The sequence below is a fragment of the Coturnix japonica genome, chromosome 14 (assembly GCF_054131305.1).
Source record: "Coturnix japonica strain WE chromosome 14, WE-NBRP24, whole genome shotgun sequence".
NCBI lineage: Eukaryota > Metazoa > Chordata > Aves > Galliformes > Phasianidae > Coturnix > Coturnix japonica.
The window spans coordinates 14770797-15258383 of record NC_140676.1 but is presented as its reverse complement, the minus strand read 5'-3'; the positions used below and the strand labels follow the sequence as shown (position 1 = coordinate 15258383).

The 487587-nt window shown below is 39.5% G+C and overlaps 4 protein-coding genes and 1 long non-coding RNA gene across 27 annotated transcripts in view; 3 read left to right on the top strand and 2 right to left on the bottom strand.

Annotated features, from left to right (window-relative positions):
- Positions 1-503: 503 nt before the first annotated feature.
- On the bottom strand, positions 504-175981 carry TLN2 (talin 2). 11 transcript variants are annotated; one of them, XM_085515765.1, is made up of 59 exons: positions 175836-175981; positions 138323-138405; positions 127911-128084; positions 126941-127038; positions 126595-126724; positions 125048-125200; positions 124163-124305; positions 122841-122968; positions 118117-118180; positions 116298-116402; positions 114840-114995; positions 113928-114029; positions 111551-111627; positions 110030-110210; positions 109193-109306; positions 108443-108551; positions 107566-107774; positions 106775-106873; positions 105380-105547; positions 103968-104262; positions 101851-102017; positions 100788-100916; positions 99557-99670; positions 98456-98569; positions 97178-97312; positions 96473-96601; positions 95871-95973; positions 93915-94123; positions 93161-93280; positions 92264-92461; positions 90106-90245; positions 87981-88074; positions 86119-86208; positions 84978-85100; positions 83458-83601; positions 83113-83274; positions 82036-82176; positions 80753-80934; positions 79679-79811; positions 78615-78716; positions 77419-77589; positions 76812-76958; positions 75821-75922; positions 75032-75151; positions 72627-72773; positions 71099-71265; positions 68834-69017; positions 67356-67481; positions 65957-66073; positions 63481-63666; positions 60685-60792; positions 58884-58989; positions 55617-55741; positions 50451-50576; positions 49687-49749; positions 49389-49571; positions 47381-47506; positions 46381-46504; positions 504-620 (listed from the first exon to the last, which is right to left on the bottom strand). In XM_085515765.1, the coding sequence occupies exons 3-59, from the start codon at positions 128044-128046 to the stop codon at positions 580-582; spliced, it is 7665 nt and encodes a 2554-aa protein (XP_085371891.1). In that variant the 5' UTR covers positions 128047-128084; positions 138323-138405; positions 175836-175981; the 3' UTR covers positions 504-579. The 11 variants fall into 11 exon arrangements, with proteins under 11 accessions (XP_085371891.1, XP_085371892.1, XP_085371896.1 ...); XM_085515766.1 differs by having other exon boundaries at positions 127911-128072; positions 175836-175976; XM_085515770.1 differs by having other exon boundaries at positions 127911-128069; positions 175836-175938.
- Positions 175982-176706: 725 nt separating this feature from the next.
- Positions 176707-300555, top strand: VPS13C (vacuolar protein sorting 13 homolog C). Of its 6 annotated transcripts, XM_015872267.3 has the most exons (85): positions 225620-225804; positions 226484-226527; positions 228554-228596; positions 229298-229393; positions 229944-230045; positions 232926-232988; positions 234450-234515; positions 235280-235389; positions 235925-235984; positions 236581-236640; positions 237276-237356; positions 240139-240196; positions 241295-241422; positions 242194-242300; positions 242968-243139; positions 243556-243618; positions 243985-244120; positions 244692-244786; positions 245426-245568; positions 246406-246598; positions 246732-246846; positions 247171-247307; positions 248011-248137; positions 248830-248944; positions 249305-249434; positions 249795-249873; positions 250739-250875; positions 251485-251638; positions 252028-252104; positions 252271-252330; positions 253311-253473; positions 253860-253976; positions 254445-254548; positions 254840-255007; positions 255596-255900; positions 256711-256858; positions 257504-257606; positions 258011-258144; positions 259229-259385; positions 259712-259791; positions 260352-260411; positions 261501-261666; positions 262560-262676; positions 263148-263251; positions 263621-263788; positions 264238-264542; positions 264915-265059; positions 265743-265899; positions 266747-266859; positions 267811-267980; positions 268455-268693; positions 269425-269654; positions 270131-270223; positions 270791-271156; positions 271638-271727; positions 272156-272311; positions 273183-273447; positions 274002-274162; positions 274612-274733; positions 274974-275268; positions 275613-276002; positions 276962-277066; positions 277212-277376; positions 277684-277812; positions 279226-279359; positions 279764-279890; positions 281066-281301; positions 281632-281782; positions 282344-282484; positions 283573-283654; positions 283736-283805; positions 284577-284688; positions 285506-285619; positions 285749-285885; positions 286189-286270; positions 286414-286527; positions 286780-286855; positions 287553-287716; positions 288176-288221; positions 288915-289038; positions 289710-289824; positions 295369-295460; positions 296761-296884; positions 297191-297274; positions 298895-300555. In XM_015872267.3, exons 1-85 carry the CDS (start codon positions 225705-225707, stop codon positions 298994-298996), a joined length of 11268 nt encoding a protein of 3755 aa, XP_015727753.2. In that variant the 5' UTR covers positions 225620-225704; the 3' UTR covers positions 298997-300555. The 6 variants fall into 6 exon arrangements, with proteins under 6 accessions (XP_085371887.1, XP_085371886.1, XP_015727753.2 ...); XM_085515761.1 differs by lacking the exons at positions 225620-225804; positions 226484-226527 and adding an exon at positions 176707-177469; XM_015872268.3 differs by lacking the exons at positions 232926-232988; positions 234450-234515.
- Positions 196807-198527, top strand: LOC107318460 (C2 calcium-dependent domain-containing protein 4C-like). 2 transcript variants are annotated; one of them, XM_085515808.1, is made up of 3 exons: positions 196807-196835; positions 197111-197726; positions 197828-198527. In XM_085515808.1, the coding sequence occupies exons 2-3, from the start codon at positions 197160-197162 to the stop codon at positions 197927-197929; spliced, it is 669 nt and encodes a 222-aa protein (XP_085371934.1). In that variant the 5' UTR covers positions 196807-196835; positions 197111-197159; the 3' UTR covers positions 197930-198527. The 2 variants fall into 2 exon arrangements, with proteins under 2 accessions (XP_085371934.1, XP_015727764.1); XM_015872278.3 differs by having other exon boundaries at positions 197111-198527.
- On the bottom strand, positions 208128-226097 carry LOC107318461 (uncharacterized). 6 transcript variants are annotated; one of them, XR_001557366.3, is made up of 6 exons: positions 225968-226097; positions 224097-224193; positions 223562-223671; positions 221582-221707; positions 216863-216974; positions 208128-210080 (listed from the first exon to the last, which is right to left on the bottom strand). It is a non-coding gene; the product is annotated as an uncharacterized LOC107318461 (long non-coding RNA). The 6 variants fall into 6 exon arrangements; XR_001557364.3 differs by lacking the exon at positions 225968-226097 and adding an exon at positions 225516-225644; XR_014934426.1 differs by lacking the exons at positions 208128-210080; positions 225968-226097 and adding exons at positions 212854-212991; positions 225516-225644.
- A 147429-nt stretch (positions 300556-447984) lies between the features above and the next one.
- The window catches only part of RORA (RAR related orphan receptor A), a 339131-nt gene continuing 299528 nt past the window's right edge, over positions 447985-487587 (top strand). The window contains exon 1 of one of the 2 annotated variants that reach the window (XM_015872508.2): positions 447985-448345. In XM_015872508.2, coding sequence (XP_015727994.1) covers positions 448177-448345 — 169 coding nt within the window. In that variant the 5' untranslated portion in view covers positions 447985-448176. The remainder of the gene's footprint in view (positions 448346-487587) is intronic. The other variant, XM_085515032.1, reaches the window with a different exon arrangement.

The window sequence follows — 487587 nt, the reverse complement described above, 5'->3', positions numbered from 1 at the left end:
ATGGATTCCGTTTTGTACAGTGTCAGAAAAGAGGGAGAGAATTTAGATAGATTTGTAAGTCCAATTAAAATGCCTCTGAGAGAAGCATCTGTTCAACTTGATTGTCTTGAAACTAAAAAAAGGTTCATCCATTCACTCTTAGGAAAACTATGAAGTATCTGCTTGACTAACTAGTCTCTCATTTCAGTGTCAGCAATATAGAAACATGAACATGGTGGTAAACTACGCATTACTTAATCCCTTTGACACAATTAAGTCAACTTACAAGCAACTCATTTCTTCGAGGATAATTACTTATCTTTTTGCATATTTGTTCTGTTACACTGTCAAGATTCCCTAGCCATAAGTGACATCTTTATCTGAAGAGATAAGTTAGAAAACATGGATCTTTTGGACTGGATATCAAGATTTTGATCTGTGTAAGACAGTGCATAGCATTCGCTGCCTGTGACAAAACTTGGGTAAATGAGCAATAATCAGCATTAAAAAAAAAAAGCTCATACCTGAATGTGGAAGATCCCTCAGTCTTCAGGCTCCATTCTAAAATACAATCTGTAAGTAGCCAGAGGGGCTCAAGGATTACAGCATCATGGAGATGGTCAGAAATGCTGAAGTTAATTCTAAAAAATAAAAGGAACAGAAACCACATTATTGTAAATCTCAGGATCATACCATTTTCTATTGCTTATCATGTTTGTAAAGAAGCACACTTTTATACTAGTGCTGTGATATTCCTTTTCCCAGCAACAGGGTCTCAGTCTGACCAAGGAAATTAAAGCAAATTCACTGTGATGCAAAATAAGACACTGGAAAGTGAGGATCAAGAAAGATTTGTATACTGTTCATGGCTCAGATCTTCAGGTAACATGGAGATAGCGTTGAGCTCATTGCCACATGGTCTGGAGAACACATGTTTGAGGGTTCAAAACTAACTACGCAAACTCATGTGAAAAAATAACCCAATGTTAGTAAACATAAAATCACTGTCTTTGATCTAGATGACATCTAAAACACAGATCAGAGAGAGATGAGGAAATATCAGAATACTCTCTCTACAAATGCACCTTGTTCTTCTGCTTTCTTCCAGGCATCCAGTCATAGGGAAAGAAACTTAGGGTCAAGGTTGGAAGAGAGCACTCACTCTTCACAGAAAACTGCAACTGCTGATCAGAAAATATGAAGAGTATAACATAGATGGAGTCAAGGGGGAAACAAGGGGTGTTAGAATCTTTGTAAAGGATTTTTCTTTCCTGCTTTCACAAAGAATAAGGATAAAGGCAAGCTGCTAGCGGAACAGCAAAACCCTACAAGCCCACAGACTCAAAATCCTGCTGCAACATTCTAGGTCCTTTTCTACCGTAGTTTAGTGTCAGAAGCAATTGAAAGACATGTCAACTAGATTGAGGGTGTCCATTGGCAGAGTAGCAAAGAGCACACTGCCTACCTTCAAAATCAACTTCTGGATCAGCTGACAAAAGTACAAAGGGGAGTTATTGCTTTAGGCACAGGCACTCCTGAGAAATTCTGCAAGGTTCTGCAGATGGCCAGGCCTGCCCACCTGAAGCATTTGAAAGATCCAAATGAGTAAAATAAAGAAAGTTCCAAGTGCAGAATCAAGTAATTAATCACAATTAGCAATCTGACCTTAATCCTGACTGTTAATCACAAGTCTGCTAGAATATAAAGATTTGTTTCCCTTTGCTAACTGAACATATACCAGAATTTGGTGGAAGTCGACGTAAGATCACATTTGCATTACAGCGTTCATCTCCACAGGTTACTTGTTTTCTAAAGAGACAGTTGCCACTACAGAAAAAAGATGCTACTGTCTGCACTTAACATGTTGAATCTCAACAAAGAAGGCAGCTCTTCATCAGTAGCTTCCATGTACCATACCTTTCTGATGCCCATCTATGTATAAAACCAGCTGTTCGTTCAATCACAGGCTGTGTTTTAAATTGCTGAGGGTCTCAGAAATGCTCAGGTCATTTCATGGAATGCCTCGTTTGATGCACTGAAAGCTCACTGCCTCTCTGGCAGGAGAAAGCCTCTGGGCGATGCTACCAACATTCTTATGGCATCCCATCCCACAAACACAACTGAGCTGTCATTGTTAGCACCATTGGCACATCTTGAATTCAGCAAGCTTCTAAACAGACTTTACAGACAGTATTGCCCCAACTTTAACTACTCTCAGTGTCAAAATTGCTTGTTTAAGGAAAGAGGTATTAAATCTGCAGTCAGAGCCTTCCACTCTAATTATAGTTTCTGCTCTCATCTAGACTCTTGAAGGAATGTCTCCAAGAAAGGCATTTTCCAGGCATTTTCTTTTTTAAAATCTAAAGAGCAGAGATGGAGAAGCAGATTCATGCTTAAAACAGCTCGGAAGGAAACGCTTCGGATCCCCAGGGGGGATTGAGAAACATGTGGGTTTGGGATGAAAAGAACCAAGCCAAGAACTAGCTGGCCACTTCCAGCTTTCACACCATAAATCATTACATTCTTTAATAGTCAGCCAGCTTTGACAAACAGAAAGAAAGTGAATACAGTAGGATGTAGCAGACAAGATACAGCTCAGTCGAGGGCACACTGTGTCAGGTATCCTTTCATACTCGTAGTGGCAGTGCAAAGAAACAACTGGCAGGAGGCCCAGCATCTCTGTAAATCAATACAGCTGTTTATTCAAACCAAATGCCTGGCAAAAATATCAAGCTTTGATTGTTGTAGCAATTTCCAAAAGGAAATTAATAACATCTCAGGAGATGACAGCGAACCCATGTGAGAACAAAAGAATACTTTCCAACTAAGTTTTTATTCATTATAGGGCTTGATTTCAGTTCACTGCTTCAAGGTAATAACAGACAGTACCCATTATTATTAGAACTGATTATCATAAAACCCAATAGACAACAAGACAGATATTCCTTCCCAAGTATTCCTGACAGTAGAAAGGTTCAAAAATATATTTGCAGTCACAAAGAGCATGTGTATAAGCTTCTTGGCAATGTGTGGGAATCAAATGCCTAGATTTACGTTTGACTGCAAAGTCTGCTTAAGACTGGCATGGATGTGTGGTGCTCCAGTGCTACATAATCCTCTGGGTGAGAAGTCGCACTTGGCATGACTCTGGCCCAAGGTTCTGCCTACATACAGGAGTATCAGCAGCAGAATTGATTTTCTGCCATTTGATACCTCGCTCTAATCCATTTTTTCCCATTTGTGGCTAAGACAGCAGATGCATAAATCACTGTTACAGTGAAGTAGGAAAAACCAAGAGGGAAGGATAACATGCAACTTTAACTTCCCTTTCCAGACTATCGTGGGTCATACAAATGTTGGTAGTATATTTGCAATAAATAATTTGCTTTTCATTGTACAACTGGTCACTTTCTATTCTCAAGGTTATTGTTTTTTTCTATTTTTTTAAATAACCTCCCAAGAGATGGAACAAGATACTCTCACCACCAACAAAACAACAAACAAAAAACCCACCACGACCTTGGCCATTTTTAAGCTATGTTGCTTCAATTTATTGGAAAGAATTTAAGACAACAGGGCAGAATAAGTTTGACAACTGCAAATGAGCACTGGGAACAAAACTGAAGTCTGTCCTTTTTATGGTGACAAACCATATTGGTTCTCTCTCTTACAAAGAGAGGTGCAAGAGAAATAGAGTTTTCTTTTGCTCTTACTGTAATGTTACTGATATAACTTTTCTTTATTGTTTTAAACTTGATCATAGCCATAATAATCTAAGAGAAAAGGAGCACTGAAGAAGGCAAAGGCACTTCAAATGGCAACCTATAGAATTTCTTCTGATCTATCACTTTCCCTTGCAGAGGCTCCTACATCCAAGTTGAAGAACAGATGTCCTATTGCACCTGTGCAAAACAAAGAATGTTGAAACATCAGCAACTGTCTCACACAGGCTGTAATTGAGATCTAAATTGCATCATTAAATGACTGTTCTGCCCTATATAACGCACAGCCTGCAAACACAGGAACTCTATACCACAAACACAACCTTACATCTAGTCTTCTCCCCTGGCTACTGATCCTGGCCAGGATTAATCTTCACCTGTTTCAGGAAAAGAAGATAAAATGAGAAAATAAGCCTTACATTACTTCAAGCACTACTTGAACCCAGAATCAAAATCTGCAGACAAAATTGTAACAAGGAAAAAGAGATTAGAACATTATTTAATAACAGACATACAGAATCCGATCTATCACAGCATCAACCTGGAAACGAGTGAAATTATTCCTGCATTTGGCCCAAAATTAAAGTAATGTTAGTCAGTCTACTGTAAACTTTGCCATGTTTTGTCATAAAGGACCTAATAGCTTCCCTGCTCCAAACACTAGTGCATTAAGTATTATAGTGCATTATTATTTCTTACGCAATAGGCAGGAGAACAGTCTATTCCTCTTCTAAGGTAGAAGCTCTGTCCTGAACAATCTGACTTTTCCCATACCAGGAAAAATGTACCTGTTTTGGTCTTCAGTAAGTCTGCTGCAATATTCTTAACCATGTAATCAGCAAAGAATTACAATCTTACTGCTGGCCTGAAGACATGGACTCCATGATACTACATATATAACCAAGCACGTGCAAAAAACTTGCCTCTCAGCATCATGAAAAGTACTTACGATCAAAAAGAACAGAAACAATGTATATGCTATTAGGAATAATGGGTGATCTTGGCCACTGAAACACAAAATTGCAGGGGTTGGAAGGGACCATTGCATCCAACCCCCCTGCTACAGTAGGTTCCCTGCAATAAGTCACATGGGTAGGCATTCCGATGGGGGGCCTTGAATATCTCCATAGGAGACTTCATAACCTATCTGGGCAGTGTGTTCCAGTACTCCATCACCCTCACTGTAAAGTTCTTCTGCACGTCTCTGTGGTACTTCCCATGGTTAGGTTTTAGGCCATTGCTCCTTGTCCTGTTGCTACACAGCACTGAGAAGAACCCGGCCTCATCCATTTGCCTCCCACCTCCCTTTAGATATTTATAAACATTAATCAGATACCCCCAGAGTCTTTTTTTCCCCAGGCTGGACAGATCCAAGTTATTCATCTTTCCCTCATACGGGAGATGCTCCAGGCTCTGTATCATCTCTGTGGCCCTGCACTGGACTCCTAGGAGATCCCTGTCTTTATTGAAACAAGGAGCCTAGAACTGAACATAGTATTCTAAACGCAGCCTCACTAGAGTAGAGTAGAGGGGGAGGATCCCCTCCCTTGACCTGTTTGTTAATGCTGTTTTTAATGCAGGATACCTCTGGCCTTCTCGGCCACAAGGGCACACTGCTGTTTAACAGCCAAGCTGTCCTCCAACAGAACACCCAGATCCTTCTCCACAGAGCTCCTCTCTAGCAGGTCATCCCCTCACTGGTACAACACAGAGTACATCCTCAAAATTTATCTATTTCAGCTCCTTCCCTAAGTTTCAGAAAGTAGAGATCACATCTGCTATGGAAAGACAATTCTATTACATTTAATGGCTGGGGGATGATACAACTCAGAAGATCACACCACAGCGGTCACTTCAGTCTCTCAAGTCCAAAACTCAACTCAGTTTTGATCATGCTAAACACACCTTATGACTAGAAAAGAATAACATGAGGGTCATTTGTAGATGAAGGACTTCATATTTCAGAGAATCTCAGGACAGGATTCAGTGTTTAGAAAGTTCAGTGAGACACGGGCAGGAAATGCACAACCCACACATCTCTGCATCAAACCAAGCATGTTGCTGACATTCAAACAGAAAAAAAATAAAAATAAAAATAAAAATAAAAGCATCCTGGAATGTTTTAATATAGTCTTTAACAAAAGGAAATTTTAGCCTGGCTCTTCAGAAATAGAGTTCTAAAAGTAGCCCTTAGTGGGTGAAAGTGTATAAAATCATTGCTACTACTGAGGGAACTAAAAGTTATACTCAGCCTAAAACAGCAGAAATAACTTGGTAGTGTTATATTCTGAAATACCTAGGTAGTAGCAACTCTATTAAAAATTAAAACAAAATGAGTTTGAGAATAGCATCAGTCAAGTAATGAATCGCTTTATAGGGCAGCTGTGACCAGTGCTGTTGCAATATTACTGTTTATGTATTTGCCTATTTGATTGCTGCTGGTACTCTGTTTGCTAGGTAGGTACAAAGGCTTAACGCTTCCTAGACTGTGACACAGAACATTGGATGGTGCCTCCAGATAAATCATTTGTCATTATTGGGTTGATATTCAGGGAATGAGGCTTTTAGAATAGGCCTTCCTTATATAAACAAGAGCCATTCCTCTGGATCTTTCCAGAACATTGATGGGAAGGCTCAGTCTCCTCTGCCATACCACCAGCATCTGATGTCATGGGCCTACGTAACAAAATAGGAGCCAGTACTTTTGAAGCACTCCTCACACATGTATATACACATACACTACATTCCAGGTGTTAGAAATCTGCCTCTACGTAAGTTTGAATAATTTTTTACTGCTGTCCTCTAAATCAAAGTTCAGTAATGCTACTGCAGTCAGTAAGTACTTGACTATCTATCTCAAAGGCTTGATTTTTGTCACCAAAGTATATCTCCTCTGTTTTACGTGTCTAGTTCATGCTAAGCAAGCATATGATAGGATTCTTCTAAGATACCTCATAAGGACTGCTGCAAAAATAAGAGAAGATTCTTAGTTCAATTTAAATGTGTTTTTAATGGAAACAAGCTAATCCCTGCACCCATGGGGAACACGCAGCAAATACCGTAGCAAAGAGCAAGAGGAAAGTTTCAGCTTTTTAAATCTACAAAATGCTGCAAGCTCACTGTTCCCATTTCTGTCACACCTCTACATGCTTTCTCAGGCTTTCATCACTCCAAAGCTGAATGCCAAAGTCAGATGCCAATAAAGATGGGATTTAGAGCCACACAATGCAAATGACTAGTTCTGTAAGAAATATGAAGTAGGGCTTCTGTCTCTTTTGACAGACAAAGAGAGACAGCATTTTCAAAGGCAACAGGTGGAAATTTGTTTCTGACAGTAGAAATGTTTCACCTAATATGGAACATGTGGAACACTTGTAATGGGATATAATATTGCCCTGCCATCAGGAAATTCCACTGGTGCTCTCTGGAGTGCTGCTTTAGGAAAAGAAAAAGGGAAAAAGGAAAGAAAGAACAGAAATTGGCTTAAGCAAAATATTTTTTCTGGATTCTACACTAACAGATGCATTAGAATCATGCTACTTGCAGGGTAGGAGTGCTGGAAATTTGTGCACTTGCACACCCTGTAGCGTGAGAGAAAATATATGGGAAAGGTTGTGCAAAACTCGTAGAGATTAATTTTGAAAAATGAAAAAATAGCTTCTATCACACTCACGTAGTGTAAAAAATAACAGCATCTCACATTACTGCCTATGCAGAAAGTTGTTTAGATTTCCAAAATATTAAAAAGAAGGAACTTCAGTAGAAGAATTGATTCTAAGAGTACGAAAAATGTGTTTCTTTTCTTGTGTAACTTGCATTTCACAACAAGAACATTTTCAAATCTGAAGTCAGCTCTCGTAATGGCAGCTGTGGTTTCTTTTTATATGTTCTGTAGCTGAAAAAAGAAAGCAGACTTTTATAGCCCAGGGCATTTCTCTCAATTGCCATGCGCTGTTCTGCTGGGTCAACACTTCCTGAAAAAGCAGATTTGTTTATTGATTTAAACTAAACAGAATATTTAATTTTCTTCTTTAAAAATCTGATTTTCTTTAAAAATGCAACAATACAAACACATACCAAACCACTTTGTTACAATTCATTATCCCTTAATCTCCTATCTAACCTCTTTCACACTGGGTTATTTGCTAGCTCATTTATTTATCCTTCCCTTCACAAATACATATATCAGAAAGAAAGATGTTTTGCTAATTGACTGATGTAGAGCCATCAAACTCTCTTCTAAAAGCTGATTAGTAGTGAATACAAATGATTGGTTGCATGGTTATTCATTTAGTAATAAGTAACTAAATGGAGTTCAAGATTCTCTCAGAACCAGCCTGCTCCTCATTCTGTTCTACAAGAGAGAAGTGGTTCTCTCATCTCCAGTGCAACACAGCTCATGAAATGCTTGTTTCTCAAAGAAACAACCATGGAAATGTATTGTGACTTGCACTGTCCTTTAGTAGGTGTTGTATCAAGCTCTGAATGGTTACCCTTGGTGCTCTGGAATCTAGGCTTTGTGGGGGCTACTTCAGCTTCTTGTTCCTATAATTATCATATTTATCTTTTCAGATATTTGCTTTCTCATCAATGCACAAAAGTCAATTTTCACACAAAGATAAAGAATACGGCACTCAGAACTGTTTACATTTGTTATCAATACCTTTGTTCAGGCTATGTTACGATCTCTAATATGGACAGACTCAAGAATAAAACCCAGTTCCTTGAAAGCAGAGCTGCAAATTCCAGACCAAGTTGTTCGAATGGAAGGGATATTAGCAGCTTAGTCATATGCATAGTTAGCTTCCTTCTCAAAGGTGATACTGCAGAAAAGCTTTTTAGCTAAACAACCATCTGGTCATCATTAGAGAACAATAAAGCCAGAGACAGCAGTAAATAGCAAGGGGTGTTACAGAATTTGGTAATGTGTGTCAGTGAATTTTATAATCTGTGGACACAGCAGCCAGTGATCAGGTGATGCTGATGAAAGCTTTGTCCTACCACTTCATGATCATTCCAATTACTTCTGGTTATTGCAGGTTTAAATGACAATGTCTGTCTGCTAAGAGAAAAGATCCCTTCTAAGTTATTGTGTTCTGCATCACCTGCTGCTCCAGCTAGATACAGTCCTATCACCTTTCCAGTCTTTGCAAAAATTAATGGCATTTCCATTTGCTACTTGAAGGACGGATAACTTAAGCAACCTCATTTTATATGGCACAGTTAAGTACAGATTACAGGACTCCACTGAGACAAAATGTAGAACTAAATTTGACAGCAGCACTGAGATGAACGACTCAGACACAATCCAGGTTTTACACTGTTTAGTAAAAAAGGCATCTCCTTCTGCCCACAGTGAATAACAGTCTGCAAGTCTTTATCTCCCCTGGTTGAGATATTTAAGCAGGTTTTTAGCTCTAGAGACTGAAACCCCTACAACAGTGCAAACATCCACATATCCACCAACAAGGACATTGGAACTACACATGTATATTTATTTCCAAACTGTCCAGCAAGAGCTTAAAGTTTCAATTCCCACTGTAGACACACATGTACATGGCAAGGAACCAAATATGCCCTAAGAGACCAAGTGTTGCTAAAGAATGATGAAGTATGGGTGGAAGGAGTAGGGAAGTGTCCTTGAGGATGAAAAGGGGAAAGTATCAGCCAACAGATACCTGTTGAGTGACAACCAGAGTGGCTTTCAACTGCAATAAAGCAGGGCATTTTAAGAGCTCAATGCCAAAATTCCTTCCTTTCAAGAAAATCAAAACATTTGTAAAAAATATGGCATATGTCATATGATATTTGTCATTTTACCATGAGGGTGGTAAGGCACTGGAACAGGTTGCTCAGGTACATCCCTCCCAGCTCCAGGGATTCTATGATTCTACATGTCACAATAGGATGAGAGGGACTGGCCTCAAGTCATGCCAGGGTAAGTTCAGGTAGGATATCAAGAAAAACTTCCTCTCTGAACTGTGGTCAGTCACTGGAATGGGCTGCCCAGGGAGGAGTTCAAGAAACACACAGATATGGTAATAAGGAACATGGTTTAGTGGGTAACATTGGTGGCAGGTGGACAGTTGGACTACATGGTCTTAGAGATCTTCCTCAGTCTTAATGATTCAGTGATATCTGAGGCAGCTGAGAGGACTGATTTCTCATTCAAAAATGTCATGTATGCAAAGCTGTACAAATATATATATATATATATATATATATATATATATATACACACACACACACACATATATATATATTTCAGAGCTATTAAATAACTCAGTGTTTGATTATCCTTCTTCTTAAAAAACAGCCAGCCCCTGCAGTGAGCATATATCTATAAATAAGTATTTTCTGTAATCTGACCTGCTGACTTTATCAAATTACTTCCACTCCAGTAGTACCAATTTTTGCAGAAGGTTTACTTAATTTCCTACAGACATGCTGAAATATGATAACAGACATGTCATGAATTGCCAAGGCTCAAGGCAAGCAGAACATGAGCCAGCAATGTGCCCTCACAGCACAGAAAACCAAACATATCCTGGGCTGCATCAAAAGAAGTGTGGTTAGCAGGTTGAGGGAGGTGAACCTGCCCCTCTGCTCTGCACTGGTAAGACCTCACCTGCAGAGCCCATGCAATAGCAGCTGAAATAGGAGTGGGTAATGTACATTATAGTCTGAAAGCCCAGTTAATGTTCTTTTACCCTTCTAGCCCTGTCATACTCCAGGTTTTTTTTTTAAAAAAAACATCTGAGATATACATTTGAAACATTTACTTCCTTCACTCAAAGTCCTTCAGATCAAGGCTTCTCATTTAATGCTGGGGAATTACTTGTACCTTAAAGGTTTGAGCTGTTGAGGCATTACTTATCAAAGACTTGTGACTAGTAAATACACTTATTAATTATAAGAGATACTTGCTCTGCAAATACAGGGAGGGGTCTCAGTTTACCAGCAATTCTGCTTTGCCCAGTTCTACATGCTCAACAGGTCTTTTTTATTACAGCTCCAGGGATTCCACGCATTCAGGCACTGATAATAAGCAGAGGGGTTAGTGATGTGACCAAACAGAAGAGTAAGTCAGTTACAAAATGCTTCTCTGCTTGACGCTAACATTAATTCTAAGACTTCTTGATATCAACTGAATCATGTTTTCAAACAACACAGCCTTCAGCTTGCTAACACACACGTACCAGCATGCCAGTGATTCTAGTCTGGAAAACTCTTCTGCAGTCTGCCTGCTGGCTGCAAGTGCATTGATTGTCAAGAAGCATGTTACTCTTCTCTGAGCTTTTTCCATTTCCACCAATGGAAAAATGCTGGGTCTAAGGAAGGGGATGCTGAATGTGCACCACTGGGAAAGTGGTTGCCCCTAATGGTTTACTACACCTTCAGCTTGGGAAGCTTCTAAACACAACACTAAGCTTGGTTTAAAGCTTTGAATCTATTGATTAGTACTACTTACATGGGCCCTGTCAAAGCGACATGGCAGAGATCCTGCCCTGAAACCAGTCATACGTTTTGCTCTCTGGGAAGATCTCCAGATAAGAGGACTACAGATAACAACAGTAAGGTTTTCAGACAATGATCTTCTCCTTGGTTATAAATCTGCTTTTATAGAGAGCTGGGATTAACCTGAAATAATTTGCTTTGGCAGTTTGACAATGTTTGCACAATGCCTATTTGCATTACACCTTGCTCATACCAACACAATGAGCTACTTGCTTTCATTATCACTAAGTACATTACCAAACCTGAAAGAATGTGGCTGTTTGAAATCCAGGAGGATCCCATAGCAATCCTCTGTTGAATACAATTAATTTTCCTTCTGCAAATTACCTGCACTTTTCAAAAGCTCAAAATCCAGAGTCAGCCTTAAGGAATATGAAAGGAAAAAGGGGACTGAGGTGCAATATGGAACCTCTGTGTTAGCAAACACCATTCACACAGGTCTCTGAACTAACAGCCTGACATTTATTTTACTTGCTTACTCAGCTTCTTAGCTTGCCTCTACATGAACTACACTTATCTGCACAACTCTTCTGTCTTTAAGGGTTATGTCATCTTCATCCCAACAATAGCTACTTACTGTCACTGAACTGAGCTGCTAAAAACAGACTCCTTTCCTTGACTGTCTGTTTGCTAACAGCATCAAGTCAGTTCTTTAGATTTTAAGAAAAAAAAGTTGATTCTACTGGTGTTTGCATATGTTCCTTGAGGCAGACACTCTCTCTTCAGTACTTTACAGCTTTGAAGAATGGATTCTTTCCCCAGATATCACTGAATCCTCTGCAATTGTAAATGAAGCAGATCGTGACCAGTAAAAATTTTAAAAAATAAAACTAAGGCAAGGTGTGTGCAGCACATTTCTTCCTGTTTTTGAAGGACTTTACATACTAGAAAACAGATTCACTGACACACTTACTTATAAAGCTTTCCAGCTACTGAAGGAGCGTCAGGATAGATACTTCAGACTACTTTCCACACAGATAATACAAGTTCTCCACAGAGAGATCTCAGGAACTTTTATAATAAAACTGCTTGAGTCCTTCCACAGTTGCTCAGCAATTCCTTTAAGTAGGTACACCTACTTAAATCTATGCTTAAATGTGATCATCATCTTGCACACAACTTCTGATTCTGTAGGGTTTTTCTTTTTGAAGTGCAGGAGTAAAAATAAATCCCAATACCTGCAGCAGGTCATTGGTTTTTCTTTCTTTTGAAGAGTGACAAAAGGACAGTCTCACACTGAGCTCCTTCAATTCTTTATGGAACTGGCTTCCAAATTCAAAAGTGCATTCCAGATAGACTTATTTTGCCTATTTCTAAAGAAATTAAGGACTGTTTTAACTACGACAGAACCAAAATGACAAATTTCACAGCCCCTGCTCATCTTCTGTTTGGGAAAGGAGTCTCAAAAGAATCTCTACACTTCCAGGATTATCAAATCTGACTGTATTTGGTTCCCACCTTTGACCTCATCAGCCACTCTGAAATCCCTGTCTGAACACTTTCCGGCTGGTTTCCATGCATGCAGATGACTTCATTTCCTATTAAGTACACCACAAAATTCAGCTCCTTATCAGCTCTGATTAGTCAGATAGCTCCACGCACAACCACAAAACAAGCAAAAACCAGCTACAAGTAATACTATAGCTCCTTAGTTGTTAATACTATCCTGCCTCCTACTCCTTATATGTAGGCTCTGCTGGCTGGAGTTATTTACCCATGCTGAAGTTTAAGAATACTTATTTCCTTTGTCATTATTTGTTTAAGAATTGCTGCTATGTGCAATTCATAAATGACAAAAGCTCCATGGCAAAGGTTACTTGTCTTGATTCTAATTTGCCCCCAGGCACTAAAATTGGATCCTGATGCTCTTAAGAGGGAGAAGCTTCCAAAAAAGTGAAGTCACTCCTTGAGTGACCATCTGCTCAAATACAATATTTCTGAAACATCTAGATGGATTCTATATAACGTTTATACACATTAAGACTTTGCAGCCCAATAAAAAAGAAGCTGATATTTTTTTTATCAAATAAAACACCATGGAAGTAAAAAACAACAAAACAACAACAAAAGACACCAAGTCCTTGGCTTTCACAGCAGCATGCAGCAAACAAGCATTGTTATTCCTTACTTGTTATTATTACATTAACATAAAGCATAATACTTCTTCAGTACTTGCTTTTAAATTAGAAAATTTAAATTAGACAAGATCATAGGTGGATTTGGCACAGAGTGCCTTATGGATCCCTTCACCTGTTCCTTGTCTCAGAGGGAATCAGCTATAGAACAGCCCATGTTGGAAGAAAACCCCAACCATCACAGTGTACAACTCCTGGCTCCTTGCAAGACCACCCGAACACCAAACCCAATATCTGAGAGTGGTGTCCAAACGCTTATCAAGCCCCGGTAGCTTGGCTGTGAGCAATGCCCTGGGGATCCCATTCCATGCTCAGCACCTTCTGATGCAGAACCATTTCCTGACACCAGCCCAACCCTCCTCTGACACAACTCCATGCAGTTCCCTTGGGCCCTGTCGCTGTCGCTGTCGCAGAGCCCAGCACTGCCCTCCACTCCCTGTAAGGAGCTGCAGCCACCATGAGGTGGCTCCCCTCATGCTGCTCAGCTCTGGGCTGAACAAATCCAGGAGTCTCAGGCACTCCTCATATGTCTTGCCTCCCTGCACCATCTCCACAGCCCCCCTTTGTACACTCCTCAGTATCTTTATGTCCTTACATTGTGGTACCCAGACCTGCACATGGTGCTTGAGGTGAGGCTATGCCAGTGAAGCACAAGTGGGACATTTCCTTCCCTCACCAGCCTGGCATTGCCAGGCCTGATACACCCCAGGTCATGCTGCTAGCTCACATTCAACTCACCATCAGCCACAACCCCCAGATTCATTTCTGCAGGGCTGGACTTCAGCTTTTCATCCTCTCTTCTGTAGGTACACCCTTCTCAGGTGCAGAATCTGGCACTTACTCATTATACTTCACATGGCTGGTGACTATAGTAAGTGATATGAAGCTAAGCAGTTGCTCAGTACTAGGGCTATGCAAAACACAACAGGTCACAAAAAATTCTTGACCCACATCTGACATCACCAGCCACTTAAATCCCAGTGAGCAAGTAAAATGTAAATGCTTTGATGTCATCGCTGAATATGGCTTCCTCTTTTGATGTGCTTTACCCAAAGTATGTAAAACATGAGACTCACTCTTACCCATCCTCTGTGCTCTTCATTTTTCCTTTCTCCCTTGACAGCTGGCGTACATAACTACTCTAATTTCATCTTATGCTAATGAAGCAAACACTAAAAGAAGGGTTTCATAAGTATAATTAGCAAAAAGCTACTAAAGTCCAGCCCTGATCTTAATGGGGCCCTTCAGGGGGGATACCTTAAGCTTTCCTCACATGTCCCCTATTTCCTCTTTCCATTTAGACCAGCCATGCCTGTGATGGCTCTGCACCTCCTAGTCAGAACTTGGGAGCACAAAGAAATGAAAAGACCTGAGAGATGAAGGCAAACTGAATGTGCTTCATGTGAAGTTTTAGATATGGTTTCTTAGGAATTTTTATTTTATAATCAAACTCCATTGTTTGTTGTAAAGGGACACCTATGTGTAGCTCAAGAATCAAAATCTCCTATTACGGCTGATGCTGCCTCACCACATGTTAATTTCTCCTTTAAATCCTGGCAGGTTTGATTTTAAATGAATCAGTCAGAGGTTTGGTGAAAGAAGCATGCAAACATCAGCATCTGAATGCTGTTCTTCAGTTCATTTTGCTATCAGTACATGCTGAAGCAGAAACAAAGCTAAGAGAGGAAATTGGAAAGGTAAATCATAAGAAAAATAGACACCTGATATACTGCTTCTTCTGAGCAGTTAGAAACAAGTGCACATTATCCCTCTGGTTACATCCTATCCAAACCCATTTAGCTCTGCCAAGGGTTCCTTTCATACTAGTAAAGGAAAAGCAAAACAGCACCTATCATCTTCTGTCTGAACTTACATTTTAGTCATGGAAATCAGATCTTTCATTCTATTCTACACCAGTGATATACAATAGTTTATGTATCTTTTATACCATATTCCCTGCCAGTAGTGTGGCAAAAACTGATAACTTGGTTCCCTCGTGGACTCCTATCTGAGCCCAAAGCAGCATCTCACTTCCACGTTCAGTCGTAACTTGAAAAAGATACACCAAAGAGGCTGTTCGAAATGTTCACTAGGCAGGGCAGGAAAAGCAAAAATATGAACGGCAAACCATTTCCCATTTCTTTTCATGGAGGCTACTTCCAAACCTTATATTCAAGCCTAAAACAAGTCAATTCAGAGGGCAAAATAACAAAACCCCTTGTCTGCCCTTCCTGCCAGGGAAGCTGGAAGGGAAGGGAACACCCTTCTTCTGATAAACACAGACCCAGCTCCCACTCCAGGCTCACACAGCTGAGCCCAGATTTGATAGGGCAACAGGAAGAATGGTAATTCCTCAATTGACAGAACACCTTTAAGTTGGCTGTGATATTACACAGAGCACACATAAGACAGCCACTGACCGTAAAGCCACCGGCTCAAATCCTGAGCAGGAAAACAAATTAATACCTCGGGTTAGCTCAGCTAAGTAAACACAGTATCTGTACAAGCAAATCACTGTGGACAGAGGAGAAATAGAAGAGCCAGTTCTGTTCTTTCCTGAACTCACAACTAGAGATGTTTCCTCCAGAAAAATGAACGATCTCACAGCACTGGATTTTGGAAAGGAATTCACATGATCAAGCTACAGCAATGAAGACAAAAATAATTCACATAAAATAAGGAAATATGAGTTAAACAATCTAAGAACTTCTTGCCAAAGCAAAAGCTGGACCAAAAATAGATCTTTCCAGGTCAGAAAAAAAGCCTGTGTAGAGTCAGTGGTCACACATGGAGCAGCTTAACTCAATTCAGTGTGTACAGATCATAATGCTTTGCACTCACACACACGGATGAAATATCATTTTGACAATTCTGTTATACACTGCATTCTTCTTTTCTTTTTTTTAAATCCACTTTCCCAAAATCTGAAAGGGGCTCAAGCGATCTACCTGTCCAGTCCTTGTTTCATATGGCCAACATAGCACATCAGGTTCAGTTAATCTGAAAATAACACAGGATAACTGAGAGAACTGTGCAATTACAAGATAAGGTGAAAGAGTTCATTTATGCTGTGAAGAAATCCCAGATTCAGTACCATGTTCACTTAAGAACATGTCTCAGAACGTGATCAAAACCAAACTGAATAATCCTAAAGGAGTCCATGCGAAAGGCCTAGAAAATAACTCAAGTTCTATGTGTAAATAATAGAATTTTCTCTAAAATTGTGGGTTCAAACTAGTCTGTGCAGTAATTCATACTGTGAACTTTTGTACTCTCACCTCCTGTAAAGCGGGCACGCTTGTTGCATCCCTATTGATTGGGTTTAGATGTACAGCAGATCGGTGATTGTTCCAAGGTACATGTCACAAACTACGCACCAACAAAAGCAGTTAATCTAACACTGACACACCTTCAGAAAAATCTGTTCTCACCGATTCACAGATGAACTACGATGTAACCCCAGCTGCTCCTCTTCCAACTAATAACAAGTGTAAAGGAATATTGCACAAAAAAGTTTAGCATTGTGTATAATATTTCACTGTGTGGTTTTGCCCAGCAGTGTTCACTTGTCATTCTTTGTCTCTGAAAATCAGAATACACCTTACTTCCTCTACAAGCACCACTAAATAGAGGTAGTGGTGCAGCTGGGTGATTTCTGAAAACCTTGCCACTTACCCTTTACGCCTTGCACCACATAGCACTGTTATGGTCAGAATTGGACCCTCCTGACAAGATTTAGAGTTCTGAGGATGCTGTGCTGCTCGTATTTGAAAATATACAGTGATTTATCTAAGCAGCATAATTATTTTTGTTGTAGTAATCTCAGTAATTACTCTGCTACCATCCTGCCTCCAGTAGGTAACCTCATACCATCCTTCCTTGAGGTAGGTATCTGATAGAGAAAGGCTGCTCAAACACTGGCTGCAAGAAATGAAGTCCAGGCTTTCTAGCACTGCAGACTAGTTTTTTTGGTTCCATCTGTCTCCTGTTAAACAGGTACAGGCTTTTAGTTCTTTGGCTTATACTTAGGGGGCCCCACTCAGTGAGGAAAGTAAAGCAGAGGCTTGATAAGATTTGATTTCAATGCTGTTTCAAAACAAATACTTTGTAAAGAATGATACCCAGCGCACAAAGCTATTTAATACAGAACACAGGAATGGTGTTTTACTCCTTTAGTCACACTCTCAGGTAAGTGAAGGCACCCAAGGCAAGAGGGGCAACGCAAATGTGGGAAGGCTCTCCCCTGTTAGTTTTAAATAACACTAGGTTTATATTCTCAATGTCCAAAGTACCAAAACAGTTTAAACTAGCACATCAGCAGCAGGCAGAGAGCTCTGGAACACTATTATCCAAGAAGGAAGCAAATATACAAAAAATGTTTTCTTTCCATCATTCTGAAATTGCTAGTGCATACATTGAGAAACATGGTACCGGTGTGGGGTCACCACAGTTAATCCCAATAAAACTGTCAGATAATCAGCATGAAACTCACTCCACATAGTTAAACTACCACTTCCTACTTCTTCCTCACAAAAGGCACATTCCAGTGCATGCTGAAATCTGCACGAGTCTTTGCACTGGCTTTAGCGGTTTCTTCAATATGTTGAAGCTTCTCAGGGATTTCTCAACAGAGATGGCAGGTGAGATTAAACTTCAAACCCCAAATTAAATTCTTAGAAAACTTATTGCTGGGAATTGTCAAGAAAAGGGAAACTTGTTTGGAGTCAGCTTGGGTCAGAACACATTTGTCAATACAGAAGAGAGTTAAAGAGAAGGTTGCTTGTGCATGGTTGAGATTTGAGGTTGGTTTAGGTGCACTCCTGCTTTCAGTGCTTTCTGTTCTCTCCTCAAAAATGTAAATTAACATATCAAATTCAGGCTGACATTTCTGATAAAAACCAGTTTAAATATAATACCACAGGTCCTTCAACTGAACAACATAGAATGAAAGCATCATTTTTACCTGCAAAAAGCACCAGTGCAAGCTGCTGCTGAATCCAGATCAGACACTATATGGCACGAAGTCACCAGTGCTTTTCTTTCATTCACAGAAAACTTAATCTTATTTGGAATATGGCAATGTGCTGAACCACACTGTCGCAGTGGTATAATAATGAGAAGGCAGTAGATCAGTACAACTGCTCTCCACGACATACTGAATGCAGAAGGCACATATTTCCAAGCATAGTTAACAACCATTATTAAAATGCTGTAAGGCAAACTATTTTCCTCCAATAAAGCTCTATTTTTCTACATTTTCTATACGAAAGGAAAGTAATAAAAGAATAAAAGGTGTCCTGACCTTTTTTTGTTTTCTCTATCAGGTAATTCCTACCTTTTGCCCTCTGAAAGCCACTCCTTTTCCATTATGAAGCTAATGCATTAATGAATGATACGGCTGTCTCAGTAGGAGTCAGCAAGGTGCATTAAGCTATTCCTTCCTCAACTAGATCAACACCTTCTAGGAGGCTGGAGAACTTCTAATAGCCATAGCCAGACTGGCACAGCTTGCTATATGCTGGTACAGGGACCACAAAGGGCAATCAGTTCCTTTCCATTAGAATTCCTGCTATGGGACAAATCTTGCACTGCTCACTCCCGAGATATGCTTATATACTGGAGGACAACACAGGTCAGTGTCTCTCCAGCTACTGTGCCAAACATGCAAGAAATTGCTACGGCCCAGAAGTAAAAGAAGAAATCACAGCACAGGGGGAGAACAACAAATCCTCCCACTGCAACTCCAAGCAGAGACCAGAATCACTCTACTGCTACACTGGATAGGGATTTCTGGCAGAAAAGGGCACAAGTCTCCCATTTTTGTATGGTAAACCATGCAGTGATGAACAGATTTGAACATCTCAAACAATATCTTGAATCTTCCCTTTCTACTTCCCATATTTTGCTACTTCAAGGCCTGCTGAGTAACTGACATTCAGTGAACTGAAGAGCACAGCCCCACACAGTGAGCTTGCTGAGCTGTGTACTGCTGTTGCCTCATGCTCTTCTGTCAAATTACATTGAAAAACCAAGTCAAACAGCTAACTCCATAATGGCTTCAGTTACCTTGAACCTGGTTCACCAAACAGGCATATGCCTGGATCTGGGCTCAGGGTGGGCTCCAACATGCAGTAACCTTGTAAGACAGCTACGTCTCAGTAGCTCATAAAAGTGCAAACAGCACCTGCCACCACACAGCAAAATCCTAATATAGCAATTAATAAATCAGTAACCTACCCCGATCCTGTCAGCCCCAAACTAGCCCTGCTCCATGGATGCCGTTTTAACTCCACAGCCACTGCCAAGAGCTGGAAAGGCTCTCTCTTTTTTCTCCACCAAATGCCGGAGATGCAGGAGGAGGAGAAGACAGGTGAACCAGCGGGAGGAACCGCTTCGAGGGGCAGAAACTGAAGGAAACTGATGAGGTGGCCATTGGGCCCCGCGCCCCTCATGGCCATGCACGGGAGGCGGGATGGGCACTGAGGCGCGAAAGGGCACGCGCTCACCTCGTGAGGCCCGGCCGCCATATTGGGCCCACCTGATCCTGCAGAGCAGTGAGGAGGAGGGGCAGACACAACGAGGTGTTGAGGTGTGTGCCCACATGCTCAACAGCATCTGGTTGTACTATGTGGTGTTGACCACAAAAATCTTTCTAACGCATATAGATAAAACCAACCGTTGCACTGTTGCTTACAAGAGACAGTGGCAGAGGAAGAATGCAAAGCTCCACAGGCTCTGACTGTGCTCCAGAATGTCACCACACCAGCTTGAAGCATTACTGGTCCCACTCAAGCACCGTGCCTCCATGCAAGGGCTGGCACCCCTCAGCACGGGGAGCAGAGAGATGAGGTGTCCCCCCTCTTCAGCTGCTGCAGTCTGCAATCCACATTGAGACAAAAAGTGGATGTTGGTGGCACAAAGATGCTAACCTGTGCAAGGGAAGGGCTCATGCACAGATGCCATACTGAGGGCAATAAGCTTAGCAGATGGACAGCAGGAGCAATCTTGGCTTCTGTGGCTTTACTGAGCTGGGTCTTTGACTAACTGAACTTGGATGGATCAGTGCTTGTCTGTCAAAGCTTCCAGTCAAGTAACATACACCAAGCCTGGCAGCGAACAGAGCCCAGAACACAGCCTGCCTGAAGCCTCTTCTGGAACACCTACTTGGTGAAAGGACAGCTTAGGTAAGATTCTGAACACTGACACAGACATTCCATTTGTTCTGTATTAACTTGAAACAGTGGCTCTCTCTACTTTCTCTTCTCTGGAGTAATTTACTTGACTATAGCTGTTTTCTTTGAGATAACAGAAGCATCACTTTAACGTTCATGAACATTCAGAGAGTTGTGATCATGTAGTAGCTCAAAAAAGTTGAAATCATTGGCTCATATCAGACCATAATGGTGTCCCATGAGTTTCTGAGGCTGATTCAAGAGAGGAGACACCTGTACTGCCATGCACCATGCTTACCTTTACAGCATGAATAGCCAAAGTGAAGGTAGCATGGGAGCTGTGCCTGATAGCATGCCTCAAAACTACGGAAAAGTTGAAAGCATAATGGATGTAACAATCAGAAAGATTAGTGTGGTGGGATGGCAATACAGGAGGTGTAATAACCAAGGAACTAGGGCAAATGAAAAGGCTTTACAAACAGAAAGGAAAAGTGCTCACCTGTCTCTGAAGAGAGAGACTTACCACAAAATCTCCAACCAAAGATCCTTCCCCAGTGGGAATCAGCCCTTCAATGGGGTCTAAGAGAGGTGCAGCCAGGCTCACCCCTTCCATTCACACAGCTGAATTGCCTTCACCTGTGCTCCCAGGGCTAATCAGGTTCTTTCTCCAGGTGCTCAATAGTGGTTCAGGCCAGACCTCAATGGCTCCCATTCAAAAGTACAGAGAGAGGTAATTTACATTGTAACATTCTTAAGAAGATAAACATAATGCACTTATAAAAATCAATATACCTGCAGAAGAGAAGGTGATTTCTGGTATCTGTAGAATTACAGAATATATATTTTTTCCCCATTATTAAATACAGTGTTTCAGACAGTTGTGTCCCACACGTGATATACCGACTGCAGTAAGACATGGTGTCTTCCAAAAATTGTTCAAGTATCACATGAAAATAGCAATATGCTCACAGGTTTCTTAAGTGAGGCAGGCAAAGAACTATATAAGTGACTGTCAGTCTTACATTTTTTCTCTTTTAATAGTCTCAAAACAGCGCCACAACAGTATGTTCAGACTCATGCTTCATGCAAACCATAGACCAGTGGTATGTGTCTATTTCACTGTCACTATAGCATTGCTGCTTAGAGCCTCTGATCCAAAGTTTGCAAGGGGAGACAGGTCAGCTTCAGTATTTAAAAACTCTTGGACAGCCTTATCTCTTTCAAAATCACTAGTGAAACAATGAACAGCCTCTGAGAGATTAACATGCTTAGGTAGAGAGAAAAGATGAGGTGCCAGCAGATGGCACTCAAGAATGTGAGCAAGCACTCCTGAGCAAGCAGAGACAATGGTTGTGTGGTGCAATGTCAAGTATTTGCATGCAGGCTGTATATGCCCTGTATGCTCCTAGATGGAACTCATGCAGAGTAATTAGTAGTGCTTTCAGTGTTCCACATCTCTAACAGAGAATATAAATCCTGTCTTTGGCTTAGGAAATTTTCATGTATGTGACCAAAGTGCTCTTTGAAGTAGCTTCTTTCTGGATTTGGATTAAAACTGGGTTTTGTTGCATTATGGATAAGCTGAACCATTACTTCTAATTTTTTGCCAAGCTCTAGAAATTGTACTGCCTCTTCCTTAGGTCCTGGCAGTTGGGTTGAGGAAATGAAACTTGGATGCTTTATGTGTTTCGAGCTCTTTCTTAAGGACAGCTTTGGTCTCTAGCCTGCTACTCTCTACTGAGATCACTGCAGAAGGTTATTTCGACTGGTCTTATGAAATAACTAAATGTCCTCCGATCATTTGATTTTAATTAACAACACTGAAGAGATTCTGTCTGCTATAATTTTACTGTTGGAGTCTAGGAAATGTTTGGAAAGAAATCTTCAGGCTCTGTCTGTTTATGGCTGTCTGTCACCGACCTTAAATCACCTCAGATCTACCAGCTAACCTTCCAACTTGCAAGAGGTCAGTTGATGTGGAAGATAAAGTTGCATCTTAGAAGGGTGAAGTTAACTAAGGAAGGGAGTCCTGTTGCTCTAATTAATGAAGCTAGCCCCTCAATTTGCTGACAAGACTTTTTGTCTATGATTTATACCTAGACCCTAGGGAATCTGAAGGGTTTTTTCCTTCTTTTTACACTGTGACTGGCTTGAATGTATCCAGCATTCTTACACTCTGGAGTTTTCAAAGTGCCTGAGTCATACTTTTGCTTGTGTTTCTTTGGTCTAATATGGGCAGGTAAAAAAGAAGTCTGCCAATGCCAAAAGCTTTTTCCAGAACTCTCCCTGTAAGGCTTACAGACTGAATATTAAACTCTGGGCTAAAGTCCAGCATGCTGAATCCACGGAGGTTTCGTAAGTTAAATAAAAGAATTTAAAAACATTTCTGCAGTTTCAAGTTTATCCATAGCACCATGGGACTGAGTGTGGCATGGATCTGAAGCTCTTGAAAGGGTCGAATGCAATTTCCCCTATAAATATAGCTGTACAGTGGTTAAAAACTTAGCACTGAAATTGTACTTGCTGAAAGCTTGGTATGCAAGTTAACATGACAGTATTTTTCTTTTGGTTTGCAATATGGTTTAAATTGGTAATACCGATTCAAAAATATTTTTGTGGTTTATATTCTGGTGGTTTTCATTTATTTGTTTATTTATTTTTGTTGTTGTTTAATAGCCCATGAAAACAGGGCTTAATTAGAAAGCTGACATTTTGTACCAATCTGTTTTTCTCTGAGAAAGGCAAAGAAATGAACCACACATGCACACACAGGCAGCATTTCTGGCTTCCAGCCCACTCTGAGATTAGCCTGCAGAAAAAATTTATTGCCTGTTTCCAGAGAGGTCATCTGCCATTCACAAACGTCTTAATTATTTGAGTTAAATTACCACACCTCTAGTTGCCATGCATTTGTGGATAGCTTTTCCTCCAAACTGTGTAGTCACCCTGATTGAGGGAAGAGTCGATTTACAAGTGGGGCTGAACTAAGTAAAAGAAAATACTTAGTTGAAAATTACACATCTTTGTTTACACCTAGACTGTTATGTGAGATAGTGGCCTGGAAACATGCACAGAGATTCATCTCCGAATCTATTTGTTTCTGTTCTTACTTCAAGCAAGTCTTGCTCTACTGTTTTCCCCATCATTTTTGGCTGGTAGTTCTAGTTAAGCGAAAGAGATTAACTAGGGTTCTTCTCTAAACATTGGTTAGTATAGTCAATCTGATTGCATTATATATTATTGTCCTTGCTGTGTGGCTTGAAGGCACCTTGCAGTGAGACTGAAAGTTAGAACAGTTTCCATTCTGAAGACCTGACCTGTCTTGGAGACATCAGATCCCCGCGGAGCCTATAGGGCCATTGGAAACCTGGCAAGAATTTTGATTCCATGTTGTACAGAGACATTGCTGAAGCTGGTCTGGCACTCTAACTGCTCTCCCTGCACTTAAGACTACATGGGTGCAAAGTATACTGCTAGGGGAAACTTGAACATTATTAGACTACAGAACTCTGGGGGTGGTAGTCAAGGACACGGGGCCCTAGGAGGTGTTCTGCTCAATTTTAGTGTGAGGTGAAGGGATCTGAGAAGGAGGGCACTGACAGGACAATAATTTTTATTTTCCTGTATCTTTCTATAAAGGAAAACTACCAAATGATGGAGACTGATGGAGTCCCAGTCTGGTGCCTGAATACACACAGCCACGGACTGTGAGGTCATTGACCAGGTGGCTGTGATATCAGTGAGAGATGACAGTGATCTCGCTGACTCTTGCTGCAGAAATCTGGGCACTGGCAGAGTCCAAACAAAGCAGACTGGGTGAAATGGTGGAAATTGAAAGCAAGCAAAAGAAAGAGGACCCAGAAGGGTGACCATTGCTCAGCATATGCAACAACCATCAATAAAGGAATTCAGCACAAGCTTGATGAAAATGAGCAAGAGGTTCTGTAAATGATACTGTATGCTGCAGAAGAGAAACAATAAGTAGAAATGTGATGCAAGTTGTATACTGCAGGAAAGATGACCTGCAAGATAACTATGCACATTTTCCCAAATTGCATCGTCCTGTGCACTCTCAATAATCACTTGTAGATGGTGGATTGATCTTTAAGCTATTAGCCAGAATTCCACAGAAGGCAAATAGTATTTGATTGGAACTTGCAGCAGAGAAGAGGGGTCCAACATTTGATTAAGAAGCTGGCTTGCACCAGTCTAAATCTGAAGTAAGCTCCATTTCCCAAGATAAAAGAAAAAATCCAGGACTGGGGATGCCTGCTTGTGGCAGTGTTGTGCTTTTGTTTTACTTCCCTTCAGATCACAGTTAAAATGCCTTAGCGACCAGGAAGTCTTGATTCTGATCTTACAAGGCATTTCATACCAGGATGACTTCACAGACCTTGGCTGATGACTTCCAAATATGCTACCGTAAATGACTCAGAGTTAGACCCAGGGTGCTCATGACTTCACATTTCTTCAGGCTTCTGAATGACACGTTTTTTAAGTGATGTGGGCACATGCAGAAGTTGGAGCATTGATGGAGATCAGTTCTAAACAATTGCTGTTGTGAATAAAGTTTACAAACAGCTGACATTCATCGCACCTGTACATTCTCTCCTCTCTGAGTTCTAAAATGTTGCCTGCCTGCATTGAAGCATACATAATTCAATGTTTATTTTCACACAATTCAAATGGCTACCACAAATGGCAATTTGTACAACCATCAAAGCAAACAAACGGTAGATATACACAAGATAGAAGAATAAAATCATTTGACAGAATTCAGCCTTAGTGAGACAGCCAAGAGTTTCACACTATTCTGCCTCGCCTGTAGGATACCAGCGCAAGGGACAGGTCTTGGCAGACAGTTTCTGAAGAGAGGCAAAAGCATCGCACTGAGCTCACAGCTGCAGTCAGCCTTGGCAGATGCTATTTCATTGCCATACTTGGGATTTCTCACTGGGGACAAGGTTCCAGTTGCTCCCTCAAGCTGAATAAGGAAGTGTGAGTGAACACAGTCTTACGTTACCCTTCTCATCTGGGAGTATTTGAAATCTAATCCTCGACAATGACAGGACAAGACAAAACTGTGCCAAAATAATATGATGGAAATTTTCATTTTCAACCTTCACTTTCTCTTCCTGTCCTTTTTTTTTTTTTTTTTTTTTTTTTTTTTTTTCCCTTTTAATTTTTTTCTTTAAAGTAATTCTTTGTAGTCATCTGAGTGGAAAATCTATAAATATCAAAGCAAGTTTATTTCAGTACTGAAACTAGTTTCCAGCCAAGCTGAGCAGATTATATCTGGAGTTAAACAGATATCTCTGAAGGCTATGGTTGAGGAAAACACTAAGTAAATCAAGATTGTGGTGTCTTGACATTAAATACACTTATAAATTGCAGTTTCATTACTTCCCACATTCCTTTTTTCAATTTTAATTTCCATATTAATGGACAGCAATGGTGCTCTTCGCTTTTGTTCAGGTAACTATGCCCTAATGATAAATATTAATTCACCTATTCCTAACATCCTATTTAATAGGCTTCATTTTTAATGTTTCCTTTAATCTGGGAATTATTTTATTCATTCGGAAGGTTCATCTGGTATTGATTCAACAGGGTATAATCTCGGCATTTGTTTTTGCATGAAGTTAATCCATTTAATAGGCATTTTTCTAAGAGTTTGAAGAAACATATTGAACTACACATTTCAATCCATACAAAAACATTGTCATATAAAAAATCTGCAGGTCATATCAAAGTGAAGGGCAAAGAAGGAATCAGACCACAGATTTGTCTGCTGGCTGCATTCTTTAAATTTAGGGTTCCTCAGCTACAGGAATGGGAATCCTGCTACTTAGAACCACTCCAATTATTTACCCTTAGGCTTGCTGAACTTGTATTTTAAATAACAGGGGGCAGTACCTGGCAAACATAGCTGGCTGGAATACTACAGCGGGATTTAGGATGGTTTATAATAGCTGGTTTCAATGACATTGCATTTGGTTTCATGCTAGCTAGATGTCCAGCCCAATAAATCTAAAAGTGTGACAAACAGGAGCTCTTTATATATTTACATATACATACATATAAATACATGTATGTATGTACTGATAGGCAAACACAACTGTATCCATATTAGCAAATAGAAGTACACAGAAGTAGCAAATTTATAGGGCAAATCTTTTGGTACTAAACAACACAGTTTGTCCTATAGCTACTTTAGAAGGTTTTATTTCAGATTTCTTTCAGACCTGCGTGGACTGATTGTCTGCTGATGGTCTGGCAATATCTTCTGTTTCATCTAAAAGGTACCCAGTCTAGACTCTGTGCCCCAAGACCACCCAACAGTACAAACAAAAGCACAGCAAAAGAGGTTAACAGAAGTTCACATCAAAGCTACAGCGCTGATTTAAAATGCTAATGAACCTTCATGCTTTGTCCTTGCTGCAGTGCATAATTTGAATGGGTGATGCAGTGCAGTATCATTCTCAAAGAGAAATCTTCAGTACCTTTAGATATCAATGATACCTTATCTAAATCAGTAATTTCTCTTATATATATGCACCCTGATTTTTCCCTTGTGTTTAACTGCCATTTCAAGTTTATTACTTCCTAGGATGACTTTAAATCATAATTAGATTTTCTGTGGCACCTGAAGCTTATAATACCACACCATAAACGTACTATGCTGCTTATTCTGTTTACAGCTGAGAAAATGTTTCCTTCCCAGACTTTTTTTTCTTTTTAATGATCAGTCTCTATGTTGTTAGTCAACTCAGTCCATTTTCACTGGCCTGTAAATGAGAAGGGAAAATAAAATATGCTAAGCTGAAACTAAAATACCGAGACATACTTCACTGATTTACTAGGGAATAAACAAAGGACAGTTCTTGCCTTTTATAGATGTGAGCTTCTCTGTGCCAGAGTTGTATAATCTGCCTTTGCCAAAGTTTCATTACACACAACAATGTTTAAAGGCCTTTAGAATCACAATCTGTTAAATTCCATTAAAAAAAAAAAAATAATAAAACAACCCTATGTTTAAATACCTCACCAGAAGAATTTTTCCATCGTGGGTAAGCTGTCACAGAGGAATGAACAGCAATATAATGTATTGCTGATGAATGAAGATGCTCTGCCTCCTCCCAGGAAACTGTATTTGCATGTAGATATTTCTGATCTAACATAGCAAATACATTGCTCCATAAACGTCAAGGACAGTAGGATAAGTTCTGATGCCCAAGACTGGCCTGAGTATTTAGCAAAGAACAATAAAATCCCAGATCTTAAAACAGCCTGCAACAGTTGAGATCCACAGCACTCAGGAGTGCAAAGAGAGGGCCATCAAAGTCACACTGAAAGCTCAGGGAACCACAAACCCAACGGTTTAGTACTGTCAGAGGTCTTACAAAGCATCCTAGTATTGTGTACTCAGGTACACTTCACACACCAGGATCCCCGGTATAAGTCAGAATGTCATAAACCTCATTTTTGTTGTAATAAATTCTGTGAATATTTTTATAAAGTAAAAAAATAAACCATTCAATCACTTTTTGGCTAAATATATGCTTCAAAGACCCAGCTGTACTTGCCACTTGGATTTAATTTTTTCTTTGTTCCATTTGGCAGATTTTTCTCCCTCTTATCGTCAACTCTGCTTCAGTTGTGGACAGAACTGAGGCTGTGGTTTAAATTCAGCTATCCAAGCTTCCCAAGCACAACAGCAGCGCAGCCAAAACCTTCAGCTAGCAGAGTTTTCCAAGATACACAGAGAATTTTGAGGCAAACTGAGGAGTAATTTTCTCACACGCCTCTTTCCCAGCTTCCCATATAGTCATTTAGATGGCTACCACTGCCTAACATTACTTATGTTCAGTTCAAGAGGCAAATGGCAACAATAAGCTGGGTCTGCCAGACAGCATGATGATGATGATGCACATTTTGGAGTATTTGTCACTGGCCACTGGAATGAGCTAAAGGACAGAGCTTTAACCAAATACCCCTAGTCTGGAGCTATTTTAGAGCTGCCTCTAGCAGCTTACCTAGCCTCTGACATATGCAGCCTCTGACATATGCATTATTAGTGCAAAACTTATCCTACTATGCACTGAATGTACCCAAAAAGTTATGGTGATAACTATCACTGTTGGATTTCTGCTGCTAAGACAAGAACACGGCTTGAATGTTTGCTGCAGAAGTATTAATGAGAGACAATCTTTGGGTGTATGTTACTTGAACAATCAAACAAACAAACAAAAAAAAAATACAGACTGGTAGAATTCCAGAATATTCCTGAATCTGATACATTTTGTTTTCTGAACTGTAATTTTAAGACATACAGTAACAATCCTGGCCGCAGTGCTAGGAAAGGTGAATACTGAGCTTTTAATGCTTATTTAAGTTTTTACATCAGTTACGTGATGCCATCCAACCTTGTGCTTACTGGCTGCAGGTATTTTACCCACAGACAAGTTTTCATCTGAACCCTAATAATGACATGAGAGCTTGAACTGACTTCATCCTTATATTTTCCAAAACCTGTTCTACATTCTCCTTTTCCAAGAGCAATAGCATAAATTAGCATGACCTATGTTAAATTGATTTTAATTAAATCATTTTAGTTTACACTGGTTGAGCATCTGGCCAAAAATCCATCCCCAGAACAGCCACTGTTGCACTTAGGCACAATTTCTCTACTGTGCTCCTTCAGAAGGTATGAAAAGTTGGGGAGAGGAAGAAAACACACCTACTTGCATTCAAAACCAGATATACCCAACTTACGTACATTCCCAAATAATCAATTCTTGGGATATAGGGAGAAAAAGACATTTTCTTTGCTTTAGATTCTTGGCCATTTTGTCTGAAAATTGGCAGAAGAAAAGCAAAAAAACCAAACCAAAACAAAAAAACCCACAAACAAACAAAACAACACAAAACTAAACAGCAACAACAAAAAACCAACCAAAAAACAGGGGATCAGGTATGTCACAGCATGTTTGTCCTAAGCAACGTAGAGCCTCCAGTCCTGGCAGGAGGCAGGGTACTTCTACAGAGGAAACAGGCAGACAATCACTGGCCTTTAGTACTCACATCTAGCAGATTATGTAGCTGCTGTCCCAAGTAACACATGTAAAACACTTGACACCAGTGAGTGCCAGACAAGTGTTACTGAGCTGTGGATGATAAGCATATCTCCAACAGCAGTAACTGTTGTAACTTACCCAGCACATTCCCTGACCAATTAACATCTTAACTGCACACGCATTGCCTGAAGGTCACATGGAATTTGACAAGGGATTAGACTAGATAACTTGGCATTATTTTTATCATGATCCTACCAGTGCTGTATCTTGCTTCTATAAAGATATTCTTCACAGCATTCCTGGTAGGAAACAAGCTTCTGTCTGTTACTGTTGCTTCCAGGTTAAGTTTATAAATCTTGGCAAGTGAAAACAGGGACACTCCTGAATGATACCAACACAATAGACTATTCTCTTTTACTTACTGACTTGATATGCATTCTAGGGTGCTACAGAAAATGTTCCCAGCACATTGCCTAGATAATGAGACTGAGTTGGGATGTCCTTTGCAGTCTTATTTACCTGCAACTATTTGTAGAGATAAAAACATAAATACAAATTAGAGGCTGATTCAAGCTCCTTCAGAAAACAGGATGTCTGGGAAGATGAACTGCTGAATAGGTTAACACTACCCTTGCAAGTTGATTTCCCTCATATTCATAAACTCCTTTTAAATATTGGAAGGCCGCAATGAGATCTCCTGTAGCCTTTTCCTTTCCAAACTGAACATGCCCAGTTCCCTCAGCCTATTGTCATAGAAGTGCTCCAGCCCTCTGATCATCTTTGCATCCCTCCTCTGGGTCCTCTCCAAAAGCTCCACATCTTTCATTTACTGGAGGCCCCAGACTTGGATGCAGTAAAGTAAGAGATAGCAGGATAGCATGAATCACCTTTTCTCTGGTGAAACAAGAGTTCCTCTTTCTATGATCAGCTCTTCCCTGCTCCTGAAGAGACCTCTCTGTGTGATATTAGATTTGCTTATAGGAAACCAAGCTGACAAATGAAAACCCCCAACCCTTCAAAATGATTTTTATAGGCCCAGTAATATTTTTAACTCGCTGTTAGGAGTTAGCTTTGAGGAAAGCTATTATGCGGTGTCAGACTACATCAACATCCTGTACTAGAAGCAGGAGGTTTTAAACAATGCTTCTTTCCCTTCTTTAATGAGCACCTCAGCTCCACAATATGATGTTCTATGTTGTAGCATAAAGATTTCTTAAAACCATAAAATATGACATACTGCTATTCCAGGCTTTTCTCTCAGACAAGCTGCTCTTGTTGTATGAATCCCTCTTTTCCTTACAAACCATTTTTCTCTAGGAAGAAAGTCAAAATCAATTATGGAAGAAAATTACAACACTCAAATACAGTTAAGCTGCAAAGTCTCAGACTTGGATCATTCAGAGATTTCTGTGCACTACTATCATTTGGAGTAGCCCCTAAAATCTCACGTATGCAAGAAAATATGATACAAGTTCAAAACTGAAAACAGAGAGAAAATATTACATAAGTGAGGGAGAAATGCACGGGGACTGACTTAAGTTGTACTGAAAGTCATTTTTCTGTTTCGTTTTTAAATCAGTATCTCTTAAAAGTTGCTTGACAGCTTTGGAGATGGAAAGCAGATCTCTCTAATGCATGTTGAGCAGCAACCCAGGAATGCTAGCATGTTCATAAGCCCTCTCTACAGCTAGAGAAGGACTGTGAAGAGAAGTGGCCAAATATGGTATTGCTTCAACATCTCAAAATGCCTCAGGAGTTGCATGTGCCCGAGCAGTGGTATGTGCACCTCATCAGAAAAAAAAAGATTTTAACAGAGAACCTTTACAACCGCAGCTCTTCCCTCTGCATTTTTACCACACAAATCACCAATAGTTGTACCTAACACTGTCTCCTCCCTCCTTTAAAGAAAATAAAAGTGGTAGCTTGGATGGATGCAGTGTGATAGCTAGAAGTGTCTTCAGTACTGAAGCAGCTGAGCTCCTACCAGTGGGGCTGGCACATGCAAAGAAGCAAGTCTGCACAGCTCTGCTTTTGGGAGGCTTTCACAGCTTGTGTAGAGCTATCTGGTGCTGCAAGATAACAATTGCTGGTTTACAAGTTAGCAGCTGAATAGCATTTGTAATGGTCAGTCTTTAAATGTGGACATGGCAGACAATTTAGAATAGGGACAGAGATGTGTGAGACTGACATCCAGATTATTCTTATAATGGAGAAAAGGAATATCAACTTGTGCACAAAATGAATCTCTGCTTTTCTTATCATGGCGATGATTTGTACCTCAAATAAGAGTTGGCTGTGACATGAAGGATAGCATAGACCTAGTGTTAGCTTCCTCCATTTGCATAGCTGGATTTCTCATAGCAGCTGTCTGGAGAGACTCAAGTCCTAAATGGGAGACTGGACACCAGATGGAGTCATATGAAAAACAAAGTGCTTCTGAGGAAGGCCTTCTTATCTTTTTGCCACAGTTAATGTTGTAGGTTACAACAGCTGAGAAACTCCCCTTGTTTGGGTCCTCCTCATGACAAGTGCAGTTGATTCTGAGCTGAACAGCAGAAATAAGAAAAATGGTTTAATTCAAACTTGGGGGAGGGAAGAAGCAATCTGTTGCTTCATTTCCTGGGTTTCACAGGGAGGGAACAGGAGTGGAACACAGCTGTGATGCTGAGCAGCTTGAATAAGCGTTATACTGAACTACTCCAAGGTATGTTAAAATAATGCCATGTTTACTGGTTGGCCTACTTCACCCAAAATATCTTAAGGGGATGTAAATGAGGAGGAAGCGACGTAAGTTAGAAAATAATCAAAGGAGAACAATAGCATTAATATTTATTCAACTTCTCAACTGATTACGTAGTCATTGTTAATTTTTTTTAAGAGCTGTTTAGATGTGAGGCCAAGTTCACTCTTTGCCCTAAGTGTATCATCAACCCTAAATGTCTTGCTCTACTAAGAAAAATGAGTGCCATTGTCTATACTCAGAAAACAGAAAATTACCAAGAACCATTCAGCTCAGTGGTGAAAGAAATTCAGCTCTCAGGCTTGGGGGCTTCAAGTTATTAAGGGAAATTCTGCACAACGATGTAGTCATTTCTGCTTAGCACTAGTGATAACAAGTAGAGGGGCATGTTTGGCATATTAAGGCAGAGGCACAAATTCCACCCAGTTCTTTGTTCTTTTGTTCCCAGCATCAGCCGAATTCTTCCCACTTTCCATGATTTAAGAGCTCTTGCAGATGTTTTAGATTTCTTCTAATCACAGTTAAACACTACTTACATTCTTTTTTAAAAACATGCAATATATAATTTTGTGTTAAGTTCCAGTTTTCCAAGGCCTGTGCTACCCTGTGCTTTTTGTTCTCATGTTACCCATTATAAAAACGGTCTTCTTAGCCAAACATTATTCCACAAATATTTTCAGGCTTTATTAATTTTGCCTGTCTGTAGACATTTCAGCTGTCTACTGTACGCGGGCAGTATGCAGAACTGTGATCGCTACTATACTTGCAGTTTTACACTTTTCCTGAAGAAAAACTGACAGTTCAATATTGCTTGCTAAGAAGAGATGAACAGTAGTTGTGCTCATAGAATCAAGTGAAGTAGCACAAGAAGCTCTTTTAGCTGCTAGGACCAGCTTGCATTGCAAGTCATGAATGGGAAACGTCAGAATTGCTCCATGGAGAAAAGGAATACTCATGCTGTTAAGCACTGCATGCCCCTAGAAGCTGGACAGCACAGATAGCATCTGTGCAGTCTGCCAGCCACTGCTCTCCACACCCAAGATGAAGTTCCTAACTATGTGCTCTGCTGTTGTCCAAACCCTATGCTTAGAAGACCATAGATTTCAGAGCACCTTGCTGCTCACAAAGCAGTGCTAACAAATAAAATCAGCTCTGAGAGGTAGCAGGGAACCCAGAGCAACACTAACAAATCTAACAAAGCTCATGAGGCTGAGTTGGACTGGGAGAAAAATCCTACAGGAATCTACCATACAATTATGAAGTTTTCCTACTTCTTCCTTCCATCCTCCTTCCCTTCAATCTCTTGCAGCTCCTTTCAAGCAATGCCAAGTTAAGTGGTTTCAAGCACCAGTATCCCAGAAACACTGCTTATGTCTGATAGACCTTACATTTGTTTTTCTCCTATGTTCAGTCCAAGGGCAAGCAACAAATAGGAAATGAAACAGGCAATCTTCACCCAAAATGACTTCCTGAAACAATGACTTCCTCAGTAGTTTATCTCCCTCCTGAGGGCAAAGAGAGTGTGAACAGATCAGCACGGACAGGAAACATGTTCAAGGAGAACACTCCCACAGTGAGTGAATGCAAAAGGCAACAGAAGTGGGTCATTCACTCAGGCATACAAGAACTGTCAGCACTAGTAGGCATGGCTGAGAGGAGAGAGGCTCTGTTGAGCTCAGGGTGAGCCTCCAAGTTCACAGTCAAATCATCACCAAGTTAAGTGGAGAGAGAGCCTTAGTAAAACAGGTTTGAGTTTCTACAGTAAGAGCACTTCTAATACCAGTTAGTTGAATCTTATCTGTTACTGCATTTGCCCAGCTGGTGGGATGTTGTCTGTAATCCCAGTCATCCACTCCATGGTAAAATGGTGCATTCCACAATTTGGAGAACAAAGACATTGAATTTTCCTTTAGGGCTGGGTAAACAATCCAGAGAACACAGATACTGCTCTTTCCTTGGAAGAAAGCAGCACATATAGAGAATATACAGCATTTTCAAGGTAAGAGACAGTTGTGTTCTCTGTGACAGTTCAGCCACACCTGCATGCCAGAGTACAGTTTGCATCTAGAGGTGTTGGCTGCATATGAAAAGTTTGCCTGACATATTCTAGAAGCGAATAGGATCAGGAGAGCCTTGACTGGATTCTTCTTCATTTAGCACAGGCTCACATGGTATGTTAGGTTACTGAGCTACAAGCAACGTCATCTAGGCTCTCCCTCAGCTATTTCTCTCCATGGATCTTAGAAGTAGATTTGCTAAAAGATTTTCTGTAGAGCTGTGTACTTCTGAAGACATTTGAGAGCTCTCTGCTTGTAGCAGTCATTTTTCAAACTTTGTTAAATGTTATTCTGGGCACTGTTCTATACCCTTGAGAAATTCCTTACTAAGCAGCCAGTGACCCCATAACCTTCATTTTCATGGGGTGAGGCAATGACCAGTTCATGTTCAGGAAATACAGTGGGCTGAGCAGAACATGAAATGAGCTGCAGAAATTCCCATGTCAGCATTTTATTTCCAATCTATTGAGGGTAAGATTTCAAAGCGCAGAACAGTCCTTTAAGTTCTCTCTTTTATGAGGTCAGGCTAAACGCTTCCCTTTTATATAGGAAGGGAGGGTAATCTTTGCCAGAGTCCACACTCAGTTTGCTCTTGTTTTGATTTATGTTTTGGTTGAGAGCTCTGCGTAGCAGGAAATGCATCTATCAACAATAGTTCAGGCTTTGTTAGAAAGTGCCCCCTGTAAGAAAAACAGTGGACTTAGAAGCACTGAAGCAGAACAGCAGCAGCAGAGAAGCACCCAGTTGCAACCACACTGCCTACAGGCTCTCACTCAAGCAATCTTCCTTCCTGTCTAGTCCTCAGCTTCAAGACCCCATACCTGATTTTGGGAATAACGTAAGTGAAAGAATGAGATGGAAAAAAGTTCATAAGAGCAGGCCAAGCTGTGATAAGAAGTGTAAAGATTTCAACGCCAGCCTAACTGAAGAAGTGAAGGGCAGCTTATAAAATCCAGGACTGCATGAGTAAGATATTCTATACAGTAATTTGCATCTTCTTGGTTTAACCAACTAGACAAGAAAAAACAACTTCCAGCACAGTCTGCAGGGACCTCCAGGAAAGCATTGGAAAGTCCATTAAAACTGGTAGAAAGAATCTGAAACCGTTCAGTGATGGGCAGTACTTGCAGAGCTGAACCAGGTTGCACTAATATAACTGTCTGTAGTTTGGCTTGACTGTAGGCACAAGCAGGGCCCCAAAGTCCACACTGCTTTTAAGATTACAGCAGTCAGCAGAAGTGGCTTTGAACACTAAGTCCAGCCATGTAGAGCACAGTTGTATCTGATCTTACAGAACAGATTGTTTCACATAATATTGAACCCTGTCACCATGAAATACAGTCCCACTCAGTGGAGAAACCACAGCATCGTGCTGGAACACTATTCCCCAAGGGCACAGTTCAGTTTTCACAGCCCCCAGTAATGGGGAAATTGTTTAGATTTCAGTCTGGTTAACCTATAAAACTAGCACTGGCTTACCATCACACATTTCAGTGTCAATTTGTGAGAGACAGACGCAGAAGGGCCCTGTGACTGTCTAAACCTGTTTCTCAGCTGTGATGTCAAAAGAAGGTTGACTGCTACCCGCCTCTAGCCATACTTAAAGACAAGTCCGGTGTTTCCTTGCTCTGATGGCCATGAAAAACCATCTTTTGTAAACTCATTTATGACCAGTATACACTAATTCTTATGCTAACTGTTCTGAATGTAAATAACTCTGTTTCCCAACTCTACTTACCTTCTTGCTGATCGTATGCAACAGATTCATATCCGTTCTCAGACTCTTTAGCAAAAAATCTCCACCTTGCTGCCATGACACTTTCCTCTCCTTTCAATATCAGAATTTACACCCATAGAAAAGCTGTAATTTGCCAGCTCAACATTTCTGATCACACGGATTTCTGCAGGAAAAAATAAACATAAATAATCAGTTCTGGGGAATGAGTTCTGTTGCAGAGCTCACTGGGGCTCTGTGGAAGTGGTTGGGCAGAAGAGCTGCCAACAGAATTCTGAGGAAATAGATGTCTTTTTCTTTGAAAATCCAAATGAAACGACAGAAATTGCTGCTGATGGAAGAGGTCGCACTTGAAACTGGACAAGCACTGCTAAATCATTAGAATTTTCCAGGGGCCACCTAACACTTGTGGAAACAAACCTTCAGCAGGATGCAGGATTACTCCTCAAGAACAGGTTATGTATGTTCTTAGTGTAGAAGGGAACAGAATCAGAGGAATTTGATGCCAAGTAGTGGGGGAAGAAAAAAAAAGAAAAGGAAAAAAAGCCAGACATTTTCTGGATGTCTGTGTTATGAGATGGACCAGCCAGGGATGAGTTATTTGTCTTTGAGCTGTACAGCTGTTAAAGTTCCAAGAAATGAAGTCACAGCTTTCAACATGCTCTGGTTATAGCATGTGTTTCTGTTTGAACTCTGAAGGTGGCCTTGCTTCTCAGAAATATACGGAAGTCTCAAAGGCTACCCTCTATGTATAATCTGCAGGATCAGAAGGGACCAAAGCAACTGAGTATACCTTATTTTAAATGTAATCCTGGAATTCAGTGAGTGAGTCCTACCCCCACTACCAACAGTGTCACTGCAGTCTGACTTATCCCTTCCAACACTTAGGGAAACTTGTTCCCAGAGCAAAGCCATCCCAGCATCACAGATCACCAGTATTCAGTAGGCAGTGGCTTTTGCTGTATGAATTTTCTACTTAATTTTTACTAGCAGGGAATAACTACAGATAATATAGTCCTGGCTTGGAAACAAAAATCTGAAACAAAATTTGAATACTTCGAGATTGTTTCTTAATTTATGTTTTTCCAGAGTTTCTCTAGGAATGTGAAAGTAGCACAGCATTTCCTGACCCCGAGATTTGTGCCAGCATTTACCTTACAGGAAAATCTGAGCACATCTACCATAGCCTTTATTGTTTCCTTTTTGGACCAGTATCTTTCAGAGTCAATAAAAGAATCAGAAATTGTTATCTAATGCTTTGAACCTTGCTCTTGCTCAGTGAGGTTCTTTTCTCTACCACAGGAGTTAGACTTTTCTATCGAGCAATGTCTGGTGTCTTTCCAGCCACATTCCCAGTACACATTCACACTCATCCAAATCTTTGCTGGCACCTTGATAACACTGCAGTGTCTCACCAGACCTGCAGAGAGACCTCTCTGCAAAACCCAGTGCTCCCAGTATCCCTCCCTACACTCAAAAGGCAATTAATAAATTAAACCCCATCCAGCATGTTAAGCATGGAAAAAGGAGAGTGTGAAACAACAGAATACAAGTGAATATTTGTTGTCTTTTATCTACCAACATAACGAATTTACTCATTATAAATGTACCAGAGGACCAAAGAGTGAACTCAGCTGTTAGCAAATACTTTCAAAAAAGGACTATAGGTTGAAGATCCTCTTTTTAGTGGCTGCTACCCTTTGGAAAGGGAAGGAGATCTGAAAAGGCTCTGACCTCTTCTGGTACAAGTGCAGCCTATATTGTCTCACAAATCGTTTAGTCTAGAAGGTGCAGTTATTCTAGTGGAATAGGAAACACCTCAAGAGGAGGTTTTGCATTCAGGCTCTTTTTAGATAACAAGATCTTGGACAAACCAAAATATGACTGGAGTGGTCATGTAATAAGGAGCTACTCACATGACTTTGAAGAGGTCAGAGATGACTCCTGGATAGCCAGGCTTACCAGAAACTTCTCTCTGTGGCTTGAATTGGTGGGTCACAGGATCTGAATGTATCACAGACATGAAAGCAGTGGTTTGGCAAGATAATTACCCTAAGTACCCTTAATATCACCAAATGATAGAGAATGGCAGTGGGACTGTAAGCCAAACACAACAGAATGACTTTGAAGCTGTTCTTCTGTGGTCTTCTGTCTGAAATTGTCTACTTTCCTTCCCCAGAATTTTGGTATCTGAAATGATGACCTCAGTAACACACGGTTCTGGGTCAGAAGAGATCAGCAGCACATAAAAGAGATCAGCAACGTGCTTATACCAAAATTCTCATTCATTTTCATTTTCCTGAGGCAAAAAGAAACACGCTTAAAGTTATGCTGGCCCACAAACATTTAACTGAAATCACTACTGACCTCATGAAGCAAAAGGCTTTTCTTGAAAAACATATTCAGTTTGTTTCCTGATATTTCTCTGTCTTAAGTCATAACAGATATTCCTACAATGTCTGCATTGCTTAAATTCACATAATTTAAATCTATTCATGTGAATACTCACTGACCATACATGGAGGCTCAAATTTTGTTCCTATAATGCAGTTCCATGAATTTAGGGACTGAGTGTCACATCAGTAACTGCAGTTGATAAATACCACTGGAGGTTTTGCTCTAAACTCAGAAGATGCACTGTTCCTCATTTAGTTAATATATCTCCAGGAGCTCCGGTTTCTCTCCAGATAGAAACAACTGTGACTAACATTCCATGCACTGAAACATGCTGACTTTCAAGGAACAGAAGCCAACCATGAGTAGATGAGAGCAGGCAGAACCAATTACAAAGGGAAACAAAACAAAACACAACAATATAAAAGCAAAACAACAGAAAAAAACAAACAAACCAACCCCAAACCAAACAAAACAATGAAACAAAAACCAAAAACACACAGAAGAGAAATAAACATTTATCTGAAATCTCCAATGATTTTACGGGACAAAAGTTCAGTTTAGGCTTGAAGAACACACTCATTGAGTTTCCTAATAAGCCTCTGTCTGAGGTCATAACACAAGTATTCCCGCAGTGACTGGATTACTTCAACTCGAAATTTCAAGTTCATTAATCATTCAATTGTTCGTAATGAGCTTCTCCCCCCCCCCCCCCCCCCAGCAAAAGATACAGAAATATCACAAGTATAAGCATTTAACATGCACTTGAGCTACCAGATGTCTCATATCAACTTTACAATGCATGCCATGTTCTTTTTTTTTAATATAGCCAATAATTTTCATAGAAAAAATAGACATAGACACAATCCACATATTGGATCTAGAAAAACTGCACTAGGCATGTTAGAAATACAGTTTAATCTTATTATTTACTGTTAAAAATGCAAACAAAGGATGGATATTTAGAAGAGACAAGATTCTCATATAGCCAAAGGCAGAAAGTAACTGCAGACAGAAGCCATTACTGTAGTGCTGTTAATGTCTAATTCTCACATTGATGACTAAAGTTATCAGTAAGTGAACTTAAACACTGGTTCTGTTGCTAAAAGTGTCACAGTAGAAGGTTTCAGTGTCTCAATATTTTCATCAAATTTTGAAGGCAGCAAAATAAAACAGAAGGCTGATTTAAATAACCTGCAAGAGCTTTGTCCAAATTATTACAGCTGCCACTTCTCTTGTAAAGAAGTTAAAGCATTAAGTAAAAACCGGAGAAGAACTGAGGCTGGTGCCTTAACAGGAGTAGTTGCATGAGGCAAAGCCAAAGCACTGTGCACAGACTCCTGCAGATTAATTTCAGCTCTGGAAGACAGGATGTTTGTCTAAAGCATTGGCAGTGAAAGACAGAGTTGTTCTTGGCACCAATCACAATCACTGTTAAAGTCCCTCTGCTATATAGTTACAGGAAAAGAATGCCTCTGATTTCTGTGGAGCTAACATGGTACCAAAGCTTTAAGGCAAAAAATAATGTAGACCAGTTAGCAACTAAATGGTATATAAATATTAACCCTTTCCTTGACAAGGCCTCTGCCCTTCTTGGCTCACAGTAAGAAACTTCTTTCATTCAGTGCAACCTGCTCAGTGGACCTGAACAAACCATATCTTCTCCTGCAACATAATTTCACTTTTATGCAAATACAGCAACATTTGCTGGTATAAAAATGAGAGCTGCTCATCTGTAGCACTTTTCAGTCCACAAATAAAAGAAAATATCTCCTCTAAGAGCAGAGCTTTCCTGCCAATACTTGAAAACCACAATGGTAATATTGGGGTAGATATGACGGAGAAGCCTGTTCTGACAAGCAGCAAACAGTAAAGCTTATGGGTCCTCAGTGTCTGAAACACCATAACTTGGGAAATCCCATGAAGATGGGCTTAAATCACATTTAAGTTAAAAATAACCATATAGGAGAAAGAATATGAAGGAGTTTCTTCTTTTTAAACAATGTAAATATGTGCTATAACATTTCCTGAACTGGAACACAAATATATTTTCTGTTTCAGAAACAAAGCATATGAAATTATCATCTGACAGTACATTCGTAACAAACTGCAATTCATTTGCTGTCAAACTGGAAAAGTTACAGCACGGTGCAAACATTTATAGTATATCCACAGCCCCAGAATCTGACCAATCTTTCAAGACTTACACAAGTCACCAATAATCTTTCTTATGTTCAAGTGAACATTTCAATCTATAACTTTAAAATATGAAATATAGTTTCAATTGAAAGATTATCAACTATAATGCTGGAGCAAACAACTGCATTGATCTTTTTACACTACTTGTAATTACTTCAGAACAAAAGGATTATATGAACAGCTTAAACTGAAATACTGACATCATGCTGCACAGAAAATAAGGACAGCAAGTTCCCCAAATGATATTTTTAGTAATTTAAAATATATTTAGTGTTTAGGACTTTAAATAGGTATTTTTAAAGAATTTAGCCTAAAACATGCACTGTGCCTCTGTATCGGCCATTTCATTACTGAACTAACCAGCCATGAAATAAGGGCATCTTCAGTCTTGTTTCCATCATGGAGGCCACAGGGAAGAAAGTCATTGTATCATCAGCAAGAAGATACAGACATCTGATGGATCCAACTGAGGAGCACTCACAGTGCAAAAAAAGATCCCAATGAGTGCAGTAGTGTCAAAAACAGCCACAGCGGCTTCAGACTACCAGTAATGTAACTGTTAACAATTCTGAAATAGATTTCATGTAGCAGATGAAGAAACCTATGTGCACATACTCACAGAGATGCATGTGATGTGGAAAGATGTTGAACCAAACAGAAACAGTAACATGCATAAAAGCAACATCAACCTTCCCTCCACAATAACCAAGGAACGTGGCAACAAAACCAAACATTAGGCACCTTCAAATAACTGGTGTTTGTCTTTATATATATATATATGTGTGTGTGTGTGTGTGTGTGTGTGTGTGTGTGTGTGTAGTTAACATTAAGGATACTGTAGGATTGCTGACGTATAAAGTAAGCATTCATATTTATGTCTGTGCAGAAGAGCTGTACACAGGACTTCTCTGATGGGAATTCTGCCTTTTCCCCACACTGCAGATAGATAATTCTGCCTTATTTCAATTAAGTAGTAAAACAATCCTTTGCATGACAAGTGCAACATAAGTCACAAGTATTTTCATACAAAACCAAAACAACAACAGAAGAGGAATTCCTTCAAGGGCTTATTGTTGGCATAGACAAAAATGCAATATATTATTTATACACTTTTGTTGGTGTAGACAAAATACAGTGTATTATTTATACATTTTTCTCGGTGTAGACAAAAACACAATGCATTATTTCATTTTGTGTCCAGATAAGAACTATACATAGCAGTGTGATGACGTGACTGTAAACTCCTCCAAACCTTTCTTGGGTGTAAAACTTTAATGGAAAAAGATGTTAAAGTGAGACATCACTACTCCTAACCATTCTGGTATATACTTACAAAGACGCCTTGAGCAGGAGGTTCTTCCACTGCAATAAAGGGTACCAATTTGAGATAAAACAGAAGCCTCTGCTGCTTTATTATTTTTAAAAAAGTGTGACAAAACATCAAGTACTTGTAGCTCAATAAATGAAATAATAATCTTCAGGTAAAATGACTAATGCTGTCAGATACGAACTGTTATGTGTTTATCATTCCCACTGTTCAAGACATGGCTGCTTCTGTCTGCTCCTGGAGCTTGGCCACATCTGATCAATCCTGCTATTAAGTTTCTCTGGTGCTGAAACATTGTGGCCCAGAACTCCTCTGCAGTATCTACTTTATGCAGAGGCTCCTCAATACAGCTCAATCCTGTTTGTTGGCTATGAGACTGGTAAGGGCCCTGATTTGACACCCATCAGCTGAATGAGGCCATACTCTGCCAATACTGGAACTACCAGCTACTAAAGAGATGAATGCTGTTATGCCTCAGTACCAGGTCTTCCTGCACAGTACAGAACACAATGGCATGAGTTTGGAAGTCCCCACCATGATGAGAGTAGGGATGTTGTCTCTTGGTCTGAAATATCCCTGTGTGGCTCTTCCCTGTGCTGCAGGCACTTTGTGATGTTTGCTCAAGGATCTCTGTATTGTTCTTCACTCAGTGATGCTCTCTGCCCAAGGACAGAATTTGCACGTTAAATGAAATGTAGCTCATGAGCCAGAAGCAGCCTGGCACACCTGTCACTTCTAAGGCAATTCAGACTTCACTGTGGATACTAAGGTCAGTCAAAACAGCCATCTGCAACACACCAGCATCTCAAGTGACCGAATGCTTCTGCACCAAACATCAACCTTTGTGCCACAGAAATGTGTTGTTCCATAAGCAGGAACAACAATCATTGTGAGTTCTAAAAAGTAGGTTACAGGAGTAGTATCAGGTACAGGCAAATAACTTGGTAATCATTATGCAGTTACAGAAGGACAGAACATTTACAGTATAAATCATAACAATATTTAAAGCTGTAGGTTTAGAAAAAATTAGGGGAGGTAAGTTTAGTGATGGTGTGTGCCATATTTCTGGCATAAACATTTTATCAGTTTGGTCCAATTAAAAGTGAAAATGTGCTCACAAGCTAAATATATTTTGAGTGAGGAGATTTCTAGGACATTTATCCATTCCCTGATTAGGAATTAAATAACGAAGATGCAGAAGGTCAGAGGGGAAGGAACAGATGAAACACGAGTCCAGCCATCAATTTTTGTTTTAAATCTTCTCTTACTTTGAAACTTGTGACGTAGAAAAGGTGAAGCTTAGACATGAAAAAATGTTCCATTTGAATTATTTCCTGGACACGAGGGGAAAACAACACTAGACTGTTTGTACACAAACAACTTTGAGGCATTTTGCTTTTAATTTGCATACAATTTCTTAAAGTGAAATCCACATGAAGAAGGGTGAGATACAACAGAACCCATTTATCGTTTCACAAGTTAACAGCACAAAGTAAACATCTGCCTTCCTTATTAACTAACCTTCATCCCCTACCCCAACTTGTCGCTTCCTGCTGCAAATTTCCATGCCAAACAAGCGCACGGACTAGTTCCAAACTCCACAGATGTGCACATCTGGACTTCAGTGGTACTGCAAATTATAACAGCAAAAATTAATTGAAATAGAAAGCTTTCAGATAAGCTTATGTTCTCTGAATGTTTCCCAGATCAAGACCCAAAGTTCAGAATAAAAAAACACTCACTGAGCTGTTCAAGTTCAACTGCTTAGCTGACTGTGTTTCCTCTGTGGAGCACATAGCTAAGGAGAAAAAAGAATAATACTTCCTTGTCAGATAAGAGGGAGTATTAAATCTGAAACAGATAGGCCTCCAAACAACTGTGCTGAAATGGACTTTCCAAACACCTTTACCTGGTACAGGATTAGAACACGCTCTTCCCATCCACGTTATGATAAAATATCCGAGCTATGCAATTTCCGCACATAGTTGCATTTGACCAGGATTTTGGCTTCTTTCAAACTGGCAAATACCATTCTGACCAAAATATATTACAACATTATTATATATACCTACAGTGAAATACTGTCATGGTACTAAGAACAGCATCATCTTTCTTCTTGCTTTGATGAGACTAAATAGGTCAAACACAGCTTGAAAGAGGAGCGGTAACAAATCTGCCTGGAAGATCTATCCAAAAATAGAGATGGGAATGTGAGGCTACCTGAATTTAAAAAAAAGAAAGAGCCATAAACTGCAAAGAAGCTCGTCCTACCAGCAGCAGCAGAAAAATCCCTGTCACTTGGAGCTGTCTTTATTCAGGCCTTAGAAAAATAAAACTGATTTACCTTTCTGCCTAAGATTGTGACATTACTCACTGAATTCACTGCCTAACAGTAAAAAGAAAATGAATTGGAAATGGCAGAACTCAGAACTGCCTGCATCTGATAGTGAGGGTTTGCGTATAGACACAAGCCTACACTTCACAGCACATCTGTCAATGCCAGCAGTTCTATCTGGGATCTAGCTTTTTTTTCCCCCTCTCAGTGTAGATTCTCCAACAACTCAACTGAATCTGAAATATTTCAGTACCAGAGAAGAGACTCTGACAAAAAAGAAAATCTTTGTACACACTAATACTTATTAATTCTGTAATCATGTTTCCTATATATTTAACACTAGCGTGACAAAATTCTTGGTAATTATATGTCATGCAAGTAACTTAAATGAAGAGTTAGCGCTATCTAAACCCATAAACATATCACTAGGAGTTACTTCTGAGTCTACAAGACAAGTATTTCTGCAATATTGACTAGGTGGTTATGCTCATAACATAATAGGCTCAGTTGGAGGTATGTAACAGGTATCTAAAGACAGCACAGCCTTCAGAAGCACTGTAGCAGCAAGACCTTTGACCTAAATAGACTTGACTTTCTTTTCCTTTTTAAAGAGGGTCTGAACAGAGGTACATTGGAAATTGTTGTTAGGAAAAATGGTGGTTCTGAAGTTACTCAAATAGTTCAGCTCTTGTTACTTAAAGTCGCTGTAGTTTGTGTTCTTTCTCTGACAGGATAAAATGTTTTTACTCACTCTACCCATGTTGCTATTGTTTAGGTCACAACAGAGATACTGAGAACATACAGTACCTTTCTGCAGCTGCTTAGACTGCTGCCATTCCTTCTCTGCAATTCTTTGGTGAGTACATTTTCATCAATTCCAAGTATGAAAATAAACTCCCTAGAGTCCAAACATTTATTTCTATATTACAAGAAAGGTCTACTTGTAAATCACTTATTCTTTTCTCCTATAATTCCCACAGGTTTCAAAACAAAATAATTACAAATGAAATTACTAAAAGAATACCAAGAGTTGTGATAGTCTTCTGTTGTACTGCGTACTTCCCTTTTTTAACTAGCATACATTCTAACAGAAATCCCACAGTACAACCCAGATCATTTAAACTACAGAACAAAACACAAACTACTCATTCCAATGTGAGAGCATGTGTATGTGTGTATAATACTGTAAAAGTAGTCACACATTAGAGGTATATAACTGGAACAGCATTTTCCTTCATGAACCTGCTATTACTGAGGCAGTGACAAGGTTTCCATTTCTTTGTTTTCTGCGCTCTTTAAAGAATGGCCATTGCCACGTTTTGTGAACCATAATACTGTACAAGCAGGAGCTTGTTGTTACCAGGTAAGGAGCAATAATACTAGTGCAAACAGGTGCAGAGAATTCCTCCAGTTTTGGGATGAGCTAGTTACATAACAGACAGGCCAGGCATGTTCTTCAAAACCACACTTGTGCATCTTTCCCACTCAGATATACGTCCATTTCTGTCTTGGTCTTCTTAGTACAAGGGTGGGTGCGGGAGAGCCACCAGCTCATGTGGGTATTTACCACAGACATGATTTCTTGACTGTTTTCCTACTAATATTATGAACGTTTTATATCAAGTCAAGGAACACTAAATGTGTCAGGCTTCAAGAATGTGACAATAATACTGATTTAAAATATTCAGTAAAAAGAGAAAGATTCTCTTCTGAGATGTAAGTCCAGGAAGGAACAGGAATGAACTTAATACTGTACCATTATTTGATCATCACAGAATGCACTTCCAGATGACAAAGAACAAGTGGTTATTGCTCTCTGTTCATCCAAAGCTGTGATAGGCAGTTTATTTAGGTAAGTGCTTGACAGACCAGAATGTTGTCAGACCAGTTCTCACTATACTGTCCCCCCTTAGCTTATTTCTTTAAAAGGAAATATTTTTTAAAAAGGAATAAGGGAAAAAAGGCAAGAAGAAAAGCTCAGCAGGCTAACCCTCGTCTTCTCTCAGCTCTGTGGGGAGAAATTTGTATTGCTGTTGGCGGATCTGAGCAAGCTTTTTCCTTGCCTCTTCCAGCTCTCTTTCCTTCTTCAGCATTTCTTCTTGGGCAGCAATGATCTAGAAAAATTATGACAGAAATGAATGCAGTCTGTAAACCATCTTTTCTATGACACTAATTTCACAATGGCTGTAAGCATTTTCCAGGGGTGTTTCAATGATTTCAGTAGGAATTTCTCAAACGTTTTCCAGGTTCCAACAAGAACAGTACTTTATTCCCACTTGTTTCTTATTGAAGAACTTAAAAAGAAGAATCTTCCAGCACAGTTTTACCATACACCCATGTTGGATTTTACAGTGCTATTCTCTATCCAGCATTGAGTGAGGGGTTAGCAAAAATTGGATGCTTGTTTTTCCAGGTATTCATAGTATTTTTCTGCATCTTAAAATATAAGAAAAGACAGTACCATGGGCGCAAAGAAACAAGTTTCAGTGCATTTCAAATGGTAACCACAGTACACGCTGTTCCAAATTCACAACATCAAATCCAGAAGCCAATATAACCATGGACCCTTGGAATCCATTATTTTCTCATATTTATTAAGGTTAGGATAATGAAATTTAATCAGATCTTATCTCTTACTATCTTTGTCTTTGATGATAACACATATGCAAAACTAGTGTTCCACTAAGATTATGGGATATTTCAAGTGCCTTACAGAGGTTAAAAAAGAACCATTAATTTAATTAGGAAAAAGAAAGATATTACTATTGCAGCTACTATTATGGTAAAAGCTCAATGAAGAGACGCAGTCACACTATATTATTTCACTTTGCTGTTGTGTCAGTGGTTACCTAACAGTGAGGCAACAAGCACCTCACACATTTCTAGGTAGCTTTGTCTAGTCTGCAATACAGCATACAGGCACTGTAACACTACATTGCTTCTCTGTTAGACAGTTTTTCTCTGCTATAGTTTTTAGTGATTGTACCAACCTGAGCAATGCCACCCACAAACTTTGTTTTGACTACAACGTCATCATCTTCTGCCTTTCCAAATGCTGCTTTTTGGGCTGCCCTGACAAGATTGTCTGATGCCCGCTTGACAGCATTCCCTGCAGCCTTGGGAAAAGACAAAAGAAATTTAGTACTAACAAAAATGTGTAACTGTAACATCAGTTCTTCTAAGCACCAAAACTAAAACATCTTCGCTTGACAATGCAAGAAACTGGTTGGTTTTTTTTGTTTCTTTCCATGAAAAGCAAATTAATCTTCAAAAATCAGTGTTCTGGTCAAAATCAAACTTCCTTAATAGAGCTAAAAGATGGAGCTGCACATGGAAGCATAAATGAGACCTTCCACATAGCCCTGGTAGTTCTTTATACTTGTCCCCATAAGACACATTTTATATTTCAAAATTTCATATTTCAAAGATTTGAGCTATTCTACCTCCTTGGTTCTTACTGAAATCCTTCCCACCTTCCTGTCATCAGTAATTGAACAGAGGCAAGAAATCACTGGGCTGATGAGGATTTAGAGCTGAAAGAGATCATGGATTACTTGTTCTGATAGATTGAGTGTCCTACTCAGTTGTACATAGAAATACTAAAAGGTGGATCCCTAAATGTATTTCAAGTGCTTTAGCAAAGAAACTTCACAGAACAGGATAGGCCACCATTCAAAGACAACTCCACCTTCTGATCAAAAGAAATACCTGCAAAGGATTTAGCTGAGATACCAGAAGGAACATGTTACCTAGGCTCCTGTAGTAACAGGCCAAATCAGCATTCACAGGAAATGCAGTTCAAATGTCTGCTCACAAACCTTGCTGTTGTTTGTAGGGGAAAGAAAGGGAAATGTAATAGACTCAAATCTAACCTATTGACTAGACTATATGAAAACATTTGTGCTGAGGGCAAAGCCAGCTGAAAAATCAAAGTAGATATGGCAAATCCACCAGTAAAAAATACCTGATAGATATCAACTAAATGGTTTAGCTATGATAAAGGACCCTGTTTCCAAGCACAAGCTGCTTTTCCTTCATTATTCATTTTGGGACAAACACAACTCTCGGTAAAGTAGTGAAGTTCAATTTCAGTCAGTGCTTAAAGTTCTTTCCACATTCCCTCCCAACTTTCCACATTCCATGTCTATATAATAATATTTGCCTACAGCAACTGACTACCCTGAATTTCCAGGCAGAGCTGAGAAAACATGGTCTCTAGTACATGATTTCGTCCCTCTTTGTATTCTTCATTCTGCACTTAAAATCCATTCAGATTTATCTCAAAGTTTGGATACTAAAATGCAGATTGAATTGCAGTCAGAACCATCTACCAGCTCCTGATACCTCCACCACAGACCCATGACAAAGTCAATCCATATGAATTTGCATTTCAGCACAACAATCATCTCGTCTCCAAGGTTAACATTAACATGCCACCACTTCCTCTGTAAACAAACAGATTTCATATACTTCTATGCTTTTTTTCCCACAACTTAGTGCTGATTAAGTAGAAGTTCATACAAACTCAACATGAAATGGATTTGCGCAACCAACTTAAGCATGCTTAACATTTTTCAGGCTGTCAGCAAGGAGTCCAACTGAATACAGAAAAACTCACTATATTCAGTTGCCATAAAAATACATGCAGTAAACATTCTCAGTTGGTGTATTCCTGACATTGACCGTGAGGATGGACCTATTGATCTAAACCAAGGCAAGGCACAGACTAGTAACTACTTGCAATTCTCAGCATCATTCAAAAATGAAGTATAAAACAAGCAGTGAAGTGAGCTTTAGCTACTGCCGAATAATGACAGATGCACAAACGCCTGATCTTTGATGAACAGTAGCCTCCCCTAGAATCCTACAAAGAAGAAAAATAGGATTGAAATCTGAAAATACAGGACACTTCCTAACATTTTGGATTTGCTCATACAGTATTAAAACAGTGTTTACATTGCGCTACTATGGGATCTTGGTATTAAAGAACACAGGTACCTGTAGCCTCCTCATGGCTTCAGAGTCATGATCAGCCTTCACTTTACAAGCCACAAGCAATTGTGCTGTAGAAGCTGCAACTTGTTTTGCAGATGAGATGAGCTTTTCCTCACTAGCGTGGCCTTGTACTGAAGCATTAGCTGCTTCACAAAGATTGCTGGTTGCAGCTGCCACCATTCGAGCCTAGGAGTCAGTAAAGAAAGTCACTAAGTGTTGTCACAGGATAAAGATCCATCAGACGAGGTGCTAGTTTCACTGACATTTTCAAGTCCAACACAAAAGAGAAGTAGTTACTCACAGCGGAAATAAGTCCCTGAGACCACTGTCCATCATCAGCTGCATTTGCAGGGATTGCTCCAACCTGGAAAAACAGTTCAGAGATGACTTGCAGCAAAACAGAAAACATAACGGTTGTGTCTTAGATTTCAGCATGCAAAAAATAGTGGAAAAAGGAGAACACCTGCAGCTGTGACTGTGCACAGTACACAAAGTCCACCTGAAAGTTACTAGTCAGCAAGCATGCTTTCAGCTTGAATGGTCCCACCCTTGAATCACATTTAGATATCCCAGAGTAGTATCTGTTGCAGTGGAAACTTTGGCATAAGCAACACAGTGGATCACAATTACTTGAACTTTTGTCTCTACCACACATTTACACTATTTCTGGACCTGTTCTGAATCTGGCATTAAGAAAGGTACAAAACAGAAAGCTCCACACGGATGCTCTGTAACTGCCTTCATGCTTAATAATGATATTTGAGGAAAGGATCCTATTTTTCTTAGTATATCCATGGCATCAGCAATACCAGTAACAATCAAGAAACAATTTTCTTTCCACTTCAGGTGAAACAAAAAATTTCTTACCACCAAGTAACATGACTATCAGAATAGGAAATAACACCTTTCCTCTAACAGATAGATTAAAGTGATGTTTGTTTCTGGTTTTAAGCAGTTTCTATTAATCACTCCCAAGCTCCTTTCCTTCTGTATTAACATGGAACAGTTAAGAGACCAAATTCCATTCCGATGCTTTCCCTGTTGCAACTTGACCTTTTTACCCACCTTTCCCTGTGCCACCAGTTCTCTCTGTGCTGCTGAAGCTGACTTCACAAGGGCGCTGGTAGCAGCTGCAATGGATTTAGCTGCTTCCAAGATCTGTTCTTCAAAATCCAGAGTCTCATCTGCCTGCTATAACCAAGAAAAAAAGCTCACATTATCCACAAGACAAAAGTTGCATTTTCAAGATCAAGGACATATGCAAGCGAGGATAAACTTCTGAAACATGGGAATAGATTCAAAAAGAGATACATCATTCTCTGCAAAGGAATTTCACATGGTCTACAGCTAAGAATTAACATGAGTGAACTTAAATACTAAGTTGCAGCCATGGCTGATCCACGTGAAGCTGAATATCACAGAAGATAAATGAAGAATTGTCTTCTTTCTAATCTTTTCTTCTAACTTTCTAATAAATGACACTCCACTGGGCATCCTCAAAACTACATTCAGAAAAGTCTGAAAAGAAATTGTTGCCTTTATATATCAAAGTTATCTTTGTAGTGCTACAGTACTGGCTTCCAGAATCACTAAATTAGATAGAATGTTTTCTAAATACCTAAAGACATAAGGTGTTAAAAAAGAATAGCAGTAGGCATATGTTGTCTTGTACACCTGAACTAAGAAATGTAACAGACAACAAGCATGGGTTCAGCAGCTTTTGGTAAGAGCTGTTATTACACAGAGAGCAGCGCTGTGAACAATCTGGTTCAGTCCTCTTGAAGATACAGTTCCAAAGGTCTGTCTGGAATGCTTAAATCATCCAAACATTTCTTTCCACAAGCAAGTGTAAATGCACTAAATCTTCCTAATGAGGTTTCTAACTTGCTAAAGGCAAATCTGATGCCTCATAAAACAGCTCACTTGACTTTCTAGCCTTTTAGGCACATACGAAAATCGTTGATACATTTAAGCATGCAGACTAGTTTCTCTGTTTGCTACTGTCTGATTAGTATATCAGATAATCATTTATTAAAATAATATAATTATAATTAATTACAAAATAGCATAAAGCAGTGCTCAATCTCACAGCATTTCATATTACTGCTACCATACAAACTAAAACAAATACAGGACATGAAACTGCAGCAGCCATGGACAGCACAAATCTTAACCATCTGAAAATTAGAAACTGACACACAGATGAAATTGTCTGGCACTTCTAATTATTTCTTATAAGGAAGAGCCACCTAGTGCAAAGACAAAGATCCGTCTCGCTGCTGGGCTCATCGCATCAACTGAAATGCACGTCTTTGTAAAATGAACAACCCACATTCCATTGACATTTTTAGCTCTGATTGCAAATGTAACATCACAACCACTACCATATCTAAACAGTAATCACACTGAGCTTCTCAAACCTCCAATTCCTACATTTCCTCATTTTCTGCCATTGCACAACTTCTTTTGCTTACGGAAAAAAGGGAAAAAATCTATTCACATTTGATCCACCATGTAAAGAATTTATTTTTGAACTGTCTTTAACTGTATTCAAACTGTAGCACTTCTTATGAGTTGCCATGTTCTCTAAGAACGCTTTATTTTCTAGCCCTTCCCTCTGGCTATTCCTTCAGCATTTTCAGGTATGACAGCTTTCAAGTATGACATCTAAGGGCTGGACATGCATGTTTGAGATGGAGTAGAGAGAATGCTTAGTCAGCACCATGGGTATGTTCACCTTCCTGTACCTACTACCTAATAACATTCCTCAGCTACGGGGACATGTAAGAAGCGCAAAACTGAGCACACAGTGAAGTGGCCTACAAGAAATGTCATTTTTCTGCTTATTCTGATTAATAAAGACTGTGTCATAGCAGGCTCATGCTCATCAGTAGTGCTGTCACAGCTTGTGTCACTTCACAGCCTTCATGAACATAATCACAAACGATGCAATAGCAGAAAAATTCACACTAAGATTTAGAGTTACTTTAGAAAGCTATTTCAAAATCAGATGTGTGAGACCAGTTGTTAACATTTCCTTCTTCAGTTAGCCAACAAAAGACAGCACTACTTCTTCCCATAACCTTAAACTAACAAGCTATTACTGATGATGTATGGGTCTAAGTGGATTGGAAGATGAGGTCACCAGAACAAACAAGCCAAAACTGCTAGGCTAGATACAAAGTCTGCAGTACAAAAATGTTGATTATGTCATTTAAAAGGATTTAATTTGTTTCTGTACTTTCTTTTGACCAGTCTTCTACTGAATTTACTACTTTATTAGGGGTGGCATAAATAAAGTCAGGGTTAATGGGAGAACAAATAAACCCCAATGTCACTGCTAAACATTAGAAAAAAATTACAGAAGAGAAACCATTTTCTTTTGAAGTAGCTCTCACCTTCTATTCCATGAAGAGGAAACCTATATGGATAAGTTAGTGCACTGAGCCATGAAAACCAGAATAACCATTTCAGAGAAGGTCAGCTCTTGGCATAGCTGCTGCTTGCTACCATAAAAGGCCCTGCACAACTTATAAGCCTCTCAAAGAACAGATCTACTGATTGAGGAGTGCTTTGTGGATGTATTTAAAATCAGATTTGATTATGAGTCTGCAAGAAGTCTTCTAAACCTGCTTGAGAGTGAAGGTACTCCTTCATATTGCCTTCTACTACGTTAAAACCCCCGGAGACAGGGCAGGACACTGTAGGAATATGTTTGATATATAGTTGGATTAAATAACAACCTAATATATCAAACATATCACACAGAGTCCTGCAGAAAAAATCCAGATTTGATTCATCTTGGGGAAAAAAAGGATAAACTGCTGAAAGCGAGCAGCAGGGAACTCTTATTGACTACTAAAGATTCTTGTGTTTGAAGGTATATGCCTACATGGAAGCATGAAGAGCATACCAACAGAACAGTGTACGTACTGCAATGCTCTCTGCTGTTGTATCTCGACTACAGCACCGCTTTCCTCAAAGTGTTCTTTTTTCAGTATTAACAAAGCATGCTGCTTTAGTTACATAAAATTATTTTGTTTTTCTGCAAAACATTAGAAATTTTGGAAGGCTGTTGTTTTACAGCTAGGGTCACATTTACAGAATGAGGGATGATTGGTGGAAAAATACTGGGAGGGAACAAGGAAAAAAAAATGAAAAAATATAAAAGTACCAAAAAATTTAAGGCAGTGGAACAAATTAGAAATAAAAGCCCTACCTTCAACCACTGAAGTTCTCTTTAGAGATAACAGACAAACTGGAAAAAACAAAGATGAAAATTTCAAGTCTAAAAGAAGCTCACCCAAAAAATAGAGAATCAGCCACCAATTAACAATGAAGAAGATGGCGGGTTTCCTGCAGGCAGGTTATTCTACAATAATCTTAAGGCTACTTAATGATGACTGTTACTGACCAAAGGAAGATATGGGACTAGCTGCACCAGCTATCTGTTCCATTGTAGGAGAGAGCTATTACTGCTGCATTTCATATACAAAGTGTAAGTAAAATCTATTCTATCAATCCTATTACCCAGTCCAGGTATTCACACTACAACACCATGTTTGTTGACAAAGACTCAAGCATAAGAAAGACGGAGGCTGTTCAACGCAGGCAATCCTGCTCTCAGAAGACACCAGATAACACTGGTCTTGTCCAAAATTTAACTCTTCAACAGGAAAACTGATATTTGAGCCACTCTGCAATCTCTTATACCTTTGATGTACATTACAATTCATATTGTGAAAGAGATTAAACATCAAAGTACAGACTGGAAGTGCTGTTAAACTTCCAAATTATGCAAAGAGTTGAATATGAATTTTACTCTATGAAAATGACAAATAAGCAGACCAATAAATCACAGAGAGGCTGGATGCTCAAATTAACATGTTAAATGAGGAGCAGGTGTGGGATCCGTATTCACCAGAAAATTACAATGACCCTGGAGTGGCTTAGATGTTGGAAAGAAACTGCTCCATGGTAACCAGGCAACACACATATGCTATTGTGCAGTCAGTGTATAGAAAAGGTGATGGAGGACTCTTCCTCTCCTCCAACTCAGCCTGTGTCCTCTGCTCTGCAGAATCTCATTATAAGGAACCATTTTTCCTTTATAAACAAAATGGATGCATTTGTTAAAAAAAATGCAGGACAAAGAGCACTTCTTTTTCATGAGCTAATTTATTCCTGTCACCAAATGGGAAAAAAAAGGTCCTCAAAGAGCGAAGCTACCAAGAGAGCTATTTCATCTGATGATCCTGAATGGCAGAACACCGCTCTGTGCTGAAAGCAAAAATTCAGAACAATTCTTGAAGGTCTGCTTTTTAGAAAGATTTTTCATTAGCCTTAGAAAAGTGTTTTGTACCTACAAAGCAGTTCAAGCAGGAAAGCAGACACAGTACTTCCTGAATTAAATGACAAAGCTAACGCATAATTTCATTTTAAAGATAGGTTTATATGCAACAGTTATTTCTTCTAATGTCTGTCTCTTATTCCACATAGGCAAAAAGTAGCAATTCTTGGTGATCCAGTCACGTGCACCATGCAAACAGACAGAATTAACAGCTGTGTCATACATTCCCACTGTGTCACTCATGAAGAGATTTGACTTTATTTCATGTAATATATTCAGACAGGTTTGAAATGACCTGGCAAGATGCAACACTACCTGCTTTTATAGAGAACTGTAATTCAATTTCCTTCATGAAAACTGAAGAAAAAGAGTCATACAGCATATCTGATACCAAAGTATTTACTCTTTTAGCATGGAATAAAACATTATGCTTTTAAACAGAAAATCCTGAAGCTCTTGCATTCCACTCAATCCTTTCTATGTTATCGCTGCTTTCTCCTACTATACCACATGTGTTCAGATGAGAACAAAAGCTCCTCACAGGGGCGCAAGTGAGAACGACTTTTCACAACAGTAAAATAAGTTTGGGAACAGAAAGCTAAATAACCAATAGTAATTAAACTGCAACACAAACATTTCTAACCCTTGGCTTTTCTTCCTTTGCTTGCTCATGTCTTGTACTTGCCTTGCTCCCCAAAAAGCATCTTTTCAACCTTTTCCTTCAGAGTAAGTCCTACCTTGAGCAGCATCCTGTGGCACTGAGACAGATGCCAATTGTTTATGCCATTGGCAAAAATGGTAACAAACAGCAAGCCACCATATAGGCTATACGCATCATCTCCCTTATTATCTTCAAAGAAACAATTGGGATAGACACTCACCTTTGGCTTGGCTCTTGGTTTCAGCTGCTCTAACTTCTTTGCCGCAGCTTCAATTGATGCTGCAGCTCCCAGTAGCTCTGTCTCTGCAATGACTGTTGGGTCTTCTGGATCCACCCACTCTGTCCCTGAAATTAATGGAAAGGAAGACAATAACTTCAGTGCCACAGTGAGCTGCCATTCAAACAGGGTGATTTACAATCACATTTCAAGTGTCAAATACAGAACGCATTCTGTAGAAAGCTCCTTTAATAACACAATGGAACAAAATGCTGTAACTTATGCTGAGTGTATTATTGTTTAAAAAAAAGGTATTTAGCAGGAATATTCTGTTATGAAAATAATTTAAGAACCGCATAACCAAAGCAGCTGGGAACAGAACTATCACTCAGCTTCCAGTTATCTGGGCTGTAAGTCCTTGACCAAATCTGTAAGGTACAGTGAGAATTCTAAGAGAGTGGTAAAGATGACATGTTACAGACAGCAGCCAGTCAGGCACAGCACTCTTCAGAGTCTCTTCTTTGGCACTGGATAGAGATGAAGCAAGTAGTGAATGATGAAAATGTGGGTTTTGACACTCTGTTTCTAACGTGTTGTAGAACCGGCCAATAGCAGATTCTGTAACACATTCAAAGGGGTCATCTTTGCTGTTGAGTTTTTGGCATTACACTTAGCTAAGAGAAATTCTGCAGGCCTACGAAATGAATACTTGGCTGGAGATCACCTTAAATATTTGCAAATTCTCAGTTCTTACTTTCAATTTCATAATATTATTCTCCAATGACAAGATATAGAAAGCATCTATGTTCTTCACTGAGGGAAGCAATGAAACAGTCAAAAGTAACATCAGCTTGGGGGAAGAGAAAGAAAGCAGAAAGAAAACTTCTGAGTTCAGAAACAGCAGGAGGAGAAAGTGGCATCAAAGGCCTTCCAGTAGATACTGGCAATTTGCATCAAGAATAACATAACCTGCTTCTGATTCATCAAAAGTTAAACAAATATACAAAAACACTTGAATGCTTATGGGTTCACATTGAGTACAAAATAAGGCAGTTTCTACCTCACTGATCATTGAATCACAGGGGACTACAAAATGACCTGTTGTGATTTATGATGCGCTGGGAGAAGTTTAAAATACATGGCTTTGTAATCCTGGAGAGCTACATCTCATGTTGCTCATACTCTCTCTCTCCCCCACCCCCCTGTATGTACATACACAAATAAATATACACACACATATAAAATATAAAACACCAGAACATTACCTGAGAAAATTTCTCTGTTCAATTGGTGCACAACAAAAAGCAATTATTTATTAAACCCTAACTTTGGCCACAAAAGCAGAGGAGAAATGGGATGTTTTGTTAGAGGCAGCATACAGAAATACAGACAAACCCAAACTCACAAAGCACAGGAATTCCTCTAAAAAAAACCCCAAAACCAACCAACCAAACAAAAAGGTATTTAACAAAGGTGAAAACATTTACAATGAAGTCAGTTAGGAGATAATTCTATCATGCGTCATTAAAAGTTACCTAGGAACGGTCAAAACAGATTTTACTTTAAATGAAAAAAATTCTGAAGTGAAGAAAAAAAAACCCTCCAGGCAATATGTAAAAAAAGGAATTAAAAAAAGAAGAACAGGTTCAGTTTTAATGAACATGAATTAAAGATCCAGAAAATACTGGATAAAGATGTCTCCAAAGATAAGGACAAGATTCCTTAAAACTAGCTGGAGAATGGGAAAAATCTGATATTGGCTTGACTTATTAGTAAATGAAAAAAGGAATCTCCAATCATATGGAAGAGTGCAGAAAAAGGGTGAAGTGTTCAATAAATTTACCTAAAGAGGAAAAAAGCACAACGAAGGGGACTGTTACATGGAACAGAGTATAACAATGAAGACCTAGAGGAATGACAAAACATAAATGTGAATTCATAATCGACTTCTTATGACAAGTATCACATTCCAAGGAACATGTATTCATTCAAGCAACAGTTAACTGAGGAAATCATAGAGTATATACTGCAGAGAATGTGAGATGAACAATTGCAGCGTCCACAGAATCACAGAATGGCCTGGGTTGAAAAGGACCATAATGCTCATCCAGCTCCAACCCCCTGCTGTGTGCAGGGTCACCAACCAGCAGCCCAGGCTGCCCAGAGCCACATCCAGCCTGGCCTTGAATGCCTGCAGGGATGGGGCATCCACAGCCTCCTTGGGCAACCTGTTCCAGTGCATCACTACACTCTATGTGAAAAAATTCCTCCTAAGATCCAATCTAAACCTCCCCTGTCTCAGTTTAAAATAATTCCCTCTTGTCTACCTTCATAAACAGGCATTATCCCCTCCTGCTGAGGTCTCCCCAAGCCTTCTTTTCTCTAAGCTAAACAAGCTCAGTTCCCTCAACCCTTCCTCATAGCAGAGGTACTCCAGCCCTCTGATCATCCTGGTGACCCTAAGATTCTCTGGTGCATCTTAGGAAAGAAAGATTGCATACATTTACCAAAAACCTTTTTGGGAAAGCAGGATGGAAAAAAATGTGATTACACTGTTTCATTCAAAGTATTTTCCTGTAACATTCAACAAACTATGAAATTAGGATGCTTGTATACCTTTTTGATGGCTGTGAATGCTTATTTAAAGTGAAGTTTCCTGTTAATCTTGTATTAGGATTTAGATTGCCAGAACAAATAAGAGTGTAGGGAGAGGAACCAGCCGTTCAATTACAGTCCAACTCCCAGTTCAGTAAAAATTCTATTCAATTTCGTTTTCTGCTACTGTGGCTCTTGAGTGCTACACTTGACGGTTCTACCTTCAAAGGCCGCATGCTTTACAGATGATTTAGTATGAAGTATATGAAGTGGAGCAGGGTCAAACTGCCATTGCAAACACTGTGACTATTTTTGCACAGATTATACGTGTTACAGGAAATGCAAATTAATCATTAAAACTTTACTGGCAGGGTCATGTACATTATTCATACTCTGAGCTTCGATAAGTTTGTTCCTTGCTACATGTGTACAAAAAATCACTGCCCCCTCTAATAGTAAACTAACGTGAAGTGTCATCACTAAGATCATATTAATGATGTTAGTGACATGTACACGTGTGAATACTGGCATAGAAATTAAATGTTACTAAGACACTTAGAACAGATTTAAAAGGGTCTTTGTTAATTTTTTGTTTTGGTTTAAAAAATAAAAAGGAAGATGATCATTTCTGGAGCAAAAAGCACATTGTGCCAGTAACCAGGCTATCCAACTCACCCTTCATAGCTTCTGCTGACTGAATAAGCTCTGTAACAGCACTGGCAACCCGCTTGGAGAAAGCAGCCAACTGATGCTTTAGCTCTGGAGTTGGTTTTTGAAGGATCTAGAGAAAAAGATAAAACATAATAATAGATATTAGTAAGGGCTCCAGGAATATTGGAATGTTCCCAGAACATTAACTACAGGGGAGTTGGACTACACGGCCTTCAGAGGTCCCTTCAAACTCCAAGGATCCTATGATTCTAAAGCATAATCCTCTTTTTTACAGTAAATCACTGTAAATCACCTGGATCACATCCAGACTGCATCTTTGTCACAGCTCCAACAATTAGAACTCAGGGGAAAGAGGGCAAAAGCCCTTAGATCTAAAATCTGGCTATTTACTTGGCTTCTATGAAAAGGGTTGTTTTTTTTTTTGCTTTTCATATACATTACAGCTCCTACTTCATTTATGAAGACAAACACAGATGCATTATATGTGAATATAACTAATTCTAGACAGGCTTATGCAAGCAGTCAAGATGAAGTTACCATTCTACCCATCTTTTTTTCCAAACATGCATTTTTCTCTTCAATTTTGGTTGTAGTTTGGGTCAAGGTCACTTTTCTAAGATTGCAAGAGTTTGGGAGGGGACAACAATCTGAGTTTTACTCTAAAGAAAGTAAAGAGGCTTAAGATAAGCAAGGTCTTGTAGAACAGAACAGAATGTGGAGAAGAACGAGAAATAAAATAAGCAAAAATTGTCAGAAGTCTTTGACCTATTCTTGTATTCAGTTTGAAACATTGCTGTGACCAGCAGAAGACCCAATCTGAAAGATTCCTTAAAGTACTTCAAAACTAAAAATACACCACATATCTAATGTTAAATTACATAGTGCTATGCAGCTCTGGGAGCTACAGTAATAAACTCAGTCTTTCCTGAATGACTTTCATTGCTAGTGGCAAGCATAAACATAACTGTGGCTTCATGTCTGTGCTCCGCATACTTCAACAAGTTGATGTAATTGATTAGACATGACATTCTCAGCAGTAAGCGAGGCTTGTATTTGCTAATCCACAGTTGCAAATTGCAGTTTCATATATTTTAATATGTCTGCTTAAAGTCATTTAAAAGAAATCTTTGCAGTTCATGTGGCAGATTCAAATAACCTCCAGAAACTTCAATATCTCAAAATTCTTTGTTCTAACAGAGATTATTGCTTTCTAGAGTTGTAATAGCAACAGAAGTGCAATATGTTATTTGATAATTACTTATTGCCAAGAAAAAACAAATGAATACAAGATGCATGTGTTTGGATTTAAGTGGCAATCTTTTTTTTCAGAGTTTTGGGTGCGTCACATCTGGTGTGAGTTGGAAAACTCTGTGAGATGGTGCTACATGGTTGGGGTTTTCGGATGACATTGGTAAGTGCCTCTTATTTTCCTGGAATCTGCAAAAGACATGGAAAAGTGCTTTCACAAAGTTTTCATAACATCTTTGGTCTGGAGAACTAGAGATTGTTTAATACATCTAATGCTTAGAGCTTAAAAGAATACTGAAATATCTTATTTTCTTTTCTGGGGACCATTTCTAGATCAGCACCCTTACAACCACCACATCTGCTTCAGAGTTCAACCCCATTTAGTGCTTCCAGACACCCTTCTGTCTCCTGTCTTGAGCTAAAGTGCTGAGTTTGCTCTAGGTTGTTTTTCCCGAATAACAAAACTGTTCATAAAATATGTTACTAACAGCCACTACAGAATGAGAGATTATTCTTTTTGGAAGGATCCAGCACATGCATGCAGGCTCCTGCTTACCAGGAGAACATGTTCCAAGAGTTCCAGGTATCCCAGTGTACATTCTGTTCCAAAGCGCAGGGCTCTCTCTCGGACTTCTTCACTCACCTCCTGGTGATACGATGCTTGCTGAGGAGGCAAAACAACATCAGTACCCCAAAAGTGCCCCAAGCAGAAGATGTCTACACGAGGAGATTAGGGGAAGAGAAGGGAGGAGATTTCTCCTAAAATGCAGAAGACACCTAAACTTGAGAGCCAGACATTTCTATTATAGATGCACAAGCAAACTGGGCTCAAAGAAGTTCTGAGAACAACACTGAGAATACATTTCTTATTAGTAGCACAAATTCATCAGTAATCTTTCTTAGTGTTCTTCCTTAAGGGTTGTCAGCAGTCATTCTACTTCTTTTATCAGTGAAAAACAAATAGAAAATGCTCTGAAGAGCACTCCGAAAACAGGAGAATTTATGATGTGTTCTAATGAAAATATTTATCTTGGAAAATATTTTGGGACTGGAATGAGCTCTCGGGCTGTATGCACTGCAGTGCAAGGTTTGTGCCACTGTGGCTTTTCCTGTCTCCTTGTATCAACAAAAATCAAAACCCCAAGTGTAGTTTTGCAACTCCAAAATGGATATTTACATCTTTCATGTTAGAAATGTGCTAAAACTCTATTTTGAGCTTCCGCAGTCAGTCTTGAAGGAAATAAAATGGAAATGGTCATCTGGTTCAGACTTGAAAGCACTGGGCTGGATATAGAACACTTTGTACCAATCAGAGGTCAAGTACCAGCCTGGGGTTTTCTAAAAGCCTTTTACTTTCTAAAATAAAATTCTATGTCACTAAGAACCCTTGTACTGAAGGTGAGTGCTGACTGTTGACAGGTAAAACTTCCTAAATAAACTAAGAATTAGCATTTCCTCTCACAGAACACCACCACCCACCTGTGCAACCTTCTGTCTTTGATTAGGACTGGACATTATCTCACTGCTTGTGTATTTTGAGTATTCTCTGCAACCCTACACGTTCAGAACAAGTGCTCTTGTGAGCTGGGCCTGCAACTTGTCTATGGGCACCCTCTGCTGGGAAGTTCAAGATCAGCAGAGCACAGCATACAGAACAGATGATCTGTCACCATCAACTTCTCATCTTGTCAATAAACAACAAGAAGGAAAAGGAGTTAACAAGATGGGATTCCCCACGTTCAGCTTAGTTCAAACAGTTCATTTTCAAAATAGAACAGAAGGCTTCCCCAGTGATCCGTATGAAGATACTGTAAATACCTTAAAATGCATCTAGAGCACTTAAATAAACTTTGTTTTGTGCTTTACATACGTAACCAAGTCTGATGTCAGAGTATTACTGGAAGCACTTTCAAGGTTCTCGGAATCTTAAGCCATTTACTTTGCAATTGTCTAAAGATATACCTGGAATCTTGAGACACACTAACAGAAGTCTCACTAGACCAGGCAGGACTTGTAAGAGAAATTGTTACTTCCCCAGACCTGCACACCAGGACTGCCAAAGCATCTTAAACTGAAAAATGTTTCCAAAGATCTAAGAAACATATTTCCTTATGCCAAGGCTTCTCTCTGTTACCAACCCTCCTTTTCTCTATGCTTTCAAAACACTGAGGCAGCACTGCCTCCCATTCAACAGCTCTGAGACCATCAGTTCTTGTGGAGTACAATGTACCAAAACAACCACAGAATCAAAAACTCAGGGCTGCTGGAAGGAATTCTGAGGATACCTTTAGCCCAACCTCCTTCTGCAGGTTCTTTATTAAATCCAGACCAGACTGCTTAGATCTTCTCCAACTGGGTCTTGAAAACCTCCATAGATGGAAATTAAGATAGAAATCAGGTTCTTGTCCCAATGACTAATTGCTCCCCTAGTGATACATAGGTGAAAATTCCCTTAAGTTTCAGGTTTTTACTATTGTGATGAAAGATGTGATGAAATAAAAATCCCACACGTCAGAGCACTATCATTTCCCTTCCAGCTTCCATAAAGGTAAAGGCAAAGTAAACAAACAATTTACAAAGACACTTTTGTTTCTGTAGGCAAAAAGGAATGAGATGCTTCGTAAGGTCTTCATAATCCCAATATTATAAATTTATGTTTAAATCCTTTTCATGATCATAGAAAATATAAGCGACTACTGCATCATTTAGACAACATATACATGGCCTCTCCTTCTCCACATTCTGCAGATCTGCTTCTGAAAGTTGTCTAGTTCAAGTAAGTTTAGAAAACAGGGGATCAATATTTTCGGTGCAAATTCAAAATGTCTTTTTGTAAAGCATGGAAAAAATGGAGCAAACCAATAGATTCAGTTAGAGAGTAAAGGAGTAAAGAGAGTAAAGGAGAAAGAGAGAGAGTAAAGGAGTTTAGTTAGGAGTAAAGAGACCTGAATGGCTCCTTCCACCCGTGGATTCCTAGAAGTATGGGAATCATATTTCTGACCACAGAATTATTCTTATATGCTACCATTTGTATTCACAGCTTGTCTTCCACTAAAATAGAAGACTGAGAACAATGAAAATTCCAGTCATTTCCAACCCTGCCTTCGTAAAAATAAAACAGTGATCATTAGTGTTTTTGGTTTTTCTTAGCACAGAAAAATCCCCTGATAGAGATGTTACCGCATCACCTTACAGTTATTACAACTATCAACTTTCCCACATAGAAAGTAAAACACTAACAAAAAGAAAACAGGACCGAATCTGTAAATTAAAGAGATGTACAAAGGGGGAGAAGAATAAAATAGAGGGGGAAAAAAATATATCAGCCTTAGACATGGAAGCAATTCTTTACCTTACAAGCTGTTAGCATGTCAGCTACTGCTTTGCGGCTCAGATTTGCTGTAGCAATCACATCCTCCTGTCTGCAGGAGTTCCCAGCTGCCACAGCTTTGGCTGTTGCCATGGTGATTCCTTTCGTCATCCGGATCGATTCTTCAGGTGATGATGTCTTTTCTGGAACCTCATTTGACTGAAACACCTTTAAGTGAAAGCAGGAGGAAAGCTCAATACCCACCCATCAAGTCAAATCATAACAACACAAAACGTGAAAAAGAGACAGCAACTGGATGCAGACTTCTATTAGTAGGAAATTAGAAACATATTCAGAGTACTTCAATATCATTTTCATTCGCTGTGAGCCTGATCCTGATAAGCCTGCTTACCTACAGACAACACAGAGAAACAACTACTGAGCCCTTGCTGCCCAAACCAGCACAGTGCAGGATAGCCAAAGGACATGGCTAAAATATTCAAATATCTCTTTAAAAAATGGAGATGGAGAAAAGATAAAAAATTGTATTTTCTCTTACTGTACAATTAGCCTCCATTAGAATCATAAAAGTCCAATTTTTCATAAGGACTTGTATGAAAATAGTTTAAATTATGATGACACACAGCACCTATGAATGGAAGAATACATTCACAGTTTAATGATATAGATAATAAAAGATGGGTAACCTTACTTTGAGCTCATATTTCACAATTCCAAGTTTTACTTCATTTGCTTGCCATTCTTTTACTCTGCAGCAGCAATTCTGATTACACAAGAGATGTTTTCTCTGCTACATGCATTGCAAACAATGCTCTGGGACTACCTCTTCATCTTAAGCATGCTAGAAGTTACAGAACCCAAATGTCCTGACAACCACTTAACTTGGTCTATCCTATGCTCCTGGTTAATCGACTTTTCACTTTCTTTCTCCAGAAATGGAAGTAATGTTAGAACAGTCCAATCAAATATGTGGATGACATCACTCAGTGTTGTTCAGATTCAGTCCCTGGAGTTGCAGGTCAAGTTTGAAACACTTTCCCAAGCACATACGTGCCATTCTTGTTGCCTCTCTATACCCTCCCAGCACTCCGCTTTTCTCCCCACAAAAGAGATGACAACAGCACTACCATAGGCCCATTCCTTAGCAATGCTGACAAAAGGAAAAGGAGGAAGAAGAATATTTCAAAGAGATACCAACTAGATTGACAAAACACACATGATAATGTTTCAAATATAGACCTGAGTGTGTTTCAGAATTTATGCGAAGGAATGGTGTTCTGCTTTAAGTCATCCAGATTTTTGTAAGGATACATGACAGTGGCACATGCTACCAATTACAGAATCACCTTGGTTAGAAAAGCTCCTCGAGATATGATGACATTCAAGATGACTTGCCCCATAAAATGCCCTGGAATCAGCCTGGCATTTCTGTAATCCTGAGTTACCCTTCTTGCCCCTTGTCTAGATTGCAGACACATTCAATAACCTCCAGTCAGAATGAATCTCTCTGGTTAGCCAGGACTGCTGGTTAATTATTGCAATTGTGCATTCCAGATCAGATACTATACCAGGAGCTTTTACAACCTGCTGAAAATATCTGAATTCCCAACAGGTATACAAAAATGTTTAGTTTCTTTTTGTTTTCCTTTCCCCATTTCCCCAGGAAAGACCACTTTCTTGCTTAAAAGAGCACTGTTCTCACCATGAAAAACAGATACTTTCCAGAGAGCCCCTGAGAAGACAATTCTACACCAGGTGCAGTTACACTGTAAGTACTGTTAATGCACACACCATACAATGAAGTATTTCCCAATGAAGACATTGTCCATAGATACTTTTTTACAAATAGATATGTTCATAGATATTTTTAAATGGATTTTAATCAAGGAGAGGGAATGAAGAAGAGCCTTCTTCACAAAGAAACAAGTATTAATTTATAACATTGATCAGTGTACTAGTGGAAGAGTAATTGTAAGATGCAGCTATTGGTTAAACTATCAAATCTTAGAGTAAGGAAACTAACTGTCATGATCTAATGCCTCATTCGGAAGGTACTGTCAATTCCTTGTCATGAGATATGAAATACCAGGCTATTTATCACTAATAATATCATTTCTTAATAAAGGAAAGACTGAAATAAAATTAAACTGCAGGCTTTGATGGTAAAGAGACATTATGAAAGCCAAGACCAATCAAAAGCGAACAACGTTTGACTTAGAAAATAATGCCTGCAGTGAAAGCTTAATGTCTAAACAACAAAGTTGCTTCCAGATTTTTATGTGACAGTAGCATCTCAAATCTCACAGTGGAGACCATTAACATCTCAAAGCAGACAGGCTGAAGAAGCACATAATTGTACTTTCAGAGATGACACACAATGGATGGAGGTAATCAAACTGCATTCAGTTCTCTGCAGGGCTTGAAGACACCTTGTGCACGGGGTGATGTTAAGAGTTTACATTCAAAAGCTGCTATGCATGGTTATTTTATTCTTTACCGTGAGTTCCTGTTTGATGTACTCAATTGTGGCCTCAAGAGCTCTTGTCCCTCGAGTTGCCTCATCTTCTACTGCTTTAACAGTCTTTAAAAGTGATGTGACATTTGTTACCATCACCTGAAAAACAGAGAAGTGAAGAAAAGATGCACGATTTATTCCTCCAATCTTACAGAGATGGCATGGTATGAATCAAGACAAATTAATATAGGTGTCTTATTACTTCTAAAAGGTCCTAAAAAACATCATGAACTGTACTTATTATGGGAATAAATATCGACTCTCCTGTTGGTCAGCTTATGAGAGCTCCCTATAAGTTGCAGAAACGTAGCATGTCTTATTGCAGAATGATACTGCAGTTGCTGCTCTGATGAGAAACTTAATAATCATAATACAGAGAATAACTTTAATAGTCATAATACAGAGAATAACCTAATAGTCATCGTCTTTCCTATACACCAGTACTCTGACATACAAATGGTACCTAACACATCTGAATTCTTGGGAATTAAGACGGAACAGAAAGGCCAGCTTCTTGACAACTGGAATTCAAAACACAGAGAGCTCTTCAGAGAAGGAAGAGCTAAGAAACCACTTTTCTTGACTGGATGGGTCATTTTCAAGTTGTACCTCTATAGTACACTGCTCTCATTCATCATCTCTGAAAGGAACAGAGGCACAGGTCTCACAGGTAAAGAAAAGACGGGAGATTGAAGACTGTGTAGCAAAGCAAAAAGCTCCCAAAACACTACCATAATACAGAAGCAGAAGTATTATCGTCTCAATCTCCACATCTGGAAATAATTTGTATGATAGTTTTAAGATCTTTGAGGCAAATGCCAAAATATATCTCAGGTACAACAAAAACGTAGCACAAAAATCATGGAATCTGAGCACTTTTTGAGCTTTTACATGTATGTACTTCCTGGAAACATCTAGGAGAGAGGGATCATTTGTCCTCATAAGCATAATGTCTCACCATAAGGTTTTTGGTGTTGTGCTACTCAACCCTCAAAGCTGCAAGGCCTAAACAAGGAGGATAACAAACTCACATCTTGAACATGTCATCAGTCAGATTCCAGGACTGGTAACAGTCTTTATTGGATGAATTGTAGTCTGTAATGGTATGAGAACTGGCCCTTTAGGGATTGCAAAAAATGTAAGTTTCTGTTTAGAAAGATTACAGTTCTTCCATCAAAAACACAGAAGACATCTGACAGCCCACAAAGACTGACAGGACTTCGTGGCAACTCAGTAGTATTTTCTTACTTTCATATGCATCCCAGGATGCTACTGAAACACCTCAAGGAACCAGAAATTGCTGAAATCCCAAGTTAAGCTGTCTAGGAAGCATGACTGAACCTGATACTTGCAAATAAAAGGTAAGAACAAGCTTTCATACCTTGGCAGCCCCCTTCAGCTGGTACATGGATGGGTCATCTGCTGGCTTGCTTGCAGCTCCTTTTGTAGCACCAATGAGGTCAGAAAGGGCTTTTGCAACATCCTTGATAGCATTGATCAGGACAACCTAAAGAAATGAGATGCAGACGTAAGGCTCCATAAAGAAATGGATGAAAGTACGATGAAGAACTCCCAGACAATATATAGATACCACAACAACCTTGCCTATTATTTTAGGGTACTATTTCAACAACGCCTACAAATTTGTCCTTTTTGCCAACAGGAAATCAGATGTTCTAAGTATTTTTTGAGATTCCAGAGAAGTTGTTTGTTTTAGGAAAAAATAACACATGAAAGTAAAAAAGCTCAGGGAAAAAAAAAAGTGGAACAAACAGTTCTCAATACCTGCATTTTCTTAGCAGTACATAGAATACGAACACAGCTTCATTTGTGCCTGATTTTGTTCACTGTAATTTGTATACAAATAAAGTCCTTGATACTCCTGAAAAGCTTATTAGCTTTTGGTAGCTCAGATGCTTTACGGCCATGGAAATATAAAGAACCTGTGGCATAAGACATGTCAGTGTGATTTGCTGTTTCCCAGCCAACCACACTGTATGGCAACTAGCACGATAAGGTGACTGAAACTGTCATGTCAGGTAAAGTCAGCTTTGCCTATATAGAAAACTGTAGCACACAATGCCATTACAGCATTTATTAAAAATGCTCCATTTAGGACAATTTCCAGCTGGTAATATAAAATTGCTCCAAAAAATACCTACTTGTAAGTAATAGCAGTTTATTCTAAGTACTGTATCCTCAGCTTTTACACAGAAAAACAATGTGAGATAAAACTTTTATGTCTGTAAATGTTAGTTTAAGGAAATTCTTCTGTTAAAAACAAGCAATTCTGACAGTTTTTCTAGACAGGTGAATCTTAGAAGTTTCCTCCATCATTGAGGTCAAGACTGAACACATGACCCTCTCAGAGCCTTATTTGAGATAAGCCACACTGAGGGCTTAAATTACCGCATTAAATTAAAAACACAGACACAGCTACAGAATGCTGAGAGCTTGTTAGCCCATGCAAGAAACATACATCGCCCATCCCAGCTGTCAGATCAGTATAGAGCCTTGAAGTGAAGCATATACATCTAAAATAAAATGAGGTAAGTCCGGATTCTCATCACAACTTAATACAATTTTGTGAAAAGTATTTGAGCAGGAAGACATCAATGGAATAAAAGCAAAAATGTTATACAGGAGCTTGTCTATTTCTGTTCCATGTTTGTTGTATTGTATTCTAAAACATGTGCAATGACTGATCCGGTAAAGTCCCCAAAGAGATGAACCATTCAGTTCTGATTTAAAGTACTAATCTCACAAGGTCTTACCAAACAAAAACCTTCTCTAGCCTCTTTTTCAGCTCCTGTAAATTCCTCTGGTTTCTTTAAGAGTAAAACCTTAAGATTATCTCACCTGTGTTTCAGGATCATCTGACCCCAAGCTAGCTGCTCCCAATTTTACCACCTCAGCAAGCTGGGTGATGGTGTTAGCTGATGACTGAGCCGCTTGAGCCAGTTTGTCCTGACTTGAAGCAGCACCAGAAACCAACAATTTTGTATCTTCGACTAAGGCTTTGGCTGTCTTCAGGATATTTTCCCTGCAGCAAAAAGGAGGAAGCAGACAAGGGTGTGGAAAAGTAGAAAAGGAAAAAAACATGTTTCTCAATATTATGCTCACCAACAGCTACGTGGATAGCTAATATAAGTCACTGTGCCAGTGCTCACTCATGACAATGTATCAAAAGCCAGATAGCGATTAACAATTAAAAAATGACAAGCCTTAAAATGATAGCATTATATTTTGAGCAAGATGCAAGTCAGTGAAATTCCTCTGTCTCGGTAAGAAGTGAGACAGGGTTAGCAGCTGGATAGAACAGTTTAACTCTGGAAGAAAATCTGGCCACACTGTAAAGAAACTATCAACTGTCAAACCCCCACTTTAAACAGCATATAATAAAGAAATGAAAGTAATGAAGGAGGGAGGGAGGCAGTAGCTAGAATGGCAAAAAGAGGAATGAGTTCAAGTTAGCGCTCCCATTTGCTGCCACCACCATAGAAAACCAAAGCATGTCTGGAGAAAAGCAGAAATCCTTTTGAGAACGTGCTTCATCTACAAGACAAGTTAAACAAGAGCTCTAATTGCACTTAGGTAAAATGTCTGTCTGAATATTAATTGCACAATAAGCCAGTGACAGGTATTTTCAATGTCACCCAGTGTAGCAGAGGGACAGACTGTTGTTGTGGGGTATGCTTCAGCTAAGTATTAAATTCCAGTACTGCCACCTTAAGGAACACACATTAGGAAACTAAAAGATTGGTTTAAGACAACCATTTTAGTCTTCACTCGCTTTCAGTTATCTAAACTAAGAAATGAGCCATTGCCATCCTTCCCCCACTTAAAAACAAATAAATAAAAACATTTCAGGAAGATGGTGGGGGACACTCAGCACTTGAACGTGCAATTTATGCTCAAAGGAATTCAAAAGTAATACTTAAGAACATTATTATTCTTCAGTCTAAATGAGAGTTAAATCATGCTCTTTAGCATGAAAAACTTTGAGTCTAGGAATTTGCTCATCCATCTCCTTTCTAAATAAAGAACCTGCTTAGAGGAAAAAGGGTAGCGTTCACTATACAATATGAGAACATTCTGGAACAAGAAGAATGCCTGATTTATTCTACATAAGCCAAAACTGCACCAAAAGAAAAAGCTTTAAACACTGTTCAAAACCACTGTATTTTTGGTTTTATTATAGGTGAATAAATGCTATGTTTTAAAATAAATGTGCTCACAGACAATTTTAATTCATAAATATTCTTCAAGAGGAAATTGAGGTCAGTCTTCAGCATCTACCCACAAACCAATAAAACAAGCATTAGTCCTCTGAACTTACAACAAAGTGAGCCCTGACTGCCACTCTGTAGAACAGCAGCAACTTGCACACCACTGCCTCTTTCTTGAGCAACTTGCGTAGCAAGGTGGAGAATAAATGCTGACTACGCAACTGCTGCTCTGGTCAGCTGGGCTGCTATACAATTATCCAGTTAATAAATTGTGGCTGTGGAGCCCTAGAGTTTTACTGCAAAGGAAGTCAGTCAGATGGAATAAATCTCTTAATATGCTGAAAAATGCTGCAAGATTATTAAATGCCAGATGCTACTAGAAGAAAAAACTGACTTATCTCCCCCAGAGGAGAAAACGTGGCATAGCTGTGCCCTGTGCATCACTGCTGCTTACAAACATTAACCATATAAAGCAGTTAGCAAGACAAACTAGCAGTCAGAAGCAGCTGTTGGAAAAATGTATAGAGAAGATTCCTCCTCAGTGTCTTGGATCACTGATTCACCCTACTTGAATGACAGTGAATGATTGTTTATACACTGATGCAGCTTAATTAAAAACAAAATGGCCAAAAGAGAGCTACAATTGTGGTTATCTGTTGGAAGTGTTCTTAGTAGATGTCCTCCATCTGTTTAAAATTCTTTCCTCACAGAAGTAATGAAGTTTGCTGTCCTCTACACATATCCTAATTTTCCCATTTCTATTCACATTCCTCTGCTTCATTTGGCTGCATTCCTGGGAATCTAGAAAAGTAAATATTTATCTCCATGTGCCTCTTGCTTCTGCCAGTTCCATTCTTTCCCTCTGCATGCACTCTTGGTTTTCAGTTACACTGACCTGTGGTCTGCAAATGATTCGTTGTTTTCAGCATTAAGGGTTCCAGCAGTAGCAAACATGATAGTTGTGTCTAGATCTGCAATTATCCCAGACACAGCACTGGCTGCAGTAATACAAGCTTGTGTGCCTTTGTTTCCTGCTTGAAGGGCAGATAAAACTAAGGAGACCTGGAAACAACATAAAGGAATAAGGTGATCATTGAAAAAATGCCTCATTATCTGATACTGAGTCAAGCCAGCTCTTTAATACTAGAAGTCCATTACTGGCCTTTGTCATTCATACAAAGACAGGTTTGAGCACTAAATACAATAAATGAGATCACAAAGGCCTTACCAACATCTACTTTGAGTATAAAGAATGACATTTGGCAATCAGTTCTACAACATGCATCTTCTTCCTTACTAGCCGTAAGAAAGGAAAGGTCCCTGCTACAATAAACAAGAATTCAAGTTACCTTGCAAAGCTTTGTACTGTCAACAGGCAGCCTGCTCACATTTACTTCAGGGTCAAAATCACTCTTCCATCATCTCTGGTGCTGCTTGGTAATGTGACCATCTGCAGCTACTCAGAGCCTGGTCCAGTCTGATCTTGAATGTCTACAGGGACGGGGCATCCGCCACCTCTCTGGACAGCCTGTTTCAGTGCCTCACTGCCCTAATCATAAAAAACTTCTTCCTTATATCCAATCTAGATCTCCCCTCCTTTAGTTCGAAACTATTTCCCTTGTCCTATCACAGCAAACCCTGTTAAAGAATGGGACAGACCTCTCTTATACCTTCTCCTATGAATATTTGGAATCCTCATCCAGAGATATTTATACTAACCTCTAATAGTACAGTCATTCCTGAGGTTCTGTCCAGATTCAAACCTTTCCCCTGAACAGGTCCCTGTGATTCACTAATACTGTTGTTTACAGCTGTGACTCCTCTTAAAAGAAAATCTGCCTTTGCCCAAATTTAGAATCACTGATACTCCTGGGGTACAACACAGTGGAGAAGTTGTACAGCTGAGAGCATACAAGCACAGACTAAGCAAGTAATGTTTCATGAAATCTACATGAAGATGATATTTAAATCTCCATTTTAATTTCCCCCTGAAAGCAAGCTACATAGCACACACGTCCAAAGACCAAGAAAACCAAGACAGGGTGAAGGTGCTATTCTAAGTCCATTAGAATGGTCCAGGAAGAAGAAAGGATGCTGATACAGAAAGAACGCATCTTCAAACAGCCTCATTGTGTTATCTGTGGCCATCTACTTGGACTCACGTGTTTCCAGGAGAAGTGTCGCATAAGACAAGTGCCATCTCCTGTCTTAGGATTAGACTCCCTCTAGTATAAATATGAAGTTTTAATAGAGGATTAAGACTAATTTAGTGCATGCAGTATAGTGAATATTTGAAAGAAAAGAAACAAAGTAAGAACTATACTTTAATTCAGCCAATATTCTAGTATAATGGTAAGTTCCATATACAAAATAACATGACTGACTCCCTGGGGAAGTTCAGGTTAATACAGAAGATGCCCTACCTTTTCAGTCACAGCACGTGCACATTCTATCAGTTCCCTTTTGGTGTAACTGTCTGTAGGGCAAATCTGAAGAGCTCCAGCTTTTTGCACGAGAAAGATACAGCCATGACCAAGTTCTTGCACCCGAGTCTTGATCTGGAACCCTATCTAGATGATAAAGAAGGTACAGGATAGAAGGAAGCAAGAGCAAAGTAAGTAAATGTCATACTAGTACATTGTGTCAACACAAATAGAAATATAGACACTCTGGTGATTCTTTATTATGAATATTCTGCACATCAATGTATTTTCTGCACAGACTGATAGACTTAATATTGTCTATTCCCATAGTAGAACCCTGGAAAAGGCCTACTTTTGAAACTGGAGTGCTAGTGAACCGGTCCAGGGGACAAGAACACATCTGTAAGCCTAACATGGTTAGCATAACACATTTATCCAAGTCAAGACTACTTAATTCAAGCACACACAACTTCACCAAAAGGTTGCATGCATTTGAATAAGTTAATTTCCCAGAGTCTCAAAGCAAAAAAGTTACTGTCAGCATAAGATGTCTTAAAGGTACTTATGATGAGTAGAAAGTAAATGCTTGCTCTACACTGCTGAAACCAGGCTGAAGAATACATGACTTCATTTTTTGAGTCAAGTACGGATTCTCAACACCCTAAACTGACAGCACACATACGCAATACTGAAATCTGGAAAATCCTGCCCTCACTGCTTCATTAATAATCTTAAGGCATGATGTATGTAATATCGCTGTTTGGGAATGCACCCTAGTTTTAGTACCTGTGTGTACTGAGGCATGAAATTTTGTATTCAGATTAATAAGTAAGCAGAGCTCACAGTCATCAGTATCACAAAAGAAATTATTTCTACTTCAGGCTGAAAGAAAGTAATGCGCGCCAATGTTCATCAACACGAAGACAAAGGCAAGCTATTGCTTTCTGTTTAGCTACTGAGCGTGGAGCACTGAAGTGGTCCATCAGTGGTAAAATTACAAAGTCAAAATTTCTAAGTAGATCTTTTATCTAGATAATCTGATACACCTGGTGACCGTGGTACCCTCTTACCAGATCTTGGCCAAGTTTATTTATGCTCCATAATCAGATGAATTCAGTGAAAAAAAGAGAGTACAGTGGATTTATTTTTTTCTCACAGAATATGCAGCACCCACTATAGCTGGCCAGGTCATGGAGGCAAACCATAAGCACAAGGAGAACAATACCATGTAAAGAAGCCCCTTCTCCCACATGGTATTTTGATTCTATGGTATAAAAGATGCCCTGGCAGACAAAGACAACTGCATTCCTACTGTTTGCCTATACCCTACTTTCAGAACAGGAAGTTCGACTTGAAAACTCTCACAGAAAAAAACAAACAAACCCCAAACCCACAACACATACATAATTCATTAGATCCTATGAGACTAAGAGCCTTCTTTGTTTGCAAGTTGTTTCTAGGATACCTGGAGGAATCCATCCTAGTCTACACTGCTGTCTATTACTGTGAGCTGTTTATTTTTGAAGCTAAATGGGGGGGCTTTGTCTGGTGATTTTTGTTACTTGCTCAAGTAATTTGCACAGAAAGGCATAAAAGCAAAAAAAAAAAAAACCCACACAAAGTAAAATGCTGCTCTTTTTGCGTAATCCCAAATGATTGTTAAAAATCTCCTGATTCCCAGTAGAAAATTTATTTCATTGACATTTTTTGTGCATCGAAAGGAATTCATAAAACCACCAGCTCAGACAGGTTAAAATTACCAATGATCAATAGAAGTGTCTCACTCCTAATTCTAATTGTTCCGCACTCACACCAAGTAATGTGAAGGCTGAGAAGTGCTGTCAGTAAGGTAGCACTGCAGTAGCACAATGCACAGCTCAGCTGTAGCCTACAAAGCCATAGTGAAAAGAGCCCATATTTTGGCTCAATGTAAGGAATGGTATCAAACACAAATCAGATCTCTTCATAAATTATAATAAAGAAGCAGTACTTATGGCACCTGTCTGTAACTAAAGGTTGATGTTCTAAGATTCCATGTGGTCTTGAAAAGACAAAATCTTGCCATATTCAGGACCTCAGGCCCTGATGCTGTCACAGAGAGCAGAGCTCAGAACTGCCCCTCTGCTCTGTGAGGAGCTGCAGCCACCAGGATGCCTCCCCTCAGCTCCCCTGCTCTGGGCTGAACAAACCCAGGGACCTCAGCTGCTCCTCATAAATCCTACCCTCCAGACCTTCCACCATCATTGTTGCCCTCATCAGACTCAGCTGCTACCACATTACTGCAATTGAGTGCTGTGATTACCCCCTGATATTTTGCTCTATATGTATTTTATTTACTACAGTAAAGGAATACCCATGTTGGTGCCACTGTATGCACAGAATAAAGAGGTCTAAAAGCTGCAGACCTCCTCTGGTTCAGCAGTAGCTGCAGCCATTCGGCCCTGGAGAGCCAAATGCCCATAGTCATTGGTCATTTGTGATGCAAGTCCTCCCAACTCCTCCGGGTTAGTAACCGACTTAGTCATCTGAAAAAAGAACACAGGCAAGAGAAAAATGACAGACATGAGAATAATCTGTTAATACATTCCAGTTTAGAAGCACTCCCATTTATTTGGTCACACTGATGAAGTGAGGAAAAACGCCTGAAGTGTAAGGGAGTTGTTCTCCAGTAAGAACTCTGTGAGGAAACTCAAGCAAGCATGCTTTATTAGAGTCATGATAATCAGGCACTCGCAGAACATCTGGGATAATCAAAGAGCAGCGGTTAGATCTCGCAGTTCACTCTTTGACACAGTAAAGCCATAGGCCAGCTGCACAGTTATTCCTCACTGGACGATGAAGTGGGTTTTATCTTTCAGAGCCACCTTATGTTGTCAAAAGTGAGCCAGCCTGTACCAGCTGCTGTGGCATAGGAGCATAACAACTGAGAAAGTCCCAGGATCAATGCAAAACATTTCTAAAACATGAGCAGAAGGATAAAGTATACCTTGGTATATATGACTGAGCATCTCTCTGGAAAACATCCACGTTTTAGACAAAAATATTTTACAACATCATCATTTATTTAATTATTCCTAAATAGATAAGGCTGTAGGAAACCAGCATGACAAAGAGTTACACATCAGCATGTAAAGCATTCCACAATTCTTATATACACAGAAGAGCTTATAGTCAGGTCTAGCCAAATTTCTTACCATTTCCTGTGCTGTAATGGCAATGGCTTTGGAGTACTTCACCACAGTGGTCTGATAATCAACAAACGTTCCCTTGGGATCTGCAGGTGTACTTTCATCCAGCTGCATAAATGTGGGAAAATTATGGAAAAAATAACTTCATAATAAATGACAGGCTTTCCATATAACACTGAAGTTATGTATTCATTTTAATACTCACTCTTGGACTAAATGCACCAGGAGATATATATATGGAACTCCAAAAAATGCTTTACATCACTTAATGACTATGAAATCTAGAACCTAGATAGAATTTTTAATTCAGAATCCTAGAATGCAAGGCCAACTTGCACGGAAAGCCCATATCAACTATTACTGTTCTCAACAAACATAGGAATGAATGTACAACAGCGTCAGGAAGAACTATCCCTGAGAAAAAATTATGTAAGATTCCCTTATGAGTTAACAGCTATGGTTCTGCATGCCTTTAGAACACAAACCCACACACAATAAACCCCAACAGATAAGAAATATGAAGAGATGAATTGTTTGGTTCAGCTCATTTATATGTTACAACTGTAACATTCTGATATGACACCTTTCAAAAAGCAGAAAAACAGCTTATGCTTTGCTGCTTTCCCCACTAGCACTAATCTGCTTCAAGGCAAACCAGCTGATCCCTTCACACACTAACATAAAAGATGAATAAGTAAAAGGAAAACAATTAGGAATTTAGATGACCTATAACTATGACTTTCTTTCGCTATTAGCATGGTACCAGACTAGAACAGTCCCAAGTCATTCTAACCACCACTTGCTACCCAGCTGAGTATTATGAACACCATCCTATGCTCATGTTGATTTCACAGTTTGTATTTCTTCTGAAACAATCTCTGGATTGCCTGTTTTTCCATGTCAAATGCCACATACTGAAATGAATTAACGTTATCTCCCACACTGCAGATCTACTCCTAGTGCCAAGGAAAACCATGCTCCGTTCTCATCTGCTCACCTTGCTCATTGCCTCTGTAATCGAATCTACCATACCTCCAACCATGCCTACTTCGCTAGCAGCTTCATTTAAGGTAACCATGATATCATCCACAGCTTCTTTCATCAGTTGAGCTGCCTCAGTAATTGCATCATGAGTATGTGATGCCTGAAATACGAAAAATAACAAGGTAAAAAATTAAAAAAAAAAACATTCTGTCAAAAAAAAAAAAATTTAAATCCCCAACTCTTTATAATAAAAAAGGTTGTAAACAACAAAACTTCTTTAAGCAAAGACACTAAAAATTGAAAAACATACACCTGCAAGCAGATTAAAGAGAGTAGGTGCTCCATCACACAGTTGTTCCTCAAGATACTGTGCCTGCTGCATCTGCCCTTGTCCTGCAGGTGCAGGAACACCTCAGGGCACTGAGCACGCCATGCCCACCTCTTGCCGAGCAGGAATGCACATGCCTCCAAGGTGGGCAGATTTGTGCTCTGCCATTTATTCCACCACTGTCCAACTGTTTTCCAAGTCTTTTTTTATCACCCTACCTCAATTTTGGTACTATGTCCACTGAAAGATGCATTTTACCCTCTGACTTCTTATTATTATGCAGTGACTATACCTTGGGATTTCCTCCTCCTTCTTTGGCTGCATACAACATCTGTAAGGCAGACTCCGCTAATGTCTTGCTCTGGTCCAACACTGTCATTTGTTGCTGATGATCCAGAGTTTTGGATGCTACACCAACTGCAGCTAACACCAGGGGTTCAAAGTAACTTGCCAACTGTGTAACCTAGGAAAGCCAAAACAACATATCCAACAGTTTATTAATACTATTTCAGAGCTGAAATGAAGAATGCTACTCTCCAATTCAGATTAGCTAACATGGCACACTGTTGTGATGACTAAGAGCTGTACATTTAGTTTGTAATTCACAGTTGAGAACATGATGGTTTGTATCAGCTGAAATCACTTTCAACATTGACTCAATAATCCTTATGGGTTCTTTCCAACTTGGGATGTTCTGTGATTCAGTGATTGTAAGTTGCAAAGTCCTTAGCAGTGCAAAGAAAACAAGTCAGTACTGAAATAGTGAAAGACACTTCACTATGCAAACAAGTTCTGTTGCAGTAATTGACTCTTCAGAAATGTGTGCACTCAGCATCTTTTTTCCTCTTTTCTGATCCAATTTACAGTGTTCTGAGGAAATATCCACTTTTGGCTAAAGAACAGAACATGATTAATTTAGTATCTGGATGTTACATGCCACTGAAACTTTTCCAGAGGAAAACAACAAAAACACTAAGATCATAAAGTACATATTTCACAAAGATAAGGTCTTCTAAACTGCACCCAGATGAGCAGCAGGAGCCATACCTGCTGCATTCAGCAGGTAAAACTAAACTGCTTAAATGCACTTTGGTAAACATTTATCAAATGAGTGAGAGAAGGAATGTGACTCTGTAGCTACCTGTTATCTTCAGCCATGTCTAGTCAGTGGAAATAGTCAACCTCAGAAAGCTGTAAGCTTTCACACTCGTTAGAAACCAGTCTAAACCCCCATCTTTGCTTTTCCCTCTCCTTTCTTAATTTGTCCTTTCACCACTAATTTTTCCCACACCAAAAACTTCAGTGGATATGCCTTGTTTATGGCTGAAAACATAAACAAGTTTAGTTTGTCTCAGCTCCAAGTATTAAGAAATCACAGATCTTCTTTCCTTCCAAGCACATTCCTCTTTTCTTTCAAATAAAGTGAGAACTGCTTTACTGTAGTCTCCCCTTTCCTTCCAACTGTTCAAGACTTCATTAGGACTGCACCTTGTGCCCAAGCTGTGCTGCCTCTCCCCGAGCTGCAGTTGCTATTGGATCAATAAGATGGCCGATTTCCTGAACGACCGATGTCAGCTGCTCCTGTAGAGCCTAATAAAAAGAGAAGCTGTCAGTTACTGTTACAGCTGTACATTAATCAAGTTATGCCATGCCATAACAATCAGACTTTGACATACTAAAATACTCCAAACAGTTAAACAACCCACTACACCATGATACAAGCATCCATGCTGACCATCTGATTTCCACGATTGTTTCTTCTCCTTTATTTAACTTCAACTACAAGAACATTGAGGTAGGCCCTGCTGCGGTAAACAGCATTGATAAAGCAGGTTTGGGGAGTGAAGGGAAAGGTGGTTCCCTCCAGTTGATAGCAGCAAATATTCAGGAGCAGCTGCAATATGCATATCATTGCAATATGGCAGCCTCCACCCCCCAAACACAAAACAAACAGAAAAACACAACAAACAAGGAAACAAAACAAATATAACACCTGTTCTTGCCCTGCCTAGGGGTCAGTATCACTGCATTTAGAAGAACCAGCTGGAGCTGGTTCACATTATTTAATGTGAAGAGATATTTCTCAAAGCAGACAATACAGCACAAGAGCTCTGCTGTAGACTGAAACCAACAGCAGAAATTCAGCAGTGGAGAAAGACAAAATAATTTATTGCATTAATAAAGAAAGACATTGTAATTTAAATCACTGGTCTTCTAGTAATAAATGCATTTCAGAAACATTCTAACCTTCATGCAGGAAGCTGTCAGGAAAACATTAACTATCAGTCATCCACATCAGCAAAGGAAACCAAAATAAAACAAAGGTGGTCTTTAAAAATAACTACTTCCACCACTGCTTTTGGCCAGTGATTCTGTTATGTTTCCAGCAGCAGTGCACTTTGGCCAGCATGTGATTTTACCCAGAAAGACTCCAGAGACAAATTCTCCCCTCAGGCACAGACTCCAAGCGCTTGGCTTTACATGTTCAAACACAAACGCTGCAGGATGAACAAGGCTGAGCAGAGTTCCTGTTACTACACCACCTCCCTTACCTCAACTGAGATGTCATCTCTGGTGGCCAGACTCTGACTGACGGCTGCAAGTGAGGCCTGCTCAATGTCTCTGATGCATCTATTGATCCCATCTATGGAGTAATCACATTCTCTCTGGCCCGGGGCCTTATCCCTGAAAGACAGCAGTGGTAAATTTGATCATGCTGGGAAGGAGACAGGCCCTATCCTGGCTGCACACTGGTGCTCTTTATTAACTGGTGATGCATAAAGCACGTGGGAGGACAGCAACAATGCTCAAGTTAGCTTTGTTGTATTGAGGCTGTTCAGGGGATTAGCTCAATAAGAAATGTCAACATGAAAAGGCAACAGACAACAGTAAAAAATATTTCAGTGCAACTGACTGTTTCAGGCAACAATTCCTTGGGTATTATCTTTTACACTCAATTCCCTGGTAGCTGTTAATGGAGATTAGCTTCCAGACAGTTTCTCATGACACACAGTTTGCTATTTCGGCAAAATCATTACCAAATGATAAATTCAACTCCTTTGTGCACTATGCTCTGACAGTATTGACACTGAATTGATACCGAAGGGCAAAAGATGGAGCATGCTCCTAATGAGTTTAAAAGTTTCCAATAAGCTGTGGATACACAGGTTTAGTCCCAGCATTAAAAGATGTTCACACTTTCTAACAGCATACTTGCAGCAAAGCCAAGAAGACTACAATATTGAATATGTAACAGAAATCCACTTTATACAAGTACTACCTGACCCACCCACCAAAACTACCCTTTACCACACACTCTATGCTGTTAAGTGGTCTGGATGGAAATCACATTAGCTAAATTTGTTATTCCACAGCCTGTCGTCTTATGTTTATCTTTAACTGGATCAGAGATGGAACAGGTGAAAAACAACAGAACACAAAATTCACCCTATGCTGAGTGCTGCAGTCACCGATTACAATTAAACAGTGCACGTCGCACAAGTTATTCCCACTAATGAAGAATACCACAGCACCACGGGCCATTCAGTATTATTATTATACTTCATTTTTCCTTTATTTGAACAACTTAAATCTTGACATAAAAGCATTTAGTATTGAAGACATACCTGATAGAGGTGATAAGACTCTTAATAGAATCTGAGACAGTATGGGAATGCCCAGCTAGCACTGACCACGTAGGAGGGTCTTTTGGATTGATTGCCAGAGAACGGGCTGTTTTGATCAACAAGGATGAGCTCTCCAACATCGTTTTAGCAGAAACTAGAATTGGCTCCTGTGCTCGTGATCCCTGTGATCAAAAGACAGAAGGTCACAAAGAACATTGATGTCATTATTTGCATTTGTCCACATGTTCTGCTACTAAAAAGGTTAAAAGGTTTAACTGGCAGCAGTGAAGTAACATGGACATCGCTTGATTTGTACTACAATATTTGCTGATAAGCAACATACAAATAGTAGTTGTGAATGTAGTTGAACTGTTTTCTTTGCACCGTACTTCAAAAACTAGTTTTCAAATTTACAAAGACACCACTCATCTGGTAAACAGGACAAAGCAGAAACATGTCACTAATTGTAGACTACAGAGATATCATTTAACCAACTTTCTGTCACAGAACTTGCAAGATCCAAGTAAGCGTGTTCTTTTCACAGGAATTACTTTGCTAGAATACTCTAACTGAATCCTCATTTTCACAACCATGTTATCACCAGTAACCTGGTGAACTCAAGGATTGCAGGCCTGGACAGTCCCACAACATTCAGATTGCAACAATTACTGTATCATCTAATATTTCCAGCTAGTTCTGACGTTTCTGACAGCAGGAAGCAGCAGTTGTAAACTCAGCAACAATACGTGACCTCTACATCTACCAATGCTTTTATAAGCTTGAAGGATTTTTTCCCCTCAAAAAAACATTGACTAGTTAGGATAGATACTAATCTGTTCTAGTTACAGGGCTGAGGACAGAACTCTCAAAAACACAGAAGACCTATAAGAAATTTCTCTTTGCAAAATATCTGTTTTTTTCATAATGTCTTTGCATTGTTATTGGAAGGGAGAAAACACAGTGACATCCATTCAATCCTTTCCTGAACTAATTCTTGAGAGAAAAGAGGAGATTTATTACTTCACTGCATGGAAGCATCCAGCTAACAAGACAAAAACCTGCCTTTCCCATGTTACTTCACTAACAGGAGGCTGCCAGTGCTTACTGGAGCATAACTAGTTTTATCTTACTGGTGTGAAATACCAGGATGGAGGTTAAGCAAAAGACTGCAAAATGTCCAAGGAATGTGGAGATATTTCAGGGCAAAGTCTCTACACTCCCTGTCTCCCAGCAGATAATGAAATCAATGTTTTTACAGGATCAAACTGCCACATTCTGCCTACCTCGGTGCTGATCTGTGCTGGGATGCTGACAAACTCTGGATTTGAAGCAAACGCTGTCAGGTTTTCCACAGCCTCTATCAATGGCGCTGTAGCAATTCTGCACTTGTTGCGGTTCTCTTCAGAGAAATCACCATCCAGGGCCTAGAAGTTAAACCATGATTGAGCTCTGTGTCAATGGGTTTATTTGCAAAATTAAATATCATAGTTTAATTTCTCATGAGCTTAAGCTGTTGTGTGCTAAACAGAAACGACTCTAACGTGAATAATGTGATACTTCAACTCTTTATTTTTACTCAGATGATTATTGAACCTAAGCTTAACACAGCTGCTTTGCTTCACAAGACCGAGTAGATTGAGCTCTGATTTTTCTCAGAAATCATGTCTCAGTACACCTCACGCTCTGATGTGTGGAAATGGCAAACAATTTGGCTCTTTCCTGAACTGTTATTTTTATTAAAGTAAATCTATAGTTGTCATTGTCACACACGACCTAACTGCTTTCAGAATCTCAGAAGTACTTCAGAATGAAGGACCTTCCTGTGCTACCTTCCAGTCTTAAGAGCAAAACTATTTTCACTCAAATTTCAGTCGTGGGTCAGCTAATGGACTCAGATTCATCAGCTCTCTTTACCTTAGCAAGTATTATTTTTTGCTTTTAAGAGGCAAAACTGGCCCCTGCCACAACACAGGCAGGTATCCGGAAAATAAGTGACCATCAACAGAAGATTATTAAACAGCAGCAACATCAACTACTCTGGATATTAAGCAATAGAACACCACTAGAAGCCTTCACATTTGGTTGTTTGCATACCATTGTGATGGTGTCAGCTGTTCTGTACATCAACACACAGCTATTTCATCTCACGATGAACAGGCCAGCTGCCTTTCTGTTAATATTGCCCAGTTCTTTCCATTTTGACTACGACACAGCTATATCACCCTGTCATATTTTTCAGATCAGACCTTCAAAAGTGTAATTAAACTTTTCTTAAAACATATACATCACAGGTTAAATGATACTGATAACTGTTCTGATTCTGAAGAAAATAATACAGCACGATGAAGCAGTACTTGTACCTTGATAGTCTTAACCAGGTTAGCAGTGCTGTTTGCAACTTCCTTGGCAGATTGCACAAAGTGCCTCTTGGCAACAGGATTTGCAGTCTTTGATGAAGCAATGCGACAAGCATTGCACAGAGCAGAAGTATGTTTGGCTACAATTGTGGCAGCTGACAATACCTGTCAAAATAGATAGCACAAAGCAAGCAGGCTGTCAGAACAACACAACAGTTACTATACTCCATCTCCACAAAGTTACAGTTCAAAACCACACAGCAGCTTCAAAGCAAAACTCCTTTGCTTGGTCACAAACAAACCGTATAATCTAACAATGACAGACTCACCAAAATCTTCTGGAATTACCTGTGATGGGCTGCTTGCTGGATCTACCAAATTCTGGCAAGCCATCTGGATTGCTTGATTGGCTCTGGCAAATTGAATTGGGTCAACAAGACCCTGCTGACCTGCCTGACTGTTGGGATCTGAAATGCCAACCAGGTAAGCAGCCTAGAAATCAAGAAAGGAAGAAATTAAGAAATCTATGAAACAATGCTAAATTTATCTTGTCTTTCTGCTAAGCTTGACATGTTGCATATGGTGTTTACTCAAAAATTATACTGAAAAGTACTATGAACACTGTCTTCAGCAATACATCTCTGGAGTCCAATGAAAACAGGACATCTCAGCCACTGCACTCCCAAAATTTGATTAGTGAAAACAAAACCATCCTGTTTGCTTAGGCAGCTGCTCTCCCTAGAAAAGTTATTTTTCACTTGGACAGTCAATGGAAAAGCTATCATAAACTATCATAAACACTATCAAGTTACTTAGTTGATTTGCCACTGCTGCTGGTGGAAAGGGTATCTGCCTGAGCAGAAAGTCAGTTTTACTTTTCTTCATTACTTTTTCATGTATAAAGCCAACAAACACCTCCCCGCATTCTTTCTCACCAGCCAATGTCAGGACACCACAGCAAACATGAGGCTGCTAAGAAGTTGACCATCACATTTGTGGGTGGTTGTCACACTGCAGCTCAAAATGCCTTATGGCCAAATTTATTTTCTTCCTTAATTTGAGACTGTTTCATGCCTCTGGCCTGGCAAAACAGCGCTTGAGGATTGCTTTTAATCAACCTCCGTTATATACTATTCATTATAATATGTTACCTACTACCTTCATACCTAGGTAAAGCAACCTAGGGTTAGATGAAGTCTGTAATGAGATATTCTGTATTTGTGGAAATAGAAAAGCAATTACAGATGCCAAGCACGATTCCCTACAGCCTGATGCTTTACTGAAAAGATTGTATCAGCTTTAATCATAAGGGAGAGGATCTCAAGAGAGCAAGAAAACAATTATAAGATCCAGTCACAGTGACCATTTCTTGACTCTTTTTGGTTATTCAGAAAGCAACTCAAGAACTCGAAGACAGATTGCTTATGACCTAAAAAACAGTCTGGGATTAGGAGTAAGAACTACAACAAAGCCATGTCATCTATTTTAACTGTGACTTATTTATTTGTATGCTTCTCTATGATGTAATTGTTTGTAGCTTGAGCTGCAAATATGAATTCTATATGGTGCAGCGCTGCCATTTGCTTCATCCTAGAGAAAGCTTAATTCTACTGATGTTGTCCCCTTTCCTTACAAAATATGCAAATTATTGCACTCTGATACTTCTATAACACACAGCAGTGTATTATTCACAATTTATGTGACTCCTACACAGAGCACACTATGTAGAACAAGGTCACCATCTGCTTGGCCAAAATGAAGTAAATCTCAGATTTACACGTGCATAACATCAGTTTTCTTAAAAACAAAAAAGTCAAAATCATAAATTTCCTTTATAGACTTGAATTTTGCAAACTTCAACAGCTTACCTGAGCTGCTGCCTCTGTGAGACCACAAAGAGCCTTGGATGCAACTCCAACACATTCTCCAAAGACCAAAAGATCCCCGGTTTTTGCATTCTGGGAAATGCCTGCCATAGATTCTCCAAGAGCCTCAGAAATTAAGAAAACAAAGTAAGCTTCTCAAATTGTCTCCCTACCCGTAAAAGGCAAATGATTTCTGGTTCTGAACCAGCTCTTGCCCCACTCATGTGCTTGACCTAGCTTCTAGAAATGTTCGGACACAGAAATAACCCCCAATAATTTTCTGTCATACAATAATCATTATAGCCAGCCTGGCTCTAGGCAGGTTTCACAGATTACAGAACATGACAACCATACCAGCTACTGCTTTCAACACATTCTGAATCTTCTTTGCCCCTAAGCTCACTGAAACTCCCTGGAGATGGAATTGCATCTAGTCTACTGGGGCCACCTGGACGTCAGAATGCACACTAACTCTTAAAGCATCTCACCAAATTCAGTTCACCTCCTTTTAAAATTCTAAATAAAGTCTGTCCACAATAGAGCAATATAAAAATGACAGACATATCATTAAATATTCTTTTTCTTTTAGAGAACAAAGAATTCGAAATGATCCCAATACATTAAGTAATAAAAGCATCAAAAGCAAAGCTTCTGAGCAAGATGCATGAGATAACATAGCATGCTTAAAAATAACTTAAGAAATTCCATATAGATTTCTGGTGTACTGGAATATCTGGAATGCTCAGACATTTCTCAAAGCTGTTTCACACAGAACAGTACAATGGTATTTCATTGCCAAGGCTCCCATTTACACCCTGGGCATTTCTAATAGCTGCAGTAAAAACATATCATGATGTATGACATGCTGCATAGTGTCAAGCAAACAGAAGAAGAGAGGGGGAAGCTGTACCAGCATTGCATGCCAGTCATATAGTTAAAAATGTTACCAAGGTAAAAAGCCTTTGGAGCAACAAAGAAAATGAAATGACCTCCCTCTCTCATGGCCTGATCTCAGGCTAAGTTTTACCAAGGAAAGCAACATACATTTAAGAATAGACTGTGCTGTGTTTCTGACATGTTTAATATGTGTGGGAAAACATGATAATATACTTTACAGTTGCCAGAGATAGGAAAAGGAAGTTACCTTTGAATTTTCCATTACGCCCTCAATACAGTCAAAATACGAGAGGTCGCTCACAGGCTCATTGGGGTTATCCAGCATTCCCTTCACTGTCTAAAAATGGGAAAAAAACTTTGGCTTAGTGACAGTCTGAAGTAGCAAGTGGAGAAAAACATACACCATCATAACCGTCTTGCTTATGTCAGAGTGGTCACAACTTTGTCTCAGCAAGCAAATAAAACCATAGTCATGGAGAGCTCAAACACAGAAGTACATATGACACCTTAAATGCTATCCCACATCAACTGCACTGTGGTACCAACTCAGTTCTGCACTACAGATCTACTGGAAGTATAACCGTATGTAAATTAGCCTGTACTTGCTATGACTGACCTGCAGCCATTAACACTTGGCTGACATCAGGCAAGTTGGTTTTGTGCCAGTTCTGAACAGTCTAGTACATGTTTTCAGTAATATTTTAACATCTTATAACTGGAATTAAAAGGCTAAGTGATAGGAGAACAAGATATCACTGAAGTGCTGCCGAGCTACAAAAGGGCTATCAAACTAAACTGCAACTAAATCATCTGCCGGCCTCCTCCCACTGTCAGAAGGACACAAAGCAAAGATCCCTCTGTCAAAAAACTGCCAGCCTGAGATTTTTTTTCCCCTGAAATGAATCTGAAGCCAATAAATAAAGAAGTAAAAATTAGTCATATGTTCACTTAAAAGATTTATTTACATAAACTTGTAAAAAGCTGCAAAAACCAGTAGACAATAATTCTCTTATGCTTGAAAAATCTGCAAGGTGCTTTTTTCCAAGTTTGATAGGAAAAAATCCTCACCAAAAACCAAATCCTCACCAAAAAATGACTTAGCAGCCTTTCTGAAGAAAGTGAAGACTGTATGTTCAAAAGATCTGAATACCTGTGCGTTATGATATTCATCTCGCACATGAAGGAAACCTGGGCATAAATTTAAGCCATGAGATCTGTACCAGAACTCAACTCCCAAAATTAAAACATACCTACCATATTTTTAAAGGCTCAGCCATCTTTTTCTTTCTTTTCTTGTTTTTGAAGTCATAGTTTTAGCAGTCTTTAAAGTCTTACAGTGATTAAACTGGGAGAACAAGGAGATGGTCACATGTAGAAAACAATTTCCAGTTCTCACAGCAATTCCTGATTGTTGTGCCTCATCCTTACAGAACAAACTATAAAATAAGCTGCTTCCTGCAATACTTGCACTGCTATGGAAGCAGCAGCCCTCAGAAAATGAAGAAACAACAGCAGAACAAGTCAGCACAACTTCATGCTGACAGGTAACATGTATTAGAGATTGTTGCAGCACCTTGAACCTTTTAGCTGAAATTCTGAACTATGCCATTGCCTCCATGGAGGCCATGAAGTCAAGTCCTCTCAAGACACATTAATGAAGAATCTCCAGGAAAGACTACAGAACATGCTGACAAACTATCAAACCCAATCTGAAATACACTACATGTCTGAGTAGCACTGGAAGAAACAACCCGCTAAAAGCATAAAGTCAAGGAAATGCAGCTCCCCCCTTCAGTGCACTGCTGATTCTGGGAATGTCCAACCTGTTGTGACTCCTTTTTAATTCACAGTAATTATGAATAATCTTGACCAAAAACCGTACTTTCTGGGAAGCAGAGAAGAGGGAGGAGACACGTCAGCAAATTTCACTCTGGCCAAAACCATAAGAGGCTCAGAGAGGCTTTATGCTTACCTTGTATGCAAATTAAAACCTCTACAAAGATATCAAGTGAGAAGACAGTGACAGCAGCCAATCAAAGAAAACAGGGGAAAAGCAAACATTTGGGGCCCCATTGTTCTTCAACAGAACTTTCTGGAATGTAGTAATACCTCCAGTTCTCTGAGTGCATTGTCACATTCCTTCTGCCCGGGAGCCTGCTGGGTGCACAGCGTGATGAGCTGGTTTATGCTCTCAGTCACAGCTCTAAGGAAAGTAGAAGGGAAAAGATATGTTTTCAAGTTGAACTGTTCTTGTTATTGAAGCTTTTGTTTCAAAAACTGCATATGACAATGCTTCCAAGCTTTCAGGTTCTGCTACCATTTTTCTTTCTGCAGTTTGGGGAATAACCCTGTATTAAATTAATTGACCTAAAGACCTCTTCCTTAACAAGCTTTATAGTGCAAAAAAAAATCTTCTTGCTAAGGCATTTGACAGTGACCAACATCTGAGGCAACTGCAAACAACTTAGATGTTAGCGCAGAAGAAACAGAATTGTAATTTCAGCGACATTTACTCTGTGTGTCCATGGCATTGGGGTTCCAGCTCACACCACATGGACACACTGCAGCAAACAGCTGAGCCCAGCAAACCAGCTGCTGGCACCAAACACCTCAAATTTCTTCAACAACATCATGTCAATACTTGGATCCTTTGTGGCTCTCAGCCCCTGCTGCAGACCTAATAGTCTGTCTGAGAAAGTCAAGCGAAATGGCTCCAAAAGGGGACAAAAGCTACTGAAAAGGGTATGATTTATCAAAAATACAAGAAAATTAATCATAGCCCCATAAAAGATGAGAGCAAAAATAATTCAAGTTGGTGGGAAGTAAAGAAGTTGTGCCTTGTTTGTTCATTTTCATACGATTTTCTCAGGGAAGAGAAAGCAGAAATGTTTGACCTGACCACGTCACAACAGCAAAAAAAAGAGCCCAGGCAAACTTGTCACAACTACCACACTTGCAAAAATTTGAGAAGGGAAATACAGTGCCTCCTTAGCAATTTGAATGCAATCCTATTACTTTTTGTTGCTACCTAGTGTCCTTAAGAATGCAGGAATACCTTCACACACAAACCCCATGCCAAAAGAGACCATCTAAATGCTGTACTGCTTTTGTCCCTCCCTTTTTTCTTGAATGCTTCTACAGTGGGAATACCAGTCTGGAAGAAACTACCAGACAGGTGGGCTCCACTGGAGACACATCTACACCTACACTCCAAAGAAACACGAAAACTCCAAGGCTAAAGCAGAAATCCACAGCAGCCTGGTGCTGTGCCATAAACACAGCCTCATACAACGCGTTCATTTTAAGCAATATACTTCTCACTACAGCTTTCCTAGAAGCCTATGTATTTCTGGAGAGCCAAGATGGATGTCAGAACGTTTTTCGTCAAGAACATAACAATAAGACAGCATACCTCACTACTTTAAGTATTAAAAGAGTGGATTAAAAATAAATAAATAAATAAATAAATATATATATATATATATGATATTGAAGAGTGATGATTCCAGGGTCCAGAACAAACATCAGCTAGCTTTTCCTTAAAGAAGCAGCAGTCTTAACTTAATCACTTCCTCTCCACACCAATCTTTGAGGGAGTAAATATTCCAGAAGATAATAATATTAAGAGCGATATCTAAATTTCATTTCAGACATCAACCTGATACAATATTGACACTTCCATGAAAGGGTGCTTCAGCAGCCCTCTTCCAGTTTCATATTTGAAAATTCAATTAAAAGACTTACAAAACAGAGTAAGTTCATTTGATAAAAAAGACAGGAAAAAAAAAATGGGAAAAACAAAAAGTGATTTTCCAGTCAAAAACACTGACAGGCAGCCTTATTTTTCAACTGAGAACAATGACAAGAAATGGGGTCTTAGAGACGGAATTCAAAGCATGGTTAAAAATATTGAAAGTAAGGTTATCTTTGACCAGATAAATCCATTGTATCATCCAGTCCTTTCAGGTCATCTTGATCATATACACTCCAGGTCATAGATAGCCACACATTGATTTTTACATTGATTTTTACATACAGGTCATATAAGCTGTTAACAAGTTATGCCAGATAAGGAACTACTGCAAAACAAGCAGCTTTCCTAGGACTTACATTCATTTAAGCAAAATTGCAGGCTCCAACCACTCAGTAAACTGACAGTATCAGAAGAACAAATTTAAAGAGCAGAGGAAAGCAAATTCCTTAAGTAAAGCCTAAATAAGCAAAACATCCTTACCTGGCAGCTGCTGCTAATAGGTTCTTGGCATTGGGAGCTCCAGGATCAACAGACAGAGACTTGGCAGCCAGTAAAAGCTTGCTGGAAGCCATAGAGATGCTCTTGAGGTTACCTATTACTTGAATCTGGTCTTCTTTCGTCTGAAAAGCCATAGCAGTAATATTAAGTGCCTAGCTTGCAATACAGAGGGTGCAAAAACATCATTTGGAAACCCATTCTGTTTATCCACCTGAAACTACTGACATGCAGAGGGCCATAGTCCAGAGGAAGACATGGACCAAAGCCTTTGTTCATCCAGACAGGTGCCTCTAGCTCCATTCACATAACAGAACAAGAAACCCATATAACAAATAGCTTCATTTCTAACAATGGCAGTATTCAAAAAGGAGCAGTGGAGAAACTTTAGTACTTGTTGAACACAGCTTTCATTGTCAAGATTCTCATACATCTCTGCCTGGCACAGCTGATCCACATTACTCCATCAGTGAGAACTGTCTGTGTTCTAACATCCCGTGTAACTCACAAGCTCTCTTGCTTCCAACTGTAATTACTTACACAAAAAGATCCCCCCAGAAAGTCCTCAGTTACAAGTAACTAAATTTCTATAAGCCTACTTTAGGCCATCCAAGTCAGAATGCTTACTATTACCCATTCACCTTATGCCATTGTTCAGAAATGGGTAACCTTCACACGTGTATGATTATAGGGAGTACTGCAAAAAACACAGCAAATAGCTACAACTAGATTCTTCCTTTAGTCATCAGGAGAAGTGAATTTGTTCCAATAGTCCATTTAAGGCTTAAAGAAGCTGTCTATTACTCAGTTGATGTGAATAATTTTTCATCTATATTTACATTCTACTCTGCTCCCTACTCTCATCTGGTACTGCTTCTGTACGGGCCAAATAACTAGACACAGACAGAAGGCAATCTCTATTGAAAGACCTGACATTAACTGCTAAGGTCATTTTAATCCACCATAACAGCATGACAAGCAAATCCTGAAGGTCCACAATATCACCTGAAATTCTCCTTTCAAATAGCAGTTTGCACCATTGTTTCTACTTTTGCCTGCATTGAACAGCCATGGATAAAGCATTCTAAAACTTACTGAGAGACAGATACTGAATTCCTATTTAATTTCAGAGAATCAGCTGGTATCCAGTATCTACCTCACTTCACAAATGTGAACTCAGTTATTAAGGTTTGATGAAGAATAACCAACAGTTATTGCCTGATCTCTCTACTCAGCATTACCTGAAATGCACCTGCATTACAGAGGCACTCCATAGCTGGCTTTGCAGGACCAGTACACTCCAGCTACTGTTTCTTTCAGAAACAGTTTTTAGGATTACAAGTTCTGCTTACTAACTAAGACAAAACAACCTACCAATTCTTCTTACTACATCCTCCCAGCTTACATGATATACAACTCTACCTCATACGCTGGCATTTGTTATGTTAAATCATCTCCAAAACATCAACTAGCATTGTTCAGTATGCCTAAACCCAGGAAGATAATGCAGGAGACATCTTCAGCTTCAAATGATAACCCAGATGATCAAGAATAAATGAGATAACATAACAAAATCCTTGAATGCTACGTAGTTTACCAGAACAACACTCTTGCAGATTTTTAATCACTAAACAGAAGTGCAGGTGCTGCTGTCACACACACGGCACTTCTGCTCTTCACACGCTTGTTCCATGCTGTAGAGGGTCTGCAGTGGCAAACAACAGAAAGCAGTACCAGTCTGGATTTTAAATACATCTTTCTGTCCTTCCACTTAAAGCATTTGAAATGTAGCATAGAAATGTGTTAAATGTTGAACAGTGATTACATAAAATACATTCCACAGTATTTCTACCAAAATAGTAGCAACTATTTCCATAACCTTTGAGAAGTTCAGCAGGCCTTTGTATCTCCAGATATACAGGTCATACATCGGTTAGCAAACAGACCAAACCAGACAGGTGAACACAAAGTGGCACTTCTGACTGGCCACAGAAACAAATTCACAAATATTGAGTTCACTTCACTCTGGATGGCTGCTACATAACCCATCATCTGTCACATTTGGATACACTTACACTAGCACACTGTATTATGTTCCCAGGACAGCCTTGTTCCCTGTTAGCAAGATCAACAAACAACTTACTTGAGCTTGGCCAGCCATTTCAATACCAGCGTCGAGAAATTCATCAAAATCATCACTGAATTTTCCAGATGCTGCAGCCAATTCCCCACTTTGGCCCCGTGTAGCATGGACAACTTCTCCTGCTGATTGATTCAAGTCTGCTGCTGCCTGGTTCAGCTCGCTCTGAGCTTCCTGAAATGACTTAGAACTTGGAGGTAGCTGTAAGAGATCAAGAGCTGTATTACTGTCCACCAAATCAAACTGCAAAGTTCAACACAATTCAAGAATACTAAATGCAAACAGCAGTGTCATAAACTAGAATGGAGTACTGCATCTGAACGTCCACTGATTCAGTTCTAAAGGCAAAATAGTCCAACTACAGGATGGTCAGTAACAAGGAATCTTGACAGTGAGCTGTTTCTTTCAAGGGACAGACCATTAAGCAAGCTTTTAAAGGAACAGATAAGATGTCAGTAATTTTACTGCCTAACTGGAAAATTTCAAGTGTTGGTGTTGAAGTCAGTGGAAGAAGTCAGAGAAGTTTTGTTCTCCATGTAGTTGCTCACTTTCATGAAGAAGACTTCCAGAACAACATGCAAGTATTAGCAGTTCTTCAGTAAGTAAATTTAGCCCTGACTGTATCTGACCAAGCAGCACTGCACAAGCACTAGCATACAGTTTCTTTTTCACCCACAAGGCAGCAGAATCACTGATAGATGAGACTGAGTTGTTGAGATATCATAACCTTTTAACAAATCAGCAGTGTACAAAGGTTTTGGGCTTTTTTTGTGACCCCCCCCCCTGCCCATTCCCATACATGAAGTATAACTTAGGCACATTTATCACATAATAATATGATGTGTGGGGAACCCAGATCAGCTCTTCCAAAATTTATTTTTATGGTAAAAGACTACTCACCAAATCAACAAGGAGCTTCTTGCTAGACTCCCCAATACTCTTCAAAGCCACATCCACATCCTTTTGCCCAGGTAGACAATTTACACAGTTATTCAATGAGTGAGACACTGCTTTTGCCACCTACAACACAAGTAAACACAGCCACCCTGAGAAAGGCCCAAGCAATCATTCAGCTTACAAACACAAGGCATAATCTATAGCCAGCAATTTTTACACCTCTGGCTCCAACAAGGTCATTTTCAAGGCTTGCAAGTTCCTGGCCTGCACACCTGCATTCTAGCAAACACTAACTATGCACACTCACTTGATAGGACTGTGCTGGCAGGGCAGCTTCCCCAACTGCTCCTGGCACCAGGAATAAAGGCTTCACCACCCCAGCTACAGGAAAGCCCCAGAAGTTAACCACATACTGATCAGTCTTCAAAAGCAGTTGCAGCACTCACGTAGAAAATGTGCTCACTTTTGGAATATAACATGAATCCAGATCCTTTTATTAATGGTGACTTTAACAGGTTTTGTCTTGCGCTTAATTGCACTTTTGCCCCCTTTGTTTTTCTGAAAGATGACTAAAATACACTTAGAACCAACTATACTTTTTGATGCAAAATACCAAAAGCTGCTAGAAGTACCAGTCAGCTCTGACACTACTCACAGCCTAACGTTCTATAGTTTTTATCTTGCCACTTACTGCTGTATTCTAAGGAATTTCAGTGGATTGCCCACAATTCATGTAGCTGCTGAAGTCACAGCTCACCTGGGCTAATCTCTGCTGACTGTCTGCATCTCCTGGTGCAGCCAGGGCTTGCTTTGCCTCCTGAATAAGCATAGCAGAGCCTTCCATGACATCCCTTGCTGAATCCAACATTGCATGTGCTGCTACAGGGTCAGTAGTTGATGCTGCAACTCCTCGTGCAGCCTGAGCCAACGTCTTCAAAGCCTGCGCAGTTTCTCTGGCAGCAACTCCTATATTCAGATTTCATCAAGGAATCTATTAGTACTTTTAAAGACAACTGTTGTACTTTATGACAGCTAAATTTAGAGGTTATTATTCCATTGCAACGCAACATTTCAAACATAGTTTAAAAAACTTTTAAGCATGAACATATTTGAAACATAAACATAAAGCATCACTTGCTAAGAAAAATGCCTGCAGTGAAGCTGTAAAGTTAATATTACGCCGCAAAGATGTTCTGAGGCAGCTATAAATCAGTGGCCAAATCCCAGTGAAGCAGAGTTAAAGAAGAAAAGCATAAAATTGGAAATAAGAGCCCTGTTGCAAGCTACGGGAAAAAGTGATTGATGACTTCAAAGCTGCAGCACCTCTGTCACTTTGCAAAACATGACTTTGGGATTTTGGAGAATAGAAAGAAAAATGGCTAAAGTTCAAGCAATTAAATACTAAATAAAAAGAGATTACTAAGAATGAGGCAACCTGATCCAACATAATCCCAGTATGAATACACACCTATAAAAATAAATTCAGTCAGAGAATATGTCATGTAATTACTTCCAACATGCAATGAAAAGAAACTATCATAGCTGTAGGCAAGAAGGAATGCTTAAATAGTGGAGGAAAGCTGTAAAGACCTCCCATCACTAACAAACAGCAGAACACGCTGTAACATTATTAAACACTCTGTGCTCTTTTCAGTGCAAAAAACTTTTTGCATAACAAAACACCATATAATGAAAAAATAGTTCTGTGAGCCCTGAAAATGAATTCACTGCTTTGTAAAATTTCCAGGCTGAACAGCTGCTACAGGTTGATGTTGAGAGCTAGATTCAGCTATTGGGTATCAGCTGCAATTACCTGTATTCCTTATCAGATATCCAGTGCTAACCTTCACTTAACTACAGAACAGAAACACAAGACATCCTAATCCAACTAACATGCGTCAAATGAAAGCAAATGCAAGTTACACAGCTCTGATGCAGTTACAATCAGTGAATCCTTAAGTATCCTAATGAATTCTGTCAGCATTAAGAACACTCTACTGTAGCATTTGCATCAATAACACAACAAAAATTTAACACAATGAAGGAAATGAAACATTCTATCATTTCAGTGGAAACCCTTTTTCCCCCCCGCATGTGAGAAACATTCTTCTTCTTAAGGTGTTTTCGGTTCCTAGAACACAGGTACATAAACTGGGGCAGGTACTAAAGACAACACATCATAGTATGTGCATGTCAACATTCCCCACTGGCTTTTCCTTAAACTATGCAGAAGCCATTATACTAATGAGTCAGAAAGATTGGTTGCATTACACATGGGAGATGGCAACATCTAGTAAAACACAAACTGCTTTAGACATCAAACCATCCCAAGTATGCTCACATCTTGTATTATCTTATACTTTGAGACACATCCAAAGACCCCTTCAGTCTTCTGAAAGGAAACAGAAACATTTCAGTGGTGCTGACATTCAAATTGTGTTGTATTTTAATTCTGTCCTTTGGAAAGTTTGTAATATATGTTTGAAAACAACAGATGTCTCAGTCTATTCTTATTAGGTACACACAGCAGACCGCAACACTGTTTCATGAAGCATGTTATTTATATTAGCAATCAGCTGTTCCTTGCCAAAATTCACTATCAGCATAAAGAGGTGAGCAATTCCTTAACTTCAGCAGTTTGTGATGAGAAAGCTTTCTAACAAGAATCCTATGGGAAGCAGAATTTTCATTGATGTTATAAATAAAAGAGTACCTGTGTAGTGCTCGTTGCCTTGAGCAGCACAAGTTAGTAACTGGGCCATCGATGAACCAACTGCTTTGGATGTACTTCCCAGATCCTGAGCACATTTCTCAAGCTGTAAAAAATTGCAAAGGACAGAATTCTTTGTTTAAGCTTATCCAAAATGCACTTGCTTTCTAAGCAATATTAGAAGATTCCTCTCTCTCCAAAACCAAGCTTATATATCAGCTACTGGGCACATGTGCTTAGTCTGAAGGCTTAATAGCATGTTTTCCCAGTTCATGATGAAATAAAATTACATTTAGGTCTTACAAACAACAAAACTAGAATTAAAGTATTTCATAACTAGCAAGTGAAATAAGTAACTGAGCTTTTGGTGAGAATGGTGCTTTTACCAAATAAAACATTTCCTATGCCTATCAGAACACCAACTTCTAATTTCTCACGTATTTCTGCTACAAAATATGCCTTCAGTGTAATAAGAATATATGCTCTTTTTAAGAGAATCAGTGTACAATCTTGCCAACATGATCATTACCCAAGTTTTACCTCAAACATTTAAAATGCTAACAGCTAACTTTGTTTTTAAATGAAGGATATCCTTTATTAATTACAGTTTCTCCTGGAAGAGGCTTTAACTGTCCATCCACAGCTGCCATCTTTGCATCTTGCAGTTCACTTTTGAGGGTCTGGACCGTATTCAAAGCAGAATCGATTTCCATCGGGCCACATGCTTCATGAGCCTATTCAGAAATCAAATCAATAGCACTGTTAGCACATGTAAGCCACTATCAGATATAGTGAACATTCAATATACAATCCTTCCAGCACACCTATCAGTTTTGTGACTTCAGGGGCCCCTACACATCATGGCTTCCAAACTACTGCACAATACCCTTAGTTTGTGAATAGACTAACATGCTGTTAAAAGCCACCACAAAATGCAACACACCCAGTACATCCTTCGCTTTCCCTAAAGAGTTTTTATTTCTTTTCTTTTTTAAATCACCACATGAAGTTTGAAAATCTGTATCAACAGGGCTGCTCTGTGCATGCTCTCCTATCATCTTTCTGGTTCAGCAATAGTAACACTAGCTTTTCAGTTTTCTTGTCAGTTATTACTCCCATTTCTATTATGACAAAGGAGCCACTTGGAAACTTGGAGAAAACTGCTGACCAAGAACAACACTGAAGCACAAACTTCCTGAGCGTGAACCATTTCCGTTTGGATGCAGGGGGAAGACAGTGAGCCAAGGAGTGAACCCCTGACCACTCCTTGGGCCATCTTGCTTTAGCTAATTAGAACTACTACAACCTACCTTCTGGGAAGCAGTTCGTAGCTCAGCTAAGCTGGTGGCAAGGTTCTTCGCACACTGACTTAGCTGCATGGCTGCTGCTTGATCAGTCACAGTAGGTACTGCAGCTTTAGCAGATGCCACCATTTTACTTCCAGGCTGCCCAAAGAAGAGCCAGTAACACAAATTTTACCAGGTAGTTTTCTTGAGATGAGTCTTAGCATTTAAAGAACATGATGTTTCCTCCATTTACACAACAGTGAGCTTACTAAACCTTCTGTAATGACCAGTTCATGCACTCCTCCTTAACCAGGCACCTCCTAGGTTGCAGTGTTCCATTCATACCGTAACTTTACTCTGCAGTGTCTGCTGTAGCTGGAACCATTCATGCCTTATTATTGGGACAGCAGCCACTTGTAGTAACCAAATGTCTTCCTGTGGCCTATAAGTACTTGTGCAGACTGTGTAAAAACATTTGAATTTGCAGTTTTGCTATTTAGCATCTAACCGACATTTAAGTGCCCACAGAGGACAAATGACAAATCTTTTTCAATGTTTCCAAGTACTAAATTCTTTCAGAACTCTATTTATGAAACAATTGATACAAGCAATGACTCCACAGGGTTGGCTGCTAACACAATTAATGCACTTTCCTGATTCACATCACCACTGTGGTTCACAAATACAGGCACAGAGGAGACAGATCATTATAGTGACTCCAAGGGTAACCACACAGCAAATCACAAAGTGACAATACTGTTATATCTCTACTACATGGGATCATAACAAACCTTCTAACAGCATTCAGTGAAAGGTTTTATTTCCACTTCACTATGAAAGGTAAAGCTGACGCCAATTAACAATAGTGTTGATACACAGACAGTGGTTTCCTCAGTTTGTTTCCTGTACTGTCAACAATATCCCCAATAGTGTTATCAACATTCCTTATCTCTCTCTTTTTTTTTTTCATTTTATCAGAAACAAAATCAAAATTCACAATTTGAGCAGAAATCGAGATCTGCTACATCTGCAGGCTAATATCTATTAACCTATGGAAATACTGCCTGCTTCTCTGTCATTTCTGAAGAATTCTGGAGTGCTGCTGCTCATTCTCCTCAGGTTCAACATGCTTCAGCTATCTGAGCTGACAAACTAAACTCTCCCTAGCCACAGCTCCCAATCTGCGATGAATTTCCTTACATTGTTCTTAACTGTTTGTTGCTTATTTGTAGCAAATAAAAACACAGAGAATTAAGAAGTGCCATTTGTTCTGATGGAATCTACTGTATAGGTTTACTTTACCTGAAGGAAGTTCTGGCTGGAGTTTATCAGAGCAAGCTGTGCACTGAGGTCTTCCGCCTGAGCCTGACTTCCTCTCACACCTTGCACCAACTGAGGAATGTGGTCTGCAACGTTCTACAGTAAATAAAGGGAGAAACTTTCAGCATATCAGTATGAACAGACCCTTGACACTAAATCAGACTCTTTCCAATTCCCCCCTAAAGATAACTAGTAAAGTTCACAGATACATCACTCTTATGCCTTCACAAAATCTGTTTAGGATGAAACTGAATTAATACATAACAGGATTTCTCAGAAACATTCCGCTCCTAATTAGAAATATTTGTTTATGCTACTCAGTTTAAAGATCCTACAATCCAATCAAGAGTCTTGTGAAAAGTTACATGCTTACACAGCATTTAGAATGACTTGGTTTGCCTGCATAAATGTTTGCAGGTTTTCAAACGAGTGTCCTGCTTTAAGAAATACAAAATTGAGCCTACTTTTCCTTGCTGATACTAATTACAGTACAGCTGTAGCATTCTGAAATGCATATTGTCAAAACATCATTCCTGGAGTGCCCAAACTCATGCTCACATAACTCTTTGTCTGTCCACTTCACATTCATCTTATCTTGGCAGTGCAATACTGAATTTTCCCCCTTCAACATACCAAAGCAATTATTGATCTCCTCCCCTATCTAATAAATCATAATCAGGATCAATTTAGAATAAATTATAATGTATGCAGTGAATCAGCTTCTTCTTTCTTTTTGATTACTCATACTAGAATAGTAGCTTCCTGAAACACAATCTTGAGACACACTTGAGCTACCTTATTTATTTCCCTTGTGGTTTGGTTCCCATTCCCTGCATAACTGCTCTCAAGAAGAATATAATTTTGCCTTCTACTGTCCTCTTCCCAACTTCCATTTTTTTTAATGTAATTTCGTTAAAAACTGCTAAGTAACATTTGTCTACCATTAGTTAGAAAGTGAGCTGCAAAATGTAGCATAAAAGCAAAGCAGAACAGCTTCTTGACGCAGGCACTATGAATTTTAGCTTGCAACTATAAAAACATGCCTGACATCAGGCATTTGGCATTGAGTTGTGATAGGTTTACCTTACAGCTCTGCACAAGTTGCTGATGGGCTGCAGTGTTCTTATTTGAAACAGCTGCGTTCTGAGAAGCTGCAATAGTCTGAGTAGCAGCAGCTGCAGCTTGTTTAGCTGCAATCTAAGGACAAAAGGAAACAGTTAAAAAACTTAGTAATTAGACTGAGTAATTCAGAGCATGAAGTACTCTAAAAATACAGAGAAACCTTCTTCAAATACCCAAGATTTTTGTTATCAACCTTCCCCTCTTGCAAAATTAAAAATTCCAACAATTTATCTAAGATGTTCCAACATGTTATGCAACACTCTTTAAATGGCCCACTAAATACATCCGTGTATGAAGTTCATCCTCACCATCACCCACTTCATTCCTATGTAAGGTGTTATGTATTATCAAGGCATTATAAAAATCATCTTTTCTATGAAGTTTTCTTGAATTCAGTTAGCGAATTTGAGGCATGATTTATTTCTAAAATACTCCTGATTTTTATTCTACATAAAGCAGCGTAAACACACTTATGGAAAAAAAATCCCTTATTTAGACCTTGTTTGTCTAATTTTGTTGTATGTAAATAATTTTCAGACTACTGAAAAATCACATTTATAAAACAGAGATTATGAATTTTTTTTTAATCTGTCTTTTCTACCTTCCAGCTGAGAACAGGAAGATCAAGCCAGGCCTAAAAACCAAACTACATATAAATTTCACCTGTAGTGCCTTTTTTGCCTTGGCTCTGCCACCAGCTACTATGCACCTTCTCAGTTTTGGTCCTGTTGTTTTGATTCTGTCAGTAACTTAACATTTTAATGAAATATGGTGCATTTAGACATAACTTCGTAAGGAACTTTATACGAAACTCTGGCGCATATACTGATAAAAAGCACCAAAGGATATTTTGTGTAAATGAGATCATAAAGATAAATTAAAACAGTAATGAAGGAGTTTCAGCTTAGTTGGTTGAAACCTAAACTTTTCCAGTTATATGGCTAGGCCACCAACAAATATTTTCTGAATCAAATGCTTACACCACTTTTACTACATCAGTAATAAAAGCTCTTCATTTTCTATCTCTGACAACTATGGTATCACAGGCTAGCATTTTAAATTTCAAGCCTTGTATTCTATAACTGATCTTACAGTGCTTAGTACTTTTCCTTAAGAATGTACTTCTAATTACTTCCACTTATCTGGAGGTTTATCAAAGTAAACTGAAAATTCAACAGTATGTGGTTCCAACCTCTAATCTGTTGACAATTTTCTTCTTGATGGCATTTTGTGCAGCAGCATTTGTAGCAACCCGCAGTCCTTCCGCTGCTTCTCGCAGACGCTGCTGTTGATCCTCATTTTCAGGATTGGCTGCAGCTCCCTGCACAAAATTTCAGAGCAAAATACATCAGCCAAATAAGCAGATCTTGAAGAGGTGAATATAGAACCTTTATTCTCTTTAAATTACCTTATCCAAAATCAGAACATTGGACTATGATAAGAACACTGAACTACAAAACAAGCCTAAACAGAAAATCAGTTATGAAACATTATTACTGTTGTTTACTGATAGTTTAGTACTTCAAGGAAGTGGAACATCTGCTTTGCATGCTACTTTTTGCATTGTCTGCTACTTTAGATGTCTGGGAATCAAAGTTGTTTTGTAAAATGATGCTCCTGTGGTCTGTAAAAGCATACTCTGATTAAAAGAAAAAACTGAAAAAAAGTTTTGTCCATCTGAAGTCTAAGAAAGTACTGGAAAGTCAAGCTATGATTGTAGACTGGCATATAGGTCTGCTATAGGCTTAGGAGAATAGTTGGTCCTGATTTGTAAACACCTTTTGACTACAGAATCTGGGACTCAGTTCAAAGAACGTGTATACCTTGTGGATTTGAATAAGTTTCAAGCACAGAAGGGACAGAGAAGTCTAAATATTTGCCTCTCCTGTGAGAGCAGACATGGAGTAGGGGCTGGGGAGGTGCACACAGGATACAACACATTGAACACTCCCTAGACAGAGGAAATTTTCCTGAAAGAAACAGAGGCAAAGCAGCTTTGTTATGGCTTCTTCCAGATGACAGAAATTACTGTGGTTTCTTGTTCTATTTGAACTGGAAAGCTGGTAAAGGATTTTGCATCACAGTGGCCATGACTGGTGGTAAGGGCTTGAGATAGCTTGGGTCATGACAACCCTGCACACAAATGAGCAAAGCAGAACAAGAGTTTTTAGAAGCAAATAATTACCAAGTAGATAATTAATAAAAAGATCTGCATACACCATTTCAAGCTGACAATTACTTCAATTCCCCAGTACCTTTGCTGCTTCAACCATGCGGGCTGTAGAATCTGCAAGGAGCTTTGCAGCTGCTAGGAGCTTCTTTGAGTTTTCCATGTCAATTTCTGCTTCAGCATCTGACCTCATTGCATTGACAAGATCTGAAGTTGCTTGAGCCAACACCCTGGCCTGCCGTACCATTTCACCTGTGATATGCAAATACATTTTTACTGTCCCACTCTTTGCTTGGGTTTCAAAAGTCAACAAGATGAACACAAAGTAACATTTGCTGAAGTATTCTTTTGATTTCAAAAAGGACAGGTAAGTAGTTTACAACTTAGGAGCTTCACAAAGTCTTGAAGACAGTGTATGCAATGGAAACTGCTACAGGGGACACACAGAAGAAATGTATGTATTTATATTAGATAACTAAACAAAAAGCAAAGTACAGTATATCAAATTCAGGCAGACTCTTGGCACAGTGGAGATTAACAATAATACTCTCAAATTACAGCCAAGATTTTACTCCACTAATAAAAATTACCCCCTCTTGCCTACTCTTTTAGGACATTTGTTTTGGGAAATTATCTTCTGTCTAACAACACAAACTAGATTAAGAGCAATCTCAGGAAGGACTCAATATTAATAAGGTGTTTTCAGCCAAAACAACAAGGGGTGTTTGGGTCAAAGGTCTAATTCTCTTTAAAATAAATTAGAAAGAAAACCAAAGCTATATTTTTTTTTCACGTGCAAAGCTGACGTGTAGGGCTGTAGCACTAAGTGTAGAAAATGAAAATGTAGTAGCTGTTATCAGGCATTTCCTATTGTCTACTTTTGCTATCAGTGTTTTATCCAAACATCTCACTCAGCTCCCATTCCACATTTTCTGCAGTTAACAGTCCCTTTAAATGCTTTTTGCTTCAATATTAGGTCAGCAAATCAAACTTAAGGAATAATCTAATTAGGTAGTGATATAGCAGTCCCAAGACAAAGATTATGTTTTTTTTTTCTACCGTCCACATGCCGATTGTAGGAAGGCTATCAGTAATTGGAAACATCACCTGAAATCTGGACGGCTTACTAAAAACCAAGTACAGCAAGCATAACAAAATACTTGACTGTGAAAGAAAATTATCCTTTATTGCATCCTTCGGTATGGAAGCTGAATGGTTTATAAATGGCATGAAACTTAAGATGCTTCATCACATATATATCTACTAATTAGATTCCTTAGGATAGCTACAGAACATTACAATAAATTCTGTCAGCTTTCAATGGGAAGATTAAGAACAGTTTAGTGAGCAATGTATCTTTTAAAAATCTTAATTGGATTTCAAAAAGAAGCTTCTTCTGGGGCCAAAATACACCGAGAACACAAATTACTTCCCTGCACAAGTTCCGTTGGGAGAGCACAGCTGAAATGAGTTCCTTGAAATAATCATGTGAAATAATCTGAATTTACAAGAAAAGTTTAATTGGTTCATATGACAGTACTATCAATACAAGTGTGACAGCAAAGTACTTAATTTCCCAGCCTTGTGTTCAGATAACACAAAAGAAAAAGCAGACCAGAATGATAAAAATCCCAATAGAGATACCACAACTGCTTCTTAAAATTGATTCCAGTTTTAAATATTGAATGAGTTGTTTAGATATCAAATTGACACTGTCCTTTCACATAGATATTTCAACCCATTTTAAACTACTGAAGTTTCATTCACTTCAATTTCTTACTTCCTTACTAGAAGGTCATATTGGGTCATTTAAATGTTAGACATCTCAAGCCTGGCTGGTTCCATAAGCTGCACATTTTAGAAGCATCATAAGAATAAGAAAAAGTAATTTTTAAAACCTGCAACAAAACCTAAGCACAATGAAATCAATCACTGGCAACCATTCACTTGCATATGCTTTCCTATTCAGGGAAGAGAACTTGCTGCACAATTTTGCTAAGTGAAGCAGTAGAAGAAAACAGGTAGAGTACTGAAGTGATAGGTGGCTTTCCCTGATGAAGAATATTCATTCTATCTACCACGCAGCTATGTGCATTTCACTGGTATAACATGGGTTGAATGATTACCTAGAAGTTCAGTATTCTATTTGAAATGTGCACATCTCTGAAACACGAAAAGCTACTATCCACGAGAGAGACTTACCAGCATCCCCCATTGAACTGAAAATACTCTCCGTGACACACATGATGGTATCTGTGGCCTGATCATAGCGTCCAATAGGTTCTCCCCTGCTTGCAAACTGGCGGACATGCTGCAAGAGGTCATTCAGGGCTTGGCTGACAATGCTGGCAGCTGCACTGACCTGCTTCAATAACTCAGTGTCATCTGTGGCAGCCTGGCAGGCCCTCACACAGTTCTCCACTGAACGGTCCACCAGCTTTCCTGCCTCAATCAGCTGTTCCTGGCACACTGGAGAGCTGATGGTAGGACTCACAACCTGCATGAGGAAGGGAGACAAAACATTCAGAAAATGCCTTATTTGCAAATTTTCCAATTACCAGTAAATAAAATATATGTTACATTACTGTTTTCCTTAGGCAGAAAACCATGAAGTTGGTATTTAAATAGGTAGCTTCAGACATTTAGATTAGTAATCTAGGCCCTGGATGTCATTAATCTCATCTTCATTTAGATGTCAAGAATGGAGGCTGCCACTTCATTCCACATCTTTAGCAGTTACTGAGTTAAGCAAACATGGCACAGTGGTTCTGGTTCTTATTTCGTTCAGGCGTACCTACACAGCTTTTAGCAATGGCAAAACTGTGTATATCTTCTGAGTGAAAAAAGGATGACGCTGCCTATCTTATTCTGAACTGAAGAAATTTATGGGCAGTAACAATGCCAAGCCCAGATAATGAAAATTCGTATCTATTCATTACAAAAAGCTCTTACAGTTGAAGCAACAAGGTGAAAATATTGAGAATGTAATAGGTAAAATGGGCCATTAGTTTTATTATAAGTCTCCTGGATGTTTCAGAACAGCTGAATAGCCATTTTCCTACATAATCCTACAGAAGCAGAAACTGCCGACTTTGAAAGCAGTTTCTAAAATAAGAACTGTGAATTGCTTTAATTTTACTGGGAAGCAATAGCTGGCCAAAAGCAATGGCTCTATTAAAACAACTGAGCTACTGCTAAACACAGCAAATATATTAGAAATCATCAATCACTAACTTGATTTTGATTGCTAAAGCTTTAGATTATGTGGATTCATTGAAATTTTAGGCTTCAACAGAAAATTTGCACAGCCTTACAGGCAACTCTTATTTCTTATACTAAGACTTCTGAAGTTTGTCCTTTGATCATCACCATCAATTCAACTTATGAGCTATATTATTTATGGAACCTTCTTTGGAGATTTTAGCAGCACCTCGCATCCTCTGGGCCACTCTTTGCAACACATATGGGAGACAATTTATTTATCAGCAAGTTTGATATCGTCTAAGTTTACGGCTCTGATATTACCACAGTATATTTCCTGAGAATACCAGGAACATACATAAGGATACACCCAAACAGATGCCTTGACACATCATGAACACTGCCTGCCTCACCTTGGCACAAGCCACAAGCTGGGAAGTAGAGAGTGCACACTGTGTAGCAGCAGCAATCACTCTGTTCTGAAGGACTGTATCTTCAGCAACCTGTGCTACATTCTTGGCTTTCAACACTAACATAGCAGCAGCATTTGCAACAGCTTTGGCCAGACTCATTAGAACATCCTGGAAAAATAAAGGGAAAACAGTCTTACAAATATAAGGATGTGCTTTGCTAATGTAAGATAAAGACATCAAGATAATAAAATCCATTCATTAAAACAAAATTCAAAAAATCACTTCAAGAAAGGCAGCAAACTTAGCTATTTCTTAGAAAACTGGACAAAACAATCATTGGTTTATTTTCATCAAGTTACTGGACAAGTATGAACTGACAAATTTGAAAATGGCTAGAAGCCACAAAAAGCATGTAACGATTTGGACATGGAACTGTTCATCTTCATCTCTGGAGAATACAGCACCAGGACAGAAACATCTGGAGTTCAGCATTAGATGTGCTAAATGTGGTTAAAAGGATGAAAACCACAAGGAGCAAACTGCTAACTAAGGACAGACAGTACTTGAAGTTAATACCTGATTTGAGTACTTATGGTTAATAGTAAAACTCCATTTTTGAAGATGCCATTTCCAAGAAAATTATTTCATAATTTACAATGTAAAAACAGAGCTGATCAAAATACGCGTAACAGGTCTTAATCCCAGAACATTTTTCCCCTTGCATAATAACAGTTTAGTTTCTTGAAGATGAAAAATTAAAACACAAATCCTGCAATGAAATAGTTCAGAAAATTTCTTCCTGTTTTCCCATTTAAAATGCTACATTTCCATATACTTTGTTTCTTTATTTTTTTTTTAATTAAAGTGGGATGAAGCTGCGAAGAGACACTACAGATACATTTAAGAGTGATTTTCATTTGGGAGCAGACAAATTTTACTTTCAGAAACTAAAAAAAACAGATTTCCATTTTAAGACATGAAGGCATCACAAACCACCCCCCTCTTCCTTACCCAGCTATGATTCTCCCCCGGGAAGAAAGCAGAGAGTAGCAATATGTGTAAAACTAGCAATACAAATGATGACTCTGATGAAACCTGCAGGCAGATTTATTAGCACATCAAGTATTGAAAGTGGCCTACAAGTTCTATTTTGCATAATAAGTCCCCAGAGGTCTATCTTTTGCTGTAGAATACTTCCCCTTGTTTCTTGATCAAACCTGTTGTTGGCATTGAGTGGAAAAAGAAAGTTCTTAATAGCGCATTTAAGGGGAACAACTTTAAACTGTTAACTATGTGATTAAGCTCAACAAGCATTATCCTTTGACAATCAGTAATGTTAATCACCTCATAATAAAACTACAAAATTCTGACAGTAACAAGCAATCCTCTCCTTACCTGGAACCTTTCATCTGTTTCATTCTCTCCAATCTGTCTCAGTAGCTCTCCACTGGCTTGCCCAATGCTTCCAGCTGCAGTCAAAACTGTCTGTCGAGGCTAGAAAAATAATGGTGAAATGAGTTATTTCAATGAAAACGAGCTTTACTGAAAACTTTCTATTTGCTCAAGGAATTTCTGCATTAGCATGCAATCAACACGACTAAGAAAAATTACGTCAATACAGCTGGTTTATTTTGGGAGATTCATCTACAGAAAGTGAGAAGAACTTGGAAGAATTTGAATAGCCATTACTGTAATAACTCCACAGAAAAATAAGGATGGACAGTCAATATGCCAACTGATCTTAATCAGCAGATTTCACATTTCTTCAAAGTAAATACCTGAAGAGACTAAAAGCAAACTAGCTCCAGATTTGAACTCACAACAAACTGATCCAGACACCCTATCCAGGTTAGTACTACTTTCATTTCTAGAAAACTACCATGGAGGTTAACTTCTCATTTTATTTGTCACAGATGACAAACACAATAAATAAATAGATCAGAAAAGAGTATCTTTCCATTTCCAGCTGGCCTCAAAATGGACCCACTGTTGGCCAATCCTGAGCCAAAGATTTACATTGGCAATGCCTCCGTGGTAACATAACACTAGAAAGTGGAAAAGTGCTGCACAACAGCTGGAAAAGAAGAGTGAGAAAACGTAGAGACATAGACCTTGGTGCATGCACCAAGAAGAAGGGGAGTTCCAGGCACTGGATGAAAAGTTCGGCATTAAATTACCACACTCACCTCTCCTGAAGTAGGTTGAACAGCCTTCAGCAAGTCTGAGACAGCAACGGCCAACGTTCGAGCAGCTTTCAGGAGGTCCTCTCCACTTCCGACTTCATCATCCATGAGAGCAGCGAGCAGTTTCACACCTTTAGACATCTCGGTGAGGTTGGAAGAGATGGTTGTAATTGCACATCCTACAGCAGTGTAGTCAGTGTCAACAGGGTCACCTGTAGAGCAAATATTTTTCATGAGAATGCTTCAGTGGTTAAAAACGAAAGTGAGGCAGCCACCCTGCATGATGATCTGGTAAGGGAAAGCAGATAGATGGAAGATAACCAAACAATGTCTACTAAACAATTTCAGTGTCATTTAAAAACTAAGGTCTGCTATCATTTTTCCAAGCTCTATACATCTCTTAAATAGAATTACTCTTCATCCAATTTATTTTGCTTAAAAGTCCATGGTTTCAGCTATCTTCTTCATTTCAACTTTCAAAGAACTGAAAGTAACATAGCATTAACCCCTTTAAATCACTCAGCTCCTTCAATTTGTAATTTGACAAAGCAGAAATACTGTCAATAAACATCTATCATCTCTAGCAAGTGTCAAACAAGCAATGTTCTTTTGTAGTAACACTGCAGAGAGTGCTCTGCTGAATAAGCAAGTTACGCTTTATTTTCATCAGTGCAGTACTCTCAGCATTAATGGTGATAAAATGAAAATCATAGAATTGTATTGGTAGGGATAGCTTGTTTTGCATGTCAATGCATGTAGGTACTAGAATATTTTGAAGAAATCTTCTCATAAGCGACCTCACAGTCAATCCCTATAATATTTGAACTAGACTGATAAATAATCAGGAGGCTGCAAGCAAGTCCTTCCCTTTGAAATTTACCTGCCGTAAGGTTAACAACAGATGCAGTTCCTGCAGTGATAGCATCAACCTGAGAGTGTATTTCGTGTTTTGATTCGTCAACCTTGTTCTGAACCCATACTCTCGATGCCTGAAGAACAACAAAAAAAAAACAAGAATGAAGGACTGCAGTAACAGGCTGTAACATGAAATCCTGTGTTAATCTCCCATTCCTTCACAAATCTTTAAAGTGAAACAGAGGACAAATACCAAGCCCTTAAAGAGAAAAATGAAAGCAAACATTTTCTATTGCTAAATCTCTAACTACAGAATTTACATCAGCTCAAAAGCTCCACTTTTAAGGTGAATATCATAAACAGCATATTCATGAAAGATTAAGTGATAGTCGCCTATGAACAACAGTTTCTTGATCAGTCCTCCAGACTTAGTCTGGATCAAAAGTTACAGAATCATGTATTATTCTTTTTCATTTGGTCATATTTTTCAAGGTCTAGGAGGTGGTCACACTCATCACAAGTGTTGTTCATAGTCTGCCTTTATTTGTACACATGCACATGAAACAAACATAATTTCAAAGTAATGAAGGGGAGGTTGCAACAACCAAACCCAGAAGATTAAAGTGAGTTGGAACAGAGTACATTAATTTCTTGTGGCACAAAAAAATCTAAAAGCTGTAGAGATATCATTTTATTTCCAGGGATAATTTCTAAACTGGTCTGTAAACACCCCAAAGAATTAACATCCATTCCTATGAAGGCTAGAAAAACTCACCATGTCCTGCCCTAGAGGTGGTAGGTTATCAACCTCACTGAGGTCAGCTTGAGCTTGTTGAACAGCATGCATGCTGGTATTAATAGTCCCCATCAAGGCCTGTTGAGCTGAAGTCTGAAAGGCAGAACAAGGAAATGGCTATGCCACATTCCAGAGGACACTTCAAGCAGATGTTACTTAGCCATTAAAAGAGAGCGAGCAACAATTATACCAAGCTAAGATCTCCCTGATGCAGTGGAGGAGGCAAAATTCACTGAAACTCCTCTCACAGTCCCCATCCTTCCTATACCACTTTACACACACTCCTCCGTACTTGCACACATTTATAAAACGCTAAAGTTGCAGCCACACCAAGGTCAAACAGCTACACATAATACCCTTCTAGTCATAAATCATTAGCTTAAGCATTGAGTATTCTGTCTATAGCCTACTTAAGCTTTTTGGTCTTCTTAATTTAAACAAGAAAACTCACTATCAACTTTAAGCCTCTTAGAAAATTTTAAATTGGTATATCATTGACAAGCTGCATACGAGCATTTTTTTCTAAAACTGTTTACTTTTGACAGTCTTCAAAATGCTTTTTTAAAGCTCGTGAATATTATAATAACTACTTGGAAGTAAGGGAAAGCCTGGAAAAGCTAGTGTTAAATGAAGAAGTCATTCAAAATGTATCTAAATACTCCGGGGTTGCTCAAAATACATATTCAGTAAGACAGCCAGTACATCTCATACTCTACACCACCCCCCACTCTTAGCAACATGGATAACATCCTGTTTCTAACTACTTGCAAAACCAACAAGTTCCAAATGCAGATATAAAACAAGAAGATTGCTCACAAGAGGGGGCATATGTCCTCTGTGCATCTGACCAACCGTGACCTGTTGCTGAGGAGAAGGCATGATTCCAACATTGAAAGTTTCTGGGCCACTGGACCCTGAACGCATAACAGCTGGTAGTGCTACAGAGCCATGCTCTACCTTTCCTGTTCGGTTGAACTGTTGTTGAAAGATGGTAGACCTAAAAGAAAATGAATGAGTGAATAAATAAACAGACAGCTAGATGGATAAGAAAAGAAATAAATATAATAGCAAATTGCAATAAGGAATTAGTCATCTCCTGTAAGTCCTGCCAGATGTTCGTCCTCTAGGATTTTAAACTGTATTTCACATCATTTTGAGAAGCTGAAAAATTTCAGTCATTTCTTCCTAACATTTTCTTCAGAAAAAAATTCAACTGCAGGTTTCAGTAGATCAAATATTAATATCACTAATGAGCAAGCAGCAAGAAAAGAAGGTAATGCACAGTTTTGGTATACACAGAACAAAAGCTTTACCTAAGATGTTTCACAGGCAGAATCAGAACAAGGTTTATAGCATAACAGACTGCTCCATTTTAACTGTGTCAGAGGCAGATCAAAAGAAGCACAAATGCTTTGGAGATGGCTTTTGTGAGCAAAGTCTACATTTGGGATAAAACTAACCTAACTTCCTTCTTTACACACATACGCACACGGTACTTGCCAATAATCTGGACGTCCAGATTATTACTCTACACTTGTGAGGCCCCATCTGGAGTCCAGCTCCAGGGCCTCCAGCACAAGAAAGATGCAGAGTTGTTGGAGAGGGTCCAGAGGAGGGTCATGAAGATACTCAGAGGGCTGGAGCACACCTCCTATAAAGACGGGCTGAGAGAGCTGGGCTTGTTTAGCTTAGGGAAGAGAAGGCTCCAGGGAGACCTCATTGCAGCCTTCCAAAACTTAGAGAACTTTTAAACAGGAAGGAAGTAATCTTTTTGCACAGGTAGGCAGTGACAGGACAAGGGTTAATGGTTTTAAAATAAACAAGGGGAGATTTACACTAGATACTGAGGGAAATTTTTCACTGAGAATGTGATAAAGTACTGACACAGGTTGCCTGGAGAAGTCATGGATGCCACATAACTGGAGGTACTCAAGACAAGTTGGATGGGGCCTTGGGCAACCTGATCTAGTGCTTGACATAGTGGATGACAACACTAGGTAGGGTGGTTGATCCTTGAGGTCACTTTCAAACCAAGCCATTCTCTGATTCTACAACTTATAGTCTGAGCTCCATAGTTCAAGGATCAACTTACCACAAACTGTTACCACTGCTGGTTGCCCTAACAAGCATTTTTACTACAGAAAAACCTACCCTACAATCCTGCCATGGAGGTAGAAGTCTACAGAATTGCCCAGAGGTAGTGCTCCCTTCTGCTGAGCTATTCTGTTAGTAAATAATTTCTCAAGTGTAATAACTGTACTATATTTTGAGTGATGAAAAAAATTGCCATTGCTAATGGTTGTAACACAAATATTTACTCCTGTTGTATACACTCACTTCTTCGGTGAAACAGATTCTTCCAACATGGTTGATTCCTCATCACCTTCAAGACCAAATCTATCTTTACTTTGTTTCTGGAGGGAAAAAAAAACAAACCAGGAAGTTAAACAACATAGGTAGCTTCTTGATTGCTTCTTTCCAGTATTTTCTTGCCATTTGTCAGAAATCCAGTCAAATAAATTGCAGTCTTGTCCAGTGCTGAAAACTATGGTTGTTAGAGTTGTTTATTTTTGAAAAAATGAAACCATATAGCCTCCACCTTGGAGGAGGTTAAGTTGTCCTTCAGCATCTAACAGACCAAGTTCTAAGTCCTGGAAGATTAAGTGTACAAAGTGAAAAAGCCTATCATAAGCAGCAACACAAATAAACTAGAAGCTTTTCTGAATAAGCAGTATGAATAAAGTGCTGAGATTATCATCTTTCTCCCAGAAAAAAGAAAAAACAACAGTGACATGCAACAACACAAACTCCAGCACAGACAGGATACGTGGCATCTTCTGACTCAGGATCAGCCCACTAGAACTCAGCTACAAACCACCTTAAGAATCCTGAAACATCATTATACGGTGCTACCTACCACTAGGAAACATATCCATAGGAAACGTGTATTTAACAACGTACCAAGCTCTTTCATCACAGTTCCTTTATATACCTGGACAATCTCAACATCTGACTTTAAGGAAGGGCTGAGTTTTTTTTGTTTGTTGTTCTAATTTTATATCTCAAAAAGGAGGTAAAGATACATAAAAGCATTAGATTAGTCTAAGCTTCTAGAAAACAAATAAACAAACAAGAAACTATAATAACTTATAAAAGCATAGCCTTGTAAAAAACAGTCAGTTTCCACTGGTGACCTAGTGGAAATACACAGCTTGCTTTCTAACTTGTTGAATGACTTGCACTCCAAGTATTCAGATGACAAGAGGGAAACACTCCCTGTGATCTTAGGATTTAGGATCTTTAGGATTCTTAAGTACATTTAAAAGGAACATAATATCCACATATATGCACACTCAGACTTCCTTCTGAAAAATCCTTACTGCTTAAGTTGGAGTTTATGCATGAAAGTGCTAATTCCTAGTTAAGATGATATCTTGTTTCCAGATTAGCAAGAAATGGAAAAAAAAAAACCAACAAAAAACAAACAAACAAACAAAAAACACCACAAAAAAACTGGATTAAAAACAAGTAAAAGCTACTCAGGCTCAGGATTCCTTGTCAACCTGTAAAAAACAACTTATCACTACAACAGCAGTACAAGAGTTTGCACAATTTTTGTTTGTTTTTTTTTTTTAAAGAAGTAATAATACTTCAGGAGGAAAAAAATGTTACCAATCCACACTAGAGAATATGAGCTGAAATAGTTCTAAAAGCACCAAGTATCATTAACATTATGCATCTGGGAGATAAACTACATGACATGCATCAATGAGACAAGCTGTGCTCAACAGCTGGGAACTGTATGCTTCTCATGTGCATCATGAAGCATCATGGGTATTTACTACTTAATCTGTTCAAACTTTATCAATTTTTAACATTGGCTTTGTCAGCAGACTGCAAAGAAGAAGTCAAAGACTGGAAATGAGGAGAAATAGACGCATCTGTTCTATCAGAGACTGCTTTTGTTTGAAATCAGACAGCAAAGCTACACGTCAAGTATAAGAGTGAGAACTGAGTATTAAACTGTCTGCAGAAGCCTGCTGTTTATTACATATTAAGTCTGAAACTGACTCCAAAGAAAAAGGCAAGTATTTCGGCTTCCAACAATCTTCCTCAAACTCTGATTTCACAACACATGATGTTACATCCCACAAGGGCAACAAATTCCCCTAAGCTACATAGGTTCCATCATTCTTTGGATATTAAAAATCTGCTAGAGCAAATTAAGGTTCAGCCAAGCTGCATCAGGTAAAAACCTTTCAAGGAGTAAGCAGAGCTAACTGAAATACTTCAGATCACAACATTTACTTGTGAATATTAATGTTGGAGGTTCATATCAGCCATATAATTAATTGCTTTAGTCCACAGCATGAAAGAGCTAGCTTAAAAGGAGATGTTTTCTAACAGTTCCCTGGATATACAATCATAGACAGAAGTCCACTTTCCATATGAAGGTGAACCCAAGCCTAGGTGTGCTGCACTGAGTCTCACCCATACTACCACTATAATTAACAGTCCTGATAACTTCCAGAAACAATCACATACAATGAACAGAAATAGCTTATGGTACTTGAATATAAAAGTAAATAATGTCAAAGCATGAGATAGTTCTTATTTCATGAGAGAAAAACTGCAGTTTGCACACATTCAAGCTTTTGCACTGCTATACAGTCATTTTCTGGCATTTTTCCTAGACATCATCCTAATATTATACCTTCTTCAGGATGATATCAATATAACCTGCAATTAACTGAGAGATCTGCTCCCCTTCAGTGGTCTGTACTGAGTAATAGCTTTCCTGATATTCACCAAAATCCTGGAAAAAAGAAAAAAGAAAAAATTAACTCTTTGAAAATGGAGGATAAATAAATAAATAGTACCAAATGTGAGATGATTCCAATTTTAAAATGGTTTGTATAGGCACTTCATTATATCTAACAATAGAAGAAACTACTCCAAGACTATATGATGGAATAAGGAGGAGAGGAGAAGGAAGTTTTTTATTGGTACTTAAAGTAAGATTCTCAAATCCAAATGGCACAAGAGCTTTATCAGTCTTAATCACTGAATGGAAGTGGAGACCTGAGAGCTGTATTCTAAATATTATCACCCACGTCATTGAAAATTAGATGCATATTTTTCAAATGAATGTCAGCTTCTAGATACTCCTTCTTCCTCTACCACATTAAACAACATTTTCATATCCATCATTTTCTTGCAGAGGATTCCTATGGTCCAATTAACAATAGATATCATAGCCATGAGAGTTCTTTATAACTTATGTTCATACCCTGCAAGCCACAAATTGTGTTTTTAATGGTAATCACCATGAGGGGTTAAGCAGGGGTTAACAATGTTTTCCTTAACAGTATTAGCTGTTAGGCACATAAAAGATTTAAAGAGTGCTCTTTGGGAACCTGGCCCATGTAAAAACATCAGAATACAGTCTGATCCTAGACTCCATGATATGCCAGCTTGTTACTAAAGTACTCTACAGCTCTACTTAATTCTAGAGAATTCTAATATAACAAATTATGTTAAATAAATTGTTAAGATTGCAAGTCTATCTTCCTTTCCCTACGCCATGTAGATTCTCTCTCCTTTTAAAGATATACAGAAAGTTTACCAGAGTAAAGCTTTTAGGTGAGGCAGCCCAGCGTTTCACAGTTGTCAGTGGCCATTCCTGCAACACTTCTTTGGTCTTCTCATCCACACGCATGACTGAGTCTTTAGTGACACCCAGCAAACGAGGAACCAGCTTGTTTTTACCTTTCATTTTTTCCTAAACAAAGGTGCAAAAGATTGTTTTCATTAAACTGCAGTATGCCAGAGAAGAAAGGAAAAAAAAAGGCATGTTGAATACACTGAAAGAGAGAAGCACACAGATGAAAAAAAATTGAGCTACCAAGCTCAGTTTTTCCAGCCAGAAAGTGCTATTTCAAGCAATGCATTAACATCAACAAGTTCTTGTCTTTACATCATTTTTACCAAGCAGATCAGAATACACTCCATTTGCTGTCTCCTAGTAAATAGAAGCATTTTAGGGAATCTTTGGAAGACACTAGAAAAAAAACAAAAACACATGACAGCAGCCTTTCTAGAAACAAGCCTTCACAAGTAAAACCATATTAGAGAAGCTGAATGGGAAATTGGAAGACTTGAGAAGCTGAATTACCATCAGTTTTTCCTCTCAGCCTCAGCACTTCTCTATAAAATATCTGGAGAGTAAAAAAACAGGAAGGGTCACTAGGATTTATTTGGGCTGTAAATAAAACAAGACCAGCCATAATTTGTCCCACATTCTGAATTTAAAATTTTAGTTATTTTCAATCCACAAGAGCATCTTAACCCACGCAAGCACGACAGGGAAGGGGCCAGAAGTAATCAGCATACTACAAGTTTCTCAGTCATAATTTATTGGGTGTTCTGTCTCTTCAGTTTTTGAGCTTACAGAATATGGGCCCCAAATAACAATTTGCTACAAAATCCATAACAAAACAGTAATTTGACAATTCAGAATAAACAGCAAGTACTCCAAGAGGCCTTATGAGATACCTACACTCCATACAATAGACACTTGCCTACAATACTGAAAATGAACACAGTTTTGGATAGGGTTGAAAGGATGTTTCACAGCCAGCTTGCTAACTCAACAGCTCCTCTGAATTGCTGAGACTGCTTTCTTCACTAAAATTAACTAACAAGATATTTTCCCTTAAAGGAAGCAAAATGTAATTATTTCAAAGGATACTCCATGAATATTACAATCCTCTGCTTGTTTTTTCATTCTATTTTCACCTATCTGCTTCCACAGAATTTACGGGTGACTGAGTACTTTAGGAAAAGGCAAGGTACTGATATTCAGCTATCTACAATGATTCTTAACTGCAACCATGGCAACCTAAGAGCAAGAACTTTTTCCTGCATTTAGCATTCTTTCCTTTATATGTCAGGAGTTACTGAACACTGAAGCATTAGTGCTTCAGTCCAACTTTATCAGTAAAGCATCACAATCTTGGTATCAATTTGTTTCATCAACTTTAGACCATTCTATTGTAAAAACTAAGAGAAACAAGAAACAAACCTTAACAAGAAAAAAGGACACTCCATAGGTCCGCAGGGAACGAGCTAGCTTCACATACTTCACTTTGGCTTCTATTTCAGTCATCTCACCACAGTTTTTATGCTCCTGTAATGAGAATTCAGTATCACATAGAAATAACAATCCTTCTGGAAACAAAATAAAACTGATAAAAGGCAACACGATTTTTAGGCTTAGTTAATAACCATTCAAATTAAAACACTTGAAACAAACGTGGGTAGAAATGTAAGTATGACTGAATCCGGTAATTTCTGATGTCAAAGTATACAATAACCATAGCCATCATCTATCTGTGCCTCAATCAAGCAGATTTAAACTACTTCAGGTTAAAATTACAGGTATTGCTGCTACTTGATACCACTAGGTTTCATATTGTCAATGTCTCCTTAATTATACTATAAATTCATATAAATATTCATCTATTTAGTATTCAAACAATTTACTCATTACTAATAGTAAGTATCCTTACCTGCACAAAATGACAAGCACCAATACTACCCTATTTAAACCTCCTGCCAACAGCTGCTCGCTCCTCTTTTCCAAGCCAGTTCTGCTGAGAAGCCTGTCTTGACTTGCCACTATTAAGTACTGTTTGTGGGTTTCCCTGGAACACTACAATCTCCCTTCACAATCGTCTTCATCTTCCAAACTGCTGGTTGCCATCTCCTTCGTGCTGATGAATGGCAGCAGGGGGAGCACCAGCAACATGGGAAACATTTCCCTACTCCAACTTAAATTCCCACCTTAAAGCTCCACAGAGGAGCACTGAGAGAAGCAATTGCAACTCTAAAATAAATCTTCTTGCATCCTAAGGATGCAAACAAATCAGATCCCTCAAATTCAGCATAGAACATGGTTAGGATCGCTGATGAACACAGAGCATAGACATTGTAGATGACTTGGAGAAAGTCATCTGCCAAACTCAAAAAATTTTATAACTCACGAGAATGGCTTATGTTTTCCAAAGAGACAGCTTTGTTACTCTGACTTAATGCTGCAGCTTGATCAAAGTCAGAGCCTTCACTGATTAATATCCATACACTGAAGCACATCACTATTGAAGCTATTCAGACCTGGGCAAGTCATTTGCTATCAGTCCCACATTCAGAAATGAATGAAACTTCTTAGTTTAAACTAGTTTACCATCACCAGCTAAAGGTATACAGAAAAGTGTTACGCATCTTCATTTACAAGCCATGTACTACAAGCTCCAGTCTGAATATTTAGCAAGCTACAGAAGTCCTACATTATGAGTGTTATAGACATAGGAAAGTATCCGACCTCCTGCTGCTCTTCTACTTCTCTTTCAAGATTGCAGATCATTGGTAAATCTTTGCAGAAACTGTATGACTTGATTTCAGCTGCTGACCTCAGAATTTTCAAATTAGATTACACTGCCGAATTCATATTTCAATCTGCACAGACATCTAGGGCATCTCTAGCATTTGAGTTTGAGAACAATTCCAACAGTACTAGTATACTTGAGAATCAACTGCTTTGAGTCTTTTACTACTATGTGATTTCCAGGCACATCACTGAATGAAAGTATCAGCTGCAAAACTCCATATTACTTGAAGCTCACAACTAAACATTGAATGCAAGAAAGACTGTGCAGAAGCAGTGAAAAGAGTTTTCCTAAATGTGCTTCTGCTTTACTACAAACATACATCCTTACATTTCAAATCAACGGATAAAAAGGTCATATTAATATTAAGTATTTCCTCTGTCTCCTTCATCAAAGTACACTGACTAGTTATCAGTGAAGGACAAAAACCAGTCCGTTTTTCAGACTCACAATTACCTGAAATATTCTTTTTTCAGCCCCTCTTTGTTTGGTATATTCTTTAGGTAGGAATTCTTTTAGGCTAGGGAACAAACAAACAAACATTATTACAGTTAATAGAGCCTTCTTGAGAAGGGATGCTTTCCACACTCCTTCACTGCTGCTATGTCACCCAACCTTCACCTTCCTGAACTGGACATAAAATATCTATATCTTCTTCAATCTCTGTAATTACATATTATGACAGTGAACTTAGTTAAGCATCTAATAGCAAGATTATATAACTACATCCAGTTTGAATTACGTCCACAGTTCTTCAAAGAAATTATACATAGTCCAGTGAGGCACTGGAACAGGTTACCCAGTGTTGTGATTGATGTCCCATCCCCAGAGACTTTCAAGGCAAGGCTGGATAGGGCCCTGGGCATCCTGATCTAGCTCTGGTAACCCTGTTCATTGCAGGGGAGCTGGACTCGACGGCCTTCAATGGTCCCTTCCAAATCTAAAGATTCTATGATTCTGTGATAAATGCCAGCCTATCGTCCTTCATTACCATAAAGACATACCCAGTAATCTTGAACAAGTCAGCTTAGGCAGTAAAATAGGGTGGATTAATTTAGCAGTCACCAAGCATGCTTCGAAATAAAAGCAGAGGTGTGCAAGTTTTAGCTGATCCTTTTTTCTTATGTACATATGAACAATATGACTACTTCAATAGTTCTTCTCTTATCAAATTTAAACATAGGGTGCTTCTAGATGCAACATAGAACTTCAACTGCTAGAAGGAAGGGCATGAAAAAGGGCTTTTAGGAATTTGGTAGCTTAAGAGCTTTCACAGTTTCCTTTGATTTGAACTTCAAGGAAATTCTAACAACCAATATCAAAGGGTTAATAAAATGCAGGCAATAATTTTCATCTGTGCCAAAATCATTTATTAGTGACAAGAAAAGGATAAAGGATTTTTGCACATAAATATAATGTAAACTTGATCAACGAAAGAAAGACTTGAAATAATACTAAAATATACTAGCACTTTTCTGCTATGTGCTGTTTTCTGCATGAGCAAACAAACCTTCCTTAAGGGAACCTGGACACATGTTCAGGTGCCAGCAGTGAACGAGCGGACAATTAGCTGTATTTCACACATGCACCTACAGCACAGTTTACATAAAACACGGCTACTTCCTCTTTGAAACGAATCAATACTCAGCTAGGAAACAGGGAGGTGAAATTCAAAAGCTCTCAGCCTTTTTGAAAAAAAGCCAACAACTGTTTTCTGAAATGATAAGAAACATTTTTAATAAAAGTCAGCATTGATCTACACTATTTATGTATCTTGCTCCTAACAAGACAGGAGAGCTTAGCTTGATTAGACTCAAAACAGAAGAACGAGATTTCACAGAAGGGCTCTCATAAAGACTAAGTGCAACCAAATGCATACAAAGTAAAACCAAACACATGCACTTGAAGTCAGAAGGCAAGGGGCTTACGGCACTGGAACAGGCTTCTCCACAGAAGGCAGAAGTGCAACAAGAATTACTGAGAAGCATGTAATTTTATGAAAATAATTATACCATAGTGAGAAGCTACGTTTGGTGGCTTACAAGGCTCAATCCTATTACAGACAGAACTCATTTACATGAAAATAAAACAATAAGTAGAGAAAATTTCCTGCAGAGAATAACAAGGTTATAAGACTTTTAATTCCAGTTGTAGGTCATCTCCACTGCCATTATGTTCTCTTTTCTTAACATGCAGTTCAGTTACTTACACATTTTTCAATTATATTAACATAATAAATTACTATATTTTCTGCATAACATTTCATTCTGTGACGAAATTTAAACCACTTAGAATTGTTTACCAAGCACAAATATAATCTAACCAAAAGCTTCGTTTAAGCATAATACAGTTTTGACACAGAACCTTAAAAAATTATCTTTAAACTAAAAAGACAGAAGAATGCTTAGAAGATGGAAATAATCATAGAATCACAGAACAGCCTGAGTTGAAAAGAACCACAGTGCTCATCTCATTCCAACCCCTGCTGTGTGCAGGGTCACCAGCCACCAGCCCAGGCTGCCCAGAACTACATCCAGCCTGGCCTTGAATGCCTGCAGGGATGGGGCATCCACAGCCTCCTTGGGCAACCTGTTCCAGTGCCTCACCAACCTATGGCTGAAAAACTTCCTCCTAATATCCAGCCTAAACCTCTGCCATCTCAGCTTAAAACCATTCCCCCTTGTCTTGTCACTATCCACCTTTGTAAACAGCTGCTCCCTCTCATTTCTATATGCTCCCTTCAAGTACTGGACAGCTGCTATGAGCCTTCTCCGAGCTAAACAAGCCCAGTTCTCTCAATCTTTCCTCACAGGAGAGGTGCTCCAGCCCTCTGATCATCTCAGTGTGGAGTCATTCAAAGAGTTCCACATCTTTCTTGTGCTGGAGACCCCAGGCCTGGACACAGTACTCCAGATGGGGCCTCACAAGAGCTGAGCAGAGGGGGACAATCACCTCCCTCCTCCCTGCTGGCCACCCCCTTTTTTTTAATGCAGCCCAGAACATAGCTGGCCTTCTGGGCTGCAAGCACACACCGCTAGCTCATGTCCAGCTTCTGTACCATGATCCCCAAGTCCTTCTCCTTGAGAGCAACCCTGCGGAGATCTTCCCCCAGTTTGTATAAATACCTGGGACTGCCCCAGGTAATAGTCAACTACTGCACAGCAGTTTGGAAAATGTGTGTGGGGAATTATTTCTTTAAAAATCAAAACCAACTAGAGCTAGGAACACCCAACTCTTGAAATCATTAACATGACACAGTAGCTTGTCATGAGATAACACTGTAATAGTTTGCTGCACAAGAACTCCTGGATTGAGAGGATGGAGAAGGAAAGAAAAAGCAGACAACGGACAAACCCCAGAGGAAGAATGTTGCACAACTGATCACAGTTCTAGGGAGTAACAACCAAAAGTACATTAATGTAATCACAGTGGATCTCCATCACTCTTAGGGACATTAGCAGCCCTATCAGGAAAGGCTCACCAGCCAGTTGGTAGTAAAGAGATGGTACAAAGGAGCTAGTTATTAATTGGAAATGAAGGATGTTTGTTCATGTGGTTTGCTTGTGCAACTGAACTGCTGCCTCAGAGAAATCCTCCAGTAGTGAACAGTTAGAAACAAATAAGGTTGTAGTATTGCATGTTACAAATCAAGCCATCATTTTGAAATGATTCACTGAAGTACAGTAAATCCCTCATTTAGGCTAACAAATATTCAGCACTGAGCACTTGACAGTCAAACAGGACAGAAAGCAAGTATGCATCCATTGTTTTGAGGCATCTGAGCATTACTTGAAGACAAGGCTTCAATAATTGCTCAATAAATACCTTACTTTTAGCTTCTCAAACCTCTTTCCTCAGAATCCCATCTTCAGTTAGTTCCTCTACAGAGAAACCAATAAGAAAATGAGCAACTGAAAACAGCAGGACATCACAACAAAGGTTAAAGGACGGATGACCTATAAGCCAAACCTCCTGGCCAAGACTGAAACAAAGAGTACAATGCCAGATCTCCATTCATATGATGTCATGAGATGAGTAACAGGCAATCTCTACTACCAATACTAGCTAGGGGATGAAAAGATCAAGCAAAGCCCTGCCCAAAAAGGACTCTGGTGTACTGTTCGGTGGGAAGCTGGACATGAGCCAGCAGTGTGCCCTTGCAGTCCAGAAAGACAAACATCCTGAGCTGCATCAAAAGAAGCGTGGCCAGCAGGTTGGGAGGTGATCCTGCCCCTTCTACTTTGCTCTAGTGAGACCTCACCTGGAGTACTGCATCCAGATGTAGAGTTCTCAGTACAGGAGAGACAGAGACCTACTGGAGTGCATCCAGAGGAGGGACACAACACTGATCCAAGGGATGGAACATCGCCCCTGCAAGGACAGGCTAATATTGGTGCAGCTGTTCAGCCTGGAGAAGAACAGCTGACAGTAACCTGTTACCTGACAGTGGCCTTTCGGTATCTAAAAGGCAGCTACAGGAAAACAGAGGACACTCTTCAGCAGGTTCTGTTGTAACAGAACAAGGGGAAACAGTTTCAAGCTCAAAGAAGGTAGATTTAGATAGGATGTAAGGATATAAGTGCTCTCCTATCAGATAAAAATCTGTGATATTCATTGATATATCTCTACCTTCACAAATTGCATTACCAAATGCAGGTAGAAAAGAGCTTCCAAACAAGAATAAAATTTTAGTTCTCACTAGCTCTGGAATAATAAAAGTTTCAGTACTCTTAAATCAAATCCCAGAAGGTCAACTTGTAGCTCTTGAGCTGCACTGAAGTTCAAAACACTTCTGATGCAAGGAGCTTACATGACTAACATACATGACATGAGGATGGGATTGCATGAACAGGACAGAGTCTAGCAAATAACATGAATTTTGGCTTTTCAAGGAAGTAGGAAGGGCTTCCACAGTCATCATCACCAAGTGACTGGGAAAACCAGATACACAGCTAACTGGCATTCTGGGAAAAGCTGGCACCCTGTAATGCCTAATCAGTCACAGCCAAAGGTCCCCTCAGCAGACTGAGTACTGATTTATGCAATAAGGCTCCTACCACAAAAAATACATGGGATCTGGCTGCCTCTGCATGCCATACTGGAACACAGTTAAGTTGTGACAACCTAACAATAGTTACACTTCAGGTCACCCAAATTTATAAGTTAACAGAAGTGTTTACTCTAAAAATCCAGGTTTGTGTTTGTGTTCTACGTGAGGTCCAAACTGGATCTGTGCTTGAAAGCCTCCAAACTCACAGGCCTTCTCAAAGGAGACAGGATGGGAACCATTCAGAATGTCATCACGAGCCTGTATGAGGTAAAGAAAGACATATCAAGGACACTCAAGGTCATTATTCCATCTCTGAAATTCCTTAAAAATTTAAGCACAGGCCAAGAATCCAGCAACACAGTTTTCTGTCTGAATGTCTTCATTATATTGGTCATAAACATATCCACAATGAAATAATAAACAAATGGCTAGATCCTTTTCTGGTTAATATCAAGAGAGACATCCTGAAATAATGACTGTAAAATCTTTCATCAAGTAGTGGACTGACATACATTTCCTACAAAATGTATATACAAAACACAACTTAAATACGTATACACACTTATGCGTATGTATATAAATGTGTGTGCATATATATGTGTGGGTATGCATACGTACACAGCTTAAAAGCTCTTATCTTACCAACCTTTAATAGCGGGGAAAATGATCTGCATAATTCACAATTAAAAGAACAAACACCAAGAGGTGAATGTGAACATCATTTTACTCCCTTTTATTTACATTTTGTGGTCATAGAAGATAATGGATTTTATAGCTCTGGAATAGAATGCTCATCTATCCGTACAGAAAACAATGACAAGACAGTAACTATGAACACTCTCATAGATACTCATAGTACTGAAAGAAGTATCTAAAGAGCAAGAGAACAGCTCAGAGTGATAATCCTCTAAAATTCTTGAAAATTTTGTGCAGACTTGTAAGCAATGTCATTTTTACAACTTGCTTCAGAGTTTTAAAATGTAATTTAGAGCAATCTCACTTGAATCGGTTGCAAGCATAACATCTGAACATCCAATTAAGCATTAAATAAAACTATTGATTTATTAAAAAAAAAAACAAAATAAACCAGAACAAAATGTTTAAAATGTTACTGATTCCAACTGCATTGTAGCCAACTACACTGGAGTGTGTAGCTAGAAACTATCTTCTGCAAAAAAAAAACACCACCTAACTTTGCTAAGGTTTAAACTTCTTCAACAAGTTGCAGACTGAAAAGAGCACAAGGGAGATGCTCTCTCTTTGATCAGGCAGAAAGAGAAAAGAGGTAAAAAGGCAGAAAGCTGACTGTGAGTTTGCAATGATGTTGCTACAAAGAATTTGAAGACCTGTGCCCATTAACTTAAAAGACTGATCTAAAGACAAGGCATTACTGAATGTTTTAAGGAGAAAGCACATCCCACACAGCTAGAGCCTCTGGTTCACATACTGTACCTGAACATAAAGCAAATTCAGTTGAACAGGATCTCTCGAATCTACATTCTGGTCTGAATAGAAGAACTTCCGTCTCAACAGCAGTGTTTCGTTTTCATCGACTCCTTGCTCTCTAAATGTTCGGCTATGATCCAGCCAATTTACTGCAACAGAATCAGACACACATGCTCTTTAATATGCCCTATTGCCAGTGTTGATAGCTATTGTGAATATAATGTGAAAACTGCCCTTTCCACTGGAGGGGGTATCCAGCAAATAAAATATTGCTTTCATTTATGTTTCTAGTCAGTGGTGATGGTTGCTACAAATAAGAATTTAATAAAAGAACAGCATGCTGAGAAATGAGAGTTTACAACAGCTCACTTTCCTTTTCCTTGAATACATTTTGAAATATCTCCCTCCCAATAGAAGTTAATCTCAGTACCCTGATGTTAAAACAAAGAGGTTCTCATCACCTTGCATATAAAACAAGTCAAATATTGTCTCAGTCCTAACTCTATTTACATTTAACATGTTTACTTTCAAAGACTTAACAACCTTAATATGGCTTTTGGTAGGCATCAATAGTTAAATATCCTACTTGAATGAATGTGTGAAAAAGGTCAATATGAAAATAGAAATATTCCTTTCCCAACTACATTGTAACTCCACAACCAAAAAGTAACAAATACCCCAAAAGTCACGGGTACTTTCATAGCTAGAGGCAAGAATTTCTCTGTTTAAAAGTATACAGTAGTAGAAGACACCATATATGAACAGATGCAATACAAACAGGGATCAAACTGCATCAGACTGAAAAAGCTTCAGTTGCATTCCTGTATTCAATTCTTGTCATATCCCATGGAAAAACACTAGTGCAAAAATCATCTGGAACACACTACTCACAATCATCATCTGTATGAAGCTTTGCCTTCAATTTTTCCATTTTTCTTTCATCACGCAACAACGTTCTATCTTTCTTAAGTGTTCCTGTACTCTCTTCTTTCTTTTCTTCAATGCTCTCCTGGATTAAAGAATATTCCTCATAATTTGTTATTCCTGGAATTATAAATAAACCCAGTGTTTGTAACAAGAATTCAATACATTTTAGAATAAATAAATATTAGATAATAGATAAAATGATTTTCCATACATCAAAACACTGGTAGTTCATTTCAAGTATAATGAAGACACTACATATGAAATGCAAATCAGAGCACCCAGGGTATGGGGAAAGGGATCCCAAAAATAACCTACAACTCCTACGCTGACAGTTCTTCAACATCTGGCATTGTACATTATTTCTTTGTATGTTGCATTTGTCAATTTCTGACAGATAGTCACTTCTGTTTGTTATCTACTGTGAGAAACCACCAGATTAAGAACATGATAAGAAGGTAAAGCAGCAGTAAATTCCAGAAGGGAGATGCACTGTGGCAAAATTCCTTTCATTGGATGCCTCCCATTGTTTCCTGAGAATTGGGTAATTTCAGCTTGCCAACAATGTGTAGAAGCTGGGAGAGCGGGCTGAGGAATAAAGATTTTTTTTTTCTTCTTTTCTTATTAAAGATTTTTAGAACTCTTTACTTGTCCTGTGATTTTTACATGAAAATGAATTGAAAAACCAGGCCACAGCATTCATCCTACAAGATACGTTGCTCTGATTTATGTTCTACTCATCTTTCTACCCTGCTTAGTAAAGCACATTTATGCTTAACACCTGCCTATTTGAACACACTGTGAAAATTACGCAAACTTCTTTAATTGCATACACTGGAATTTAGCATGGGAACATTATAAATAGATACATTTAGATTTAGCTTAATTCTCTTTGCAGACAAATTATTCCCAATCAATTTAAGACAACTAATTCAAAATGAGAATTATGCAAGGATTTAACATGATTCAAGCTATTCTATATTGAAAGCATATTTATAGTTAGCTCTGAATAAGTTTATCAAAATGACTATTTAGGTAAATGTAAGAGCAGACTATAACCAATAGAACACATTTTAGTCCAGCTCCTTCTCTGGATAGTTTCCATATGCAGTTATGCAAGTATTACAGTACTGTGATCACATGAGTTATAATATATTGCCCTAACCTTAAGAATATTTCAGGATTAACAATTTCTATGATATTAATGTTGAGTACTAATTTAGTCCTATTTTTCTACTACCTGGAGGTAAGCCTGCTTAAGAAGTTGCACATAACTGCGCTGCTACAAAGCCCCATGTCTTCAAATACTAAACACTGCAGTTTAAGAACACCACTAATTCTTAACTGACTACCACAAGAAAAACTGGACAACAGCTTTGAAAAATATTTGGTAAATGTTAACTGATAACAAATTTATGTAGTTTTTGAACATGTGCCAATTTATATGTAGTATTTAAGATGTCAATACAGCAAATAAAAAGAACTTATTGAATATGTAGGTTCCAGAATCTTACCTATCCTGCTGCAAATGGTAACAAGCAATTCACCAACAGTTTTGGAATCATCCACCATGACTGTCTTCACTGAACCATCCAACATACGTATTTTCTGAGGTCTCTGTTTCTTTTTGTACTCCAGTACATCCTAGGAAGTAAACAATATTGTTTCTAAGTATATGGAAGCCACAACAAAAAGCAACCCAGTAGAGCAGATATTTAAAGTATGATTTCTTTTAATCTTTTGTGCACACTCAGTGCATCAGTCTCTGTTCCTCTCAACACTAAACATTTTTCTTGCTAAGTTGGGAAACAAACTTTCTAAAAACACATTGATCAAAGAAACAACAGACTTGTAACATACCCCATTTCTCAGCATGTAATAATCCAGTGTTCTTCCAGCTTCCAGCCATATACCTTTACGAGGATCTTCATCCGACAAGAACAATCCATAGTCAGAGGCTGCGGAACAGAAGAGACAGATTATTGAAAAGCATCAAACCTCATATTACAAGTGTGGTTTCAGTTAAGGCTATTCAGTTCCATAATTACACTAATTATATTTACCTCACATTCTTAATGAACTTAGAAAGATATATTTTTTGGTCCTTGAGAAAATATTTAGATTACCAGCTGATATCAGAATAGAGCAGGTAAATATAACCACAGTTTTCGGACAACGTCTCATCGTAAGTGAGGTGCATAACAATAATTCATACTTATTCCAGAGATTAATTAAAGTGTAACTGAAAGATACCAAGTTTTGAAGGAAGAGCCCAGTTTGATAAGAAGAATTTTTCCTACAGACCTTAATTAAAAACCCCACTGAAAAGCCAAGTGATCCATACAGAGATGTTTACAGACAAATTCAGCACAGAACCAGTTATATGAAATTTTAGGATCTGTGCCTATAAATAGCTTATGACCTTTATAAGCAGACAAAGTGCTTTATGCAAAGCACAGAATTACCAAGGAAGCATAAACTGCTCTAATTTTCATTTTGGGGGAATGCACCTCAGTAATGAAATAGCAGTGTTTATGCAGCTTGCATGTGAATATCACAGTCATCATCTCAGTGTGCATTCTTGTTGGAGAAGTAAAATGTGTACATAGTAGTAGTCATATCCTGTCAGTCAGACTACAGGATAACACTTTCTGTTGTGCAGGTACAAGTTTGATCAGCCTGTACTGTACAACTGTGAGTTCTGCTAACAGGGAAAGAAACATTTTAACAGCTACAATGAAGAGGAAAGAATATATTATGTCTATCCATTTCAATTTCAGAAAGGTGTTTTAGTTTGCAACTGAACTACAAACATGTATAAAGAACTCACCTTGCCCCATTTGAGCCTCTGGCACTCGTTCACGAATAACTCTACAGGCATCATACACTGCAGTGGATGGTTCAAACTGCATCGTCTTCACAACATTGCACTGGCGGACACAGATCTTCAAGGAAAGGGCGACCATGGTGTCAAATCACTTGCAGTTCCCTACTGAAAATGAAACTAGAATGAAATGAGTTTATTGGAATATGTTCTCCAATACATTCCTACATACAGTCCTACTAGAATCATCAAGCTACAAACAGTCCCCCCCACACAGATATTACTCTTGGCATACTGGAAATTCATTTTCAGAAAAGGTGTGTATCCATTCCTAAAGGTTTCCCCTAATGATGAAAATTACTTCTCTCAGCACACACTCTTGTTAGTATGTTAGATTAACTGGCAACTAATATCTTAGAGCAATAACATAAGCAAAGGGAGATTCACAAATATGTAACACTGTGTGTTCTCTTCCAGTCTCTAGTAAATAACTCTGCTAGATTTTTTTATCCCATTGCGCAGCTACTGAAAGTTTCAAGAAGTTATTTTTCATTTGAGTTCTATTTTAGAAACATCACTGAATTTGACAGCATTTGTCTACAGAAACAGGAAGCTACAGATGCTTTTTGTCCTGTTTCATTTTATAGATGGTCTGGGTTTTGTCTCAAGCATCATCCCTTGCAGTCATGACACTCCAAACGACACTCCCACCACTGGACTTTCCGAAACTACCTCCAAGAACTGTACAGATCTAAAGCCCTTTATTGCTGAATGAGAGAAATGTGAAAGTAAAGCACTTTCCAAATCTAAGAGTGCCTGATAAAGAGCCCTGAGCTGACATCTTGTTCAAATACTGTTCCTTAAAGGAAGGACCAAAATGTATTGACAGCCTGGTCTCCTTCAAACTCAATGCTCCTGTTTTTGGACATCCCAAAAGACACTTCATCCTGAAAAGAGTTATGAAGGGACCTGTGAGCTATTGGCTTCTTCCAGCACTGTGTTCTCAAAAATCAGAGGCAGGTTTTCATCTGTCACCTTCAGATTACCCTCAAGCTCTAAACATCCCCACCTGGTTTTCAGCAGGAGCTGAGACAGTTTCCATCTTCTGGGTAACAAACAGGAGAGCTGCTTTTTCACACAAGAAAAAACAAAAACAAAACAACCCAGGAAAAAAAACAAAACACAAAAAACCTCCCCCCCGTCCCCCTTCCATATTCCCTTTATCTTCTGTACACTGATTCACACCACATTCAAACATTTCTCTGTGCAGGTAATGGACTCTCTTTTTCCTCTCCAATACTACTCATTTTCCAGAAGAGTGGACCAAAAAACCCTACAGGATTCCTTGTATTCAAAAGATTTAGGAAGAAACGTTTGGCCTTGTATTACGTCTAAGGCCCTGCAAACAATGGAACAGGTAATTGCTAAATCAAACTGTGACTGACCTGTGTTTGCAAGGCTGGAGACAGAAATATTAAGTTAGAAACCTGACAGGATTGGGATAGGTAATATAAGCTCCAAACTCATAGAGAGAACCCAGTACTAACAGTATGCATTTGGAGTGTGAACATCAAAACCTGGAGCTGAGTACTCACAGATCCTGTGCTCTGGGAAATCCTGACAAAACAAGTGTAACTAGTGGCTGAATTGTGTCCTCATGCCCACAGAGATAGCTTGGATAGACCATGACAACAAGCAAACCTGTTTCAAGTGTAACAACAAATACATTGCTAAACACTGAAAAGATCTACAACTGAGGCAATGTTAAATTCCTTCGGAGAGCAGTAATATCAGGTTGTGCAGATGCCTGCCATTCCAGCTGCAGTTCAGCACTGGCTAACTGCTACAGTTAGACAGCCTGCTACGTTCCAGCTCCAGAAGTTAACTGCTGCCAACATTTCTGTTTGCACAATCACACTCACCCAATTCTGACACTTTTTTTTCCTATGTTGGCCATCATATTTAAGAATAACCATTTCCTTAGTTTTGACAGAACTGGGTTATGGAGTGATTACCTAACACAACTTGACAGAGAATCCAATGTACTAGTCATCTTCAGCACAGGAACGGGAGCACCAAGTGGTCAAAGGATAATCACCCTCATTTGGTCTCATTTAGACCACAAAGAGACCAGCAAGTCACTGACTCGGGAGGATAAGACTTGCAGCAGGGACCCGTGCTTCCATTTGCACAGCTTAAACTGAATTTTCAGCAAATGCTACTTTATCTTTCCTAGAAGCTTCTTCCCTGAAGCAAGTTCCTAAAATGTTTTTCTACTGATTTACTGATTTGATAGAAAATAAGCCAGAAAACATAAAGGTAATGATGGATAGCAAGTCACAAGGCACCAAGTCAAACAAAAACAAATACAGCCATTAAGTCCCCTTGAAATGCCTCCAAATTAATAAGAACAAAGTCAGTGTCAGAACATACCCACTCTCTTCTTCTACTGGAAATTTGAAATGCTTTTCCCTCCTGGTGTAACAAATATACAAATTCCACAGCACATTCCCTGAGAAGCTAAAAGGCAACTGAGTGACTGACCAGCTGTGCTAGACTGGGAAGGTGGCACTGGCATTAAGACTACCCCATCAGCTGCTGTGCGAAGAAACAGAAGGGGAAGTGTAATTATCTCAAAAAGCATTTTACAAGGACTCTCAAGAGACACGTAACCCAGGATAAAAGGCTGTGCCTCTGAATACTGGTAAGAACAAAAGTTTGCATCACATAATTCAAGTAAAAATCAACCATCATCAAGCTAAAAGCATATAATAAAACAAAAGAATTATGATGGCTTATGAGATAAATGAGAGATTTACAAGAAATTAAGATTTACGGGGTAACCACTTGGCAAACACTGATCTCCCTGAGCATCCACACGACTGCCTCGCTTCATTTGTATCATCCCTACCCCAGTGTCTGGGATGTATGGCAGCTGAGGAAATAGATATATTTTGAGCTATGCTGCTAAGTAATCATAATACAGAAAATAAATGTATTTTCTTAGTTTAATACTATTTCTGGTTAATGTTATGACAAAAAGAACACTCCTTTGCTTTCCACTTCCCACCCCTGCTAATGGAATGTTTTAAGTAAAGTGCAAGTCAAAATAGCTGCATTTCTTCAATAGGCAAATGTGGAACAGCTAACGCTGACACATCAAATATGAACTACTCCCATCAGCAAAGCTGCCACTATCGGTGCTGTTGGTGAAAAACAAAGCTCTGCCATGGTTTTGCAGAGACCTGTCTTCCTGTAGATGTCCCTTAATACGTTCATTTTTAAGCTTGAGCAAGCACATATCTAGGTCACGAGACTCACAATCTAAAAGCCTACATTTATACATATTACAACAGACAAAGGTACACATTTTTATACTAGAGTAACTGTCTAAGAAAATCTAGTGGGTTAGAAGCTCTGCATTGATCTTAGTACCCTCATCACTGCCCTGCTGGCACAAGGCACCAGAAAAAAACAGGACATGTTACCTTTTCAACTGTTTAATAGCTGAACATCTAATTCTACTGCAGCATACCAAACATTTCTTCAGTGGGCTGGTACCTGTTAAGATCTTAAGCAAAAATTACCTAAAGCCACAAACCCTGTTGTAATATTAACTACATGTCGTATATCTAAAATTATAAATGTAAAACAAAATGCCATCTTGCACAACTGACGGGCCCATGGGGCAGGAAGAAAGATGGATGTGCAGGCATCAGAATTTACAAAACTCAATAGTACCTTTAAGCAGTTTGGTCAATGCTATTTGTTGTCATCTTTCGCACTTATCCTGCACTCCTCCAAACTGCTCTCAAAAGTGCTATTAATTTTATTCGTATACTGGGCAGATTCTCTGCAAGGTTGCTGTATAGTGCCTGACTGATACATGGTGGCTGTGCCTTGCCAATCCCCTGAGAACATTGTAGAGAGATGCTTCAGGAAGAATTATCACTTACACCCAAATAACTTACGTGTGTATAAATTCTAACTCCAATTAGTGTTTCACTGGTGAATTTAGAAGGGGGCAGTACACACTATTCTGGCAGCCAGAAACAAAATAGTCCCAGTTCTCTTCAAATTAGATTAAAGATGAGAGGGACAACAGTAAACATTAACTTTTGTTCTATGAGTACAAAGGTATCAACTTCAGAAATGATCAAAAAGCAGACAAAAATCTCAGGCACTGTGCGCTGTCTGGGGAGGCTAGTCAGAAGCCTTTAAGTAAGCAAACAAAATAACTACGAGTCTTACTTCCATCAGTCAACATAAAAGTCACTTGGTGCTATTCCACAGAACATTCTTTATTCTGTGCTTGTAAAACGTATATTGACAATTAAATGTAAGACCTCTCACACATCCCCTCTCCTAAGAAAAAGACCCACTTAACCACAAGGCCTATGTACACACACACACCACATGTTCTGATAAGCAAGCTTGCATTTAAATCCTTCACGAACCTAAGCAAATTCACAACAGTGTGCAATCCTAAGTCATAAAGACAGGTAACTTGAAAAACAGTAAGCCAAAGGTAAACGAAGGCAAGATTAGGAAGGTACAGTAAAAGTAGCCTTTAATTATTAGCAGGCACTAAGCATGCCTTTTTCAGTTCACAGTCATACAGGAGCATCGTCTATTTTGCCTAGTACAAGTAAGTCCCTTCAAGCAAAATTATGTAAGAGACCAAAATACTTGAATCTAATTCAGAGATTCCATTATCAATTCAACTGCAGTTTGCTTTTCAAGTCAAAAGACAAATCTGCAAACTTATATCAATGTACCTTCAAAATAAAATGTACATTACAAGGTATTGTGAAAAGAGTACCACTGTTGGGAACCATCCAAAATTGCTTTTGGATAACAGAAGGTAAGAGTTTGACCAAAACAAGCTCTAATGTCGAAGTCATCAGTCTCATGAGTAGAAGCTTCTGACACAGCTGTCAACATCTAAACTCTTTTAAAAGGCCCTCTGGGCTTTTGTTCCTATTTGGCAAGAGCAGCACAGAAGAAAGCTGAAATAGAAGAGTTTTGTACAAGTCAGAAGAGGTGAAGTAGCATCCCTTTGCGAGGCTCCTCACTAAATGCATCGCTTCCTCTTTAGGCATGAAGCCTTTTAAGCCCCATTAGATAGGACAGCAATGAAGATATTCACAGATGCCAAGAGTATAACTTACACAGTACTGAGATAAAGATGTATGCACTTATTTTTAAAGTTGGGGAAAAAAAAAAGTCAGCTTGAGGCGTACATTGAGATTCATAACAAGAGCTACAACTTGTTTGAAGTCAGACACAGACTTAATTTTGAATATATTTCTGGGAATTTAAAAGCACATACATGAATTTAAAAGGATAGAATAAATTAAGATAATGACTATTTCTTTCTCTATGGAAGAATTAAAGCAATACCAAGCTGATTTTCCACAGGAGAAGATTTAATTGTTTCAAGCGTTTCATCCACATATTCTAAATCACACTGACAATGGTAAGAAATTGAACTACCAAACAGGCAGCTAAACACAGGCTTGCAGAATTCTGCATATTCACTCCATTTTCACATGATGAAATGCTATGAAATCCTGAAGAACAGTTTTTAAGCCTTCATGTCTGGTTGTGGTTTTCAAAATACTCAATTCAATGTTTTGTTGCATTTATTCAAAGTCAAAATTCCAGCTATGTCTGCCGCTTCTTGACATTTTCCCCAAAGTAGAATGAGATAAACCGATTTGTTAATATAGTCACTAAGTGACACAGCTAGGATGTGACCAACTAGATTCGACTAATTTGGTCTAAATATTATTCCACATTTCTTCATCCTTTTTCAAGTGGAATGAGGGCACAATTTGCCTTCAGAAGCAGCCGTGCTAAACAGAAAATCAGAACGGAATCCTGTAATGGGCTTTATATGGAATAGTTCTTTATTCTCACAAATCTGACACGCTGCACTTAAGAGGCACTGAAGTTGCTTTCAGTAAATTTTGATCTATTTCTCCCAACAGTCAGTTAATACATTTTGAATAGATCACTAAAACAGGAAGTGAGGCAGAGAAAAAAAAAACACAAAAAACAGCAAACACAATTCATCCAAATAACATTCTGTAAGTGCTATCAAGTAATTAGTGTACCACATAATTAAGTAAGAACTCAGAAAAACCTGAAGGAAGACAGTACAGAGTATGGCAGTTACGCTGCTAATTTCACCAACTGGATCTTTAAAAATACATTTTTCTGCCTCACAATATTTTGGAAAATTCAGAATTAAGCCAATTGCTACCTGAACCTAACTTATTAATAATTCACTTATGTTTCTACCATTGAAATGCTCTAGATTTCATTTCCTGTAATAATATTCGGGCATTTTTTTCTCATGAGCAATCACAACATGAATCAATAAACAATTACCACCATTTCTGTATAAAATATTATTTTTAATAATGTTCAGGTCATGGAGACAAAGTTTACAGAAAATCAGTTAAAAAATCACAATAAGATATTGTGAAGGCAGTAATGATAATCCAGCATACATCCTTCCCAACAAAAGTAGCCATGTAGAATGGTGATACTTCCATTTCATCTTGACAAGTCAAGTAGATCCAACAGCTGACACACCATCTATTAGTCAAAATCATGCATTCATAAACACATTTAAAACATTACCAGAAAAAGATTTTCCTAGTCTTACAGAGAAAAACACCATCTTTATACTTTGCTGTTTTAGGCTACCACAGAGGCTGAAAACTAGCTGTAATAAGTTTTGGACTTTACAAGGCCACGTGATACTCCAACAAGATACCATCCTTTTATATTTCAGCTCTAATATGTTTGTAAGGATTCAAACACCTCTGAAGAATTGTTACACACGAAAGAATAAAAGATGCATGCTGACAATGAAAGCTGTTAAAACTGGACATGGTCTGCCTACTTCATTCAATGAGGAAAGAATTCTTAAAATCTATGAGAATTCATTCATTCACCCCCCCAAACCAGGCAACAGACACGGTTACAGCCTTCCTGGTAGAATTCAGTCTCCCCCTCCCTCCCCCCCTTTTTTTTCCTTAATTCACAGACTAGCATCATGAAAAAAATCAAGCAGCCACAAAATAGAAAAGCAGAGATACAGAAGTCTAACATTCTTCAGTGACTGGTTCAAGCAAGGAAGTTGGCCTTTGTTTATTTCCAGCTATAAGAATATTTCCCAAGGTCAAAAGCTCACAACTGATGGAAAAGGAGACAAGAACATTACAGAATGGTGTAATCTCTACGAAAATCTAGGAAAATGTTTCAAGGTTGAGGACAGCCTATATCTCTGAAGAAACCAGGATGGAACTCCAAAGCATCTCCCTACTGCAGGGATAAAAAGGAAAAGAACTTAAAATATTGTTGAAATTTTAGTAGGGCTTAGTAGTGTGTAAGTAAAGTAGGTTATAATTAGTCTAATACACTGTCAACTATGTGCTAATCTCAGGTCAAAACTGTTCCTCCATCAAATGTGCTTATAAAGAGACCCTGGCAGTGATCTTTCTTAAAAGTTAATGGTCAAATTAGCAGATTCTTCAGATGGTTGAGCCCAAATTCACATATTTTTCCTAGGAAGGCCTATCTCAAGATGTACATGGAACACTGGATTAATCTTATGCCTCATAACTATCCTCTCATTCTTAAAATGAAAAATATGTTACCTGAGTATTATATGTAAGAATGGATACTCTGTACTTAAATATTTAATTATATGAGTACATGTGTATGAAACTTATGTAAAAACACTTGTACAGACAACTGAAAATATATTAGATAGGCTAGTGCTTTTGACATGGGCACAAATTCATATTAAGATGTGTTGAACTGCAGCTAGGACTGCCATCTAAAGTCCACTATTCATGAAGATTACTAAGTACATACTCTGCATAAACCATCTTTCCAGTAAACTTAGTTCCTTAAGCCAGAATAAAATAGCCTACCAGGATCTCCCTTATGTCAGCTCATGGACAATAGTACTGATGGAGAAAGCAGTTCAACAGGGAAGTTCACAGATCAAAGAGGATCACAACTGAATCAACGTTACCTTGGAGAAGCTGCTGACTGTTACACATCATTTCTGTTTCATTCCAATATTCTACACTAGATTCAGCCATCTAGAAAACTTAAGACACCACTCTTCACACAAAAAGACCAGAGGGCAATAAAAAGGTTACTGCAAAAAAAGCGAAGTTATTTTCCAAGCACAGTGGGGAAAAATAAACCATCACTGTCACTGTTTCCATCAATTATTTTCAGCAACAAACATGAAATCAACCTGGAAACCAATCCACTACTACAGCTATTGCTTATTTCCTACTGAAGCTCATAGGATTCTACCTTGGGCCTCCACTTGCTTCATTTGGTATCAACTTCAAACAGCTTTCACTTTGGCCACCTCATAGACACCCCTCCAAAGACTTCTTCCTTAATGGCTATTTAGGTGAGAATCAGAAGAAAGCCAAGTAGGGATCAATTTTCTCTTACATTACTTTCCTCTTGCAAACCACTGAATCACGGAAGACAGGAAAAATTAGATTCCTTCAGTAAAATCCAAGTAAACACATTTTCTATCACAAACCCTGAAAAAACTTCTAAAGAATACAATCTGCGCAATGACAATCGCATAACATAAAACCTGATTAAGAGAATTTCCAGAGATTTTATCTTTTGATCTTCTTTAATTCAACTCATGAATGCAAAAAATAACTTGAAATGTTTTTTACTACTCAAACTCTTTTCCAGCAGCGATTCCACCAGTGACAAAGGTTGCTTCCTTCTATTAACAAAATATTATTTTAGCTCAGAATTGTACAGAATCACTGATGCTCAGTTTCCACTCTTTATACACACTGTTCATTGATTTACATATACTGCAAGGGACATAGCCTGGACAAGCTTTAGATGCAGACTTATGTTTTACCTGACTAGTTCAGGACAAAGCTTCAGAAGGACCTTAATCTTACACACTAAATCAGGACTTACAGCCACCAGTGAAGCTAGATCCCATGTGAAGAGGTCACTGAATTCAAGTGCAGTTTGTTCTCCTACCACTCCCTCACAAATGCAACATCCAGAAGCACTGACATATTATTGACAGAGAAGAGGAACTCTGAGCAATTCATTTATGAATCAGGCCAACATGAATGAACCGAAAACATTTCCAGGGGAAAATCACCTTTCACAGTTAAGAATCCCAGTACTGAGAATACTCCCAAAAATATCAGTTGTTTCTGATTAGCAAGGAGTCATCAAAGCAGTTCAATCACTTACACATCCAGACATAATTAGCCTGACTGATGTAAGAGATACTTTTAAAAAAATACTTTCTTAAATCAAAAGCTAATTAACATTTTTAGCCACACTGTTTCATTAAAAATTTGATAACAGGGATTTAATAACAGTACCACTGAAATGAGGAAAGCACTGACTTCACAAAAGAGGACCTAACCTAGTGATAATTCATAACTAGTAACTGTTACAATGTTCTTTTTGACAGTCCTTACTATAAGAATTCCCCATAAATACTTGACTAAAACTAAAAAATATCAAGAACAAAGTAGAATTACTAGCCTTCTCTTAAGAGTTATAATAAAATGAAGTAAGTAGCCTAAGCAACTATTTACTCTAATGATTTTACTTCATTTATCCTTGTCCTTAGACATAGTTGCTAATAAACTCAAACACTGCTTTATTTACAAGCCATTTTAAAAGTTCACTGTAGATATTTTTCAAATATGGAGAAGAGCAGGACAAAATTCCATTAGCAAAATTTCAGTATTGAAGGCACCATTTCCAAATGAGGAATGAAAGCCAAGGACACATTGAGAACAATAACGTGCACAAGGTCAAAATTACTCCAACAAATCAAGAAACTAGAGTAACATTTAACAACATTTTGTTCGAAGCCAGGCTTACCACTTCAGCCTGCACTTCCCATAGCATTTCAGTCTAGAAATAATATATCTGTTTAGTCTAGAAATTATATTACTTTTTTTTTTTCCCCGTTACTTCTCTTACATATATTAAAATGAAACCAAATCATCGTCTCAGCTATTTGTTCTCATACCAGTGAAAGGCACAGCCCTTCTTTCTGAGGCTTAGAGAACTCATTTATTTTGTATTATCCTCCAGTCTCCCTGGAAACTGTTTAAAAATAGTCAGAAGATGTAATGGTCAGGTTAGTCTCCTGGCTGTTATTCACAATATTTACTTGGAGCTTCAACATTCATGCATCACATTTGATTTTCACCTTGATTTTTCCTCACAAATAAATACATTTACAGCTGTATATACATGTATTTCATACATTACCAAAATACACAGTTAGCAAATAAAGCTTTTTAATTACTGTAATTATTCTCTGTCATACTGCATTAAAAAAAAAAAAAAAGTAAACAGAACCTTACCTCAGAATTATACTTCATTTCATAGAAAATAGGGCTGTCTAAATGTACTGCTTGACCATACAGGATGCTTTCAGTAACCAGGTCTGTAACACAGGAAACAAACAAGTTACTTTCTTATCCCCAGTCCATTCATTCCGAGATTGGAAGTGCTTTCTGCCAGCACACTGAAAAGGAAGCAACTCAGGAAACTATGAGTTTCCTTTTCTCTTTTAGATTTGGGATATGCATTGCCAAAGAAAATAGCCTAAGGTAATCCAATTCAACCTAGGCTTCCAAATTACTCACATTAAAAGTCCACTACAAATGAGATCCGAGTTTATAAAGGTAAGCGCCCTGAAATTATCTAGTCACTTGACAAAAAGCTTGTAGTGCAAGCCTGGGTGTTAACGTAAATAAAGCAATCAGTCTCTCACAGAGTACTATTTTGCAATAACGCTGCTTTTCTATGGCTTAAATTCTCTTTGTGAAGTACCTCAGAGTAGTAAACAGCCAAATAAAATCCTCTCTGGGCTTCCCTTCACAGTGCACTTCCCTTCACAGTGCACTTCAGTTTTGCAGAAAAACAGAATTAAGGTCTCTGTTTTCCTTTTAGAAGAAAGAATGAGAAAAAAATAGAACTATTTCAAGGTTTTGGCTGATTGGGGAAGGTGAGCTTTGTTACTTGGGTTGGTTTTAGGCTTCGCATTCCTCTGCTCTAAGGCTTTGGGGAACTTGTTCTTTGTTTTTAATTCAAACAAAACCTAATTTAATAGGAAAGTTTAATACTCAACTCATTCAGATGAACAAATCAGTTGGAACATAAAAATAAATTGCAATATATATTTATTTTTCCATGCAAGGTTATGAAGTGAACAACACCTCCTATCTACATCAGCGATTACAAAATTGTCTGGTTACTCTTCTGGGCAAAGCAATACGTCTCAAGAAACAGTGAGATTGGATGGGGGCCCTGGGCAACTTGATTTCACACTTGATCTAGCAATTGGCAACCTTGCCTGCAGCAGAGTTGGAACTTTATGATCCTTGAGGTTCCTTCCAACCCAAGCCATTCTATGACTCAGTGACTTAAAGCTTGCTGCTAGAAATGACCTGTGTGTGTTCCATACATCCAGACTGCAGTCACAGAAAGGTTTAATCCTCACTTTCAGATCTCTTTTGGAGCACTTATCCAAACACAATCCCTTAGAAACATCAGGAAGTCACAGAAAAAACTTATACGTCTGTACAGAAGTCCATGGCAATAAAAGAAGACCTGCAGCATTCAAACAACCAAAGATGGCAAATATGCTGCCAGGAGAATAAATTCAATGAATTTTCCTTGGCGAGGCTGGTTAGAAAGGTGATTCTTTGTTTTTCTTCCTGTGGACTTTTAAGTAACCTTAACTGCATTGCCAAACAGCTCCTAACTGTAGGCCAGGTCAGAGAAAATGCAGTCTGCATCAGGATATTTCAGCATCCAATGAATCATCGGTACAGAAGCTGGCATTACAATAGTTTACTTTAATAATTGGATGCCTTGCCTCTTGAAAAGGTGCCTTCACCTTTTCAATGCAAACCAATTTATTTTAGTGTACACCAAGAAGGTACACGTAAGCTGAATTACAAGGCATGCCATTGGTACACACTACAAAGATTTTTCTGCAAATACTAAAGGTCAAGACAAAAGCAAGGTCAGTGTTGCTCTGAGGATCTAATGCCTTCCCCAAGTAAATCTATGTCATCATGCAAATAATTCAATGGAAGGTAACTTTTAGTTTATTTATTACGGTAAGATGCTAGAGGTCTGTTCAGCACAGCCCAGCCGTTTGCTAGCCAATCCATTTTCTGGAAACCGCTTTTCCAAACTTGCACATACTTCTCTCTCTCATTTGTTTTACATGTGATTCTGAAGTATTTCAATTACTTGCAACATTTATACTTTTCTTCATCTTCAGCTCTCTGTTATGAGGCTGTGAGAGCACCCGACATCAGGCTGGAAGCATTTCACCTTCACAGAGTCTTCTTCAACTGAGGCTGATACTTACCAGACTTGCATCAAAAACCAACATCTAAAGAACATATCATATTTATGGGACAACAACAGCAGAAGCAGCAGAGAAATGAATCTGAGTATTGCTGCTTTCTAGTTACACCTGGCTCCCCAAACAAGTCTTCCAATTCAATACAAGCTGTTCCTTGGTCAGGGCTGGGAAGCTGCTTTGAAACCTGCTCTATTCAGATGCAATCCTATAACAGAATTTATTTCTGTTGCTAAAGAAAAAACAATCTCTTGTTTTCAAGTTATAAACTGAAAACAGAATTATAGTGTCTCTGCTCTGACAGAATTCAAAACAGATTTTTTCTCTAGTTTACCATTGTGGTCTATCCAGTGTTAACCCTACATGTGACTATGAAGGACAGAGTGAATGAACTGCCCTCAAATGTTTTATTAGGATAGAAGGAACAAAACACCACATTTGCACATATTGCTAAAGTAATCTAATGATTAAAATATCATGTCTCAAAATTACAACTTCATTTAAAATATGAGATTCAATTATATCAATATTTAAAGAAGAAAAATGTTTGAATGTGGCAGTCTTAAAAATAAATTGTTTATCCTATGTTCCATTTTAAGACTGACTTGAACAAACGTGACTGTGAGAAGAACGTTAATTTTTCAACTGGGCCAGTTGCTGCTGAAGATACCACACACTTTTTTTAACAAGACAAACTTGCCAAGTGACAATTGTAACTAAACAGCCTAAGATGATTAATCACTGCTTATATCGTCTATTGTTCTCACCTGGAATGCAGCCAGAAAGGAAACTCAATCACCCAAAACCCCAGTCAGCAACATAATAAAACAGGACGCATTACTTAGGAGCTGCCCTCAAGATTTTGCCCCTCACAGACGATTACGGTAGCCTGCATTCCCAGAGCTCTTGGTGCTCCTGGATTTTACTTCAGCAGTATTTGAACTGGCAGTTCTGTGGGACTGCAGAGGTAAATACCAGCCTCCCCGTATACTAGGTTGTTTCCGTTCACATATTTTCTGTGCTTGTACCTCAAACTGTGTGTTGAGTTTGAACAGTCATTTAGACTCAATAGCCAAGTTCTGTTAACTAACACTATAATATTAATTTAATCAGCATCTTACACTTCACTGCATTCACTGAAACCATCAAACGTGTCTGGGTCTTTTTGTCTTACATTAGTACCCGTTCAAAATAACCATTACAAACAAATTTGTTCTTTTTTAATGCTGCATAGTCTACAGCTGTGTCAGATCTCATAAATGGTCAGAAATCACCTACTTGAAACATGTATTCAGCATATAGGCAATTTTTACTATCTCTCAGCTGCAGTTACACTCTTAAATACAATTCTTCCCTTAACATTTGTAACTAAAATAACTATAAAGTTTATGAAAATGACACTTCAGTGTGTGCTGAGGTATTCAGTCTTGGTTTTCTCCCTTCATACCTCACAGATGGTGGCCTTGCAATCACCCGCTAAAAGCCAGCTCTCCAACTTAGAGGCTCTAACTACTGCTTCACACTCACTATTGTTCTGAGCTTTAAAGACCTGTCAGATTTTACCACATCCTATAAACATGGGATAGCTTAAGGAGCCTGAATAGGTTCAACAGGTAAATTTTGCAACATAACATCTCTTCTCAACGTATGTTTGTCTACAAGGTTGAAGAAATTGCCTGTTGTGACCATTTTAAAGCCATCAATACTGATGTATTTCCAATCTCTTACATGATGATGCTGAACTTATTTCTGCAATAAATGAGATAAATACTCTATGTTTTCACCAACTTTGTTTTTGTAAGGCAAGTACTGCTTTCCTCTGGATCAGAGCTCCCCTTTAGTAGTAGGAAGTTGCTCCTCAGACTCCTATTCCCAAACTTAATTCAGAGCTGTCATCTGAACCCTCTATGTAACAAGCTCTAATTTTGTTGCCTGCTAGGAAGAGAAGATCTTGTTTAATGTGTTCAATTATCTCTGTGGGAGTTGGAAAGCAAAGAAGGTTTACCAAACTAGAAATGTTAACTTACTTCCACTTTATTACTACGACTATAGAAAAAGCTACAGCAAATACTCACATTCAGTCACGGTTGTTAAGTTCTTTGAAATGCATGTGCCCGGAACAGTATGTCATCCTGGCATCAAATTGCAATGCGTTCCTTTGATGCCAGAAAGCAAGTCTGACTTGACTGATTCACCAGAGTAATGTGAAATATAAGGCAGTCATGCTTTACTGTCCTTCTCAGAAGACAGACACTGGGACAGCACCACCTGGCAAACTCACCTATACTTCCATTATGTGAACAACTTTTGCCTTACAAAATGTTCCAAGTCCAGCAACGATCGACCACTTAGCATAAGCCAGGCTCACAATGTCTGCAAGGAGTTTGTTAGAATAGTCTTTTAAGAATGGAACAAAACTTTTTTCCAATAATGTGATATGTGGTAAATGAAACTGACAGATAATGAGGTGAAATAACACTTTTGAACCACGAGTACTCAGCAGTTTCCACATCATCAGGATACCATTCCCACTAACTTTGGATCTTTCCTGATTTGCAGTGTGCACCGAACCTTCAAATACCAATTCTCCCACTCCACCTCTCCAAGAATAAAAAATATCCATTTATTAATCCCCCAGTGTTAAACTACTCTTACAGCTGCGTTAAAGAAGAATATCCTATACATCAATTGCAATCACCGTCATTTTTGTATTTTGGCTTTATTAAACATCTTGAGAAGAAATAATTACAATTTTTCTGTTAATCTACTATACATGTGGTAGACTTCAGCCCCATAGAAAATAAAGCTACCACCAGATTTGTCTTAAATTAAGATCACCTTAAAGCTTTGACTCGCACAAAACACAAGCAGAATGAATGAGCTAGAGAGCTGTCTAGAACGTGGCCTGCTGCAGCACAAAACTCAAGTACAGTGGTGATGACACATTTAAAGTATGTTCACCTTCAAAGTACATCCTGTGAAGCAGTTATCTAAATGCAAAGACAAGCAGCACTCATCAGCAACAAGAATTAGCATATATACACTCAGAGACTACAAAAAATTCACAAGCTACACACACTAAAATGTTAAATTCAAGTTATTTGAAAACAAGAAAATGATAACATATGGCTTCACTGAATCTGCAGTTTCATTACTAGCAACTCAACCTATGTGTGCTGCTCAGTAGGTGCAGAATCATCGTGGGCTTGAAGCTGTATGAAGTTAGTAAGCAAGCATGTGAGAATGAGAGATCTACAAGGGAAGCCCATTTCTTCACAACAAGCACTAAAAAGCATAGGTTAAAAGAAAAGGAATAGTGCATATTTCTAAAACTAAATTTAGCACTGAAGCACAAACTATTATTTAACTAGAATAAACAATACAGATGTATCTGTAGCCATTTTTAAGCTCCAAAATGAGTTAACCGCTGTAAATCTGTTGCCTGTACGTATGTACTTTCAGGCTTAGTGTGCAGTAGTGCTCTTGGAATCAAGATCCTGCTCCAAGAAAGAAAACAGAGGCAGAACTTAAAAATGGATGCCAACCTACAAACTATTTCTACATCCTGAGTCTAGATCGTTCAGGCTAAGTAATCTCCTCACATGCTGTACATTTCAATGTCTGGTTGACATCAATCTGGTTGAAACAGATTTCTAATAACGTATTTCATGTGAGAAACTACAAAGGCCTTTCAGCAGGCTCCATTTGCAAGTTTCACAAACACCAAGAATTAAGGTGTTTCACCACTCATTTTCTATATATGCACTGAGAATTTATTTTATGTAAAAACAAGAGTACTAAAGTACAGCTAAAAGAAAAAATGCACCTTTCTTTATTGCCTTTTAACAAGTCAGGTAGAAGGGTGACATTTCCAAGGATGGATCCCATGCATGAAATAAGAGTGCACAAGAGAAAAGGCACAGCAAAGAACAACAAAACATGAAGTTTCAGAGCTGGCATTATTCTTGAATAATTCCAAGTCCTGGTGTTTGTTGTTACTTGCAATAGTACATTTTCAAAGACCTGTTGCCTACCTACAGATTGTCACTTTGTACTGACACAGCAGAGGTGAATTTAGATGTGCACGCTGGCACTGAATACTAGATACTGAAGACTGAAAGTGATGGCTCCTTGACAACTGACTTCACAACTTATGGTCTCTTCTTGTGGAAAGTAACAGATTCAGTTAAAGCCTGAGCCTTATCTACCAAGTTACTGCATCTCAGCTAAGAGCCTGCAGTTCACAAACAAATTCAATCGTCACATTTCAGGCCCATAACACTGGAAATTCAGAAGACTCAGTGATGACCTCCTGGCTGCACTGGTTTTCAATGTCATCATCATTAACTTTTTTCTGTTTCACTCTCCTCCATCTGATCTGTTCTACAGCTCTAGTTACCAACTAGACAGAGCAGCGGTGCAGTTCTAAAGGAGCGATCATAAACAGGGCTTTATTCAAACTGTAAATAGCTTCAAAGCTTTTATCCATCTTTCTGCCCTCAGTACTGGCAGCAACAAGTAGGTTTAATCTTTCTGCAGACGTTCACTGCTGATATTGTTCACAATGAAACTGCAGGCTGTTGCTATTGTTAGTAACGCTATTACTAGTTAATGAACACAAACTGCGTGGGCCATAGAAATCCTTGCAGGAAGAGTAATAGAGGTGATTAACGCCAATTACAGACAGCTAAACTGATAAACTTTATTGCATTACCAATATTTTATTTACTTATATAACTCATTCTTACAAGTGATAATACAAGGCTATAATGAAGTTAGGAGATTGTCTCCAACATGACCACTTCCATCTTGAATCATGATGTGAAATTCATATGGAATTCTGGCTAAATGCCTACACAAAAAGTCCCCAGCAACGTGTGTAACAACAGTTCCAGGATCTCAGGTTTATGCCCAGGGCTGGTGCCTGAGCTGGATAAACAATAAAAATAATCTTTCAAAGGGCAGGTAAAAAATAAAAAATACTGCGAGGTTTGTGTGTACAATTTCCTCACAGTATGTCACCACAACAGGACAGTTACAATTCTCATTGTGTTCTTCCCAAACTACCTACGTTCAGCACAGAATTTACCAGCTAGTTCCACTTCCAACAAAACTACAGTAAACTCACACTGTAGCAAAGAAAGCTTCCATTTATCTCTTTGGCATGGCTAAAGAGGAGTTTGCCAACTTTCCAAACATTCCTCGAAAGCTGGGTTGCTCTATATTTGCATCCAGAAGGTTAAGACAGTATTGTTTTAGAAACCCTAGGATGCGTTGGAAATTCATTCCCAATATAAACAACCCGGATTTTTATTTTCATTCCATCCTCGCTGTTTCACCAGAGTGAAGTCATTCTCTTTAAGAGCACTGTTTTGTATCCTCACTTTCAGACAAAGCTATTTAACACTTGCTTATTTTAGGCAACATATTAACTATCCTGATAGTAAGAAACATACTACAGTAATATACTTAAATACCAAAAGTTTCCATGTGCCTCCCTCTCCAGCAAAGAGTCATTTATTCAAGTCAGCAAAGTCTCAAACAGGTTAAGAAGCTTAATGGCCATTTAACAGATTAGGGATTCATTTTCTTGCAAGAGGTACAATTCTTTTGATACCACTTGAAAAAGAAAGAATTCAAGCAGTTTTATCACTGCTCCTTATTAGAATTCTCCAACGACTGAGAATTCTGTATCTGTACCAAGTGTACACGTAAGTGTTGGACACCACATCAGACTGACATAAAGATTCTCTTTCAGCCTTCTGCATCATGGAGGGCCAAGAGTCATTTTGGAAAGAAAAAAACCCAGCACATCTTCAGGTTCTAGCACCACCATATTCTTATGCTCATTACTTTACAGCAGCATTCACACCACCCCAGGGGACACTACATGGAATCACCATTTAAATGGATGAAGAAGAAGAGGCAATGTTGAAAACACTTATGTAAGAAATAAATGCTGCTTATACTCTTCACTGAGATCAAAGACAAAAGAAGTTGAGCTTCCCTGCCACTCCACCACTGCAATAAAAGACAGATGTCTTCTTTTTGACTGAACTAAGATTTCTCATGTGTTTCTGGGCTGAGAACTGACTGTCTAAACTATGGAGGAAACACAAAATAACCCTTTTCAGTACGAGTTATCCATTTCTAACTACATGCTTTAAGTTTTGTTTCTGTGGGTTCTGTTTATTTATTTTTACACACAATTTATATTTATTCAGTAACATAAAGAACAGGTAGGACTCCATCACACTGAAATGATCTTGGTCAGATCCTTGAATTGAATCAACTCTCCACTGTGCATACAGGTCATTTAACTCAGATATGCCTCTCCACCCATGTGAGCATCCACATAGCTGCAAGTGTGCTCCAACAAGGTGATATGGCTGAAAAACAAACAAACAAGCAAAAGAACAACAAAAAGCCACCAACCGTATTTCAGCAACAAGTCAAGGTGGTCCTACAGAAAAGGAGACTGAAACTTGCCTACAATTTCCATTGGAAGATCTACCAAAAAATGTTTCCACTGGTTTTGTATTCATTTCCCTAGAGTTTCAGAAAGGAAAAAGAGAAGAACCAAACAAGAAAATCCCCAAACCCAAGCAATTCACTGGCTGGTCTTGAAACATGCCCATGTATCACTATGATCCCCTCCCCCTCACAGTCTGCCCAGAACTTAGTCTTAAGAGAGAAAAAGGCAAAAGCATTGCACTCTTAGTCCCCAGTATGCCATAGCATTGCAGCATCTTCAAAATATTACACAGTTGTTATCCAAATACCAAAGTTTTTTTCAAACACCATTTGCCCAAGGGACTGATTCCCCTGCATTCTGAAAGCACATCTGAGCTGCCTATCGCTTCCAGATTTTGAAAGGAGAAATTATTGTTATAACTCAGCTGGGTTGTCTTGAAAGCCCTGCTAAAAGCTCTCTGGTTTTCATCCCAGAATCTTACTTCAGATTAAATACATTTCCTGTGTAATAATTTTCCGAGTACATAAAGCCCATATTCAAGTCTTGGGCAACACAATTTATGTAATAAGAAAAAAGGAACATATAACAGCATTTCCATTTTGTAGTTTGCTTAAAACACCTGCAAAATATTTGGGAACATCAGCTGCTGCACATACAGCTTCCTAATTAAGGATCTGAAACACTAAATTCAGAATTTGCAATAAACACAAAATTTGATAATTATGGCTAGTATCCAGTTCTGCACTTTATGGCTTTATCATCTCAAGCTAGCACATAGGTAGAAACTGATTTCACTAATCCAAATACACAACTGAAATCAAACAACTGCAACAGCCAACACAGAGACCTGCTCAAGTTAATGATAAATGAAGCTGATGTTACTATCTCCAGATCTGCAGATCTAGCAATGGCACAGCTCAGCTACCAGCCTGATCCTGGTTATCAGAGCACAGACACCAGTCAGGCTGTAAAAAATCAGGAATTTACCCAGACAGCTTTTCCTCCCTAAAGTCACAGGCTGTAAAATTAAAATACAGGAATCTACTCAGAAAACAACTGGTCGTGTTGAATGCAACAACTGAAATATCTGTTTAGGAACGTTAACTTTCTCCATAAACTACAAGAACGTAAGAACCAACATTAAGTAAATGATTACCACGGAGCGAGGCGTAAACTATTTGAATGAACAGAGGAGCTGAGCATGTCCATGAAAAACGGTAACATTATGCAACTGTTTTTTAGTAGATAGAATTTAGCAGGCTGATAGGACGAACAAACAGCACGGTCAGAACTCAAATTCCATCTTTGTTGCTGTTTCTAACTCTGCACATCAGTTCTTACATGGAACTGATGGATTTTGTAATGAAAAATTTAAAGCACTCCTGATTAACCCACTTCTGTCACAGCGTGCTTAAAAACAAAGCCCCTGACTTGGCAGAAAGCTCAGAGCAGCCCAAGTGAGGGATACAGTGCAGACAAAGCGAGAAGCCAGCAACACAACTGAGCCACTACTCAGCCTGGTATTAGGTAATTGTCTGCCAGCTAAAGCAGTTATTGAAGCAATATTTAGCGTGAAAGCATTTTCAAGTGTCTAACGTGAAACCAGACAGTACAAGACTACAAAAGTGTTTCTTAAAACCAACTACCTATCAGTTTACTTAAAGAGGAAGACAGCTGTAGAATGTCCTTCAGCAACAGTTTAACAGCATTCACCATTATTTTCTGAGTTGATTTTCACTCCAGCTGCTCTCATGAAGGATGAGCAGTCAGGTCTCCTGTCACTAGGTGTGACTGGCACATCAGATAGTGCTTTGCTCTACAGATAGATGGCCAGCAAGCTTTTAAAAGCAACTCAAGCCAAGAATATCAAAGTTGAGCCTTGCTTCTTTACTGCAGGTATTTAGAAGGGGTAACTTTTGCCTTGATGCAAAAGCAACTGGGGACAGAACAGTGAGAGCATGGAAGAAGACAGATCAAGTTTTCTACTTGTTTTCTACAAGTACCTCTACACAACTGAAGAGAAAACTAAATGAAATATAGCCCTAATGCAGCTTAAAGAGACACACAGATAGGCTGAGGAACGAAAGAACTTCAGAGATGGAAGGAAATGAGGCCTGCAATGCATTGAGCTCAGAGGAAAAACAGCATAAAAGAAACCAGAACAATATTAGGCTTTTTCACTGTAAAGGTGTCAAAAGCACCCCCCAGCATAATGCAGATTGTGAGAGAGCCCTGGATACTCTTTGTCCAACAAGCAGAGTTTCGCTCAACTTCTCTTCAAGTTGCAATGGAGATTTTCCCTTCAAATTCCATTTACAGCAACTGCTTCACAACAGCTTTCCAGTTCCACCCACCAGGCTCTGCTTTGAAACACCAATTCTCACAACATTTTCCAAGCCTCTCCCTTGCTCTCCACTGGGACTTAACAAGCTCGCCCAGCTTTGCCAGCGATCCAAGAAATTCACAGTTGCTGCTGTCGTGTAGTCTTTTTTTTTTCCTTCTAAACTAATTTCTGCATGCAGTCACATAACATTACCTCTCTGGGGACTACTGTTACTAAGCTGTCAGTCCTGAGAAGCTCCAGTAATTACAGAGATGCCCTGGCCTCAAATTACCTTTCAAAGAGGACAGCGTATTAACAACCAAGCAATGCTACCCACTGCAAAATAAGGCTGGATACTGACAGTAATTAAACGGTAACTGCAAATATTTAGAAAAGCTGCATTCTACTTTTACATCTTTCTTTTTGTTTCCAAAAGCTCTGCTTTATTTCAAGTTCTCCTGAACAAACCTGCACTGCAGCTCCTGAACCTTTATGTCCCACTGAAGATGCTGGGCACAGTGGCAAGAGTTTCAGAACAAGAAAAGGCCTCAATAACTGATGCATGTTTCAGCCACAGTGAAAATTACAGTTGTGACCTTACTTCTACCAAATTGTGGTAACGTAATAAAAGTTCACACAGTTCTCAGATTAGGCCCAGAGTATGAAATTCATGACTCTGTGGCTATTAACTCAAACAGGAAAATATTCAAAGGGTGCTTGCTGAGTATTAAATACTGTAGCAACAACGAATCTCCAAAAATGAAACATAACTTGCAAAACAGCTCAGTGGATGAACATCTTCCAGTCTCCCACAGAATTCCTCCTCCCACACAACTGCAAGTTTGAAAGATGTTCAAAATGGATGTTATCCGAGACTTTCTTCAGCTGAAAATAAGATTTGTTGATTAACATTGTGGTGTGAGTCTTATCTACAAGTAATGAAACAAAAGTAGCAATTGCAAGTTAAGCACTTACTGTGTTATAAAATACATGCTAAAATTAACCAGAAATATAATTCCTTTTTACTAAACAAACTAGTCATTATGGTATTTCTCTTTCATTTCTTAAGAATACATGATGTTAGGTCAACAGAATGACCTAATAGCTTTGAGTGTTTTTAGGCAATTTTGTTGTTTAGGGAAGGGTGTATTCAAAACACCAGTGAAAGCAATGTCTTGCATGCAAAAAAAAAAAATCAAATCAAATTAAATTAAAATATATATATATATATATATGTCTAAAAATCAATCAGGTTAGCTCAAGATTTAGTCTGGATGCATCAAGCAAGATGCATATACCAAAGCTTCTATGCATACTTGGTAAGAATCTAGGCTGGTAGGTGCACCCTCTTTCTTCTATATGCTATTCACGCTCAGTTAGATTCATTCTAGTACATTCAGATCCAATTAGCAGGTCATTGGACAGCTGTTTGAAATCCTCATTTCATCAGTTCTAACCAAAAGATTTTAGTTTGATTTGCTAGGCACCAGACTGAGCATCATGTGTTTGAGCTCAGGAAAAGCCAGGTGCTCTTAAGAAACCCTCAGTACAATTTACTATGGCTGACATTTGTGCTCATCTCTAATCACCACACTGAACCAGTTTCTCAGGCAGCTTTTAAGAAACACTGTAAAAACAGATCCTACACAAACCTTCTTTGCTGTCTTAAAAAGCAAAGCAGCTCCTCCACACTCTAGGAAGCTTATTTTTAATATCACTCTTATTTTTAATATCAAGCACCAAAAACACCAGTTTTACACTCTTAAGATTCAATCTGTTTGCAGTAGAAACTGCCACATTGCACGAGCCACCTCAAGGCCACAACAGCATTCTCATGACCTCTCTAAAAAGATACATAAATGAAGAGGGTGACTAGACCCTACCTGATAAACACTGGGAATTGCAAACACCAATTTTTGAAACACTTTCATTACTGTGCAGAAAACCAAAAATGATTGAAATGTCTTTAAGAAGCAGGCATCCTGTTCATTTCCTATTTGTCTTCTTACGGAGACAAGGCCACTTCTACTGGCCCACAGTTTGATATAAACATCTCTAACATTGCTACAACCGTCAAGGAATTAGACTGACATCCAAGTCCATTTTGCCGATGTTGGCTTGCAATTGGCATGCATTAGAATATGGTTGACCTAGGAGTGGTCTACAAAGATCACCTGGTCCAGCTGCCTGAGAACTTCAGAGCCAACCAAAAATCTAAAGCATATCATTGAGGGCACTACCTCATGAACAGGAATGTCCAACCTGAGGCCCACGTGCCATCATGGCAGCAGCTGGCACACACATCACTCAGCAGCAACCAAACCTCCTACTATAAAGGAATTCGAAAACAAGATTCAAGATTGAAAAAAAAAAATAAAAAAAAATTACTTTTCCATTATATATGCAACACGGTTTTCAGCCAGTGTAAATAGATGACCTACTAGGTACCTACTATATAGAAGAACAATAAATGGTCGCTACATAACTACTTTGTTAACTTCTCAAACGTGAAATTCAGTTCACAAAACTACTTCTCACTTTCTAGCTCTCTCTCTCTCTCTCTCTCTCTCTCTCTCTTCCCCCTGTGTACAACGTTTAATGTGCTCAGAGTCATTGAAGAGACTCCTACATGAAAACTGATCTGGTTTAAAATCTGAGCGTAATTCAGCTGCCAGGAACACGAGTCATCATCCTACCTCTGAATACAGTACTGGATTAACTGTTGGAAGTTAACAGAGAAAGCTTTGACAAAGAGCAAAGCCTAAAGAGTACCACTCTTCTCAATAGCACCGTACAATCCATGATACTTGATTGCTACCACAGAGGCTTTGTCGACAGATGGCTTTTCCCTCATTCCACATTTTATAAGTAGACAAACTGCTTAATTAGCAGGTAAAATTTTATGCAGTGGTTATACCAAAATCCACACTGACCATGCATTTCCACATTAACATTCAATTAACACATGTAAATCTGTGAAGATTTAACTCAACTGCCACCATCTCTATCATTAAATGGAGCAAGATGAGACACCTTTAGGTTACACTGGTATTATGACAAATGTGTCGGCCACCTACAACCACTTATATTCAGTCTAACACCTTATTACTTAGACTTTTGCATATCCACTGAAAACTAAACTTTACCATTATCCTAAATTGATTTGCTTCACATTAACGTTGTTATACTCACACTTAGGCACCTAGCAGGGTCTCAGGCAAGCACAAGAATAAATTGAAATTCAGTAGAATAGAATCATAGAGAACAAATAACGTGACCTCAAGGAATATGTCTGCTTTCCTGCTGCAGCTGTGAAAAAATTGAGGCCATCATTATTTGCAAAGTTAATTTCTGAATGCTGAACTTACCAGCATTGCTTCAAGGATATATTTAGCTGCTGTACTGTAGCTCTCATCTTAGGTTACACTACTACATAAGTTTAAAAGCAACACGTGTTCATAAAGCTGTGAAGAATAAACATACAAGCCCTAAGAAAAAGTTTGTGTGGACTCAGTTAACCCACATGTCCGTATGGAGCTTTGGCATTACAGAGGAGGATTTTGGCAACCAGCTTATCATGCTTTTCATATCTCAAAAGGTACTTGCAAACCAATTTCTCAATTTGTGACTAGAAAAGATGAATAGCTCCCCTCATTAGAGGAGAATAGACTTTCCAAAACAGGCAGATAGAAATAGACAGGACATGCTCTCCTCTCACAGGCTCAGCTTTCTTTCCAAGCCCTTGAAAAGGCAATGATCCACTCAAATCACATAAGAAAAAGAATCAGAACTGGATATTCACTTTGTACACCCAAACCAAGAAATCATTCCGAGCCTAACACTGAAAAGGTCAGAAGTCAGAGTTCATTCCATGCATATGGCAAGGCAGGAAATATGCAGCCTTAACAAGTGTCGGTAACACACACGCAATCTGAAAGCCAAAGAGAAGAAACAGGCTGAAAGAGAAAGACACTAGAAAGAGTTTGACAGCAGCTCTTCCTTCCACACAGTACATTTGAAAAGACAGCTTGTGGCAGCCTCACTTGTTGATACGAAATATCTTAAGCCACAGGAGCCTGAACCACAATCTTCTGCAAAAGAGACCACCTTATAACTCAGCTGCTCCCCAAAAAGCTGCTTTTAAAAAGAGTGAGAGAGAGGTAATTATATATATTACAGATAAAAGAATAAAAGAACATTTTCATTTTTATTCTTCTGTAGTACACTCATTACTTGAATTCTCCATAATTCTCCATTTCTCTATGGGTAATACAACATTTCTGGCAGAATATTTGTTCAAATATAGTTGTCACACTTTGCAACAACACACAGAAGTAAAAGAGCAAAGGCAATGTCATGGGGACCCAACAGCCTCCCCAGCCTACTTATTTTAGGGACCCATATTAAGTTGTCTGAAATAACAGACATGAAACATTACAACCAGCTGTTCATTGAAGCAAACATACACTGGAGATGACACACCTGAATGCCTCAGCTAGAAAGACCTTTGAAATGTCTGCTAAAACTCCAGCTACAGAGATGTACAGAAAGGGAACCAGTGAAGAACAGACAAAGCAACAGAGCTTGCTGAGCATGAGATCAGTAAGGGAACCAAGTCAACTGCTACAACACTTCAATTCCTGCAGCCAGCCTTGACATACTGACAGAAATATTTCATCTAATGTGGCAGCCTTGGTCATTTAGAAAGAACACTGCTTGGACTGCTGGAGTTGTTTCCAAACTAAGCAACTGCAACAAAGTAAACTACAAAAAAGCAGGGGAAGATTTTGTATCATGCACCACTATACTAACAAACACATGCTAAGTGCATAGGTATGAGGTGAAACACCACGTACACTACATAATATCCCGTCAAAGACAAAAATTCCTAATATCTAACTTCAGATTATCAAATTACATCCTACTAAATTCAGTTAGCTTAAAGTTCACATGCTAATTCTATGGTCTCTCCTTACTGGATACAGAGCTTTAAGTGAAAGCAAAGTATTCCCCCACACCACAGTACTTACAGATTCTTTTGAGCCAATCTGGGATCTCAGAATACTGGAACGGATCAACAGAACAGTCCAGCAAGCAAGACCTTGACACTGCCCCATAGCATAGTACTGTTGGAGGTACCACCACCACCCCCTTCTCTTTCACCTCCTCTCCTCCCCAAAACAAACCAAGCTGACAAAGCAGCACCATTTTAAATATTCTAAATGAAGAGGTAAGTGAAAGCAAGAACAAGTTATATCATTGCTCTTCGGAATAACAGGCACACCAAGCCAAATAACAAAACAAAAAAAACTTGAAATATGGCAGTAAAATGACCCATGCTCTAATTCTTCCAAGTTATTAGCAGACCAGGGATTGAGAGACCTAAAGCCAGCAGCTGCTATTCAAGCACATACAAGGAACTGCAGATAAACAGAGTTTGATGAACACTAGGAGCGGAGATGAGAACAGAAAGAGGAAACCGTTGATAGACAATAATTCTAAGACCTGCACTGTCATCACATATATATCACCCAACGCTTGTGGGCTGGAAAATTATCATTATTTTCAAGACGACTGTGATAAACTACAGGAAATCTGCAAGTCCTCAGGCACCTCAAAGTTGTTTGCGAATCCAGTTTCCTTTAAACACCAGTCAATTTCCCTTGCTGACATCTGATGGTTTGAAGATCACATACTTCAAGGTAGTCAAAATCCACAATGTTTTGGACAAATCATAGCAGAATGTTTAAAAATGCTGTATTTTAGAAGCTTTTTTAAAAAAGGCTATATTTTACTCTTTACTCTCACACAACTTAACCATTTGACACTAACACACTTGGGCTAAAACTTAACATAAGCAAACTAAGCAAAAAATTACACTGGAGCCAGTAAAGGAATAAACACTGCAATGAAAACAAATACTTTCAGCCTATAAGTGTTCGAGCACCAGTGCTAAGGTGTTAACTTGATGAGAAATGCACCATCTACAGCTGAGGTGCTATTTCATGGACTTCATCTCCCTTTCAAACTGCTGAAATCCAGATTACACAAATAACTTTCCTAGTAATGACCTTTGAAACTCTTAACATACTAAGCTTTTAAGGTTTACTTGCAGTGTTTCAATGTCTTAGAAGCCAGTGATGCAAATGCACACATAACCAAGTATATGCATGCAGATATGCATGATAACATAGCATACCTTTTATTCCTCACAGGCTTCATTACTCCCAGTAACAAACAGGCCACTGCTGCACACAGTTAGAGGCTCCAAGGATTATTTTACAAGCGGGTAGCTTTTCACAAAAAGATCTAGAAAATGAAGTCATTTGTTTGTCTTGAAACTATAGCAGCCGTCATTAGCATTCACTTTACAATTGTTGCTCATCTGTGTAGTAAAGCTGGACATTACAGAAGGCAGTCATTCACAGCATCAGTGTCTGATTGCTCACCCTCCAACACAGCAGAGGATCAGATTCCACCATTCTAGAACTACTCAGGGTGATCTACAACACCAAGAAAGTAATGTAAGACACTACCTTTCCCCCTTTGATTATATCTGAAAGCACCTTTCAGTTTTAAGGCTCAGCAGAGGAAAGTGCATCAGAGATACATAAATATCTGCAGCTGTAACAGAAAACTCCATGTGATTTGTCTGCTAGAGGAATGCTAACTAGAAATCAACATACAGCTCACGGAGGGGATATTTGAAATCATTTTCTCACACATCATTTAGATGTTTAAGACAGACAAGATCCTTCCTCATTTCTATACTCAACTCATGTAAATCCTAATACTAAGAGTCCTATGCCCTCTGCCACCAGGCTGATGATGTAAAGCAGCAAAAACATCTCACCTAGAAACAGGTCATTTATTTAATTCAGTGAACTCATGACGTGCCATCAATCAACTTGAATAAGCATGCTTATTGGAACTCCAAGAGTTACCACAAAAGCTTCTGTCTGGAAGCACTGAAAACTATCTGAAAGAAACATCGTTCAGTGTAGAAAAGCTTTTCAGCAGACCCCTTATAACCAGGTGACAGATGTTCACTTTCTACAGCTTCCTTCCAATACTAATAATAGAGGTTTGCTATAATTTTTCTTGGCTACTTTGTAATACCATTACCAGACTTAAAGACATGAGATGTCACTTGACAAAGGGCATAAGGCGGCTTCTACTTTATCACTTACAGAGGAAAGAACTGAGTATCAGCCTATGAAAAATGATCAGCTTTCTCTCTGTGTTAAGAGTTTAATCTAAGAAAGCAACTCTTAACTCTCATATTACTTGCTTGTCATACGACAGCAGATAAGCCATTATCAATACACTCTTGCTGTTCTATCACAACTAAACACACTGCACATTTGTTTCCTCCCCTTAGTTTTCTCAGAGCTGACTTGAAAATGCTTCCTTACTCATTAGGATCCATAAAGATTTATAATGAGGAAAAAAAAAAATCACTTAAAAAGATTCAGAATTTAGCAGATAATACAATTTCATATTCAGCACACACACCCAAAAGCCATGAAACATTAAGCCAAAGGCATAATCAGTATTCAAACAGCATCACCCATTTCAAAGGCACACAAAATGGAAAAGAACAATTTTGTTATAAGTAGTGGAAATTTTCAGAGCCTAGATGTCATGTTTTCTTCAGTAACAGCCGAAGACCTATTAAATTGTCATCACTAAATTATCAATAACAGTTTAAGAATCCAGTATTTAATAAAAAAAAAAAGGGGGGGGGGGGGGGGGGGCTATGTTATTAAACCTCAAAATAACATATTCTGCAGGGCAGCTTGGGAAGAGTGGTAGATAAAGGATAGAAAAGGACCCCGCAAGTTTCCAGTGTTACTAATAATGATAATATAAGGGAATAACTTTAAAAGGTGACACTTTAAAAATGAATGGGTACAAATTAAAACTCGACTCCTTTACAAGTATTTCAACACTTGATTCATATTTAAATGAAGGAAACAGAGGGCTTAGTATGCAATCACAGATGTTTTCTGCTGACATCACTTCCCCCTGCATCCTCTGCAAGCATCCAATACAAGTAAGATTATCAGCACGAGCTATTCTAGGAGAAAACTCCAGAGATGCATAAATTTACATGGAGCACCTTCTCACAACAGAGTCTTCTGAGCGGATGAACAGCAGACAGCTCATACTCTTCAAAAGGCAAAATGTTCAAACAATGGATGCTTTAAACACTGAAAATATTTGTCTTCTTCAAATGCCTTGTTGGGACATCCTGAAAGTGATGCCTTTCACTTTTTCACATTATGAAAATCATAGCTAGTCCAAGCATACTGTATGGACCAGTGGTAGCCAGCTAAACAAGAAACAGCTTTATGATTGCATCCCTACAGTCAACTTGGAGAGGGAGAATTCAGATCATGTTTCCATCCAGCAGCAGCTGATACAAAAGGAAAAGCTAGTGTCATCAGCAGCACACTCCTATCTAATCTCTGTATTTATACTAGTCAGTTAACACAGATCTAAAACAAAACAAAACAGTTGAAAAAAATAGCATATCGTTGTTTCCCTCTTAAAGTTACCATCAGGACCAGTTCTGAAGTGCTTCTGAAGGCACAATTCACGCAAAGTTTAGTTATTTACATGCATATTGCTTAGCCTTACTGGTAAAAAGCAAGCACAGCATCCACACACCTGAAGACAGGCACTGCAGCAGGTAGGTGGTTGCTTCACCTGCAAATCCTCCTGACCCTGCATCCTCCCCCCTACCACCAAGTCTTTTGAAGAAAGTCTCATAGAACCTCATGGCCAGCCAGCACAGTCAGCATTGTTAGAACACAATACAAAATAAATGAATAAATAAATAGAAAGCCTGTCTGGGAAAGGTTTGGAGCAACAGGGAAATCTCTAAGAAATCACAAAGCTTTGAGATATGCTTTAGGTAGATTCCCTGCTGTCATTTCAACTCTTCCACCATGACTCTAAGAATAACAGAGCTGGGAAGTACATACCAGGAAAAACAGTCAATCCTTTACACTCTTCATTATGCGGACACAGGCACTTAGGATCAACTTGGCAAGCTGTTATCCAGCAAACACCGGGTTATTAGCATGCACTTCAAAGCGTACTGGCATGAATGAAGCTGCCCATAAAGCATGTTAAACTCCAGTGGATAACTTGTGTTAAGAGAAAGAGGACTAGCAGCAATCAATTCTGTATAATTCTTTATCTATTGATCTAAGGCTAGTGCTAAAAGCACATATGCTTGTGTATTTAAAAAAATAGGAATAATTAATTCTGGGACTTCCTACCCCAAACTATGGAGAAAGTCAAATGGAGAAAGTCATGCTTATTGGACATGTAAGTGAGAAAACTTAATTAGGACATTGGTTGATTAAAAAAATTTCAACAGAATAAATGTCCATCTGTATTTGTATGCCGTGACAAATTGCAGTACAATGCTGTACAGTGACAATAATGAAAAGATGGTAGTAAATATCCAAAAGGTTATTTACAGGAAAAACTCACCCGTATGGAAGCCTTTGGTCTGCCGGGAACCACTGAGGTAATCTCCACTGAGGAGCGATCTCCAAGAGATGCTGCCTTAGTGGTGGTCAGCCCTTAAATGAGGTCTAGCGGAGGTGCAGTCAAGCTCCACCCCTTGTGGGAGCACAGCTCCATTACTCTCACCTGTGCTCCCACAGCTGACCAACACTTGCCTCAGCTGATTAATCAGAGGTTCAGGCTGTGATTACCAATTTCCCATACAGACGCATAGCAATTATAGCAATCCAAGTTATTAAACACCTATCTGGCTCTACAGTACAAGTGAGACAAAGTTAAATTAAATAGAGGTATCCTGCTTATGAACAAGCATCAGATGAGCTAATAAGCATCAAACAAACAAATTCTAACTTCAGATAAAAAAAAAATGCTAACTGACTGGAATTACAATTGCATGAAGTTTTCAGCCACTCAAATTCTGATGCACTACGCCAGTTGTAAAAGCAATATCCTTTGATCCTACTGAGAATCTAAGTAAGTAAGCGCAGAACTTCTAAGTCATTTAATCAATATTTAAACTATCATTTCTAAAATGGCCTAAAAATCAGGATGCTAAACTGTAACTGGTACCTTAACAATACCAGCAGCATACAGAGTAGTCCACCTAGACAGTTCTCATAAACACTTAACCAATTTCTCTGCCAGTGACCGGCCCGAGTCCATGCAGTGAAATTCATCTCAGAAGCATCATCTTATTCTTCAGGAGCACAATTGGAATAAACTTCATAAGACGATTCAAAGAATAAAGTCTTCAAAGTCAAGTTCCCTGAAATAGGTGCACTAACAACAATCTTCCTCTACAGCATAACTTTAAGCAACCAGGAACTCCCAATAGCAATAAAGCTAACTCAAATCTTTCACAATCCCATGGGAAAGGTCTGCAGAATCAATGTAAGACCTGCCATTGTTTCTACAGGCTCAATTAACATTCAAGACTGGTAGGTTTCAAACACTCCCTGTAAATGCTAACTCGGTTTCTCTTGCAGCTTCTCCTCCTACCCTTCTGCAGTTCTGGAAATTCATCCAACATTACCTTGCTCACTTCTCTCCAGAGCAGATAATTTCTCTTTACAGCACATAATATCGCAACATTTCCACATTTGCACCATTCTTCTCATGTTGCCTTGGCTATGACTCAAAGCCTTCAAAACACAGGGTTCCTAGCTTGCTTCATATCCATTTTCCCTTATGCATATAAAGTTAACTCAGCCAAGATGACAGCTCAGTCAGCATCTCAATTAACAAATCACCAAATGGTATTTATAATTACAACCAATAAAGCCATTAATGTGAAAACTGTTGTATAACTCTCTCGACTGCTGAGTCAACTGTATCTGCGCTCAAAATGGATGCCTGAAGTCCATCCTTCCTATCTTCTCCTCCCACCTGCTCCCTTCAGCTCCAGATGTGATGGAGGTAAAAAGCACAGACATTCTCAGGACAGCATTCAGAGCTCCTGCAGTCTGCCAGCTAGATGGTCTTACATACATTTACTGAAAAATCATTTGCTTTGCTTCTCATATAACCTGTGTTTAGTACCTCGTGACATGAACATTCGTCACTGTTACAATGCCCATACCACTCAGTCTAGGTCAGCAAGCCAGTGAAAGATGGTTTACCCACAGCAATGGATGACATTTGAGAGGCGGCTGTTTTTCTCTTAGTTAAACTGGCCAAGATGTACAAAATGGATAAGAAAACTTTCAGACCTTTGAAATAACTCGCTTTTCTTCAGCAGAAAACATAATTACCTTCTTCTATCTTTTGCCTTGTTCAGAGGGAAGAGTCCGGAGAAGACAAGAATAAGTAATAGAAAATTAAATGAAACAACAATATTACATTAAAAAAAAACCAACACTGATACACAGGACCAAAAAAACCATGTTGATTATTTCTAAAGTACTTGGAGAAGAGACAGATGGCTAAGAAGGAACAAATCTCACCACAATGCATTACCTTCCAACTCGATTTTTTGTTTTAAACCTATCCCCTCTCAACCAAATTTTAAAAGAGAGAGAAATAAATACCAGGAAAAACATCAACAGAAAACTGACCACTGCAAGCATTAAACTGCGTACGATGACTTATTGCTAAAACAATCACAGAAGGAACTGAGCAGTGTATACTGAATTCTGCTCAAATAACTATTTCCTTCTGAAATGAAGGAGACATGACAGATTAATAACTCGCACAGAAGAGCAGGATGATACCAGTTCTAGAAATGTGATGCTGCATAACCTGAACCCAGCTGAAGGGTCATAAGTACACTTCATCTCCACAGCTATCTATGCCCTAAGAAGCAGAACACTTCAATGAAGAGGAACAGATTTCCTGGGGGATTCAGTTGTTCTCATTTAGCACTGCCTTAGTCCCATCCTTCACTTTACCCGGCTATATCCAAGGTTGTCAGAAGGCCCACAGTGCTAACCCAGCCTTTATACCTTTAATGAGGAAATACTCAAGCAAGCATGATCCAGAGAAAGCAAGAAATAGCTCCAGGTAGTGCTTTATCAGATACAGTCATCATTCAAGCCTACAGTCAACAAAGAAGTTCAAAGTTAGGCTACTCCTTTCACTGTTGTCAACTGTACTGGAAAAGGTGAACTCACATGCATGGTACTGCACGTTACAATGAGTTTTTCCTGTCAAAGGTTTGTACAAATCTGCCTATCAGATTTCACCATCACAGTTTCAGATCACAATTAGTGTTAAATTCATACTCCTAGCAATGAAGAGCATTTATGGAACCTTCTGCAGAAGGTAGATGGCAGAGGCTTCTCTCTTCCTTTAAACAAATCATGATTCTCATTTCCTCCCAAAATTCACTCATTTCACCCATTTCAGCTCAAGCCTTCTACACTATAAGATTTAATGTAATGAAAGTGGATTCATGAATAATTTATGTAAGAGATTTCAGATAACTTATTGCAATGCTTACAGAAGGCTTCAGGACTCATGTGGAAAGGAAAAAAAAATGTTTTCTTATTACATTGGATATGACGGCTGCCTCTACTTTCTACATTTGTAACCAAGCATAATTCTCCACAACTGAGATAGTATGCTATTTCTCAGCTGTAGAAGTATAACCAGAGAAAATATATTCCTTCCATATTGGTAGCTAGAGGAGCTACATAAAGCGTACAGTAGCAAAAAAATTCACCATCCCATCATAAAGAACCGGATACCAAGTGTTCCCAATGTTGCCATAACTCAAATTTTTTAAAGTAGTTCAAATGTGACTGAAAATTGGATTTTTCACATCTTATCAAGATGTCCTCTCATAGCTAAAGGAGCACTGTACGTGCAGGTTCCCTGTAAACGTATGAACCTATCATCTAGTCTCAGATACTATCAGTGCCAAAGGTCTTCATCAGCATCAGTTTTAGCACAGGTAATTACACAGCACAGACCTTCATGAACACAAGGAAACAGCGCGGCTTACAACAAAACTGGGAACGCTGAGCTGCTCTGGAATGACAGCAGGCTTTGTCCTCCTCCCAGCTCTCATTTAAGCCTTTACTCTCCATAAATGCCGCAGATACAACTACTGCAGCCTACTCCATTTAGCTGCAATAAATAAAGGCTTTGTTTCCAAGTCTGAAGAACAGAAAGAAGGCCCACCCCACACATTTGTGCAAGCAAACTGGAATGCAGCAGCATAAAGGTCTTCAACTATTAGTGGCTACACATTTACAAAATACAAATTTGTTATTAACTTGTCAAAGCTGAAGACTTAATGCGTTACCCTTTTTCCACCCTCAATAGTACTGTATATACCACAAACATACAAACAGCATATAACAGATACTTTTAGTCTACTTGACTGTCAGATAATTGCTCACATATTCAAATGCTCATTGAGACCAGCAACTTCCACTGCGCAGCAAAGAATCACAAAAACATGAATACTTCAACGGTTGCATTGTACCTTTTCCCCCCACCTTATTCTGATTACACCTTTAGATCTAAAGATTATAGTCGTGTTTCCTCTGGCCATTTCAGAACTCCCACTAAAACTTCCCCAAGAAATGTTGTTCTGCAACAAGCGTAACTGAAAAAGGTGATACTTCAAATCTGAGACACACACCTTCCGTAAGCATGGTAGGCATATGACTGCAGTACTCCAAATGACAGGGAGTGACTGCTGTTATTAACACCAGCTGTATATCCTAGACATTTTTAAGGGAAATTCCCAAATATATGGTCTGGAGAAGTACAGTTTCAACTTTTACAGAAGACCGTATTCAAATATATTTAATCAAAGAGGAGATAATAATGACTCCTGACCTTTTCTTATTTTCCACAGACAAGATACATACGTGCAGGGGTTCTTGAATAACTTTAAAATGTAAGATGCTTTCTTGGGAAGATGAAGAGAAAATATTACGGGGGAGAGAAAAGAACTGGTTAAGGAGAAGTATGAAGAGAGATTAGTTTCATTTAGCAAATAACAGTTGGGATGTGGCAAATGAAAGTGACAGTTATGGCTTAATGGGAAACATCTATGTAAACAGGAGCTGTAGTTAACAGAGAAGACGTTGGTATTAAGAGAATATTTTGGATCTCAATCTTTGTGCTGAAGGCTATGAGGGCGACTCAAGTTTCTGTAATCCTTTTTGAAAACAAAGGCTGCTATTCAACCAAAAACCCCTATGTTTAATATTTCAGTCATCTCAAAGTTTTTGACCAATAGCTGTCTTTGTTAAAAAGTCCATAACCACAGGACAGAACTCGTAGCAATGCAGCCTCATTCGTCTGTTTCCTTGCATTCCAAGTATTCAGATCCGATGACAAATCAGATGAGCAGACTCTGGTCCACACCTCCATCTTCTATTGGTGACCTGTGTCAAGGAGGGAAGCTCCCCTAGGTGGGCATTTTCAGCAAAGGAAGGGGAGAAGGCAGAGGAACCAAAGGTACTATGTGTAATCATCCTAATCCAAAGCCCTGGACTAAGTACTAGGACTGCTTGCCTGTCACTGCCTGATACTGGGACCAAGCCCACCAACAGCTCCAAACAGATATCAAACATTTCAAAATAAGCTGCATTGCTGCTTCCATGGCTTTACCAGTGGGTACAACAGCTGTTCTCACATTTGGCACCATAATCCCTGCCCATTACTTCTCTTTAGGACAAGCAGAAAACAAACAAACAAACAAAAAAACTTGTGCTGTTACACAGATCTAAAAAAAAAAAAAATACAGCGTAACCATCATGAAAAACAGCATTCTATTGGTGATACTCTAAAAATATCCAGAAATTGAGTTCAATACACTATTTAACATGATAGCATAGAAAGAATTAAGATTTAAGCCTACTAAACAGATGGAATCACCTCTCCAACAGAAGATAGTTTTCAACACCGGTAACTGAAATAACATTGTAATTTTGATCAAGAGATGAGCACTGAAACCAGTGATGAAACAAGAAACATATCCAAAGGACTGAGTTATTAGTTGCTGCAGCAGTTTAAGCTCCAGCATTTTGAATGAAAATGCATATACAACAAAAGTCCAACTCTGTTAAATTACAAAATCTCAAATGTCTAAGAGAGAAGTACAATATAATGACCAAAAAGATGGAGAGATGGAGCACAAGTGAAGGAGATGCTGTGCAAAAACAATTGCTGCTCACAATGACCTGGTTGTGCCAGTCATGGAGAGGCTGAATCGGGCAAATCTGATTTCACGTTCTCTGAAAAGACTAAAAGGACAGAGAAGGACTGACAAGAGTCTACTCACAGCTCATCTTTTTCAGGTTAATTCTAATTTCTCTCACAGTTTTACTACCTTGATTTGGGAAATGATGAACAAGTACTCGAGTCAGATTAGTTTCATTATCCTTTCAGTTCAGCAAGAAACCCGGCTTAACCACATTTCCCTTTCAACAACCAAATCACACCATGCACAGATTTCTGGCATACCACTAATTTTGCTGCATTACCCACCTAATCTAGTACAAAACACTTTACACTGCAATACAGGACTCGTGCTTTTCATTCTGTCCACCGGAAATGACTGACCTAGGATTCATATTGCAATGGCACTGTTTTCAAGATCAAACATCAAAAGTGTTTTAAGTAACCAACTGCTTCCAACAAACTAACACTTCAATCACTGCAAAATCCAGGGTATAAGCATCATGATCAGAAAATGGCATGTAAGGGGAGTGCTAGTAACCACCAGCTCATGGCTCAAAGTATACTGGCTTTGGAGTACAGCTTGTGGAGGGCAGGGAGGCACAGCCCACTGGAAAACAGAGTTTGAATATGAAAGCCACGAATGGAGGGGGGGAGTTGCAGGGGAATCCCCTTCTTTCTCACTTCTATTTATAACTGATGGCAAGTAAGGTCATTTCCAATTTAACACTCAGTTATCAAAGCAGTTCTGCTGGAGAGGGAGAAAGTAACAAGTTACATGTATTTCAAACAAAATGCCTCAAGGCAGCAAGTGGTAAACTTCATAAGCTAAGAACTTGTCACGTTATTCATAAACTTCATAGGACAAATGACACTATCTACAAGACAGTAGTGATCAAGTCAGTACTTAGGGTTCTGCGTGTCATTTATTTTAATGTCAAATGCAATGAACTCTAAAGAATCTGGCATGGAAATGAGGAGTAAAGAAGTAAAACTAACACTAGTTTCCTTATCAGCAGTAAAAAAGAATACATTCTTCATTGGTTGGGCTTATTTGAAACTTGTTAGACTTCAAGTGTCCTTTAGAAAGCAGGCTTCAGTAGATGGAAACATTCTTTCAATGGGAGTCTCCGGCCCAACCTAAAAAAGGAGCACAAGATTAAATACATCTTGATTTCTGCCAAGGTGGGACGTGGGACTCCAAACCAGACAGTAAACAAGTCTCATCCCTAAACGTGGTAAGAATTTATAGCAACTTCTCTACATGATTCAATACCTGCCTGTCCACAAATAAAATCCTTACCCTTACACAGAACATAATGAACTGAGAAGAAAATTGTATTAGTGACAATTACTTTGTCTGTGCTGCTTGGCAATAAGCATTTCTCGCTAGCACTTGGAATGACTGAGTTACTTATTGCAAACCACATTCAACCAAAACCACAAGGACTGATTTCAGTATCAGCACCAAGCAATTGAAACCCATTCCCTAGAAAGCACAACTAAGGGAGAAACAAAAAGGAGCAGGTACCCACGCTGTGAGAGGTCAACTCACAAAAGAACACTGCTTTTTATGGCGCTCAGGTGCTCCAAGCTTGCTGACTGGACAGTGACATTTTGTGGGTTTTCCCAGCAGCATTCATCTGAAGTCTCAAACTGTCACCTAGTTATAGAGACACAGTCACCAGGGGTCTGACTGCAGTAGCATTAGCTCTTTCCAAAGCAGGATTGTAACTTCAGTTGTGCTCACTGTACATGCAGGCACTCATTTTCCATGGAATAACCCCTCTGCTTTCACAAGCTGCACTTCAGCATGAACCTACTACATATTTCAGCAGTGCTGAACAGTTTGGGAAGGTAGAAGAAATAAAAAAGAGAGAAAAAACATACATACACATTTACACTAAATACATGAACTCCACAAATAGCAGAAGCATGTATTTAAGAACAAAAAGTTAAATGCTAAAATCCAAAAGATGTATGTTTGAATGTAGGGATGAGCAGTAACAAATAATTACTGACCACCAATCAACTTTTATCTTCAGTATATACCAGATAGTAGTTATCTATCCAAAACCAGGCTCCTCGTATTCCAGGCAGAAGTCAAGATCAGCAAAATCTTGTATTTTTCTCCTTTTTGCCACTAAAGAAAAGCAACAAACTCAGAAGCACACACTTAACTGTTCCTCTTAACTAAGTTTAAACTGAAGTAGAAAGATACAAAATCCTAAACAAGTAGAAAGCAAACCAGAAGCTAAAAATCTCATTGTAGGTTATTGAGTGAAAGGGACATTAATGCTCAGGAAGCTGGAAGAAACTTGTAGTAACACATCACTACAAGATGAGATCAGTTTTGTGTATATATGTAATTAAAAATATATATCCCCAGGTAAAATGGCCCAAATACACTTCTAACCTTTCCTGAACTGCTGGCTATCAAGACAAAATACCATTAGGTGTGTAACTTAGCTCAGTATCACCAGGTCTGATTTTTAACATTCCCTGTTAGCAGTGGTAATTCACTCATGAAGGTCAAAAGCTGCACTTTCCCTATCAAAAATAACCAAATTTGTCATTTTACAGCATTCCAGTAAAATAAATTTTTGAACAAATGGTTTTCATATTATCATGCCAACACATTTCAAGCCTATAAAAGGAAACACTTCACATACTTTACATATAACACCAGTGTTTAATACAATAGTCATGTTCACCTATACTGTTTGTTTAGCTTTCTAAACAGTAGTTTCATAAAAATATGTTGCTGTATTTGAATTATAATCTTGTCATTTGCTATTCAGCGATGCTCTGAACAGCACTGGATTCTAAGTGCCATCTGAAAAGGAAACAGAATCCCTACTACAGTAAGATCAGGCTTGGCATTTGTTGAATAAGCTTAAAGTAACACCTACCATCAGTAAATCCTGGTGGGGAACATCTGGAAACAACTGGTTTTTTTATGCAATGATGTGAAAATATTAAGTTTCCTAAGAAAAGATACACCTCTACAGATTAAGAAGAGTTAATTAACATTGATGGGTAAAATCTGCTCTCAAGGCCTCTCTCGTCATCAGAGCACAGCAATTCAGACCTGTTATTATCCTTCAGTGAATACATAAAGGGTAAAGGAAATACAAGTTTAAGAAAGCTACAGACTCAAGGTATGGGTCAATATCTGCCTTCAGAGTCAGTATTTCAGATCCAGAGTTGATATTTGGGCTTAGGAACTAAGTTTGCTATGGCACAAATAATTACTTCTCACTCAACTACCAAAGTCTCTGCCCTCACCTGAGACAGAGCAAACACATACCCTGTGGTGCTCCTAAGAAGGGAAAAATCATCACCACTCAGCCAACACTACATATCCAATGCAAGGAAAAAACTCTTCCCTCTAGAGTCTCAACTTCTACTGTGCTACACAACCCCTACTGTCCTGCACATATGGAGACCCCAGCTCTGATCCCCCCAAAATTCCCAGTACCCACAGATTGGCTACAGGCCATAAGAGAATTAAGTGTCATGTGGCAGGATAACTTGGCTCTAGACAACCAACCCTGCTTTTGAATGAGAACATGGAAACAAGTGATGCCAGTAACTCACTGATACAGGATGTGATACTTATACATAATTATACATAAGGGTTTACTACAAAAAAAACAGTGCCAGAACACAATTCGCTTGTGAACGCTTCAGCAGCATATGCACAAATAATAGCCCTCACCTCCAACTTGTAATAACCATACTGGAACATTCAAATCAATACCACAGCTTTGCTATCCAACCATTATCTACTTTTTAATAAAGTTACTTTGCAACATCCTGTATCTTAACACAAACTTCAGCAGCTGTTCTGTGTGCACACACGTGCATCTATGTGAAATTACTTTCCGAGCAGACCCTCCCCTAGTAAAGCTGGAGCTCTTACAATTCTAAGCCACTTGGAGATCCCTTAAATATGAATCACTACAATTTCCAGCGGCAAATTCCCCACAAGCACAAGGCCTTTACTCATTGCCAGAGGCACAGAAGATAAAACCTCAGTTGCACAGCTTGTCCCCAGCACCTCCATTCATCTGCCATGCAAAGCAGTGCCCACCTATGCTTCCTGCTATTCAGCCCTGTCCCAAAAGGGTTAGGTCTTAATAGAATAAGCCTAAAGATAAATGGCACAAATAAAAGCAAGATAAGCTACATTGGAGATGCTTCCTACAAAGGAATTTAACCCTAAAAGAAAAAAAAAAAAAACAAAAACACCACCTAACTGTAAACTACATAGAAATAAATGTTGGTACCATATAGTCAGAGCTTCCCAAGGTCTGTTTCTATACAGAGATGGGTGCCTACTGTACCTTGCCGTGCTAGTACAAAGACTACTTCAAAGGTAGTGACACTACTTTATGTTAAATAATAAGGTACACCTTGAGCAAGAAGTTTTAATCAAGAGTTTAGTCAAGAAGAGATCAGTCTGTATCAACCTACTGTAAGTCATCGGTCTTTACAAAGCTGTAACTACAGGTAAAAAAACCCACTTCTCATTTTTCCTTTTATCCATGTAATTTCTGTGCTTGTTCTACATTTTCCCTTTGGTTTTCAGAAGTTCCCCGTAAACAACTGAAAAAGAAACCTGTTTAGCCTTCCCTTCTACTACAGGTCTGTTATCTACAATCCCACCTTGTTTCTGTATCCTCTTCAGGGGCTGAAATTGTATTTCATTCCTGACAACCCACACAACAACTACAGAAAGCCGAGCTGTACACGGAGATACACTTTTTGGGTGGGTACTAAAACAGTATTGGAGCCTGATAGCAGATGTTTTGTAGGTACTTGAAATTTATCTTTAAAGGAAGCTCTGTAGCTTCAGGATGAAAACCGCACTGTAGTGGCTGCTAAACAAACTGAATAAGAATTGCTGTGGCTTCTTAGAAGTCCCAAAGGAAAGAAAACAAAGAAAAACCTAACTAAAAAAAGAAAAGAGAGCCTACAATCACTTAAGAATGCTTATTTCTACAAGTTTACCTGGCATGACCCGAGGCCACACTTCACAAAGGGCTGCCCATTAAACTTAGAATGTTGTCACAACACACAGAGGTCACATTACCAAACACTACCTTTTAAATACAGGAACGCAAGGTCAGCAAAGACAAGGAATTCCGAGCAGGGAAATGCACCAGTGAAGTTTAGGGCCCTCTGTAGCTGTGATCTCGCCCAACTCAGCTCCACTCTGGCCACAAGAAGTGCTGCTATACACTTCATGAACAGATACTAGAGAGGACATATAGTTATGCACAGTCTGAATCCTGAACACATCAAATCAACACCTGAGCAAACAGACTTCAAATCCCCCACCCTGCCCCGCTTTGACCATCTGCAGTTGAATGCAAACACCACCACCACTCATGGCCTCACAGGTAGCTTCCCAGTTCCCAGGTGAGGAAACTGGTTACATAACACTTACACAGATCTAGTTCACACAGTAAGACAAAAATAAAAACAGGGCTTCATTGTTCAGGTGTAGTGCATGCAGAGCAAGGAGGTCAGCACCCAAAATTAAAGATTAAAGTGAAGAAATTAACAACAAGCAAGAGATCTTACCTAACTGCAAGACAGCAAAACCCAGAAACTCAGATGGGCTATGGCATGTTATTACCGTACCGTCAGCAGTATAAATGCCTCATAGAGCCAAGGAAGACAAGATAACAGACAACCACGAATGGTAAACAGGTCTCTCTAAAGACAAAACATCACTCACCAATACAGTACATGTTAACCCATCTGAACTAACCCCATACATGACCCTATCCTCTACATACAACAGCCTCAGATAAGGCCCATTAGACTTTGCAGTTCTCCTTCTCTCCTCTCAATACCTGAATTTACAGTATTTAACTTGTAGTCTGGGCTGTCCAGTATCACACACAAAATTTAGCTAACCTCTTTCTTCACCGGTTTCAGCCTTCTCTTCAGTTATGCTTCTCTGGCCCCCTTCTTCTGAATTTAGATCTGGTTAGAATCTTACTGCAGCTGAACTCCTTTAGGGTCTCTGCACCCTCACCAAATGAACGTAACATTTCCCAGGTGTACTATAAACATCACAACAAAACGATCTCATTTTCCATAGCCTCTGCCCTTTAGAATGAAGCTGGGCGTTTCACTCTCCCTCCCTGTAATGTTGCCTTCAGAGATATCTTAAATTAGGAAGCTTGCTACTGATTCCTTCTGCCTGCCCCTGCATTCCTACTGTGCAGCAGCAGTGACTACTTGATCCCTTCCTCAGACAGCTCAGATACCTCTTGCTGATGGGAGATGTGTCTTTATACTGTGAACTTAATTAATACAAGATGTTTTCTAGTCAAAAATAGGAAGATTACAAGGAATTGCAGAACTTGCAGGCTACAGAGAACTGCAGCATCCAAGTACTGATTCCTGATCTCATTTATTTATATGTTCATTTACAACCTTGCTCATGAATTTAGATTATTTCCTATAACTTCAATGTTTTTATCTTGTGTAAATTATTGTTTCAGTTCTATACCACGATCACATTCCTACTGCTGCTGTTCCTATTAGATTACTATAGGTCTTTTCTTCATCTGGGACTATCAACTGCCAGAAATTCACTGCCTGCCTTTGATGCTTTCTTTTCTCTTTTTTCTCTTTCCCTCTGGCAATGTCCATCTTGCTGTTTCCCCTTAAGCAGAATTTGGCTTATTTTAATTGGACAGTCAGAGGTACCTGCCACCAGTGCCCTTAAGGTCAATTGATGTACTCACTGGTACACATTTAAGCCTGATTTTTATCACCAATAAGTTTTCCAAACTGCTTCATGCTTATGTATTTTATCTACATTCAAACCCTACAGAGAAAAACAACACAGCTTTCCCACCTCTGCCAACAGCTAAATTCCACCTGAAACAAAGGGAAATTCACCTTCTTACAGATACCAGCTCCCAAAAAAGGTAAGAAATCTGTCAACACACATACATGCACTGAGAGAAGCACTGTGCAGCACAGAAGGCCCTCCTACACTGAAGACAACCCTATTGTGTAACAGGCTCTCACATCACTCAGCAGGAATACCCTACAGTAACAAATGCCTCTGTCTCAGCTGTTAAAAATGTAAATTGTTATTCACCTTGAAAAACTAAATGGCCCATGTAATACCATTGATTCTTTATCATCTTAACTGTTATTTGCTGTGATTTAGATAAGTGAGACCCTCCTGGCTTCTTCCTGTGTTAAACGTCACTTTTCTATGGAAATAAAATCTCGATCTCGCAGTAGCTGCCAAATAGAAAGACACATGGTCCATTTACCATCCCTGCAACTCACATTGCTTCCTGCTGCCCAAACACAGAAAGCTGAGCTACCTACTGAGAATGCCAGCGAGGCAGTTCCAAGTGCCAGGCTGACCCACCCTGGCAGAAATTCAACTGGTTGCTGCCAAGAAAAGGGACTCCAAGTAAGAAGCCAACATCATAGTACTGTACAGATATTTTAAGATACCATAGTATTGTATGATCACCCTCACTCTGCAAAGACAGTCAGTGTGTTTTCTGGTTAAAAACAAACAACAAAAAAGAAGCACTGGAGCTTTGAGAATTGAGGGGGTGGATCTCTGGGGATGGAATCCCAGCTTGCAGCTGGAAGTGGAAAACATCAAAATGTTATCACAATTGCTTCAAGTATGCAAGCTAATTCAAACCCAATTCCAAGATAAGCATGTGTGCACACAGCACACCCAGGGAAACAGCTCTGACAGCCATGAGATGGGTTTTCAGCAGCATTAGCAGGGACAGCAATCTAGAACGTTCACTGTTCACAGATACAAGTTTGGCACCAAATGTAACCACAGGCTCATCGCCACCACCTCACTCCCAAGCCTCACTCTAAAGGCATCTGCTTATTACAGCCAGAGATGGAACAACACAATTCTCTCATCCTCGACCAGACCCAGGACTGCAGCACCATGTGGGCTGGCCTTGCAGGTCTTGGGCTGCCAGTGGCTTGGGCACCTTTCAACATATCCAGATTTTTCCCTTTTATTTCTTTCCCCAATTCTTATTTTTTTTTCCTGAGAAAGGAGTATAGTATTAAATGACAGCATTAAAGACAGCTTAAAAGCAACACAATGTTCATACTCATCAAACCTCTTGCACAGAGTTGCAATGGCTGAGACTATTATGCGTTGCATAGCTCTGTACTCAGGAGCCGAGTTAGTCCAAAAAAACAAACAAAACTCTTCTGTCTCATTTACATTTCCCTGCCACTTAAAGTTCTTCAATTTACTCCACATTCTTATCACTGTGTGTGGTCAAAACGAAAATTCCAGAAGCAAAACCCTGCATTCCCCTCCAAGTACAAACAGACAGGGCTATCTGAAGCCATGTCCAGCCATACAGCAGTAACATTTGTTCCAACTGACATACTGTAACCCAGAAATAAAATCTAAGATGCAAAACACCGCACACTGGGACCGCCTCCCTCCATTTCCAACAACACACACAACTGCTCTGTTTGCTGTTCTCAATTTGCATCAGCACTCTATTGTCTGCAGAAACATGTATAAACAGACTTGCCAAATCTTGACAGGATTCATGAGCAGAGGAAAAAAGAAAAAAGAACTGAATACAGAGCTCTCACACATTTCTCCCTTTGCTAATTATATTCCAGCGCAAATGCAGCATCAGGATAAGAACTTCTTCATGAGAAATGGCATTTATTTAAACACGTCAGGACTTCTACATAGCTGGCAATTTCTTCAACACTCCAGGAGAAACAAGGAGCTGAGAGCTGCTCCCAGCAGTGGCTCTGGTACCTTAATGCTAACACAACAGATTGGAATGATGCTTCAGTGCGAGTCCTTCCCAACTCAGGATATTCCATGCTTCAGCAAACGGCGCTGCCCGCACTTTATCACAAACGTCCAACACTGCTATCACAGCAGCCATCTGACACTGAAACGCCACAATAAAGGATGGAGGTGGCTGCCTGTGCTGCTGTTGAGCTGTGATGACCAATTAAGAACTGGCATTCTTTGGAAGCTGCCCAGATCTTGCATTTGCACAGATTTTATAGCTATATATTGGACAGGTAAGCATACAGATTAACACAATCCGAACATTAATGCTTCAGATCATCCTTGCCATGCTGAGTCAACTTTTTGCAGGAACCATATCAAACAAGAGAAAGCTTTCACAGCAAAAACTAAGCATCAGGAAGATTATGCGGATCTAGGGATGCCACAGCCAGATACATCACTCAAGCCCACATCTCTGCCTCCAAAAATAAAGATACAACAAAAAATAAAGAAACAAGTAGACTGCAGTGCTGTTTTATACTATTCAGTTGTATTTTTAACTACAAGTGCCTTTTCTAATCTAAGCAGAATTCAGTGATTAAATGCGTTGGCATATGATGAAAGAAGTCTGAGTAAATCTGCATAGCAAACCAAGCTCAGAGTTCAAGTACTTAATTCTTTGCAGTCCAAACGCAAATTCATCTTTCCCAGTGTCTTCTACTCCCAACCAACTACGCACCCATCACAGACTCCAAAAATCCTCTCACCCTCTGAGGCACTACTATGTCCAATGGCAACATTTCAAATCAACTTAAATTAAGCTGTACCACATTCCATTACATGATATCACACAACAGATGTTATGCCCCAAACACACAGGACAATTATGCAGAAGTATCCCATGGAAAGTGCCACTATTCAGATGATAAAACGAACGGGTATCCCATTAAAAACAGCCATATTCTTCATCAAGTTTTACACAGAGATTCAGAACTTAAATACTGACCACGTTTGTCACAGTAACCCAGACACTCCGACTGAAAACCAGAAACAAGTGCTCTTATCTTACTTCGGCTCAGTGATTTTGCCTCCAACAGATAAGCTGGAAGAAAAATTCAGCTCTTCAGCAGTTAAAGGAGCTGTTGTGAAGTTCATGTGCAACACACTTCCCAGAGGAAAGTTTCCCTAGTTCTGTGGTAACCTTCAATCTCAAGGCCTTAAAAATTTCATAGTTTGAAGGATAGGGGGGGAAGTAGTTCAGACAGCTCCATTCACTGCTAACCCAGCTAACAGCTGCACTGATTGAAGAACCTCTGACTGTTACCTCAAATGCAAAAGCTTTCCACATCCTGCCATTTGTAAGGTATTCCTACCTAACACTGAAGCTTTCACTTGTACTTCGAACATACACATGGCCATACAACTGAAAATAAACGTTGTTTTACTTAAACAAGAGCAATCTGATAGACCTGTTGTGTGTTTGTATTTAATCACACAGACATTTTCCGTAGCTAACGGGCTGTCTCAACCACACAGACCTCCCGATGCCCTGCAGTACCGCGCCGTGCTTTCAAACTTTGAGCCGGCTTGAAACTTAACAGGCTCAGAGTTGGCTCTAAGACACAGGTCTGTAACACAAGCTTTTAAACAAGCTGGAGTTTTTGAATGAACGTTCCCATTATCTTCTCAAACAGACACAACGCAGCGACAGGGTTTTAACACACAACAAACCACGCGGAGCAAACCAAGCGAACAGAAGCGCTACAGGGGCGTGTGGAGGGCGGCAACGGGGCAGCGACCCCCGGGGCACGCAGGACCGCAGCCCACGGTTCGGGCCGGTGGGGCAGGAGCCGGGCCGAGCGCGCCCCCTGCTTCCCTGCCCACGGGAAGCCCCGCGGGAGCGGCCCCCGCCCCGCCCCGGCCTAATGGACCGGGCACGTGCACATCGCGGCTGAACCGCGACGGACACGGGCGCGTACACTCGAGGTACGGGCGTCCTTGGGAGGTCGCCGCTTCGCCCCGCGTTGAGAGGATTTTCCTCCATCGCGGCGCATGGAAACAGGCGGCTCCGCGCGTCCACCCGCCGCCCGGTACGGGGGGCTGCGCCTCCCTCTGGGGGGATCCCGAAGGAGCCGGGTTTCCCTCGCGCCCCGTCCCGCTCCCGGCGAGGTGAAGGCGAGACGGAGCCGCTCGCTCCCTCCCGTTGCTCGGCTCTGCCGCCGGCCGCGTCGCTCCAACTTGTTGGGCGGGCGGCGTTCCGCGGGGCGCGCGGCTCCCACCGGCACCGCAGCGCCGAGACGCGGAGCCGGGAGCTGCCGAGCTGCCGCACGCTCGGGGCGGCCCCGCAATCAGCCCGGCACCGAGCCCTCCCCTCCCCTCCCCTCTCCGCGGCTCTGCGCGCAGCGGTCAGGACGGGGGGTCCAACAGGGCTCCTACCGACAAGGGCGTTACTGCAGCATCGCCTCTCCTCTCCTCGCCCCGCTGCCGCTCGGCTCCTTCCTCCTTTCCTTCCTTCCTTCCTCCCCTCCTTCCCCCCGCTCCCGCCGGCTCCGCAGCCGCCGCCGCTGCGGACTCCAGCGCAGACCCCCGCCGGGAGGACAGGAAGCGCGTCATCACTCCGGGACCGCTCCGCCGCCCTCCGCCCGGCTCTGGGCGCGGGCAGTGTGTGCGGCTCGTCCTCCCGGCCCCACGGAGCGGCTGTCCCTCCGCCGAGCCCGTACCTGGGCGTGAGGCGGCGGCTGAGCGCGGCCCTCGCTGAGGAGATGCGGCGGCGGCGCCTCTCGCGCGTGTCTGCCCGTGTCCGCGGTTGCGGGGGGCGGCCGGCGGCTCCTGAAGGAGAACGAGAAGGGCCGGGAGATCTGTGCACGTCCTGCCGCCGGAAGGGAAAAAAAAAAAGGAAAAAAAAAAAAAGCAACGAGTAGCGAGGACCGAACCGGGCCGGGGGAGGCGGCCGAACCGCTGCTCCCCTCAGGGGCCGTGAGGCGCCTCCCGAGCCGCGGGAGCACTGAGGTACCTCAGCGACCTCCACTGCTGTGCCGATAGTCACCGCACCGACGCACCTGGACTGACAGGAGAAAGGGGACGGCTTTGCACATTAAGCCCCTTATGTGAAATATCTCCATACGGATGAGGCCTCTCAGCCCAGCTGTCGTGTAAAATCACACACCCAAGTAACGGAACGCGGCGCAGCTGGAGCACAGCGTCACACCTGTCTGCTACCAAAGCGAAGAGCCACGACAGCCAGCAGCTGTTGGGCCTCCAGATGAAACTGAGCTGCTCGGGGTATGAGCTGAACTGTTTAGCTCAGTTTTAGGTGTGCATGCAGGGCCTCTGCTGTGTGCTGAGAGCAACAGCCCAGATAGATTGTAAATCACTGTCTCAGAACGAGTCCATTAAAATGCAGCACAAGTCGCACCCAAGCATGTAAATTAGGGTGTGTGTGTATGGCTATGTCAATGAACATATGCATTTCCACTGTGCTGTGGCGGATTGAGAAAACTGACAGTGATAAAATAATCTTCCATTTTAAAAATGAGTGTTCTGCCACTTAGCAAGATACTAAGGCACCTCCATGGAAATGACGTCACCTACAGGGCTCAGGAAGCACGATTCCTGCAGGCAAAAATAAGTAACAGCACTAACCAAACCAGCAGCTAGCAGAGGCTGGGGGCTAAAACATCAGAGCAAGAACTGCATGAGAAGGCTTAGAAAGATGAAGAGGAATAACTAAAAAACAATGGCATTTATATGGAGTCAGACTCATTCTTGATGAGTTGGCAAACATCATCACTGTCATTAAACATCAGTAGGCAATAACAACAGCCCTGGTTGCACTGGAAGCCTATCAGTGCTCTGAGCATCCTCACCTGGGCCTCCATCCACATGGCGCCAGGGCTCCATATCAGCTCACCATTAGGGATGCAATGGCTGTAGAGCCCAGCTTACAGAGCTTTCTGTTTCTGCCTTACAGCAAGTGTGTTGCTGTACTGATATCATTTGATTTTTTGTTTTTTTTGGCTTGAATTTGGCTTTCTGTCTAATGTTTGCTCAGCTCTTCTCCCTGTGATGTTGTAGGGTGGGCTCTGACTGGTGAGAACTGTGTTCTGTTGGATGTTGTATGAGAACTGTTGAGCCCTGGCTTGAACCACTGATTGAGCACCTGTGGAAAGGACCCCACTCAGCACAGGAACACAGGTGAAGGTAATTCAGCTGTGTAACTGGAAGGGGTGATGTCTGGCTGCACCTCTCCTAGACCCCATTGAAAGACTGATTGCCTCAATGTGGGAATGGTCTCTTTTTGGACATCTCTCTGGTGGAGGTGTTTCCCTTGCATATCTGGAATCTTCTGATACAGGTAAGCAAATAATCTTCCCTTTGTTTATAGCACCTTTCTATCATGCTGATCCTTCTGTCACTGTGTCTCTGGTGAAACATCTTTCCCCTTGTACTGGTCTGTCCAATTGCTACAGATGTGGCTCTGTTCTCTAGGAAGTAGCTGGCACTCAGTGTTCCAGTAGGTACTTGAAACATGTGCGTGTTTTGTTATTTTAATATTCCTCTGATAAAAGTCCTAATTTGCTAAGATATTAATCAAGTGTAGAATAAAATGACTGTTATTTCTTTCAAGACCTTCCTACTGAACTCTGTAGTACTCTAGAGTGTGATAGATGGAGTAGCACCTTAGTAGTTTGCTTCTCGTACTCTGTAGGTGTCAGCAGGTGAAGGTATTGCTGATTATTTTTAAGTGTTATTGTGAAGAACACTCTGAAGAGCACACGAAGGTGACTGTGCAAATGCCTTCAAAGGAATGTGAAGTGTTCATTATAACATCTCTGCTAGTCATTAATGGCACAGCTACTAATAAGGTAGCTTGAAAGTAGCCTTAAAAAAAAAGTGACTTTTGAGATCCTGCTATTATAAGGTGCATAGGTTATTGGAGACTGCTGTAGCATTATCTCCTGCCCTAGTGATTTTAGCTCCACGTTGCAGGTATTGATGTTTCACCAGCTATGGCCGAAGGCTTCTTTGAGCATTGCTTCATGGATGATTTTCAAACCCTGGGACAGCCCTTCCTATGTTTTTTATGTTTTATTTGTCCCTTCATTTAGGGCAAAACAACAAGAAAAGCACTGAGTGAAAAAAAATATACAGCCACTTCTGAATTAGAGAAGGCATTTACGGAGTTAATATTCTTAGGAAGGAATACTGAAGGCCAAGACTGCAGAAAATAGAGAACACATTTTGGTACCTAATCTAAGGGGAAGAGCAGCTTCAGAGGCTCAAAAAGCATGAAGAATAGGATTGTTATTCAGCTCTGGTTCCCACAGAAAATGTCAGTCCCAATGAAGTTAATGGGACACAGATTTGGCAACGTGTGAGGTCAGGAGACTGAGAGCAAAGCTTGTCCCCTCTGAGTTGTATCCTGCGTAGTGCTCAGACTGTAAGGGTCGCAAATGGGTGCCCCAGCAGTCTGCCTGTCCTTATGCACAGCATCTGTATCATTAGAGAAACAAATGGCACAGCAGTGGTATGCCCTGTTATGCTGTCCCTTAAAGGGCCTTTTGTTTGTGAGCTCCGTAAGGCTTCTGACAAATACGCTTTAGCATCAGTGTTTGTGGCTGAGCTATGTTCTGATCTGATGAACACTTCCAGGTTTTCAGAACTGTTGTGGGAAGAGCTGGAGAGCATGTGCTGTGACTGCTGCCTGCAAACTCACATGCATCTAAGTGATAATTCTCAGTGTGAGCAGTGAATAATGATATTTGGGCTCCAGATACTCCGGAGAATAAATATACACACTTTGTGGTTGTTTTTAAAGGCACCAGCTACACAAGTGCTTATTTTTTCAGACTTCAGCCCTTTGCTTTTCTTTCCCATAGCCAAAGGTTGAGCATAACATTTGCTCTGGGAAGTACATCAGGAAACACCGTATGAGCTTTCAAAATAGGATTTAGTCTTCTGAACAGCTCGGGTACCCCACAGACCTAAATCAGATGCTACACATCTCATAATTCTTTGCAGTAGAATTATATTGAACTTCTTACTTCGTCTGAAATTCATACTATGCTGCAACTAGTGTTTGTTTTTCCAATTGCTTGTGATGCTGGTAAAGCACTGGAGTGATGCCGTGTATTTTAGGGAACTGATGGCTATTTCCATGGCTCTCCAGGTGTCACAGTATGTTAGGCTTGCTGCTGTTTTTTTTTTTGCTGTATTTCTTTAAGTGTGGTGATTCAGTGTTTTGGAAAGATCTTCACCTTAAAATGAGAGATGTTGTTAGCACTCTTTCTTCAAATGAATCACTCGCATAACAAGCGCTATAATGTACACAACTGTTTCCTTTCCCTTTTACAATCTCCTTCAATGACTGGCAACATCTGCACCTCATTTTTCTCATGTGGTTTCATTGTTTGGGATTACTGATTATTTGTTATGATTTATAACTGCAAAATTCTTTGATGCTTTAAAACAATGGAACGCTCTTGGAGATACTTAAATGAATCCAACAAATGCATTGTCTGAGTCTGTGTGATACCAAAGGAGAGAGCTACAGCTGACACAGGAATATTTCCCACTGGAAGCTTGCCAAAGAAAAATTGGCAGCAGTCACAGTATTTTTTTATTGTGAATCTCCTATAATTTTTATGCTTAATAAAGCACTAACATCTGGACCCACAGGGCAAACTCTGTGTGTACAAACAGCATAGCAAAATGAATATTGATTTGCAGACCTCTTAGTCAAGCAGGAAAACATCTCAGGATGCTGGCTTTGGGGCCACACACTGCTCTTAGCATGACTATGGGTTCATGTGGAACTGAAGTGTTAGGTAAGTTTTATTTCCTGCAGCTCCCATTCAGTTCTTTATGGCCGCACAGGGATTCCCGTGGCATGGCACTAGGCTTCTGCTGGCACTTGGCACGGCTGCAATTTACAGATCTCCACAAGGAATGAAATCATGGGAAAATGGAGCTGTGCTGAGGGTGAAGCGCAGGGCAGAGCACAGGAAGACCACCAGCATATGTCGGCTGATGGGCTGTTGCCTATGTTTGTTCTTCTGTCCCTTCTCCATTCTCTATTTCTGTTTCTTTCCCTCATTCCTCACTGGCTGTGTAGTGATTGGAGGGAATACTTGCACGGAGCTCTGAGTATGGGCTGATGGGCTTCTACATTCTGTAGAGGCTTTTCCACAATGAGAAGGGAATTGTGCTGAATGCTTACTGCTGTGGTATCAGGTTGCGGGCCTTAATAGCTCTACCCAAATAGTGAGGAAATCTTGTTTGCTTCTATATCTCCAGATCTCCTTTCTTACCATTCCCTTTTTTTATGCAAGGCAAACCCTAAGACCTCAAGCAAGAGGTACAAGAGGCTAGATAGTCTTTTTATTTATTTTTTTTATTTTTTTCCCGTAGTGATATGCATTGTCTGTATATGAATATTGGTTGTGGATTAGCTTGTACAAAGGCCACATGGGAAAGAAAAGAGCTATTCCTGACACTAAGTGGGAAAGTATCATTATACATTATGTGTGCAGAGCATATCACATGGATAAATGTGCAGTCTTTGTCTTTCAGTTCTGAGCAAGTAACCTCTACCTGTGTGTTCTCTGAGCATAACAGGATGACCAGTATTTAGTATTTCATTGGTATTTTGATCTTCTGCTATTTTCCTTTCTGCACGTGCACTGAATGGATACTTGTGTACTTGCTTCTGCTTCTTTCTAACCTGAGACATCTACTCTTATTGATGCATGCTCAACCAGGGTTTTAAAGTTAACATTTGCAATCAAGTAATTAATCATTTTTGAATACCAATTTCATACATAATCAGCTTTGCACCCATAGGAATAGCATATTAGAACTCCCCTCAGTAAAATGATAAACTCACTCTTCATATGAAATCACTGACAGCACATAATTATTACGAAATATAAATTAGATGGGAATAATATTATAAAAATAGAACAGTGCATCTTGTGTTCCTCACACACTCTTCTTTTGGGTTGCTTCTTCAGAAGTAAGCTGCCTTTTCTGTGATTTTTGCCAATAAACTTCTTGACTGTTGTGGTCTCCTGTTAAATCAGTCATGATTTAAGAGCAGTTTGTTGTTAATGAGAGCTATACTTCTGGCGAGCCTCAGGTCTGTGGGAAACAGAAGGGTAGTTGTGAGACTCCCTTGATTCTATGCTTAGCTGTAAGACACCTTTGTGTTCTTCTCAGGGCATTTTGGTTACATTCAGGGCCTGGTTGCATTCAGATGTCTGTACCTCTTGCTGGACAGGCAGAGCTGGCATTGATCCTTCTCCCACTCTCACTGTTTTAAACACTTGTCCCTTATATCCCTTCAGGAAGTTTCGCTGCCAACCCTGTCCCAGACATGAAGCCCATTCTCCAGCTATTAGTCCCCAGAGGGGCAGTTTCTACTCCCCTTCTGTGTTTCGTGTAATACAAGTGAAGTGGGGTGCCATGAGGTATTCAGTGTGTGCAGATGTAACTGTGCATTAGAACAAGGCTAGACATTCCTAATCTTTTCTTCATTTTGAATATCTTGTGGTGAAGAAGTTGATTAAATCTACTAATTGTAATCAGGAATTGTGTGTTTGGCAGTTCTCCCTTACTCCGTAATCAGCTTTACCACTTCTGCCAAGCCACCCCTTCCTTTCCAGTGCTGACGGAGCTTTGTGGAGTTGGACCTGACATGCTTTTTCCAATGGCTGAAAACAGACACATGGAATCCTTTTTGCAGTTGTCTTCACTTCTGAGGTAGTATGCTTTTCTTTGATCACACTTACTTCTTCTAGGGCAGATTTTACTGTTTCAGAGCAGCCTTGCATTCCTTCCAGAATGGGCGCATTGTATCATGTGCTTGCTGCCCTCATATTGGAGGAAGAGGAGATTAGAGGACAGCAAAAGTGTCAGCTGAGCAAGTTCTGTGTAGTTAAATCCCCAGTGCTTTCATTACTTGAATAGATCACATAGAAATGCTGATACTTATTTCACCCTCAGCTCTTAAGAAGAGCAGAAGAGTGCTATGACACTTGATGCTCATAAGTATGCATGCTGTGGGGTCATTAAGGTATCATCAACCTTCCCTAATTTTGAAGCAGGAGCTCACATTTTCCCGGGGCATGTGCTCGAGCAGGAACTTGGCACAAACTTCAGCCCTTATGTATCGTTCTGTACCCCGTGCTGTGTATATCTGGCTTCATACTTTGTATTTTTCCTACTCCTTTTGCTACAATTGACCAACTTCTGTGCAACTGTGTGTATATGCCTACCCTCCTATATTTATTAGAAATGGGATTAGTAGTGTTGACCTCAGCAGCCTGGGTGGAGGGTTTTTGAACATTGTGCTCTATATGTAAGATTTAAAATCCAGGTGGGATGGAGCCTGGCACATACTGGATATAAAGATGCACTGAATTTTGTATTCAGCTTGCAGGCAAGACTCTTTGACTTGTAAATATTACTTCATCTCATCAGATATCTGTCGGTAGAAGGCACAGGCAGAGTTGTTTAGTATTTTTATTGTTGAGTGTGGTTAATCTGTTGGTGCTTGGCAGAGTTAGCTCTAGGCACAGGCAAAGAAGGCTGCAATGGGGATGCCAAGATGGGTATTGGCACAGCACTAGCAGCCAGGCTGGCTGCTGAAGCCAGGAGGGAGGATGAGAATGAATAAAACAGCAGCTACTTCTGGAAAACAGGGTGCACACAGGCCTCTCATCCTAGTCACTTGCCTGTGACAGGAGCAGCTATATCCAAGTTATATCCAATAACCTACATTCTTCATCCTCAGGCAGGAAGCTTTGTTTATGCTGATAAGAAGTCTGAAGCTGGCTCTGGTCATCAGCTGGCATTTACTGAGCCTTCCAAGTTCTGTGCAATCGTTCACTAGCAGTTTTATGCAAATCTGATCTTATTAAACAACAACAACAAAAAAAAGACAACGGTTAAAGTGAAGCTGTTACATTATTATGGTAGATGCAGAAGTCTTGGAAGTATTTGGAACTACATAGAATGAAACAAAAAATATCAGTAAAACAACAGAGGGGAAAACCTGGTTGTGCCAGCAGAGCAGCAGTTTGAATGCTTATAAAGTCTGAAGACAGAAGAAGTGGTGAGATGGAGAAATAGAGGAGAACTTTGTCCAAGTGGTAGAGAAAGCTCTTGCATAAGTTGTGAGGCTTTGTGAAAGGACCTGGGAGCAGCCAATTCTCAATCATGGGAGGAAATGCAGGATAAAGATGATCTATGAATAATCTCATTAAGAAGTGTTTTTACTTTTCCACAGTTCCATCCAGAAAGAACTGCAATAATGTCTACAATTGTTGCTGAACCCAGTGAATAAGTTTCTCCAGTGGCTCACATCCAACCACTTCTGTCTTCCAGGCTTACTTTGATGGAATATTCTTTGCTTGTGCAGAAGTGTGGTCTCCCTCTTGGCCCCAGACTGGCCGGAGATCGGGATTTCTCTGCAGGAGTCCAGTCTGCAGATTCTTCCTAATGTTTAAATACAACAAAGGTTCACAAACCAAGTTTATTTGCACAGTTTCAGATGGAGCCACCTCTACAGAGTCCTAAAATTGATGAATTTGGATAGAATGATGGTATGCAGAAGGGAAGTCTTTGTCACTATTGCTCTTTGGATAATTATTGCTCTTTGGAGAATGACACAAATGCCACATGTGTTCCATGCTCATTGTCAGATAACTAATCCATGTAATTAAATATGTACTGAATTGATCTGTGGGTTACAGTTCTATGAGCTACGCTTACATGTATTCCCTTCCACATTTTCAGTAACTATTGGCATCTTTATGTCCTTCTTTTGCCGCTTGTTTCTTTCCATTGTCTTTTTTCTACGGTTTGAATAAGGCATTATGTCCATTTATTCCCTTTTTCGGTGCCCAGATTTAGCAGAATAAAGACTGAATATCTGGAATAGTATTGTGATTGAGCTGTTAGTGTGGCAATAACAAAAAAGTAAGATCAACTAGGCTGATACAACGGCAACCCTTTTCATGTTTGAAAAAGCATTTCAACAGCTAAGGAGCATTTTCCTAGATGCAGTTCTTATCTGATAGGCCCTTGTTTTTAGAAATCAGCATGATTTGCTTATCTGTACTCAGTATCTGTGAAATCTATTCCTCATAGGTGCATTATACACCTGGGGATGTTGGTAGTGCAAATGTGTTGGATTCTTTGGGGAAGGAGAGGTTATTAGGCTTTGCCATGGCTTGCTTGAGAGCCTTGTATCTTTGCTTTCTGAACAAGAAAGTACATCATGAAGTGGTGATGCAGAGCCCCGTTTTTCTGGCTAAGAGGGAGCTTTAAGGTATTTCTGCGCCAGGGTCATAACATAAGTCAGATATTATCATACTGCCTGACAGGCTTCAGCTCACTCTCTTCAGGGAAGTGCTTAATGAATCTTACAAATGGATGGTGCTGTGCTGAAGCAATAGCTACTTTGTTGGATTGATTAGCTGTTAGTGCACATATTTTGAGAGTGCCAGGGACTGCAACCCATGTGATGCTGTGTGCTGCTGGGTGTGCCAGGACCACTTTACATCATCAGGCAGTTGCAGTATTACGACAAGCGTTACATTTACCAGCACTGCCTGGTACCCATTCTGCCTTAGGAATGGTTTCAGCATTATGGTTTCAGCCTGCTTTGGCAGGGGGGTTGGACTCGATCTCTAGAGGTCCCTTCCAACCCCTACAATTCTGTGATTATTTCAATAGAGTATAATTGCCAAACCAGAGTTACCATGCAGATTAGAAGCGCAGCTTGTGCATGAGTGTTTGGTAGCCCTCAATTACTTAATTCAGTTTTATTCTAAAACTAATTTACTCTAATGGTTCTACATGAATTTTAGATTTTATTCATTTATGGTCATAAAAATGAAGTGGATAAATGTTTCTCAACTACACGGGGGAAGGAGCAGACTTTGTGCTGCACTTTCTCTTAGCTGAAAGCTCCCCAGAGCTGAGACTTCCAGCTTTTGGGAACTAATAGTAGCAACACGGGACTGGGAAATGTACCTTTTCATGTTGTCTCAGTGCTCTCACATTGAGGCATTACTCAGAAACTGGAGATTGGTTCTGAAGTAAGAAAACAACACTCCTCAGGAAGCAAGGAATACATACAGTCCTCATCTGAGTGTTTTAATGAGTGCCAGCAAATTGAGTGATGTGCAGCAAGGGCTCAACCCAGGAGGTAGCCTGGCTCATTAAGCAAGGGATTGCTACTTCTTCTTTTGTTGTAAAGTAGGTAGCGTGCTTTCCTATGGCCATCTTAGATGATGCAGTGCTTCATTCTCCATCCCATGGAACAGGTTGTACATCAGGGCTTCAATGTGACTTGCTTTTTGATTACTCAAAAATAAGAAGTAAAAAAGTGCATCTGAACACCCCTTCCCTCCACTTATGGGCAGGACATGGCACCATAGTAGAGTAAGAGGCTTTGATAGAGACAGCCCCTTTCAATCCCTTCCCAAGTCACCAGAGGCTATGTGTGCAAGCACAGAGCTGTGTGATGAGATGCTGAAGGTTGTGCTGTTGGCTTACCAAGAGAGCCAAGGTATAGCTGCTGGGAACCTTGTGGCTTTTCATACTTCCCAGTCAGTGGTTGGAATTAGCACTAACTTATTAGTATGTGGTATCACTTCAGTAAGCAATGATGGTTCAGTAACTGATGGGACTCAGAGCTAAAGGAGATTGTGTGAGGTTTGCCTCTGTTTGGAGGCAGATGGTGTTTTGGGCATGGCATGCAGCTGAAACCAACATATGTTTTGCTGTAGGCCTTAGGGATGGCTGTGCTGCTGATAAGGGGCTAAACTGGCAAAGGCATGCAGCTTCCTGAGAACGCAGGTAGATATCTAGCAGGATGTAAGAGCACCTGAGCTACGAATGCAGGGTACATCCTAGATGCTCTCTAAAACCTCAAGTCAATCACACATCTGCCTACATCCTTAAATGCACTTGCCACTTTGGCACTATACAGTTGCTTTATGTCTTGCCTCCTTGACAGTAAGCATATGCACCTCTCGTCATGGCCTAAACCATGTGTCCAACCTGCTAGTTTTATGTTTTTGTTGTTCTCTTTTATTATTTTTTTTATGCTGAAATAAAAAAAGTCTTATTACTTGCATATGTTAACCATAATATATATTTTACATGTGGCCCAAGACTCTTCCTCTTCGCTCAATGTGGCTTAGGCAAGACTAAAGTTTGGACACCCGTGGAAACTTTTCTGAAGCAGAACAGAAATTGCAGCCAGGGATCAAACCTCCACTCCATGCTGCTGTGGCGGGGAGGCCCCAGCAGTGTGGCACAGGTGCAGCCTGTCACAAGGTGCTGTGCAGGGTGGAAGTGCTCTGAGGGTGCATCTGTGGCTGGAGCTGTGCAGTGGTGGAGAGTGCTGGGTAAGAGGACCATGAAATGGTTATGGTTCGAAAAAGCAAAACTACTAGACCAGGGGGTGGGGGAAAGAAAGGGAGAGCAAGGCATTAGATTATCTAGGCATTAGTCACTGTGGAGGGAGTTACAACTTTATAGTTTTGTGAGGAAATTTATTCTGCCTCAGAAAACTTGGCTACAGTGAAGCGGTGCCTACCAGCCTAAATTCAAAATCCTTTCCTGGCACCCCGTCAGATTTTGCAGATGTTTCTTGTGTGCTTAGACACTGCTCCTGCCCAGCAATTCAATGAGGTATGTTTTCTTCCACCCAGCACTGAAGTACAGCCACTTTGAGAAGCAGTGATGCTGACTGACCATTTGGACTTGATTTTTAATTGCAGAGTCTTTGAGGGGAAAGCAGTCACTAAAAATAACTCCAAGCAAAGTAAGGCGAGTTTTGTTTATACCTGTTAGAGAGAACCCTGTCAACAGTGATCAGATTTTTTTATGCAGCCTTCACACCAATGTAAACTGGATTCTGCTACCTGTAGCCCAGCTTATGCATTTCAAGCAAGCCTGCATATTCATAGAATCCACTGATCCAGCCTATTCGGATCCCTCTGCAGATGAACACTTTCCCCAGCTGGGTGTTATCTGCAAACTTACTGGGAGTGCACTCATCCAGATTGTCAATAAGGTATTAAATAGGATGGGCCCCAATACTGGCCCCTGGGGAACAACACTTGAAACTGGTTGCCAGCTGGATTTAACTCCGTTCATCACTGCTCTCAGGGCTTTGCTGAAGTCTAGATAGGCTTATGTCCACAGCCTTACCCTCATCCACCAGGTGAGTCACTCAGTCATAGAAGGAGATGAGGTTGGTCAGGTAGGGGTTTGTACCATTATATCCTGCAAAGCATTAAAGCATCTGCCATCCTTTACACCAAATTTCCAAAATTTGAGACTAACAGCTGTTCTAGCGTGAACAAAAAAAAATTGTATCTAGCAGCTGGTACCATGTGTGTATGTCTAATCTAGTCCAGCCATCTACTATTTGGTTGCCAAACAATGAAGAACTGAATCGTAATTCAGGTGAAGAAGGGGGAGCGAAGAGAATGAGAAACTGGAAGTTTTGCCTCAGGGAATTACCACGTTTATAGGTGAGCGTAACCTGCATAGCTAGGAGCAGCAAGGTGCATTCTTGTTCTTGCTTGAAATGTTTGTTTGTCTGTTTTGACTACTTAACTCTCTAGAGGAACCGTCTGTGTTGTCAAGCTTACTGGTGACATACTTGCATGTCCACTGCAGGGTTCAGTGAAAGTAAACCTGACTGATGGACTGTCTGTAACAGTGACATGGAGCTTATAGTCCAGAGATTGTAAAGCAGTGACATGTATGGTGAGGGAGCTTACACTGCACACAGTGAATCCTCCACATGCTCCTGCTCATACCTGCACTTAGAAGGAGCAGTGGAGCAAGCATATGTTTTCATCTGTGCAGTCCTGATGGTAACCCATCTCAACTCTGTGAGTAGAATGTTTCTATGCAGATTTCCCTTGGCCCCTGTCCAGGAAGTATCGTTTATTTGGATTTCTGATTACCAAAATATTCTGCTTATTCCCTCAAACAAAGAAAGCCTTTGTTTGAAACATCCTGTGGGGGAGGATTTTGACAAGGATGGAGAAATTAGTGCTCCTCTAAGACAAGAGAGAAAGAACTGTTGTCCACAGGGATGAACTAAAAGAAACAGGAGGAAATTCAGAGCTGAAAAATGCGTAGTCTTGCAATTAGGAGAAAGAACAAAACCCTCCACGATGAAATGTCAGCCACTGGGGACAACGGTTTAAGTATAAGTCAATCACGAGGTCACAGTGAGCAGTTAATGTAAAGTGGTTGTGAAGGAGGCATGTATGAGGATGTACATTTCCCATAGGCACAATAAATATTCCTTCTTTGATATCAAACACCTATTGCAGGGAAGGATAGGATGAGAGAAGACCCAAAGAATGTGAAGCTTATCTGCAGTGATTGGGTTCTGGAATGATTTCCCTCTGGGAGAAATAGTATTGAAACCCAACTTCTCTTTGCAGTGCAGTGTAAGTTCATGATGGGGAATTGAATAATGTGGTGTCTGCAATAGCAGGGGATCATATTCAGAGACCTAGGAGATCCCCTCCAGCTCTGCATTCCTTGTCCAAAAATGGCCTACTCTGCAGATTTACCCTGTATAAATAGTCTTCAAAGAAACTCTAATGTCAACAGAGGAGTTGCTGGTAACACTAGAGGGATGTCTAGAGGCGTCATACCACAGGAAAAGTTTTGTCTTCGCTGCTTGTTGCATCAAATGTCTGCACAGTCTGCAAGAATGAGTTTAGAAAATGGATTTGATAAATTAAGAGGAGCTGGATTTGGAGATGGCAGAAACCTGACAGGCAATTAATTTCTAGGAGAAGAAAGTGAAGTTCTGGAGTACAGTGTAACCTATGGCAAGAGAGATGTAATAGATTGGAAAGGCAGTGCTATCTAATATTTTTTTCATGTTTTATGAGATGAAGTGTTCTAAGTCTACCAGATTAGCCTTCTTTGGTCAATATGTTTGTTGTTTCAGTTGCGCTGAAATGGGAGTGAGAACCACTGTGACAAATGGTTTTATCACCAGTCTAGATGGAGAGATAAAAGGGTGGCATGGGAATTGTGCTCTGTAAAAGGACTGATATTGAAAAAGTACAGTAAAAATGAGAAAGACATGCGCTCTACTTTGGGAGCACTGAAGAGAGAAAATTGTTGCTGCTCTCGATGTTACAGATTGCCAGTGAGATGCTGATTGAAAAGAATGCACGATAAAGTCGGCAAGAGAATCCAGCAGTTCCTGTGTGCTGGAGCTGGTGAGACCAGGTGGATACAAACATTGCTGATGGAAACTCTGGAGTCACTGTTGTGAAGCTTGGTTGGAGCACAGCGTGCATTTGGCATGTGATTCTCTTCTCACTTAGCCTGCAAAGCATTACACAAAGGTAAACGCAGCACAAGTGAGGGGAGCGCTGACTCTCAGCTGCTCCATCTCCAGGAGCTGAAGGTGATTTATTTTAATCACATAAACTGTCAGTTTCTGCCCCATTTTTCACTGAGCCCCTGGAGGAATAATTTGTTTGCATTTCCTGCGATCAAATCAATCTTTCATCTTGTCGTCAGTCATTCACTGATAGCAATCTTCCGTTAATTCTTTATTTTAATGATGCTTTATCATGTAGATAAACCATAAAGTGTTTCTTTGCCTGGAGGACACGAGGTGCCGCTAACTTAAACTGACTTAGGAAATGGTTTTCCACACTTGCACTGGGCAGCACGCTGCAGATACTTCTCAACAATACTGAAAATCAAAGTATCCTGTATAATAGCACAAGCCCAAGAGCGTTCTTTTTCCTTTGTTTCCCATTCTTCTCAAACCGGGTGAAACTTGGTCTTGTACTGTCCCAGTAGGATTATGTACCATTGAAACAGTCCTTGAAGAGCTTGTGTAATCATAGCCTGCTGAACAGCACAGTACTTAAAGAAGTTAGTGGAATGAAGTATCAGGAATATGGCTAACAAGACATCCACAAACCCCTGTTTTGTTCAGCAATTTTTCTGCAGAACATTGGCTTAAGCATAGGGTCATTACAGGTCTCCACCTGATTTCTGAGGGCCTTTGGTCAAACAGAAAGTAGAAGAGATTTTAATTGCATTCTAAGAGCTGAAGTGGGTTGTTTTAAAGAGGATCTGTCAACTCAAGGGGGCTGAATTGTTGACAGGTGAAGTGGGGCAGCTGTTAATGACTTCAGATTGCCTGACAAGGCTGGCTTCTGCAGGGGCAATGCTATACAGCTATGCTGGGGCTGAAGCTACCCTGGCCTGGCTTTATCTGCTGTTGAATGCCACTGCTTTGATACGGTAGGAGAACTGTTGAGCAGCGAATCAGTGAGTATAAAATTTTAATTAGTTAAGATCAGTTGTGCTTCCTGATCATAGTAAATAGCAAATAACCTACTGGCTCACCTGTCTGGTGTCACACTCAGCTCCAAGGCTGGTGTTGCTGGTCACAAAGGTAGAGCTGTGCTTCCCATAGCTACAGGCTGGAAATGGTGTTCTCCACTGTTTCATCATTCTCCTCAACGACCTTGTCTGTGCAGCCCCTTATAAACCTGGTGCTGGGGAAGCATTTTTCAGAGCTTTCACTGCGTGTTATTTTTATTAACAGAAAAAGTGACAAGAGATGCCTGTGAGTGCTAGAAAGCAGATAAAATTATCCTTTAATTTCCTTGTATGGATAGCAAAAAATGCATCTCAGGAGCTCAAGTATTTTACGCTGCCATGCTTTTGGGTTGTGCAAGACGTCAAGTGGAACATGCATGGCAAGCAGATTGCAGCTTGTTTCCTTTTAAGCATTTGGGGTAGAGAGGGAAGGTTCCCAGCACACCGACGCCATGTGTGACACATTGGCTGCTCCCAGCCTCCAGCAGGGAGGCTGCCAGCCCCAAGGGGCTGGGGAGGGAGGCTCAGACTGGGATCAAGCTTGCAGCTTGCTTAAGGGAATAAGAGAGACTAAGGCAGCTGAAGAACTGTTTTGTTTGATCCTGCCCTCTTAACTGAAGCTCTTCACCATGTTACAATTTCTACAACATGCTGGGGAATCTCATACAGTCACATGAGCCTATTTTTGCTTTTCCCTGTAGGAATATGTATGCAACTGCAATAACTTCAATTTGTTTTTCTTTATATAGTAATATCTTGTAGCCATATGTTTCAACTGTGTGTTTGGGAGCAGTAGTAAAGCTGTTTGTTTTCTCATGCCGATGGATTCCCTGACTTGGATGTGATTTTGTCAGAGGAAATCCTTGCTTTTCTCACACTCTTGCTGTTCACTCTTGTGAACCAGTGTTGTTCTGTTTGCATTTTCAACCCAGTTTGCTACTTTTCTGGTTGTAAACCATTAATGGCAGATGTTTAACACTGGGACTTGGGAGGAGAGTAGGGGATACTGCAAAATTCCTTTATCCCAGAGTATATGACTCTTCTTCTAATTTTGTTTTCAGTGAAATTTGTGACAATTTCTTTCCAATAACAAAACTGTCACTGTTCTCTTCCTTTCTCACTGTTCCCTAGCACTATAAGCAGCACTTCTGTAAGATCCCAAGCCTGTTCCTAAGCTCACGAGAAGTCTATAGGGCTCTCCACAGCATCTCCTGAAATCAGTTCTGGTAGCAGTTCCAATAACAGGCAGCTTTCTTCCCCCATTACTGATATTCCAAATGAGCTGTGCTTTCCAAGTAACCTGCGAGCACAAGGAGCTCTGGCATAAGTGAGGTGATCGTGGATTATCTGTATGAAGGTTCACAGGGTCAAGGCTTTTGGCAGTCCCTGTTTTTCAAATAGAAAGTGAAAAACGCTGGGCACTTTTTCATTTCAAAAATACTTGCACAGAAACACAACAACATGGTGGACAGAAAACTGCCGTACAGCTGCTGAATGCACCTGGGTCCTTCCAAAATAGAACTGTCCTTCAGTGCAGAGAAATGCTGAGGACAGTCTGAGGATGCAGGGTGGAGCTGTAAGGGTCTCGCCACCTGCAGTCTCCAAAGAAGCAGAGAATCCACCGGTGAGGGCTTTAGCAGTAAGACAACAGATCTACTGGGAATAGATAAAAAGGCATTGGATTCTTCTTGCATTGGATTCACATCAGTTTGGAAAGAACTCCAAGAATAATCTTGGAATATTTTTTTTCTTTCTTGGTCATTTTCCATGAGGGAGAGGCCAGTGAGCTCTAGAGGCGGGATATAGATGAAAACCAGCAATGATTCTTGCTAGCACCAAATGCCAGAGCTGGGAGTAGATGGTGATTTTCAAATGTTATTTGAAGCAAAGCTTTGCACTGTACCAATGGTTTCTTTTATTTCATCAGGTGCTGCTGATTAGCGATACCACTCTGAAATGAACTGCACTTATATGATTTTTCCTATCCACTAAGATGTTGAAGTCAGTCCTATGAGTGTGCATCTTTCTTCACATAGACAAAATGTTCGACTAAGTGTTAATACTTGTAGGGTGTTATCTTCTGATTTGTCAAATTTCTTCTTAATATTTTACTTGCAAAGTCTGCGTGGAGCTGCCTGGACTGGCCTTACCTTGCTGCAAAGCAGGAATACCTCCAAGTCAAATCTTAGATCAAGTGGGATCTAGAGATCAGCTGATCTAAGTAAATAGGGGTTTGCCGTGTGATGAGGAGAGGAGGGAATCAGTTCTGCACTGTAGATTTTTTTACTGCTTAAAAAACATCTCAAGTTTTGAATAGCATGTCATTAACTTGGTGTTTGTCCCTGAGAAATACTCCAGCTGTATGTCTGAAGAGCACAGAATACTGATGCAATTACTATTCTGCAACAATAGCTTTTACCCCAGCAGACTATGAAGCACATTCTCACATGCTCCTGGAGGCAGCTTTTCAGGCATGTGCTCCTGCATGTGCACCTTAGGAGCCTTCCACCTGACAGCAGAATTCCCCTCCCCTCTAAAATAGGCAGTGGCTCCTTGTTGCCTGCTGTTATGGTGTGTGCAGCTGAGCAGGGGAAACCTGGCTTCTCAGAGCTGCCACATTCATAGGCTCTCACAGAACACTGAGTGTGGCTTGTGGGCAGCTGCAGTTAGTGTTATCATAGCTGAGCCTGGAAACTGCTTGTTCACTGACACCCCAGTCTTTGCAGCCTGTGACACGAGAGAGAAGTGATGTCTGTCAACACACCTGTTTTTAAAACATTTAACACCCTGAATTAAGACCTTGTATGTTCTGACAACATCCTCTTTGAAATGGCCTTGGCTGGCTGCCTCATTCATTCTCATGAGCATTGTGTGTACTAGCAGGTTGTTACTCCAACACAGTGATGTCACCTAGTGCACTTAAGCTTTATACGTACTGTACCTGCAGGACATGCTGCATCCAGCCTGGAAGGCCCAACAGCCTGTGTTTGAAGTGCAGTAGAGAACTAACATTTCCTTCCTTCTGTTTAGGTTATTTCTGATCTGTGCTCTTTGGAGGAGGACGGAGTGTGAGTGTGATAGGGGAAATAATGTAAGTGTTGTAAATGCTTTCAGGTTAAAAATAGACATGAAGTCAATACTACCTGGAATTAGGTGTATCTCCATTTTAAATACAGAAGAGCATTTAAAGCTACGTATGGCTGGATGCCTCTGTGGTACCATACTTCATACTGAGACCAGACTGGTTTTGCTGAGTTCAGTGGCAGTGGAATTAGGGCAGCATAATCTTGGATTTTGCATGGCAAGTGTCAGCTTCTCATCATAGGACCATATAATGCACTACAAAGAAGGAGTTCTTCACATCAACCTAGCAGGTCAGTGCGATGCATACTGCTGAGACACTGCATAAAGCCCAAGTGTGCCTGAAGGGCCCTGCCACTCACGTGCTCTTGCTGCCAAGCAGCATTCATTCATCTGTTCTTTCATTCATTTGTTCTGAGGAGCAAGGAGGACACTTACAAAAATTGCACAGGGATGGGCCCTTGCTGATGAGATAAAATACCAGCTGCTACATGATACGACATAGCATAAGAAGGAAAGTTTTCATATTAGATTTGCTGGGCCTCTGCAACTACTGAGCATGCAACACAACTGACTGATCTAGGCAGGGAGGGCGAGCAGATTGCCAAGAGACAGCTTTCACCTTTGTCCAAATGACAGGAATGAATCAATGTGCTAAATATTTACTTGTGACATTGGCCTTCCAAGTATTTCAAGGGAGCTTACAAGCAGGAAGGGAATCAACTTTTGGCACAGCCTGATAGTTATAGGACAAGAGGAAATGGCTTTAAACTAAAAGAGGAGGCATCTAGACTAGATATCAGGAGGAAAGATGTCAGAGGGTGGCAAGGCACTGACACAGATCGCTCAGAGAAACTGTGGGTGCCCCATCCCTGGAGGTGTTCAGAGCCAGGTTGGATGGGATCCTGAGCAGCCTGATCTGGTGGGAGGCAGCCAACCCACAGCAGGGGGTGGGGGGGCTTTAAGGTATCTGCCAGCCTAAGCCATTCGCTGATAGATGAATTCCTGGAGAACATCTCTGGGTGTGTGTAAACACTCCACAGAGACATCTACAAAAACAGCTGCACTGTGCAGGCTGTGCATTCATACAGGCAAGGATGTTCTCCTTCCATTACACATACAGGCTATGGGAGTTGGGTGTGGGGTGTATATGTGCATTATCTCCATGCTCGGCAGCTTGTAGAGCTACCGTGTTTCCTTAACAAATAAGCGGGGCATTACTTTGTTTGCGGGAGAATGAAATCATCTGTGAACTGAACCCTGAATCAAAAATTTCCGTTCTCTCCGGTGAACGAGGCCGAGAAGCTGCAGCCCCGAGAGCCGCAACTTGCGGCCGACAGGGGGTGCCCGGGGCCCGCCGCTAGTGATAGCTCTTCCCGTTTAGAAGAGGCTTATTGCAGGAGTTTTGATAGCAACAGGAAGCTTACTTGCTTTTTAATTACGCTCCGAGACTAATCGAGGAAAAGAGCAATTGTTTCGAATGCAGGAAGCTCAGCAGCTAATCGTGCACTGGAGTGCCCATTTCCAGCGGGATGTACAAGTACTCGAGGGCTGAGCTGCCAGCACAGCAGCTGTCTGTAAATGGGCACAGCGGGGCTGGGAGGGGGGCTCACAGCACCCACCGTTAGGCACCTGCTTGCCCTCAGTCACCGGAGGGGGGGGGTGACAGATGAGGGGATCTGGGGAATCTCTAGTGATATTTTTAGTAAGTTCAGATGAAGCCTAACTGGAAATGGTGCACCTAAAGCAGGGTAGCTGCTCTATTACACTGCGCCATGATGGCCAGCTCTGGGCAACATCTGTGAATTGTCACTGGCAGTGATAAGAAAGCCCTAATTCCTTCACTGTTCTCTATTTTCAGAGGCCAATCTTTCCTTGACATTAAAGGCAGACGCATGTGTAATGGGATGAAGCTCCCTTGCTCTGTGGTATTGCAGTATGGGATGTGGTGCTACACCACCCCAGTGCCACTGTAGTGTGTGCCACGCAGCTCTGCTGCCAAAGGAACGTGTTCCCGTGTGATGGGGAAGGTGCAGGATCCCCCTCCAGGCCCCTCTGCGTTAGCTTGGAGATGACTGGAGCTGCAATCACAGCAAACAAGTCCACTGAAGTAAAGTACAGAAGCACTAACAATTAGAATCTTTTGGGTATTCCGATTGCCTCTTGTTTAACCCCCTAGAGGAAGATTACAAAAGTGAAGCTTGTAAAATGAGCGGCAGCGAGGCAGGGCTCAGCCCCAGGACACGTGTGTTCCCGACTGAACCTTTCAGCAGGTTCAAAATGTTCCCTGCCCCTGAAACCCACTCGATCTGTTTCCTCTGAGCACATCCAGTCTATTCCAAGCCAAGTAAACATGAACCTTAGCTCTTCAGGGAGAAAAGGAAAGACACAATTGTTCCTGTCGCTGTGTTACAGGTATTCAGCTTTAGCTGAGCTTCAGCTAACCTCTTACAGGTGTGCAGTGAAGGTTTCTCTTAGCAGCCTGTAGCACAGTCATAAGGAGCCTGCAGAGCTGTGCTGGGAAAGCTCACGGATCCCGCCCTGCTCTGTGCAATGCTCCATAAGGACATGCCTGCATTTTTAAGATGCTCCTTGTCCAGGCGACTTGCCAAAGCGTTTCTTTCCCCCCTTTCTACTGGTTTTGCCCGCATTCAGGTTCCTCTGCTGCTCGGTATCAGTGACAGGGCGCTGCCTCGGGGCTTAGTTGCCTCGTTGTGGGTAGCACGGAGCGGGGGCACGCACCCCGAGGCAGAAAAGCAGCCACGTCTTTTTCAAATGAGGTGGGAAAACAGCGCTCCACGCTTCCTACTGCTCTTAGGTTGGAAAACAGCCAGGACCTCAAGAAGAAAGGAAGCACTGAGACAGTTCTGCCTTTGTACTGAGCTTGACAGATCATCTCGAAAGCGGCCGTGAATGAAAAGCAACTGGAAACGTGGAGGACGAGGGGCTTCCTCCCGCCGGGGCGGCTCTGCGTCAGGATTAGCCCTTCCCAGCCAGGCGCAAGTCGAGAAGAGCTTTTTCTCCAGGGGCTCGTTTTGCCGCTGCTGAGCCACTACCAGGAACAGCTCAGAGCGCGGCGGCACCGCGGGACGTTCCGGCCCCGCAGCCCCCCCCGCCGCCTCCGGTCCCTCCCTCCCTGTGCCGCTGGAGCGGTGGGAGGCGCCCGGCGCCGCTACAAAAGGACCGGCAGCCCGCAGAGACACCGGCGTGGAGCGCTGCTGGCGGCCGGCAAGGTACGGCCCGGGCTGGGCTCGGGGGGAGCACGGAGGGGTTGCTCGGGGAGGGCTGCCGGTTGCGACTCGATGTCGTTGAGCCTCTTTGGTGGCTTCGTTTTGTCCTTGAGGCAAAATCCGTGAGAGCTCACAGACGGCAGCGTGAGCAGAGGCTGTTTGGACGTGCACGCTGCGCTTGTGCCGGTCCCGCCGTCCTCAGCATCCTCAGTGCTTTGCTTTGTTGCGCTGTGCCTGGGAAGCACGTTCACGTAGTTTTTGCATTTCCGTGTCTACAGGTAAATTTGCCTTCTCGGCTCTTTGCGGACCTCCCGTCTGGGTGCAACGATGTGGTTCTTGGACAAGATCCGAGTGTCACAGGGAAGCGGGAACCTCCCGTGCGCCTCCTTCCTGGGCCTGCCGTCCGGCCAACATCTGCTGGAGAAAGCCCGCCTGGGGGCTGCTGCTTTTCCCAACGTGCTCACCCCAGACCGAATCCCGGAATTCTGCATCCCCCCCCGGCTGAGCAGCTCTGCTCCTGCCCAGGGCCCCGGCTCCCGCCAGCACCACGGTTTGGAGGATGCACGTCTCAGTGTCTCTGAACGCAGCTCCAGCTCTTCTTTGCCCCACTTCATCCAGGTGGAAAGTGCTGAAGAGATCCCAGCGCTGGAGGAAGAGGGCACCAACTCCGACCCGCAGTCCCAGGCAGCGCTCTCCCTGCCTCACTTTCCCAGAGCTCCCACTTCCTACGGCTTCTGCACTTTGCTGGAGAGTCCCCACACCAGGAGAAAGGAATCGATCTTCCACGGTGACACGTGTGGGGCTCTGCCCAGCCTGACGCTGCCTCGATCCAGAGCCAACACATTCAGTGGCAAAGGGAACACGTCCAGTCCCATTGCTATCAGCTTCACCTCGGTAAGGCTGCCTCCCAGGCACCTGTACAGGCAGGGAGCTTGTGACAGCGACACCGCCTCCTCCAGTGACTCCTCTCCTTTCAGCTCCCCGCTTCTCAGCAGGTCGCCTCCCAAATCCTGCTCCCTGATCAAGGCACGAAGTCAGGAAGGATTGCTCTGCCGAGCACTGAAAGCCAAGAACAAATCTGGCATGGCCAGGAATAATTCTCTGTCCACAGAGGAGAGTAGCTCCACCGATAACAGCCCCAGTGCCATCAGACGGGCCTCGGAGGGGCTGCTCGCCACACGGAGCTGCAGCGTGTCTTGTTCTCCCCTCTTTCCCCTGGACTTTGCCCGTGGCCGGCAGAGGCTGGTAGGAGAGAGCACAGTAGTCATGGACAAAGGGGGCATGCTGAGGCTGTCAGCTGAATACTGCTCAGAAAATGAAAGGCTGCGGATCCGTCTGATCAGTGCAGAGGGTTTATATGATGACTCTGTAGAGCCCAAAAACATAAACTGCTGCATCACCCTCTCCCTGGTGCCAGGGAAAACACAGAAACAGAGAAGCACCGTTATTAAGAGAAGCAGGAATCCCATCTTCAATGAGGACTTCTTTTTTGACGGCATTGCAGAGGAAGAGCTCCTCAGCCGCTCTGTGAGGATGAAAGCAACAAATAAAGGGTGCAGCATGAAACGGGATTACACCTTAGGAGAACAGGAATTGTCTTTAATGAGTATGTTGTCCTTGTAACACTTCAAAAAGACTAATTTTGTATTCTGAAAGTTTTTGTACTAAATAAAGTTCTGGCTTCTTTTTCTTATAGAATGCCTGAATACAGTGTGTCATTTGGTATTGTTTTCATGCCAGCCTGCCTTAACACTTCCAGCTCTGTAAGGCAGTTGCTGCTAAGTTCCATGGTAGCTGTGGAGCAGAGCTACCTGTGAAGGTGAAAAAGAAAAGAGAAGGGCTGGTTTGCCTCTAGGCGAAGTGTGAAGCAGTTACCGAGTTAAAGCTGTTTTGCTTATGGTTCTGAGGAGGAAAAAGGGTTGCTTTTCATTTCCTCTGGTCCCTAAAGCACATACGCAGTGTGTGCATGCAGCAGGCACTAAACTCCGGCAGCACCCAGGTAATACATCAGTTAAATAGACCGTTTTAACAGCACTTATATTTACAGAAAGGAACGTTTTAATGTGCCTTGTGTTTGGGGAGCGAGAGAGATGGTTCATTTGGTAATTTTCTCTTACGGGAACACGGGGGGAGGATTTGGATTCCCAAAACAGGAGTTAACAGTTTTCCTTGCTTAGAGAATAACACAATCAGCTACGTGCCGCTGTGTGCAGGCTCAGCTCTGTCTCACAGACCGGTACTGTCACATTACGCAGTCAGGTGACTCCTGCTTTGCGTCACCGTGGAGAGACCGAGCGCTGTTAGCGCAGTTGGCATCTTCATTTACCCGTCCTTTCCGTGGCTGATTTCACAGCTGCCTGGGTGAAGTTGCCAGGTAATTGTGCTTTGATCAGGAACGTCCCCTGGAGCTGTAGCTCTCAGCATCTGAGCTACTGCATCCTTTCATAAACTAAGGCAGCTACTAACTTGTTGTGTACCTTGTTCAAGGTATTAGGATGAAATAAGGTGGATCCTTGGTCCGTCTCATGTGAGAAGCCTCTTAAAACAATCTGTACAAAGCACAGCTTGCACAGGGGAAGGGCTGGGTATATTCCCAGAAGATGATTAAAATCAAGTATAACAATAATCCCTCTGTGCTAGAGGAGAGAATTAAATGTTCTGATACATATTTGCACAGTAGGAGATGATACACTGACACTTGAATCCTTGAGTTTGGGCAAAGTGGCCACTGGAGAAAACACAAAGCCAGCGGGGAGAAGTGAAATTAAGAAGTGTAACTCCAGGGAAGAATCAGTGCTGCTGCAAAAGAAATGATGCCTTTTAAAATCCTCATTGCTTCTCTCATACTGTGCTGAATTCCCCAGAGGAAATAAAATCAGAGTTTAATTCCTTGAAACTTGAAGTTCCTTCCCAGGTATACCCACACGGAGAAAGAGGCTGATGTAATACAGCAGAGAACAGGTGTCAGAGGTTCACTTGCAGTCACGCCACGGTGCGTGTCCAGATGCTGTGCCACTGCTGTGAAAAAGGGACAAAAAGATGGAACAGCTGAGATGGGAAGGTGCTCTGGAGGCTGCACTGCATGACTGCTGAGAGCAGCATCCTTTTTATTGCCTTCCATCAGCTGTTTATATGCAGTTATGGGATCTTTCCTGAATGTTCTCTTCACCATGCCAGAGGGCATAATGTATTTTCTAGCATCAGAGAAAGGTGGTTGTAAACTTTTATCTTTCATCACGCAGGGATGTTAATTGAATGTACTTGGAGAAAGTCCTCCATTCTTCTAATAGGGAATTAAGTTTTCATCTGGGCTCATCCGATCAGGTATTTGGAGAGGAAAAACCTTCACCCCTCGCCAGCTGAAAGAGAACTGAGCTGTTTCTAATGTCTTTAAAAATGACTTACTTCTGAGAAAGTCTCCTTGCAGAAGTCTGATGGTAGTTTTGCCTGCTAGGGCCTTATTTTCTTGTGATCTCAGACCTGAACTAAACTGAAGTGCTGAATTCCTACCATGCTGCCTATGCTGCAGCTGCTTTCCAGTAGCGTCAGTTGTCCTGGGGCTGTTACGTAAAGCACCTGCATGAGCAAACAAGAATGCAACCGGATACTTCAACCTGAAAAAAAAAGTCGTGATGCTTCAGTGCTAGTATGAGTCAACTGCAAGAAGAAAATCCACCTCCTAGCAGTAGAAAACAGCTCCTCAGAGTTCAGAGATGTCCTGATCAGAGGTTTTCTAACTCTTAAAATGCCATATATGAAAAGGTGGTACCTTACATGGCTCTCTCAGACTCCAGTTTGGTGTTGTATGATCAGAGGTGCTCAGTGGTGCTCGCCAGCCAAAGGATCGCCTGGTAACAGCATGTTTTAAAAACAGTGACGAATATCTGAGAAAATAAGTTCTTTATGCCAAGATCCCATACTCTTGTTTTGCTAAGTAAATATTATCTGTTTCTGCTGCACTGGATGTACTAGTTGTGCTGGCCTTTTGAGACAGTTATTTTAGGGAAGCCTCTTCAGGTGGCTGTGGACAAACATTACTGCAAAGCAAGTAATTCCTTATCTCGATGCCATTTTCCTGATTATTAAATCAGAAACAAACCTGTGCCGATTGCACTCTGCAGTGTAAAATGCAGCTCCTATAACTGTGCTGCTCTTCATGTAAATATCAGGAGTAGGAAGGAAATACCTATGACCTCAAAAGCCTGAGAGCACAGATGTGCAGATCAGGGATTAGGAGACACAGTTACTGCAGTATCACATTCCATGTATGGCACCACTTGTTCCAAGCTGCTCCTGTTTTTTCAGACCAGCTCTGAAAAGGCAGTACTGAAAATGGTCCCCACGCTGTCTCTGAGCCTGTCCTGGGAAGGAGCTCTTGAAAGAGGATGACCACTGTAGAGGATGCAGGGAAAAACTGAAAGTGTGGTGTGGTGGGGTCTGATGGGCAGAAATTCTTTGGATTTAACATGACGTAACTCAGAAAACAAAGGGAAAAAAAGCTGGACAAATGTATAGATTTGTGAAAAACCTGCTTGTAGGACAGCAGGGAATATTATTTGCCCCAGGACAGGAAAGTTGTCCTGGAGAAATCCCTAGGAGTGCAACAGGCCACGAGTTCACTGGGCCATCCTTGTGCTCTCCAGGAACTACCACCTGCTTCAGTCTCCTGCTTGTCCTGCATCTAGATTAGAGGTCTTCAGCTTGCACAGGGGGCTGAACTGTTGGGCATGATATTTGGCCAAGGTAGGAAAGGTAATGAGTCACATCTATTGATGGCTTTTTGTAGCAGGATGTTTGGTTAAAACAAACAGTAGCCTTGCGCTCACGAAACAAATGGCATAATTAAATGCTATCTATCTTCCATTACCGTGTATTCCGAACACACATGCACAAAGACACATAAAATTCACATGCATTTTAAAATAAGATGGTATTCAATACAGACTTAATGCTGAGGACAGCCACTAAAACACCCTCTAGAAATATTAACATAATTAATAGTGTGTTAGAAGGAAACCAATCTTTCTTTCATTCTTTTAAAATCCTTCTGGATTCTCTTTCCTCATAGTGAAGGTAAAACCAAGTTGAACGTTCCAGTGTGTCCGTGAAGTGACCCTCTGTGCAGAAAAGTGACTGGCAGAAAACACAGGTGGCAGGACTTGGTTGACTACAGGTGCCTGAAGCTGTCTCTTGGCCTGGACTTCCACACCCCACAGGCTGTGGGGTGGGGAAGAAGGGCTACTTTCTTTGTGCTTGGATCACTGAAGGGAGTCACACTTTATGCCACCAGCTTATTTGTATTTAAAGGACTTACAAGGAAAAAAGCTTCCAGTAGTTGAGGAACAGAAATGGCTACTGCTGAACCACTGATGGTGTTTAACAATTGATAACTGAGCATAGAACCAAGGATGAGAAGAGGATCCAACAAACAGCTATGATAAGAAATGACTGCCTCTTTTTCCCTTGATACCACCACAGGTGACCGGACAGCTACGTCTTTGGATTTTTAGTTTCCTTTTTAATTCCCCCTGTCATTCCTTTTCTATTTCTAGTCATAAATGTTGCAATGTTGCAAAATTATCTGTCCTGAGTGGTACAGTGAGAACCTGACCTTGTCAAGCATCGCATGTACTAGACAGAAAAACACTGAACAAGATTTTCCAGTTCACTTCCTTCCTGTTAAGGCTTAATGACTTCTCTACTTGCATTTCTCAGCCTTTTCAGAGCAAACTCAGGAAGCATGTGGAAGACCATAAGGTGAGTGACAGGATTGTTACAAAAGAAAACGAGTGCCTCTTTTTGTCTGTTTGTTTTTATGTAAGATAACCAGCCGAAGTTCTGGGTCTTAATTAGATTGCTTAGTTGGGGAGCCACATACAGGGAAACGAGTCACAGCCTGTGTTTAAACTCTTGCTGTGAAGTCCAGGGGGTTACACAAGTGTAGTTCTCCAGTGCTTGCCCATTCCTCACTCATGGCTGTTGGTTTCACGTGGCTATTTGGCTTTGTCTCATGATGTTCCTCAGTTGCCTGAAGAGCTCCCCTTTGCCTTCATGTAATAGGCAAGAAACACACTGAGAAGAGCACTTGAATAAGAGCCTCACACTAAAGACGCTTGCTTTCTCACATGCAGAGCTAAAGGATGAACTAGAGTAGCTGAGTGGCACTGTTCAGATTCCCATGACTATTTCCATTTTCTCCTTACCAAAATACATAGCTTCTTAAGATGTGACATTTTACCATTTAACTTCAATCCTTGCTGTTTTCTTATGTGTGTGCAAAACCTTCCTGTCCAAACCAGTCGCCACTTCCAATGAGCAATAAACCTGCATTTATCGTTTCACTGAAAATAAAAGCAATAACTGCTGCTGTCTTGAAATGACAGAGCCAGCCTAAGTCTGTCCGATGTTTCTCTGACTTCAGTAGATTATCTGATCTATGTAACTTTGACTGTAGATGAAACTCTGGTTGAGTGCACATTAGCTTTAGTCCAGTGCCTATAGCAGAACTGTATTTGCCAGATTTTCCTTTTTTTCTGGGATCCAACCATCAGATTTTGGGGATCAGGTGGGCACAGCTGGCTTTTGCTGTGCTGGATGCGGGGCCTAGAGCTAGAGCTGGAGGCCCCAGCACTGTTTTGACACACACTTAAAAGTGGCAGAGCCTTGATATTAAAAACAGGCTTCACAGGAACAGCTGCCTGGCCTGTAGGGACTGATAAGCTGTGCTGAAGATGATGTTGAAACCCATATAGGGATATCACCTGGGCAAACAGCTAATCCTGAGTATTGGCATGACCAGTGTCACTGATGATGAAAGAGTGACTATGGTCAATGATGACTCTCACACCCCTGATTATTTTGCCTCACCTATTGAAGCTTCTCTAAGCCAGTAACTCAGCTCTGCAGTCATATCAGTGTAGGAGTGTACAGGCAGCACAAATCAGCAATGAGAATGGTGATATATTCTGTCTGCTCAATAGGCTATAGCCACAAACCCATATTTGGTAATACTGGGTCACTGTAAAATGATCTCTTGCTTATTGCTGAGCTTAAGGAGAGCTTCTTTTGCATGAGTAGTTGAGCAGTGCAAGACTGCCTCATTACATGCCATAAGTGAGTTATGGCTGGGACTCATGCCCTTGGTCTGTTCTCAGGGCATGGGGCTGGTGTAAGTGAATGTGACCTCTAGCAGGGAGTGTCCATTTCAGAGGGGCTCAGATGGTGCCACCTGCAAGAACTGCATCCTGGATTTCCCCAAACATGAGACCTGATTGACCTTGTTCTCAAAACAAGGTGAGAGCTAAATATAACCCATAGTTGCAAGGTGCACTTTGCAGGGCTATGAGATATACTGCAAGTTTGTCCAGTATCAGCTTTTGTTTTGTGTGTGAAGGTTATCTGCTAAACAGTGTGCTTTCCTGAACCCATATGAAGGGTGGAACTGACTTCTTGAAATTAAACTTCTTCAATAGTACAGGCTAGTCTGGTTAAAGTTAAAACCACTGTTAGGAAGCTGCATTATTAACTATATTGTATTACAAAACTGTATTATTAACTGTATTATTAGCTGTCTGTATTATTAGCTGTGTTATTATTAAGTTATGAGAAGCTACATGCTATAGAATCACAAGGAAAAGGATACAAGGGTGTAAATTGTGCTTCCAAATAACCAAGTTCCTGGAGGCATTCATGGCCAGGCTGGATGGGACCATGGGCAGCCTGATCTTGCAGGTGAGAACTCTGCCCATGGCTGAGGGCTGGAACTGGATGGGCTTTAAATCCCTTCCAACCCAAACCATTCTGAGATTCTGTGATTCATAGGTAAACACCTCTATTATCTTCTCTCTCCCAAATGTAACCAGCTTTCTTTTTCCAGCAATAGCTGACCATGTTGGCAACCAAGACAACAAAGTACTTGGCACAGCCAGGGGAATGAATCATGCCACATGGAGCCCATTAGTAATGGCAAGTGGCTGGGTTGGGAGTGGAGGTGTTGTCTTGTGGGGTGCTGTAAAGAATATCTAAGTAGCTACAACTGGCTTCAGAAACATTTCCTCAGGGAGGGTGATTATTCTTATGCCCTGACAGAGGACGCAACGCAGCTGAGAAATCATTTTGCATCTTTCTCATGAAGATAAAACTTCTGATTTCCATTCAGAATATTCCCTGAACTATTCTCCAGCTCTGTAAGAGAAATCTAAAGCAAAACCATTAATATGAAAACATTGGTAAAACAGAGCTATTCCCACTGGAAGCACTAGACATGATCCAAGTCTGTGTAAAACTGGAGTACAAATCAATTCAATAGTGAGTCTTCTAAAACTTATCCTGAACACTTTTAGTGGAGAGGAATGGGCACGTTTTGTAAATGCATGCCAGATGGATGATGTGAGGCACATTTCTGTATTGTTCTGAAAATACACGTGGATTCATTTAAAAATACCTGTAGGAATGAATGAGCTAAGGTTGCCTCAGGAATGGAACTGGATACTGGGCAATAGCATGTCCCAGATGGTAGCGAATGATCCGTCATACCAGCAAGTTACTACATGAGTCCAGAAGATGGGCCGTTAACATAGAACAGCCAGATGGGGCAGTACACTTAAGAACTGTGTGAATGTAAATGGAAAAAAAAAGAGATACTTTGAGGGACCTTTTAAAGGTCAAAATCCAGCACAATCTGAGGGAAGTTACCAGAGGAGAAACAGATAACATTTAAAAACAGTATGTGGAGCTAGGATTATCAGTATGGAGCTAATCTGCTTCGCTTATTTATATTTCCATTCATTGTTCTTTGTTGTAAATAAATACTGTTTCAAGACAGGATACTACTCATTGTTTAGTTTTTCTTGATAAGAACTTAGTAGCAGTTTAAACTCAATTCTGATGAAATTCAACCCTTGTTAGGACATCGGTCCATGACTTCCTGTCAACTTCATAATCACGGAATAGTTGATGCTGGCAGGGCCCTTAGGAGATGACCTAGTCCAGGTACATCCAACCTCTGGGCCATGGGCTGGCATGGAGTCCTGCCCAGTGCCTCCTGCAGCCGCTCCTGCCCTGTGCCACTGTGGTGGCTGTTCCCAGCCAAGTGGCTTGGCCTGACCCTTGGTGTGCAGCCATTGCTCAGCAACAAGAAGACAGCAGACTGGGCTGAAACCAGCGTGAGCAGAGGGCGCTGTGCAGTGCTAAATCAAGGTATGGTGAATAATTTTATGCATTTTGTTATACTGGCTAAAAACAGTCCTCTGAACAATGATAAATATGCAGCCACGCTTTCCATTCTGATAAAGGAATTGAGAATAAGTTTCATGATTGCCTAAAAAAATCACCATTCTTTTGGTATATTTGTGATTCTGTCTTCAGGTGACATAAATAAGTTACCTGAGAATTTTCAAATGGCATGTCTGCATTCAGACATTCAACTCAAAAATCTGACCATGTGTCTTTAATAGATTTTTACAAAGACCTCTCTTACCAGTGAAAAATATCTCTTACTTCACAATCATGCCTTGTTCGTGTCATTGCCTTTTGACAGTATGTACATTTGCAAACAACTGTTGTCAAGGGTGAAGGAAGAGTAAAATAGTTGATGTTTGTTTGCATTATGTATAGAAAATCCAACAAAGATCTCAAGCCATTTGGACTGATTGTGTTTTGCAGATACAAAATATTTGAAGTTGTGAACACAGATGTTTCTAGTGATGAGCTGGATTTGCTGATAAAAATAGATGTGTCACCAAGATGCTCTAAGAGCTTAGTGCACCTGAAGTGCTGATACGGGGCAGGTTAGATATATGTTTCTCCATGTTAGGAACTTCTGATGGGTGTAAATATTCAGATTGTGTGATGAGAAACAATGGAAAATTCAGTATCAGCTTTCTATGGAAAGGACTGTCTGTCGAAAGGATAATGGTGGGGTACAGAATCTGAACCAAACATTGTTAGGAGCTAATAAGCTCAGAAGGGACAATGGCTTCATATGCTGAGTAGTGGTAGGTGCTAGGATATTTCTGCTAGCTACATAAATATAGTTAAACAAACACAGGCCCATGCTACCAAACATTCTGTAAACTACAAAACAGGAGAGAGAAGATCTTACTTAAAACTCATTCCTGCAGGTTTCTTGCGACCACGTCCATTTCAAACTCACAGAAATATAAGCATTAACAATATCTGCTGTGTAGAATTCCCTCAGGGAAATGAAGTAGGAAAAAAATGAGGAAAGTGCTGACATTAGAGAACATCTTAAAACATCACTGACCTCACTTAATGCAACATTACAGCCCATCGGAGCAAGCAGTCTGGGCAACAGCAAAATTAAGGAAACAAAAGGAGGGCTTCTTTTATCTCTCGTGAATTTAAAGTCATACTAGAAAAAAAATGAAAGAATAGCAGGGCTGAACTCATGGCAGGTGAGAAAAGGTGATAGAGTTACTAATTTACCACTTGCCTTTACTATGTTTCTTCACCAGCAGTTTCTGAGCCTCTGCTCTACGCTGGCTCCCATATTTTGTGTATCTGTGACTGATAAATGTAACAGAAGTCTACTCTGGACACCTGAGTGGGAAGCAGGCGGCCAGGCTCTCCATTAGCGTGTATGAAACCAGACAGTTCAGGATTTATGCTGCTGCTGAGGCACCAGTGCATTATCGTGATTAATTTAACAAAGCTTACCTAGAAATGACACCAGAAAAGATATCTAACGGCATGTTTCACTCTTAAAAGTAATATCTAATATGCATTTACAAGGAAGAACAGGGAAATGAAAGCCTGCTTTCCTGTGGTATTCTGACAGATCAAATGAGAGGTGGCATATTTCTGACTTTCCTGTGCTTGAGGAAGCTTCAGTCTGCAAAGGAGAGGGGAACAGCTTGACCTCATGCAAGATCATTGACTGAATTCAGTGTAGTGCTTGCGAAAGCAGCTCATTCATGGGTCTACAGTGGTTACAGGCATTGCCTAGAAAGGCTGCCAGTCACACCGTGCTTACCTGGGTTGGTTTGGAGTTAACCACTCCATCAGACCTGGACAGCAGAGCCCTTCCTCCATGTGCACCCTGGCCAAATGCTCTGAAGAACATGTTGTGAATGTTCCCCTTTGTATCTCTCAGCCACTGAACTCCATGAGCTGCTGACATTTCTGGGGCAGCTTTGACTTACCAAACAGGTTCTTGAGGGAAGGCTGGCACAACAGTGAGGTTCAGCAACCTCATGGTTAATGTACTTCCCAGACTGCATCAGAACTGTCAAACCATCAGACCTGCCACGTAAACAAATGAACTTGATATAAAACTGCTTTTAGCCTGTAATTTAATGTTTTTGTGAGGGAAATTGCCAAATCCTCATTTCACATAAACAGATATATGAGTCATTACAGTGAGTGTGTTTATTGTACACGGCACTTCTTTCCAAAACACACATGTTTAAACAGATGGCTTATGTTGACTATTAATGCAGTTCCTGCAATTAAGTTCAGACTGAACAAAGTAGGCAGAGACTGACATTCTATTGACATCAAAGCCAGTGTATTGCATCTTCTTCTTATGAATGTTCAAATTCAGAGCAGCTACTACAGCCTTACTGAAATGTCAACTGCGATAAGTCACGATGTAAATGAAGAGGAGAGATAAGGTAGCTGGCATCTCACTAATTTACTTTTTGACTGGGATTTACTATATGCATATTTATGCTGTTACGTTTTAACGGTGAAAGTCCACATTTGAGCAAATTACTGTAAATAAACGTAGATAGCAGTTAGATTCAATTGGTCTCTCCATCTCAGTTAGATTCAATTGGTCTCTCCATCTCTATAGCCATCTACTACAGCTATATAGTAGATGGCTGTAGACCAGCCAGATGAATAGATGACCATCTACTCTGGTCATCTACTCATCTGGCTGGTCTACAGCCATCTATGATATAGCTGTAGTGAGCTCAAAGCATGTGCAAACTAGTTTCTACCATACAGGGAGCCCAACAGCAGGGTGATGGTGTGCTCTTCTTGTTGTGCTACCAGCAGAAGTAGCCAAATGGCCCAAGAACAGTTATGGCTGTGCAGGCAAAACTGCTGTGCCAGAAACAGAAATGGCCACATCTGGTCAGCTCCAAGGCTCCTCTGTCACAGTATTTTGTTGATGTAGCATATTGCAATAGGGGCTGGCTAAGAAGGAATGTGAGAGCAGCTCACGTGACGTGGCACAGATTACACAGCTGAGACTGCTCCAGGGCTTCCTGACCTGCAGCCAGTTTCCTTGTGTTTAATAGTGCCTAACAGGTTTCTCCTCTATGAATTTGTTGCAGGGCTTTTGGAATTGATGTAAACACTCAGTATTCACAGTTTCCTGTAGCAAAATGTTTCATGGAAAAAGTGCCTCACTTTCATTTGAGCTTGCTATTATTTGATGATATGCAGGTCTTGCACTGGAAGAAACTGTGAACAACTGTTCCTTATTCACTGTCTTCTGTGATTTTTTAAAGTTTATTCTATCATCTGTTGTTTTTTCCAGGCTGAGGAGCTCTATACTATTTTTGGTGTGGAAGGAGATGCATACCTACCTTTATCATATTTTCTCTATTACCTCATGAGTATTTTTACATATCTATCTCATTATTTTCATATAAACTTGTGCAGCAGGTAGTGCCATGGCCCTGCTGTTGGAGTCTCATGGCTACAGTTCAATGAATGGAGCCTCCAGCCCCATATGACCCACTTAGGAGTTGCTGTCTGTAGCTTCTGGAACGATCTATGGGAATAGGTATGACTAGGCTTAATGAAGTAAAGTGGCTATTAAAAACAGCTCAACAAGCATTCAATATCTATTAGGTGTTGCTCACCTTTTCCTCCTTCCTTGGTACTCTCTAAAACCAAATTTCATCTGCTTTTTGTGTTCTTCTTCATTTAAATTTTGTAATGGAAAAAGACAGCAGCATGCATTTCATATGTCTTTGGACAGAGATGTTTTTAAATGACTTTTATATTCAGTAGTAACTTTCTAAACTGACACGCATGGGAACAGCTTTGTTTCAGCACAAAGCTGGGTAGTAGTTAGGTTACTTTGTCCTCTGCTCCAGTAGAGCCTGTGACACAAGTTGTTGGAAGATCTCCAAGTGTCACTGCACGATGCTGGACAAGTCTGAAGCTGAAGCAGAACAAGGTCCCTTTTATTGCCCAGGTCTGGCACATGTTCAGCGTTACAGAGCTGGTGCTGCTCAGTGGAACACTGCCTCCCCGCTGAAATACCACCAGCTGTTGGAGAAGAGAGATCATTTTCAGTCACACTAATGCAAATAGCCAGGGAGCCATATTCAACAATCTAATTAAGGCTGAACGAGGGGAGAAACTCGATACCTTACAACCTAAAAAACAACTAATCATCCCTCCTTCTGTGATCACTGATGGAAATACAACAATACAAAACAAAAAAATTAAAAAAGCCCAACACAGACAAAACCCCGAACCCACAGCATTTCTGGGAAACACCCAGGAAAGCTATTTCAGGAACAACACACAGTACTTCGATTTCTTCCAGTTTGTTTTTGACCAGCTTTAACAGAATTCACAAAACAAAATAAAAGGGAAAAACACATCTCCCATTACACAAAGTTTGCGAACTTTCATTTCAGTTTTATATACAATAATAAATGTTAACTTTATGGGATTACTTCAGCACCCTATGGTAGTATTAGGAAAAAACACCAAACCAAATCAAAACAACTTTGCAAAATACCTTTCAGTGAAATGGCCTGAAGGCAGCAGATTTACTCTCTAAACAGCTATATTTAGTGTTTCAGTTGACACAAAGCTTCATGAAGGAAGCTCAGACCCAAAAGGAAGAACAGCCTAGATGCTTTTCCAGTAAGTGGTAACTACAGCAACCACCAGGCATGGCTATTAGCTCTCTGCAGAAAGAGAGAAGTAAACTTAAGTCATTCTGCAGCTTGATTAAATATTTGTGAAGCTCATTTAATGTCCTTTCACCGAGTGAATGTATAATGCTCTAAACAGCCATAATTATAATGCATAAATATAACCTAGGAAAACAGATTCTTTTTATAACTTTGCTTGAAAAATGGCTTCAGAGCTGTAAAGGTAATGTACTGATACCAGAAACATTAGGAAGCTGATTACAAGTGTATCTCATCACACCGGTTATTCATGTTGCTTGACGCTTCCTGTCATCAGGGCTGGATTTCAGTCATTTGTAACTTTGCCAATTTGTAAGTGTTCGGCCTCAAGTTTTCCAGCCTGAATGTCAACCTCAAAGCTGCATTTTAACAAGAAAAATCGATCAAAAGGCACAAACATCTCTAAGGATCAAGTTTAACTCTTTTTAACTCTGATCTCCAAGGGCTTGGGAAAACAATTCAAGCACAGCATTGCTGTAACAGGGTCTTGTAGCAGGGTTAGACCTCTTGATGAAACCTAGAGAGCCTTCATAAATTGTAATTTGCATATGATCCATGCAGACTTTCATTGCATTTGCTAAAATGTCAGTATTTCTTGCCTGGTTTGTGCATGTTTGACAGAATTAGATTTTCTTATTTTTGATAAAGCTGCATATGGGAGAGCTATGATTCAGCTCATGGGAACATGTGCAGTCAGACATTCCACAACAAAGCTGTGCTGGCCCCAGCATAGTGCTTGTCTTTTCAAAGCTTGCACTGATCCTCCTGCTAGGACAGAATGGATGTGGAAGAAGGAGGAGTGAAGGCTGAGGGAAAGGGAGCAAGCTGATAGGTTGTCCTGGAGAAATGGTGGGATATGACAGCCTAGTTTTGAAGATAAAATATTCCAAGTCAATTAATGTGTATTTTTTGAAAGTTCTAAAACAAGCTATTTCAAATGAATAATACTAACTATAGCTCAGTTTGAACCATAGTAGGACACATCCAGGTCTTTCCTGGGACATAAGTTTCCCACATCATTTCTGAAGATTGTTGGTGTTAGCAGTGCATACATCAGGTAAAGCACTCATTTAAAATTTTCTTAAATCCAAATTATGGACATAAGTGAAGGAAAAATGATTTAATTATGGCTGCTAGTAGTTCTTGAATTTTATCTCCTCCTATGTTAAACAAATGATATGGTTGTGCCAGTGCCTTTATTTTAGATTCCCATCTCTAATCCTATTGGCATTTCCTCATGCAGTGAAAAGGTAAAACCAATTTACTGAGAGATTATAGAGCAGTAATTTATGTTGGTTTAGGCAATGATTCAGCTTCTGTCTGACATGAAACATCAATCCCTATTTCCCTTTGGCTTGTGGATAGATGTGGCAAACTTTTCAAAGCTACACGGGGAAGTTAAGGAGCCTTATAAATAAAACAAGCTTGTAACCATGGATTACACCTCAGAATGGCTGCTATCAGTTTAACCTTGTGGCTGCCGACCATCAGTAGGATTCCTGCTGCCAACTATGAGGAGAAGGTAACTTGCTAGCACAATGACCTTGGTAAAGTGGTAGGCCATAAAGCTTGACATTCGGATGTAAATGAATGTGAATGGTGACAAAATGGTGTTTTTCCTTTCCCTTTTTTTCCCTTCAACATTTAATATAAATGAACAGCTTTTGCTTTTTTTACATTGAGAGGCAAATTATGTGTATGCCACAAAGCACCAATAGTTTTCTTCTTAGCTTTTGTGTTGAATACAAACTATCTGTCATTCACAGAAATATCATCAGGCAGCTTCTCCATGCTGCTGCTTCTGGCACACTGGTGGTATCCTCCTCTTTCTGTGTCACTTGGCTTGGACAACTTTTCCCACACACAGGCAAGCTAGAAGCAGCATTTATACACCTTCAAGGTACAAAGCAATTATTGCTTTAGGCACAAAGATGACAGGCTGGGACTAACAAGTTCTCAGACCAAGGAAGCAGGCAGGGAAGGGCAGGGGGACTTGTTCCCAGGCAGAGGCACACCCTGAGATTCACCGAGTTGCCACCCTCAATTCCTTATTTTTTCTTCAGGGCTCCACACCTTTCCAGGTAAGTGATCATCACCTCCTGCATCATTGAGCTGTTGACTTCACCCATTTTAACAATCCCGCTTCTGCCTGTGGTTTTGCTTTTCTTATCTCGCCCAGCTCTAGCTGAGCTCTCATACTCAAAACATGTTGATTTTCTCATGAGCTTGAGTCCAGAATACACTGCTGAGCCCTGCAAAACAGAGCCTGGGATTATGGAGAGCTGAGCCAAAAGGAGGAGGGTAACAGTGGAGGCACAACTATGAAATCCCCCAATACCCTGGTTCTGTAGTGGTCTGGGAAACCTGGCACATCGCCCCCGAGTACTGTGCTGGCCTAGATCTACCAGCACAGAACTAGGACTAGGTATTAGTGTGCAGAAACAGAGTATTATTACTGAAGGCCAATAATAGTCCTCTCAGTTGTCTCATGTTGAGACAACTCTGTTTATCAGGGTCTAAAAAGCAACCACCACCCATCACTAGACAGCTTCTGCTTGCCTTAGCCAAAGAGTTACCTGTAAGTACAGCAGTACCTAATCCAGCAGAGAACAGGTCTTCATAACAAGCACTGAAACCTAGGGACAAACCTGACCTTGCAGTGAAGGAAAGGAATCAGAGGACATAACAAACCTGATGGAGATGTAAGATGAGTTGATGCCACATATTTCAAACTCTAGTTCCGCGTTAAAAAATCTGATGTTTTAGAAAAATGTTAAATATATTAGCACTGAAATCCCATGAATTGGAATGCTGTGCTTTAAGTGAAGGCAGCTGAAGTAACATCATTCATAAAATTTGAATTGAGATCATAAACTGAAAGCAGATGTGAAAGACTGAGAAATTCAGACTGCCTGACATACTGAATAATGCCTTGCAAGGACACGACAGAGAGTAAGCACCTTGTTCTTCAAGTGGTCAGAGACCCACAGCATGAGAAGCCGATTCTGACCATACAGGAGGTCAATGAACAGATTTACAGTAAAAGCCATGTAAGAAAAATAAACAGAACTACAATGGTAATACACAGCTGCAGACAAATGAGGAGGCTTAATGAAAGGAAATTTAATTGTAGATGTGCAGGGAGCATTTCAAGAACTCCTGACTGAGGTCTGGAGATACGCACCTTGTCTAACATGCTTTCAGAAGGATCAAATCACAAAGAACGTGTACAGCTAAACAGGAAATGGAGCCTTGTCAAAATGAACAAATCCTTCAAAAATAACATCTAAACCACAGAAACAGAAAAGAGCACAAGCTCTGGTTTTAGAATTAACTTGCCCCAAAAAGGAAGCCATAAGAACTAGTAAAAATCCCTCTAGTGGATCTAAAGTAAAAAAGCTGCCAGAAGGTCTATAGTGTTCACTGAGGAAATGGTATATACAAAATTGCTCATGAAACAAAGGGTTATGTGAAAAACTCTTTAAAAATTGATCAGGTTGTATGGTGGATGTAGAATTCATGTAGGACCTGGCATGAAGATTCTTTTTTTGTAGGGACTGGGTCAGAAAATCTATCTCAAATCGTAGTGTCCAGAGGCACTACCTCTCAAAACACGTCTATAGACTGAACTATATGGAACTGTCAGGGTCACACAGTTCTCAGTGCTTAGCTGATGACTGGTGGACTGGACAGCAGACTGCTTGGAATTACTACATGCCCTTAAAAAGCCTTATTCACTGGTTAGTCAAAACACCGTATCTTTATAAAACAACCTACTCCATTCATAGTTGCACATCCTGTCAAGCTTCAGGATAAGAGGAACATCAAGGAATTGCACTTATGTTATGAATTACATCACGTTGCTATGCACTTGAACCATTCAGGAAATGGTTCTTTCAAAAAGCCTTTGATCTGCTTCCAGGGAAACGAAAGAATTTTTAATCTTGCTTGGTGACAGAGAAAGCCTTCTAAAATTTCTGAAACAAGTTCATATAAAAGCATGACAATTTATCTGGCATCTCCAGGGATATTTATGGCTGCACCAGGTGCACAACACTAACAATCAATAGCAAAAAAACCTGCATTGCTACTAAATTCAGAAATACCAGACATAGAAATTTGCAACTCAGTTGTCGAGTAGTCCCACTTATTAGACTTTTTGGACATGACCTACTACAAGGTTTGTTTAGAGCCTTAGTCTTTGAATGAATATGTTCCTTTACCTTCAGCCACAGTCACCCTGACAACTGACAGCACTGGCCTCACTAGCTCTTCTCCCTCCATAGCACTTGTGACAGCTATGAAGAAAAGCCGTGTCTTTATCAACCTTCAATTTGCTAGGCTACTCAAGTCAAGCTCTTTTATTCTTCTTCCGTAGAATGTGCAGGAGATACACGTACCTGTTCTCTGATCACAGGAACAGATAAGTTTGAATTCATCTTTTCCTGACAAGGGGTGATTTATTTCTACTTTGTTCCTTTGTTCCTAAAGCCCTTACTTGTGTTACATGAGGGACATGTAAAGGGCTATTAAAAATGAAGGCATAATCTAGTTCTGTGTGCTTTTTCTGATTTTATTATTTTAAATACAAAGGTAAATATTAACATCATAGAGGCACATTACATAGGCTCAACTACTGAACATTATAATCAAACCAAAATGGCAATTGAGATTAGATCAGTGTGCTACCAATTATATTGGCTTAGTTCATCAGTTTATGAAATCATAAAGTTAGTACAGCATGTAATCAAAGTGTGTGTCCAACAAAGAGAAGATTTGCTATGTGTTAATTTTGCAGCAGATGATTGAAAAAGAAGTTATTTCCTTACGGTAAAGATCTACCTGTAATGGAGGACTTTAGCAACCTGAAGCTGACCAGACCCAGGACTCACAGAGCAAAAGACATTGCCTGGAATGGATTTATTTAGCTCATCTTGAGGAACCGCAGAGATTGTAATGCTGTAGCAAAAATTCATCAGTATGCTTCACAGAAATGTTTTCAGAAGTATCTCATAAGTAAAAAAAAAGTATTTCTATACAGTTGAATAGCATTAATTATGAAAGATAAAAATGGAAAAAAAATTAGTTTCCCAGTCACAGCCTTACAACCTAATTTGTAATTGAGCTGATGGATGCAGTTATTAATTATATCATGCTTTTATCCTTTCCTGACTACACTAATTCCCAGAAATATTGTAAGTTCTGCTTCTGCACACAGTTTAGCTCCCCAGTAAACATACCCATCTGCTCAGTGTTTTTCTTCCTTCATAACTATTACCTCAGTGCTACAAGCAGCTGACTGAGGGCATTAGGCAAGAAATACGTCTGCTCTTACAGACCGTCTTGTTATAATGAAATTGGAAATCAGGTGATGTTAGTTCTATCGGACGATATCTATGTTGGCAAACGTCAATTGGAGTTCACGGATCCAGGTGACAGGAAGCTCAGTGCCTACTACCTTTACTATCTAAGTGGCAAGGAACCTTTTTTCCTGCTTCTGGACAGTCCACTTAGAAGGCCGTTTCAATTTTAAACAGTAGTTCTCTTAACTGTATGCACCCAAAGTAGGAAAATCTGATGTGGTTACAGGCAAAATTATTATTATTTCCATAAAATGTTAGGACTCATTTTAAATACTTTTCTTGTTCTCAAGAGAAGTGGTGTCATTTTCAGGCTTGATTATTTTAATGGTAGAGATGTGCACACAGTGCTGACATGAAGTTTAGGATAGTGTAAGGAACTTCCTAAACTCTGATGTGTTCCCTCTCATGCCAAAGACAAATTTCAGATGCAGGATGCTAGCAAAATTCAACTCATGAAAGCTATGTATACCATGGCTGCTCTGTACTTCATACATTAAATCTCAGACTCTTGTTTTTCCAAGAAATTTCTGATAGCAGCTATCAGTTTCAGAGGCCCCACAAACACTATAGGGAATAAACTTCATTGCAAATTAATTCAACATCACAGTCATGGCTTATATGTGACTCTTGTGCCATTATGCTAGAATAAGATCTGCTAGTTGCCATAAGGGCAAGTGCTCCTATCATATCTCTTCTCATTAAGTGAAAGTGGATAAACTACAGACAGTGTGTATTACACGGCCGATCACATGCTACTTACACGTGGCCAGCTTCTTGATTCTAATTAGAGTCCGCTGTCTCCTGAAGTTGTTTGCCAGCTCATGAGTCCAACTTTGCCAAAAAGCTGTGTTTTCATGCTGACTCCAGCTATTCTGTGAGAAAGTACAAGCAAATAAGAAAAATTAGTTCAGTTCAGAGGATAAGAAGATGTCTGCCACATTTGTCAGTCCTTTGTATTTACAGCAGTGACTGGCTCTTCTACCCTTACTAGTTGCTTCCTACTTAATGGAAAATATGTTTTTAGAACAACTCAGTGTCTAATTTAAATCCAGTGTAGATTTAGTTTGTGCATTTCAGAGGAGAGAAAATATTAAAAATAAATAAATAAATAGTGATTCTCAGAGTTGCGGGAGAAATAAATGTTTATTGTTGGGCAAAATACATAGGTATCTACCCAGGGCATAACTTGGTATTATATGAAGTTGAATGAGAATTGAACAAATCCAGTATGGAAAGGAAGACAAAATATTTGTGTGTGACAGTACTCCTTCAGAGGTTTCAATCTTGAGGAAAAATATTAAGTTTGATATTTTAAGTGACTTTTAAACTGAGATGACAATAGTGAAATGTTTGAATATGAGAGGCTTCTAATCCAGCTGTGGAATTCAGATGGACCTTGCATGGCTGCAGTTAACTCATCTATGGGACTAAGATTTTTTATGAAGTATAGGACAACAGAACTTTTGATGAGTCTGTAGTTCAGAGTTACTACACCGAATTCTTAAAATCTGTAAGTCAGGAGATTAGTCATTCAAATAGACAAGATCATCACGCTGATCTCTACAGGCTCCAGCAGCACAGCAAGCAAGTACTTCATTCATGTATGTGTTTAATATTTAACAGGGTGCTTCTTTGTTATAGTAACAGGGAAAAGTACATATGGTTTGCTGCTGTCAAAAAGAAAAAAAAAGAAGCAGAAGCACAACAAGCAGAGGCTGTTGATTCCTTTCTCATATGCCAAGTACAACCTTTCACCTAAGAAAAAAAACCTGCAAAAGATAGATGATATGATGTAACCTTTTATGTTATTATTAAAAAGCTTTTACTTACTTTTGATAAGGGACAGCTGGACAGCTTAAAGTATGTACAACAACTTATGATACAATTCTTATCCATAAGAAGTCACGTATGCTGGCTGCTCAGGGGCTTAATGGTTTCATGAGAAAAGCAAACTCAAGAAGTAAGGATGAATCTATAAATAGCTTGGTTACTGAATGCTGCTGCTTAGGGCTGTGGAATATATAGTAGAAGAAGTGTTTGTGTTTCCTAATATTTCCTACAAATAATTAACAATTATTCCAGTCTATTCCAGGTTGCCTTTACTGCTTCCTAAGTATGATGAAGGAGGCTATGCAGCAATTTGCTGGTCAGGAATGCTACAATACAGCCAGAACTGTCAAAAATAAACTTGAATTAGATACTGCCCAAGAACTTGGTTGTCATTTTGCTTCTCTTCTTATGGAAAGCTGTTTCATAACAACGGGCAAGGAAAAATAAGTGGTACTAATTTGTAGGAGAAGTGTAAGGAGGAGCCACTGAGAGGGACAAAGGAGGGGAACCGAGCAGGTGATTTCCTTCCTTCCTCTGGCCCTGGTGATGAGGTTTGATGATCTGAAGGCAAATAATGAAGAAGGAACATGACAGCTGACTTCCTTCTCCGTCAGGGGACTGATTCCAGTGGTTAAGTGGGAAAGCAAAGGCTGCTTTGTGCCTTTATTTGGTCTCTCTGGGACCGCTGAAGCATAAATCTGGGAGATTCTGTCTTTTGGGATGCTGTTCTTTCTCTTTCTTATAGCAATCACTGGGATCAATGATGAGATGAGCACTTAGGTTTGCACTGGTATATTTAACAATGAGACCGTTCAGTTTAAGGACTGCTGATTAATAGGAAATCAATCTATCCAGACTGCAGTGCTGTCTGATGCTTCCTGAATGATAAAGTAGCCATTACTGCTGTTGGTCATACTGTCCTGTCTCATCTTATCTGCACATTTCATAAGAACTCGGGCTGATCTGGCATTTCAGTTCTCTTTATTTTTAAACACAAAACAGATTAGACATCAACAGCAGTCCACAAAGAACAGGAATTAATGTGATGGATTCCTTGTCCATCTTCAGAATTCTTCTTTGAACATAACCTGCTACAATCTCATCTTTAAATATGTGATACTTATAGGCATTCTTTTCCTCACTATTTTAATACAATGATTTTAAAATAATTCAACTTTTTAAAAGAATAATTGAATTTAATATTTCAAAAATAGTGATTTGCCACTAAATCAAATGCATTGTTTAAATCTTCTTAAATTAGTTCTATTGACTTCTTTTGGTTTGTGGAGCTAGTTAAGAAAGAGCAACTGGTGCGACAAGACCTATTTTTGATAAATCTATGCAGCAAATTATTTCAGTCTGGTGACTCAGGATTAAGTTCTTTGGATATTTACATTGAATCTGCTGCCTAATCTCCTCCCACTCACTCAGACTGTAAGATTTTCCACAGAGCAGAGGTGAATTCTGCAGGCATTGTGTCTGATCCTATCACTTTTACTGCTGCATTGTGGTACTGCACTGGCTTTGAGATACACATTTGAACTGACAGTGTAACTAAAATCATTGCTAGAGGATTTAATCTTTTGTGTGCTGGGTCTTTCAATATTTTGTTAAGGTGATAACAAGGAACAGCTCAAATCTCATCCTAAAAAGCTGTTATTTCTATTTCTCTGTACTTTTTGCCTACTGTACTTCAGCGTTCTCCTGCCTATCATTCATTGTACTTACCGATAACTGAAGCTTTCCTATGGAGTTTGGCCTGTATTTACATTGCCGCAATCACTCCCGTATGTGATCACCCACTACTTCAGTCCCTGTACACTTCATAAAAGAAGTCAGCTCTATGGAGTTTGAGCTAGTATACAAGGGATGCTCAGAAAGTACTGCCTCCTATTTTATGATGTTGGCCCCTGACATCAGAGGCAGATGTTGGTGGAATGGCAGAACTTACACATTCCTACAAATATTCTGTAACATTTTGTTGCTGTGACAGATGGCAGCAGAGGAGCAGTCTGACAGAATGGCATGTTACATGCAAGTGCAGATGAAGCAAAAGGGTGGAACTGAACACCTTCATGCGGTAAAAAATTGCAGCCTTAACATGCTTCTTGAAAAATAGTTGGAAAATAGTGTTTTGTAGCTGAGAATTTGCTCTATCAAGTAGTGTCACTGTGCAATTTGCACCTATTGTAGTTTCCATGCAAATAAATAGGAGGCACTACTTTCAGCATGACTGGTGTAGTTCAGTTTATGATGTCTGACAGCTCTTCTACTGAAATGTTTCCTCTCCCAACCACAGGACAGGGAAACAGGATTCTTCCTTCAGTCACATTACACTGGCATGTGACTTAATCACACTGCAGCTACAGAGCTCTGGATGAGGTCATTGAACGGACTGATGAAAGGTGAAGGCTGTGCTAACAATATCAGCAGAGGTACAATAAACTCTGCAAGCTTTTGGGGAGTAAAAGACAAAGCAAAGCTGGTCTTTTATCTGAAGTGTGACAACTTCATGAGTCTTATTGACTATTCTTGGCTTCTACAGCAAAACTTTCTTATAGAGTGGTGTCTATCTGCAACTGGGATTTGTTACAATGTTCATATTCTATCATAACAGGGTTTTCTGATTTCATTTTCAAACAGAAAATAAACAGTGAATTCTAATTTGGTTTTAGTTTAGTTCTCAAATATCAAAAACAGGCAAGAGTTTCAGAAGTTGAACTCAGCACTATCTGCAGGTGCTCAGGCACTCAAAAGCATTACATAAATTTTCATGAAGGATGTGATTTCATTAACAATTACATCTGCCAGACAACCCCCACCAAAAATCAAATCCACTGCACCATTTCACACACCATATTCATTCTGTGATCTTCCATTTAAGGATGCTCTTATATTCCACAAGAAAATGAAATATGATGTTAGCTTAAAATCATGACATTCAATCCACCTGCCCTGCTTTCACTTTTGGCAGAGTTAAATTACAGCACTGATTTTAAAACTTTGGATTTAGCACAGTCTAAGGGCCAAACTTGACATCGACAGCATTATGAACTATCATTAGATGGATCTGTTAGTGGGATGTTGGCTGTGCAGGACTTTGGAAAATAGCTGCCATTTTTGGTGAGTAGTGGAGGAAAGGGAAGTATGTATAGAAGACTGAAAGTTAAAAGGCAGACTCTGCTTTCAAGATCAGGCCTGGGCTGCTCAACATTCCTTCTACTAGTTGAGTAGAACTAAAGATAAAGAAATTAAAGGCAGATATATATATATATATTTATATATTTAATTCAAGTACTGTATTTCAATGTTAACCTAACCTCTGAGTGCCTTACTTGCAAAACAACTGATAACTTGCCACTTTTATTCACATACACACATACTTACTATGTGAGAATATGTGAGAAGTGCATAATGCATAGCTATATTAAGAATATGAAACATTAGACTTGGAATGATAAGCATATTTACCATTAGTGGAAATTTAAATATTATAAATCCTGAATTTAGATAAGCTTTAAAAATGCTTCTCAAAGGCTTGTTCTCATATGACTATTTGGTCTCGACAAGGAAGTGGAAAAAAAATAAGTAGAGATTACACTCTGCACTCTTGCTGTACAGAAAGACCTCCCCAAAATTAGCAGCCTACCTGGTCTTGAGTATATCCTTGCAGCGTGATGACAGATTGCCTTGCAGTGTCTCCTGACCCACTGATGAGAAGTTTGCTCAAGTTCTGCTTTGAATAAAGGTTTTTCTAGCCCATGGAGCACCCTGCCTGTGTGTAAGATGAACCCTGGATCAATATCATTATTAAGAGTAAAGGACAAAAAAAGCATATTTGCATTGGGCAGCGTAAATTTGCAGTAAGAGAAGAAATAAGAAAATAAATGTATAAAGATGTGCTACTCATACTAACAGCACAATGTATCAATGTGAGTTCTTCAAAACTCTCTGTTGAAACTGTGAGACTCCAGCTGTCACAAGGGAAAGGAAAAACAGATTAGTGCCCTGTGTTGACATCTTCTTAGTGTTTCAGTCATCTAAATATGTCCAAATCAATTGATTTAGTGATTGCTGATGTATTTGAGATAAGTATTGCAAGAATTCCCAATACTGATCTCAGGATATTATTACTTAGCATTTTATGTAGTTTATACAAGGCAATTTGGGTGGTTTTCATCCTTCATTTTAGTAGTTGATGTGAAAGTATGAATACACCTTTTGTTTTCCTTTATTTTCTGTAAAGGCATTCACTATGAACAAAATCTCCTGTGCGCTACTTAGAAGAAAGATTAAAAACAGTGAAAAATAAAGTCAGTATAAAACTAAAAATCAAACCCAGCAACAATATGAAATGGTATTAATTCCACAGAATTATTATTACTACTATTTTTAGAAAAATAGTATCTTATTTTTCTTACTTTATATTAGAAAAATGGCAAAATTATCAGTACTGACTTGTTGCATCCATTAAGTCTAAAATCTCTGTATTATACAAAGTTAGTTCTTCTGAGAATTTTACAATAAATGAGAATTTTACAATAAAACATTGCTTAACAGGAGATTCTCAGCATCTGAAAGGAGCGAAAAGCCTCAGAATTTGAATGGATAAAGAACAGGATGCTCAGCAAGGCTGCGCTGTAACCATTTTTGGACATTTTCAGAACTTGTATGGACAAGGCTCTTGGCAACCTGATCTAACTCATTACAAAGTCCTCTAATCCCTGGAGGCTTTGTGATGAGAAGAGTTGATGCTACATTACTTGGCTGATTTCCCAACTGCTAACAGGCATGCACTCTGTTTTGTGAGGTATAGTGGATAAAATTTGCCATCTGTTCACTTGCCAACAGTCAGATGGTAGAAGCTGGAGATTTTGTAATATTAATGCAGTAAAAGATGAGAAGAAAGCTGGGTTATTATGTGGTCGATTCATGTACCCACCTCAAATTAGCATTATGCAGTGGCTATTATTTATTTATGTGTGCAAGACTGCACAACAGGCAACACCAAACAAGTATTTGTTGTTACAATGTGTATCTGTATTCATAAAACTAAAGATTTAAACCAATACTCTCAGTGCAGATTTCCTGTTCTTTCAGGCTTTGTTCTTCAGGAAGTTCTACCTGAGACCTGAGCAAAGCTTGCCATATAAATAGCAAAACACAACATTAAGTGTTACAGTGCTGAGTTTATGGTTTCTTTTTGTGAAATAATGAAGTGCTACCATAATACACAAGGAGCAGGTATTTGAGGACTTTCAGCTGTGTAAAGACTACTGACTATTCATAATTATCAAAGCAGTAATGCCTATTCAATGCTGGCATTTAGGGAAAAAAAAGGGCAGAACACACAGGTTCTTCCTTGCAGTGAATGAACATTACCTGTGCATTCAGTGAATGGCAAGCAAATACCAACGTTTCTGTTCTGAATCTTCTTCCAGAAATCTCAATGCTTAAAAGAAGCAGCATGTAAGTCAACAGATAATAATATATATAATAATATATAATAATATATATATATAATGCAGTCAACATAGATAATAATACATCTACGTAAACTGCCTTCTTCACAGTTTGTCCATTCACCATTCCATTCTGTATTTCTGTAGATTTTACTGAAGCAAGATACCTGACACAGACTTGGCTTTCTGGGAGTTCTGTTCCAGGTGAAATCACATTATTTTGTGAGCTATTTTTCATCCATTAGGCTGCGTATTTGTGTTTGTTAGGAAAGCACATCTGTAAACAATAACAGAAATATCATTTACTCAACTACATGCTCTAACAAGATGATTTTCAAAAATCACTTTGGTTAATTAGGAAATGATCTGACCACATAAAAGCTGTTTTTACTTGTTATCCAACAATTTATAATTGTGATAAACTGATCTCTGCAGAATTCTCTGTGCAGAAATCAATACAGCCGTTACGAGAAGCAAAGAAAATGGATTTATCATCCTGCAAATATTACATAATTGTTATAGAGAACATTCAGTGCCCCCGATTTGCACAACTGCTCTTAAATTTATATACACTAAGAGATCGAGCTCTCACTGATTGGCTTTTGCTCAGAGCTTATTCAGCCACAGCTTGTAGATACAAAGCACAATAAGCAAAAGCCCTTTAAAATTTTATTGTAGTAATCACAAATGAAAGTTTGTTACCAATCAAAATGGCAGCAGAATCTCAGCACACAATTTCCTGCCTTGTTTTCTTGCACTGATGTTTCCCAAGGATACAAATACCTTTGAGCAGACAGCGCTGCATGGAAGGAGTAAAGAAATAAATCATTGGCACCTTCTGCAGTTTCTAGAAGTTATATAATTAGAAATTTTTCTTCCTGTCTGAAGCAAAACAGAGCTTAAAAGAAGAATGTGGTACTTGAATGCCATCCTCTAATGAAAAATCTCATCTGTTATAGTAATCATGTCACACATCATGCGTTTAGTTTGAAGGTCCTTGGAATCACCTCTGGGTTAACATGGGGGGAATTCTTTGAAAGAACAAAAATGGCACTAATGACTCAACATAAAACCAACTTAACCACATACAGGCATAAACCAGCCTTGCAAAAGGCCCAGAATGCAGCATGCACAGATGATTTTGATCAATACAATGACTATTAATTAAGCATCTGACAGTTCTCGTCCAAGAACTGCCACAGTACGTGCAAGGGAAAAAGCATCCAATGTGCTCTTGGTGCTCACCAGTAGGTGCCTACAGAAAGGTACACAAGGGTGACACTTCCCACTGATGAACCTTTCCACAATTTCCATGAATCCTCAGCATTGTGCCGTACAACTTCCCCCACCCAATCACATGGATCATTGTGTTTAACAACCACCGCAGATCCGAACTTTGCTCTTAGTGATGTAATGTTCTGCCTCACGCTTTAAACATCGAAAAATGCTTGTGTTAAAGTGAGGCACACATATTCCTAGCAACGTACAGACGTGGCACGCACCAAATAAGGAATCTTCTTGTCTTGTCGCCTGCTCTGGGCTGGCTGTGTGCGTTATTGAACAGGTTGATTTAACAGATCTATACATACAGGGGTGACCTCATGTTCGTGCCTCCCGCACAAGGGAGATAACCGCACACAGCCCTTCCCATTCAGCTCCGCTACAGCAGAGGGAGCCTGCAGGCCTCGGACGCGGCTCTATCAGCACCGAGGGGTAACAGCTGCTAATAGACCTTTATCGGCTCACAAAAATTCGCTCCTTCAGCGGTGTTCTCTTAACACACCCTCGCACTCGGCTCCACAATGTTTTTTATCCGCATTTTGAAGCGTTTGCCTGCCTCCCTCACCGACCGTCCCCGTTGTTGTCTTATTTTCATGCATTTTTCAGGCCTGAGTATTGCCAGTACTCATTTCCCCTCTCTCGTTCTCCTTTTCTGCCAGTTTTCACGTCACTTGGGCGGCCGGATGAACACCAATGTTTTTCTGTGCATCATAAGAACTCTCAGCAGGCACCCTCGCCCTTCAGAGCGCTGCTTCCCCGCCTCGGGGCCGCGGCTCGGGGCTGCTCCTCTCCCCACCCGCAGCCCCCCAACACCTGCTCCGCAGCCATGCCGACACCCACCCCGTCCCCTCAGCTCCGTGTGGCGCTGAGCTGCTCCGCCCCGTCACCTGACCGCGGGAACGCTCCAGCCGCTGCCTCGCGCCGCTCCCGGCCCCCCCTCCCTTGTTCCCTCCCCTCCGCGCTGCTCCCGGTGCGCCGCGGGCGGAGTACGGTGGGCCGCGGGAGGCGTGAGGTGGGCCCGCCTCCGCCATGGTGCTCGAGTCGGTGGTGGCGGATCTGCTGAACCGCTTCCTGGGCGACTATGTGGAGAACCTGAACAAATCCCAGCTCAAGCTGGGTATATGGGGGGGTAAGGAGCCCGTTCCGCCCCGGCTCTGTGGCGCAGCGGGGCCGCCGCCGCCACCGGGGGAGGGCGCTTCCTCGCGGGGAGCGGGTCTGGCTGGCCCCGTATTAGCCGAGCTGCCGGCGGCCCCTTGAGGAGCGGGCGGGCGGCCTGTAGCCGCGGAGCGTACCTCCGCCTCACTGCCCCGCGAAGGGCGGTCGCTGTGAGGGCCGCGTTGCTCCCGGAGGGGCGGTCGGTCGCCTTGAGACCGCGGACCACCCCCCGGGGGCGGTCGGTCGGAGCGGGGCCGCGTTCTCCCCCGTGAGGGGCGGCGGTGGGCGATGGGGCCGCGGCTTCCCGCGCTGGTGGCGCCTCCCGGCGGCGGGCGGTGTCCATGAGGGGGCTGGGGCGGCTGCGCTGCTCGTGTGGGGGCTGTCAGTGCCACAGGGGATGAAGCTTTTCTCCTTAGTTTGATCGCGCTGCTGCCACGCGGTGAATGATTCATACCTATGTTACAAACAACATAGCCCGAGGAGCTCTGCTATTGAAGCACTCGGGTGGTACATGTGCAGTTTTCCTCATGTATGACTCGGTGTGCCTGTGCTCCCCAGTGTTATACCTTATATTTGCAAAGCTGTGGTTGTTTTCCTTGTTCCAGCGTGTTTTGCATAGGTGTGACATCAATGAACTTTTTTCTTCCACATAGGTAATGTCGCGCTTGACAACTTAAAAATAAAGGAGAATGCACTAGTAAGTATTCCACTAATGCTCAAGCTGTATCAGTGGGTCTGAGGGCAAAGCCCTGGGCTGCTTACTGTATGTAGTCTCACTTCACAGTGTGTGCCTTCTTTGCTTGTTACTGAAAGTCGTACTTCGTTAATGGCTTCTAACATTGCTAATAATATAATACATAATAATAAAAATTGGAACAAAGGGGAAAAAAAAGTCCACAGGTTAGATCATAAATATGTGCGCAAGAAAAGTACATCTGAGAAATTACCACTAGTGTTTTCAAATATGTTTCTGATGTTTTCTGCGTATCAGTCTGCCTGAGGGTTGGAAGGCCCTACAGAGGGATCTGGACAGGCTGGATTGATGGGTTAAAGCCAATGGGATGAAGTTCAACAAGACCAAATGCAGGGTCCTATGTTTCAGTTACACCAATGCCATGTGTGGCTGCAGGCTCAGGGTGGAGTGACTGGAAAGCTGTGTGGGGGAAAAGGATTTGGGGGTACTGGTTGACAGCTGAACATGAGCCAGTGATGTGCCCAGGTGGACAAGGCCAATGGCATTCTGGCTTGTATCAGAAATAATGCAGCCAGCAGGACTGGGAGGTAATTGTCCCTCTGTACTTGGCAGTGGTGAGGTTGTGTCTCAAGCATTGTGTTCAGTTTTTGGGTCCATCACTACAAGAAAGACATGGAGGTCCTGGAGTGTGTCCGGAGAAGGGCAACAAAGCTGTGAAGGCTCTGGAGCACAGGCCTTACCACCTGTCCTAATGATTTGAAGCTCGAAATAGTAAATGTTTGTACATTTCTCTTACTGCTTTAGTCTTCCAGTACAAGCTAAATAACTGAATTTCTTCTTCTGCTGCATAATCATACTTCCATAAGGTCATAGTTTAGTCTTCCATAGGGCTTATCACTTGTATGTCCAAGCAATAGATGGTTGTATGTTTCAGAACAGCTTACTAGAAACAACTGGTATGCACAGGTCTGTGTATTTTTTTACTGCATGTGTTGAATGAATGGATTTTCAAAGCCCGAATCTTGCAGATTGTTATAGCTGAAGTCCTGTGAGAGACTGTGATGCTGTGTTTTGATGTGGGTAAGAAGGGAGAAAAAGTTCCATCTGTTGATGAAGTAAAGGCTTATGTTTATGGCTATGTAAATTGATTTTCAGTTAAAACTGTGGAGGGTGACATGTTTGAGATGTATGCAGTCTGAATGTAGCTTGTACATTCTGATTAACCATGTAATATGGTTATTTAAATGTTCCTGTTAATGTAGGAGTAACAGTGAGTGAAAAAACAAGAAAGAGTTTCCAATAAGTAACCAGATTCTTGTCTGAAAAGTTCTTAGTTGGTTATTGTGTCCTGAGCTAAGGAATAGGAATTAGGAATACAACAAACTTCAGTGTGCTTCACATTGCACTCAGGAAGATGATGGAAAACGTGCTAAATTTTTGCTTGACATCACCATTTTTTCTTTGTTGCTCTGAAATTTCATGTCTTACCTGCTTCTTTTGCCCATCGTTGATAACTCTAAGGTGGTACCAACTAGAAATTGGAATTTTACTGTAAGAATAGATAAATTATTACATCTTAATTTTTACTTTTATTTTTTCCTTCTTGCTTTTATTCTTCTTCCTGTTTATCTCGTCTCTCTTTTAACCAGTGGTTAAATTCCTTTTTTTTTGCAATACGCTGTGTAGATGAGATCCTTCATGAGGTTTTAATTTATATTCTTGTATGTGGATGAAACCTTAGTTCTTGGGTAACTTTTGTTGCAAAGCATTATCATAGGTGTATTAAAGAGCTGCTAGAAATGTGTAACTCCTTTTGGCTTCCTGGAAGCCTGACTGTATTTATGGATTCCCACATTCACATGAGCGTTGCTGATTATTTACACTTATGTCATACAGAGAACTGCATCTGTTCTGGAACTTCAATTTTGTGTTTACAGTTTTAAGAGAAGTCAGGATAATAATTCTGCTGTCCGAACCAAGTTACCTCCACAATACACGAATCTGTTTAATATTTATTTTTCTTTTACAGAGTGAACTGGAAGTTCCTTTCAGAGTCAAAGTTGGCCATATAGGTAAGGTTGTTTTGTTTTGTTTCAACCTAAATCTTAAAATGGAATTTTGGAGTACAAGCCTTTGTCTTGCCTTTGAATTTCTTTTATCAAGATTTCTTAGGTGGTCTCTGTAATAATACTTGCTGTTGAAGCTGGTGTAGATGTTGAATGTGACTGTGCCACATAAGTGATAAAAAGTTCCCCGGGTAACCCTGTTTGTGACACATTATAGGCTGTGTGGAAAATGTATCGAGTTGTTTCACGGGTAAATGGATGATCAAGGGAGCTGCAACTAGAAATAGGATGTATGTCTCTTCAAGGGGTAGATTAGGAATATGAAGAACTTGAGTAAGATTGCTGGAAGTTTGGCAGACATGCCAAGAGTTTAGCAACTCTTAGATACACATTGTTAAATTTCTTTTCCCTCGAGGTCTGCATTGCTTTTTCAAATGAAATGTCTTTTGGAAATAAATGTATTCTATTCCAATCCCAATCTCAGTTTTTGATCTGAAGTCTTTGAACTCAAAACTGCATCTTCTTGCTTGTGTTTTCTCTGCATATATTTTTGAACTCCAAGGGCTTTGTAAAAGATGTACCCACACAGTTTCTCCTCAGCTTCTAAGGCATTTAGATCATGAATAGAACTAATGACCTTCACTGTATCTTCAAACTAAGTACAGCATAGGTTTTTGTTTGAGGTAACTTTTATCTGCTTTATGTAGATAAACTGACTCTGAAGATTCCTTGGAAGAACCTGTATGGTGAAGCAGTTGTTGCAACTCTAGAAGGCTTGTATCTTCTTATAGTTCCTGGAGCAAGTAAGTAATCTTCTCATCATAGTGAAATAATCAAATAGATAAATATGTAAAGGTACCATTAAATAAACTGCTGTTTTTTACACTCAGTTCCCCCAAGGAACTTTCTAGACAAATGTAGGGAAGTGGGTGGAAGAACAGTGGGCAGAAAGAGCACTTGTTGCTGTAGTGGAAAGTCTTGATTGTGTCTATTTGTTCTAATTTTAATTTATCAAACATGATTCCTTTGATGCTTGCTATCTTGAATCCACTCTTCTGGCGTGGTTTAGATCTTTTGGCTATTTCAGGATACAGTCCATTCCTAATTAATAACAGTCAAAAGTGGTAATTCTGTAGAACTGATGGAACGGTACTCCTATAAAACAATGTTGAACACTGGTATAATTTTTTGTATCCTATTATTTTCAGAGGCGGGGTGGATGTTTCAACAACCAGAATAGCCTTTGTTTAAAACGTCATTTTGCAACATAATGTTCAGAAAAGTACGCGTTGCATGATTGTGCAGCTACATCATTTGAAATTTAGGGTAACACTGTCCCAACTTGGCTTACAGGCATTAAATACGATGCAGAGAAGGAAGAAAAATACTTGCAAGATAATAAACAAAAGGAGCTGGCCAGAATTGAAGAAGCCTTACAGAAAGCAGCCGAGAAAGGTACCAAGTTAATAATGCAAACCTCCAGTGGAATTCGGGAATTTGCTGTGCTGTGGAAGAAAAGTCCAGTTTTGTAATTGATTTAATAAATTTAAAGTGTTTGTGTAGTCTTACTACAGTGCTTTAAAAAGGCTCTTTCCCCTGTAGTTTAAGCTTAAGAAGTGTTACTAATTTTGTTACCATTTCTTTGTCCATTGGAAATGAGAATTCAGTTATCTGGTACGGGTTGTTGTTTTTTTTTTTTTCATAAGGATCTCTGGAAACAGAACCAAAGACAGCAGCTGCGTCTCATGAGGCAAATATTTATTTCATTCAACGTCCATTACTGAGATTCTAAAGATGTTTTAGAGGTGCACGTGTAAAGTCATTCTTTGCTTAAAAGAAATTTAAAGAAAAGTGGAAAGGTTTAATGTTTTTCACAAGAAAAAATATCATCAATAATACCTTCATTTCAATTTTTGCTGTTTTTTATTGTATGGTGAAAGATACATGATCTATGGTGTTACCACCATATGATGATCATGGTGGTGGAGATCAAGGACGGAGTAGAGAGGTTAAGGAGCAACAGGGAGTGTGAGTGGGAGGAACAGGAGGGATATGGAGCTGTTGGAATGGGTTTAGAAGAGGGCAGTAAAGATGCTCAGGGGGGTTGGAGCAAACCTCCTATGAGGAAAGGTTGAGGGAGTTGGGCTTGTTTGGCATGGAAAAGAGAAGGCTATGGGGAGATCTTATTGTGGCCTTCTGGTACATAAAAGGGGCTTACATGAAAGATGGGAACCAACTTTTTTACTGGTCTGATAGTGGCTGGACAGGGGGGAAATGGCTTTAAACAATACAAGGGGAGATTTAGGTTACATGTTAGCAATAAATTTTTTACTTGGAGTGTGGTGAGGTGCTGCAACAGATTGTCCAGAGAGAGCTTGTGAGTGCTCCATCACTGGAGGTATTCAAGGCTGAATTGATGGGATTTTGGACAGCTTGAACTAGTGGGTGGCAATCCTACTGATGGAAGGGGGGGGTGGAACTGGATGATCTGTAGGGTCCCCAGTGAGCTAAACCATTCTGTGATACTCTATTGGGTCTGGTTTAAGAAATGAGAGCCTTTTGATGAAGAAAGAAATAATGACACAAGAAAACAATTAAATGTGAAGACAGTAAACTTTAAGTAAAGTTTGGATCTAGATCATTAAGAACTTAAAAATAATTGAGTATTTCACACTGGTTAGTCTGGTTTTATTTTTTATCATAATAAATACATATGTTAGAATAATGGTACAAATTAGGCTGCTTTGGACAGAGACCAAGCTCTGAACTGATGACAGGTAACTGCATGTTAAAGATGTGGTTAGTGAAGGTTTTGTGTGATAGGAGGTACGATAGTTGATAAGATACATCTCTATGAAAATAGCAGTGCTTCAAGTCATTGGCCTTGGAAGAGCTCCTGAAAATGAAATTGTTGATGGAATAATTGGGGAAAGATAGTCTGTGTTGTCTCTCTGCTTGCTTTGTTTTCCAGCTTCAGAACACTCTACTGCCTTAATCCTATTTTGTTAGTTTGAAATACACATTTGCAGTCCTTGATACAGCAGTTTACCAATCTGTATGGAATGCAGTTATAAATCCTGCTTTATTTAATGTCTTTAATAAATCAGAAACTGTGTGTGAGCTAAGCTACTTCAGTGGATGAATTTTGCAACTGTTAGTTCATACTGAAGCAAAGGAATGCTCATAGAAATTTGACCTTGGTTATAGCCGTGCCTGAGCTGTTATTCTTTGCATCAGTAGCAATGGGATGAAAGGATAATATAAAAAGAGTTTAACCTATTAGGCAGCACTTGAGGAATAGCAGATCTGGAACTCTGTGCGATAGCGCATCCACAGTGAAGTCTTAGTATTTCTGAAAGAGATTTGATACCTCCAATGTTTGCAAGGCTTTAGAAAAGAGTTTTCTTAAAATGATACCTCAGTAGATTGACTTGTCATGTGAAGAGCTAAAATTAGTTCTGTACTCATGTTTTGCAAGGTTGCATTATTAAATTTTTCTCCCGGGGAGTCAAAAACGAGAGGAACATTCAGATTGGATTATTCTAAATTGGATTAGTCTAAATTGCAGTCCTTCTGCAGCTTCATGCAGCGGCACAGCAGCTTTGGGGTTTTCAGGTCATCTTCTAAGTTATTGTGGTCAGGATGATTTGTCCAGTTCTTGTATGAGGGAGATCTCTTGTCTTTGCTAGACACAAAGTTCTTGGGGTCCAAGTTGCTCTGCTGTTCTGTGAACTAATAAGAAATTCAGCTCTTCCTAAAAGCTTTTGAGCTCATAATAGGTGCTAAAAATCTGGGAAATAACTGAATGGAATTTTTTCAGGTCTGTGAAGTCTTGGCTGCATTTGCTTTTTCAATTAGTACTCAACTGACATTAATACATGTAGAATCTTAATTCAGTAGGTCAGTCCTAGGATATTTCTTTCAACATGCTATTCAGATGTTGAACAAAATGGTCGTGTCTCTGTGTGGTTGGTGTAATGTGATAGAGAAGTGATAGCAAGATCTGTTTAACAGAAACAGAATGCTTTTTATTTTTCAACTTATTTTAGTCTGTCAGTATCAGTACTCATACATGGACACCAAAGTTTGACACTTTCGTCTCTTGCTGGATAGAAGTAAAAAGAAAATGACATAATATGTATCTGCAGACAGTCTTTGAAACTAGGTGTTTCAGAAGTAGCTCTGGTTGCTGGGTACTACAACGTAAGTACTGACTTGACGTGAGTTTTATGAACTCAGTGTTAATCCAGGAGCTGGATGTAACATGAAATCGGGCTGGTTTCCTTTGTTTAAACAAAATGCATTTTTTGATTATTTGCTGCCATGTGGACCAAGGTGCTCATTCACAGGATTCCTTGTACGGGCTGGAGAGTCTGATTTACAAGGACACCAAGCCTGGTGGGTATGCATGGTTAATTGCAGCTTTATGTTTTAAAACAGCAACAAAACCCAAAGCAGCCAAATGTGGAAATGAGAAAACAATGCATAATTAATGATTATTGATTCAGGCAGGAACTTCAAGTGACTAAGGCTGTTCAAGAAGAGTGGGAGAGCGTTTAGGAAGATGTCTCTCATCTGTGTCAAATTCAGGAGTGTCATAAAATGCTGACAGCGTTCTTCAGCATTAAAACGCTGGTGTAGATTTTCTTCTCCTCCCTCCTTAGCCCATTTGTTTTTTTAATTGTAGGGTGACCGCTTAGTAAGTACTTACAGGACAGGCTGAAGTCTTGGCTGGCACTTTTTCCTCCTTTCTTTGAAGGAATGTGCAAAGTACATAAAAAACAAAGCTCTTCCCCTAAGTTAAACTGGCCTTTGTGCTTGTTTCCATCTTACCCTAGTAGGACACACCCTTCTTATGTTATAACCTTGTGAAGGCAGCCCTCTTGCTAAGTTCTTTTCTCCTTTATGGCCAGAGGGGTGAAAGAAACTCACCAATGCAACTCACCCAACTGGTTTCTTTAGAAATGTGTTAAAACAGACCATTAACTTCATTTGTGGAGTGGTTGCGTTTGTTTTGACTGTAATTTGTGTGTGAATATTAGGATTTAATTTCATGTGAAACTGTTAAAGAATTATTATTTCCCTATGTGTCTTTTTGCAGTTTCAGCTGTCATTCATTCAAATTACTTTCATAGCTGCTGTTGATTGTTGTGAGAATCTTACCGAAAAGCCGCCTTTGGGTTTTCTTGTATGTCGTGAATATCTTAACTTGGAAGTTATGCAGTTGCATGGTAGAAACCTCATCTGGATTTTGACTTCAGTGTTTTTCCCATATGAGTATTCTGTTAAGTGTTTTGTTATGTGCCTTTGGCTGAAGTCATGAAATAAATGTTTGGATTACAGAAAAGAATATTCACCAGGGTTCTAATCAGTAGTCATGATTTGTTTTCAGTTCTGCTTTGTACATTGGAGATCTGAAATGAATTCATTAATAAGTCTGTGTGTTTGCTGAGAAGCCTGGTGATTATTGGTAACTCCTTAAACTCATGGGATGTTGTGTAAGGGATCTTGAAACATACATTTACACATGCACTTGGTGTGGCCCTTGATCACAGTGTGATTTGTGTACTTAATCAGGAGTTGTTACTGACATAAAGTAGAAAAAGAAAAGGCAATGCTTCGGTTGCTTCCATGAAAGTGAATTCAGGTATATGTGAATGATAGAAAATGATACTTTGTATTATGATGAGTAGCTGATTGCTTCCTTAACATCTATGAAGTTCTTTAATTCTTTTAATGAGAGCTTATTCTGATTTGACAAGCTAAGCTTTCTTCTGTCTTTTCTTTCGTTTCTTGCATTTCTGCTTTGCTAACTTGAATTTTATGCTTTTCCCAAAAAATTGCTTGCGCTGAAAAAAGGACGTAAGCGTAAAAAGTATAAAAAGCATTTTAAGAGACCCTTTAAAGGTCGTGATCACTCAAAAGGTGGGTAAAAAACATGACTTTGATTTTTTTTTTAAATGCTACATATTTTGCTTGCTATTTATATTAGTTTCTCTTAGTCTTTCATATACATTCACTGATTATTTTTCCCTTCCTTTTTGAAAGAGAACATAAAATAGAGAGAGCTTTTTGTTGTTGGTTATCCACTCTCTGAATCAAATGCACTTGTGCTTAGTCCTTACAAATTTCAACTTATTAACTTAGCTTAAATGATCACAGTCCAGCTCCGCTACTGAACAGCCAGAATATTTCAGAGTATCTTTACATTTTCATTTATTGTGGTCAAGCTATTTAATCTTCTCCGGCGATGTCCTCTGAAAAGCTCTAATGAACCAATCCTTTAGTATGTAAGCATCATCTTCACCTGGGTATGTTAGGATATTTTGTGCTAAATTACAACTTCTTACCTATTTTCTTGCTGAAATTCCTAGTTAGTTGCTGAGGAACTTCTAAGGGGCTTTTGCCTTGGAGGGTGTGGGGAGGCATATCTTAAAAATGAAACTGGAAATGAGTGTAAGCTGCACTACTGTCAATGAAACTTAGACATAAATTTTCTTACAGTTGTGGTGTATGCACAAAACTAATATTACATTCTCACAATATGGATATAGAATAGGAAAAAATCTAAGTAGCCAGAGACTCAAGTATTAGGTATTCACATTAGAATATGCAGTTAGAATAGCTGTTAGTGTGCTTAAACTGAATATGTATTTGTTTCACTGAATGCCATTTATTTTATTTTCCAGATAAACCAAAGGAGGAGAAGAAAGATACTTTCTTGGAAAAGCTTGCAACTCAAGTTATAAAGAATGTCCAAGTCAAGATCACAGGCATTCATGTTAAATATGAAGATGATGTATGTACTTTGAACGTGCTTTTTCTGCTCTAAATTTGACTTTAGTACAATTGTTATAGGCTATTCCATAGAGATAAACTGTTATTTACCATCCTGAAAAATTACTGTGGCTTCTTTGAATGAATTACTTCAAGTACAACTGAAAGCTGGAGTTATTTTGGATATGTGCAATAGATAATTTCTGTTCTGTATTGCCTGGTGCTGCCTCGCCTTGCTCACTAATGTGTGTGGTGACAGGTTGTCACACATTTGTAGATACAGTTGATATACAGAATTTTTCATTGTGAAGATCAAAATTCAGCATGGTGGGGATTTGTGGACTTACGGATGAGCTGGAAAACAAACAAGTAACAAATAGGTAATAGGTAGTATTCTGTTGGTACATTGGTCATATTGGTACTGACCCAACTGAGTGCTTCAGCTAGAATAATTAAGTAAAGGAAAACAGCTCAAGATTTCAATCAATTTTAGTGAAATGATTCTTAGTGTGCAATGAATATGGATAAAAAGCTATTATTTTTCTGTTTTTTTGCAGATCACAGATCCACAGTGTCCAATTTCTTTGGGAATGACATTGGGCGAGCTTAGTTTATTGGTAACATTTGTGTGCATGCATGCGTTTGTAGTTTTGATTTGCTTATCTTTGATTGGGCAACAGAAAGATACGTCAGGCATTTGATATGATGCAATTATAGTATGGATATGGAGGGTAAGACAGTCCTTTCTCCATGCAAATAGCACTTGAAGTTTGTACAAGGTGCAGGGAATATTGCTGAGGAATATCATACTATTTTGAGACAAGCAATCTTTTTTCTTACATTCCAAGTGATCTTTAAAACGGAATGTGCTTAATTTTATAGGAAGGGTTGTTTCCATGTCCAGTAGATAAATTAAGGCAGATGTTACATCATGATGAAGAATGTGGTATTTTGCCAGGCCTCCAAAGAAAGTAGGACAGAGAATTTCAGTTAACTTGTTTGCCATAAGTGCATAGGATTTCATGGGTAGGATAAGGAGTTGAGGAGCTCACAGATTTGGGTTTTGACTTGTGTATATGCAGTTTAGAGAAGCTGACTTCTGTAATCTGGTAGCACCAAAGTGATTTATTCTGTGCTTCAAGAAATAGTATAAAACCACAGATATGATATGTAAGGTACATCATGAATGAGTTTTGTCCCTTTGAAATTTTAGACGGCAAATGAGAACTGGAAACCTTCAATTCTAAATGATGCTACAAAAGTAATTTACAAGGTAATGTGTTTTTTTTTTGTTGTTGTTGTTGTTCCTATCTGGTTAAAAAGTGTAGCTAGCAACTGTTATTTGGAGTGTTGTAGTATGCAGGTACAGAGAAAAACTGGAAAAACAGTTTGTGAATTCTTGTATTTTACTTAACATTTTGTATTTTTACCTAATTTTTTAATAAATAGAACTAAAAAGACTGGTTTTAGGTAAGGCTTACCTTTCAAGGCCGTAGTTTGACCAATCAATGCAAACACCAGTCTGATCATAAACAACATTACACAGCAAGACTGAAATCTAGTTAGTAACCATGATTTCAAATAGTTCTGTCGAATGGCCATTTCCTGTACTAGTCTATATGTAAAGCATTTGGAATTCTGGTAGTGAAGCATGCCCTTCTGCTCCTCCCCACCCCATTTACTTTTTATCAGTGTGTGTGAATGAATGCTCTTTAAGAGCATGCTGTTTAGCAAGTAATTTTCTTTTCAAAATGGTATAAGATTAAATGCGTCTCAGTGCTCATAGTAGATTTGTTGTATAGCCTATCTTTTTTTTTTTTTTCCCCAAGTGAAAGCTGAATTCATAGAATGTACTGAATACCGAGTATGGGATCTGTTGAATGCTATTGTTTTTCTTTTTCTCTGCAGCTTTTATGCTTGGACAGCCTCAGTGCTTATTGGAATGTACACAGCAAAATGTATTATCATGGCTCCCATGAACAAATACTGGTAATGTAGAGTTTAATGTGTTGAGCAGTGCTTTATCTCATGACTGTTTCAGACTATGGCATATTAATTTCAACAACACCCAGCCCCAGACATTTGGTCAGTTCTATTCTGATAGAAGGGCCATATGTTCATGCATTGTGCTATTGGTAGTTAATATGTTTTGTTAGCTCTGTATGTTACCAGCTCCTATAGATTTGGAGATGGTCAGAAACTGGGTTTGTAAGATCAGTTCTATTAGTGTGTGACTTAGCATGATACTTACTCAGTACTGTTTATTTATCTGGGCTATAGGAGGTCTTATATAGCTACTGTAATGAAATAGTAAATGATCGTGGAGTTAATAAAGTTTCAAAATATTAAACCTTTTTGGAGCAGAAACTGTGTAGATGAAACTAACCAATATGATGTAGCCAAAAAGAAGAACAAGACAGTAAAGTGAAGAATGTCATCAAACAGATGAACAAGATCATGTAAAGAGCGTTTTCTCTTTTTACTTTTAGCAAACTATACCTTGTAGGTAGTAGCTGTCCACTGTCCCACTTGAAAGTTAGAAGGGTTAATGTAATATTTCCCTGAAGGTAGTATCCCTCTGTATGGGAAACAGATTTGGAAAAATGAGTATGATGCACTTGCCAAGTCTGAAAAGGGTCATAGCTTTAAATAGGAGGTACTTGGTAGGATGATGTGAAAATGAGGTTGGGTGAAACATAATTAAGGTAGAGTGTATGGCAGAGAGGATGCTGGAAATAATTAAAATGGTAATTACAGGGGAAGAATAAAATCCGGTTTGTGTGTATGAGATACTTGAAGGCTACATCTAGTTTTTCTGATTTGTTGGTGTTTTGAGTTGCTGTTAGCTCCATGAGTAGTGGTGTACTGCAAACTATAATGTTGTAAGCCAGTGAAATACTCGTGAGATAAGGTAGCAATTAAATAAAAACAAAACAAGTTTTACTTACTCTGAAGAGAAACTGGGTATGTGGCACTATTAATAGGGCAATTATATAGACATAAATTGTAGCTGAGGGCAAACATCTTTCTGTACTGCAGCTGAAGAGTACTGGATTGCAAAAGTACTGGATTTGCTGTTAAGATCGTTGCAGATAGCTATTACATAAATGTGGTTAAAAGATAGCTAATTTGTAGGTAATGATAAGCAACTAGTTACTCTAGTGAGCTGTTGGCTAGTAAATGAATGAATAACTTAGATTTTGAAAGTAAAATTAGATGGGATTATGAAAATAAGTCAGTTGACTTGAAATATTGTACATATGACTACTCTTAGTTTATCAGAAATATGTTTCATTTTGCTGTGGAAAATGCGGAGTATGTGATGTATGCCGTCTATCTGCGTTTTAGTTTTGGTTTGAATAAGTACATCTGTGCAAAATACACTGCATTATTGACTCACTGTGTTTATCAATGTCGTGCAAATGTTCTGTGTATCCTCATACAATATTCCTTGTTTCCATTTCTTCTGCTGTCCTAGTCTTTTACAGTTGTCATTTATTTATTTTTGTCTTGTTAACATAGCATACATTTAACTTGATGGACTTGATACTAATAAGGAAGCATGGTTCAAAACTGGTAAAACCAGCTGGTCATTAAATGCACTCTGAATCCTTTCTGTTAATGTGGAACTTGAAACCCAAGTCCCTTTATTTTAGTTCTGGTTCCTATTGTAGAGTAATTCTCACTTTCTAAAAATTGGAATGCAAGTTCACTGTATGTAGAAGATGTTGTGAATATATTGTTTCTCTGTCCTGTCTGCATTCTCTTACTTTGTTTAAACACAGGTAAAATTCCTCAGGGTGCTTTCCATCCTGCCTTTTTAGTTTAGCAGAGATGCTTACAAATTCCTAATAAGCCATTGTGAGGGAAGAGTGGAATTTGGCATGGGCATAAGATGGCTTGTGTAAATCCTCTCAGCTGCTTAGGAAGTACTTTCTGTTTCAGAATTTTCTGTGTTAAAGACTAGAATACATTTTAAATGCAGTCTGTAGTCTATATCCTGTTTCCTGAAATGCTAGGACTTCCGTCCAGACAGGCCATTTCAGTCTTACTTGTAAACAGTATTATCAAGAAATCAGATTTAGCACAGTAGCTGATTGGTCTGCCTCATAGCTGGAATAAGCTGTGTAATCCATAGCAGTCTGTCAGTTTCACACAACAGTCTTCATATTTAAATAATGTGAGCATATGGCTGTTTGTGAGATTAGCTGTTATACACTTAAGCTCATTGAAAAGCTTGCCTTCACTGTTAGAGTTTAGAAAATACACTGAAATGCAAATATCATTAATAAGTGTGTGTATTTTTTTTTGTAAATACGAGGTATTTTTAAAATATAAAATTGGGAGAAGAAATTACTGGAAGAGATTTATATCTGTAAGATATTTTCCTTGTAAAAACTATGATATTGATAGTCTTTGTAAAATATGACACCATTGCATTATGTGTTTGCAAGTACACAATTGCTAGAGTGTTTTACATTATTGAACACTAGTTGATGAAAGATACGAAGGTTCAGTGAACTTCTAAACAAAGTTGAATTAAAATGTAATAACATTCCACTTGATGAGAGAAGCTTATTGAGTCCGCTGTATTTAAACATTTTACTTTTAAGTACTTGTAGTACATTAGATATCTCATTTAAGGGGTGAAGGTTTGGGGAAACTCCCACAGAAAACATGTTAATTGGAGCTGAACTGCCCTCTGTATTTTAAGTAGACCAACAATAAATATCCTTCAGCAATTGCTAGACAGTATCGCATTCCTTTACAGGATCAACTGAAAAGAGGAATTCCACATGGTGATAACCAGCCTCAAGACTACCAGTACAGTAAGTAAGCTACAAATGAATGAATATATGCTGTTTTGAGCATTTTAGTTAGTCTGAACTGATCATGCAGGCATACCCCTACTAGCTTCATTTTACAAAAGCCTAAACATAATGAAACATCTTAGAGGTTTTATTTTTTCTAACTACTGCTGGGCTGATCTCATTTGTTGTATGAATCAAGTGCCGTTTTGTAGTATCATAGAATGGCTTGGGTCACCCTAAGGATCGTGATGTTCCACCCCCCTGCCAAGGGCAGGGACACTAATCTCCAGATCTGGTTCTAGACCAGATTGCCCAGGGCCCCATCCAGCCTAGTTTTGAACACTTCCAGGGATGGAGCATCCACAGCCTCTCTGGGCAGCCTGTTCTAGCATCTCACCACTCTCTCTGTAAAGAGCTTCCCCCTGACATCCAGCCTAAACCTTACCTCCTTGAACTTAAAACCATCCCCCTTGTCCTATCACTATCTACCCAACTAAAAAGTTGATTCCCATTTATTTATTTATTTAATAATCCCCTTTTAAATACTGAAAGGCTTCAATGAGGTCTCCTTGCTGCTGTCTCTTATCCCTGCTGAACAAACCCCGCTCCTTCAGCCACTCTTCACAGGGGAGGTGCTTCAGCCTTCTGATCATCTCTGTGGTTCCTCTCTGGACCTTCTCCAACAACTCCCTCTTTTTCCTGTACTGGGGACCCCAGACCTGGATGCAGTACTCCAGATGAGACCTCACAAGACTATAAAGTAGAGAGGGACAATCCCCTCCCTGTCCCTGCTGGCCACCTTTCTTCTGATGGAGCCCAGGCCTTCCAAGCTGCAAGAGCATGCTGTTGGCTCATGTTCAATTTTTCACTCACCAGAACTCTCACGTCCTTCTCCGTAGCGCTGCTTTCAAGGAGTAGTTCTTCCCATCTGTATACTTATTTGGGATTACTCCAACCCAAGTGTAAAACCTTGCACTTACTATCCTGAACTGCTTCTGTGGGTCTTGAGTGTGCACATAATATGATGTGGAGTAGGTGATATATCAGGCAGGTGGCTTAAGTATTTTGAAGATGGCTTCCTGAATTAAATTAATATCAACTTTTTAATATTTTAAGTTTTTAGACCAATATCAGCTTCTGCAAGAGTTTTTATCAACCCAATTGCAGAAGTGGAACTGAAAACTCCCAAGCTCGATTGTAATGTAGAAGTACAGAGAATTGCTATTGAACTCACAAAGCCACAGGTAAGTTGGGTTGGTGCCAGTTATCACCTGTTTCAGAGTTTGTGAGGAGCTGTAGGAGTAATTGCAATAAAAAATGTGATCCTTGTGTAACAGTGGCTCCCCGCCTTTAGATTCAGGCTCTCTGACCCTGTTACCTGCAGCCGTGAGGACAGAGCAGAGAATGGAATCTCTTACAATTAATCCTTGTCTTACTTTATCTGCTGAAACTATAAGCTGACACTGTAATGGAAGAGAAGTAAGGATAAAAGCAAGAGTAGGAATGAGTGGTGTCTACTGGCTTTGGCAACAAAGCCCACTGAAGTACTAAGAAACTCATTTTGATAGCTCCCTAGCAATGTTATTGTTTATTCAGTTATAACTTACAGTTTAAGTGTATTCTTAACTCTCACTGATACCCAAAGGCAGTCTGTGTTGAGAACAGTGTTAATATTATTAGTGCAAATGCACTTCCAATATTGGGGAAAGATTGAGAAAGGAATAAAATGATTTATTTGAGAAAGTTCAAGACTATGTTTGGAGCAGGCTAGTAGAAGTGAAAAAATAAATTTCTTTTGTATCTCAAGGAAACTAGAAATCCAGATGTCAGTGACTTCCAAGAGCAATAGATATAGCTGCCGGTCTACTTTAAGTAGCAATGAAAAGGCATAAGCCTAAATTTCTATGTAGTTTGGGGAGCACTTGTGTCACCTTTATATACATAAATTTCTACTTGAAATATTGCATGTAATGAAATCTGAACCTTTGCTAAGGAACTTGTTTTCTTGTGTTTAGTACCTCAGCATGATTGACCTTCTGGAGTCCATAGATTACATGGTTCGCAATGCGCCATACAGGAAATACAGGCCAAACGTATGCCTCCATAAAAATGCCAGACAATGGTAAGTTGCATTTGGTCTTGTGTTCTCTGGGAGATGTGTCAAGATGTATTGAGTCCTTTCCAGTCTTATCATTCTCTTATAGTGGATAATGTGGTTTTAAAACCAGATTGCATGAATCATTATAACTTAATGTAGCTCTGAGTAGCCAAGTAAAAACAGTTTGCGTAAGAAATGATGTGAAAGAGCCAGGTGATGAAAATGGCCTGAAAAGTTAACTTTGATTTCAGAATCTCTGAACAAGATTCCAGTGATCTCTCTAGAGTAGAGAATAGAGCTAAATTACAACTTTAGAAAGGCTAAAGAAAAAATCATTACGTGCATTACAAGGGAAACGTGTCAACTGTAATTTTAGTTCTTAGTTTCTTATGGATCTTTTTCTGAATAATGAATTGATGCCACTTAACAAAGTGCTTAAGTGTTCTTTATGCTTTTACAGCTCAGATTTGTAAACATGTGGAAGTCAATAGTGGATGTAAATTTATAGTTCATCAGACATGCAATATAAGCCATCGGTCGTTTCAAAAATTGAAGTAGAAACTGTTTAAAATTGTATAAGTGAATAGCTTAAGTGAAGTGTTTGCATATTAGTAAAATACTGCTTCTGCTGTTTCTAAATTGCAGGGCACAAAATGAAATATGAAATTATTCACGTGTGGATTTATTGTAGGTGGAAGTATGCAGGTGACAGCGTTCTTGAAGTTCACATTAGAAGGTGTACTCGTATGTGGTCATGGAGTAACATGAAACAGCATAGGCAGCTTCTGAAGACTTACAAAAATGCATACAAGAACAAACTGACACAGAGCAAACTGTCAGAAGAAACTCACAGACAAATTCAGGTATGCAGTGTTTCAATTAAGAGCAGGTATGTTTTGATCCCTTGATTATGTGATTCTTTAAACATGCACCACTGTAATCAAGATTGATAGTTTTCCTAGAGCACAACAGTTCTAGAAAGACGGTTGTAATCAGAAGCCCAGCGTAACCTGGTGGGGGAAGAAAGAGTTGGAATGATATTAAAATGAACATTTCTTGGTTGTAGGATAATAAACTTTGGTATTTTTACTGAAATATAAGATAAAAAGATAAAAATCAAGCTGTCTAACATCAGAAGCAGATGTACCCATTAAAAGAAAGGAATGTGTCTAGAAAGAAATTGGAGAGTAAATAGAAAAGGATTGGTAGAGAAATTGTAGCAGTGAGACTTTCTTAAATGTGACTGAGAAGCAGATGATTTCATCGTGTATTTTTACAGGACCTAGAAAAAAAGCTTGATGTCTTCAATATAGTCCTAGCAAGACAACAGGCACAAGCTGAGGTAAGAAATTATTTCCATTCAGTAATATTGTGGCACTTCCGATAGGGTTGTTTCTTCATTACAGAATCTTGACAGAATTTCTGGTGATGAGTATGACTGAATGGGGGAACAAAGAAGGCAGGCTTCCAGTCTTTCGAGGACAGGAATAAGTCAGTTTACAAACCGGAAACCATTCCATAGAACTTACCACTGTGTGCGTTGTTTTTGCTGTCTAGCCTGTACCTTTCTGCAGTCATCTCTGTTTTAATGATTGCTTTGTTCTGTTGACTTCTGTTATTTGAAGACTAGCTCTGCAGATATTCAAATCAAACACATACAGCTATTACCACACTATCTACTTTATCTATTTTAATGATTCCTTTGTAGACAATAAGATCAGGACAGAAACTGCTGAAGAAGAAAGGCACTGAAGTTGAAAAAAAAAGTGGAGGATGGTTCAGTGGTTTCTGGGGTAGGAAAGAATCTAAAAAAAAGGAAGATGAAGAATCATCCGTTCCTGAAAGTAAGTGTAAGCTGTAATATAGTAACTTTTTAATAGACTGGTGAGTTTCTATATACTTGATTGAGTGGAGACAAAGAAGCAAGTTACAGTATGTCTTGTTTTCTACTGTACTGAAGTGAGTATGAAATGGACAGTATCATGCAGTATTGATCTATTTTGTGATTTTATTTACAGAGTTGGGAAATAGGGCATATTTCTGAAATAGCCTTGAGCACTTTAGAACCTTCTAAGGGGAAGAGAATAGAGTTTTTAGCTGTGGTTTTATAGGTGATAATTGAAATATTGTATTCTGGTGATCTGCCATCTAAATGAGAAAGTGGTTCTAATAGCACTCCTCAAAGCTCTTTTCATTCTTGGAAAATATGGATTGACTCATAATATAAATGATACATACATAATGCCATGCCATAATAATGCTGCTTATTACTTTACAAAGTGGACTTTGCTGCAATATGGAGTTCTGTGTCAACAGATCTTAAATTTGTGGGAGGGAAATTGGTTATAGTTGCTAGCTGAAATGTAAGCTTTTGTGGATTTTATTTATGTGTGTATTTATTTATTTATTTATTAGCTATCGATGAACTAATGACACCAGAAGAGAAGGCTAAGCTTTTTACTGCTATTGGCTATAGTGACACTTCCTATCAGCTTTCCTTACCAAAACAGGTAAACTGCTTTTAAAAGGATGGTTTAAAAACAAATCTTTCAATTATTGTACTTCACGTGGGTAAGCTCTGAATTCTAAGTGGCAACATCGTATTCTCTTACAATCTTACAAGCTCATGTTTTTGTTAAATGGAAAAGAGTAGAGCTGCAGCGAGCATCTGTGACCAGCAAAGAAGATACTAAACTCAAACAATGCACTTGTGTCAGAAGAGATTCATTTTTTGATTTAGATAAATTTGAAGTGTAAAGATGCTTTCAGTTCTGTCAGTACCACGTGGAAATGTGCAGACTTCGATTGTGGAGTATGGTTCAATTTTTCTTAATTTGCTGATTGACATAGTCACAAATAATACAGAGGCAAAATGTGTTTTTGGCACTTGTTTTCACACTTTAAAACCTCTGTGAATTCTTAGTAGAAAGAAAATTCAAATCAACTCAGCATTTCTTGAAATGCCATGTTTTATATTACAGAACTGTCTGGTGAGGGTTGAAAGTTCTCTGTTCCTAGGTTCTTGCGTGTGAATGTATGGCTGCTGGTTTAGCTGTAACTCCAAATTTCATTAGATTCATTTAAATTAGGAGTTCAGAAAATTGCTTTTGATGAAGATGACTAATTTCAGTTTTCTCTCTCTTTGCTAGTATATTGCCCATATTGTGACATTGAAGCTGGTAAGCACTTCTCTTACAATTAAAGAAGACGAGAATGTGGCAGAAACTCTTAAAGTACAGATAATTGATCTGAGTACAAAAATATCACAACGCCCAGGAGCACAAGCCCTTAAGTAATTAGATTTATATTTTATTTTTGTAGAAACATTACTTCAAACTTCTTACACCTTTTTTTTTTTTTTTTCCTTGAGTATTGTATTTATTTTTTACATCAGTTTTCTTCTTTCACTCTTTCTAGCTAATTAGAAGATATTGTCAGTTTGGGGAATAATATTGAATGGAATGAGAAAATGAATATTATTTATCGCTCTGTGTGAATGTGCATGAGTTTTTTATTGAATCTATGTGTTGAAATGCTGTATTTAAATTATTTAAGCAATGTGCAGTGCTTTAGCTAACACATTCCAGATAAGCTACTGAATGTGATGTTGCTTACTTCCTACAGAAAAGAACATCCATCCCTGTGTATTGTGGGTAGTACATATAAACCAGCGCATGGAAAGCTGAGAACTTGCTCTTTTAAGAGAAACACACCAGAAATAATGAGCACAAGTTATTGTTACACAGTGATGTAATAATGGTTCCAGTGTCTGGGAAAGAAGTATGCATTTGTTCATGATTGGATTTGTAGTTCTTTTATCTTTTGACTTCATGCATAAACTGCCAGCTCAGTTGTGAACTGTGGAAATACTTTGCTGAAAACAGTTTTGTGTAATATTAAAGGTGGGATCACAACCCCCAGAAAAGTTGTGCAAGGTTTACATAAATGTATGCCATACCATTTATTTATTAATGTTACAGTTTGTTAACCATGTGGTGTGTTAGTCCTGTGAAGCTAGCTTGACTTCTTGTTTTCCTTTATCAAAAGCTTTCTGATATTGCGTGTTTCTCATAGACGGAACTGTTCTGTGTCCTAATTTATATAATAATTAGCCACCTGTCTTCTTTAGGGTGGAAGCAAAGCTTGAAAACTGGTACGTCACAGGCCTGAGACAAGAGAACATTGTACCATCTCTTGTGGCTTCCATTGGGGATAGCGAGTCTTCTCTCCTGAAGATAGAGTTTAATATTAACCCTGAAGACAGTACTGCTGATCAAAGTCTTAGCATTGTATCACAGCCTGTGGAAATAAAATATGATGCAGTGAGTAATAATCAAAATTGTTCTTTCTTTTGTGATTCTTTTTTAAACTGCTGCATGGTGAAGATGTATTTTGTAGTTTTTGCTGAATGAATGATGAATATGTTATTAATTCTTGTCTCTTTGTCTTTAAAAGAGGACAATAAATGCAATGGTGGAATTCTTCCAGACAAGTAAGGGAATGGATCTTGAAAGATTAACATCAGCCACATTAATGAAGCTTGAAGAAATCAAGGAACGAACTGCTACAGGTAAGAGACATCTCACTGGGAGGCAAACCTTGCAATACTGTAGAACATTTCTGTATGATGTGCAAAGCTTTGTGTGTTGATTGCTGGCTAAAGACTGGATGTCTTTTATCTTGTTTTTTTTGTTGTTTGCTTTTATAACTTGGAGTAGTGGATGTTCTCTTGATGGAGAGCAGTCAGTTTAGGTGGAAGGCATACTTTAAAAAAGTCATTCTTTATTTAGGTTGTATTATATATTTCAGATAATATTTCTTCATCTGTGGCCTGGAAAAATGCTTTACTTGTGAGTAGCGTTTCAGTTGTAATATCCGTTCTCTTTTGTTGAAGGATTAGTTCATATTATTGAAATGAGGAAAGTCCTTGACTTGAAGATTCATCTGAAACCTTCCTACCTTCTGGTCCCACAGACAGGTTTCTACCATGAAAATTCAAATTTGTTGATTTTGGACTTCGGTACATTTCAGGTATATAAATGATGTCTCTTTAAAAGCACAGAAGAAGAAGGAAGTAGTCTCTTTTTTTCTCTTAACGTATCTGTCACATAAAACTGTCTGAATATCAGAAAGTGAAAGTGTGCATCTGTGAAAGTATTCTCACCAAGTATTGTTGAAAAACCAATTGCATTCAGAGCCCTTGGGTTGTCTTTGATGTACTTGAGCTGTGTAACCTGCCCCGGAAACATTGTCTTTTTTTGATACATTGTGACAATAATATTTTTTTATTAATATCTTTGATCTATTCGGCAAAATGGGATTATTTTTCCTTTTGTTTCTCTTTAGAATGAGTTACCTCTTAGTACTGTAAGAGGATATGTGATTTTTACTCAATTTTAAAAGTTGATTCTGTTATTTCTATGAAACTGAAAAATGACAATTATTTAACTTGATTTTAATAGACTAAATAAATATTTTGTTTGTACTTCAGCTATAAACTTTTAAATTAATAATAAGACTTCATTTCATATTACATGAATTGCGTGGTTTGATAGCACCATCAGAAGTAAGAATTTAATAGCCTTGGTGAGGGAAGCTTGAGAGACATTAAGGTATCTTCTGTATGATAATCCAATTGGCTATCATAAAGTTACATGAATCATCTTTTACACCATCACCAGTAGTAATATCACATCTGTGAGTTTTGTACTTATCTTGTCTTCATGTTTTTTAGCTGAACAGCATAAATCAAGGCAGTAGCGAAGCTTCTAGTTTTTCATCTTTAGAGGAAATTATGGACAAAGCTTATGACAAGTTTGATGTGGAAATAAAAAATGTGCAACTTCTTTTTGGAAGAGCAGGTATGGAAACAAAACTTTTAAGCTAACGATCAGCTGTTTACTAACATGATTTTGAACTGATAATCAGCTGTTTAGTAAAACCTGTTTACTCTGAGGATTGCTGAAGTATACTTTTCTGTATTTAGTAAATAAGATTTTAAAGAAAAAAGGCAAACAAAAACCAGAATTCAAGTAAACAGATAGTTTAAAAAAAACAAACTCCCACCTTTTCTGGTATTAAGCTGAGACATTTCCTTGTTAGTTCTCTTAAAACATCTGAAAGATCTGCTTGTGTTTTGGTTGTAGGTCTGTGTACTATTTCTTTATTTCACTAGGGAGCAACAGAAATGCATAGGACTATTATGATACTTACTATGCTGTAAAATATGGTTGAAGTTGGCCTTAGTAGTAGTTCATTTGGACTTAAGTTTTATAGTCAATAAAATGATAGGTTACTTTTAAAAATTTTTGTATTCAAGTGCATCATTAAGTGTGGAATTGAGTTTAATGCTGCCAAGTCAATATAATGTTAAGGAATATTGAAAATCTGTTTAAAATTCCTTAAAATTATCTCACCCAAATTGTTCTGACTGCTTCAGTTTGTGAGTGTGTTCTTCAGCTTTTCCTGGGGATGCTATTTGAAAAATCATGGTATTCTAATCATAGCAATTTGCAAGCAATGTGTTTCATCTAAATGGATTTAATACTTGCAGGTGAAGACTGGAAGAAGGCTCGTTTTCAGCGTTCATCTTTACATATGTTACAGCCTATGGATATTCATATACAGCTGGCAAAGTCAATGGTGGAGAAAGATACTAGAATGCCAAAGTAATGTATTAATATTGAGAGGGCTTATTTTTATTTTTTAATTACTGCGTACTTAGAGAAAAGAAAAAAATGTTTATTTATACTTTGGAATTTGAAGCCATCAATGTCTTAGTTTAATGATTTTAACAAGGCCTTTCTTCACTATTTGTTCCCTGCTCACCTTAACTTAATGAAGTAACTAAATGAATGACTGAAAATCTGATTTTAATGGGTGCAATGCTTGCTTTAAATGCAGATTCACTAGGTTTACTCTGATCTGACTTAAAACATTATTGATAATAATACTAATGTATTAAAGTCAAGAATTAGCATTTACTGTTTCTTTTGTCTTAGAGTGAATCAGATTTCTTTTTTCTTAAGGTTTAAAGTGTCCGGAGGGCTTCCTTTGGTGCATATCAGGGTTTCTGACCAGAAAATCAAGGCAATTTTTGATCTGATTGATAGTATTCCATTGCCTCAGAGGTCATCTGTTCCTGTTCCAAGCACAAAGGTAAGCTGAACAGAAATAATAAAAATGAAACAATGATAGTAAAAACCCTTTGACAACGAAATCAAAGAGATTGTTATATGAATTCTTCCTAATATCTGCTCACTTTTTTTATCTAAAATACAAGATCTGTTGCTCATCTGAGCTGTGCAAAGTGTCTTCAATACAACTTTACATCAGAACATGCTGACTAATTCAAACAAAGCTAGTTTTGTCATTGTCATGTTGGCTTCAGTGTAAATACTGCTCAAATGTCTAATAAATGAAAGGCCAGCTTAAAGATTTATCAGAATTGGAAAGTGTAACTCAACATACCAAGCTATGAAAACTTAGATGCTGATTGTTTTTTTCTTCTCACTCTAGGCAGCAGCTATTCCTGCAGTTCCTGTTGATGACAAAGGGTTGCTTACTACACCCCCCTTGTTAGCAGAAATGGTGTCAGGTAAGAAAAAAGAGCATGGCAAAATGTATGGAATAACTTAGCATTTTCAGGCAAGTCTTAAATTGGTCTTAAAGAATGTTACTAGGAACAGTAGAGATGAGTACAATTGTCCCTAACTTACAGTGCATAAGAAGATTATTAAAATGCTGTTGTTGCCTCAGAATACTACATATGCTTTTTAAGAAAAGAAACCTTTTTTGAAATAAATTCATATTGTCCATAAACAACCCCCTCAAAAATAAGTAGAGTGTGCTGTTAATAGCAATTGCGTCAGGATGTGATTAGCAATCCAATGTAATCCAATCAAATGTCATGCCACATCATTGCTGTTTTAGTCAAAAATGAATCTACTGCTGCCATTTTAAGAGTTTGATGTTAAAGACATATACTTTGAAGTAGGCACATGGAAAAAGTTAAGTAAGATATCTAAAGCACATATTCTTTCATACGTAGCCAGTGTATGGCAGAAATACTGCTACAGACATTACAGGTGTGCTGTCTGAAATGTTTTGCATTAGTGAAGCTAAATACAGGGCAGGACTAGCAAGTGGCAAATCAATGATTGATGCTTTGGTTTTGAGTGTTTATTTTCCTCGTTGTTCCAGAAAAAAACTCTTCTGGGAGTTTATAACTGTACTTCCTTTATCTAGATTCTTTACAGCTAAACTCTAGTGTTTTCTTCAGTAGAGCTTCAATTTTTGTCACTTTGCCATTGTCATCTCATGGGAAGATGGCAAGATAGATGAAAAAAGCGTGCTTTGTCACATTAGATTTTAGTGGTTCTAGAATGGGAAGGTGTGGGGGGAGAGATCTATCCTTGTTCCTGGTGAAAACGTACTAAGGAGATGTCACCTCTGTTCTTCAGACTCTGAAGAATATTCTGATTTTGAAGAAAGTTATGAAAAAAGCACTTGGACACTAAGTAAGGGAGAAGAAATAGGAAATAAGGAATCTGCTAAAGAGGAACTGACAGATCTTCAACTGAAGTTTGAAATTAAAGAGGTATGTCTATTGAATTGTATCTTAATCTTCTATATGAAGACTACTTCATATAAGAAAACCCATTATTCTATTACAAGTTTTGTCCAAGTTTATGGACACATGACGCATATTTACCAAAGTAAATATCTGTGTGTGTGTTTGTGTATATATATGTATGTATATGCATATTATATGTTACATTTTATATATGACATACTATATGTTGCATGTTATATATGTATGTATGTGTATGCATATTAGTTATTTCTATTTATAAATCATAAAAAAGAGTAAATAAAATGTGTATTCTTCAAGTCTGTGTATAAGTTGTGTAATACAACACAAACAACTACAAAAATCTTTCAAGAGCCCATTCCTGGAACCATTATTTTATATTAAAAGTACTCCATCTTTCAATTAGACACCAGTACCCCCTTCATTCCTTCCCCAGAAAGAAGAACAAAGTAAGTAACTTGGCAGGTCACCTACAAAGAGCAAAATCCATAAAGTGTCTGTGACCATCAGGTATAAACAAGGCATTAATACTACTAGCATTCCTTCATTGTTTATTTGAGCAAAGAAAACTCTCTAAGCGCAAAGATGGCAGTACTTTATTACTTATTTGTCCAGGTTCTGCTAGAACTCACCAAGCAAGAAAAAACTGAGGAAACGGTACTTGTGTTTGATGTAAAGCATCTTGGGACAGAAGCAACTGTCAGAACGTTTAATTTAGCAGCTGTATCATATTTGAAGACAATAAGCTTGGATTACTATGAAATTGGAGGTAATGTAGGCATATTATATTGTGTATATTTATAGTAGTTAGTCTGAAATTCTCTTTTTCTGTGCTCCTTAAAATTCAGACATTGCTCTAGTTTTACAGGCACAATATTTTGGTATTAGGCAACTTTCCACTGGCAGTGCTTGTCTCAATTGTACAGTTGTTAGTTGTGGATTGCCACCCGGATGCTTAGCAGATAAATAAGTAGTTTTGGATAGTGAGAGAATACAGACTTGCTGGTTTTGACTTGAATGCAAACCATTGTTTCATGTGTCAACAGACTGCATTGAAAGGTAACCCCTGTGTTCAAGGCACAGATGCCAATGGCTCACTGAAAGAAGAAGTCTTACTAACTGTTGGGTATTTTGTGTCTGTTTTTATGTATGTTACAGCTAAAAAAGCGCCCCTTCATTTAATTAGTTCATCTGATAAGCCTGGATTAGATCTTCTGAAGGTGGAATATATCAAGGTAAAAGTTAATCTTTCCAAAGGATGATTTTTTTTTGTTTGTTTAAACCAACTCTGTACATTACAAAGTCTTTGACTTTCTATTTACAGAGTATGTTATAATTTGTATTCTAAGAGCCCAGAGGGTGGTTTGAATTAACAATCCCTATGCTGATCGTTCATTTCAGGCTGACAAAAATGGTCCACAGTTTCAGAATGTTTTTGACAACACTGAACAGAAGATTCAAGTGAGTAGAGATTTTTTTTTTCTTTTTCCTTCCTCTTGCAACAGGGAGCCTGAAAGTTCAGAAGCACTTGTCAGTTTTTATGCACTTAATGTAAGAGCTGCATGTTAGTCTGTTTCTTAACTGTGGAGAAAAGCTGTGTAGTTACAAGCTTACAAGTATCTGCAGATTTTATCAGGGAAATGCAGGTAACACTGGCTTTATTTATTTATTTTCCAAGAAGAGGCTCCTGGAGCTCCAGCAGGAGGTGACACTTCTATATCAGTGTTACTGAATGGAATTGACTGACTTAACCCTATGGGAGAGTGCTGATATTTAGACAACTCCGCTTACTCTATGCGGTTAATTCTAGCTTGTGTTGCATTCTAGCTCTTCAGGGTGGCTCATATGTCCATAAGAACTGGATTTGAGCTCTTTCCTATCCCAAGCTGATTGAAGTGCATAATATGGTTTGCTAAACTATGAGGCAGGTGCTTTATTCATCTTTTTGAATTCCCTTAGTCTAGTTGCCCAGATATTTCTTTATCCTGAGTATCTATATGGTTATCCGCTACCTCTTATCCTTTCATCTTGTACTGGATTATGGTGCAAGCTTGCAAGGAGTCTGAGTTTGACAGAACACAGTGCTTGAGTGGAATGAATCCTGATCTGGGTTAGACTGCCTTGACTTGCATGTCTTGTTAAACTGGTTATCTGACAAGGAATTGCGTCTCTTTACATTTCTACATTCATTGTGTGTCATTTGACTTTTGTACTGAGGAAGCAATAGCTTACTGGTTACAACTGCTGAATTTTTGTCTGATTGACTTATTTTCTTTGCCTACCATTTTTCTGCTTTACAAAAAAGTTTTTTTTCCCATTTATTATTTGTTGCTGGTAATGTATGCTGTCCTTGCTGCACTTTCCATAGTATTACAGCTCTGTTACGTGCTCTTTTACCTGTAAGCTATGCTTTGTGATGTGGAGTCTCATGTTTTCAACAGGTAGCTTTTTCATCACTTAACGTTCTGCTGCATACAGAGGCCCTTCTGTCTGCTGTCAGTTTTCTAGCAACTGTTAGTCCATCAGGAAATGGAAGTAGTAGAGAGGCACCAACTACAGAAGAAACAGAAGAAAAGCAACAGGATGACCTTACATTAAAGAAAGGTACCCTTCTGTTTGTCAGAATGATGGGTCTGGATGGATATGTCGTGTGTTGGCAAAAATATGAAATGCTAGATAGTCTGATGAGCTTTGCTTAAGTGGGTGAGGATCATGGCTTATGTCTCAGTGCCTCAGTGGGTTGGAGGACTGTTGGAGAGAAAAGCCTGAAGAAAATGTTTCCATTCCTAGAGTGCTAGAAAAATATATTAAGATAATAGGCCCAGAGGGGAGCAGATTCTAACATGCTAGCTGATGAAAGAATCTGTAGGAAGTTGTATTGAATCATTGGAATGCTGCAATCACTGAGCTGAAACAGGCCTCCTGTGCTTTTGGGAGCTTAACTGAAAACATGTGCTGTGCCTTGAGAAAACACCTTCTATCTCTTCTAGTGACGAGACCTTCTAAGGATACGTTTGTCTTTGACTTCAAGCTCTTTGCCAAGCTGGATGCCTTTTGTTTAAATATTTGTGATGAAAAAAAGAACATTGCAGAAATCAAGATTCAAGGTATTGCATTTTCTGTTAGTACTCACCTTGTAGTTTAATTTCAAAACAAATCTGTTTTTTTCCATCTTTTTTTCCTTGTTTTCCACTTTTTTGGGTTCTTTCTGTTTTTTTTTTTTTTGGTTTTTTTTTTTTTTTTGGTTTTTTTTAAGTCTCAAATGCGTTGGATGTGACAGAGCTCTTAGTTACTGTGTCCATTGCTGTGGAAATTGTAGATGACCCATTTGACCTACTTTGTTTGAAAACAAAGGAAGAAATCAAGTATTTACAGGGTTTTAAAAATATATGTGGGCTTTGTTTTTTCTGTGAAGCTTTTGTTGAATTCGATATGGGATGAACAACAGAATTTTTTGTAGCAGTATTCATTAGGGATGGTAAGGGGAAGGTCTTATCACATTTTTCTTGTGTTGTCCCCACTGCCCCAAAATTAGGCGTTACTTTGCTTCTACTGTTTGTTCTTTCATTTGACAGGTCTTGATTCATCTCTTCTTCTTCAGTCAAATCAAACGGAATTCTTTGCCCGACTTAAAGACATAGTTGTTACAGATGTTGATACAAGGACCCTTCATAAAAAAGTACAAATTTATAAGTCTTACTTGTTTCTTCATTAATTTTGTGCGTGCAAGTGGAGTGTAATGCATGTACTTACTCCATTCTTTAAAATACTTGTTTTCACATGAATACTTCTTTCCCACTTGAAGTGGTGAAAAAAGGCTTTCGTACTAGAGGAACTGGTGTCCGAATTGACTTTCTTTGAAAAGACTTATGTTATTAGCATATCCGATAGGCTGACGATACTTTTGTTTCTTCTTAATACCTTCTTAAAAGCTACTAATGGTTGCTATGTACTTTTTCTTTCTTTCTAGGCCATATCTATAGTGGGAGATGAAGTTTTCAGTTTCAGTCTGATATTATATCCTTACGCTACTGAGGGAGGAGCCTATACTGATATGACAAAAGTGGATGGTACTGTATCTTTGAAAGTGGGCTGCATTCAAGTAGTATACCTTCACAAATTTCTTGTATCTTTGCTGGTAAGTATTTTTTCTTTATGTGACTTGTAATGTGTTCATTAGCTTTCCCAATTTGCAACCTCAGAAAAACTGAATATCACTCTTTCAGAAACTCAACTTTCTTTATGTGCTACTTATAAACTCAGATAGTCCAATTAAAACTGATTTGAAAGTCAAAAACTACCATGCTGCAGCCCTTATAGGGGGCTGTTGTGTGCCCCCTCACCTCACCTATGCTTTTAAGGCATTTCATTTCTCACACCCAACCCCAGGGAAAAACTGAGGTAGTTGCAAACGTAACTGAATTAACACTGGAGACAAAAAAATTTCTGCAAGTTGAGATCCTATGAGGACCACAAATGAATCTGTAAATCACTTGTCCTTTTGTCAAGTATTCTAAATCTTGACTTTTGTAAAGCATTAGTGGTTTCTCTGCCACTAACTACTGACTTCAGTAAGTACTAGCATTCACTGACAAAATAGAGGGGCTTTAAAAACATTTGGTTATTGGTTATTATTGATGTTGTAAAATGAGAGATTAGTTGAGATTAAAAATAAACAACCCTATTTATAGCTGTATTTTTCCTATCTCTTCAACTTTTTTCTTAGACCTTCTTGAACAACTTTCAGACGGCTAAGGAGGCACTGAGTGCTGCTACAGCCCAAGCTGCAGAAAAGGCTGCAACCAGTGTGAAAGATTTGGCTCAAAGGAGCTTTCGACTTGCTATGGACATTCACTTAAAAGCACCTGTTATAGTCATTCCTCAGTCCTCAGTTTCCTTCAATGCTATAGTTGTAGATCTTGGCTTGATTCAGGTTCAGAACCAGTTTCGCTTGGTGTCTCCTGGAGGCAGTTCGCTTCCTCCAGTCATTGACAAAATGGATGTGCATCTGACTAAGCTGAAACTGTCTAGGTAAAGCGCATTTCATCAAGTAATGCCTTCGCTAGTAAGTAAATCCTGGTTAGCGGCAGTCAAGTATTTGCTGTTAGATTATGTCAGTTGAAGTTAATGTCTCCTATTTATTTCCATAGAAAGTACAATGTATGCAAAGAGTACAGTAACACTTTTGGTAGAGCAAATTGTCAGCTACAAAATGCTGGGTTTTTTCAGAGTAGATGCCATCATTAGCTATACTTATCACAGGTGAAAAGGTAAAAGCCTGAATGATGTACTACTAAAAACCTGTATAGCTGTCTGGGACGTTCCTTATCTTTCATATCACTGTCACCACTGCTGAAATGCATCACGTGTGACCTCACTGTGCTGACATGCACCTCAGGAGGCATTCAGCTGGCAGTGATGAATGTCAATGGATGCAGTCCTTTCTACATGAAGGAATTTAATCCCACACCTCTGATTCATCCATACTTCCATGTCAGACTGCCTATGTCAGACTGCTCCTCTGCTGCCACCTGTTGCACGGCAAGAGAATGTAGCAGAATATTGGTGGGAAGGTTCAGCCTGTACTGTCATGCCAACATCCACCTCTGACATTGTGGACCAACATAATAAAACTGGAGGCATTAATTTTGGGTCAGTTCTCATACTAACATGTTAACTTAGAGATATACAGATGAGAAGTGAAATAAGATATTGTTCTGCTCGGGACACATTTGCTATATATGTCTAAGGAGATTAAACTTGATATTTTAGTGTGTTTTGAGTTAAAAAGCATAGCGTGATTTAACTGTTTTTTTTTTTTTTTTCTCCTTATCCTTTAAGAACTACTATGGAGGCAGGTTTGACACATCAGGACATTCAGATACTTCACCCTATTAATTTGAGCCTGTCTGTCAATCGAAATCTAGCTGCAACTTGGTTTCACAAATTGCCAATGTTGGAGGTCACAGGGTATCTGGATACAATGAATGTAAGTTGAATTAAATTATTGAGAAGAGCATAATACTACTTACTGTGAGACTAACCTGTATACTTCTGGTCACAAAAGTGGAATGAGCTACAAGCTGTTAGCTGAGGAATGTTACAGGGATGTCAGTAGCATTTAACTTATATGTGGAATTATTGAAGTTAGAAAGTATTGTTAAATACTTAAGCCCCTGTGTGTTTCCGAAGCTGAAAAGAGAGAACTGAAAGGGATGTCAGTAAGACTTGGCTATTCCATGTTGTATGGCAAGAACAACTTAGATCATGTGTTTCCTGCTACACTCTAGTGATCTCAAGAAAATTGTGTAGGCTGACTATTTGCATACTGTGTGTTTAGATAAAAGAGGAAGTAAAAATGTCATGAGGTAGCATGTAATTCCTAGTACGTTATTAAAGATCTCAGTACCGTAAGCAAAGCTTTAAGAAGTCATAACCTTCCTGTTTCTTTAAGTGCTTATAAAATTATCATTGTTTGTTATTTTCCCCAAGAGATGACAGTGCTGACAAAATAACTGTGAATAAGCTTCTGTAATCTTGCCAGAAAACATTGTTACACTTTGATAGTAGTTAAAACTTTTTTTTAAGAACTGTTGTTGGTTTCTGCTGAGAACTGTGATCTGTGATTTTGTAGGTTGTGGTAAGTCAAGAAGATTTGAATGTCTTCCTCAAAGTGTTGACAGAAAACCTTGGTGAAGCAGAACAATCTAATGCAAAACAAATACTGCAAGAGGAAGGTGAGAGATAACTTGCCTTGAATATGAAGTGTGTTAGCTTTCATGAATAATGAAAATCATGTATTATCTGGAAAATGAGCTTAGATCTGAATATGATGTGGAAGTAGTAAACTCACTTTAATTTTGCAAAGACAACGGTCATACTTAAAACATTATTGAGGAAGACCATATTGCAATTTTATTAGCTGAGAAGTCATGGAAGTAGCAAGGTATTGAGACTGCAGCATCCTTGTTGTCAGAGTGTTTCTACATTCTTCTCTTGCGCCAAAGTTCAGAGCTTTGTGGAACTGTTGCTAACATATGTCAAATAAGTGTAAGCCATGTGAATGGAAAAACAGAATTGAATTTGTTTTTTGAGCTGAATGGATGCTTTGGTAAGTAAACTAATTTATTTAATGCTGCAGGTGAAATCAAAGTAATGGAGCAGTCAGCCTTGATGCAGAGTATGGGTGTTTCGGAAGAAGTTCTGTCTGAGAAGAGAAAAGAAACATTAAATGAAGATGTCATCAATGTGCTGCTTAATTTTGAAATCAAAGAGGTATATATCCATTTAAAAAACTTACGGTTTCTTCTGTTTCTCAGAAGTTGGCTGTAATTTAGAATTACTTAAAGAAAGAGGTAATAACTGATGAAATAATAAAAATCTGGAACCCAGATGCTTTAGTTTACAAGGATTTTTTGAGTACTACCTTTATTTTATTTTTTTACTTTGTCTGCATGGTATGATATGGTATTAATAGAATACTTTACATACACAATATATCTGACAGGGAAAAAGATTTTTTTTTTCCCCATATCCTTTGCATTCACATAGTCTTTCCTTCACAACATGGTACAGAGTTTTGTAATAACAAAGTGGCTGAAGTAGGTAAGCTAGAACTGATATCCTTACTGTATAGAGCACAGGGCTGAGGGTGTTTGTAGATGAAGTAAAGGATAAATGCAGAAGCGGTCTAGTAACAAAGATGTTTGTGAATTAGATGTCATCCAAGTACTTCTTTTGTCCTGAAGATGTCTGTGGTTCTTAAACATGAGGAACTCAGTATGGCCTTTTAATTTTCAGTGTTAGAAGCTGCATCTTGTTATTCTTAAATTTTCAAATGAGTTTAGAAAACGTTTCACAGCTTTTTCTTTTTTGAACCTACTGCTAAAAGCGTAATTCACATTGACCCCCAAATCTCTATTTCATTCTTTCTATATCAGAATAATCTCTATTAACTATTTTTTTTCTGTATTTAGCCCATAGCATCCTATTCAAAACGAAACCATAATCATAATTAATAGCCAAATTAATACTAAATAATACTAAATAACTTTTTCCTGTTAACATTTTTGTTGAATGTCCAGTTATAATATATATGTGTGCCCCGGTGGCGCAGTGGTAGGAATGCCGCGTTGCAACACTGGGGCCCGGAGTTCGAATCCCCCCTGTGGCGCAAGTGGTAGAAGTGCCGCTCTGCTACACAGAGGCTCGAATCCCGGGGGCCGGACTCGATGATCTCTAAGGTCCCTTCCAACCCGCACGAGACTATGATACTATGATACTATGATGATAACTACATACCATGTTTCTGGGCAGTTTAACTGAAATAGTTAAAATTAATTATTTTCCTTTATTTAAGGTTGTAGTAACCCTGATGAAGCAGGTTCAGAAGAAGAGGTATCCATTACACATTCTAAATGTATTACAACTTGGAACCAAAACTGAAATCAGAAATCATGAATTGACTGCAGCAGCGTATCTGAAAAAGATAATTATGAGATGCACTGAAATAACTGGTAGGTATTCTAGATAACTGGTGTATAGTTGGTACGTTGCCTGCAGTCGTCTTTTGTGCAGGAGGGTATTGCACTCAAAGGCAGCACAAACCAAACAAATAAGAGGCTAAATGCCAAGTTAAATTAATGACCCTAGTAGTAGAACAGTAGTAGTGAATATAGCGTGTCACAAGGTGGTGCTTCATCTGCAGCTTTGCAGAGTAAAGATGTGTTTATAGCCACTGTCCCAGTAAGTGTGGTTTATAATGGAGACATTCCATGGGTGGAAGAAAACTTGAGAATGGAAAGCATTTCTATTAATTAGTATTTTATTTCTTTATTTGCAGACTCAAATGGAGATCCTCTCTGTATTATTAACTCTTCAAGTAAGACAGACGAGCCTCTTCTGAAAATGGAATACATTAAGGTTTCATTACCTTTTTAACTGAGGTTATTTGGGGAGTAATATAAAGCTTCCATACTTAGCTTACATGGGATCTTTTTTCTTGCTTGTTTTACAATCTGTAAGATTTATATTTTGCTTATGAGTTCTCCTGGATACCTGTTTTTCCTCTTATCATCACCTTTTTGCTCTCTATTGCACCATATACTGCTGGCTTTGTCAATGCAGGCCTACTGATATCACTGTGTGCTATGCATGTTGGATCTTTTGCTTGCCTAGGCCACACTAAATGAAATTGTCTTGGGCAGCATATACTGGTATGGCTAATGTATATGAATATCAAAACTTTAAAATACTTTTTATTGATACATAAAAAAGAGTGCTATGAGAACAACCAAACTAGTGAGTTGGACACATGGTGTAAACCAAATGCGTTTAAATAGAGTAGTACCTTTTCAAAATTGATAGGTGAGGTTTAAGTGATAGGCAGTCTTTACAGGGGATAGAAATGTTTGAGGCGGTGTTAGCTGGTACATGGAATAGAAACTGACCATGTGCTTGGCTTTTTTTTTCTCCTCTTTCAGGCTGATGCAGATGGACCTGATTTTGCTACTACTTACAATAGCACCAAGCAAAACATTGATGTAAGCACGGGATGTATTTCATAACATTAAGTTGCTCGAATAGTGACATCTGTGTGAACTTGTTAATTACTGAAGAGAAGAAGGTCTTTCTAATCATTAAAACTTACTACGTTATATTTTGTTACTTCAAAGAAAAAAACTGGGGAAAGAAATTACTTATAAATGGTTATTACTGATTAATTAATGAGCTTGACAATAGAAGCTATAGGCTTCTAGCTAGTTGAAGTTTTTAAGGAGATATTTCCAATTACAGGATTTATGAATTGGTTTTTCCTTTCCCCTTCCCCCACCCTGCTTACAGAACAGTAAACTAGACACCATATAAAATGAGGCCAGGCATTGCAGAATTTGGAGGTTCCTAACAGTGGGATCTTATAAGCATTCTCAGAAGTGATGTATTCAGTCAGTGCTGTTTGCTTTTCTTGAAAGCAGTTACTGATGTGTAGTTTTCCATCACTACGGTGATTGTTAAAGTAAACTGTCCATGGGAATTGTTGCTTTGAAAAATGTTTCCACTGAAGTAATCTTGTTCAGTGAAGCTTGCTTCTTAGTAGCCCTATGTGGAATTTGTGGTGGTTGATGTACTTCACTGAGGGTCAAGAAAGCTGGTATCACATAGTGTATCAATAAAACTAATGTTTTCAGAGAATTGCTTTTGATTAGGAAAAGGTGCTTAGTTAGTACTTCAAGTAATAGTAAATGTGCTCGTGGCACTTTGTTCTAGTGTCAAATTTTGAATCTTTTTTTTCTTTTAATTTCTACTGAAATGTATCTGCTTGGCTCTGAAGACCTCAAAGTGCGCTGTGGTCCACAATAAAATGCGGTACAACTCAAAGTTTACTGAAGAAGTTGATCTACATTAAATAGTGATTTTGAGGCAGGCTCTGAAGCTTTCTCTAGTTTCTCTTCCGTAGCTCCCTCATGTACTCTAGAGTTTCGGTATGGTGCTAAGTTAGAGGAGGTAGAAAGGATGGAACGCATCTGAAAAGCAAGACTGAATTTTAACTGTGACAATAATTTTGTGTTGTTGTTACACTGGTATTGTGTAGAAAATAACAACGCTCCTTTGTTCCCCTGCCTTCATTTTAGGTTGTCTTTTCATGTTTGGATATAGTACTTCACACAGAGGCTTTGATTTCCATCATGAGTTTTCTCACTTTCAGTGTTCCATCGAGTGCTCTTCCCAGCACTGATAAAGCACCAGACCAAAAGCCTCAAACAGACGAAAAAGAAAAAGGAATAGTCCTCAGACCAGGTATTGACATAAAAGAAAGTCCATGCTTTTGTTATATAGAGGCATTTAGACTTTGATTTCACAAGACATTAATTCATGTGACACCACTAAGTGGTGTCGAAGTAGTAGACTTCTATTATTAAGTGAAACAAATGATGTTGCAGTAAACAGTATCTAAGCCTTCTCAAAACAGAAGTATTAACTATGTTGTTCCCCAGTTTATTCTGGTATAAACACACACACCCGCACCCACACACGCAGGACCAACAACCCCTTACTCCCTGCAAAAAAAAAAAAAAAAAAAAAAAAAGCAACACGTGCTCTTGAGCCATAGTGAAGCAAAGTGCTTATTTTTGGTAATTGGTATTTGTAACCTTGAAACAGAACACGCTTTTACATGTAGGCTCCTTAAGGATGTTTTGTGAATTCATTCCTCTGTTTGTATTGTTTGGAAGCTCAGGGTTTGCCAGACTGTTGGTATGGAGTTTATGATGGTTGTTTGTTGTATTGTAATTTTGAAGGCACCTTTCATTTTCCTACAGGAACATTTTTTCCTCAGTAAGTAGAACTACACTGACCTTGCTGTTCTATGCAAAAAAGACCTAGCATGTGAGATAATGAAATGTAGTTTGTATTCAGTATCCTGCTTTGTTACAAATTAGATGTTGTCTTGATTCTTGTTGGACTGTGTTATCTGATGACTGTACTTGTATCAGAAGATAACTGTTCTAATTTAAAAACTAGCAGTAATCCTGTTATATCAAATCAGTTATCGTTAACTGTAGAGAATAACTACAGGTTATTATTTTTGAATTATATATACATACGTTCATGGAAATACAGTGTTATAAATGAAACATCTATTTTAAAAGTTACAATGGTCATCTTATATATCACATGTTTTCCCCATGCAGCATTTGGTAGCACAACTGACGATGATATCTGTGAATTGAAGCTTACTGCAAATCTAAATGCCTTCAGTATTTTAGTCTGTGATCAGACTTGTAGAATTGCAGACATTAGAGTACAAGGTAAGGTTTATTATCTAAGTGTTACATGAGTCAATCATAGCGAGAAATGTTATTTCCCTTTGCACACACCTTTGAAAGAGTGATGCGTGTGCTGTAAATATGCTCTCTGCAACACGTTTTAAATATGTTTTAATTATGTTATGCTGTTCCAGTTAAGTATTTTAATACTCAGAATTTGGTAGTGTAGTCAAATTTGTTTTATAAACCTTGTTTTTGAACAGCTAAATCCTTAACAGTATGAAGATTTATTTATTTTAACTGCTGTTCTAAAACCAATCTATTTTGGCAGATATTTTGTGTGTAAGAAGGTCAGGACGTTGAGCTTAGTGTTGGTTGTTATGTAGCAGAATTTGGATTTCTAAGCTCTTTTCTTTGTTTTCAGTAATAATATTTCTTTTATAACAATTTTTTCCCCCAGTTCATTAATGTCTTTTCATAAATGGTTATCTTCTTCCTTTTGTTTCAAACCAGGAATGGATGCATCCGTAGCCGTGAAAACTAAAAAGATAGATGTGTTCTCCAGACTTGAGGACATCATAATCACAAATGTTGATCCTAAAACAATCCATAAAAAGGTGATGTATTGCACAGTTTCTAAGCCAACAAAAAGACCTCATTCTTCAAGCTATTTAATGGAAGCAGTCTAGTTATGCTGTGTTGTACAGATGCATCGTATCAAGTATGATTTAATGCATCAAATAACAAGCAAAGTTTCATTGGTTTACTTGCTGTATCTCAGGGAAGTAAAGCATGTTTTTATTAATGTATTTAATTCTAAAGATTAGCATAAGTTAAAATTAGAACTGTCTACTGATCATGTAGTGAGATGACAGTAGGTACCTGTAGATTTGTTTGTAGAAATATCTATCCTCTAGTAACTTAAACAATAATTCTATCACAGGTCACTACTTGGTAGTGTTAACTACACAGTCTTAATCTTCTAGGCTGTCTCCATAATGGGGGATGAAGTCTTCAGATTTCAGATGTCACTTTATCCAGATGCTACTTCAGGGGAAGCCTATGCTGATATGTCAAAGGTGGATGGTAAAATGTCTCTGAAAGTGGGCTGCATCCAAATAGTTTATCTACATCAATTCTTCATGTCTCTCTTGGTAAGACATTAACTACATTTCTCTTCTTGACAGTAAGTGTTGTTTCTGTAACTTTTAATCAGCTCTGCTTAGTGTCACGAGTACCTTATGGTGAACTGATGTACAAGCATATACAAGTATTCCACTGAAGAAATGTTGGTTTAAAAGTTGCACTGTTCTATAGAAAAAATAAGTAAGGGCAGAAATGTCTAGAAGCGAGTAATGGATGAAGTTGATAGCTTTAAGAACACCTTAAAAATCATGTAAACAGTGTCTTTGTACATGTGGGTGGTTTTTTTTGCCATTTTCTTTTTTGAAATGTTCTTGGAATTGGAAGATCTGTATTTGTGACACAGCTGATCTGGTTTTCTTCAGTTGAAATCTACATTTTGTCTCAAACTTTTTTTTTTTTTTTTTGAGCTTTATTTTGCTGTCCTATAACTCTTAACTTCTTGAATACTTTCCAACAGAACTTCCTAAACAACTTCCAAGCTGCCAAAGAAGCCCTGAATGCGGTCACTGTCCAGGCAGCGGAAATGGCTGCTTCCAGCATGAAAGACTTTGCTAAGAAGAGTTTCCGTCTCTTAATGGATATCAACTTGAAAGCTCCAGTTATAGTTGTTCCTGAATCCTCAACTTCCTGTAATGCTTTGGTAGCTGATCTTGGTTTAATCAGAGTTCAGAATGAATTTAAATTTGTGTCTTCAGATGAATCTTCTCTTCCTCCAGTCATTGACAACATGGACGTGCAGCTAACTCATTTGAAACTATCAAGGTATACATCGTATTGTCTTATGTCTTGGGAAATGTTTGCTAAGAAAGTAGGTCCATATTCCATATACAGCATTATTTTCTTACTTAAAGATTGTAGATGATGGAAACGTACCAAATCTAACTAAACAAAAAAGCCCAAGCTATGCTTGAGTGCATTTATATATGAACATATATCCATAATCTTTAAAACTTCATAGAGAGGAAGGATTGATAGGAGAGTAACTGAAGCACTCTTAGCTGCATACCTGGGCGTAAGAGCACGTGTGCACACACACGATTATCAGTTTAAAAATAATAATTTTGAGAATTCTATTGTTTGGGATTTTGCAGATATTTAATCTTTCCTCTTCTGCTTATGCCATTTTTTTTGTAGATGCATTTTATCTGCAGATTCTCAACCAGATTCTGAAATCCTCTGTCCTGTGAGTTTGACTTTACTGGTCCAGAGAAATTTAGCAGCAACTTGGTATCGTAAAGCCCCAGCAATTGGCATCAAAGGAGATCTGAAACCAATGCAGGTAACATCATGGCATGTCAGAGCTATGCCAAAAGTTACACTTAATTTTGGAGTAATATTTATCCTAGTTACGGAGCTTGTAATCTTGTTGGAATTTGTAATGTTAAGACTTGTAGTTGGCTGTCCTGTTTGTAGATCTGTTAGTTCATGCTAAAACTTTTTTTTTTCCCCCCAGGTGAGGTGTCTGTAGAGCTATGAGCTATCCTTTTTTTTTTTTTTTTTTTTTTGTAAATGAACATGCTAAGTTATAATCGGATTCAGATTCATTAATTTAGATGCTTATTGAATGGCAGTTTTTTGATGTGCACAATGTATAGTCATAGGTTTAATGGTAAACTGGCTATGTTTAATGGTATCTGGCTATGTTTCTTCATTACTGAATTGTTAAGAAGCATTGATGCTTAGCTGTTCATATCTTTCTACAACCAGGGAACCTTCACGACATCAATATTTAACATGTGTACTATTTTTGTTGTAACACCTGTTCATAACAAATGATTTCTCTAAAAGATACTATTTATTAAATCATTTTTATTATAATTCAGGGTGTTTTGGCTAGGATCTTTTTGACTCACTGACATGTTCACACTGTAATCAACATGTTGTCTGTTTTATACAATTGATTAAGGTTCTGAAAGGAAACAGCGTCACCAAAATTGAGGTTGTGGGTTTCTTGCTTTACAGATAGCTCTCAGTCAGGATGATCTAACCGTTATCATGAAAATTTTACTTGAGAACCTTGGAGGGGCTTCTTCCCGTCCAGATACCATGCAGCAGAGCATTGAGGATAACCAGATGGTTAGGAAAGAGAAGGTTCCAAATGAATCTGATGTCTCTGAGGGTATGTTAAATTCTATCACTGAATAGATTTAAGGAGAGGACCGCTGACAAATTAAAACATCGTTGATCTGAAGTGCTTCAATGTACATAAATAAACCGTTTTTATTAATTACTATCAGTTTGTATGTGAAAAGTTAGAAGATGTGTATGACAACATTGGGATGCAAATTGGTGATGGTAAAAAACAAAACAAAAAACCCTTAATCATAGCTTTTTGTTTTGCCATTTGTTTTTTACAGGGTGGAATTACTCAGCCTGTATCAGAGGCTGATGTTTCAGATTTAAAAAAGATAAAACTGAAACCAACAGTCTGCCTAGAATGTAAATGTTATCTCCTGGCCTTTTATAATTGTGCCTTTTAATATCTTACATGTGCATTAATATAAACAATGTGTGTCCTTAATGTTAACGTTTTGCCAGCTTTCAATATTAAATCATTTAAACTAGTAGTTGAAATGCTAAAATATGGAAAGAATCTAGAAGGAAGAGTAATGAATACTCAGTTAAAAGTACTGTTATGTTCTGTAGTTCTTCATTAAAACTAGTGAGGAATGGCCACAGTAAATTAATGACAACTTGCTAAAAGTTCTTAAACCACTCAGTTATAGGCAGCAACCATTCAGGAGAGCAAAATCTTATTCAATATATGAAATTGCAGATTGTCACCTGTAGGCTTTTTGACTTTGATCTTTTTTTCCTTTTGTCTCTTTCTGAGCTTGGTTTTAAAAACAACAACAACAACAAACAATCAACAAAATCCAAGCCTGGAAAACTTTCTCCAGGCTCAGTATTCTAAAGGAATATACAAATATTTGCTTTTTCACTAACTTGCTTTCTTCCTGCTTTAGGACAAGAGAATGTTTCTCCATCTCAGTCTCCTGCAGAATGTTATACAATGCTTACATTTGACTTCAATTTTGAGTCGCTTTCAGTAACTCTCTACAACAGCGATTTGAATCAGGTCTGTGATAGCTTTTATTACACTTTTGGGGTGGGGAACTTTTGCTTCTTATGAGGATGGAACTCAATGCTTTGTAATCCTTGTGTTAAGGATCCTATACAATTTATCTGGCAAGCTTTGAGACTTGGAGCAGAAAATGACCTGAATTTGAAGATTGTCAGTGTAAAATTCACACTTAAAAAATTAATCAACCAACCAAAATGACCCAGTGTCTCTTTTGTTCATTCAAGACTTGATTCCAGTTGTCCAACCTTTAAAATGAAATTTTCAGATGTAGGAATTGCTGACCTTCACAAAACTAGTTCAGTGCGTGACTCTTATATAATTAATGTACATAATCTATATTTTTGTCTTATGCAGTCCTGAGTGCAAGCAATTAACAAACAACCTTTCTTTGCTGAAAACAGAAGAGAAACATGTAATGTTGCTTTGTTATTGTGACTTAATAGCCTTTATCCCGCTAAGAAGCTGCATGCTTTTTAAGCCTTGGTCATAGCTAATGGGTGGTAGCCTGTGCTTAAAGCAACTGTAATACAGTAACTTGCTTTTTGTTTCAGGGGATATGAAACAAAGATCTAATGGGATTTCATTCAAATGTCTTGTTTATATATTTTCAGTTTAATCTTTATGTCCTGCTTGTAAATGTAGTTAGTGTGATGAGTATGTAGGGATCCTCTGAGATTCAGTCAGGTGAAGCATCATGCATTCTGAGCAACTACTGGAAATGGGATGTACTACGAACCCAACATATTTGTTATATTTTTTTGCAGTTTCTTAGACTCATTTTTATGATTAAAGGGATTATTACATCAGATGGCTTCTTCCTTTTGCAGAACAGAATGTGCATCTAGTGACTAGTATCACGAGAATTGTGCTTAATACTTAGGTCTGTAATACCTAGTTTTACTGATTCTTTTTTTCTTTTATTAATTATTATTTTATATTATGTAGAAATCCCTGCTTTTGCTGCATGATGAGAAATTACACCTTGGTGAACTCCGACTACATCTCATGGCATCATCAGGGAATATACTCTCTGATGGCTCAATGGATGTGAATGTTAAACTTAAGGCATGCACCCTGGATGATCTCAGAGAAGGAATTCAGAATGTGACAGCAAGGTGAGTCTGAGTGGATCAGAAATGGAAAAAATTCTTTGCAATTTATGAAGTCTTTCCTAGGCCTACATATTTTGCTTTCATGTGGTGTTATTAATATGTAGTAGGACAGTCAGTCTCACTATGCACTAATGCAGTTAGTGATGTAGTTTTACTAATGTTAAACATTTATGTATTGCTATTTGTTGATTTTCCAGATCATCTAAAATGAAAAATAACCATTAGACATGAGTATTACAGTAAACTACATAGAACAGCTTAGTAGAATATACCCTGTCTCAGCTAGAGAGGTCTGTGTCCTCAAACTTTAGTCTGATGGATAAATGCATCATTTTTCTGTAGGCGACACAGATTGTGTACTTTATAACTGCATTTTCAAAGACAAAGGGAGGAAGAACGTACTATTTATGCATCTTTGCTTTTCTGTATTAATGTGTTGTAATATTAGAAATAATCCACTTTAAACTTGTTTTGCAGAATGATAGACAAGAAAGATAACACAAATGACGGTTCTATGATAGATATGAGTTACAAACAAAATAAAAATGGAACTGAAGTTGTTGCTATCCTTGACAAGCTCTACGTGTGTGCCAGTATGGAGTTTTTGTTGACAGTAGCAGATTTTTTCATTAACTCCATGCCAAAATCCTCAACGGAAAGATCAACACAGCTCCATATGAAGAATGTTACTTCTGGTAAATTGAAGCCAGAAACAGGTCTGTAAAACTGACCTCCCCCTCGCCCTCCCCATCTTATTTACAGTTTTCATATTGAAAATAAATCATCTAAAAGTGCTCAGGATGCTTGCCTTGCTATCTGACTTGGTTTGTTCTTCACAATGTATAAATTGGCCACTCAAGCTGTACTTTACAGTGAGCAGTAGTAAATGCAAAAGTGCCTTGTCAAATAATGGAGTGCTCTCCAGCTGAACTAAATATTAAAATTCACAAAAAATAAATTAGTTATAGTTAGTGTATATGTATGTAGTTAGTGTATATGTATATGTAGAAACAGTTATAAATGTGGTTGTATGTTTTTTGTCACCTATTTCTGCCAAGAAAGCATCCATTGAGTAAGATGGGTTATGTGGATATTAGTTAAGAAAGTAAAAAGAAACAACTTGCTATTTGAATATGAGTGGTAGCCAGTACCTTACACATCTGCAAGCTGAGAATTTTGGAACTGTGTCCTGTTGTTTCAAAGCATGATAACTGTATGTTGTTATTTCAAAGTTATCGAAAACTTAAGACAACTTTTCCTATTTTGTTAAACACTGAAGTTATGGTATGACTTTCAGTGAAATGCTACAGTATTTCTGTAGAAGATGTTTGTAAAATTTTTATCTCTAAAAGCTGTGCAACATTTTCTGCATGAAGTTCAGATATTACGTATATCATAATGCTTTCAAGCCTTTTATATTCAAGATTGGTTTTACTTGTTTTCACAGAAATACCTTTTCAGCCAAATATGAAAGTAAAAGCTGTGATCATGGATCCAGAAATTGTGTTCGTTGCTAATTTGACCAGCGCTGATGCCCCTGCCTTAAAAGTTTCCTTCCAATGTGACTTTTCTCTGACATCAGGAAAGGCTGCACAAAGGATGACTGCTCAAGTGAAGGACTTCAAAGTATTGGCTTGTGCTTTTCTCAGAGAAAAGCAGGACAAGAATGTAACTAAGGTATGTAAGATTACCAGTGTATGAAAGATAACAAAGGTATGAAAACTTGATTTCTGTCAGGAAAAAAGTAGCAAGAACTCTTAGTGGGCATATTGAACTGTATAGATAGCCTGTGTAGTTAATTTTGCATGTGCTATCTTTGCTTGTATATTAGTGTTCTTAAGTTTTTATGTGGTTTATGACTATACCTGCATGTTGGGTTTCTGGTTTTATTTATTTGTTTATTTATTTTGTATTTTTAATCTGTATTTAAGTTAGTGAGTTTTAACCAGTACAAAAGAGCTCTAATTCAGATTTGAAAGCTGGAATGAGGAACAGTAGTATAGAGCATAGTAATACAGAAAGAATGCTTTTCCTCTAAAACCACTCGTTATGTCATCAACAGCCCTTTGGCGTATGGGATGACAAAATATAAGTATCTTGAAAGGCTAGAATCCAGGAGCTACTTTACTGATCAAATTACTTTTTTTACTCAGGTGTTACAGCCATGTGCTTTGGTCATGGAAAATATGATGCATGTTTCAGGGCTGCAGACTGTGGTTGTAACAGTAGAAGAGCTTACTATAAAGGTAAGTTGGATCATTAAAGCTGTCTTTGGGAGAACACCTGTGTTTTTTCAAGGGAGTTACTGCTTTGGCTTTTTTAGTCTGTATATTCCTCTCCTAAGCATTAATTTCTCACAACGATTGAGAAATAGGTGTATCTGTTTTTCAGAGCTTCTTTGTGTTGGGCAAATTGTTACTTGTCTACCGTTTTGGCTGTTTCTTGGCAATACTTAAATATTGGACACTTAAGTACTGGACACTAGGAGTACTCCAATTAGTTTCTTTCTGTTTTACTAAACAAGGTTTTTGTTTCTACTTCTACTGTTTTTTTTTTCCTTCAGAGTCACAAACAAGTGTGTGCATGGAAGTGCCTATTAACTTAAGGCTCTTAATGTGATTTTCTGAATGGTACATAACGTGAAATACTGTGTTCTTAGTAGGTAAATTGTTGAGTGTGTCTATAGTAAAGGTCTTTCTGAATGAAATTTGCAAACTCTGAGGAGTTTTGTCACATACTCCTATCCTGTATTTTAAATGCTTGTCGGTTTAAAAATGTGTTAAGTGATAATGTGCTTATTTGTTTGCTTTAAGATCTCACCAATCATTCTGAACACTGTGGTGACCATTATGGCTGCCATAAAGCCAAAAACTACAGAGGAGGATTCTAAAGGAGCAGCAGAAGTTCCTGAAGATCTGTGGCAAGTGAAGCCTATAGATGAGTGCAATGCTTGGTTCCTTGGTGTTGATGTAGCCACAGAAGCAACAGAAACTTTTAAGGACCATGAACATGCTGTGAAACAAGAAAAGTTTGACATTGTAGTGAAATCTGTTCAGATCACCTTGGAATGCGGTCTGGGGCATCGTACTGTCCCTTTATTGTTAGTGGAATCTGTATTTTCTGGTGTTCTTAAGAACTGGTCCTCATTGATGGAAGTCTCTGCTGATATGTCACTGGAGGTTGGTACCATCAAATCATTGGTAGTTTATGGAAGGTGCAGAAATGTGTTAATTGTTAAGTAACTTGATTTTTGGTAGTTTCTATGTGCTGAGTTAACAGTTGGTTTACACCGTAATGCTCTGAAAATTCTCAGTAGTCAAGCTATGAATTACCTTAATTATGTACAGACTTCATACACATAAAGCACTGCTGTACATGGCAGTTATGACTGTGTAATAATCTAGTCCTCATTGAACTACTTGAAGTGTTGAAGTTTCTCATCCCAAAATTACTCTCGTAGACATTGTAGGGGAGAGAATGCATTATATCAATACAAGTTATTTATGATATTACTAGACCATCTGGCTGCATTTCTCTACAAGCTTCCTAGATAGTGAGTGCTTTTTAATAATGGTGTCACTGAAGAAAAATGTACAATATGTTTCACTTGTATGGACTGTTTTTTTTATATGCCTTATTTAATTTTGATTCTTTCTTTAGATTCATTATTACAACGAAACTTATGCAGTATGGGAACCTCTAATTGAAAGAATTGAAGGAGGAAAGAAGCAATGGAGTTTAAAGCTGGAAGTATGTAAATGTACTAGAAATTAAGTAATACTGGGTTTGATTAGAGAGCTGTTTCTTAATAATTTTATGTAATGGAACGCTGACCTGTCAAATGCTGTTGCTTTGAGGGAGCTATGGAATTTCACAAGAAAGAATTCAGTCTGTCAACATCAGGAGGTTTTTCTGAATGAAGTTGTTTGTGCATTGCAAAGGCAAAATGTAGCATGTAACCACACATGCAATTAGGGAATGAAATAACTTGCTTGAATTGGTATAAAACTTCCATGTTACTGTTAAGTTTGTCTGAGATGTATCTCAGATTTACAAGGTAAAGTAGATATTCCTTTGCTTGGAGAGTTTCAAGCGTAGTGCATGCTTTTTCCTGTTGTAACACGGGAGGAAAAATAGTTCAATATATTCACAATTGCTTGGTGAAATTTTTGTTGTAGATGAAGACTAACCCTGTGCAAGAAAGAAGTTTGATGCCTGGAGATGATTTCATTGTTTTTCCTGAGCCACAAACTGCAGTTAACATCTCTTCGAAGGATACAATGAATATAACAATATCCAAATGCTGTCTTGCTGTATTCAGTTATTTAGCCGAGGTAAGCATTAAATGATTTGGCTCTGTAGAGAGCTCTGTAGACTCTGTGCTGCTAGTCATCGTTCTACAGCCCTGACAAATGTTAGTGAGCACGGATGACAAGTTTTTCTCAGATAGCCCTTAAGGGTAGATAAGAACATGGTACGAGCTTTTGAAGAAGGCAGTTTCTGTGTTAGAGGAACAGATGTGCTTGTACAGGACTGAAGGAGAGAAAATGAAAGGGAAGTAAATTTCTCTTAATATGTAAGAAAATGCACTGTAGGAAACATTTATGTTAATTAGAGAGTTTTATTTCTATTTGGCCTGCTTCTTTTCTGTAAGGTGTCTGTTCCATGACAGAAATCAAACCATTTGTACAGAATTATCTTGTGTCAGTTTTATTTAACTTCCAAATGAACTATAGTTTATAAACTAATAATTGCTTATACTCTTAGTCTCTGCTGCAGATCAGCTAACGTGGATCTTGTGTAATAAAGTGGATGTTTGTAAGCCTAAGTTGTGGTTAAGTGCAAAGTATGGTGATGTTCTTGTGACTTCTGTGTTGTGACCCAGGTCATTTAGTTTTCTTGTAAAGCTGCTAACAATAAAAATCCTTATAAATGTATAATTATTGTGGTATCAATATTTGCTGTAATTTACCAAATAACAGTAAAATCTTAGGGAATTTATATTCCCTGGAATAATACTTCACATAATTACACATATGCATTTTTCTCTATATACACTATATAGCTATGCCTGCATATGTATTCAGAACATTATTTACCAAGCATTGTCTTAAGAGACTTGAAGTTTTGCATTTCTGTAGCTATTTATGTATGATTACGTAATTATAATAAGTTAATAATCACTATGTATGTTCTTAATTGCAGGCATTTTCAGAAGGGACTGCATCTACATTTGACTACTCCTTTAAAGATACAGCTCCTTTCATAGTGAAAAATGCCCTCGGTGTTCCTCTCAAAGTATTTCCTAGCTCCAGTTTTCGAATTACCAATTCAGCTGAAAAAGAAGACATGCACTATGTAGGAAGCGGTGAGAACATGGAACTGGAATACTCGTTTTTTGAAGCTCCACAACACAGGAAGCTGTCTGCCTTGTACCGACAGGAGAGCTCTGTCTTCTCATTAAGTTTAGGTATGATGCTAGGGAACACTGCAACATACAATATGTTGAGAATGGAAAAACGGATGAGTCAGTGTAGTTAACTTCAGGTAACGTATGTTGTGTTAAAACTATTTTTGAGTACTGATGGCAATTAAAAAAAATAAAAATCCAAACAACCACAAAGCCTCCCATTGGCATGTTATGAAGATAGAAATTTCAGTTTTTTTAGAGTGCTAAGTACACTTTTTCTCTTAGTCCCTTGGATAAAATAGCTGTTTTAGTACAGTCATTGATAAACTGTCTCACAGATCCCTTGGACTTAATTCACATCAAAGAATACACAAAATAATTTTTTGAGTATTTCTTACGCAAATTATAACTTGAAGTTAAAAGTTCAGATCTTTAGGAGTGTTCTGCCTCAACACTTCAGTTTTCCCTAGTGCTCAAATACCACTCCGGGTTGTTTTTGCTAGAGGCTGTCTCTGATACTTGTTATTGAGTCTAGAGAAACTTGGATGTTGTTCCATTCTTTAAAATTGTAGTATGTCTTGTGTAATTAACACTTGTGTTTTTTTATGGATTAGAACTGGAAGGATACAAGGAAGTGGTAAACATTCCCATTGCCAAACCAGGTCGACGACTGTACAACATTAAAAGCCTTCTTGATGGTCATTCAGACTCTATCATTGTACAGATTGATGCGGCAGAAGGAAATAAGGTTATTACTGTACGGTCTCCTCTACAGGTAAACAAAAACAAAACCTGAAAGAAATGTTCTTGTGAGTGATTTTGCATGTTATTCTTCATGCTTTCCTTTTGTTTGATTTCATTTGTTTGAAATAATGCACTTCTCAAAATGCTAATTAGAGTCAAATTAAGTAATTTACTGTATTCATTCTCTCTCAGCATTTTATAAGATTTTTTTTTCCTCTTAGAAATAAAAAGCCTTTTTTTTTTTTTTATTAGACTTTCTAGTATTTTGAACTTTGAGACTGAATATGTAACTCTTACCCAGGTTAACATTTTAAGCATGTTTTTACAGTTCATGGAATTTAAAAGTTAACATATTCTTCTCATGCAGTTGCCTTTTGTTTTTCTTTTGAGGTGTATTTCTTACAGAAACATTCTTCATAATTTTTACTTCAGTAACTTTTACAAAACAAATGTAATGAAAATTTTGTTTTTTGATCCTAGATTAAGAACCATTTGTCTATCCCATTTGTAATCTATAAACTGAGTAGGGAGTCCAGATTGCTGGAGCCAATTGGCACATCCAAGCCTGAAAAGGAGTTTCATGTTCCCTTACAATCATACAGGTGTGTTTTGTTTTCTGTTCTATAGAGCTGTTCTTTGTAAGACTGATAAACAAGTATAGCATTACTCTGGAAGCTTAAATTTGCAGCTGGTTAGATAAAAAGAAAAAACCGAACTGTCTTCATTTGGTAATTATGCAGTGTGCTGCAAAGTCACGCCAGAATGTTAGCAGTAACTTAGAACTGGTTGATGTTTGCAATCAGTGTGCAGATATGTGTACTTTTTCTGTCCTCTTTCTGTAGGTGTCATCTGTATGTTCGACCAACAGGAATGTTTGAGGGTCAGTTTAGAGAATCCACAACTAATATTGTCTGGAGAGAAGAGCTACATAGGAGCAATGAAGTAAAGTGCTTGTTACAGTGCCCAGCCACCGAGACCAATTTCTTGCCTCTAGTAGTCAGCACAACAGCAGTACCTGATCAGTTAAACTATATTTCAGCATATGGAGAGGAGTGGGATCCTGCCTACATTATCCATCTTCACCCTACACTGATTGTGAGGAATCTCCTGCCATACTCCCTGAGATATTTACTGGAGGTAGGTGCAAAGTAATTCAGTGTTGTTGCACCCTGTAGCGTGATTGTAAATTACATTTGAAATCATGGAGGAGGGAGGGAACTGGGTCAGGGGATACAATGGAATCAGTTTGTATTCTTGAAATCTTGAATTGTTTAGTCTTTACTATCCTGCAAGGGAAGTGCATTTGACCTTGGATTATTCATAGGATCAGGCTCAAATAAGTGATTGGATATTGTGACACATGGTGCTGAAAAAACCTAAAAAGTGAGCATCCTGCTAGAGAGGAATTAACATGCTGTTTTGTAAATGTGTACTTTTTGGGTCTCAACAGCTTGTTTTCTTCCTTTATAACTTTACTGCAGGGAGCAGCGGAAGCTCATGAATTGCTGGAGGGGAGTGCTGCAGATGTTTTTCATTCCAGAATCAATGGGGAAATAATGGAGCTTGTGTTGATAAAATATCAAGGCAAAAACTGGAATGGCCATCTTAAAATTCATGAAGGGATGCCTGAATTTTTTCCAGTATGTTTTACATGCCATTCTGCAACAGTGATGACAGTGGACTTGTACATACATATCAGGCGAATTGGAAGCCGTATGATCTTGTCTGTCTTCAGTCCATACTGGATAATCAACAAGACTTCTCGTATTCTTCAGTATCGAGCTGAAGACACTCATGTGAAGCATCCTGCAGATTACAGAGATATTGTTTTGTTCTCCTTCAAGAAGAAAAATATTTTCAGTAAAAATAAGGTATGCTTATGTTAGCTGGAGGTTGTACTTAGAAAACTTGCTGTTAAGAAGAAAAGTAACTTGTATTGCTTACCTACTTACTCTATTTATCCCAAGCGATTTACAACTTCAGGAAAATGTATTAGGTGGTGGTTGGATTGCTTTTGTGTTTTATTGTTTGATTTAGTTTCTACTTTCTCATTAATTATACATTTAGAGGGCTAATTATGCTTCATTAGAAGACTAAGGAAATAGAATAGTCTTACTGCCTGCATGCTTTCCCAGCCGTTTCTGGATGTTGTGCTGCATCCAGTCAGCTAACTTTGGTCCTGGTGAGAAACTGTTTGGTGACACAGAGTAGGTAGGGACTGCAGTGTCAGTAGGGTGAACTCCTAGCTTACCTGCCAATAAACTCTTCCCTTAGGGAGATGATGGAGGATGCAAGTTGGATGTGAATATTACTATGGAGGTATTTTCCACTGAATAATGAGGAATCACAAAATTATCTAAATTACCTTTACCATGTAACATGCACAATGTAAATATTCTGTCCAGTGTTATACAGACAAGCTTAATTTGACCGGGTTTTTACATGGTCAGATGAAGATTACTGTAGCACTAGATGCATTCTTTTTTTTTCCTTAGAGGATGCCTCTTTCCCTCTCAATGTTTTCTTCACTGATGTAGTTGAAGAAACATTTTGACCAAGTGCTATTTTATTACATTTACCTCCCCCCTTCAAGTTGGTAAAGCACCACAGAACTGTATTCTTTCCACACTGGAATGTGCTCTCATGAATGAATAATGATACTAAGTGCTTAAGCTTATCTTAACTTACTGAAGGATTTAAAAGCACTTAAATGTGTTTTTGGTACCGTTCTGCGTGATATAGTGGCACATATGTATGTATATATTCATATATAGTATGTATGAACTCTAATTTATTGAAGCATTTTCCATGTTGCTTTTTTTGTGTGTAGATCCAGTTATGTATTTCAACAAGCACTTGGTCCAGCAGCTTTTCCCTTGATACTGTAGGAAGCTATGGATGTGTCAGGTGTCCAGCTAACAGCATGGAGTATCTGGTAAGAAAGTTCTTCTGTGTTTTATGGGTCTTTTGGGACACTTGTTTTTCTTCATTTTGAGGCTTTTGTTTCAGTAGTTTTAAATCCAATGTCAAAATGAAAATGATCTTGTTGATTGTTGGAACAAATTTTCCTTCTTCAACAGGTTGGAGTTAGTATCAAAATGAGCAGTTTTAACCTTACAAGGATAGTTACCTTTACTCCATTCTACACAATAGCAAACAAATCTTCTCTGGAACTAGAAGTTGGTGAAATTGGTCCTAATGGCTCTTTTCCAACTAACAAATGGAATTATATCGCAGCTTCAGAGGTAATATTTTGTTTTGCTTCCTTTGGATGTTATCATAGACAAATAGCAGGTCTTTAGCTGTCATGTACAAAATAAAATCTCTGTAGATGCTCTGTCTTCTCTGTTGCTATGACATGGACACTTCACATAACTCAGGTGTCATATATTGGGTAAATTAATGAAATTTTTCAATTTAGATAACTGTCTATCACTAGGAACTGGGGTAAGAACCTAAGGCAGATGGATTAGTTACACAAGACTACTTACTGCTGGCTTGCTATATTGAACTCATACAAACTATTAGTCATTAATATCTCTTGTTTTACAGTGTCTTCCGTTCTGGCCTGAAAACTCATCTGGTGAACTTTGTGTAAGAGTAGTTGGCTCTGAAAGTGCATCCAAACCATTCCTGTATCAAGTCCCAGATAATGGCACTCTGTTGAGGCTGGAAGAATTGGTGAGACTACGAATCTTTGTGGTCCATACTTTATCTTAGTTTTGTAGTATTGAACTTAATGCAGCTTGACTCTTAGAAATGATTTGAGATAGAGGCCTTCTACTTTAAGGTCTTGGTGCATCACATTTCAGTTCTATCTCATAGAAAAGATTGTGAATCATGTTGACGGTCTCAGTGTTTTTTATAACTGTTGGAAGCCATCAAGGTGATTTGATTTTGACAAGCTTATAGGAGTCTCAACTGCTATTAAAATTAAAAATGGTCTTTAACACTTAAAATGTTTCTTTGAAGAGAGAATTTCTTAGATGATTTTTGTTTTTCATTTAAGGTAGCTATCCTAAAATACAATGTCTATCATGTTTTCTCAGTGAGAAAAGAAGAGCTCATGGATAAGCTTATGACTGAATTACTAAAATCTTAATTATTTCCATGTTCAGCTTTTTCAACCATTAGGGAACATGCATGTAAATGTGGCATGTTCAGATGAGTCATGAAAGATAATGCTCTTTGGCAGTTAGCTGAAATACAATTGAATGTGAAGATAACCTATCTCCAAGTTTGCTGAATCAGCTGGAAAAAGTGTTTTCAGAGCAAGATGTCAGTAACAGTTTAGAATTCTGTTCGCACACTTAAAACTGTTTATTTTTTGTACTATTCTAAGACAGTAGATACCTCAGATTTGCAAGGTAATCTTCTCTACACCCTATATATAGTGAAGCTTTATGCTGTCTTATGAAGTGGTAAATGTTTCTTTTGTGTCTCTGTGAGCTGGAGAATCCATGGGTCCATGGGATTCCTTTCCAAAAGCAGACGTGTTCCTTTCCACAGCTACTTTTAGTACAGCCTTTCAGCATAAAGAAAGAACTGAGCTGTACACATTTTAGTGGTGTTACTGTATTGGAAATACTCTGGAGGAAAGCAGGATATCAAAAGCTATTATGAGAGACTCAACGTGATTTGTTTAGGGCTTTATTCAATAGAAATTTTCTGCTCGGTGATCAGTTGGTAATCTATGATCACTGAATCTATCTTACATTTTAAGAACTATGGTGCAGTCATCTATACTTTCAGTTTTGTAAAATGTATGGAAGGAAATGCCTGCCTGTTGGTTTTATGGAGTGTAGCCAAAAAAGTAATTTAAAAAATTGTTACACATCTGATTTTATAAGCCATTTCTTTCTTACAATGAGAATATACATTTTAATCTAAACCTACAGATATTTTGTGAATGCTACTAATTTCTTAATTAAGCCACTACATATACTTGATGTTATTGTTACTAGATAATGTGGATTTTTTTCTGTTTGTGAGAGATCCATGGAAGACTGATAGGAAAGTAATAATTTATCCCTTCCTTCCTTGAATGTGTGCATGGAGCAAATACTGAACTTTCTCTCTTAACTTTCACTCCAGACAGGGGGCTTATTGGTAGAGGTGAATGTGTCAGAGCACTCTACTCTTATAAGCTTCTCAGATTACCATGAGGGAGCTGCTCCAGTGCTTATTGTTAACCATACTTCATGGGACTCCCTCAGATATAAACAGAGGTATGTGAAAGAAACAATTTGCTGATAATTATTTTAAGAGTGGATATCCTTTGAGAAGAAAGTAACAATTCTCTTTTACCATTATGGTAAATTATAATATTTTCAATTAAAAAATAATAAAAAAGCTATATCTTTCTTGTAATGAAGTATTATATACCTGCTATTAAGCAGCTAATATGATTTGAGAAACTGGAGAGGATGAAGTGGCATATGGTATAGACCATAGTTCACCAAGGGTCTCGCTACAGCTTGGAGCTGATCACTTATGCCCTTCATGCCTCACCTCCAGGAGGCTGGATCAGAAGAGTATATGGTTCCATAACTTGTTGTATTGCTTTAAGCAGTGATCTTTAAACAGATTTATCTGATCTTTATTTTAAATTTGCTATTATTTTAAACTGCAGTGGATTACAGGAGGAAATGGAGTTGAAACCGAAGCAAGTATGCCTGTTTGCATGGACAGATCCAACTAAAACAAGAAAATTGGCTTGGGGCTACTCTCGGAGCTTTGGTGAACATGATCTGCTGAAGGTAAATCTCAGAAAGGGAGAACCAGAGTAGGAGTGGAACAAGTCTAAAATTTTCAGTGAAAGTTTCTTAAGTAATTTGGCATCTCTGTATTATCCTCCTGCTGATCCTATTCTTGGTTAAGCAAGTTTTTAGGTACTGAGATAGATAGGAATAGAGGATTTCATATAGTTTCCAAACTGTGTTTTACGCTTTCCTTAGAATATTAAAGAAGTTTAGTGGAGAGCTTTGGCTGTAGAAGTATCTGTATAATACGAAGGACAGAATAATTCACTTTAGTTAGTGCTGCATTTGGCTTAAATATTTCCAATTTGCAATTGGCTTAAATATAAATATTAATAGCTCTAGGAAAAAGTGTGGCTGGCTTCCGTGTGAGAAGTGCTTGCATGGAGTAGAAAACCGAGTTGTTCAGTGCGAGCAGTATTTGTAGTGTTTCTAGCTTCCTCTATATTAAAATATCATTAAGTGGGTGCAAATACAAATGATTCCATTGGAAAATGAGTGAGGGGGTTGGGGAAGGCTACAAACAGAGGTAAATCTAGGATAAGACCGATCAGGATTTTTGTTATGTAATGGGGAAGCAGGCATTTACCGTGTAATCACTTTCTTGAGTCAGATTTTCTACGTTTATTTTAGAATGGTTTTAGTTTGCATGGAAACTTATTTCCTTGGTATATCATCACAGTTACTTTTATGTGACTTTTAAGAAGGGGATTTTTATCTATCTCATATGTGCCTCAAAAATTCACAAATGCGAAAACTCAACATTTGAATTTTTTTAATTGTTGTCAGTCTTTACTTTTTTATGGTATGCAATTTAATGCATTTTCCCCCCATGTAACTTAGGATTCTAAGTTGTTTCCTTTGTTGTGAAGGGCTTCGCTTACTAATCATTGCCAAAGTTCTTCTCACTGTCTGCTATTGCGGGGGAGTGCCTATATTTCCAAAGGACTTAAATAAAAAAGAGGGAAAGAAACAAACAAAAAACCATCCAGCTTCTTTTATTTACAGTGTTTGAGATACAACATGCTGCTAAATCAGTGTGGTGCAGTAAACTGAATCAACAACAGAAAATAGCTCTGGTTTGCTTGTGTAACAGTGAACTTGTTGCTGTATGTATATAAACAAACACTGTGGATTTACTCCTGTAATATGTTGGTTTTTTTTTTCCAATACAGGATGAATGTGGCCAATTTCCATATAATGCAAATACTCAGATACACTGGGTTTCTTTCCTGGATGGTCGTCAACGTGTGCTGCTTTTCACAGATGATGTTGCGTTGGTTTCCAAAGCATTGCAAGCTGAAGAGCTAGAGCAACCTGATCAAGAAATAATCTTGTCAATTCACAGTCTTGGACTTTCTCTTGTTAACAACGAAAACAAAAAAGAAATCTCTTACATAGGAATTACCAGGTAGTGCACGTAGAGGCCTAAATATTTCCTTGAGTACTCAAAAATTGACAGTACACGGTAAATTTAGCAGTGTGGTTGAACTGATAGGAGTGTCTTGCTTATGTGATTAATGTGGGTGAAATCTTTCAAGCAAATCCAAGTTCTGCCTTTTTTCCTGTTGTACAATTTATTTAAATGGTATATGATTGCTTTTTTTCTTAGCTTCTATAAAAAAGCAAACAGTAGTTCAATCAGGCCTGAAAAATGAGGATAGCATCTTTCTGTGTGCCTCGTGTGCATGAGAAAGGCTTAAGCATTTTAAAATTGTTAACCTTGTTGTGTGTCTTGCAGTTCTGGTGTTGTCTGGGAAGAAAAACGGAAGCAGAAATGGAGGCCGTTTAATCAAAAACAAATAAACCTTTTGGAACAATCCTATCAAAAGTATCTTAGTAAGCGTGCTTTCCAAGGTCCAGGTTGGCATAAACTGGACAGCACTACGGAGGTATGTTTTGAGTTGCAGCGTTTAAATAACTCTACAGCCTGAACGACAGTGAAAATAGACTTATATTTTGTTATTTAAGGATAGATGACCAATTGAAAGATGCTCAATATGGGAATTAATCTGTATATTGGAATAGTTTTGTGTTCTACAAAGTAAAATATCTTGTTCTTACGTAATATTGAGACAATATTGATGTATTTCCTATCTACTTATTAATAAGTAAGAGATCACCTGTCAGGACTTGGGGTAGAAGCATCAACTGGAATGTGAATAGTGGCATGTAAGCATCTTTAGTTACACCAATGTGTGATGAATAAGTATTAGGATAACACAGACATTTTTAGTTTGAGCAATTGAAGTTGCATGTAATGTACTTGTCAAAATAACTCATTTTCTTTCCATGCAAATACTTAATTTGAGTAATTTTGGAAATGCAAGTGATTATGATACAATGAATAATGTCTGTACTACATACTAGGCTGTTTATTGGTATTATAAAACGTTTTTTATCCTCAAGCTTAATTAAATGACACACTTGTTCTGTTGTCTTACTATTACCAGGTGAATTTTAGTAAGGTCCCAATGGAAATGCGCCTCCCAGTTAGATGCAGCATTCGCCGTAACTTCCTATCAGGAATTCATGTTGAGTTCAAACAGTCACCTCACCAGAGAAGCTTACGAGCTCAATTGTATTGGCTACAGGTAGGTCTTTCCTCATGTTCTATATAGTAAACACTTAAGACTTCATTGTATTCATATATCTATGTGAAGAGGTATCTCCAAATCTAATGTATATCAGGGAGTCACAGAATTGCAGGGGTTGGAAGGGAACTCTGAAGGTCATCATGTTCATCCCTCCTGCTAAAGCAGATTCCCCATGGTAGGCAGTGCAGTGAAATGTTTAGATAGATCTTGATTATCTTCAACAACTTCTCTGGTCAACCTGTTCCTGCTCTCTGGTCACTCTCAGAAGTTCTTCCTTGTTTGTATGGAACTTGCTGTGTTAGAGTTCTTTCCCATTGGCCCGTGTTCTTTTGCTGCATGTCATAGAAAATTGTCTGGCCCCATTTTGCACAGTACGGAAATGATTGTACAAAATTATGGATTAACGTAAAACAGAGCCTTAAAATGGAAAGTGTGTTTCTAAAGAATTCCAGCATTTTACCTGCACATAAGTACTGAAAGTTAATTCACTACTAGTACCTGACTAGCCTACTCCAGGTGGTGCTATTAGTGCTGATACATGAACAAGAATAATCAGTAGGTTGTTTGAGCAGGTACTTCTCAGAAGTGCTTAATGTTGGAGGAAAATACAGAGGAAAATAACTACCAACTTCATCAGCACTGGCTGTCCTTCAGAGCCTTGCACAAAGGAGGCACTTGTCAAGGACCCCATTGATGCTTTTTCTACCAGCTGCTGGGGAAGAATTTCCTCTTTATCTTTCTTTCATGTTTTGTTTTTTATTTTGCATGAAGGTGGTACTTGTTATTAGTGTCAAACATACCATCAGCTACAGATCGTCTAAGTGAATGTGTGTGTGAAATTCCATAAGCATCCCCTTGCAGCATTTTGAACCATTAGATCTACCACTTCAAAAGTATATTCTTAAAATTATTGCAGCAAAGTTTTCCTTCTCTTTCTCCTTCCCCTAAGAAGAATGGGGAAGGAGTATGAAAACAACATTGAAGTATATTTAAAAAAAAGAAAGTTCCCCAAGCATTCTAAAACTGAAATGGTCTTTGATTATTGTTGTATTAAAACACGAGTCTAATTATTATGATAATTTTAGGTTGATAATCAGTTACCAGGATCGATGTTCCCTGTCGTGTTTCACCCAGTAGCCCCTCCCAAGTCAATTGCTCTGGATTCAGGTAAGTGAAAACTTCTAATGATACCAGAATTACGCAGCCTTGAATTTTGTCGCTTGACAGTTTATTTATTTTTTGTTTCAGAACCAAAACCGTTCATTGACATCAGTGTTATCACTAGATTTAATGAATACAGCAAAGTACTGCAATTCAAGTGAGTTTAATCGTGTTGTAATGCATCTTTAGAGGTCTTATTTAAATGACCATTATTTTAGCAGTGGATTGTTCTATATAAACTACTCCTGACTTGGATTGAGTTTTCAATGTCTGTAATGGAAGAAAACCCAAAATTTAAAAATATTTACTTTCTAAAATAAGAATTGATCCTGTTAACTGCTAAGGTAGTTCTTTAGTGATCAGAATTATATTCTTCAACTGAAACATCAGAGTTGCATCTCTGCCTATCTGCTATACAGTGCTGGGTTTATTTGGTGCTTTAACAACAGACAACTCATTCAGTCTCTAATGTTGCTCAAGACAGTATTTCACTGTGTAATATATCTTCTCCAGTTTGTATGTCTTTGTCTTTCTTTGAGTTCTTCTACTATGAAGTGAGATGAAAACGTTCTAGTGGTTACTTATGAGTTTTTGTACCTGGCTAATATAGGTGTGTAATATTTGAGGATGGTCATTTTTACTGAAATAAATATTCAGTTATGTGACAGGCATTTGGATAAGAAGAACAAATATATTAGTAAGATGAAACCAGCAGATTTGCAGTGTTGCAGTAAAGCCATACATAATTTCACCTGACTATTAAGTCCTCTCAGCTGTAAATAAATTTTTTAATTTAATTTTTTTTTTTTTTTTTTTTAATTTGCTTTTTTAATAAGCATTATTGAGTAACCAAACCTTAGTTACTTATACAAGTTTAGCTTAAATTCCGGGTGCTTTCATATACCCACTGTTCATCTTCCCATTTTAGGTACTTCATGGTTCTTATCCAGGAAATGGCTCTGAAAATTGACCAAGGATTCTTAGCAGCACTTATTGATTTTTTCACTCCATCTACAGATCCAGAAGATGAAAGGCAGAGGGTAACATATGGGAGAAACTGATTGTTGCCACATTAGGTCCTTACAGGCCTATGTGATTTTCTGAATATTTCAGTAAATATTGCGTTAGAGATCAATAAATGAAGAGACTTAGTAAAATAATTGTCAATGAAGCACTGGGATTTTCATTCTCTTGTAGGGTTGGGTATTACTGACAGACAAGTTTGAGTAACTGATATAGGGGTACATGTAATTGTTTCTTTCTTTTAATCTTTAATAGTTTGACACAGTTGTTTCAACTGTGGCTGCAGAGTGTTAGGGGTAGTAGATTAAAGTTAGGATATGTAAAGTAATCTTTTAACCGACTTGTCAGTAGTGATGTGTAACTGGAAAGTGGTATATGTATTTTTTTCATAGAAATGATATCTTCAGATGTGTTATTTAAAGTTCTAATCTGGTGAGGAAACACAAAAATGCAAATGACCACAGTTAGTTACTTTAGTAATATTTCTGAATTAATATGGTAGTAATATCTGGTAGTGACTGAGAAATATAAGGATGTATCAAGTAATCAAGAGGTACTAAAAAGTCACAGAAATTTTTGTGTTTACCCTTTTCCTTAAAAAGGCTTAGTGTTACTACAGTCTGGAATGGAAAAGCAATTAGCTCATTTCCAGTTTTGGAGTTGCTGATTGTTTAGTTAGCTTGCTGTTTTGCTGTATTTGTACACAATTATTGTTTGGCTTTTATTCATATATTTACGTATGTTTATGTGTAGTATATATGTGCTTGTGTGTTTTTTCTGCTATTACGTATGTTGATAACCTGTTCAATTTTCTTTCTTTTTATATTAAAATAGTCTAAATTAATTCAGCAAGATGTGGATGCACTTAACACTGAACTAATGGAGACTTCCTTAACAGACTTGTCAATGCTGAGCTTTTTTGAGCTTTTTCATATTTCTCCAATTAAGGTATGTAATAGATGATTGGAGGTAGTAAGGCACTTGATAAAAATAATTTTTTCATTCTTTATGCTAAAGTAAATGGTGCAAGCAACCTTTTGAATTAACTTGTTGGTTTTACTAATTCCTTCTTTACAGTTGCATTTGAGTCTGTCTCTGGCTTCTGGTGGAGAAACATCAGATAAGGGTGGAGAAATGATAGCCATCCATTCTCTTAATTTACTGTTGAAAAGTATTGGAGCTACTCTAACAGATGTGGATGATCTTATTTTCAAGTAAGCCAAAGAAGTCTTTTTATTTTAACAATTTGAAAATAAATGTACTGTATACTTTTGTTAGAAGGTCTGTATTAAACTTTGCTGATTGTCACTAGTATAAAAGGATGGAGCCTCTATGGAGGAGGAGGAATGCAGGAGAGGTGTGCTTTCTTCTCTTTTTCAAGTGAATATAGCTTATCTCAAGTTTATCTCAAGTACAAAAACAAACAAACAAAGCCCCCTAAAAACTCATAACTACTGACATGGAGGAAGAATATCTATAGATAACATACAATTACTTCACAATTGTTTGTCTTTCAGACTTGCATACTTTGAAATTAAATATCAGTTCTACAAGAGAGACCAACTGATGAAGAGAGCTGTTAGACATTATAGTGAGCAGGTAAATTTTAGTCAAGCTTTTATATAAAATATTGAGTAATTGTCTTTACAGAATGTGGAAAATAGGAATGATGAATGAAAGCTGCTGTTTTCTTTTTCCTTAAGTTCATGGTTTTATTTTTTGTTGCTTTTGTTTTTATTTAGTTCCTGAAACAGATGTATGTTCTTGTACTTGGGTTAGATGTTCTTGGAAACCCATTTGGCTTAATCAGAGGCTTGTCTGAGGGAGTTGAAGCTTTCTTTTATGAGCCTTTCCAGGTATGACTTTGATTCTTTAACCATACATATATAGTAGGCTGATGAGATAAGCAGGTAGGGTTGTAGTCTTTTTGTCATTGTACTCTGCACTGTTAGCATAAAAAAAAATACAAAGGGGTTTTCTCAACTTTTAAAGAAGTGCCATATTAAAACAATCTTCCTCTGGCTGATGTAAAAGAATTGCTAGAACTTACTTGAAATGCATGTATAAGTACATAGTTTTCTTCTAATGATAATGGGCTTTGTTTTCAGGGTGCTGTTCAAGGACCTGAAGAATTTGCTGAAGGCTTTGTAATTGGTGTTAGAAGTCTTCTTGGACATACAGTAGGTATGTATCCTGCTGCTACTCATTTGATAAAATAGATTAACAAGTGGATTACATTTACGTATTCTTTTTCTCATTTCAGAGGGGAGTTACATGAAAGAAATGTCCCATAGGTATTCTCAATACAGGAGTTTAAGTTGCAGTAAAACAGCACAATGAATGTTCGATAGTACAATGAATGTACAATAGTACAGCCAGTCTTCGCCTTACAGACCATTCGCACCTGACTTACTAGAGAGCGTCTAAATCTGTTTTGCAGAACAGGGAAGCAAACTGAGGAAAAGTTGTGTGTACAACTGAATTTGTAACATGTTGATGAATGAAGTGATGGATGAATGAAGTGAGGATGAATGAAGAAAGTGATTCTATTGATTCCAAAATATCTGGGAAAGCCTGAGAACTGTACTTTTCCTGTGTTCTTGTTACAGTTACCTTCTATGTTTATTCAGCTGTGTGTTACATTTAGTAAAGAAAGTCAAAATCCATTCAGTATGATATGTGATACGTACTGAGCTGATGTAAACATTATACTAAACTAATGGATTCAGGCCAATTTCTTTTCATACTCAACATAATAGTCAGCTTATGTAAATTGGTAATACCAAAAGTCAATATAAGGGAAGTCTCTGTGGTTTTCTGTGCTTTCTACTATTAAATTGTGAAAGAAAAATGGCTTTTACTTTCTGATCTGTTCCATTAGGTGGTGCTGCAGGGGTGGTGTCTAGGATCACTGGTTCTGTTGGGAAAGGTTTAGCAGCCATTACTATGGATAAAGAATATCAGCAAAAACGGAGAGAGGAAATGGGTCGTCAGCCAAGAGATTTCAGCGGCAGCCTGGCTAAAGGAGGAAAAGGCTTTTTACGGGTATGAATTGGAAGCTGAGTATATAATGCAACAGCTCTTAATATACACTTCCACATATATAATTTTTTATAATGTCCTCTTTTGGCTTTATCTAAACATGAACTAAATAGAAGACAAAAACAGGAAGTCAGCTTATAGGACACTCAATATCCTCAATATCAATTGTTTGCTTCAGCGTTTGAGGTTATGAAGATAATGTCTTAAAAAGGGAAGTTGTAAGAAATAACACAAATTTTTCTTCTAAAGTAACTGGGCCCTTTATATTTTCTTCCAGTCGATTCTGCCAAATAAATGTTACTCGAGCCGTTTCCAACTTTTACTTTCTATTTTAGAGTAAAAAATATAATACTGATATTGAACATCATTATCAGCTTTTAAAATTGTGAGAATATTGGTTTCTTAGCTGAACAATAGCATTCTAACTTCTAAGTAGGGACTTAATTATTTTCTTTGTTCCAGGGTGTTGTTGGGGGTGTGACAGGAATAATTACTAAACCTGTAGAAGGTAAGTTGTGAGCCTGCATTACACCACTTACTAAAGATTTTTTTATTATTAAAATTAATATTTAGTATAGACTTTAAAATAAATTTCTGTTTTGATGCTAAAGCATAGAAGGATTATTTTTGTATTTCTAGATCAAATGCAACCTTCTGCAATGTTTTACTCAGATACATTTACAACTGTTATTTGCTTTTGTATGAATTAGGGAGGGATTGTCTTTGCAATGTATTATTTTAGGCTTGGTGTAGTAACCAGATTGCTCTTGAAAGCTAGAATAAAAATGCTAACAGTGGTTGTATGAAAAAGCAATAACTTAAACAGTAGTTGAAAAAGTTTTAGAAGTAATGACATAGGGGCATAGCTTTAGTGATTGCAAGAAGCACTTGGTCACTGCTCTTAGACATAGGGTTTGGGGTAGTTCTGTGTGGAACCAGCAGGTGTACTTGGCCTATGGGTCCTTACTGACCTTAGCTGTGCTGGCTTTGAAGGCAGCTGAAGCTTTAAATGAACAGCTGCATGACTGAATGGGCAATCTGACTTATGTGGAGAGCTTCATAGTAACTGGATCAGTTCCTGTGGGCTCTGTTTAGACAAAATGTTCTAATGATGTTTGGAGCTATAGTGCTTTAATTCTGTGGCTACTATCTTCTGGCAGATCATTAAAACTGTCATTCTTTTCCCCTCTTTCTTCTGAAGGGGCTAAAAAAGAAGGTGCAGCTGGATTCTTCAAAGGAATTGGAAAGGGACTCGTAGGAGTGGTTGCCCGCCCAACAGGTGGCATTGTAGATATGGCGAGCAGTACCTTCCAGGGAATTCAAAGGTAAAAAGTCAAGAGGATATTTTGACATAGTCCCTGTATGTTGCACACCATGTATTGAACTGATGCAGTAGTGATGCTAAATCATTTGTGTTATGTATGAAATTCAGTAGGATTTATAGGACCGAGAGACACGACCAGCCTCTAATGAATTTCCATTATGTTAATCTCAGGAAATTGCTGCTTTAGAATTTGTCTTGCAGTTTTACAGGTCACATGGACAAGAACTAGCTTGTTTTCTCATTTCAGTCGCTTCACTTACGAAAAAGTAATTCAAGTATCTTATTTAAGTTTTTCTTCTGAGGTATATTTGTGTACTGCTGAATGGAAAAGTTTAAATGTCATTTAAACTTACTGTAAAAATTTACCATTACCAGTTTAAAACTCAGCGATGGGGTATGTGTGTTTTAAGGGAAGCTTATGAAAATGTTAATGAACTTGAATTCTTATTACTTGCCAAGGCATGGGAGTAAGCTTTTGTTAGTTATGTTGTTGTTGGCTAATTCTCTAATGTTATTCTGGGTATGTCACTGGCAGTGTGTCTTTGTTGTTTACACCTTTAGGACAATTGTGTAGTTTAAGTGAGATAGTAAATAGATGAATGCTAAGCATAGATAGGTGAAATTCAAATGTGTAATGAGCTAATGAGAATACTGCTCCACTGTCCTTAACAGGGTGGCAGAATCAACAGAAGAAGTACCTAGTCTCCGCCCTCCACGTTTCATTCATGAAGATGGCATCATCCGACCATACGATAGAGTGGAAGCTGAGGGTTATGATTTATTTGAGGTATGACTTGCATTGTAAATGCACTTTTAAGTTCTCTGTCCTACAGGATTCCTTAAAGGATGTTAGAAATTCAAATAGGGGGAAAAAGAAACAAACAAAACAAAAGCATTGCTCTGAAGGGAGGTAGGATTAAGGATACTTTGAAAATATGTGGAAATGTTAAGAGAAACACTCTTGGCACTCAGATGAAACACTTTGCTGAAAAACCAGCACTTACTACTAGTAAGTCATCCTCACAAACAAAGCAACTGGTACATAGCGTGAAAAGAGCTTGAACTGCCTTATTTATTTTCTATATAATACAATTACTGGGTTTCCTGGTTGTCTTAGCAATGGAGAAAACTGTATGAATTCTGAGAATACCACCTTTTGATATTTATTATGTTATTTGTGATGCTAGTGTTTTGTAACTACAAGCACTGTGTGGACATCTAGGCTGCTTTTACGTTTGGATGTGGCTGAAGTAGAGGGAATTAGTAACAGTTGTATTCAAGCTCTAAATAATTGACGTAGTTGAATTACATTTCAACTTCCTTAAAGAATTTCAATTTTTTATTTTTATTTTTTATTTTTTGCTAAAAATTACAGTAAAGTAACTTTCCTGATGGACATGTAAAAAAAGTAAAAGTTGCTAAGTTGGTACTTCCTTCTTAATGTTCAGTTTTAGTCTTTATTTCCTAGTCTATTTCTAATGTTTTTCTTCTTTCTCTTTCTCTCCTGGCATACGCAGCAAGAACTGGAATAAAGGAGTAAACGTTTTCCTTATTTCTTCTTGATTTCCTTTGTGAACTTTAATTAACCTTAATTATTTTAGATTAAGGGCATGATTGCATTTAACTTGTCCTCTCCCCACTTGTCATGTCTTTTCTTTGTAGTAGATAGTGTTTCATGTTGTCCATGCTAAGAAGGCAAACTAAAAATGAACTTGAGTTTCTAAGGTAAGACTGGTTAAGTGAGGAAGATGAGAGGGAATAGGGAGCGCTTTTCTTTTATGTCTGTTTTTATGAGAACGCTTAGCTCCTTCTGAATGGCAGGTAATAAGGACACTTGAGTAGGAGAAATAATAATCATGGTAGCATAGATGCTGAATATGCTTGGTTGTTAATGTTACCATTCTCATAGAGCTAGGACTGTGGATGAAGGGAGTAATGTATGAGCAACAAAACTTAAAATAGTACTGAATAGAAAATACTACTTTGAAAATTTTTGCTTATAATTTCATAATTACAGGGAAATACTGTTTCCATAAAAACTTCAAGAAAACTTTGTCGTTCTGGTTTCTGTAATATGCTATAGGCCAATCACTTAGATGTTTGATGAAGCCCTGTGCCTTTCAGTAATCATTTCTACTACTACTCTGTGGAATTCCATCAATTAGAGATATTATAGCCAGTTTATTGACTCTGATTTCATTCACAGAATCTTCTGGGACTTTTCTGTTTAACATAATTAAGTGTCAAATTATAGTTAAATATATTTCTACAGGAAGTGATGCCATAAATTTCATTTCTAACGCAGCACCGTAAATTAACAAAGCTGAACAAGTTGTCTTAGGAGCAAAGTAATTTCATGTAATAAATGAACAGAACTTCAAGCAGATACATCTCTGCTGCTAATACCTTCAGAATTCAGAGTTCAATAGTCAACATTTTTCATTTAAGTTGATTAAAGAAAGGAAATGTAATAGGGATTTTTTAATTTTAGCTATTTTAGAGGAATTGTTGTTATTATGTATGGAGCAAAACAGTTTTTTTCATACAATGAAATTTTTTTTAATTTTAACTTCTGTTATTTTTAAATAGTGCAGAAGATATTTTTCACTAATCTTGTGCTTTCTTACTAGTTTCACTGCTTGCTCCATCTGTTAAAAAGGAAAATGTAGCATAATTAGCACTGAAAAGTGGATGTTTTGCATTTCTCGTACATCTCATATTTGTTTCTTTCTTTGGCCTAAATTGTTTTGATCAGAATTATATACTAAACAAGAATGAAGCCTGTGCATAGTCCTTTAGATGGTCTCTTCCTTTTGGAAGCCAATTAATTGAACACAGCTTTTATTTTACTTACATGTGTATTTTAAACTGGTTTTGATGTCTTACCTAGAGTCTAGCATTGGGAAAGTTATGTTTCTAAGTATAAATTCCAAACAAGGTGGGCAGTGTCTTACAGGAAATAAGATATTCCAGCAGGGAAAACAAATCAGAAGGTCAGTTTGTATGGACAAATTTATTTGCCAAAAGTTAATTTATGCATCAGTTTGGTTTATTTTTGATTCTGGTTCTGACCCAAGAGTGCAAGTAGTTCAACCGGGATTTTCTCCTTATCTCATTAACTGTTTTTCCCCCCTCCCCTTTGTAAGAAGCTGAAGAATAAAAATTATTCAGAATTGGAAAACTGTAATATGTAAATGTGTTTTGGATTCTTAATTCCTATATTCTCTTGCATGCTTGGCTTCTTGATGCTTTCTATCTGCTGAACAAACATTGACCTAGAAATTATTCTCCTGCCTATGCAGTTAAAATTATTTCCAGTTCCATTCTTACCTCTGCCAAATACTTTTGTATCTTGCCTTGACTGTATCATCCCTGATTCTGCCACTGACTTATACCTTATTAAATTGAGTAATTAATTCAAATTCAATTTAGAAAGCTCTGCTTCTTGCCTATTGCTTTAGCCATGTTAATGGCACAGCTCAGATCCATTTACAGAGTTCATTGTTGGTATCAAATTACAGATGACTTTCCTTAGTTGATTTAAAAACCTCGTGTTTCAATATGCTTTTTTTTTTTTCTTTTCAGTCACATATTAACTCCTTCTCTTTTCCATGGGAAAATCTTAGCATTCTCATTACTCTGACTTAACTCCTCTACAGTGGAGCTGTGCAAAATACTTTTCTAGTTCACTCTGCTTTGACTTTTTAAATTTACTCTGATATGTATATCCTTTTAAAATAAATATATATATCCAAGGTTGGAACCTTGTCATGTTACCTTAAGGAATGGATGCCTTAAAAATATCCAGTGATTGGACAAAAGATGTTTAACGTAAAAATGTAGATGTTTCTAAATGTTAGAGCTGGTGAGCATATGTATAGGTCAAATCTTAAAAGACAAATTTGTTGCTGTTTTTCTTCTCAGAAGGGTGATGGGTTTTTTTGGGTGCACAGTGAGGAGTAGGATGGATTAGGCTGATTGGCTACGATGTTCATTAGGAAAAAAAATGGCAACTTGAGGAGAATTGTTTCTTGAGAAATGAGTTTACTCATGAGCTTGGTTAGTTGTTGCCTTTTAATGTGTGGGTATTACTGCCTGTTCTGATGAGGAGACTCCCATCTATCCCCATCACTTGAGGTCTGGCAGGATGTGATGTGTTCTTATTCTTGTCTGTAGTGCTACTTTGCCTCATTTCCTAGTTAACACATGGAGCTTTATTAAGGGTATAGAGTACTTTAGGAATGATTAGGTGATGTTATTATTTTTTTTCAGTACGAAAAACAATATCTGTCAAAAAATGACAGATTCCATATCTAGTTGAGTTTCAGTTCTGCTGTGTATATATGCATTAGCTCCTTTATTTCCACGTAAAATAACAGGAATTGCACTTTTAAAAAGTGCTGTAGTAGTCTCATCAGAATAAAAGCTTCTGATAAAGATGCCTGAATTTGAACAGCGTATGCATATCACAAAGTAATTTGCATCAAGAGACCCCTCTTTACATAATGCACCACTGTAATGCATTGAATTTGTATCAGGAGTGTTGGTACAGCTCTGGCAAATACTGCATTTGTTGGGCTGAGAGCTCCATGGAGGCTCTTGTCTTGGTATACAAAACTTAATACCAGGATAGCTTTTGAAGTTAGGGTTACAAAACCAGACTTTCTCATCAAAGTTTTGAGTTTAAATGGAGGAATAAGATTATGAATAAATCTGTTCAAAAGTGCAGTATGTCTCACTTTTTGCATATCCAACAGCAATTCAGAATGTGAGTTCCAACTTATGAATTGTGGTCTTGCACAATGATGTGTTTTGCTTTCCTTTTCTTGTATTTAAATGTATATATTCAGATTTATATAGCTGAATCAGCTATGATTTGGGTATAAAATGTAAGGTTATGTTGTGATTTTTAATAATTTGCTGCTGTCTTTCTATGTGTGAAGCCATCCTTTGTGGCGTGTTTTTCTCTTTCATGTCTATTTTACAGTATTGAAGTTCTAAGATGGTCAGAAAATTGATTTTACAAGTATATATTATAGAAGATGGGGACCCTATATTTTTGCTTGGTTCAAAAATTGTATATATATTTTGATATCGCATTCCTTAGGATCAACTCCAGGAAAACACTATGCTGTTGATTTCATCTACTGTGCATTTATCCATGTTTGATCTTAAAGGGTTTTGCTGGGATCTGTTGAAATGTATGATGATGCTTTAAGATACTTGTTTAAATAAATGAGAATAAAATGCAAACATTGAAATTTCTTTCAATTGATTCTAAAGTAGGCTGGAATTAGAGGTTTCTTCATGTTACTTGATCTGCATTGAGCTTTTAGCCTGTGTAATTGACCATAGACAGATGAATACAGAGTCAAGTCATAGTCAGCTATGGAAATTTAGGAGGTCATTTATTTACAGGGAATAACTAAAACTGTACTGGGTGGTGGTCTTTGTTGTTCTTCCCTCCTTCGTTTCCAAGGTGCTCTTTCTAGTTTATCAATGAAGTTAACTGTTATACAGCAGCTGAATTCCCCAGTAACAGAAGTAAACTGAAACTTCCCTCAGATTCATTGATGTATCAGTCTGAAATGCAATGTCTTTAAGCTAAAATTTGGGTGTTATTTAAAATTTACTGTGAGACTCTGCAGTACCACTTTGGAGTCGATTGAATACTGTAAAGCTGGTGATGTAGATAAAACAGCTCTTCACGTGACTGCTGTGTAGAATGGATAAACAGAAAAATACTTCATCAAAAAATAGTTAAGAACATAAAAATAGTTAGAAGGCACTTCAGTGCTATTTTGAGGCTTTTCTAAACTTCTCTTTTTAGTTGTTCATTTAATTTGTAGCAGACTAACAGAAATGTGATGGGTAGTTTAATCTTTGCTTTCATATACCTACCATATTTAGAATGTGGAATAAGCATGCTTGTTTTAGCACTTCAGAAGCTGACCTTGAGGAGCACTGAGTATTTGTAACTTGGTTATTTCTGTGGGTCTAAGACAAGCGTTATATTCCTTAAAGCTGCTGTCACAGGATTTTCACTCTTGAATCGAGTATGCAATGTAGGATGTAGCAGAATAGGAATTACTAAACAGTAATTAGTACAAAATAAAACTTCAAGGTAAATAAGTAGTCTAGTAACACTATAGTGTCACATTCTCCCTTTTGAATGGTGGGAAGGATCAGATATTTCACTGCTGCAGGACTGGGAGCACTGTGAGCCTGCCTTGAAAGCAGCAGTTCAACTAGGTAATCCTTTTGAGATGTTTTTGGATTGAAAACATTGCTTTGACTTCTGTTTTTACAGGCCAGATATTTTCTTTTTCAGAAACTGCACATAACAAAGCTGGAAAAAGAGAACTACCGATACCACTGTGGGATTTCAAGAGGCAGAAGGGCAAACCTTATTGTTACCAATAGGTACTGAGTTCCAAAGGCTTTTTATGAGCTTGTTTCAATTCAGGCATCTGGCTAAGTCTGAAATTATAGCTGTTCTTTGCATGTGCACTTTTCTTATTTGTTTTCTTATTGATTTTATAATTTGTTGTCTTTTATTCACAATGTGAGATCATAATCAGTGATATTGACACTAGGTACTAATTCAGGAAGCTATTTTAATTGATTCTAAGGTCAGTGACTATTTCATCCTATTGGGGGAAATGCTTTTTTTCTGTTTCTGATGTTCAAAATTAGCTTGTGTGGTGTCTGCAGTCAAACCAGTGTTTTGATGATGCATGTTTACAAGCTTCTTAAGTTAAAAGTACGCTGAGTCAGAGTTTATTTTATTTAAATTATAATGAATATTAAATCCATCAGATGCTATTTAGAATGTAAGATATTGCTTGTCTTGAATGGTGTGAGAGCTCAAAACCTTGTAACTATGCTAAGAAAAGATTATCATAGTCATGTATTATGATCTCTGCATCCTAGATGGTTACTAGTTTCTGCCCTTTGCCTGGATGTATGTGGTGGGCTTATCCATACCAAGAATCTGGGCAACAGCCATCTTGTATTTGTTTTATAACAGGTAGTGCACTTCATGCTGTGGCATAACAAGATTTTTAAGATAGGTGCTGACTTATTTTTATGGTAGTTAGATGGTTTAGCTTTGGATTGTTTTGTTGTTTTTTTTTCGTTTTTTTACAGCTTCAGTTAAATGTGTATTTCTGTCCTTAATCCAATTGGTCAATATATACTTGAAGCTTCTAGCTTAAGTCCATTAAGAACTGCCACTTTCTTAAATTTGTATGCTAGGCGATATTGGAGATCTAAAGGGATGATGGGGCAACTTGTTTGCAAATGTAAACTGTAGCAATGGATCATCTGTCAGTCTATTTATGTACTTATTTCACTATGTAGCCAGTATTCAGCTGGCTGACTGCTGTCGCATAGTAGATGCATTGAGGGAGCTGGTTAAATTTAAGTCATATTCTTCCATTATCCACTTTTGTTAAAATGCTTAGATTTTCAGAGGCTGGTGTTTTTTGATTAATTTGCTTGAGCATCCCATATGATAACATGGAAAGTGTGAGTCTTAAGGACAAAGTAATGGTCCTGGAATATATATTAAGGAAATACACTTGAACTGCTACTGAATGGATACTTTTGATCCACATAAAAAATACATTCTGAAACATATTTATGTTCTCCATTTTGTTTTCTCATAAAGTTGCGATTTCTGGTAGAAATTGTGTATTGACATGTTTTTCTTTCTGAGCAGGAGGGTGATATATGTAAAAGAGGTGGAAATCTTAGGTCATTTAACAGCAGAGTGGAATTACTTATTTGAAGACTTTACACGCCCTCCTACCTGCGAAGGACGTGTTTTAAAACTAACTGTTTTGGTAAGGAAATTGTGTGGTTTGTCTTCTTTTTATTTTAAATTAATATTATCTATTTTAAATTATTTGTTATTGAACACTGCTTATTTAGAGGTCCAAAGATGCTTTTAATTAATCTAAACTAACTAAGGTAACTCCCAGCTTTGGAGATAAGAGAAATCAATTCATATGTTTCCAAAGTAGGATGTGTTGGTCAGAGGATGAATTGAAGTCTAAGCTGAAGTTGACACTCAAACCATTTATGTGTCAGATTCTGCGTTCTTGTTTTGTGAGTCACCTGAACTGTATTTTTGTGCCCCTTTGCAACAGGATCAAAGGATGTTCCAAAGGAAGGACAGTGTAGGTCATGGATGTGTAAAAGCAGTTGAACTTGACGATGAGGCTGCAGCAAGGGTATATCCTTTATTTTTCTGTTTTCTTTTGTCTTACGATGTTATTGTGCTTGTTGAAACTCCAGTCATCTAAAAAATCATAACGTTCTCATTCCTAGGAACTGTTTACTGTATTTTCTTGTTGAAAAATGAGTTTGACCAGGAAAACAATGAGATAAGACAGTTCAAAACATTTGAGGGTGTGTGCAAGAATAAATGAAGTTGCATCGTTTTGTACTTTGTACATTATAACTTATTAAAAGGAAATAATTCGAATAATCAATTAAGTTCATTGTAATCAGCGTATGTCTGAATTATGCTCCCTTCTCATTATTTCAGGGTAACTAAATTAACCCAGTAAGTGTACTTCTGTGTGAAAAGAATTATTTATTCCCTGTTCCTCAGGCTCTGCTGGTTTTCTAGCATTTATTTTCTGATGTTTGTTCAGGTTGATGCTGGAGAGGCTGATTTGGGGGAGTGTTTGTTCTGTGTTCTTGGGTCTTGTAGCTGACTTACACAGGCTAAGCTAACAATTTGCATTAATTCTGTGATTCCTCAACAACAGAGAAATTTAACTATCTAAATGGGTAACTATCTGCCTTAATGTTGTTTTGTATCAAATTATGAGAGGAAGAATTCTTCCTAGTATTAAAAGTGGATTCAGTTAAACCCACTGCATCTTGTATGCACAATTAAAATGGCACCCTGAGTAAATAGCAAGTCACAATTGGAATATGGCCACATTGCTCCTGTGAAATAGATGAAGACCATCTAAAAGATGCGATTAGACAGGGGAGGAAGAAGGCATGTGGCAGCTCCTTTTTTTTCTCCATACTGAAACAGCATGTATTACTACTTCACTGTCTCTTACCTGAAGAAAAGGTGTTTTTCAGTGTTATTTTGTGACACACATTCCAGGTAATGCTTTTGTTTGACAAATGAAGATAATTTTGATTTTATCTGGCAATGCCTGAGAAATATTTCTTTTTGTTTCATTCTCTTTTTTCTGTTACTATTTAATTACTGTTCCTTTGCTTTTATTCATAATGTTATGTGTATGTTGAAAATAAATTTCTGTGTCCTGTTCACCTTTTGTGAATTTCAGTTGCTCAGCTTTATTGGTAATTCTCTACGATTTGCATCTCCCTTCTTTGTGTATAGTTTACACACATAAATCTCTGCTGATTTGACAAGATGCTGCACAAAAAAAAAAAAAGCGTACTTCATAAACAAGATTCTGGGTTTCATTTTTGCCTCTTTTAACCATCTGAATCTTTCTCCAATTTCTGAGTTACCAAGAATCTATAAATGTTTGAATTGCTTCAGCAACACTAATGCTTGCAGTCTGTCCATCCAGCTTAAATTACTCTCTATTCCTGTTTGGGGTAGAAGTTGATTTGACTTAATGAAATCATGAGCAAAAGCACGCTGACAAGCATTTCAAACACTTCAGTTTTCACTAAATGCTGGAAATACTTATGTAAAATTAGATGTGCCATTGAAACTACTCCAGTACATAATACACACAAGCTGGGCTTCGTGTATATAGGTTTGACTGTTCAATTAGCCATTTTTGGTAGTATCTTACAGAAGGAAACTGCAGACTAACTTGAATTTTTTTCTTTCACTATATTGTTTATAGAGCATTTGTATTGCCATTGATGAAGCACGAGCAACAAGAAAACAACAAAAGCTGATGAAACAAGCATCGATGCAGTTGAAGAAACCACAAATGCTGTCTTGATAATAACAGGATCTGTTGGGTTAGACCTTTGACATACGATCTTATCACTAAAATTAACTAGAAGCAACATAGAAACATTTTGCTGAAATGGCAGATAAAACAACCAAGATCTTCCTGTGTTGTTAATTGTCATAAACACTTTGTTTTAAAAAGCTATGTGTTTTGCCAAAACTCTGGATTTTGTTACTCTAAAATAAGCATCTGTGTCTAAAATTGTCATAAAAAGTCTTCATACCCTGAATTGTCCTTTTCTGCTTTTCCTTTTATTGTAAATAGCTTCTTTAAAATGAAATGTTTATCTAATTTGTGCTCTAAGGTTGTGGTTTACAAGCAAATTGTGGTAATCATGGTTCCAGCACTTTGCAAACTAAGGTACTTACATAAGTAAGTAATTGAAACTAGTTAAAAACATAAAATTAAGTAAACAGTCTGTTAAAGAAGTATAGACAATTTACTTAATATAATTAAATCTATCTGTTTAGTTTCCCGGAAGTGCTGTGCTGGAGTAATATAAAAATGAGTATGTAGTGAATGAAATAGACTGCTCCTGCATAGAAATATTTACTTTAGAATGTTGTCATTTATATGGCAAATACAAATCTGCACTTTAAAAATGGAAAAATACTATTTACCTGTCATGAGAATGTATATGTTTTTGGTTATGCCACTGTAGATTAAAGACTTCTTCAGGAGGAACAGTATAGTTGTTAGAAAACTTTGTATGCCAAACACATAATTCGAAGTAATTTGTTTTCAGTATTCCAGAATATAGCTATTTCACTGCAAGAGTACCACCTAAGTCACTTTTCCATATTACTTTCTGTTTCAGTTTCTCGAGGACTCTTAGAATACAGTTTAGTAAGATACTTAAGCATATTCAGAGCGTAGTTCTTAACGGGATGGATAATCCTACAGACATCACTGAGACAAGCTGTGTTCTTAACGCAAGGCATACACAAGGTAACTGTCTGTGTCAGGGACTATGTGAGCAAAAGGGTTTTAGTTCAGTGAACTTGGTTTATTAAGTGCTCTTGCTCAAGTGCCCTTACGTGTACTTAATCTTAAAAATATGTTATTTCCATCATATTTCACTTAAAAGCCATCAATGAATTTTTTTTTCTCCCTCTTTTTTTTACTTTATTTCTGCATCATTTTGTTCTAGATAGGAACTCAGAATAAAAATGGCAATATTCTTGCATAGTTCGTTCTGTAAGAGGAGGAACTGTGAGAGCTAGGCCTGGATTTTCGACCTTTTCTTATTTAAAGGCTGGTGAATTCTATAAATATGTTCCAAACTCACAGCTGTGATCTCATGAAAATTAGAAAGCTGAAGATAGTTGATTGAATTGAAGATAGTTGAGTCTAATTAAGATTGTTAAATCCAATTTGGTATGAGGGGGGGAGAAATGCGGTATGACATGTGTTGTTGATTCTGTGATAACACCTATTTTCTACAATATACTTAAACATTAATGAAATCTGCTACTTAAGTTGTATGTATTTCAAGCCTTGTTTAAATGATATTATATAGGGAGACAATAAATTTTTATATGCAATTACTTGTGCTGTGATTTGAATGGTGTTGCTTCAGAAATGCATTACATGTTGCTGGTTTGTTACTTGTCACTCACACCATATGGGGAAAAAAAAAAGTGGACTGAAGTGTACTGCACAAGAGTTATCTTTAGCCCTGTGTTTCCTTCGGTTTGATGTTTGGGTGTATAAGGGCTGATTCAGATAAGTATCATAGAATGGTTTAGGTTGGCAGGAACCTTAAAGATTGTTTATTTCCAGACCTTCCTGCTGTGGGGTTGCCACCCACTAGATCAGGCTACTCAGAGCCCCATCTTATCTGGCCTTGAATGCCTCTAGGGATGGGGCATGCATAATGTCTATGGAACTCATTCCAGTGCCTCATCACCACGCCTTTGAGTAAAGAATTTCTTCCTAACATCTAACCTAAATTTCCCCTCCTTCTAGTTTAAAGCAGTCCCCAGTAACACATCTGCCTGCAAGGCCATGTATAAAGTTGGGTCCCCTCAAGTACTGGAAGACTGCAGTGAGGTCTCCCCAGAGCCTTCTCTTTTCTAAGCTAAACAAGATCAGAACTGTACTGTGCTGTCTTTTAATCCTAGCTGAAAACAGATTTTGATTTGCGTATTTTAGTCCATGTTTAGAAGTTACTATGTGCCTTTTTTGAGGGTGGAGAATGTGAGCTTAAAACAGTCCTGATGATGTGTTTCTGGCTCCAGTCTCCTGCTTGCTTCGGTTCTGTACTTCCTCATTTTTATTTGTAAGCCTTCTGGTTTTGAATTCTCAACAGTAGATACTTTTTCTCACTGTGTGATTAAATAGTGGGGAAGAACTTCCAATTTTAAAGCAGTCTGAAGAAGCAGTAGGGTTTTAAAGAGAACAACTTCTGATTTTGAAGTGCGCATCTGTTTGTTAGCTAAGTTTGAATTATAGACGTCAGTAGGAATTGCAGCTGATTTAATGAATGACCTTCTGTACCTCTTAGGTCAAGCACTCTAGAAAACAAGAGAGATCGCTTGCTAAAGAGTTCAAATTCTTGCTTAAATTAATATGGATATTTGGGTATAACAGGTTTTTAATGCTTCTCTTGTGCTTCCTTCTGTCTTCCATTTTACTACATGTACTTCCCAGTTTTGCCTTGCTTTTTGTTGTTGTTTTTTTTGTCTGGCCCTTTTTATGGCTGTAATCTCTCCAAACTGCAGATGATCTCGGTGGCGGTACCTTGATTTTGCTGTCTGACTTAAGCAGCTTCTTTGTCCTGTTACATGTCTGTCCTTTTTCTTCAGTTTCACATCCTGTTAATGTGCTGGCTGAGAGCATTAGGAATGAGGAGTGTGTCTTGACTTGTTCGTATGTGTAAGAGCAACAGCTGAATTAAAGGATGTTTGGGTGATCTGCAAGAAGGAGGCATTGCTGGGGTGGAGTGCTTTTTCAGTGAATCTTTAGTGAGGAATTTCAACAAGGTGCTGCAATGTTCAGTGAGGTTTATCAAAGGTTTAAGTATGTTCTTTCAGTGTGGCAACAAAGTGGTTTCCCATCCAGTGCGGCTATTAAGCATTTATGAAGCTCTAATCTCAATGCTACTGAGTACATAGGTTAGCCAAACTATTCAGAGAAACTTAGGCCTTTCATTACAGTGAGCTCTCAGAGTTTTTGCTCCCTCTAAAAACAATTTTTATTGAATATGTGACACAGAATACTAGATCTATTAGAATACCTTAAGTAGAAACTGATTCTTGCTTTGTACAGGCTGGTACTGTAGATTTTTAGTTGTTAATTGATTTATAGGATGGTTTTACTATTTCAGTGTTTTTTTCTGTCAAATGTGTAGAGTAGTAAGTTCAGATTGTTTTCTTTTTCCTCTTAAAAGAATACAGTATTAATTAACTATGCTACTGTCAGTGGTAACGATGTTTTTCTCCTCAGGATTAGAGTAAGCCAACCTTGTCTGGACTGCATTATCTTCAGATATCTTCCAGCTTCAGCTGTTCTGAGTCCATAAGAAATCTGAGATGTGTTCAGAGAAGAAGAAAACAGTAAACAAAAGGTGTGATGGTGTTTTTTCTTGGGTTAACTTAAGCCCATGAGAACGATTTTACACCTTCCACCATCACATTTTACCATTTTCTAAACACTTGCGGAGTCTGGTGAAATGATTATTATGGGCTCTGATCAGAGAGCCTCTTATTAATAAGAGGTTAAATACAGTCTTTTAGAGAATTGCTTGCCAAGTTGAGGAACAGTATGTATAAGTCAAGAAATTCAGTTTAAGCATCTCGATAGCAGTACTTTCATTTCATCATTAGCAGTCAATGCATTTGTTATAACAGAGAGGAATAGTGGTTACACTAAAAACTTTCTAATGTTTCTCCTTCATTAAGAGAAAATTCTGTGAAACCTTTTTGAAAGTAGCTAGTGTTTATTTAACAAAATAATTCTTTCAACAGCTTAGAAAGTCACATTTACTCAAACCTGAGTGTGAAGATTTAAGTTAAAATAGATGCCAGTGGACTGAACGTGATGGTGTAAGAAAGAAGTGGAGGGATTTGAGAATCACTGCATGCAACTTCACATTCCGTCTGAAAACCCAGGCTTCAGTTTGATTGAAGTTTCCTGGGTGAAGGTATGTTTCTGTGAGGGAGGGCAGTTAGCAGTTAAGTGCATAATACCACACAGTACATGAAGGGCAGGTGGAAGAAAAGGAAGGCTTAGAGACATGGATTGAAATCTGTTAATATTTTTCATTTTATTGATGCTTCCTAATACAAGTCCATTCTTTGGATTGTGGACCTCATTTGCGTAGCTACTGAGTAACAGTGATGCAAATATACAGATCTCTATACTTCAGCAATTATTACCTGTGTTAAAATTTACTCTTGTTTTGGAGTTTACTGGATGTTTGCCAGCACCTTAAGAGGTAGCTTATTCGAATCACCGAATTTATGGAGATGAGAAAAGGATATTTTTACTTTTAAAATTATTTTTATATTTTTTTATGATCTGTTTTACAGTGAGAATATTTAGTGTCTATCTTGATCTAGTCTACAGATAGCGTTTGGGATGAGGGAAAGGAAGAACCCTTCTGTAGTATAGATGTGGTAGCCTGGGACCAAAGGAAAGTGATACATCTATAGGATGGCTCATTCTTCAGAGGTAGGATATTTGGAAAAGCTAATCCAGTATACTGAAAACGTGCTATAAATTCCTTTCACGTCAGTAAGGAAAAATATCTCTTCTAGTTATGAAAAGTAAGGGCAGTACTTGAAAGCAATACCTGTGTTGAATTGTAATAAGGGAAATAAATTTTTGTTTGCATTTCAGTCAGGGAGGCACTAAATCCCACATGTGGATGGGTGTCAGCAAATGGAACACTAAAAATCCTCTGTATTAATAATACGACAACAGACAAGTTTCAGTGTTCATCTTGTATGTACTCTTGGTGTTTGTGGACTTCATTGTTGATTATAGGCAAGCATAGTAAGGTTGTGTAATTCTATCCAAAACAAAGACCTGGAGAATAGGGATGGTGGCTAAGCACTGCACAAGGGCTGCTCCAAAAGTAGTACCTCCTATTTTATTCTTTTGATCCATGATGTCAGAGGGAAATGTTGGTGGGGTAGCAGTAGAGATTGAGCATACCCACCAATATTCTGTTACAGTTTGTTGCCATGTAACAGATGGCAGCAAAGAGGCACCCTGACCAAATGACATCTGATGTGGACATGTGGGTGAAACAAAGGAGTGGGATTAAATTTCAGCATGTGGAAAAAATTGCATCCATTGACATTCATTGATGCTCAGTGTTGATTTAGCACCTGTGGCCTACTTCCAGAGGTTTGGAACTTTTCTCCATGAATTATGATAAATTCCACATATATATTTTTATACATATCAGTAAAATAAAAACCTTGTAGGTATAGTACTGAGCTGTGCAGGTCCTAGTCTCTGCTCTGATAAATGTTATCTCAAATCTGCCCTTGATTTATAAGAACTGTGTTGTGCTCATAAAACTTTGTTACATTTATTTTCTTTACCTCTGGCTCTGCTTTTCGTTTGCTGTTGATTTTTGAATAGCTATGACTTGGAGCTAAAACGCTTTTGAACCATCCAAAGAGACTTGTACAGCTGATTTCATATGGTTATTTTAAGTAAATTATCAGTAAAAAAAAACCAAAAACTAGACAGAATGTATCTTGAGTCAGTAATTTAATACATGAGAAACACAGCTTTTGATCTCATCCTGGCTTTAAAGGAGTATAATAACGGAATAAGTAAGTTACATTGCTACTGTGACTTTCTCACATATTGGGGAAAACTTTTGTATAATTGTGTTTAAATTATAATGATAATATCAGTAGGATTTCATGTGGACAGTCATGCGGACAGAAGGAACAGATACCTCTTATATTTGAACCCCAGTCAGTTAAATTCCTTTTGTGCCAGACATTCTTCAGACTTTTAACAGAGCACAGTAACTTTGAATAATTGATAACTGATGCTCATAGGCATTGAAAGAGAGGACATTCTCCAAATTTTAGAGTGTATTTAATAGGTAAAAGAGAATATGCTACTTCAAAAGTATTTGCAGTTCACTCAGAGTGAGTTTAAGATTAGTATCCTGTAGTAGAGCAAAAATCCATGTGAAATTTGATAAATTCATTGCAAGTGATGAGAATAGCACAGTAAATTGTTGTTTCAGTAATTATCCACAAGGTGGGGGAATGGATCTTTGCTCCGCTGCTGTTGTCTTTTAGCTTTCTTGCCCACACTCCTCCCATCTGGATTCTGTGCTGTTAAAATCACCTTGTCAATATGTTCAATACACAACATGGAGCTCTATGTCAGAGGCTGTCAGAAAATTTTACCAACTATAGATCCAAGCCTGAAGTTATAGAAGTATTGGGGAAAAAATGTATAAGGATCATTCATATATGAATTCTTACTTACAAATACAGTGTTATAGAATTGGTGGTGATTTCAGTGTGTAAGAAATTCTTTGGAGACTAATGTTTTAGAGTAAAATCTTTGTGTAGGTTTTATTCAAGTGCTCATTCTGCTAATGCTACTGTTGAATTGCAGAAATTCATCTGAAGATGGCTGTATAACAGACTGTCACGTAAGGTATGTACTGCTTTTCTTCTGTGTATCTAATAAATTCAGAGAGATCAAAGGCAGCCCAAGAAGCCATCTCAAAACTGTTTAACAGGATTTGATTTTTCTTTGCATGGTTCATCTAAAGCTAAATCTAGTTTTTCTAAATAGAAGAGCTTGTTCTATGATAGGTATCATATCTATTTCAAATAGTGCTTAAAAACTACCTGAGACTGGCTAATAGTTGCAAACAAGGTAAACACGAAATTAAGTAGTACTATTCTGTATTTGGGTCATTATTGCCTCCTCTTACTATAGATGGCTAATGTGAGCTGCTGCTCCAGAGAGCTAGTCTTCACTCAACTTCTGTAGTTCAGCTATAGGAGCCATTCTCATACTCACAAGCATCCAGGAGAGTGCAGAATAGTGTTTATGATCATCTACCACATGCAAGAGGTGAAGATCTATTAGCCTGTTTGCTCTTTGTCTGTCTCTATTGTTGGTTGCAAGTGTCCTTTTCTTTGTCTGCTTTTAGGATCCTTTCCCATTTCTACTTTCTAGAGTTTCTCCTGCTTCTTCTACAGAACAAGATACCCAAAACAGGAAATAGGTAAGGCTATCTAAATGTTTAAAAATAGTAATTAGGCCATATAGTTCTTCTCATTAAAAAAATCATTTGAGGGAAAATGTTGACAGGATGGCATATGCAGGAAAGATGATCCTCACTGTAGTGTAAGTTTTGAGATGTAAAGTTTTCTCTGTTTCTGAGGCTACGTGGCTTCTCAGTTCCTCCTGCTGTCCCTCTATTTTCAAATCCTGCAGCACCTAGGGCTTGCAGGCAACTATTTCATGTTACAGACAGGAGCTGAGGTCTGAGGAGAGGGAAAAGAAAGAGGTAATGTGCTTGACTACTTCCAGCAGATGTAGTAAGATGGCTGCTTTATTCCTCTTCTAGTCTCTACTCAGTTATTCTAATCCATGAGAAGACTTAAGAAATTTTAAGAACTTAGAACAATTTAAGAACTTAGAAATTTTGTGCCCCATCTACTACATCCTGGTTAGCTAGCAAGCAGCACGTGATTTTATTTTATTTTTTAAAACTTTTAATTCTAGGAGCTGACGGCTCCTCCTTTCCAAGGGGATACTTTGTGGGGTTTCCTTTTTACTCGAAGGGAGCAGACTGAGGTGGCTGTGATGTCAGTGACACACTTCACAAAAGCTGAGTAACAAATTTCAGATGGACTCTCTCTTCTTCCTAGTCTGTGGCATTTGCCTCACTAACTGGGAGGCTTTTGGAGGATTTAGAAGTTTGTAATGGAGGGTAAATCGGGGGAAAAAAGTGGTAACTTGGAAGAGTCAAGAAATTTGAGAATTGTGTTCTGACTCTGTAGCTTCACTGTCATAACACCTATGTTTGACTTCTGAGACCTTCACAAATTCTCTTAGACATATTCTCTTAGAGAGAACCTTCACAAATTCTCTTAGAGATAATATTAATTTCTGTCATAGATAAGAGCATGTGAGGGCTTTTTCGGTTTTCCTCTGATTGTCTCATAAAGTATTCTTTCTCTAGTAATTGTTTATTTTGTATTTGCAATTTTAAATATTAAATTCTATGCATATATAGGTACACTTTTTGATGTTGCACGTTATGTGTTTCAAGTCTCTGTTTCTACAAACAGGAGTAAATTCATTGGAAGTTAATGCATATAGTGTATACAAGAACTCACAGGCCTACTAATTTGATTCTTATATGTTTGTGTGAGCACAAAACTCATAAACTGATGCTTATCATGAGTCTACTTTACTGTTTGTTTCAATTCTACATGAAACAAGTTTGTGGAGTTCAAGTGCAGTCTAAACCACTTGTTCCTGTTTGTGTCAGTTGAATAAATCCAGTTTTTGGTGGAACCAAATGCTAAATCAGATCAGGAAACTCAAGTGGTTGAAGCAACACTAGCAAAGCCCTTCAAAGGTGGGACAAAGCAGCCAGAATGAGTAGCAATGTTGCTACTAAATGATTTGTGTAATTGAATCGGAGGCTTGGCCTATGTAACTCCTAATTGTTTTGCCAGTACTTTTCTAATGCGTTGTATGTACATCAACAATGAGAACTTGTACTTTTTAAAGGTAATTTCTGTTCTCAAGCATGAGCAATTTAACAATGCTTCTACATCTGGTGAGGAGACAAATCAATAATCCATGTAGTATGGTGTTTTGGCTGTTGCAGTGCAGTAGTTAAGTCAACAACATATCAGCTTCCCTCCTTATTTTGATTGCTTGCAGCAATCATAGCAGCTGTGTGCCAGATAATTGTTTTTCTGTTTTGTCTCACCAAATAGAGGCAAAATACACCAAATAGGCAGCCTTACATTTCTCACCTTAACATGAATTGTAGTAAGTTCATATAATATACCAGGATGTGTCTAGGGGATATTACTATGCTTGATACTGCCTATATTTGATGGATCAGAGGACATGGATGTTGTGTGTGGTTACTAATGCTGCCCCAAACTTGTAGTGAATCTTACAGCAGATTTGTTTAAGTTCTTTTTACAGCCTCACCCTTAAATGATTCAGTTTCTCATTTGACAAATATGATTACAATGCTTCTTGTAACTGACTTGTATTTGATGTTTAAAATTGTCAGGTAATCAAATATAATTATGTTAATTCTCTTAACTCAAGTTAAATCTCTGTTCAAGTGATTTTGTGCATTGACAGTGTGAGTATGTCAAAAGAAAATATGATAGATACTTGGAAGTCCTTTGTTTTATAAACATCAAAAATATTAATCCCTTTACCCAGAGTCATTTTGGCCAGTGGTTGTAAACCAAATCATTACAGATAATATGTTACTATACTTTGCCTTCCTCTTCTGTAATGAATACTTGGAGAGATCCTGGGGGTAATGGAAAATAAAACAATACTTACTGGCAGTATATACTGAAGTATATGGATTGACTGAAATATTGGTTCTACCAGGTTATGTCAGATTTGGAACTATTTTACTTACTTTTTACAAGAAACTGATTTTAAGACAGACTAATCCTCTGCTATCCAGATCTCCTAACCTTGCTCCATGAGATCTAGATCCCTATTGTGGCAGCACAAAAATATTGACTTTTATTTTTAGTTTTTGAGTGTTTTCAATGCTACTGGAGTCAGATGAATTAGAGTACAGACTGTCCCACCTCCCAGGTAACAGTATTTTGGTGAAACTTCAGTCTTCCTTGAAAGACTCCAAAACATAGTGCTTTTGTCTTAATAAGTGATGGAGAAAAAGGTTATAAAGGTAGTAGTGGAACTGGAGGTTGGCTTTCCTCCTGGCTGTGAATCTAAGCTGTATTTTAGAATCAACTCAGGCGTGTTCTGACATCATACTAAGCCTTAGGGGAAAAAAAAGCAACCCCAAACCTACCAAGTACATCTGCCTTCTCATGACAGTGTGTGATGAGGAGGACAAGACAATGCTGACTCATCTCAAGATATCTGTATTCTAGAAGAATTGCAGCTATATTTCTCCTGTGTGGGTGTTTCAGCGTTTGAATTGACCATCTGTAGGGACAGCAAAGCACTTAGCCTTTTTCTTCTTTGCGAGTTATTTCTGTAAAAGTCAGAGAAATAAAGCAGGGTTCTAACCTACAGAGGAAGTTCAGATGGTTAGCCACTCCATTTTACAAAAGATATGATGCTTATCTGGATAATTTGCCTAATAACTTCAGAAAGATTGTTAGTATAACCAGTGAATATTTTTAGATGATAATTAAACACAGCAGTAGTGCTTACTCCAAATGTTCTGAAGCCTGCATTGATTTAGTTAAAATCGTAGCTCTAGGATAATAGGTAAGCAATTTGAATATCCCTGAATTAAAAAATAAACACATAAATTAAAAAAACCAGAATATTAAAAAGCAAAAATTAGCCTATTTCTGAGTTGTACTTCTTTCTGTCTTCATTGTTGTCAATTCTGAATCAGTGAGCTTTGCTTATGACACCAGTAATCTGATTCAACTTGCTGATAACACTAAGGCATTTCTTTCAAATATGCTACAAGCAAATTGGCTTTTTCTGATTAGACATAGATTTCCCAAGGCTATTATTTGTAGTCAGAAGTAAAGCCTATAGTATTTGTCTGGTGTAGGGTTTCTACAGATACTTGCTCATTAGTGAGTCATCGTAATGTTTATAAGTCCAGTATCTTGAACAACCAGTGGTTGACTTAAGTTCAAAAGTGTTCGTGAAAGACCTTCAATTACAAGCCTTCCTGCTTTTGACAGTTCAGTATCTATCTCAATTGTCTCCTTTTTTTCCAGAGAGACAGTGATTTAAGATTCACCCTAAACATAAAACCAATGATCGATGGCAGCTGACAGTTGCCATTGTTTGTTTGTCCAATCCAGTTAGATGAGCAGCCAAGTCGGAACAATTAGTCCTCGGTTCAGTTGTCCTGTGGGCTATAGCTAATTTTGTACAGTGTTTATTTTTGTTGATGACCGTATAGAAAGGTATGTTTTTGACTGTTAGGATTCTGGGAAGTATAAACTTGTGATAAAAGGTTGTACTACATTGCAAAAAGCTAAAGCATTTCTTGTTCAAAGTGAGCCTGGGGGAGGGGCAAGTATTGTTAATTATATCTGATGATAAAGTTACATTAAAAATGAATTTCCCTTCTTATGATGTTAAATTCCTGCACACAAGATCCTCTTATTCTATTTATTTTCTATTCTAAAACACAATGTCTTGGCTGTGGCTCATTTAATGGAATCCAGAAACGTTGAGAAGGCACACAGTTGTCTTCCCTTCTGGTCTGTCCTTTTTTAAAATGCTAAGTAGTTATTTTTGCCGTAGTGATTCTGATGGGAAAATACATGTTGCAAAATTTAAATTCTATGCATTTGAAGAAAGTAACCGAGCAGAGGAACAAACACGTGGCTTTATGGAAATGGATGAATTTTTGAGATCATGTATTCCCCGAGACTTCTAAAAACTGGGTTTTTAAGTTGATGGAACTAAGATGCCTGTTCTAATACCTGCAAGATTCTATTTTTCATTTCAAAAGAATGTTTGCTATTTGTTACTCAAACCCTTAATTTGTGTCTTTTAAAATTATAAGTAGTTTTGGCCTTGAATTTTATCTAAATTTTAGCCTTTTCCTGCTTAGTAATTGTATCAAGATCACATCAATAGTTATTAAAAAATGGACAGGGAAAACAAAACAAATCCTAGGCTGGAGCAGTAGAGATGGATAAGAGAGATGTTTAATTTATCTGTTTTTTCATATTAAACTTTTGTTTACAGATTTCAATGAGAAATTGAGATTGTTCCTTCATGCTGTTCACGGTGGCTCCACTTTAAATGTTTTTCTTTTAGTTTTATCCCGTTTCTATGCTGTTGGATCAACTCTTTCTCTGTTATTGGTTCTGGAAAAAAGACGAAGTAGAACTTGTGCTATTATTGTTCTGACACTGCCTAAAGACTTTGGGAAAAGATCATACTGTTGTGATAACCTGATATTTCCTGCACTGTTCTCTGAATGCACAGTTGAGACCCAAAATATTTCTGTGACTCACACCCAGTTAAAAGTTTGTGTAATTTAGATGTGGCAGTCAAATGATGAGTCAAATCGTCCTTCTCTGGATTTATATCAGTTGTTTAATATGGTGGCTGGCATCACGCCATGACTAAATCCAGTGACCAGCATGGGAAGTGAGAGTTCCAGGAGGGAAGTGTTTGCATGCTGCAGTTATAAAAGGTATAACATGTATTTATATGTGAACAGACCTGGTGGTAATACAGTGCATACTGAAATGTTTGCCTGCATAGTTTCACATAAGCAACTGGGTAAATGCAACCATGTGGTTATCTAAGATGGAGGTTACCCCCTGCTCTGGGACCCATCAGGGGAGGAGGAGGGAGGGCTGGGAAGTGTGACTAAACCAGATACAAGCACTGCCAGTTGTTTGGTGGGTTCATCTTGCTTTCTTGTGGTGAGGCCCATGTGTGCCCATTGCAATAGTGAATGCTGCGGGAAGCATTTGTCATCAGTAATACTGCACTGCTGTGGGGAAAGGCTGCCGACCCCTGCTAGCCCTGTGCTTATTCCATGTCCATCCTTCAGTGGCTGGAGTATTTTTATGCATTGTTATTTGATACTTGTGAAATTTCAATTGTATATGCACGCATACTGTGATTAAATCAAAGGGAGTGGTCATGTAGCACCTGAGAAAGGCTTAACAATAGTTCTGTGTGCATCTGCCTGGGAGGTTTCTATATCTGTATGTGTCAAAACAAACAAAAAAACAAGGCTCAATTCATGACAAGCATCTGCTTCAAAATGAACAAAATCCTTTCTTGTCACAGCTTCTCTGCCAGTGAGGATTCAATTAAGAGTGTTTAAATAAAGAATAGATGTGTACTTGTATTACCTATCTATATCCCGGTAGTGTTCCCTTTGTAATCCAAGATATCTTATTCTTATCTTATTTTTTTAATTATATTTTACTGATATCTTTTAGAAAAAGTATTTTATGCTGTCTGTTGTTTTTCTGGAGGAGATGGCTTCTAGAGCCTCTTATCCAAATCACTGCTTCCTTAATTCATCCTTCATTCTGCTGTAGCAGAAACAATAGATTTTCATGTAGCTCGCTTACTGAAAATGTTTAGATGCAGCATGCTTTACTCAGACCTTCTGAGGGGTGAATGGAATTCGCTATAGTAAAATCCTGTCTCTTTTATTCTATAGCAGTTAGTTGATGCTTTGAATTTAGGCAGAGCAGTATGTAGCTTGTTTAGTAGTTGTATGTTGTTCTAGGTCAAGTGGTATGTATACAATGTATACAATGTTCTTTGCACCTGTATCTTGTCTGTGTCCATGCATACACTCTCAATTACTGCTAATAGGAGTTGTATGAAAAATCAAGGAAGGCTGGAGAAAACAGTTGTCTGGGTGTTGTAGTGCTCTCCCACACAAGCTAATCTTTTAAACCTAATTTGGAGCCTTAATTCCATTCAATTTTTCTGCATGTGACAAGGAAAAGGACTTGAATATAAAGAGGTCAGTAGGAAGAACAGAGATGTCCTTACATCCAAGGTCCATATTGCTTTACAAGGCGTTCCCAATTCTGAAAAGGTACGGGGTTATAGAACACAGGGGAAATGGTGCTTTGCTCAGATCTGAGAAATATGTTGTATTTCTGATGGGAGATGTAAGTGATGTGGCATCTTTTTATTTGTTTCTAGTGAGGAAGACAGGTTAACCATGCAGTCAGTCTTTGGTATGATCTTACTTGTTTACAAATAACACATACACCGCCTATGTTTCTAAACACGAGCTCTGATTGATTTGTCTCCAAAAATACTTTTGTAGAGAGGAGATACACAGAAAACTTGTAACTTCATATCTCACTAGCTGTATTTTCATGTGGAATACTCAGAAGCCTTTTCTTCACTGTATGATGGAAGTGTGTTAAAGTGGAAAAGAAACAACTTATCCAAGCTGTATGCTTCACGATTGGGAATCTTAGGTTAAAATACTCTTGGAGACTTGATTGGGTTTTTTTTTAATTACTGCTCAGTTTTGTCCTGGATGTGTTCTGAATTATCCGATGCAATAAGTTCAACATCCACTATACTCTCTTTTCAGTAAAAGCTGTAAATCTGTATTAAATAATGCCCACAGCAAGTGTATTTGCCTTTGGCTTTGCCTCTAGCTTTAAGACTGTCCGAATGTTGATGCTACTCAAGGAGCATGGTGTCCGGGGTTCTTGGCAAGTTCATGCTAAAACTCTGGTATAGGACACATTTGGCTGTATTATAAACTTCAGTTGTTTATGACTATCCCAAACAGCAAATTCTCTTAGTGATACTGAAATGTATTTCCCAATCAGTGAAACAGCAGACTTGCTGTAAAGGGAGCATGGCCTGGTTGCTATGTCATATGAATAGTTATTGCTGACTTTGGTTATTTTTTCTACCTTTGTCAGCTGACATAGATACACAGAAAGAATAGATCATCTTTGTGGTTATGAGAGTGGAACAGCCTGAAGTTCTTCCTGTTCTACTCACATCTGGGCTATTGTGTTGAATTCCACTGTGTTGAATCATCTGACATCTGCCTTTTAATTGCAATAACTGAGGACTATTTCCTCTGAGGTGTTTCATGCTATTTTAGTGGTTGTAGCTAACTGAGCTACCAGGGTGACATTTTCTCTCAACTTTGCTGTACTATGATTGTATCATAAATCTGTCACAACTATATTCATGCTATTCTCTAAAATTTGCCTTATTTTCACGGATGGGCATAATGATAGTCATTAGTATTGGCGAGACTCAGCAGCTGCTGGCTTCCTTAGAGCAAAGCCCCTACTAATGCTGGAGTCTGCACTTTGTGAACAGAAGGTCACTGCCATTTCCTTCTTTCTTTTCTCTCCATCCCATCGAATCCTTCAGCAGGTCATCTTAAACTAAATTAAATAAATGATCTCTGCTTTTCAGCTGCATATAATGTGCCTTGATGTTACATGATTTTAAATGTGCCATTTCTGAGTGAGGGCTACAAACAGGGAGTCCTAAAGCAAGATCATCTCTGTCTGTTTCTTTTGAAAGAAATCCCTGTTCTAGAACCATTTCTCTTAAAGCACACAAACCAAAGGCTCCTTTCCAGTGAAGCTGGGAAAAGGGTGTACGTGTTGTGGTTTATTCTGCAGGTTAAGACATGTTGTTTCCATTGAACTGTTGCTTTGATACTTAAAGAGGTATTTGCAAAATGTGTTTAACTTTGAGAATCTGTATCGGTAGGTTTACTTATGGCCAATTCAGAGGTCCAGCTAACAGTGATGCAAAGAAAGAAGGTAGCCATTCTTCGAGGATGTGTTGTCTTTCAGTACCATCCAACTTGAGACAGGACCTGTGGTATCCTTGAAGGAAGGTTTTGGAGACAGAGCATGCTGTGTTTTACAGGCTCTGAGTCAAGGAAGGTGGGATTGCCTCCTGACCCATGGCTTAGCTGTGGTCTCCTGGCAGAAGGGACAGCTGTGGGAAGCAACAGGCAGTCTGCAGGCAGATTTTAACACCCATTCTAACTGGGTGTGATTTCAGCCCTCGCTCCTGCTGAACTGGACCATCTGCATCTAATATCCTCCTCAGGGTAGAACTGCACTGATCATGAAAGTGGTATAGGCATCTAACCTCCCCTGGCTGAAATTAGGCTCCTTAAATCCCTCCCTGAGTTACAAACTAGGTCTCTTATTGGTAGGAAATGGCAAGTAGAAAAATCTCTACCACTTTAATACCAAGTCAGCCCTCAGCACTTCTGTTTTCTGTTTTGGTCAGATGCAGGATATGTTCTTCACCTCTTCAGTTTGTTAGTGTAGGAGAAAGCGATAAAACTAAGAACTGGAGATGCTTTGGCTGTCAGTTGTTCTGGTTTTTTGTTGTTTTTGTGTGTAATCTGAGCAAGAGAAGGGACTAATCACAGGCATTGAGCCTCGGACTGGTTTTATTGCAAAGACCACTTGGCAGGGTTGTCACCCACCCAGTACCACAGACAGGGATGGTGTCTATTTCCCGTGTTCCTTGGAGTAGGTTTACTTGTAAAGTGTAGGTTTACTTGTAAAGTGAGTAACTCTCAGAAACAACTTAGAGAGCTGCACAGATTTCTGAACATACAAGGGTACGTTTTTCATTGTTCTTGAGCAAATGTTTTGTTGTTTCATTGGGAGAAAACGTTCATCCAGAAAATGAGTTTACCTCATAGCACAGCTTCTGCAGCACATCCTGTCCAGAAACAAGCTGACTGAGGTGAAGGAAATGCCTTCACCAAGGATTCCAGAGATTGCAAACTGTTTGCCAGAATCATTCTAAAAAAGTAGTGGTAAAAATGGAAAGTTAGAATCAGCCTGAGAGCTGTTTTCTCTCAGGAACTGACAAAATAAGAGACTCTTAATTCTGTGTAATGTGTAAGCTGTGCGTGGTAGTGGCGCTTAATAAGGCATATTTCTTTTGTGTTCACAGAGCATTTGGTTAAAATGGAAAATCTGGTTAAAAGGACACTATTTCCTCTTAATATTGTAAGTTGAAGTAGTTGAACAACTTCTGCATGGAACTCATGTAACTTTAATGCCCTGTGCAAGTGTTGTTTATTTGACAGACTTGTAACAGCTACACTGCTTGAGCTCCTTGAAGACAAAATTTGTTTCATACCTTGAGGGTGCAAAGTCCCAGGGCAGCAGATGGCCTTATGATTATTATTTCCAACCTGTCTTACCTGACCATTCCTTCCCTGTATGAACAGCTGTTTCATTTACTTCAGTGCAGCCCAGCCCGATCGGCTATTTTTCTTCTGCCCTTTTCTTTGTATGCAACATAAATCTTTTTTCGTTTTTTCTCCTCCTTTGACCTGGCCTGCAGCTCCATCCACCTGTGCATGCCTTAAGCAATGTCAAACTCTTGCCAGATCTACTTCCCTTTTCCTAGATATGTTCTTTGGAAGCTGAACAACTTTGCAGTAGTGCTGTATGGTTACAGACAGCCTATTCTCCTCCTAGACTTCTTGTGCATTTGATGGGTGTGAGTTTGGTTCTCTGTTGCAATGAACTCAGCCCATTGATTCAAAAGTATCAGCCTGCTGCTGTTAAGCTCTGAGTGGGCACTTCGCAGCATACAGGTTGTGCAGAGCACTTCATATAAACCTGTGACATTGTTTTTTATCTCTAATGTTGTGAATTAAATCATTGATATAAGAAACTGTCAAAACAAAGATATGCCTTTGAATCCTCGGTTTGGCCTCTTAATACACAGCTGCCATTTTGAGGAGGTTTTCAATTCTTTAACTACATTCCTTTTCTGATATAACCCAGTTTCCTTCACCACGAGTGGTGCTCAGTGAATGAGCAGTTCTTTAGTGTTTCACTTTATCCTTTTTATATAGACTACAGCTTATGTACTCCTCACTGTGCAATACTCAGTGTGCTGAATGTAAAGAGTGATTTCTGTAATGACAATCGTCATTCACCTAAAATAAGTTTTTATTTTTGGACCATCAAAAATAGTAGAAGTCAGATACACCCACAGACTGTCTCAAACTGTAAGACAGGGCAAGGGGACCCTACAGACACCAGCTTTGTTCCGCACACCTTTCACTACATTTACTGGATGCTAATGTTTCAGGAGGTAAAATTTCAGAGATTTGCCAGCTGATGGTCACTCACAAAGTGAACTTGCTGAAGTTTCACAAGTATTCTCATTTTTAGTATTTCTTAACTTTGTACACTTAATTCTGTGGATCTGCTGCTGTTTTGATATTATTTTTTCAGTTTCATTTGTCCCATAGAGATGTTCTTATCTTCTTCTTCACGCCATGATAGAATAACTTGTGGCACAGCAGATTTCTGATGTTGTTGCAGCACAGTGTCTAGATAGTATTTTTTTCCTCAATCAAATGTCTTGATTTAGAACCAAGTGTCTGGCTTTATCCACTTTGAAATGCTTCAAGCAGTTCCTTTTAGGTAACTTGAAATGCAAATAAGGATATATTTGATACAGACTAATCCCTAAAAGGACTTGATGAAGTGCTGCAAGCTTATTTTTCTGAAAGCTGAGTCAAGTCCCACTTAAACATCAAACTGTCTTCCAGCGTATGCTCTACACAAATAATGAGTAAATGATGCGCTATAAACATTTCATCAGACACATCTCTGATCTTGTTCTGTGATTTTCTTTTTTAAAGCACATATAGTGTTTTACACAGTGCATAGAGAAATCAGGCTAGAATTCCATCATGTGAAAAATATGTATTCCAAAAATTAAATACAAGTCTTACATGACAACTAGAAGATCTAAAATGTTGTTTAAAAAAGGAAGAGTTGTTTGTGAAGAAATATCTGTAGGACAGCCACCTTAAGCTGAGATGTGCAGGTAGAGTTCATCTGCAGATCTGCTTCTTGTATTGAAAGACAGAAATATGTAGCAGGGTTGTGAAACAGTTATAAAACTGATTTTTAACACAAATGCATTTGTGATATAACTGCAGTTTTTTTATTAACTTCTGTTTCTAGAGGGGAAAAAAAACAAACCTAAAGGGGTTCTGTGGGTATAATTGGGGAAGAAAGGATGATTTTACCTTTAGGTTCTAAGCAAAAGACCTAGGAATGATCTAGTGTCTGTGAATCTTCGGAAGAGAAATTGTGATGATGGCAATGAATTACTTAGATATCTGAAAGTTAATAGGCACAGATGTGCTTATGCTTGATAGACTTAGTGATTTGCAGAGTCAAAGATGTGACACAAGGATGGTAGTCACATTCCAGTAGTACTGTTAGGTGGCATGCTATATTTCCTCCTGCTTTCTGAAGGTACATAGGTAGAAATAAAGGTTTGCTGTGATTTCTGTAGTGACTTGCATTTAATTCTCTATGTGTGCCTGTCTTGCTTGTGCAAGTACCACTTAAAGGCTTTTTGAACGTGGAAGACATCTGTTTTGGACTTATGGACATGAGAGAGGATTTTACACATTATTTAGTGTTGTGCCATTTATAGGAAAACAAATTAGATTTTCTCTTTATGTAATACACAGGATCATGAATGGGAGAGTTAATGATGGCAAGATTTTAAAGACTAATACTAATCTTGTACTTTTAACAAAAGCTATGCAGGGAGAATTGAAGTAAACTTTGTGTTTCCACTGCATTTGCAAAGTTGTTCTTTCAGATACAGCTGTTGAGATGCATGTGCCTGTCATTAATCTGTCAGTTCAGATAATCTTCAATGGGAAATAATGCTTTAAATACTAACATGTACTCATTAAGACTAACCTGCACTCATTTGGCTTTGAATACAGATTGATCTACAGTACTTTGGCGTCAGAAACTTGCATCCAGAGCCTGCTTCTCACCTGGACTCAGGTGAACCCTGAGTGGTGCACAGCAATTATACACGCTACAGAGCAAAAAGAAATGAAGCCCTGAGATTTTATTGCTCAGAAGAATTTTATGAGCTTTTCTTAGCCTCAGACTGATGTGAAGTTGTATTTCAAACACATTGTTTTTAGTCTGCATTTAAGAACAAAAGTTAAATCAATATGATGGTCTTTTATTTAACTTTTCTTTTTCTCTGTGCTTGTTTTATGGAGTATAGCAAGACGTGTACAGAGTTAAAATAACAGCTGTGAGGTAGGGAGGAAAACATAGTACAGTTAGTGTATAACTGTGTATTCAGGGCTCTGTCTGCGTACCAGGTGGGTTTAGTTGTTAATGCTTTGAGTGGTCCAAGAATTCCTAGTGAGTGCTTTGTAGATCATACAAAGCAACTGTCTAGAGACCAAGTGTTTTCCAAAACTTCTGGCCAGCTCTTGTCTGTTACCAGATGAAGTTCTCCAGGTGAGAACTTGGGACAGTCCTAGCGATTCCCCCAGGTAACTCCTTCTGTTTCTAGCCCAATTAATATTGACACCTTGTATGCTTCAATGTGTTGATTAACATCCTGGGTGGAGAATCTGGCAGTCTCAGGGACTCCCTCAGGCAATTCTTGTTGCAGAGTTAACCAATCTATGCAGGTAAGATACCTGTAAGAAGTCAGCAGAAACTGCTGATGGGAATTTAAGGTAAGTAAGAGAGATCTGGGTATGTAGTGTAAGACGGTCTGGCAGTGGATTGTGGAAGTGCTGGAGTGTTCATGTGGGATCATGAACCAGATTGATTGTAGGAGTTTCCTGGGATGATGGGTCAGGAAGGCTCATCTGACAGCTGAATGCAATTCCGGACACTCCTACCTGCATCACACAGCAACTGTCTTGTTTGAGAGGTTTAATTTCTCCATTTAAATATTATCCTGGACAGTATTAGCTTTTAAACCAACACTGTGTCTGTGCAGCATAACACGCACATGTTTTTTCTGCACGTGAGAGATGTTAATCTGCTGGTTCTACTGACTGTACAAGGCTGGATTTTGACTACAGGACTCCTCTCGAGGAGGAGGCCAAAGAAGCCATGTCCTGCTTTAGGACCATGACCTTGCCACAAGGCAGTGACAGATAGTTTGGATTATACTTACAGAGTTAACAAAGGGAAATCTTATAGAAGTGGGTGAAAATGATACAAGTAAGACCATTTAAATGCTTCTCTTACTCAGCAAGCAGTATCACTTAATTTCCAAATCAAATTTTTGTCTGGTCTGTAATTCATTTTTCTCAGATCAAAAACTCCTTTTGGTGTTCTCAGGAAGTTAAAATATTAGAAGACCATATTCTAAGGGCCTGATAGCTTTCCAAACTTTAATTTAGTGTGGATTTTTTTTAGTGACATATTGATGTATATGTCCTTAGGCCGCTGCAGACACAGAACTGGAGTGTTCCTTAGTATTAAGGATATTCCTTAATATAATTTCTTAATATTTCAGAAGCTAATTTGAAGTTAAGCATTTCAGTAGCTAATAGGACAATTTAGTAGAAACTGGTATCACACTTGAGGTATTTCTAAGAGTCCGATGTGTCAGCAGTATGCTTCATCTGAAAGCTGTTGCTGGAAGTGTATGTGTGTCCCGTAGGGTATACTTCATTTCAAATACTGAGCCCTTCTTCTTCTGGTCTTGTCTGTTACTACTGATAAAAGGAGCAAATTCTCTTCATAATTCTTCCTTGGGCTTTTTTTTGTGAACATTTGTAGTGCTGGAAATTGAGAGAGGGAATAGTGCTGCTCATTTTGTGTTTTGGTGAGCAAAACAGGGAAAGTAGGCAGCACAGACAGAGTGTTTCCTAAGCGTCTTAGCAGCTACTGGTCATGCAATTGTAAGGACTTTTCAGAGCTGAAAGAAACGCCCAGTCTCAGGCAACAAAGGAGATAATACGAGTTCTTTGATATCTCTTAGAGCACCCAGATAAGTACAATTTAGATGAAGTACAAAGCTGATGGCTTGGAAAGCAATGCAGCTATTTTTATTTGCTAAATCACTTCTAGCAATAGAATGTACTGAGGCACTCAGCAGTTCTTCAGCAGGGCTGTTTGTGTCACCTGGCTTAAAAGGGTTTCTGGAAGCAAATCCAAACATGATTTGTTGCATCTGCTTTTGAAAGCTGAAGGTTGATTAAAATCACTCGGGTCACTGTTTCTTAAGCTGCTAGAAATTGTAGAACGTTCACAAAAACATGCAGGCAACGTTTGGAAAGTTTCTTTGCTTTGGATGCTGAAGTAGATAATGATTGAGATCCAACTAGGACAAGCTGTGCCTTTTTACTTGATTCTTCCTGCCGCTCTTACTCATTTGTAGGATTGCAGAGCAATCCTTCCTGTTTGAATTTACCTTTTCCACAAGGAAAAATATTTCCAGCCCTTTACAAGGAAGGCAGAGGCACATATTCACCTTGTGAAGAGCGTGAGGTAAGGTTTTCAGTTTGACATTCGTTCATGCTACAAAAGAAGAGTAACGGTTTTCTCACAGTGTGAGAAAGTGATTGTTTTGGATGTGGTACTCAGGGGTGTGATTTAGCAGAGGGTTGTTAGAGTCAGGGTAGGATGGTTGGGTTGCAGCTGGACTCGATGATCTTGAAGCTCTTTTCCAACCTGAGCAGTTCTGTGATTCTGTAAAGTCAGTTTGGAATTCATTCCAAATTCTTCATAAGGTCAGACCCGCAGGCAGAACTGACAAAAGTGGAGCATTGCTTATCTGCTGACCTAAACTGCTGACCAGATATTTGATATCTGATCAGATATAGAGAAAAAAAAAACTGCTTCATTATTATTATTATTATATAATAATAACTTACTGCTTCTTTATTTCATAAACAGCATTGTTGCTGGACAGCAATTAAGGTAGAGACACTCATCATTAAGACTTACATGTGGAACTGACTTGGTTCTGTTGAATTTCTCCTTTGTCTATTGAGACTTGGTTCTTCTCCTGTCTCCCATCTGGACTTGCATGAAATTGTTAGTTCTGTGGTCAAAGTACCCTAAGATATCTGGAGTCATTGTGTAATTCATTGTAGAGATCTGCACAGTCAACCTCTGAGTCTATTTTGTATTTTGAAGGTACAACTGAAAACCAGCAATGAAGAACTTAGTTGGTAACAAAAGGCCAAGCTGGTATTTTAATCAAAATGTTTTTATTTTTTTTCCTAGTGGTTTAACTTCACACTATGCATTTGAACCTCTTTGGCAGTGTATCTGTACCACATGAATACACTGGCATAAGATGGCTCAGTTAGAATTAATAAGAAAACCTTCAACAATAGAATTAATGTAAAAATGTTAGAAAATACAGCCTCCTGATTTCCTGACATCTCAAATCCTTCAGCATATTGCTAATGAACATAAATGGGAATTAGAAGAAAGCTAATAAAAGGAGACTAAACTTTTAAAATTAAGGTTGTGAATTATTAAAAATAACTGATGTTAATGAAACAATGCAAACTCTGGGTTTCAGAGGAAAGATTTTCCTTTGGAACTGAAGGTCAGAGCTCTTGCACTTTTAAACGTCAGCTCTGACACTGTTATACCATTTTGGGCTTTCATTAAGTAGTGCAAATGTATGTTAGGAAGACTTCCATTTCCTTAATTTAGTACTGCTAACAGGAACAAAAAAAGTTATAGGAGATGGGCTACCAGAACTATCTTTTAAATCTAGACCTGGAGCCTGCATTGCCTTGAACAATTGTAATTCTAGTGATAGTTATCCTGTGTTCACATTTAACAGTAAAAGGGGGCAGGTTGTAGAAGAGAACAGGGATTAAGTACAGCATCTTTAAAAGTATGTTTAAAAACTCTCACCTGAATAGTACCAAAGCAAAACCTGATCTGGTGCTATTAAAGCCAGAAATAAATTTATCTTCCATGGAAACCACCCTGTGTTAGCTCCCTTAAGAATGCCTCAAATAGCAAAGTTCAGTCCTGCCCTAAACTTTAAACTTCCTTTTAAGCTTTGTTTTTCACTAGAGTACATTGTATGGAGATTTCACTATTGATTCAGTCTCACTTTCTTCTATTTGCAGTAAAATATGTTTATAGCTCTATTCTGACTGCATCTGTAGTGAGTTAATGTTCCTTGCAGAAGCTGTGCTAGCTGGGTAGACAAGCCCAACCACCCTGATGTGGTGATGGATCCAACATGATACTGTTGACAGCAGAGAAGCGCTTGTTACAAAACATGCAAAATGTTTTCTATCTGAGATCCTTCCTCCAGATCCATTTCTCTACAATTAACCCAACTGCTTTCCTTGTTTCAGTGTACAAAGGCACACAGAACATCAGAGGTTGATAAACTGTGATAATTATTGCATGATAAATATCATCAAATAACTTTTGCCATAAAAATAGCTGTTCATTATTGCCTCTGGGATATTTGATGTTGATTCTTCTGACATTATTCCAAGTTACTTGAGATAGATTTGGAGAACTTTTTTTCAATTCCTTTGACACTTAAACATGCAGATAAAATACACAGTATTTTGCTGCTCAGCTGGGTGCATGTAACTGTCATGGCTGCTGGACAAGACACCCCTGAATCTCTTATAGAGCTGTTGAACAGGATGGGTATTTTCTTCTGATTCACGTGCATAACTCTTTGCCAAAATTATAGTTACAAAGAAATTAATGTAGCTGTAACACCTATGAGCTCTGTGAGTTTAAATGTCATCTCATTCCATCCCTATAACATGAATATATTGTCAGCCATGCCTGGCTGAAAGGGTAATAAGCATCAGGCAGCTTTGACTGCATGCCCTGACTGTGAGAAGGGGTTTGCAGAACTGCATCTCTTTAAGCTCAGTCTGTCAACATAAGATATATGAGGTTATGTGGTAATTTTCTGTTGTTAATATTTTTTATAGATCTAAAATGTCCCATTTCCTTTTATAAAGTCTTGGTTTACGCTCATGGTTACAACTTCCTTTGATTGTCTCCTGATTACTGCAGCTAAATGCAGAAGGGAGTTGGGAAAAAAAAAGTTTGAGGAACTATTTTCCTTGGTTCTTGTACTGAGTACTGGGGTTTTTTTTCCTCCTTTTAAAATCTTATCTGTAATAAAAGCTGCTTACTTTTTTTTTTTTTTTTTTTTTTTTTTTTAAGCTTGGTTCTTACTTACATGAAATACACATGAAATCAGCCTGTTTGTAGCCATTTTGAACATTTTAACAGTTTCTGTGGGATAAATGATTCACTAAAGTTTCTGCCAACTTCTGGAAGTCTTCCCCAGGGAGTAGTGCTGTTTATACTGCTTCTTTTACATCTTGTATTTATGTGTATCTGCTCGATACCGCTTACATTTCCATGTTGTTGGATATCTTAAAGATTTTTGCACTGTTATACTCCCTAATTCCAAGCAGGCATTTTCTTTGCAGTATACTTTGGAATTACCCCCTTTTTTCCCCCAACACTTCTTAGAGTAATCCAAGGCACAAGTTCAGAAATGCCTTCTCTTCACTGACAGTCCTAATGTGCTGAATCCATCTGCACCAAAAAGTAAATAGCCAAATGCAATGCTTATTTGCTAATCAATTATTCAGCTTTCTAACTTATTATGAGCATGTATTTAGATGTGCTAGGTGAGGTAAGCAAATAAACAGTGCTGTCACATCCAGTTCCCATGGCCAGCAGCTCTGGAAGCAGCAGAACAATATATTTTATATTGAAATCAGGAAAAAGGAGCAGCAAAGTCTGGCAGACACTGCCGGGCTTCTTGGAAGTTTAAATAAAACTAGCGAGCCTGTTTGTAAAGGTGGTTCCCCTTCCTTGGCAGGAGGAAAGTATCAAGCATATTTACAGAAGCACTGTTTTATTCTGACAAAATGTACCAACTTTTGATATTTTATCAAAAAATGCCAATGTAATTACCATCTGCTCTTATTATGTTTGCCTTTTCCATCTGGATACCAACATATCACTGTATAAACATAACCCACCTACTAACTCATTGCTCTCTAGCCTGCTTCATGAATTGTAACACTTGAATGATGACTTAACCTGTTGTCACTTTAACTGAGAGCAGGTTATGACCTTGCTGAATTAACGACTCCAGCTAGGGGGCTGTGCTGAGTGGGCACGGAGTGGGAGTTGCACAGGAATATATCCAATAAGAAAGAGAGTGATGGACTGTACAAGGAGAGGGGTTTGCATATCCAAAGCTGTCTCCATGCATGTAACAGTCCATTGGGGTAATTCTGCCTAGTATCTGCTCTGGAAAGCATAAGAACACAGAGGCGTGTGTTTATCACGTGAGGTCTCTAATGCTTATGAGTTGTTAATTTTCTGAGAAATGATTCGATTTAAACTCATCTCTCCTGTATTTATAAGTTTCTTATAGCTTTTCCTCTTTCTTAGTAAGAGGAACTTGGCCTAAACTGTTTGTTAGTGTATTTTGATTTCAGACTTGGAACTGATTTGCTTTATTCTTCACCACAGTTCTGAGGAATTGACAGAAAAAAGAAAAAAAGAAAATAAAAGATATCCATTGCAGAATGCACCTACGTTGGGGCTTCTTCCTTCATGCAGAAAGGGGTGAAAAATAGTGCAAATGAGCAGTGTGCCACTAAGCCAATCCTTTCTTATCCCAGCATACACATTTTCCCTTTGTGCTCTTGTTACCTTATGAATGAATGGAGAAGTGGTGCATGATACGTATTACTCTCTTGAATGAAAAGGCTGGGGAAGTGGTCCAGAAGGTGCATGTTCTAGTCACATCTGTTCTTTGACCTGACCCACTGCTTTCTTCAGTTACTGAGTTCACAGTACTTTTCTATCTGTAGGTGTGAGCACGGAAGGTCTGTTTTAGCCATGTCCCATCGGGGCAGGAATCTCTTGAGGGGTGTTTGTTTGTTTTTTTAATCTATATCAAACTAAAGCCTTAGAAGAGCATTCAAGGGACCTCTGGAGTAGATGATGCTTGTTTTCCCAGCTCACTAGGGCTACACCTCTGTGCATGAGGGATCTAGGCTTGGCTGGTAGCATGCATACTCTGCTCCTAATAAAATATTATAGGGGCCATGTAAATCACTCGTGTCTGCTGGCACTATGTATCAACTTGAATGGATCGCGTTCTGACCAGAGGAATTTCACCTCAGTCTTTTCCTTCTGATGTAAATTGAGTTGTGGCTCTTTGGCACACTACAAAGTGTCTGGCACCTTCCAGTTTCAAATGGGAGCAAGTGAACTGATTTCCTCCATATTCAAATTAATCACACAAATTACTTCTACTCATAAAGTACTATATAAATACGAGGGGTGGCACTAAATGCCATCTACAGCACTAATCCATCATTGATTTGCTTAGTTTCCTGCTATTTTTCTTTCAAGGAAGTGCCCTGGTGTCTTTCTCAGGTTCAGTCTGCTAAAATCTGTCCTGTGATTGAATAAGAGACAGGGTAGCCAAAAGCCTGGGCTAGTGCTTCCAGAGTCATTAATTCAGTCAGTCAGACAAATGGGAGGCAAGAGAACAAGAAACAGTGACCAATTGGTCACATGGCAGGGGATCTGCCCTGGAGCATGAAACACACTGAGTTCAGCCCCTAAGCTGCATGGTCACAAATATGCCATAATGATTTCTTAGCATGGCCCTGGCTGTGGTAGCTCATGCCAGCCTGCTGAGCAAGCTTGGCCGGGCTTCTTGAGATTCACAGATAAGATTTATTCTTGAAGCCTGACCTACATGAGTGTGTATCTAAATGTGTGAAAGCTGTGATTTGATGGCAAGCAATGAAAGGTCATAGAAAAAGCAGGCAATGCATTTAAATCAAAATGATGAAGCTGGGTAATTTCATTAGCAACAGTTGTATTTACTGGAAGTCACAGATGGTGCAGTTTAGCTTATGGCCAATTTGTTAAGACAAAATAAGTATAAAGAAAGAAATATTCCAAGTGAGAGGTGGTTAAAAATTAAATAGGCACCAGATGGCTCAAGATTGTCCTTCATACAAATTTGGTGAAAGAAGACATAAACAATCCAAAAGCATTTCTGAATGGGACACTCACAGGCTGGCTGGGCCTTTATCGAAGCTAGGTTTAAAACCAGAGTGATTAAACTTCCCTCACTTTGTTCTGACATTCCAGCAAAATGCTCTGCATCAACTGATGAATTATTTTCTTTTGCATAAGCTGTTTAAACTGAGAAGCAGTGTAAATGGAAAACCCACATATGTGTTAGCTTTCAGCTACCATTAAACTAGCTTCAACTTTTACTTACAACAAGGAGAACTTTACTGCTCAATGTATGTGTGTTGATACTCAAGTTATGCTCACAGAATTAGCAATGTTTTAAGTGTTGTGTGCTTCTGAGAAGTGTCAGCAATTGTTGGAGATCACCGATGATAAAATAAGGTAATGGCTCTAGATTAAATTGCAGGTGATTCAGATTTCTTTTCCACACTTATAGATACTATATAGACATAAATAGTGTATGTCAATATACCGGTCCCTCTGCTGCATTTTGGGATGTTAATATCTTCTGCATAGTGCAGAGCTGCATCATTAACACCGATATCTTTGAACTCTCTTGTAAGGCTGATTCCCCTTGTTTCTGTTTGGTAAGATGTTATTGTACGCAATACCTGAGTTCTGTTTTCTGCTCATATGCTTAACGTGCCTCCTGTTTTTCACACAGGCAGATGTCAGGGGACTTATAGTGTTTTGTTCAAACTATAGCGTACCCCCCTGTACAGGGAATCTAACAGTTAAAAAAATAAAGCACAATTGTTATAAATGAATTCAAGGAAACGAGTTAGCATAATGTGACTGAAACGTGCTCTCTGGTTTTATGTGGAGTACTTAATATTGATGACATCAGAGCTACAGCAGAATCCTCTTTAAAGAGAACTGACTGCATGGAGCTGGTTTCCCTTTGTGCAGGGAGGGAAGGAATCTAAGGAAAACAGCCTTGAATAAGGGAGGCAGCTGGAGACTGTAGTAACTAATTAATGAGCAACATCCACTTGAGAGCTTTTACTAGTCCTGTACTAGCTTTGCTCATTTTCTATTGCATGTTACATTCTCTCTGACTGAAAGCTGTGCAAGTGGTGGCTGCTTGCAGGGAAAAGATATGCTGAAAAGATAGCAGTGCTCTCTCAAGGGATATGAAAACATGTAGAAATGTCCTGGAATAGCCTGGAAGAATCCAGATGGGGGATGGGATTTGAAGAATTTTAACAATAAATTAAAGAATAGGAATAAAAAGTGGGATGATCCAGGAATGATTTTCTCAATGTGCTAAGTGATGCACAAGCACAGCCTTGCCATGGAAATACATTCTCCACCCCCATCAGGAACAATTTATGCATCAGACTTAGACCCATGAGCAGGAAGGTGATACACTGCCATAGCTTTGTGCTGAATAGGATCGTCCAAGTTGGGTAATAGCATAATCATTTATTTTTTTTAAGAGACAGAATGACTAAAGTGATTTTGCTGCCTTTTGAGTAGAAATAGCACTGACTCCTGTATGTATCTATAGTGTTTTCCGTGTGGGAAGAGAAAGGGGGAAGGGTGGAGAGGTGGGCTGGGAAGTTGCTCACTTTAAAGTGCTTACTCCAAAAGGTTTGTGTTTAGCTACCGCCTCCTGGTTACTGCTACTCTTTGCAGCTTGGTTAAATGTCAGTGCCCCAACAGGGTGTCTTTTGTTGTGCTCCTGACAATCTACCACCTGGGAGGACCCGGGCAGCATTTACACCAGTAAGCTCTGACCCTCTGCAGGTAACACACCATCCTGTACAATGCCCATGACCCTGCTCCTTATTGCAGGTGTTGCTAGTTTATGAATGTAGTTCTGTCTCAGGTCAGTTGTCCTGAACTCACAATTAATGGGGCTATGGGGACAGAAAACTAACTCCACTTACAGGCAGTGCTGAGCAAGAAATCTTGCCTTTCCCAGTGTTTGAAGTGTTCAGTAGTCCAGTAGCCTTGGTGAGCAAGGTGTAGGGACTGTATGGATAATTAATGACATTGATGACTAATATCTGTGGAACAAATAGTGATGCTCTGATGTATGTGTCAGCTCCTTTTTAAATGTGGCAGAAACTCTGAGGTAGAGAAAGTACAAAGCTTTCAAATCACAAAGTTTCAACTTTATATCCATTTTTCTACTGGATCAGTTTCATGGTTAAGCAGAGTCAATGTTAGTGCATTAAATAAAAGTTGTTGGAGGTGAATTTAAAATAACTTTCTATAAACAAGATACTCTGGATATCAACTGAACAGTCGAGGCTTGGTGCTAAACAGCTGGTAAATGCTGTTCTGAGGAACGTATGTGAGTGGTAGAAGAGGTGTTGTCCTAGTATTTGTATACATTGCTTTTAAAGTCTGAAGTCTTGTGTGGTTTATATTGTGTATAGGTTTTTAACACTTCGGTTTCCGGCAAGATGCTTCTCAGCTTTGTCTTTGTTTATACCTCTCTGAAGACTAAACAAACTTCTTCAGCAAACTGGTTTTATTGTGCTGTATTTAAGAAACCATTCACCTAAAAAGTTTGTTTTTTTCTAACAAGCCAGGCCTTGGAATATTTTTATTTCAGAGGCTGTGTTTCCAAGTGTCTATTGTATGTTACAACATGGCAGTATATGAACTCCTCTTTTATAAAGACCAAGGATAAATGAAGAACTGCCTGCATTTCATTAGAATTGCAGCTGTTTAGAGTGAATGTCTTCACTGTGTGTGGATGTGCCGGCCAACAGGTTTTGGATTGCTCAGACAAGCCTTAAGGAAAATGGAAACTCATTGTTGCACTTGCTTTAAGTGTGGATTCAAACTGTCTTCTAGGCTGCATCTTAGCAGGTACTGCTGTTTGCCGGTATAGAGCTCCATTTGCATCTTCTTAAATGAAACCACCTGAAAGGATGCATTGGTCCAATTCCACTTTCCTAGTAGTGTTTATAAAGAAAACATAATGTTGAAAGCTCTCTGCTATGGACAGAAGGAGGTGCAAAACCATGACTCAGGTGTTCAATGAGAAAAAAATACTGATCTCATCAATTGAAACCAGATGAGAAATTATAGGTGGGTATGGAGAAGATAAGGATTCAAATTCTGCACAGACCTGGTTCCCGCCAGGGTTGTTGTGGGTCTCTGTGAAACCACCTCAGAGGTCAGCGTGACTTCCTGGATTTACCACATTCTTTTTGCACAATTAATTTTCCTTGTCTGCAGTTGTTTTTTGATAGCTCATCATGAACACTTGATTATTATTATTTTTTCTCATTTTTTCTCCTGTTAATCCTTTTTTGAGATGGGAAGATCAAATTCATAATGACAAATGAGACAGAAGAATTGCAGAGATGTGTAGTTGGCAGATACAGGAGCATGTACAGTGTATATGTGACAACTAATAGCTGTCAGACAGTCACAGAAACACTATTAATTGACATATAATATTTAACATTTTCAAAGCAATTTGCATCTTCTAAGGACCATACTATGTAAACACCAATTAATGCCTAATTAACTTATCTATATGTATTAGCCAATTAATTTCTAATTAGTTTATTTACAGATTCTTTCACACTGGAAACTAATTTAGATGGGGCTTTTCATTCTGATTCTAGAATACTGTCCATAATGCATTAGAGGGAAGGAATTAATTTCCCCAGTGTCTGAAGAGGTGGTGTAACTGGAGGTTTGCCTGCTTTAGAGATGTCCGTTTCCACTGTTCTCCTTTATAGTGGGTAGGAATGTTTAAGCTATTCAAAGGTAAACCTTCCTCCACTGTGAGTGTCCTGCAAAGGTGACAGGGCTTTGTCCCAGGACAGTAGGGTGTCTGGCTTGGATCTTGGGTGTGAAAGCAGAAGGGCATGGGCTGCGTCAGGTCCTGCTTCCAGGAGCATGTTGTCTTCTGTCCTTTCCGTAAAAAGAACTAAATATGAAATATGGAGTCTGAATCTAGGCAAAACTAGTATTATCAAACTGCTGTGCAGTTTTTTGGCTTGGTTTGGGTTTTTGTTTTTTGCTATCTCATTAAAGGAGAGAAATATATAAGTTCCGAGAAAGTTATAAAGGTCCATCTGGTACTTCTACTGGATTAGTTAATTCAGCTGAAGTCACCGGGCTGCCATGTACTGAGGCTACAGGACAGAGACTGTCCAAATGCTGACACGAGTCATGAAACTGATATTTTATTTAGATGTCCTTGCAGCACAGGGCTATCTGACATCATGTTTATAGTCAGTGTGCAGTAGAAATATAAGAAATCATATACATTTTGGTAGGTAGTGTTCAGATTCAGTAGTAATAATTCACAGTGTTGCTTCAGGGCTTCCATATTGCTTTGGGCATAAAGCTGTACTATAAATTACAGCACACAAAGCTGAATTTGACCTACCAGTTGATGCATAAGAAACTGACTTAATTCTGAATATTAACTACATATTGTGGCCTAGAGGTTTTTTCTTCTCCAAGCGTAGCACTGAATTATACAAGAAGCTTTCTCTTGAGTGAAACCTAAATATAAATACATTCCCAGTCTCACTACCACACAAAGGTACCAATGGGAGAAGATTTTCATTCTGAATGTTTCTAATGGCAGCAGAAAGGTGATTTCTGAATATTGCCTGCTACAGGAAGTAATTACCAGGACTTTTCAAAAACTAAGCATCAGGAGCTGATTAGTATCCAAAGGATTTAGCAGTAATCATCATGAATTCTGATCGCAGTGGCATATGATTCCTTCCTGCATCCGGGCCTGTCTTTCGAACATGGATCCTAACTCAGCTCTAAAATTTTGCCTCAGGCTGAAGCACAGGATAAACAATTTTGGCCATGGTGAAAGTGTCTAAAATAAAGATGTGGTCCAGCCATCTTGGAATTTGAATTCCACTCACAAGGATTTTGTTACCAGTCGATGTGTGTTAAATTAATCTGCAATATACTTGCTCACCAGCAGGAGTAGAGGTGAGTCTTTAGAGACTGAGTCAAAATGTGCTTGTTTTCTGTGGAACTATTGCTGCAGGAAGCTGCAAACTGGTTCTTTGTGTTACTTCACAGCTATTTAACAGATACAAAGAATCACACAAAAAATTCATTAGCTCATTTAAAAAACCATTCGTTACCCCCATATTATATTAGAAGTAAACATGCATTAATTGCATGTAGCATACTATGTGAAATTCTTATGGATTTGCAGGATTTTTCCAGAAGAAGTACAGGTAAAATATGAGAAAATTGTGTGACCTACTGTAGGGAAGTCACTTTAGGAGGGCAGGTGGATGCAATGATCTCTTGAGGTCCCTTCCAACCCCTGCAATTGTGTGATACTATTTTTCTGTTCTTTATGAATCATATCTCATACATTGCTTCTTTTCTTCCAGCCATCAGCCTAATCTGACTCCTAGAAATACTGTATAGAACAGTATCATTTAGTGTAAAGATGATGGCTTATTTAAAGTGCTTTAAGTAGCAGACATACAATGCAGCACCACTTTACTGTGTTTTGTGATGCTGACTCATCACTGTTAATTCTTACATCTGTGAACTGAGCTCTGAATGGCATCAACTATGAAGGCCTCCCCTCCCCTTGTATTGTATGGCCCGTAGGGAAGCTGTGGCCCTTCGCTGTGCCCAGGTCTACTGTCTGACAGGATCTTCCCAGGAGATGTTCTGGAAGCCATTAACTGCTGTGGCAGTAGAAATTTCTCAGAAATGCTCTATAGAAGATTAAAGAACACCTGCATGTCTTTTTCTCTGTGGTGCATCAAAAGGAGAGAAGATGAGCAGAGTGGACTAAAGAGCAGGAACATGGAGCTGGTCTTCTTGGGATACCCCTATCCCTTGTATTCTTGTTAGAGGAGGAAGACAGAAGATTCCAGATCCCCGGACCCTGTCCTCTAGCAAGGTCCATACCAATGCTGTTAGTCTAGATATAGGCCATATAGGCCGTGACCAGCATTAGTTTAATCAGTGTCTGTCAGGCTTTCTTTTCTTTTCAGATGCCATAGGGTTTACTAATACCAGCCAATTTTGGTTTTCCCTTGTCTGGAACACTTCAGATGGAACGCAGGTGATGCATATTGCTAGTAAATGCTAAAATACATTTGACAAGTTGTGATTCAAGAGTACTTTAAATATCAAGTCATCAAATAATTGTTTTTAAGGGGGGGAAAATAGGGATCATTTCAAAATATTCTGAAAATATTCTTGAATCAGCTTTCAACTGCTGATTAATTTTTTTTTTCCCAGTTTGCTCTAAAAGTTCCCATAATATTATATCCCAAAATTATGATCTGATGTGATATTATCACAGTTTCACTCGAGTCCTGGTGAGAAGCATATGACAAACAGCAGTACATCCAATCAGTTCCAGATAAATACTTCATCCATCATAAATATTTAAAATTTAATAATTAATCAAAACAGCTACACGCTTTCTTCAAGTGATCAGCCACTAATAGCTTAAGAATCCTGATTTTAATTTATATCTTAAAAAAACAACAGCAACACAACAACGAAAGAACCCCTCAAAACCCAGATTTCACAAACTCCCCCTCTCACCACCTTGCAGAAGGGAGAATCATAGAACAGCTCTGTCTCCTACTGATTTCTGCTAGCAGGTGAGCTAGCATGACAGTTGGAATTCCTATTTAGGGATCACTCCTGTTTGGAGCTACTGTATGGAGTCTGGTTCTGGATTTTTGTCCAGGTGTTCTTGACTGTGAGGAAGGATGGCATGAATGATGCAACGTCTTTCCTAGTCAAGAAACACTAAGAGTTACTTGTTGTCCATGCATAACCACACAGGATGAAAAACAAATCCTAGCTGAAGGCTTTCTTAAACTAAACCAACAAAGAAGCAAATACTTTCTCTTATTTCTAAAGTGGAAAATAAAAACCTTTCTTGAAAAGAACCCCAATCTCTGCCTTATATGAGTACGTTAAACTCAGTGCAGATAGTTAGCAAGAATAAAAAGTTCTTGGCTTTGCTTTGAATCCCAGATTGCAGCCACTGTTGTTTTAAATCTGGGGCTTACACCCGGCAAATTTTGAGTGAAGTCTGCAGTAGGATAAGACTGCAGCAAGTTCTCAAACTGGCTGGTATTGTAGGATGGTGGTTGTATGGGAAAACACAGCCTGAACCTCTGATTAATCAGCTGAGGCATGTGTTGGGTCAGCTGTGGGAGCACAGGTGAGAGTAATTTAGCTGTGCTCCCGGAAGGAGTGGAGCTTGACTGCACCTCCTCTAAGACCTCATTGAAGGGCTGACCACCACTAAGGCAGCATCTCTTGGAGACTGCTCCCTGGTGGAGATTGCCTCAGCTTTTCCAGCCAAGGCATTGCTATTGGTGAGTTTTCCTTTACAAATAACCTTTTGAATATTTGTCATCATCTTTGTTATCATCTTCATATTCTTCAACCTTACAGCAGTTCATTCTTTTTCCTGTATATGCAATTACCAATATGCAGTAAAATAATTAACAGCTGGTATTTATGTGCTATCTGAATATACACGGCCTGTTACAGTCAGTTTTTGTCTGGTATTTTGTTAAAAATGTGTTTGTGAAGCTTCTGATGTTGTGACTCCACGTGGAACAGGACTGAACCTATCTGATAATCTTGAGTAGGAAAGAGACAGATAGACCATTCTTGGTTTTTATGACCTCTTGTAGCAGTGATTTATGTGCAGTTCAGATTCATGGCCTGCATTCAGACCCAAGCTTTGCACAATGTTTTGTTTCTAGCCATGTGACAGCGTTAGAGAGGTCTAAGGGTAGTTAATGTCTCAGGTGATGCACTTTCTTATTGCATCTTCCTTCTCCACAGTGGAACCTGGTGAATTACTGACAGTGGGCAAGTCTGTCTGACTAAAGGTGACCTGGTGTTTTCCCAGCAGTAAGAATTTCCCAGTGTTTTTTTTGTCCCCGTATGTGCTGTGTGCCGCCTGATCCTCCTGACACAGGTCAATGAATGCTCTATGTACTATTTACACACACTGTATTTTATTAGAATTACTGGGCTGTTGTGTCCTGTCCAAGAAAATGATCACTACACTGGTGGTGATAATCCTGTTTGATGCCATTAGCTAGTACTGTGATGTACTGATGTTTTAAAGTAGTGCTGTGATAAACAGACATTACAAGCTCAATGGCCGCCATTTTAGATGTTGTACTGAGGGATGTGGTTTAGTAGAAAATATTGGTGATAAGTGGATGGTTGGGCTGGATGATCTTAAAGGTCTTTCCTATCCTTGGCGGTTCTGGGATTCTCCCTTCCTGGAGTACTAAAGCATTTTAGCCAACGTATTCAAGACAGAGTTTGTTCCATGGATAAACACTCCCTAATTTAGTGAAATAAAACCTGGGTAGCAGATAAGACAGAAATTTGATGTAGAATCTTACATAGAGGTGCCAAAGCATCTGCATTTGTGGGCTGTCCATCTTTAGAAACAAATCCAGTCTGCCTTCCTTCCTTTCTGTGGTTGATGTGAGCAAGCATTGTGATCCTGGTTTTATCACCTGATCAAACTCCTGAAGGTTTCACCACTTTGTGGCAATCTTGGCAAATCCATCTTGTGCTCTGTCTTCAGATATCGCATCTTTTCCATTGCCAGTGTTTTCTTGCATCACGCTCTGCTTTGATGCCTGAATCTTAAAGACAAGAAAAGATTTGTCCCAAATTATTCTCTGATTCACAAAAGCTTTGGTCTAAAGAATACTTGTTCACAATTCAAGTATTTCTCCTGCTCTTCTGTGTGCTACCTCCTGTGTGGCCCCACACTTCTGTTGATGGGATTGTATTTAAACCAGATCAGCTCACTGACTCAGTGGGTCACATGGCTGCACGTGTACCTGCGTTGGCAACAATGGAGAAGGAATGGGTGCATGCAATAAGGGCAGTGTGAAGGAAAAGAAATACTGTCACTAGGGAGAGCTGTCACCAAACACAACCTGTCCTGGACTTTGGGCTAAGTGTGAGGCACTTTGCTTTTGTCAGGCATGCTTTCTGCTTTCCTGAGACTTCTCTTTTCTTTGTTTCTCTAAAAAAGTCATATGGTTTCCAAGATGTGTATTAAGTTGAGTTTTCTTTCTTGCTACTGTGGATAAGCAGCTCAGTGGATGAGTTTTCACTGTGATTAAATAATGTTTGAAGGGGAAAGATGCTGAATACTGCATATCTACTGTTGAATCTGATTTGCTTATGGCAAATGTAAAAGACAGCTGTCTTACAGCCTCAGCAGGACGTTTATTTTGCAATATTGTCCACTTAAAGGTTTCTCACATGGAATTTTTGTGAGGTGAATGTAAATGTTACTTCTGAAAGATAACTCACAATTTGGAAAAACGGCCTGTCTATGCAGTGATGCATTAATCTCATGAATGACCTCCCCAGCTGTTTAGACTGAGAACTAGTATTCCAGAATGTTAAGAATACAAATTCAATAAGGAATTTCAGTTTTTGAAGGATATTAGATACATTAAATGCCTAATTAAAAAATAGTAGTGTCAGATTCTGAAAGGAAAATGGAATTGTAACAATAGGACATTCCTTGTAGGAGGGATAGAAAATGTTTGCCTTTCAGATGCACAGCGTGTGTTCAGACCTGTAAGCCAGAGTGCTGAAATACAAATTTAGACTCACAGACACTGACAGATATTACAGACGTTCACGTCTGAGAAACTGGATAATAACAACAATTCAGTTCATGTAGACGGATGAAATTATGCTTTCAATTCTGATGCGTGGCGTGAGCTCTAGATGAGCAGATACAAACTGCAGTTTGTATGAGTTGACTATTTTCCTTTTTTTTTTTCAAAGTGGAAAAAAAAAAAGAAAGAATGGCTTGAAGAAACTGTTGCTTGGTGGATTCTGAAATGATTCTTATGACACATCTAGTTTTGCTTCCCATGCTGCTCGTAACGTACATCACCCGTAGTAGAGTAAGTGATGAAGTACCATCTGACTGAATGCCAATGTTTTCGAGTCTATCAAGCAATACATTATCTAATTTGTTGTATACATTGCACATGTGCACCTGCTAATTCGAAATGCTGATGCACCAGAGAGAATCTAGGCTGCCTGAGGAGTCAGCTCTGACCCATTTCTTTGATATATGACTTGTTCTATCTTTGATATTAGCAAAGAAGTTTTCTATCCACTTGTAGTTTGAAGAGTAATAGCTTGGGGCCTGAACACTACCTATGATTTCCATTTTATTGTGAGCATCTGTATACTGCACAAAACCCAAACTACAGACTTCAAAGGAATAAAATGTAAGAAGATAGGAGAAGCATCTCTTCCCCACTCCTCCGAGGTTAGAACAAAAGGCAATCTACTAAAGATGAGCTCACAAAAAATGTCAGACTTTGTATATTTAAAGTAGAAAAATGTGACATTTTTTCCCAGATTAAAACATGTTAATGGGAAAAAATTGCAGCCATGATAAATATTGTATGAAAAGCTGCCAAGTAACAAAGCCTTGACAAACTCAGGAGAACAAGGAATTTCAGTTGATGCTGCCACTTTATTTTAGTATTATATTCTACCTGCTCTTTATGTGTATGCAGAACTCTTCAGTGTCAGTTGGAGTTTCACATTAAGGGCAGATTAACTTAGACATCACATTGATACACGTCTTCTAGAACACTATGTGGCCCAGTGGTGCTGTTATCATAAGATACTACTGTCCCATGTGAGAGCCTGTACACCAAGAGTGATTCTTACACACATCATTATAATTTTTATGGCTGACAGACCAGAAAGACAGAACAAATACAGAAAAATTTCCTTTGAGTGATGATTGATTCTTTAAGTAGTAGCTAGAAATGTGTATCAATTCTGAAATAAAGTTTCTTATGCATGTGAAATGGAGTGATATTATTGAGAGCAATGAAAAGATGTCAGACTGAAGAAAATCTGAATTGTATCAGCAAAAAATTCGAGCTGATGCTTCAGACATTTTAATGCACATATGGATAACTGATGTTCTGTGTGTGGGATTTTAGAAACAGAATTTGCCTTTCATAGAATGGCTCAAGTTGGAAGGTACCCCAAAGATCACACAGTTCCCAACCCTGTGCTGCAGGCTGAATGTCAACCACTAGTTCAAACTGTGCAGGATCCCACCCAACTCAGCCTTGAATATCTCCAGAGATGGGACATCCACAGACAATCTGGGCAGCCAGTCCCAGTGCCTCACCACCCTCTGAGTAAGCAATTTCTTTCTAACATCTAACCTAAATCTCGCTTCATTTAGTTTAAAGACATTCCCCCTTGTCCTATTACTGTCAGTCCACCTGCATGTAATCTCCCTTCAAGAACTGGGAGGTCTCCTCAGGGCTTTTTCTTCTCCAGATTAAACAAGCCCAACTCCCTCAACTTTTCTTCATAAGAGAGATTCTTCAGCTCTCTGAGTATTTTTGTAGCCCTACTCTGGACCTGCTTCAGCAGCTCCGCATCCTTCCTATATTGGGGCTGCCCAGGCCTGGAAGCAGTACTGCAGATGGGACCTTACAGGGATAGAGCAGAGAGGGACAATCACCTCTCTCTCCCTGCTGCCACCTGTCTTTTGATGCAGCCCAGGATACTGTTGGCCTTTTGAGCTACAAGAGCACACAACTGTCTCATGTCTAACATTTTGTCTGTCAAAAAGCCCAAATTTGGGATTACCTTGACTCAAGTTGGTCTTGTTAAACTTCATTAGTTTCTCATGTGCCCAATTTTGGAGCATGTCTGGATTCTGGATGGTGTCCTCTCTTTTAATGTGTCAGCTGCATACAATATTCAAGCTGGTTCCCTTCCTGTGGCCGTAAGTTTAATGTTGCTGGTGGAGTTCAGCAGGCTGAGCATGTGGTATGAAGAGGGAGTCTGTGGTCTGCTTACAATTTGAGCGTATTCTTCAAAATAATTGGGTATTTATACAAAGTGCAGACTTGCTATAGGCTTGAACACAGTTGTGCAGGCAGGATGCCATAGCTGAGCAATCTGCGTGGCAGTTTTGTTGCAGAATGCAGTGATCTGCTGGTTAGGAAGTAGTAAAGATACTGAAGTTCAGTTTGAAGGTATAAAGAAATTGTGAACAGATAATGATTCTATGAGGGTAGTGTATTTAAAATACAAAAATAAATAAAATTCAGATGTTTATGTAAAAGGTCAGCAAGTTTTTACTTATTTTGCTGTATGTAAAATAAGGTTGTTGAAGAAGGTAGTTGGAATGCAGAAGATGGATGATATAACTGTTTTTCTTATAAGCATGTTTGTTTAACTCCTCCCAAGGCATTTGGTTTAAGTACGCTATTCCATATATCTGTTTCTTGAGAAAGTAATTAACGTTTGTCCTGAGTCTTGGTGAGAAGGTGCTATTCATACTTTTCTGAACCTCCCACTGCTGTCTTCTGTGTGGTGAACTCGGTTTCTACATCTAAGAATTCACTGTCTTTCTGAATTAAATATGCAGTCGTCTACTAAGTAAAATGTAAAACCATCATAATAGTATTAAAACCTAAATGATCCAGATTCACCCCAGAATGGCTGACTCGAGCAATTGTAACAGCACTGCTTCTGTGTTGTGAGGATTAACTAAATTCTGCTAGTTTCGCCCATAAAGCTGGATGAATCTGCAGTGTTACTGTCCACCGCATTTCTAGAAAGTGATGCTTTGCTTTCTGATTCTTATTTCCCTGTTGTACTGGCCCAAAGCTTCTCAAAATAACATAGCAAAAAACTGAGCGCAGTCCCTAGAATGGAATTCCAAAGTCTGTCTGTAAACACAGCCGCCTCTACAACATGGAGAGCCAAGTTTCCTGTGTGTGACAGATCATTTGCGTTGTCTTACTAGTGAGTAATTTCTGTAACCAGGCTTTCAGTCTTGTTGTGCAGGTTTCACAAACCTGTACTTAGTCAGCAGTCTTTTATTCCCCCCCCCCCCCCCCCCGTTTTTTCATGACGTAAAGTGGAAAAGAACATAGCAGAAGAGGAGAAATCTACCAGAGAATTGGAATCTGTAATACGAGTAAATTTCTGTTCTGTATCTCAGTGTGCATTTTTCAGCTTGCTACCCAAACACAGAAAGACTGAAATGTTTTATAATTCAGCAACAAAGGTACAATGGGAAGGAGAAAAGTGGGAGGAGGGAGAGGGAAGGAGGAAGAGAGAGGGAGAGATTAAGCAGTACAGGCAAGAGAGCAAAGCCTTTTGATGCTGTGTTTTCAGACTCAAAACTTAGATTAATGAAGTCTGACTTTCTTAGATTTCTTTGGAGTACTGCACATGAACTTCATCTGATAGAAAAAGGACACTTTCAATGTAACCTTCCCTCCTATGGTTCTGAATAAGCTGCTGGCTAATAACGTGGAAAACTTCAAACCGTCTCTAAATATTAGAGCGTCAAGCCAAATGAAGAAAGAATGACTTATTAAGGTGTTAGCACAATGTGAGTGACCTTCTTGATGTGACAGTTGTTTGGCAGAAGAAACACCTCCAACAGATGTTTAGTATTTAAAACTATTTGAGAAGAATGCTTTTCCATGGAAGTAAGTTGCGAGATCATTTAAACAAACCACAGGCTGTCTGTCTGCTCAGGTAGCAGCAAAGTAATTGTTAGGATTTCTGTGCAGAAAAGAAAGAGATGCTTCTTTCTATTTAACTGTATTTTCAGGATTCTTTCTTCCTTGCTCCCTCACTTCCTGTATGGCCTGGGGGAAAGATATTCTCCTCTTCACCTCACTTCCTCTACTGCAAATCAGACCTTTTTCTTCCTTTTTTAAGAAGAAAAAACATTGGTTTTAAAATTTCTCTTTTGCCTCTGAGTTACTTTGAGTATCTCGCTGATAAATATGGGTAGTAGAATTATTTGGGGACAAAAATCAGGGTATCCCTGTCTAAAGAGCATTCTTTCCCACATTGCTATTTTCTTTCCATTGGCAGAAGAGTAATACAGCATAAACTTTTGTTGTCAAGAAGAAACTTGCTAGGGAATGTAGTTTAGAGCTGAGTAGGAAATCTGTTTAGTCATAGTGATTTCAGGTTTGGAAGCATCCCTCGGTGCTTATGCAGAGGTAAATGAGCCTACCTACTACCTTGATCAGAGGAACAGGAAAGACCTGAGTTCAGATCCCTGTGTCTGATCAGTTGCTCTCATCCTACAGCTCATGCCATGCTGCTAATGACTGGGGAGATGGAATGATTTTCACTTTGACCTGAAAATGTGCTGTGGACCCAGGAAACTCTTTCTGATTAGCATGTCTTTGAACTTGGTGCATTCCCATGAAAGCTCTTTGATTCTTCACAAATCCACTCAATTTACATTTTCTGATGAGGCAACTAGAACTGATCAGGAATTTCTTTAAGTGTCCTGTACTTTATTAAACCCTTAAAGGGAAGCAAGAAGGAAGAGAATGGGTACAAGTTCAATTCATTTAGTTTGCTGTCTTGATCAGAACAAACCTTTAAAGGACAGCTCACTCGATGCTGGTATCTCACAGGTTTTGCCAGTACCCTTGGGACTATGCAGTTGTGTGGGTTACATAAATCATTCTGAAAGTAATGCCTCCTGTTTATTTTCATGGTAACTACAAAAAGTAGCACCATAACACTGTCTGATAGATTAAATTCTCAGCTATCAAACACTATTTTGTGACATTGTTACTGCCATTGTCTGTGCATCTTTGCCAGTGATAAATAGGCACCTGCATGCCACAATTGTAAAAATCTGCACTGCCAGAGGTGAAGTGCATCATCCATTTCCTCAGTGTGCTGCCATCCAGTGTTTGGTCTCCATAAATGTTCAGCAAGTGCTGATGAAAGCCAGTAGGTGCAGTTTTTTCTGCATGGAGGAGTTCATGCTTCCATGTCATACACCATTTTATCAGATTGCTCCTCTGTTGCCATCTGTCACACAGGAACATAATTTAATGGAATATTGGCTGGAAGGCTCAGCCTCTACTGCCATACCACCTACATTCACTGGTGTCACCATCCAACATAATAAAAATAGGAGGCATTACTTTTGGATCAGATACCAAAAGAAGCATTGAATCAGTATATGTCAAACATTTATAATGTTATGACTCTCTGTACTCAATCCATGTGAAAAATATATGGAATGATCCATTCTTGGTGTAGAGAATACAACCTAAATGAAATATCAGGCTACCAAATTGCTACCCAATACTCACAGTTGTCTTGTTATCACTAAAGGTCCTTAGCATGGTGAACCTGTTTCTTCATGCTGTAATTACGAACTTCCCACAGCATTACGTGGCAGTTACTCTTCTGACAACCTTCTTGAAAGTATCTCATTTGTTTTGCTAACAGAAAACTTGAAAAGTAGGAAAATGATGAGAGAAATCCGTGGCAAAGGCAGAAATGTGGGTTGTAGCCCATGAAACCACTGACACTGGATGAGTACAACATTTGCAGCAGTAGCACACAGGCTGCTACAGTAATGTGTGTAACTGTCCATTAGCAAAGCTGTTCTCTTGCCCATTGCCAGTGGCTGTCCCTGAAGCATGCTGGCTTAGACCAGGTCTGAGAATATCTTAATTAAATTTTTTTCCCTTGTTCCAGCACTGTTATGTCTGACTATTTAAATGTTGCTTAGTTCATGGCTATCGCCCTCTAGAAAGAAGCAGTATAGGCTAATTGAGAACCTGAAAGAAAGTTATTCTCCTGTAAGCATTTTGAGTAAGTCCCTGTCTAACAATAAATCTTCTTATCAGACTTCTCTTTACTCTCCCCAGAACAGTCACCTCTTTGCATTTAGGTTGTCTGCAGATTAACAGTCTCTGCTCATTCAACTCAGTACAAGGAGAGGATTTTCCAGTGCTTCTGATCATTCTTAGAGTTCACCAGCCTTAATATGGTGAGAGAGTCTGTGTGTATCTACTGAGGCACTCACACTTAGGTTATAGAGTTAGTTTGTAGTTTAAACATGACAGGGTTTGCAAGAGGTGTAACTTTCATTAGGTCAGCTAGCACAGCTGCAAGAGGAAAAGGGCTATTGTACCAAAACGTGCTAGGTCAGAAAGCTCTTCCAGATGAATTAATAGAAGATACTAGAGCCGCATCTGCCATTATTGTACTTTATTAAGGAAAACGTACCAACATATTGCTTAACTTCAAAACTCTGGGGTGGTAATTTGGCTTATTTTTACTTTACTTTTTCAGTTATCAAAGAGATCTGTTAGGGGCCTGTGCATGTCAAGAAAGATTGCTTCAATTTACTGAGTACAATGATTCCGATAATTCAGTGTTTCAATGAAATTTAAAAAGAGAAACATATGAAGAATTATCACATATTGATTTCTGGGATATACATGGTTGGTTTATCACTGTGCTGTATGTTTTTTGTGATCTCTGAGTCTGTATAAAATCCTTGAGGAAGTCAACACTAATATGGTGATGAGAGAGTATTGGTTTCAGCAGAGCTGTGGGAAGCCAAAGCAGCACGAAGCTCTATATGACACAGATCATATTTCTACTGGCTAATCATACTGAAAGAGCAGTTATTCCCCAGCTCATGATATATAGCACCCAATTCATTCCACATATAGTCCCATCGAAGTCAATAGGATATGGAGGAGAAGCTTTTCAGCATTGTGTGAGTAAGAACATCAATGTCGTCCTGATACCTACTGTAAGTAGCTGGAGTAAATTTGTCATTTTGGACATAGTGTCTAAGAGCACTTTCAACCTTCCATGAAATACTTTTAAGTTTTCTGTGAAATGTTTTTCCACTGGCAGTGCCTTATTTCCACAGTGGATCTAAATGCAGTGCTGCTCGAACATGGCACTAGGAATCATGTAGTCCACGGATAATCTACTGCTATAGTGTAGCTCATGAAAGTGTTCACTAAAGGAAAAACACTTGTACTTAGTCACAGCTTTTCAGAGTTTACAAGGGGGGTGGTGGGGTGCCCAATAGATGAATGCCACTGATGAACTGGGAGCACGGTATCTTTGCACAGCAGCTGCTGGTTTCTTTATGAGCAGATGCTTTACTTCTCTTGAAGCTAAACTATCCTTCAGTTTTAAGTCCCTGTATTTACTGTAGAGATCAACACATTAAACATTTGTTTGATGTCAGCAAAATTCTTACCTTTTATCTGTCACAGGACACCTGGACCTAAAATCCTTAACTTGTCTATCTGCATGTTCCCAGCAGGTTACACAACTGATGGCAGACTACTGGGTGTCATTTTCCCCATTACCTGGCATCTTCCAGCAGTGGGGACTGGTAGGCACTGTGCTGCTCTCTGCTTCTCTACCGCTTTGCTGCTGGAGCAAGGTCTTGGCCACGCTGCAACTGTGCTGGGTCATCATCCTCAGGAGGAGACATTCAGGCAGCACTGAGCATTGCTGACATCTGAATATTTCAGTGTTGCCTCTAGCTTAGTATTGGAATGGACTAGGAGTTGTAGTCTAAAACGCTGCATTTCTAATGAGCTGCTACTGTGGTCTTTATCATGGCTCACATGCTCTCCCCTCCCTTTCTCAGGATGTGGCAGTGAAATACTGTATTATAAAAAGCTTGAGTGAGTTGTGAAAAGCTCTTTATTACCCACCATAAGTCACTTGTCTTTGCAACTCTTGCATGCTCCTATGGTTATTTTTACTTGCAGAATGTTTTTTCACCATTCTTCAGCTGCCGGGCAAGATGGCGTTCATTTGGCTTCAGTTCTGACAAAAGATAAATGAGCTTTGGGCCCTCAGTGATTCACTCTGGCTGCCAGGGGGTTCTAAAATAGCAAACTATTTTTCATAACCGCAATGTGATATGAAGTGAGTTGCAGCAGGTGCTCTAACGTATACTACAGCCGTCTGTGGAGTGGGGAATTCATTAAGTTTCCTCGTTTGTCCAAAAAAAGTCACCTTTCTAACTGGCTAGCATTCTGTCTTTGCCAGCTGAAGGTACCCTCTCCTGAAGCTAGAAAAAGGTGGCTTTTTTTTTTTTTTTTGGTTGTGTAGCATGTGCATATGGAAACAGTACTGTGAGGTTAATTTGATCATCTTGTGAAGAACAGTTCTCATTTAGTGGATCCGGCTTTTACTTTTCCATTTAGTGCAATTCTTTATTTCTTTTATTTTGCTCTTTCTCAGGGATGCAGAAGACATGAGTCCATGCTTTTCACTTTGCACTGTGTTACACTGTCTTTCTCCACTTGTAGATTTGCTGGAAGTATGATTTCTAATTGTGGCTAAGGAAGAACATAAGATATCTAATGTTTGATGGGGCATTCTGGATAAAGAGCTTCCTTCATGGACCCACTGCAAAGAAATCAAGTATTATTGCTACACCAATGGCTTAATACAGGCTGTAACTTTTTGTGTAAGATACTATAAAATATTTTCTAGTAGAAATAAGGATTACATAGAGAAAACAATGTGAGACAGGATGGTTTTCCTGCAAGATTCCAAGTGAAGCTGTCCCACAGCTGTGAGAAAGGGGCCCTCAAGTTGAGTACATGAAGTAGGCGGCCTCCTACAACACCGCCCATAGCTGTAAATGGGAAACCTTATCTGGTTATCTGGTGCTTTAAAGGCCACACACAGCTTTTGCACAGGCTCCTACCTGAGCTCCCAGTGACATAAATAGGATACCATGTAAGCGCTCAGGTCCTGCAGCATCAGCTCGTGAAGAATTTATGCCTCTATAATTGCTCAGACATGGAAAATGTAATAAATATTAATGTTATTCTCAAGGAACAGTTTCCAAAGAAGAAACGTGCAGATAAATTTAAACTTATACATATTTTAATCCATAAAATATAGATTTTTCTTAAAGTGCTGGAGTACTTAAACCTTATATATAGGCAAGTATTCTATGCAAATATTTTCATACTAAGATTTATGTGGCCATACATTGCTCATAGTGTCCAACACCCAGCATCATGTTTACAAACACTTCCTAACTAAAACACATATTTCTTCTATGAAATATGCAACACCCAAATAAATAAATACCATCAGTCAATGACTTAGAGACTCCTCTCATGTTGCAAACGTAAGTGTTGCAAATTCTCATGTGATACATACGGTTTGGGGCTCAGTTTCTGCTGCCCTGCAGGAAGTCAGTGATCTGGACTTGCCAGAACTTAGCTCATATAACCATCATAAGCATCTCCTGTCCCGGATTATGTAATGGATGTCTACACCTCACCCAGTGGGCTGAGTTTCCAGAGCACTCTGTTCTTTCTGTATGACTTTTGGTATGATTGTCTTTGCAGAATTGGGTCTCATTCCTGAGAACATTTGCTGCTGCTGATGAGCAGTGTAGAAAAGAACAGACAACAGACTATCCAACTGTCAGGGAAACTGAATGCTATATAAATGTTATATGCTATACAATACAATGCTGTGCATCTGTTGTCTTTCTCTGCCTCTAATGGCAATAGGAGTGAAACCTGTGTTACAGCTGCACCGCTCCTGCCCTTCCGAGGAAGAGGAATATCATCAAGCTTCTTAAGTCTCTAAGTGTTACAGGCAAAACCAGAAGGCAGGGCTTGGATTCGCGGTTATAATTAATGCTTTTATAAAACTTGCTGGAAAGAGATGCTGGTGAAGAGGAATGTCTTCAGGCCTCTAGCATGCAGTGTAAAACTAGAGCAAAAATGGAATAGAAAAAGCAAAGCAATTAAAATATATTCATGCAGTGATTTGTGGTGCGCTGTTAATTCAGCACATTGAATGTATCACCTGGAGTTTCTTAAAACAGCATGCTGTTGGTTACTTGTTAATTATATTTGATTAACATGGACTTTGTACCCTCTTTTGCCTTCATTTTTTAGTGATGTACTTTCACTGAAGCTCAACACCTATGTCCATTGGTAGATAAAAAAAAGTGGAAAACAAAATAATCTTTGGTTTCGTATTTTCAAGTTTATACCTATAGCAGGAAAAAAAATGGACCCCTGGTGCATGGTTAGGGCTCACATTCAAATTGTACATGGCTTCAGGGTTCTTAAGTAAGCAGGAAATCTTGGCTTCTGAGAATGCTGTACTTAAGTGATTTCTTACTGAACATAATGGTGAGCTCATCTTTTGACTCACAATTCTCAAGTTAACTGCTCGTCAGGTCTCTCCCTAACATACTTTTTGCATCCAATACGAAGTGTAGAAACACGGATTTCACACAATATCAGTAAGTGTTTTGACAGATGAGATCTGGCAAATTTTCTGTGCTGATTTGTGATGTTAATTAGAACGACAACAACAAAAAGCCATAAAAATTTAGTTTCTGGGTTGAAGCAGTGAGTTGGAGCTCCAGTGCAGTGGTTAATGATTATAGCTGTGCTGAGAGGATGTTTCTGCTACAATATTTTCATCATTAATGTCTTTCAGGGGCTGAATCAACTGGCTTAGCTGGGCATCTGTGTGGCTGTGGGATATTCTATTTTAACACATTTCTGCCTGGTAGTTTTGATTCTTTACGAAGAACTTCTTACGTTATACGAGTGGATGTGTTAGGAATGCCTAAGAACAGTACTACTCTGCATCTGGCCAACCATAAGAAAGGAATATCGTAGAATCATAGAATAAAATCATAGAATATTAAAGCTTTAAACTAGGCAGTCCAACATTAATGACTACTACAATTAGAGAAGCCCGAGTGCTTGTTTTTTTTTTCCCCATGTGTACTTATTTTGAAGTGCTTTATTTCCATGATCCTTTTCTTTATGTTCATATATGTGATGCAAGCTGAAAAAATATACATTCTGGATTAAGGTTTGGGTTTTGTATCAACTGGTGCGGACATCATTAAGAGAACTGGAAAGTTTTATTTCCTTCTGGTTACTGATCCTGAATGTTTTAGAGCTGCTGGTTTTCAGTACAAGCTGGGATGAAATGTTATGCCTACAAATCAATGAAATTAGGATATTTTTGTGCCAATTTTTCCCCTAAAAATTAAAATTTAGGTGTGTAGCAAACAGGACGTTTTAGTTTCAGTGGCAAAGCAACAGGGAGAACCGTGATAACATTACTAGTGATTTTCACAGCGTTTCTGTAGTGTCGACTCTTATTCCTGCCATTTTCAAAATAAGAATAATAAGATAATAAATAATAACATAATAATGATAATAATTTAAAACACACACACACACAAAACTACTACCAAAAACCAAGCTCTTCATATATTTCTAAATGTTTGGGTTTTTTGTTTTTTTTTTTTTGTGCAAGTGTTTTCTTTTTCTTGGGGGCACTGGCAGTTAAATTCAGGTTTGAAATTTGATTAAATAGATCACACTTCTGTTTGCAACAAGAGATGCAGGATATTGTTGCTGTCATTTGGTTTGGATGATTTATGCAAGTACATTTAGAAACACAGGATGGACTTTAATTGCTAATAGTAGAAAGGAGTGGTTTGCAAACAATCTGCGGAACAAAAATTATGATAAAAAATTAGAATTCAGGTTTTTATTCTCTGTTCAAATAACAATTGAGAGTCCACGCATAACCTTGAACTATAATTACGGCTTTGTATTATAGCACTTTTTTACAATTCATTATTGTTTGATATTTTAAGATTCATACAGAGCTTTGTTAAACTGCCCTTGTACGGACACTGATATGTTGAATTCACATCAGTGAGTTTAAAGAGTTCAGAGTCCTCCTTTTGCTACGTAGTCTTTAATCAGCAAGTCCAAAATCTGCACTGCTCACAGCTTTCAGATTTTCAGAAGAGAAACAACAGCAGCCATTGAAAACTTCATGGCATGTGATGGGCTACTGCTGTCCCAAAAAGGGTGTCACATACCCTGAGATTGTTTCCTGCTCACTTCCCTCCTACTTCCAGTAGCTCTCATTCTTGTTATGGAGGGACCTCTTCTCTGTCCCTTTTCCAAAGAAACACATTTCTGCATGTAGAAATCATTTGCCTTTTTCCTTCTTCTTGCATTCATTTGGTGCTTTCCATTCTAGTATTTCACACTCTAAGTTTGTGTATACCTTTTGCTGGCCTTGCATCCCTACGACTGCTGTTCCTTGTGGTGACTGTTTCTGCAGAGAAATGTTAGAGGGGCTACAGAGATTATCTTCTAACTTCCTTCTGCTGTAAGTAACTCACAGGTGCAGGGTGTGCAGCTATGGCAGATCACTTTGGAAGCAGTCTTCTCTAAGGATCAAACATCTGGTGAACAGCATTTCCTAATGTTTAGCGTCAGGAGTTACAGCAGTCAGCCATTAGCCACAATGATGGGCAGCACAAAGGTGTGGCAGTGTGTTGTTGTAAGGTTGGCTATAGGTGTTCTACTTACATCTCTTTCCTTAAGTTCCAGCATTGCCTCATACAGTGAGTTTATTTGGTATGTGCTATGGTGAGATCACAATGAAGATGTGATTGAATACCTTGCAGTACATCTGTGATAATCGTGGTGCAGAACCTGGGTTTTGTTTTATAATGCCAGTCACTCTCCTCTGTCTTCTTATCAGCAGCACTGGATTCTGTTTTTTACCTATTCCTCTGTCCATAACTTTTCAGAGAAATGTATGTCATAATCTTATTTATTATCTGAAAGTAAGAGCTGCATCATTCTCTGCACCCAGTCGTGTTCTTAGATTGGAAGCACTGCCACCTGCAGCTCTAACCACCCTCCTTTCTCATTATAGCAGCATTCTTAGAACCCAGTCATTTCAGGTGTTACCAGAAGATATTATTATAGAAATGCTTGCTGTAGTTAATGTTGCATCAGCATTTTTATTTTACCGTGTTTTGTATCAAGCCTGTAACCAAGCTGTAAAACTTAGAGGAGGCAGCCATTTTGATCTGAGAACCGGCGGTCAAAAAATCTGACATCTGAGGAGCTCTGTCAGCCTTGATAAACTCTTATTTGTTGTTTTAAATATAAACTAATGGTGAGATTTGAGGGTTGTATATATTAAGCAATCTCCTGCCCTGCTGGAAATCTAACAGCAGAGTTGCCTTCAGATTTTCTGAGTTGATTTCTGCTTCCCAGAGGGATGTGCTAGAGAGCACGTAGTTACAGAAGCAAATCTCCAAGAGGGATAAAGCAGATGTGTAAGATTTCTTCTAGCCTTAATTTCTATGAATCAAGCTGGAAAGGAATCCAACTTAAACCTAAGATGAATAATTGGATTCCACTCTGTTTCAAATCTAGCAGTGAACAAATGAGTTAATAATAATGCATTTAACTCAGATAGGAAAGGTGTTTGACAGGAAAGAAGGAAGGCTGTTACAGGATAATTTAACTCATTTCCAAAACTGTTGTAGGCAATTGTCTTGTTGTCATAACAGTGGCAGACAAGCTTGACAGTTGCAGGTGTGCATTTGCTGCAAATTCAGATACATAAGCGTTTCAGATATCCTTTAATACACCTGGTTTTCAAAATTAAGGTTGAAAATCTCAGGAGGTGCTGTGGTACCTCTGATCACTCTGTTTCACTCACTGATGTGTATTATCTGACAGACCTAGGCTGAGCCTTACTTTATGTTTTCAATGTTGCTGCACAGAGAAATTGCACGGTAACTGCTATGTAACTGTACTCAGGGAGTTCAGGAAGAGAAAGAGGGACTACTGGAGGATGATAGACAAGATATTATGTCCTCGTTTTTATTTTTCACCAGCTCCATGACTGTGTCTACTTTTCTGTACATGAAAGGATAGCATTCCTCAGTGTGCAAGTTGTTCAGGAGTATTCAACATACCAGGAAAATGTAATGTATTATGTGGGACCCACCATATTTATTAGCATCTCTGGCTTTGTCTGATTGCTGCAATGAAATCTTTTGGGAGAGAACTTCTGAAGCTAGAGCCAAAATCTTGAGGAGAAGCAACCCTATAGTGTAGTTATTACTGTGGAAGCTGTTGTCTCTTGGGTATCCTGTGATTTTGACAATTGCATCTTAAGTCAGATACAGCGATCATACTACTTGGAAGGGAAGTTATTTTCATTCAAAGCCTCCAGAGCTATTTCTGAAGTGCAGCAAGGGACTGTGCGTTCTCAGAGAGGGTCTTTTACCACAAAGACATCCAATTCAGATGTCTCTAGTGCCATATCTCAGGCAAAAGTATTTTCTGCCTCATAAATCTTCATCATCTAACTTCAAATACCCAGACTTGAGTTTCTAATGTTTTCTAAAAAGTGGATTAAAGGAAGAGACCATTGTCCTGTCAGCTCTACTTTGTAAAGGACAACTTGATGACACTGAAAAAAATATAGCTTTAAGAATACATTTAATTCATTCGCAACATGGTTGTATGTTGATATGTACATCCTTGTTATAATTACTGAATTAGTGCAGTGTTGGAGAGCAAGAGTTGGCACTTACCAGGTGTTTTGAATAAGATTTGGGCATTATAAAAAGCTTTGATGTAGTTCAATTTTGATTTTGTTTGTTGGCAATATAAATGTGGTTGCAACAAAAATAAAAAGCATCTTCGGCTGGCAGATCCTATTCAAATAAAAGAAATACTCCTTAAGAATTAATTGAATCAAAGCTAATTTCACTTCATGGCTTTGAATTATAGTAATTTCCAGAATATGAGCCCATCCTGATATGTATATGCGTTATGAACTTTCTTGTTACAACCTAATAAGAAACAAGATATATTTGTGGCAGAGAGAGAAATATATCACAGTCATCCTTCAGTCCTCAGCTGCAGCAGTTACCCTTCAATACAAAGCAAATTACAGAGTCCGGTGAATTAGAGATCACTAAGGGTCAGAAAGAAATCGTCTTAATATCATGGTTGTTCACTTTCTTCTCAACAGATGACATATTAAAATATGAAACTGAAAGGCTGCTGTGAAGTTGTTTCCAGCTGTGCAATGCTCTTTCTTGGAATCCCAACATTATGCCTGTTAGAAATAGATTTTTCTCAACTGAGAGTGGTGGATGGCTTACGACTTTATCCACAACACTCAGAATGTTGGGATAGGAGAGATTTTTTTTTCCTAAATGTGTAAGCAATCTAATGGATAGCTAAGCTTCTGCCATTACTCCTGGATGGGTTCTTTTGGTTGTTTGTGTGATGTTAGACCCCTTTTCACATTCCACCTTGCAGAAGATTCTCAAGGAATTGTTCCACCAACAACCTATGTGAGAATGTCAACCTGACATCTCTGTGCCTCTGATTGTCAATTCATTCAACATTGTGTTTGTGCATTATACTGGAAAAATAAGTGCTTCAATGCAATTACTTTTTCCGTATGAAAATGCTTTATTTCCATCCAGATATTGAGCAGCTGTGAATATGCAGTGGTTCTGTTGCCAGCTATCAGAATGTGGTTCCCATATTAGGAAAAATTAACTGTGGTGTTCAAGCTTTTTAGGAACTCTTTTGGCTTCCTCAGCAAGTTTATTTAACCGGGCGTGTATCCGTTCTGTGTCAATTCTGTCTTGCACGCTTGTTCAAGAACACCACAGGCAGGAGCTGGTCACTGATCCTGGGTACTGTATTATTGTCAAAGTACAGTAGGGCTGTTCTGAATCAAGGGAAAAACAAACCACCGTATGAATTTATATCTGTGGGCACTGATTTGTGTCTTGTATTTGAAGCATTTTAAGCAACTTGATCTTCAGAAACCACTGAATCTGAAAACACTGGCAAAGTGTTGTCTACTGCTCTTTACATACAAATAAGCTTGCTATAGCTGCACATATGTTGGTGCATTTCCAAACGCTGAAATGTAAAGGGCTTGCAAATTATTTAAAAGGGTGTCATCCTTCCTGCATACTTCTCAGAGAAAACGGGACAAAACAGAGGAAATTCTGAGACTTCCTAGGGGTGTTCTCCATCCTGTGTTCTTCTTGTATTGCATACGCTTCCCAAATCCTGTCCAGCACAAGCTAGAAAAGCTTCACAGCTCTTCAAATATTGGTTCTGAAATACCCGCTGTTCAGCATTGAGACACTTTACTAATAAAGCACCAAACAGTGCAAAGTAGCACCTAAAATGTCAAGCAAATGTGCAGTATAGTTTATTTTTGCATTCTTTGTTTTCATGTTCTGGATTTGAGGCTCTGTATTCCTGAGAAAACAGTTTTTACCATCTTTATATACTATAGGAAGTAGAAAGAAATTTTGTCTATTTATATTATCTGTACATGAAGATGGTTAGTTAAGCTCATCAGAAAGTGTACTAGAAAAAGCATAGACTGCATACATGCATATGTGCTTATGCTGCTCTACTTTCAGATGGACTGTCACGCTCTCTGTCCTTGTCTCTCTGACTTCCTCCCCTCTCAGTGAGTGTTAGAATGTGTGAGCAGAATCTCTAAATTCAAATGAAAGAGCTGCTACAGAGTACACTGCAAGAAGACTCAAAGCAGGATGCTAAGCTCTGATGATGTTTTGATCCCTTACTTTATACAGTCTTTTTAAAGGAAAAAAGAAAAAGGAAATATCTGTTTGGCTGAAAGCGTGTTCTCTCCTTCAACAAATACATCTTGTAGTTAAAAAGTCATTCTCCTGGGTCTGTTTCCTGAGCCTAGTTTCAGATCAGCTTATGGTAAGTTGGAGCACAAAATAGGCTGTGTGTTTTTGTCAGATAACCTGAAGGGGTCTGGGAGGAGGCCTTCTCCCCTGATAAGATCTGGCACAAATGGCTGGATGCATCACTAGAGTTAGTGCTTTGGTTTTGCCTCTGTAGAAGCAGGGAATAAAACTAGACGGACGATCTGTCTGCTCCAGTACAGCAAACTCTGCACCTCTGTACAGAAATGTTAGATCCTTTTGTTATTTCCTTTCTCTCTGAAAATACAGTGTGTTGATGCTGACTTGTTTTGAATAGCTGCACTGTGAAGTGGCATTGCAAATGAAACATCACTGAAGACTGTGTTCTTGCCTACATAATATTTGCACACATTTCAGTTGTCATTGTGGTCCTTAAACCTTCATTTAAAATGTTTCCAGCCTTCCACAAGTGCTTGAGCTTTGCTGAAGAACTGATGACCTTCTGAAAGTAGCTCCTTTTTGCTTCATGTACAAAATGTTTTTGCAGGCCAGATACTGCCCTCATTTCTACCTGTGCCACCCTATGACTTTCCCAGAGGTTGCACAGGTGTAAGTGGTGTCAGAGTTTGAAGCCCATGAGGCTACACAGCTGCTCCAAGAATCTGAACTTAGTAGTGCTGGCAGTGCCCTTTTACCCTGTTGTGCTGTATGACTAATGAAAAGCTCTGACTGAGTAAGGATTCAGGTCCCTGATCAGCTTCTGAGATGCTCTATTCTTTGTGTTATACTGTCACATAAACTAAAGAATATAGAAAACTCTCTTAGATCTCCACAGTAATCTTGAGAGGCAGCTGAAATCCTAACACGAGCAGAAATGAGACTGCAAATCCTTTCAGAGATGATCTGTTGAGTAAGAAGGTGCCATCTTCACAGTGTCGCATCTCAAGAGTAGAACAACACATTAACTATCTCAGAAGCTGCAGAAAAACAACACCTGGATGTGTAACAAACGGACAGGTTTATTCTGGGATCACAGCATTATGGATACAGAATCTTCCTCAGTCTGTCTCCACAATGGGCAAGTCTGTAAAAATATCCTCATTTGGTTATATTGTTGTTTTGCTTTCCCCCCCCAAATGCAGAAAGCTCTAATATATTTTCAGTTGGCTTTTAAAGGTAATCTTAATTCGATTCTTTTACAGTAAAATATATTTTAAATCTATGGGTAGTGCAAAAATTTCTGAAGTATTTCTGGTCAAATTTCATTCCTGATATATTATTTTGAGATGACCCCATCATGCCCTGGTATGGAGCTCATTAGCTGGTAGCTTTTCTGGTATAAGTTGGCAGAGGAGAGAATCTATTAGCTAGTCCTAATGACTAGGCAGCTGAGCAAGGCTGCTGTAGACAGTGATTGACAGGTAGAATCAAGTCAGGATAGCTCGTTCTTCCAAGCAGAAATAAAACAAAAAGGGCCGAAAGCTTTTTTGGGGAAAGATATTATATCCTGGAGAATTCTGTCTCTCTTCTGCTCATCTTTTTTTTTTTTTTTTGCTCATCTCTCCTTGTTTGTAGTCTCAGAACAGTGAGTAGCAACAAATGAGCAGTTTCTGGACGTTTCCTTGGTCTGCAAAGTTATTCTCTTTACATTTGCTTCATTTTTCACAAAATGTACGCTTTTCCCAGAGACTTTTTTCTTGAGTTTATGTAGCTAACTACAGCGATTGTTCTGTAAACGGAAGCACAACGCTTTCCATCATGTACTGATGTACAAAGGAGAGCAGAGGAACCCATACCTGCTTACCTTTCTTCAAAGACAAGAAACAAAGGGCATTTGTTGCCTTCTTTTCTTGCAGCTAAAGGTGAGCTAGGAGCTGGGTGCTTGGCTAGCTGGTCGAGATGGAAGGAACGGGAGGGATGGCCAGTTCAGTTCAGTTTCCTAGATGCAGTTGCTTGATGTTATGGCTCCCAAGTATTTCCATCACTGTTCAGTTTCTAGAGAGATTTGCAGAAATATGTCAGCTACTGCCCCCTGGCACACAGAATGAATCCTGGCATTTACTGAAGTGAGGCTTAAGCACGTGAGCAGTTCCACCTGTGCTAGCACAGCAATGTTCACACACTTAATTTAAAGCATTTTCTTAAATGCTTTGCTAGGCTGGGACTGCATGTCGCTGGAGTTTACAGATTTCTGAAGAGGCAAATAGCAGTGTGAAGTCTTTGGGAAGCTATTTTCTTAGTCATTTTGAGTATCTTTAAAAAGCGCAAGAGCAAGAGAGCAGTTATCTACAAACTCAGTGCAGAGAAGGAAATAAAACAGCACTGGATCAATAGAGCCGAGGGCTTTTTCTCCCACACCTGCTTTATCTGAGATTATCAAAGCCAACAGCAATGATACCTCTTCAGTTACTGTCACTAGGCAGAGCCTAACAGATATGTTCCAGCTGTTTGCCCTCAGATTTCACTGTCTCTGCCGGAATATAGCAGTAATCTAAACCCCAGAGACAAGACAAAAGGGCTTCTCAGCTGTCTGTGGCAGGCTGGCGTGAGAGAAAAGACTGCAGACCTCCTCACTGGGAAATGTGGCCAAAGCTGCAGAGGGGCTGCTCGAAGATGGAGTGGGAAGGTAATGAAATGCATCTGGAGGTAGCTGCAGCGTAGTGCATAAATTGACTTTAAACAGGATGGGAAGGATTGAAGAACTTTCCTGGAGTGAATGATTTTGCAGATTATTGATTTGGGCAGCAGTTTATTTAAACATTAAAACTCTGAATGAAGCAAGTTACCCTGAAGAAAAATGTGTCAGGTATCGGACTTGTTAAAGCTAACTGTTTAGCCTCTGAGGACTTTGTAAACTGTCCAGATATATTTATTATAGAAAATATTTTTCTTGAGGAAAAAATAGACTGTTTTTCCCCTCCAGAGTACACTGTGATATTTTTTGAAGCCAATGCTTGAATTTTGTCATCTGTTATCATTATAGTTCCTGTAATATATATGTATGACTGTACCCAAGAATTTGTAACCTCTCTATATTTCCCAGGGACAGAGAACAAAAAATAACAACTCGGAGAAAAGACAAAATTACTGCAATAGTAAATAGCAACAGTTGTATCATTACCCATCGAGATGTATTATTGTACTTAGAGCCATCTCTGTGTAGTGCCCCACAGCAATATGTAAGCTCTTAGAAAGGATCTGTCATTCAGAGCTGGAGGGGAGCTTCAGGACAAGGAATGATAGAGCATGTTCCTGCATTCCTCACCACTCCTAGCAATCTGTGGATACTAAATCCCTCACGCTTCTGTGTTTACTTGCAAACAAGGTAGGTGAAATACAAGTCAGGCAGTTAGGAGTGGGGGAGGTTATGGAGAATACTTATTCTGCATTTCATAAGGACCAAATCCTCATGCCTTGACAGAGCAAAGCGAGAGGAAGGTTTGTAGGAAAAGCAAGTGAAACAGCCTCCCTCCTTCCTGATACCAAGGGTGAGGAGAGGTTCTCCTGAATGGACAAAATGGATGCTTTGAAAATCCCTATGAGTGCTCTACAGCTGCTAGTGCCCATTTCAGCTTCTGTCTGGGTAGTGACATGGGCATAGAAAGCTGGTTCCTGGCAAATGCGACTGAAGTTGCCTCTGTGTGCATCTGTGCACAGGTAGGAGAGAGGAGGGTTTGGCTAGACAACTCTGAGTATCAGAATCAGATTTCTGACCCATAAATCCTGAAATGTTTCAGTACTTTCTTGGTTTTTGTAGCAGAAGTGCTATGTCAGGGCTGGAAACAGCAACTGAGCACCTAGTGGGAAAGGAGGGCCAACCCAGGGGAGCTCTACCTTCTCTCTCTCAAGTGTCACTTGACCAGTTTGGTCAGTGCATGGAAGTGTTTCACAGTAATGCAGTTTGCATGTATGTTTTGTCTGCTGCTCTTCAAAGACCCACAGAAGGAAGAATGATCAGCAATCTGCTGCACAGAGAGAATAGGAGCAGCAAATGGCTTATTAGTACTAGAACACCTGCAGTTCATGTGTGTTGAGCGACCAAAAAAAAAGGAGCTTAGTGTACAAATTAAAGTACTTGATACTAAAACTCATTATTTTATTTTATTATTGTGTGTGCCCCGGTGGCGCAGTGGTAGCAATGCCGCGATGCAACACCGGGGCCCGGGGTTCGAATCCCCCCTGTGGCGCAAGTGGTAGAAGTGCTGCTCTGCTACACAGGAGACTCGAATCCCGGGGGTTGGACTCGATGATCTCTAAGGTCCCTTCCAACTCGCACAAGACTATGAGACTATGATTTTGGAGTTGTAGCTACTTTGGGTTTGTTTACTCCCTGGAAATGGTCTTAGTGGAACGTCCACTGTCCAGGTTGTATGGTTCATTTCCCCTAATTAGCAGCAAACATCCACCTCTTCTCTCTTCTACTGAATTCCACTACTTTGAATTACCAAAGCTTCATGCTTTTTGTTGCCCACTTGCATTAGTGGGTATTGGGTCTATGCATGTAATGCTGCTGGTGCAGAAGCTCAGGAGCTCAGCTGCAATTACCTGACTCATTGCCTTAAACCATTGTTTCAAAATAAACATAACACAGTGAACATCACATCAATAATTTCTCACTATCCCAAAACCAAGTACTGTGAAGCCAACAAACTCGGCATTGAGGTTAAATTTAGAAGAAAGAATCTAAGAAAGGCACGTTACCATCCTCTCTGTGACCTGTGCTGAGGACCATGTGTGAACAATGAAGGCACTGCAGAACTTACTGTACCTCATCAGTTTGCAGAGTTCTTTGTTGGGTTTAGTTTGCTTTTTTTTGCTTGCTTTTCTATTTTTAAGGTGGCTTATATTTTTTTTCTTGGGTGCAGCAGGCTCCTGCTTCAGCCTCGATTTCTATTCTGTCGTAGTTCTATTTCTTAAAGTAACTTTAATCTGAATTATCTCAATAAATAATGCTTTTCTGGGAAGGCAGGTAGCACCAGAGAAGAACACTTAAAGCATCTCTGTCATGTATTCCACCTTAAATTTTTGATAAGTACTCTACTGCAATTCCACATCCCCAGAGCTTTTCTTTTTAAATATTTAAACAATAAAAATTACTAAAGCTCTAAGAATGATGTCTCATGATACTCAGTGACCTGAAGATAAGCTGTATCAGCCTTCAAGAAGATACAAAAAAGACTTCCACCTAGAAGGTGAAGAAATATAGTTTTACTAGACCTCTACGAGTGAAATCACCCAGATTCTCTTATGCTAGGACATATAATCTGACAGGCAAGTCCTGGAAAATGCCTGTTGCCTTAAGTTGTACACAAGTGAATAATTTAATTTTTCCAAAATGGGGATGTTCTGCTTGGACTTGGGGTGTGATGCAGCTCTTATACCTTGTCTTACAGAGAAATGGCTGAGAAATAGCCCCGTGTTCTCTACCATTTCTCAAGGGAGGATCAGTGTTTAAGGTGGCTGAGTTAGTTTTGACTGTTTCCTACAGTTTTGCCTGTGGGTTAGCCATTAAACCTGCAGCATTCTGTTACAGTCAGGCACAGCATGCATTACAACCAGCCCGCCCCAGGAGCGCTCCTGCAGTTTGTGCATTAAGGCCTTGGGCAATGCTGCCCAGGGATGTTTCACACTTCTGCTGCTCATTGGAGGTGGCTGTTTGTACTGTCCTTTAAGTTAAAGGAAACAGGCTTGCTCAATCAAAATAATTTTGGGTTGAGATGTAATGGTGAAGTGAGTCATTTAATCTCATAATGTACGTCTGTCATACTGTACATTTCAAAAGTATGTATTTCCAATTACTCCTTGTTATAAACCTCAAAAATGATTATTTGCCTCTTCTGTTAAGCAGGGAGACAAGGTCTGACTGTCCTTGGCAAGGGGGAGGGGAAACCTCTTCTTTTGCTTTAACACTTAGTCAATCTGAAATCTTGCAGTAAGACCTAGCCCAGACCCAGGTTTCTCTGTGTTCATACTGAGCATCATCTTGCACAGGCAGCCCCAGAACCCTGAGTCGCAGTTAGCAGTTGCCCCAGAAAGGTTTGCTTAGGTGTAATTCAGATTCGGGCCCATCTATGATGAGAAGCCCAGATGGTTTCGTGCAGCCAGGCTTATACTTTTTTTTTTTTTTTTTTAAATGTGTTTCTTCAGTGAAGCTGAAATCTTTCCCATTACACCTGGTTTTTAACCCTTCCTTTATAAAAAAAAAAGCAGCCAGATGGTGATTTGCATTTCCTGGGGGAGCAAAAGCAGTGGATGCTTAACATGGAGCTCAGTGTTCGCTGAGCATCTCCTGCTTGGCTGTGCTGTGTGTGGTTCTGGGAGCCCAAACCAGCTGCTGACTGGCACTGCATTTTGTGCTGTCCTTACCCTGCATGGACTGGTCCTGCTTGAACCCATGCCACTTGGCACAGGGAAAAACCATTCCATGTTTACTTCTAAGAAAGCCCGGTTTGCCTAGAAAGATGGCGTGAATCTCTTTGAGGTAGAAACATATCACATTTTTACGTGTGAAAGTGGAAGAAAACGCTTTTGTGTATTACTGGTTTGTTACGTGGAATATCATTTGTGTGGTCCCTGACACGTCCACAGCAATATACAGCTGTGCAAATGGACATGTTAGTGGGCTTTTGTCAGCTCACATCAGTCAAAACAAGCGCTGCCTTCTGTTCCTCAGCTGCTTGGCCCACGCCTGTGCCCTCCTGGTTTCCTTCCTCAGCGGAATCCCTTTTCTGCTCTCATTCTGTCCGCTACAAATGGCTGAGAGTGGGAGTCAGCAGAAGCAGCTTGGTTTTCATTCACAGTGAGGGCAGCAGCAGATGCATAACAGCCAGGCTTCCCAGCGCTTCACTGGGGCACAAGAAACCCTGCAGTAAGCTGGGGGAGCTGGATTAATGCTGGGGAGAATTTGGGTTTAGCTTGTTTTTCCAGCGCAAACCAGGTCTGATAGGAAGGGAGGCAGTGGCAGGCTGGGTGGGATGGGATCAGGTGCTGGAGGGGCTGCTCTATGGTGCAGTGGGGCCTCTGGGGGCAGGGGGCTGCTCTACCATTGCCCTGAGCGCTGGCATGGCTGGTCTCCAGAAAGCCTTTTGCTGTATGGCCCATACTGCTCTCTTTGTGGCACCGTGCCTTCCCAGCATCCACGTCAGGCTGGAATTTTCTGTAGTTTGTTGTTCTTCCATTTGTTCAGAGCACAGCAGGCTGAGGGGAAGCCTATGGTGGCTGCAGCTCCTTACAGGGAGCGGAGGGCAGCGCTGAGCTTTGCTCTGCGTGACAGCAGCAGGGCCCAAGGGAACCATGTGGAGCTGTGTAAGAAGAGGGGAGGTGGGCTTAGGGACAGGGTCTGCAGTGGGCATGGCACAGGAGTTATTGCAGTGCACCTTTCTACATATTATTTTACTGAAGTTGCTCAAGAACACTTCACAGTTCAGCAAATGACCAATTTGTATGGGCTTTTTTATTCTCTTCATTTTCTATCTTTTTTTTTTCACTCAGTGTAATTTTTACAAAGACTCATTTATTTTTCCCCACTTCCATTTTTAATCCCCCGATGTCATGGTTGGCTACATAAGTAAAACACTCTTTCCCTCTGGGATTTCTTAGTCTTTTGATTCAGAATTTCATTCTTATGAAAAACCTTTAAAAACATGGTCGTTAAAACTTCATGGATAATCAAATGGAGTGATGAAATAGTCCCCTAAGAGAAAATACACTTCAATATGTAAAATATTCCCTGCAGATGTCTTAGAAAGCGTTCCCTCTCCTCCTGCAGTTCCCACTAGCAATATGACACGCTTTGCATTGTAGATGTTTTTCCTAAGTGTCAGGCACTGGGACTTCACAGAAACACCATCCTTCCCTGTTTGCATTCTGTGCAGTTTAACCAAAGGGATTTCTTCTGAGGGCATTCACAGGCAGAGCTGGGGATGGATACAGACCAGTCTTCTGTGCTATGCTGTTAAGCAGCTACATGCAGTCTTGTTTGCTAAGTAGCTATGTTAGATAAATAAGGTAAATTTCCAGCACAGAAGCACTCACTCTGGGCTTTTTAATGTGAACATGGGATTTTTGCCTCAGCAGTGCAAGTAAGCATCTGCCCAGGGTGTCCTTGCAGGGACCTGCCTGTAGGCTTGGCTGCAGCAGAGCAATGCCTCATACTCTGGCTCTGTTTACTGCAAATGATGCAGCCCACATGATACAGCAGTCTGACATCTAAAGCTTCTCCTTATCAGTTATTAATTTGAGTTTGATGAATGCTCTGAGGTGGGATAGTTAACAAGTCAAAATAAAAAAGATGCTCTGACCATTCCTGAGCCAGGAGCTCGAACCTGGGCAGTTCTACTACATTCGTGCTCTTTATCCAGTCCACAGATTTTTCTCAAGCTCCAGTTTTGATGTTTGTGAAACACACTAGATTTAATTCTAGCTTGCCTTTATCAAATAAAAAGCCTCCTCTGACAAACATACATCACAACTAACTACTTAAATGTTACCTTAGCCTCCAGTGCTGCAAATGCTAGAGAAGCTAAGCATTTTTGTCAGAATAAAACCACAAAAATAAAAAAAATGTATTTGGTCTGGGCCTTCTCATATCAAAACTGCATGATGCAGTGCACTGGAAAGCTCATCTTTGTTTTGATTCAATTCTGATTTCTTATTCTGATATTCACTTTGCTTTTCTGCTTATTTGAAATTCTTACCACCAGCTGTGGGATAATTATCAATCAAGGTGTAAATGTGATGTTTAAAAACCAGGGATCCTCCTTGTCTTCTCCTCCAGTATGACCTGATCCTGGTAGTTGTGGAGCTTTATTTTTTCCAAATGGCTCAAGGGTCAATAATTATGACTGCTGTCATGTAAAACACCATCTGTGGTTCTGGCTTGGCTGTGCTGTGTTCTGGAAAGCACAGCACATGAGCAATAGTTCAGATTGTGGTAATATGTTGCTCTTTCATTAGTTCTGTATGTAGTTAATATGAGCTAGGAATCATGCATCTCTCCTCTGCTGTTTTTCTTACCACTGACATGGCACCTGTGCTCTCAAATGTGTGATAGAAAAGAGGATATTTGGCTGGAGGCCCCCAGACAAATAGACTCTACCACTTAGTGAACCGTGCTTTGGCTTTGTGGCTTTTGATTCAGTTACTGCTCAGCAGAACTTTATGCTACAGTAATGTTTTATCCATCAGTGTTACTCCTCGCTGTCTTTCCAGATCAAATCAGTCATAGCAAATGTTTTGGGAAGAACTGTATGTGTCTTCCATTCATGGGTTTGGCGAGAACCTTCTGCACTCTGCTGTTATCAATCCTTCATTTCTCACTCTCTCTTAGAAAGGAGTTGTGAGAAGATGGAATTCCTTGTTAATAACTCCAGCCTGAACTCTGGGCCAAAACACTGGGTAACTTCCTAGAGACTTGGTTAGATGCCCTAGGTATGATTCTCTGTATCCCAAGAGGAGTTACATATCTGTAGAGAGAGAGAGAAGTGGACTGGAGGGAGGAACTGCGTGCACACATCCAAATCCAACTCAACTCCACGAACAAGAAGCTAGCTTTTATTTATGGCCTTGTGTGTATGTAGGTACACGCTGAATTCTAGCTCACTAGAAAGTCACATTATTATTGTTGTTGTTTTAATAGATACGTGTACAGCATGTTCATTTGTCTGGCACCACTGAATTCTTTATCAGCAAGACTGACAGATGATAGTACTGACCAGCTTGGCGAGGTACTTTTGGATAGTTTTCCCAGTGTTTAAGATTAAGAGATGAACTCCCAACTCTTTTATGCAGACAAAAATGTCAAATGATGGAAGTGTAAATAATTTACAAAAAAACAAAAAAAAAAAAACCAAAAAAAAACCCAACAAAAAAACAAACAAAAAACCCCCACAAAAAAAAGCAGTGCTGCTTGACTTTTAGCTTTCTTCTTCAGATTTATAAGCTCTGGGTTACAAACTCCACACTTGGATCTTGCCTTACTAATCAGATCTGAAACAAAAAGCAAACAATCACTACTGAGTGAAAGAGTGAAGTGTTATGTGAATGTTATTTGTTTTCAGCAGTTTACTGGGTGACTGTAAAAAAAATTAAAGATTAAAACAAAAGTTGCATTTAGTCGTCCTTACTGTGACTGCCTTCTGGAAGGATCCTGTCACAGAGAAGGGAAATTCTTAAGGAAAACAAAACTATTAGGTCAAACTTCACGTCACATAAGTAGTAAGTAGTATGAGTGCTGCTTTTGACTATTGCTAAACTAGAAGTAGAAACAGCAGAAGATGCAAATGGTGGATCCAATAAGCTGTCATCCCTCTATTTCCTCATGATTAGCACTGTGCAGAAGCTTGTGACTTGTGCTGCGGCTGGAAAATGGGAGAGCCTCTTATCATTTTCTAGGTGAGTGATCTAATTTTAAAGACTATTGGAGAACTGCATCTCTTCATGCCATTTTTACTTTTTGCTTACTGTGAATGGTCCTGAAAGGAAGTTTATTTTAGTGCTTTTTATCTTTCCAGTTATATTTTTAATGCTGTGGACACTGCTGTATAGGCTGAAAATACTTTCCCTGCCTTTGTTTCACTTTTTGTGCTCCTCTTCTCTTTGGGGAGCCATTACTTGCTCTCCTGCCAGCAGATGGAATCACAGGCTGCAGGTAGAGGGTCACACTTCCGAAGGAGGCGAGTGGTCAAGGGCTGGCTGCTGTGAAGAGCTTATGATTTTATGTTGGACTGGGAATCCACCTTTCCTGGGCACTTGGGATCTGTAAGTGTCAATGGCAAAAAGCATTTTTGAAGGTTGTGTTTATACCAGACACTACACTGTGATGGGCAATGTTATTATTTTTACTGCAGCTGCCTCTCGGTTGCAGTGTGCAGCTGAGGTTCTTTGGTGCTGTACAACTTCAGAGCAAGGAAATCCTGCCCCTGCTCTGCAGAACTCACAAATAAGCATAAGGCAAAACTCAACAGGTGGGAGCAGACAGAGTAACAAATAATTGATTCAGTTTTGTCTGCGTCCTGAACTAGCAGATTTGTAAACAGCCAGAGATCCCAACTTGATTTTGAGCTACACACACAAAGATCAAAGCCATATATCTGGAGTTTGATTTATGAATTAACAATACTCTTAAAATAGTGGTTAGCTTGGTTTGTAGGCTTTTAGCTGTTCCCAGGATTTGTGCAGTCCCACTCCCCACCCATACTTGTCCTCAAACCTCAGTTTGGTGGTTGTTGTTTGAAACCTGCTGCGTGGGATGGCAAGTTGGTTGTGCCAGTGAGTCAGCAAAACCTACTTCACACTTCCCTGCAGGTTCAACAGCCGCTCCAGGCAGAGGGTATTTCAGGCAAATGCCATTAGTCTGTTACAAGCTATACAGGTCTAAAGCAGTTTGTGCAAACAGCAGAACTGAAAAAACTGGTCGTATGCAGTGTCTGGGATTTGTAACTTCAGAGGCTGTAGGAAGTGCTGACTCATCTTCAAATCACAACTGGATGAGTGAATGGACACAAGGATATACAGGTAATCTGATGTGCAAACACATGCATAGGGTTTTGCAGCTGTGACAGCATGAAAAATGAACTTGCTGCGTCTGAACTCCTCAGATATGGTATCACACTTAGTCAGCTGTTTTCTCTTCTGTGTTTGTTGTGTGCAGACAGGACTTTCCCCAGAGCTCCCAGCATGGGGCAGCCTGCCCGCAGTGGCACTGGGACAGAGAAACAAGCATGGCTTGGGAAAGTCTGCCAGCTGAAGCCAGCAAAACTTGGTACCACCGAAGCTGCTACTAAACTGCAGAATTCAGAGCTTTTCTCTGTGAATGGCTGAGGTTGGTGAACTAGACTGCAAATAAGAGACACGTTCTCCAGCAGTTTCCACACACCACTGCACTGATGGGTGCAGCAGAGGGCAGTAGCACTAAGGCGGGCAGAAGCAGAGAGGTAGAAGTGCAGGGAAACAAAAGTGGGGTGAATTTTGGTACCTGTCATTGTCATTGAAGGAAACTGGAACGTTAGCTGACATGTGTGAGCATGCAGGTCGTCTGCTGCCTTTGCAATAGGGCAGTGATATAGGGCAAGGAAATGTGAAACAGCAGTGGCCTGTAGCATCTGCTAAAGCACCATGGGCTGTATCCTGGATCTCTCTGAGCTAGCCATGTGCAGCACCTATCACCTAACCAGCCCTGCTTCTCTGCACTGAGCATTCAGCACTCAGCTGGAAAGCTCTGCAGTATTTTACCATGGCAATGGTCAGCTCCATGAAATGAGGGGTCAGTCCTGGCAGCAGCACTGTTCACATTTTGCCTGTAGCTGTCCTGTATCATAAGCCTTCTTAGTGGAAAGGGCTGCCACAGACTATTCTGGTGGTGCTTTGCCACTGCTGTGTTGGGTTGTATTCACAGCCCGGCTACTACTGAACAGCAGAGACAATTGGAGAGAAATGTTCTGTATGGCAACACGAAGTGTATATCTCTTGGCAAACAATTGCAATGAGCCTGGCCTGAATTTTAGAGTAAAGCTATTAATTACATGCCATTGTGCTAAACATTGATGAATTTCTTTGTGGTAGAAAATATGTGCACATTTCTTCTAGGCATTAAAGCCTTTTCTCTTTGCTGGTGGTAATTAAAAAACAAGGACAATATGACTGGCAGAAGGGAGTGGTTTTTTTTCTTTTTCTGAGGAGACATAATTTATAAATTAAAAGCGCTGTGTCTGAGCCAAGAACAAGCTGAAGGGTGGTCTTCTGAACTGCGTAATGAAAGTCATCAATGAAAATGAAAGATAAAAGATGAAAAGCATTGTATTTTCTTGCTAGAATGAGCTTTTTTTGTTCATATTCTCTTCAAATTTCATGGAGCTGAGTTTGTAATCCTTACTGACTGAAAGGGACAACTGGTCAAGTCAAGCTCCCTGAAGTCGGCTTTTGCAGGAACACCTTTGAGTCACTATGACACTTCAAAATATGAACAGACGGGATGCCACAGTGTCAGGGTTGGCTGTGTTCAACTGGGAAAGCCCTGCCTCAACAAACCTGACCTATCCTGACCTAACCGAACATAAGAGAGAGGCTGAATGCCCTGCTAATAAGCACAAAGAAGTAACTATCTTCTTACAAATACACATTTACTTTACAAATGAGCAAAGATCCAGTGTTAACGTCTAAAGGGTGCTTTCCACCATTGCTGTAGGTAGGGCAGATATGTGCACCACGCGATGTTTCCCAACATAAATGTTTTCCCAAAGTCTACAGAGCTGCATTTTCCTCCCTAGTCTCTATAGGAGGAGGTTGTAGCCTTGCAGTTCTCATTGCTGAAGTGGGTGGCTTAGGTGATCCTGCTCTGTTGTGGCTGTGGAGGATGGAGCAATGCCGTCAGTTCTTTCCAGTTGTATTTTTGTTCTCTTTCTGGCAGCACTGTGTTATTCTGCCTTGTACATGTCAGTCATTTAACAGTCTCTTTATCTTCAAGTTAATTAAGATCAGGGCTGGCTGAGCACTTTTCAATTTAAAATAAAGAGCAAAGGCAACATTCTGTTTTCAAAACGATGTCCCTAAACTTCCAAGTTCTTAATGAAAATATATGGGGTTTCAAAGACCTTTCCCCCTGTACTTTTTGTTCTCTTTTAGTTCTCTGTCCCTTGTTTCAAGTTTTGTTGTGTTTTTTTTTTTAACCGGGGACAAAACTGGGAAAAAAGGGTACAGAGAGATGGGAGATAGAAATTTTTTTCAACTCTCCCCATGCAAGTACCTGACTTTCAATCACTGCAGGTTGGAATCAGCTGCAAATTCATTCCCGTGGCCCCAGTACGCCTGCACTGTGCAGCACCTCTGCCCTCTTCTTGATATTTTTAGCCCTGCTTTTCTTAGCTAGATCTCTGCTCTTCCTCTGCATTAGAGGACAAAGTAGCTTCCTGTGTGGTTTGCCTGTTCTCACTGCCCTTTGCTGACCCGTGGCACTTTTTCCTAGAGGCAGAAGGATGAACGTTACTGGTATTCCAGCTCAAGGCACGACACTGCTAGAAGGCTCTGATGATGCTGGGTATCACAGGAGCTCTGAGAACTCTGCTAGCGCTTTTGAGAGGCCTGATTATGCAGTAGGTGTCTGTCTTTGTGTCCGTACGCTGCGTTACCGCGGGGGAGATGAGTGGGAGATGAGTTCTCTCAGCTCTTGGCCATTAGAACAGTCAGAGTCTGGATTGCAGCATGTATTGCCTGGGGCCGTCCTCCCACTTGGCATCCCCAGCCTGGCGGGCCTCTGCCGATCCCTTCTGGGCTGGCTGCGCGTTGTCCTGATGCAGAGAAGCATCAGCTGCCTTTGTCTGCCACGGCTGCTAGCAGCTTTTTGCTGCCGGCAGCTAACACGGCTGTACTGTTTGCATGTCAGTTATTGTGGGCCTGGAAAACACAGGGAGGGTATCCCAGTGCTGAGCCCTGTGTGGATGATACCAGAAGGCCAGCAGCAGCTTCTCATTCTCCTCCTTCCTGCAGGCTGTGGCCAGCAGAACTCACCCAATTCCTTTCCATTCCTGGACCTCAGCTCTCTACTTTATTTTTTTCTCTCTTAAAGCTATTGCTAAATCTGCCAGGGATTATTAGATTAACTATGGAAACAATGTCACAGGGTCCTGTCTGAAGACAAGTGAGAATGGGATGCTGAATGGGAAGGTCACAGCTACTTCCCCAAAGTGATGATTCTTTTTTAGTCCTCTATATGCTCATACTGTGAGTAGTTGTAGAGTAGCAGGGCCTTACCAATGTTCTGTCCTAATCTAACAACAGAAATTGAGTTGTTGAAGGCTTTGCTTGTGTTTTGTCAAGTGAAGAATGTTTTGATAGAGAAGCTGCATCCTGGCTTAGTCTGATCTCTGGGTCATTCCTCTGGTTGAGAGGAGGAGCTGACTTCAGTGCACTTGGAAAACATCACCCATGGCAAATGGAACATGTGAGGATGAGACAAAATCTGAAAGATAATACTTAAACTTCTTTGCTTTGGATAGGTAGATGAGGTTTTGTTTTCTTTAAAGATCTTCAAGACCCACAGAACCGCTTAAGACTATATGAAACAGGCAACAAAGAGGTGCTTGGCATGGTGCAGTGGAGGTAAATGGTCTGAGGTGTTTGCATCTGGTACGGGATGGCTGCTCTCTGTAGTGCTTGGATGGTCCACGGGATGATTCTGCAAAGTTTAGGGACAGCAAGATGTGTTTGTCTCTGCTGTGGTCTGAAATGTTTGTCTGGTCAGCCTGGAGGGAACACAAAGCCATCAGATCCACTGGGAGCTTCCCACAGAGCTGCAGCTTCGGGACAAGAGGCTACAAATGCTGTGGGTTGCACTGTTGTCTTTGGGTCTTTCAGTGCTTGTTTTTAAATCTGACATGGAATTCAGAACATATACTTAAAACAGGAACTGTTCTCTGTGTGACAGAGTACACAGATGCAAAGAAAATAAACAGAAAACATAATATGCAAGTTTTCACTCATGTCGTACATTTTTTATTAGTATGGAGAGGTCCCAATATGTCTTGGGTGTGTTTTCTTTTTTAATTGTTCTTTCTCTTTATTCTTTATTTTTTGGGGGGAGGAGGCATTCCTCTTCCAGAAAAGTTTAACTTTACAGTGAGAGAAAAAAGAAGAAAGCTCTTCCACAATGGCTGTATTATTTAGGCTTCTTATTTTAGTTCTACCTATTGCATGAGCTGGCTGTTTTTCTTACAGAGCTTTAATGCAAAGTTTGAAGTGGAAAAAGTGACCTTATTATGAGAATACCTAGCAGACATTCAATATGCCAGCAGGACTAGGCTGGTAAAGCTAATGGCTTGAAAATTCAATTTCCAATGGTACTTTGATTTTTCTTTTTAAAAAGAATTTCTCTTTGCAGTAAATTGACATTTAAATAACATGTCTAATTCTACCAGCAGAAGTATTACAAGGCAGTGGTGTTTCTGTGTCATCCTCTTATGGCTTTTAGGGTAGCTGCCTGGCATAATACAAAAAAAATAAAGGAAAACAGAACAAAAAAAAGGAAACAATTGAATGCTTGAAATTCAGCTCCAGGATTTAAACAGTCTCTCTCTTTCTTAGTTCTCTTTTCTTAGATGTAACTCCCATTATGTATCTTCTATATTCATGTTTTATAAACCATCAATTGACTTCAGTTTGACTATTGTTGAACTGACACTGAAATGGGGTTTGTATTTTTCAGGGATAAGAGAGAAAATATGTAAGGAAAAACAAGTAAGATTTGGGCTGCTTTTTCCTCATTTAAAGAAAATGTGGATGGTATAAAACTAAGTAGATGCAGTACAGCATCTGAAGGTATTTAGAGTTTTGAGGCCCCAGCATGAGCCTTCTCTGTAGTCCAAGCAATGTTTTTGAACACGCATTTGCTATCTACAGAGGAGGTCTTTATTTCCTGTCTGCTTTTTCCTAGTTAATGGCTTTTTTTTATTATTTTATTATTTTTTTGCCTATATTTGAAAGGCCCAGCAGGCTCCACCTGCCATACCAGCATAACCCGGTGGAGCAGCAGCATATCAAACTAAGGAAGGATTTTATAGCTGGCATTCAGCAAACTACTTATCATAGCCAGCCTGAGACTTTGCGGATGGGGCAGCAGACAAGGGGTTATGTGAACTTGCGTATGTTGGAGCACAAACATGTCATAGCCAATTTTAATCCTTAAGCCTTCTTTTGTTTCGAAGGTTCTTGTTTTTCTGCAGGTACCTAAATTTAGCTATATTTTTGTCAGCTAGAACTTATGTTACAGAAAAGAATGCTAGCAAATCTCAGCAATGTCACACTTTATTAGTCATGCAAGCACTTAAAAGCAAGGTTAGAAACACAAAATTCTGGAGTTTTGTGGTGGCAGTTGTTTAAAAATGCCACGCTGAGCTTTTTAGGATTTACCTTCTGAAAATGGACCAAGCTGGAGCATTAAATTGCAGGAACAATGCAGCTTTTTTAAAAAAATGTTTGGAAAAAGGAATATTTAAATCCCCCCAAAAAGCTTCACTGGACATGTACGTTCCTCTTTTGTGCCATGTTCTTGAGTCCATGGCATTCTCTTCCTGTTTGTGAGGCAGAAAACAGTGTTTGTTGACAGCCTGCTTTTCTCTTTGGCTGCAGGCAGCTCAGGTCCTGCACATAAGCTCAGGGGAATGGTGGCCTCCCCCTGTGCTCTTCTTCCTTTGGCCAGCCAGCTCTCCTGCTGCAGAGCAGTGTGGGCAGGAGTGCTCTGTGCTCAGAGGGTCCCATACGTGGCCCTTTGGTGGAGTTGAAAAGGAGTATTAAAAAATCAAAGGCTCTTCCTATGTTGACAGCCTGGACTTTTTCTGATTTATTACTTACTTTTACTACTTGTGATCATTGCCTACTTGAAATCCTAATAACAGAATGTCCTTTTTTATTATTATTTCTCAGTAAAAGCATGAGCAGAAAGTTGCATACCAAAGGAGCTGAAACGTTTTAAGGTAACATGGGAATTGTATCATTGTTGTGATAGTGCAGCTATGTTAAAACCTTCTGGACTCCTTTGGTCCAGCCTTCAGGCAGCCATTGTATCCTGTGAGCTGATGCCTGGCTTGGGAGCAGAGTAGTGTCAGCCCCTGCACAGCAGTCTGTTGGCTTTGTGTTTCTATCCAGAGTGCTTTTGGACATCCCAGCTGGCCACGTTTCACATTCACAATGACTTTCCTGCTACTTTACTAGAGGATCCCATTCTCCAAGTGGAGCCATAATTGAAACATGCGATCTGTTTAGACTGGTAATCTAGATAGCTATAGCTATCCAATAAGCAGCTGAGCCATGCAAGATCGGAAGGAATTGGATTTGGGAGCTAAGATTGTGCGCAGGAGGTTCAAAGCCATTGCTGGGCAACTGGAGCAAGAGGGAAGGGCAGCACATATTAGCCTGCCAGGCTGATATACAGAGCCTGCCTGGAGCCAGGAGCAGGCAGGGTGGCCTAACAGAGCTGTCTGAAGAGGAACCCGCTCTGTGGCCATGAGTAAAACTGCCTGTGCAAAGGCTGTGCTGAGAGCTTGTCAGCTGTTGCCTTCTTATGTGGATTCTTTCATAAAAGAGCTTTTCTCGGAATGCCTAGACAAGCTTGTACAAGTTGTCCTTGTTCCGGATCATGTTATACTTCACTAATATTGCTGAGAACTATCTCCTTTTCTCTGGCCAGGAGAGATGTTTTGTAGCTCTAATTTTCACAGACACCTGCCTGCATCAATGCAGGGCCTCAGCCACAACACTGCATCTCTAATTGCAATAATCCATTTTGCTCTACTGTTGAATACTGGGTAGGGAATTGCCACCTTTCCCAGCAGAGCTGTACGTTCTCAATAGTGAGAATTCACGTGTTTGTTTCATCTCTTAAAATATCTAATTTGGTGCTCAAAAAATGACTACCAAGATTTTTCCTTATCAAGGGTGAACAGGATTATGGAAGATAAAATGCTACAGAAATAGGAGTCTCTGAAGGTCTGAGTACATTTCGGTCAGAAACTATAGTTTGTAACATGTTTTCAGAAGTTTTGGAATGCTGTCATGGAGCAATGCATGTTGTAAGGAATAAGGACATTTTAAAGGTAGTTAAACCCACACCTCTTCCTGTATAAAGTTGATTGAACTGTTAACAGGCAGAAGTAATCAAATAATCCTGTTCATTTTATGACAAGCAGTATGAAGTGATGCCTTTTACAAGAATGGTGAAGCACTTCCCAGTCTATGTGAGGAAAACATACTGTAAATTAGCATTGCTATGTAGCTTCTAGCCTTGTGCTGAGAAAACCTGCAGGATTCTCTATGAATTTATGTGAATTATTTTACTTACCCTGAAATAATATAAAAATGTCCCGAAATTAGGGCTGTGGTTGTAGCAGATCTGGCTTTAGAAAAGACTTATGAAGCCTTTGAAAGTCTCAAAAGAAAAATAATAAACAATTGAAAAGGATTGAGTTGGTAAAGAAAGTAAATTGTTGCTGATCAACCCAGTTTATGCCATGCTTACAGATGAGCTCTTACATTTTTACTGTAGGAAAACCTCTGAAGGCTTCAGATTTTTTTAAGTCAATAATAAGAATAATATAACTGCGTCAAAAGCCACCAAGAGATGTTTATTTTTCCCATATCCTTTAAAAATATTGAATAAGACTCCTTTCTTAAAGCTTTTCAACTTTTCTGTCCAGCAGATTGGTGGGATTATCCTTATAAAATAAAGACATACTTTGGGCTTCTTTCTCTGTGTACAGTGAGAGAAGGGTTATCTCCAGCATCTTGATTTGAGTTCTTCCTCATAAAATTAAAACAAATTTTCACAAATTATAAAATATTATATGGAATATAAATACAGAATGCTTACCTGGGGGGAAAAAAGGGCATTTTCAAGATCGCTTTGTTAAGCTGAGTTTGCACCAAAGTCATAAATATCAAGAAATAAGATCAACATTCATCTAGCTCAATTTTTTTGCCCTTTTCCCAGACATGGAGCTGCAGCTGCTAATTTTACAAGCTATTCTGCTTCCAGGAACAGCAAATGTGAATGATAAACATCAATGAATTGCACTTAATATGGTTCCTCGAACAGATTTCTGAAGGCAGCACAATGTGGAGTTGTGGGTAATTGAAGCCTCAAGGCATTCTTGTCCCTTGATCTTTACCTGGTTACAGAACCTCATCTTCTAATGCCAAATCCCATTAGGATACCCCAAAATGACAGATGGCTCTGCCTAACTGCCAGTCGGCACAGATGTGATCCTTGGTTTTGGGCAAACAATAGGATTCATTTTTGTATGTAGTAACCTAAATTTCCCTGGCCTGAGTGTAGCAGCTCTGTGACAATAAGGCAAGTTGTTCTGTATGAATTGAGTGGTGTGTGTGTGTGTGTGTGTTCACGTGTATGCAAACATGTCTGTAAAATTTCTGTGAAGTGGAATTACAGATCTGGGGTCTGAGAGAACTGCTCTAACATCAGGCGAGGTGTGAATTTTATACCACTCATTTTTCAAGAGTAACTCTTTCTGTGGAGCATTCTAAGCATGGGTTTCTGCTTTAGTTAAGCTGAAATTAGGGTGTCTGTGCGAGATGTGGTGTGTCTGAAATGGCTTAAACACAGCAACCTAACAGAGAATACTTCTGTCTATAGATGAGCCTTTAAAATGTATATACATATATGTGTTCAAAGCATGTATTCAGATAGCTATTGGGAAATGCATGAAGCACTGTAAATATAAATGCATCCTCACAAAATGACTCCAATCTACCATTTAGTCATCCTATTATACAGTTGGTAAACAATAAATATTAATACAAAGCAATAATTTCCACAGGATGAGATACCTCGCTCTTAAATGCGGTCTTTATGGCTTTCATTACTGACTTCTTTCATTAGTGACTTCTTTGGCAAAGAGTAGCAAAACTGTGTAGTCTGGAGGAATCGCAGCACAGAGGGAAGGGCATCTTAGTGAGCAGAAGGGGCTCCTGAGTGTGTGGGTAAACGGTGGTTGTGATGATTATGTACTTCTATGCCCTTTTTCTCAATTAAGCACTGAATGGTTACTCCAAGTCAGAGTCCTTTCATACAGTGCGTTTGCTTATTATAGGCACAATTCACTGTTTCTCCATACCTGCATACAAGGTGATGGAATGAAGCCCCAAAATCATTGGTGAACTTGAGGTTCTCAGGCTCCAAGCTCTGAGGCTGGGACACATCTGGTCAACATCCAGACACATGAGGCTGCCTTAGCTGCTTACTGTAGCTTCTTCATTTGTCTCCACCTCACAGCTGGAAATTAAGGAATGTGAACTTTGTCATTTGCTCTGAACATTTGGACTCTGTGGTGTAAATTCCCTGGAGCATTTTGTGCCTATATTAATTTATTCAGATAGCAATTGTTCTATCTCTGGTGTTTGGTGGAAACCTGCTTGAGGATTATTTTAAAATAACCTTAAACTCTTTGATTTTACTCTCAATGTGCCGAGAATAGCAGAATGCCATAACTGCCCCTGTGGTATCCTGCATGTTCTGCTTGGGAACATTTGCTGTGAGCAGCAGAGCTTGTTCCAGAAGGGAATGGAAAACTGCACTGTAAGGGGCAGAGGAAACCACTCTTTACTACCTGAAATACCAACTTCTTGGAATGAGCCTTATTTAATTTTTTTCCTAATTTTTTTTTTTTTTTTTTAGCAACTTTTTGCTTTGACATATTCAGCTAAATGAGCAGAGGAAAACTTGCATTTGTTTACTTGTTCTTTTAGAGATAAAACACCTCTGTGCCTCAGCCTTTGAAATACTGTGAATGATGTTTTTTTGAAAGTGAATTTAGAAACTATCCTGAATTAAATATTTATGTTTAAGCTTTTACAAGGCAATCTGAATAAGTCTTTTGGGTTTTTTCCACAGCAGCCTTCACCGTACTTAGCCGTATAGGAGAGTTCGATTTCCTAGCTACAAAAGCCTTCTGTTGTTCTTAGTGGGAAGCTCTGGCTGCCTGTAACCTCAGTGCTAAGGTGCTGAACTAGGAGGAACTGAAGAGGGCCCTGCCCATGTATTACATTCCTGAAGCCCTCCCGGATAGGGTCCAAACAGCCAAGGCTGTAATCCCTGGTGGATCAAAGTAGGTTAAGTGCACAGTATTCTCACCAATTACCTGTGTCACTTAGGAAGGCAGCAGGCTGTGGTATTGACTATTCCAGACTTGTTGGTAGCAGAGAAATGTCTCTGTGCTGGGAGGGAGTGGGAGGAGGGTATCATAGGTACAGGAGCCTGCAAGAGAGACCAGAAGGCAGCATGATCTACAGTGTGCAGAATGCCAGAGAGGAAATGTACTTCCATACTGACAAAAGGACTAGAGAAATTGGTGGGGACAGGGAGAGGAGTCCCAAACCTCAGAGAACAGAAGGATATGCTTCAAGCATATGCAGTCATAGAGATAAGAAAGCAGGGATCAGAGGCTAGAAGTACACACTCTGCTGGGAGCAAGCAAGACTCCACTAGATGTCCTTCATGTCCACGTAAATGACACTGTCACATTTCCCTGAAAAGGCTGAAAGGTGTCTGCACAAGAATAGGGAAGGTGCCCAGATGAGTGGGACTAGGAGTACAGTGGGGTTCCTGCCTGCATGAAAGGAATTCATGCATAGTACTCCATGGCTCGCTCAAATCTGGGACGTGTTTCCGTGAAATGCTGTTTCTGTTGGTTAAAGCTTCACTTTAGATTGCTGAGGAAGATGTCGGAAGCTAAAACTAACAACTCTGAAGTCTAAGTGTGATTCATTAGTCTTTTTGTTTGTTTGTTTTTGTTTTAGGTGGCTGCTAATTGGGTCTACATAATTTAATCTGTAGTCTACTGTCGCTTGTGTTGACTGTGGCCAGTAGGAAACCGGTGTGGGTGTAACAGTTTCCCAGTGACAGCCTGGTGGAAAGTTAGCATTCACTGAGGTTGTACTGAAAGAGGATGGTGAGTTCAAGCTTCTAGGTTGGATAGCATCTGTGTCACTGATGTTGACGCTTATTAGTGTTATTATTAGTTACTCAGATTATTAATAGTTATCAATGATCTCCCCCTAGGGATGTGGTGAGATGGATCTATGGTGCAGCTTGAACACTATAACTGTGTTCACAGGCTGGGGAAATTGTTCATTATTGAATGCAAAGGTGTACATGAAAAGGAATTATATCGGATGAACCTGATGGTTTGTTTGTTTTGAGACAGTGAGTGTTAGACGCTTCTTATAGGTGCCTAAGCCAGGTGATGGGGAGGGGAATGGTGTGCATTCATTAATGATCTGGATGGTGCTAGTTGAGAGCATTTATGGAGCATAGATTGTGGATATTGTGCATACACTGGATCACTGAACACAGAGTAGAGGAACTGGCACCAGCAGTGCACAGAGGACAACAGATATCACTAGGAAAATGGAAAGCATCACTCTTGAGCTGATGTTCTGTGCTGCACTGTTGTGAACCCTGATGCTAATGCTGCCTACTTCACACAAAACTGAACTCCAAGTCTGTCAGGAGACCTGAGCCTGGAGGGAAAATGAAGTGAAAATTGTGGAGGAATTGATTCTTGGGCAGTGCCTACTCAGTGGCACTGAGTTCTATCAAATGTGTAGGTTCAAAAGGTTTGCTAGTTTCATTAGCAGAGCTGTGCTACTTCTTATTACCATGTGATCTTAACAACAATGCTGGATTAGAGAACCACTTCTATCTTCCTATTCTCTGCCTTATGCTGTGAGAGGTATCAATAAGCACAGCTTTCAAAAGCTGAATGTTCTTCTATGATCAATATTAACAAAATAAATGTTAATTTCCACATAGCATGTCCACATCCTCCAGCAAGCTGGGAGATCTCCAGTTGTATGGAGAAAATCTACATTCAGTAGTGAAAGAACAGAACAGGGAGTGCCTAATATGCATTGAATAAATGCAGTGTACTCAGGTAAATTGCTTTCCATCATGTTAGTATGGAAAGTATTAAGTGAACATTGCTAAACTTGACTTCTGGTGTTACAAGCTGAAGAAATATGGATATGGATTTTTAAGGTTTCTACTCGCTATTATTTTCTCTCTTTTTTGGATGGGGGAGGGTGGAGCATTTTAGCAGCCTTAGTAATTTTGCATGGACAGATGTATGCATTGTAATACACTGTTTCAAGTGCACGAGTAAAGCTAGAATTGCTGATACGGTGGCAAAGGTATGTGATGAATTATACGTCATAAAAAAGTACTTCTTACACACTGAATTTTGAGTACTTTAATACTTTGTGCTTGTTGATGCTTTAAAAGGATTGATTAAGCTGACATTATCTCAGAAAACTGCAACCTCCCTGTTCCTCTGCCATGTTACAAGAACAATATCTCAGTTTAATGAAATGTATGGCAAGTTGGAAAGCCCCTGCGGTTATCTGCCACAAAATAAAGTTTAGAAATAAATACGTGTGTTTCCGGATGGTGAAAACAGAAGTATGGAGAAGAGAAGGGTTTCAGAGGAAAGGGACGTTAAAGAATATTGAAGAACAGGGATGGTAAAGCAGGAATTCAAATAGCTGCCGCAGTTTGTTTTACAACGTAACCATAAAGTGCCACTTAAAATGCTTCATTTGTATTTTGTGCCAATGTTATAGAGGTAAATCTTTCAGAGTGTTACTAAATGTACATTTCTGGTGGCAAGTACTGAAAGCATATGATCAGTGGAAGAAACTTGCAGGTGTTTTTCTGTAGTTAAGGCAGATGACTGCACATGCTGGGACAAGATCATTCAGTGTCCTCCAGTGTGACCATCCATGCTGCATCCCTCTTTGGCATTTTATGACTTCATGGCATTGAAGCATTCATTTTCATCTTGCAAGGCAGGGTAACTGGCAACTGATTCTGCTTTTGACACTCATTTGCTTATAGCACGAAGGTCCCATTTATCTCACGCATGTATGTTACATAAGGCCTTCTGCAGACTGTTGTACATGATTTGCATTAGGCAGAGCATTGCTATCCTGTGATGGATATTGCTGCAAGTGAAACCTTCAGCTTGCCGAATCCACTCGTGGTTCAGCTTGAAATTTCTTTCACAAAACTATTCTGACATTCCATGGGGAAGGAAAAAAAAAAAAAAAAAGTGTTAATATTGTAGCATTTTGAGTGAAATATTTTCATCCTGAGGTTCCACGGGAGCTTTCCACATCCATATGTAATATATTTCTCTCTGTATGATTAATTAGTTCTTCTTGCTGGGATAGCGATCTTTGTTCACCTTTTCTTATATAATGCTCCAGTGGAACTGGGATAGTCTCACAGATTGTCAGTGCAGTGTATTGCCTACAGGAGAAATGACCTGGGAAACAGTATTCTGTGTTTTATGTGTCATCTCTTTGACCACTTCTCAAGTTTGGATGTGGTTCTCTGTGTTGTGCACACAGGGAGAAGCCTTGTAGTGCCTGCTGCAGCTTCCTGCCTTCTGTAGTCAAGGCAACTGGTTTACCTAGTCCAACATTTGATTCCAAATAAACATCCTGTGTTTCCTACAGCCATTTGCCAACTTCTGGGATACGATTCCCAAATCCTGCTTTTTCTAGAAAGTAGAAAGTAGTCATTCTAGGAATCTCTTTGTGTTGCTGACATGAAGTTGGCTTTTGGAGAAGCATTGGCACAAGATCTGTTTTTCTAGGACCTGCATGGATTCCATCATTGCTGTACCTTGCAGTACTTCTTGGTGCTCTCCTTGTTTGGACATACGTTTCTTTCTGCCATGCTTATCTGTAACACTTTTATAAAGTTCTTTACACCATTTAATATCTTACTGGCTATAGTGAACAGAAGTAAATTCTATCCTTCAGTGCTTTGTATCTAGTGAGAACGCTGAGGCACTCTTAATTGGCAGTCTGTATGAGAACTTACTTCAGTGCTGTTTGCTTAGAAGACCCTGATGGAGAGAGTCCAGTCAACTGCTGCTACCTGTGGGTGTCCTCTTCATTCATAGTCCTTATGCAGCTGTGCTGCATCCATCATCATTCAACGTCTGACTCAAAAAGTGACTCCAAAGCATGTGAAAGCGAAGTCAGAACTGTCCTGCAAAGCTCTTTGAAAGAGAGTGTGTTTACATCTCCTGTGATTCAGTCAGGTCTCTCTGAATTCACACTGCATGCTTCGGAAGGCTGGGTGGTTTACTGAAGGGTGAGACAGGTTAACATCACACAGATATGAGGCAGTCTGGGTCCAAAACTTGCCTTATTTTCTATATTCTAGTCATGGAATTGTCTGTTTCAATTCATTGCAATCTCATTTAACTCCATAGCTACTAGATGGTACATGCCAGTATCTTAGATAATAACTAGTTCTTATTATCTTTTCCTTGTAACTCTACTACATGTTGAGAAGATGCGCGTATGACAGATCTTTTCTAGTGTTTCCCTTATTTCCTATTTTACCATAATGTAAAAGACTAACATCCCTCTTCTGGATTACTCAGTTTAAAGTGCTGCTTTGAGGTACTCCGTCTCTGAGAAGCGGCATGTGCATTTGTTTTCTTTCTTTATCTGGAGGAGTGTGTATTTCTTGGATCTGTTTTCTGTATCTGGAGGAGTGTGTATGCATAAACTGCTTTGCTCTGCAGTGGTTGCCCAAACAAGGTACCACTCAGGCACATTTTCAACTGCTGCTCTGCATGACTGGCAGGCGAGGAAGTAATGAATTGGTCATTCATTTGCTTGGAAGACCAGTGGGGGTAGTCAGCTCCAGCAGAGGAAAACTCCACATGTGACACACCTGCCTGCAGTTGCCTTTTGGCTGCCCTCTCCTGAATGTCCCTTTCCCATTCAAATGAATGTGATGCTGTTATTTTCCAAATAGCAACAATAAGTAAAACCTTATTGGGCTCCATGTTTAATCCTTTTCATGACTTCTGAGCTTGACATTGAAGATCGAGTAACCTTTCTCCAATTACTTGTTTTGTTTTTTAGCTTTTTGCCCCCGAGTAACACAAGTGAAGGAGTTAAATCTAATGCACATTTTGGGGTTGATCTGCATTGATGTATCTGGGTGTGGCTGTGCCTGTGGTATGTGTGATTTGCTCTGAAATAATTAGAAAGTTGTATCCTTCTGAGAATAACTTTAATTTCAGTCTGAGTGTAGAATATCCCATTTTACTTGTACCCTTTTCCAAATGCCTCGATGAAAATCTCTGTTCAGTTTCACTGTCTGGAGAGGGCGTAAGTCTGTTTCCTAATGTGAATAATGAAGAGCAAGAGAAGAGGAATGTGGAAGCAGTGGGTGGGTATTTGTGGCAGAGCAGCTTGACTCTGGAGCTACAAACCCTGTTTCTAGGGATGCCTGGATGGTGTCAGGCAGGTTGCTGTTCTCTCAGCCTGTTCATTCAGTTTAGAAAATCTTTGGCAGATAGCCACTGTTTGTACTGCACGTAAGCAACTAAAAGCACCGTGGGCTACTTGATATGCAAAATCTAGTCATAATCCTTGGATTCTACTTCAGTTCCAGTTAAACCGGAACCAAGGGTTTGTACGACATTGCAGACACTGATCAGTTTGGACAAGTTTTATGAACTGTACTTAGAACTGCAAACAAACTGTGTTTCCTTTGTTTACTACTTTTGCCTCCCATTCCAGAGAGCTTTCTCTGAAGATTTAGTTCTGTAAGTAAAGGATCTGAGTACAGAAATTTCAGAGAATGAGTCTCTGAAGTTACCAAACCTTCCCCCGCCTCTGTATGTCTGTCTCCCATTTAGCATGCAGTGCACAGTGTAGATGATTGCACACCCTTCCAGGCTTCCAAGGACCTTCTCTGGCCTGGTAGGACACACTTACAGGCAGGGGTATAAGAATTAATTTGGAGCTCAGTGGAGAGTATTGCAGCACCATTACTGAGGTCCTTACATTTTCAGCATGACTTTGCTCCAAGAAGTGTGTGAGATTCGTGGACATCAATGCACACAATAAATTATGGTGAATTTGGACAGGATTTTTCTGGCCTTGTTACCACTAAAATATTTGAGACCGTGAAAGCCAAATTCTGTGCTACAGTTCTTTCCAGACTTCAGCAGAAGAGGGATGGAAAAGTGCTGGTGGTAGGGCACTGTGCACTTCCACTGGCCATGAATAAGGAAAAGCAGTAGCTTTATCTCCAAAACTATCTTCATTTTTTTTTATGGGATAAGACAATATTGTTACTACAGTAATACAGCTGAGATAGTATTTATGCTGGTGTTATTGCAGGTTTCTCTGCAGACTAGAAAGGAATGTGGGAGCTCAGTAAGAAGGAACAGTAGCAGTGGTTTACTCTGTCTGTTTTCCAAAGAATGAGAATTAGCCCAAAGCAAACTCAGCAGACAAATCACGTGTTGTAGCATTTTCATGTTTCTGCTATTCCTGGGAAAACTGATGATTTGGAATGTGGATGAAGGAGCAATGATGTCTTTTCATTTTCTTCTTGCAATGTATTTTAAGCAAATGTAGGAATATTGACCGGCCAATTATAGAGCTGCAAAGAGAGACTTTACTATAACCATAGGATGGCCTGGGTTGAAAAGGACCAGAATTATCATCTAGTTTCAACCGCCTTGCTATGTGCAGGGTGCCAACCACCAGACCAGGTTGGTGGTAACGTTAACATTCTAATCATTATTCTAATTATGATTCTCAAGTGGCATTTAGATATGCTTAATCCTGATTTTTTTTTAATGCATTATTTTATATATATATATATTGTATATTTTACTATATATATTCATAAAAAGATGCAAGCAAATGTACTATAAACTGCAAATTTTGTGTCCTTAACTTCTGTGGCATGAGGTAATTTGTTTTTCTTTCATTTGGTTTGGTCTGTGTCATTTTTTCACTTGCTTTTTTCGAAGCATGTTCTTAATCTCAAGATGCTTTAGCTATAAAAACAAAAATGCTTATGAGAAGCGCTATTAAAATGCATTTCCTAGTGTTACATGCTTTCCATTTTCACAAAGCACACTGTTAATCTCCTGGAAATGTTCATCTTTGAGTGTACACAAACAGCAAATATTTTTTCCAGTTTAATACTTGAAGATAATAGGCTGATTCACACTGAAAGCAGCAAAGCCTGAAAGTGGAATAGGTTTAAATTTACAGCTAAGCAGTGCATTTTATATGTTGTCTTGCTTTAAAAAAAGGATAAGATTCAAGGATGTTTACATGTAATTGTACATGCAGAATACATCACTTACGTAGTTAAATATCTTGTCCCCCAATTGGAGCTTTGGTTTGTTTTCTGGATCTTAAACCCGAACCAGAGTTTAAAAAGATTAAAATCAGCAGGCGAACTGCAGAGAGGTTATCAACAGGAAGCAAACTGTCAGGAATCCATGAATACAGATTTTAGCAAAAAATCATGCTATCGGGGGGTTCTCTCAACTATAGGTGGCATTTTTGGAGCAAGAGGGAGTGTTGGTGCTTTATTAAAGAGCAGCTCTGTGAAAAGGGAGAGTTTTTGGAGCCTCATCCTGGAATGTCCTTGAAATAAATATAGGAAATCAGAGAGGTGTGCTCCTGCAACTATGGCAGAATCCAGGAAAACATACATTTTTTAATTTATTTATGTTTTTGGAGCACACATCAACCAAAAAGCTGTAAATAATCTACAAGAATGCTGAACTGTCACAAAATTATTTATGATGAAAGCCAAGGTTATAAAATATTCATCTTTTTTTTTTTTTTTGGTTGTTTTTAATTCATGTTATTCAGTACAATTAAACAAGGTGAGCAGCACACCTGTTTTCTATGTCTCCTACTTTCCCTCTTGCTGCCTAACACTGATGGCGAAGAGGCGGACTGTGAGCATTTTGGTTGTAGTTTTGAGCAGAATTTTATATTGTTACATGCCTCAGAATGTCTCATCTGATAACTTAACCCACAAAGCATATGTTCTCCCTCAGCCACACCAAGTATTAGAGGCAGAGTTACAGGCTCGTCTTTATGAAGAAAGATGTGTTTTGAATCAGGAGCTCATTACTGTGTGTTCAGTCTTGTGCTGCTCTTGCTTTTCAGAACTTCTGTTAGAGTTAATAGGGGCTTCGTGTGAATGTGTAATGCAGGATCAGACTCCAAAATGATGCATAATGTAAATCTCTCCAACCAATGAAATATACTGGAATTGACGGGGTTTTTTTTTAGCCACAGACTAAATTTGTACTGGTTTGTTCAACAATTAAGCAGTAGCAGCTTTGGGTTTCTCTGTTGTTGCAGTTGGAAGCCAAAGGAGTTTGCATTTTCAGCACTGTTAATGCATGAGCACTCACCACATCTGTGTGTGACTTGAGAATCACAGCAGCAGTTCACTGCCTTTGTGGGCAGGCAGTATATTGGGAAGGTGACCTTGCAGAACATAGGTTGGTGCTAGTCCTTCTTGTCTTCTGGTCCCCAAAGAGATGGAGAGTTTATGAAAGCCCGGCTGCGTGGGCTGTAGATGACATTCATTGGGCTAAAGCAAGGGTGAAAGGACTGCCAGGAATGAAGGTTTGGTCAAAGCCCACAGCTGAATGCTTAACTGTTTCTTTCTTCAACGACCTCCAAACAGCACAAAAAGAGCCTACTTTTTGTGTGTCTGTGTGCATACACGTGTCTTTTTCTCTTACTCCTTCTCTGCATTGTGTCAGTCAGAGTCTTGAGCGTGTTAGAGGAGGCCAAACAGGAAAAGGCAGAAGAGGGCTGAGGAGGGGCAGAAAGGAGAACAGCACCATCCAGTCCCTGTGATGTGGTTAGACTTGCCAGAGAAAGGGATACCACCCACTTCCACTGTTGAGCGTCAGGCTGCTGCAAGCATTTATTCAACTGCCAATGCTGTATTCAGTTCTCTGGATGCTGTGCCTGAAATCGCCTCCCAAAGCCCAGCTGTAAACATAGTTACTAAATGCATACCTCATAAAAGCACTTCTTTATGCAAATAGCCCCTTTTTCTTTTGTGTATATAAAACCATTTGGGCGTATAAAGCCTGTGTGTATGCATCATGTTCCATTTGTTTATGATTGATAGACTGTCTTCCAGACCAGAGGAATATAAAGAAAAGTGGAAGTCAAAGCCTCTGATTTTTATTTCAGTGCTAGCCAGGCACATACATCTGTGTGCAGAATTTGGCACTCAGCAAATCTGACTTTTGCCAAACCAGCAAGAGTAATTGGTGTAACGAGGCTCCCCTGAAATGAAAACATGCATGGAGTATTTCACATCTCCGTATTGGAAGTTATTTTTAGGGTTAATTTGGGCTATGCAGTTATATTGTTCATGGTTAATATCGAGTCTTTACCATGCAAATGTTGCTTGTGAAAAGCACAAACGAGTTGGGTTGTTTTTTTTTTTTGAGATGTTAATGTCCAATGGCCTTTTCTCAGTAGTAAGACCCTTGGAGTTTAATTTCAAACAGATCACTTCTGTGGTGAGGAGATGGTGAGGAGAGAGAAGCTGCAGTCCTCCATGACTAGGTGCTGTGGAGGGATTGTTCGTCCATCATGTCCATGTTCTCTATAGTTCTGTTACAAAGAGATGCCCTTAGTAGACATTACTGTGTGTAAAACATTGATTGGAGCCGCTTATGTGGCATAGCTATTGAACTGCTGTTTCTAACTAATGTTTTGGTAGAAACATGGATGTTTAAAGGCCTAGCAGGGCAATGCCACCACGGATTTATTATTTCTGGAGCATCATTGGCTAAGTATTTTTGTATGTTGCAGCTTATTTTCATTTACTTCCTGGTATTTGTATTTGGGGGGTGGTGGGGGGGGGGGTCATAGGATTGTACTTCCATCTCTCTGCAGACAGAATGCTTAGCATTTTCACAGAAAAAAAGAACCAAAATCATATGAATCAGGGCTTTCAAATATGATATTCGTTATGATAAAATCTGGGGGACTGGATGCAGCCTTTGAGTGTTTGATTTAAACATTGTGCTGCAGCATTCAAGGTCCTTAGACTTTCATGCTGGCAGTGGAAAGGCATGTTCCCAGCTCTTCACTCCCTGCCCTCTCCCAGGTGATCTTTGAAAACAAAGGTGGGTGAAGAGGGCAGTGAAAGCAGAATTTAACTCCCTCCCAAGTATTTTATAAATATTTTTTGTAGTACAGGTAATTAGTGCAGGTAATTTTATCAGTTCCTGAGGGTGCTGGGTAACAAGAAAATTAGGCTTGTCTTCAAATAAAGCTTCTATGATTTTTTTTTTTCTTCTGATTTTCTAGAAGGTAAAGCAGGAAACCTTCTGCTCTCCCTGCCCAAAGATGAGTAAAGGCATTAGATATCCAGGTTACAACCCCACAAGACATATTGATGCCCTTTCAAATAGAGATTCAAGTAAGGCGTTTTTCTTTGTGACTCATGTGGAAACTGAAAGCTGTGCAGTTCAGCCTGGTCTTGAGAGGATACTTCTGATAAAAGCGTTGTTAGGTTACCAAGGCCTGTCTCAGCAAGCTTATCAAAAATCTCTCCAAGTTGAGTTCACCAAGAACTATTACCTGCCACATCCTCTGCTTTCAGGGGCTCGTTTCCTCCTCAGCACCCATCTGGCTTGGAACCTTCTTCTGAAGCAAAACTGGTGACAGATTGTTTTAAAAAGAAAGAAAGAAAAGAGTAAAGAAATCCTTAATCTAAAGAAGTCTCTTCTTGTGAGCTTTGGAGCTCAAAGTCATTTTTTTTGACAATCTGTGTACTTACAATCTGACCTCCTGCATAACCTCACCCTGAGCACGCAGTGTTGTGTCAGTGTGAGAATCTGAGTTGCTGCTCATGCCACCCCCTCTTTGAGATCTTTGCAGAAGCCTTTACATAACAAATAGATTCCTAAAGCTACTTAAAATCCAACCATTTCTGAACAAAAATTAAATGTGATCTTTTAAGATGAAAAGAGGAATGTCAGCTACTCTGTCTAGGATGAAGTGGTAGAAGGCCTGCTAGGTGCCGCAGACAGAGGGTGGTGGTCAATGGCTCTATGTCCAGGTGGAGGCCCGTAACGAGCGGCGTCCCTCAAGGGTCTGTCTTGGGACCGGTGCTCTTTAACATCTTTATTAATGACATCGATGAGGGAATGGAGTGCACCCTCAGCAAGTTTGCTGATGACACCAAGCTGAGTGGTGCAGTCGATACGGTGGAGGGAACAGATGCCATTCAGAGGGACCTTGACAGGCTGGAAAGCTGGGCTCGGGTGAACCTAATGAGGTTCAACACGGCAAAGTGCAAGGTTTTGCACTTGGGCCGGAAGAACCCCAGGCACCTGTACAGGCTGGGAGGAGTTGTCCTTGAGAGCAGCTCGGCTGAAAAAGACCTAGGGGTCCTGATAGATGAGAAACTTAACATGAGCCAGCAGTGCGCTCTGGCAGCCCGGAAAGCAAATGGGATCCTGGGCTCCATCAGGAGAGGGGTGGTCAGCAGGGATAGGGAGGTGATTGTCCCTCTCTACTCTGCTCTTGTGAGGCCCCATCTGGAGTACTGTGTCCAGGTGTGGAGCCATCAGTACAAAAAAGATATGGAGATTTTGGAAAGGGTCCAGAGGAGGGCCACAAAGATGATCAGGGGGCTGGAGCACCTCCCCTATGAGGACAGGCTGAGGGAGTTGGGTTTGTTCAACCTGGAGAAGAGAAGGTTGCGAGGTGACCTCATTGCAGCCTTTCAATACCTGAAGGGAACTTACTCCCAGGAGGGGAGTAAACTCTTCGAAAGGGCTGGTAATAGCAGGACTAGGGGAAATGGTTTTAAGTTGAAGGAGGGAAGACTTAGTTTGGATGTTAGGGGAAAGTTCTTTACTAGAAGGGTGGTTAGGTCCTGGAACAGGCTGCCCAGTGAGGTTGTGGATGCCCCGTCCTTGGAGGTGTTCAAGACCAGGTTGGACGGGGCCCTGGGCAACCTGATCTAGTAAATGTGTATGTTTGGTGGCCCTGCTAGGCAGGGGGGTTGGAACTACATGATCCTTGAGGTCCCTTCCAACCCGGGTAATTCTGTGATTCTGTGATTCTGTGATTCAGGTGCTGTTAAATAATAGTGCCAGCTCTGACAGCAGGACTAGAGCCCTGGTCCTGTCACCTGAAACAACAAATATTCCTGGTTTGGCAGTGTCCAGCCTGGTCATTTTCTTTGTGTTCCTTTTAATAGGTTTTAACCCATGGATCACTCTGCATCAATATCCCCTACACGATGATGATCGGCGCTTTGAAGGCTTTTTAGATGAACTACAGCTATTTAATATTTTCTTTTACATTCAGTGGGTCGTTTCATGAAGGAGACCATAGCAATCGAGCTGTACGGCCTAGCGCGGCTTTGTCTGTTGCCTGATTGTTATGTTTCCATTTATATCACCATCTCCTCTGTACTATCCAGAAAGGGGGGGAAAAAAAACCAAACACCTGACTGTGGTTACATTTTCTGTTTGTAGAAATGCATTTGATAGCTGGGGTAGGAGGTGTTTTCATAAAGTTCAATTTTTTAATAAAATCCAATTTTCTTTTTTCATCACAGCTACACTGTGACAAAGGGTTTGCAGTGGGTGCCTTTCACAGAGAGAATGGAACTGTGGGGCTTGTTTCCAGCTTCTGGCATTGAGGCACTGTGGCCAAGGCCTTTCAGCAGAAGCAGCAGCGAGTTGGACAGAACTGGGTTCTGGTGGACCTTGTGTTGCAGTGGGCAGCATGGCACAGCACATCTTGGTGTTTCCTGAGTAAGAGGGTCTCTTCCAACTGCCCCGGGTTTGCATCAGATACCTGCATTTCCTCAGTGCTCATTTGGCAGCTTTTATGAGGGACAAAACAGTGATAGCTGATTCTTTCTCTTCCTTTAACTTTAGCTTCCAAAATATTCCTCATCACATTCTCTTCATACAGGCCACAGTGAGATGGGCAGCTGTGATGCTGCAGACCTGGGGCATGGGAAGGCCAGGATGACTTTCATCTTCAGGGCCAACATGCGGTTACCTGAAAAGGATGCCCTGCCATGGATGTCGTACCTCTGTCACTAACATTCAAAACCTATGCTTATTTCTCACTCATAACATGAAACTTTGAGGTTACTGTGCCCAGTGTTGTGTCTGTAGCTGCCCTTTCCAAACTCTGCTTGATCAGTAAGAATTACCATTGGTGTTTTGAAATCACCTGAAGACAAGGTGTCCTGCTGAGCATTGCATAATTGCAGAGAGGAGCTGCTCTATGCTTCCTTGGTACTGTTTTCCCCTGTTCAGTAACCTTTGATTGTTGCTGTCTGTTGTACATGGCTTATGCAAGCTGATTTCCAGCTTCAATTGCGTGTGCACATCTCTTGTTATTGTCTGTATGCTTAGGTAATCATTCATGTTGGCAGAGAATTTCCCTTGCTCTTCCAGGTCAGAGACCCTCTAGTCATTACATTAATTTTAACAGTTTAAGACCAATCAACAGCACAAGCAGAGAACACTGTTTGCTTTCTTTAAACTAACAGCTCATCTCCCTGCAACTGCTGTACCCTCTGCTTATCTTTTTCACATGTTATACTATAAATTTATGCTGTCTGTGAGTGCTGACCTCCTGGATTTTTCATAATTCTTTGGTCTGCATCCTTGGCAACAATTCTGGCTTGCGGCTCATCATTGAGAATGTTGTCTGGGACCAAGTGCTGTGAAGCTGACATAGTTCTAACACCACTAGTAAGACAGAGATGTTTTGATAAACTCATAGGAAGAAATCTTATTGTTCAAAAACACATTCACGTTCTTGGTCTTCAGTGATATGGATTTCAGTGGGTTTCAGCAAGATCTTGATTTTGTGGGTTGTTTTTAACCCAGCATGACACCAGAAGTGTTGCTGAATCTTATGGGATATTTTCTTCTTTTTTAAATCAGAAGTTCTCATTAATGACATTTCACACACAACAGTTGAGTCTAAACCTTTGCTTCAGGTTAACGCGTTCACTTTTCCACCTTTAGCTGTCCCAATTCGTAAAAGCTAGGAACCCTTAAATGCAGTTTAGTCCCATCCTACAAGTAACAGGTTTAACCCTGGACAAATCCATACTGAATATGCTGTCAGTTGGGCCTTTCTATGCACAACCAGCTCTTTTCCTATGCTATCCAATACCGGGAGCTGGTGCAGTGATAGTTGTGTTTGGTTTATACATCAAGGTTTACCCATTTATGTATTCATACTATATCCTTCTGAATATATTTTATGAGTGAATCTTCTAATGTTTAATTTCTGTCTGTTTTACATGTGCAACCAATGGTTTTTTTGCAGTTTCATCGTCTAGAAGGCTCTTGGCTCTAGATGGGGGATTCGTGGCTAGGAAAGGCTACCACATTGAGCAGTGAGTTGAGCACAGAGCTGACTGGAAGGCAGTACTGTACCCAGCCATCTATTCTTGCCTCCTAACAACCAGCAACCTGGAAGCTGTGCACGGAGCTGAGAGCAGAGGAACTCTGTCCACTCCTGCAGAGCAGGAGTCCTGCTGGCTGTGTTCATACCTAGCAGCACAGCACAACTGTAGCACAAACCCAAAGTAGCCCATCCTGAGAAAAGCACACAGTTAATGCTTCATCCCTCTGTAGTCCATAACATCTCTCATGGGATTGCCACGCTGAAGGACTGCTCAGGGTGGCTTGCTGTCCTTCTCAGCATCTTCTCAACAGAAACTGTGCAACTCCTAAGCTGCTGAGTAGGTCTCACATGGAAGTAACTCTTCTTTCTTTGTGGTATGGCCCAAATTTGAAGTAGCCACTGAAGGTAGAAGGCTTTCTTTGGTTAACATTTCCAGGCAGATATTCAGGAGATTCTCTACCCTTTCCAATATTGAATTAAGTCTTGTCATTTGGGATATGTATATTGAGTTCAAATAAGCACAATCTACGTACATATACAATAATCATCTGTTCCTCCCCACCTACTCGCACAAGCAATCTTTTCATCCATCAGCTTATATCCCTTTAGCTAGTAGTGGGTTTGCTCCCAGGGAGCTGCCTGTGCACTGGGCTGCACAAATTGTAGCTCAGTCTGATTGTTCAAATTTAAAGGTACAGAATTTAATGCAGAATGCAGCAGGGAGGTTGCTAGAACCCTTCACACCAGGGTGACATTTCTTCACTGTAGGCACGAGCGTTTTCATCACAACACCTTTGTGCTTTATCTGGTGAAGCTGAAAGTAAATGCAATTCTTACAAGAAAGAGTTTACAGAAAAATATCTTTTTGCAGCCAGTGCTGGAGCTTACGAGGACATTTGAGGCCTGATTGGCCATTTTCTTTCCCATCATCTACAATCAGTGGACAAGGCATATTGGAAAATATCAGTAGTGTGGTACTTTTGATTCCAGCCACTGATTTAAATTCATACTACCTACCAGACATATAAAGGGACAATATTGTTGGGGTTTTTTAGGGGTAAGACACAGACTCCGCTAAATAAATTCAATATTATTAATAGCTTGTCTCCTACCCTCAATAACATAAAAGCAACAGGATGTTTTGAGAGAAGTATTGAATTGTTATAAAAATGTTTCAGTCTCCTAGCTCAGGCTTTGACATGTTCTATAGGGAGTTTATTTCTTTAGCCAGAAATATGGCATTGAGGATTCCACTCAGTAACTTCCCACTCAAGTTATAGATTTTCTGTCAGAAAAAATAAAATCATGCTTGTATACAGCTACAATTAAAACATATGGCTCTGCTTTAGCATCTGTTCTTTTCTTCTATTTAAAGGCTTGAAAGTATATAATAAAATGCTCAGTTCTGTGACTGTATCTACTTTAAGTTAGGGATTTTACACTTACACTACTATAGCCTTTCTTTGAGAGCTATAAAAATAGCTCTTCACTGTTGGTCTCTTGAACATAGCTTCTTCATGGGATCAGTAACATTTTAGATGAAGCTAATAAAACGCTGAACCTTGAAATGGTATAAAAATGTATCGTAAAAGTACAGCTTAATTAAGCAGAAGAATTTCTTAGCCACAGTTACAATTGGAAACCCTTTTTACCCCACTGAGTTTTCTAAATTAGAGATAAATTGTGTTGTATTTGTAGTAGAGGTAAAGAAATTCCATCCTCGATACCTTGACTAAATTTGGAGAGCAGAAAAGATGTATGGAAGCTGCACGTACCTTCTGAGCCATATACAAAATCTCAGTGAAGTGTACGGGTTTTAAAATAAATCTTCCTTTCCGTTTGGTGCTATTTTTACTTTTCATGTTCTAGCTTCTGAGTTATCAGATTGAGTGTTATAGTGTTATGGACACAAATATGGAGAAGATCTTAGTTGTTTGGCAGTACCTTCACACTGACTGATCAAACACCAAGTGCCATCTGATCACTTTGACAAATCACACCAAATAATACAGTTTACAGTCGAATTATCAGGAGCCACAGAGCAAAATATGTGCTAACATATTCATCGTATTCCAAGCTGAATACGTTTGAGGAAAGCACGATCTTTGTGTTGAAAATCTATGAACCCAAGTATGCTGAATGTAGTGAATAAGTTACTCAGCTCTGAAAACCATGACGAGTCCTCTAGAAATAGCTGTAAATTTTCTTGATGAATCTCAGTCTTGAAAGCATCTTGTTTGGACATAACTGTATATTCGCACTTGTCTGGAATCTTTTTTCATTAGTAGCCTAATGAGAGAAGTAATTCCTTCTGCTAAGAAACACATCCTTCCACTGAAGCATTGGAGTCTGGCCACTGATTTGCTGGGAGCAGTGCCCTGAGGGTCCCTGCCTGTTCTCAGCAGTCCAGGTGGAGAGCTGGGTAAGGGTTCCACTGTGACCCAAGAAAGAAAATTCTTCAAACATGTTTCCTGTGCTTATAACTTTATATGGCACGTCTTAATAACAACAACAGTAATGATTATAAACCCACTAACAGCAACTGGAAGAAGCAAACGTTTTCATTAAGCTGTATCATATTCCTGTAAGGATCTAGTTCCAGTTATGAGATCGAGAGATCTAGCAGGCTGTTAATAGAGTTGTGGCTGTTAAAGATTGCAGAAAGAAACAAGGGATCTCATGCTTCACAGCCCTGGGTAATGTCCCACATAGTTCAAGGAAAAAAAACTCAAGATGAAATTCTGACTACAGTGAGAGTGGGAATGTCTGCATGAGGAATTAGCCACTGCCTACCGAGACCTAGAGAAAACGGGAGGGATACAGCTCCTGTGGGGAGATTCCTACCTCTGTCTGCCACTGCTGTCTGCTGTCTCGTGTCTCTGTGGATCTGTTATTTAAGCCACAATGCCAAAGTCTTCTATCAGCAGATTTCTAAATACTTCAGTAAGAACTTATCTGATGGTATCTGACTTCGTCTGTGGGGAAGCTGAGGCACTGAGAAGCGACCTGACCTCACTGAAGTTTAAGAAACAAAGCAGGAAATACAACCCACATCTCCTGAGTCTCATTCTTGTGCTGTCCCCATCAGACTATCTGTGCCTTGTGCTGTTGAGGCCCAGGGACTGACAGTCATATTCTGCTGATCAGCCTGTTGTCTTTTACATTCTTGTTTCATACACACTTTTAAACCCATCTGTATATTATTCTAGTTATTTATTGCAGCTGATGCAAGAAAAGTTTAGATTCGATGACTATATTCATATATATGTGTGTATGTGAAATTTATATATTTATATATATATATAAATTACACATTTGAAGATAGCAAATAGCTACTTTTTATTTTATTTTATTTTATTTTATTTTATTTTATTTTATTTTATTTTATTTTATTTTATTTTATTTTATTTTATTATTTTTTTAAGGGCAGCACAATTGTGGCCCTCAGGTTCTTAAATCAACAGCATCACTTTAGGGCTTTTAATTTACGTATACTGCATGTTCCAGCTAGACATAATTTAAACATAAGACATGCAATCAGTGCTCAGTCTAAAGAAGTCCGTTGCTGTGACTAGAGAAAGAAAATCACTATGGCATAAATTCTTACTCTTTCCTAGGGCAGCTGCAGATTTTTCCATCTCCTCGTATTGACTTCTCCCTCTTGGCCAACTTGAGTAGTCAGCTTCTTGAAACAGAGGAGATTTTCATTGTATTAATGATTAAGGATTACATGATGGGTGGAGACACAGGCAATGAACATATCAAAAGTCCTTTCAGATGCTCTTAGATTTTTAGCTGTGTCTTGTTCTTGTAAAAACTTCTCAGCTTATTTGTGGATGCAGTAACTTCCAGAAGCTTCCTCTCTTGTTACTCCCCAGGGAAAGTCTTATTCTCTTTAGAGTCTGAGAGCTATCCAAGATATAGTTTTGTGCTTTTTGCACACTTACTTGTTTGGAGGGAGACTAGAAGAGTATTTAGTTGGATGCAGATTAAGACTTTAATCACTCACACTGCATTTGTTATAGACTGTACATTTTACAGTTAACTTTATAGAAATGTTTCTTTAAAGCTAAAGATCTCAATTACTTACCCCATGCTGAATGCATCGGGATTTTACACATCTGCAGGGTCAATTAGTCTTACCAGCTTTGACCTGCTTTGTTGGGAGAACACTTCTATTAAATGCAGCGTTTCTCTAAATAGAATCACAGCCATTAGTGTATGGATCCTCAAAGCAAAGCAGTTTTGATTGTTGATATTGTTTAAGGTGTAGCTGGGAAGAAATCAAAGTTAGATGTTGGAAATGAGTGGGAGTTGTAGGACAAAAGGTCATAATGCAGCTAAAGGGGAAGGATGAAAAGGGAGGATCATGGTGGGAATTGCTCCATATTACTTTCCAGGGAAAAATTACATCTACGTGGAAGCTGTCTAATGAAAGTTCAAAGGAAGGAAGAGACAAGTAAGCATTCAAAGGCCCAGGAAGGACTCCCAGTTTGAGTCCTGGAGGATACTGTTCACATACTAAAAGTGAGACCTTAGCAGTGAGATGGAAAGGACACAAAAAGCTAGGAAAAAGAGCTGGAAGCGTTTTGTTTAGCCTGCTTTTTTTGGTTTAACCTTGCAAAGGTAGGATTTGTAGCCAGATAGACAGCTACAATCACATGAGCTTATGTGAAACAGCTGGAGCAAAAGTTGAAAAAGGTAAAAAGAGACAAAAAAAATGTTATCTGCTAACATCTTATTTTAACAGGTGAATATGGGGCCCGTACAGGTCTTGATAGAATATCTGTTGAACATTAAATGTGAAAATTTGTTAAATGATAAAATCTCTCCATGCCCACTTCAACTTTGTCATGGTAACCGTGGCTCTATAGGTGATTTCTGTCATGTATCAGTCTTGCTGTTAGTCAGAGTTAAAATGAAAACCTATGCGCATAGTACCCATGGAGCAGAGAACTATTCTTAATATTTTGTTGACGTTTGAAGAATAATGGGTTTAGTTATGTTTGTTCAAACATAAAGCTGTTGTTGCCTCCAGTCACTTTGTTCACGGTGGATAAAGTAAATCTGGTTTGCCCTTTTTATCTATTTAAGATCTCAATTCAGATATTGAAATCAATTTATAACAGTACTCCCACAGCTCATATTATCCTTATGAGAGCAGTCTAGTGAGCAAGTTTTGTTAGGAAGAATATCTGTGCAAAGAGAATTCTGGATTCCTGTATGTGTGGGAAACAAATGTGTTTATGGGAACTGCTGAGCTGAAAGTATTACCCAACTATTGTTTCGAAAAGGCTAAAGCAGTGATGTACCTGACAGCTGGAAATCAAGGCAAAGATATTCATTAGGATATTTCTGTTATTAACTATTAATAATTCAGACTGTAACTTTTCTTGCCCTAAAACAGTATTAAATTCATTCTAAGAAAGAAGAAACTGATAGAAGTAGCCAGCAACTTGTGCTAATTTTGCACCAGAGGCCAATTCTACCACATCATTCTCCTGGTTCCATCTCCTTTTCTTAGGCTCATAACTGACAAAGAAGCGAATTATCAAGGAAGAGTAAAATTGCAGAAGAGCATTTCCTTTGTCTCTTTTTTTTAAATTATTATTATTCTATTGTATTTTTTATTTTTTTTTCTGAAGAGGGAGAACTATTCTCTCTTGAATTAATTCTTCACATTTGGCCTCAAGTCAGTATTAATTTCTCTAAATGTTATTACTCTGAAAGCCTTTGTGTGTTTGATAAACCCACCCTCCCTGAACCGACATCTGCTCTGTGGTCTGTGAGTGTGTCTGTCCCTTGTTGTGTCAGAGCACAGAACAGGAGGTCTCTGGACTGTGTGGGACCTGTCACTGAGTGTTCACGTGTCATAGAATTTCTTAGCTTACTGCATCTTCTAGTTAACAGCAGTCAGAATGGCATTACCATTTCTCACTTTTATAATCATCTCCATAGTATTTTGGCAAAAGAAAAGGATATTCCTTTCATTTCTGCATCACGTGTCCTGGTTTGTACCCCTTTGAGAACTGTTTGCTTGACTCTAGCATTTAATATCAGGTGTATCTGTCTTTTTTGTGAAGCTTCAGGTAGATGTTGACCAAGTGAATGCTGGAAGCAGACTGCTTTCAGTTCCTGAGGAAGGAGCACAGAGTGAATCTGAAGGCTTCTGTTGCAGTGCAGTTTGTGTGCCCCTTACCTGGCATGGCTAGAGCAGCCAATGAAGCCCTGCCTCCATACATTTTTAGGCCTTAACAGGAAAGCAAAACCATTCACCAAGAAGGGAGGTTTTGTGAAGATACTACGATTATTGATCTGAAACCCACAATTTCAGATTATGTTGCATCTTTTATCTTATTTTAGTTACCCATGTGCTTAAAAGCGTGTTAAGGAATATTTTTTTATCTGCTTGGAAACTGTGGGCCTTTTGAGGCAAAGGCACAGTGGTGTTGCGTGTTCAGGCTCCCAGCAAAACAAGTGGAGATTAAAGACTTACAAAACTGTTTTGGAAAATATACAAGTAAAGAGCAAAATATACAAGTAAAGAGCAAAATATGACCCATAGTCAACATGTGGTGGGGAGAAATGGCTGCTGTAATATATTTGGAAAAATCTGTTGCCTAAATTTGGAATGCTTCTTGCAAAACTGATATGGAATTTAATATCCTATAGACTTTCATGTCTCAAGTTGTAAGATTTACTGGGATATTACAAAAAACCTTCAAACTTCCACTACGATCTTCAGAGCATTCATGTGCTGTAGATTCACCCACAGTTGCCCACAGAAGGAGTGGCTGGAGAATGTGCCAGTGCAGACAAGCTGCAGGCTTTATGCTACAAGGGGCTCCAACCTGAAGAAGGTGAACAGCCGCTCTGATATGAGGTGCTTTATAAATTATGTCCCTTTACAGTGGTGTAGTAAAGCAGTGCTCAGTATTGAAATAAAATATGCTGGTATTTTACAACAGGAAAGGAGCCTTTCATGCCGTTTTCATGAAAACAAATTTCAAGGGCATGCAAAACCAGATACTAAATAAGATGAATTGTCACTTGGTTACCTCTGTGGAACAGTCAAAATTATAAGTACTCAAATGTCATATAAGTATATAATAAGTACTCATTTGGCATATAATTCCCTTATCAGCAGATAATTCAGGTTGATACTGACTCCTTTAGTAAAGATTATCATTATTTAGCAGATGGGAAACTGAGGCACATAAAATCTCTGCTGTCCCCCTGCCATTCATGCATTAGATCACGCTGCCTGCCTTCTACAACAGAGATACTTTTAGAACAGAAGCCTCCTCTAATTAAATCTGTTCCTCCTCTCCTACATATAGGAAAACTGCCAATGGGGCTACGGGAACGGGAATTGTGAATTACTCAGTGCAGTGGATTTGCATAATTTGGGGTTTTCATTCCTTTTCAATATCTGAGTTTCATTATCTGAGCTGACTTGGGGTCGAATGCCTGAAGGATTTAATGCACCCGAAAGCAACATCAAGACCATAGTTGTGATCCTTTGGGAAATAAAAGCAACATATTATCTGCAGAAGGATCTCAAGTTTCTCTGCCAGCTGAGGAGATGCTTGTGACTTGCCACAGGACAAAGGGGAGAAGTCTAGGATAAAAATTTGTTGAACTGTGGATCTTGATTCATTCTTGCACTTCCCAGGAGCTGAAACGACATACAAACACTGAACTGGAACTCTTGCTGCACAGCTGGGAAGAGCCAAGGGACTTCTTGTTTCCCCTCAATGTTGTAATGAGGTTTCTGTCCCTCTAGGTCTGCTTTCATGGTTTTCCCAGGGAATTTTCAGGATGTAGGTAAGTACTCCATTCTATCAGACAGAAGGGAAAGAAATAAACAATCTCTCTCTCTAAACAATCTCTCTTAAAAAAAAAAAAAATTAAATAAAAGGAAAAAACACAAGCATCACAACAGCTTTGCAAACAGAATGGCATGAAGCTTACCAGAGGAAATCCTGGGAAAGAATTCAACTTGGAACATTTTTATATCAGAAGGGGAATGTGAGGTACAAATCTCAACCATTCCTTTAAGCAACTGTATTTCAGGAAACATACATTTATAAGTTCCAAAAAAAGCTCAAGTAGACCCCAATGAAACAGATTCCTTCTGTTTTACATAGATAAAGTGAGGCAAGTAAGCCTTGAGCTAAGGCAGCAGTTAATTGCCATGGCGCCACTGCAGACCAGGCAGCTGGAGGAGCACTGTGCTGCTGGGCATGAGGGGAACTTTGGTGAGGAAGTGGTAGGGAAGTTTTGTAGATGTGCGGTGTGTAAGCACCTTGTGAGAGGGCTGAGGAAGGCACAGGGAAGATGGCTCCTTGGGAAGCAAACAGGAGATGAGAGTGTTCCCTGATGTCATTTGTGCACAAGGATGGCTCCCGGGGTGGGAGGCTGGCAAATGGCCATGGGGCATGTAAGATTTGGGTGTTACCCTCACAACCCTGCATCACATTGCCTGAATTTTTTAGTTATTTGTGTCCCTGATCAGGTATCAGGTGCAGGGGAAAGGATGTAGTGTTCAGGCTCCATGTGTTCAAGAAAGACCTCATGGTGTGTCTGCAATACAGAAGCATGCGGACAAATTTAGAAGAGGCAGAGGAGCTTTTGTTCCCCATGGAGATGCCTTTGCACAGCACTACAGCACCTCTGCCACTCCACAACATGCACATCCCAGAACCAGATGAATGTGTCATAGGCTTCCAAGCCAGGATAAAATCTGCAGTACTGTGCAAGCGACAGTCACCTACATCCCCCCAGTGTGAGGCAATGCAACCCAGAAGGCACAGGCATCCCTAATTCAAGAAGGAGCAGCATTCCTCTGCTCCCATCCCTCTTTAACCAAGAATTGTCATTCATACAGTTATAAAAGGAAACAGACAACAGACATATTCTCTGGAAGTTGCGCATATGAAGTAAATGTACAAAAGAACAAGATCATATATCGTATTGGGCAAGTTTTGCTGAGCATTCAGGAGCATGTGCTAGTGTGAGCTTACATCACTCCCATGTTTCTTTTATTTGTCTCTCCCTAAAGGGTAAGAACATTATATTGCTTAAAATATTGAAAGGTTGGTTTGAAGTTAGTTGTAAGATAATGGTTGCAAGGAAAACTAGTATTAGAAGCAGTGCTTGTGAACTGATCCCGGGCACTGGTTTGAGTGGAAATGGAAAATGCTTTCTGCAAAGGTCAGCTGAATTTTGTACTGAGAAATATTTCCAAGGAAAGAGGTACGTGGTATGTTCCGACATGAGGAAAAACAATCATGATCTGGATGTCCAGAGACTGATAAGTAGTAGTAGTAGTGCATTATCTGCAGGATACTGCAGGGCTGCTCATGTTCTGTTGAAGCACGATGTAACAGATCTCATTAAATGCCATTATGGGTGTGTGGGATTCGCAGCAGACTGACATGAACACTTTTCTGTGCAAACCTGTAAGACACAAGGACTGCTAACACGTTACTGAATGGATCATTTCAGGGCTGGGCTAAGTTTTACCTCAGTAGGTAGGAATTTCAAATCCCAGTGGTGGCAGTGGCATGTTACTATTTTATATACAGTATTTTCTTGGCTTGTTAGAAATACATCTAAAGGCAATAAGCTAAAGTAAAAGTGTCTGGTTTAGAATCCAGGGAGATTAAAGTTTCACTCAGGTAAAAGCTGTCAAATATAAAAGCAAATATATAAATATTATATATATGTAAATGTGTAAACCTACTCAGTCAGGATTTCTGTTGAGCAGTGAGTTACTCTGGAGCTGTATTCATTTCTTATCGCAAAACAATTAAAAGTGGATAGCCGTACTTTATTCTACTGATGAAATAACCTGGAAGAGAGCTTCTAAGTGGGAGAGATGATCAGTATTCAGCTTCTTCCATTCTTGTTGGCTTAGTAATATTTGCCTGGATCTGTTCTTCTGGGAGGACGTGTGAGAGCAGGGTAGGAGGGTAGTGAGAGATCTGGAAATGCAGAAGCTTAGGCAAGCCTGGCAGCGAGAGCAGGCAAAGCTCTAGGTCAGTGGCTGGCAGATGGCTTCTGAGCTGAGGAGTCTGCTGGCAGATGGTATTGACAGTGTGGACAAGACAAAGATTTTGGCTACAGTAAGAGAGCTTTGGAAAGACACTAGAAGTCTATCTTTGCTGATAATATCACCATCCAATTTGGATGCACATCACATTTTGGTGTTCTTTTTTTCCTTATTTATTTATTTATTTTTAACAAGAGGAAAGGTAGAGAGGTTTTGCTGCAGTAGGAAGGAAAAAGTAACTAGAATGGAGAACGTGAGGTCTGTTATTTGGTTTAGCTGCGAAATCCTGACCATTCAGTAACAACAAAAAACCTTGCTGTGCGTAATTGGCACGTAATTATTTGTGATTACCAGTCTGATTCCTCTGCTTCTCTCACTGTTACTGAACTAATTATACCTCTTATGCAACATTAGCAAATTAAATCATTCAAATTATCCACGTTTATTTCCTTTCATCTCCTTGTGTTTTCTCTACTGCTGTAGTTCCCTCTCATCACCCGGTGCAGCAGTGCCTGTCACACCTCCGCTCACAGCCTCACTTCTTCCTCCCAACTCTTAGCAGGTGTGAAGCCAGGCCATGCTGCAGGCATGGCTCTGCCCCACGCTGTGCCTAATGCTGCCCCATGCACACCTGGCCCTGCACAGCCATGGACACATGCTGGAATAGGGCTGTGCCCAGGTGTGCAGGCAGATCAAATGCAGAAAGCCTGCAGCTCCCCAGAAGAGTCTCAGAACAGGGGGAATCTCTTGAAGCAAAGTAAAAACTGGCTTAAAAGGTCACACACACAAGTCTGAGTCTCTGCATTCCATTACTGCTTGTTTTGGTGTTTCCTCACTTGAAGACACCAAAACATGCAGGGCAGTGAACCCTTAAACAATCTGGAAGTGCTGTATGAAACTGGAGGACCTGATGTTTAAGAGTTTTTCTATAACCATATTCTGAACAGGTTTTGCAGAAATGAACACTGAGGATTTTAGCAGCACTTCAAACCCTCTCCCTCAGCATGAGAAGTCTTTACCACAGCCAGCACCCTTGCAGGCTGGGACGCAGCTGTCTGCTCCATCAGGCATTGGTTGCCCTGGCCAGCCTCACCTGAGATCCTCTCCTCCCATCCCCACCTGTGGTCCCAGCAACCCTAATAACAGCCAGTAGGTGTGTCTGTCTTTTTCCGGCTCAGCTCTGTTCCCTGATCTCAGGGTTGCCTTCTTGCCACCACCGTGGCTGCTGGTTTGGGCTGGGGCTTGACCCTGGCTGCTGGGCCTGTCTGGCACACCTTTCTTAGGGCTGTGGGTCTTGTTGTGTTTACCCTCTGTCAGAACAGCTGTGCCATGCTCTGACACCTCTGCAGACTTGTTTCTCCTGGATTTAGGAGGTAAGACTGGGTTTTGTTTATGGTCCTTTCATTATTCCAGCTAAAATGCTGTACTGTAGCAATTATGTACTGTTTCACAGGCTTATAATGCAGCCTGTTTTGTAGTTTCAGGGGGTTCAGACAGTACTGTGTACTTGGTATATTATACTCCTGTTGTAGTGTGATTGAATGCTACAGTATAGTATAGAAACTCAGGCAGAGGTGCTGCCCAACAAACGCAATCAGAGCTACACATGGAACTGCTTTCCTTCTGTGTGAGCAACCACCTGCAGCTGCCCCCCATCTTCAGCACAGGAGGCTGAGGTTTGCATGATCTAAGTCAGGCTCTGAGTACCACAGCTGATATAAAAGATAATTGTGGCACTTCTGGGCATAATTTGTGATTTTCTTTTTCCTACACTTAGCGTGTTAAATCAAGAATAACGTCTGTTCACTTAAGTCCTTGACTGGGAAGCAGCTTTTCCCTGTGCAGTTGCAAGTGAAACAGTGTCGCCTGTTTAAATCTCCTATTGGTAAAATGAACAGATGCATTGAATCACTTGGTTTTTATTTCCCACTGCCTCAACTTCCTTTGTTCCTAAAATCTCTATTTCTTCTGTTTTCCTTGCTTTGACAAAAGAAGTTTTAACAGCAAAACACATATTTTTGCTTTTAACTTCAAGAAAAGATGACAGTATACTCCCATGAGGAGCAACCAGGTAGGAACAAGAATACACACAAGGCCAAATTATAAAATAATTGTTCAAAAAGGAATCAGTAGGAGAGAAATCGCTGTTCTTTGCTTCACCTTGTGACTTGGATCCGACGTTGGAGTTCAGAAGGCTGAAAATATTTAGAAGGTAACCCAGGATGATCACACATCCAAACCTGAGCACTAAGGAGTGAGGCAGGGAGTGTATTTGCATGTCTCAGGCTTGCCTTGATTTTTTCACTTACAGAGCTGAGAACAGGTGAAAGGCATTGGTAATTAGTCACAGGGGGATTTTTTGTTTCCTTTCTTTCTAGGTAAGGAGCTTGCTTTATATGAAAACTGGAAGCAGACATTTAGCTTCTTTTAAGGTCCTTAATGTATTTCCTCTAGAAACAATATCTGTGTTTACAATGCAGCAGGAGGGTGTAGTCTGGAGTACTAAGGACCCTGCTTAGAGGAAGGAATATCCAGCATTGCTGAGCTGTTATGAAACTGTCATAGGAAAGCTGTAAATTTTGCAAAGCGGTTTGTGGTAAAACTTAATTAATGCAATATATTAGCACAGCTGTGGGTGTGTTTAATTTGTCATTATCTCTGGTCTGATGCTACAGTGTGGTGGCTTTTGGTTCTGAATTCCAGCACATGTTTGAATGAGGACTTTCTGGAATCAGGTTTGTGTGTGTGGTGGTAACTTTGAGTAAGAGTGAAAAGCGCTGCATGCTTGTTTGTGGTGACAGATAATATTTAGGTTGGATAAACAATCCTGCAGAATCTCTTCTGGTTTTTGACATATGCAGATATTTGGATGTACAGGTTTGTGAACAGTGAGGAGTTTGTTTTCATCAGCCAAGTTATCCACTTCTGCAGCAATCTGAAAGTCTGAATTCCTTTTGCTTCCTCCTAGGAGAATGTAAATGGAATTAGATTTGTGTCTTCATCTCTAAATTTGCTGCCTTCTGTCCTCATAAAAAATGAGCAGCAACAGCACGATGTGGGAATTAGTGTCACACTGAACGCTTGGAGGGCTTGTAGTGAGTGTTGTAAACTGTTTCAGTTTATCTTAATGGAGGCTGCTGGAGACTTCTGTTAAATCTGTCAACTTTAATGTTTGAACATAAGCTTTTAATTGCTTAAGTGCAAGCTGCTGATTGAGTTTAATGTGGTAATAGTCCATATGAACAGGTGAATTTCAGTCAGTGCTTACCAGTTGTACTGTGAGATGGGTGATATGCTCTTAGTGCCATGAACCAGCCCCACACCAAGCATGTGCATTCCAGCAGCTGTCAGTTGTGTGTATCAGAATTTACCCATCTTACTAAATTTTCTGGCAGTTCTATTAAAAAAGAAGAAGAAATCCCTGACAATGGTTCCATGGAGATTCAGTATTTTGCTTTTGAAAAAGTAAAGTTTTGAAGTTCCATACTTGTTAAATTTGCTGGCATCTTCTTGACAAGATATTCTTGGTGTTAACTGCACTTCTCAGGTACTGCAATTCTGGGAGCATGATTACAATATTTAGTGTGATACTGCCATCCATTATCACCAACACCACCTACTTCTGCAGAGCTGTAGCAGTGGGCGTGATGCTATCTGGTTCATGTTATTGGCCTACAATTACGTACACCGGGGGGAATAAACTTCAGACTTACGGTAATGTGGATATATGTTTTAATTTACTTTTATTATCCTTACCTCTAACTCAGGAATGTCTTTTTGCAATTGGAAATGCCTTTATCCAAGAGAAGTGTAGCTCTTTCTTCCTGTGGCTGAGCCGTGGCCATGTTTGGTCAGTGGGTAACACTGCTCTGAGTGGGACAAAACCTCTTTGCATGCTCTGGAGCTTGTCAAAGCTGATGCTGTGTAGATATCTACACAGCCTACTTAATTGCTGTGACCTTAATGAGTTGTCTTTTCTAGTTCACGGCAAGATAAAATAAGGTAAAATACAATACATGCATCATTCAGAAGGATGCAAGGGTGAAGTGCAGGTTCTGTGTGTGCAGGAACTTTAATCTGAGTTGGATCTGATACAGAAAATGTTGTTCGATCTTTCCATGTATAAAGCAACTTTTATCAGCACAATTATTGTTACCATACAGAGGTCACAAAACAGAGACCATGGTAAATTCTTTGCAGCTGATACTAAAAGCTGCAAGTATTTGCTGTATTTTGTATATTGCAATGAAACATTGCAACGGGGGCTACAGTCTCCTTTTACATCAGCAGCCATCTTGTAACTTAGGAAGATGTCTGTGCCATTGGCTTACAGCTTTAAGGTAGGCTGAGGTGCTGCCAGACTGGCTGTTATTGCTCTTTTCTGGTCCACTACTGTCCTGCACTGTTCCCTGATCTAATGTTTGCCCGTCAATATCTATTTTCTGTTGAACTATGAGCAGACTTTGGGGGCGTGTAAGGTACTAGGCTGCACGGCAGGATTTCATTTTGCTCAAGGATCAATATGTAGTCAGTTGCTTGGTTTATTCCTGTCCTTATGACCTTTGGTCCCTTTTAGAAATGATGAGGAAGAGACTCCTGTCTCTGTTACCTTTTGTTCCCAAATTCCTCTCAGCTCCTTCAGATATTGTTCTCCCTCCAGGCAAGAATCTCTGTGTGAGCCTTTCAGCCCTTCTGTCTCTGTTCTCATTCTGTAACTGCACTTCGAAGCCTTCCTGTCGAATAATCAGCCCAGCTTCCCTTGGTGGCTCACGGCCGTTCCTTGGCTCCACGGCAGGAGGTAGGAGGCCACCTGTACACTGTCCTGGCTGCACTAAGTTTGCTGTCTTGAAGCCAGTGATTCTGTGACATATGCAGATACAATAGTTATTGCAGAGAAGAATTTAATTTAGAAACCATTTGAAGCCCCTCAAAGGAGCAAGAGTTTTGATAATCTTATCTAGATTTTGAGCTGCATGCTATGTAAACAACTTGCATAACAGTATTTAAATATAAGCACAGATGAATGAAGCTTATGTTCAAGTTCAAGTATCTTTATTTCTTGCACTGTGATCGAGAAGCAGTAAATAGAAGAGAATATTAAAATTAGACAATTCTCTGCAGGAGGAACTGTTTCTCTGCAGGGACTAATGTATTTACCAACTGTATAAATGTTCTGTTCATACTACTGAAGTACAAGGTGAATGTATTCAACCCAGTAAGGGATGAAGTTAGGATATTCATGACAACTTCAGTTTTATCAGCTGTGCTTGGTTTTGCTAAGCATAGTATGTGGGGTAGCTGGGTAAAAACAGTGATCTGGGGGCATTTTCTTACACTGTCAGATTGGGTATGGCAGGAATCTTTTTATGTTTATTCCCATTCAACACATAGTGCATATAGTCCATTCATTGCAGGAGAGTTGGACTAGATCCTAGAATCATACAGAATCATTGAAGGGCCTGGGTTGAAAAGGACCACAAGGATCATTTTGTTTCAGCCCCCCTCCCCCTGCTAGGTGCAGGGTCACCAACCACCAGACCAGGCTGCCCAGTGCCACATCCAGCCTGGCCTTGAATGCCTCCAGGGATGAGGTGTCCAAATAGGTGACCTTTAAAAGTCCTTGCCAACTCTAACAATTCTGTGATTCTACATCTGTGAAATTATTTGAAGTTGTTTCAGTACTGTGCTTCTGCTGGCTGATGATATTCAACCATCAGAAACAAGATACCCGTGTGTTTTGAATATTAGATGTAATGAGATTGGACATGCTCAACTAACAGCTAGGGCAGAAAGTATAGTAAAATGGAGGAAAATGGAAAACTGCTCCCAATAGTATTGTCAACACAACTACTGATCCACAGCAGGTGGATTATTTCTGTGAATTTTCTCCTTAATTGTCTTCAAGCCAGTGCCTCTTATCTCCATGATGTCAAATCCTGTGGTTTGTTCTCTGTAGCAGCCAAGTACAGGTAACTTATGGAGAGGAAGGAGGCTGGCTGTGGTAATGGGAGCTGCCAGTGTGCTGCCCTGCATCTTCCTCTGGCTCAGCTTTGCCTGAAAGCACAGGAAAAGATGCTATTTTCATAATTTCACAGTCTGTGTTTAGTAGCTTCTGCTTCATTTCACTGGAAATTGCAAATGTAGTGGCTGGAAACAATTGTGGATAACGCTGCTTTTTAGTGATATTTAAGTTTTGGGAGATGCCACAGTGGGAGTGCTGGGGAAGTGAGAATCGGTGTGCAAACCAGATGAGGAAAGTTGATGAATGGTTTTATGTGATGAGATACTGCATGGGAATTAATGGGAGTGTGTGCTTGCTTGATGTTTTATTGGTGTTCATAGTGGGAAGACTGGGAGATGTTACTACTATATCAGCCTTCTGGTTAGAGTAGGTAATGCAAGCTTTTGGTGCTGTTTGTATGCTTTTGATGACACTTCCTGAACTTGTTGCTTTAACCTTCGATACCTGAACAACAGTGAACTGCAGTAAAGAATATTCTGTAAACTGCTTTCTTCCCTTAATTCAAATTAATGTATGCTGGGTGTTTTTTGTCATGAGTATTTATTTTATACTCAAAATTGCTTCAGAAGATTTTACTGCAGGTACACAACTTAGCTGCGTCACATTTTGATGTTATGCATTTGGAATCACAGGGAGAAAATAAAATGAACTAAGACATTAACAAGCTGATAGAATTTAGGCTGAAGCATCATAGCTCACACTGCAAAAGAAGAGCACATGTGAAGTATTTCTAATAAAGCTTTGCTCAGCTTTTCAGATTCAGAAATGTACTGATGTTAATGAACGCTTGGACAGTGGTGCAGGCATATGGAATTTCTAGGGATATAATGAGGTTGGTGTCTTATGAAATGGCCAATTCCAGGTATAAAATAGTTCAGGGTTTTGGCTTTTTTTCAAGAGCCTGCCTCCTATCAGCCACAAGAAAACGAGCTACTGTGTTCTGTGAATTCAAAATGCATTAAGAGATTCTTTCTTTAAGGTAATGGCAAATAAACAAAATGCAACCTCTGCAAAAGCATGTAAAATGAATTGGTGTATATTGCAGCGGTGTCTCTAACAAAATTGTGACTTTTGTAGAGCTTTAATTACTAGTTAACTAGATTCAAGATGGATCTGTATATAAGCTAAACAATAGATACAAAAGAGCATTATGCAGAGCATAACATGCCTCTAACCATTGTTTGTTCCACTTGATTTGCAGTTCCACATAATAAGATGCCATTTGGGCTCGAGATTTACAGCATGCCTTATCCTTAGTAGATATGTAGGAATGTTTTAATCATCTATGGTCACTTCTCCAATTAGAAGAGAACTATTTGAAAGGTTTGGGTTTTTTTTCCCTGTTTTTTGTTGTTCTTTTTTCTATTTCCACCTAGAAATCTTTTCCTATGACTTCATTATAGTAGACTAGAGTAGATAGTCATTGGTTTTTTTGCTTGCAGGAATTGAATAAAAGTTCACATAGCTCACTTTGAATTCCTACATGTATTATTTATCTATAATAATTTCAAACACAGCTTAAACTGTCAGATTTTTCTCTTTATGTATGTACATACCTACCTGCTTTGTAAGTGCCACACTCTTCACCAGCTGTAGTTAAGTTGCCAGTGCTGGGCAACAATTGTATCACCGGTAAATTATTCAGGATGAGGACCTGGGTGAGTTTGTTTTCTGCGTGAGTTCAGCAGTGTTCAGGAGGAGGACTGTGCTTGAACGTGAGAAAGGAATGTTCCTGTGAGTTTTCCTATTCTATGTGTGTCTTGGTAGTGTGAGGTGCATGGAACACTCTGGATGTTGATTTGCTTTGTGTGGTGTGAAAGAGGTGGTAAATCCTACGGGTCTGGTTTCCCATCATCTCTTCAGTGAGAATTTCCCAGTTTTGACACCACTGAGACACTTTTCCTTCTAGTTTCTGTGTTAATGGAGGAACATTCTGCCTGTGGAAGCTGCTGAAAGTGCCCCTAGGCTGGCAAACAGCCTCCAGCAGAGGTTCCCATTCAGTATAGAATCTCATGCTCACCTACTGCTGACTCAAGGTTGGCTTTGAGAAGTGCAGTAAAAATGCTCCAACCTGAAGAGACCCTTGTCATTTAATTAAACTGGATCAGAACATGTGACAGAAGGGTGGCAGGGTCCAAGTAGTATGCAAGGAACACTGTTGTGAATGTGAATAAAAACATGGCAGATCTCCACAGCTGATGGGGTCCTGGGTCAGTGCTATGCAATCTATAGCTGATAAATCCCACATGCAGGGAATTAAAAAAGTAACATAATTAACCCACAGTGTAGGCATCTTATCCTTTCTTCTGACTGTCCAGAACCACGTAAAGTATATCTCACAGTGTGTGTGTTGCGCTGATTCCAATATATCCAATGTGATATACAGTTTTGGTTGTTTTTTTAGCTTGGTTGCTTTTTTGCTATTTTTTAAAAAATTATATATATATATAATTATATATATTATTATTTAATATATAATGTATATATACATGTGTGTGTGTATTTCCTGGCAAAGATCTAGGGAATGAATTATTATTTGTAATAATAATGTCTTATTGTTTTTAAAGTAAATATCTTTTAGAGATGTATGAGTTGGTTTTGAATCCTTGTGAAAGCAATCTTAGCAACATAATAGCATGTATGAAAGATCTAATGAAAACTATGTTATTCCTCAGTACTTAGTTGTGTGTAACACCACCTAGACAGGTGTGTGTAAGGATCCCTGTTGTAAGTGCCTTGTTTGGTTCAGGTTCTATTATATGGAGAGTCAGCTCTTGGTCAGCAGGTGGGACCTGCACAGGTAGTAAACCAAAATAGTTAAATGCTCTCAGAATTCATTGTGTTGGTACCTCAAAGCTGGTATGTTTTCATGCCAAGCTGCAGCCATGGCACAGTGAAAGACTGCACGTACATTTCAGATCTTGTTTCGTGAACAATTTTCTAGTAAGAACTTTCTGTTGATATACGTACATTGTATTTTTTTATTTCAAGTGTTGGAAACAGTTCCATTCCTTCAGCTGTTGGCCGTGTCTCTTGACAAATAAGTGCATAGAGCTTTATATCAAGATGCTTTTGAGGATGCACAGTCTCAAATGTATCAGCACAAAGGAAAGTGCAAGAGGAAATACTGTCCTGCTCTTGCTCAGGTCAGTCTCAGCAGGGTCTATTTGTGTCCACTTGCTTTAACATAAAGGAAAATGTGATCTTAAGAGGACTTGGAGACTTTGAGAGTTGGTGGCCTGGCTTGAAGAAATGCAGTGGTGGCAGATGCATCTCCTGTTCTCCAGCGTATGGTGGGGTCAGGGTCTGGATCAGGGTTTCAGCCCTGTGCAGTGCTCCATGCTGCTGTGAGGTGCTGCTGGACACCTGCTCTGTCACTGCCTTCTGGCTTCCTGGGAATCCATGTGCCAGCACTGAATTTACTTAGCATGGATGTATTCCCTTCCTTGTTGTATACTTAACACAGATGCTGTGCTGTACATCTGGTGCTCCAGAGGTTACTGGAGTGCAAATCTATGGCAGTTTGCTGGATTGCAATCCTGTTGTTTTACGTGCATGGGATGAGGGTACAGTATGGAGCCTTTCTGAAATGTACACCCAGACTTTGGGTGAGATAGAGAGTAAGGCTTTATGTAGCAGCTTTTGATAAAGCTACTTTGAATGAACTGTTAGCTCTGGTTGTGTCTTTCAGTCCGAGAGGGAGAGAAGTGGATTTTGGAAGCACTTTACGTAGGTAGCCTGCTGCATCAACAAATAGGATAAGGTAACTTATCCTTTAATGAATAAGCCACTGTGTCTCAGGGAAACTGTTCTAAAGAATACGGTGGGAAAGAGTGTCACAAGTGACTCAAGAGATGAGACACCACTGACTGGGTTTCAAAGATACGCAGTATTTAATTACTGGGTGGATATCACCGTAATCACAGTATCCAGCCAGTGCCCATGGAAAGCAATCTACTTTTTGAATGAATTCAGGGTGATTTGGATCTGGATACAGCCCAGGCATGTGTTTAAGTTTGCTTAATGATCCTACTTGTGAGGTGTGACTAAATAACGTTAAATATTTGCACAATGTCTCTTAGCTAGAAAAGGCATAGAACTACTGAAAGTTAATTTAAAGCAGATAATTGCTTTCAGTGATCAAAAGCCAGGAAATATCAAAGCTGCTTGTTTCTTTTTAAACCACTGCAAGATGTATAGCTTTTGTGAGGAATTTTTTGTACAAAGAAGGCTCCAGCTGGTTGTTAGGGTATCCCATTGCACGAGGTGACAGGGTGCTCTAATGGACGTGGGCACATAAAACATTGAGGGAGAAAGCAGGGTGTGTGTTACAGTGCATCAGCTATTCTGCAGTACTTGTCTGTGTGCGTATTCCTTGTCTGCAGAAAGCCTGATGTAGCAGCTTTCCTGCTGGGCAGAGCACATACGGGTGGTTACACTGGGGTTATGCTGGGGAGGGGGTGGGGAGGGATGTAGCATGCGCTGTAAGCTCGTATGCAGTGTGCTTTGCCATCGGTCCTTCATATGCTGAGTTCTGATTCTGGCTCTGTATCGTGGGTAGTTTGTGAATTTCAGTGGAAATCATCTGCGAAGATAGCCACTACCATGGGATGGTGTCCTTATTTGTTTGCTTTATATAATACTTCTTTATTCTGAATTAAATTAGGGGAATTGCCATTCTGATAAATATGCTGAATAATGTCCGCAGTGTTACGGCATATGGCAGAGAGGCTGGAACTTGATGGCGCTTGGGGTCCCTTGTATTTTTACTGTATTATCACTTTGTTTGCAGTTAGATCCTTCTCTTCTTTCCCTGAGGATAAGAGCTTTGGTGTGACTGTAAACAACAGAACTCCTCCTTGGTGAGAGGAAAGCCTTTTTTCCTTGGGAAGGATAATCTCCTTTTATACTGGTCTTTCTGCTTGTGTCCAGAGATTACTAGAGGGTGCTTGATTGTAATGTCTCCAGAACAGAACAGTTTTTCAGGCTCTTTGTTACAGTCATTAGTAACTTCAGTAAGAAACCTGACTTCTCAGGCATTGTGGTAATTGTCAAGGTGAAAGTGTAATTATGGGCCAAATCTAGTGAAAGTTTTTGCATATTAAAGAGCTGTTCTGAAACTTATTCTGGGGGCATTCGGTTATTTTAGTTTTGTGGTGGAAATAAGCTGTTCAGTCAGCATGAATTTAAAGGAACACATTTCACGCTGGCCTGTACTGTTATGAAACACATTAGAACCTGCAGGAGTCCTGGGCTCGTGTGATGTCTGGGAAAGAACTATCTGATGTAGGAAAACTGAATGTATGCTTTTTCTTTACTACTGATGGTCTTTTTTCAATCATGTGAACAAAAAGAACACCTCCAGAACTGGGGTATCTTTCCCTGGAGCAGGGTGTCAGCTTACCTGGGTTTTTGTATCACTTCTTATTTTTTTGGTTGATTCTTTTCCCTCCTTAATTTGAGGAGAGATGTAACAAAGATAACAGTCCTGTTACTTCATGCCCAGCGCATTCAAACATTGATCCCATTAAGGGAAGAAACCTGATTTTTAGGTGATCATACAGTGTAGCCATTGGCAGCTCAGCTCTAACTAGAGTGGCTCAGGACTCCTTTTTTCTTTTTTAGAACCCTCCAATGCTTTTCTCTTTATATTGGATATCTTCTTCCCCTGGGGCTCGAAACATTACTGTGTCTATTGAACAAATCTCCAACACAAGCAATGACACACGGTTTATCTTTTCCCTATTGCTAGTAATATTTTTAACCAGAAACACAGACAATTCCAAAGAAGTCAAATCAACATGTGCTGGTTTATGAGCAGGGATGGTGCTTTTGATGCAAATGCCTGATGAGATAACTGAGCTTTTGTCACAGCACTGATATTCTGTGACCTTCTACGTTAGTTATGATGGAGAGTGAAATCATTGCTGTGTATTTGATGGCTCCTTTGGCTGGCATGGTGACAACTGCAACAGACTGTCAATACTGTGTACTCAGCTTTACTTTTTTTCCCCTGAGGGTACTGCCTGTTTTGCTCAGCTGGTAAAACCCAGCACATCCATACTTGCTCTCCATTTGTCACTAACTACATTCCATGTAGTATACTCTTGAACTAGTGCTGTATTAGTCCTTTCACTGTAGATATGGTTGCAGCAAGACATGAATGTCACGTTCCAGTGGAAATTGTTGGAAAAATCTGTGGCATTACCTCCTTGCCTGTACCATGCCAGTAGACAAAACTGGATGGTGATTCTGGTTTCTCATGTTTGGTTCTGTCCTACTTGAGAAGAAGGGATGTCTCCATGCTTACCAGACAAGGCTGCAGTACTTGTTCTTTCTTGACTGTACTCTCCATGTGTTTACACGGAGCTTTTGACAAGTTGACTCCTTTCTCTTTCAATCTCCTGATGTCTCCCATGAAACATGATGAATATGAGTTGTAATGCTTGATTTCCTGTCATCACATTGCATCTCATTCTGTGTTACCTTAACTTCCAATTTTGTCTTGGCAACCTAATTCTTGCAGCACAGTGATTTTTTTTTTTATTTTTTTGGTTTCTGCTGCTACTGCATTTTGACCAAATTATTTCAGGTGGTTTTTCTTTACTCCTTCTGGTTCAGGTTTGGCCCTTTGATCACTCTCAATGGATATTCCAGTGTTCTGTTAATCCCTTTGCTTATCCATACTTCTTTTTAGGTCTATAATAGTGCATGAGAACATGCAGGCAAACTAATTGTTACTTCTCCTTTAACAACTGCATTTTTTTACCTCCAGTTCTTCCTATAATGTTCTATAGCCTTCCTATGTGGTCGCTTATGGATTTTAATAGACTCAGTTTGCTCGAAGTATTGACTTCTATTTATTTCCATGGAAACTACAGCAAGTACAAAGAGCACAATAACACTACTTGGTAGTACAAATTCTCAGCTATAACAAACTAGTTTTCAGTGCAGTCACCACTGTTAGCTGTGCATTTTCACCAGCAGTGAACAAGAGCTTGTCTCACTGTGCTCACATCCACTGTTCAGTCCCTGTAAACATTCATCAAGTATCAAGGAAGATCAACGGATGTGTTTTTTATCCCTGTTCCTCATCCACACTTCCATGTCCAATGGCATTTTGTCAGAGTGTCCCTCTGCTGCCATCTGTCACACAATAACAAAATGTAATGGAATATTGGTGAGAAGGTTCAACCTCTACTGCCGTACCACCAATGTCTACTGCTGACATTGTGTGCCAGGGTAATAAAGCAGGAGGCATTATTTTCAGAGCAGCACTCGTACATATCTACTTTCTCAACCATGGGACAAAATATCTTGGCTTAAAATCACATCAGATATGTCTGTGACATGGGCTAGGTACATCAAGGGTCAAAGACTCCTACGCTTCCTGTGTAGATTGCGAAATCTCATGAGAATGTGTTTTCATTAATATTCATGAAACATTCTCATTCTGCAAACATTCGTGTGAACAGTATTTGTCAGAACCTTCTTATTATACCTAAGCCTCCAATAAGAGTTTAACATCTTAGGCCAGCATTTCTTTCAAGGCTGTAACAGGTTATTCATTTCATCAAGCAGGCTGTTTGCAACGCTCTGTGTTTAGCTGCATGTCAGCCATAGGAAATCATGGATAAGCTACAAGATTGGCTTCTCCATGAGAATTCATGTCGGTTTGCACGCAACTTCTTTAGCTAACTCTATTACTGTAAGGTTATTATCAAGTAGATATATGTGGTGCTGACAGCTCCTGACAGAAAAGTGCTTTATTACATAGAAGCTTGCAAAGAAAAAACTTCAACATTAAAACATGATAATCTTTTATGCCCAGATAGCTACATATTGGACAAGAAATCCATATAATTAATATTAATTGTAATGAAGTGTGACAATCAAGAAAGAGTAACAGGAGATCCTGCTCATAAGTCAAGACCTCAATAGAACAGAAGATACAGAGCCAGCCAGAGATGGATGATGGAAGAACACTGGGCTGAATAATTCATGAAAGAACACAGTAGATTGCATGTGAGGTCTGAAGCCTTTTAAAGGCCTGCGAATAGATGACAGAGTTCACTTGGTTCAGGTAAATAATGATGAGCCTTAAGAGGGGAGTACAGAGAATGTACATGTGATGTATCATGAACTATTAATAAGAGTTAAAAGGTCGTGTACTTGCCATGTCAAGTGTGAATGATCGGGAACTTAACATACAAGGAGAGATGTGTGTAATGTGCAGCATGTAAGGAAACAAAAGCAAATATTACCTTTATTACAGCTTTTTAAAATTTAAATACTTGTTAACTGCATGTTTATGGCATTAAAAAAAAACCCTCTACCCTTTTAGGAAAACAGTATGTGCATAGGAGCATTAAAACTAAGTACCGTGCCTAAAATACACGGGAGCGGTAGGTGATATAGGTTTGCCGTGAACAACAATGTTAGCTTGGGTTGTAAAAGGCAGTGAGTGTGCAAAGAGAAAAATTCTACTTGGTATTTGAATGTCATAATCTGAGGTAGTGCTGTTTAATGATGTTATGGTTGCACTCTTTACACAAATCTTAAGAGCAATGATATAAGGCTATGGGAGATCTGGAAAAGATGCTTTGTCCTGAATTAAGTTTCTACTGGAGATCTGAGAAAGTATATTTCTGTGGAGGCATTTCCATAGAGAGAATATTGTGTGGAGGAGAGAAAAAAAAAGTTTTAAGGCTTATCAGCAGGATTTAATAATGTTTCTTAAATTCTGCTAGCTTTGTGTAAGTCAATTTGTGTTGATCATCAGCCTTGTTTGTGATCAGCCACACCAGTGCTCCCTTCTGGGGTAATGAAGAGACCTAACTGATGATTACAAGGGCCCGATGCATGTTCTGGGGGCAGTTCTTTTAATTTTCTCAAGCTGAACAAATTAAATACAACAATAAGTGGGAAATGAGGTTTTGGTTAATTCATCTACACTGTTATTAGTCTGCCAGTTTCTCTCCTTACCAGTAAGGCTGTTGATTCTTAATGTAAAGGTAGAAAGAAAGATCTTAGATTAAATGTGAGAAAGTCTAAGCAAGTAAGAGGAAAATAGCCTTGCAGCAGTGTGGAGCAGCAGTCCTTGGCTGTAACCTGCAAGGAGCTGGAGGGGATGGGATTGCAGTGTGTGGCAGCAGAGGCTGTGGGCACCAACACTGCTTCCTACTGACAGCTTGGTTTCTTTGCAAGCGTTGCAGAACAGATACTTTACCACACCAATATTCAGGAACGCCTTAATGACAAGAGCCAAAGGCTTAAGAACTTTCTATATAGAAATGATAACCTTATGTAGAGATAATAATAGAGACTGGTACAGCTCAAACCCTGGTGGGGCATGAGGCAGTTTTATACTGATAAAGATCTTGATATTCTGCTGCAACTTTTCCCAGTGTTATAAACTATATGTGTGTGTGTATATATGTATTTATATATGTGTATATATGTATATGTTATTTCAAGTATGAAAATCATGGATGCAGCTAGCTATATGTCCTTTGTCAGATATTTGGATAGTCAACTGAGCTTATTTTACACTGTCCTACCTTTCTCATTTCTGATGTGACAGATCTGTGTTAATGTATATGGTTGTGCTGAAGAGGTTGTCACGGGAAGTGAGAAGTTCTGGCAGCTGAGTAAAGGGCGTGTGGGAGCTCTCAGTGCTGGGAGTGGTGTGGGACATGATTTGGAAGCTGGGTATTGGTGTGTTTCTGCCTTCAGCACTGAAGGAGCAAGCAGTGATGCCCTGAAACAACATCAGCCTAACGTTCCTTCTAGTAGGAGAGCTTATTTTTGCTGAGGGGGTAAAAATAAACATTGCAAAGTATCAAAGTTACTTTACCTGTATACTACACCAGCATGGGATGCTGGCAAAGAATGTACAAGCTGGTTGGGCTTGTTTGTTTGCTTGTTGTTGTTTGTTCATCTGTTTTCAGCAAGCATTTGTATTTGAAAACAGTTTGGGAAAAACAGTGATTCTTGCACTGAATAATATTCAGCACTTCTCTGCAGCCATTTCTCATAAGGAGCTGAAACTTCCAAGTGTACAGAAATAGCACATCTAGAAAACAGGGAAGCAGCCCTGTCTAGGGAGTCAGGAAGGCATATGTAATTGTGGCAAGGTGATCACTAAAGACAGATACTTGCAGATGTGAGTGTAAGAGCAGATGGGAAAAGGCACTTAGAAAATCTGTTACTATATAACCAAAGTCTGCTTCAAGAACTTGCATAAATCCTACTTTTAGGTGGAGTAAAGCTCTTAAATAAGCAATAGGAATTGGTTGGCAGGATGGTCTTTTACACATGTATATGCTAATGTAAACGTCCTAATGCAAATTTAAGCGCTGAAGAACATTGTGTGGATTTGGGAAAATCCCTTAAAATTTTAATTCCATAAGCAAAATATAATTTTGGCAGCACATGACAGAAATAATCCTGCTCCCAGATGTTTCATACTATTGCAGACGAGGCTGCTTGTATGGCCTTCTTCAAGACTGCTCTAAAACAGCACAAATGGTTCTTGGAATGTGAAGGAACTCGGACATACAGGGCAGCTGGGTGCTGTGTGAGCTGCTAACATTGCAGTCTTATGGGGAAATGCAGCAGGGTGGTGAGAGAATGAACTGGTAAAAAAGCTCTGCAGTCCTCTGCAGGTGCCATGGCATGTCTAATATGCTGCCCTATGGATCGTGGAGGGGTCAGAGCAGTCCTTCTTTCATGGGCATGATGACCTCGAGTTGAAATGCAGTTATTTTACTCCTAAAACTGAGTCTTAATGGAAATCATTGCATGCTGAGCAAAATACCCAGCATGCTCGGATGTGTCGCTGTGTGAGCAGGAGGGCTGGGTCCCATCGGTTTGATGCTTTATGAACTGCGAGGAGCTTTCAGATAAACTAAATACTTCTTGTTTGTTTGTTCACTTAAGGATAATTCTAACTGAGTAAATCTCACTTAAAACGCTTGCTTTCACCGACTGGTTCGTTACAAGAGCTAAACCTGCTGCAAACAGCTCTCATCTTCGCTGCTTCCCTCACCTCATCCTGCTGCTTCTCCCACAGCTGTGCTCAACTTGAGAGAGGTGGCACAGTGAGTGTGGTGGGTGTGAGAAACAAGCTGCCCCTCTGACCCCTTAGGACCGGGCTGCCATGAGGCTGCCTGCACTGCAATTCAGGGTCTTCTGCTGCTGTAACCCTTAATGGTGGTTCGGTTACTTCTGTGGTGATAAAGTCAGTTCCCTTCAAAGTACCTCTGCTTTTAAAATTACTGAAGTACAGAGGGTGAGTGGCAGTGTTACTTTTGCTGTGCCATGTGCGTGCATCTCTTGGGCTAACAATCAGAGCACTCCACAGCTGTGACATGGGCCCTGGTGTGTAGCCAGGGGCAGCTGCTGCTCAAGATGGAGGGACAAACAGCTGCGTTGAATCTAGATAGTCAATCGCTAAGCAGTTCCCTTGCTGTGCTTGGGCATGTAACAGGGTATACCTTGTCTAGAAGGAGTAGGGCAGTGTTGTTCATGCAGCATGGGATATCCTTTTGTGTGTAAGTAACTCTAGAGGGAGGGATAGCTGCCTGAATATCTGCCCAGTATCTATTAGCCACAAGATTTGAAGGCAATCTTAACAAAACACTTTGAAAATTGGAAAAGGAAAAAATAAAAGACTCAACTAAATGTTCATGGTAGGCCTTCCCCTGAAGTGTAATTAACTAGTGTGGCCTGTTGATGTACTCTGTTCAGAATGAAGTTTATTTTCATGTTTGTGTGGCTCCATAACGCCCTATTTATCAGCCTCATGACAATATGGCACTCATCCTAGGAAGTGGCAAAGTGTAACAAAGAGAGCAATGTACACACAGTGGTGGCGACACCAACTGTTGCCTGGTCTGTAAATATCAGCAGTAAGCTTCAATTGAGACTTTTCAGAGCTACTTGTATTGGTATGAACTATTATTGTATTGTAAATATGTTTTGTTGTTGTTGTTGTTCTTTCTGCTGCAAGGTAAGTTCTACCTGAAGTTGACTGTACAAAGTGATTTCCCCTGTAGCATGTCTAGGTAAAGATGGAAATTCTCTCTGTGGACCAGCAGATCCCACTTCTGTGAGCGGATTTATGCTGAGGACATATGCAAATATGTAAGTCAGGTTATTATGTGCACGATATAAAAGTCCTATGTATGGAAATCACACTAGAGTGAGGGGAAAAAAGGAGACACAAATACTTCATAATGGTTATAATGCCCCGAAGTTACCTCTATATATTTAACGTGTACTATGGTGTAGTTTGTTGTACAGAGTTGTTTCTAGACTGCATACTTGAATGTGGGAGTGAAGGGAAGGAGGGGGAGGTATTTCCCTCTCTTGCATCTTGGTGTTGTAGCAGAGAGTACTTGATAGGTATATTTGATTTCTTTTTGTTGTGTGTGGTTTTTTTCCTGTTTTTTTGTGAGCGTGCACTACAGTTTTGTGAGATCACCAAAGGTTTGAGGAACACAAACTTGCTGATTCTGATGTCCTTTGCTGTTATTATTATAGAGAATGTCTGGTATCTAAAACTGGGGAGAACTTAGGATTTTGGAATATTTACCTGCAGTAAAATAAAAATGCAAATAGTGGGGAGAAAGTAAATTAAATTTATTAAATTAAATAAATAAATAAATATTAAATTAAATAGTGGGGCAAAGTAATATTTGACCATAACAGAATTAGTATAAAGGTGGCCTGAATAAAAGGAACTTAGAGTGAAGCAGGATTTTTTTCCAAGTGCTTTTTATATCTTCAGAAAAATTAAAGGCAATTCCATATTGAGCACTTAAAAATCTAATTATGACAAAAATCAGAGGGACTAACTGAAATCTCTTGGACTCGTAGTAACACTTCTTTCTGCATGTCTGCATAGTGTGCGGTTAATTGTTTTGTTTTTGTTGTGTTGTTTTTGTTTTAAGGCAGAAGCTGGAAAATACTAGATTTACTCCCCTGGGGTACTTCCAACCTGATAAGGGCATGCTATGTAAATAATGCCTTTATTCCACAAATAAACCCCTCTGTAACTGGGGAAAGACACTAGTGTTTCTCATACGTGTTAGGAAGGGATGCTAACTCAAGCTTTAAGCCTCACTTTTGACCTATGACAATACTTAGAGCTTTCCATAAGAGGATCTCCACATGCATCACAGTCATTAACAAATGTAACTTGCCAGTTGCCTTGTGAGGTAGGTAAGTACTGTGTTATCATGCTGCCTCTATGAATGGGGAAGCTGAGAAACATTGTGTGCCTTATTGTTTGAAAAAGCGCTTTCCAAAACATACAGAAGACATTCTTGCCTGTGGGAGATTATAGCCTAAGTAAAGATAAAACAAATAGACACAAGAGAACAAAGGAGATTGAGGTGAATGAAGAGACAGGCTGGAAGACTGTGTGGTCGCTTTGGGACTGATAGGCACAACTTAGTCCTGTGGGTGTGGATGCTATTTCATAATAATTTGGATTTCTCACTGTGACATTTGTAGAATTAAGAACCAAGGATAGTTTCCAGAAGCATCATGGACATAGATTAAAATGATGCTAAATAGCACAGAGGGCAAATTCTTAGGAAGAAAGCAAAAGCTGTTCATCTACCACAGACAGCAAATTAGAAGGGCTGGCATGCTCTGACTTGAGTGGGGCGTGGACTGAAGTGGCATTTGGGTTTTATTAATTGTGGGGGAAAGCCAGAACTCTGACTTACTGCCACTAGCATAGTATATAGCGCTAACTGCTCAGGACAGGGGAGCCAAGATGTCCTTTTAAAACTTATTCCAGCAGTTCAGAGAGAAGTAGTAGCAATTATAAACATTTTTTCCCCTTAGTTTTCTTCTATATCAGGCAACATTTTTTTCCATTCTCAGTAATCAGTCTTGGGTGATAGACACTTCCTAGACAATCCTGAGGAAGAAATATGCTCTCTGTGATACGATGTTGAATCTGTGGGTGTTTCTGTAATAACTGTGGACATCTGATCCTATTTCCCAGTGCTCCAAGCCCAATTCAACTCTTTCTGTGAGCCTCCTGCTATTTGTGAGTGCTTTAAATAGTTGAGGAATCACCGGATCACCTGTAAACGTGGAGTCATGGTGGCTGTAAGGCCAGAAGATTCTACCAAGGAGATTCTGTAGAATTACAAAACTGAACTATGTTTTAGAAAGCGTGGAAGTAGCTATTAAAGTCTAATTAATGTTGGAGGCAGTATATGTGGTGGTTTGGATATAGGAGTGCTGCTGTTTCTTTTATGTAGAAGAGTGTGTCATTACGGATGGCAATGCAAAATATTTGTTTTGCTGCTAATGCTCTTGTAAGATACGATAGGTATTGCATTAGCAACTGTTTACTGTTTTGGTGCCAGCAGATAAGTCTGCAGCCTGTGTTCAGCAGCTGAACAGCATTGCACTTCTTGGGCTATAGCAGTAGTACCCTTTGCCACAGTGGTGTTTGTTTTCAGCTAGTTAAATGCATTGTGTATTCTGTCAGAAGCAAAAAGAAAACCTTCAGCACTGGAGGGAGGGCAGTGGCAGCGATGATTGTTAAGTGGTGCTCTAGAAATAGCTATTACTTTCATTTTTAACTGTGGTATACTTCTGGACACATAAAATAAATCTGAAAGACTCCTAGGCCTTTATCCATAGGATCTGTCTAGTAAAAAGTTCCATGTAGAGAAGGGGAAAATAGAGGTTGGCTACTCAGTGCTAGAAACGATTGGCTATATTTTGATTAAATGTCATTAGTGCCACTTAATGTCAAATGCTTATTCAGCTTATGATTTAAAGTCATGCAATGCATAGCGTTATTGTACATAGGAGACATTTGTGCATCTGGTGCTTAAATCAAATGTGTTATTTGCATTTTGGAGCATCCCCAAACGTTGTTGTTAGAATTGTCATTTTAAAAATATGTTTTGTCCTGCTTTTAGAGCACACTTAATCTTTTCCCCATTAATCTGCTTTCCCTAAACCTTTCCCTAATACTTCTGAAGGATCCCCGACCTGCTGTGCAGGCTATACAACACAGCAAATCTAATCATGTCTGGAATTATCATTTTTATCAGTTTAATCCATATTTTTTCTGTTATTTGCTTTCCAAAATCTTAGATGTTTTATGTTCTGTGGTGAGTAATGGAGCAATTGTGGCTGTTAGTATCTTTTTTTGACAATGCAGCTAAGATAATTGATTTTCTGGAACGTAGCATTAGTGCTCCATGTTCCAAGCTTAATCTTTTCATTTATTGAATATATTTTAGTCTTCAAATTGTAGATCAGTTGAGAAATTGTTGTCCCTGTGTTTAACTTTTAAAGCAACTATTCAGAATAGTCCTGATTATCACTTGGGCGTTGATCATATGCTCGGCATTCTGCTATCTCTCTGAATTTGTTTTCATGCTCTCATATGATGTCTGAAATTGCTATTTTATTATTTTTGTTTTTCTGGAAAGCTTTTATAAAATGACTTTCATCTAAAACAGTCTCCATTTTCTTTATGCTGCAGTTTGCTGTTGTAGAGTGTAGCTACAAGCATCTAGAGAGAAAACCATCTTAGTTCCATCTAGGAGGTGCGTTTGTGGAGCCCATTTGAATTTATGCTGGTCTGAAGGGAATTTGATTTGATATTTCATTCTTGCTCCCCTATCTGTGCTACTTAAGGACATCAGTGACAGATTAGTACTGGTAAGATCTTCATCTAACAAACTAACTTCTAATGGTACCCTTTACTAATTTGGATGAGGGTGTTTTGCTCTTGAGCACCCCTTGTGTTTATAACAAATAAGGTGACTTCATCTAAATTTCTCATATGAAGAGCTGTGCAAGTGCCATCTTCACTTCTGGGGTTTCCCTGTTTCTTTGATATATATTCCAGGTAAGCTCTGTAATCAGCACCGCTTTCTGTTCTACTTCTGTCCATCACTTTTGTTGTGTTGTGAAGCTGTGGGACACTCAGTGTCAGCTCTGCTTATTGTTCATTTAAGGGTCCACTGCTGCTACATTGGTAAGGCTGCTTTGTAAAAATGTACTTAGAAGAATTTTTGCATACATTATCAGGCTGTAAACCATTTGCAGAAGGTTATGGTCTGTACTGTTTTCATTCTAAGCAGGACGTTAGGGCTCCAGCCACATTACGTTATCCATTTGAGTAACTTTGTTCAATTTAGAGCTCTCTGCCTAACCACGAGCACTAAATTAATACTAGATTTTCACTCTGCCTAGTGGGAACACTAAATAGATAAATAAAAACCATTGCAGGGTAATTGTAGGTGCTGTGGGCTGAAAGCCAAACCAGGCCAGTTCAGCCTTTGAGCTCCGTCTGCCAGCTTTTCTTTTTTCCTTGCCCATCATAATAGGGTATTCAATTATAATCTTTTCTCTGTATGTACAGTGGAGGTTTGCATACAGTGGCCCAGAGGCATTATTAATCTCAGTGCATTTGGAGAGTGAATAAAAAGACTAAAGGTTTAGGGGAAAAATCTCTCTCCCCTGTAGCTGTATTCATCACTTAAGGTCTTTGTCAAAAATGTACTTTTCTTTCTCCCTCCCCCCATTCCTTGGAGCATAAGCTAGAAATGACTCCAGAAGTTAGAGGACAATGGAAGCATTAGTACAGAGATTATGGATCTCGATGTGGAAGGTGGGGGTTGGGGAAGAAAGTAGAGGCAAGGATGGAAACTTAAAAATACGTGGGTAGACCAGTGTTTAACAGCACCTAAGAAGCAAGCAATGGTGTAATCAGTCAGGGTGAAGCTTCTCGGGCCATTTGGAAAGAGTTAATACAAGGGCTGTTTCTAATTATGGCAAATAAATTATTTAGGTTGCAAGCTTATTATAATGGTCTAAAGGAAATTATTGAGGGAAAAAATAAATGTATTTGATTGTAATCAATTAGAGAAAATCACAAGCATGCTGGAAGAAATCTGTTGTGGGGGGAAAAGTCTTGTGGGTACGTTTGAGTGATTCTTTGCTTGCTATTCTATGCTCTGTGTGTTTCCCTGTAATGTTCTCTTGAAAACTTAAAGAAACTACCTTCATTTTTTGGAGAAACTGAACTGTAGGTGTTGGTGCCATATACTTTATTCTGGTGGTCAAGCTGCATTGAAGACCTTAGAATAGCATTATTGTCGCCTCTGCTTCAATGAAGTTGCTTCACTCTGTTACTAGCTACATAATTGCTTATAGTGCTTACAGTTGTTTCTGTGCAGGTCTTGCGGATGCCATTTGCTGACTATTCCTTAAAACAAAAGTAGCTGTTTGCTGATGTACTGAGTCCTTTCCAAATGTTTAGATGCTAAAATCTTCTTTGGAGAAGTTTGGAGTGCACAGCCAACTGCCAGATATCTAACTAGGAATTTTATAAGAATTTACATTATGTTGCTCAATTAGATTTTCAGCTCTGCTTATGAAAGCTGCTTTCTCATATGCTACTGACCTAATTAAACACTATTAGAAATCATACTAAATGACAAACAATTAGTCCTCTCTTCCCCTGCTCATTATTCCCTCTTGATAGAACTTATGCAGTGACTACTCAATAATAATACCAAAAAATACAGTTTAAATAAATTGTCAGTGTCTAATATTAAAAATAAAAAATCAAAACGAAAAGAAACCCCTCAATTTAAAATGTGAAAAGAACCCCAGACTACAACTGAAATCAAATAGAAAAATCCCACAGCTCAGATCTTGTAGAATTCCCCAGTGGAAGGCTTGATGCCTGCCTACCAGTAAACGGGTTTTCTGTGGAATCTGATTTAACCTGGATAATGCTTTAACAGTGTCTTCCAGCATAAAAGCTTTAACATTTCACATCAGGACCTTGATTTACTTACCATCTGCTCAGAGGTCTGTCATCAACAGAGATGATTTCTAGCTCCCTTCAGATAACTGGCGTTTGGCAGAGTTCTGCTAAACAGTCTATAACCTTGAAGAGAAGGAGTATATGATAACTCATGCATGTCAGTTAACCTTTCAGAGGCGTAATTGTCTTATTTTCTAAATAAAACTGTCAACTACTTCAGTTTTTTCCTAATCTTTTTTTCTTCCCACCGTCAGAAAAAGACAATAGGAGATAAGGGGAAAATGCTCTATTTTTTTTAAATTTGTATTGAAAACTGTTATTATAGTAATACTTGTCTGTATTGTTCAATGCCGCTGTAGTGATGTTCATTTCAGAACAGTTTAAAGAATAATATAGTTGTGGTTTAAAGAAAAAACATCTAGTGTTACTATCTCATATCCCAGCAAATTCTAGGAACTTAATGATATTGGGTTGTCAAAAGTCAATAAAAAACTGACTGACCTCAATTTTAGCTTTAATACCAAGTCTGCCATTTGAGGAGGCTAATAATGCGTTTCTTAGGCTGTTGAGTTAATGATTGAATTAGTCATTAAATTTAAAGAGCAGAAGAATATTTCTATAGAGGCAGCTACATTTCTATGTTTGCTTAGACTGGCGTTTAGATGTTGGTTAGGCAGGTTTCCTGGTATTTCGTACCATATTCAAAGTCTTCATTCTTTTGGCTGGTTGAGGTGGAGGATTTTCAGACAGATAGAAAAAGAATCACAGCTCTTTCTACTGAATCTGGACAAACTGGCTATGAACAGAACACAGTTCTACCTAATTAAACATTGTTCCTGATTTATTTATTTATTTTTATTCTGGGGACAATTTTGATGCTGACAAGGTCCCATTTGTAGCAATAATGAGAACTATAAGCCTGGGCAAAGAGTTTAACTAACGTGAGCTTGAGCTCTCCTTCCTAAGCTTTAAATGTGTTTGAACCCATATTGCGCTGGCCCCTTGCTCTTTGCATGAGCGTAAACAATTATTTAGATGAATCCTTTAGATAAATCCTTTTCAGCAAGATTTCCTCTCATTGGAAGCTCTATCAAAAATAGGTTAACTTAGGCCACTCCTGTCAAACGAAGAAAGGAGATGTTATAGAAGACGGGCCTGTAATCCACACTGTAAGCCAACAGGGAGATGGATAGTGGCAAGCATGTTTAATCCAAAGCACAGCTTTATGGTTGAGGGCTTATAACCTACATCTAATTGAGGCAGATGATTGTAGTTTAGGGTGGGGGGAAAATAAGAGAAACCATGCAAGTTTGACTATTTTTCCAGTAATTTTTTAAGCCAGAATGTCTGTGATTAATGGGTTCTCTATTCTGTTGTTCAAAGCAAGTTGGAATGAAAGGTGACTTTCTAAGGGACAGGCTGTGTGCGTTCTACCCTGAGGCCTTGTATACTGTGAGGGGAAGCAAGCTTCTGCGTGCATTGTAGCGTATGTTTTTTCCTAGGCCCTTTCAGCAAATTAACATGGGTCTTTTCCCTATTGATAGGGGAAGTCTCACTATATGAGCTGATAATTTCTTACTGGAATTAGTTGAGTTGATGTAGTGAAGGTCTGGTACTTGCTTACTTCCTCCTTTTGTATCTGTCTGACTGTCAGGTGTGTTCAGTGTTTATAAGCAACTGAGAACTTCTAGATGTTGTCAATGAATTAGTGGGCCCCTTGCTGTTTTAGTAAACTGAAATAAATTGACTGGGGTGAACTTGGATTACTGTTAGACAGGTAACAGATGAAAAGTGTAACTACTGAAAAAAAAATGACCTAGGTCCATGATGGATTTCCCATAGGGAACACTAGATTTCTCTCCTGCATGAAGGTCTAATAAACCTGGTGAGACCAGGCAAAAAGTCTCAGCTATGTTTACTTCATGTCATTTCCCTGTTCCACAGTAATGAAGAGGTGGTTGTGAAACTTGATTCTGTGGAAAAATCTCTAAAGATGTGCACAACTTTTGCATGTGAGCAGCTCTCTCTGTGTTCTCCACAGCTATGCCTGTATAAACAGGACTGTCATTGCTCTTTCGCATACAGAACACAGAGATATAATAATTGGCGTAAAGTTGGGTAACAGTGCAATCTTCTTTTAGGTTTGTGGAGGCCAGCTGAGAATTATATTGCAAACCACCCTTCAGTCTTTCCTTCTAACTCAGCTTCTTTTGAAGTAGACTTTTTAATGCTTTATTCTTAAAAATATTTATTCAGTAGTATGTTGGATGGCCTGGATATCAATTTTATTGGCATTATGCCTGATGTACATTGTTTCCTCTAGGATGAAAAACAGAGTAATGTGACTCTGAATGGTGTCCAGGTGCAGCAACACCTTTTTTGTATTGCGTCTGAATTCCTGACTGTGCACAAGGACTGCAATTAATTCAGAATAAGGTTTGGCATAAAACACCATAATTTGGCTTTAAAGGAGCCCAAATTAGCTTAGCTGTGATTAGCTTATGAATGTTTCTATACTGTTAATGATTGACAGGAGTCCCACAGACTTCATACTACAAATAAATATGATTTATCCCTTAATGAAAGTCACTTTTTTATTGCTAGGCATGTTAAAATAAAAGAAGCCATGCTGCAAATCTATTGTTGTTTTCTTAAAACACTTAAGCTTGTTAATTACTGTACAAGTAGTATTCATAAGCACCTGTATTGTAAGCCACTGTTGTCTCTGCATATGTACATGGTGTTTTTTCATTTGTGGGTGCTTATGAGATGAGATTATGAAGATCTCTTGTCAAAATGTCTGAACAGTAATGTCTACAGAAGTTGGTCATTTGGTAGGCATGAGTTCCTGTGCCTCCAAGTGTCTTGTGACAGATGTCAAACACATTGAGATATTTAGATATCTCAGTCTAAATATTTATCAGAGCTAAGAAGACTGCCCTTCTGAAGAGGCTAGTTTTCTGCTCCTAGTGTATTGTTGAATGTACAAGCTTGGGACTTTCTTGGTGGGATTTTGACAGCTTTGGACTCAGCCTGGTGCCCATCTAAAACAGGTGATCTTGAATGCTCAAGATTTTTGGATTTTTGAAAAGTTATACTTGTAGTCCTAATGGCTGCCTGTCATTCAACATAGTCTGCTCTGCTTCAGTTATGTTCTGCAGAGGCATGAGGGAAGCTGGAAAGGAAGCAAACTTGTTCCTCTTTGAGAGATGGAGGATTCACTGGTACTAGAATCTTGACTTTATTTGTGATGTTTTGCCCAAGTTTCTCTCACTGGGACTGTCACTCACATTTTTGCTTTGTATTTGTCTGCATCCCATGCTCTGCAATTTTTCTTTTTAATTGTGCTTAGTAAAGCTCACTACTGGGTAGATCATCAGGCAAACTCTCCTGTTTTACTAAGGCCTTTTGTGAAGCATCTTTTCTGTCTTCTCAAGCATCACCTAATATCTTAAATTGTTCTAAACAGTCTTCAGAGCCAGGAAAGTGTACTAAAACCTCTGTATGTGGAAACCCTTTCCTGGTGTTATATTTAAAAAAACAAAACAACAACAAAAAACCCAAACATCTCCTAATGTTGAAATACAGTTGTAGAGCTCTGGTTTCTGAGCATAAAGTTGGTTTAGTTACCAGATAGCACCTCTGAGCTGCAGTAGCACAGATGAACGGATTTTTCATCTGCAAATGGCAGAGAGAAAGGAGGAAAGAATCCTGAGAGGACAGAAATCAATTTCTACTTGCTGATCCCCTCTGGCTTGTGATTCTTTCAGTCATTCACTGTTGCTATAAATTAGAGCAACGTGAGGGGTCCAGAATAAACTAGGGCACTCTGACTCAGAAGGAGCATTCCAGCTTCCATGTATGACATAAGTCTGTTCTCCCCTTTCCACACTGAGTGGAGCTCTGGCACAGGGGGGAGGACCTTTCCCTGTTCTCTTATTTTCTTCTGATAATCAAACGTGTCAGAGATATAAGAGCATAATTACTTCATAGGCACTTAATATTTTTTTTATATACTTTTTGTATTTAATTTTTTAACTAGCTAGTCTTTTTTATCAAATGTCCTAACTATGCTTCCCTGATTTACTCTCTTGTTTACTAACAATCTCTGGAGATGTCAGTTTATTAGTGGTAGATAATTTTGATAAACATTTGGAAGCTGTCCAGTTTCTGCATCGCCTTCAGATAAAGCAGTCTTCTGTTTAAAAGTGAGAAGATAAATGGAGGGCTTCTAAACTTCCTCCAAAATGTGTGAGAGCAGGCTGAAAACATAAGTTAGGCTTACTGAAAATACATTCTGCTATCCTTATGTTTAATTAGATAAGTAGAAGGTAATGCAGTCTGATCATGAACTAACATGACCAGAAATGAAAAGGACCAGATCTTCTCTCATCTGTCTTTTGCTCTGGAGTCAGAATCCTGCTACTCCACTCGCTGTGTGGTGGTTTGGTCTTGGAGGAAAGATGTACTCTAAATCCGTATGAACTGAAGTTTGATTCTGTGTTCAAGAGGCAGGCTTTATTTTTCCAAGTTCTTCCGGTAGATCGTTATCTTTTGTGCTGTTTTCATCTTTTGGGAAGCCATTTTCATGTTGCAAATAATGAGAGGTTTAATGTTACATAAGCTTTGGGAAAACAATATGAGGAAAGAAGGTGAAATATTCAAGATGTTTTTTAAAGTGGGCCAGTCTTTTTTCATATTGTACATTTGCAGTGTGTTCAGGATTTAGGCACAATAATTACCATCCCACTAGAAATCTACATTTTGCAGTGGATATTTGTACCGTAAATTTTAAAATTTACTAAAATTTTGGTGCTGATCTCTGGGTGCCTTACAAACAAAACTGATTGAATTTAATGGAAGTATCTTTAAGAGAAAAGTGGAAGTATGTAACTGACCTCTTTGTTCATCTGAATGTGGTTGGGAAGAGAAACTGAATAACAACCAACAGAGGCATCACTTAGGCATACAGAAACTGCTACTGTCAAATATGCAAACAGAGGGAAAAAAAGCCTCCAACTGCTCATTGATTTCAACTAAGATGAATTACATCTATAGGTACCCAGCAATTCTGAGCATGTTTAAAAGCATTGTCTGTGTAATAAATACACATTCTTAGTATGGTTCTGGATGTCAGGTATGGTTGGGAATGTGTCTGAGTGGAATAACAAATTGTCACTAGTCAGGCTTATGCTGGATGTTGGTGGGCAACAAGCCTGTTATGCCACAGGAGATTTTCACTATGAATGTGTTAAGGTGTTTTGAGTCTGCCTGGTTTACTGAGTCTCTTGCACATGCAGTAGTGGGCCTTGTCACACAGAAATGGGGACCAGATAACAGAAAATAGGTGCCAAGGATCAGGAAAAGAATTTGAGGTAAATGTCTTTATGGGATAGTTTGTTGCTTCATCAAATGTTGAAGAATGTTTTGAGAACACTTAAAATTATTTAAGAGCGTGCCTTGTTGTGTTTAACAAAATGAACAGTAATGCCAAATATTTTGATAGCCAGAAGAAGCTAAAAGACTGTCAGGGGCTGTAAATATTATCTGTACATTCATTAGGTAGAAGCCACAGAATCCTGACTTGAGCAGTATGTAACACATTGCAGTAAATGACATGTTCAGAGTAAGCAAGGGACAACATTTTTAGACTTGAAAGAGGGTGTGTGTAAGTTAGAGTCAGTTGAAGCGAGTTGTGGTTTATTCGGGCTTTTTTTGTGTGTGTGTTAAGGTGTCAGACAATGGAACATGTTGCCTAGAGTAGTTATGGGTACTCCATCACTGGGAATATTCGGGTCTGGTTGGATGGGGTTCAGGGCAACCTGATTGTGGTAGGGAGATTGGACTCGGTGATCTTGAAAGGTCCCTTCCAGCCCAAACCATTCTATGACTGTGAGACTTAAGGTTTCTGAGGGAGGGAACAAGCCTCTTACTATGTAAATACAATACTAATTATCTCAGTAAATAATAAGGCTAGAAAACAAAATATGTTGCATTGCAAAGTTAATATATCAGGCAATTAAAACCACAAATTAGTACTTCAGAGGAAATAACCTACTGTAAAATCAATTTTATCACTGTGAGAAGCCAGATTATTATTTTTCTTCCAACTTTCATTTTAATAAGAGAAATCCCATTTGTCCTGGGAGGTAGAGCTGTAGATCTTAGGAGGTTTTTGCTGCCATATTTGACTTCACATCGCTCTCATGCAGTGCTGCAGGAAGGAAGGATGTGATCAATATGATACAGTACAGAATTCTTGTAAGGGTTTAACAAGTTTGTTTTGATTAAACATGCCAGCTACTAGGAAGTGACAACAATTTCTGCCATATGTAAACAGAACAATTTTGTAATCAATTTATTGACTGTTGTAACTGATGGAAAAGCTTTACGATCAGCACAGTATGTTCAAATCATCCCCCTTTTTCTTCCAAAAACAACAACAACAACAAAAACCGCAGACCAGCAGGCACAGCCTGTTGAGACTGTGAGGAGCCCTGTTGTGCAAGCTAGTCAATAAAGAATTACAGTAATCTAATCCTGAAGAAAGACAAAAGTGTAAATAGCCTTTTGAAAGGCTTCTTGAGTTGGAAATGACAACTACTTGGCAGTAGCCCTTTCAAATGGTCTGGAGATGTTCTTGTAATGGAGATGAAATGCTCCTGTGGTCTGACATGATTTTTAAATATTTCCAACTCCTAAAGAAACCATTTGATTGCAAACCAGAAAAATATGTGGTGGAGGAATAACTTCCTTTGAGATTTACAGCCAAGAGGCAGCGTGTCTATGTTGTCCAAGGAAAGTTTGACACAGGGTATTGAGTATTCACCAATAGTTGTACCACTGATATTATCCAGTCTGCATCTGTTCCAATGGCTAAGCTTACATACAGCCTCTTGAGACAATTACTGCTCTTTTGGCCACAGTACAATATCTATACAACATTCCTTATGTGGGACTTGTGTTGTCTTTAGGGTGTCAAAAGACTTGCCATATCTTTCACAGTGAGCCAGTTCAGACTGCCATCTTCATTCTGTATAGACCTTTGTGCCAAACTTCTGGACAGCTTAAACTCATTATTACTGTTATTTATTTTATTTTATTTTTTCTTAGGACTTATGAGAATTTCTCTTAATGTGTTGCTAGTAGAGACATTTTCCATTTCATATGCAAAAGATTTTAGAAGAGTAATGCTGTCTGATAGAACAATGAGGTCTCTTGCAACCACAGTAAGAATTTGACGCTTGTAGTCCTGTGGAAGAGGAAAACCACATGTCTTTTCCTTTTATTGTTAATTTTAAAACAAAAGTTGCAAATGAAAACTATTAGTAAGAATGACTTAAGCTCTGCAATGTTCTATTACTGAGCCTGTTAGTAAAAAATGTGGTAGCTCTTGAAACTGCACAGTTACAAGATCAGTCTGGAGGTGCACATTGACTCAAACAAGAAGATTGATTTTCTTTTAATTCCAGTTAGATTATTTGCTGCAGAAATTCTGAATTTTCTGAAGGTTGGTACTAAATCAAGTGTCTGCTTAGTTCCTTTATGCAATTTTAAAGGACTCTTTTAGTTGTAGAATCTTTTCTTCTTGAAATGGATGCTTATAGACCTGTAAAACACAGTTCCACTAGAGTCACTCTTTAGCTGCCCTCAAGATTATTTTTTTGTACTTCCAAACCTATAAACAAGTGTTTTAAAGCTCTGTATTTTTCAACATGTTTGTCTTGTGTATCTGAGCTCCCTTTGACTGGTTGTGTTCCTTGGCTTGGCAATTACTGTTTTCATGCATGTCTTTTGGGACTATATTCTAAATGCTTTTGAGGGGGTGTCTAGTAATAGGAGCAGTAGTGCTGGAACTGCACCCAGGTGCATGCACCAAAGGATTACTGAGTGGGGACGGAAATAATATGAAATAAGTTCAGGATATGCATGATCTCTTGTGAGACGTGTCAAAAATAAGTAGTAGAAGTATGTGTTTAGTTCCTGTGTCTGGTTAAAAGAACACAAGGCTTGCACTGGAAAGCAAATAAAGTGGATTACACGCACTATTATCTAATATAAGCCTATTCCTCTGTTACTTTATTTACTTCCAGTGCTTGCTGTCTGAACGTGAATGCATTCTTGCAAGGGATAGTTTAGAACCTGTGGTCACATCAAAGTGCTTGCGTGCTTCTGTAGACATCAGAAGACAGATCTAAATACAGTTAAGCGTGAGCTCCTTAAGGTCCTGTTTACACTGCGGCAAATCTGAGCATTCAGGTGAGTTATGTGGTAAGATTCTATAGAGAAGAAAGGACAGGCTTGTTTCAAAGGATACAAGGCAGCTGTGGATTTCCTGCACAAGCAGACGATGTTAGAAGTGCTTGATTTCAAGCATTGCATTTTATGTAGGAAGCAAATATTCTCAGCATCTTTTTTCTTTTCCTTTAGATTTATCTTATATTCTAAGAAACTGAAGTAGAGATATGAAGATGCTCTTTGAAGTTAAACTTCATAATTTTTAAGCAGTGCCCTCTCTGTTTCAGTAAATCAGGCCTTCCCATGGTAGCTTCCCATGATAGATCTTAGTTGGCTTCTTTGAGGAGCAGGTAGGAGAAGAACAGCATCTTTGCCTCAATCAGAACACAGTCCTTCTCTCCCAAGCTGTTTGCTTAGGGAAGTGATGTTGCAGGGATCAGAGGAGTGGGAGAAAGGTGCTGCTGAGACTGTGCCAGAGGTGAGAGACACAAATTCTCTTGTGAAAATAAGACAATTGTTGCAACTTCAGTGTTCAAGTAGGAGCTGAGGCTGAGATAGGGCAAATACTTCAAGAGGACAAAGTGCATAGAAAATTACTGGAGAAAGAAGATGGCCAGTGAGAAATGGAGAGTGATGGTACAAGGGATGAGAAATAGGGAGTGATGGCACAAGTGATAAGAAATAGAGACTAAAAAGGATTGAAATACTTCCAATTAAGTTACTCTTCTTGAAAATAACTGAAGTAATTAAAGAACTCCATTCATATACAGGTGAAGCAGTGATAGGAGATGTGAGGAAGTACAGAGAAAAAGCCATTTAGTTCAGCAGAAGGTTTATCTAGAAAACATTTTAAAATCCCAGACATCACTGTAACTTTGGCATTTATTCAAACAGCTCTTCAGATGCCTTTTTGCTTTTATAAAATTGTATATGTTTATAAGAAGGTGCAGACACTGTGAAGAAGAGCACTGATAGCACTGTAGAGACAGTAAATATCTTATGAAAGCTAATGCAATTAGTGATTTTTTTTTTCTTGTTTAAAGACTACACAATAAGCTAGACTAGTTCTACATTTCTTGCTTTCAGAATGTTTTTCTCACATGAAGTAGGAGTTTTTCATTTAGAGATGTGATTGTATAATCAGTCTGTTGTATTTTCATGAGAATTTGATGGCTTTTTATTCTTGTACTTCTTCAGTTTTGTAAATTGGTGGTCTTTTGGTAGTTTGGCTTGCTTGATTTTGTTCAGAGTTTTTATGGAGTTACCACCCTCATTTTGATGTGAAAATTTAATAAGGCATTTCAGTACAACTTAACATTCAAATCTGACCTAAAGGTAAGAATTTGCTTGAGCTATATTTGATAGAATGTAATTCAGAAGGTCCATTTAGAATTCATACCGTAGAAGCTGCTGTGAATTAGTGTCTCTGTAGTATTAGCAAGCCAAATACTGAACTACTAAGGACTGTGATCAGAACACTGACTGCAAACTGGAAGTGAAACTTACTGCTTTTATGAAAACCAGTTCATCTGCCTCCATGTGCTCAGTGTAGATATTAAGTAACACCAAGTGGTATGACTTGAATTGTACGTGTACATGTATGGTCATGTCATTGCGGTGTAAGCAAATATTTTATTTTAAAAAAAATTTAGCTTACATTGATATAATTTCTGTGACAAGATCATCTCTAAATAGATAAGATGCATTTAGGAAGCTTAATGTGTACAAAAATCTGAAACAAATTTTAAGAGATTGAAAAATATTAATAATGAAGTATTTTTATAGTTTGAAGTTTTCAGTGATTGCCTTCTTAGGTGTTATTTGGAAGCCTTTCATCACTGATGTGATGATTGAGAGAAGAATTTCCTAGAGGTCCAACCTGTAAGAAGTTTTGATAGGGATTATTTATTTTTTTTTTTTTTAGCTTAAATGCATTTTTCACAGAAGATATTTTGCAGTGAGGAATGGGAGATTATGGAACACGTGGGTCAGAACAACAACAACAAAATCCATGCTGTTACTGCTATTTCAGAACTAGAGCTATATGAGAATGTAAAGCCATTCCTTATGTGAAGAGAATGGTAAATTTTAGAATCTGTGGGAACAATGGTTTGTAAATGTTTTTGCACAAAGGAAAAAGAAGCAAAACTGTCTGTGCCTTGGAGTAAGAATGTGGAGTTTTGTCTTTTTCTAAAGCTCTTTAAGGAATGCCTTGGGCAAGGCATTGTGGTGGTGGTGCTCAAGCTTTGAAAAGTATGAAAAGCCTTAGTTCATGTAAAGTGTGTTATAACTGGAAGCACTCAATTCAGTGTGGGATCTCAGTTTTACAGTTTTTTAGAGCGAGCTTCTATGTTCATGTTTCCCTACTGAAGTATGGGAAGAAGGATCCAAATTATACGATGAATAGCAGCTTATGTTTGGTTTATTCACCTTTCCTTGTTTGAAAATAAAAGGAATTAATATTGCAGGGGAGTGCTGTCGTGACCTCCATCATGACAGACTCCAAAAAGTGTGATGGTGCCATGCAGCAAAGCAGAATTTGTAGAAGCTGTGGCTTCCCCTGAGTCCATGTAAGTGTGGGAAGTACAGCCTTGTACTACTGCAGGATGTGCATCTTTGGTGTTGGGAAGCTGGGAGGAGAAAGCTGAACTGTGACATGCAGGCTAATCTGTCACCGGCTACTGCAGTTCTCTGCATGTGGTCTGGATGCCTTCTCACAGAAAGCAAATTATTTAACACCTTCATGCCACTTACAAGCAAATTCACTACTAGGTTAATGCTGTTGATCACTACTTTTAGGAAGTATTTAAAATGTGTTTATCTTGTAGAGTAGTATCTGAGTACTACATTATGGGTTTTTACCATTCTCTTTCTCTCGTGTCCTCTGGATAGCAGGGGGAGCTTCAAAAGAATTTAAGGGTAAACTCAGGTAAAGGAGGGAACTTTTGTGAGCTCTCTAACTGCTGAGCTATTAGATGAAGAAAGAGTTCTTTCTATAACCGTTAATAAAAGACAGATGCACCCTTAGTGGTTTATGATAGAAAGGCCTCAGAGTTGGAAGTTCAGTGCGGAGGCAGCTGTTTTCCTGCAGTGAGAATTGTTCACCTGGTGTCTGGAGCCTTAAGACACAACTCCGGTATTGTGTGAATCTCATCCCTGCTGAACCCTCCTTCTGCACTGTACAGGAGCCCTGGCACCTGACTGGGCACTGGGGATTGTTGTAAGACTTTGACTGTGAGTTGTGTGTTCTGTCATTGTGTGAAAACTTTTGACTTCTGTTCCAAAATTTCAAGAGCATTTTTGGAAATACTTAATTTTCTTTTTTCTAAGCCTGATTTTGAAAGGTGATACAGGAGCCTCTGCTGAAAAGGGGCTTGAACTTCATGATCCACAGACAATCAGCACTATCTGAAAAAATAATTCTCAGGCTCGACTTTCTCAGTATGTGATATTACGTCTTGAAGTGAATGACCTCTTTAAATAGTCTTTATCCTGTTCTGATCTTCCCATTTCATGTACTGTAGCAATGTCTTTGAGAAAAATCCAGATAAGCCAGTAGAAAAACTTTCTGAATGAGAAGTACTTGTCAGAAAACTGTGAGGACCGCTCCATAAAGAAAAAAGTGTTTCAGGACCCCCATTGTTTTTGCTAGGCTTGTGTTAAATGTGTGGCTCTCCTTGACTGGATAACCTGAGGTTTTCAAAGCTCTCCCACACTTTTATCCAGACTGCACCACAATGCTGTCAGGGTATTCTTTATTGATGCTTAACGTAGTCCGTAATTATTTAATGTGAGGACTCTGTCTACAGTGTGTTTTCATCCGTTTTCTTAGCAAAGCTGAGAACTCCAGTTGAGATGGATACAAATTATGTGTTTACAGTTACTGTTACCTGTATGAAGCAATTTAAAAAAGAAAAATATAGTGAGTGATTTATTGTGATTACTGCATGTTAGAAAGTTGGGTTTTTATTTATCTGTTTTCTGTAAATCCCTTTTGCCCTTTCTGAGCACTAAAGCTCAGTATTTTTTCCTATGGAGATCTTCCTAAGGATCCAGCACAGAATGCATTTCTATCTACTTGTAACTTGGTGCGTGGAAATTTTACTCAGAAGATGACTCTTTTTCCTTCCTGGGGATGTATAACAGTTATTATTCTATCCTGAATTTCTTTTAGCATGCAATAAGAGAGGAGTAAATCATCTGAATCCCCTTATGTGGAGAAATAACTTCAGAAAACTGTGAGATTATGCAGTGTAATACAACCCAGTAATAATTTAAAGCATGAATACTAGAATCAAATAATACGGAAGGCATTTAAGTTCAGTATTGAAGCATCTGTTGCTCTGAATGCTGATAGCCCTACACTTTGTTAGAAACTCTTTAGGTGTGAACATGATTGAGAATTACCTGTGCAAGTCCGGGGTGTAATACTCCTAATGCATAAGAGGTGGTTGCAGCACACCAGAGGGTGCATAACCCAGCTCAGCAATTTCTGTCTGTCCCTCTGAGCACTTGAGGAACAGACAACTTGACAAACAGCATCTCATGCATAACACAGTCCCTTAGTACAAGTCTCCAGTTCAGCTTCACCTGGGCAAGCTGCAAATTTACCTGTTGCAGCTACTTGATATCTTCATCTTGCTAAATTGATACAGAGTGCCAAAGTAATTCTGAGTGTACATTACTTAAGATCTGATTGCACCTCATTAGCTCAATGCAGAAGATACCAGTGTGTGGGCCTGTCTGCAGGAAGGTGCTGCAGTTAAGAATGTGCTAGACAGCCTAGACTCGCTTCTTTGACTTGTACTGCAAGTGCAAGGATCTGGATTTAAACTGTTTGCAGATGGGAGAGGCACATTGCTCAGTCTCTGTAAGAGGAACCCAGCTCTGGATTTTCTACTCCTTACTCAATTTTTGCATGATCTTAAGTATATCTAGGTTGGAGAGCATTCAGGGCATAATGTGAAATTGTATTTGAAAAGCATTCTAAAACTGCAGTGGGTAGAAAAAAAGTCTGGGACATCCTAATATGCTCACTGCTGGCTTGTCGTGATGACTGTTGTGTTTTCTGGGTATGAATTCTGCTATTTGTTAATGAAGGTCAGGATCATTCATACCTTGTAGCATTTTCATTTATTAAACAGAGCAGTCTAGAGTAGGAATTTGCGAAGTATGATTGTGGAATATTTGCAAGTGGCCTGCAATTAGTTTTGGCAGGTGCAACAGCCGCATTAACTTTGTCTGTACTCCATAACCTGCCTGATCACCTAAGCTGTAGTAGTTATAAGCTCTCCCTTTGCTTTCCTGGAGCTTTTGTGAGGGCGTGTGCTCCAGGAACTGCAGCTGTCTGATGCTTGGAGCCTGCAGCTTTAAGGCTGTTCCTGATGTCAAAAGATCCTCCATATCACTAATCTGCAAGGCAGAGAGATGGGCGTGGAGACTGTTTCTCCTTGTACCTTTAGAAGAGTTACTGCATTACCAGCTTCAGCATACCTTTGAAAAATAAATTGGCCTGTAGTTTTGGAACTCTCTGTGGTTTCTAACCTGTTGGCAAATGGGCTTTCTTTGAGTCAAATGAGGAGGAATTCTATCTCGAAAGGCTGTTTGGATGTGTTAGCCCAACACTGGCGTGCTTCAGAGCCATTTTCCTAAAAGGTGGTAGCAGTTGGTTTTTATTTTTATTTCTCTTCTTCAGGTTTGAGGTAGACCATATGTTATTTGAATAACCAACTCGTTTTGTTCTGTGTGCTGTTCTAGAGGTAAAAGCGTTCAATTGTCAGGTAGAATTTCATTCCAACAGGGGAGCAACTTTGGGTTGGACTCATGAAAAGAGGATAACAGTTCTCAGATATTGCATTCTAGTGAATAGCTGGTTGTTATTCAGTGTTTACCTATTGCGGAAGTTTGATGAATAGCTGGAAAGCTAATTATTGACTTTCTGTATTTATGAATCATGGTGCTTCAGAAAGTGCAGACTACTGAATACCACAGACAAATCTCTGAGAGTATTCACTTAAATTTAGAAATAAATTCAGCCAAGCATGTCCTCATTTACTTATTTTGCCCTTAATGGCTTTTTGCCATCATTTGAGCACCTGTTTGGAAGATACACAAAACGTGAATCAAGGAGCAGCTGTGTAAAAGCTTTTTTGCAGTGTCACTCATCACTTTAGCACATCTGGGAAGGAACCAGGGTTCTTAGAAGGCTGACACGTCATGTTTAAGTGTGTCCTGGTATGGCTAATTTCTCTGAATGTGCTGCTATGGATGCTATGTCGTGACAAGTTTAGAGGTGAATCCCTGTATTCTTCTAGCTGTAGGATGAGTTGTGCTGCTTTAAACCCTGGCCATGGAGCTCTGACTAGCTGGGGCTGTTCTCATCGGGAGGTTGTGGCTCAGGTGACCAGGCCCTTCTTTTAAAATGAAACACTGCATTGTTGAAACAGAAATAAAAATAAAAGGGAAAGAGGGAGAAAAGATGTTAGTGTGGGGCAAGGGCTATGAGCAGGTCTGTCACTCTGAGGCTCCCTGCTCCCCACCTTTGCCTCCTCTGACACTGTCAGGTCACTGCAGATGTGTTCATCAGCCTAACAAGAACAGAGTGTTGTTATTGAACTATTTGTGGCTCTTTTGATCTCTTCCCTGCACCAACAAAACAAGTACTGTAACTTGGCTTGAGCTTCTTTACAGCTAATATTGAAAGCAGGAAATAATCGCACATATGTGTACATCAGGGTGCTAATTTAGAACCAATTTACTGTTTCTTCCATATTCTTGGTGGTTCAGAAAGTAAACCAAGAGAAGTATTCTGATTAGTGTGTGGATGTAGATAGATGCACTCACCCATTGTATTCTGGGATGAACATGAGGATTGTGTGGAGGATTTTTGCTGTTTTTTCAAGGCAGCTCAGTTTTCCAACATGGAAATAGCTTTGGTTCCTTGCACATATAATTTTGTGGTTTAAAATAAAAACCAAGGGGAAATAAAGTGCAGCTGTGTCACTATCTTGATAACACTTAGAGTCTGAATCAAAGCTTTCAGAACTGGAGATTATTAAAAAATAAAAGAAAACCAGACCTTATATTTTAATGCAGGCTGTTGTTTTTTATCCTGAGAAGAAAGCTTCCATAATTTTAGATTAATGCTGTCCTATGTCAGCAAAGTATGAGTGCTGCTCTGAAAGTAATGCCTCATAATTGATTATGTTGGCCTGCAGTATCAGCAGCGGATGTTGGTTGTGTGGCAGTAAAAGCTGAAACTTCTGAGCAATATTCCTTGCATTGTGTTGCCATGTATTAGGTGGGCCTGTCTAACAAAGCAGTGTCTTACATGGAAGTGCAGATGAAGCAAAGATGTGTCACTGAGCTCCTCCATACAGCAAAATGGCGCTCACTGATGTTGATTGGTACTTGCTGAGTGTTTCTGGAGACCAAACAAACCATGGATATGAGTGCAGTGAGGCTGTGGGTGGTGTGTTTCAGCAGTAACAGTGACAGTGGGTCACCTCTGCTGGTGCAGACTGTTACCAGCGTGGAATGCGGGCTCATGTTCATTGCTGGTGAGAATGTGTAACTAATGGTGGAGACCATTAAAAAAAGAGTGTTTCATAACTGAGAATTTCTTCTGTCAAATAATGTCATTGTGCTTGTTGTAGCTTGCATGAAAACAAACAGGAGGTGTTACTTTTGAAGCAACCCATGTATTTAATAATAATGCCATGTAAAGTACGTGACTACTTTCAGTATTTGTTAGCTGTATGCTTTCCCAAACCATAGTTTTCCAAGAACTTGATCTTTACTAAATACATACAACTCCATAGGCACCAAGTTTTGTTTTCTGGGTATTTTATTTGCTCATTAAGTCTGAGCTATACATCCTATTAATTACCCATAGGTAAATGAGGCACACCGATGTTGTTCTACCTGATACAGGGAAATACTGAGCAAAGCCATTCTTGTCCTGTGTCACTGTATGTAGTGCAGGGAGTATGTAACTTTGTTTTTTTAATTTTGTAAAAGGATTTTAAGAGCATGTGCAGCAATCCATTACATATTCCACTTCAGACTATTAAATATACACTTAAAATATTTTCTGAAAATATTTTCTGAATCTTTTTGTGCAGTTTGAGATTTATTTTTCCCCTTTCCCTCATCTCATCCCTCTCTTTGTGGGGCAGCCATTTAGGAGTTGGACTCTTCATGAGAATCTCTCATCCACAAACCAGAGGACTGCAGAAATATTACTGTGATGATCAGCACATTCATCTGAAGTGGGGAGAAAAAAAAAAGCTGAGCTATTTATTTATCTTTAATTATAAGTGGCTAAGCAAGGAGAATAGACTTACAGTTCTTACTGAACTTAAAGTGGCTTATTTGTGCCAGCTAAAAATTAATTAGTAAGGAATTTTCAATTCCAGCATCCTGGGCTGAGTTTGTGATAAAGATGTCCCCGTGGAATACAGTTATGAGATCAGATTAGAGGGAACATAAACTTTGTCTCATGAAGCTTGTACTTGGTGCATCGATGCACAGAGCATGCCCAGCACTTTTTGTTTTCTTGCATTGGATCTAAAGTGCAAAACTGAACAACCTGGATGTCCACCGTGCCAAATGGAAGAGCACAACATCCTTGAATATAAGTGGAAGATTCTGAGGTGGAAAAGTATTAGTGGTGTTTGAAGGTCAAGTGTAAAGCTGCTTTCTGAGAATTGTTGGTGAACCTGAAATGATATAATAGTGTCCAGTATCTGTTTTCACCATGAAAAACAACCAAGGAATGGTAAATAGGGGGGGGGAGGGAAGAAACTTTCTGGCTCTCGAAATCCATGCTTGCTGATTTTTCCTCTTCAGACAAACTTTGCAATGCTGAGTGGAGGTCAAAAAAAAAGATGTGTGTGATATGGAATTCAGATTTCCATTCAGACAATCAACAATTCTTAACTCCCAGAACTGCTGTGTTGTTTTTGTTTGTTAGTTCTGACATGTGAAAAGTTGCAGGCATTGATGAGGAACTTTGAATCAAATGACTTTGTATTCCTCTGAACGTTATTCACAGATCTTGACATTAATTAGAAATGTTTGGTGTTACTCTCAGTGCATTCTAACACTCTCTTGGTGAATGGGAGCTGTGGTAGTAGTTCCCATTGGTAAAGGTCCCAGGAAAATAGTGGCGTAGTATAAAGTCTATGGATAACTTGGAGAAAGTAAAACGATATTAGTGTAAGGTTAGTTCTGTAAATATTATTACTGGCTTAATCTATTTGAATCCAAGGCAAATGTTTTCTAGCAGCTTTTTCTTGCCTTAGCATGATAGAAAATGTTTGTGTTGGTTACTCTGAGTGTACAAGTCTAAGTGTATAGAGATGAGATGTGGTGGGTGCTGCAAAGAAAAACTGGGAAGAGATCAGTGGATGCTTCACTAATGTGCCCATAGGATAACATTCCTTATAGTTGTGGAAAGAATATATTCAATTTTATATAAGTAAACTGACTTCTATGGTACTCACTGACAGAACTCACTGGAAGATAGTAAAGGTAAAAAACAAGCAAAAACCCAAACATAAAAACCAGAGGTTAAAAGTAGCAGTAAATGGTAAGCTCAAATGAAAGAGTGCTCTAAGAATCACAGTTGTTTTGTTTTGCTTTTGCTTTAAAATTTAAAATAACTGTGGAGTATTGGGAAGTCTCCCAGTCACAAGATTTAAACCTCAGCTAAGACCAAATCTGTACAGCAAAGAGCTTTCTGTTTTGATTACAAAATGTGTGAGACAAATATTTTTCTAGTAACAGAATAAAGTATATCTAAAGATATTTGTAGGGATACTTGACATAACTTGTGTTTGCTTTTAAATAACAGTTTTATTTAAAGAAATGAATCTTCTGAAAAGGGTAAATGCATTACCTGTCCCAGCTGATGTAATGTACAAAGGTTTGAAAAGATGAAGATAGGGTTGTGATTCTGTGTTCTGGGCTTACTGAAGCTGAAAGACACTTATTTTTGGTTTTGGAATCAGCAGGAAATAGTTTGGTATTTAATCTGAATAGCTGAAGATGTACTTAGCATCCTGTGGCAAATGAGCTGAAGGGTGGCTAATGTTGTCCAATTTATTTAAGATGGTTGCAAATAAAATACCAGAAAATCTGCCCTTTGAATCATTTTAACTGCATTGAATACTTGTTTAAAATTTCTCTGTTCCTTTTATAAAAGGGGACCATGTCAACGTATTTCTTCCCTCTGACTTTATTTCAATTGAAAGTGGTAAAGGCTTTGCAAACTGTACTGTGGGTTCTTTGTTTTGCTGTTTGTAGATTTGTTAGACTCGTTTGTTAGTTTGAAAGGCAGAAGTTGCATGTTTATTCAGCAGTATGGCTATGGGCATTGCCATAACCAGCTGTTGCTCTTTGCAGTTCATCCTGCGTATGAGAGTTCATAGGCAGTCACAGAACAAGAAGCATGTTCAGCCAAAATGAGAGGTGAACGCAGCTTGCTTGTGGCTTAAATCCTTATTCTGGAGGAGCTTCTTATGACCTTACGCAGATATATTTCATAGAACATGTGTTCTAGATCCAGTACCCTGAGTAGGAAAGTTATTTATAACGTTCTAGTAAGACTTCTTTTTTTTTTTAATATGAATATGCAGATGGATCTAGAAATTCTCTGCAACTCACAACACTGATAGTTCAGAGGCTATCAGAAAGTGTTGCAGTATCGTAAGTGGATGTGGACTATTGGGCTAGACAAATTCCTACCTGAGTAAATTGAAAAAGCTTGTGTGTGTGTGTGTGGTCTATTTATACAACTGAAGAAAGTGGAAATATGTGAGACTGACTTTGCTTTCTTATTATGTTCAGAAGGTTTTTTGTTTTTTTAAGTTAAAAATCAAAATACTGTATGTGTTTCAGCATTGTACTTTGAAGTGTACCTAAATCTGCTTTTTAACAAGTAAATTATTGAGGTGCAAAAAGCATCTATTAATCTGTGGTCAAATTATGTTTGATTAAAGAAATACTTTTCCCATTGTATTTTTCACCACGGAAAGAATGAAAGCTGGAGGAGAAAAACAACCAAACAAAAAGCAGTATTCCAGCTTCAGTTTTTTGTGCACTACTGAACATGACAGCTTTAATAGCAACTTATGGTGTAAGAAAAAGTGGTATTTTTTTTTCTTTAACTGTCAGTTGTAGATGTTCCTTACCCTCATCTCCAGACTGGGGAAAGCCAAATCTTTTTATCTTTCTCTATCTTTGCTCCATCAACGTGCTCAAAACTATTTACTATGGAATTCTTCCACGGATTTGTTCAGCTTAATACTTGGAACTCCATCTTTCTAGCCCATATAAAAATATACAGTGTTTGTAGTTGCAAAAGACAGAGGCTTCGTGTACATATGTTTAAAAAACAAACAACAAACAAAGAAGCTTCTTTTATCCTAGACTTTCAGTATATCTTTTAAGACTTCTTAGTACATCGGGTTTCTTATTCAGATTCCCTCCTCTGTCTCTCACCGTTTCTTAACTCAGGTTGAGAATTGTGTCACTGGGTAGCATCAACTGTGTGGGAACATGGTGCAAAAGTAATGCAAAAACCATTCAAATAATGGAGTCAGTCTTGCAATACTTTGGTGTCTCATTAATAAAAACAAACGATTGTCTCCAGGGCACGTAAAAGGGTTAATGCTTTTTGCTTTATATGCTTTTGCACTAGGAATAATGTTGCGTCATAGAGTGTTAAGTTTTCAAAGAGTTAAAGTGGGCAGGAGAATGCTTTCAGCAATGCTGGGCATGCGCTAGTTGACCTTTGCACACAGTAGATGGCTTTCCATTTTTCTTTGAAATAAAAATATTTGTCATGATACAGTTTAAATGAATCAAATGAGGCTTCAAATTATATACAAGCAGAATAATTATTTTGCATTAAATTGCAGCTTTCACTTCTGCCTTTCTGGTATAATTCAGTTTTAATGCTCATCTAAGCTCTAATGTCTCTGCTGTAAATTTGGGCTGTTTAAATCAGCTGATGTTTAGTGTAATTTTTTGTTATGTGTTAAATGAAGGAAGTCTTTATATGTGTAGGGTAGCTAGAAGATCAAGTTCTGTAACCTGGAGAAAAAAGAGGGAAATCAGAAGGTATGATAAGCAAAGCTCCTCACCAGTGGGGTAGGGTGCTGGGAAAAGCTTCCCACCTGCTGTTCAGAATGTGTTCTTCAGTTGCTGGGTTGTGATGAAGTGGGAACACTTCCCCATCTTTCTGAAGGCAATGTGTTGGAAGTAATCATTAACGATGCAGTGAAGTACACAACTATGTAGCACAACGAGATTTGGAAGGGAAGCATGGCAGTGCTATGGTAGGTTTTATGAGTAGTTGACTGTGGCTGTGTGTCAGTGAGTAGGCTGTTCTTCACATACCTCACATATGTAGGTATCATCTTTCTCTCCAGATACTTAGGAGAAGTATCTTTCAAATAATGTTTTAGATTGCTGCAAATAAGTACTTCAGCTAAACCTTGTCCTCCTGTATGTGCATTAATTCCTAGAAAGTATCTTACTGGTGACAAGTTGAGTCACAGCAATAGAAGATGACTTGTTGTTTTCCTATTCAGAATGATTTAGATATCTGAACTTATAATCTAATATGCTTTTCTTGGCTTGTGCAAATTTTCTTAATGATTTTGAGTGAATTTGAGCTTTCCAAATACACGTGAATTTTCAAATACATTGAGGTCTTGCCAGTGAGCCAAATAAATCAGAATGGTTCTTTCAGGTAAGGGATTCTGAAGGGGGTTACTGACAGGCTGTGCTGGTAGGATGACAGACACGTGAAGGAATAAAACCAATGAACAGTTAGATGGTGATAATATTTTCTTCTAAATGAGAAGTACTTCTTTTCACTTTAATTTGCTTGTAACTTTTCCTATAATTGCTTTTAGGGAAACACAGTTTATTTAAAATTTTATTTTTTATTTTTTGCAACAAAGAATATGAGTTATGAGTCTGCTATAAAGGAGGATCTGGGTATCAAACACTGTGTTTGAGGGAACGGCTGTTCAGTAAGAATACAATTAAGAGCAAAATACCAAAGCAAGAGCTGATTAAAAAACAGCCACCCTTTTTTTGGATGGAGAATGATCCAAGATTTCAGAAATGATGTCTGACTGTTTTACTGGAGGAACTTCCGATTTCTTGAGAAGAAAAATATATCTTTAGATCTGATTTTCCTCTTCAGTGTTTCCCTCTGTGTCTCCAGAGAATATGGGCAGGCTGAATTGCTCCTCTAATTCAATTAGATTACCTTTGTGGGAGGAAGAGGTTGTCTGCAATTGTATGAAATGTGAGAACAGTGTTCATCTTGCTGAAGGAAAATATGCTGATTTTTTTTATTTTATTTTTTAAACCAATCACAGAAAAACAGCAGCACAGCCAGACTGAGAGGGACGGCTCTGCCTTGGACTTTTGCCTTAATTCATTCCCAAAGTATTGAATTCTTAAGAACTGGCCTCAGCTGTTGCTGCTTACTCTTTACATACAGGGCATGCTGATTGTGGATGTGGTGCCAAGGGTTAATTACTTGATACGTTCTGTGCTTCTCCACTTCCTTTTCTCAGAGATGGAAAATCCTCTAAGGAATGAATACAAATGGCCTGCTATGTACTTGCATGCGTCCAGAATTTGCTCATCTGAACATCTACTCCTTTTTCTTCCATTTGTGGCTTTTGCTTTTTCTTCTTTTCCTGAAGAGCCACTGAAGCCACAGATGTAAACTGGTTTAGTGGAAGCAAATGTGCCTTAGCCTTGGCAGCTTGTTGTGCCAGAGAAACTGGACAGCAAGAATTGGGGTGAATGCTGCAAGGGAACAGCAAAGACAGAAAATGCCACCAGCACCAAAATACAGTAGTTCTTCCTGTGTACCCAAACATGGGTCTGCATCACTGTGCTTTCCACAACTGCTACACTGGAGCTTATAAACTTCCTAGGAGTGTTTGTAAATCACTTATTACATACTGTGGCTGGAAGTCATTGTAGTGCAGATCCACAGAAAGGGAATGCAGGCTACTGTGTACTTCTGGTTTGGGAATGTACTTTGGCATCGTCGTTAAAGTAAGATGTTTAATAACCATGTTATTTATGTGATTTTGTGGTACCCTTCTAATTCAAAGTGTGCTATTAATGGATTACCACTACTAAGGCAAAGCAGTGGTACTCCACTCTCCAGTGATGTATGATTTTCCTGCTTGTGTGTGCTTTGTGTCTGTCCTGCAGTCCTTTCGGTGGTGTCTGGCTGTGTGCAGTGTAGCTGTTCTGTCACCCTGGAAGTGTCCTGAAAAAGTGTCTGCATAATCCTACTATCTTGTCTACTCCAGAGTTGCACAAGGTTTGCATGTTTTTTAAGTTATTAAGATTTTTAGTTACTGAACATCTATATGGAATCATCAAGATAGGCATGAAACATTTGGAATTTCTAATGCTGTGACATCTGAAAGAATAATTTCTGGGCCACTCTAGCACGAAACATTCCCAGCAATTTCTAGAGCACTTCTAAATCTAATGAACCCTTTCTTCCTCAAGTTTCTCAGCACACAGAAACTTGATAGATATCTTTGCTGCTAATGCCATCTCACTTGTTTAAATAGGCTTAGCGATCAAAGTTGATGACCTGTGTTTCGGACTGAGTTGGAAGTTAGACATAAAAGACCAAAGATTGAAGAAGACTTTTTCTGTGCCCAGGAAATGTCTCAGCAGCGCACCCACAGTCAGAGGCGTCTTGAAAGAAATCATGGTTTTCTTCAGTTATATACAGCATGAGCACACTGTGGCCTTAGCTTTTCCTGTTGGGGTCCTCAGGTTTTTCAGGCACCCTCTGTTCTTTTAAAGGAGCGGAGCTGTTCTGTCTCTTTGCTATGCAAGTGCTGTGAACATGTAGATTGTTGCCTCTGCAGGCTTGCTAAAGGTCTGTCCTGCTCTAGCTGATTCCTACTGCTGGTGACTTGAGAGGCTTTAGAGTGCAAACTAATTTTTTCTCTATGAATTCCGGTTCTTCAGACACTCCTCTGTGATTTCCCCCCCCCCCCCCCCCCCATAATTTCTTTTTAAAAGCAACCAAAAAAAAAAAAAAAAGGAAATGGAAAAATTACTTAGTTTTCAAAGTGGGAGAAAAGATACATTAAATGACAACTATGTTGTAGGGTAGGTATATTAAATCTCAGCAGCCTTTAGTATGTTGAGGGAGGAAAAAAAGCCCATACTTCTTCCTAATTTAAAGTATTAGGAATACTAAAAACAGTCCAGCAAAACACTTGAATAATCCTCACCGTGGCAAGTAGCTCGATTGTTCCTGGTACTGGTGAAAGGCAGTGCTCTGGCAGCTTGGAGGAATGAAGTCCTCTTTTTTTTATTAGCTGGGCAGGTTTCCCAACACACACTGCCTGGTCAGCCTGCTTAAACCCTGAAGAGAGAAGGATAAGCTTTCTCTAAGGATAACAGGCATTTCAGTTTCCACAGCTCACATAATTCTCGCTTCTATTTGGAGGTTGCCAATTAGTGAAAAGTGAAGGAAGAGAGTTTGCAGGAAACTGCAACTCTAATCCAACAAACTTGCATCACAGAAGGACCACCTCGCTGCTCTCGGCACATTCCAGCGAAGCTATGCCAAAAGGGCTGTGAGCCGGAGCTAGTGTGCACTGCACTGCAAGGGTGGAACCTTCCCCCAGAGCCTCAAAGTAAGGCACTGGGAGCAAACAGTGCTCCTGCCTCCCTCATTTTCACCCCCGTCCCCTCTCTTGCCCATTCTCAAGCAGGAGGCAGAGATGTCTTCATTTATCACTGGCAAAAAACTGCACAGCCTTTTGTGCTCGTATGCTGGGTCTTCCAGGTCTGCAATAACTGAGTGCTTAATCTGTGAGGACAAACACCACTTACTCAATGGACAGATCTGCAAGTTGAGCTCTGATCTCTGCAAATTTATTTGCACTCTAAATGCAGAATTGTTATTCTATATGCTCTGCTCACCTCTTTCAGATGTAGACAGCGATCAAATAATCAGAAATATCATGCAATATTTTTTATTTCTTTTTTTTAGACACGTGTAGTTGGAACTTCAGGACCTCCAAACCAACTAGTGCAAGACTCTATGCTACAAGCTTGAATATCAACAATGCAAGGGATAATCCGATTTGTGGATGCCATCCTGGAGCAAGTACACCATGGTATGTTTCAAACCTGTTTTTGAGCAGGCCCTACGTGAGAGTGGTGACACAGGGGCCATGGGGCTGCTCAGGATGGGTTTGCTCAGTGTTTTCTGGGAATGCCATCAGGTACCAATGCCAGCAGTGCTGATAGAAGTGGTGTGGGACAGCACCTGGGTCCTTGCTGGCAGGAGGTGGTGTATCAGCTGCCTGCACACAACTGAGCACCACATGGGAAGAGCTGGCAATGCTGTCAGTACTGATACCTTGGTTTGATACAGGTGGTCAGGCCATGCTTCCTATCAGAACCTTGTGTGCAGAAGGCCACAGGGCTGTGCACGATGTGGCCCCTTTCACAAGAAGGATTCGTCCTTCAGCCTGCTCCGTATGGCAGATGTTACTTTGTTTCAAAGCGGGGTGAACGGAGCACATGGTTGCACCGTGATGCACGATAATGCCGTTAGAAGTCCGATCTGATGCGTAGGAGTTTTCCGATACCTCTCCCAGCACCTTTTGTCCCGTGTCAAAGTGCACCTCGTTGAAGGGGAGGTATTGTGTGAAATGTGCCTGCGTGGCTGCTGAACGGATGGGTCCTGAGATGCTTAACATGGATGGCATCTTCTGCCGCAGCTCCAGCTGAAGCACCGGGGAGGGAGCGGGCCGTGTTTCGAGGTTCTTCCCACCGGGGTGAGGCCGGAGCCGCGAGCCCCCCCGGGCGCGCCGCCCGAACCGGAGGGGTCCGGGTTCGGGTTCGGGAGGCGGCCGAGCGCTTCCTGCCGCCCCGGGCCGCGGCTGCGCCTCGCCCTCCCCTGGGCCCGGCGCGGGGCTCGGCAGGGCCAGGCCGGCCGCCGCCTCCCCGGGTGTCCGCCCGGTGCCCGGGGCCGTGCCCGCGGTGCGGGGCCGTGTCGGAGGGCGGCGGGGCGCGCGGCTGGCGGTGGGGAGCGGGAAGCGCGGGGGGTGCGGGGGCGGGGGTGCGCGGCTCTCGCTAGCGCTGCTTGTGGTCACAGCCAGGCAAGCTCGCATCCCATCTGGATCGCGCTCGCTCTCTCCCTTCTGCTTTTCTACCATAGAGTTGCGCTGGAAACAGAAGATAGAGGGAGTGTAGGAGCTCGCCATCTCCAAGCGATCTACATTGGGAAAAACATGGAGTCCGCTCCGGCAGCCCCCGATCCAGCAGCCAGCGAGCCGGGCAGCAGCGGCTCCGAGGCGGCCGCCGGCGCCAGGGACACCCCGGTGAACCTGGAGCCCGCCCGGAAAGGCGATGCGCCGGCTCCGGTCCGCAGGCAGAGCTACTCCAGCGGCGGCGGCAGAGGTAGGAGACTTGGGGAGGGGGGGGAGGGGGCCGGGGGAGTGGGATCGGGGTGGGTGGGAATAGGAAGAGGGGGGCAAGAGAAGGGGGAAATGCGGCGATTTCATCCCCCGGGGTGCCGCCGGCGCTCGTGGCAGCCGCGCACGCAAACGCGGAGCGCTCCTACCCCCTGCCAAACCTCGCAAACTTTTATCGCTTCTTTTAATTGCGGCGGGAGGAGGGACGGAGGCGATGAAATACCGAGTGGGGTTCGGCGCTCCCCTCGCGCTCCCGTTCGCTGCCCGCGGGGTCCGGATGGGCACCGCGCTCCCGAAATTACATAATTTATAAATATATAAAGCAACAGCCCCGAGTGCGAGGATGCGAGGGAACAAACTTTTAAAGCTGCAGTGTCCTTCCTGCCCCCCGCCCCCCTCCCGGCGCGGCTCCGTTTGACAGTTTCCCAGCCGGTGCGCTTCGCCGGGTCGCGGATGGGGGGATCCGCGGTTAAAGGGAGCTCGGCGCAGCGGGGAGGACCCGCTCGCTTTCTGCGTGCCGTTCTCCCCGGGTTCCTCGCCGTGCTCCGCGCGGAGCGGCCGCGCTCGGGGCCGCCGTTGTTCCGCGGAGACGCGCAACTTCAGAGGGGGCTCCGCCGCCGCTCCTCGAGCGGAGCCCCCGGGAGCCCCTCCCCGCCCGGCCCCGGGCCGCTCGCACCGGAGGGGGGGGAGGAGCGCTCCGGGGGGGGGGCTCGGCTCGGTGCGGGCGGTGGCGGAGGGCGACGGATTAAATAAAGGCGCGCAACGACGCCCGCGGCCGCCGAGCGGGGCGCCGGGAGGTGCGGGGCGCCGGGAGCGGGGCCGTCCTCGTTGTCGCGGGCCGGAACATGGCTGACCATGTGCCGCCGGGTGTTTTACTGTATTTTTCCCCGCTTGGCCACGCCCCCTCCGCGGGCAGCTCCCGCTCGGGGACCCCGCGCGGTGCGGGGCGGCGGGGGGCGGCGGCGCCGCGGGCGGGGCCGGGCGTGCGGGGCGCGCGGTATATTTAGCGCTTGAGAGAGAGGATGTGGCATGCGAGCGCCTTATGTAACGGGGTTAATGAGAAACACCGGAGAAACGGCCTCTCTCTGGCGGGGAGTTCTCCGGGCGCTCGCGGGGCCGGCGGCTGTTACACAACGGGCGGGTGCGGGCAGATGGTGCCGCGGGGCTGCGGGGCCCGGCCCGGCGCTGGCGGAGCGCGCCGCGGGGCGTCCGGCAATTATGTAACGCTCGGTCGTCGCTGCCGCCGGGCGAGTGCGGGACGGCGCCGGGGCGGCCGTGGGCTCGGAGCCGCGAGGCCGCGGCGCTGCTGACCCGCTGACCCACATGTCCCCGATCCCGCGGGGCGCTGCGGGACGGGACCCCGCTCCGCGCCCCGCTCCGCCCCGTGCCGAGCCGACCGGGCACGGCCGCACGCGAGCGGCGCCGGTGTTATGTAACGCGCGGCTGCGGCGCGAAGGTCGGCGGTGGAGATGGAGCGGTGCGAGCTCTGCTCCCCGCGGTGTGCGGGGCTGCGGGATGGGAACGACGGGGTGAGGGGAGGGGAGGAAAAAGAAATGTTTGGGTTTTTTGGGTGATGTAATGGAGTTGGCAGAAAATGCGAGTCTACTCCTAGAGTGCAAACAGTGAGAATATCGGAGCTGGCGTTCTAATGTTGTAGAAATTACAGTATTGGGAATAAATTGGGCTACACACTGCACAGCAGGAGACTGTGGGACTGAAAACACAAAGGTACAAATCTGGGCAGGAAAACATCACGGTGGTCGCATTTTAGTCTCCTTGAATTTGGTGCTCAATGGTGATGCAAGGTGGTCCCTGCAGACTTGGATTACTTAGTAGTATTATTATTGTTAATTGTTGAAGTCAAATTTTAGTTCTTGCCTCTTTCACGTGGTTCTGGATTTCCTACAGCCGCAGCGTAACCTTACTGTGTGTCTGGTACAGGAGCCTGTAAGTTTGTGTATTCAACTGTGCATGAGTGTAGGAATTTTCCTGCTTGGGCCATGGTTCTGCAGCGTGATCCAAACCAGCAGCCCCATCCAAAGCATCAGCCCTGGGCTCTGGGGCAGCACATAGACAGGAGTGGTGCCATCAATACAGCTCCACGTGCACACAGCTGTCTGTCTGCAGGAATCTTTGTTTGACTCAGCACACCCTTCAAAACAATAGGAATGTTTGGTTTATGCCCCTTATTTTCTTTCACGATCACATCTACTTCAAAGCTGCTCTGATACTTCAAAACTGGTGACAGCCAGCTTATATGAAAAGGGGAAAAAGGTGAAGAAAGAGCTACTGGTGAAGAGCAGAGCGGGACAGTTTGCTGTAGACTGAATTCTTAAATGCAGCTGCAGTTACTCACACAGTGGTGTTTCGAAGTACCCAGCTCCCTATACACATATAGGGTCCACCTGTGCTTGATTCTTATTTTGCTGAGGTGTTGTGTTCTTTGTGTCACTGCATGTAATGCTGAACTGAAAACATCAATTCAGGAGTTACCAAAAGCACCTTTCACACTGAGAGTTATGATCTGGTTTATTTGGGATATAGGTATGTGTACATTGGTGTGTTGCAGACATTGTACTTTGGTCTGATATCGAAACATTATTGGAAAGATGGCAACGTTAATGGAAAAAGCAGAAAACTTTTGGAAAAGCCTCTTTTCTCCTCCAAGGGATATGGTTGGTGTTAACGCTGATTATAAAGGTTTCCTAAGAGCAGTTACTGTGCAGCAGGTTTGATCTCAGCCTGTGCTCGTGTTCCCATAGGGCCTGTAGTTCCCCATGATGGGCAGAGGCAGTGCTTGGCTCAGTGGCTGTGGCCTCAGCCTGAGGCTCTGAGCGCTGTGTGTTGTCCTCTGCCGGTCCTGGTGGCTGTGCAGCTCTCCCCAGGCTTAAGGCCTGATGTTCTTCTACCCATCTACTTAAAAGTAGGCATAATTGAATAAGCGATGTTTTAATAGAAAACGATTGTCTCATAAAAAATGAGAAGTATGTAAAAGCTTTCTAATCTGATAAAAATGCTCTGGTTTTGGCGACCTTGGTCTCAGTCAATTGAGAGGATGTTTTACAGGGAAAAAAAGTCCTGAAGATAGCATTCAAATCAGCAGAAGATGCTGTGTTTGAGTATTGTTATGATGCCTGATATTTACTAACAGGAGGCTGCAGCTGTGTAGGTTCCTGTGGTTCTCAGTCACATTATCATGCTGTTGAGCTGCTGTTGATTATTTTCCAGAAGTTTTCTTCGGAATTTAATATGTCACCTTGTCAGCCTAATCCTTTTCTTTCCAATAGATTGGGTGGTGGTGGTGATTTCTGTGTTTAATTTTGATTTGGGTGCTGTTCCACAAGTAGGGATATGACAGCGTTAACAGTGACATCAGTAGGTTTGTTTTATTCTTTTCTTCTAATCTTCTGCTGCTGGGTTTTCTCCACTTCTGTGTTCTGCTCCGCAGAGTATGGCTGTACCAAAAGCTGACGTGTTGTTTTGGGAGGCCTCTGAATTTTTACGAATTTGGATCCGTTGTGTAGATGCAAAGGGCTGCCTTTGTTATCACCAAAGGCTATTCCACATGTGCTACTGGCTTAGTTTGTTTTGGTGTATGATATGCGGAACCCTTTAAAGGACAACACTGTTTTAAATGCTTGTAACACAGGAGCAATAATAGCAGCAGTGTGCTGTTCTCCTAGGAACAGTGCAGCTCCTGTTTCAATAAACCGTAACCCATTCTCTTACTTTATTTGCTTGAAAAATATCTCAGGAGCTCATAAACCAGTATGTAAATACTGTTATCATTCAACTAAGCGCTGTAATTTTACTAAATAAAGAATGTGTTTTGTAATGGAGATTAACGGGCTGTGTGACAGTTTCAGTTTTGATACAGCACTGCATTTGAATGGAAAGGGCAATTTCAGCTTTGGGAGGTTGTCTGGTTTTTCTAGTATTTGTTTTCTAAGCTGCAAAAATGCGCACTGGGAAAAATCTGGAATGTCTCAATTGATCTCGGTGGATTTAATGTGAGAGCTATCCCAGTGAAAAAAGCAAGGAGAGAGAAAAGCTAGTTCTAATTTATACTGCTATCTATATCTCCCTTGAAATTAATTCGCGTGCAGGTGATCCATTCTGTGCTGAAACGTGGTTGAAGAATGACTTGTCAGTGGCAGGCCGTTGGAGAAGGGCAGATGTTAAGAAAAAAAAAATAACTAAAAAAAGAGGGTATATCTAAACGTAGTGGCAAGTCTGGGTCCTCTGTAGCCTCAGGGTTGCTTGCAGATGGTGTTTCCTGGCTTCTAAGCCTGCAGCAAAGGGTCCTGCAGTTGGAGGCTGGTGGCAGGCAGCTGGATAAGGCTGGGAAGGAGATCATCAGGCTCAGGCAGGTCGCAGGAGCTGTTGGAATGATGTGCTTGGACTCGGGCCCTTGCTCTGTGTGTTGTATAGGCAGTTGTGCAGCAGTCATATGTTCATCCTGGACCTTTCTTTGGCTGCATGCATCTACTCACCCACCCTGGCTCCTGCCATCTCTGATCCACAGGGCAGGATATGTGCAGGAAGCCGATAGCTGCTCAGTGGTGCTGAGTCTGTCACAGTGCACCTACATCCAGCCTGGGCTCACTGGAGACCTTATGTTGTTTTTGTGAATTTCTCCGGCTTTGGTAGGAGCAAAAGTTAATACAGGTGTGAAGTCAGAGAGACCTTAAGGTGGGGGAAGCTTTTAATGCTTCATATGCGGAGTTCTGCTGTCCTCTATTCTTCTTCTCATTCTTATTTTATTTTTCAAGTATCTCATGTCTCTCTTGTGAAGGCACTCTATGCGGCCTTATTAATCCCTTGTGGAAGTGTAATATACAGAGCTGTAAGTTTTAGGATTCAAATATGCATGTCCATACAGCTGGCAGATGATTTGTATCACATGGATCCATGGAGCACTGAGCCTGAGTCCTTGTGCTGTCACTACATCCGCTGCGCAATTTGCATCGTAAACTGATTGAACTTCAGTTTAAAGGCTGTTAGCTTTTCTGGCTGCCCTGTTCTGACAGAAGGTTTTTCTACAGCTTTACTGTTCAAGTGATTAGAAGGCTTCTTCTAACTAAATACACCTGTGACCTGGTCTGTCATTTCTTCAAATAGTGGTTATAAAATCTCCTTGGACCAAAGATGAGAAAGAGGCTGGAACTGTTCTTGGTAGCTGGACTAGCATACTGAGCTCTGTTCTCTGACTCATGGCTTAGATCTTCAGCCTGTCTGTTGTAGATGGTCTCTGCTGATAGAAACGCCAGAATAGCCTGAGCTGCACGTTAGGAGGAGTTAGTTGTATAATTTCTTGAACGTGAGGGTTGTGAATTATTTCTCATACTCTTATCTGAGGGCTCATCTGGGCATGTTACATGTTCAGCAACGACTGAGCTCTTCAGAGACTGAAGGTATTAGGGTGTGTACTTTTATGAAGAAATTGCGGGGCTTATTTTACGGCAGTTTAATCTCATAGTTTAGCCTCATTGCACCATTCATTTGGAAGGATCCCCAGGTGTTTTAAACTCTATCGGGAACCATTTTGCTTATTACTGAAATCCAGCCACTTCTAGTGTGGAATCTGACAGCTGCTTAATGGTGCTCAGCCATGCTAAGCAGATCAGAACAGAAAGTGAAGAATACCATACCTGATTGAAACACTCAGAGGGATTTTAGGTACAGATAATATAATTATCTACATTGGAATTGGGTCAAACAGCGCTATTCCTGTACAAAATTACTAGGTATTTTCAGGGACTGTGTATGGTCAAGAAATTGGTTTAAAATATCTTCCTGAAAATTGTACCTGCACCAGTGAGATAATCGAAGATCCTGCTGCTTACCCTATTATGATCACCAGTCGCAGTATTATCAGTGTTCTCTTTGGGTATTTCTGTGTATGTGAATTGTTTGGTCTGGTGATGGTGTGGGAAATGTTACAGAAGAGAGGAGAGAACTGGGTTGTCGGAGGTCTTCCTTTGTGAAGCAGATTTCTGTGCAGCTCTTCCTTCCAAAGAAAGCATTCTGTGATGTGTACTGATATTAACAGAAGTTTTCACGCTGCTTGTGGAGGTTCTGTTGGTACTTAGGCCAGGAAGGAGTGGAGTGCACGTTTTCCATTGTCCTTTCTTTGGGATAATGTGGGGCTCTCTTCCAGTTGTCTTCAATTTCACTTCTCATATGATCTTGAAAAACAGAATGTAAACAGAAGGTCTGTAAAGATGCGAAGGAACAAATGTTAAAATTCACGATCAACTGAATGTGCATAAATGTTCCAGTCATCACAACTGACTGCAGAGTCTTTCATTTGTAATTTAATCTAATAATTTCCATGCACTGCTAAAGGAACACGCTATGAAGCTGGCAACTTCTGAGAAATTGCTGTGCTGTTACAAACAGCGTTTGAGCTGGCATTATAGCAGCATGATAGATAGGGAGATGGAGAACAAAGTTAGCAGTTGAAACCGAGCTGAGAAATTGCTAGCAGAGTGTGAGAAAGCGGGGCTGGATTATGATAACCTCCCTGGTAGAATCAAATTAAACCTTTTTAAAGGTATTATTGATTTTAGTTTATAGTTGTACCATGTATTTACCTCACATGGGTGCAGGAGATTAATGAGGCAGGTGTAGTGATCAAGGAGTGAAAAACTGCGGTGCTGCTGTTCTTTTTTTAAAGGTTTCATTTTGTACAGACTGTGGGATATTTACAGCTTTAATTGACAATATGTCTGCGGGCTTCAGTTCTGCAACTGTTTAAATGGATTGGAAATGTTTAATCTACGGCATTGGAAATGAAAACTCCTGAACTCTGTGAAGGATGTTGGATGGCTTCTCCCCCTTTTATAACTCACGTAAGAATCCTTAAACAGTGCATACTTGTCCATGGAGACGCTTTGTGTGAAGAGTGGTGAATGGTTTGGCTGAGAAGGCTACGGCCGGTTTTAAAAATACGGCTAAAAGAGTAGAAAATGAAAAATCAAAAGCCAGAGGTAGACCATTTGGTGTAAGTGCTTTTGAGTATGCATCCGAGAGCACTGCCAGCTCCTCGCATACGAGTGAGGAATTTTTTTCTGTACTTAGATAGAAGTGTTTGCCTTGTATTCTTGAAAAAAACATGTTTTTGCCGAGCTGTAGACACCACGGGGAAGACTTAAATTATGTATTAGTAGAGCTTGACTTGACTGTTCTGGAACTGAAGCAAGGTCTGCTAGATACAGTCAAGGATAAAACCAAGGCCAAGGCTTGTGAAATACAGATTGTAGGTTTTATTTTCTTCCTGTCACAGAAGTGTGAGAATACTTTAAGTAGAGGTGGGAAAAAGCTTCTTTATGAACTGATAGATGACGATACCAAAGTCTCTGCCAAATGCAAATCACTTAGAGGGCTGTGCTGCATCGCATCTGTAACTAAGGGCAGAAAGGTAAGGTTTGAACTATTACTTTGAGAGAAGTACTGAAATTTGATAAGACAAGCTGAAACACAGCTTTTCTTAATGCTTTACTTGAAGTCAAAGTCTGTCAGTATAAAAGCAACTTCTAAATCCTGTGTATATTAAAAAATAAAATAAAATGAAACCAATCTCAATGGAAACTGGGGCATAACAGAAATCTCTTCTCTCTTTGCATCATCTTTCATTTGTGTAATCTTCAGGAGAAGTTTTGTAGTCGTTTATGTTGTGGTGATAGAAGTTAGAAAGGCTTTCTTCCTGCCTGGATTATTGTCAAGTGTCCTTTTAAAAATTCTAATGGAATATACTCTGAATTATTAGCATCTGATGTTGAATCATAATGTTTCTGAGGCAATGCGTGATAGTCTGTTATCAGAAGCACAAGAGCAATTCTTTCTAGAGCTGGTGCTTAGAAGAATAATAAATGAAGACAAATGCAGTCGTATTGTAATTCCAGTCTCTACACGTTTTTGCCCATTTATCAATGACCAGTTCATCTTCAAACTGAGACTTTCATAACCAAGCCAGTAAGTCATTTCTAAAGATTTTGTCATTTAACACTCGTGATATTTTTAGTGATTTATTATGTTCTGCTAAGTTCAGGTGTACTTTTAAAAACTGAAATCTTATTTCCATGAACACCAGTCTGCAAGAGATCAGATTTACACCCATTGTGTTAACAGTATGAAGGCTTACGTTGGCTATATTAGAGTTCTGATCTGCTGGCAGAAGACTTGATCATGTGTGTGTTTAATATTAAGCAGTGTGAATGATTCTGTTGATGTCAGTGATAATAAGTAAATGTACAAAGCTGTGTGCTTGTTTAGGATTAAGAGAAGACTTTACTAGGAATAAAGAACTGCACTGTAAAGTTGTTGAAAAAAATACAGGCTCATAATACTGATGAACATAATTATGGAAAAGGAATAAATGGTTGTTTGCAGTGTAGGTAGCACTGGTTGAGCAGCTGCAATTACTTTGGCAGATGTTACCCAGCTATGATCTTGCTCCCAGAATCACGTTGCAGCTCTATCGCTGGAAAAGAATCAGTCTTCATTGAAGGAGAGTCTTGTGCATGAAACTGCCATTCCACTTCTTAGGTCACTGTATATACAGTCAGGCTAATATTAGTAAGAGTTTGTGGTATGTAATCGGTGAAATCCTAACTGTTCTTTTTGTAACAACCAGAAAGTCTTTTCTGCGTCCTGCTGGAGAAGAAGAGGGAGGGAAAGGAAAGCAAACTATAGGGACTGAATGGTAGAAATCTGGAAGGCTGATTGTTGAGGTGACTGGGCTTACTGGTGTTGAGATCTTTAGACATTGGCTAGTTACCAAGTCTGTGTGTGCCAGTTTGGTTCCATCTAAGAGAGTGTGACTTATAACTGAATTTTTTTACCTTTCCCCCCTTCCCAAGTAAATAACAGTTTGGGATATTACCTCGCCTTAGGGCTTCCTGGCTGCAGCTTGTGATGAAGTTACAGTTGGTAATTGCTGATCATAATGCCCCATGGAAATTACTATACCCAGGTCATTAGCATCCCAGAGATGCTCTGGTGTGACTGGAAGTGCAATATCCAAGGATATGCATAAGATCGAGGTGTGGTCATACTTATTTATTTCTTAAAGGGACAGACATTCGTTTCAGAATTCCAGCTGGTCATTAACTTTCCCCAGCAGTGATCGTGTCTGTCAGTAGATGAAGCAGATCTGTCCCGAGAATCTTTAGTTTCAGTTCTCCAAAGAACACTCTCTCCTACCACCTTCAGCTTAGAGGAAACAAACTATTTTAGACAAAGCCAGGATCAGCGAGGCTTACAGATAACCTGCTGAATGGAACTTGGTGTTTGCGTCTTGTCCCACTGTTGAGTTTCTCTGTTCTAGCCCTGTGCTGAAATGGCTGACTGGAGTTCCCAAGTCCGCCTTCCTGTTTTCAGCTCAGTTTTAGAGGTTGCAGAAGTAACTTGTCACAGATCTCTGGAACTGACAGTTCTCTTCTGAATTTCTTCCACAGATCTTCTTTTCCACAGCAGAAGTTCAAAGTGAAACGTCTTTAGGGATTTGAGAGCAAATGATCACAAATGTCTAGGTGGGAACTTGTGCCAGTATACAGAAAACATTTTGTTGCACTGCTTTTGTCTGCACACAGCAGAAAGCATGCAGAAAGCAGACTCAGCTCTGGAAGGACAGCAATAAAAATGTGAAAGCAAACCCAGAAAGAAAGTAAATGAGGCCAAAGGGGAGCTTGGTAGTTTTGGGTAATGAACAGTAAAAGAAAGACGTGGTGCTTAGGGGGAGCAATGATAGGCCATAAAGGAAAGATGACCGATTTGGAGATCAGCCTGAAAAAGAATCCAGACACGATTGGAAAAGTGCTCTGCAGTTATAGGGGAAACATTGGTGCCTATTGAAGGGAAAGGATAAGATTTTGTTGCCTTATTGCCTCAAGACAATTCATAAATTAATATTCTGTGATGTCGTCTTTGCTGTGGAATGTAATAAAACATTTTTTTAGTGGACAGTGGGGTCTCAAACAGTTGCCTCTTGCAGATTTGCTACAGCACCCTATTGTTCTCAATGAGCTCTGACTAAGTGCTTTTGCCATAGATGTGCTAATGTGTTGTACGAATTATTTGTCTTATCTTATTGCTGTGAAATTAGAAACCCTTCCCCACAGTGTGTTAAGCAGATTAAAATGAAAGCCTGTTTTTATGGTCCAGGAAAGTGCAAATATCTTAAATAAACAATGAAAAATAATGTGATCTAATAGTGGGGTGCTATTAGAAGGCTGTATGAAGCAAATGCATTTTGTAACCTAAATTTCAAGCTTTCCTTGAAAAGTTATATATTGCTTTTTTTCTGATGCCTTAAATCAAAGGGAAGAGCTTGAGGTAGGTAAATTGCACCAAGATACCTTTTTTTTTTTTGCTGTTTCTTGAAGTTAACTTCCTAGGCGGCTGCGAAGTTCCCTCTTCAAAACTCTTTTTCTGGCTAAAGGGCTGTGTTTACCTTCTAGCAGACCATCTTGGAGCAGATTTTTGTCTGTCCTGGAAAGTTTTAAGCATCATACAAGAGGCTACTACCTGCTGTCTTTTGTTTACGAGAGAGAAGTTGTTAGAAGTAAAACTCATCTGATGGCTTTGCAGAGTTACATACGAAATTCAGGATTCCTGTTGCTCTTTCAAACACCTGTCTTGTGTACCACTCCCTCCTATCCCCCACTTCCCTTGTGGGTAGAATGTATTTTACTTACAGCTGTATTTTGAGATACCAATTTACTCTAAACTGAGTGTCATAGTGTTCTGAGACACTTCATGTGTTCACTGCTCTTCTACCTATGTGGTCTTTGTCCCATAGAAAGTTTAAAGCTGTAATGCTATTATTGCAGATAGGATGTACTTAAGGTATAAAGAGTATCTTACTGTGTTTGAACTATAGCTTAATTATGAGATCACATGCTATCGTTGTGTGTTTGATAACAGACACAATGATAGTATAACGTAAGAACTAGCATTGTACTTTTTCAGGACAATTTCTATAATTTTCTTAGTAGTTTTTTCTTATTATCCTACATGGAAATAATAAACAAGATTGTATATTGCGATGACAGTGTGATGCTGGTCCTTGGAGCCTCTTCAGTTCTTGGTCAGGGTTGAGAAGTTTGAAAATAGTTGTTTGGAGGTTTGAACTGAGGTATACTGAGTTTCAGATCACTAGGACAGTAAAAGGCAAAAGGTGTGTGAGGGAGATACCCTGTCCGTGGGTTTACAGCACCAGGCTGAGGAAGTGTCATAGAATGTCATCCTTTTGGTGTATATTTCTAGCAGAATGGAGTGGTTTATAATACATTGTAAAAACACGGTGTTACAGCAGACCCTTGAACAAGTAACCTCTTGACATACTCTGTATGGGCAAGTTGGAAGAAAAATAAAGGAGTTTCTTTCAGTGGCACAGCTGTGGTTATAAGTTTGTTTTCTGTTGCTGGTGAAGTTTACTTGTGAATGTTGCCTTTGAGGTGCCCATTCCTTGGAACTTGATTAAAACTTCATGGGGTGAAACTGTGGAAGGTGGAGTGCGGATATTTTGACGTGCTTTGCTGTTTGTTTCTGATATCCAGAATAGCATCAGTGAACCTGCCTGATTTTTACTAATTGTCTTGCTCATGCAAGTGTTACTGTTTACACTAGTGAGGAAAACTGCTGCTTAATCAAGTTGTATTGAAGTGAAGCAAAGGCGCTGAAGATCACTGCTGTTTGTTTTTTTCCAATAACCATCCTGATTAACAAAATCCAGATTTAATCTTAACATGAAGCACTCACATTGAGGTGTCACTTGGAACCTATTATTAACGTAGTGACTAACTTCATAATGTACAAGCATCCTTGTCATGCTTAGAATGTGATAAGATACTGTATCCTCCAAGACTGTTATTTAATAGAGTTCTGTCCCAGTTGCTGTTGATGTAAACAGGGAGTCGTCTTTGGTTCTTTTGTAAATTTTGACTCAGACACATAAGAATGATTGAAATGGCAAAGATTTCTTCCCAAGAGTCCAGGGAAGCTTCTACTGTTCTTGTTTAAATTCTACTAAGGCAAGTGCTATGGGATGTTGTCTGTTACATCTGTAGCAATGTGAACGTCTTTGATTTTTTTTCTGGGTATTGGAAGGAAGCAGGCTTTACTCTGAGTGACTTCCATGCACCTCTGGTTCCCTCATACTTTCTTAGCACCAGAGTTCTAAAAATATACCTATGTACATAGGTCACTCCAAAAGTAATGCCTCCTATTTATTTTCATGGAAATCAGTGCAGATAGAGCACGATAGCACTGTTTGATAGGGCAAATTTTCAGCTACAAAACACTTTTTTAACATAGTCACCATCAATAGTTATGTATTTTCGCAAGCAAGGAACAAGAGCCTGCATGCTACACCTGTAAAAATCTGCACCAGTGGAGGTGACTGTTTCACAGCTGCTCACACAGCGTAGTTACTGGGAAAATGCTGCCCACGCAATCCTTCTTTCATCAGCCCATACAAATGGAAGTCAGGAGGTGCCAAATACGGACTATATGGTGGGTGTGGTAGGGCATTCCAGCCAAGATTGGCTGTGTGCTCTATGGTCTTCTAACTGGTAGGAGGCCTGGTGTTCCTGTGTTGCAGGAGATAGGTTGTGGTCTTCTCTGGTCTGACTCTGAAAGTTGGAGCCTTCAGCTTAGTCAGCACTGCGACACAGTGGTCAGAGTTGATGCTTTGTCCAGGTTCTGGGGAGTTGTGAAGGATCACCCCTTTCCCATCCTGAATGGGAGCACCTATCACTTCACCTGAATCTTTCTGAACTTTTTCTTTGATGGGGAATTCACACATCGCTGTACCATGGACTGCAGTTTTGACTGGCTCATAGTGATGATACCACAGGAAACAGTCATCTTCAGCCTCGTTTGGTTCAGTAGATCCTGACAAACTTGGATACAGTGTCCTTCCCCTTCCTTTGTGAGACCCACCTGATGCAAACATTGCAATATTCCAGTGTTGCTACTATAGTTTCCAGAGTGTTGAAGCTGATACTGAGCTCTGTATGCAGTCTCCTGGTTGTAATCTGCCAGTTTTAGTAGATGAGCTGATCAAGTTGTTCTTCATTTCATGATGTGACAGCTGTGCATGATGGACTGAAACGTGGCTTGTGAAAATTCACCTCTGTGTATGGGTCTGTGTGGTCTGCATCTGTCACCCATTTGATTATAAGCTTTTTATTGTTGGGATCAGTAAGATTTTCTACATTTGAGAATAAGGAGAACATCTGGAGAAAGGCAGCAAGCAATCTGAAAATGGCAAAGGAGGATTTTAGAGAACAGCAAATGGAGGGGATGTGGTGTCCCATTAGCAGAGATCACCTCCCAATCTGTTTTGGTTTTTTTGTTTTTAATTAACAAAATTATAACAAATTATGGAGTGCTGGGATCAACATGTTATAATGACCAATTAATGGAAACAAGGAGATGGTTTTGTTTCAGAAAACTGATGTGGTGAGCAATGGGAGCAGATGTAGGTATGCTCATAAACTGCTAAATTGATGCATTGAAGTACTGCTTCTGAACAATGAACAGCTGGGTAAGAGTTTGAGGTAGTGTTGATCTTTGACTTAGTGTGATTATCAGTACTTATCTCGCTAACAGAAATAATGCTTGAGTGTTATTTTGCTGGCTGGTATGCTTTGTGTGCTGATATTATAATTGAGTTGATGTCTCCGTCCACTGAGGATTAATAAACTGTTTCATTTGTGTCTTTGCTTGGAGTAATTTTGCTTTAATACTTTTGCTTTCTCACCTCTGTGTTGGTTGTGCTTCAGCCTTCTCACCCACGGATATTTCTCATTTATTCCTTATATATCTTGTTCCTCATTTATAGCAAAGAATGTTTTTCAGGGTGAGTAAACTTCATGATAGCTTAATGAAATTTAGCTTTGCTTGTTGCTGTCCTAACAACCTTCCTTCTGGCTAGACAAAATTAAGCTCCAGTCTTTCAGAAGACATTTTTGTGTGCAGATTTGACAAGTAACTTTAGCTGATTGCTGAAAACAAGCTAAGATTATGGGCTGGCAGTATTTGCTACCAATTCTGAATATTAAAGAGGCAGTGTCTAGTACTTGCTGGGAAAAGAGCCCCTGTTACCGCTGGTGATTCAATGAAATAAGCTGCTAGCCCAGTTGTGTTTTAAGAAGTACAATGACCAGTTTATTATCTTTGCTGTGGGGCTGATTACTGATGTTTTTGCTGTGTTCTTCTTTATGTAAGACTCAACTTGAGGGAGAATAATGTTGCTCATAACTCTGAAACCTCACTGCTTAGGTTAGCTGAGAGCAGTCTATAGACCAGTGCTGGTGTAGTGTGCAGCATCTCCGAAACGTGGCAGAAACTGTGAGCATCTGTAGCAATAAACATCTTCAGAGGCTTAAATGGCTCTCTATTTCCTGCACTACCTTTCACTTTTGAATCAGTTAGTTTACACTTCATAAAAAGTAAAACTTGTGCCAGTTTTATTTTTGTTTGCTTTTGACTGTAATGCTGGATACGTGATCCGCGTTGCAGTATGAAGTAGTCGTGCAATACAAACAACAGTTATTTCCAAACATCCAGGGTCAAATTAATGGGATCCTAAGGGGCAAAAAGAACAACTTTCCTAAAGTTAGTTGCTCAGAGAAGTTTTGTTGCTATCACAATAGGTACAATAACCATCTATGTACTGTATAACTATAGCATTATAATGTACTTAAAAGGAATTTTTGGAGGGGGTTAATTTTATATTTTCATTATATATTCATTATATATAATTTTTAATTTTATATTTTCACTATATATTCATTTTCTTTAAGCAGTGCCATAATATCTATAGTGTAAAAATTATCTATTCCATTTCTTCTACCCAGACAGAGCAGAATCCTGAGAAACTTGTATACATCCTCCTGCCTTGGTCCCTTCGTTGGGGAGGTTATGTTTGTGTGTGTCAATGAAATTAAACAGTTTTGGCAGAAATGCAGAAAAACCCTGCTGGTATCCTGAGTAGATATTGTCCCTGGAAGCATAAATCCTGAAAAGCAAATGAAAGCTGCTCCTTGGGCTGGGGAAAGGAGTATGGCAATATTGTTTGCATGGTATCTGATTAATGGACTGATGAGGAAAGGGCCTGATGTGGACTGGGAAAAAGAAGATGAGGGCAACCATGTGCAGAGAGGTTTCTGATGCCTGGAAACCAGATGAGTGAGTTACGCACCCTACAGGATTTGAGATTTGCTTTATGTGTTTGTTGCCATAGTGGAACTGTGGATGTTGTGGATACTAACTTGCATATACATTACTGTGTCACAAGTCCAGTAACATAAAGCAATATGGTTTACCTAGTTCACTGATGGAGCCTAGCTATTTCTTATCCTCGCTTTCTTTGTGATGGCCATGAAGCTTCAGCCATTTTCCTTCCCAGTAAGGTCTGCATTATCTATCCTCATCAGGTTTCTCTTTCATAGTTGTCTGAAAAGCATTAGAAGGGAAGAGGCAGGTCTCCAAGGATGATAAGAAGCCTTATTGTGTTTCACTTTCCACACTGATAACTGCCATAGGGTGTTCTAATACTCCTTGTCTTCAGGTATGCAACACTGATACCTCTTGCTCATTGAAAGCGCTGCATGTGAGGCAGTTATCTCATGTTGGGTTGATCTGGCAATTCGTAGATGTTTGCACAGTAAGTTCCTCAAAATGTCCCTAATTTCCTGAAAAAAGAAAAAAGAAAAAAAAAAAAAAGAAAAAAAAAAGAAAAAAAAAAAGAAAGAAAAGAAAAGAAAAGGCATTTAAGAAGCCCAATGTTTTAGGGTATACAGCAAATTCAGGTATCTATACCATGTGTGTTTAAATGTAGGAGTGAGGAAGGAATGCATCTCATTGGCATAGCATGCAGGGAAGAATTCTATGGGTATGTTTACTTGGGGCGAACTTTCTCCTAGTAAGAGATTTTAGGGCAAAGATAAATTGAGAGCAGACCATATACCTACTTTTTTCTTCTAGCCCCGGTTTAATAAAGTTAATTGTGAGTTTGAGTATTGGCTCTGTGTGTATTTAAATGGCAGAATTTTCAAATTGCTGAGCATGGCTGTCAACTCAGTGAAGCTGAACATGATTTTACTGTTGGAGATGCAGTCCTCTGTACACGCTAATGCAGGAAGAGTCCATCCTTTCTTGTGACTGTTGCATTCCTTACGGGCTTACTGCAGCAATCAGAAAAGTCACTCATAATTCAGCAGGAGCAAAGAAAAAAAAGAAGGCGATCAGAACTATATGTTGGAGAATAAGTGGCCCACTGCAGTTAGCGTGGTTCAGATCTAATACAGCTATTGTTATAAACACAGAGCTCTTCAAATTCCTTTTATTCAAGCACTATATAATGTTCTCCATCTTCAGCTAATTTGTGCGCCACTGATTGGAAAATACTTCACACTGAATGAAATGGAAAGTCACTTCCAGTTCTGTGTATGCAATACTTAATTTTTTATGGGGGACTCTTGGGCCTAAATATGCTTTCATGTGCACTTACAAAGCTGCTGTGAGAATCCACACGTGGCATAACTGAGGGTAGAATTTGGCCTTCCATAGCACTGTATTGTAGTTAAAAACAAAACAGAACCCCTCATGAAATAGTCATGATACATACAATATTTTAATAGCTGGAAATATTACCGTAATGTAAAATTTCACCTTTTATTTACACAGCTCCCTCCTTGCCCCCAACTTTCTTGCTTTTGCTGCAGCTTTCTGACTCTCATAGGAATCATTGATTTTACACCAGAAACATTATTGGATCAGTGGACTTTGAAGATTAGTAGGTCATGACCAGGTACAGAATGCATGTTGTAAAACCCAGGCTCTTGCATTTGCTCAAATCTTTCTTCAACAGATGAGAGGGGGTGGCTTTGAACAACAGACATGTTTGAATGGATTAATTCCTTGTGTATTTCAAAGAGCTGAGAATGTGCTGAAGAAAATACAAATGTGGAATTAATTTTCAGTGACTTGAGAATTCAGCTAGCTGAGAAATGGTTTGTTTAGATGAGCCAAGATGGTGAGGATGGAAGTGAAACAGTGAAGGAGGAGAAGCAGTACATTCAGTTAAGGTTTTGCTTTTCATGCATTCCCACATTCTCTTGCAAATGGAGATCCACAAAATTGGCTGCCATATTTCAGACACATTTTGAAGTTTTGTTTTCTGTGCAAGACTGGACACTGAAGTACTCTTCAATAACTCAAATGAAGATTTTCATCCCTTGCTGAACTAATTTGTTTTCTTTAACTGTCCAGCATTCAGCTACCATCCTGAACCATTCTGCATAGGTTTTTTAGAGAAGTTTGACTAAATCCAAGTAGCTTTTGAAGGTCTTTCCAGGGATTCCATTTGTGAGTTGTTTCACCTGCTTATATGTTGAAGCCAAGGAGATTTAGAAAAGGTTGCTGATTTGATGTGGCATTTGGTTGTTGTGAACAGATTAGCCATAGGATGCTTGCATTCCTTTTCCTTTTTTTTGTCTCTTCCCTTCTCTCAAGATTGCCATCTTTGTTTTCTCCTTCATTCTCATTCTTTCATGGGGATTTCGATTTTAGATGCATTTCTATTTTTTAATCTGTCAGTTTTGGTCATGTTTGACAGAAGGACAGATGTTTCAACAATAATGACGTATCTACAAGTTTTGTGAGAACAGGCATACAGCAGAGGCTTAATTACATGCAATTAAAGGAAAGTACTTATTAGACACTAGAGAATCTATATAGAGGAGTGAATTTAAAAATGATTCCTCTCCAGAAAAAAATGCGAGTGGAATTTCTAATAGATAATAAAAAGCATTGGGTCGCTTTAAAATCTTTTAACTGCATCAGGGCTCCTTGCTGTGCATCAAACTGCATTTACAATGAAGCATCAGTAACGTTAGTTGGCATACCCGGTTCTTCATTCACTGACTTCCTAGTGTAAAGTACAGCTAATTCTTTTCCTACTGCAGCTAAAATTGGTACTAATCTACAGCAACCATGCGAGTCCTGATTATTTGTTCCAATTAGTAAATTACCATACCAAGCCTGACCACAGTATTGTTGGGAAGTGAAGGAAAATATTCCCTAGGGCAATTTTATCTGCTCTCTCCTTTTCTAAGGCATTGCTTCTTATTTCTTTTTATGTTATGATATAATATGGAAACCTATATATGAATCAACATGTCCATGGAAATTGGTAGTTGGGGGCTTACTGTAAGGATTTGATCTATGGTGAAAATGGCTTTTGTTTTACTGCATTATTATCAAGGGCTTTTTGTGGGCCTTCCCTCACACTTATTGTTAGGGGAAAGATCTGTCTCTGTAGTTGCAAGGTGTGCATTGAATTTTTAGGGCCATCAATAGTTTAATTCAGGAGTGATCTAATTAAAGATCCAGAGAAATGGATTCAGTGTATCCTTAAGTATTGACTGTCCTGAGAGATGCTCTGGCAGATGGTTAGTTCAAAGGGAGTTTACCTTGGGCTCAGTTTCTTTAGACTGACAGCTTTTTTTACTCAATTAAATGAGACAACTGTCAAAAGAACAGACTCTGAGTTGATGCAAATAACTATGCGGCACAGATAAAGCTTAAATGTGTTCCTTGAGTCAGCTGAAGCTGTCAGGTGCTTTGAGTAACTAGTTCAGCCAGCCAAAAAGGCACACTGGCAAGGAAAAGAAAAGGTTGGGAGGTGCCTAAAAATAAAACAGCTCCCAGGTTTTTGCTATCTTTTTCATTGACTAATGTTTTTGTCACATGTCGCTATGGGATATTAGGAACTGTTTTTCACTCTCGCTCTTGTATTCACTTAAGTAAGGAATCTCGTTATGCTTTACGTTTTAATTATCCTCTGAAGTTTATTTGTTGTTAGTGTGCCCAAAGTCCTTAGGCTACGAAAGCGTGAAAATAATGAGCTATTACGATGGAGCTGTCAGGCAGTCTCGGAACTAGTTGTCCTTTGCCCTGAGAGTTCAGCTGTTTGCAAATAAACTACTCCTTTTTTTTTTTTGTTGTTTATTTTTGTTTTTGTATTTTTTTGTTAGTTTGACAATCCACCTGTGAAGCTCATAGCTAAAATTCACTGTGCTCTTCTGTTCCCTCTCTGAGGGAGGGTGAATCAGAAGATTCAATGAGATCTCAACTAGCTCTTCCTGGTGAGGTTCTCATTCAGCAGATGAGATCCCGTGTTTCTGCTCTGTATGAAAGTCACCACTTCAGTTTCCTTGTGAGTTAATGGGTGCAGTGAGCTTAGTGGAGTAAGGAGGCCCTGCTGGTGTTACACCACCACGTGGATGGTGGCTCCTCAGCATTTGTCCAATGTAAATTGGGACTGGAAGTGGTGAAAGAGTGGACAGAATATTCTCGTGGGTGAAGCAGAAGCTGCTTATCTGCTGCTAACCTGAAAATGAGGTGTTGATATCTTAAGGACACGTACATAAGTGTGAAATAAGAACAGCAGTCGTGGAAGTACAAAAGCCAAAGGCTTTGGAGGTGACTGCAGAGGTATTTGAGTACCTGCTTGTTGCTGTGCTTTGCAATGTGGAGTGCTTAGGCAAAAGACTATTAAAATTTTACTGCATTTTAATTGAGAAAAGGGTGAAAAAGCAAAAAAACACCCATAAACTTTACTTACCTTTTCTTCTATAAATTTCCAGTTCAAGAAGAGGAGTGGGATGAAGCAGGATATGAGAAGCACCCATCTCATCAAAAAGTAGATCAATGATTGTATGAAAGTATGCAGCTTTGAGGGTGCTTGTTTTATGCCCTCAAATATGGACTCATGGAAGATTCCTAATTTTGCCTTGTCTGAGATGATTAGGAGTGTTAACGAACCTGCGTGATTTAAATTCTTAGGAAGTGGGCAGAAAGTCCCTAGAGAGAGCTTGGATTCCTTCTCAGTGCAAAGTCAGCAGCCTTTATTGGTTTGTTACTGTATCAGCTCCCAGTTTTATAAACTACTTGGTAGACTGACTGCAGCTTCTGTCAGCTGGCTGATCGGAGAGCTTTAATTTCATTCCTCAAATGTATCAGAAACATGAAGCTTTCAAGTCCTAGCTACGAAATTTCTGTTATTGCTTGCATGTGAACTCGAGAATCAGAATGGAAACGTTCTGCTTTGGGCACCTCCTCCTTGTCAGTAGTTTGCCAGCTTCCTGAGCAACGGCTTCCCGGCATCCCTCCCTCCAAGGATGACAGACTGCTTTCTCTCCTGCTGGCTTCACAGTGCAGTCATGAGAAGTGTACAACACCAAGCTCATGCCAAATGCATTAAATCAGATCAAAAATGTTCCTATCAAATAAAGAAGAGTCCAACAGTATGGAGCTGTTGTATTTAAACTTTCCGCCTCCTTCATTTGGATGAAAGTTTTCAGTGCTATTATTTGTCTGGCATTCCAGCTTGCTTCTGAAGTTGTGGAGTCAGAAAGCTTTATTTCCCTGAACAAAGCTCAGTCCAATGAGTTTTGTAGAGCTTTTGCATTTTAAAAACATATATATGTCACTTGATACATTTTCATGAACTTATTTGAAAGCCTTTTTATACTAGGAGCATTAAGCTCTAATTTCAGTGTGAATGAAAATGCTGACTATAATGAAAGTTAAAGAGAAGTGATGAGAACATCAAAGGCCTTGTTATGTCTATTAGGAAACAAGATACAGAACTGTCTGCAAGCCTAGAGGGGAAAGGGAATTATGAAGCCAGGAGTAATTGGGCAGCCGGGTGTGGCTGGTGGGTGTAATCTGCAGGCATTGAATGGGAGAGGAGTGTCTGGCTCCATAGGAGCTTGTAGGTGGGCAGGGCTTCTGATGGCAAGCTTAATCACAAGGCCTTGCAGCGAGCTGCTGCCCTGTTTTTTCTTTCCACGTTGGAAGATCGTTTTTTGATTGACTTGTTAATGGCAAAGTTGTGGATTAATGCTATAACTGAGTGATAAGTGTTTAACAGCAGTGCACTTACCTGACACAACTGCTGCAAGTAGTGCTGGAAAGATTCTCACAATCTGAGTGTATAATTCTAACAGGTGGGTGGCAGTGGAGATTAGCAACAGACCTTTATGTGAGTGTAATTTATGGGTCATAGGAACTGAGGAGTACTTGGTCAAACCTAATTCTGAGCTTTCCTCTGTTGATATTAGTGAAGATTCCCATTTTCATTGTATATATATATATATATGTACTTTCGAAGGGAGGAGTGGTAAAAGTGAAAATAGAGAGCATTAAATCATTCACTGCTGTTCTTGACCTTTGCGTTTTTTTAGTACTCCGCAGTACTGTGAGGCCATGTGTCTGACAGACAAGATTTGAACCTGTAGGATCAGTTTGACCAAAGCTGTGCAATGCACTAATTGTTAATTGACACATTTATCTCCAACAAAGAGATGGAATGATCTAGAGTGCTGTGGGGCCTAGATTGTTAGCTGCTCATCAGTCTATATGATTATTATGCTTATTAGTTGTTTCTTATTTATAGAAACCATTTGTTTGGACAATTGATGGGGCTTTCACATTTCTTTATGGAGTCTCCTTTAAAAGAGAAAGAAGAGATTGCATTTGTGGTGCAATGCATAAGTAAGGGAACCTGCTGGTGTGGAAAGGCTTGTACTTGGCTGTCCATGCGCTGTATAGGTGGTCTGGGCATGCTCAGTTCAGTGCCTTGGGCAGTCCAGCATAGTACTCACAGCTCTGTTCTTGGCTGTGCTGCAGGATGTCTAGAAATAAATCTCCAGTAAGTTTTGTAAATCCTGCTTTTCAGCCCCAACAAGATTTGTGGTTGAAAGAAGGCAAGCGTGTTATTTTCATAACCCCAGTGCTACGTACCTGTTTGTAAATATATTAGCATACGCTTTCCTGTTTAATTTTAATAATTCTTTTTCCTTACTTTCTTTTTCATGTCTTTTTCATTTTCATCCTATAGCTTTACTTTTAAATGCAGAATGATTTTGAGTTTTAAGAGATATTGCCATGTCCTTGCTTTTTAAGTATATCAGAATATCTGTGGATGCTTTTTCAGCATATGCTTTCCTGAGGTCCCGGTCAAATTTTCATCTTGCATTGTTTAAGTGCATTTGCTTCATCAAATGCTTTTCCTTCCCAGGGGATTCATCTAAATAAAATGTTGGCACACTCTGTTTCTAACCTGTGAACTGGATGATCAATTACAGTCATGAAGTAATGTGGTGGAAGCTGATGATACAACAGTCTTTCCTTTTGCAGTGTCTTCATTCGTTTAAGTTTGAAAACAGGTTTTTCTTTAGAACTGGAAACTGCTTTTAGCAGTGACAGTAATCAGTTTTTACGTTCAAATAAGTGCAGACCTTTCCCAGTGAAACCTGAAGGGATTTCCAAGTCGGAAGACTGATATCCCCAGGTTCTGGCCTGGTCAGTAAGTGTACAACAGTGGGAGGGAGGGAGCATCTCTTCTGAACCAAGCTCTGGAGTTCTGTGATTTGCAAAGAACTTTATGATGTTTCTAAATCATTAGAAAAGAGTATGTCAAGACCCTAAAATGAGTTGATAATCAGGCAGAGAGGCTTTTCCATAAAAAGAACTGTCAGTTCTGAGACATTTGTGTATTTATTGCCACCTGCTTTCTTGTTTATTTTCAGACACGGGTTGTCTGAGCTGTGTTACATTTACCTGATGCTCTCTTCTTACATGCGTGCTAATTCACCAGTTTCAATGAACAGTAACTCAATGACTTGCCTGTTGATAAATGATGAACAGATTCACAGATTAACGTTAACTGATAGTCATAGGGAAGCACCAATTGCAAGTGCTAAAACAGTTTCATAACAGTGCTAATAATACACTTTATTCTCATTATAAGGTTCCCTGTTATGATTTCGTCACGGTAAAGCACGTGCACTTTGGCTTCTTGCTATATTAAACTGTGAAACTGACTGTATCGCCTGTGCCTGCTGTCTGAGTGCATGTGGGGGAGATCAGAGCCAGCTTTGTAACTGAGCAGCCGTGCTTTCCTCAGGATTTACAATCTTGCTATTGCAGTGGCCAGTACCACCAGGTTTCTGTAATAAGCAGGCTGGGGGCTTGATGTGTGGGTGCCTTATCTAATTATTTCTGTGCAGGAAAGAAACTAGAATGGGCCCTATGTCTTTAAATTTCTATTATTTCATACTATCTGTCAGGCAATAGACCTCTGTCCTAAACCTGCAGAGTTAAATTTACCCAGAATGACAACTGTATACTGAGGGTTTAGTTACATAACAGCAGTTGCTGCGTTTCACATTGCACTAATCCAAACACAGTGATAAAGCAAGCCATGAAAAAGCTGTCTGTTTTTGGTGTGTTACATGGACAGTAGGATAAAGAGCTTTTTAATTTTCCATTCTGCATTACTATAGGTGTTCTTTTGACTAGGTCGTTGTGCCATCCAGCAGCTTATTTATTGTTTCAACCAGTACGCTGACAGATAATGTTGTTTGTTGCACAACTTTGTAAGTTATAAAGATGGGTGAGAAGGTGGTTGTATTTGTAGGCAGCATGCATGCACTTCTGTATGTGTTTAGATAATAGCATCAAGTCTGGAACTCTACGGTACCATAGCGATTAAACTGTGTTTCACCTTACATGTTTTATTCTGAATCTGGTCGTAGCTTGGCTTTGCAGCAGCACTTTCCTGCAGTACACAGAGGAGAATCCATGTGCTGGTGTCAGGCAATTATCTCTGCGTGCTCACAAGCCCACAGTGGTCATATCATCTATCATGTATCCTATTGATAACATGGTATGGCTCAGCTTTTGAGCCCTGCTGAGAGCATGCCATGGCAGGGAGGTTGGAACTAGGTGATATTTATGTTCCTTCTAGCTCAAACCGTTCTATGATTGCACTGCTGAGTTCCCTTTCTGAGTGTAGGCATTCAGTTTCCCATGGAAATGTTTGCAGGATTATGTTAAATATTAGAGACATTTCTCCAAATTCCCTTGTGTTTAATCGAAATAAGAACTCTCCCTGGAGGTGAGGAATGGCAGTGAGGAGGAAGGAAAAACATGTTTGTTACTTGGGTTCTGGCAAGGGCTTGGAGTTAGGAGTCAGCTTGTTCTAGGTCATGTCTTTCTTTGAAACTCCCTCAGCATCCTCACTGAGTCCTTGAACTTCTTTCTCAGCTGTGTCACTTTTGTGAGAGTCCTGAAGCAGTTATAGTTGGTGTTTGTTCTCTTATACCATCTTGCTTGGCACTAAGTAAACAAAAAAGGCCTTGCATGCCATATAAAGAGCCTGAAGGCTGGGAGCTTATGCCTCGGATCCTGGGAGAGAACCATGTCTTATCTCTGGCAAAATGCCTGTGTATGCAGTGGAGCGTGGCAAAGACCCATTACAACCCCTCGTGCATCACTGCACGGTGCACTGCTAGACCAGCTTTGTAAGGTAAGCTGCAGAATGCAAAAGGTTCTGAGTACAGCAATGCGAGAGGCCCAGTGCAGAACTTTAGCAGTACAGAGGTGGTAAGTGTTATGAAACTGTGCTGTAGTCAGCAGGTGATTGGTCTGGGGGCACCAAGGAGAGAAGTCTTAGTAGAGTTTAAAAGCAAGTGCTTAAAATGAAGTTGTTGAAAGAGTGGAGGTTATCATAAACCTTGCAGAGTGTTGCAGGTGAAGGAGACAAATCCATTGTTTGGTGTTCAGAAACACTGTTGACAGTTTGAATTAAAATAAAAAGATACAGTATAGGACTTAAATGTGTGTTCAGAACAGCATATCTTTCTGTTCATAAATGCAACTTATGTTATTTGTAGTCAAAGAATTTATTTGGATTTTCTTTACTTCCTGCTAATTTTTATGCACAGAAGGGTTAAGTTGATTAGTTAAATAGTTATACGCTGGCCTTGGCAAGAGTACACAGACAATTTGCATGAATATATTACCTTTAATCTCGTGTGCATCTGTCTTTAAATATAGAGGTCTCACTTCTTGGTCAAGAACCCAGAAATATAAAAATCATTTTCTTATGCAAAATTAATGAAGGTAGATGTATGAGATATCGGGCATAGTGTTAATAGGTGACCAAAACCAAAATGGTTTGGGTTGTGTTTTCTTTTGCTGAAAGCAAAGCTTCCAGGGGCTAATAAGGAGCTGTGGTTAGATAATGCCTGAGCGTTCAGAAATGAGGTTCTTTCTTCTGCTACAGGATGATTTGTAAACCCCAGCATAATGGATTGCATTTTGTTTTGTATTTTTTATTTTGGACAGACTGAGCTCCATTTGTGAATGTTCTCTGATACTTGCATTTTATCTGGGAGCTAATGGGCTTATTTTCTCTTTTGAATGAACACATGTACTGTTCATCCCAATTAGAATCAGGAGATGTAAAACTTGATTTGTTTTTTTCCTTCCTATTCAGCTCTCCCATGTTTCCTAATTTGTGTTCTGTTCCTTGGACACTGTTGTATGAGCAGCTGTTTTGGTCACCTCTTTCAGGATGAGAAGACTCAAGTGTGTGTGACAGTGGAAAAGTAATGATGAGGTGAAGGGTGATTCTTTTCTCTTTATAACATACTAAAAAATGTCATGGTTAATAACTGTGTTTCCCAGCATCACCTCAGTATAGCTTACCTTCACCTTGGTATAGAGTTCTTAAGGGTGGATGTGTTGCTGTTAATTCATTTCCTTTGAAAAAGGAATTGAAATAAAAAATGGAAGCAGATTGTGCTGTCATGGGTTTTAGAGCAAAAAGTAAGCAAGCATCAAATTGATAGTGGCTGTAGTGACCATCCCTATTGCAATCACAACTGTGGGACAAAGAGAAGGACCTGGTCTTGATCTCTGAGTGTTAGATGAAGCTGCTGTCTTAGTAAGGATAGCACTGTATTCAGATGCACTAAATTTGTGTCCATCACCTCCAATCCTTGACTCTATTGCGAGCAGCACTGATGTTGAACTACTTGATGGAGGTGTGCAAAGTGAAATCAGTCAGTGCCTTTGATTGTTAGCTCATATTCAGCTTTTGGAAACGTACTCTTTCTCCTTAAAACTTTTTTGCTTTTCAGTGGGTATCATCCATGTGCCAGGAACTCAGGCTTGAGAATAATGTAATGAAGCTGCTCTGGTTGCTTTTCTGATATCCTGGGCAGGCAAAGCACTGAAGGATCCCTCTGGTTGGCTGGGTTCTGGTTACTTTTTTCTGGTAGTGATTTTTCTTCTTTTCTCTTTAGCTAGATGACTCTTTTCCCTCACAAAATGACACATTGTGAAGCTGTCTTTCAGTTCCAACAATGTTCATAAGAGGTCTTAATACAACAGGCTCGGTCACTTTGTCCCTGTTCTGAAGTTTTCCTTGAATTTTGTGGATGTCTGAATGCAGATATACTCTTCTCATCCTCTTTTTTTTTTTTTTTTTTTTTTTTGTTGCTGTTTGAAGGTTAGTTTTCTTTAGGGTATCACTTCATTCCTGCCAATCTGATAAAGCTAACTTAATTAAAAATATTACCATTAGATCACACAGTTCTCTTTATTAGCTTAGTCCATGGGGCTCCTTTTCCACTGGGAAATTATTTACTTAAGAACTTGCAAGAGTAGCCTTCACTGGCTTTGTTTAATGCAGCTGCTTTAAAGCCTTCTATCAGATAAACATTTTCCAGGTCTTTTCTTGCAGGTACACTGTTATTTGGAGATAACTGTGCTCAGATCTGCAGTATTCACTGCAGAGCAGGGATCTGATGGGAGGGCTTTATGGCAAAGGAGCCACACTGATTTATTTTGGGTGACTGGTTATTTACTCCATTTTTCTCCTTTTTGTTTCCTCCTCACTGCCCCCACCTTATTTTTTCCTTCCAAGTGAGAAAACCACCTTTTGCCTTATGGGCTGTCTGAAGTCTTTGTTTATTCTTCCAAGGACTTTTTTTTTCTCTCTTATTTCTTTTGGCTTTATGAGGTGGGGAATGGGGAACCACCAGATAGATCATGTGGCTGTTCTCTTATAAACAGTTTTAAGCAATAGCATGGACAGCTTGTTTAGTTGCAGGTCTGACCTGCAGGTTTTTATTTATACTTCCATTTATTGTTTTGCAGTGCAGACGAGGTGCTGGGCAGGATGCTGAAAGCAATCAGCATTGTATGTCATATAATCTAGAGATACAGGTTAAAAGAGCAGTGTGTAAATTCTGTGCTCTTGAATAGGTTGTGGTGTGACGTGGCCTCTGTTCTTGTGCTGCACTTTCCCTCCTGTATCTGATGTTTCTTGCAAGTATTCTCTTCCTGGGTGCTTCTGTAAAGCCTAATGTGAGCCTTAAAGCTGCTGAGACCTCAGTACTACTCAGGTGCAAATGAGAGGTGACAGTGAAATTAGTATTGTGGTTTTATTCTGTATATTTAAACTCTTTCAGCACATATACCCGTTTCCTTTTTTTTCCCCCAAATCCGGTATATCTAATCAAGAATTCAAATAATATTTTTCAGTAGGTACTTCTAAAACCCCGATACCGGACTAAATAAACTTACATTAATGCATCAGCCTATAGAAACATTCTGGCAATTAGCTTCCAAGTGCTGTTGCTGTAGGCAGCAGTCCCAGCCTGGGCAGGGCAGCTGCTGCAGTGGGAACCAGCTGCAGGACGGCCAAGGCCTCACTGGGCACAGCCACGTTGGAGGCTTATTTCTAACCTGTTCAGTAAGTCTTCTGTTTGATGCATTTGAGATGAGACTGTTATTTCCAAACCTCTCTCTTCTGGGGCATGTGACACGATTACTTAACATGCCTGTATTAGTCTGTACAGCAGTGAATGTGCTTATGCTCATAGCATTTTTGTTTTTAAGCTGATCTCTGAATATTTAATCTACCTGTGAAGCCAACTCCTCTCGTACTCACGCTGGCAGACCTGCTGAGGTGAGAAGTGCAAGTAAGGTTTGTCCCCTCTAACCTTGCCTATTTCTTTTTCCATAGCAAGTGACTGTTGTAGTTTAGGCCATACCTGATGTTAACATGCAGGTGGCATTACTTTTCAGATAGCTCCATTCCTCATAATTGAAATTCACGAGCAGTTCCCCAGGGAGCCACCTGAGGTAACGGAGTCTTTTCAGTCCGCCATTAGGACGCAGGAACACTGAATGCAGGCATTTGGCTGTATTCACTCTTCCTCAGTCTTCCCCTGGCTGGTCGCCTGTTTGTGTTGTGAAACAACAAAACTGAAATCTGGACAATTTATATTTCAGTAGCGATGGGATATTCTCTCATTCCCTGTCACTTCGCATTAAGGACCTGCCACTAATAAAACTAATTAATAACTCTTGGCTCCACGGCAGAACTCTTGGGCTCCCTGGTGCTGGCACAGCGCCACCGTAGCTTTTGAAACAAGTGCTTCATCTTAGTCAGGGACAGGATGAATATTTCTTCACAGTCGTAATTGGACAAAGTGCCTGAGCATTTCAAAGGCAGCAGATTAGCAGGCTGTAGATACTCCTGGTGGGACCTCCCTTCCACAGCCTCTGAGGGGAGGGACCACAGAGTGTCATATCTATGTGCTGTGGCATGAATGGAGTACAGGAGAGGACTGCACCAAAGAGGTGGTTCCCAGGGGAAGGTTTCACCCTTCACAGAGTTGGCCCTTAAGGGAGGTACCTATAGCACCTGCAAAAAGGAAGAGGTATAGGCAGCATAGCTTCTCACTTGGGACAGAAATAAAGCACTATTAAAAGTATGCCTCTGTTAGAAAATCATCTGACAAAATGAGAGAGACAGCACTGACCAAATGACAGCCTTGCTGGAAAGCTGCACATCTGTGGGAGGCTTTGTCGGCGTTATGATTCCACTTGTGGGCATATTTTGTTTTGTTTTGTTTCTTTTTTTCCCCTTCTCTCTACTGACATAACTGTGGCAGCAAAACTTTGTAGTATAACCTGGGTTGTGTTATATAAAAACATTGTTCTGCCATCTGCTCTCAGCCCTCTTTCTCCATATAAAAAGATACTGCTTGCTTTCACTCTTCGAGACCCATAGATGGATCTCTGTTCAAGACAAGGAAACAGGTGCCAGTGGCCTTGGTGATCCCAGATGTCATGCTATATGTATTTATTCATGAACAGATCATTATAAACAAGAATGCTCTCTCTGACAGCCATGAAACACTCTCTACATGCTTTAGTTCCTGCTCAGACTGTTGCACTTCTTTCTGGACACAGTTTTTCATACAGGCTTCATTCTGAAGGAGGTCAGTACAACAAGGAATATGTTTGAATGCGAAGTGAGCCAGAGAATTTCTCTCAAAGGAAATTTAATGAAAAACAGTGATGTGATTGTATGTAAAGAAAACAAATTGCAAACAGCAAGCCCTTTTGGATTATCTCACCTGGGGAAAAAAGCATCCAGTCCCTTACCACGATTTTGCCTGAATTTCTGACTGTACCTCTGTATAATTGGTGATTATTTTTTAGGTCAAGTTATTTTTCAGTGTTTTAGTATGGGAAAGGCTTCAGGCTTATGAATGACTGAGTAGATTCATAGTTAGAATTAACTAAGCATTGATTTTAATATCTCAAAATGTTGGGTAAATAAGCAGGTGTTTTCTGCATTGTACTGAGGAGCTTTTTGTCAATATAAGACTCTTCCCATTTATTATAATTAATTTGTAATTGCTGTTGATGTTCCTTTACTAACAGAGGTAGATACTCTGACAACTTGTACCCGTAAAATGAAGCTGGAGGAGGTGGGAAATGTTGGATTAGAGGTGAAGGATGGCAGTGGTGACAGTGAAAGTACACAAAAACCTGTGTTCTTCACAGGGCCAAGGCATTCATAACTTTTTGTAATGAGCCAGTAGTCAAGCATACACTTCTGATATGCTTTTATTATTATTTGTTGAGTTCCTGGTACCTCTCTTTGCTTACAGACCCTTAGCAATCACAGCGATGGAGCTTCAGCAACGGATACCCATGAAACAAGGAGTACTTTTGCTTAGCTGTAGTGGTGTCTTTGTTACTAGGAGGAATATGTTGTCAGATGTGTATGGGGAGTTTGTGCTTTTTCAGGTTTTCTGTCCTCTTTGTTGTGGAGATGATAAAAGACAGGATATGAATCCAGCCCTTTCATGATGGTGTGAATCAGTAGTGCCACTGACTGCACTGTAGTCGTTTTGGAATTACACTGGTGAAACTACAGACAAGAATTTGCCTGCTGGTCTTCTTGCCAAGTCAACTTAGAAGTGTTGGTATTAAATTACTGAAGAGCAGCTCCTGACTCCGCAGATCCTGCAGAAGTATTAAAGTCCATGTTGTGCTGTCAGAAGAAGGTATGAGTCTCTAACTCCCAGCTACATGCTTTCCCTAGTCCTGCTCCTGCAGGGGTTCTCCTTGACGTTACTCTTTAATCCCTTCCAGCAGAACAGCCAGTTGGCAGCTTCGTGGGCTCAGAAAATAAAGTTGTTGTCTCTTCCCCCCAGCATTAAAAAAGGGGAAGGTTGGCTGGGTTATAACTGGTAACTTCAGTTCCTTCATTACAGAGAAAGCTTTCAACTACTGCCATCTCCTTAAATTTTTGTCTGGATGTCAAGAATAAGCACGGCTGAGCAGAAGTGCCCCCCTCTCTCCAGCCATGGTGCGCTGAGTTGTTTCCAGTTTCTTATTTGTGAAGTCAGAGGTGATGCATGAGTGTAGGATCAGTGAGACCTGACCCTTTGTTTTTTCCTGGGAGTCACTGTTTTCTCTACCCCGTCCCGGATGCTTTTTTTTAATAAAAGGGTTGTGTTTTTTCTATTGAACAGCAGTTGCCTTTGCAGAAATAGTTAGGCTCGGGCTGTGTTTCCCACCAGTGATTCTTTTTAATCAAATCCAGGTTTTCTAGGCAAAAAATCAAATTCCTCATTTCTTAACTTAAAGAAAACATTTCAAAAATAATAACAAAAAAGTGTTTCTTAAAGGTGCAATCCAAAGTAGTGCTGTTGGAGGAAAGCCAGTGCTGGGTTATTAAATTACCTCTATTTTACAAATTACCACATAGCAGAGGCAGGTAGGAGAATGCTGTCAGTGATCAGCTGTGTAGGAGAGCTGTCTTGGGGTGATATACACCCAATTAATATGCCAATTTGGCATACAGGGGATTAGGTGAGAGACCATCAAAGGAACTGTGGGTGACAAAATGAGCTGGGCATTTAAGCAGCATCCGAGGAAGCTTGGTCATAAAGATTACAGGAATGCAAAATCAGGCTTTGGTTAAAGCACAAGTACTGCTGAAAGCGAGGCTGTTGCTGGAGTTTTGCAGAGATATTGCTTGTAATGAGAGGGAGTTGTTTCAGAATGCTGAATTATGATTTCTTTTCTACTTCAGTTGAGATGCTTTATTACGATACTATTGCCTCTGTCACTGCATTTTAATGTAATTGCTTCAGTTTTCCTTTAGAAGTTGTACTCTTACTCAGAATGTAGGATGGGGAGGTCTTTGTGCTCGCAGTTCTTACCCTTTTCCCAGTATGTCTGTGAGTTCTCTTTACAGAATGTATGACATGCCTGCACTTCAGATATGCCTTGATGTGCTCTGCTTTATTCTATAAAATCAGGAAATCCAAATTTCACCGCATAGTCAAATGCCTGGATGTATAGGAAATGCTGTGCTATCTCTTACTGGAGTTCTTGAGGACTGATTAAAGCAATCAGAAGTTTGGAGTATTTCTACAGCCGGTGCCCCAAGTGGGACTGTTTAGAGATGATCATGTAGCACTTGCTTGTGGTTTATAGTCAGAAATGAGAGCACTTCAGGGACTGCAGAAGACTCTAAAAACATCGTCTTCAAACAAAACCAGTTGGTGTATTTCAGATCAAAAGCTTGGCTACAATCCTGGTCACTGCACTGTGGCACGCAGGTCTTATAGCCGCCCTTCCCTCCCACCCTGGGCAGCAGCAGATCCTGCAGCCTCTGGGCAGGTCGGGCTGCATGCCCTGCTGGGGAGTGCTTGCCAGCACTCAAACCCTTTGCCGGTGAATGCACTCATGTGAATAGGGAAAAGAGAACGGGCTTGTCTGTAGTGGTGCAGTAAATCCTTTTTTACATCCAGTTGTTGAAAAGAAGTGTAAGAGTTAAGAAGGAGGGTGTTTCACTGAGTCGGAAGGTGCCATAGAGAAGATTGAATTACTATTGAGTGCTCCAATTTGGCATGCGGGGAATATTCTAAAACGTCTTGTTGGTTTTGTTTTATTTAGTAGTTATGAAAAATAATAATTTAGAGCACAGCCTCCCCTAAGTACTCCTCTTTAAAAGCTTTCTTGTTCAAACAGATGATTTACTTGACTGCTTTTGGAAGGCTTTAGAGTGTTATTCAATACTGTGCCTATTTACAGTTTAAACGTACGGTGACTTAAAGTGTTTGGAGGGCAAATGCTGCTTCGTATCTGACTCATATTTTTGACTGTTTGCTTCCTAATGAAACAGCAATGTTGACTTTGATTCTTGCACATCTGTTATCTAGAGGAATCCCCCTCAGCATTTACTCCATTGTAAGGTTCATTCATCAAAAATAAAATAGATCTTGCTCCTGTTAGTTTTGATGGTGATATAGTCAGTACTGTCTAAACAAGATGCACGTGAAGAAAAGTGACGATGCCATAAATCAAGATGGTGGGCTTCTGCAAAGTCCCAGGGAATCATCTCTCTTCTGTTGGGTTCACTCTATGTATTTCATAGGTAAAGTCTATACACACGGGTTTCTGCAAAACTTTACTGACTGGATATAACTGTTTGTAGTTGGAGGTTGGGATATGTGATGCTTCTGACAGTACGTAAAATTGAGGTCGCTTGAAAGTGTATTTTTTCTATGTTTGCCAAAAGGTTACAGCTTTTCTGTGGGCAGTTATTAGCACGGAGACATCCCTTTTTTGTTTGTATTCTGGAGAGCCTCTCAGTCTGTAATTTCTGTGTAGTATTCTATATGGATGTGCAGGTACAGAAAGTTTACCTTGGTACAGCTTGATAGCTGCATTTGTAGCAGCATTTGTAGGGGGAATGGAGTTGTATAAATTTTCATATAGTCCAACTCCTTCATGTTGTGTTGAAGAAGTTAGTTAGTTAAATAAGGATATATGCCTTTTGTTTTGTTCCCAGCAGTGCTTCACAGAAGTGTAGCACTGGAACAATCTTCTGATACATTATCATAGAGCTGATTGAGGTTTTGTGATGCATGTCTGCAAACAGATCAAATTCTCTGGACAGTTGTCAGCCCAGCCTGTGTAACAGGAATTTCAGAAGGGAATCTGTACAGAAGGAAAACTGGTTATTGTGGAAAGCAGTCACAGCTTGTCCACTGGAACTTCAGTGCGGCATCTGCCAGCTTGTTATTAGTGACAGCCTACTCATATAACTGAATGCATATTGCTTCTTGCAGCATGGAGAACAAGAAAAAAACCCAAAACACCTCAAAAAAGATGTGACCTAGGTAGTATATAAGATACATTTAAACATTATGAACATCCCTTGAGGAGCAGTAAGGATATTGAACGAGAAATATCTCCACTTGTAGTGTGTTGGGATGAAAGTATAATTCTGGTTTATCTGAGCTGCCTTTTTTTTTCTTTCATTTTGTTTCGTTGATAAAAGTGGAAGTGCAAATTAAAATGCATCGTGTAAGCATGACCCGAGCTGTCTCACCCAGAATCAGGGTGAATCAGAATTACATAGTACTGAAGTGGTGCTTTATTAATATAAATAAATAATGCTGTCTGGTACTGCTGAACCTCCTATAGGCTTTTCAGGCAACAGAGGTTCTTGATCTGGACATACTTTCTCTAATAAGCTTTTCTATGTACATCAGGACAGACCAGCTTCTGTCACAGGTCATCTGATTTGCTGATTATTCAGAATTCAGATCAGGTATTTGCAGTGAAATTAGCATGTGGAAGGAACATTTCTGAAGGTGTTTTCTACTAGGAAAACAAACAACCAAAAACCCCAAGCACAATTTGGAGTAACATTTGGAGTGTAAAAACATTTTTTATTCCCATGGACTTGGTTGCTGCAGGGAATATTGAATAAAGGTGAATAATAATAGTAGTGAAATAAAGTGGCAGTTGCAAGCTTGGAAATTGCCCACATCTTTAGTTACAAAGACAAAAAGGAAAAAGAAAGGGGGGGAAGAGGAGACTGAAAAAGGGGAGAGGAAATGATTAAATCTTTCAGTTTGGTGGAAGTAGCAGCATAAAGAATCATACATGGAGCATGCATAGAGGCTGAAGAAATTCTCAACAGCTGGAAAAAGAAAAGAAACAAGAGTTTTATAAAACTAAATTACAGGGCGTCTATTCTTTGGATGACTTATACCATCTAGTTGAGAGCTTGAGAGGAGAAAGAAGAGACATTTATGGTGTTGGTCTGTGTTCTGCCATCTGGATGGCAGTATTCTCTTATACTATCCTTTGTGCTGGTTTGTTTGGTGTCACAGCTCATAGCTGATTTCAGAATATATTCCCAGTGCTCTCTGTATATTATTTCTTATGTGATAGATAAGATGGTGAATTTTCCTTCCTTTGAGATGATGGACTTTTCCAGATATTTGTAGTGAACTATGGAGATGCTATATCATCTTCCCTTGCCCTCTTCTGCACTGCCCCAGTATCTCATCAAGGCAAAGCCCAATGGGGTCAGTTTTAAGCAAAGAAAAAATGAGGTGATGTGGTAGGAAGATGAATGCATTTTGAAAAGGTAGCTGAATTTTAGCTTCTTATTCCCTTGTGTTTTATCCTTATTTACTATCACGCGGTGCTTGTATATAAGTTTATTTTTGCAGGGGTTCCTGCTTTCCTTGAGTACCTAACCAGGTGTAGGTATCATGCCATATGTATCATATCACTCTTCTTCTTTGGATATGCTTCTCTCCTCACTGGTATGATTCCCATGTACTCCACTAGCAGCTTTGCTTTGGAGGTGAGGCACATGTAAGTATTCCAGCTGGACTGCTAGGGCTCTGCCATGTGCAGTGACAAGGTTCCATTGCTTTGGTGCTCTTCATGTGACGCTGCCTCTTGTTTTTGATCAAACTCAACTCAGGATGCCTGTAATCCCATTTGTCTTGTTCACCATTTGTGCAACCCAACTTACAACATGAGTTGTGTTGCACCCAGTGGCATCTTCAAAACAAAGCCTGTGTGCTCACAGGAACAGCTTTGGAGACTCAGTTACAAAATTGCTTACAGTAAGACACAAGAGTGGTAAAAGCACTTGGCATTTCTAGCTGAAATAGTGGAATAGAGTTTTTGGAAGTGTTAGAAAAGGAGAAGCCTTTCAGAAAAAAAAAAGTCATTTCCCTCCACAACACGGTGAAAATTTGTTGAGCTCTGAGGACAGCTTTATGTCTTAGACCTTGTTTCTTTTGGAGTCGTGCCTCCAGTCACCTGTGCGGTCAGAATCTGAAGGAGGATGGTGGCCCAGCAACAGGGGAGGAAACAAAGTGAGCAGTGAAACTGTTCATCGCTGTGGTACTTGTTAATGATTCTTCTGTGTAGCAATAATGAGCAGTTGAAAGAAGTACTGTATGTACCCTGAATAAATTGCTTCCAAACATCGTAATTGCTACAGTTCTGGCTTTCAGTAGACCTGGTAATGAATTTTTGACTGTTGTCCACATGTAATGCCTGTTGCTGTACTTGATTTTCATCCCATTTTGAGTTTTCACATAATGGGGTGGATGTTATTTGTATTAAATGTATTTGCCCCAATTCCAAAATATTGGGAATGGTAGTAAATGTGAGCTTGAAATCAATTCTGCAATTGACTGCAAGCTGGTTTTTGTTTTTTTTTTTTTGTATGTGTGTGTGTAAGGCTTCCTTTTTGTGATTCTTATTAATTTTGGTTTAATATGGATAGATACGTCATTTCAGATGGTACTGCCTGGGAAACTGGTGTACTGATAGCAAGAGTAAGAGGATACAGCAGCCTTTTACAGAGTACTTTTATACATAGGGGAAAATAGATGCCTTCTTGTCTGGGAAATGTAGACTGCACTGAGGTGCTTTGAATGCCAGAAAATGGCTTCAGTTCTGATGGGCACGATAAAGCTGAATGTCCCTTAAAGGCTTGTGGCACATGTCTGTCATCAGAATTCAACATGGTTCTCACCTTCTGCTGACAAAATGAGGAGGAGAAGTGGCAGATCTCAATTTTCCTTTCTTTTTTATTTTTTGGAAAGAGAAAAAGAGAGAAATCTGGAGAGATTTTTACCTCACTTACATGAGCTCTTCCTATATGTATAATTTAACGTGGCACCTTATATATAATTTAACATGTGAAATAAACATCACATTTGAATTTCACAACTGGAACTCTTCTACTTACAGAAGTGGATTTTTCTCCATCTGCTTTTAATTTGAAAATTCCCTTTCCTAAATGAAATGAGCATGTATCATGACTTAGAAATATTGCTAAATCCTAAGGGTAAAGATTGCCTGACATATTATGCTCTTTCTAAGATAGTGAGCTGAACCACCATACAAGGCATATATCGAACTGGCATCAGCATCATGACTGATAAATCACTTTTATCCTGCAATGGAGCCTTATTTATAAATAGCTCTTTAATAGAATGCCCACAGTTTGCCATGATGCTTTTTCAAACCCCTGAGAATACTGGCTCCTGCCTCAAAGAGCTTATAGTCTAAATTAAATAGATATCCAGGAAGAAAGGATCAAAGAGAAGTGGTGAGAAGCAGTGGGTAGCAGAGAAGGGAGGTGGGCATAAATCTCAGCTCAGGTCCTGCTTTTATATTCTTGTGTTGGCTTCTTATTTTTAGAAAGAATATTGTTTGCTGCAATTGTGATTGAAATCAGATAATAGTCTGGAGCAGAGCTCACTGAACAAAACTAAAACTAACTGGTCTTGACGGGTTCTGTGGAGGAAGAGAGGGTGTTTTTTTGTGTTTCAGGAGAAGAAAAGCTGACTTGGACATCAGGAGCAGCACGAAAATGATGCTTGCAAGGAGATTTTTGCAGTAGATTGACAGCTAGTGTCAATACTCAGCCTTATGTCACTGATTTTGATTCATTCCAGCTGAGAATGTAACCCAGAGGAAGCAGTTAGGAAGGGTAGAGGAAATTGTTTTTCCTGCATTAAGCCTTTGACCCTGCAGTCTGAATTATACCTTTACTCCTAAGCAAATGCACAGCATCATGCACAACGGAAGTGACCAACTGTGTGAGCACGTTTAAAAAACAAGAACAAACAAAAAAAAAACCCACTCCAAACCAGCAACAAAGTAAAAACAAAGAGCAACAACAAAAGCAACCAACGCAGAAAAGAAGTTATGTGCCTTTCTTCTTTGCTGCCTTCTGATATGGAGGTGTTTGCGACAAAACTGCTAGTGGCAGAGACTGTAAAAATGGGGAGATGCATTTATTTAGGGTTTCTTGGCATAGAGGAAAAAATAGCCCCAAATAAGATGTTTAGTGCATTTGCAATTTGACAGGTGTGCTGTGCTAGTTTGTTTGTTTGCTGTGTTCTGTTTTGGTTTGTTTTTTTTGCACAAAGTTTGCTTTTTGTGTTGTTTGCTCATCAGAGTCTGGAGCACAGAGAAGGGGAGAAAAATAAAGCAGAGTCACTAGGCACTAAGCTGTGGTTTTAGTCTCAATAGTTGTTAATTCATTAGTTGTAATCTGTATTTGCTGTTTAGGTGAGCAAATACTAGCAGCAGATGAAAGAGGTTGGGATTGGATGAGGCCTGGTCTTTTAGTTCTCACTCAATTGCCAAATAAGCGTAATGAAAAAAAAAAAAAGCAATATAAAACAATATAATATAGAATTACAACTGGTACTCACCTTTAGCTTTACAGCTTTGACCCTTCTGCTTTTTGTCCTACTGTGTAGGGAAGGAAATATACCTGTACACGTGTAGCAAAATTAAGCAAAGCTTCAAAGCCAAAGCAGACTTTGTATCTGCTTAGAGGGCTTTGCTTCTGTAAGTATGTCATTAGTTTTCTGAAGAATGACAAGGTGCATGTAACAGCTGTCATTTATAGTTCCATCTCTAAAAGCAGAGCTTTTACACTCAGGCCTGTCATGTAAGAACTATGGCTGCTTTTCTGAATTTTCAGTCTTAACCCCATCATCTTGTATTTGAATGTAAGTACTTAGCCTTTCTGGGAAGAGATGGCAAAGCATGAAATTTACTTGTTAAGTTTGACAATATATGCTGTTTTAAACTGAGTTAACTTCAAGGAAAAAAAAAAAATCATTTTTACAGATCTTCTTCTCTTAAAGGTGATGAAGTCTGCGGGTGAGAAGGTGTCTGGATATAGAAAATTCCAGGTAGTACTTCTGGTGTTTAGTAGATGTCTACCATATAAGATGCTTAAAACCTGTTGCTTGCTTTTTGTGTTGCTGCTTTGCAGCTGTGGGTATCTCTTCAGGCTGGGGAGAGTGAGAATGTTCTCATGAACTGAAATCCTGGCAGTCGTTTTGAGTGTTGGTAGTAGATCAAAGGTCTGATTAAATTTTGGGGAAGTACATCTCCTGTTCACCTGTGGTGGATGATGAGAGAAGTTTTTGCAACTTGGAGTGATTGCAAGTTTAGGGTGTGAAAGCAGTACAGTGGTGTTGATGTGTGATAGCTTCCAACCTATCTTCTGGAAGTGGAAAGCAAATGGAAACCCAAAGGGAGAATTGGAGCTCTCTGGTTTGTGGCAAGTATTTTTAGAGTAGTAATGTTACAGCCATTTAGCTGGTCTCATAAATGGTCAGAATTTCTTAACAAGACTTATAGCCTTGTTATGGAAACCTTGCAAAAACTGGAGTTACTGAAACTTTCCCTTTTAGTCCTTATGCCATCAGTGATGATTGTAAAATGTTTCCAGTGTGTGGAAAAGTTTGTTATTCCAAGAGAAGCTTTCACAAATGAAGTACAGCATCCCAGCAGGAATCCTAAGTTGTGTCAGACTGGTAGAGGCTTCTGAACAGAACCAGTAAGTTTTCTCTTAAAAACAGTACTAAATTCTTAGTTTAAAAATATATCCTGTGGAAGTGTAGGATTTGTTTGCCATTGTCAAAAGTGGAAAAAGTCTCTCTGCCCATTCTCTTTGGTGCAAGGAATTTCAATATAGAAGTGATGATAAAAATCCTTGGTACTGAACCTGCTTCTGTTAGGGAAGATGAGTCAGAGTGTTTTAATTTCCAGTCTTGCAAAATGCCATTTCTATAACATCGTTATTGTATGCAGGCTGTTGGTATGGCATGCCCAATTAAAACATTGTGCGTTATTAAGCAGTCACCAAATAAAGAAATATAAAGTATTACTGTTGCCACT

Excerpts from the sequence above, each read along its gene's own strand:
- VPS13C (XM_015872267.3), top strand. The coding sequence starts at position 225,705 with ATGGTGCTCGAGTCGGTGGTGGCGGATCTGCTGAACCGCTTCCTGGGC. Across the intron at positions 236,641-237,275 it reads CTACAAAAGTAATTTACAAG|CTTTTATGCTTGGACAGCCT; the intron begins GTAATGTGTTTT and ends TTTTCTCTGCAG. Across the intron at positions 242,301-242,967 it reads CATAAAAATGCCAGACAATG|GTGGAAGTATGCAGGTGACA; the intron begins GTAAGTTGCATT and ends GATTTATTGTAG.
- LOC107318460 (XM_015872278.3), top strand. The coding sequence starts at position 197,160 with ATGTGGTTCTTGGACAAGATCCGAGTGTCACAGGGAAGCGGGAACCTC.
- TLN2 (XM_085515765.1), bottom strand. The coding sequence starts at position 128,046 with ATGGTCGCCCTTTCCTTGAAGATCTGTGTCCGCCAGTGCAATGTTGTG. Across the intron at positions 114,030-114,839 it reads CACCTAAAAGCTTTACTCTG|GATTTTGGTGAATATCAGGA; the intron begins GTAAACTTTCTG and ends TCTTTTTTCCAG. Across the intron at positions 67,482-68,833 it reads CAGATGATCCTGAAACACAG|GTTGTCCTGATCAATGCTAT; the intron begins GTGAGATAATCT and ends TCATTTCTTTAG.